The following is a 527,240-nucleotide window of genomic DNA, read 5'->3' on the forward strand; positions in this document are numbered from 1 at the left end:
GAGCTCCTATGTTAGAGGTGCAACAAGCCTGTGACTCGATGTCTAGTCTAGTCGTCTGATTTAGAGGCATAATCCAGCATTTAACAGCTGTGTAAACGTGGACAAGTTGCTCCTTTGACCCTCAGATTCCCTGAGTTGTAAAATTGCAATAATAGTATCACTTACTTCATAGGGCTGTAACATGAAGTAAGTGAAATAATGTAGGTAAGAATTTAGCACTGAGGCTGGCACCTAGAAGCACCCTATGATGTTCACTAGGTAATAGAATATTATACTATTATGAGGTTTAACTAAGAAGTAGGAGGAAAGAGCTACTCGCCACATCAGATGGCCTTTTGGGGGAATAGAAAAATGGGACTGGAGGGATTAGCTGCTGTTTGAAAGAATGGTATGTTATACAAAGTAGTTTATAGTTTATGGCGTGGGTAGTAGTAACCCTTTGAAAGTTTTCAAGCAAGTAAACATGTGAAATGACCAAAATAGTTATATACACAGCAGTGCAATTAGAATGCTGTTGCAATAGTCAAAAGTTTTTCATAGTGGGGTTCTCATATTAAATTCATCGGAGTCTCTCGAATAATTAAGCTCCAGAGTTTCATTTTTAATAAGATTTCTGGGTAGTTCTCTTTTCACACTCTGGGAATCACTGGTGTAAGTAAGAATCACTGGTGTAAGTGAGAAGTGATGAAATTCTTAACAAAACTATCAGAGAGAATAGAGAAAAGCGAGAGTTTTGAAAAGTATTCAGGAAGTCAATTAAAATTTCTATAGGTTATCTATAGGTTATGGGAAAGTAAATTGAAGGAAATAATAAAAGATATCCAAAGATTTTAGCTTGGACAATTGGCCCCCATAAGGATGGGTTGCAGGTTAGGAAGAAACAAAATATATGCTCTTTTGGACCATGTTGAATTTGAGAACATGCAGATGGAGATAGCCAATAGTCCAATAAAAAAATTGTCTGGGTTTTCAGTACAAGATGGGGGCTGAAAATCTAGGAAATATATGTGAATAGTAAGTCCGCCCACAAAGAGCACAAGAAGATAAATAACTGGAGAACTGAGTATAAAATTCTGAGACACTAAAATTTAAGTGAAAGGAAAGATGCTGTGAATAAAATCCAGAAGGAATATTTAAAGTGTTTGGGAGGAGATTCAAGAAATCAAGTGGTAGTTTTTACCCTTCTTTTTTTTTATGTGGTGAGTCACAGTTATTGATTTGCAAATGTTGTACCAACCTTGCACCCCTGGAATAAATCACACTTGACCATGGTGTGTGATCTTTTTGATGTATCATTGTATTTGGTTTGCTAATATATTGTCGAGAATTTTAGCATCTATGTTCATCAGAGGGATTCACCTGTAATTGGTTTTTTTTTGTAGTATCTTTATTTGGTTTTGGAATTAGGATAATGTTGGCCTCATAAAATAGTCTTGGGAGTCTTTCCTTCTCTTTAATTTTGAGAAAAAATAGTTTGAGAAGAAGAGGCATTAGTTCTTCTCAGGATGTTTAGGAAAATTCACCTGTAAAACCATCTGACCTAGGGCTTTGGTTTGTTGGGAAGTTTTTTTTAATTTTAATTGTTGTTCAAGTACAGTTTTCTGTCTTTTACTCCCATCCCAGCCCACCCACCCAGCTCTCCCCACCTCCCTCCTATCTCCACCCCACCTACTTTTTGTCCATGTGTCTTTTATACTTGTTCCTGTAAACCCTTCCCCATTTCCCCTGAAATCCCCTCCCCTCTCCCCTCTGGTCACTGTCAGCCTGTTCTCTATTTCAGTGTCTTTGGTCATATTTTGCTTGTTTGTTTGTTTTGTTGTTTAAGTTCCTGTTAAAGGTGAGATCATATGGTATTTGTCTTTCACCACCCAGCTTATTTCACTCAGCATAATGCTTTCCAGTTCTATCCCTGCTGTTGCAAAGGGTAGGGGCTCCTTCTTTCTTTCTGCTGCATAGAATTCCATTGTGTAAATGTACTATAGTTTTTGGATCCATTCATTTACTGATGGGCACCTAGGTTGCTTTTTGACTACTGCTTCAATTTCACTAAGTGTAACCTGTCTATTCAGATTACACTGTCTGAATGTAATCTCACCCACATTGTCCGATTTGTTGGCATATAATTGCTTGTAATATTTTTCTTATAATCCTTTTTATTTCTTTGGTGTCAGTTGTTATGTCTCCTCTTTCATTTCTGATTTTATTTGTTTGGGCCCCCTCTCTTTTTTTCTTGACGAATCTGGTTAAAGGTTTGTAAATTTTGTTTTTCTTTTCAAAGAACAAGCTCATGGATTCACTGATTTTTTTTTGTATTTTTTTAGATTCTATTTCATTTATTTTGGCTCTAATCTTTAATATTTCCTTTCTTCTATTCACTTGGGGCTTTGTTTGTTGTTCTTTTTCAAGTTCCTTTAAGTGTGACGTTAGATTGTTTATTTGAGCTTTTTCTTGTTTCTTCAGATAGGCCTGTAATGCTGTGAATTTCCCTCTGAGGATTGTTTTCCCAGTGTCCCACAGATTTTGAGTTGTTGTGTTCTTCTTTTCATTTGTTTCGAGGGATCTTTTGATTTCTTCTTTGATCTCATTGTTGCCCCATTGATTGTTTAATAACATACTTTTTAGCTTCCATGTCATTGTGTGTTTTTCAGTTTTCTTCTTGTGATTGATTTCTAGTTTCATAGCATTATTATCAGAGAAGATGCTTGATATGATTTCAATCTTCTTAAAGTTATTGAGATGTGTTGTGTGCTAACACATAGTCTATCCTAGAAAATATTCTATGTGCACCTGAAAAGGTATGTATATTCTGCCACTTTGGAGTGAAAGGTCCTGAAGATATCAATTAAATCCATTTGATCTACTGTGTTATTTAAGGCCACTGACACCTTGTTGATTTTCTGTCTAGAAGATCTACCTACCAAAGTCAATGGGGTGTTAAAATCCCCCATTTTAAACTATGACTGTATTTTTGTCAGTCTCTTCATTTATGCCCATCAAGATTTGCTTTATATATTTAGGTGCTTTTATGTTGGGTGCAGAAATGTTTACTAGGGTTCTATCCTCTTGTTGGATTGTTCCCTTTATCATTGTGTAGTGTCCTTCTTTGTCTCTTTCTGTAGCCTTGGTTTTAAAATCTTAAAGCCTTGGTTTTTCCATTTTTGTCAAATATATGTATTGCTTCCCCAGGTTTTCTTTTCCTTTCCATTTGCATGAAATACCTTTTTACATTCCTTTATTTTTAGTTTGTGTGTGTCTTTCATTCTGAGATGGTTCTCTTGCAAACAGTGTATGTATAGGTATTGTTTTCTTATCCATTCAGCTACCCTATGTCTTGTGATTGGAGCATTTAAGCCATTTACATTTAAAGTGATTATTGATACATATGTACTTGTTTACATTTTATTTTTAACTATTTTCCTCTGTTTTTTTCTTTCTCTTTTTCTTCTTCTCCTCCTCTTCCTACCCCTCCACATTTTTTGCAATACTGGTTTGGTTTTAACAAACTCCTTTAGCTTTTTCTTCTCTGGGAAGCCAATTCCACTTCCTGGAATTTATCTGAAGAAGCTCAAAACACTAATTTAAAAAAATAAAAGCACTGTTATGTTCATTTCAGCATTATTTACAATAACCCAAATTTGAAAGCAGCCCAAGTGTCCATGTGTAGACGACTAGATAAAACAACTATAGTACCTTTATACAATGAATACTCCTTGGCTTTTAAAAAATAAAAAAAATTCTACCCTTTGAAACAGCATGAAGAGAAGTGGAGACACTATGCTAAGTGAAATAAGCCAGTCAAAGAAAGACGGACACCAATGATTTCACCTTTATGTGGAATCTAATGAGCAAACTAAACTAACAAGCAAAGTAGAGACAAATCATAGATAGAGAGCAGGCTGACAGCTTTAGGTAGGGTTTTAGGGAGTGGAGAGACCCAGCAAAAAAGAAAAAGGACTCATAGACGTGGACAACAGTGTGGTGATTGTGTGTGTGTTGGGGGGGGTAGGTGGAGGTAGAAGAAGGTATAGGGGGATAAATGGTAATGGTAGTTAAAATGACTAAATTAAATAAAAAGAAACCAGGTGGTAATAGAAGTCAAGAAAATAGAGTTCAAAGAGGGAGTTGTCAAATGATTCAGTAATTGTAACTAGAATGAGAAGTAAAAAGGACTTGGTCTTTACATTTCTTTTATTCCTTGCGTTTTATTTAATTTTAGTTGCAAAAGTTTTACATGCTTTTTACAAGATCATAAAAATAGTGATAGCAATTAATATTCCACCAGAATTCCTATTGCTTGGCACATGTATGTGTCTAATATATTAGTTATATAATATAGGTATCTATATTACTCCAGTTATTGTAGTATAAGTGATCGATAGAACCCAAAATCTGAGTGGTTTTAACAAGTGAAAAAAGCATGGAAAGAAAGTATTCAAGCAGTTAAATGTTATAGGTGGATTTCCTGGGCAGGACCAGCCTTCAGGATTAAAATGATATCATCAGAAATTTTCCTTCATCTCTTGACTTTGCCTTTCTCTGCTTTTGCCTCTTTCTCAAACTATCACTTAATAGTAGAAAAGTGGTCACTGACCTCATTAAGATTATATTTTATACAGTCTACCAACTTCAGTGGAAAAGAACTTCCCAAAAGTTAGAGCAAAATTTCTGCATTTCTTTCTGATTGGCTAGTCTGAGTCATGTGACTTCTCAAAGTATTTACTAGATCCAAGCAGAAGCTGTGCCTTCATTGGCAAGGCTAGAATTACCATGTCTCTTGATTTCAAGAGAATGTACTGCCAGAGATGACTTAAAAAAAATTAGAGTGATATTACCAGAAGCAGGAAAGGATTCTGGGCAGGACAAAACAACAGATGGCCATGAGAATAGCAATACAGTATTCATGTGCCAGTCTTAATTACATGCTTCATTTTGCATTGACAGGTCTGTGAATTTCCTGATTCCATCAAGCTAGAACAGGAAAATGGTTATCTTGAGAAAGATAGCCAGATAGTTCCGAAGCCAGGTTACAGTAGGGTATATATTGACCAGAAAAAGAGGGAAAAAAGCAAATATAGATCACTATTCTTATAAAGTTGATAGAAAAAGATGAAAAGGAAGCTGGAACTCTAGTTTAAGCAGAAAGCAGTGTAAAATGTTTCTGTTTTATTTCAAGTGCTTTTTTTTCATCGTTGACACTATTACAGATGTCCCTCATTCCACCCCCCCTTTTACCTCCCCCATTCAGCCCTCCCCATCTTCACCACGTTGTGTCCATGTACTGTACATATATGCATATATGTTCTTTGGCTAATCTCTCCCACTTCCCCTCCCCCTTCACCTCTGAGATCTGTCAGTTTGTTCCATGTAGTTTGCTTTTGGTCCTAATTTGTTTGTCAGCTTATTTTGTTCATTAGATTCCACATATGAGTGATATCATGTGATATTTGTCTTTCTCTGACTGGCTTATTTCTCTTAGCATAATAATCTCCAGGTGCATCCATACTATTGCAAAGACTGAGTTCCTTCTCTTTTACAGCCATGTAGTATTGCATCATGTAAATGTACCACAGCTTTTTTTGTCTACTTCTCTACTGATGGGTACTTGCGCTGTTTCCAGATCTTGGCTATTGTAAATAACATTGAGGGTTTTTTAGCTTATTGGCAAAGGATCAATGAAGATTTATTTCTCCATTAAGATTGAAAATATGTAGACATTTTCTTCCATGTAGCTATTTGGTAAAATGCCTTTCATGGTGAAGGCATAGAAATATACATGTCTTGAATTTCTTTCATTTGACTTTGGCCCTTGGAGATATATTACTTCCCTGTAAATGTTCAGTGTGATGTTAACCTTCATAGAGACCATATTCTCTAGGAAAGTGGGTTTAGGAATCCTAGTGCATAATGGCTGATTGGTGATCTGAACATGAGCTCCATGTTTTCTATCAGGCCTCCTCCAAGAGTTGAAAAGTTGTCAATATGGCTATCTAAACAATGCAGATTTTTAAATTGCACACTTTATTGTCCATAGAAGGAAAGTATTCTAAAAGGTAAACAGAACACTGGCTGGTGTGGCCCAGTGGATTGAGTGCCAACCTATGAACCAAAGGGTCACTGGTTCAATTCCCAGTCAGGGCACATGCCTGGGTTGCAGGCCAAGCACCCAGTAGGGGTCATGAGAGAGGCAACCACACGTTGATGTTTCTCTCCCTCTCTATCTCCTTCCCTTCCCCTCTCTCTAAAAATAAATAAATAAAATCTTTTTAAAAAGTGTAAACAGAATGAAGAAGGTGTTTGGCACACTATTTTGAGTTCAGAGATAAACACTGGATGGAGTATATGATTTTGATAGTCCCTGATCATTCTCTGCTTTTAGGAAAACATTAAAATTAAAAGTAGAAGGACTAGATGATTATCACCAGGGTAATGTTCACTGCATAAGATAATAAAAAATGTCAGTGTCCTTGAACTTTAAAACTGAAATCCAAAAAGAAATGCATCTTGTGTGGCTCTGAGAAAAAGAGGATCATGGGAAACCATTACAGTGTTTTCCCCTCTGACATTATAAATCATGAAGACACGTAAGAGGCATTGCCTTAGCTTTTCTCCAGCTATTGGGCTATGTTTCAAGACTCTTTTGGAGTGACTTTAACCCACTGTCACTTTATTCCATAATCACAGGAGAAAAGGGAAAAGACTGTGACCAAGTCTCATATTTCTCAGGACCATTGCATCCAAGTCTATGACATAAACTGAACAGTTATCAGATGCCTGAGCCCAGGGCAACAGATAACAAATGATGCCAGATTCACCTTTGGAGAAGAGTCAGAGCGAAGCTATCCGAACTATCTTATATTAACAATTATATTGACATTAGTTAGGGAATGGCTGAAAGAAAAAATCAATTGTTTCTAGAGATTTATAAAGTAGAGCCTTGGTGGTAACTTGTGCTGTTGCTCATGGGAACAAAGTCATTTGAAATGTTAAAGTTGAATCACATCTCCATTTCCAAAATCATAATTATTATTGTGTTAAATATAGAGACAGTGGAAAATGCCAAGACAGAGAGGAAGAAGGTGTATTTCTACATGTGAGGCAGTGCTAATTTTCTGATTGACAGAGGACTGTTTCTGATCGTGGCTGACTGAGTGTGGTGTGGCCGAGGGGGCTTTTATGAACCATGTTTTTATTTCCTGTATTCTGATGCTTTGGCATCTGGGGCCTGGCCAGCCCTACAGGACTGCCCTCCCCAGGGTTACCCAGTCCCTTGAAATATCAAACAATTCACCAGCTGGTGTGGCTTCCAAGTACCAACCAATGCAGTGCCCACACCCGGTTACCTTCTTTGTCAGGCTGCCACACTGCAGGCCATTACCCATTTGCCCTACTCACCTGGGGCCAAGTACCAATGACTAGGGACAGCCCCTGCCCCCCGGAGCCCGCAGACATGATTTAAGCTCACCAGTCCTAAGCCTGCTTACCCTACCTTGCCTGCTTCTTCCCACAGAAACCACAATGAGCCCCATTCCCCCCTCTTCCTCTGCCTCCTGACCAATCCGGGGTCCAGACTCAGCAGGGTTCAGAGTCCCCGAAGGATGGATGGCACAGGTGATGAATGAAGAGTCAGACACTTGGTTGGAAGCCAGAGAACAGCCAGCCTCTGTGGGTCTGGCTGAACTCGCAGAGTTTGATTTAAGCTTTATTTTTATAGAGATTGTAACATAATAGGTATATGGCATGACCAGTTAAGCAGAAAAGATTAATGCAGAGGTAACTAGAAAAAGTACAGGAAATTCCATAGATCAAGTTATGTTCAACAAAGGTTATTTTGACCAGGAGAGTCATCAATTAGACAATTAGAACTAGCTGTATATACAGAGCTTTAGATGTGTTATTATTTATTAAAGTTCTTATAATTAGGCATGAGGCAATTATTTCTACATGCTTAGTTTGTAATAGTTAATTAGCTTGTCCTGCTTCTTTTATCTGTCTAAATTCTACTTGATATATATTTTTGTCCAAAGTAGAGGAGGGGCTGTTACTCCATCAACTTTTAGACATTCAGGGGCTACTTCATTAGGGGGCACTTTGTTCTCTGGCCAAGAAATTATTTTGTACAACTTCATTGGAATTATGCGGATCATTGGCCCTGAAATTCAGGTGTCTAGAAATCCCACCACCTATTAATCGCAAAAACAAACATGCAGGGAGAGATAGACAGGAAGTCCAGCCACAGTTGCCTCTGCTGTGCAGATGCATCTCAACCATCCCGACTGTGTCAGGGGATGGCTGCTGGTTGGCTCCCGACAGCCCGCGTCCTCTGAGGAACTGTGTGTGACGAAGTGTCTTTCAATGATGATCATCTCATGATCTGTTGGTCCTGCCACACCTAGATAATAAAACCCATTTTTAAACAAGCATGAGGGTAAGAGAGGGCGCAGGAGCAAATTTCTTCCTTGTAGAGCGTCTGAAAAGCTGACAGTGAAGTTCTTTTGGATGGTCCAGTTGTCTTCAAAACAGTTCTGTGACAGCCCCAGGCAGAGATTCTCATTTCAGCTGTGACGGCACCCGCTTCCGGGCTCCGGGGCTCCCGGCCTTGTCCGCTGTGCTTCTGCCTGCCCTGGTTAGTTACGTATTTTTAGTTAGTTGTTTGGTTAGTTTGTTGATAATATGCTCACAGCTTTGGGCATGAAACTGGATGACTTTTTCCCAAAAGAGCAAAGACTCATTCTATTTTTAAATCTTGTATAGGCTAATCTGTATTAACAGAATGGGAGTCGAGTTGTGTTTCCTAAATCTGCCTTACCATCAGAATCACCCATGGAATCAGAAGACAAAGATACACCTTTCCCTGGAACTTACCCCAGTTTTACTACTAATTCTGCCAGGCTTGGACATTTTGGAAGACTATAGCTTAATCCAGTGTTTCTTAAACTTCAGTGTGCATTCGAATCCCCTGGGAATCTGGTTAAGACACAGATTCTGATTCAGTGATGCTGAGCAGGGCCCGAGACTGAATTTCTAGCAAGCTCCCTGGTGCAATACCCATATTTTGAGTATCAAGGCCCAGCGCACAGTTTACCAGGGAGGGGGAGTGGGGGGGAGCTTGTTCAAAAATAAAGACTCCCAGGGATTTACCTGGAGATGATTCTGCTTCAGCAGGGTGGGGTGGACTTGGGAATCCTTTCAGGTAATTTTGAGACAGGAGGGTAAGAAGCAAGGAAAATTCCCTGGCAAGTGGAACAGGGAAACCGAGGCAGACAGCTGAACGCAATGGCTGAGCGATTTACAGCCAGGTGTGGATGGTCGCCAGGGCAGAAGGCCCCCTGAGTGCCTGGCAGGAGGCAAAACTGGGAAAACAAGGACCCTGCCTCCAGGAGATGACTTCTTCCCTGGAGATAATACCTAGGCCTCAGTTGTATTTCAGCTCCAGGCCCAGAGAAGCAGCAAAACCAGGTGGTCAATGCCAGGACCAGCTGCAAGGACTAAAGGCCCCTGACATTGACCAATCAGTGGAGACCATGACCCTGAAGAACTGATGAATATTCTACTGAACCCTCACCTGAGACCTCCCCTAAGATTCCCACCAGCAAGAGAGAGATAAAAGGACTCAGTATCTGTACTTCTGCTCTAGCTTGGGTGCCATTCCCTCCCCACCCCCCACCCCCACACTTCTTTCTTCACAGGCACAGATCTCCTAAACTCTAAGGCAATGGGCAGCTGGCAGCTGGTCCCAGGCTAGTCCCCTGACCCTGTCCCCAAGGCCCCCTTTCCTCTGACCTCCCAGTGAGCTCAGGCAGCCCAGCTCAGGCTCTCCTGTTGCTTCTTCTTCTATGCTAAGCCCTTCCTTGTTTCACTGTCCCCAGCTTTAATAAATGTATCCTCATAGTCACCTGGATTCATGGTGTGAAATCTTTCCTATACAAAGTCAAGAACCCACACCCTACAGATGACCCTAGGCAGACCCGCTCAGGGCCAGGCCCCTGTCCGGTTACAATTTTATCCTAAGATTATTTTATCATCTAGGATATACCAGCCCCAGGAAAAAAATATCTGAATGTCACAGAATAATGACAATGACAAGAATGGAAAGAATTTATTCATTCAAATAGTATGTGCTGGTACCTTCTCCTCCAGCTCTGAGGCTACTGTGTTAAATGAGAGCAGCAGTTTTTGACTTCCATGAGAAAGATGGCAAATGAAAGAATAAATTTCCAATGGATGAAATTAGCCCTAGAGAGGTCAGTGCCTTGGGCACTATAAAGCATGGTAAGGGGACAGCATCCCAGAGAATTGCTGGTGGCTGTGATAACAGCAAGAATCACAGCAGCTGGGACCGTAAGGACAGCGTATGAGGAGCAGATTTCACAAGCCAGGGGCATTGACACATTCTGCACGGATGACTGCCGCCTCCTCACATCGAACGCATGAAAGATCTACCTGCCGCTGTCTTCATTTTAGACACAGAGTAACTGACACAGAGGTTAATGACTGGCCTTAAATATTTTTATCTTTAATTGTGGTAAAATACGCTAACAAAATTTATCACCTTAACCATTTTAAGTGTACAGACTGATAGTGTTTAGTACACTCACATTGTTGTTCAATTAATCTTCAAACTCCTCTAGTAAAATAGACTGACACTCTATATGGATTAAATGTTAAGTTCCCATTCCCCTCCCCAACCCTGGCAACCTCCATGCTATTGTCTGCTTCTATAAATTGAACTACTTTTGGTACCTGAGTGTTTGTAGTTTTGTGACTGGCTTAATGCACTTAGCACAATATCCCCAAGATGTAACATGTGACAGACTGTCTTTCCTTGTTAAGGCTGAATAATAGTTTATTGTACATATACGCCACACATATGTATCTGTTGGCTTCTTCATTCATGTGTTGGTGGACACTTGGCCTGCTTCTGCCTTTGGGAAACTGTAATATGTGGCTGTGGGTGCCCATTTTCAAACATACTGAACTCACCAAGGTCCTCCTTGCCCTGGGCATTATTGCTATTAGGAAGACCTTTCCTTAGATAAGATAGTCTTGTGGTTCAGTCTGATATTTTACTCAAGTTTCTGCTCAAACATTAGCTCCTAGGAGAAGTCTTCCTTGACAGCCCCATCCACCACTGCAGCCCCCAGCCTTGGTTCTCTGAGCCCCTGCCTTGTTTCAGTTCACTGCTCTTCACAGCCCTTGTCAATGCCTGGCATTAAATGATGTACTGTGTTTATTTGTTTATTGCCTGTCTCCCCTTCCTCAAACATTACCTCCAGAAAGATAGACTTTGCTTGTTCCTGTGGTGCTCTATCCTCCATGTCTAAGGAGAGTATCTGGTAATGAGTAGGTGTAAATATTTATGAATGAGTGAATGATGGAAGAAGGAAGGAAGTATTCAAATCTGTCTTTGAATCCAGACAGTTTGTTTCCAAAGCCCCTGCAGGGCTGCTGCCTGGCCTCCCCCTAGGGGTACTTGAGAGTCTTACAGGATGGATAGAGCATGGGAATGGAGTTTGTAGGTGGAGGAAAACTTTTGAGGGGGTGGGGTGCTATCAGTGATGAGTTCCAGAAGTATCCAGATATTGAAGGAAGAAGAAACAGGATCCGGGCATAAAAAATTCTGACTGGAACAAGATCCTGACAGTGAGTTGAATAATGCCTCCAAAGGCATGTCCATGATCTAATCTATAGAACCTGTAAATGTCAGCTTATTTGTAAAAAGGATCTTTGGGGACATAATTAAGGAACTTGAGATGAAACCATCCTGAACTACGTGGGTGGACCCTGGCATAGGCCAGTAAACCAGGACAAGTGGAATAGAGAAAAGGAGACAGATAACTGAACAAACTGGCTGAGCAATTTATAACCAAGTACAGAAGGTCACCTCCCTCGAGATAACACAGGCCTCAGTTGTGTTTCAGCTCCAGGCTCAGAAAAGTAGCAAAACCAGGTGGGCGATGCCAGGTTCAGCTGCAATGACTAAAGACCCCTTGCTCTGGTCAATAGAGACCATGACCCTGAAAGGGCATACCTCAAAAACAGATGAATATTCTGCTGAAACCCTCTACTAAGATTCCCACCTGCAAAAGAGATATAAAAGCCTCCAGACAAAGGATCCAGTGCGTATTCACCCTTTAGGGAGCACACGCATGCCATTCATTCACCTCCCCCTCTTCTCCCCTGCAAATCTTCCTTGTCTCACTGTCCCCGGCTCTAATAAGTGTACCCTGACAGTGATCTGGACTCGTGCTGTGAAATCTTTTATATGTGAAGTCAAGAACCTACACAGGATTGGCTGATGCTAGGCAGCCCCACTCAGGGCCAGATCTCCTGTCCGGTAAGACCCTAAATCCAATGGCAGACATGCTTGTAAGATGAAAGCAGAGTAAGATCTAAGACATGGAGAAGGCCATGTGAAAGTGAGGTGGGAGCCACCGGAAGCAGTGAGTGGCAAGGAAGGATTCTCCCCTAGAGCCTTTGAAGGAACTGCATCCCTGTTAACACCTTAACTTCAGGTGTCTGTCCTTCACAAGGTGTCTGTCCTTCAGATCTGTGAGAGAGTGAGTTTCTGTTACTTTAAGCCATTGAATTGGTGGTAATTTGTACAGCAACCCTGGGAAACTAATATAGCCCTAGAATTAGCAAACCGGAAGAGATCAGGGGAGAGCTATAGTGTGGTGTTCCCACTAGATCTAGGACCCAGCATAGCCACATTGACGACACTCTGGTGTCTTTTGTGGTGTCTCTTGCAATGCCCTCTCTGTGCCTATATGACCAGACTGGCTGTCACACTGGACAGGGCTACATAGGGCAGCATGTTCACTTGGCTGCTGCATGGGGTAGGGTGGGGTGTGGTGTAGAGGTTCAAGGGCTTCCTGCACAATACAGTGGGCTAAGCAGGCTCTCAACTGCTGGGATCCACACTGTGTGTGGTTTTACACGGTTTGACCAGACCACAGAGAGACTGTAAAATGCTTAAGATGCATAGCAAATAAAATATGGTGGATATTGGAAATACCCCTAAAAAGTTAATTTGTATTCAAATGATAACAATGTCCCATTTCTAAGACTTTATCAAACATACCCAGTACTTTCTTAAGTGATAACATAGCCGTTTCTTATATTTTCTCTTTCCAGAGATTTTGAAGAGCCCAGAGAAAGAGTTGATGTATTTAACTAATGTCCTTTCCAAGGCAAGAAGATAAATTTAATAACCTATTACAGGCCCTTACAGCCTTAAACTTAGTCTTAAACTTACGAAGTTTGCTCCATACCCATATCCTAAACCAATACTTCACACAAAAATTGTAGGCCTTTTGGAGTTATAAGCAAAATAAACCATATATCTTACACCATAGTCTTCTTTGATATCTGATATAATATCTTTTAGTTCCCAGCTTTATTTATATTACTTAAATTTTTATTTCCTTTTTTTGTTTACACTAGCTTAATAATAATAGTGTTGGGATTATAAAGCAGTAGTAAAACCTCATTACTATTTTTACCAATAGTCAGCTCTTCAACTTGTGAAGTTCTCACCACTTTTTTTTGCCTAACCAGCTGATAGTCTTGTGTTGTAGCAGTTTGCTAAAGACTGAATGTTCACGTCCCTCCAAAATTCATTTGTTAAAACCTAGTCCCAGTGTGTTGGTATTTGAAGGTGGGGCCTTTGTGAGTTGATTGGGTCCTGAGGATGGAGCCTATATGAACGGGGTTTTTGGCCTTATAAAAGAGACCCCAGTCTCTTCCTTACCCCTCCTCCACGTGAAGGCCCAGTAGGAAGGTGGACATCTATGAGCCAGTAGGCAGGCTCTCACCAGATACCAAATCTATCAGCTTATTGATCTTGGACTTCCCAGGCTCCAGAAGTGGGAGAAATTGATTTCTGTTGTTTATAAGCCACCCAGCCTATCAGCAATTTTAATAAGCTAAGACATAGTTCTATTTGGTCAGCACCAGACATATAACAAGGGTCCCGCCCTTCACCTGAAGAGTTTCCAAATCACCCATGTTCATCGGTTCTCTAGGCAGGGAGCCTATTTTCATCCTCACTGAGGCGGGGCGGAGCCCTGGACGGCACAGGCCACACACACACTGAATTGCTGGGCAGCGGTCTGAACAGACACCAGCTCACGAAACGCTCTGGCCAAGTCAACGTCTGTCGCATTGTGGTTGTATGAATTAAATGAAATGATACAAAATGCCTAAAATGAATAAAATTACACAAAACGCTTTAAATGACACATGGGAGCATTTAATACAGGCTACTTTCCTCTAGCACATCCCTTTTCCTTTTTCCATGATAATTTCATTTTCCTGTCAACTTCTGGGAAAATAACCTTTGTCTTTATTTGTGTGTGTTTTAGGAGTGTTTTTAGGAAATTCAGTTTTTAAGTTTCTTTTTACCTTAACTTTCATCTAATATCAGGCAGTTGCTGGCTTCCTGATTACTAGAAATTTCTAGACTGTAAGCCATCCCCACCTTAGAATCCTAGTTATACATCATCAGCAGACTATCTCCTCTTTTCTCTACTTAGTGTTTTAGCAAAACAGGTAGCAGCCGAAACAGCTTCCACCAATGTCAAAATATTTATGCTGCTCCATGCTGTCCTGGACCGAAAGGCCCATCCATCTCTCGGGACACAGCAGATGGAGCATTGCCGCCGCCTGATGTGAGCAGGAATTCTTCTGAGTCATTTGTGAACTTGGCTGGGCCTTGAAAGATGAGAGTAATTTTTTTTCTGGATGAGTTAATAAGGGAGAGCAGACCGGATTTATGCTAAGATGTTCAGAAAATAGAAAAAGCAAGACTGGTGTGATTGTGTTCTCTGTCGTGAGAGGCCCTGGATCAATGTTTGCTAATGATGGCACATGAGTAACAAAAGGTGCTACCAGGAGAAACCAGGGAAGGAGCAGGCGGAGGGTGGTGATGGGAACGAGAAGGCACTGTGGGGTCACGGAGAAAATATCCTGCAGCGGAAATGCCTCTTCAACCTTTGCCAACCGTGTCTACCATAAAAGCTGTAGTTTAGGATGGAAAATGGCTTCAGTTCTAGATTCTAGTTTAAGGGCTCATAAAAGCTTCTTTCTGGAGATTAATATTACCATGATGCAGTCAGCTTTCACGTGCTTCTTAAAAAGAATTCTAGACTCAGGATGAATATATTCAAGGTGCATGAAAATGAAAACTGCTCTTCAAGTATCATACTCATTGATACAGATGTATCTGACTGTGAATATTTCTGATACACAAATATCCTAATTTATCAAAAAAAATACACTGAGCACATTTTTTTCCAGAAAGCTTTAAAGCATTTTTTTCTGTTGTAAATATTCCTACTGTGATAACTCTAGCATATCCACACATCCTTCAGATTCGTTAGACTTCTCAGCCGATAATGCCAAAGTTGGTCATCTACCTTCAGAAGGTGGCATTGTGCAATACAAAGAACATAGGTAACGTGGCTTCTAGGCTCTGGTCCTCCACTGAGCAGTCAACTTCGGGAAAGCCTGACATGGTTTGGGGTCCTGTTTTCTCATATGCTGAGTTGCAGAGTTGGATCAAGTTAAAATTAAGGTCCTGTCCCATTCTAAAAATGTATAAAAGAAAGTGATCAAATGTTCAGAGGTTCCAAATGGGAAAAGAAGGTAGAGAAATGCTTCCTAGAGAAGGTAGGATTAGAAGTAGACATTGAAGGACACATAATCAAAATCAGGCATGTTGAATTCGCTGCATGTGGGGGTGGGGGTGGGGGTTAACTCACAAGCAAATAGTATGAAAGCTGGCAAATGTGGAGCCTTTAAAAGTAGGACAAGGGGGTTTCGTTTGGCTAGAATAGGGAGAATATGTAGAGAAGAGGTTTAGTAATGCAGACAATGGGGCCGTACAGCAACTATTTATTCCACACGTACTGTGTGTCAGACACTGTCCTAAACATGAGATGCCACGGTGAGCCTGTTAGGCAGGGAATCATTAGGGGAGCTTGGAGTCTATTGGGGAAGAGAGACTGTTTAAACAGCTAAAACAGGAAAAATTCTGGAAGAACACAGGATCTGGAGGTGGATGGTCTTTGAAGATGTTGCATTTAAGCTGAAATCTAAAGGTTGAATCAATGTCAGCGGGCACAGCTTGGAATGCTCAGTTTAGAAGATTATTCCAGGCAGCAGGGGAGTTTCTGCCTTTCCTAGGCCTTTATATCTAAATCCTGTTAACCAAATTATGCATGAGGTATTCACTAGTCAATTGAAACTGACATGTAAAATTGGTGTATTTACCATACCTAGTCTAGGAGATACTAGTCAGATATAGCATGGCATCTCTTCATTTTTAAAGAACAACAAAAAAAGCTTGCGGTTTAAATAGGCCTCATAAACAGTATTTGTGAAAATCAACAAATAGAATGTCAACAACCAATTGTTCATTCAGGCCTAGCCAAATTTTAATGAAATTGGGTAATTTTAAAATATAATATATGGAACTTGTGTCATAAAACAGCTTCTGATTGTGTTCAATGCTTGCTGAGAGTCTGGAAATAAAAGGCTATAAGTTTTAAGTTTTGAGTTTCTTTAGCAAGATTTACCAGTAAGGATATATACTAGGAAAAGGTTAATGGATTTATCTAAGGCTGAAGTTTGAGAGAAAAAATAGAATGCATGGCAGTTGTAAGGAGGGGTCTAGGCTAGAAAGAAAAGACATCAAGCCAGAAAATTGCTGAGAGAATGAGAGATGGGAGCTGACACTTCCAATAAGTCTGAAGAATGTGTTGGGCGAGGGAGGAGAATGAGGAACACGCATAACTGGTGAATGAAGGTGGCTAGGAAATGTCACAGGGATAATGACATTCAATGATAAAAGGAGACAGCTCTGGGGGTTGTGAGGGTTTAGGGTGTGGCTGTGGGAATGAAGCTGAAAGAAATAGAAGAAAGTACCTGTGAGCCTGTGATTTTTAAAAAAATTTTTAAATTTAATTCTTGTTCAAGTACAGTTTTCTGTCTTATATTCCCAGCCCTGCCTGCCCCCCGCCCAGTGCTCCCCACCTCCCTCCCATTTCCGCCCCCCCACCCTTAGTTATTGTCCATGTGGCCTTTATACTTGTTCATGTGAGTCCATCCCCCTTTCCCCTATGATTCTCTCCCCTCTCCCCTCTGGACCCTGTCAGCCTGTTCCGTATTTGAGTGTCATTGGTCATATTTTGCTTGCTTGTTTGTTTTGTTGTTTAGATTCCTGTTAACGGTGATATCATATGGTATTTGTCTTTCACTGCCTGGCTTATTTCGCTCAGCATAATGCTTTCCAGTTCCATCCATGATGTTGCAAAGGGTAGGAGCTCCTTCNGCACAGTTTTGTTTTATATTCCCTGCCCTGCCCCACCCCAGTGCTCCCCACCTCCCTCCCATTTCCGCCCCCCTACCCTTAGTTATTGTCCATGTGTCCTTTATACTTGTTCATGTGAGTCCATCCCCTTTTCCCCTATGATTCTCTCCCCTCTCCCCTCTGGACCCTGTCAGCCTGTTCTGTATTTGAGTGTCATTGGTGATATTTTGCTTGCTTGTTTGTTTTGTTGTTTAGATTCCTGTTAACGGTGATATCATATGGTATTTGTCTTTCACTGCCTGGCTTATTTCGCTCAGCATAATGCTTTCCAGTTCCATCCATGATGTTGCAAAGGGTAGGAGCTCCTTCTTCCTTTCTGCAGCATAGAATTCCACTGTGTAAATGTACCATAGCTTTTTGATCCAGTCATTTACCGATGTGAGCCTGTGATTTTGATTGAAAAGCCACATGGATATTTAAAGTAGCCAAGACTGTAATGGAAATAGGAATGGGGTGGAAATTTTAAGTCCTGTGTTAATTTTTTCAAAGAATGTGGATAATTTTCTTCCAACTAGGAACCAAAAGGAATGTAAATCCTAAGAACAGAGAATATGTAAGGGTCAGATGCCATAATCAACCTCAAAGCCCTGGAGGAGGAGAAACAAGAAATTATTTAAAAGTAATAGCAGTGAGGATGAAGAATTATGAACAACCCCACCTAAAACAAAAACAAACTAAGGAAACAACTAGAACAGGAACAGAACACAGAAATGTAGATCACATGGAGGGTTAGCAACAGGGAAGTGGGAGGAGGAGAAGGGGGAAAAAGTACAGAGACTAAATAGCATAAATGGTGGGTAGAAAATAAACAGGGAATGATATAGGAAGTGTAGAAGCCAAAGAACGTATATGTATAACCCATGGACATGAACTAAAGGAGGGGAATGTGAATGGGAGGGGGTGTGCAGGGCCGAGGGGAATAAATGGGGGAAATGGGACAACTGTAAAAGCATAATCAATAAAATATATTTTTTAAAAAAGAATCTAGCCACCTGCTTCCAGGACAAAGATGTGTAGGGAAGGAGAGGCAAGGTGACGCAGAGCCTTTGAAGAGCTGAACCACATTTTGGGGGAAGGTCCTGCTGTGAGGAGAGAGCCATACACACAGCACCCAGGCCCCTGTCATTTTAGGCAAGAATTCCTGTTCATTGCAGCATTATTTACAATAGCCAAGATACGGAAGCAATCTCAGTGTCCATCAATAGATGAGTGGATAAAGACGCGGTGCACAGACACAATTCAGTATGACTCAGCCACAGAAAAGAATGAAATCTTGCCCCCTGCAACATGGATGGACATAGAGGGTGTTGTGCTGAGTGCAATAATGCAGACAGAGACAGAGAAGGACCAAATGCCAGGTGATTTCACTTGTATGTAGAATTTAATACACAAAATAAATAAACAAGCAGGACAGAAACAGATTCACAGATACAGAGAATGTCTTGACAATTGCCCAATGGGAGGAGGTGGGCAGATGAGTGAGGAAGGTAAAGGGATTAAGAAGTACAAATTGATAGTTTACAAAATAGTCCTGGGGCTGTAAGGTACATCATAGGCGATAGAGCCAATAATATTGTAAACTATGTATGGTGTCAGATAGGTACTAGATGTATCGGGGTGATCATTTCATAAGTTACATAAACACCACTGGGTTGTATACCTGAAACCACTGTAATAATGCATATCAACTATAATTTAAAACTAAAAAATATTTTAAAATATTCTAAAATGTTTCCAAGTTGAGCTCCCTTTGATCGAGTGACTGTGTTGAAGCAGCAGGACAGGAGAGGCATGGACTGATAGGCATGGCTGTAGACACACTGAGAAGTGAGCCCACCTCCATTCAAGTTCTTTAAAGATTACTTATTAGACAGTACAGAAATATCAGTGACAGGTGATTGTACCCAATAAAGTAAAGACTTTACTTCCCTCCTCTGGAAAGTAAAGTCTAAAGAGGATGCGTTTTACCTGTCCTCCTATCTGCTTTCACGGGAACCCGAAGAGTCTGGAGGTGAAGAGCCAAAGATGGGAGCCATGTCCCGAATCAGACAGGAACACGTGCACATTCAGGTTTTGACATACAAATCATCAGGGTCATCGAAACATCCTCAGGATGGGATTCCCACTTGGCGTGGACTCCCTCAGAGAAGAGCAAACCAAATGTCCTAACTTAATTCCAGGAGAGCGAAGAGGGAGGAAGCCAGAGAAACCTGAATCAGAATGGACGTTTTAGACTGAATAAGAGATGAATGTGCTCTATACATGAAACTAAATAGTAAAGCTGCAAATAGCAACCAAATGTTACCCTCTAGATGACATTAAATGACATTATGACATTGTTAAGACAAATATGAGACTGGGAACATAGGCTAGGTTTTCTTTGTGGGAGTGATTTTTTTCTTGGCTTTCAGAATGCAAGAAGATGAGCTGGTAATTATGTTTCTCAATGGTAACTTTTCTTTTTGCCATAGTCACTTTAAGAGATCTATTCAGTTCTCACCTATAAATGGAACCTAATCAACAAAACAAATAAGTAAGCAAAATAGAACTAGAGACATGGAAATAAAGAACAAACTGGCAGTAACCAGAGGGGATGGGGGGAGAGAGATAATGGGGAAAAGAAGGGGAAGGGTCAAGTCAAGAAACATGGATGAAGGACCCAAGGACAAAGACAAAGGGATGGGGGAGGACTGAATGTGGGAGGTGGTGGGTGGGTAGGGCAGCAGAGAATAATGGGGGAAAATGGGAACAACTGTCATTGAACAACAATAAAAACTAACTAAAAAGAGACCTGTTCAGGCCCTGACCGGTGTGGCTAAGTGGGTTGTGCACCACCCCACAGACGCTGAAGAGCTGTGAGTTTGATTTGTGGTCAGGGCACATGTCTGGGTTGTGGGCCAGGTCCCAGGTTGGGAGTGTGGGAGAGGTGGCTGACTGAGGTTTATCTCACTTAAGTGTAAAAAGTAGGTGAAAAAATGTGATTATAAGGCTACACTATTTGATATCAGAATAAAGTTAACATTTTCTTTGGGGGCGGTACATCTGTAGTTTTTTTTCTTTTTTTCACTCAAATTATAGCTGTATGCAGCTCATTTTTTCAAACAAGAATAAAAGTAGATAGAATATTTTATGTTCTCTTCTTTTTAGTGGAAACTGAAAGAGGAAAGACTCAAGGAAAACCACTCAAGGGAGATGTCACCATGTCCCCGTGCCCCTGCATCTTGTAAGCTGACACACCCCCACCCCCACCCCCCTGCACTGCCTCTAAGATGAGCTCTCACAAACCAACAAGATTTGAGTGACATGAAACGAGGATCTGGGTCAAGAAGGGCCTTTAGCCACCAAATAGAATGGATATCTGCTTTCAAACGTTTCATTTTAACCAAAAAAGTCATAGTGGCCAAAATTCTGACCGGTTTTCAAATATTTCCATGGAACCCACCTTATATATATGTATATAAAGTTAAATATACATTATGTCATTGAAAATTTTCCTATACAGTCATGCGTGGCATAATTTACCTTTTGGTAAAAGATGGACCACATATGTACCAGAGGCCCCATAAGATTATTGTGGAGCTAAAAATGCCTATTTCCCAGTGAACTGCTAGCTGTCTTAACATTGTAGCCATCCTAATATACTAACTGGCGTAACGACGTAAGGAAACGTCCTGATGCAACGTCCTAACGTCATATATAACGTCACTTCCTAATGTAACGTCATAGCGTAACATTGTAACCAGCGTAACATTACGTATAAGGTGGTAGCTGGTTTATCTACACACCCAGCCTAGCATAGCCCACCACCTCTCACTCCCTGGGTGACTCAGAGCAACTTGCAGTCCCGCAAGCTCCTTTCCTGGTGAGTGTTCTACAGAGGTGTACCATTTTCTAATCTTTTGTGCTGCACCTTTTCAATATTTAGACAAGTTTATAGATGTAAAATCTTACCAATGTGTTAAATTGCATACAAGATTCGATACTGTAACAGGCTCTACGGGCCTGTAACTAGAAGTAATAAACTATGGAATCTATGTTTGTGTAAGTTCCCTCTATCATGTTGAAATTGCCTAAGAATGCATTTCCCAAAATATGTTTGCATCATTTAGCAATTCAAGACTGTTTTTAATTTGTATATTTCCTTTCCATTATTTGTAATCATTTTAACCTAATTCTTCCAGATGCAAGTAAAGCCCATTTCCTCTACTTTGGTAATTAGTGTAAAACAGAACACCTGCCAGTGTTTCCGTCCTAGGCTATGCATCTTCTAATTTTTAGTTTTTTAATATTGTTAATTAACATTCAAATAAAAATTTAGCACACATGGAGTATTATGTAAATCTTAGTTTATTTATCTCTTATGCATTACTCAGTCTCTGTTCTTGAAATGTCTGTTAACTTAGGAACTTAATATAAAATAAATTCTAATTTTTGTCAACCCTTAATAAGGGTGATGTGTTAAGATCCATTGAAACTAGCATTTTGATTACATAAATTTCAATGTAATTGATCATTATCAACCACTTTGATACCACACATAAAATTTTATATAACCTATTTTTCTTTCCTACTGCCTGTTATAATGCTACTTATCTTGACGACTTACTAGATCTCAGGCATGTGTTTTCCAGGTCTCAAAGCTAAGATATACCTACAGCAGTGTTAATGTGCTTTTGGGGGACAATTCCTTGTAAAGTCTCATTTTTACTCAATGATTATTTTATCCAAGGGCTGTAATCATGAAATACTTTTCTAGTAAAAATCCTTCAGTAACATATATGAAACTTTACAACAGTTTATTACTACAGAAAGAGGTCATTTAAAACCAATAAAGCAACATTCTCATTTAACTTCTTTTATAGAGATGAGTTTAGCTATTATGAAGCACCTTTCCAAGTTTGGCCTTAAAAATAATTATGCCAACAAATAGAGATTTGGCATTGGGTAAGAGTACAGGTTTTGCAGTCAGAGGTTTGAAACTCTGTTCACTTACTAAGCCGCCTAAACTTGGGACAGTTAACTCTTAATTGCATCCTCCTGAGAAATGGAGGGCTATTGAGCTCTTGATAGTACTTGTGAGAAATAAATATATATGCCATAATATACACATATATACAAAAACAGTCTAGCTACACAGCAGACATTCAGCAAGTGGTAACATAACTCAACTGTGTTATGTTAGTTTGTATAACTCCCATTTTAAGCTTTATTTATATAAATTGCCCCATGTAATAAGAACTTTAGGAATAAAAATAGGAAAGGATGCTCTTAAAATTTATCTTAATAATTCAAAAGATGGAATACTTATTAAATTACTGTTATAATTATATTACAATTATATATTATACATATTAGAATAACAAAATTGTGCATTTATTGTGTATTTATATATGTAAATTGCTTTATTGAGCTTATAGCAATGTATTGGTATTTAATTATTTTCAAGTGATTTCTCATAAGTCAAATTACATCAGTTAGTTAAAATTTCCAATTCATAATACATATCTTACAATACTTAAGATTTTTCTGGATGCACAACATTAAAGTAATAATCATCCGTGGCCAAGTTTATACAAATGTCAAATAGACAGTTCAGTATATCAATGAAGTTTTGTAGAACAATTGGAACTGTTTGAATTTACCTAAAGTCGCATTATTTCTGTGATAATCTGTGCCTCCTACAACCATCAAGGGATCAGGAAGCAAACTATAAAGCACTGGTAGCTATAAAGGCAGAAGCCTTGTGTGGCTCCTTTATGGTTTTTTCTGAGCACTAATTGCATGTTGTGTAGGCGCTGGACTACCTTACAGGTGTACGCTAAAGAATTGGGCTTGATTCGTTTACAGTTTTGAGCGGGAGAGCATCAGAAGAGAATTTCAGAAATACTCATCTGGCAGCAAAGTGTAGGCTCAATTTAAGGCCAAGGTTGTATCAATTAAAAGCATTAATTCTAGAAAGAGTCATAGTCTGATTTGGGGAAATAAGCATAGAAAGGGAAAAAAAGAGAAAGTGAGGATATTTATCTTGGAAATAGATTTGGCATGGGTTGGCAGCAGGTTAGATGAGAGAAATCTCTGAGTAATCTATTTTTTTTCATAAAATTCTTAAAGACACATTCAATAATTGTGGAATATACTACAGGAAATCTTACATCTATTACATTTTGCCAAATGCTCTCATTCCTGTTTTGGGCTAGGAGCCAAGACTCTGGATTTTACAATGTTGCCCTATGACCTTCCATTCAGTGTTTTCAACATTCCTATTTACTGTCCATGTTATAAAGGGCTGTGGTTCCCACAGCTCCTGAGATCCACAGCCAAGCATGTTTTTAACTGATCTTAGCAGTGTTCTCCAATACCCGAAGGTACCTACTGCATGAAGACTTTGCCAATTTCTACTGTGAGCAAACAGGGATCTTAGTTTTATTTTCTCATCATTGCCATCTTTCCCCAAACCTCTCTCCATGGTGGAGAACTGTTCCCATTCCCTTTTTGTAGACTTTGCCCCCCGTTTAAATTCTCAAATATTTCTCTGCATGTAAGCTCCATTCCTACTTCTTTCTAACCTCTGCAATCTCTTAGCAGACTCCAATGTTACCATCCCCTCCTTTGTTTATGAGAGTTTGTCAAACGTCATTTGGTTTGGGGCATGGAGTATGGATTGAAATCAACAGAAAACACTTCCTGCTTCATGGAGAAGTGCAACCTGATTTCAGGTTACTGAGGAATAGTAGTCTGGGGAGCTGGCTGTGCCCCAGGAAAGGCAGAGATGCTGGGGACCAGAGGCATCTGCCTGCAGTCCTGTTGGCACTTCCAGGGTAGCTGTGCTGTCGGCAGATGGTGCCGTGATAGATGTGTGTTTACTGTGTTGTGGAAAACATTGTGGGCACTGACCGCAGGCAACTTTTCATTCCTCTTATTTCTGAAGCAACAAGAAAATATTTTCTGTGTCTTGGAACGATGCTGCAGATCCCTTGAGACGAGTTTGACAGTGTGACTTGAGGCATGTTAGATTTCCTCTCCTTCAAAGTCTGATTACAAGGGTTCAGAGTAGCGTTCTATTTATCTACAGGATGGGACAAAAGTAAGTCTAGAGTTCTTTGTGTGGAAAACAATACAATAATTAAGAAATAGTAATACAAGAATAGAATCTGCATTTTGCATGCCCACAACTGTGAACCCACTTTTGCCCCACTCTGGTATCTTTCTATTATCCACCTATCTTTATCCATTTCTATATCTATCTATTATCTATCTTTATATATATATATATATCCATCTGTCTGTCTGTCTGCCTCCCTCCCTATCGCTATCATATATCTGTTGATATATTTTTACTTATTTGGGGGGGAAATAAACTCTTTTTATTAGAGTTTTGAACTGAGAATGAAATAAATAAATTTTATTTCCTGGTTGAATGAAAAGATAAGGATGAATAAATAAATACGCAAATAAAGACTTTATTAGAAGTAATTCGTTTGAACTGAACCGGCATGACTCTTGGCCAGGAGCAAACGACCAACACCAGATTCTGCTCCAGCACAAGCTCCCCGGGGAAGCCTGAACGGGTGTCCCTTAAAAACAGAGCGAGGGTTTGTTTCCTCTGGTCCTTCCCAAAGGAGTATTTTGACGAAGGAAATATTGGGTGACAGAGCCCAGGTCCTTTTCATTTTAAATACTTTGTGGATACGATTTTACATAAAATTTCTGTTTCTCTGAATTTGAAAAATTGTCAGCAGCATAGCTAGGTACTGTTTCCTTTGCCTTCAGAAGCCTCAGAGCGAAGCGAAGAGAGGACCAGCCTGCTGTGGACTGGGCCCAATTGTCTGCGGCTGAGAGGGCTTTATTGTTTGCTTATTTGGGGGAGTGTGGGTTAAGCCATTCCCCATATTTCCCTGGATTCTGTTCCCTCTTATCTTCATACAGAATGCTCTGTTTCTGCACCTACATTCGTCTGTTGCTTAATACACACACCACCTCTAGCATCCATCACATCATATTCCAATGACCTGTTTACACTGAAAAGACTGACTACTGCGTTGTGCAGATGGAATGCATAAATGAGCAAGTTCTTCATCCTTAATTAGAGCGTGGGGAATAATGACAGCAAAGAACATTTTTTCTCATGGTGCAAGATAATAATTGGGGTTTCTCCATTTAATTTGACTATAAAAGGACATATAATTAATTGTCAAGATATATATGACTTCCACGGCATTTCTGTCCATTGTTCAAAACGAAGCACACAGTTTGAAAGTGATGTCTGCCGCATCATACAGAACTGAGATTTATCAAAGAATCTCTATCATAAGTAACAGTAATTTTACTTGAAGGACACTAAAGACAATTAAAAGATCTAAATCCAAATCCTGATTCTTACACATCATAGCTTTCTAAATGTGCGTTGGTTTTTGTCTTCTTTTTCTCACCTTTAGAAGGAAACCAGCAGTAGAAACTAACACATGTGATTAATACAGGAAATGAGAGTTTTTATCAAGTGCTTAGAAAATAAAGTATTATGTAAATATTTGTTGTTAGAATAGTCGAGTAGGCATAGTAATATGCAAATATTATGTGGTTCTTTTATCTTCTGTGATATCAAAAATTTGATCTTTCAGGAGGCTACTTTTCTAAAAAATATTTTCTTCACTCAGAAAGTCATATGAAAAATTCAGAAATATTTAGAAAGGGAACATCAACTTTATTTACAACATTTGTGCTGCTGTCGTTCAATGATTTATGTATTCTACCTGTAGTTCCCTACTAAATTTCACATGCAAGTAGATATTTAGAAAAGTGAAAGGCTTTTTTGGTTTTTATTGTTTGTTTTTGAAATTTTAGAAAGGGTTATTACCTCTTTTATGCTATTACAAATCAGATTAATTGGTTCACAAAATGTTTTTTTAAAAAGATGGTAGTGATTATATTAGCTGTATAATTCAAACACTGAATTTATATTTGAAATGTTTAAAAATACATTTACTGAACTTAAAATCAGAGGGTATCATAACTAAGAATCTTTTTAGGTATGCTTGGCTGTCAAATGGATTTGATTGTTATGTTTTTGCACATATTAATTTGAATTTAAGTATTATTGTTAAACTCATACACTATTTTTTACCCCTGTCAAAAAGAAGTAACAGACCCCAGGTGGAATCACTTGTGGTAAACTCCACCAAAACGTCATACCTAACCTAATTTGACTTTCAGCCTCTCTCAGGAGTGGATTTTTAAATCAAACAGTCAGATTTCATGATCAGCACTAATGAGTTATTCTGCCTGATGAGACCCTCCGCCTTCACCTAAGCAGAAGTGACCTTGTCTGAAATAATTGACTCTTTTAACTACCTTGTTCTACCCTCCCTTTGCCTACAAACCCCCCCCCCCCCTTTTTAATAACTACTGATATCTGCCTTCTATTTGCTAGGTGGAATGCTGCCCGATTCATGAATCATTAAATAAAGTCAATTGGATCTCCAAATTTGCAGTTGAATTTATACTCTTTAACACCCATAAGTTGTAAACCAAAGAAATGCTGTTTGGTTTTCATGTACTGATATGATCCAAGTGGAAATTATTTTGAAATTATGTTTTGTTGTATTCATAGTGTTGGTGTGGAGGGTGTTCCTTTTGCTGGCTCGGCCGGATATTATTCTCCTCTGTCCTGGTCAGTTTGTGGTGCTTTGCTGTCTGTGTGTTCTCAGCAAGGGAGGGGAGAACAGCCACAGATTGCTCTCATTCACTTCGTAAAATATTCAGTGATGCTGTGAGCTAGAATCAAATTACAATGAACATCATGACATGGGGCGGGGGCGGGGACATTTTTTCTATCCTTTTAGGTTCTTTGGCTGGTCTAGTAACCAAATTAACACAAGACAGATCAACTGGAGAAAAGTGAATTTAGTTGTGTCTGGGTGGCTCAGTTGGTTGGAGCATTCACCTGTACACCAAAATGTTGCAGGCTCAGTTTCTGCCATTGTGGGTTCAATCCCCGGTAGGGGTGTGTCTGGGAGGCAGCCTGTCTATGTTTCTCTGTCACATTAGTGTTTCTGTCTCTCTCTCCTTCTCCCCCTCTACCCATTTCTCCTCTCTCTAAAATCAATAAACATACTGTCAGGTAAAAATTAAAAAGACAGAAAGAAAAACAAATGTAATTACATTTGTATGAGAGGTCCAAGAGAGCAAGACACCCAAGGACAATTCAGCTAATTGGAGCTTATATGCCATTTTGAGCTAAGGAATGGGAGAGATATCTGGGACTTCAGTCCCAGGGAAGAAAGATAATTCACAGGAAATAGGAAGAGCAAATGTTTAATGAAAAAATGTTTTCCGTGCCTTGCAGAGACAGTGGGCTGCAAAGAGGACCTGGAATTTCCCCTCTCCCCCCACATACCTTACTCGTGTTCTTTGTAGTATTTCTGATGATAGCTCTTCCTGGAACAGGCCCTCCATCTACATTTTTTAAGCAGTTAAGAGGGATGCTAAAAAAAAAAGTCCCGAGTCTTCTGTTTTCATAAAAATAATCAACCTAAAATAATCCTCATGCCAAAGAGACACATTTTGAGGTGGCAAAATTTGCTTCCCTGTGCTCTTCAGGAAAGGCTGGAACACGGACTATGGCAGCAGCGCCAAAACAGATTAAAGCCCCCCTGCCCCCAGATTGTGAGAGTCCTCATGGCACCATAGCAGCCCTGTTCCCTGTCCCCAGATGACCCCACCTCCCTGATCTCTGTCCTCAGCCTTTCTTAGTCTCTGTTGGTCCTGATTTCAATGAGATAAGACATTGTAGAGCACCCTCTTCTTTGAAATCACTCTTGTCGTGTAGATGGCTCCAACTTTTGCCTAAGAGAAAACTCCCAAATCGAGCTAAGAGGCTCTGGAAAACAACTTCAGGCAGATAACCTTAAACTATAGGTAGCATCAGAAAGGAGTGTGCTTGGTTGAGCACAGAGAAGTGGGCCCAGTGCAAATAAAATAGTGATAGTACTACAGACAGCCACAAATACCAATAGTCACTCAGTACAAAAGGCCACAGACCAGAGGAGGTCTCTACAAATAATGCTTGTATAACCACTCTACAGACTTTGCTGTCAATAGCCACTTATCTTTTTTTTTTACATTTAATCTTTATTGTATTTGTTTCCATTGCCATTTAGCCTCCCTTGTACCCTTCTCCCCGAAGCAATCAACACACTGCTGTCCAAAGAAATGTTCTTACATGCTTTGAAGTGAAGGAGCATTTTCTATTCATTTATAGCAGAAAGTCTAGGATAAGGGCAGTATTTGCTGTTAAGCCCAAGGTTAAACGGTGGTGGTCAGGGCACCTAGTCAGCGTGGCACACGCAGTGTCTGATACAATTTTGTGGAATATTATCCCACATGTTGTTTCACATGAAACATATTTGAAGCTCACAGAAGAAAAATCTTGTTCTCTGATTTTTCACTTGAATTGAAAAATGTAAAGCTTTTAAAAAACATATTTCCTCCAACCAACGTAAAAATCCCTGTGGCTGTGATAATTTAACTAATACATGATATGCAGATAAATTCTAGCAATGTATATGTGCAAGCTATGAGATTTTTAATGTCTTTAACTGAAAGGTTTTAAAATGCAGTTGGAATTGAAATGTCTGAAATATAATTCAATCATCATTTATTGTTTATGAAACAAATGATGGGAAGCTATATGTAACCCAGCTAATGCTTTATCTCTTTGAAAGCATCAATTCCTTTTTTTTTTAAAGATTTTATTTATTTATCTTAGAGTGGAAGGGAAGGAGAGAGAGAGAGAGAGAGAGAGATATCAATGTATGGTTGCCTCTTGTGTGTCCCCTGCTGGGAACTGGCATGCAACCCAGGCATGTGCCCTGACTGGGAATCGAACCGTGATACTGTGGTTCGCAGGCCCGCGCTCAATCCACTGAGCTACACCAGCCAGGGCTCAATTCCTTATTATTAGGCAACTGCAAAGCCCTTTCATGTGTTGAGTGATGTGGTTGTTATAAAACTACACTGAGTAAACTGCTCATTGTTTTATGTTTTCTTGTGAGGTACTTCCCTCATGAACAGTTAAGTTGCGTTGAATAATGATATGATTGGAAATGCTTCTCATCTAAATTGTAAAATGCTTGAACAACCTAGGATTTGGGAGAACTGCATCTAAATTAGAAGTTAGAAGCTTGGGTTTAATTCACCGTGAAAATATTTTCATTATGTCTTTATGTGACTTTGTGTCTAACTTTCTGTTTCCAGTTGTGTTTTTGTATTGGGCCTATTGTGAGAGACTTGAGTTCTGAAAATGTGTGAGCTGCAAGTTCAGACTGGCCTCAGACGTTAAGTGGGAATCTCTTTTCTGGCAAGTGCCCCCTCTCGTGCTCCGAGCTGCCCTCTCAGAACATGGCCGTTTCCTGCCAATCCCTTTCTCTTCCATTCTCACGCCAGCACTGTGGGGTTTTCTCTTCGCCCATTTCTGTCTTTATACTTAAAGTGTATATTTAGAATGTGTAGTTGGCTCTCGGTTATTTTTTCAAATTCAGTATGGTGATTTTTGTCTTTGGAGTGTTTAATCTACCAGTATTTACATTTAAATTAACCACTGATATAGTTGGTTTATCCTAGGTTCTTGCTATTTGTTTTCTGCTAGTCCCATCTGTTCTTTCTTTGGTGCTGTTTATTTCAGCTTTTCTGACTTTTGAATTAATCAAATCATTTTTATTATTGTATTTTCCTCCTCCTTTAACTTTTAGCTCTACTTTTTCTTTGTGTCTGTATTGGTTGAATTCATATGTATTTCCAGATGCATCCTTGACCTACTGCATTGTACCTTAAATAAATACTCATCCCAATTCCTGAATGATAAAAGAACCTTGCAGGAGTTCTCTCCATTTGCTTTCTTCCCCCTAAACTGGGGCCCCTGCGAGAGAGAGAAGTACACGGATAATAATTATGTTGCTGGAGTTGGCATAGAGTGGTTGAGCCAGTGCAGCACGTAGGGAGACCCCATGCTATAGCCCTCCTCTTCCTAGAACAAGTCCTTGAGTTTTGAAGCGCAGGGTAATACTTAGGGAGAAAGGTCTGAGTATCATAGATCATGGGCCCAGTCCTTCTTCATCTGCCACTTTTTAAAGGCGTAATTTTTGGCAAATTAATTAAACCATGCTGCCTTAGTCTTTTGACCTATAAAACAGAGCTAAAAATACAATTGACTGAGACCAAACCTCAGGGATGTGATGAGGATTTAAAACTAAAATGGTGTAGGCCACAAACGCCACTTGGAATACTCGAGGGGGGACCCCCAAAACCAGAATTCAATTATAAAAAATTTTCAACTTCAGTCACCTTCAAAGTACTCCCCATTTGATGCAACACACCTATCAAGACTGTTTTCCACCACTCAAAACAGTTTTTGAAATTGTTGATTTTGATCCCTTTCGGTGCTTTGCCATTTTTTTTGTTTCACTTCTTCTGCATTGGTGGAACATTTCCCTTTGAGGACTTATTCCATCTAGGGAAACAACAAAAAAAGTTACTCAGGGGGAGATAGGGTGAACAGGGAAGCTAGGGCATGGGGACCATGTTGTTTTTTATCTAAAACTGCTGAACACTCAGCATGGTGTGGGCAGGCGTGCTCATAAATCACCCATCATGAAACACATTGATAGAGTCTTCAAAAAAATTCACTGAAGCTTAACACAGCCTCTTCAACATCGCCAGCTGGCACGCTGATCCTGGTGGGTTCCTAGAACACTCACCTGTGTGGGAAAGCCTGTACTACAAGGGGCCTACCCTCTAGAAGATGACTTTGCTTTTTGGGGAGGTCCTCCCTTATAGTAGTTACTTAACAAAAGGTAAAATTATTTCTTTCCATAATTTTTTTCATAAACCCATGCTTGCCTTAGCTCAAGTTTACACTTTGCATTTTGCAAAACCTTGTGATGTTGCAGATTGGAAGGTGCTATCCTGACCCCTTTGTGGGAATGGCCTTCATTCTGTCCCTACAACTGACCTTTCCAATGGAACATGGAGCAGACCCCTCTTCTCCATGCAAATCGTTAAAGAAATTCAACCACTGCTACTCTCCGTTCATTAAAATCATGCTTTGGCATCTTTGTTGAGGCAGCCTGGAGAGCGCTTACTTGTTCTTCATTGCTCATCTCATCTTCATTATTTAGGTTCCTCTGGTCTTTCACCACTGGGTGAGTTTTCCTCTTCTGTGCTCTGATGGAACTTGATATTATGTAGGTGCCTCTGAAAGTACTGTGAAGAGTATTTTGAGAGTTAAACTAATAGATAAGATTACCGTGTCAAAGACCCTCTAGAGGTAGCATTTCACCAGCCAGAATCATGAGAATCTACAGCAATGGTTCTCATCCCCAGAGGGGCCTAAAGCATTTGTGGGATGTTTTCTGTTATGGAAGTGGTCAGACCTACAGTCACTTCTGCAATAATCCATTTGAAACTGTGGACTTGTTCCAAGGCCATTAATGTATCAGTGAACAATCTGAGCATAAGGAAAACTTTGAGTTTGCTTTATGAAAAATGCCATGCATGGGGAACACTAATGTGAATGCAAAAAGCCACACCCAGATGAATCCAGCTGTGTAGGAATACACAAAACACACACACCCCACTTCAAATGTCTACCGTGTGTGTTATCCTCTTATACTTTCTTATTCTTTCACATTTGTGAAGTTCTATGGATAAAACAAAACCAAACACTTACTCAACATCCCAAACTCATTTAAGAATCCTGGTTCAAAACACCAAGTGGTGCTTACGAAAAAGGAAGAACTCAAGAACCTTAATGGAAATAATCAAATTCTTCTAATGCTTTTTTTGAAGCAACTACTGTCAGGTTTACTGGTTTCCAGCATCACTACAATTTCTAAAGTCTTCAGCTGTCTGACAAAACTCCCCATGCAGACAGGAAAGCTGAAAATTTTCTAGCAATGAGGCAGTGGTTAAATGAAGAATACGGTTATACCATGGATCAGAATTTCAGGTTTGGTGAAGTAGGTAGGTATTATAAGCACATGCCTCAAAGGCAGACACACACACCCACGAAAAACAAAAAATGTGCCTCGGGAATTTAGGCTGAGAAAGATCACCAGAAGAAAAAGGAGTTTTACCATCCCTATCTGCCATTGCAGCTCCCCCCGCCGATTTCAGAAGACCCTTCACAATAGAGTGCAAGCCTCAGCCCTTACACAGACAGCTTCTCCGAGCAAACTCCAGGTGCTTTGCAAAGTTAAAGGGCCACATTTACCCCAGAACTTATATACGTATTACCATTGAACATATATAAAATTGTGCTGTTTTATTTTTTTTTGAAAAACATGTTTTAGCAAAAATTTAAAAAAATATTTTATTTATTTATTTTCAGAGGGGAAGGGAAGGAGAAAAGGAGAGAAATATCAATGTATGGTTGCCTCTCATGGGTCCCCTGCCGGGAACTGGCCTTTAACCCAGGCATGTACCCTGACTGGGAATCGAACCGCGATTGTGTGGTTCTCAGGCCTGAGCTCAGTCCACTGAGCTACACCAGCCAGGGCTGTTTTAGCAAAATTTTTGAGTTTCTGCCTTTACCTTCATTTCCCTGATCATGAACCCTGTGATTTTTTATTGCAGCAGGTGTTTTTTCAGAGGGTGTGTGCCGCATCGCGGTGGAACTGACTGTACCAGCAGTTTTAGTGGGCAGGAGCTAGGGATGCTGGACAGCGCTGCCTGAGGGATGAAACACGTCTTGTGTTGGACACGACTTGACAGTCATCACTCTATTTCTTGACTCCCTGTTTTGGTTAGTTAGGTTTGCCTCTGACCTTCATCCATGTGAGTTATGCCTCTGCTCACGGCCTCACAAAATACCAAGTTACAGTTTATGTGTATTTTTGTGGCTACTGCTGCTTGGCTACATTCTGCTGTTAGGTTCTTGAACAAGTCAGTTTGTCAAATTGCCTCCTAGCTCATTTTCCCATTTATAAAAATATGGAGATTTGTTGAAAATATGCCTCTGGAATCTGTTACCAGATAAACTACTAATGGCATAAAAAATGGAAATCCAAAAATGAGTACGATAGTCTGGCAAAGACTCTCATGAGAGTTGGAACCAGAAATTTCTTTAGGTTTATCCGATCAGCAAGTACTGAGAAGAAGTACCACGTGACCTTAGGTTTGACATTTCCCTGTCAACTTTCTATTCTCAATTCAACTTTCTCTTTATGGATTGCTAAGGAGTCTTTCCATTTTCTTTGTCTCTGTGTTGTATAAGCTTCATTCTGGACATTATGTCAGATACAAAGATTGAAACTCCAGGTGCTTTGCAAAGTTAAAGGGCCACATTTACCCCAGAACTTATATACGTATTACCATTGAACATATATAAAATTGTGCTGTTTTAATTGATATTTTTAATTGTCGTAAAAATATCTGAAACATATGTATAGACATAAGATCTTTAAATGGATAGCTATAATTATCCAGACATTTTTAGAGTCAAATCGTGGTCAAACATGTGAATAGAAGTTTGCTAGAGTATAAGCCCCTATAGGAGAAGGGTTATGTTGATTTTTATGCATCATTTATTCCCTGTGTCTTGAATAGCAGCTGAATGAATAGTTGCTGAATGAATAATGGGTAACAGAAGTAAAATGTGAAGTACAATTGATGTGGCATCATTTCCACTGAATAAACAGGTAGAGCTAACCAACCGGAAGGGTGCCGACTGGTAGGCTGTACCTGTGTGCACCCCTGAGTACAAGCCAGGGGCACTGGTGCAGAAGAGGGAGCAGTTGTTGTGTGGCTAGAGGAGGAGCCAGTGGAGCTGGGCTTCAAAAATGTGTATATCTCAAGTGAGGGAGGGGGGAGCAGGGTATTTAAATAGGGAAAATGGTTTGAGTAAAAGCACCAGGGTGAGAATAATAGGAGAATAATAAGCATAACAATCTGGTTTTGTTGGACAAATAAGAAAAGGAGTTTTAAAAGTATCTTGAAGTCCCCATATTGGAGGGTCTGATACTTTATGTTTTTACTGTGTATATAAACTAACAAACAAAATACAAATGGACTCATAGATAAAGAGAACACACTGGTAGCTGTTGGGGGGCAGGTTATGGGGCTGGGTGAAAAAAGTGAATGGATTAAACAAAAATAAAAATTAAAAAAATGAAACCTCATAGATACAAACAACAGTTTGGTGATTACCAGAGGAAAAGGAAGGTGGGGGGAGATTGAAGAGGGAAAGGGGGGTAAATGGGGCCAGAGGAGACTTGACTTTGGATGGTGAGCACATCATATGGTACACAGATGATGTATTACAGAATCGTGCACCGAAAAACTATATAATTTTATTAACTAATGTCACCCCAGTAAATTCAATAAAAAAGTGTAAACAAACAAACAGCTCTCTGTTGCTTCAAAAAATACAATAAAACAAAAACCTCTGAGTATATTCTTCTGTCATCTTTTCATTATTTTTAGGTTAATTAATTTAACTTTTAGTTTTAAAACTCAAATGAACCGTTGACTTTAACAAGTGGCATTTAAAATATAATAATGTAGAAATGATTTCATTAATTATGGCTATACTTACATGTTCTCATAAAATCAATGAAACCTGTCATTGATATTAAAAAACTGAAAGAAATTGCTATATCCTGACCATATTTTCCTTGGAGCCTGTATCTTTGGTTGTATCTTTTCTACAGGAAGGAAATAAAACAACTAGTAAATTTTTCATGTGGTGAACAATCAAGAAAGTGGGAGGGTCACCTTCCATTCTCATAAATAAATCATAGTAAGATCTTTTCGTGTGTCTTACAGCCATCCTTGACCCTGTTCTGACCTAGGAGACATTGAAGGGAACAGCAAGTCAAAGCCATTATTTAGCTATACAGAGGAAAAGGCTAATAAATACTTAAACAATTATTTGGCCTCTCTTTTCTCCTTATATTTGCTTAGCGCTATGCACTGAAACATAGACTGTCTTCTATCAGAATGCGGAAAAGTTAGTTAGGGAGATTTAATCACTGATTAAAGAAATTATATGGCCGAAGGAAATATTATTATTATAGAAACAGACAAAAACAGACATTTTATTATTTGATTTGAACCTTGAATCTCATAATATACTGGCAGAGAATGCCTGTGGTAGGCGAGGCACCACCACAATGCTGTTCTGGCTTAAGCAACACCCAGAAAGAGACTTCAGAGTTGCACTGTTGTGTTTTTTCTCTCACCATATAGCATGGATGCTATTTTCCAGGAACACCTCCATATGACAAAAATGAATATATAGAATTCAGTCTTATATTACAGTAACCTGAATTCTTTTCTTTCTCTTAAATTGGTAAAAATTGGCCCACCAACATGACACAAAGCATGTACCTCAAGACTGGTTTGACACCTTTATTAAAATATTAATCATCATTTCGTAACTGATGTCATGTCTCCCTCTGGAGGGTTATTGCAGTTTATGGAATGAGCGCACAGAAACATTAGCATCCCCCCCCCTCCATTAATTTTAAAAGATGCCAATCTCAATGATCTCCATAGGCCTATTTGTTAAAAGAAAATCAGTTTAATACTTGGCAAGTGGAGCCCCAAGAACCTAAATTAATTCATTCTGCAGCATCATCATTGTGGTGGTTGGCGAATTGCAATCATCTTTCCTCTCAAATTCTTCCCTTTTGTATCTTCCCGAAGCTCTTTAGCATCCTGTGATTTTTCACTCTCGTTTCATTCTTTCTGGAACCTTTTACCTGCTTTGTGATCCTACTTCGCCAAATGCATCCAAAATATCATCACTTTGCAATATATTCCACATAGAAATGAGTAATAGACTTTATAGTTTTTATTTGTACTGTGTTCAAAATCCAGTATATAATTTTACACTTATAACACATCTTGATTTGAGAGTTCAATTTGATGATATATTCTGTATTTAGATTTTATAAAATTTACGGTTGAAAAAGAAGGCTGACATACCCAGGCTTATCCCAAACATACCTTAAAAATTGCCAATCCTGAATCAAATATTAGTTTTTAAATTTAAATTTAAACTGATTACAATTAAGTCACATAACAATTCCTTCCTTTTGAGTGCTGAGCAGCACTAAATGGTATTCTGTCGTATGGATATGCATCCAACCAGCGAAGGAAATGAGAGCTGTTTCCAGTTTTTGGTAATTATAATAGTGCTGCTATAAACTTGCATGTATATTTTTACATGAACATAGTGTTTGATTTCCTAGGGTAGATTTCAAAGAATGGGAGTCCTGGATTGAACAGTAAAGCCATGTTTAATTTTATAAAAAACTATCAAATAGCTATATTATTTGCATTCTCACCAGCAATACACTAGTGTTTCAAATGCTCTGTATTCTCATTGGCCTTGGTATGGCGAGTGATTTTAGCCATTCTAATATGTGTGGTGTGTGCATTTCCCTCTCATTTAGTGATGTTGAATTTGTTTTGTGTGTTAAATTGCCACATACATATCCCCTTTGGTGAAGTCTCTGTACAGGTAGCTACATGTGTTTTAGAATTATTTCTTTGTTTCTCTGCAGAAAATAATTTTGCTTACTAGAATACAGAGGCCTCTTTGCCTTTAGTCTTACAGAGTATTAATTTCCAGTGTTACTTAGGTCATTGCCTTTCGACCCTCTCGGCTGTTTCATATGTTTCATTCCTCCAGTGAGACGTTTCATACAACTATAGAACTGTTAAAGATAACCGAGTCATGGGAAAATTTTCAGAGTTGATTTATTTGAGCAAACATCAACTTGAATCGGGTGGTGCCAAGCCAGAAGTGATTAGACCCTTCATCGCAGTTCAGGGACAGACATTTACAGACAAGAGGTGGAAGCGAAGCAAGGAAAGTATTTAATTGGCTGTAGCTTGAGCTGTTGCCTTGTTTGGGAAAGCCTGGTAGGCTGTTTATAGTTGATTCCCTTAGGTTTTAACTTGCTAATGTTGAAGCATTTCAGGGTTAGGTTTTGGTGCGCTTATGTAGGCTATTAAGGCATTAAGCCACCTCAGTCTAATGGCTTCCTCGTGAAATTAATTTAACAATCAGTTAGATTGTTTTGTCATCATCTGCATTTCCTGAATTGCTTTCTAAAAATCGTCATACATTACTTCATTCTCTGGACTGTAAAGTTCAATGGGTTTTGACAAATACTAGCATGATATGCACCCACCATTACAGTATCATAAGGAATAGTTTCATTGCCTTAAATAAATTGTCTGTGCTTCATGTATTCAGTGTTCCTTGCACCAGTACAAACCCAACTACTGATATGTTTACAATCTTATAGTTTTACCTTTTTCAGAAGATCATCTCCTAATTGGAATCATAAAGTATGTAGCCTTTGTGGACTGGCTTTTTTTTTTTCACTTAGCAATTTGTATTTAAGATTCATCCAAGTCAGTTTGTGGCTTGATACCACACTGCCTTTTATTATCAAATAGTATTCTATTGCATGACTATATTATATTTTGTTTTTCCATTCATCTGTTGAAGGGCATATTGTGCACCTCTAGTTTTGGACAATTATAAAGCAAGATGCTATAAACACTTGGATAAAGATTTTCTGTGGACACACATTTTCAAATCAGTTGAGCCAATACCTAGGAATACAATTGCTGGATCATATTGTTTACTGTTGGTAGAAACTGCCAAATGGGCTTCAGTGTGGCTGAGTCATTTTGCATTCCCAGCAGGAACTGAGAGTTCTTGTTGTTCAGCATCTTCACAGGCAATTGGTATTATCAGTATTTTGGGTTTTAAGGTGGAGATCTAGTTTAATAAGACCGATGTCCTTGTAACAAGGAGGAGGGACATGGGGGATCCATGCACACGGAAGAAAGACCCCACGGAGGCACATTGAGGAGACAGCCTCTGCTAGCCAAGGAGAGAGGCTTCAGGAAGCCCCCAAACGACCAACACTTTGTCGTGGACTTTGGCTTCTAGAATCATGAGAAGATAAATTTTTGTTATTGAAACCATCCAGTCTGTAGTATTTTGCTGTAGCATTCCTAGCAAACTAATATACTGGGTTTCATAGGTTTTCTTCTAGTTTTGCATTTTTGAATTTGATATTTAGATCTGTAATCCATTTCAAGTAAAATTTTGTGGGAGATGTGAGGTGTGGGTCTAGGTTCATCTTTTTTGCATGTGGATGTAGAATTGTTCCAGTAGCAACTGTTGAAATGACTGTCCTTTTCCCACTGAATTGCTTTTACACCTTTGTTGAAGATCAGTTGACTGTTTTTGTGTGGGGTCATTATTATTTTTATATTTAAATAAATGTGTTTGACTGGAAAATTTTAAACTTATGCAGATACAGTAATGATCCGTGTAGCTCAGTATGAACTATAAATCTACAAACTGATGTGTGTATATATATAGTTGATTGAATCATCTATCTGGATCTTAATTTTTTAATAGATGAGATTAGAGTAATCTGTTCCTTAGAGGAGAATACCTCAATTTAAAGAAAACACCAATTATTTATATTGGCTTTTGGGAAGTCAGCTCTACACCAAAATTTTATATGTGATCTTTCCGGTCTAACCTTGACAAATGCAGAGTTCTTACCTGAGAGATCTCACGGGGGCAAGCTGCCCTGCCCACACATGCCTAGCGTGTCATGCCAGTCCTGTGGCCTCTGAAAAGGCTTGCCGTCAAGGACAGCCCCACCCCCAGTCCTGCCTCCCGGTGGCCATGCATTTGCCGTATCTGTATCTGTTCTCCAGTGCAGAACGGGAACATGTTACAGCTGCTTCGATCATATTTTATTCTTTCTTCCTGTTTCCTTGATTCTCCAGACTCCATATGGCTAAGCAAACATTCTTGTGTTTTAAAATTCATTTTCTTCACATTTGGGGTGAAGGAATTTTTAACTGTTCTCAGGAAATTAGTGGCATGTTTGTTTTCAGTAATTAATTTCATTTGCGTGTTATGAAACTTACACTAAATACCTTTAAAGTGCAGATAGACTCCTTGATAACTTCACTTATTTCCAGGATCTCTGACATTGCTGGTTAATGCAATTGTATGGTATTTTTCAGAACATTTGTGTCTTTATAATGTCAGGTTTTTCATAGCTGTGAGGTTTGCAACTATTTGCATTTCCCTAAAAAGTTCTACAGAATTTTCAGCTAAATTTACTTAGAGAATATTTTTTGCCTAATGCTTCAGCAGATTCACACACCAGCTGCTGGGCTCTTCTTCAAATTATATAGTAACATTAAGGTCCAGAAAAAGTGCTGTTCAGGGCTCACTCTATACACCAGACCCAGAGTCTGTCACTATGAAAACATTAGCTTCCACAGATGATCAGTATTGATTCCATCGTCATCATTGAATAAAATCTATAATACTTAAAAAGCTGTTTTATGTATTTATCCAGCTGGCACCTGCACACATGAACACACATTTCCAAGTGGAAACATTTGCAAGTACATTACAGAACAATCATCTCTCTCATATTAAGTTTCACAACAGAAATCATAGTAGCTACAATGGCGACAGAGCCTATGCTACCTGTAGTGCATGCAGTAGAGTATATGGAATGAGACTCTATCATAACTTAAAATGTTAAATACTTGAATATAAAAAATCTTTAGCCAATACTTTCTAAGATGTTGGTAATCACACACACACACTTTTTTTTTTAACTAAATGCTGTGTCATAATAGAAGTCTAAGCTCTCACCTGGGTCAGCCTGACTCTTAACTACACATAGAATATGAAGTGCTGTTGGTAGGAATCTCTTGGGTCATTAGTGGAGACGCTGCCAGTTGGTAAGATGGTTTCATAAAATAAAATGCGCCCCTGCCTTCAATGAATTCAAAAACTGGTAAGGGAGATATATAATCAAATTTATTGGAAGAGAAAAACATTAATTATGTCAATAGAGATAAGTGCACTGTTTCAGCTAAGCACAGAGGGATGAGTTAGAATGACTGGGTCTGGCAAAGTCAGAAGCCCTCACAGAAGAGGAAATCACTGTGCTGGATATTTAAGGAAAGTGGACACTCTGTAGCCAAACAGAGAAACAAAAGAGGACATTATAGGAAGAAAGATAGCCTGTGAAAAGTCATGAAAGAATAAAAGACTAAGATCTGTTTGGCAGAATATAAGTTTGGATAGTTCAGTATGGCCATACAGAATAAATACATGTGTGAAAGAAGCCAATCTTAATGAGGATGAAATGAGGTTCCAATGAAATTAAAGGTGATTGCAATATCATGCTATCACGCAGAATTTACAACAAACTTTTAAGATTTTGAAGAGGTTCCACTTGTTTTGTTTTGATATTTAAACTGAAATATCTAATTCAGTGAATAGGCAAGTGTTCAGTGAGAAAAACATAGGAGGGTAGTACAAGTAAAGCATCCACAACGTATTAGAAGAAGAAATTTCACTAAAGATCTATATTTATATGATTGACAGCCACCTAAACCAATATGTTTTCAGTATGAAAATGATGCTGGGGGTATCTGACACAAGAACTGACCCGCCCCAAAGACCTGTTGGCATGCACGCTGGAGCGTCCACCACCAAAGTACCCCGAGGAGTCTCAGCAAGACGACCCTTGAGAACAGTCTGCCATGGAGAGCCCCCGCTGTGGTCTTCTAATCTGCCTTTCAGTGCATTAGTCTAAAAGGTGGAAGTGCCATCAAGGCTCACCGGATATTTAAGAAAAGCTTTTGACATGAAAGGAAGAGCCCCAAACAAATAAATAGGGGATAACCTTTAGAGGAAACAGGATGTAGAAAGTAGCAGTAAACCACAATAGTAAATTACTGGGGTACCACTTTCAGTGTGGTGCTCAAGTGATTTCCTGCTGGGCTGAACTTCATGTAGATTATTCCCATAAGCCTTGGATAAATTTTTTTAAATTTATTTATTTTCAACTTAAAAATTTTTTTTTATTCTTTTATTTTTTAAAATATGAAAATATTTTCTTTTTATTGATTATGCCATTACAGTTGTCCCACTTCCCCCCTTCACTCCCCTCCACCCTGAACACCCCCTCTCCCACCATTCCCCCCTTTAGTTTATGTCCATGTGTCACAAGTTCTTTCGATTCTATATTTCTCATACTATTCTTGCCATCCTCCCCGCCCCCCATCTATTTTTTACCTACCATCTATGCTACTTATTCTCTGTACCTTCTCCCCCCTTCTCCTCCTCCCACTCCCCTGTTGCTAACCCTCCATGTGATCTCCATTTCTATGGTTCTGCTCCTGATCTAGCTGTCCTCTTAGTTTGCTTTTGCTTTAGGTATGATTGTTAGTAACTGTGAGTTTGCTGTTCTTTCACTGTTCATCTTTTTTTATCTTCTTTTTCTTATATAAGTCCCTTTAACATTTCCTATAATAAGGGCTTAGTGATGATGAACTCCTTGAATTTGATCTTATCTGAGAAGCACTTTATCTGCCCTTTCATTCTAAATGAAAACTTTTCTGGATAGAGCAATCTTGGATATAGGTCTTTGGATTTCATGACTTGGAATATGTCTTTCCAGCCCCTTCTTGCCTGTAAGGTCTCTTGTGAGAAATCAGTTGAAAGTCTGATGGGCACTCCTTTGTAGGTGACTATCCCCTTATCTCTTGCTGCTTCTAGGATTCTCTCCTTCATTTTAATCTTGGGTAATGTAATTATGATGTGCCTTGGTGTGTTCCTCCTTGGGTCCAACTTCTTTGGGACTCTCTGAGCTTCTTGTATTTCCTGGAAGTCTATTTCCTTTGCCAGACTGGGGAAGTTCTCTTTTATTATTTGTTCAAATAAGTTTTACACTTGTGGCTGTTCCTCTTCCCCTTCTGGTACCCCTATAATTTGGATGTTGGAATGTTTAAAGATGTCCTGGAGGTTCCTAAGCCTCTCCTCATTTTTTTTTTGAATTCTTGTTTCTTCATTCTTTTCTGTTTGGTTATTTTTACCTTCCTTCTGGTCTGCTCCCTTGATTTGAGTCCCAGTTTCCTTTCCATCACTATTGGTTTCCTGTGCATTTACCTTCATTTCAATTAGTTTAGCCTTCATTTGTTCCTCTAATTTGTGACTAAAATCAACCAGTTCTGTGAGCATCCTGATTACCAGTATTTTGAACTGCATTTGATAGGTTGGCTATCTCTTGGTCGCTTAAAAGTATTAGCTCTGGGGCTTTGATTTGTTCTTCTTCTTGAGCCATAATGTTTTGGTCTGTTCACGCCTGTTCTGTATGAGGCGCAGAGCCCTAGATGTTCACCAGGGTGGGGAGACCCAGTTGCTGGGTTGTGGGGTCAGAGAGGGGCAGTGGAATTTGTTCAGCTCTCTCTCGATTTCGGTCCCTTCTGCTGCTTCCCACATACAAATCGGGCCCCCTGGTCCGGCTGCTGGGTGTGTGGGCCTGTGCACCCTCCAGGACCCCGTGGGTCTCTCCAACAAACTCTCTGTGAGCCTGGGAGCTTCTCCTGGCACCTCGACCTTGAGAGTTTTTCCAATCAGTGCTTTTAGGCTCTAATTCCCATCACTGGGGCCCTGGGTTGCGCAGTCTGTCTCACTGATCCCTCCTTTGCCTGGTTTATCTACGCACGAATGTGTGACCACAGTAAACTAGCTGCCTTGTGCCATCACTGGGTCTGCCCGTTGCCACCCCACGGCTGGCATCTGCCAACGGCTGCCTGTGTCAGTCTGGTCCAGCCGCTTTTTCCTGCACGACCCTGCTCCACCAGCCGCTGACTCCGCCCCTCTTACCAGTCTGGCTGAATGGTTCGTTGTTGTCTGACTTCAGTACAGTTCAGTTTTTTGTGTTTTGGTTGCATTTTTGTTGCTAAAACTTTGTTGTCTTTAAACTTGGTTGTGTGAAGAGGCACAGTGTTTCCACCTACACCTCCATCTTGGCCAGAGTCCTTAGATAAAGTATTTAAAATGTTATATTGTCCATGCTGGGGACTGAAAGATCATTATTAAAATATTTGTAGGTAATATAAAAGTGAATATTTAGTCATTATTCCATTTTATCACATGATTACACAGCACATGCTGTGTGTCACATATAGTTTTAAGCATTTAAATAATCAGGAGCTCATTGGATCCTTATATCAATCATATTGGGTAGGTTCTATTATTTACATCTTCATCTTAGAGGTGAAAAAACTATGGCCCAGAGAGATGAAGAAACTTGCCCAAAGTCACACAGCTAGTAAGGAACTGAGCTGGGATTCAAAATAGGTAAGCTGAAGAGTCCCTATCATTAATCGTTATGCCATATTTCAGTATGGTGACTAATGAAGTACATGCAATAATGTTAAATAGTTCATCATAGTTGCTAGTTTGATTTCACTCACTCTCTTTATGGTGTCCAACATCTGGAAAATGTTTAAAAATTATTGCTCAGGTGCTAAAAATAATTGTCAGGAACTTAAGGGTCTGGCAGTACAGATGACTTGAAAACCCTTCAGCTACTAACACCAAGAACTAATCAATAAATTATGAATAACAGCCTTACAAATGCATGGCTGAACTGCTAAGAAAGGCAGGAAACTTGCCTTGGGCCAGAAATGAAGAAGATACCGAAACGATGGACAGGAAACTGCAGAGCTGACACTATGTCTGCAGGGTTAACAGTCCAAGGGCTTGAATTGAAGCCAGTGTAGGGTGAGGGAGAGTTGGTACTGAGACCCACACCATTTATGGGCTAACCCTTCAGTATGAGTGATGATTCCAGCAAGGAGAACTCTTAAAAGTTGTGGGAAGGATTACACATTTATACAACCACTGTGGAGAGCAATGTGACAATGTCTCATGAATCTGAATTTTTTCATTCTTATGACCAGACAATTCTTTTGCTAGGTTCATACCCTGAAGAAAGTCTAGACCTTGGGAAAAATCAAACATGGATAAGAATTTTATTGCAGCGTTGTTTGCATTAAGCTAAAACTTGGAAGAGGAGAGTGGGTAAATGAATTGTGTTAAATTCATATAATGGACTATGCAGAGCAGTGAAGGTCCCTGTATTGTAGGCATGCACAATATCATTAGGCATAATTCTCCAAAGCTTCACTTTTGTGACAAAGACAAGTTGCAGAGTATTTGAAGCATTAAACCTAAGTGCTGAAATGTAGAAAATTGGAAATATTTTAAAGTTACAGTTCTTAACCTCAAAGAAGAAAGAAAGCAGAACTTCTAATAATTCTTCTTACAAATGCAAGAAACACAGAATTGCAGGTGCAGTTGGCTTTCTTTTGGCCCAGCACACACCCTGTAGACAGACCCTTGAAACAACTCTCACAGAATAGCAAGAAAAAGGGGGGCTGTTTTATTGAGTATGTCCAAACTAGGAGATAGTCTCCTATTCTCATTTATTTCACCAAAATTCAAATCAACTCAATGTAACTGCAAATCTTTCTAACCTTACTGCACCTTTGCCTCTTACAGGCCTTGCCAAGGGTCTCTTCGTTCCTGAATTCACACCAGTACATGTACTCGCAAACTCGTGTGGAGTCATTTCACTCTCTGTTGCTTTTAATCTTGCATTTTTATCCCACCATACTGCTCACCAAATAAAGAATCATGTTTAGGACCCGTTTATAGCTCTGTGTGTTTTACAGCAATGTTTTTCTTCATCACAAAACAATTAAAAAGAAAACAGGAGTCTAAGAAGACCTTGGAACCAACTAAATTAAATAATTGCTGTTCTTTCTTTCTTTAAAGGTACTTAACTATTTATTTATATTAAATACTTTTTATTTTTATTGTTGTTGAAGTGCTCTTTTCTGCCTCCCTCCCTCCTCACCATCCCAGCCCTCCTCACCTCCCTCCCGTTTCCACCCCTCCTTGTTATTGTCCATATGTCTTTTACAGTTGTTCCTGTGAACGCCTCACCTTTTTACCCCACTATCCCCTCCCCTCTCCCTTCTGGTTACTGTCAATTTGTTCTTAATTTCAATGTCTTTGGTTATATTTTGCTTGCTTGTTTTGTTGATTAGGTTCCAGCTGAAGGTGAGATGATATGGTATTTGTTTTTCACTGCCTGGCTTATTTCACTCAGCATAATACTCTCCAGTTCCATCCATGCTGTTGGACTGAAAGTGAAGGGCTGGAGACAAATATTCCAAGCATATGGGCAGGAAAAAAAAGCCGGGTAGCAATACTCATAACAGACAAAATAGACTTGAAAAAAAGGACCATAAAGAGAGACCCAGAAGATCACTTCATAATACTCAAGGGAAGAATCCACCAAGAAGACATAGACATTATAAATATATATGCACTCAACATAGGAGCACCCAAATACATAAAGAAAATCTTGGAGGACTTCAAGAAAGATACTGACAGTAACACAATTGTAGTAGGGGACTTCAACACCCCACTGTAAAAAATGGACAGATCTTGCAAACCAAATATCAACAAAGATATTGCAGTATTGAACAATGTCCTCGATCAAATGGACTTAACTGATATATATAGAGAGCCTTTCATCCCAAAGAAGCAAAATACACATCTTTTCAAATGCACATGGAACATTTTCAAAGATAGACCACATTATAGGACACAAAACATGCCTCAAAAATTCAAACAAAATGAAATCCTATCAGGCATTTTCTCTGATCACAAGGGATTGAAACTAGAGACCAACCTCAAAAAAAATCCAAAAACACTCAAACTCATGAAGATTGAATAGCATGCTATTAAACAACGAATAGGTCAAGAATGAGATCAAGGAAGGAATAAAAAAGATTATTGTTATTTCTTAAGGTAACATCTTTATTGGCATATAATTCACATACCAAACAATTCACCTATTTAAAATGCACAACTGAATAGCTCTTAGTATATTCACAGAGTTGTGCAACCCTCGGCACAATAAATTTTACATAATTTTTGTCACTTCAAAAGAAACCCATTATCGGTCACTGTTCATCCCCTCACCCTTTTCTGTCCTTACACTTCACCCTTCCTACCGCCCCTCCGCTGCCTCCCGTTCATCACCAGCTCTAAGAGACCACTAATCTACTTTCTGCTCTGTAGATTGGCTTATTGTGGATTTTTCACATCAGCAGAAGCATACAATCTGTGGCGTTTTGTGGTTTCCCTCATTGAGCTGCAGCGTGCGTCGGTACTATCCAGATTCCTTTTATTACCAAGTTAGATTAAGTGGACATGACACATGTAACTTGTTTTTCATCAAGTAATACATATTTGGATCATTTCCACTTTTTAGCTTTTATGAATATTGCTTCTGTGAACATTCATGTATACGTTTTTCTGTGGTCATGTGTTTTCATTTTTCCTGAATATACACCTAGGAGTAGAATTGCTGGGTGTTATGATGACTTGATATTTAACCCTATGAAGAACCACTGGACTCTTTCCCATGGGCCACACCCTTGTACGTACATACCAGCAGTGTATGAGGGCTCCAGTTTTTACAAATCTTTGCCAATATTTATTACCTACTATTTTTATTACAGTATAACCATCCTAATGGATATAAGTAGTGTCTCACTGTGGTTTTTAAAAATTATTTTCAATAATTTGCATTTAATACTAATTTGTGGTAGTTTCAGGTATATAGCATAGTGGTTAGAGAGTCATGTACTTTACAAAGTGTCCCCCCTCGATATTTCCATTATCTATCTGGTGCCAAACATAGTATTACAATGTTATTGACTACATTCCTTATGCTGTGCCTCACATCCCCGTGACTATTTTGTAACTACCCGTTTGTACTTCTTAGTCCCTTCACCTCTTTTATGTCGTCCCCCAACTCCTCTCCCCACTGGCAACCCCAGTCTGCTCTGCGTGTCTGAGTCAGTTTTAATTTTGTTTGTTTGTTTGTTTATTTCATTCTTTGGATCACACTCCATACTGCTTTCCACAGTGGCTGTACCAATCTTCATCCCCACCAACAGTGTACCAGCACTTGTTGCTTATTGATTTATTGATAATAGCCATTCTGATAGCTGAGAGTTGATATCTCATTGTGGTTTTAATTTGCATTTTCCTGATGATTACTGACGTTGGGCATCTTTTCATATGTCTATTGGCCATCTGTGTGTCCTCCTTGGAAAAGTGCCTATCCAGGTCCTCTGCCCATTTTTCAATTGGATTGTTTGTTGTTTGATATTTAGTACTGTGAGTGTAAATTTTGGGTTATAACCCCTCATGGGGTATATGTATCATTGGCGAATATCTTCTCTCATTCAGTAGGTTTTCTTTCCATTGTGTTGATGGTTTCCTTTGCTCTGTCAAAACCAAAGCCCACACTTTTAAACATTCTCCTATGTTGCCTCTTTTATTCTAAAAATAGTGAGAAATAGCAAAAAATTATATTACAGTGTTCTAACACATCTTGTTGAAACATATAAGATTGATCAGTTGCATTGCTAGCACATTAAATGACATTATTGAATATTCTTCTAGATGGAAATAGCTTTAAAAGTAAAAGCATGACAAAAACAATAGAAATAATTGAAGTATCAATGGGGATTCAAAACAGATGCAATTGAAATTTCTCCTGTGTGATAAAATGGAAGAACACATGGTTTGAAGTAAGACACCCTTGGATTTGAATTTTGGCTCCATTACCAGCTGGTATGGTCAATTATTGAACAGCCATTGGCCTTGGTTTCCTCCTCTGTAACATTCAGCAGTAGTAACCTGTGACCATGGTCACGCAGTTTTCAGTAAGTAGCTGACTATAGTGTGGCCTCAGGGTTGACCCCAAAGCCAGTTTCACTACCTCTGAGAAAGTTACACTTTAAGGGAGATAGACATTTCAAAGAATACTTCAACACGACTCTGATATGAACATATACAAAGAGAACAGGTAGAATAGATATTAGAATAATTTAGTTTTGCACATTTCATTTCATAAGGTACCAGTCTGTCACTGTCTATTAATTTTTTATTGTACTGAGACTATTTTGAAATTAAATATTAGTGAACTATAGAAGGTTGAGCATATTTCTGTGTTCACTGCCTAAATTTTTAAATGTTCTTACTGTCATTGCTATATTAAGAGAAGTTTTTGATATATTGCCATTTTATTAATGAAGTAAAAATGAGAAAAGTTTTTTATTTGATGATAGTTTTGACAAAACAGAGTAGTCAGGACTACTGAGAGCAAGGAAGAACTGTCCTAACACATGGAATTTGGGGTTTAGTGATAATTTAATATTAAAATATGTGTAAGGATATGAATGTCAAGAGCAATAATTTACAGACAAAGAGACCTTAAAATATATTTTAGGAAAGAGATATAGCAGAAAACACTTGTCATCAGTTTTCACTAGTCGATTGGTTGCCACTGACCACTGATGGCTGTGTTCTCATGTGCAGGCTCAGGCTGCCAGATGAAATGACCTTTCTTCTTAAAAAAGGGGAAAAGAAAGAAAAATGTGAGAAAGAAAAGTGGCCAATTGAAGAGAATAGACCCAGGAAACACATAAAACCAAATCAATGCTGTTATCTTATGAAACACTGTATTTAAATACTTTGTAAATACTTAGAAGAATGTACTGAACAAAATCTACTAGACTTTGCTATGTGTGTCAATGGGGGATTTAAACATAAGTGGCTGAGAAACTGGTTTATAGGCTTCACAGTTGCCTAATGAATTACCAGCATTTTATTCATTTATTCTTTCTGTAATTCATTTATTCCCCCCATGTACCCACCTATTTGTTCATTTATTCATTCAGTTTTTGGTTTCCTAATCCTCCCAAGCAGAGGTAGCAAGGTTAGCTGTTACTACTCCTGACCTCATCATAGAGCTTCTGTGACAGGTATGTAAGTCAGTGCAGTTCCCCGGCATGTGTGGGAGCTTAGTCTGTGTTTAGACATCACTGAATTCTCTGTGTCTGATCATCAGAACCGTTTCAGGGTTGGAGGATGGGTATTATCTCTTGGGAATGAACCAGCATTGACTTTGTAAGGAGAGATTGTGCTGACTGTTTGGGGCACCAGAGTATCCAGAGTGTTTTTGTGGAGAGTTGTCATCGTTTTTCTCTTTTAAACAAATTTAAATCCCCTTAAGGCAATGGAGGTTCCTCTTACTCTTCCAAAATGTACAGTTAACCTTTCGTGCTGGGGTTGTTGAGAGGTGCTGCATTATGACTGAGCATTAGCTGGCATTTACTGAGATGCCTGTTGGAGAAGTGGTCCCACGTTACTTATTCCTGGAGAGCTGAACTGGAGCGATAGCACAGCCTGTCCTAGGCAGAGTGCCTGGTCCCCTGGTGCACACCACGTAGAATTGATTTTCCTTAGCAAGTCATCTTTTGTTTGCTTAGTCCTTCTTATTTTCTCCTTCCTTTCAAAAAACCCAGTGTCACATTACAGTGTTCTGTGACATTTTACTGTTGAAATCACATTTCCTCTTAACAAAGACTCTCACTTACTGGAATGAAAAATTAATCCAATATTATTTGGGAAATTATAAGCAACACATGTCAGGCTTAATAACTTAATAATATCAAAGGTATCTGCAGTTTCATATTTGTAGATTTCCTTTACGTGATTCATAATGGAGTACAAATAATCATGTTATCAAGTTGTTGACATAAAATCTTTTAGATGATTATTGCTTATAAACATTCCACATATTAAAAATTAAATATTAAAACCTAATATTTAAGTGTGGAAATTAAAGAGACATGTTCCTTGAGAAGGCTGGGATTTCCCAAGCTGGTAGCTTTATTTGGGTCCATCTCAGTCTTAAGGAATTGACAGTGATGGTGGTGATAATTATTATGGTATGATGACAATGTCAACAGTATTAGCATTGCCCTTTATGGAATCTTTATTGTGTTCCTGGCTCTGCATTGAGTGTTTCCTGCATTATCTCATGTAACCCTCATAAACTCGTAAACTAAGTGCTATTTGCCTTCACTTTACAGATGAGGACAAAGAAGGTAGCCTGCTGAAAATTGCACAGCCAGTTGCAAAGCCTAGATTCTGTCCTGGACTAGAACGCCTAGGTCCTTGTTCTCGATGGTTATGCTCGGTAGGCTCCCAAATAACGCATTCCTTCCTTTTAGCTTTTTAATTTGGTTTTTCACTCAGGACTCTTCAGTGTCCCCACTTCTCTACTTTATCTCTTCCCAAACCCCCTTCATTTCTGATTCTGACATAGCCTCTCCACCTTACGGCCCAAAAATCAAAATCCTGATGGTACATTGAGATCTTTGGGAAGACATCGTCCCCGTTTGTTACAAAGTGGCAAGGTGAGAGAGGTCAAGGAAGGGGACAAGTATGCTTCAGGCTAATAGCCTAATTTCAGAACCTGTATAGATTCCAATATTTAATTAATTTCAAGGGATTATGCTGCTAATATTTCCTAATTAGGTCAATTGGCCTTCTCCATTGTTCTGTGGTCTCTCATTGAAAATCATTTGTGTAAGGAAGGAGCTGTGCAAGGTGTTTTACAAGTGAAGTTGGACAAGGGCTTTAGAACATTGTGTAAATCGGATTCTGTGTATTTGTAAATTATGCTGACAGGCAGTCCTGTAACACAATGAAGTCAGAACAGTCTCAGTAAAAATGGCCTTTTCATGCTGTACCTAGGCCATAAAAGGGAATGGATTGTAAAGGTACCATGTTATGTGTGACCATTGTTAAATTCAATCTAAGACAATGGTTTTTTCAGATTATCTTAATGGAACTAGATGAAATAAATTCTTAAAATGTATAATAATGGGATATTAATTAAATTAAAGACATGCTTATGAAGAACCTACTGTGTGAAAATATACTGTTATATACTGTAAAGTTTAAAAGAATTAAGATACGGTTCATAATTTTAGAGAGTTTGCTATTTAAAATAAAGGAAAGACCAAGGTATGCATGTCATTAATTAAATGGAACAAAATATAATATAAATGGCATGTATCAAAGACAAAATGTACCCTGAAAGAACATAGCTTAATTGAATTGAACTACTAAAACGTAATTAATTCATCCAACTGCAATTAATTGAGTGCCTACTATGTGCCAAGTCATGAGATCTCTGCAAACTAAATTCTTGATTGCCATATATAATGCACACATTGTTGCCCAAATTTTTGAGGGAGAAATAAGGATGCACATTATACATGGATAGTGCGAATTCCCTATCTATAGGAATGTTTTTAATTCTTTTATTTATGCTTATGCATTAAAAGTGTAACTCTAGAAGGCAGTAATGATATACACATGCAAAATAATACCCTGGCATATGATAATTGGTTTTGTTTCTAAACATAAATAAATAAATAATTGAGTTAAAATGAAAGATCTTTTCCTGAAAGTTTGGGCCCAAAACGTGGGTGTGCACTGTGCAGGGCAAAATACAGTAATTTTCAAGATACTGGGCAGAGAATTAAAACAGCTTCAGCTTTGGAGTTAGAAAAACCTGAATCAAACTCGGCCTTAGCAATTACTCATTGTGTCACCTGGGCAAATAATTTATAATATCTCAGCTTCATTGCAGAAATCAGAAGCTCCTCTTAGATTCCATCTTTCAACTTCATCCTACATATAATCCACAAATTAGTCTTCAAATATTTCCTGAACACATCGTGTCCTTTCTATCCACGTCCCCAGTCCGAAGGCTGGCGACCCTCATGATTTGTTTATGGAGTCTGTGACCCAAATTAATTTTGCTGTCCTCATATAAATTCTCCTTTAATTTGCCATGAATGTTGTAACTTTTGAAAAGTTACAGCAATCTTTCTAAACCTTTTACCTGACTATGTATAACACTCTGCTCAGAAGTCTTTAGCCACTTCGTGTTGCCCAGAACATGCAAATCTGTACTTCTTAACAAGGCCTTTCGGACTTCTAGTGAACCAAGCTCTGCTTACATTTTTAACTTCCCATGCCTGTCTGCCTCATCTGTACCTTGTGTTTCCCTAACCACCAATCTGTTCTGTGTCTCAGTGCCTTTGCACACAGTCATTTTTTTATGCCAAAACCTGAAATTTATTCCTATCTTCATTCCACCAATTCTGTCTGAAAAACTTGAAAATTTTTTGCTCTTTTTTAACACATTGTGGAGGCGACTTTTCCGCACATCCCCCCATCTGCCATGGATGAAAGTAAACACTACCAAGACATGATCTGCTTGGGGAGGAGAGGTGGCCAGTGTCTCTGAGGAAATAAAGGCCTTGAGCAGTGGCCAGTTTCTCAGGGGAAAAAAGGCCTTGAGCCCCTCCCTTCAAGGGCTTTTATTGGGTTGTTAATACACAGGAATACAGGGCAGCAAGGATCAAACAGTAGATAACATTTAAAAGATATCTGAGGACTTAGTCTGAGTCAGAGTCTGTCAGGGATGGAGTTTTGCAGAAACTTTTAGGGTTTCCTGCTCAGATCCTTAACGTATGAATGAAAGCACTCTTAGCAGAACAGGTTTCACAGGTTTTTTAGGAATTCTTTGTGATGCCAGATTCCCCACCCCCACATCTGCTCTGGCAAGGCAAGGAGCTGCACCCCTCCCCATCAGATATTCAGGCTTAAGTGGATTAGAGCCAGGAAGTGCTTCTCCCAGAGGACATGGGGGCTTGGGCTATGTCAGAATAACCAGGGGGCGAGGGTCCATCACTCCTTCTTTGTCGCAGCCTCCTGAGCCCTTCCATGATGGCCTCCCAAGTGATCATGTCTGGCTTAGCTTGCCCCTCCTCTGAGGACTCGTACCCATCTCGGACCAGCCATGCACTGGGGGCAGGTGAGTAAGCAGAGGCAGCGTTTGCTACCAGAGACAAGCTTTGTCTCCTGTGGCTTGCATTCTGGAGGTCACTCACTCATCCTTAGCCACGGAGGGTAGAGTTACAGTTCCTGAAACCAGGCAGGGTGGTTCACAACAACACATTGCTTAAACACCATCTCCTTTATAGACTTTTCTTGACAATCTTGACACAGGTAATTTTCCATTATCGTACATGCACAGCATATTTTATATATCTCCTATATTAGCACTATGCACTCTTACGCCATTCTTTCTGTCTGTGCCAATTGCCTCAACAAGACTGAACTTGAGAACAAAAACAAGGCCTTTCATCTTTGTGTCCTCAGTCCTAATGTAATGTCTGCCATGGGGAAGCTGTGCAATAAATATGTATGGTAGTGATGAAGATAAGTGGAAAGAACCAAGAACTGCTCTGTGGAGGAACTGGTATTTGAGGTAGGCCTTGGGAAACTTATGAAACATTTCCTGAATTTTAAAAATGTAATTTTGGTATATTTAGTATGTTAATATTTTTAAATCCTCACCTGATGATATACTTATTGATTTTAGAGAGAGAGAAAAGGAGAGAGGAAGAAAGAGAAGAAGAGCAATGTGAGAGAGGAACATTGATTGGCTGTCTCCTGTGTGCGCCCAGACCAGGGATTAAAGCCACAATTTAGGTGGATTTATGCGCCTGACTGGGAATCAAAGCCACAACCCTTCAGCACACAGGATGGTGCTCCAACCAACTGAACAACCCAGCCAGGGCCATTCAGTATATTAACATACACAAATATGTATCTTCATGATTCTCCTTTTCATACAGAAGTATCTTGCCAGTGAAGCTTTGTCTTTTCTATCCATGGCCCGAGGGGCAGTGCCTGGAGCATGGTAAAAACTAAGTAAGTTTGTTAATTACCTGACTTAGAAAGTACCTTGCTAATTTGTCCTAGGGGATGCCAGCCCTTGATTTCTGAGAGGTACCACTGTGTGATATCAGAAATACTGGACTTTTCATCTGGGTCATAGATGGCTCTACTCTATATCTTGTAGCAAAAAATGTGTTTATATTCACTCTGTACATGTAACTTGTCCTGAACATGTTTGAAAAGTATAAAGTACATCTTTGATCCATAGTGGAAAACCTGTAACAGTCTGGGCACCTCACTGCTATTTGATTGAACTCTTCCTGGGCAGATCATTGAGTCTGATTGTCAGAGTAATAACTTGGGCATCTTCCCACTCCAAATCACACCTATATCAGCAATAGTTAAGCTCTTAGGTGTGCTGGCCAATTTCTTATCTGAATTATGTAAATGGAATGAACATTACTTTCTTAGATGTTACATTCTTCTCTGAAGTATTGCATGTTTCCACATGAGTGTAGCATTTAAAACAGGGGTCCCCAAACCTCTCAGTGGCCTGTTAGGATCCAGGCCCCCCAGCAGCAGTGAGCGGTGGGCAGGGAGGGAAGCGTCCTGGCATTGCTGCCTGAGCTGTCCTCCTGTCCTGTACCGCGTCCCTGGCCCACGCTGTCCCTGGTGCCTGGTGCCACAAATGTTGGGGACCACTGATTTAAAATAGAGATGATAGCTCAGTGGATTGAGTGTGAGCCTGCGAACCAGAGGATCGTGGTTCGATTCCCAGTCAGGGCACATGCCTGGGTTGCAGGCCGGTTCCCTGCAGGCCTACTCCCAGCAGGGGATGCACAAAAGGCAACCATACATTGATGTTTCTCTCCCTCTCTCCTTCCCCTCTAAAGATAAATAAATAAATAAAATATTTTAAATAAATAAATAAATAAATAAATAAATAAAATAGAGATGAAAAAACACTGACACTAATAAAAATGATAAATTACAGAAATCCAGAACACAGTGAAGAAAAAGAAATCTGTGCAGTTGCAGTCTGCTTCAAGGACAGTTATTCCCTTTATGCTAAACCTTCATATTTACCAATATAAGGTTTATTTTGGTAGCATGTCATGGGTAGGAGCCAGGGAACTTGTCATTGGAAACCTCAGTGGTTTTTTTCCACAAGAAAGAGAGCTCTGTGAAGAAATTTCTGTATTTGTAGATCTTCAACTTGAAAATCCCTCCACAATAAGAAGGGTATTGGCTGCATTTGAGGAGTTCATGGAATATCTAGAAGGATCATCGTTAAATGGAATAGGGTAGCATCTGAGATGTAGATAAATAATTATAGTTGGACATAATTATATGTGGATTAGGAAGGCAGACTTGGAAGTGGAGGCTGTCTTGCTTTTATCTCCTCTTCAGTCAAAAGCTGGAGTTGCTCCCAACCTTTGGGAGTTTTCTGCTGAATTCTCAGCCTACAGAAGGCTTTCTCCAAGCCAAGACAGATTTTTCAAGGATAGGCAACTTCATTTTCGTGGCAAACCCTCAGACCCATGAACCTTCTTCCAACTCTGTCCTTCTCGGACCCTGAAATAAAACTATGGCAGAGCAGGAGGTGGCAAGGAGAGGTTCCGATGGGGCGGTGGGGAAGACCCCCTTGAGAACTGTATTTGCAGCTGTCGCAGAGTAGCCAACAAGCACCAGATTTATAAGCACTTTGAAAGAAGCCCCTTAACCATTGGCTTTTTGAGCGGAGCTGTCGCTAGGGAGCAGCGGGCAGGGAGAGCACAAGCTGGGGATGAGCCCAGGTGGTTTGTTGTTGTAACCTGGAAGAGGGGCACACACACTCTACACTCGTACACACACTCCAGCGAGTGGAGTTGGAGCCCCGAGGCCCCTATCCTGGGAGGGCGCCCCCAGGTGCTGCTCTGGGCGGAGCAGCAGCTCCCGGCCAGCCTCCCAAGCCCTGATTCCCGTTGCTGCTGCGCCCAGAGGAGCGAGGCACGGAGGCTCCAATTCCCCAGCGCCAGCTCCAGAGCCAGCGCTGCGGGGAGGGAGGGCAGTGGGGGCGGGTGCAGCAGGAGAGCGCGATGAATGAGTTCCCCCCACATCTCCGAGTTGTCTGAGTTGGCGGTGCCGGTGCTGTGCAGGGTTTCCAGCTCTCAGAGCCCCACGCTGGTGGCTCCGGTGGCTGCAGCCCACGCCCACGGCCCAGGCCGAGCCCCTCCAGGCTAGGGGAGCCCAGGCTCACTAGCTCCCGTCCCCGCCCCAGTCCAGGGAGAAGGTGGGTGGGCCCCCAGCAGAGGCGCGTTCTGTCCGCACTCAGCGCCGGCCCTTGCTGTCTCTCCATGGCGTCGTATCAGCAGTCCCGGATCCAGGCTTACCTGGAGAAGAACAAGATCGGTCCCCTGTTTGAGGTAAGGCGCTGTGGAGGAAGGGGTGCCCAGAGGAAAGCAGAACATGCTGGAGGGAAGGAGGGGTAGAGAACAGCAGAGCAGGAGGGGCACCCCTGTGGCTCCAGGTCGCTGCTATCGCTCTTTTCGGGGCCAGGTGTCCTGGAACCCAGCCTGTACAGCACTTCCCTGGTTACCTGGGCGCAGACAGGTGCGCTCGGCAGGGTCCAGTCTCAGCTTGGCCGAGGAAGTTTGAGCCGTCCGACTGTCCAGCAGCACCTGGAAGCCACACGCCCAAGACCCTGACAGACTGAGAGGGATGGGGCACGCACGCGCGCGCGCACACACGCGCACACACACACACACACACACACACACACAGAGAGACACACACGTTGTTACTAGAATTCACACTGGCTTGCATATTGGATTTTTTAAAAAATGTGGGCAGTAGTAGAACCAGAAAAGGTGGAGGAGGTGCTTAGCAGTAGAAAGCAACATGGGTAACAGGGAGAAAGTGGAACTGGTAAGGAGTGGGCTTCGGAAGGAGCGGGCGTGTTGAATGAAATGGTCAGACTGAGACGCAGACATCGGTGTCTGGGTGAGAGGAGAGTCCTTTGCATTGCAGACCCTACCTGGAGGAAAGGGAGAAAGGGGAGGAGAAGGGTTCGGGAAAAGCATACGCGTATTTATGGGAAGGAGACGGAGCTCTGCTGTGTTCTCTTGCCAAAAAGAATTGATGACAAAAATACAGCAGGAAAAAGGAAGATCAGGAGGACTCGAGAAAATGAGAATGGGAAACAGAAACCTGGCGGGGTGTCAAACATCCCACTGGTTGTCCGGATGCTGGGCAGATGCTGAGGCCAGCGGGGATGACACCCCTGGTCCCTTCTCCTCCAGGTCCAGCCACCCAAATGGGCCCCCTAGTGCAGGACGAAGGGGTTTGGGAGGGTCCAGATACCATCCCTAGCCCTCCTCCCCCAAAACAGTTGTGGTCACTCTTGTGGCCTGGCCTCAGAGTAAGGCTGATGCTGGGCAGTGGGGAGAGACTGAGAAGGGAGAAGCTTCTCTAGGATCCAAGAGGGTGAGCACCACAGAGAAAACAGTTAGGAGAACTAATGCCCTGGCACAAACAAGGAGAGGGTGACAAGGGCGGGAGACCAGGTACATCTTTTATCTGGGGAGCATGGGTTTGGAATATCCAAGACTGCTTAATTTCTTAGGTTTTCCCACTCAACTGTAACTTACTGTCTTGAACGACAGGACCATAGTTTCTACAGAAACTCACTGTTGTTAGAGTCCTAACACCCTACAGTACATGTCTTGATTCTTGTTTCTGCTGAACTGTTAGCCAAGGAAGTCCATATCCAAAACCCGTGTAGAATTGCTGTAGCTACTGGAGTTCCTTTCCTTACCTTTGGTGAAATATTTGGAAAATATAGGTAGTGCTATATGTATATTTTTAGAAGTAGAAGCCTAATAACCTTTTGTAGGACAGTGTATTAATTGCATCAAAAGAAACATAAAATAAATATTTATGTTTAGAGTGTTTCTACCCTCTTAGAAAATAAAGTACAATTTACCAGGTAGCATAAGTGAAATGTTTTTAATAGATGCTAGTTTCATTTAACGTTTTAAAATTCTGAAAAGTCTCTTCAAGTGATAATAGAGTTTGGAATGCAGGCAGACCTTCTTCATAAGTAGGAAATAAAACTATGTTTATATAGATATACAAATCTGTATATTTATCAAGTTCTCATTTCAAGAAAATGCTCACCAGCTAGTTCTGCACTGATGAATTTTAAGTGATGTCAAAATTTTTCTATGAAATTGTTAGACCTCCTCACTAAACAACAAACAATGACAAAATTATGTGCTTTGTATTTTATCGATTTCTTTGGTGACATATTACATATATCCCCATGTGCAGTGATGAGTAGTTCATTTTTAAGGTGCGCACTTTAAATAATTGAAGGGAGAAAATAGACGAGTTCGCTTTTAACAAAAGCAGGCCCTAATACAATAATTTTGATCTTTGTGTAGAGCCTTGGTTTGGAGACTAGAATTATACACACTTCACCAAATTGGAAAATCTCACTGGCTTGTGGCTGCCTGTCCCCTCTCATGCTGGAAAACAGCGAACCTAGTGTGAAAAGGATGTCATTGCTCTAACGTTCTCCTCAAAGCCCCCAGCACTTTGGTCACTGGTTCATGTAAGAACTGCTCAGGATACAATAACAAACGAACAAAACAAACAAACAAAAAACCTGCTCAGGAAATCAGAGGAGGAGCCAGGGATCTGAAGAAGAGGCACAAATGATTATTTCATATTTAATTCCTGGGTCACATTATAGAAACAGTGACATAAGCTAAAAATTGCCTTTTGTCAATCACACATTGAAATGGGTAGGTGTCTCCAAGTTTTATTAACTGTTGTGATTTTTTGTGTGCACGTGCTGAGGTACTGGAGGTGGTGACATCGGTTTTCTTTGGTTTTGAAAATCTACAAGACCTGACATTGTCCCCTTTACAGATTTTTAAAAGTAAGAATGTTTAAAAACATATCGGAGTGAGGTACTTTAAAGAGAGCACATGAATGTTACTTGAAAACATAGCAAAGGTAACATACTATTCTTGAGAATACTTGTATCCTGTTTTTTCACATGTATATCTTATTTACTTAGTTGTTATTTAGTTTATTTCTTACTGAGTTTTTCTTTTTTAACAATTATTATTATTTTAACTTTTTAAAAAGATTTTATTTATTTATTTTTAGAGAGAAGGGCAGGGAAGGAGAAAGAGAGGGAGAGGAACATCAATGTGTGGTTGCCTCTTGTGTGCATGTGCCCTGGCATGTGCCCTGACTGAGTATTGAACTGGTGGACCTTGGTTCTCAGGCCGGCACTCAGTCCACTGAGCCCCACCAGCCAGGGCCTTACTTTATTTGTTTTTAAATTTTATCATTCAAGAAGCTTATAAAGTGCTGTACACAGTATGGTGTTTCAAAATTGCCTAAAATGAATCTTGTTTCCCAGTGATTTAATAGTATACATTTATACTACCTTTAAATGTGACTTAAGATGTTTTGAGGCATTGTAAAACCATGCCTAGAGATCACTGCATTGGATTCTTGGGTAATGATATTTTAATCAGGTAATAAGACAATGTAAGGTAAAAATGGTAGTGGTGACTTATTTCCACAAGTCTTTGATATTTTTTATGTATTTTTTATATTTTTGATAAAGATGTAACACTTTCAGTGTTCTGTTGGCCTATTCAGGGCTGGCAAGTAGGCCAACCTGGGTATCAATCTACAAGGTATGCTTGACCCTGCTTCAGTAAATTAGCACTATAAGCCTGTTTCCTACAGATTTCCACACGTGGCTCCTTAACTGTGACAGGGTGTGGCTCCCACCAAAGGAGAGTGTTTTTGCAACATAGATAGACAAGACGTATGGTGTAAACACAAGACATCTCAAACCCTAAGGCCAGCCATGAAACAGTCAAACAATTTGGCAGTCAGAAATTCTGAAGCTGAATAATTAACTGGCATATAGCTTTTTATTAAGATCAAGTGATCGGTGATTTATTTGCCTATATTGTAAGCAGTTCAACGTAGTTCCCAAGAAATTATTTGCTGTGGGACATCACAATAAGTTTATTTTCAATACACAGAAGTATACAATTTTAGCATTTTCCATTTCCATGAAATAAATAAAGTAATTATTTGAACATTATTGGTAGTAAGGGTGTTTAGGGAAGTCATATATCTTGGTTCGGGCCCAAGTGTACTGACAAAAATGTAAAATCCTAAACTATTAAAAAGTTGAGTAATAGGGTCTTCATAAAATCTCCATGGGATTTTTAAATCTATGGGTACTGAATATGTGGCCAGCCAAATTCACTACATTTTTCCACATGTGGTCTGACCCACTTCAAGTAGAATGGAGGCACTTTATCACCTTCTTTGTTTAGCTCAAAGGACCTCCCGCCACGTGGTCCGAATTGGTGCTCACTAATTCGGCATATGTCACGAGGTGGACTTGTGTCAAGGGTATGGTCACTGGTAGCCTGCATCGTTCATGCACTTGGTGCCGCACAGGTTGCTTTTTGCAGGTACCCGGCCCCACACGTTTCAGCCACATCTGTAACCCTGAAATCCACTGGCTTGGAGAGTGTCAGGTAGTCACCTGGCAGAACCAGGAGATTTGTTACACTTGAGTAGAGGAGTGTTGAGAAAATAAGTAAATATACTGAAAAAGATGCAAGCCAACTCCCTCAATGATGGAGATGGGAATCACAAATATAAAGAGGAAAAAAGGTAGAATGAACCTTGAGGTGCTGAATGAAATTGGAGGTATTAATGTGATTTTATGACTTTCAGGAATAGAAATAGATATAGATGTAACAGGAGTGAGTATAGATTTGTGTGTATTAACATACACATAACTGTATACATTTCCCTTACTTTGCCTTCCAGTGAGGGCCTGGGATTAGCAGCACCTCCATAGCAGGCAGCATCTGAGTGACCGTGTTTTGGGTTGTCAATGCCGTTCTCCGTTAAGTGGAACCAGGGACCCTTGGAGACATTGTTGATTTCAGCCTTGCAGCTGGGAAAGTACAAGATGAACCTGGAAAATCTTATTATGCCAGAAAGTAGGAAAGTGGCCAAAGAAAAATAGGTACATGTCAGAAGAACATAGAAACGAGCTTGAAGAAGCTCTTATTAACTAAATCTGGGACAATTTAAGAATAAAAATTAAAAATGATAGTAACAGATTATCTTAACTGTATAATGCAGGAACATTTTACTGCACAGGGATAATAGTGAGATACATGAAACGTGTTCAATTTATATGGAGAAGAAAAAGCTCCATCATAAGTAGAATGCCAATGAATAAAAATAGAAAGGATGATGGGATTAGAAAATCAGTGCTTGGCAACCGTCTTAATAATTCAGGCAAGAAACATTAATTGATGCTAAAACAAATGGGTGAACATTGTATGAGGAATGAGGTGTTACATCATCTCTAGTATCTTTTCACAAAACAGTTGTTCATTACAAAGGAAAAAGAAACTTCTCTGTGCCCCCTGACAGGATGCAGTTAAAACGACAGGGTCTTGCTTCTCTAATATTCCTGTCAATCATCGTGGCTGGCCTGAATTGAAGAATGAGAAAGTATTTGATAAACTCCATGGGGAAATTTTATTTTCCCAGGGTCTTCAAACATGGTAGGGTCATGAAAGTCAAGGGAGGTCTCGGACTGAAAGGACAGGACAACTCAGTGTGGACTAGGGTCCTAGAGCCCAGGCTTCTGCTATGAAGGACGCTATTGGGAAAGTTAGTGACATAGGAATGAGGTCTCTGCGTGAACGCTGTGTGGAATTTTTGTGCTGTTTGTGTACTCCTTCTGTAGGTTTAAAATGATTTCAAAATAAAAAATATTTAAAATAAAAATAAAGAGCATCCAGGAAATGAGTATTTGCAAATGCACCCACCCATTTGGCTTCTTTAAACATGAAATTATGTAAATGTAGTTAAGAATTCTGTTAATGGTTTATACATGGAAACCAAATAAGTAATAAGCTAAGGTTCTGAGTAAAGACAACTTGCAATTCTGGTTAAGTAAGAATATGCATTGTCCTCTTCCTCCTCTCAAAATTTTATTGAAATGTCAGCAAAAATATTTCAAAATAAATGCATAAGAGTGCTAAAACACGAGAAAAACACTGTTCTTTAGGACAGAATACTTCTTTTATGAGTGGTGGCATCTATTTTGCACGTGTCTGTGGTCAAGTGATAGTTAGTGATATGTTGTGGAAAGGTCTGAAGTTTCCTGGAAGTTGCCTTAAAATGTATGGACTCGGCTGGGACTGGCTCCTCCTGTGGTAGGTGCTCCCTCTGCTGTGCAGATGCCCCCTTGTAACTCCCCCTTCCTACCCTTCCTGACTCCCTCCCCATCCTCGGGCAGCGACTGATGCTTTGGTCACCATGGATCAGTTTTCCTTTTCTAGCGTTCCCTATGCACTTACATTTCTTACTATATTTTTTCATTCAACATAATTATTTTGCATTCATTCACATTATATCGTGTACCAATAGTATGTTTCTTTTTATTGCTGAGTGGTACTTTGTATGGATTTATGCTGTCATTTGTCTTGCATATTTACCTGGATAGAATGGCTGGATCATATGGTAGATGTACGTTTGACCTTTTGAGGCCTTAGCAACATTTTTTTTAAAGTGGATGTACAATTTTACATTCCCACTAACAGTACGTGAGAGTTCTGTTTGTTCTACATTCTCACCAGAACATGGTATCACCTGTCTTTTTAATAGCCATCCTTATAGGTACGCGTGGTGCCATGTGGTGGTTTTCTCTTACCTATCGCTGATGCCTGATGCTGCCGATTAGTTTTTCATGTGGTTACTTGCCTTCCATATATTTTTGGGAGAGTGGCCTTTGAGATATTTTGCACATTTTTAATTCAGTTGTTTGTATTCTTGTTTTGAGTTTTAAGAGTTCTTTCTATATCCTAGGCCCTGTGCATTTTCATATGAATTTTATAATCATTTTGTCAATTTTCAGAGAAAAAATACCTGCTGGTATTTTGACTGGAGTTTTGTTGAATTTATTGATGCAATTAGACAAAATTGAGATCTTAGCAATTTTGGGTTAATGGAGAAAATTCAAGGGAATGTATAGAGAAACATACAGGAACTAGTTTATCAAAATATTAGGCATATGTTCAATGGACAAAAATTTATTTTATAGTTCTATTCCATTAAACAACTAGAAGAGTTAAAATGGAAAAGATACTTTTATAATGGCATCAAAATGGGAAATACTTGGGAAATACTGAAAACTATAAAATGCTTCTAAGAGATTTAAGACAGCCCGACTCGATGAAGAGGTATTACCTGGTTTGTGCATGGCACAGCAATAATCTGAAGAGGTTGAATGACATGAACTATTTGACTTCCACAGTCATTAAGTTACAAGTAAAATACAGTGCTATATGCTCTAAAAATAGAAAATAGATATATGGAACAGATTGAATTCAGAAATCTAAACCCATGCATATGTGGTCATTGAAGAGGGAAATGCTAATTATTGCAAAAAACAAGTTATGTAACAATGGGATAGACATAAGCAAGAAAAACCCTTCAATTTTCATAAATCGTATACAAAAATTAACTTGAAATGGATTATAGACCTAAACATAAAACTTTTTTTTACATCTAGAAGAGAACATACATTTTTTTCTCACTTTGAGTTTGGTAAATATCTCTTAAATATGACAAAAATATGAACTGTGAAGGAAAAAATCAAGAAACTAGGCTAATTTAAAATTAAACTTTGCTCTTCAAAAAGCATCTTTAAGAGAATAACAGGGCAAACCACAGACTTGGAGAAACCACTTTGAACATATGTATCTGATAGACGCCTTGCTTCTGACTCAGGCTGACAACATCCCTGCTGGGGTGGTGTCAGAGAAAACCCAGTTAGGAGCCTCGACTTCCATCCCAGCTGGTCTTAACAAGGGCTCCCCGTATGGTGTCAGCGGAGGAGGCCACGTGGAGGCCTGTACTTCTCCCACACCCCGCAGCAGTGAAGCATCTCTCTCCCTGCCCACCAGGACGCATCTGAAGGGGCCTGGAGAAGAGTCAGGACCTTCACTATCACCCAGTGGCAAAAAGGCCACCCCACCATGAAATCCATGCCAAGATACATCAAAGTTAACTCTGAAAACAAAGAGAAGAAATACCTTGAAAGCAACCAAGGAAACACAACTCTGTACCTACAGAGCAATGATTTTCTGTTTTCTCTGTTTTCATCTCATGGCACACATAAACTAATTACTAAAATTTGGCAGCACAGCAAAAACATCCATTTTGCCAATTTGACAAAAAACAGATATAATTTTGATTAATTCACATGAGAAAGCTATTGTGTTGGCTGTTGTTCTTTTTATGTTTGACAATCTAAGGGAAAAGAGGTCAGTGCCCCTGACGAAGTAATCAGGTATTACATGTTTTACAAATTCTTGCCGCATGCCAGTTGAAAATCGCTGCTATAAAGGAAATAAAACAATTTGAATGACAACAGATTTCTCATCAGACCCTGGAAGTCAAAAGGAAGTGACAAAATATTTTTCTAGTGATGAAAAAACCAGAATTCTATATTCAGAGAATTAGAAAGAAAGAACATGGAAAGAGCAACTATATGAGTAAATATAAAGCGTTCTCTTCTCCTCTCAAGTTTTCTAAATTATGTTTTATTGTTGAAGCAAAAATTACAACAATGTCTGTTGTGGTTTGTTTTTTGTAAAACTTTAAAATTATTATTTTATTTTATGCACACAACCACTTGGAAGGTGACTATACTTATATTCATATTCATACATTTGCATGTTACATAGAAGAGTGAACTGAAGCTCAGAGTTATAAAGATGGCTGAGTGAGTAAATGGTAGAATTGGGTCTTGCAATCATATCTGACTTATAAAAAGTAATATTCTCCTGTAAACTTAGTGATTTTTACCACATAAAATAAATTTTTATTATATTTCATAGGTTAACTACTTTTTATTGAGCTTATTGGAGTGACATTGGTTTGTAAAACCATACCTGTTTCAAGTGTATGGTTTTCTATCTATGTTGCAAAAACACTCCTTGTTTGTGCCAGGGCATTAGTTCTCCTAACTGTTTTCTCTGTGGTGCTCACCCTCTTGGATCCTAGAGAAGCTTCTCCCTTCTCAGTCTCTCCCCACTGCCCAGCATCAGCCTTACTCTGAGGCCAGGCCACAAGAGTGGCCACAACTGTTTTGGGGGAGGAGGGCTAGGGATGGTATCTGGACCCTCCCAAACCCCTTCGTCCTGCACTAGGGGGCCCATTTGGGTGGCTGGACCTTCAAGTGTACAGCTCAATAAAACATCATCTACACACGGTGTCATGTGCTCAGCACCCCAAGCCGTCTCTTTCTGCCCCCCTGTTCCTCCACCTTTTTTATGGCCAAGTAGTATTCCGTTGTGTAAATGCACCACAGTTTTTTTTATCCACTCATCTGCTGATGGGCACTTGGCTATTTCTAGATCTTAGCTATTGTAAATAACATGGCCATTAACATAGGGGTGAATATATTCTTTCAAATTAATGTTTCATGTTTCTTTGGCCATATTCTCAGAAATGGAATCACTGGGTCAAAAGGCATTTGCATTTTTAATTTTTCTGAGGAAACTCCACACTGTTTTCCTTAGAGCTGCACTAGTCTGCATTCCCACCAACAGTGCACGAGGGTTCCGTTTTCTCCACATCTTCACCAGCATGTTTGTTGGTTGGGTGACAGCCATTTTGACAGGTACGAGATGATATCTCATGGTGGTTTTAATTTGCTTCTATCTGATGATTAGTAACGTTGACCATCTTTTCATATATCTATTGTCTGTCTGTATGTCCTCTTCGGAGAAGTGTCAATTCAGGTCCTTTGCCTATTTTTTAATTGTGTTGTTTGTCTTCTTGGTGTTGAATTGTATAAGATATTTGTATATTTTGGAAATTAACCACTTATCAGATGTATCATTGGCAAACATGTTCTCACGTTCAGTGGGTTCCCTGTCGATGGTTTCTTTCGCTGTGCAAAACTTTTAATTTTGCTGTAGTCCTATTTGTTTATTTTTCCCTTTATTTCCCTTGCTTGAGGAGATAAATCAGCAAAAATATTGCTATGAGTAGTGTCTGGAACTTTACTGGCTATGTTTTCTTCTAGGATTTGTATAGTTTCATGACTTACATTGAAGTTTTTAATCCATTTTGATTATTCTTGTGTATGGTATAAGTTGGTGGTCCAGACTCATTTATTTTGTGTGTATCTGTCCAATTTTCTCAACGTCATTGTTTGAAGAGACTCTTTACCCCATTATATGTTTTTGCCTCCTTTGTCAAATATAAATTGACCATAAAGGCATGGGTTTATTTCTGTGCTCTCTATTTTGTTCCATGATGCCTATACTATGCTATTTTGATTTCAATGGCCTTATAGTAGAGTTTGATATCAGGTAATGTGATACCTCCAACTTTATTTTTTATTCCCAAGATTGCTGAGGCTATTCAGGGTGCTTTGTGGTTCTGTATAAGTTTTTGGAATATTTGTCCTATATTTGTGTATATCTGTAAAACATATCATTGGTATTTTAATAGAAATTGCATTGAATCTGTAGATTGCTTTTTAATGATGTTAATTTTTTCTAGCCATGAACACAATATATGCTTCCACTTATTTATATCTTCTTTAGTTTCTTCCCTTGGTGTCTTGTAATTTTCCCAGTACAGGTTTTTTTCATCCTTGGTTAAATTTATTCCTACATACCTTATTTTTTTTTGTTTTGCAAATTGGAATGGAGGAAGTGAAACTGTAATTATTCTCAGGTGACATGATATTGTATATAGAAAATCCTAAAGGCTCCACCAAAAAACTACTAGGTTTAATAAATGAATTTGGCAAAGTAGAAGGGTAAAAAATTCATATTCATAAATTGGTGGCATTTTTAAATACCAATAATGAAAGAATTCTGAAGTGTGGTTTTAAATGTATGTAGAAGAACTATTTCAGACAATGGTATTGTAAGCAGGGAAGAGTAAAAATCACAAAAGGCATAAGGTTTCTATATTTGAACTGGTAAAATTATTATACCTGCAGATAAATTGTATATGTATAACAGGATAGCCACACACACACACACACACACACACACACAGATGCTCTCAAAAAGTATAGACAACTCAAAATGGAATGCTAAAAATGTTCAAGTAATTCCCAGGAACAGAAGAAGAAAGAAAAAAACAAAAACAGAACAAAAAGAAATCAAGAAATAACATGGCAGACTTCAGTCCCAATATATCAGTGATTACATTAAATGCAAATGCTCTAAATATACCAATTAAAAGACATAGATAGAATGGATTAAAAACCATGACCCAACTCTGTGCTGTCTCCAATAATTTCACTTGAAATACAAAGAAATAAGTGAGCTAAAAGTAAAAACAATGGAAAAATATTAGGCTGATATCAAAAGAAAGCAGGATTAACTATATTAACATCAGACAAAATAGATGTGAGGGGAGAGAAAATTACCAGAGACAGAAATTGTTGTTATATAATAATAGATGGGTCAATCCACCAAGAAAAATAGCCCCCCTAAGTGAGTGTGCACTGAACAGCAGAGCTGGGAAATCTGTGAAGCAGGAACTGATGGAACTAGAGAGAAATCAACAAATCTACAATAGCTGGAGACTTCAGTACCCTCTTTGACAATTGATGGTACAATGAGACATAAAGTCAGAAACAACGTGAAGAACTCAAAAGAATCTAGTCAACATTTGCAAGACCACTCCATGTAACACCAGCAGAATACACGTTCTTTTTCAGTGGCACAAAACATATATGAAGATGAACCATTCTCTGAACCGCAAAACAAACCTCAGTTGAAATCATGCAGTGTGTTTTCTGCATCACAGTGGAATCAAACTAGAAATCAATAACGAGGGAAACGGGAAATTTTCCAAAACACCGGGAAAACACACTCCTAAGTAATCTACTGGTCAAAGTAGAAATCTTGAGGAAATTTGAAAAATACATTGAGCAACAAAAAGGAAGATGTAGCATATCAAATAAGTGAGACTCAGCTCAAGCAGTGCTGAGAGGGAACCTTTACGGCACCAAGTTGCATGTTTAAAAAGTGGGCTGATGTGACTGGTCTGAATAGACGCCCTGCTTTCTGTGCCTTTTCTCTGTGCCCTCTCTGTAGTGGAGGACAGTCTGAAAGATGTGTTAGTATCAGCAATTTTCTGACATTAAGTATTCGTTCATATATGAGGGGGAAGCCCCCAAACTGCAGTTATCTTTTTCAGGGTGGGCCCCTTGTAGTACAGGCTTCGCCCGCTAGGTGAGTGTTGTAGGAACCCACCAGTATCAGCGTGCCAGCTGGCGTTGTTGTGAGAGGCTGTGTATGGCTTCAGTGCATTTTTTTTGAAAGATGCAATGCTTTTGCCCATTTCTTGATGGGTGATTCATGATCGGGGCACCTGCCTATACTGCGCTGAGTGTTCAGCAGTTTTTAACCAAAAACAGTGTGACCACTATGCCCCACTCTCCCTATTCACCCCAATTGACCTTTTTTTGCTTCCCCGTAAAAACACCCTCAAAGGGGAATTACTTGCCTGTGGGGAAGAGGTGAAACAAAAATCAGCAGAAGCACTAAAAGGCATCAAAATCCATGAGCTCAAAAACTGTTTTGGGCAGTGGGAAGAATTGTCTTGATTAGAGGTATTGCATCTAGGGGAGAGTACTTTGAAGGAGACTAAACTTGAAACATGTAAGAATAAATACACAGTTTTTTATAAATAAGTTCCAGGTGTTTTTGCTTCCTCCTCCTATCATGTCATGTCTTGTATATAAATGGAGATCTGAAGCTCTTGAAGGTTATAAAGCTCTGTGGGTATTTCTTGAATTAAACAAAGCATTGACTTGCGTATAGTTTTCCTTCTATGGAAAAAAAACATTCAACATAGAATCCACTATCCAATAGCATATTAAGATTTACTTCCTTGAAACCTACAGCAAACTATCCCCCAACCCATTAATTATCCTTTATATACAGTGAATAACTTTTAATTATGTACTTAAGTGAATTAGCCTAATTTAATTCACTTTCAGTAATATTTTTCTCATTTTAATACCCTCTCTCTGGAGAGGGCTTGATAAATTAATTCCCACCACTGTGCAAGGCTTAATGCTAAACTAGCTCCCCCAAGTGCATTTGCATTTAATACAGAGGAAGATGCAGGGCACAGTTACACGGGGGTGAGGCAGGTGATCTTCGATGATAACTCATGGCTTAGTGATCACTGACTGTCTGCTTGACCCTGAGAAAGTTACTTGATCTTTGTGAACATCATGTCCTCATTGGTATAATAATGCTTGAGGGGTATTTCAGGAGGAACATGTGAGATGAAACGGTCTAAAGAACCCAGATGAGTGCCTGCCTGTTGGTGATACCCAATCGATCTTGGCTGCTGTCACATCACATGCTACTACTATTTCTCTTCTCTGTTGGTATTAGTAACCCAGTGGCTTTTGAAGTCTGGTGTTTTAGCATCCTGAGACTAGAACGAACATAGCGAGTGCATCTGCGTTTTAGGTCGGAGCTCTTGGATGTCTCACAAAGCATTGCGGAGAAAGCGGAAGGCAGAGCAGCACTGGAGTAAGATGTGAATGAACTGTGTGTGAGTGTGTGCGCGCGCGTGTGTTTGTTGGTGGGGGCAGGGGAGGCCTTGCTTGTGGCCATATTTCAACACTAAGTACTTTGGCAAAATTTGGGAACATTATACAGAAGTAGAAAACAACCCAGAATATCTTTTATTATTTCAGACAGGCAACCTGGATCACCCTTAACTGCAGTAGCACACACAACCCCCACTCCCTCTCATTCTCTGTGATATGATTTTCTTTGTTTATCTTCACATCCCTTATTGTCATTTGGTATTATTTCATTGGACTTTTAAATTTTAAGTTTATATTCTCTATTCCACTACAGTGTAACTCCTTACAGGCAGGTATTTGGTCAGATTTGAACTGCTTATGTCTTCATGACTAGAACATGTCGGGTACATAGTAGATGTTCTACTAAATAGTTGTCAGTACACGTATGAATGAAAAACATCAGGACCAGCCTGTCCCTCCTGAAAAGTGTGGTTTGTGTATGAATGATAATTTGCACTAGGAGTGTGGGAATACACTAAGAGGTTTATGGGAGAGCTTACTTTCTTAAACAGTCATGATTTTATTATCTTTTCAACAGATGTTAAATGTTTTGGTGCATAATGTTTGCAACTTCATTTCCATTCCTTCAGTACCTATTTATTGGATGCTGTATTACCTACTGAGAAATACAAATTTAAGTAAAACATTTCCTGTCCTCAAAGACTCATGTATATTTAGAAAAGACTGATATACTAGGGATACTTTCATCAATTCTATTCTCATAATTTTACAAAATGACCTAGGTTTTCTGTGTGTCTGCCCAGTCTGTTTTCATGTTCATCAGTGCATTCCATCATTGTATATTGGAAGTAAGAAACTCATATCTGAAATTCAGATTTAGAGATTCATTTCCAAGAAATGTAGCATAAAATTAAGTATGTAAACTGAACGAAGTCAAGGTCAGATTTGTTAATTAGTTTCTATTGTTGTAGTGTTTGTTTCTGAAAGTTCTTAGCAAAAATCAGACATCAAAGCATGAACTATTAAAAATACCTAAACGATCTGATTATCAGTAGTGGTCTACATGAAACATTCTGATAGTTTTAATAAGTTGTTCCTTTAACATACAGAAGAAGAGTTTCTCTTTGAAGTATAGCCTGGAACATAGAGGAGCGTATGACTCCTGCCATTTCTTCACCAAACCTACTGATCAAAATTCATAGCAACAAGCTATGAATTGAGGATATGCTTGGTTTCTCAGTGCATTTGTATTATACTTGAAATAACCTATCTATGCATGTGAAGTGAACTTTATGATATAATCTTTATTGTAGCTATGTTTTGACATATTATTTTTAATTTAATGCTCTTTAACTCTGAATTCTCTCTAGAGAATTTAGTATTGTTTCGGTTATTTCATGTTTTCTTTTTTTTAAGATTTTATGTATTTATCTTTTGAGGGGAAGAGGAGAGAGGGAGAGAAATATCAATGTATGGTTGCCTCTCGTGTGTCCCCTCCTGGGAACTGGCCTGCAACCCAGGCATGTGTCCTGACTGGGTATCGAAGAGCGATCCTCTGGTTCACAGCCTCGTGCTCAATCCACTGAGCTATACCAGCCAGTGCTCATGGTTTCTTTTTATATTTTGTTTACAAAATATAATCTTAGCATTATGTAAGTGGTAGTTAAAACAGCTACAGTTATTAACACAGAATATTATTCTGGCCAATAATATTTATTGAGACTTAGTGGCATAGCAAATGTATGAACTGTTAAATTTACACGGGAGACAGCTACTCTACTTGGTGCAAGCTAGTACAAATTTCACACGATAATTTTAACTGTAACCCTCACTTAACATTGGGTTAAGACATCGAAGTCTGTGTATGGTTGGTGACATCCCATTACTACAGTCTACAGATTGGTAGGGAATCCGAGGCAGGAATCAGTGGCACTAGGTTCATTTTGAGCAATAATATTATGGGAAGAATTCATGAGGGTATGCAGTTTTAGTCTCAGTTACTAAAAATGTGTTTTGGATAAAGTTGGTTAAACAGTGTCTTGGATACCCATTCTGCATAAGGTCAGCCCACTGAAGACTTACTTTTGCTGAGTTTTATAGTGGAGTGGTTTAAGAAGCCTCTACTGAGAGTGAGAACCTGACCATGAAAACACAGTTGTGTCTATTCAAGGAAGGTGCAGAGGGGCGCATTCATTACATCAGCATCCTCTTACGGGACTACTGCACAATTTTGTAATGTCAAACATAGTGTAGGAATATTTTAAATTGTGTAACTAATGGCATCCCTGCCGTCCTTCTCTGCCCCCTGGCCTCCCGCTTTGCTCCCTGCTCTGCTCCCTGCTCCTCCCCTCCAGATTTCTGAAAAAACTCATAGCCTCATGATGATACGCAGTGTGTAGGCTATTGTCCTGAGCAGCTGTGCCATCATTCTTTCCCACATATTGTCTTCGCTTGTTTTACTTTATCCTTTTCCCTTTGCTTTTCATTTATGCCATTTGATTCTAGTTTATACTTGTGTGGAAAATGTCTTAAATTCCTTCTGAAGTAAGGATAAATATAAGTATATCATGTACATCATTAAGTCACCCACTCATGGTCCAAAAAGTTTAGGTACAGTATAGAATATATTTGAATGATCTGTTTCTTGTTGACACACCCTGTGGCTGGCTTTCTTTCAAAAAAATATTTGTCTCCTTTTAGACTATTGGGAATATATTTGAAGAATGATGATTTCTCCCTAAGATGAATTTTGTGAGTAGTAGAGAAAAAACTGCCTAACAGCTGTCTGTGTCTCAGGGCCTTTGCATGATCTGTTTTTTCTGCTTGAATGTTTCCCCCCAACATCTCACGTGGCTGGCTCTTCTTGCCATTCAGGTCTCAAGTTCAACATCTCCCAGAGGGGCCCTCACAGACACCTCCATCTCAGCAGTTTCCCAGTGAACCTCTGTCCTGCCACACTGCTTTATTTCTACCACCACACTCATCAAACACTGGCATTTTCTTACTTAATTGTTCAGTATTTGGCTCCTCCCATAAAATAACCTCCATGAGGAAAGGAACGTGGTCAGCCTTGTTCTTTGATACCTCTCTAATGTTGTTCAGTTAGAGGAATTACATTTCCTGCAATTGGCTACTCATTTTTAATCCTCTTGCTTAACATTTTCCAAAAAGGGTTAAATAAACTTTGACCCAGATGGGATATTATGGCGCCATTCAAAATATATAAAAGATCAACTCCACATTATTTATGCAATATTTTTACAACTCTGTAAGATACACTTAAAAAGATGGGAAATAACAATGGTTTATAGCTTTTATATGAGGTGTACCATGTTAATGGGCTGGTTTGCTGCAGAATCCAAGCAATTTTTCAAGCTCTGTATTGCTGCTATATTGCTTTAAGGTGATTTGGCCTTCCTGAGGCCCCTACTGAGTCCCACATAACTAATATATTTGCATATTAATGCTGAATTTCTTGTGAGTTAAAACCTTAATGAGGATTTTTGGCCAAGGCTGGGGGAAACCTTTAACTGAGTAGATGAGAGGACAAGTAGAGTGGAAATGAACCTCGGGGGGGAGTAGAAATGGTGTCCTGGGAGGTAGAAAAGAAATGAGTCAAAACTTTCAAAATACAATCCTACCATCTCTCTATACACCGCCCTTTTAAAACCTTCTTTCAAAGACCTGGAAAGAATGCAAAATTGTACACATTACATATCTCTGACTTCACAGAACTCACCCTCTACCTAGGCTCTTTGTAGGAACGCTCAGGAATCAACTACCTTAAGCCTGAAGAGAGATGAAAGCCGAGGCGGCCACAGGGAGGCTGCTGAAAGCTTTGTAGAGGAAGCGCGGTGCCTCTCAGCTGGACGTGTCGGAGGCCAGACTGGGAGTGCCGTGCCATCAACGCATCAGGAGCTGTCTACGTGGCATCGCCATTCCACAAATGTTTTTGACTGGATACGGTTTGAAAAACTTTCCATGTAGATTATCTTGTAAGAACCTCAACTCAAAATGACTAAACGGAGGCCAGAACAACACAAGATATTCCACTCTTCTTACCTCTTTATTTCAGTTACTGTTTAATAAATCTCCCTAAAGCCCAGGAACCTTTCTTGCCTTTCTTTCCTTCAACGGATATATCTGGTAAATTACCAAATCAACAAATTTTAATTTGTTCTTTGAAATGCCCTTTGCGTCATTTTCTTGCTCTCACCATCATTGCCAACTGAATCCTGGCAACCACACAACTCCCTCAGATTGTCACAGTCTGATCCGCTCTACATGTGGCTGACAAATTAACTGTTCCAAACAGTGACATTTATCATGCTAAAATGATGAATATAGACTGTTTCTCCACTCCATGGGGTCATAGTTTTTAAACAAGAGTATGTATTCATTATAACAAATGCTAACTGTGGACAAAATGCAAGGTTCATGTAAACTTATTTTCCCCACATGAGATAGTTTATTTGTTGAATGGGGCGTAAGGAAGAGAGTGATTAAATTACAGTGCATGGGTCATAGTGGTTTTGCATGAATTACCGACATAATTGCCAGGCTAGCTGTTCACTGCCACCACTTTGCACAGCTCATCATTTTACTGATTTTCTGAATCTACTGGATGAAGGAAAAGTAAACATCCAAATGTCCACATGTCCTGGTTCTTGAGACTTGGAATGTATCAGACTTTCAGATACTTCAACTTGGCTTTTGGTTTCACTTTGTATGATGCACTCAGCAAAGGTTTATCTAAATTTTAAAGCTAATCAGACTTTAGAGAATTTTCATGGTTTGTGTTCCCTCCAGTCCTCCAGGAGGATGAATTCACAGTCCTGGACCACTGAAGATGCAAAGGTTTTGCAACACTGGATTAGTTCCGTGATGAATTCCCGACTAGGGTGGCATTCACGGTCCTCCCAGGACCGTGACAATACTTTTCATTGTCCTCACACACTGCCTTCAGTGAAGCCAGATATGCTTGTCCAGTTTTGCCAATACAGTGAATTTAGGGCTTGGCTTGATATTCTCTCTACATGGAATATTTCCCTTTACTTCAACAATGTCTTGGATTCGGTTCCTTAGGAAACAGACTCGGAGATGGACATTTGCATGCACGTTCATAGGATCAACACCCTGAAGGGGGTGAGGGAGGAGGGTTTGAGTAGACGAAGAAGTTGAGCGATGAGTTGGTTACCAGGGAGCCCCCTGCCAATCACACAGCGGGGGGCCTCCTGGGAGCTCTGGAATGGGGCGGCCCTCCAGAGGAAGCATGCTGATTGGGCCTTTGTACTCCATTCACCGCCCCTCCTCCTGTGGACGGGCACTTGGGAGGAGGCCTCAGGTGAGAGCCTTCAAAAGCCAACGCTCCTGGCAGCTGTCAGAATGAGTGTTTGTTTCTGAAGGACGTGTCTGGGCACCAAGCTCAGTGTCTCCTACATTCCCTCCTCCCACTGTCAGCTGCTTATTAGGGGGTAGTTTGAGTTTTGCCTTTTTTATGAAAAAATTTTTGACTGATCTAGCTTCCCCGGATTTTCTGTTTCTGGGAACCTTCTTCCACTGAGGGGCCAAGCCACTCATTTTTGTGGTTAACCACATTGTTACTTTGCTACTTTCTGAGTTACAGCTTTTCTTTCTCACCACACTGTTGGCTTTTCCCCCAATGTTTCTTCAAGGATCTATCTTGTACTATATGCATCATAAGAATTAAACTGAACACTTGCTGATTGAATAAATGCACATAAAACAGCATAGTCTTCAGAAACACAAAATAATCTTTGCTTTATACCCAAAGCAGGCTAAATCTTTCTATTATTTCTAAGCTTCACAGATCTTCACGAAGACCCGAAGGAAGGTTGAAAGATGAGCCGCAAAAGTAAAAAGAATTCAAGTTTGTAGTCATTTTTATAAGTCAGTGGTTCCCTTCTGTTGTGTGTGCGTAAAGCAGACTGATTTGGATTTTCTGTTATTTGTGACATAAGAATTCTCAGTTATCTGTGTGGTTACAAATGCTGCGATTTGTGTAAAAAAAACAAAACCCATTTTCACCATGCCATTCAGTCATGCAAGCCCAAGGAAGTGCAGCTAAAATATATGGCATTCTACTTTGTCTTCTTTCTCCCATGTATATATACATCAGGATTCTTAAACGGAGATTTGTTTTTTTTTCATGCTAGCTTATAGTGATTAAACAATAAACATTATTCAATAAAATTATACAGTTGATATATATGAATTGTGAGTTCATACATATAATGAATTGTGAATTCATACATATAATTTATAATTCCATGTTTTCTTTATTAACACTGAAGTTTTATTTAATACCTAGCAGAGTTGATGTTTAGTTTTTGTAATGTAAAGCAAATGCGTTACTGAGCTACAGATAGATGAATTGTTCCTTTTTACTTCTACTCTGGACTAGTGAAGGTGCTGTAGGCTCTACACCTATTAGTTGACTTTTTCCTATACTTTTAATATACTTAAATGTGTGACTTTGGAGGNGAAGTACAGCTAAAATATATGGCATTCTACTTTGTCTTCTTTCTCCCATGTATATATACATCAGGATTCTTAAACGGAGATTTGGGTTTTTTTTTCATGCTAGCTTATAGTGATTAAATAATAAACATTATTTAATAAAATTATACAGTTGATATGTATGAATTGTGAGTTCATACATGTAATGAATTGTGAATTCATACATATAATTCATAATTCGGTGTTTTCTTTATTAACACTGAAGTTTTATTTAATACCTAGCAGAGTCGATGTTTAGTTTTTGTAATGTAAAGCAAATGCGTTACTGAGCTACAGATAGATGAATTGTTCCTTTTTACTTCTACTCTGGACTAGTGAAGGTGCTGTAGGCTCTACACCTATTAGTTGACTTTTTCCTATACTTTTAATATACTTAAATGTGTGACTTTGGAGGACCATCTAGCTCAATAAAGTCATAACTCAAAGTGTTTCAGGATGAAAGCAGCACGAGGGGTTTTTCCACAGATCCTTCTCTGGACTGGACTAGAAAGTGGATTTAACTGTGAGGGAAGAAGATTTTTTTGTTTTGATTCTAAATGTGCATCTAGAAATATGCTATATTATTTATTTTGTATTTATTTTAAATTTTATTATTTTTTTAGAGAAAGGGGAAGAGAGAGAGAAAGAGAGGAAGAGCAACCTCGATATATGAGAGAAACATCTATTGGTTGCCTCTCACACACCCCCAACTCGGTTCCTGGCTGGCAACTCAGGGGTGCGCCCTGACTGGGAATCAAACTAGTGACATTCAGTTTGCAGGCTGGTGCTCAACCCACTGAACCGCTCCAGCCAGGGCCATACTATTTATTTTTTACTTAGCCTGAAATTATTTTTTATTTTTTATTTTTTGCAGAGAGCCATATTGTTGGTGAAAATGCAGAGTTGTTTCTGTCTGTCATTTTAGCTTTTATTTCTTTTTTGGGGTGGTCTCCATATGACTATACGATGGCTACTATTAGTGGAAAATAGGAAAAATGACAGTTTCATTTATTTTCACTCTTGATGATTTTTATGTCTTTTTCTGGTCTTACTTTCTTGGCTAATACATGTTGAGTAGAAGTGGTAACACTTTGCATTTTTATGTGTGTGGGTCATAATTTTTAAAGGAATGATTACTGTAATTTTGTCATTTTTTTGATGAATACTTTTTATAGGGTTAGGAAAGTTTACTTCTCTTAACAGTTTGCTAGGATTTTTTAGTTCAATAATATTTAGAGAGCCTTCTTTCTATATTAAAGTTATCATATGATTTTTTTATTCTGTTAGTGGGAAAATACATTACTGAATTTTAAAAATGTTAAAACAATTTTGCATTTCTGGAAGAAATTGATGCTGATCTAAATGTATATATAATCTATGTTTTTATATTGCTGAATTTGGATTGCTAATAAGTTGTTTAAGTTTTTCCTTCCATTTTTGGAAGTTTTTTTATTTAATTTCTTTCTTTTGTGGTTATCTCAGAAATAGTAGGGTGCATGTTCAACTTAAAAATCTGAAGTTGAGCAACATCTTTACCTTCCTCCTAAATAACGCAAGGCCTTTTGAGTGCTTTGCCTCCAGCTACCACTTTTCCCGGCTTATATGCTGTTCTTCATTATTTCTATTTCTTCTTCCTCTTCTCCTCCTCCTCCTCCCTTTCTTTTTCTTCTCCTACCCTTCCTCCTCCTCTGTTTCCTCCCCCTCCTCCTCCTCTTCCTTTTTGTTCACACCCACAAAAACAGACAGAAAATAAATACCTTAATTCTTCATACACATTCTAAGGTGTTCTTTCACACACTTCCCCATAGATATCTTTAAGAGCAATCTTCTAATTCTGTTCTTTTTAAATATCTGAGCCATACCGTTATCCATAGTCCATAAATTGGTGGATCCCTACTTCTTGTAGTACATCTGTTACAAGCTTTAAATATTCTTAAAGCTTGGGCACCTCTCTACCTGTCTTTTTAGCAGACTTGTGAGTAAGCCTGTAGTGCTGTAACAGTTCAAGAGTCCACTTGGATTTTATGCCGCTACATCATGGAGGACCAGGTCTAAACCAGTCTCAAGTATTGGGCTTGTTTTTGTTTTGTTTTGTTTTGTGTTGCTTCTTTAGTGTTAATGGATCATAATGAACTCCCTATGAGGGAAAGGACCCAATGTAGCAGGAATATGTATTGAAGGACTCTAAGGTACCTGTATGTGTAACTTACTTGTGCATTCTGGATTGCTAATATACATACCCAGTCTTATGGTTTGGTGAGTCAGAATACCCACTTCATGATGGGCATCTCAGGTCTCAAAGCTAACAAATATCCCATAGTCAGGTGTTCTTATAGGGTCCGGTAACAAACCAAGAGTTGCATTTCAAAGGGAAACTGGCTGTCTATAGGAGAAACAGACAAAGCCTCACTGAAATTCCCTAGTGGTCTGTGCTGTGATTCTCCTGTGCAGGCTTGCCAGCCACTCAGCAGCATCTCACTCTGTACAGGCACTTCAGCATCGCTGGATCTACTGGAGCATAAGGATTGAGTGAGTGCTAGAGCAGCATATACTGTATCTGGACCTGCTGCAGAGTATAGTCTCACCCTGGGCCAGAGTCAGAAAAGGGTAGCTTAACAGATTGTTCAGTATCTTGTGGTACATGGTGCCTTCAAAATCCAGAGAGGCCTTGTCCCTTTGTAGCATCAGGTGGCGTGGGTGCAGCAACTTTGGAGACATATTCTGCAGGATTAGTGGGCCCTCAGAGGCTTCACCAACATGGTGCAACCCTAAATTTTCATGAAGCAGACTTTCCATTGTGGTAACTCAAATCAGGTTTCAGCTTATCAGATCTAATTCCATTTTTATATTTCCATAGGCTGCCCATCTGCTTCACCTCTAAGGACATCGTGATTATCAGTCAGTATGAAAGATTACTGCTGGTCAAAATATTTTGCTAATTATTCAGTCCCTCTTCCCCATTATGGCAGACATGTGCATCTTGCCTGGGGAAGCTAAGCACTGCCGCCTGGTCTTTGCTAGTCTGCAAGACACACATCCTCCCAGTCGAATGCAGAGTCTGTCCAGTTGGCAACGGCTCTCACTGTCATCTGTGTTGTCTTAACCACAGAGCTCATCGAGGGTGTTCTCTTACTAGTGAGGAGCCTGCTCTGTGGGCCTATCTAGAGCTGGGGCTGAGTGGATGTAGAGTCTGCACATAATAAATTAATTCCACTGTTCTTATCTTTCTAAGCCTTTTGGATGCTTTTCTTTGTATTAGGATATATGATGACATCTCAGCCTCATTGAATGTCAGGCTCTTTTGAGGCCAAGCATCATTGAACCAATCCAGAAAGTTGTTAGAATATGAGAGGTAACACTTTTCAGGAGGAATCTCTAGTGTCTCCCATGTCAGTTGACTCCCATGATTCTGGGAGCTCAAAGTCCTACGGTCTGCTTTCTGGGGGCAGGAAAACCAGGAAAGTCAGTGATGTACTTTATTCTGGGTCCAAGGGTTTGAGAACCAAGGGAGTACCAATGACCAAATCTGGGAGAATATGGATGCCCCCACTTTACAAGAGAGAGTAAATTTGACCTTCTTCCACCTTTCTGTTCTGTTTAGATCCTTAACCCATTGGTTGATACCCATCCACGTTGTTGAAAATAGCTGCCTTTACTCAGTATGTTGGTTCAAAGCCTAATTTTTTCTGGTGAGACACTTGCAGACACAGAAATATTTTATCAGCCATCTGGGCATCTTTTAACCCAGGCAAGTTGATGCATACAATTAACCATCACAGTATTTACTTCTCATCCACTGTTCTCCACTTTAATGCTTTAGCCCAAAATTCTGAGGTAGCCGAAATTATCTCATTCCACACCCTATTACATCCATTGATTTAATGACAGAATCTGTTTTCTTTCCTCCGTCACAGAATATTTTATTTATAGTAGCATGTGGCCCAAAAATTAAAATACATTTTTCTATATTCATTTTGAAAGAAATACAGTTCTTAGAGTTTATTATCCAATTAGTAATTTGGTATATTGCACCAAAAATAAAAATAAACAGCCACAAGGCATTATCCTTATTAGCAAAAAAGCAAAATGATTTATTGTAATTCTTCCTTAGTTAAATGATGGTTATACTTTAGAATTTTTGCTGTGAAGCTTATATTTGAGACATTTGTGTCTCTTCTGGTGTGTTTTAGATAAGCCTGCAGCTAACGCAGGATGGGAGCTCAAAGCCTTGATACCCAGGCTCTTAAGTTTTCTCTCATTTCTGACTATGGCACAGCAGGTGTGAATCTTTTATTATTCATATGATACCGGATTTGTTGTAGTTCAAAACTGTTGTGGATATTGTTCAAGGTCCCAGCTGGCCAGCAAACAGATGAAAGTATTTGAACTTCCTTGTAGTTATTCAGCCCGAGCTTTGAGATTCACAGAGTGAAGCCTGGAGGGTGCCAGCTCCCGAAATATCAGCACATTTTCCCCAGTGACACAGAAAAGTCCATGTGTGAGAAATGCTAATCAACTAAAAGTAGTTATCTTCATCATTTTCTTTTAAAGAAAGAAGTGACTTAGGCTTAAAGAGTTGAAACAATTTGCCCATGGTCAAATATAAGTGCCAAAATTAGGATTCTGCCTTAGGAGAAAAGTGCTTGACTTTGCGATTGTAAACTGTTCAAATACCAATTTCTCCTTGTACTAGAAGTATGACATTAGAAAGTTACTTAAGTTTCTTTGACTAATATGTAATCAAGAAGTAGGGTAAATAGTTCCTATCTTCGTGGGTTGTGAAGATTAAATGAGCATATGTGTTTTGACCTAGTGACTTGTATAACACGAGGTGCCAGTAAATAGTGTTTTTCTCTTTTCATCTAGGAAAGGATGTGATAGAATCAATACCAATAAGATTCTCTGAGACATTTTTATAAGTCTTTAGCAGAGATGGCTCTGTGGTGTCTCATCTACATCCTCTTAATTGGACTTAATTTTATGCCCTATAGCAGAGAGATTTGATTTATATGCAATAAGGTAACAAGGGAAATGTAATTTTTGACATGGGTTTTGCTGACAAATGTTTAACTCAGTGGTTTACAAATGTTTTGATTGTGCAACCTTATTCACAAAATATTTCTTTATGCATCTACTATATTGATGTTCATGTGTAAATTATAGGCATATACAAATGTGTTCATAAATTTTATGCATAATAGAACATGTAAACAAGGACATTTTCAAAAGGTGAAATAAAAATATATCAAGAGTAGCAGTCTAATATTTCCTTCACGTTCCCTAATGAATAGTCACCTGTACCCCACTAGGAAACCAGTGCTTGCTCTAGACATTAAGTGGATGAGCACAGTGTTGTGCTAAAAACTCATAGTTCCATAAGACCCATAGTCCTGTGTTTCTTTCTGCTTCTGTTGGTGTTCTTGTGCCATTCACAGTCCAGTCAAACTCCAGAAAACAAACAGGATGACCCCAGGAAAGGAGTCTTTCAATCCTGAGAGATGATTCATGAAGTATTGGTTAGAGAGTTGGTCCCTGGGAGTATTGTTTTGTTTAGAAAAACTTTTTCAAGCACAAACTATTTAAAATACTGGTATATTCTCATCTCTTATAATCTAGGAGTTATCATCTAAATTTAGCAGGTACTTACATGCCCAGCCCTGAGCTGGGAGTTCATTGGTCAAAGTACGATTATACTTGAAGACGCTTCATATTTTGAATAATACATAGATGCATTTCCCTGGGTTGCCAAGTGACTAAGAGAGTGGGCTTTACACATCTGAGTTGGAATCAAGTCCTTTAACTCCTAACCTCCCCCCATTAATCCAACCATCATATCCCTTTCAAACTTTTGAAGTGGCTACAATAAACCGTTGACTGTGCCAGGGGCCAAGGTGCTGCCACAATGCTGCCTGAGACAGTGTCCAAGGCCCTTTTCCGTTCTGTTTAAATTTGTGTCCCCAGGGCCTAGAGCAATGCTTGTGTTTATTGTGTGAATAAAGAAAGGAAAGAAAGATCATGTAGCCCAGCAGAAAAGGCAGACATTAAATAAAGCAAAATGAGACAAATACTTAATTTTGATTGTATTGAGAAGAGAGAGGACAAGCACAGCTATTGTGAGAGCTTGAAAATGAGGATACTTCCTGAAGCCTCAGTAGTCTAGGGAGGCTTTTTCAAGTAGTGACAACAAAGCCAAATAGGGACTTAAGAGGTTGAAGTTGAAAGAAAGAGTGCAAACAGCATTTGGGCAGAGGGACAACAAACCAGGGTGGGAGAGTGTCCTGAAGTAGTGAGATGCTTATCTTAATCGAGACTGGAATAAGGGTAGGTGCCTTGGGAGGAGATAAGTGGGGAGAAATGCTGCAGGGTGTGGCTGCGGAGTGGCCAGATCACTGAAAACCTGTAGGGTTCATTGACTAACTCCTTTGGGCTTCCCCGCCTTTCCGTGTGTTTGTCTCCTTTTCTCTCAATCATTTCACTTCACTCCATCATTGCCTTTGTATTCAACTGCATTTTAATGTAACAGATAATAACAAAATTAAAAAATGTTTAAAAGATTACAACTTATTGTACATATATTCTGTTTTCCTTATTTATGCTTGAATGGTGATAGTCTTCAGAATAAATTCCTTGTCTGCTTAACTTGCTGATATGCCTTGATTTGTTGGGCAGGTTTAGGCATAAGTTTCTCCTGCAAGTAGGTAAGGAGCTTGTTTCAGATGAAGCTTGCAGTACGGAAAACACAGCAGAGAAGCAGAAATGACCAGATTCTTGCCGTGCCCTTGGTGATGTTAGTGAGCTCTCCAGTCACCCAACCTCAGGTCTGCCCAGGTGAGGACTTCCTAGCTGAGTAAGCCAGTCAATCGCCTCTGTTATTTAAGCTAGTTAGAAGCGGGTTTTCTGTTGCATACAACCTCAGACATCTTCATGCACATATGTGATAGGCCAATTGGGGGATAAAAATAGGTTGGGATGCATGTGTTATGAGGAACACTTTTTAAAAACTTTTTATTGTTTCTTTCCCATTACCATTTAGTCCCCTTATACTTCCCTCCCTCCTGTAATCACTACACTGCCATCCATGTCCATGAGTCCTTTTTCCTTCCTAAAGTATGAAGTGTAGATCAATATTTATTTAAAGGCTATACATAGAAAACTAATACTATAAATTTCAAAAAGTGAAGGATTATCTTTGAAATAAAAAGAGAAAATGAGGCATCAAAAATATACAGATTCTTTGTGTATTATTAAACGACTTTTAAAAATTGTTTCTTACAGTTTTCAAAGGAAGACTTGCTGTATGAACAAAATAATCACCCTTATGTGTACTTATATTAATAACCCACATATATTTATATAAATTTGCCAGTTGATATTGAATATTACAGTACTTTGTAAACGATATCATATAACTGATTATGATTTGAAGAGTAACAAGATGGCAGACGGCTTTAGCCGTTCACGGACAGTTGAGAATCAAACACTTTGCACTTGTCAGATATTCCAGTGTTCTGTTAGTTGCCAGTCCCAGGCTCAGTCTCAGGCCCAGCCCCAGGCCCAGTCCATTACAGGTGGCAAGAATCAGACTCTCATGTGAATGAAACTCCAGGAAGGATCTGTTTTCTTTTTCACAAAGGAACAACATGGAATATGGCTGCTTTATTCCTGCAGGTGGATCTACCAGGCATGAAGTTTATCTTCCTCTTTCTCCACCTGCCCTCCGTAGCCCAGTGGCTCAGATAAAGTACACTGGACTATCATTGTAGCCATGCTGCTCCTCTTGCTTTTCTTCCTTTTGTCCTACTCCTCCTATTATTGCTGCAACTTCATCCATTCCCTTTCCTTCCATTGCTTCCACAACCTCGACCTTTCCTTCCTTTCTCCGCATTATCTGATTCCTTTCACAAGCGACTGATTCTTTTCACGAGCAACTGATTCCTGCCCAAAGAAACACATGTGAAAAATCCAAATAAAACAACACATGACCAGTGCAGGCCACTTTCTAGCAAATAAGAGAAGTCACATCACTGTTCCAGGTACAGATGTGACAGGACACTATCTTGCTCCTCATGGACACATGCATGTTCACCTCCACCCTTTGTCTTGTTGCGTGTTAATCTGAGGCTCTGCTTATGTTTAAAAAATATCTTGACAGCCATTGACATTTATAATATGGCCAAATATACCTTTAAATTCACTTGCTAAAGTTTAAAAAAGGGTAGTCATATTTTCCCCTGACACACAAGTAGTTGAAAGAGACATTGATGTCAGCCTGAAAAAATCAAGTTGTGGAGAAGGAAGGAAGCTTGAAGAGAAATCTACCACTTAATTATGTGTAACTGTCACTGTGGAAATTTCTGTTTACAGTACTGTCATTTCTAAAAAGATATTTTCAGAAGTGACATTTTGATTAGGATAATTTTCTGCTTTCAACATAGTGTGTTTTTTATCATTAGTTGGCTCAGTGGCTGTCAAACCAGCAAATCTGCTGACAGACTTTTTGAGAGCGGATGAGTGCAGGCCCCGGTGTCTCGGGTCTCACTGGGGCTTACTGAACGCGTCACTATTTCATTGACATAAAAACTACTTTGTACCAAACTAACTGAATTTAGTTGTACTGCTTGGTAAATAGATATACATAAGACATTGATGAGCTCAGAACATTTCACATGTACAAACAATTTGGAAAGAAACCAGGGTTGAAACCCAGGGTTGGAAGAAAAAAAATATATGTATATATAATTCAATTCAAGGCAATAAGGTTTACAATGCATGCACTGGCTTCAGAAGATTCTTTTGGGCAAACATCAGCTCCTTTTATGTGTCAAAATATGCCTTGAGGCTAAATTCCAATAAGAGTTCATATTAATTAGATAATAAAATGCAAGCAAAAAGATGAAAGCTATTATGTCAAGTTGTCCCAGGAAAAGGAAGGCTTTGAGGTGACAAAATTACAATTAAAAACTGTAGAAGAAATTATGATGAATAAAGTATGAAGAATTTCAGTTATTTGGTGTAAGAAGAGATTAATGAAAGAATACTTCAATATTTTTTCTGAATGTTTTAAAAGGGCAACAAGAAGCTTGACTATATTGGCTAGTTTAATTGTCACATTATCCGAAGGATGAAGATTAGGCTATAATTCTCTAATAAGAAGGGAAAACAATAAACTCCATGAATCTGTATTCAAAAATCCTGTTGTAACTTTAAATCTTGCAAACGGTTTTCACTGGTTAACTATCCAGCCTCTGATTAATCCACTGAGTACCAACTTTTCACATATACCTGTAGTCAGTATTTTATTTTCTGACTTACAGTTGTTACTTTTTGAATATTCTGCCAGCTTTAGAATATCACCAACATTATTATCGTGTGTTTAAAATACCAAAGCATTTAGAATGGGCACAATAAATGGGTGACAAATTACATAACTCTAACATGGCATCTGTGTGTTCCATTTTTCTCCTCTTAAAATAATCTAAAACAATAAATAAAGTATCTATTTTAAGTAACCATTGATTAAAAACAGAAAGTTAAAATTGACTAAATAGATATAAAAGAGTCCTCCATAATCCCATCATCAGAAATAACTTTTGTTAAAATTTTAATACATGTTTTCCAGTATTTTTGTACATATATACTCATTATTTAACAAAATTGAACCACACTATACAAACTGTCATCTTGACAATTTAAATTGGAATCATGTCTCATGTGAAAATTCCATTGATGAACTGGAATTAACTGCATTTCATTTGAATACATCATAAGGTATTTAACCAGTTTCCTTTTCTTATATCTGTCTAATTTTCCCACTTCCATTTATTGAATAGATTGTCTTTACCTCATTCTATGTCTTGCCGTCTTTGTCAAATATTAAATGACCATGAAGACATGGGTTTGTTTATGGGCTCTTTATTCTTTTTTAAACATTTTTTTAAATTTTATTTTTATTGGTTGTCTTGGAGAGGAGAAGGGAGGGGGAAAGAGTGGGGGAGGAACATCAACCTGGGCCTGCCTTCCACACACGCCCAGACTGGGAATCAAACGGGCAACCTTTCCATCTGTCAGACGACGCTCAACTAAATGAGCCACACTGGCTGAGGCTATTGGCTCTTTATTCTTTTCCAGTACCATGCCGTTTTGATTAGTATGTCCTTGTGGTATAGTTTTATAAGGGTACAGTGTGATACCCCTAACTTCATTCTTTCTCAATATTGGTGAGGCTATCCAGGATTTTTTGTGGTTCCATATAAATTTTTTTTATTATTCTAGTTCTGCAAAATATGCCATTAGTATTTTGACAGGAATTGTACTGACTCTATAGATTGTTTTGGGTAATCTGGACATTTTATTGATGTTAATTCTTCCTATCCATAAATATGGTGTATGCTTCTATTTATTTGTGTCTTTTTTGATTTCTTTCTTCAGTGTCTTATAGTTTTCTGAGTACAGGTCTCATTCCTGGGTATTTTTTGGTGCAGTTGTAAATAGGATTGTTTCCTTAGTTTTCCTTTCTGATGTGTCATTATTGTTATAAAAATACAAACAATTTCTTAATATTAATTTTGTATCTTGCTACTTCTACTGAATTCATTTACCAGGTCTTATAGTTTTCTGGTGGAGTCCTTTTCTGCAAATAATGAGAATTTTACTTCTTCCTTTCCAATTTTGATGCCTTTTATGTCTTCCTCTTGTCTGATAGCTGTAGCTAGGACTTTCAGTACTATGTTGAATAAATGTGGTGAAAGAGGAAATCCCTTTCTTGTTCCTGACCTTAAGGAAAATGTTTTCAGTTTTTCCTCATTGAATGGAATGTTATTCTCATAAATGGCCTTCATTACGAGGTATTCTCACTTTGCTGAGTGTTTTTATCATAAATGTTGCTGGAGTTTATCAAATGCTTTTTCTGCATCTATTGATTTGATTATGTGATTTTTATTCTTAATTTTCTTAATATCATATATCACATTAATTGATTTACAAATATTATACCAAGCTTGGATTCCAGGAATAAATTCTATTTGAACACGATATATGATCTTAATGTATTGCTCAAGCCAGTTTGCTAATATTTTGTTGAGGATTTTCAAATTTACGTTCATCAAGAATATTGACCTAAAATTTTCTTTCTCTGTAGTATCTTTATCTGGTTTTGAAATTAGGATAATGCTGGCCTGTAAAATGAACTTGGGAATCTTTCCCTTTCTTGATTTTTGTTTTTTGAATAATTTGAGGATAACTGTTAGTTCTTCTTTAACATTTGATAAAATTTACCTGTGGAGCTAATCAGTCTGGGACTTTCGTTTGCTGGGAGTTTTTTGATTACTGCTTTTATTTCATTAATTATAGTTGGTCTGTTCAGATTTTCTGATTCTTCCTGATTCCGTTTTGATAGATTGTATGTTTGTAGAAATTTATATGTTTTGTCCAAGTTGTCCAATCTATTGCACATAGTAATAGTGGTTTGTAACAAAGGCGTGTCTATTTCCCATTCTTGCTGGCCTCCCGACATCCTGTGCGGTGGGATGCTGTAGTCTCTGTGCTCCCCATGCCACCACGCTCACCCAGTTTTCCTCTCCTTTCTTTACACTATTTCCTCTCAGTCTTTTGTAACAACTCCTTCACCCCCATCTGCTCTTTAAATGTTGGTTATTCTCAGGACTGAATCCCAGAGGTTACCCCCTTCTATGGATTTCAGTGTTTTCTACTTGCTGACAGTTATGAATTCATATTTTTACTGGATATTATATCTTCTGATATATATAGTTCACATCCTTGCCATTTGAATTCATTGCTAGATTCATCTTTCTGGGAGAGGGAGGACCCTTAAATAAGAATCAGAAAATGAGAGGATAACTCCTGTGACGACAGGAAGTGTTATCTGCCCCTTTGGACTAGACATTGGATTTGTATATCTGTGAAGCTATTCAGTGTCACAGAGGTTAAGGACAGCATCAGGCCAAAATCGGGAAATGCAAAAAAACCCAGATTAGATGTAACTACAATTCTAGGTCCAGTACACACTTCAAAGTAAAATTGCAGTTATTATCGTAACTGTGATCATACTCTTTTTCTTAGTTCCTAGTCTTTAGTAAAATTTCATTGAAAATTCTGAACTTGTTTCAACTGTAGTGCCTAGAGCACATTAAGGAGAGAGGTTTTTGCCTAGATTTGGGCAAGAGTGTCAACCATGAAATCGTGCCCTCCTTTCACTAACCGCCACCTCAGACCCATGTGATGGTGACTGTGATCATTGATGAGCTTCTCCAAAGGTCTGTGTCTTGCTTGTGTGCTTCTGACCTTTCCCCACCACGAAATATTCTTTCCAGTGTTAACATTGCAGTTTATAGTTTTTGTTACCAAAAATGCACATTTCCTTCAGGTTGCCTATTGAGAAGAAATATATTTGGGTCTAGAATCTTCCTTTAAGGTTTCAGGTCCAATATAAACATCTACACCTGCAATGTGAGAATGATGAATATGCTTCTAAGTTACCACGTTCGGTTTTATGCTTCAAGCTGTAGAGTGTGCAACAACGCACCTTTCTGGAAAAAAGTAGGAAGAGAGCTTCCTCCCTGACCTACCCAGATTCTTTGATTTCTGGTAAGAATTGCTCATACCCTCTCTGTACTCACTGGTATCTCCATAAGTATTTTGCAGCAGTATGCCCAGGGGAATATTCTGACAGTACTTGGTGCTGAAAGAATATTTATTGATTGAAGGAATTCAGATTTACCCATTAGGCAGAGTCTAAATGAAACTGTGTATCCTCCCCAGGGGGTGGGAGGAGTGTTTCTGTTCCACTAAAAGCAACAAGCTAGGCTTTCTGGGCAGATGTGGGTGTGTTTCAAGAGCTCTGCCCGTCCAATGCGTTCTGTTCGTAAAGAGATAACCACACTGCCCTTTCCCAGCAGATAGAATAGGAAGGGAAGTTCTACCCATTATTATAACTTGAACTAAAGCTAAATGCTTCAGAGATGGACTGTGGGCTTTTTCATTTCTATTTCCTGAAACTATTATTAAAAATTTCATTTGTGTCTTGAGAAAGTTGTGAGATCTCAACCTTCTTTAAAGTTTCAGTAGGTTCCTGAATTGTAGAGGGAAAATATATCAGTAGCAAAGCCAAAGATGCATTCAATGACTTCTCCAGTTTAGTATTCAAAATACAAATATGTAATACTGTTTGCATCAATTCCAGATTTGGTGCATGACCTACACATCGTGTTTGGAATGAAGGGCAGTCTGTGTAATATATAGAGCTGGCTTCTGCTTCTGGTGGCCTTTGTTGCCAATATATCACTTGTTAAATGAAAGAAGGCAAGGTTACTTGGTATTTATTTATTAATTTACTTATTTATTATTTAAGTATATTTTAGTGATTATGCTATTACAGTTGTCCCATTTTTCCCCTCCCCTTTCTCCCCTTTCACCCTGAACTCTCCCTCCCACTGGCATTCCTCCCCTTAGTTCAAGTCTATGGGTCATACATATAAGTTCTTTGTCTTCTCCATTTCCTATACTCTTCTTAACCTCCCACTGTTTATTTTGTACCTACCATTTATGTTTCTTATTCCCTGTACCTTTTCCTTCATTTGCCTCACTACACCTATCTGCTGATAACCCCCCATGTGATCTCCATTTCTGTGGTTCTGTCCCTGTTCTATTGTTTGCTTACTTTGTTTTTATTTTGTTTTGTGTTTTTGGTTCAGTTGTTGATAGTTGTGAGTTTGTTGTCATTTTACTGTTCATAGTTTTTTATCTTCTTTTTGTGAGAAAAGTCCCTTTAATATTTTATTTAATAAGGGCTTGGTGATGATGAACTTCTTTAACTTGACCTTATCTGGGAAGCAATTTATCTGCCATTCCATTCTAAATGAAAGCTTTGCTGAATAGAATAATCTTGGATCTAGGTCCTTGCCTTTCATGACTTAGAATACTTCTTTCTAACCTCTTCTTGCCTGCAAGGTTTTTTTTTGAGAAATCAGCGGATAGTCTTATGGAAACTCCTTTGTAGGTAGTAACTGTGTCCTTTTCTCCTCCTGCCTTTAAGATTCTCTACTAATCTTTAATCTTGGTAATGTAATTATGATGTACCTTGGTGTGTGCTTCCTTGGGTCCAAATTTTGGGGGAAGCTCTGAGCTTCCTGGACTTCCTGGAAGTCTATTTCCATAGCCAGATTAGGGAAGTTCTCCTTCATTATGTTTTCAAATAAGTTTTAAATTACTTGTTCTTCCTCTTCTCCTTCTGGCACCCTGAAATTTGCATGTTGGAACATTTAAAGTTGTCCCAGAGGTTCTTAAACCTCTCCTCACTTTTTTGAATTCTTGTTTCTTCATTCTGTTCTGGTTAAATGTTTACTTCTTCCTTCTAGTCCAAATCATTGGAGTCCTGGTTTCCTTCATGCTACTGTTGTTTCCCTGTAGATTTTCCTTTATTTCATTATGTATAGCCTTCACTTTTTCCTCTATTTTGTGGCCCTACTCAACCGTTTACTTCTGTGAGCATCCTGAGTACCAGTGTTTTGAACTCTACATCTGGTAGGTTGGTTATCTTCTCATCACTTAGTTCTTTTTCTGGAGTTTTGTTCTGTTCCTTCATTTGGGTCATATTTCTTTGTCTCTGGGCACCTGTGATGTTGTAATGGGCAAAGCTTAGGTATTTTCCATGGTAGGGACAACCACTTTGCTGCATTGTGGTACTGTATGTGGGGTAGGGGTCAGAGAGGGAACAGTGCCACTTGCTTGGCTCTTGCTCCACTTTCCATCACTCCCCTTGCTTCCCACAGTGGGTTATGCTTTTTTAGGTGCTGATTCCTGAGTGGTGGTCTTGTGTACATTCTAGGATCCTGTGGGCCCCTCCAATGGACTCTCTTGTGAGACTGAGAGTTTCTCCCACTGCCACAACCTGCACAGGTTTTTACAGCCAGAGGTCTTGAGGCTTTATTTCCCTGTGCTGAAACCCTGGGTTGTGTGGTCTGTCTTGCTCCCCAGTTGTTCCTCCCAGCTTATCTGCATGCGAATGTGGGATGTCTTATTCCAACAGCTGCTGCCTTGTCCCACATCCTTGTCACCCTGGTTTACCAGTCTGGATGAATGTTACTTTATCTCCTTGGTTGCCAGACTTCCATACAGTTCAATTTTCTAGCAGTTCTAGTTGCTGGTTTTTTAAAATTGGTTGTTGTCCTTCTTTTGATTATGCAGAGAAGCAAAGCATGTCTACCTATGCCTCCATCTTGGCAAGAGAGACTTCTACTTAGTTGTTATTTAAATTCAAAGCTTTATGGTTAAATATGATATAATAAAGAATTGAGTGCTAAGAGCAAAAAAAGATGCTCACTCAGAGCCAGTAAGAGAGGCTTCCAGTCAAGACGGCAGCATAGCCAGGCATGGTTTGCTTTCTTGCACAACCACATCAAAATTACAACTAAAATATAGAAGAACCACCACTCTGAACCATCAGAAATCGAGTTGAATGGAAGTCTGACAACTACGGAATTAAAGACACTACATCTATTGAGACCATAAGGAGGATCACAGACACAGAATGGGCTGGTCTCTCACCCATGTGATGGATAAAAATATCTTGGGAGAGAGGATTCCCAGACCCACATGAGGCACCCTTCCCCCAGCCCAGAGTTCCAATGCCAGGAAGATAAATCCCCACAACTTTTGGCCACAAACCCAGCAGGGATTGAGTCAATGGAAGAAATTGCTGGAGACCCAAACAGTTCCTCTTAAAGAACCCACATATGGACTCATCTACTCAGACTCACTCCCTCTGAGCTCTAGGGCTGAAATGGCAGGTTGAAGAGCACCAGTGACATACTGGGAGAGGCTGAAGTGTCTGACTTTGGTGTGAGTAGAGGCCATTGTCCCTTTTCTGAGCCCTGCCCTCTGCAGAGCCATGGAGCCAACAGGCTGGTGCCATATCTTGGACTCCATCAACCTGGCTAACACTGTTTGACCTACCTTGGAGATCCCCAGAGACTCCACCCCACCCAATTTACTGGCCCACCCAAGCTGCTTTTCCATATGAATGGCTGATCTTGGCTCACAACTTCCTAAATCCTATCAAACAAGCAACATCTGGCCTCAGTGAACTCCAGACCCAACACTAGCAGCAGCCAGGTTAGTTTCATAGCTTGGCTTTGCCTGTGAATCTCCCAGCCCAGAACAAGTAGCATCCATATCAGATTGCTTTATAGCTCACAAAGGGCGGCCCCAGGCAAAACACAGGTGGGGACTGACCTTGGCTTGCACTATCCAGGAAAATCCAGGGCCAGTACACCTAGCGGACAGCTACGTACCACACTGGAGCACCACCACTCTGCCCCTGCACAGCTAATCCTCCTTGGAGGCTGAAGGTTGATGGTAAGTGGTCACAGCCATATCTTACAGCTGCCTGGCCTGGGTAAATTCCTCCCATAGATCTGCCAACAGAGGCCAGGGCTCAACTATAAGAGGAGGGTGTACTCAGCCCACACAAAGGGCACACCTCCAGTACCCATCTTGGGTGGTAGGGGAAGCTGTGCCACTGGACCCTACTGGACACCTACTACATTAGGCCACACTACCAAGAGACAGAGTTAAAGCAGCTCTACCTAATACATAGGAACAAACACAGAGAGGCTGCCAAAATGAGGAGACAAAGAAACATGGCCCAAATGAAAGAACAGCTCACAACTCCAGAAAAAGCTAAACAAAATGGAGATAAGCAATCTATCAGAGGCAGAGTTCAAAGCACTGGTGATAAGGATGCTCAAGGAACTTAGTGAGGACCTCTGCAGCATAAAAAAGATCCAGTTAGAAATGAAGAATTCACTAATTGAAATAAAGGACAATTTACAGGGAAACAACAGTAGAGTGGATTAAGCTAAGAATCAAATCAATGCTTTGGAACATGAGAAAGCAAAATACAACCAATCTGGACAACAAGAAGAAAAAAGACCCCCCCAAATAAGGATAGTTTGAACAGTCTCTGGAACAACTTCGATAGGCCCAACATTTGCCTCATAGGGGTACCAGAAAGAGAAGAGAAAGAGTAAGAAATTGGACATCTACTTGAAAATATAGTGAAAGGAAACTTCTGTAATTTGGTGAAGGAAATAGACATGTAAGTCTAGGAAGCCAGAGAATCCCAATCAAGTTGGATCTGAAGAGGTCCACTCCAAGACATATCAAAATTAAAATGCCAAAGGTTAAAGATAAAGAGAGAATCTTAAAAATAACAATAGAAAAGGAGATAGTTACCTACAAAGGAGTTCCCATAAGACTGTTAGCTGATTTCTCAAAAGAAGCTTTTCAGGCAAGAAGGGGCTGGAAAGAAATATTCAAAGTCATGAAAAACAAGGACCTATAACCAAGATGACTCTATCCAGCAAAGCTATTATTTAGGTGGAAGGGCAGATGAAGTGCTGGCCAAACAGGGTAAAGCCAAAGGAGTTTATCATCACCAAGCCATTATTAAATGAATGTTAAAGGGACTTATTTAAGAAAAAGAGGAAGATAAATCTATGAACATTAAAATGACAACAAACTTACAACTATCAACAACTGAATCTGAAAATAAAAACAAAAGCAAAAACAAACGAAGCAAACAACCAGAACAGGAACAGACTCATAGGTATGGGGAGTATTTGGAGGGTTACTAGCTTGGGTGCAGAAGGGGGAGAAGAGGAGAAATGCTGCAGGAATAAAGAAGCATAACTGTTAGAAACAAAGTAGACAGGGGGAGGTTAAGAGTGGTATAGGAAAGGGAGACGACAGAGAACTTACACCCGCATTCCATGGACATGAACTGAGGGGGGCATTGCTGGAGGGGAGGGTGGTACCAGGAGGAGAGGGGCAAAGGAAAAATAATTGGGACAACTGTAATGTCAAAATGAATAAAATATACTTGAACAATTAAAAAAACCAATATGAGTTTACCACGTAAAGCTACAATTTACTCTCTGCTGTTGCTGCTTATGATCAGATTAATAGGCTAAAATTGGTTATTTAAATACATAAAAATACTTTAATAAGAAATTTTATTTAGTTATTACATATAGACATAACTACAGCCAAAGGTATTGTTCTCTCTGCACATATTTTGAAAAATTAGAAATGCAAGTTCTAATAATAACATGATGAAATGAAACTCATGGTGTGAGCAGATGGTGAGATTTTAATAGATGACATGACAAAAGTGGAATAATTCAACCTTTATTGTGCTGATATATTTTATATCAAAGGGGATAATTTTTAAATACCAAGAACTAGTGCATTTTCAATTAAGAGGGAGATGAAGACCAAGAAATAAGAAATAAATAATGTACTATACTTTTATCCAGTTAAAAGTATCTTGGTCAAGAGCTTTGTATCCTCCTGAATTTAAGCAACTTGGATTGAGGTCATAGGATCACAATGTACCCTCTTTAATTAATAACATGACATCCAACCACAATTGCTGTTTGTCACTCACTATCCTAAGCACTATGATATTGTGTTATTTGATTCTCACAACGCACCTGTGTGGCAATGTTGTTAGATCCACTTTAGTGATAAGGATATTGACACTTAGAGAGGTTGACTTGACTAAGGTCAGATACCCCGGAATGGAGGAACTAGGATTCCAACCCAGGTTCTTTGAAAGCGGTGTTCAAGCTCCTACCTTGCCAAACTGGAACACAGAAGTGCCAAAACACTGGAGGCAGTGAAGGATTGTTAATTTTCAAGATAGTAGACTAGAACCAGAAGAGGACAAGATTAATTGATCTATAGTAAAATTATAGAATTCATGATGAAATGAGAATAATGAAAACAATGTGTGCTTAGAGTTAGAAATAGGCTCCATTTAAGCCAGCATGAACTTATTGAAAACAAATTGTTCCTTAACCTCTTTTCTGATTGAATAGTTAGGCTCATAAATAAGATCCACGTAGGAGATGTAGCTTATGAGATGTTTTCCCAGGCAGTTGGAAGAGTCTTTCTATGCACAGGATGGTTATATAAAAGTTGGAGAACTGCAGATTGAGTGATCGGTGATAGCGCAGCCGTTCGGAGCTTATTGAACCCCCCTACCCGTGAGGATGATTGGTGCTGGGCGTGAGCCTGGAGGAGGACAGTACTTGGTGACTCGCTGGTGGCAGAACATGTCCTGGTCCATGTCTTTGCCAGTGACTTAGATGATGAAAGACAAGCCATGTTTTTTAAATGTATAAACGATACCATCAGAATTTTGAAAAAAAAAACAAAAACAGAGCCTGGAACTTGAAACAAACAATGTGCAACTTCACAGGAACCAATACGAAATTCTGTATTTAATTAGAAATAGTCTAAGTGCAATTGTCATTGCCAGAATGGTTAGGATAATGAAAAACATTTGCAGTATGTAGCAGTATTAAACTTAACAATGAAGACTTAAGGGAACATCATGTATGCCTTCAAACACCTGGAGGATCATTATATGAAATATGTATTTATTCTGTATGGTTCAGCAGAGAAAATTGGGATCGATTAGTAAAAACAACATGATGACTTCCTAAAGACATTAGCTATTTAAAAGGGAATGGATTGTCTTTCCTTCTGTAACTTCCTAAGCGTCTCTGATATAAGAGGCTGATGTTAGGTCACTGCCGGTCCCACTTAGGTCTGTGTTATGACTTAAGAAATGTTAAGGCGTTCCCTTCACTGCCTCCCAAAATGTCTTTTATCACTAAATCTTTAAATTTCCATGTTATTTATGGCTTTAGGGAGAGGTTTCTCAGCCTCAGCATTGTTGATATTTTGGAACATTGTTGATATCTTTGTTGTGGGAAAATGGGTTCTAAGGTATTTAGCATCTCTACTGACTAGTAGCACCTCTCCCAGGTGTGTCCATCAAAAATGTCTCCAGATATCACCAAATGTGCTCCAAGGGGCATCATTGCCACCCATTGATAACCACTGCTTCAGGGAAAGGCATTAAGATTCTTCTTAAGAGGCAAGTCACTGAGTTGTCAGACTGGGCCAGTTTACTGTGTAGCGATGTTAATGGTGGCCAGGAGCAGCTGAATACAAACAGGTGAAGTCCAGGGTGATGGTAAGACAGGCAAAAGCTAGGTAAATGGGGTCCTTTAGGGGAGCATAAGCTCAGGAGGGGTGCTGCATCGAGTATCCTCTCAAGTCAGGGAGCAAAACGCTTAATTCTTTCCCTTAGCATATACTGTATTTGCATCTGCACATAAGAAGTACAAGATGAGGAATATGAGTTTTTCTTTTGATTCTGACAGAATGAACTAAGTCCCTCTTTAATCTTAAAGCTTTCATTTTCAATAGCTCTTTGAAAATTTTTCTCTGCATTACTGATAAGTATGTTTTCCCTTAGCCCCTAATTGAATTACAAGTTTATTGAGGGCAGAAGTTGTTCATATAGCCACATTGCCCTACACTCCATTTTCCACCTTAGCATCTCTCACGGTGTCTTGTCTGTAGACTCATCTTGTCCGTAGACATCTCTCACGGTGTCTTGTCTTGTAGACTCATCAACAAAATAGTGGTTAAACAAACAAATGAATTAATAAATGAATAAGGTGGCATTTGGGCTGATTCGTGAATTATAAGATTTTGACAGGACAGTAAGAGATTTGGGAGATGACCGAGACATTCCAAGTTAAAGGATGGCATGATACAGAGATGGGCATGCTGGAAATGGAATATTTTCTTGGGAGAACAGGTGCCTGTGTAGTTGGATGGTGGAAAGTGGAGATGGGGCAGTAACCTGGCTCGAGACCTGGAGCATCTTCACGTCAGGCAGAAAGTGGTTCTTATTTGGGTAGGCAAGTGGGAATAGCTAATGTTATTTAGGCAGAATAGTGCACATCAAATTGCTGCTTAGGAAGATACATCTTCCAGTAGTGTGTGGGGTGACTGGGATATGGAAGACACTAGTTAGTGCTTATTACTAGGTAAAGATGACAGTGACTTGAACTAGGGGAATGGTTATGTGAAACTAGAAAAGGAGGTAGCAGTTGGGAGCTATTAAATCAGAAGTGTAATTACATAGTTTTGGAGAGTATCTGAGGATTGGTCAATTAATTAAATATGAGTTAATTTGAATTAAAAAAGGTAATGTTAGTATCATTAAACATAGAGAGGGGGTGGTGGAGAGCCATGGTGGTGGAGAGGGTGATGAAAAAGTTCCTGAAGAGAACTGAGTACCTGTGGTAGAAGACGCAGATAGGAAGAGTTTTGCCGCAAATAGAATTTACTTCATAGCACTGTGTGTCTGTACTTGATATGATTTTTTATAAAGAGCAAAATCTTATGGAAAGCCACTTATAATGATGGTGCAGAACTAAAAACAATAAAAAAGTTTACTCTTTGAGATACATACTTTATTGTGTACTAAACTCTAAAATAAACACAAAATAAGCAATGAAGCATGAACGTGTTTCCTTTTCTTTTTTATCTCTCATATGTGAAAAGTTTGATTTTAAAATGTTATGACTGCACATCCAATGTTTGGGCATTAGGCTTGAGTTATTAAAAGACACTTAATTGCCCACAAACTTGAACTTTCTGTGATCATGGGACTTCTTTGCTATTAGAGAGCTACTTTCTGTTTAGCACCGACTCCGTTGCCTGTCAGTGTATCCCAGCGAACACTTGAGTGCTTCCCATTGTTGATGGTTATTTTCCACTGATCATTTCCAATAATGAATTCTGCGAAGATTGCTTCTGGGTTTTTTCCCCACACAGTTTTTTTTTTCAAATAAAACAGACTTTAAATTTACTGTTTTTTTCCTACTATTCACTCATTATTCCACAGAGAAAAAAATCTTTTCAAAGCTCATATAAAGGGTTTGGGGATAAAATATAATTGCTTATATATTGAGTTTAGCAACTTCATGTTTTAAGCTGCCCAAGCCTCATTGCATTTCATCCCAGAGGCCCAGTGGAATCTAAAATAGGTTTAGAGAAGCCATAGGGCCCTGAGTCCGTCAAACCCTATTTTATGGCTGATGAAACTAGCAGTTTTCAGAACTTTAGTAGGCATCAGAATCGTCTGGAAGGCTTGTTAAATCACCGAATGTTAGGTCCCACTCTCAGAGCCTTTGATTCAGTAGATATGAAGTGGAAACTGAGACCATGCACATCTAGTTCCCCAGCCTGTGTGCGTGCTGCTGGCCCAGGAGCCCGCCTGGAGAACCACCGCGGTAGGAGCTGTATAGCAGTGTCCTCCGTTTCACATTAGCCTTTTCCGGGGACTGAACTGCAGTCCTTCTGTCCTGTCAGTCGAGAAAGAATGCATGTGAAGTACCAATTACAGGGTGTGCTACCCTCCGGGTATGCGGTGACTTGAAGCTTTGTCATTGCTAATGAGATCTGGCATCCAGAATTTCATGTTCATTTATTATACAGAGATTTATGAAATCATTCTCTTCTTAGAAAATGGGGGTAGATTAGTGAGCAAAATATTGTCCTTGTGGAACCTGTAATGTATGAAGGAAAAAAAATACTAAGTAGGCAATTATAAAATTCCAAGACATAGCCCTGGGTGGTGTAGCTTAGTTGGATGGGCATTGTCCTGAATATCAGGAGATGGCTGGTTTGGTTCCCAGTCAGGGCACATGCCTGGGTTGCAAGCCAGTTGCCACTTGGGAATGTGAGAGAGGCAAGGCAACCAACCAGGATTTCTCTTTCACTTCAATGTTACTTTCCCCCTCTTTCTCCCTCCCTTTCCCTCTCTCTAGAACCAGTAAAAAGAAAGAAAATTATAAATGCTTTAAAAAGTTCAAACACATCATTTCCACCTCAGTGCCCCAGTATCATCTATGATCTTGTGATACTCCTCATTTTCCACATCTGTGATGACGATGATCTTTGCGTAATTACCATGAATTAAACAAGGTATCATAAATGCCTTTTATGATATCAAGTGCTGAGATGTAAGGTACAAACTATGCGTCTTGTACATGTGGGATAGACCATGATAGCTAGGAAGAAATAGATGACTGCGAGGCACTGTGATGATGTCTTGGAAGTTCATTTTGAGCACGTCGAACACCCACATTGTTGTCCACATTGTTGTCCATGGCACACAAACCTTCCTCTTTAAAGGCATGAATTTACTTTGTAACCATTATGTTGTAAAGGGCATCAGTGACACTGTCTTTTTAAATTGTTGCTTAGAAACTCACAATTTTTATCAGGCACTTGGTGACTTACTCATTCAGGGGATTATATACTAAAAATCTAAAGGTTAGCCCTGGCTGGTGTGGCTCAGTTCATTGAGTGCCAGCCTGTGAACCAAAGGGCTGCCAGTTTGATTCCCAGTCAGGACACATGCCTGGGTTTTGGGCCAGGTCCCCTGTGGGGGGCACACAAGAGGCAACCACACATTAGTGTTTCTCTCCCTCTCTTTCTTCCTCCCTTCCCCTCTTTCTCAAAATAAATGAATAAAATCTTTTAAAAAATAAAGGTGAGACCGAATAAAAGAAAGTGATTTATGATATATAGAAGAGGTGATTTGACAATTTCTTTTTTATTTATTTTCCAAAAGGCTTGGTGAACTTATGTGGAGAGAAATATATTTACTTTTTACATAAGAAGAAAATCTAGTTCAAGGACAGTTTCTTTGGATGAAAATTATTCTTAGGCTTACATAATCCTAATCATGACCACTTTTAACCTCTTTTTTAAGATGCTGATGTACTAAGGCATATGAGTAAGCATTTTGATGAGCTACAGTTTCCCTTGAAGAAATGATCACCACCACACTATTAGTAAAAAGGTGATTTCTCTATTTTTTCAGATTTATCCTATTTCAAATCTGAATGTGTGTGTGACTGTTATTGTTCTTCTTCTTTTTTTTTTTCCCTTTGGAGAGAGAGATGGAAAGGGAAGGGAGGGAGAAAGAAAGGGAGAGGATGATTGATATGAGAGAGAAACATCGATTGGATCCCTCTTATAAGTGCCCTGACCCAACTGGGGACCAAACCCCCAACCCAGACATGTGCCCTGACCAGTACTAAAACCGGTGACCATTTGCTCTGTGGAACAATGCCCAACCAAGTGAGCCACACTCATATCTGAGTGTGATATGCCATTTTCCTCACTGTTGCATCTTTCCTTTTGATGATCGATTTTTTTGCATGGAAAGAAAGAGAAGGAAGCAGAATGTCATGAGCGTGTATCTGCCTGGGGATGAGGGATCCCCAGATTCCTTGTGTGGCTTCTGAGTCTGCTAGTCTGTCCCCTGGACCAGCATCCTAGACTTTCGGTACCTTGAATTCTATGTCCGAGTGTTGAGAACCATGAACCGAGTTTCTTCTCTTTAGAAAGAAAAGTCTGAGGTAGCTAAATTGAACTGATTAAAGCTATGAAAATCTTTGAACTAAAAAGTGGTGGCTACTTGCTTTCCATGTAACTAGGAATGAGATAACATACACAAAGGCAGATACTCTGGTTGTAGAAGTTAATACAAACCAGAAGGGATTATAAATGGAGACTGTACCACATAGAATTCTTCAAAATGAGGACAGACCTGTTCTTTCCACCCCTCTTGGTTTTTTTTCTTTGGTGATAGGACTTCTGCCAAGTTCTGAAAATTCAGTTTCTGTATCTCCCTACGGGCATGGGCTTTGGAACCAGGGGATCTGAGTTTGAGTTAACCTCTACCCCTTATCAGCTCAAGTGTTTATCTGTGAAATGGAGATGAAGGTTACCTGTGAGCGTAGCTGCAGTCTGGATCCGTCAGGGTACTCCAGAGAAACAGAGCCAGTAGAGGGTTATTTTAAGGAATGGGCTCTGGCAATTGTAGAGGCTGGCAAGTCTAAAATCTGTCAGGCAGGCTGGCAGGCTGGGAACTCAGGCTGGAGTTAGTGTTGCAGGCTGGAGATGCAATTTCTGCTTTAGGAAACCTCAGTTTTGTTCTTAAGGTCTTCAACTGATTGGGTGAGGCCCACCCAACATGAGCAAGGGTAACCGCCTTTACTTAAAGTCAGCTGGTTGTATTGATGTTAACCACTTCTGCTCACATTTCAGCTTTGAAAAAAATCCAAAGTCCCCTGGAACTGGGAAAGTCTAATACTACCATTGCCCAGAGGGAAAAAAATTGGAAAATTGATGGACATAACTAATAAATACTGAATAGTTCATATAACTTTTCAGTCATGTAAAACACATTGGATGGTTTTATTGGTGAAAATGGTAACAAATTTGAAGAGAATATAAATTCCGATTTCAAAATTATGATTTTTTCCATTTTCCCATAATTTTTGTCTCTTATCTATAAACCATTTTCCTTCCCTATGGTACCAAAGATTTTCTCTTATATTTTCTTCTAATAGTTTTTTTTCCCATTTAGGTTTTTAATAAATCTGGAGCTTATTTTTTTATATGTGGTTTGAATTAGGAATCTAATTTTAAAGATTTTTAAATACATACGTAGAAAGCAAATTGTCCCAATACCCTTATAATATAGTCAAATTTTCTCTTCTGATATACATATTTTCTCAGAAGAGAAAATAATGTGTGATACTTTTTGGGTTTTGAGTTTTGAGTATAAGAATGCTTGCTGGATTGAATGCTTGTTGGATTGGTCTTTGTAACTTTTTGTCTATTTTCCCAAAATATAAAAATGTAATGTTCTGCCAAAATGTTGTTTTTCTTTTGAACATTTTTGAAGAGATTACAGATAAAATTTCATTAGAAAATAACTTTATTTACCAAATACTTTTTACTCCAATTATGCTTCCCTTTGAAAAATACTCAACACAAGAATGTTCTAATTAAATGTATAAAGATGAATGCCTGCTGAGAATCTACTTTAAAGGAGACCGACCCTAGTTTATCTTCAATCTCTTCTTGGTTTGAAGACTGTGCCTCTGTTAGGGATTTTCAGCCTTATTATCTTTCATAGGTTATTATGATTTTGAAAAGTGATAACATCGTGTTCTTGGCTTCAGGGAGTAAAGACCAAGCTTTGGAAAAAGCCCAAGGATTGAATGTTGACCTTGGAAAGGTTTCCTAAGGGAATATATTAGAGAAAGGAATTACTTTCATAATTTTGTTTAATCCATTAATCCAAATTTTATCTTATTTGTAAAACAATGCTGTCAAACAAAGCATGCTCACCCATGCCATATTAATTATTTGGGGCTGGTTGAAGAAGGATATAACACAGACTAAAATGGATGTTTATCTACATATTTCATGAATTTCCTGCAGCTGAATAGCCTTTTTGTGAGAAACATGAGTTGAATTCAGGTATTAGTGGGTGCTAGCCAAGTCTAACCCTCGTGAAACTGAGGGGTAGTCTCACAAGAATTCTATTGATTACAAGAAATGCTGGTTTTATTAATATGATTGGATCAAGTATAAAATGGAGAGAATTGATGTATTTTTCTTGGCCGAATTATTGATTGTTGCAAAAAATAAACAGAAGCTATCTGAAGCAAGAATAAATGCACCAATAGCTTAGATTTTTGGTAGAACAGAACATGGGGATGTGAGCAGATCAGTAAAAAATGAGGAATTTTGAAGTGAACCTGCTTTGCCATCATACTATGACAGTACGAGGCTGCAGGGATCAATTGGAAGCTATTTCACAGCCGGAAAGTCAGGCTTTAGCATGACTTTTGCTCCCACCTGGCTTCCTGAAACTGGGGTAGGGAAAGAAAATGAGCATCGTGGCAAATAATGGAGAAGGACAACCTTTGGAAGAAGATTTACCAACGCGAACAAGTTATTTCAGTGTAGAGTTTGAGAAGAGAGAATTAGAGAACGAGATGACATTGGAGACTTCAGCTGGAGTCAGTTCATGCAGTTCTGTGTCACCATCTTTAAGAGTTTGAACTTGAATCTGAAGGTAAATAGTAAGCCACTGAAGGGCTTTGAATAAGGGCTTTAAATTACATTTAATTTTAGTAATTAAATAAGAGCATGACAGCAATACCCTTGCTTCAGTTTGGAAAGTGGATTGGAGGGGAACAGGCTGAAGACAGTGATACCTTTTAGGAGAGCATGACAGCGATCGGGGAAGGTGACAATGGCTAACGACAAGGGGGTGACCTCCGATTCGAGACTGCGTTGTGCAGTACCGCAGCCAGAGGCAGTATTTGACCCCCGGTGGGGGTGGAGGAGGATTCAAGAATAACACCATGGAGACAAACATGGAGTGGGTAGGTATGGTGCTTGTAAGGGATGAGACACACCTCCCTTGGCAATTATTGCCTGATTTTAAAGTGCCGAAAAGTGGACGGAGCAAGATTCTTTCTAAATTTATAACATTTTCCACCATTTTAATGATGCATTTCATCTTGTTTCAGATTCATATGCCTTACAGTAAGTTCATAATTTCTTATTTTAAGTGAAGGCAGTGATCGCAATAATTCAGTACTAAAATTAATTTAAGGGCATTTCTGCTGTTGCCATCTAGTGGTCACTGTTAGTTACGGCACCTTTCATTTAATTTTGTGCTCAAGACTTCTTGAATTATATTTCTCTGAGAGAAGGCCATGCTGTAGTAAATACTAACTAGTAGATAATCAGCTTCTTTGAAATGAATTGGTATCCCTGTAATGGAATGAACATACTAGGTAGAATGTTAGTGATATGAAGATACTATTAAATATTTTAGCTTAAATTTTAGTTTTTCTAGAGTAGGACTTGAAACCATGTATTTTGGCAGTTTTAGGGAAAATTGAGCAAAAGAAAATCAGCAATAATTAGAATTTCTTCATGTCATGTCCAGTAAGAGGATTTCCCTGAAAGGCAACTACATGGAAAGGTTCGGAGGGATTTTTATAGCTGCCAATGTGCAAATACCTGGTGGGCGACCTTTGGAGGCCCAGGGATTAACATTGTCACACTCTGAGGGACACAGACAAAGAAGAGAGAGAGCATAGGGTTTTCCCTTGACGTAGCTGTGCTGGAGGAAGGAAGGAAAATACACTGTTCATTTCTACCCCACTCTGAATCTAACTGCATACACACGAGTGCACTCCAATCAGTAATTCAAAACCCTAGACATCTGGGACGGGGCCTCCTGTTCCTAGTAAGAACCACCAGTCAAAGACTTGGTGTGAACTTCTTGATGTCAGTAAACGTATTCTGTTTTGTACTTCTTATGTCTGCCTCATCATGTCAAGCAAACAAACAAACAGAATAAAAATTAACCATCTGACTTAATTAGTACAAATCATCAATGTGTCCTGTGAGAAGTTCAGAAATATGTATGAGCCCAGATCTTTGTGGTCTAGGAGTTACTAAGGGAGAGACATGTGGACAACTACTATGTTAGAACTATATTATTAGAACGCCTGTCTGAGAGCAGGCAAGGTGGGTGGGAGAGGGGACTGGGAGAGCTACGGAGGACACCCGGCAGCTTCAAGTGTCTGTGCTGGCGTTTGGTGTTGCAGGGTAGAAAACAAACATCCATGTTTTGTCCAAGAAAACCTACAGATCCTGAAGGCAGGGAAATAGGAAGTATGCTGGGTACTTTTAATGGTATTTTACATATAATAAAACCATACACTTTCTTCTCCAGCTATTTTTTGAAAGACTGCACTTATAGAGGTTCAGCAGTTCTCACAATAATGGCAACTTTGGGGGCATATTTTTGTCTCACCCCTGCCCTCCCATCCCTGCCAACGAACAGTAGGAAACACATCCTATTCATCTGAATACCTTGTAGACCCTACCGTGGAGTTGTGCACATGGTTAAATAAAAAAGGACCCAGTGTCTGCTTACTGACTATTTCCAAATGTATCGTATTGCCTAAAATGTTAATGATGAGTTCACTAATCATTAATAGTCCATCAATGCAGTAGGTTAATGGTGAATTCTACCTTGCATAGTGTGCAACACAGCTCTCAGTGGCTTTGTAAGCATGGACAGCTCCCACTGTGGTCTTCAGTTCCCTCATCTGTACAGTGAGAAAGTTCTTCCAGGTCATTTTGAAGGTCTTCTCCAGTTTCAGCGATCACAGAATGTCACTCTGACCCTCTCACCTGTTCCCTTCATTGCCTGTACATTGAAGCACTCTCCTTTCTCCTAGCCTCCCAGATTTTTCTCCAGCCTCATTTCAGTTCCCATATTTTTCTAAATGCCATCATAATTAGTTTTCCAACTTCCAGTTTACTGGGTCGTTATCTCAAAAATCATACATAAGTCTGTGTGAGGGGTTTTTTTACTTAGCAGTTTAACTTGGAGAATGATCCATATGAGTATATATAAACTGCTTTAGTCTCTTTAGTAATCCTTAAAATATCCCAAAATTTAGATTATTTACCATCTAATTTAATTTGATTCTATTTTAATTATTTATTCATTTGAGAGAGAGAGATTAATTGATTTGTGGTTCTACTTATTTATGCATTCATTGGTTGCTTCTTGTATGTGCCCTGACCAGAGATTGAACCCACAACCTTGGCTTATTGGGTTACTGCTCTAACCACTTGAGCTACCTGGCCAGGGCCTATCTTTGTTTTAAATAGTGCTCAATAAATATCCTTGTATGTTTGTCATTTTTGAATTTCTACATTGGGATGCATATTTTTACTTTTGAAATACTTTACTAAGTTGTGCTGTAATATTTAAGAAACTTTCCTTTTGTCCTGTGATTTGTCACTAAATGTTTTTTACTGGTTTCTTTTAGACTGTTTTTTTTTTCTTTTACTCATGGCATATGTCTAAAGAAAAGCAAAATATGTATACCACAAATAAAGCAATTCACAACTGTGAAATGTAGATTATAGGAATAGAAAGATACAAAATATAGCCTATGATTTTTCTGTAGCCACTTTGACTTTTAGAAATCTTTAAGGCCTCTTAATTAATTTAGAAGCCAAGTAAGTATCCTTAAACTAAGCTAATTAGAATTTACTTGCAGTTAAACCAGGGATTAATATCTGTGAACACTATTATGTTTATATTAAATATGTACTCACAGGTTGATTCACATAAGCCTAAAAGGAATATGTAATCAAACAATTATCAGGACCAAAATATAGTATACTGGAGTAATGCTTCGAAAATACAGTAGTATTATCACAAAATAGTGTTATTATTTTGGCACAGAAGCATTCACTTATATAATCCCTATCACAGAAATAATTTTATGACACTTTGAAAAAGTTTCAAGTACTCTTGAGATATTCATGCTATATTTGAGTTGTTTTGCTAAATATGCAGTTTTAGCTTTGGGGAAATTTACTGAAAAAGCAGTTTGCAGCCCAGCAGTATCTGACTCAGCAATCTTCACACTCCTCCAGTCAGGGCCTGCCCAGCCCATGGCACGTGGCCTGTGCATCACGCAGGCCCCCACCTCAGAGGCGCCCGCGCTTGATATAATTCTCCATTTTCACTGTCTTGAAATTCCTAAGAATGTTTGAACAGGGGGCCCCGCATTTTCATTTTGCACTGGATCCCACAATTATACAGTCAGCCCTACCTTTGGTTTATTATTATTCAGAATGAAACTATTTATTAGAATGTATCCTTGAGTAAGTACTAATCCTAATTACAGTGCATATTTTAGAACTAAATCTATATCAAAAAGTCTATTTTATTTTAAACTAATGGCCAATGAGTGGTGATTGCAGATGAAATCTTTACCACCACACCAGCCCTTTGTCCCCTCCCCAGTCACCGAGCAGTGTCAGGCATTGGAAATCTCTCCATGAGCTTTCCTGTGGTTATAGGAGTTTCTAATCAATGCAGTTCAGTGCTTCCAAGCGGCAAATTACTTCTTAAACAGCCTGACTGGATCTGTAACAAGCATCAAGGAGGACCTTGGTGATGTCACCTTTGCAGTAGTGGACATGCTTCCTCTTGCATGCTGGACAGTGTGCCCCGGGGGAGGACTGGGGAAGGACTGTGGGAGGCAGTGGTCTCTGCAGCCCTCGGCTCCTGCTCCATCCCTGTCGGCTTGCTCATTCTCACCGGTTGGCTGCTGTCCTCTTAACCTGTGCTTTATTCCCCATCTTGTGGCAGGCCCAGTTACTGCACATGAGTGGGTCAATTTGTCTTTTGATTGGGTACATCCTTAAGGAGCTTTGATGACCATCAGTTAATTAGAGCCTGATGTGAGTGTGAGCTCGGATTTGACCTATTTTGGCATAGACAGTCCTGTGTCGGACCTTCATGGAGAACAATGCAATTCTGGGTCTGTCAGGATTGTTGAATCCCTGGAGCTTGAGACTATTTCAGACCTAAGGATTTGGTTTATTTGGTGATCATGGGGTTTGCTTAGATCCCGAAATGAAATATTTTAATTCTGTTACCTCGCCTGATCTCCCTAAGATCTCATACATTCAAAGATGTGGGTTGTTAGTATAGTTCTCCTAGGCTCATCACGAGACCCTGTACACTGACTGAGAACACATAGGCGATCGGTGTGTCACAGGTTAGGGTTCATATGTCATCTAAGGTTTTGTCCACAGAAGGTCTTTTACCTCTGACAGTATTCCAATCTATAGCCACTTCTGTCAGACACTGAAAACTAACTCATAAGAAAACAAACATTTGCTTTTTGTTTCCAAGCTCACTTCTCATAACCCCATGAGGAAATTAAATAAAGGCAAATTAACTTTCAAAAATAGCAAAGCAAATAAAATAAACTCTACCCTATTTTCCTGTTGTAGAGAAACTGTGAAGAGTTCTTGTTTTTGGATCCTGACTTTTTTAGATTTCCTGAATTTTTCTGATAACTTTGGCCATGAAAAATATCCAAAAGAACACAGAGAAGTTTGCTGTTGGAGGAAGGAATCAAAGGTAGAGGAACATAAAAACCATGTTGCCAAATGAGAGGCACAATAGAATATTTACAGAACGTATTTGAATTTGCAGGGTGGAAGGTTGAGTGTAAAAAGGAGGGAACCCAGTCATGGGGCTAAAAGTCTGTAGAAACAGAGAGGAAACAGATGGGAAGGATATTAGGCATGTTGGAATCTGCTGGGCCACTGGCGACTTTGGCCTTAGTAAAGTTAAAAGTGGTTTCTGTCTTTCTTCCTCCTGTACTATCATAAAATACAACAGAAGGGTCTGGAATCATGAAGAGAAGTTGAAAGTAGATTAGATTTGTGAATATACCCAAGACATGGGCATCATAGTTGGGGGGATAAAGTGGGAGGCTTGTGTTTCTGCTGACGACTCAATTGGGAGAGATGAGAGGTGCGATGGGTCCTCCCAAAAACCTTGTGGGTGAAGAAAGGTCATGTGCTAGCCCTGGATCAGGAGCTTCTTGGGCAACACTCTTCTCCCCATGGGTCCTGTGGCTACCATGTCTTAGAGGACTACTTTCTTCTCTTGGGTGGCCTGGAGTGCAAGGGGCTCTGAGAGCACCTGTTGCCTGGTGCAGTTGTGGTGTGGGTGGCTTGGGGAAAGGAAGGTCAGCCTGGAACAGGAGTCCAGGGGCTGCCCCGGAATAGAATGTTGTGGAAGCTGAAGTGTGGGGCGTGGAGACGCTGCCTCTGTCTTGTGGCTACAAAGCCATGTAGAGAAACTGCTCTCATAAAAATGGAAAAGCAATTCACCTTTATTTACGATATCATCACCTGAAGATCTTACCAAGGGTCTATATTCTATATTGAATTGGTGTTCTCTTTTTAGAATTTCCCCACATTTCTCTGCACCTGGCTGCTTCTGATTTTTATATTCAAATAATACATTTCTATACATTTTTATTCCTTTTTTATCTTTGTAGAGTATCTCTTCTAAATTTTTTATGTACAGTGTGAGAAAGAAAAACTCTGAATTTTATGTCTGAAAGCATCCTGATTTTTTTACCCAAACATTTGATTTATAACCTGACAAATGCATAGAATTTTAAGGTCATTTCCCCCACTTGCCTCATTTGAAAATATTAAAGCATTGCCCATTTGTTTTTTTAATAAAAGCATTGTTTTACTTATGAGAAGTTTAATATCAGTCAAGTTAGTATTTCTTTATAGACAGCCTTTTCCCCCTCTGTAATCTTTTGTTATTTTATTTCTTGTCTTTGAACTCATAAGATTTCAACAAGGTGTTTTTACAATAATTATGGGTCTTTTCATTAAATCTGAGCTCTTTCAGTCTGATGCTTTAGGGTATCTTCAGCCTATGGAGTTTTTATTACATTTTTCTTAATTTTCGTATTTGTATTTTCACTGTAGTCATCTGAAATGCTTCTTAAAAGGATTTTGGGCCTTCCATATCTCAGTTCCATGCCTCTTAATTTGTATTTCCCTCGGTTTTGTATTTTTGTTTCTTTTATCATTAGATTTATTCAACTTTTAATTTTAGATCACTAACATTGCCTCGAATTTCCTATGTCCTTCCATTTATATTTTGATTTTAGCAATCGTATTTTAATTCTCCCAAGTTCTATGTTTGCTTCAGATTTTTCTCATTTTCATGACAGCAAGTTCCTGTTTTATAAATGCAACATTCTTTCCAGTGGTTTTCTGAAGTAGCTCCATTTCTTCTTGGCTCAGTTGTCTTCTGTTCATACGTGTGTACAGTCTTTCCCTAAAATTATTGGTGGTTTCTGGTTGCTTTTTCATATATGGGAATGAAAGATTAGGTTTATCATTATAGATAGCTTGGACCAGGTTCTCTCTATAAGCTGAATAGATGCCCCCATCTGACCTCTTCCTCGGTGAGGGAGGCTGGGAGCCAGCTCAGAGAGGTGGTTAGCCATCAGGCTCCCTGGGACAGCACATCAGTGAGGCATCAAGGTGCCCAGTGAGGAGGGCCTTGCTCTGGGGGTGGAATGCTTTCCTGTGGTTCACTGCCAGGCGTCTGTCCTCACCTTCCGTGACATGCAGAGTCCCTGGTCACCTCCAGTTCTACTCTGCTGCTTCCTGGAGTCCAACACTCTTCCTGGAGACTTGCTCAGACAGATGGCATGGAACAAGAGTTCTCTGACCTCACTGTGAGTAAAAGCCCCAGCTGCCAACCACACCCCTTAGGAGGGGGGGATGGGATTTCAGCCAGCCCAGCTGCTGGGAATGCAGTTCTCTAATGAGTTATAGGGATGGCGTCCCCTTGGCTTCTGGTTTTGTGCTTTGCCCGAATATTCTCTCTGGTTCTTGGAAAGAATAGAACTTATTTCTGTTGTCTTGACTGTAGTGTCTTCCATGCTTTGATGTATCCACAGTCTTACCCACCTGCTTCATTTTTCGTGATTCCAGAGTTTCTCAAATCTCTAGTCAAGTGATGGCACCCTTTCTCATTACACCTTGCTATTTGTTTTCATTCTGTAAATAACTTTTTTGTTATTTTAATAGGATTTGGAGGCATGAGGGAGGGGCTAGTCAAGGTGTAGGTATGTAAGATCATTCAACTAGGTTATATAGAAACCAACATGTATTGAATTTGTACAAATGCTACAGAACCACATTTCTTTCGAATAGTGTCTGTGGTCTGGAGTTAGTGTTAAAAATGTTTTTGGTTAAATAAAAATATATAGGCATACACAGCATATTTCATATGTAAAACAGTCTTGCAAACAGCTGGCAAGATTTTCCATTACTTCAGCAGAAAATGGATTTTACTGAATGATTGTGAATCTTTCTGAATCACCTCGTGGTTTGCCAGCTGCACCGAGCTCGGTCCGGCTCAGTGAGGGTTTGTTGGCACTGATTGCCATTTATTTTAGTCTTAAGCACATGATATCTGTTTTTATCAAAACATGTATAACTATACAAAACCTTACAGAAATCATGTGTAAACAGAGTTCAGCACTTACCTTCTGCGAATGTGGTATTAGGTGTCTGTGAATGAGAAGCGCGTTTCCAGCAGTTACCGAGGACATCAGTGTGCTCTTTTACTTTTCATAAACCGTGGGGCACATGTGATGTCAGCATGCTGCTAAATACAATGTACGTGAGGATTTCTGTCTATGCCTAATGCTGTGACTTTTAGTTTAATGTCAATGTAGCATTAAATGGCTTATCTGTTTTCTGTACATGGACTTGGTGTGATGCATATTGGGTACAACTTTTCTTTGAAAATGACTATATATACTTTAATCATCATGTAATATTCTATATTTTTTATTTTAATGGTAACAGTATAATTTTGCTAGTTGAGAAAATATCTCTAATAAAAAGGAAAGATTAGGACTTAAATGTTTTAAACTGGCTAGATTTGAGAGCTATTTTTAAAATATTTTCTCACCTCTGTGTCTTCAGATCATATTGCCCACTGCCTCTCATTGCCACTTTTAGCTGCCAGCCCCTGGCTAGTTCACCTAGATTCCTCAGTAGTTTTAACTCCTGATTATTGCCACACTCTCTAACGCTGCACCTGTCTTCCTCCTTGACAATTTCCATGTACATGTAGATGGCCTTTTCCTCATCTCCATGTCTTTACTGAACTCCTCTCATCGGATGATGTTTATCTGACTTCCTGCCTTAGCCCCTCCCACTGCTGTTACCAGTGACTGCAGACTGTCCATAGTCTCACTTTCAAGCATCTTTCTCTCTGACCACCCCCTCCTATCCTTGTAGCTTACTGCCTCTGGTTTCCCAACTCCAGCTTTTCTTTGACTCCGTCTGGCCATCCAGTTCATTGATCCCTCATCTCTTTTTTTTTTCACTCTGTAATCACGTTCAAGTTTTTTTTTTATTTTAATATATTTTATTGATTATACCATTACAGTTGTTCTATTCTCCCCTTCATTCCCCTCCACCCTGCACACCCCCTTCTCCACTCCCCCCCTCTAGTTTATGACCACGTGTCTCAAGTTCTTTAGATTCTATATTTCCCCTCCTATTCTTGCCCTCCCCCTATCTATTTTCTACCTACTGTCTATGCTATTTTCTGTACCTTCTCCCCGATTCTCCTCCTCCCACTCCCCTGTTGCTAACCCTCCATGTGTTCTTCATTTCTATGGTTCCGCTCCTGATCTAGCTGTCCTCTTGGTTTGCTTTTGTTTTAGGTGTGGTTGTTAATAACTGTGAGTTTGCTGTCCTTTCACTGTTCATATTTTTAATCTTTTTTTCTTATATAAGTCCCTTTAACATTTCCTATAATAAGGGCTTGGTGGTGATGAACTCCTTGAATTTGATCTTATCTGAGAAGCACTTTATCTGTCCTTCCATTCTAAATGAGAGCTTTGCTGGATAAAGCAATCTTGGATGTAGGTCCTTGCCTTTCATGACTTGGAATACTTCTTTCCAGCCCCTTCTTGCCTGTAAGGTCTCTTTTGAGAAATCTGCTGACAGTCTGATGGGAACTCCTTTGTAGGTGACTGTCCCCTTATCTCTTGCTGCTTCCAGGATTCTCTCCTTTATTTTAATCTTGGGTAATGTAATGATGATGTGCCTTGGTGTGTTCCTCCTTGGGTCCAACTTCTTTGGGACTCTCTGAGCTTCCTGGACTTCCTGGAAGTCTATTTCCTTTGCCAGACTGGGGAAGTTCTCCTTTATTATTTGCTCAAATAAGCTTTCTACTCATGGCTGTTTCTTTTCCCCTTCTGGTACCCCTATAATTTGGATGTTGGAACGCTAAAAGATGTCATCTCTTTGATGTCCTCACTCAGTCTCTTGTCCAATTTACAATCTGGGATCATGTACACAGTTACTCTAATTGCTCCTTTGCATGTACTTACTTGCAAGTGCCTTGCCCGTCTCTCAGATCACCCTACTCCGTTAGCTAAACCTGATCCTGCCTAAATACAAACTATCTCTTTCATTCCTGCATAAAATGGGATATAGGGATAACCAACATTAGTTACTATACTGACGATTAAAAAATCAACAGTGATTACTTGGTTATTATGACTGTATGAGCCATCTTTTAAAGACAATATAGGGACGCTTCAGTTTATTTTCAAAGAAGGAAAATACCCACGGAAACTTTTCATTGAATTTGAAAGGCAAACAAAAAAAAGTGAGCATGAGACCTTCAGAAGTTTCAGGATTGAAACTGTGATTGGTTTAAAGCTGTAGTCTGATCTGATGTTGCTTTATCTGTACTCCCAGGCCTTCTGTGACAGTAGTGAGCTAGGCGGGCCTTGCACTTATTTTTTTTCCTCAATCTTTTCATAGCTTTTGTAGTGTACAATGAATTTAAATAGAACATCACATATCTCTTCTACAGAAGCAAGATCTAAAACGTTCTCAAATTGCATTCCACTGATCTATAATTGGGGTTAAACTGAACCCTGCATTGCTTTAACCACAATAAAGACATGGCCTCTTTAGTTGTAACTAACATAATTGATATTCTAAATAACAAATAAAGAAGACGTGTATCAACTGGTTGTTTGCTTACCTGTTTTTCCGACAATAAAGAAGTATTACCTTTGTTTGCTAAATATTTTACTTCATGGTATATTTAAGGTAGAAATCCTTTGCTCCTTCTAATTCTATGTTCAATCTGCACATTTTTGAGATACCTTGAATTCCTTTATTCATGGCTCTGAGATCACATTGGAATTTTATCATCTACCCAATCCACTTAGCCTCTACCCAGAAAACTGTACGTTCCTAGACTGTTATAAATATCAGTTAATATCCCTGAGATATCAAGACAGCAGTTTCTTGCATAAGAGGTCAGAAGAATATATTTTGCTGGTCTAAGAAATCTATGAATGTATGTGAAGATGCATTATGAATAATGTATGTGAAGCTTATTGAAAGTTGAGTTTATAATTGCATCTCTTAAAATATTATTTATTAGGACAGGCAACCACTTTAATAGCTAATATTTACCTGTGGTCAGTAAGCTCAGCATTTGTTTGTTCCCTCATTCATTCATTCATTCAGTACCACCTGTGAGCTAGGTAGAGCTCCAGGTTCTAGGGAGCGAGCACTGATCCAACCTGGTCATCTTCGTTCTCAGCACACTAGTGAGGAGGAGCAGAGACAGGCACAAACAGATGAGCAAATATTAAATGAGATGATTCTGGACAGTGGTAAATTATGTGAAGAAAATTAAAAAACAAAGTATAAAACTTTTGTGAAGATTGGTATCTAAGGAGATATCATTGGAGATGAATGATGGCAAGCCGGCGATGTCACCGTCTGAGAGAAGGACATTCAAGGCAGAGGAAACAGGCTCCTGACAAAAAATACAAGGGGATGGGAAATTTCCAGTACCCACTCTGTTAGCCCTTGGATATCTGTTTGGTTTACTCACAAGAACCGCTGCCTCGCACAGTTTCTGAACTCAAAATGATAACTGACAGACTAGAATTCTGGGCTAAACCCAGCAAGATGAAATGTGACTGATTTGAATGTAAAATGGTGCGTACAGGTTCACAAACCCCATTACTCAGCACAAAATGATATCCACATGGTTTGGCTACTGTTCATATGAGAACAATCTGGGGACTCTGACTGACTACACAGTGGAGCTTGCTCTTTGCTGTTTCTGACAGGGAAAAACAATGTATAGATATTACCCTTCATCAGATTTCTGCCCAATTTAAGGCATCAATAGAGCTGTCCACAAATGGAGTGGCCTATGTGATAGGTAGAGAAATTTCCATTGCTTACCTGGTGAAAAAATGGAGAAAGAATGAATACCCACCGGGGCTTTTGGAAAATGAAAGTCTGTATTGTTCAGAAGTCAGTTTAAGACACTTTTCAGTTTCTGTGATTTATTACTTGTTTATTTCATTCCAATAAATTTTTCTTCATTTTGGGATATTTATATATGGTTCGGAAGAAAATATTATTGATGTAGAATAATGTATGTGAAGCTTATTGAAAGTTGAGTTTATAATTGCATCTCTTAAAATAGTAATCTGAAGTTTAAAACTCAGACCATAATATTTTTAAGAGTTTAAATTAAATTTCTAGTATGTTTTGACCAAGTAGAATAACAAAAATAAAAGTAAATAAATATACCTTGGCCTTACCATGTGTTAGTTGTGTAACACACACAACCTTCCAGCACTTCCGTTTCCTCAAAGTGACGACAGTGAGCTGCACCTGCCTGGAGATGCCTTAGGGTTAAATGAGTTGTGGAGTAGGAAGCAGTTGGGCAGTGGTTGGCCATAGCAAGTGCTGAGTGAGTGTTTGTCATTGTTGTTCAGTGTAAATGTGTTTTCTCTTCTGCCTTCAGGAATTAATGACCAAATTGATAACTGAGACGCCTGACCAGCCGATCCCATTTCTCATTGACCATCTCCAGTCCAAACAAGGAAACCGTGGGCAGCTTCAGAGAACTTTATCTGGATCCGCAGCTCTCTGGGCAGAAAGTGAGCCAGCAGGTACATGAAAAAATATAGTTTATAGTTAGTTTTGGTACATTGAGTGTAAAAATTTACAGAAGTCTTTCTGATTATAAGATAAATATGGATGGTTACCTAGGGTTTCAGGTATTGATCTGTGACTTCACTCATATGCTAAAATTTGTCATCAGATATTCTTTAGTGTAAATATATTATCATGCATTATGCTTTAAATATGATCATTTGTCCATCAAATTTAATAGAAATAAGATTCAGATTTTCATGAAAAGATTTCATTCTGTATGAATTCAAGCTAATTATTCTAAGCTTGAAAATTTTCTTCTTTTTATGCAGAATCTGAAATAAATGCTTTTAGCTGATCTGTAGACAGGTAAATAGTAGATTTCTACAACGTTACCCTTCTCATTGCCCAAACTGGTGATTAGTCTCTATTTCTCCGAGCCCCAGTTTTATCTGTGTAGTAACTTCAGTCTTAGATCCATTTACTCTGGGCGTTGGGGAACCAGCTTCAACATTGGGTGATAGCCCCACTTCAGCAGTTTAACTAGATCCTTTGTGTAATCTTACAATTCTAAAAATCAAGATATTGGCTGAGTGGCTTCTCACCTGGAGTCTAGAGTAAGAAAAAACCTGCTTCCAAGCTCATTCAGGTTGTTGGCAGAAATAATTTCCTTGTAGTTCTAGGACTGGGATCCCTGTTGCCTTGCTGGCTTTTAGCCCAGGGTTGCTCTCAGCTCCTAGATGCAATCAGCAGTTCTTTGCCACATGCCTCTCTCACATTATGGCAGCTCACGTCTGTAAAACCGGCAAGGGAATTTCTCTCAGGTTCAGTAAGATGGAGTCCTTTATAACAAGATGTGATCACAGCATTCTGATCAGCAAATTAGCATCATCTCTGCCATATTCTATTGGTTTGTAGTAAGTCAAAAATCCTGTCTGCACTCAGAGGGAGGGAACCTTGTAAGTTATAGCAGCTGGGGACGAAGGTCATGGGCATCATCTTAGAATTCTGACTGGCACAAGTACAGCATAACGTATTGCTTAGTAAGGGTGAAGGGGAGGTGGAGATTCTTAGTACTGCCAGTTGACTGACCTGGGTAAAGGCATAAATGCTTGTTTAATAAAGTGAGATGGAAACATAGGAGTAAGTTTATGAATGACAGTAATGAGTCCATTTCCTATAGAAGAATTTGAGTGTCTTGCAGGGCATCTGGGTGGATAATTCCAGCAGGCAGGTATGAGTCTAATACTTTTCGGATGGGTCCAGGCAGGAGTCACAGATGAGGCATTCATATTATATACAAAATCATTAAAACTATGGGCATAAAAGAATGGAAGATGTTTTGGTTCAATTTATAGATTGAGCAGGTGATGAAATGGAAGAAGGCCAGTGTGAGATCATATCCAATACCTATAATGTTGTCTGTTTACTGAGAACTGAGATTGTTTACTGAGGACAAGAGGGTTGGGGATTGTTTAGGGGAGATTGAAGTGAGTGATGAAACTGTGAAAAATCACCAAGGGAAATGAAAAAAAAAGAGTTGGCAAAGGAAAATAAAAAAGGACTGTAGGCAGTTCTGTGGCCTATTGGAAGTTGAAGACATGATGGTTTCCGTCATGGACACCATTAGCAAGATTGATTTTTCAGTGCCCAGAAGTACTGGGTGGGGAGCCGAGGAAAGAGTTGGAGGGACTGACTGAGAATTGTGGTTGTGCCATCGTGAGGGTGGAGGGGGGGAAGAAGAGTTTTGCAAAATAATTGAAGACTTTTTTGAGCCAATCATGCAGGTGATTGAAGCACATGATCTGGTACGAGAGGGCAGTGAGCAAGGAGAAGGTTTAGACATGAAAAGCAGAGCAGAGAGCCAAAGACCTTGAGGAAGCCCTGTGAGTGCAGGTGCCGGTGCAGTGAAAATGTGAGAGAAGCACAGCGGCTTGTGCCTTCTGAGACTTCTGAGGTGGAAAGATTCCAGATGATGAGAAGGTTCTGTGGGCTGCCTCAGTTTGAAAGTGTCTTAAGCATCAGGAAAGTGAAGCTTTTTAAAGTTGAGGAGGACAACGAAGTCTGAGGCTTAATATGTGGTTTGCCTAAGGTTTCAGAGGTCACCAGGGTTTCCAAGTTGTTGAAAGGTCAAGGGAGACTGTGCCAATATCGTGAGTAGGGCTGTGAAATTAATCAGGGGCAGAAAGATGGCAGCAATGACCAGTGGTGAGTAGTGTGGACAGACAGCGTTAATCACAAGGCAGAAGGGACTTTCTGCTTGACATCGGTGGACCTGGAAGACCCATCCTGTAGGGGGCAGCACGGGAAAGGATGAACACTCTCTGGGAGCTGGCAGTGCTCTTGGGGGAGAAATGAGGTGTCTCCTAAGACGTGAAAGGAGGGGAGAGGGTTGAGACTAGAGGAGCCTTTGTTAACCACGAAGTATGTGTTCCAGAAGTGGAGGAAGAAAACTGTTGGAGGAAAGAGTATGACAAAAGGGACAAGGAAATCATACAGTCATTCTTGGATAGGAATATAACAGAAATTTTAATGCAAGTGATAGTAAATAATGCCAGTTTAAACCTTGACAGATATTTGAAATTGTTTCTTTTGGTGTATGTTTTAATTAGCTACGAAATATCTCAGTATTCAAAGTATAGATGCAATGCTTATTGAAAATATCTTAGGATGTCCTCTTATTAACTTTAAATGTATCAAGCAACTTGGGACACATCTTTTCAAAAGTTCGTCACTTAACATTGTCAAGGACAAACCTCAAAGCAGCTGTTTTTTGGTTCCTTCTCAGATATTCTAATTATTCTTTGACAATACTTATGAGATTTGCTTTATTTCTCATATTCAAAAGTTTAATGGGAATACTTCTAAATGTATTCCTGTTTTCTGTAACTTTTCATTATATTTAATGAATCCTTTCAATGAGCAAATCCAGGTCTTAAGCCTGGAGCATTTTCCCTTTTGTTTACTTAGTTGTTGCTTCTATCATATTTGTTTTGATTTCTTCTTAATTAAAATCAAATATGTGTGAATCGAGCCTCCTTTACTGTTCTCTGTTCTCTCATTTCATTTTGTATGGTGTTTGCCTTTATAGACTAACCTCTAGGGAGGTGTATTTGTCACCTGTGTTCTCTGGGTTGCTGACTCTGTTTTCTACAGTATCAGTTTTCTCTTCCTGGCTTAGAACACAAATTTAAATGTTGCTGTTACACATTAGCTCCCTATCATTTCTTTTTGTTTCACAGAATTCATTTCTTCTTTTGTTATTGACAAATTAGCTACACTCTAAAATTTGAATGTTTTCCATAATAAATCTTCTGTAACACTATCAATTTTCTCTGTATCTTGAATGTTGCATTTTTGGTTTGTATATCAAATTTTTTCTCCAAAATCATGTTTTAGTTTATTCAGACTTAAATGAGCAGTGTTCTACTTAGCTTTAGGTTTATCCATAAATGTATAGGTGGATTCTTATTTGTCCTCTCACCATACTGCTTAAAACCTTAAAAATTCTTTAAAAAATGTTAGAGGCAGATGAAATTAATGCCACCACTGACATTTCCACTCTCCAGCAAATTTTGTGGTTCTCTGCTAAACTGACCAGTGACCTTCGATCTCTTATCTCTTTTCAAACACCCAATAAGGACAATATTATTACTAGATTATTTAAATTAAAATGGATTCTTTTTCCTTGCCAGTAGTAGAGAATTTAATAAGCCACAAAATCCAATGTATCTTTTCCTTCTGGTTCCTTTTAGCTTTTCTTTATATCATGAGCTGCTACATTTTATAAACAGGATTCCATATACCCTTACCCATATTGCCGTAGAAGAAATTTTGGTGCTAGGATGGATGTAGAAAGAAAGATACTGAGAGATTATGAAACAATGTAAGGACGTGGCTTGGAGATGGGGGCAAGGCTAGTGGATGTCTTGAAATCCTTTAGTATCTTTCTGATGTGCCTATCTTTTGTCTTAATGCTATTTGTGGAAATATCTCCTGAGTTCTGCCAGATCACAGACCAATATTTTTGTTTCTGGTGTTTTAGAATATTTATGCCTCTTTTAGCACTTAATGGGATGTTAGGAGATGGGAAAATTGGGTGGCAGTTAAATACAACCCTAACATGAACTTTTGAGGGATCCATATAATATATCATGAGGTCTGTTTGACATTTATAAGTGGGTGGCCAAAGAAATATGTATAAGTCATTCATAAAGGTTGGATGGTTTAGAAACTTATAAATTTAAACAAGGAGACAGAAGGAAACTCTAAAGAGTGCCACCTAGACAAAAGAGGAAGTTGAGGAAGCAATGAATGAGGCAGAAAAAGAGTGGTCAGGTTAATAGGACGAGAAGAAAGTGATGCTCTGAGAATAGAAGAAAAAATTCTGCAAAGATAACTGTCTAAGCAGGTGAAATGCTTGGTAAAAAAGTAAGAGGGATGAACTCTGAAAAGACCATTTAACTTGGGACTTGGTATGACATTGACCATCTTCGAAGAGGAACTTTAACTTTCAATAGTTGGTCGAATTAATCTTTCTTGAAGAGAGAAGTGGAAAAAGTGAGCCATGTTCTAGAAGGAATTTAGGTGAATGTCAGTTTTGTGGGTCAGAGTGAATTATGGGTAAGCTAACATCAGTGAGCATAATTTACTTAAATATTTAGTTGTTTTTATTTACAACAGAATACAATGCTTTCTTCCATGGCAACGTTTAAAGAATGTTATTTTAAGTAACGGTAATTCATGCCTTAAAAAGCCTTTCAAACAATTTCACGGTTCAAAATGATCTTAACCATACTACTGTACAAACTGATTCATATCAAATTGATAACTAAAATGTACAGAGGAAATTAAGCAAGCAATGCTTATGGATATTTGCATTATTTTTATATAAGGTAACCTATAAGCTTTGCTGAATATGCCTGACTTCATGAATTTAGTTTTTTATGAATCTTGAAATCACTTATTATTGAGCATATATATATATTTGTTGTTGCTTTAACAGAACATAAAGGAACAAGAAGGGATTTCAGAAGCTATGATAAGCCTTGGCAACTAAATGCAAAGAAGCCAAAAAAGTCGAAAAGTGACCTTGCTGTATCTAATATTTCTCCACCATCACCAGAATCCAAATCATGTAAGGACGTTTATTATTCAAGAATTACTAAATATATGTAAGTCTCTGTTACTAACAAAATGAAGAAAAGGTAAGAATTGAAGCCAGATGTTTTATTTGATATTTCTGGCTATTGATTCTAATGAATTTCATACCTATTTCGGCATTAACATTGAGCTTTGTTTATATCTACTCATTCGTATTCTAAATCATGTGTAATTGGTTATTTTAGACCATTTGGAATACACTCTGTTAAGAATGTATATTGCCTGGAGTGGGTCCCTTGGCTCTCATGTCCAGTGCAGCATTGCCTCACCTGTGACGTGACACCCACCCTGCATTTAGTAAAGTACGTAAGAGCAAACAAAATCTTTTAGAGCAGGGACCAGGAAGATTTGTGCTCCAAACATTTAACGAAATTTAAGAAATCCTTCACCCATTACTTCCCTGACGTCCTACTTATTATTTATTACTGAAGTCCCTATATTTATTTCTATTTTTACTTTATCCCTCTCTGTCTGCCTATCTCTTTCCCTCCCTCCCCTCCTTCTTACCTCTAGAGGCTTGCTAATTTTATTGTATTTATTTTTAATTTTTTTCTTATCTTCATCTAAGAACATATTCATTGATTTAGAGAGAGGGGAAGAAAGGGAGAGGAAAAGAGAGAGAAACATCGATTAGTTGCCTCTCCTGCAGGCCCCGACCGAGGACGGAACCCACAACCAAGGCAGGTGCCCTGACTAGGAATTGAATCCATGACCTCTTAGTTTATCGAATGGTGCTCTGCACTGGCCAAAGCTAGAGGCTTACTGTTTTCAAGGAGTCAGTCAGTCAGTGCTAGAGGCCATCAACTAGAGGGGAGGATGCTGAAGGGCTGGTACCCTGCAGAGCCGGTGTTTCTGCCAAGATGCTGCTGGATCACAGGATGATGCTGATGGTCTGGCATCTGATATGTTTCCGTTTAGGTGACCTACTGCCAAGTAGGTCTGGTTCCACCTGACTGTTAGCTTTTTAAAGCAAAAGTAATAACAAAGAGAGTTTTTATAGTACACATAGAGATTATATATGTGACCATGAGAATGCAACATTCAGAATTATTCATTAAAAATATGTTGTCAAAATATATTAAATTGTTGCTGAAGTAATAGAATATCTTTTGAACTTTTACAGTGATACGTTAAAGATGATTATTGTAATATGTAAGGCAACACCACAAAGCACAAATGGCATAAATAAAAATTTAGTAGATGAATTAAAATGAGATACCCAAAGAAAAGTATGATTCTCCTTCTGAAACAAAGTCAGGAAAAGAAGAACACAGAAATAAAGAACAGACTGACAAGACAGAAACAAATGCCAAAATGGTAGATTTAAGTGCAAACATGTCAATAAGTATAATAAGTGTAAATGTACTAAACAATTAAAAAGCAAGAATTTACAGGCTAGATTTAAAAAGTGTAGATTGTTTACAAGATTCATTTTAAACATAAAGATACAGTTTAGAATACTAACTATAAAGAAACTTTAACGGCTGTGGTAATATCAGACTAAGTAGAGTTCCAGGTGAAGGATATTACTAGGGATCCAGAAGATCCAATGGCAAAGTTCCCAATGGCATGGAGGGGCAAGTTTACAGAACTAGAGTAAGATATAGACAGATACAAGAAAGAGACCAAAAATGGGTGAGTATATGAAAGTTTTGAGCACTATTAACAACTTTGACATATTTAGGACACTCTACTCAGTGAAGTTAGAATATGTGTAATTCTCAATGCCAACTGGGATATTCGTCGATATAGACCACATACTGTACCCTAAAAAATGATTGAAGTCGTATGGCGTATGTTTGCTGCCTAAATTGTACTAAAGTCAAATTAAGGCTAGAAACTTCCCTGCAAATATTTCAAAATTAGCATATTTTCAGATAATCCATGAGCCAAGAACAAAATCACAAAGGCAATTAACAACATTTTGAGGAATAAAATATTAAATTTTCAGGATGAAGCTAAAGCAGAACTTAGGAAAAAATTTATAGCTTTAAAATTCTGCCTTGAAAAAATAGTATAAAATTAATGATCTTGGCTTTGACTTTAAGAATATAGAAAATAATGATTTAAAATAAGCATACTGAGTAAAAGAAATGGGAAAAATAATAATAGAAGTTGAGATAGAAAACAATACAGAAGAATCAATAAATCCAACAGTTGGTTATTTGAAAAGATTCATAAAATAGATTAAAATATAGCAAGATTGATTTAAAAAAGAAGAGAGAAAACCTAACTTACAAATGTCAGGAGTGAAAGAGAAGAAGAAGACTACAGATTCTTAAACTATTAAAAGATAATGAGGAGATACTTTGAATAACATTTTGCCAATAAAACTGACAACTATTCCTTGACAGACAGAAATTACCAAAACTGATTCAAGAAGAAATAGAAATATTTAAATGTCCTATATCAATTTAAAATTTTTTGAGTTTATGATTAAACAGTTTCCCACAAAGAGAGCTCCATGCCAAGATGGCTTTGCAGGGGAATTCCAACATTTGAAGAGGACGTAATACGAGGAGGAGGAGAGTACGTGTTCCAGTTCATTTTATGAGGCTTCCATAACCCTGCTATTAAGACAAGTTTAAAGGACATTACAAGAAAAGAAAACTAGAAGCTAATGTCTCTCATCATCATAGGCATAAAATATTATTAAATATTAGCAGTTTTATTGGTAAAGTCTCTTGACAGAAACAGTACATTTATTTTTAACCCATAGATGGAAACTTTTGGTGGAGGTCACAGTGAGTCAGAATTTGATTAATATAATAAAGAATTGTCCAAAAGTCATCTTGCTCCGTGTACTGTAGGCTGGTGTGTGAGGTAGCAAGCTCCTGTGGACCAGTGAAGGATGCTGTCTGTGGGGTACTCTGGTCTGCCTCCTGTCCTGGGGGTGGGCTTTGCCTCAGTGAATCATAGACTCACCCTCTCTCAGATTCTGTCACTGCATATGGGGCATATGTTGTTGCTACTATTCTGCTGTTTTTGGTTCTCCCCAGAATGTTTTTAAAAAGGTATTTAATCTCTAGCTCTCAATTTTGAGATTAAGTATAACTAAGTAAGCTATTTAATTCAACAAAAAGCTATACAGATATTTCCATTTGGAGGCTGCGTCCTTCCATTATTTATCAAAACATCGTTAGAAATCACCAAATCCATAGCTGATTAGACCATGATCCTACTGTAGCCTTGGCTGCTCAAGATTTGGTTTTCTTCATAAATTGGGTACCATATATACGTATGTATATGTACATATCAAATCATCACAAGCTATAAAATATTTTTTTAAATTTTCTTTAGTTCCACTTGAAAGTTGCTGAGAAGAGTCTTGAGTGTCGTATCAGTTCTCTATTGTCTCATGTATCCTCCCTAAAACTCAATGTCTTAAAAAAACAACAATTTATAATTTCTCATGGATCAGTGGGTTGGCTGGTTTGTTCTCCTGCTGGTCTCACCAGAGCTGCTATGTTGGTGCATTCAGTTGCTAGGTCTGCAAGGCCTAGGGTGATTTGGCAGCTGGTCACATCTGGCCATTATTCGGGAATGTTAATTGGGACTTATTTTTTTTAAATCTATGCTTTTATTTTGTGAATTTTTAGAAAAGAGAACTCTTGAGAGCATATGGTAATTTCCAGGAAATTAGATAATACAATGATGCAGATTAGAAAAACTGTTCAGTGGAGGTTTGCATTTAAGTACCAAACAGTTTTTTAAGGATATGGTACAAATGTAGTTTTATCCGCTTCCTTTTCTGAGTTTCTCTCCCCTAAGCCTGGGCTTGTTCCCAGAGGCCCCTGGGGAATGACCTGTGGGGTAACAGCAGTAGGCCTGGAAGTCTCTTCTGGAGCCATTGAGCAAGGTCACTCCGACCACTCTCACAGCCTGGACACCAGGGTGTGGATGTTAGCTGACATCTCCACCTCAGGTTCCTTAAACAAAAAAACATAGAGGGAGAAGCTGCTTTCTATCTGTAAATTTTAGATTCATTTAAATTACAGAAGTAATATTTACTTATTTTGACAACTAAAAAAATACAGACATGTATTAATAGAGTCTTTTTTCTTTCTGTCCACTCAAATTCTACTCCCTCAGAAATAGTTTGTGTCTTTTCACAGGTTGCATTTTTACATCTTTTCCTTTGTGTAAACTAACATAAAATATATGAGTTGACTTGCTTTATAAAACTGGCTTTAAACTGTAAACATAAGTAATTTTCTTTTATCATTTTGAAATGCATTGTGGACATATCTCCATGCTAATAGACTTAAATCTAAGTTATATTTTTTAATAAGTGCACACTGTATCATAGAGTGAATGTGCCTTAATTTATTTATTGTCCTGTTGAAGGACATTAAATTATTTCTAGACTTTTGCAACAAACAACTGCAGAAATAAAATTAATATTGTACTTCCTGATAAAATAAACAACCTTACAATTTACATATAAGTATACGTATTTTTATTGATTTATTCTAATTTACCAGATATAAAATTGCTGTGTCACAGGGTCAGTATATCTTTTGTTATAATAGTTATTGCCAGATTACTTTTTAAATAGGTGGCAGAAAAAATATTTTAACAGTCTGCCTTTCCTATAGCCTTACCATAAAAATATTTAAAATTTTATTTTATTTACGTTTATCAAAACAAAAGTAACGTAGTTAAGCACTGCAAGACAATAGTGTTTTTCCTTCTTTGTTCTGCTTCTAATGTGGAACCACTTTGAACTCTTTAAGAAGGTGCTTTTGGTACACAAGTCTAGATATCTAAACGTACAAGGTTCTTAACATGGTTGTCCTTTACTTTTCATTTTATTTTTTAAAGATTTTATTTATTTATTTTTAGAGACAGGAGGAGGGAGGGAGAAAGAGAGCAAGAGAAACATCAGTGTGTGGTTGCCTCTCATGCGCCCTCTACTGGGGACCTGGCCTGCAACCCATGCATGTTCCCTGACTGAGAATTGAACCAGTGACCCTTTGGTTCATAGGCTGGCACTCAATCCACTGAGCCTTACCAGCCAGGGCTCCTTTGTTTTTTAAATTTGAGGTGTAACCTCTTGACCTCCTTCTAGGACTGTGTGCTTCACACCCAGACCGCATCTCAGCACCCCACTGCAGTCACACCGATGTTCTAAATGTTGGTTGAATATTTACTCTGCACTGATATAAGTAAAACTACATTAATTCGCCTTTTTTCGCAGTACAGACAAAGGTGTCCAACTATTAATTTGTTACTAGTTGACTATTAATTAGAATTAATAATTGACTGGTTTTTCTGTTTGTTTTCTATGTACCCATCACTAATAGTTCAGCAAATCCTGTGTTCAAGTATTACACACTCTCACTATGATCAAATGCATCAAGTCATCCGCACTCCAGTCTTCTTTTACATTTTATACTTTGTTTTGTTTGAATAACGTTAGATCCCTCTCTGCTGTCGCCCTCTGTCGTCTTGCTCCAGTCTTGGCTCCTTGGTCTCTAGCTGCTTTCTCAGCTGAGCTGTCTCCCAAGACTGTTCTTCACCGTCGCTCTGGAGATCTCTTTTCCTTTTTCTTACGGAGGATCACCGATTCTCTGAGTCCCAAGTCTTTCCACTTATTTGGTGGAGCGCCTCTGCTAGGAGCTTTCTGGGGGGGAAAGTGCTTACAAGATAAATTTTGAGTCTTTACAAGTATCTTGATGGGACCTGTAGTTGGGTATAAATTCTAAGATGGAAGTAACCTCCAGTTGAAATTTTGAAGGAATTTCTCCCATGTCTTCTGTGGAGAAACTTGCTACTGAGAAGTCTGATGACAATTTAATTTGCTGTTTTTGTCCCTGAAAGCTTTTAAGATCTTTACTGCTGCTGTTGTAAAATTTAGTAATAATATGCCTCAAGTTATACTGCACATTCAATGAAATCTTCCCACTTAAAAAAAGAAAAAAACAGTACCTTTTATATCCTTATCACTTTGTCATTTGTCCTCCTTGACCAATACTTTAATGTTTAAATGGTCGGAAACATCCACTTTCTAGGGCATGTCTCCCTTCAGGGACAAGGTTTCAGTGTTGTCCAGCTTGCTAAATTTGAGGACCACTCATCAATCCATTTCATATCTTCCAATAGACTAAGATGTTATTTCTTGCTTAATAATGGCTTCTCCTTGTTGGCTAATTCTTTGACCCAACAAAATCAATAAAAATTTCTTTGCCATAATATGGTTTTAGTGAGAGTTTGGAATTTGGAGGGAAACGAAGGTAAATATGGTTATATTAGAAGACAGCAAGGATGTCTTAGAAATATTTACTAATTGCTGATAAAGTCAGTGATCATCTTTAAGCTGCTAAAACATAAACAAAATCAACTTTACTTGAGTGTTTTTCTTAAATTTTAAAAATTATTAACTTTGAACCAATACCTGAATTTTCTTTTTTCTATAAACATTACACGTTACTTGTTCATTTAAAACATTTCTTAGAGGCAGCTTTATAACTTCCCCACTGTTTGCTCACGAGAAAACCATTTCCAAGACAGTTTTATTCTGTACAGCAATCTTGGTACATACAGGCTTTCACATTATTATGAACAGTAAGTTTTTTATCACTACGTAGCATGCTTCTGAAGTAATCATTTTTTTTAAATGTAGTGCCAAGGTCAGTAGATCATCCTAAGTGGAACTGGCGAACTAAAGCAGAAAGCCGTGATTTTGATGAATTGAACCACATCCTTCAAGAGAGCAAGAAGCTGGGAAAAGCCCTTGAGAAGCTCTCTCGAAGTAAGTTCAGTTGCTTAATTGTAATTGAAGTTCCTAACCAACATTAAAGTAGAAACGTTCGATAAAAATTGCCAGTAACCCATTTTTAACATTCAAAATTTTAACATCCTCATTCAAATTCTGAGAGGTTGAGGAGTTCTAAGTGCATGAGATTGTAACTAAGGATTGATCTTGCATGTTACACAGAATCATGGGAATACTGGGCAAAACTATAGACTCCCTCATCCCCAAGGTTATTTGACTTTCTCCTTCTACAGTGTCTCTGTTACTGAGGTCAAGTGTACACCTAATGGTATCTATTCATTCTTCTCTTCTGAACCCTTTTGTTTTGTGTCATTTTAATGGACAAACATACCTATTGCTTCCATGAGGTTTTAAGGTCTCTACATTTCTGAAGGATTGTAACTGGGGCAGATTCTTCTCAGCATCCTTTCTGAGCCTGACACAGTAGCTTGTAACATACTTTTTGTAAAAGCAGTGATCCTGTAATCCAAGGGCCTAGGTTAGAGGTTTTGCTCTGCTGCCTATGATTTACTTTGGAAGCAAACAAGGATAAAGTGAGCGTTCAGTTTACTGCTATGTTATGTTTATGAAAAGAACCTTATCCTATTAATGTGTCAAAGGCTTATATCAATACATATAAATCTTGATGCCATAGAAACTTTTGTTTATATAAACGAGCCTATGGTAAAAATCGCTTTCATTTTATATCAGTTTGCTTAAAGTTGCAGAATTTACCTGTGTCCTTAGGTGAGGACTAACTATATTTCACATTTAGATTGCATATGCTTTTGAAATAAGTGCCTAAAACATAGCTAAACTCAGGTATCTCCCTGTCATGCTAAATTTCAATGGATCAGAGTAGATCATGCCTCCCAGTTCTTCTGCCTGCTGTGTCTCAGACGGCGGTACCCTCACTTACCAAGTCACCTAACTGGGGCCTTCTGGACTCCTGCGTCCTCCTTTACCATTCAAAATTAATTCCTACCAAATCTTGCTCATTTTCCCTCTAAAATACGTCTTGGGTCTGATTCTGTTCTCTGACCCTGTTAGTACCCCTAGTTTGCATTCACAGTGACACTGACCAGATCACTGGCTTATCCATTTAACATGTTCCCTGTCATTCCTGTCCCACATTAAGAGAAACAGGTGCAGTTCCTGCCTTTACTGAGCTTGCATCTGGCTAGATGGCCGTGACCTTATGTTGGGGGAGTCTCAAGGCCGAAATCCTGTGGCTTCACACAATACAAGTACTTTCTCACTCAGAGAATAGCCTGTGGAGTGAGCCAGGGGTGTGGACTTCTTCCATCTCTCATGCTGCCGTCTTCAGCACAAGACTTCTAGGGGTCCTGCCGAAGCAGGAGGGGAGAGTAGAGGGTCACAGGAGAGGCTTCTGGTGCCTCGAGTTGGAAACAGCCTTACATCTGCCCACATTCCACAGCCAGGAGGAAGGGAGGCTGGGAAATGCAGTCTAGCTTGTGTGCCCGGAGGACTCTTGAAATAGTTTGGGCAACAAATAACTGTCTTGTCCACACTGTTAACTCATTGCCCTCACTGCCATCAGTGTGATGGATCTGCAGTGAAAACCTGACACTCACTTGTTCCAGATATTCCGTGGCTTCCTAAAATCTCCCAGGAGGTGCTCCATAATCTGGCCCTTAATCACATCTCTAGTATTCTCTCTCATGCTTCTCAGGCTAGGTATGCACCAGCAACACAAGAGTTTTTGAGCCTCACTGATGTTCTTCATTTCCTGTGTTTGCTTATGCCGTCCCTGTGCCCTGAAACCTCACCCGACTTCCCTCCACTGCGTCCCTTTTTCCCAAGTGAGATCCTATGGCGTTCTTTAGCCTCAGCTGAAAAATTGTATCCACCAAGCTGATTTCTCTGTTGCTGTCCTTCTCTGGACTGAATTTGGTGCCTGTCCTTTTGTGCTTCTATACCTGTATACTTTTATACTTTTTGTGCTATCTCCCTGAACATACTTTTCTGCTATTACTAAATTTTCACTTATCCCCGCCCTGTACTTTGAGCTTCCTGTAGGTAGGGCCCTCTGAGCCTGGACTCTCCAGTGCAAAGCGCAGGGATTTACGCATAACTCAGTCTGGACTTGCGGGATGAGCAGGACCTCTGGTTTCAATTCTTCTGACCCCTCTTCTCTGAGACTCCGCCCTCACTCTTTCATCACTTCAGACCCCCTTCTGCTTGGAGTGTGGACCTCTGATACGAGATTACATGTGTTTTGGTGTTCATAGATATGCTGTATTTAGCTTTTAGGGTAGTTTATCTATTGGGAAATTATGCTTAAAATAAATAGATAGGTAAGTAAGTAGGTAAGTAAATAAATAAACTGAGAGCTAAAGAGCAGCTGTTCCCTATTATGTGACATTGCTCATGCAACCCTCTGCTCAAGATGGGCTTCGAGCTTCTGGCACTCCCGAAGCCCGATGCCTTTGCTACTTTTGGCAGATTTCTCCAAAGTGAAACAGTGATGGGATGAGAATCTTCAGTCCGTCCAGACAGTGGTCGGTGGATCACAGTTCGTGTGAAAACACTGACTGGGGCTTTACCAGGGAAACACAGCCAGCTGTTGGGGGAATAGTGGACAGATACTTGTGCTCCGTGGCTGACAATAGCAATCTGGACTCAGCCAAGGAGAAAAGGACTTTCTGAGTTTGCCAGTCAAAAACACACCTGAAAAGTCTTGTTTGACAAACAGCCTGAAAAGTCAGAGCAGCAGTTTTCAAGCCTTTTCATCTCATACCGTGCATAAACTAATTACTACATTCTGTGGCGCACTAAAAATATATATATTTTTTGCCCATCTGACAACAAATACATATAATTTTGATTCATTTACACTGTTTATTGTTATGTTGGCTGTTATCATTTTTTTAAATTTAACAATCTAAGGGGAAAGAGGTCAATGCCCCTGACTAAACAGTCAGGCATTGCATGTTTTAACAACTCTTGTGGCGCACCAGCTGAAAATTGCCAAGTGAGACAACAGCAGCCTGCAAGTGAAAATGGAAGCGGTAATGTAGCAATTGTTTGTTCATTCACCCCACGTTCCTTTATCAAGTCTCCGCACATTTCTGTGGGAATACAAAGATGGATACTACATGCACCCAGAACTCAAGTTTGCTTTTAGTAGGGGAGGTGTTTGTGAAGAGCAGAATTTCAGAGACCTGTGGAAAGTGCTTTAGGAAAGCTGAGTTGGGCTTAGAAGAGCCCCCATCGGGACTTAGGGCCAACCCGCTGGAGGATGTACTGAACAGAGTGCGGAGGATACAAAGGCCAAGCGAAGGTCAAAGGAGGGTGAGGTGTGTCGTGGGGAGGGATGTTCCTGGCAAAGAGAGAAGCACGTGTGTAGGAAGGTATTTCAAGGAAAAGAACATTTTTATTGGTGATGCATAAAGAGCATGGCTGGTAATAAAGGCAAGGAAGATGGGAGTCTTGGTAGCAGGGGTCAGGGTGGGGACTTTTATGTTACAGGGATTTGCAGCCCCTTTGACGGCTCTGATACGACAACATTTTCTTTAAGGCCTCAGTTCAGTGTCTAGGAAGACCACCTGCGCCAGCATCAAGGGTCCCACGACCAAATCCCGGGCCCTTCTCCCGTATAGGGTATGGTAACAACCCGCTCACTACATTTTTCCTTGCGTATTTTGTGTTCACAGCTGTTCCTGAGTTCCTATAAACTTTAAAAAAATATTATCTTAAAATACGACGGCTTTTAAAAGCTAATGAGTAGCTGTGAATGTTGTGCTAGGCGCTAGGAGAAGTGTCGTGGCTACTCGTTGTAAATGGTCCCCACTGGAGCTTCAGATTTCTGCAAAGAAGTGTTTCTTTAAAATTCTTCCAACTTCTTTTAGTCAATTTGAGCTTTGATTAAATGTGAAATAACAAAAAATGAAAAGTGCCCTAGGTGATTGGATGTCGAAAACAGGGAACAGAAAGAACTATATATAATAGAATTTAGGTAATTTGTTAGGCAAAATCATCAAAATAGGTAAATGTGAGAAAATATAACAATAGATGTCTGGACAAAATACATCGAGCAAACACTTGGGATGATGAGAGGTGATTCCTTCCCCAAGGCAAGTTTTCCATTGATCTACTCTGAGCTTTATTCTGGAACCCATAATTTTCTAGTATATTAGTATGTTTTCATAACAATCTCTCTCTTCATCCTCATTTTTCACTGGCAACATTTCTTGACTCCGCAGAACAACTTCTGGTATTTGCTACAGTTGAGAGTGATGCACAGTGGGCAAGGCTCCGAGAGGCGGGCTTGCCAGTGATGAGCAGGTTCTGTGTGATGCGGGTTTTGAATATTCAAAGACTTACTTGCTAATTTTTGCCTACAGTCTAGATAGGTAAAATATTATTGCTACCTTTATGAATAATGGATTCATAAACTGAGATATAAAAGAAATGTAAAGATCAACTGATAGCTTTCTAAAAATTTAATGAAAAAACGTTTTTGCAAGGCCAAGCACATTTAATATAAAAAGTTTTTAAAAATCAAGAGCATTTCAGCCAATGAAATCATGGGTTATATAATTCTAGGTATCTGGAATACCTACATATTCTAGAGGTTTATAACTTTGGATGAAAAAGGTAATTTTGTTTTATGTATCTACTATCTCCCTCTTTTAAAATAGATTGTCTTAAATATTTATTTTAAATAATATATTTATTTTAATCATGAATTTGGATCGGGAAAGAATATTTCCATTGTATTAAATGTAAATTTAAGCAGTTAAATATATATTTAGTTTTTAGAAACTGGAATGATTATTAATATAAACTGTGACATAAACCATTTAGTATTCTATAAAATTCCTACATTATCTTAAAATCTGAGTTATTCCAAGTGACCATTTATAACTTCATGTATTTCTAAACCCAAACATTCATAAAAACGTACTTATGTTAGGCCTGCATCAAGGTTTATAATTGCTCAGAAAACCTTGGGGTCTCTTACTAATTTCACACAAACTGTGTTCTGCGAGTCCGTTATGTCTCAGAGCCCCCCACTGCACGCACCCAGTGCGGACACCGGCCAGCTGTAAGCCCCTCCTTCCCAAATCCCTCTCTCCTTTGTTTGAAGGGGGTGCTTAATACAGCAAGTCCTTGAATAATTGCTAAGCTTAGGTTACCTAAAATTCTCGAAGTGGTAACTAGACTCTCTTTTAGTGCAGTAACATGTGAAATTATTTGCTCCCAATAATTTTTACCAAAAAAGAGAATTTCACAGAATAGTACTGTGATGAATGAGTCTGGAATACACCCACGTTTCTAGTTTTATCTGCATGGGGAAGACTGGTGCCATTCACTGATGTAATTGATTTATTAGGTTAGTGGAGTGGGAGGTGGTCTGGGATCCCGTAAAGCACCCTCCCCAGACACTCTGTTCCTGAGCACATGAGCAGACGATTACGCCGGCATTTTTTCTTGAGTGTGTTCAGTTTCTCTTTAATAACCCAGCTCATTCTATCTTGCACTTTGTAGTCTGCTGAACTTTAGCTTCGATCCTATTCTTATTTTCTCTGTGTTCCCTTGGACTCCAGACTTTAGACCTTTTCTTGTCTTTTTGCTCACCCCGCACTGAGGTTTGACACCATATTCCTGTGTCCTATGCCCCACACCCAATGGCAGCTCCACAGTGCTTGTGGCCTGTGTAGGCCGCAGTGCCTGTGTACGGCATCAGGCACAACGTCACTCAAAAAAAAAAAAAAGCGGGGGAGAAGTGATACGAAGGGAAAGTGATGTGTGTAGCCTGACATGGCTGAAATGCCCAGAGGGATTCAGCAACTCGCTCAGGAGGAAAGTCTGTGCTGGAGAAAAATATTTGTTAGTTACCACCATATACAGAAATAAAGATGTCAGTGCTGTGGGTTGGATAACCAAGGAAAGTATAACATCTGAGGAGAAAGACAACTCAGCAAAGAACCCTTGGCATTTCAGGAAAGGACTCCCTCCATAGAAGAGGATTCCTGTAAGGAGACAAAGCAGGAGAATAGAAAAGAGAGGACATCATGTCAAGGAAGAGAGTGAGCTTAACAGTGTCTATTGTCACAGAGACAGAAATTCAAGGACTAAATTTTTATATTACTGACACAACAATTTTGGAGAAATGGTAAAGACAGGAATGAAAATGATGTACAGTGAAGAACGTGAGGATGATAAGCAGAGGAGTTGTGGGGAAGGATTATTTATCCATTGGTCTAAGAAGCTATCAGTCTAGGAGACTGTGGGACAAACCCCTGAAGCTCTCTAGTTAGTGTGCTCATCTGTAAAATAAGGAAATTAAAATAAATGATCTGCAGCCGCCATTCCGCCTTAGTATTTTGTCACTGTAGGAGTCTAAATCAGTTCATAAGCAAGAGTGGAATTGTAATGGGCTAAGTTGTACTTGGTTGTCATTTTGACATAAAGACTACATCCCTACAATTACCCTTGCGCACTAGCTCTACATCTAACAAGAAGCATGCTATCGGTGTGCTTTTGTCGCATCCCTTGGATTGTTTCAGCAGTTCATGCAATCATAGTTGATCTAAATTCCTAACTTGTTTTCATTAGTAGAAAGGATGTACCACATTATTTTGAAGCACTAATAAAAAGAAAAAAATAGAATGGAAAACACAGTAGTTTTACAAATAGAGCTTTTGTCTTTGTTTTTAACCTTAGGTTATTCAATATTGCTTCTAAAACATTTTTATAAATCTCTTTTGAATCCCAGGTATTGCAATTTCAGATGAACTCGATAAGGTAAGTTGAGCTATATACATCTAATGAAAAGAACATATAGAATATAGATTTTAATCCATGGTCTAAATGAAAAAGTTTTTGAAACATAAAATGTTCAAATACAGTTTATTTGGTGCTAATGTTTTAAATCTTTTAAAGTTGTATGCTTAGATCTTTTAAAGTTATTATATGAAATTTAAAATATCACTTATTTTTTTGAATCAAGAGTTTTTGAGTTTGGCTAGAGAAAATGGAATCACTGTAATTATCAAAAGCTGTATTAAAACATAAAATCTAGTAATATTTATTATGACATTTGGATTCTGCTTGTATTTTGATGATGATGATTGATGATCTTACTATTTTCTATAACTACCCTTTGTAAACCTTACTCGGTATGGATTTTTTAAAAATTTTAAGATGCCAAGAAAGTCTTGCGCTGGGGTGATAGTCGTGGTAGTGAGAAGCCATATGATAGGAATATATGTCAGCAGTGGTATCAGTGGAACTTGCTGTGGGTTGGAGCTGGGGAGTGTCGAAGAGAGCAGTCGGTGGAGATTCTTAGTTTTGGGAGACAAGAAACTCAGGGAGCTGTGGGGCCATTTGCCAAAATTAGGGACATGGATGAGAGAGCAGACTTGGCACTTGGAGAGTTGTTCTGTTTTGTGTTATGTTGAGTTGTCTGTCAAATATGTCCATCTGAGTTGTGAATCACAAGAAAGATTTGATTTGGTGTTATACATTTAGGAGTCATTGGGATAGAAGTTCTCTTTCTTTCTTTTTATTCTCAGGGCTCCTTTACAGTCTTAAAAATTATAGAAGATCCCCAAAAGTTTTATGTAGATTATATGTATTAATATTGACCATAGTAGGAATTAAAACTCATAAAATTTTTACATGCATTTATTTTTAAATAGCAATGACAAAACCACTACATTGACAAAAACAATTTTGTGAAACAATATTTTATTTTCCAAAATAAAGAATTTTTTAGAAAGTTACATTATTTACAGTTTTAAAAATCTAGCCAGGTGGTGAAAGACAAATTCCATATGATATCACCGTTAACAGGAATCTAAACAACAAAACAAACAAGCAAGCAAAATATGACCAATGACACTCAAATACAGAACAGGCTGACAGGGTCCAGAGGGGAGAGGGGGGAGAATCATAGGGGAAAAGGGGAAAGACTCACATGAACAAGTATAAAGGACACATGGACAATAACTAAGGTGGGGGGCAGAAATGGGAGGGAGGTGGGGAGCACTGGGCAGGGGGTGGGCAGGGCTGGGAATATAAGACAGAAAACTGTACTTGAACAAGAATTAAATAAAAATTAAAATAAAAAAATCTCTTTAATGTCTTGATTAATTAAAAATTGCTCAATTTTTATATCTGTTTCTTCAATCAGTCTGTTGTGATATGTTGTTTTAGGTGACAAAAAAATTGACATGAGACATATATAGTTGGAAAAGGAAGAAGCACCTAGAAATAGCCATCAGTATTTGGTGAATATTGATATAAATACCTTTCTAAATAGAAAATGTGCTGAATTTGGCCTAGTGGCTAGATAAATAGGTAGAAAGAAAATGGTAGAAAGTATTGTACAAAATTGGAATAATCATGATATTTTAAAATAGTAATCTATAATGTAATCGTTATATTATTTTATAAAATACTTAGCATTTTTATTTTCTGAATAGGAATATACCTTTTGGATTTTCATAAAAATATTTATGTTAGTACAAAAAAATTGTTCCCACTCTCACACCTGATTTTCAAGAGTACCAGACAATACCAAAGAAACGCAGATTTCCAGCCTCCCAGCCAGCATCCTTCACCTTCCCGGACCAGCCCTGGAGGAGAGGGACAGCCTGCCCCATGGCTCCCTCTGGTGACCACAAAGCTCACAATTTTGCATTTTCCTCAGTAAGAAAAAGAGTCTCAGGCAGGTGCTAAAAAAATAGTTAAACAGAAAGATTTGCAGTTTGTAGTGAGCTGACACCTGTGTCTTTAATATAATAATAAAAATAAATGCATATTCTTCCTTTTAATCTTTCATTAACAATTTGGGTGTCCAACTAAAGATATATATTTCTTAACCTTTATAATACACTGACATGTTACTGTCATTTCATTGAAATTATTTCTTCTGTGACCTTTAAAATTAGTTTGTGAATTCCGAAAAAGATAAGAATTGTGAATTCTACTTCAAATGGAAAGATAAAACAAGGCTGATCGTATTTTTAAGCCTTTTAAAAAAACTGTGTGAATTTTATCAATGTCTTACTGTTTAGCCACTGTATTGGCTTTTTATTACTGCTGTAACAAATTCAAACAAGGTGACTTATCATCTTATAGCTTAGAAGTTCAACACGAGGTTTCTGGGGCTAAAGCCCAGGTGTCTTAGGGCTGCATTTCCTCCTGAATTTTAGGGAAACCTGGTTTGGTTTGGTTTGGTTTGATGTTTTTGCCTTTTCCAGCTTCTAAAAGCTGGCTCATTCCTTGGTGCATGGGCCCTTTTCTGCGTCTTCAAAACCAGCAATGTCTCATCTCTGACCTCAGGCTGGGAAGGCTTTCCACTGCTGTGGAACCATGTGATTGATTAGGGTGGGGCCCGTCAGCGAATCCAGATACTCCCCCTCCCTCATTTCAACGTGTTTAGCCTTAATGATGCAAAGTTCCTTTTGCCATGAAATGTATGATATTCACAGGTTAGGGTTTCAGGATGAGGATGTAGCTGGAAAACCATAATTATCCTATCAGCCATTACACAAATTTAGATGGCATTACCTTTCATATCTACATATAATGTTTTAGAGCCCTGCCATTCCAGTTCATTCTTCAAAATGCCCTATGGTAGACATGGCTGGTGCTCACTAGGGCGGAGTGACCCATCCTTCAGCTGTGCATGCTGGTGCTTATGGGCTCATCCATCACCTGAGGTTGGATTTGGCCCAGTGGGAGCTTTTCTGCCCAGGAATGCCTGGGTTGGCCTCAGCCAGGGATTGAAGGAAATAAGACTCTGAGTTTCATTCACATTCCAGCACTTTCTTAGGGGATCAGGCTGAGAGTAGACTTTAGCTGAACCTTATCTTTGCCTAGCTTGTCCCCATTTCTCCTGATTCCTTCATTCTTTCATAGGTTTCACTTAAGAGACACTCACCCCCAGTAAATTAGTTTCTCAGCCTCTGGTTCTAGAGAACCCTACTTAAGACCTTCACTGGAGGAATCTTTCTTAAACCAAATCTTGCTGAAAATTTTTCTGTGACTCGCTGATACTGACCAAATTAAGTTCAAACTTCTTAAGACTAGAATCAACAGTCTCCGCTGAAATGTATGTCTTATGCCTTATTTCACTCTTTTTATTTATCACAGTCTTCGCTGGACTCAACAAGGACTAGTGTGAGGGAGCCAGACTCCAGGCCATATTTTTATTTATTGTCAAATTTTTGTTCATTACCATCTGTCCTCCCCGCTCCGTCCCCGCCCCCACCCCCAGTTGTCTCATCCCTCCAGCTCCAGCCTCCCCTGATCACTCGGGCAGAAAGTGATCTCCCTTCCCACGTGCTCTTAGGGAGCACAGCAGCCACGTCACAAAGGACACTCCTTGTGTCATGGCCAAATTTTTGGTTCACTCCTTCAAGAAATAGCCTGGTTTCTGGAAAAATCCACAGATAGGCCTTGATTCAATCATAGATCCTTCTGTTTACTAATTTTATAACTTCAAACAGTTATTTATAGATGCTGAGCTTTAGTTTCCTTCTCTGTGAAGTGTAATGTTTTTAGTAACTATTACAAGTAACATCGGGTACTCTCCCAATCAAAATAACTTCAGATCGTGAAAAAATACCCAAAATATAAAGCAATTTAAAGAAATACTTGGAAAATTATTTGAAAGGGCAGGGGAAAAATATGAACCCACTACACAAAAATGCAGTTCCGTATCATTGTTTCAACTGAGTGTCGATTGAGCCTTTGTCACTTGGTGTCGTCATCACCCATAGGATCATAGCAAAGCAGTTGTTTACAAGAAAACCAGCTATTTCTGCTCAGTAGCAGAAATTCTAAGGAAAATGTTTCCCATTCGTCCTCATGAAGTAGGTAGTGTGTAATGTGTCAATAATATCCTCAAAAAATATTCTTATATTTCTATGAACAAAATGATGCAATTGGGTGAAAAGGCAAGTTTTGGAATATAAGAAATATTTAATAAGAGGTTAATATTCAGAATACATAAAGAACCCCCAACTCAACAACAACCAAGCCAATATCCTGATTAAAAGTAAGCAAAGGACTTGAATAAACATTTCTCCAAAAATGATATACAAATGACCAAAAAGCATGTGGAAAGATGCTCATATCACTAATCTTTAGAGACCTGTAAATCAAAACCAAGATACCACTCATACCCATATAGGATGGCTACTATGTAAGAACAAACAAACAAAAAACCCCAGAAAATAATAAACCCCAGTGGGGATGTAGAGAAATTGCTTTTTGTACTATTGGTAGGAATGTAAAATGATGAAGCTACTGTGGAAAACAGTATGGCAGCTCTCAAAAACATTAAAACTAAAATTAGCAGATGATCCAACAATCCTATGTTCCCACTTTTGGATATATATCCAAAAGAATTGAAAGCAAAATCTCTAAGATGTATTTGCACACCATGCACATTGCATCATTATTCACAGTAGCCAAAAGGTAGAAGCAACCCCAGGATGCATTTGTGGGTGAATAGATAATCAATGTGATATACACAAACAATGCAGTATTATTTAGTCTTTAAAAGATAAGAAAAAACTAAATGCGTTCATCATCACCAAACCATTATTATACGAAATGTTAAAGGGACTTAAGACAAAGAAGTAGAGCAAAACTATGAACAATAAAATGGCAATAAATACATATCTTTCAACAATTAACTCTAAAAACACAGTAAACAAACAAGAACAGCAACAGAATTATGGACATGGAGAAGGTTTTAGTGGTTGCCAGATGGAAGGGCAGTGTAGGGGAAAAGGTGAAGAGATGAGGTGACTGAGCAGTATGAATAGGTAGTTACAGAATAGCCATGGGATGTAAGGTACAGTTTGGGAAATGGAATAGGCAAAGAACTTACCTGCATGGCCCATGGGCATGAACAAAGGTGTGGGATTGCCTGGGGGAGTGGGGGGTGTCAGGTTGGGGGAGAGCAAAGCGGGAAAATCAGGACAACTGTAATAGCATAATCAATAACATGTAGTTAAAAACAAAAAGAAAAGAAATCCTGCCACATGCTACAATGTGGATGAACCTCGAGAACATGATGCTAAGTAAAATAAGCCAGCCACAGAAAGATATGTACTGTCTGATTCCATTTATATGAGGTGTCCAAAGTAGTCAGATTCATAGAAACAAAATAAAATGCTAGTTGCCAGGAGCTGGGGTGGTGATAGGCATTCATAGGTTTAGGGCTTCAGTTTTGCAAGATGAAGGATATCTGCTGAGCACTGGTTTTGCTCCGAGACTGGTTGCATAGTAGTGTGAAGGCACTTAACATTACTCAACTGCATACTCAAAAATGACTAAGATGGTGAATTTTCAGTTACATTTTCTAACCACAATTAAAAGCATATATTCTTATATAAGTAAGATTGTTGTTTTTGTAGGAGTTCTTTGGATAGTTTGGGCTGACCTAGGCTGATGACATGAAGCAGAAGCAAAGTTCAGATAGAATCGTTCAGAGCAGTGAGTAATAGGACAGGGCTCTGTAATGTTCTGGCTTAAGTAAAAGATACGGCTTACAGTATTTAGACTCATGGACGGTCCACGTGTGTTTTAAAGAACTCAGCAGACTGTGCTGATTTGGGGAGTTTACTAAGCTTACCAGAGGACATACAAAGGGGAGGTGCAAGTGGAAGACGGGGGCAGGCAAATGCACTGCAGAGCCTGTGCTCCTCACCGTGGAACTGTGTAGATGGCCTGGGCCCCATCTTTCTCCAGTGTAACGGGTGCAGAAATAGAGCCCATAGTTTTATAAGTTCCCCTTTCCCACAGTAAATGGCGGAACTGGAACTCACACCCAGGCAGACAGTCGATACTCAGTCGAGGTTACAAACAAGAATCCTTGTTTGTAACCTCCCCAGTGGGTCATGCCAACAGGTTTCCTGGGATAGTCCCTGGTGCAGAGTAATCACTCAATTAATGATTGACATTTTATCAGAAACTCTTGGTTTACAATGCCTACTAAGTCCGCACTAAGCCTTTGTAAGTGTTAAGTGCATAACTGGCTGGAATTAAAATAATTTTATTTCTCTAATTCAGTTCTGCCTTTCATGGTCTTTTACCACTTTTCTCACTGTCAAGATATTTCCTGTGGACTATGCTATTATACCAAGAGCTCTAAGTTGTCCTAATATGATGGTAACCTTGAAAGCAAGTCAGGTAGTGTTCATGCTCAGCCTTTCAGTGTGGAAGTTGAATGTATGTGACACCATGGAAAAGGCCAGCAGAGCAGGCGGTGATAGATGTGTGTGTAGTGGGACAGGTACCGTGCCAAGTGCTTTGAGCACACTTCCTCACTAACATCGCAACAGTCCTGTGAGGAAGGTCTTATAATCTCCACTTTACACACAGGACCATGGAAGCCCACAGGGCGTGGAAAGTTGTGCAGACCTACAGGTGTAGATAATATACTGCAGAACTCGGGTTTGAGTGCAGATTTAACTCCAGAACCCATTTTCTTAACTACCTTGTTATCTTGCCTCACTAAGAACCTAAGAGTCTCAAAGAGAGCCTATTTGATATTATTTCAGACTGGCAAAATATGTAGCATTCAGCTCTGGTGCAGACATGATGTGCCATCTTGCTAAGTATTCCAGTGAAGGGCTGAAATCTTAACTCCTTCAAAGTAAGATTTTTTTCCCCACCGATAACTTTGTTTTGCTATGTACTTTCCATTTGTATTAATTTCTTCCCAAGCAAACTCTCTGGATTTTTTTTGGAGGGTGCTCAGTATTTGGAGAATGGATTTCTTATACCCAGTAGGACATACTGAAGTCATTATGATCCTTTTGTCTTGCTTCTGTGTTGCAGAGCCTCTTGCCTGCCCACATGTGCCTCACATGTGACCTACATGTGTATTACATGATATTTTTGGCAGCAGAGGAAAATCTATAAAACTGCTTTATGTGCTGTGTTGGTTGTATGTTTGATTTATACCAGGTGGCAGTTCTAATATTAAGGAAGACAGCCAGTAAGTAAGACTGTTGTCCATGTTTTGTTTTAATGAACTTTGGAAAATGGCAATCAAGGAAAGATGTTTGTGGTGCACACCACAGACAAAGTTCAGTGACTCTAATGATAGGGCGCTTCTAAAAATAGGGCAGGAAAGACGTACAATCCATTGACATGAGCATGTGAAAGCATTGTTTGCAGAAAACAAAAAGCAAAACGCTTCTTTGAAAAGATGCGCAGCCTTGTTCAAAATAAGAGAAACGCAAATTAAACACCACCGCTCACCTACTACATTCAAAAAATCCTGAAGTTTGTTAAAACACTCTGTTGGTGAATCTGCTGGTCAAAATGCAAAATGGTGCAAAGGCTGTGGAGAGAAAATTTTAATATCTCTAAAATTAAGTGCAATTACTATTTAACCGTATAATCCTACTTCTCTGGGTCAATTCTAAGGACACACTGGCAAAAATAGGAAAAGTTGTATGCATGTTACTACACATTTGAATGGCAAAAGAGTAAATGAATGGTTGTTCATTAAAAGAATACTGAATAACTCATAGCTCACCAACCCAAAGAAGACTCCAGAGGGATCCCCCAAATATATTATTCAATGAAAGAGGCAATAAAAAATTATGTTTACAGTGTACTACTTAACTAAGTACAATGAAATGTAGATACAAATTTGCAAATATTAAAGTTAAAATGACAGTAGCAAGACCTATACTGTAACACACACAAATAATTTTTTTAAGTTATATAAGGGAGAAAGGAAGGTATAGAGAATAGAAGATAGAAATAGAAACTTGACTTCTTGGATTCAATTATTTTACTTTGGAACCATTCAAATATTTTATATATTTTTAAAACAAAGTTAAGTCTTAAAACAGTAACTTCCAATAACTGAAAGCAAAATGAAACAAATGAGCACAACTGTATCTCTGAAGTCAACACGCCGAGAGGATTATTTAACGTCGTTGTAAACACAGTGATTTGATGGTCTTCCAGTGGGACAACCTAAGGACAGAGGGAATAGCAGCCGCTCCTAAACTGTGTTTGCTCATTATGCTGTTGATGGGAGTGCCGATGATATTATTAAAGACCGTGTGTGCGCTTTGTGTGGTACAGCAAAGAGGTCATTATGCTGGTGTCCTTAAGAATCAGAATTTTCCACATAAGGGAAAAGAAATACATGTAAGATAAATAGATGTAAGTAAAAATTAGATGATCCTGTTTTGATAGTATCATTAAAAAGTTGTAACATTTTTCATTTGAAAAAATAAAATAACTGTCTGCAGGCAATGAGCACAATTAGAGCCCAATGTTATTTTCTAACTATCATTCTCTGATGAAAGGAACGAAGGCTTTGGGGGAACAGGCCAGACCCAGGGCTGTAGCCGAGACTGTACAGCTCGAGTCCGATGTGTATTTTTAGCACCAGAAGGTAAAGATGCAACTAAAGGATGATGGAACCTGCTTGCTGGAACTCCTACTGAGAATTGTAAAACCTAAAAATAAATGATAGTAATGTGTTATAGTCCACTGAATAAAACATCGTCCATGAATCCATACTGATACATCCCAACACATGGACCTACACTCATAAATAAAAGGAGGTGAAGAAGGAGCTCTTTCTCACAGTATAGTGCCAACAAATAAGAAAGAATGTTTGGTGAGATTAGAAAATCACAGATTGGCAACCATCATAGTAATTGATGCAGCCAGGGGTCAGCAAAGGATGTTAACGTTTGCAGGTGAAACTTTGATGAAGTACAGGTTATCTGCATAGTCACAAAGTTACTTCCCAGAACACACTTACTAATTAACAAGAGAAACACGGTAACGTTGCAATAGAGAATCCTGGAAGATGCTTCCCTAACCAGGTGATCAAGGTTAATGTCACTCGTGATAGGGCAGGTCAACATCACGTGGCTTTTGATATGAGAAGAATACATCACACCTGTGTTGTTTGCATCAAAGGGCATGATTTGAATACCCCCCCCCGGGGGGAAACAGTTCATAAACACCAGGTGTGGGTCTCCCCCCATAACTGGCCCTTATTTTTAGAAAAACATGAAGGTCATAAATTACAAAGACTGAAAACTATTCCACATTCAAAGGAGATACAAAATTAAAATTGAATGTCAAATTTGATTCAGGATTTTCTTTTGCTGTGAGCAACATTATTCAAATAACTGAGGAAATTTAATCAGGTTGGTATATTAGTCTTTTATCAATGTTAATTTTTTTTTGTTTTGAGACTTGTACTATGGGTGTAAATGATGATGCCCTTCTCTATAGGAAATATACCCTGAAGTGTTTAGGGATAAAACAATGTCACATATGCAACTTACCTTCATATGGTTCTAAGAAGAATTTAATCATATATTAGAGAAGGAGAAAATGGCAAAGCAAAATATCAACCAACAATGTCCACATTATTATATTAACAACTACTGGTCAGTCTAGGTGAAGGGTATACAGGAGTTTGGTTGTTTTTGTTTTTCAGCTTTTCTGGAGGTCTGAATTATGCCAAAGTAAAATATTTTAAAATATTTAAATCTGTTTTTTAGATGTGTCCAGTATTATAAACCCAATAACAATGAGGACCCCTAGTCCAGGTTCTAGTCTTCCAATATATTTCCCACTAAAAGGAATTGGAGTCTGTGAGCCAAACGGCTTCTCCAGTCTGGAGCAGACAGGGCACTCTCTGAGCCTGAGCTAGCTTGTCGTGCAGGAAGGCAAGAACACTATGCAAGACCACTAGGAGGGCAGCCAAGCAGCTCAGGAGCCCAACTTCAATGGTCTCCCACTGGGACGAGTGAGAAAATTTGAACATGAACACGACTAATACCTGTACAGCAGTGAATTATATCTCATATTTTCAAATCTATGTGTTCATCCAAGATAAGTAGATAATCTTTAGACAATGTTATGGGCCCAGAGTTGTTATTTTTAAAACCGTTAAAGAATCAAACATTCAATCTGCCTTTTCTATACAAATTGTACTCCACGGTAATCCAATAGTTGATGACACGAAGCTTACCTTTACAGAAATATTTCAACAAATAAAGGAATGTGGAATTATAAAATTAGACTATCACCACCTGACAATTCCTACTGATTTAATGGATCTGAGGACTGTTTATCAATGCCGCCAGCATTGCTCAAGAAGCCTCAGTGGGGTGTTATGTGCCTCCACGTGAAACTCTATCCATTCTCTCTGAAGCACAATTTGCCAAAAACAAAAGAGCAATGACAGAACTGCTTCCAAATGTAACTACTAGTTTACAGAAATTACAAGGGGCAAAGGGACCTTTCAAACCGCATTGCAGGGATGCAAAGGGAAAAATCCAGACTGTGGGAAACTCACAGGACAAAGTAGTTGAGTTTTTTCAATAACAACAGCGACAATAAAATTATAGGAAAGAAAAACGAGGCGAAGGAGGGAAACCTACAGACGAAAAGAGATATACGAGACTGCTAATCAGTCACAACAAGTGGGGCCTTGCTCAGAGCCCAGCCTGTGTAGGCAAACGGAGATAATCAGGGAAATTAAAAACTCATTAGGGATCTGTGGACATTGAAGAATTATCAGTTTATTATTAGGTATGATAGTTATTGTGTTTGTCGATAGAAATCATGCTTTTCAGAGCTACATGTTGGACAGTTTACGAACGATATGATACGTGAATGGGATCTGCTTCGAAATGACCTGGGTGGGGAAGGGAGAATGTGGAAGGGATGGAGGCTGAGTTAAGGATGGAGTTTACCTCTGCATTGACAATTGACAAAGGGGTTTATTCTATGCCTCCTTCTATTTTTATATTTACATGAAAATTTCCACTATAAGAGTAAAATGTTTCAGATCATGGGTGGAAGGGTGGAGAAGACAGCAGAGGAGACAAGGAGGGATAGTATCGGACGCCCCTTTGAGTTAGGAGGCACGCTGGGCGTTTTCTCATACATTACTGGATTTAGTTCTTGCCCCAGTCCAAGGCAGTGGTTACGCTTTTTCTGTTTTATGAATGAAGACACTAAGGCTAGAGTCATTTAATGATTTTTTTCCAAGGTCTCAAAACTAGGGCTTGATAGACCTGGAATAAATATTCCTGAGCTGATTCTTTATTCCCTCCCTTTCCTTTGGTGTTTTCACACATACACACAAATACTACTCATTCATAAAAACAAGGAAATCCTACCATTTGTAACAACATGGAAGTACCTTGAGGTCACTGTGCGAAGTTGCATGTCAGACAGAGACAGACAGATGCTGTATGATCTCACTTCTACGTGGAATCTAAATAACCTAACTCACAGCAGCAGAGTACAGTGGGGACTGCCAGGGCTAGCGATCTGGGGAAACTGATGCAAGTGGACGAAGGGTACAAATTCCCAGTTAGAAGGGGAGCAAGTTCTGGGCTCTAACGCACAGCACAGTGGCTACACTTAACAATACTGTTGATATATTGTATACTTGAAAGTTGCTAAGAGACTAGACCTTAAAAGTTCTTACCACAAAAAATGAGGTAATTTTTGATAGGTGATGGATATAGGTATCAGCCATCTTGTGATAATCATTTTGTATTATCTGCATATATGAAAACATCATATTGTATAACTTTAAACTTACACAGTGTTATATGTCAATTATATTTCAATAAAGCTGGAAAAAGGGGCCAATTGGAAGAGAACTGTTAACTATTTGTTTGCACTAAGTTTCTTTATTTGCTAACTCAGGTTCAGTGTGTAGATTACTTTAAGGATAATTGTCAGGTTCAAACATTTAGTGGGGTTTTCTGTTAAATCAGACACTTAATGTGTAATTGTGTTCTAAAGTTTTTCTTTTGTGAACTGGCAGAAGTAAAATAATTTACTAAAAATTTGAGAGTTTATAAGAAATACTGTACTATTCCTAATTGATTACCTTCTACAGGCTTTCTTCTGAAATGGCTTAATCAGTTGGCTATGAATCATTGACATGATTTTTAGTTAGACATAAAGATCCTTCATCAATCACCGCATAGGCATTGTTGTTATTCTTTGAATTATTTTTAATTTAATCCATACGAATTTTTGTACTTATTTTATGAAATCCGAGTTTGCGAGTTATTATGGAGGAAACAAAGGAATTTAAGGCGTGATCCAGCCTTGCACAAACATGTTGCTTTATAAAGAAGAGAAAACATTCAAATAACATGGAATATAAACAAATGTTGTGCTGATAACCAGTGGTAAGAGAAGCTGAACTCATTGTAGGTTGGCCCCTGGGTAGGCTACTTGGAGAGAGGAGGCCTGGTCTAAGGTAACTCCTGGGACAGCTGAGTTTCCTGCTGATAGGAAATACAGAGCAAACCTGTTCCCTTTGGGAGAACTTTTGACGGGAAATGCTTTTCTCATTAAATTTGAGTATACTTGCTTAAGAACCTCAATATCTAGGGACCTCTAGTCTTAGGAGGGCAAAGTGAATTTATACATTTGGAAGGAATATTACATTGTTTAGCACTGAAATTCTAAATGATTTGTTTATCTGTACACTTAAAATATTTTCAAAAATGCGTCTTATTTGGTGTGCACTTAAAAACAATTTCTGCTGTGTCCCGATGTCTGTGGTGAGCTGTGGGGAGGGCTGAGAACCGCTGTCTCTGCTGAAACACTTCCATAAAGACTTACTGAAATATATTCACTTAGCTTACTCAAATACAGGCAGTTCATCCAAAGAAAAATGCATTATCTTAATTTATTACAGGTAAATAGACTACATTCTTGAAATTTTAGAGATATAATAATTTTTTAAAGGGCTGATGTTTTTTAAAAAAAGCTTTGTGCATTCCAAAAAATAAAAATAGTAGAGTCACAAAAAAAGAAAAAAAATTGTAGAGTCACATTTTTCTTCCTCTATAAAACGCTCACCTCCTGACTGCCCTGCCCTCGTTTGCACGTCTTCGCAATGCTCCTGCATCAGCCCCTTCTCACTGAATTTCTGCAGGAGTGAAACCGACCGCATATCGAACTGTTTATCTTTCTCTCCTTGCTCTGCGCTCCAGCAGCACTGGCATCTCTCATTTATTTCATTTCAAATAAGCAAACAGGGAGGGTTATTTTTTTTCCAGATTCTCTGCAGTTCTCACCTTTTGAGCATACTCAACTCTAAATCCTATTTTCCTTTCTCATGTGTGGTGTCAGGACCTATTTCTCGTTACCACCATCAGTTTCTTTGGCCCCTCCCTTCAATGTTGAGCTTGTAGTGAGACAAATCTCTCAGCCCAGTTCTGCCCCCTGCCGCAAATGAGAATAACATTGAATTAGTTATCCAACCTTTGAACTATCTATGAAATAAAACTTCAGGGCATGGGACTTGGAGCTGGAGGCAATATCTGGAAGGATCTTTGAGTCATTCCTCCTTGGGAGTTGAGTTGAGAACCCCCCAGGGGAGAGCGCCAAAGTAGATTCACGGTAGAAACTACAGCCCGAGGGCAGCAGCAAAGGGTAGTGAATTCCACTTGGACAGCCCAAGGCTAAGGCATGACTCAATAAAAAGTCACTAACTTTTAACAGTTGATGTGCAGAAATGTACTAGGAATCAAAAATTCAAATTAAAAAACTGAACTGATATAATTTTTATCATAAAGAAACTTTGAATTAAACCTGCTGCCTCATCAATTCTCTGCTCCATGTCTCTGTTCGTATTTACAACTAAGTGTCTGTTCTTACCCAGCTGGCCCATTCCTTAGGTTCAGTTTACCGTGTTTTCCCCCAGGTATATCACACAGAGAGAAGTGGTTTGAATCCGTCCACATCCTTAAATAAGTGGTCTGCTAGCATGGGTACAGAATTCTATAGTTTTAATTGTGCTATCCCAGTATAGTAATTCATCTGACACAATTGGTCTTGTAATTGCCATCATCCCATTTTGTGGTTGGAGAAAATGAAATTCAGAGAAGTAATATTTCAGAGACACAGGCCAAAACTGATTCTAAAGCTGTAAATGAATTATAGATTTTTAAAAATCCTGAAACATGTCTTTGTCTTGATTTGCTTTCGGAACCAAATTTAGGTTTAAAATTTAACAATTTTGTTCATTTTAATTCTCATACTTCAAATAATATTAAATAGTAGCAGATGAATATGCCTTTCTAGATATTATGAAACATTAATTTGATTGTATGACTTCACAGCTGAAAACCATTATAGTGCTTTGATTTTCTGACTCTGGGAACATGAATATGGAAGGAATTTAGATTAGTTGCTAAGTTACACCAACATTATTACTAAAATATTTGTTACATTTTTCATTGTGGGCTGGGAATCAATAGTAAAATATACAACTACTTTCTATTGCTTGTTATCACTTGGGTAAATGTCTATCAAATATGTCCTAGTCATATTTCAAATATTGTATAAGGTGTTTTATTGGTATATTAATTAATATTACATTGTATATGTTGCAATACTATGTTTCTGTTGTATCATTTTATTTGTATATTGTTTCTGAGCATTGTGAAGACTCAGAAACCAAGCCTGAATTTTTAAGGAATTGATCAAGACTCTTGTAATACTAAAAATTACAGCTAAACATAATTTGAGCAAAGCCTGTGCCCCTCAGATCAAGATTTTAGATTAGATATTTTCTTTTTTTTAATATTTTTATTTATTAATTTTTAGAGGGGAAGGGAAGGAGAGAGGGAGAGAGAAATGTCAATGTATGGTTGCTTCTCATGGGTCCCCCGCTGGGAACTGACCTGCAACCCAGGCATGTGCCCTGACTGGGAATCGAACCGCGATTGTCTGGTTCACAGGCCTGTGCTCAATCCACTGAGCTACACCAGCCAGGGCTTAGATTAGATATTTTCTCACTATAAGACTAATGCATATTTATCATAGAATATTGAAAAGACATGGCTGTGCCAAAAAGATAAATTAAAATTAACCTGCATTAATTTTAATTATCTTTAATTAAAAAATTAATTAAATCTTTTAATTGGTTCCTGCATTTAAGTGGTTCCTGCATTTNGTTTGAATCCGTCCACATCCTTAAATAAGTGGTCTGCTAGCATGGGTACAGAATTCTATAGTTTTAATTGTGCTATCCCAGTATAGTAATTCATCTGACACAGTTGGTCTTGTAATTGCCATCATCTCATTTTGTGGTTGGAGAAAGTGAAATTCAGAGAAGTAACATTTCAGAGACACAGGCCAAAACTGATTCTAAAGCTATAAATGAATTATAGATTTTTAAAAATCCTGAAACATGTCTTTGTCTTGATTTGCTTTCGGAACCAAATTTAGGTTTAAAATTTAACAATTTTGTTCATTTTAATTCTCATACTTCAAATAATATTAAATAGTAGCAGATGAATATGCCTTTCTAGATATTATGAAACATTAATTTGATTGTATGACTTCACAGCTGAAAGCCATTATAGTGCTTTGATTTTCTGACTCTGGGAACATGAATATGGAAGGGATTTAGATTAGTTGCTAAGTTACACCAACATTATTACTAAAATATTTGTTACATTTTTCATTGTGGGCTGGGAATCAATAGTAAAATATACAACTACTTTCTATTGCTTGTTATCACTTGGGTAAATGTCTATCAAATATGTCCTAGTCATATTTCAAATATTGTATAAGGCGTCTTATTGGTATATTAATTAAGGTTACATTGTATGTGTTGTAATACTATGTTTCTGTTGTATCATTTTATTTGTATATTGTTTCTGAGCATTGTGAAGACTCAGAGACCAAGCCTGAATTTTTAAGGAATTGATCAAGAGTCTTGTAATACTAAAAATTACAGCTAAACATAATTTGAGCAAAGCCTATGCCCCTCAGATCAAGATTTTAGATTAGATATTTTCTCACTATAAGACTAATGCATATTTATCATAGAATATTGAAAAGACATGGCTGTGCCAAAAAGATAAATTAAAATTAACCTGCATTAATTTTAATTATCTTTAATTAAAAAATTAATTAAATCTTTTAATTGGTTCCTGCATTTAAGTGGTTTCTGCATTCAGATGAAAGTATTAAAATTTAGTCTTATAATTGTTTCTTCCAACAAATCAAGCACTATCTGGCACACAGTAGGTACTAATAAATATAAGACAAGGAATAAATTAATAGATTAATGTAGAAATGATGGATATACATCCATATGAAGTTTTAAACAAAATTAGATAATAAAAATAGGTATTATTTCTTTTAAAAAATTTTGTTTATTTATCTTTAGAGGGGAAGAGAAATGTCAATGTATGGTTGCCTCTCGTGCGTCCCCTGCGACCCAGGGATGTTCCCTGATTGGGAATCGAACCATGATCCTTTGGTTTGTAGTCCTGTGCTCAAATCCACTGAGCTACACCGGCCAGGGCAAATAGCTATTATTTTCTAACCTGCTCTTTTCCACTTACCAAGATAGTCTTAGTAATTACATGTACTCAGTATTCTCATATCATTTTAAATGATTAAATAACAAATATTGAAAATATCACTTAAAGAGCCACATCATATCCAAGAGTATGAAAGGAGATCACTTTGACATTTTTGAATTAGCATAAGATATCTGTCAGTGACATCACCCTGCTTGGAACCTCATCTGGATCCTTTAAGTCCAAAGTACCCCCAGTTGGAGGCAATGCGCCTTCCAGCTCCATCTGCCTCCTCTTTCCCTGGTGTCCTGGCCCCATTCCTCTTTCCTCCCGCAAAATTACTTAAAATTTCCCAGCGACACCAAATTCCTTCGCTGTGTGGGCCTCACAGTACGCTCTTCCTTCAACCACAAACTTTCATCCTGAGAACACACGTGCAGCTTCCAGATCGAAATAGACGATTTTCCTTCTGGGTCTTTTGTGACAGTGACCTTCAGGATCCAGCACAAACAACATAGAGTAAGTGATCCCGTAGTGATGCAGAGAACTGAAATTTTAAGTTAATTCAGAAAGAAAAAAGGAACTTTTTGATGTGAGGAAGCAGTTGGAACTCTAGCCAAATTATTTCCTTGTTGTCCTAGTGATGAGAGTAAATAATCTCTGGCGACACATTCTTTTCTCCTCTTCAGGAAACAGTGGCCTTTAACTCCTCTCTTCTGAGACCCTGTGTGATTGGGGAATGGATCGGTCGAGAAGAGAATGATGCTGATCCATTAGCAGCCGAAATGCTGCAGCCCCCAGTTCCAAGAAGTAAAAACGAACAGTGGGAAAGTGAAGATAGCAGCTGTAGCCCTGCAGGAAGGTAAGATTAAAGGACATCTGAGATTCTGAATATTAATCATTACAAGGTAAAAGCCAAATAAATCCAACTGTATGACTGGCTGAAATAACCCTTAGCAATTTTATGTAGAAAATTGTGTTGAATCCCCACAAGATAAACATCGATTTCTCTGCTTTAAGGTTAGAGTGCTACTTGATTTGCTTTTGGGCTTTGGTTGTGATTTTTTTCTTTGCATCTGAGAAAATTACCATTTCTTTGCTACTAATCCCAAACAGAGAAATAATTTCAAGGCTATAACTGTCAGTCAAGACTTTCTATAATGTTGGGTGGGGCATGGCTGACTGTTAAGAATTGGAGGTATATATATCTTTATAATAAATGTTTTCAAAGTTGGGGGTCACATACTCAGAAGAGAGATTGCTAGGTAGTATCGTAGCTGTGTTCTTAATTCTTGGACAACCCCCCATACTGTTTTCCACAGTGGCTCTACCAGTTTACATTTGCTACCAGTGTATGGGGGTTCCTTTTTCTCCATAGCCTTACCAACATTTGTCAGTTCTTGACTTATTGGTAATAGCCATTCTAACAGGTACAAGGAGGTACTTAATTGTGATTTTGATCTGCATTTCCTGGATGGTTAGTGAAGTTGAGTATGTTTTCATGCATCTATTGGTGGTCTGTGTGTCTTCTTGGGAAAAGTGTCAGTTCATGTAGAGGACATGAACTGGCCCCTTTTTTTAATTGGATTGTTTGTTTTGCTGTTGTTGAGTTGTATGAGTTCTTTTGGATGTTTAGCTTGCAAGTATCTTCTCCCCTTTGGGTAGTTCTCTTTGTTTTGTTGATGGCATTTTTGTGTGTGTGGTGCAGAAGCTTTTTAGTTTGGTGTAGTCTCATTTATTTATTTTTGCTTTTACTTTTCTTGTCTTTGGGGTCAAGTTCAAAAAATACCCTTTCAGAATGAGGAACATAGAACTGAAGGCAGCAAATGAATAGACAACAGTATGGTGGTTAGCAGAGGTAAAAAGGGTGAGGGTAGAATGAAGAGGGTCAGGGGGGTCCAATGTATGGTGATGGAAGTAGACAAGTCTTTGGGTGGTGAGCACACGATACAATGTGCAGGTGGTGTGTTATGTGATTGTACACCTAAAACCTATGTAATTTTATTAATCAATGTCAGCCCAATAAATTTAATTCAAAAATAATGGAAGAGGAAGGACTTCTGAGGTACAAGAGACATATAGTCAACAGGGAAAAGAAAACTATTGAATGTATACTAGACAATACAAGCCAGTGTTAGTGTGGAATATGAAGAGTCAAACCTTGGTTAGAACCATTTAAGCTTAGAGTTGGTAGCTATGATGGCATATAATTACTTATATTTTCTTTTGTTTCATGTTTAAAACTATCACGATTTCTGATATTTGAAAGTCCACATGTCATTTTACTCGGGCCTGTGTTGCTCAAAATGGTGATGGGAGATTTCCTGTTTCCACATGCTGATAGAAGGGGAATGTTCAGATCATAGGTATCAGAAAAAGGTATGTGTAGAATAGCCACTTTTGTACTAGCCGTTGCAATGAGTGACATTTAAAACAGTAATGGAAACTCCTATGGGGAAGTTGGAATGAGAAAGTGTTATGTGAAGGATGGCCTGCAGGATATGGAGGAAATGGATACAAAGACTCACAGCCTGAAATCACCACCTGAAATGTGGCAGGGCTGACGCTTTCTGAGTGTTGCTGGATGAGCATCGGACAAAAGCTCTTCCTCTACACAGTGTAGCCACAGCCACTTTGTATATCCCACCTTAGATTTAGCAGCAACAGTAGCTATTCTTTCTCAAGGAGAAAATTGTATTCCCTGCAATGCAATAGCTCTCAGGTTTTTTTTTTTTTTTTTTTACTTTGACTTACCACTTGTCTGCAGGGAAGGAAATTCAGAATACTCACTAATGTGCTTCAGGATGTAAAAAATGGACTCTATTTCCATGAGAAATAACTTTTAAATTATTTAAACAGTTTGAGTGTCCTAGAGCAGGAGAATAAAACCATTTTTTAAAATCCATTTACCTTCTTTTGTGAAATGCCAGATCAATTTCACCTGTCAATGAGAGTAATTTTATTTTTACTATCAGGCATATGAAACTCACTAGACCTTTATCTTTATTCATTGCTAGAACTTTAGTTCATAAATGTGAAATAGAGAAATGTCAACTTTCATTCAGTCATGATAATAATTGGAGCTATTTACTGCCAGTGTTGGTGTTTCTGTTTTCTCCATAGCTTCAGTGAGCTCTTATTTCCTCTGGAATACCCATTAAAGGGAATCTTTTCTGCAATCCTAATTCCCTTCCTTATTCATACAAATCTCTCAAGTAGTTGTTTAAAATAGTTAAAAATGTTTTCAGTTTTATTTTTCTCTGTCTTTAAATTATAAGTTGAAGTATTACCTATGAAATGAAGAAAGTGGTAAAATCCTGGCCCGATGCCCCTGTAGAGCTGAAAGAATGCATGCTTCTCTGAACAAAATTTAAAGCATAACAATAAAATATGGATTTTGAAACTATATCTCTCTCATCTTCTAATACAAAACAGGATTTCTAAATTTATACCAGGCATTCATACAGCATTAGATTTGTTGTGGTTGAATAAAAACAGGTTGACAATGGTGGGCAGGATTGAGGTGGGGGGTGGGCAGGCCAAGGGTGAGCAATGGGGGAAAATGGGACAACTATAATTGAACAACAATTTAAATATTTCAAAGTAAGTATTGAGAAGAACTTTTTAATGGCTCTATAGTTTGCAACTATAGTATTAGCATTTGTCCTTAAATAGTAATGAACTTGTGCTATAACTTAGCTGTGCTAAACATTCACAAACTACATGATACTCTAGACTCCTGAAAGAAAAGACTTAATTTTCAAAGATGACTTCGTCCATTTCTCACTCCCCCACTGGGACTGGCACTTCGTCCTTGTCAACAGACATCTGTTATGTGAGTGAAGGAGACACAGAGGTGGCTTCCATCAGATGTCTGCTAAATGGAGCTTATTTATAAGGATTGTTTAATGTCCATCCTAACTTTTTGCCCTTTTCCTATCTGTTTCTCCTGTTGTTTGATGCTCAAGTCTCATTTGAATGGCTCTTATTACAACACTCAATTTTGGGTACATAGCCAACTTTTCCTTTCATTCAGAATAATACATATGCAACAGGTTGGTCTTGCACCTTTAGATTAGAGAGGATTAAATAAAAGGCATAGTGAACTTTAAGAGCCTTATGGGGGGTGCAAAGCTACCCACAATTTTTTTCCTGGAAATTCCTTTTTTTTTAGTAGTGTACTTTATCTGAACTTCTCTTTAGGTTCTGCAGTGCAGCATTGTATAAAAAAGGTAAAGAACTTTAGTACACGTTGCTGGATAAGTGCTGGTTCAAAGGCAATTATGAGGGCAATATGGAGAAATTATTTAAAAAGATGAAAGCTATTTACATGGAGTCCGTGACCCCTTTACAGTCTCTGGGCGGACTCCAGAGACTGTGACTCTCTTGAAATTATGGGCAAATTGTTGTGTGTTTGTGCATATCGACATTTTTCTGCCCATCTTTCATAGATGCTCAAAGTGGTTCTAAATTAAGGACAGTTTAGGAAAGAAATTAAAGCAGCCACACTACAAAAAGAAGGGGGATTCACAAAAGAGGCAAATGTCTGGGGAATGATGGAAGGTTTTGGGGAATGATGGGAGGTTTTTGGCGATTGTCACTACTAATTGGTATGCACTGCTACAGCTTCTCTGGCCATTCAGGGGGAAGATGTGTATGTTCGTTGCACATTTAGAGTTATTAAAAACAATCATACTTTTGTAATATAAAGTAAACAAAAATTAAGTTTAATAAAAGTATACAATTCTACTTTAAGCCATCTTAATTAGCCTTTGCAATACCTGGGTAATGGAGTTCCTAGAATTACTTGCTGAATTGTAACGTGAATTGTAAATAGGCTCATCAAGGCTTAAAAGCCTAATGAAATGTCTCTAAGTTGAACCACATTATTAAAACAAGAACAATATCAGTAAGTAATATAGTTGGGTAAACTGGCCTTATTAGTTAAGTGAGCATTGTTATTAGAAGGTAAATAGGCCAAAATAAAAAGAAAATCTTACAACTTGGAAATATATATATTTTTCAAATGAAAACCAAAATCACTTCCCATTAAGAAGTTTTCCTTTTCATTAAAACTCCTAATTTTTTTTTCTATATCTGTAAACAAATGCTGGAAATGTTCCCCTCTTCTTGAGAGTTCCCTTTATCGGCATCAAGAGAAAAACAACACACAAGTGAATATAAAAATATAAACCATAAATCCAAGTAGTATGATAAGAAACAAACCAAAATAAAAAAGAAATGTGAGAACAAAGGACCTTAATAGTGTCAGATTTTGACTATGTGGACATGATAGAACTTTGGCAGAGACTAAATGAAACTTCTTAATTTAGGAATACTCTAACATGTAAATTTTATGTACAAAGAGTGTTGATTAATCAAAATTCAATTTTCCAAAGGCAACAAAGAACAGAAACTTTAAAAATATCCAAAACATGCAAAAATTATACTCTATGACTTACTAATTTCTCTTTAAAGCCCAAAAAGTGTGTAACTAAATCATACACTTATATCACAATGTTGATGATGTCATTTTTGTATGTTCAAAATAAGAACTCATAGGCTCATAGATGGATTCTTATCAAGCAGGCAACGTTTGGGACTTAATCAGAGGTTAGGTCTCAGAGCCCAGCATTATCTTCATGATCAAACCATGTATTTTAATGTGACTAATAAAAACAGGTGGTTCACCCCTCATGAAATACTTTTGGCTATTGTTGGCTGATGAATAAGAGTTACAATCCATAACTTGTCATTCGTTCCTTATCTTTCACATTTTGACGTTTTTCTTTCTTCTGTTTCACTACCAATTTTTCTATTTCCTGGATTTTCATGTCTCTCAAGTTGGAAGACTCATATACATCCACTTAAATTAATTCTTATTTTATTTAGTGTGCTTTAAAAATAAGGTTTAAATTTACTTATTGAACATTCACATAAGCTAATGTGCTAGAAACAGGGTGAGATCAGTGAGAAAATAAATGAAAATCCTAGATTGAAAGTACTCCCTTGAAATGAAGAGAATGAGAAGGAACTGTGCCTTATTTCTGCAGGTCAGTGCCCACAGTGCCTTATAGATAGCATGTAAAAGAGGACAGAGATCTCATGCATAAATCAGAAAGCATAGCAGTTATATGTGAAACTTTATGACTTCAACAACCTGGGCCTTAATGCAAAGAGAACCTTTTAGTTTCTGACCCAAGTCAAGAGAAAGGGTTTAGGTCCTGTGTGCTAGGATATGGTGGTGTGATGTGAACTTCAGCTCGTGGGGCCTGCCACATTGTGGATGAGGCATGAGAAATTCACACAGACTACCAAGTCCTGTGGAGGAAAAGGAACCGCATGGCTTTTCTCTCAAGAGGAGGAAAAACTGCAGCCCTCCCCATGACTGACCGTTATTTCTTTTCTGGGCACATTACATGATGGTCCTCATTTACTATGCACAGGTTCACTTAAGTGGTTACCTTTTACAGAAAACAAAGGAGACAATGCGGCTAATCACATCAGAGAAGAAGGATATTTGCAAATGCAAAGGGAAAAGTGGTTGAACTGATTACACTTGTCCTTTGAAGGTTTAGCATGGATTTTAGGGAGTTACTTTGTAGTAAATGCTACTGCCTCGATTTAGGGTGAGAGAGTTTTAGCAAAAGCAAGTTTCATATCAGTCTAGGTACAATTCAGGCCTGATTCCCCATGGGAGAACCTATCTGTGGGTATGGGTCCTGTCTGGGTTCACACCATACAGAACGGTCTGCTACAGTGGTGAACTAAAGCAAGCTTAGAATACAGGTCAAGAGAGGATTCATCCAGTTTTCCACCAAAGAAAGCATATGGGGTCAGACAAATTGGATGCTTGTGAAACAGGCTAGAACAAGGTCAGTCACCTGGGAAGAGTGGGATTGGGAGGAAGAGGGGAAATGGTCAGAATGCAGGCCCGTCAACAGGGAGGAGCAAATCTGCACCTGGAGGGGTGGCACATTGGAATGGAGGGCATTAAGGCCACTTTTCATTGAATTTTGGTTTAAAAATTACCCTTTTAAATCAAGTCAAATTGGATACCTAGAGTGTATTAACACAACATTAAGATATTAACTAGCTATTCTTTTTCATATGGCCGAAGGACTTTTTTGGTTGGTTTTCATTTTTTTTTAATTTAAATTTAATTTATTTTCAATATTATTTTGTATTAGTTTCAGGTGTACAGCATAGTGGTTAGACAATCATTTACTTTACAAAGTGATTCCCCTGATATTATCAGTACCCACCTGGCACCATACACAGTTATTACAATATTATTGGCTATATTCCCTATGCTATACTTTCCATGTGGGATGTTACTGTTCAAGAAGAGACATGTAAATATTTAGAACACTGCCTGTTGTGTTCTTTAAACATATAATGGTCCTACCACTTTAGAGAATGCTTTATGTGTTTCCTCTATCTTAACCTATTTCACACTCATGAAAACATTATTATTATCCTCATTTTATGAATAAGGAAACCAAGTCCCAGAGTGATAATATTACTGGCCCAAAACTGGGTAGCTATTAAGTAGCAGAGCCAGGCTGTCTTGCTTCAAATTCTGCACCTTTGGATACTTTGCTATATTGCTTTTCTTCATGGAGAGGTTCTAAGAATTCCATAATCACTGAGATTTAGGTTCAATATTTGGATAAGAGAGGACTCAGAACCCTAAGTGCTCTTAGGAACACCCCAAACCTATCTCTCCCCACCTTTTGCTTCCCTGTGGCAGAGTGCTATGTCCTCTCTCATGGTGCAATTTCCACTTCCACAATCCATAGGCATTCCTCATTAAAAGCAATATGTATATCTTTTATCATAATCAAAACTGAATAGAGCTGAAGTTATGAATGAGTATTATTATTTTAAAATAATTTGACTTCAATAAAATATTGTATATGTAAATTCCATTTAGCATGTTTGGTCTATCAGCTAAGAAATCTAAATTAAAAATTTTTTTGTTTGTTTACTTCTCAATAAATAAGGTTGATCAAGGAATACTTTAAAATCATTACATTATTTCTCAGCTTAAAAGACACAGATGAAATTATTCAGAAGACAGATGCCATGGCAAGAAACTGGCATAAACTGACATCCATCAGTTTGTAAATGAATATTTGTATTATCTCTACTATTAAAGCATAAAATAATCTCCCTCAATTGAATTTGAATTATACTGATAGTTACTAAAGACAAATATTTTGAAAGGGATGCCTACTTTCATCACCGCGAGAGTTCCTGTTTAAGTCGGGAACATACGTTAGGATGGAAGTTAAAATTGAAACAGGTTTTGTTGATAAGCATATGACTTCATTATCAGTTTTCTTATTTTTCCCTCAACTTTTCACTTTGAAAAATATCAAACTACAGAAAATTTGAGAGCAGTAATATCAGTATCTACATACCATCCGCACGTATCGCAGATTAACATTCTGCCTTTGCTTTATCTATCTCTGCAGATAGATCAATCTATTTTATTTTGTGCTATTTCTTTTTTTTCTGAACCACCTGAAAATAGCTTATAGGTATTATAATGTGTTAAATCCTTAATTCTTTAATATTCATTTCCTGAGAATAAGGTATATATTATACAAAAATAGTTGTATATATGATACAACTACAATATCATTAGTATACCATAACATTTAACAATGACACCATAAAATCATCTAATATAGAGTTTATATTCAAAGTTCTCTAATTTTCCCAGTGAAGTACTTTATAGATTTTTGTGTTTTATTTTTTTTATTTGCTTATTTGTTTCTTTTTTATGCAGTATCCACTAAAGGATCACATGTGGTGTTAGGCTGTCGAGTCTATTTAGTCTCCTATAATGTACAACAGCCTTGTACCTTTGTTTTCTTTTATAACATTGATATCCTAGTAGACTACAGGCAATTATTTCCAAATCTGGAGATGTCTGATTGTTTCCTAATCATTAAATTCAGATTAAATCTTTTTGGCAGGAATTCCACATAGGGGTATGGTGTGCCTCCTCATTTGACCACATCTAGAGGTTCATAGTGTCCGTTTGTGCCATGATTGTTGGTGCTGAGTGTGGTGACTTGGTTAAGGCCACATCGACTGAATTTCTTCATTGTAAAGTTGTCATTTGCTCTCTGTAATTAACAAGTCATCTCTCAGCGCTACTTTGGAAGAAATGGCACTGACTCTCTCAGCTCCTTCCCCTTAAATACAACTAACTATAAACCTTGGAAATAATACAAAAAAACAACCAAAGTAACTTTCATGCTGTGAAAATATAAAGAGGAAGAGGGCATGGTTAGACAGTGGCAGGCAATTTAGGATACCCTCCCAACAGTCTAGGCCTGGCATTTCCCAACCCCAAACTAGCAAGAGGAGATGGTGGCCCAGATAGGTTCCTTTTCCCCCTAAGCAAACACAGTCCTTCCAAGGTCCCCAGGAGAGCCTGTTTGCACTTACCAGGGAATCCACTGGGAGTCTCACTCACAATAAGCAGTCAGAGGGCAGGCTGTCCTTTCCTGCCAAACTTGAGATGACTCTTGAGACTCAACGGAAGATACCCATCACTTTAGTGCCTTTTACTGACAAACGATACCACCAAAGGGGGTCTTTCCACAACAAAGCTTGCCATGGGACCCCTTTTTGTCCCTGTTGTCACAAATTCCCTTTGACTACCTAAGGCACCAGATGCACAACCTTGAGAAGCTCCTTCTGCCCCTCAGGGAACACCAGCAGGTACAGGGGAAACCGCAGTGACACCAGACGCATCGGGTGGACTGAAGCCACTGTACAGGAGCTCTGAAAGTTAAATTCTCATTGGAACCGAAAGCAACAAAAGCAGACCAGGTGGCTGCCTTCTAAAATAAAAGAAAGAAATAGGCCCAGAGACTCCTAAAATAATAGCAAATTGTGCTAACTACAGTAAAAAAATTACCACCTACATCAAGAACCAGGGAAATCACACCTTACATGAGAAAGGTAGTCAGTCAACTAATGCCAACATTAGGGTGAAGTTATCTGGCAAAGATTTTATTTTTATTTTTATTTATTTATTTATTTATTTAAAAATATATTTTATAATTATGTTATGACAGTTGTCCTATTTTTTTCTTCCTTTTATTCCTCTCCACCCTGTATCCCCTCTCCCACCATCATTCCCCGACCTTAGTTCATGTCTATGGTTCATACATTTAAGTTCTTTGGCTTCTCCACGTCCCATACTATTCTTAACCTCCCCCTGTCCATTTTGTACCTACCATTTATGCTTTTTATTCCCTGTAAATTCCCCCCCAATCTCCTCCCACTCCCCACTGATAACCCTCCATGTGATCTGTATTTCTGTGAAACTATTCCTGTTCTAGTTGTTTACTCAGTTTGTTTTTGTTTTCTTTTTAGGTTCAGTTGTTGATAGTTGTGAGTTTGTAGTCATTTTACTGTTCATAGTTTTTTATCTTCTTTTTGTGAGAAAAGTCCCTTTAATATTTTATATAATAAGGGCTTGGTGATGATGAACTCCTTTAACTTGACCTGATCTTGGAAACACTTTATCTGCCCTTCCATTCTAAATGATAGTTTTGCTGGACAGAGTAATCTTGGAGGTAGGTCCTTACCTTTCATGACTTCAAATACTTCTTTCCAGCCCCTTCTTGCCTGCAAGGTTTCTTTTCATAAATCAGCTGATAGTCAGCTAATGGGAACTCCTTTGTAGGTAACTGTCTCCTCTTCTCTTGCTGCTTTTAAGATTCTCTCCTTATCTTTAATCTTGGGTAATGTAATTATGATGTGCCTTATTGTGTTCTTCCTTGGGTCCACCTTCTTTGGGACTCTCTGAGTTTCCTGGACTTCCTTGAAGTCTATTTCCTTTATGGCAAAGATTTTAAATTAATGTGTTTCCTAAAATAGAGTCAGAAGACAAAGTGACACCATTCTTCCATCAGATGTTAGATTACAATGTGTGGCTGACTTTCTTCAGTGAACATGCATCTCGTAATTTTCTCTGACAGTGTCAGAGGCACCCAAACCCTCAGCCGTCCTACTTTACAGCAGTTTTTCATTTTGGATTTTGCCCCTTAAATCTACTAACTAATTCTGTTTTGTTTTGTTTTTTTTTAAAAAAACAGCAATCAAAAAACTGCTTCGACAAGCAATTCCAAGTTCCCTTGAAACAAAGGAGAACACAAAATATCAACAAATAGGCATGTCAAAAACGAACCAGATGAAAGTTATGTAACTAAAAACCATATAAAAGGAATTAAATTTTGTTGAATGGACCCAGTAATAGCAAGTTATTTTTTGGATATCAACTAACTGATTCTAAAGTTTGTGTGGAGAGGCAAAAGACCCAGAACAGTGAACAGATTACTGAAAGAGAAGTACAAAATTGAGGAACTGATACTACCTGACTTCAAGACTTACTATAAATATGTAGTAATCAAGACAGTGCATATTAGCCAAAGAATGTGCAATGGAACAGAGTAGAGAGCCCAGAAATAGCCCAGGAATACAGTAAACTACTCATGACAAAGGAGCCAAGGCAATCTGATGGAGCAAAGATAGTCTTTTCAACAAGTGGTTCTGGGACAACTGGACATCCGCATGTTTGAAAAAAATGAACCTAGACAAAGATCTTACATTCTCCACAAAATTTAATTCTAAATAGATCACAGGCCTAAGTGTAAAACGCAAAACTGTAAAACTAGAAAATAGTAGGCAAAAACCTACATGACCCTGGGTATGGCAATGACTTTTTAGATACTACACCCAAGGCACAATCTATGACAGAAACAATTGATTAGCTGGACTTGATTAAAATGAAGAACTTTTGGCCCTGGCTGGTGTAGCCCAGTGGATTGAGCATGGGCCTGCGAACCAGAGGATCGAGGTTCGATTCCCAGTCAGGGCACATGCCTGGGTTGCAGGCCAGTTCCCTGCAGGCCAACTCCCAGCAGGGGACGCACGAGAGGCAACCATACATTGATGTTTCTCTCCCTCTCTCCTTCCCCTCTAAAGATAAATAAATAAATAAAATCTAAAAAAAAATGAAAATAAAAATAAAAAATAAATAAAATGAAGAACTTTTGCTTTATACCCCCTTGAGAAATAAGGTACCAAAGGATGTCTGAGAAAGTAGACAGGATCTGTATTTTCATTATCCTCGGGGGCATTTTTACTAATATGCCCCTACATTTGCATAGCAAAATAATTGAATGAAATGTTTGTTGGTTTTCTTTACTTGCCACAGCTAATGCATCATGCCATCATCACCGAAAGTTAACACTTAAATATTTCCTCAGCTTAAAGGTGGAACCCAAGACCAAAGGACTGAAACAACGGCAACAGCAACACAAGAAGCTGCTGGCAGCGATGCTCTCTCAAGATTCTTTCGAGTCTGTTCACAGCCCTCCTCCTTCTGCAACAGAAGAAGACATTGATAATGAAGATGATGCAATGGAATTGCTGGGTAATTTTAAAAATTAATCATTTCTCTTTTCTTCTCTGGCATTGTAAAAATGTGTCGTGACTAAGAGATTTTAAAAGTTTCAAATAGTCTTGTCTTAGGGAAGAGAAAGAGTTTTAACACATATTTTATTTGCATTAGACTTTTATGAAGTTCCACCTAAGAACTAAGTTGAAATGACCTAAGCATGTGAACTGTCAGAGTGTATTTTGTGCTTTGTATATGCAGCCCTTTGCCTTCTGACTATTTAATCAGGCTTATTCTGTGTGCCATTGTGAAAAAGATTCGAGTCTGTTTGCTTTATTCTCTGATGGTAATTGCCTTGGTCACTATCAATCTTTTGTTTATAAAATGTATCCAAGCTACATGTTTCAGTCCTTATCTTAAGATGTTCCCCTGGTATTTCAAGGATGTTTCATAAAAACAGAGTAAAATTTAAAGAGGCAAAGAGTAAATAATGTTTATCTCTTCCATAAAAGTAGGGGCATTTGTAAAGATTTCAACTTTTTTACAGGCCTGTCACTTTCATAGGAAACCTTACTAATGTTGTATATGTAGGCAATCCTTTTATAGCCATTGATGGAACTTTTGTGTCGTCAGAGATCTTTTCATAGTAATGTTTAAAAATTGAACTTCCCTTTGGCAAACCATTTTTCCAAAGCAAGAATGAAATTTTATTTTGGAGAAAGTGATTCACATAAAAAACAATGTTTTTGTTTCAGTGCTATCAATTATTCTATTCTAAATAACTGGAGCAATTTTAAATGCTTTGTAACAATATACTAGTATGAGAGTAAATAGTCATTTGAGAGCTTCAAATAAGTTTAACATAGAATATTGAGTACCAGAAACATACATTATTTAAAATTTTTTTTCTTAAATCATATATTTTGGTTTTAAGTGTTTATGGCAGTAAACTACTATCATTATAATAAATGATGTCAGTCTCAGAGCACAGGCAGTTAGTCAGCAATGGCAGATTCACTGAGGTTTTCTGGCTATGACTGCGTTTACCCCAGCACTGGGGGGCTGCTACATCATGGCATTTTCTCTTTGTGCCATTGGCCTCTCCTCTCTATTTTTCTTTAAGGACAGTTAAGCCTGGGTGCTCCTTAAAAAATACTATCTTCCCCACCTCCAAATCATTAGTGTGGCAGAATGCCAGATGTAATGGTGGTATCAATTTCTGTTTAGCAAATATTTACTGAGAACTTGCAATGTGCTAGGCAGTGGCCTTGGTCCTGGGGACATAAAAATAAAATAATCATAGTCTCTGTTTACAGGAACTTGACCTTCTAGTGTTCAAGATGAAATGTAAATAGATGACTCTAGCAGTGTTTGATATGGGTGCTAATCCGATTAAGCTCACAGTGGCATGTAGGGATAACACCTGATGTGGAAGTAGGAGACAGTGGTCAGGGAATGTTTCCTAACGAAACTGATACCTGAAGGACAAGCAGGTGTGTATTCAGCGGGTGGAGTGTGGTCATTACCCTTGCGGGTTTACTCTCATGGGAATGAACTCTCTTGCAGCTGCGCTCCAGAGCAGAGCCTGTGAATCGTTCCTCTGCTTCAGTCAGTAACAAAGAATTGACACTGGGTTGTGCTGATACCCTCCTTTCTCTCTCTTTCCTATAAATGACTGCTCATGGTTACCATGAAGGCAACTATCCCCTGCCAAAGAATCTTCTGAAGAAATCTGGGCATGCTCAGAATCACTTTGGGATTCCTGGTAGCCTGGGCAGAGCAGAGGAAACCATAGAACATCAGTGATATCTCACGGGATTTTTTAAGGAGACTCAGGTGTCCACTCAGCTGCTCTCTTCTCAAGTTCCTGGTCTCCCAAGAGGATTGGGTTTAGGAGACTACCTAATGTGAGCAACTGATAACTGGTCTTCATTAATTTTTTTATTTAGACATTTTAGCCGTGGTTCGAGTAAATTTAATGTAACTGTGAGAGACAGGCAATGGCTTGGGCTTTCTCCATGTCATTCTGCAGGTCTCAGCACAACTGGCTGGTGGTACACTGCACTGCTCTCTAGGGAATAAGGTTTTCCTGCAATAACATTGGATGATCCAAGTCCCCTGGGCTGTCCCCTAAAATAAAGCCACACACAACCTTCCCTGTTGCCTAGGTGTCTCGTGAACAAAAGTGGCAGAGCAGAAAGTTTTGTCCAGAAGATGACTTCACCCAGATCGTTTGTCTAGGAGAAATGTCATTTGGGTATGATATGTGTTTGACTTTAAGGCCCACATACTCCTATCCATTAATGGCATTTAATTATTCTAAAAATACACACTTAAAACACAAACTTAGAGTTTTCTTCAAAAGTAACTAGTGTATGTAAATATATTACTTAACAATGTTACTTATGTCTTTCACTAAGGTAATGGCTCATATTTTATATACGATCAAAGAGATGTATAGTACAGAATAACTTCAGTGCATACAAGAGTTAAGAGTATTTTCAGTCATGATGTAATAACAGTTTAACATGCCATGCATATAGTAAACAAGTTATTAGCTTTTGAGGCCTGACATCTTGAGTAGCCTTATATATCTCTTAATAGTCCATTGGATTTCAGTGAGTTCATCGGTACAATACTCCTAAATCTATTTAGAAACTATAAAAGTCTACCTTCGTAGCCCTTTAGTTTTTTACCACTTTGTTTATCATTATAAAATTTTAAGACAGTGTTTTTGAAACTCTGCTTCTAAAGAAGGACCTGGTTGTACTTATTTGAAGAAAATACAAATGCTAAGCTCTTGAAAATGTCATGAAATTGCATTACAGTGCATAGAATTAGTGTCAAATGAGACAGAGGCATCTGGTATGTAAAATACCTTCTTGAATCTATCACATTTTATAGATGGGTTAGCTATAGTTTATGTGTTTTAAGACTTTAAATCATCATTGTTATCTATACCATGATTTAACAAGCTGAAAATTTTATTTATTATGCATGTGAAGCTCTCTGTAAGCTTTTTTGAAGTGATAAGTAAGTTTATGTTAATATAACAAAGGATTGTTCCTCAGTAAAACTGGCTGATTGAAGGGGGGAAAACCTTTTAGTGGAAGTAGTAAAAGTCAATAAAAGTATTGATCCTTGTTTTGTTTATTAAGAAATGTAGCATTGTTAATACGTGCTAATATTTCATTCTTCACAATTGTTTAGCTGCATCTGTGTGAATTTCTTTTCTAAATGTATTGGGTATGTGAAAAAATTATAGTACAGCATCTATAATTTTTTACATAAAAATATTTTATGAAAGATTGCTTTAAATACACTTATAAATTCATAGAATAAAAGTAACTTAATATGGAATTAATCTATATCAAAGAATAAAATATCCAAATTGTAGAATGTAAGTATAACAATTTTAAGCACCTATGAAACTAGTGCTGTGATTACAGAAGGTATTGAGTGGAACATCTGCATGTCACCTTAAATTAAGTAACTCTCGACTTCAAATATAAGATATCCCCAGGTATTTTAGTAATTGAGCTAGAAATTAATGACCATTATAAATTAATTCATTTATAATGAATAAAGCATTATAAAGAATCATTATATATTTTAGTTATTAAAATAACTTGGAAAGTCAAGTTACAGTGGTACAAGATACAAAAATATGTACTTCATTTCATTAATTTTTACAGAAAATTTGAGGGACTTCGTTAGTTTCAAAGATTTCACCTTGTAAATGTGAGCCTATTTTCATTATATTACATGCATTTTTTCTCTTTATTGTTGATGAAATGCTGATTGCAATTAATTTTTTATTATTCTTTACTTAAAGTGTAACACAAAGGACACAACTACTTATCTTAGACAGTTTTATGGGATAGTACTTTAAAAAGTTTTTTAATGATTTCATAGAGTTGATGATGAGGCTAGTACTAAAAATCACACTCTAGAGATGCTAAAAAAGAACAAAAAACAGGATTAGTCATGCTTTATACTTTCCAGTCTTATGTCAGAGTGATGTAAAAATTAAAACTAAGGTTATATTACCAAAACACATAAGATGATTACAAATATATATTTGTTTTAACTTTAATAATTAATAACAGGTATTATTATCCTGGTATTCTTTACAGAATACAATAATCAAGTTTCCAAAACCTGAGTATCTTAGCAAATTCCATAAAATATAAACTTAATTTTCTAGAGGGACTTATATTAAGATGATCCTTTGTCAAATTTTCTTTTGCATTTTGAAAGTAAACATTCACTCTCTGTTCTGCTTTTCCTTTTATTAACTGGAGACTTCTTAAAGCAGAAAACACTCATATTTGCAAAATAAGAACACGCATTTCACCTGATGAGAAATGGGTGTCGTCACTCTCGTACGTGAGTATGTATGTGGGAGGGGGCTTAAATGTATCCATGTACCTGTACGTGAATGACTAAAAGTGTGTGATTTCGGTTAAAACATGTGGGAACATGCACACACACTTCATTTCCTTTGAGTACGGACTGTTGGGAATATCAAGACAACAGAAAAGTGGTCACTTTAAAATGAAGATTCTTTGTAGAAAAGATTATATTGAAAAGCATGAGGACTTCCAAAATTAAATTTATGAATGCTTCAGTTGTCTGTAAGATCGCTTTAAATACTATTTAGAAATTCATTCAGCATAGTGCCAGAGTAACTCGATGTGGAATTAGTACATGCCAGAGAGACCACTAAATATGTGGGATGTCAAGATAAAACAATTTTGAGCACCAGTGAGTTAGTGCTTTAAAACTAGAACATACTGAGTAAGTTATCTTCCAAATCATCTCCATCGAAACAGACCTTGTTTTTAAATATAAGACATTCTCAAATGTTTCAGTAGTTTCACTGGTAATTAATGACCACAGTTAAACACTCTAGAAAATTGGCACACATATTTTTGAATGTTCACTAATTGAATTAGTATAATGAAGAATCTAGAACCTCACACAGATGTATGAAAATATATTTTACATGCCAAGTAGTGAATATTTCCTCCTGTTAAGCCATGTGATATACAAGAGTGGGCAGAGGTAGGTTTGGAGTTGTGAGTTGTCAGCATACCTGCCTGGGATGCGCACCTGCCTGTCCCAGGTCAGAGCACATTCGTGAGGCAGCCAAATCGATGTTTTTCTCTCACATCGATGTTTCTCTCTCTCTCTCTCTCTCTCTACCTCCCTTCTCCTCTCTCTAAAAAATTAGGTAGCATGTCCTTAGGTAAAGATAAAAAAAAGTAAAGCAAAATGAAAAGAGCTTCAGTGAACAGTAGGGCAATATAAAATGATAAAATATTTCATTAGAATTCAAGAAAGAGAGGGAAAGGAAAAAAGATTTTAAAATAGTGTTCAGTTTTGTTTTTCAAATTTGATGAAAAATATAAGCCTACAATACAAGTTCAGAAATCGTTAGGCTCACAATATGAAACAATTTTAAGTAAACAGAAGCTGGTACATGTAAGTCACCAGCAAACTTGCACTTTGAGAATAGTTACAACCAGCAACTGGAGAAAACCAGCAACTGCAGAATCAAAGTATCTGATTTCAGTACTTATCATAAGGCTACAATAATCAAGACAATGTGTTATTGACATGTAACTTGACAAACAAATCAATGAAATATTTTAAAGTTGAGAAATAGATTTGGTCAATTAGTTTTCAAAAAGGCATTAGGCAATTCGATACAGAAAAGAAAATGTTTTCGAGCATTGGCATGGGAACAATTAGATAGATGTAAAGAAATCGTACCATAACAAAAATTAATTTTAAATGAATTATAGACACAATCTAAAGGCAGACAAAGATTTCTTAGAGATAAAGTAACTGATGATAAAATAAAAATTTGATAAACTAAACCTCATTAAAATGACAAACTTCTCAGGAAATAAAAAGAAAGTCAAAAGATAAAATTTTAAATGTAGAAGGATGCCACTGGCTGAGAGAAAAATACAGACATCTGACAAAGGGTTTCTATCTAGAATGTGTATAGAGCTCCTACAAATCAATTTTATTTTAATTTTTTACCCTCTTTTTTTCTTACAGCATAAGAACTTCACACACTGAGGTCAGACTCCACAGTTGATTTTTTTAAAGATTTTATTTATTTATTTATTTTTAGAGAGAGGGGAAGGGAGGGAGAAAGAGAAGGAGAGAAACATCAATGTGTGATTATGTGTCATGTGTCCCCCACTGGGGACCTGGCCCACAACCCAGGCATGTGTCCTGACTGGGAATCAAACCAGCGATCCTTTGGTTCACAGGCCCATGCTCAATCCACTGAGCTACACCAGCCAGGGCATCAATCTTTTTTTTTAAAGCACAAGTTATGTAATAAAAGTGGGCAAAAGCTTTCAATAGGCATTTCACAAAAGGAGATAAACAAGTGGTAAATATACATGTGAACAGTGTCCAATATGCAAAATAAAGGGAAATGCAAAATAAAGCAACATCGAAAGACTACTTCAAACCAACTAGAATGGCCAAAATTAAAGACTCTCAACACGAACCATTACCAACAACGTGATGTGGCTCTGTATGTCAAAAGTTGCTCATAAGAATGAAAAGTTTTACAATCTCTCTTTATAAAATTCAATATATACCTTCACTATAGGTATATAAGGTAATTCACTATGGCCTAGGATTTTTTCCCAAGAGAAATAAAGCATGTATCCTCAAACATTTTGTATATGAAAACAGTTTCACCCTAAATAACTCAAACAGAAAATAATTGAAATTATAATCACATGGAGAACGTATAAATAAATTGTGATATATTTACACAATGGAATACTGTTAAACAATAAAAATGATTAAGTACTGATACTTGTGACAATCTGGATGGATCTCATTGCTGTGTACGAAACTGTCCTCCCACCCCCAATTCTTATGTTGATGCCATAGCTCCTAATGTGATAGTATTTGGAGAGAGGACTTTTGGGAGTAATTATTAAAGTTACATAAGGTCATAAGGCTGGGTTCCTAATCCGGTAGGACTGATGGCCTTATAAGAAGGAGAGAGCTACCTCTCCCTCCCCCTCCCCTCCCCCTCTCTCGCCCCTCCCCCTCTCCCTCTCCCCCTTCCCCTCTCCCATGTATACACACACAGGAAAGGCCATGTGAGGATATAATGAGACAGTGGCCATCTGCAACCCAAAGAGAGAACTCTCAGAAGACATTGACCTTGCTGACACCTTGATCTTGGATTTTCCAGTTTCCACAACTGTTAGAAAATAAATTTCTGTTATTTAAGCCATCCAGTCTTAAAGATATTTCGTTATGGTAATCTAAGCCAATCACGATACTTATAAACATTATGTTGAACAAAGGAAACCAGAAACAAATGACTACATACTATACCATTGATAATTTAATCAGGAGAAATTCAAGAACAGCCCAAACTAATCTGTGGTGATAGAAATCAGAACATAGTGGGGGTGGAGAGGGGTTGATATGAGAAAACTTTCTGTGGTGATAGAAATACTTTATATTTTCACTGAAGTGTTCATTACCGGGGTGTACATTTATCAGAACTCATTACAGTATACAATCAATATCTGTGCATTTCTCTGTAGATTTGAATTTTCAGAAAAATAAAATAGAAGTTTTTATTTATTAAAATCATGGCTGCATAATATTACATCATGAGAATATTCAAGGAGTTAAAATTAAATTTGATGTTTGTTATTGTTCCTGAAATGAAATGATTAAATTTCATGGAAAACACACATGAGGTATGAGAGGTAATTTAAGATGCTAACACTCACTACGGAAATGTCACAGCCGTGACCCCTGATAAGTTTTCCAGAGTCTGTCTGTTGTCAGTGTCATGTTTGAATAATCCTGAACTGAATCAGAAATTGTCATTTTAATTTCATAGTAGTGTTTTGGAAAGCAGAGTTTGATCTCTGGTGATAAATTCCCTAGTTTTGAATATACATACTGTTCCAATGTGGTCACACTATCTTTTATTTCATATACTGAAATTTTATCTCTCACTGACTTGCCTGTGATGTAAAGAGTTAAAGATGTGGAAATTTAACCTGAAAAGGTCCTTATTATCAACTGGAAATGTGCAGTACTGTAATATGAATCTTCTTATATTTTTTGTTTAAACATCTTTAAAGAGGTATGCACACACGACATAAAACTCATCCATTAAAAAATGTACGGTTTAATGGCTTTGCTCTGTTCACAGAGTTCTGCAGCCACCCCACAATCTAAGGTTAGAACATTTTCTCATCCCCCCCAAATAAAAACTCAATTAGCAGTCACTCCTTGTCCCCCACCACCACACTCCCTCACCTCTAGACCATCACTAACCTATTTTCCACCTTATGGACTTGTGTGTTCTGAACATTGCGTAAATGGAATCATATACTATGTGTCGTGTTCTGTGAGGAGCTTCTTTTACTTAGCATGATGTTCACAAAATTTATTAATACTGTAGTTATATTAGTCTTTCTTTCCTCTTTAAAAAAAGAATAAACTCAATTTTAGAGCATTTTTAGGCTCATAGTAAAGTTGAGCTGAAGGCACAGAGGTTTCTCACACCCCACCGTCTTCTGCCTGGGCACAGCCTCCCCAGCTAACAACACCCTGCACCAGAGGGATGCATTTATTTTAATGAATGAACCTACAGTGACACAGTATCGTCACACAAAGTCCATACTTCCACACCAGTGTTTGTTTTGGGTTTCAGACATTCTGTTACATTCTTTGGTTATGAAAACTGCATAGTGACATGTAGCCACCACTCTAGTATCGTACAGAGTAGTTTCGCTGCCCTAAAAATCCTCTGTGCTTTATCTATTCATCATCCCTCCTTCCCCCATTAGTCCTGGCAACCACTGATACTTTGACTGTCTCTACAGTATTGTCTTTTTCAGAAAGTCACACAGTAGGAACCATATAGTATGTAGGCTTTCGAGACTGGCTTATTTCACTTAGTAACATGCATTTAAGATTAGTCAGTGTCATTTTACGTCTGGGTAGCTCATTTATTTGTAACACTAATAGTATTTCAATCTGGATGTAATACAGTTTCTCTATTCATCTACTGAAGGACATCTTGGTTGCTTCCACGTATTGGCAGTTATGAATAATGCTGCTAAAAACACCTGTGTGCAGGTTTTTGTGTGCATGTAAGTTTTCAGAACATTTGGGTGTGTACCAAAGAATACGATTGCTGGCTTGTGTAGTGCAAGTCTGTTTAGTTTCATAAGAGAGTGCCAAAGAGTCATCCAAAGTGGCCGCACCCTTTTGCATTCCCCCGCCAAGCAGTGAGAGCTCCACGTGCTTCACAGACTCACAAGTATTTGGTGCTCTGAGGTTTTTTTCCTTTTGTAGAGGGAGTGGGTTAGCCATTGTAATAGATGTTCAGTTATATCTCATTGTTATTTTATTTTCAGTTCCTGAATGACATATAATCTTGAAGGCCTTTTCATAGGCTTATTTGCCATCTGTCATCTTTGGTGAGGTGTCCAGATCACTGGCCCATTTTTTAATGGGGTTTATTTTGTTATTGTCGATTGTCAAGAGCTCTTTGTGTTTTGTATTCCCTTTACCCATGTTGCATATGCTCTTTGAACTGTTTGTATTACAGTCCCATGTTAGATGCATCTTTTGCAGGTATTTTTCCCAGTCTGTGGTTATCCTCTCATTCTGTTGGCATTGTCTTTCAGAGGAGTTTCTAATTTTAATGAAGACCATCTTATGCTTTTTTTCAGGGCTCAAGCCTTTGGTGTTTTATCTACAAAGGCCTCACCTCACTGAAGGTCGTCTAGGTTTTCTTCCAGGTTATAATTTTTTTTAATTTTACATTTAAGTCTGTGGTCCATTTGAGTTAATTTTTATGAAGGGTATGTGTAAGATATGCTCCTAGGTTCATTTTTTATATACGTCTGTCCTGGTGTTTCAGCATCCTCAGTTGAAAAGACTATCTTTTCTCTATTTGTATGGACTTTCCTTCTTTGTCCCAGATCAGTTAACTATAAGTATGTGAGTCTATTTCCAGGCTCTCTATTCTGTCCCATTGAGCTGTATGTCTGTTCTTTCACCAGTGCTACACTGTCTTGATTGCTTTAGATTTGGGGTACTTCTTGAATTTGGTAGTTGGTCCTGCAACTTGGAAAAAATGACATCTTATAATATTGAGTCTTCCTATCCATGAACATGGAATACCTCTCCATTTACTTAGCTCTTTTTTAATTTTCTTCATCAGAGTTTTATAGTTTTCCTCATGTATATCTTATACATATTTATACCTAAGGGATTTATTTTAGAGGTACTAATGTAAATAGTAACTGTATTTTTAATTTCAAATTCCACATGTTCATTTCCAGTATTTAGAAAAGGAATTGCATTGTGTACAAACTTGTAGGCTACAACCTTGCTGTGATTGCTTATTAGTTCCGGAAGTTCTGTCACTTGCTTTGCATAATCTCCACAGACAATCATATCATCATCTCATGTCTTCCTTCCAAATGTATGTACATTTTATTTCCTTTTCTTGTCTTACCACATTAGCTTGAACTTGAAATGCAGTGTTGAAAAGGATGGATGGTGGAGAACATTTTGCCTTCTGTCTGATCTTAGCGGGAAAGCCTCAAGTTTCTCACCACTGAGTATAATTTTAGCTGTAGAGTTTTTTGTAGATATTATTTCTCAGATTGAGGAAGTTCCCCTCTATTTCTAGTTTACAGGGAGTTTTTATGTGGAATGGGTTTTGATTTTGTCAAATGTTTTTGCATCCAGTGATATGATCATGTAATTTTTCTTTTTAAATCTGTTAATATGATGAATTACATTAACGATTTTTGAATGTTGAGACAGTCTTGGATACCCAGGGTAAATCTTACCTTGTCATGGTTTATAATTATTTTTGTGTATTTTTGGATTAGATATGCTAATATTTTGTTGAGAATTTTTGCGTGGATCATGAGAGATATCTGTCTATAGTTTTCTGGTATAGTCTTTGTCTGTTTTTCATGTTAGAGTAATACTGGCCTCAAGGAATGCAATAAGAAGTGTTTCCTTTGCTTCTACCTTCTGTAAAAGATTATAGAGAATTTGGTGTAGCTTCTTCCTTACATGTTTTGTAGAATTCACTGGTGAACTCATTTGGGCCTGGTGCTTTTTTGTTCTTTCTTTTTTCTTTTTTGGAAGCATATAAATTATTGATTTAATTTCTTTAAAAGATTTAGGCCTGTTCAGATTGTCTTTTTTCAATTTTTTCTTATATGATTTTTTGTTATTTCTGACTTTCTAGGAATTGGTCCGTTTCATTTAGGTTATCCAATTTGTATGCATAGATTTATTTATATTATTTCTTTGATATCTTTTTAACATTCAGAGTATCTGTAATAATGTCTCCTCTTTCATTTCCGAATGTGCCAAAATACACTTCTGTACCCATCAGTTTCCAGATTTAAACTCTTACCCTCATGAAGACCCCTGTCCTGTCTCCTTGGGCACCTGTGCTGGATTTTGTTTTGGGTGCACACCTAAGAATGGTGCTTCTAGGTCGTGGGTGTTTGTATATATGCAACTTTTGGCATTCTGTTATGTATCTTGTTTGTTTCTTTGTATCCATGTTGCTTCTCCAGAGTCTGGGTAATGGTTCTCAATCAGAGACAGTGCTGCATCAGCCGTGTGCACTTGCGAATATGCGAAGACGTTTTTACTTACCATGATACCTGTGGGCATGCCTGACATTTAGTGGGCAAGAGCAGGGTGCTGACTCTCCTGTATTGTATAAGATTACCTATTTACTGAAGAAGCATCCTACTCAAATTGCCAATAGGGTCCCTGTAAAGAAAGATGTCTTTAGGGTACATACCTAGGGGTGAAATTGCAATTCATACTTCACGGTGTGAACATCCTCAGATATGGTCCAAATTACCATATAGAGCTTCAGAGTGATTGCGTCTCTTACCCTCCTACCAGCAGTTAATAAGCACTTTTGTTTTTCTGCAACTTTGACTATATGTGGTATTATCATATTTCAAAAAACCTTTTATTATATAAAGTGATGGCTGTGTTAATTACTTCATTGAAGTAATTGATACATATATTAAATCATGATATTGTATATCTTTCAAAATCATGCCATTCAACCTAAAAAAGTCTCTCTCAATTTGATTACAAAACAACTCATTGCTTCAAAATTTTTCATTTTTGTGGTAACTAATGAAGTTGAATTAGCACATTTTCCATTTGCTTCTATAGATGGTGTATTGTGGATGAAATCTTTAGAGATTTTGTCCCATTCTCTCTGTTCAGTTTGTAGTTATGTTGTCTTTTGATAGTTTTAGGGTCAGTTATTACAGTTTTCATATCTAGTAATTTTATTTTTTATTTCAAATCTGTTTGTTCTTGTCTTCCCATATATTTACCATTTTCCTTATCATTCCTGAATGTTTTTTCCTCTTTTTAAAATTTTCAGTAAACTTGTATTTAGTTTTTGAAGTGAACCTATCATCTCCAATTCTTGAAGTGTTAATTCTCTTCTTGTTTTTACTGGCGCATACTTTTCTATAGTAGTTTTTCTAATGCGGTTTATAATGTTTAACTTTGACCCAGGGCTGCAGAAGCACTCATGCCAGGTGCTTTTCATCTGCCTGTAGGAGGGTTTGTCCGTTGAGTTTCACTCTCTCAGCTTAGACTTCCCCCATCGCTTGGACAGTGTAAATCAGGACTTTATACCCCCGTGTAGCATAAGTCTGTGCTTCCATTTCTCATGATCTCTCTTCCAACAAGAGCCTCTAGTGATGACAAGCTTCCTTGCAACTTCTGAGACTGATTGGGGAAATTCTTCTCATCCAACTTGCTGAGCCCAGTTGAATGTAACTTGCAGCCCTTCAGAGTTCCCAGTGTATTCAGAATGCTTCTTTTCAGCGCTCCAATTACATGAGCTGAAGGCCTCATCTCTTTTCTTCAAAAATTCCTGATGCTAGCCCAAAGGCCTGGCAGACCCAAGACCCCTGTGGGCTCCCAGAGTTTTAGTCTAGATTTTCTGCTCTAGATTTCATCTTCTTTATTTCCACTACATGAATACATCATTTCTTTTAGAAGTTATTTGAAGTTATTTTATTTTGTTAATTTTAGCATTTCTGTCTTTGGACTGACAGGAAGCCTTTTGTGACGTTCAGTTAGCCCTATTGGTAGAAATTTAAATTGTTTAATTTCAGTGAAATCAAATAGTAATAAAAATACAAAAGAAGTATATAGGAAAATACATATAAGTAATTAGCTTTTAAAAACAAATAGCAAACATTATGTATGTTATCTAATCTTGGGGAAAAATTATCAAAAATTGTATAAATTTATAGGAGTTATACATGTATAGCTATCTGTCTCTATGTATTAAAACCAAACTGATATCCATAGTTGAATTAGGGGAACAGAATTAATATGAGAATGGTGATTCATTTTTCTACTTTGTATATTTCTTTATTGTTTGTTTTGTATGGAGGCATTTTAAGCAAGAAGAAGATGCTAAAACTAATGATAATTTTAAGAGGAAGTGTTCTGTAACTTCCCTGATGGGTGTTTTGGTCATTTTTAAGAGTGAAAACTCTGTGAGCCTAAAAGGCAGATTATGGACTTGTTTCACAGACTGTGGTGTAACAGGTAAGTCTAGAGGTGTAGCCAGCCTCAGAGTGAACCCCAGGATCTGGGAGCAGGGGCACCAGGTGGCAGTGACCAGGAACAGACCGCATCTCGGATGCCCGCTGGAGACGAGGACACGCCCACCAGAACAAGACCCCAACCACCCAAGACGGAAGTCAGTAACCACCTGTGCCTCCTGGTTATGTCCACCTATGGCATTTCAAGGGCCACCAAGTTCTTTCAGATTTAAAAGTGCTTACAATAATGTGGATTGGAGGTATGAGAGATGCTGTCCGCAAATGCCATTTAAACATCAGTTGAATTTCACCCTCACAGCTAAAATTGACTTCAATCCTGGTAACCATATTCTCCCTTTACATGATTTCCATTCTTAGTCAATCTTCCACAAGCCATATTTGATATGCCATAAAATAAAAAAAAAATAAGAATGCTTATAATGAATTGTCCTGATCCTAAGCTTTCTTATTTTTTACCCTACTTACAGATCATTTTTACCATGCATGCAACCTATGTTATTCACATCAAACAGATAAAATGTGTGTTTCATTGAATTTCAGTAATAGAAGCAGGGGGGAAATCTTGCTCTTTCTGCATACTAATTGAACAGTACTTCAGACTACATTATTTTCCTGTAGGGTAAAATAAAGTTTGTTAGCTTCTGTGTTTTGTAATTAACTCATTACACATTTATATTTAGTATCTTAGCAGTTAGTTCAAGGCAAATAATTTTACACTGAAAAATCCATTAACCTTCTCTGTGGGGGCATCATTTTCTTGTAAATTAAATTGCCTAATTAGCTGATCCTTTGGAAACTGATTTTGAGCTTGATTCCCAGAAGCTTAACCAAAATGCTTCTACTATTAAAATAAACTACTTACAGATTACTTTGTAAAGATACCAGATGCAAGTTACTCTTAGACCAACCGTGAGGCTGCTAATTCGAGGAATTAAGTGACTCACCAAGACAGAACTCGTATTATATTTGGTTGGTATTTATCTGCCCTGTGCCCACCCAGATCTTGCAAGTAAAGAGAAACGCTCCACCTTGCATGCGGGCTAGCAGAGTGGGCTCTGGTTTCTTAATGGACAGCCTTGCCAAGGAACAGCCCGTAACAAAAACTGTGTCTTTACCAAATCAGCTTCTGTCTACACCAGTAAGGAATAAGTGTACTTTGCAAAGGGTGATTGAGAGGCATTGTTACTCAGTGAATATTGTGACTTTCACTACATTCTTTACTTAATATTTAATATGTAAAAGAAGGGATATTGTCCTGTGTGCCATTTTATTCTTATGGGTATGAGTGATGGTGCCCTTGCAGGCCAGGTGCTCAGAACGTGAACGTCAGAATGAGCGTTGTGCTGTTGGCAGAGAGGGGAGGCGATGAATTAACAACAGATGTGTGTTAGTGATGAAATGTTTTAGAGTGTTCTCTGCCTTGATGTTAGGTGACTTGAGTAAAATACCTGTATACCTGGGAAAAGGAAAAGTAGTAATTGTCCACTTACAGCAGAAACAGATGCTAAAAGGCCTGTGGTTCAGTAGGCGCTTCTTTATGAAACTAGTTCTCATTTATTGGTCCTCATTTCCGAGCTCTGAAATTTTTATAGATGGAAGTTGTAGGAGAATAGATGAAGATTATTCCTTAGCACTCAGCATTTTTATTCTCAATAACACAAAACAAAATGAAGTTTTCTATTATTCAAGCAAATATGGATTATGTAGGCACCTAATTTAAAAGTAAAGTTAGAAACTAATTATTCTTCACTTCATTTTTGGCTTTGAGTCTTAATTTTGATGACTAACCTGAAATATAAAAATAAAAAAATTATTTGCCATTTACAAACTTGTGGAAAGGTAGTATGCTACTCATTAAAAAATTAATAAAATATAAGTTTTTAACATACATTACATTGTTCTTACCAAACAGAAAATTTCTAATCATATAGTTTCTTTTTTCCTCCTTACAGAATATAATAACTTATAGAATTTAATTATTGGAAACAATGTCATAACTGTTAGGAACATGGTGGTAGGGGTTTGCAGTCGAGAGACACAGACAGTGAAATGTGAAACAAGCACAGAACAGATTTTCAGTCTTTTACCAAAACACTGTTAAATATAAAAATAGGCTACATCTCATAATATCTGAGGTCAATGACAGTGGAAGTTTATGGCTATATTTACCTTACCATTGACTGTCAAGGTCATCGATTACACCATGGCCTGTACTGGGTACTGAAAATAGACAAATGAGGTGCAGACCCTACCCAGACATAATGGTTGAGAAAAAGACAAACGTAAAAAAAATTAAAAAAAGAAAGGAATCGATCTAAACCCATGTGATTTCTACACCATTGTTAGCATGTGCAGGATAAGCTGTGATTATCCAGGGGAGGGGATGATTGGTTTTGTTAGTGGGAGAATAAGGGAAGGCTGCATGGAAGAAGCGATAGATTAACACAGTTCGGATTGGCGAAGAAGGGTTTCTTGTAAGAAGATTGTGTGGAGGGAGCTACACCAGTAAGAGTGAACACTAAAGGCTGGGTGAAAAGTAGTAGAGTACAAAACAAGAAAAGATCAGATTTGTGTTATTGAAGTGATTCTAATGGTTGTGGGAATGATCTGATGAAAGGGCATTATGAGCTGGAGCCCAGAGGTAACGCATTATGAGAATCTAGATGAGAGACGATCGTTATATTAGGGAGGTGAGAGGGGTGGACGAGGAAGAGTGACTTCCTTTTCAGGCCTAGGTGAATGGTGGCGTCATCAACCTAGAAAAGAAATACAGGAAAACGAATTAAGTTTTAGTTTCCATATGAGAAGTAATTTACTGTTAAAGTAAGTTTTAAAGTGGTTTTGATATAATCTGTAAATTATAAGGTGTGTGGATAAGTCTGTAAACTGATGAAGATTGGGGTCGGAAATTTAGTTTTGCAATTTAAAACTACTTAGAGAGAGCTTCAAAATAAAAATAGAAGGGGTCCTAAGGGAGGCTTAAGAAGTGGCAACATTAGTCATATGAAAAATTATCATTATTCTTTAGTTGTCATAAGTGACCTGTTTTAATACAGCCAAAATCATGGACATGAAAAGATCACCTGGATTTGTTCTTATTTGTACATATCTACAACCATCTCAGCCTAAGTTGAATGCAACAGCGTTTGTGTGTGAAATTTAACACATAGCCAGGAACTTCAGAGTTAAGAACATAGTCTGTTTGGTGAACAGTTAAAACACACTGAGTGACGAGGGCTGTGGTGTGGCAGGAGTGTGATGCTATGGGAACACGGGGAGGGCTCCCCTGAACGGAGGGGCAGAGTGTGAAGAGAGGTTTTGTCGAGCTGATGATGGAACAGAGCTGAAAACCAAATGGGCACGAAGAGGAAAGATACCTTCTAGGTGAGGAGAAGAGAGAAGTGTTCACACTTGGCAGGAGTTCATGGGCGGGAGGCAGATCATTGAAAGTGGTGGAGTGGGCACATCGACTGAGGTCAGATAATGAAGGACTCTGTGTTTCACAGTAAGTGGCTTGGATTTTCTCTTGCAGTCAGTGGAACATGATGGAAGGATATAAGCAAGGGGGTCATAGATTATATATGTATTTTTTCATGAAACATTCCACTAGTGGCAATCTGGACCATGTATTGGGAAGCATTATGAGCAGAGGTATGCAGAAACCCATACAAATGCATGTGTATAGAGAAATATTCCACACATATGGTAGGGAAAAAGAACATTTGATCTTTTTTTCTGTTGACTTAATTTTATATGAAAATAGTATTAAATTTGATAGTCATGCCTTTTCAACATTTTACATCCGAGTTTTTGCTTTCCACTGTCTTGTACCATTCCCGAGTTTGCCCAGAGACCAGGACCTAAATTAAGGACAACAGACTTGACTTTATTTAACTGTCAGGTCGGGTGAAAGCATGACACTCAAATGAACACTGATACTGACAAGCCCTTCTCTTGTGACCTCCCATTTTGTTTTAGTCACTCCTTTAAGTCAATAAAGGGATTTCTTTTCATTCAACATTCAATACATCACTTCCACAGTCTCACTGTGTGGCAGATTATGTAGACACTATTTATCAACTTCTGAGCCTCTGATGATTTTGAAGTTAGAAGGAAAGTGTATACAGGTCCAACACATGGTTATTTGAAACGGTGGTGAGGCCCTGTTCGGGTGGCTCTGTCAGTTAGGGTATCTTCTGGATACACCGAGGTTGTGGGTTTGATCCCCAGTCAGGGCGTGTACAAGAGTCAACCCATTAATAGTAAGTAGAACAATTCATTCTCTCTGTCTCTCTCTCCCCCTTCCTTTCTTTCTAAAATCATTTTTTAAAAAAGTGTGTTGAGAAAATGGGGGAATTGAGAGAGAAATACCACAATTGGTCCTATAACTGCAGGGACCATGTGTGCAGTTTCTTGTAAACGACTGAATTGCATGGAGGTTAGGGAAGGGGAAGGGAAGGCATCTGGGACAAAATACCTCAGTGCATAATTATATTGCATGACTTGTGTGCTCATGTGGATAAGTGCATAACTCTAGTGAGACTGGGAGCTTCTTGATTGTTAAGACTTGCTCTTTGGTATTTTTATACCCAATAATTTAGCATGTTTAGCATATTCTTAACAGCTATCAAATGTTGAGATGTTCATCTTAAAGATTTAAATTTCTTTTAAACTTCTATTCCAACCATGTCCTTGTTATGTAATGTGTAATTGCTTGACTTGTATCCAAAATTTCTATATTTTATGGCACATCCCTGTAATTTTCTTAAATCTCCATTTTCTGCCTTAGTGGCATCATCTGCTTCAGTTTCAGGTTATTGCATGAACAAGTGATACTTTTCAAAGCTGTGTAAAACTGCTTTGAGGGGCAGGGTCGTTAGCCTACGGGGAACGTCCAGCATCTGTGTCTGTTTCTGCTGGGACTGTTTGATCCATTCTAACACCATAAGCACTAATAACATTAGTGCCTCCACCAGTTAGCAAGACTTCAGAGAAATTATTTACTCTGGTTAGCTAGTCAGAAAAATGCTTATAAAACAAAAAATATATATAATTACAATAATGATTTCTTATTCAAAATACAGAAGCATGTAATTATACATGCAGTGAGCCCTAATGTCAAAGCTCCCTATAATTTGAAAAGGCTAATTTTTTCCAGTTTTACAGTTGTGGCATCTCTAGATAGAAAGGAGAAATTGAAATCGAGTCAGGAAAACAAAAGCATTAAAGAAATGCTATGTTTATTAGAGTCTGAATACAAAACAGTCTAAACAGTGACCTTAATAAAAGCTTGTGGAAGTTTAAAATGAAAACGCAACTTTTAAAGCATTTTTAAAAAATGTTTTTAGTTTTTCTCAAATGGGGTGACCTGCAGATCCCAGGGCTGCAAAGGGGGGAGGAGGTCTCGAATGAAGACCAGGGAGGGGACTTCGGAGGGCTCCGTCTAGGTTTGGGATTATCTGCTTGAGAAAGCTAAATTTTTTTTTCAAAAATGACATTCACTCCATCAGCACTCAATGTGTGCCTGATGTTATCCTGCACCACATCGATACCTGAATCAATAAAACATTTTCCATCCTTAAAACTTTTGCAGATGAGTGAGGAAGTGGATAACTAATTAAGTAATTACATTACCTGGTGAGTGATACAATAAAAGCTGGTGCAGGTTTCTAGAGGGAATAGAGGGAGGGATGAAGAACATTATCTAAAATAAAGTCAAACAGATATATGGGAAAAGGGGGGATTACTGCACTCAGTTTAGTTTCAGAAAACCTACTAGGAACTTTCCTAGTAGTGTTAAAAAGGGTGTCTGAAAGAAAAATACCTGTACTTTTTAAATTAAAATTCTAAAATAAAATTGCTATGTAATGTAACTGTAGCATCTGCCTATTCTTAACTAGATAAGTTTGCTGTTAATAGTTTATTAGTAAGGAAACATCCTTATGTTTTATATTTTGTTAGTGTGTTAAAAACACCATGTATATGTATTTTTATCTCTGAAGCTTTTTTTTATTTGACAAACGAACAAAAACCCCTGGGTTCATGAATTTTGTGGAACAGCACTTGCAAACACTGTCTTTCTCTTTAAGAAGGGATTATGTTACTCTAAAAGAATGAAAATTAAATAAAATATACTGGATTGTTATAACTTCTGTCTATTGAAAATATGATGTTTTGATCACATTTTTTTTTACCTTTTCTTTCTGGAATGCTACATATGAAATTAGAAGAGATTCCAAAACTGGGTGTAGAAACTGCTGACTCAGGATTAACCCTGGGAAGTTAACATGTTTATAAAGTAAGAAACCTTCTGTTTTTATGTATTTTGCAGGTTAATGCCAAATGTGGAAATGGGTCTAGACTAGACAGAGAGGATGTGAAGAGGGAAGTCCTAACCTGCTCTTGACTGGGTTCCTTTAACCTTGGGCCGGTCTGCTCACCCACGGGCTGTGGTTCCATTCTCCGCACGGTGAGCGGTGAGCGAGTGAGATCAGAGATCCCCAAGGTCCTTTCCTGATAGAGGAGGGTATTGTTATCTGAGAAAAATTGGTACCAGTAAGAGATCACTTGACATGAATTTATCAAAAGTGGTGTGCACAATCTTGTCGTTAATATTGGAGAAAAGTTGGAGTGGAATGTCCCCTGAAAAATTAAACTAACAATTACTTTTAAAATTATGTTATATTTTGTATATACAATTTAAGTCGCCATTTCACTATATACTCATTCTTAAAATAATGACTGAGTTGTGCGGGCTTCTTTGGCTTGGTCACGGTAGGATAATAAGAGTTGCTGTGGCCTATTAGCACACAGCCTTCATTCTCATTTATTTTCCGGGCACTTTCATAGAAATGGTCATTTTGAAAAATTACCGGAAGGCCTCAATAATTTTCCCAAGCTTCTCTCAATCCCTTGACATCAAATACTCCTCCTCTGAAGCCCCTATGATCTCATCATTCTTATCTCTTTTCTTTTTTAGTTGTTAGCTGGCCCAGCTCAATATAATCTCATTTATTGATGGCTAAACACAGGCTCTGAGTGTTCTGTCATCCACTTTCCATGCTTCACATTATCCTTTATCTTTTTCAAGTTTTCAATTTGTAATTTTTCACTGCATTGCCAAGTTCTAGCAAGACTGTCTACGGTTAAAAAGAATGGGAGAATAAGGGGACTTTTTGAGTGAGGGTTGATTTGTACATATACTCACTTCATTAGCAAGTATTTTTGAGTTACTTTTACAATTTTTTTCTCTCTTCTGTGCTGAAATGCGTGGACTGATATAGTGGAGAGTTGGATAGTACATCTTTCTCTTATAACATCCGTTGGCCCTAGTCCTTGTGTGATGAGGTGCAGGAGTCTTATCCTGGACCAAGCTGCTGCTTTTTGTGAAAATTTTTATTATCAAAACGAGGCACAGGTTCAAGGCAGCTCCTCTCAGTCATCTCACTTACCCTTCCCCCTGAGGCCTACAACTCTCATTGATCCATCCTCCTGGTCTAGGATCTGTAGCCACTAGGACAAAAGGCAGAGAGAATGAGAGAGAGTTAGTGTTTGATGGAGGCAGAGCAGAAGAAAACAGATTTGTTTGTCCATGGAAATTACAAAATACAAGCCAAGTGTTTGGATTTAATGGACTCTGCAGGGTTAATTTGTTCTTGTGGAGTTGGGGGTGCGGAGGGAAGGGGAGGGGAAGGGAGAAGAGGAAGGAGGAAGAGGAGGAGGGTGTGCCAGGGAAGGGGGGGACTTAGAGAGAATGGGGGAGGAGGCGGGAGAGGGATCAGGAGAGGGTAAGACTGCGGGTTCTCGATTTCAGTAGTTACATTGGAAAGCAAGTGTGCCAAGGGCAGAATAGTGCGTCATCTGTGCCCATCGCTAGCGTAGGAAGCTGACTCGACTCTGCACATGGTTCCAGAGCTGGGTCAGGAGTAGGGTGCCTGGCATTTCCAGTCCCAGAACCACGCTTCCCATCAAAACCTCTGAAGGATCATTTTCTTCCATTTGCCCCAAGGGGGGAGGTAGTAACTGCCGTGGAGTTTTCCTGCATTTTCTTTACCTGAATTTGTTTTCTTCGAATTTTCAGATATCTTTTTCTCTGCCTGACCTTATGTCTAACTCCTTTCTATTTTGTCCTTGTCCATCCTTGGCCTCACTGTTTCCATGGTTTTGGGTTATCTCTAGGATGAAAGACGCAGTGTTTTCAGAATTGGATCAGTACTACCTTAAAGAATGGGCTTTTGTACAGTGTAGAGCTCTTATTTTTTATTTTTATAAAGATTTTATTTATTTATTTTTAGAGAGTGGAAGGGAGGAAGAGAGGGAGATAAACATCAATGAGTGGTTGCCTCTCTAACACACCCTACTGGGGGACTCGGCTCACAACCCACCCAGGCATGTGCCCCAGACTGGGGATCAAATAGGTGACCCTTTGGTTCACAGGCCAGCAGCACTCAATGCCCTGAGCCGCACCAGCCAGGACTGTAGGTCTCTTTTAGGTCCAACTTGATTAACTTACACTCCCTACATTTTAGGAATCAAATCGATGCTCCCAAAGATTAAGCTGCTAGCCTAGTGATTGGTGGGCAGGGTGAAGCCACATGAATCAGTGCCCTCATTCCCCAAATAGCCCCTTGAACATAACCTGCAGACAGGGCTTTCTTCAAATTTGCTTCCAAGTCAGAATAGAAAGGGAAAAGCAGAGAGAGATAAGGAAAAGGAAGAAGGGGGAGGGGGGTGTTGATTATTTAAATGAAAAAATAGAAACACAGGATACAATTATAAAGCTGATAGCAGTACGTAGTACTGATAGCAGAATGGGGGCCATCTTTTGTATCCCAGAGCCAGGGGATATGAAGAACAGTGATGGGCTATAGGGATTGTATCATAACATAGCTTAAGTTGGTACTCTGTCTGGCATCGTGGACTGAGATTTACTCAGATTTTATCTTACCTTGAAGCTGAATGTTTGAAATAGGACTTAGAATGTTTTTTAGGAGAGGATTTTTTAAAAATGAAATGCAGTTACATAGGTATTAAGAATTTTTATTTATTTTTTATTTTTTATTTTTATTTTTTTGCTATTAAGAATTTTTAAAATCGGGTCTCAGTGTATCCGGAATGGACAATCATTTAAGAAACAAAAACGTGGAAAAAGGTACAAATTATACGCAAACCACTAAGGAGAAGTCAGCTAATAAAAGTCTAACTCACAATGCTATTGTTAAACACTGTAGCTTTTTAGAGGAAAATATGGATTTTAACTTTATTGTATCTGTTAAGCATTTCAAAGACATTTTTTCACTTCATATGTATGGTTAGCTATTGATGAAGTTGTGTTTTAGTTCTGTAATTGTATCAAACATGACTATCTCTGTTTTGGGGGAGTGTTGGTGCACTGACCTTTGTCAGTAGTCAAGACTACGAAATATTTACCCTAAGTATGGCTAGAAAAGACTTTAAAGTTAAAAGTTAAGTTAAAATTTGGGCTTCATATCAACTCTGTCACCATAGTCTTGTCATCCTAGGAAATTTAATGGACCCTCTAAACTTTTTATTATTAATCTGTAAAATGTACTAACATGGAACATTATATTTAATAGCATTTGGCACAAAATAGATTCATATGCAATAATTTACATTATTAATAGGCCAGTGGATTTTGCAAAGGCCCGAATTTTAAAATTTGTTAATCTTTACATAAGAAATTCTAACAATGTAAAGCTTTTAAAATAAAATCTGACATTTTAATATTAAACCCGGTGAAAGGATTCTCTCTTTAAGGTTAAGAAAGGGGTCAGAAAACTTTTTTGAAAAGGGCTAGATAATAAATATTTCAGATGTCGTAAGCCATGCTGTCTCTCTGCTACCACATAGCTCTGCTGCGGCCAAGCATTGGTCATAAGCAATGAGTGAACAAATGGGCATGGATGTGACAGTGGATCAGATTTCGCCCAGGGGCTCTCATTTTTCCACCCACATTGCAGGCTGTCTGCTTTCTCTCCCCTTCACCCACTGTCCTTCCATAAATAAATAAATAATCACCAGGTTTGTGACCAGGTGCCTATGCTAAGATCTTCAATCTTTCCACACTGCCTCTTACTAAGAAAAGATAATTTGGAATTCACCCTGCGTCTCTCAGAGTTTGCTCAGAAAAAAGAAAGTTGTGAGAGTAATATAGAATAAGATATTTATTGTAGTATTTGACCACACCCAGGAGGAGCTGGATAGAATCTATGTGAGGCTGTTGCCTCTGGATTTGGCGTTGGGCTGAGGCCCAGCTGAACAGCAAGTAATGGAGGAAAGATGGTCAGGAAGTAGGAGACAGCAGAGACAAACCAAGCCCATGAGGACCAACTGGAACCCATGTCAGCCCCTCCGCACCTCTGGGCCTCCAACTCCAGTGATGGAGATGACTCCCACAAGAGGTCAGGGCCTTCTCCCTGGAGTTGCAGTGCTCCTGGTCTGGGGTCCCAGGAGCTGGAGTGGCCTCGGGCCCCCCTGCTGCACCCAAGGTGACCGGCCCCCTTCCTAGCCTCAACCTGGCCACTGCTTCACTTCTTTTTCCATATCTCCTGCAGAGATCTCAGCCCTGAGCTGTACTGAAGCCGTCTGGCTGAATTCGGTTATCTTCCACCAAGGAGTTCAGAGGGCAATGTCAGTCAGTCTTACTGAAGCCCTGAGGACAAGTGTTGCTGGCTTTGTATTTTAGAAGCTGCCTCTGTAGAGCACCCGCACTCCCTCTGTACTTATAGCCCAAATCCTTGAATAGCTGAGTCAGACTTCAAGAAATGCTCAAGTGAGGTCCTCCACTAAGCCGCCAGCACCAAAGCTTCTGTTTGGGATGCTCTCTGACTCCATCCTCCCCACACTGCACCTCTCCTCACTGCTCATTCCCTCCTCTTCCATTCTCTCATTTTTTTCTCCATTATCCTCAGAATAGTTGTCTGGAAGCTCACATTTTTCTATATTGGTGACAAACTTCTCTCTTCAGAGTATCAGGACCATAACCACAAGGCAAACCTGACATAGGATCACCAGCCAGTGGGTATATTTCTAGAGCTAAATCTGGATTTTATATTGAAACAAATTTGGGAGTGATCTTCATGGTTTGCGCTAGTTTCCTTATATTTTCTGCATTTACTCTTTCTTGCTTATCCTTAGGAAGCCTGCCATTGGACATGCACTTCCATGCTGTGCCATCACGAAGCTGTTGTAGTTAATGATGAAACACACTTAACCACGTGAACAATAATGGGGACCCGTGTCCCACCTAGAGAAGCAGGGTGGTGATGTCAGTTTTCGGCAACATGGCCTTAGAGCTCCTCTGTGGTGAGCAGGGCAGGCTTCGTGCTAATACAGACCTACCTCACTGAATGTGAAGCGTCTGGTATTAGTTGCAGTGCTCCTACCTAACTTATACACAGCTCAAAACAGAACTTTGTCAGCTGGCAATGGCCCAAAACTTCCTCCTGCTAAATGTTAAGTCCTGAGAATAAGTCATTAAGCCCTTGCTACCCAAACAGTGCTCCTGAACCAGCAACTTGGGCATCACCTGGGAGCTTGCAAGTAGAGTGAAATCTCAGCGCCAAACCCAGAGCTGTCAAATCACAATGTGTTTTTAACAAGATCCCTTGATGTGTATGTGCACACAAAGGTACAAGAAGTACTAACATAATGCTTAGAGTCTTCTCATCAGGTTGGAAGTCATGATTTAATACTCACATGGTCAACAGGATTAAATGAGATGGTGGGTGATGGGTGTCTGGCACAAAAGCCAGGGGCAAATGCTGTTTTCTCTTCTAGGGAGAATAGAATGTTACTTTTGTTCCCTTTGACTGACCATGAAGGCTGATAGAAGAAGCTTTGACTGTTCAAGGGCATCATTAGGAAATGGCTTTTGCCCTCAGAGAAGAGCAGGGCCCTGTGGGAACCCTTCGCCTTGGGGAATTCAGCACTGAGAGCATGTGCGTACCTCAGTGATCTCACAAAAGCCAGCGCAGTGCGACCCCACCTCCCCACAGAGAAAGAGCCCTGTGCGTCTGGCTAGACCTGGATTCATTTAGTAACAGGGCCATATTTATCCGCTTGTATGTCTGCTTCCTATATAATGAGATATTTTTTAAAAAATTGTATAATTTGTTTTTAAGCAAATCCCCAAAAGGAAATTACTCTTTTGGACATTTGTAGTTGAGTAAGACTATATATAATCAGTCTTCTAGGCCTGAAGTTGAAGACAGCTGTGGCAGTGGATGCAATGTCAAGTTCATCAGGAACTATCCATCATTCCCTTCAACTATAAATAGGTATGGATCACCCCCGATCTGTAAAATGCTTTAGAAGTTACTCTTAGTCCTACTGTGTTTGCTGTGCTGGTGGTAGAGCTTAATGTAGGCAGATTGCTGTGTGCCTATGAATAGTGTAAAAAGCAGATAATAAAAAGTACTTCCTGTGCGTAGGATGATTTATTATGGCTGCTATCTCACAGGGGGAAGAAGCAGAGAGGAACTGCAAACTAATGCCAAGGGTAGCTGCCTGTTCACTTACATTGCTCATGTGGATTGCAGTACGCAGACATGTTGACCTTCTAGCTGCTGTGAAAAGCCAATGTCTGGATTTTTCTAACAATATTGATAAATATAAAGTTGTATACAGAAATTTATATATAGCATTTTAAAATGTTAAATAATACTTTTTAAAGAATCTGATCATTTTTTTCCAAATGAAATCATTTGTCTGCTTTAATGTTCTCTACTTAAAAATATCATTAAACCTGTATACTAGCTGTGTATCTTGCACTACCCATCTGGCATATCACATTCATACTACGGATACGTAAAGATTTTTGAAATAATATTGCAGCGTTGTAATCACTATGTTTGTATGTATGTGTGTGTATATATATATATATATTTGCATATATATATATTTCCAGAATATATATAAATATAATTTCTAGTGTGCGTATGTATAAAATTTCATACACACATGGGTGTGTGTGTTTGTGACACTGATAATTCAGAAGAAAATCCATTTCATTTATTTACATCTTTGGTTGGTATCTGCGGGGATTATCTTATCAGGTTACAGAAATAGTGCACTACTTGAAACTGTATTTCGGGGTACTCTTAAAATTTATTTTACTTCTATTTGTCCAGATTTGATTATTGCACTTTAGTGCTCCATAAACAGCATGCTTGGTTTTATAGCTGCTGTCTGGCTCCTGAAAATGCTAAGCTTAGCAGGAACGTACTGTGAGGATTGTCACTTTGAATCTGAAAGGTTTTATGTGTTTGAAAACAACTTGGATAATGATAATGCATGACCAAATTCCAGACATATATATTTTATTGCAGTCTCCCAAGGCAACCCTGAATAACTCTGGGCTCCCTTTTATAGTCAGTCCTTAGATGAATAGAGCTGTTACCAGTGTGGCAACTCTTCTTTCCTTCTGCTAAGCATCCTCATGTTCTTTAACTACTTCACACTAGCCTGGTTTGGAAGGCTTTTTCCACCCATGGCCTCTCTTCATGATCTGCCCTTGCTGAATGTGTGTTAACACACACACACATATGGTGTGTTATTTAATATGGTATTTGTTTTTTTCTGTGTTCACATTATAAGCATATTCCTGGCTCACATAGACGTGCTATGGTAGATTGCCTTGTCTTTTATTCATTTGGTTAACCTCGTTTAATGTCATCTCTGTATGTAATTCTACATTGATCCCGTGAAATTTCAATGAAGTCATTTGGCCCTTTGCATAGACCGTCAAAAAGGAATCTCATGAAACAGGAGTCTTATGGGATGGTCCTTAAAAACTTCTATGGTCAAATACATCTGTAATATTATTTATGCTATATTCCTGTCTTGCAGATTTTCAATGACTATAGATAATTAAAACTTCTAAGAAGTTCTACAGTTAAAAAACCAATTTAAAATTTCTTTGACTGCTGACATTTTCTGAGTAATACTATAGGGTGTTCTGCTGAATGTAGGTTGTAAGTTGTTAACCGAGTAGTATATGGAAACTGTTGAATTTTGAATTGATTTCCCAAACACTTTAGCTGTTATTTCAGCATGTGTATAAAAATATAAGTATTTGAGAGGGGTAATATTTATCTTCATCAAAGTTAATGAGAAAGATGGTGGGAAGTGTTATGACAATTTACCACAGATTTTATTTTTACCTCAGCTTACTACTCCTCCCGTGGTTATGTGATATCTTCTGAGTATCATTGTTTAATGAGAAGTTATTCACCAACATAACAATACCATTCATCCTACTTCATCTGGTTCACAAAATTAGAGTAAAAGTGTTACCCATGGTCTTAAAATCAGGATATTTCTGTAATTTTTAAAAAATATGCTAGATGTGTATAGCAAAGACCATTTTTTAAAGGTCTTTTGATGAACTTTTTAAAAAACATGGTCTCTGTTGTACTTCATTGTGTTAGACATGTTTGGAACTGCAGAGTAGACAACACTCCTAGTAGGTTACGTAGAATTGATGAGTAGTATCCAACCCACAGTGGAAACCACAGTGACAGAACCCATTAGGTTTTTGTTTTATGTGTAATAACAGTGCATGTATTTGTTGTCCATTCCAAATAAACTCAAAACACATGCCCAAGGAGCTTCTGTTCTTCCCAATGGAAGATCTTATTTAAAATTCTACTAAATTGCATAGTTTTATTTATTAAAAATTTGACAGTAGTGGTGATATCTTCAGAAGTGTAACAAAGTGCAGATTAGTCCGTTTTGGAAGGTTCTCTGTGCTTGCTAGGGCTTCCTCAGTGAAATATTTCTTTTTCTTCTTCTTTCTCCTCCTTCACTTCCTCCTCGTTTCACATGTATAGAAATTTGAATAAATATTAACTCCACAGCTAGAAGCTGTTCTAAGTAAAATATTAAGTTTATGCAAAAACTAAACTTTAAATGACATTTCTATGTTAATTATACTGTGTGCAAAGAAAGAAGAAGAAATACAAACAAATGTTGGAAATGCCATTTGGAGAAAATATCATACGTTTATAATTTTGCACTTGTAAATATGATGTACTTAGCTAATATGATTCACTCATTTTTGTGAATCATATTGAAATGCCAACAAAATGGTACCTTCGTTGGTGTAAAATATCTAGAGCTAAAAGTAGTTCGTAACAGCTACTTCTTAATCACTCTTTTTTGTCAAGCTGTTACTCTTCAGTTTCTATTGCTACTTTTGTCACTATAAACAGTGTAGTGTTCTAATCCTTCACACTGTCACTTCCTCAAGTGACAGTATCATATTACTGCCTACTCATGGTTTCAATCCCATATGGTTAGCAGTCTGCAGTGGCACATTGGACAAGAGTTTGAGATTGGCATTAGAGATGGGTACTTTTTTTTCCATCTTATGAAATAATTTGAGAAGGGAAAATAAAAATGTTTTGTCAGAATAGAGGTGTGTAGTCTCTAGAGCTCACACGCAGTGACGGACTCGAAATCTGACTTGAGGCCAAAGTCCCCTACCTGGGCCCAGGTGAAGGGGGCTGTATGTTTAGAGCAAACAAAAGCTATCTGGTGAGTCTTGCACCTACTGTGTGTCCTACAGGGTTTGTATACATTAAAGAGCTGGTCTTCCTGGTCTTTAGGGACACACTTTTATTGGGAATTAAGTATTATCTTGAGTTCCAAGTGACAAGGTTAAGTTATTTACCTCTCTGAGCTTTGATTTTCTAACCGGAGCAAGTTTGATGATAATACATGCTTACTTTTTGTGTGATGGACTTATGTAGGCTATGAGGTTTTTTTTCTGTTTATTTTGTAAAATAAAATTGTATTTGAACATCAAAACTGACTGTCATTCCCAATGGTGTGTGGGATCTATAAAATAATCTTGCTTTTATTCCTATCCTAAGATTCAAAGTGTTGTTAATTCATTTACTTAGCATCAAATGTTTTTACCTACACTCACACATACACACACACACACCAGGTTTCTATTGTTATGTATCTGCTTTTCTAGAAATACAGATTATTAGAATAATATTATAAGTATATGTAGATATTCAAAAGGAAATAGTGTCCCTTCCCTAAGGATTTAAAAGTTTTAAGCACTACGTGGTAAAAGATAGAACACAGACAGTACAATGTATTCAGCTAACATTCAAGTCTGTTTTTTCCTCTACACAAGGGGCGAAAGTAGCAGTGGAAAGCTGTGAAAACCAGGGTTTTAGGACAGCAACTTGCTGTCAGGGGCGATAGCACCCCTTAGCAGAAGGGAGCCCCGCTGATGAGTTACTTGTTCTTATCCACAGCTCTTTCAACATCAGTGAGTAGGTAATCACTAGTAAGTCTGTTGTAGCTGAAGACTTTGCTTGAATATTGTATTGGCTAGAATGATACAATAGCTGACATTTGCAGAGCTCTTGGTGTGTATCAAGCACTGTGCTAACTGCATTGTTCCTTTTGACACTGGGTGCTAATCAAAGTTCTATGATCAAAATTTTATTCTTCCAATCGATTTTTAATTCAAGCATCTTTCTGTGAAAATCTGCCTGGCCAGAAACATATAAAAGTAAAATACATATTAAAAATAGTCTTTGGGCATAAAAGAAATCTACCAATATAATTTGGGAATTATCTTTGAATTTATTAATACAAGCTAGTATATTAAAGTGCACACAAATCAATTAGCTTATAAAGGTGTTTCTTTTTTTTAACATTCCATGCTCTCCTGAAGGATTGTATTTTTATTATGTAGCTGGTTGTGCAAAGTGTTTCTAAATATTTTTAAATGCTTTATATGAAAAGGTAAATACTTTCTCTACCTATTTACTACTCAAAGTGAGCTGTTTGCACCCGTGACATCAGTATTTTCAGGGAGCTGACTGCAAACACAGAATATTAGACTCCACCCAAATCTCTTGAACCAGAATACGCATTTTACCAAAACCCCAGCTAATTCATGTCCACATTTGACAAGCTTTATCAACTTAAAAAATAGATTTAAGTGCCATAAAAATTCTAGTATCATAAGATCATAGAAAATACCAAAGTGTTAATATGTAACTAAGTATTAAACTGTTCTTTAAATCAGTGATATTTTAAAAGTTTTTGAATTAACTTATGTTTTGAAGTTGCACTTCAAAATGACTAGAATATATTTAGAATTACATGCTACAAAAGAGATTTTAAATTATTTTATGCATGTTGAAACAGAATAAATGAGAAAAAGTAAGGGAAGTTTAAGGTAAGCACTTCTTTGCCGCTTAAAATTTGTTACACCACAAGGGGGTGCTAATGTTTTTGATTTGCAGTATTGAAATTTTAACATCTAGGTTAAAATTAGGTTTTCAAGAACAATGAATATGTGTAATATATAATTAAACCCCACACAGGACAAAATTGTGTAGATTACCAAAATGGAAACCTGAATTGTAAATTAAATTTGTTTTACAAGTTTCCTTTCTGTAAAAAAATAATTGAAAAACTTTTTATTACTGTTTTTTAAATCTGCAAAGTGTAAAAAAACTGTTTAGTATAAAAACATTGAAAAAATATGCTGAAATATGAACAGTGTCTATGTTGTGTGACCAGCATTACAGGAAATCGTTGTCCCCGTCCACGTGCTTTCGTGCATTTTCCGTTTTCTTTTCTGCCATAGTCATGGGATGTCACATTCATAACCAGCAGAACAAAAATGTAAGGAAGGAAGGGAAAGGGGGGGAGGGAGGAAGGAAGAGAAAGAAGGAGAGAGACAGGGAGGGGGAGAGGGGGAGAGAGAAAGAGAGAGAGGTTGATTTAGCACTAATTTCCCAAGCGTTTTGTGGCTAGTACACAAATTTTGCTTGAGATTTACAAATGACTTAAATATATTTGTGACACAAGAAACAAAGCATTGGAAGTCTTTGTGAATAGGATTAAATAATAGTCACAATGTCTAGATCCCTGACTCTGTGCTGTTCATATTGAGGTTGCAATTAAAGTAACATGACATCATGTGGGATTCCTGCTGAAATTACTTAAACGGGTGCAACTGGAGACATGTTTGCAATAGAAACTTCTTATTGAGTGAGACTAAAACTAAACTGGTACAAATGGCGCCCTCTGGCAGGATATACTAATTCCTTTAAATCAGGAGGGTACCATTGGTACGGTTGCCTTACTAAATCTAGAACAAACTTGGTGGCCTACAGAGGTAGGTTTCCCAAGAGGCTTCATTCATGTGCTAATAAATAATGGAGCCCCAGGAGCTACAGCTTAGTATTTAGTGAAAGATATCTATTGTTCATTGTAGTGAAAGTATGATAAGTTAATGTATATCCATTATCTAATAGTGATCTACAGTCTGAAGAATTTAACCAGTCAGCAGGTTTTGCCTTACTTTGCCATCCTTTTTGGCCAGTAGCATATAAAACATGCTTGAGTATCACTGCTATTTTTGAATTTCAGTTTTATTTCTATCAAAAGTTGACCTATTGCTCTTCTAATTGTAGAAGAAGATCTTGCTTAGAGGAAAGAAAATACTATGTTGTTCAAAAGTTAAAATCACACAACTGGTCACAATTCCTGAGCATGCTGCTTTTACTTCTCTTTTTGTAGTAATTTCCGGGATCATTCCCCAGTTATTTGCTATACAAAATAATCAAATCTGTTTCCTTGTTGAGGGGCAGAGCTCATTAGATGCTTTTAAAGCATAAGCCTCCTTAAAAGAACGCAGAATGAATCTTCCAAAACTGTGCAAAAATATTTTGAATGTCCAGATGAGCATTTAGGAGAAACATCTATTCCTGCCAATGGTATTTCAGACTCTGCCTTTCCGAATTCTTGTCCACTTACGGTTCTGAGGCTCTGTGTGTTATCACTGTAATGGGGTCCACTGTCCTCCTGCCCCGCCCCCAGCAAAGCTGTGTTCATCTTGATGTAAGTGAGAGAATTCCCAAACAATTTTAATGAAATTCTTTGGGAACAAAAAATGAAAGTAACTGATGAATACAGATTTTTAAAATTTGCTTTTCTAAAGTATCTTCATTCTGAAAGATGCAAATAGAAAAATTGACTGAGTATATATACTTAGACCTAACTTATCGTAATACAAAGAAAGACATTATTTCCAAAAGTCCTAGTACAGAGAAATTGCTTTTTAAATTGCTGAGCATGAGAGTATAATAGTATAAATGTATAGTAATACAGAAACTAAAACAAAATTTAATGAATGAGTGCAAGAAATGACATATCTATGGTGAGTGAGAGGATTATTCAGGCCCAGAACTGTAAAGAATATCTTGCACAAAATCTCTATAGACCAAGTGCTTACTTTTCCTTAGAGAAACAGAATATCAGAGTGTTAAAAGATATTGGATATCACCCAAGCCCTGTCTTTTAAATTTATAAAAAGAAAAGATGAAAAAGAAGAGGAAGAAGAAGAGAAAGTGGGAAGGAAGAAGATCTTATTTGATTTGTCAAAAGTTATACTCATTTTTGTTGTATTACATTATTGTATAATCATTACACTTGGGATTTTTACTTATTCATTGGAAGGCAATTTCATACTAAATGCTATCAGTACAGTTAAAACACTATACTTATGGCCCCTGTCAGGTTGATTAAAGTTCAAGGTGTGTTCTGGCTTAAACATTAAAATTGCAGAAGAGGACAGAAGTCATGAGAATGAGTGTTAAAAAATACGAGTTACTAGCTTATATCTATAAAATATAATCAATAACTAATAGTGTTAAGCCATAAAAAGATAGGCTTAATTACTGCAGAGAAAATGAGAAATTGAAGAATTTGTATCAAAGTTAGTAGGGCAGGTTTTTGTGAATAATGAAAAGGTACTGATTTTTCTGATGGGTAGCATTGCCTCTTCCCCAGGCTTTTATAATGTTGGGATCAGGAAGAAAATCTATTTCTGCTTTAAATCCCCAGCATCTAGAACGTGTTTAGAACCTAGTGGTGGTTCAGCACAGAAAACCATGATTTAATACAGGGATTATGTGCCAGCAAAATGTTTGGAGGAGCAAAAGTCAGGGGTTTCCATTGCCTGGTTTTTGCTTCTAATGCTGGGATACAAAGTTCCTGAAGCAGCCGCTGCCACCTAGAGGTCAGGAAGCTTCCTAAAACTACCGGCTAGTCAAAATGGCCTGCAGTCCCAAAGCCGGAAACTAGACTGCAATATGGCACTTTGCTGAAGCCTGTTTGTTAGGCTTGACTAGTACCGGAGGAAAAATGTCTGCTTTCACCCTCCCACCCCCCATCTTCTGATTTCTTGCTAGTTTATCTCCTTGGCAGAACCACTTGTGTCCAGAACCCTACTGCAAGACAGTCTCATAAAGTGGTTCTCGGTCTCCCAATTCCTAAGAAACTTGGAAAAGCATATGAAAGAATGGGAAGGGGTGTGGAGCAGAAAGAGAAAACAGCAAAAACACACGGGAGAAGAGGACTAATTTGCAGGAAAGAAATAGTATATATATAAAATGTATTGTATATATGATCTCTTCCATGCATGAGAAACTGTAAAGGGCTTTACTTACATTATTTACTATGTTCAACAACTTTTAAATCATTGTAATTTATACTGATGCTTAGAGAATTTAAGTAAGAATTTAAGTATCAAGTTCACCTAACTGGTAAAGGATAAATATTTAATATTTTAACCCAGCTTTCTCTAAATCAGAAATTTATTCTCTATTCACTATATGGGGCTAACCTCAGTGGATTCGTCAGATAAATAATGACTGAGATATATTAAAATTATTACCTCTTTCTAAGTCCCCACAGAGATACTTTTCAACATATTAATCCAATTCTATTTCTTTAAAAGTTAATGGTTTAAAGTTAAGTGGTAAAAGTTAATGGTTGAGAACCAATAAATGGTTCTCAGCAAAAGTATAAATCTACACTCTTATGCCATCAACAGCTTTAAAGAATTTTGTTTCTTTACAATTTATAAGTGATGAAAGTTAAAGAACCTATGATTATATATGATGCCTTTTTAAACTAGAACAAGTTCAGAGTTTTTCCTGAAACAACAACATCATCTCACTTCTATTGCAGTTTGCATTCTTGAAAGGTAGAGATGAAATGCATATTCGGAGGGTACTGTGTAAGATACTAGTATTTATTTAACCAATTCCACATTCATTGTGACTGGCTTTTACTGACGGTTATGAATCTTAAAGTATGTTAGGATTATGTGAAAAAAATAAATATAAAACTTTTCAAAACATTCTGGCTCTACCTATAGGAATATGTCACCTCTGTGAATGCAGTCTGTCATGTGAAGGTAACATTTTTATCATGGAGGAAAAATGTTTACAAATTACTTATGTAAATTATTGAAGAGAACTGTCTTCTAGCTGTGGATTCATAGGCAATCACTTGGTGCATTAATTCTTTTTGTTATTCAACAAATATTTATTATATGCCTACTGTTTCTAATGCATTGCATTGGTAGAACTAAGAAATCTGCCAACATTTCTTAAACGATACCCTCACCCAATCAGTTCTGCTCCGTTTCGCCCCCTAGACGCACTTGAGATTGTTGCCAAAAGCCCCCAATTCTGATCTAATTGTCTGGGAGAAAAAGAAGTCAGATGGAACCTGATCAAAGAATGAAGGCAAATAAGGAGAGATGAGCAAAACAGAGTATTCATAAGGATACCTATTTTCCCTATTAGGAGAGCTCTTGTGTCCCACCGACTGAGGTGTGTGCCTTTTTTCCATGGGAATTCTACTTACATGCATGTAAATATACATGTCCGTATCTTCAACATCCTACCTCTCAGGTACCACTTACACAGAGCAAATGTAACACAAAGGGAACAGCTGGAGATCATTACTCATAGGCATCACCAGGATCGAGGTGAAAAAGTTCTCAGGTGGAGTGTTCTCTCTGAGAAAGAAGTCCAGAAATCTGCAAAGAGAATGTTTAACACTTAGGTCTTAAAATAAATCATAACTGTAACTTCCTTTAGTCTTGGTTTCCTTTCTTTTTTAAAAAACCTGGTTCTTATTGCTTAAAAATGGAGTACTTGGCGTGATAAAAATAATAAGCATGAATTGAGCTGTGGTGGGACTTACAGGATTCCATGAAGAACAGAGAATTAGATAGGACCCTTTTCCTCTGCCTCTGCAGTTTATTAACATACCAGCATCGTTTTCTATTTCAACGTGGAGATATGGAAATAGGACTGGGTGAAATAGAATTCCTGGAACCTAATGCAGACCTGTCATTATGCGGGCTTGGGACGTGCTTACTCTCTCTACACCTCAAATATTAAGATGTCTGAACTAAGATCCTTTAAAATTACAAAATTCTGTCTTTGAACTTGATGCTCAGCCTAGGGCTGTCGAGCGAAACCTGAAAGCCTAAAATGTGAACTTAGATTGCCCTTACGATGCTTACAATTCAATGTATTGAGCAAAATGGGGGCAAAAGAGTAGCGTGGTGAGTAGGTCTGCAGCTTAGAGAGAGAAAGGAAAGAACACTGTTTAATGTAGCTTCTTAGAAGTGATACGGCAGTGAAGAAAAAATCTGAAAAGGTAGGGAGGAATTTTATGGGGTAATTTGTGGATTTAGTTTAAGGATGGAATAAAAGATATTTTCTGTTGTGGTTAAACAAAAAACTGGATCCTCATATTGGATAAAAATTGTATATTAGGTAAAATATTGAGGGGACCCTTATGCAGTCATTTATATTTTGTTTTGCCATAAGTTGCAACAACACGTTAGTTATTATTGTGACATAACAGATTATTCTAAAACCTAGTTGTTCAGAAAAGCAAGCATTTATTACCTCACAGTTTTGATGGGCCAGGAACTTGGTATTGGATTAGCTGGGTGCTTTTGGCACAGGGTCTCTGAGGAGGTTGTGGTCAGGGTGTCAGCCAGGCCCGCTGGGCTGTCTGCTTCCATGAAGGCTCACCCACGTGGCTGTTGTTAGGGGGCCTTAGTTCCTCGTGGCACAGACTGCGCCACAAAGCGGCCCAGGGGTCCTCACCACATGGTGCTAACTACCCCCAGAGTGAGCAACCCAGGGAGGGAGAGAAAGAAAGGCAGAGAGAGAGAAGCCGGCAGGCAGAGTCGGAAGCCACAGTATCTTTATACCATCACTTCTGTCCTGTTCTGTTAGTCTACTGGTTCAGCCCTGAAATATATGGTAGGGTAAATACCATATTTACCTGGTAAATACCAGGTAAATAAAGAGGGTAAATACCTGGAGTTAGAGTCACTGGGGAGTGCCTTGGAGGCTGGCTATCTAAATACTGAAACAAAACACAGTACTAAGAACTGAAGATGGATGAGATTTTTATTCTAAGTGTATGTATAAAAAGGAGAGGAAAGATTTTACGGAGGAAGACATTTAACATGTCCTTTATTATGCCTTTTATTATTTGCTGAGAAGAATGCAAAATATTATCAAGTTGAGCTAATCCGTAGTTAAAGAATAAATCTTAAACAGATGGGACATCGTGGAAATGGGCTATAAATTCAGATTATGTTACATATTTGACCAGTTTAGGCATAAATCCAAAAATTAAAGGCTTTAAACACTGAAAGATATAAAAATATTTTTGAAATAGTATAGAAGTCTATCTGAGCCAAAAAGCCTTAAAGTTTCTTTCTTTCCACTATATGACATTAATATTTGCTATCATAGAATCCAGATTGTTAGCAATCTGTTACCCTAAAGTACTTGTACCCTTTTATTTTTGTAAGTTTCAGTGATGATTTATAAGGCTTAGATTCAAGGTAGTTCAAGTTTCTATTTGAACAACAAATACAAGAGGCCCCTATCCACCCTGAGGTCTGTGGGCCCCCTGATTTCACATAGTTAAACTGATATTCCCAGTAATGATTTCTTACTATATAAGTAACCCTGTATTGCTTGCGTCATTGCCAGGAGCCTTTATCTGAAGGGTTAGATAGAGCATAGGAATGGTTAGACTAAGGTTGCATTATTGCTTTAATTTTAGCATTCCATATGCATGTTGAAGTGCGTACTCTTGTTCTAAGCACAGTGCCCTGGGTGTGTAACCATGGTCTCAGCCCTGAAATACCCTTAACTTCTAGTAGGACAGTGATCTCCAGCTGTTTTTGATTAGGGGGAAAAAGAGCATGGATGCATGCATATATAATTATTTACAAACTGTCTACATGTCCTTTATTTTCAGTAATATTCTGATGAAAAGCATGCACTTAAGTAAAACATTTGCTCTTATTGTCAGATGTGATTAAGTGGTTATTTTTTATACTGCTAAATGTGGCTGACAAAGCACTTGTACCATATGAAGAAGAGTCAGTTCTTTCATTTTCTTTTTTTCCTCCATTTTCATTATTAGTGTTATTAGTGTTATCTTTAGTCTGTAGCTTCTGTTGAGAAAACTTTTAAGCCATCTGTCTCTTTTGTGAGTCATGCTTAGTTAAAAGTGGATGATAGAATCTATTAATCCAGTTAATCAAGGCAGATAAAATGTAATACCTTTTAACTCACTAAGAGCAGATAAAGAAAGACACAAAGGTTGCTCCTCTCTCTGCTCAGTGAATCCTGCTAAGCCTCCAGAGACCGAAAGTTCTTTCCCTGAAATGTGACCTTAAGACAGAGACAAAGTGAGGGTACCAGTGTTGATCTATAAACAAAGTAAAGATTAATTTCTCTCCTTTTGGAAACACAGCATACTTAATATTTTCTTTTATACTTTATGATTCTATTTCATGGCCAAAGAGCTTCTCCAAACTGATTTTCCTCTGGGGGATGAGTAAAGAGATAGGCATAGGCCATCCAGACCAAAAAGTCAGCAAACTGTGGCCTAAGAATTAAATTTGATTTTTTGCCTGTTTTTAAATAAAATTTTGTTGTAACTCAACCATAGATATTTGTTTACAGTTTTTTAAAGATTTTATTTATTTATCTTTAGAGGGGAAGGGAAGGAGAAAGGGAGGGAAATACCAATGTACGGTTGCCTCTTGTGCATCCCCTGCTGGGAACTGGCCTGCAACCCAGGCATGTACCCTGACCGAGAATTGAACCATGATTGTTTGGTCCACAGGCCCACACTCAATCCACTGAGCTACACCAGCCAGGGCTGTTTACAATTTTTTTGTGGCTACTTTCCTGCTACAATGGCAGAGTTGAGTAGCTGCAAGAGAGACTCTATGGCTTATGATGCTGAAATTATTTACTATAGAAGCTTTAAAAAAAAACTTTACCAACCTCTGTTCTAACTGCTTTAAATGAGTGTCCAGAGTAAATGAGTGTCCAGAGTAAATGAATGCCAGGGAAATTTGAAGTGCAGTCGAGTGATTAAAGATACGGACTTTGATTAATCACATCTTTGTCTAAACCAGCTCTTACTCTCTCTGGTCTTAGGACCTACGACCAGTCACACTTAACTTTTTGGAGTCACACTTTTATAATCTAACATAGGGCTTTTTTGAGGATGAAATGTTATGCACACAAGGTGTCTAATGTAGCACAGTGCATAGGTACTGGACAACAGTAATGTTTTATGACAGCTTATGAAGCAGATGACCTGTAAGAAGTAGAGGTAAATGGAATGAGAAATTCAATGCAAATACCTTTGAGTATAAACATTTAACTGGCTTTTCCATTATATTATGTTATTATTTTATAGAGTCTTTGTGGGTTAATTGATTTGATTCTAGGCTTCAAGTGGAATTCTGAGAAATTGCCTGTATTCCTTTTTGAACATTTTGCCAAAACTTGAATGACAGATGACGTGTTTATCATATTTGTGACCCAAAGATAGGAAAACTAGATAAGCATTGCATTACAAATATGAATTCAACAAGACTTAGAAAAAAGCTAAGAAAATGAAATTTCAGTGATGTAAGTAAAAAATCCAATTTGGTTTTAGTAACAGCTGCAGAAATACAAAATTGGGTTGCTCCACGTAACTGCTGCTCCAATGGCAAAAAAGAACCTAATGAACAGCATGATCGCATGCACGAGGGAGACCTGTCAGAACAGCATGGCTACTTGCAGAGGGAGAGAGAAGCACGAGAAAGGTCACGAGGGAGAGAAGGAGGGAATATGCAACCTCAGGCCCCATCAACAGCATACAACGTACAGATCAAGAGATGCGCTTTAGATGAGTCATATTTTAAGTATTTGCATTTAGTTTTAGATGCCAAGTTTTGAAAGGGACATTGGTCCCCAAAAGGAAAAGTTAAATTGTATATGCATAGATTATTTTTACAGGTGTAGCTATATCTATATATGTTAGGAATTATACTAGGGCCTTAATATATGTTGACTTCCGCATCAAAAAACTGATGTGGTTTTTCATAGAAATCTTGCCAGCTTCTAGCTTGAACTGGTATATATATCACAGGTAGGCATTATTTTTGCTTTACATATAAAGGCACTGAATTCCATGTGGGGAAGTAATAATATAAAAACCATGGTACAATATTGCAGCAAAAAAAAACAGGATAAAAGGCATATTGCATAAATTTGTTATAAAAAAATCCTAACACAAAATTAAAGAGTAAATAGAAATACACTAAAATATGAACAATTTCTGCCATATTTTTCTATATTCATTTAATCATTAAATATTACTGAGCTTCTGCTAGATATTGTTTTAGGCTGCAAAAGTATAATGGCACACAAAATATGCCATGAATATCGGGGAAAACAAATTTCCCTAGAAACGTATTGGAAAATGATGAGAATATGATGCTCTAAAAGGGTCTAGAAATGCTGTTGAGTTGACGCATTCCAAATAAGCTGTAGTTAATCCATTCAACAGAAGTTTCTTGGGCAGTCGTAGGTCTTCATAAATTTGAAGGACTGGCATGTGGAAAAAGGGACAGTCTCATTTCATGTCACGTGGCGCTTTACATTTTACAAGGGCAGTGTTAGGATAGTGACAGCACATTGCCAGTGACCGCTTCCGCTCTGCGCTAAGAACTTCTCAAAGTCAGCGCTCTCTGAAGACGTGGGGCTGGAAGTCAGCAACCTTTTCTATAAAGGACCAGATGATGAGTATTTTAGACTTTCCAGGCCATATGGTATCTCTCCCTACTCTTCAACCATGTTGTGTGGGGCACCACAGACAACATGTGAGTGAATATGCTTGTGTTCCAGAAATACTTTATTTCCAGTCTAGAGAGCAGATAAATTTGAACTGAGCTCACTCACAAGGTTCTGTGCTGAAGGGGCCAAACACCAACCACTAGGTGATCTGGCAATCACATTGACCATGGGTTTTGAGGATGAGGGAGAAAACACTACCTTAGTTTCCATAAAAATCAAGGGCATTGTGATAGTAGGCCCTCTAAAGTCTGGTGGGGAAAGACCTAAACTATAAGCTAATTTAACCTGTTTTTCCCTACACATAAAAACGTATGCCCGTGGATAAGCCAGAGTTGATGAAAATATGTATCTCTTTACATATTATAGGTAATATCTATCGCGTATGCGGATGGGTAATACCCATCTTGTGTGAGGGACACTGTTTCCCAGGCACCCGTGCCAGTCACAACATGAACCGCTATTACATGTATATGTTCATGTCATTCTAACACACTTAGAAAGTACATGTTGTTATTTACATTACACAAAAGAATAAAGTGTGATTTGGGGAGCTTAAGAATTGAAATGAGTGCTGTGATTGGCCACAGGAGTTCTATTCCTGATCTGAGCTTTCTTTCATACGATTGTTCTTAAACTGAAATACATATAAATATGCACAGGGTGAGATTACTGTTTCAAAAAAACAAAGGAAAATAATCTTTGTAAGAAGTAAATAATCCCTTCCTGATTTACCTTTTAAAAAACATTATGCATAGGTATGCAGGAGAGATCCTGTGCCTCAATTCATACCCCATTGTCACTGGATCCCTGCAGTGTCCCTCTCTGTTAAGGTTTATGGAGTCATTTTTTCCTTTCATCCTCTATTCCTATTTTTATTTACACTTTTCACACAGGCATTCACAGCAATATATTTAAAGTTTTTAAAATATGATAGTTAATTTTTTCAGTGTCACAAAAGTTTTTCTTTGGAGTTTAATTTGAAATTGCCTATAATCTATAAATCAATGTAGTATATTCCTCTATTCAGTGCTTTTACAACTTTTAATTTGTTTTTATGTGTTTCTCCATAAAGATCTGAGATTTCTTCATTAGCTTAAGTCCTGGATAAAGTATTGTTTCAATTTTCATTGTGATTTTATCTTGTTTTCCAAAGTCTAATTGGTCGCTGCTGGTAGGGAAGGATGGTTTTGATTTCATAAGTTAATCCTTTGTCCTATAAACCTGAAATATCTGAAATATCTTTATTATAATTGTGTATTTAACTCCATTAGCCCTTCTCTCTATAGTTGGTAGATGCATCATTGCATTTTTATCTGTTTCTTTTTGATTCTTATACCAATGGTTCTTCTTTCATATATTAAACAGTAATGGGCATCACTGTCTTGTCCTTATTCCTAAAGGGAATGCATCTAAATTTATCTCCTAAATGTAATGTTTGCTGTACATTTTTGTCATTTAACCTTTACCAGGTTATAAATGCCTTGCATGGTCCTTTAAATGCTTATAAAACTTCTGGTATCACATTATATTTTGTATTTTGTTCATTCACAATTTTTTTCTCATTTTTTTCTTGTTTCATTTTGCCAAAAATTTATCTGTCTTACTAGTTTTTTAAAGGAGTATCCTTTAGTTGTATTAACTGTCTCTTTTTTGTTGTTGTTTACTTGTTTCGGATTGTATTGATTTCCAACCTGACCTTATTACTTTGTTTCCTCTGGTGTCCTCAGATTATCTTACAGTGCTATGAGTTTCTGTTCTTTCTTGTTTACTGATAAGCATGATCAACTCTCAAATATTTCTTATGTGCTGATTTTGACATATAACACCTTCATGTCAACTGAACTTTAACTATCATTGAATTACTCCAAAATGTTCATTCCATGTGAGGGTTCTGTAATAGAGGTCCACTTTGATTATAGCCATAAGAGGTTTTCTTCTTTTTATTAAATCTTTTTTTTTAGGGAATAGTTTTAATGTTCATTCAGAGGTGTTTATTGAACATCTCGTGACCATGAAAGATTTTTTAGAATGTTCAGATGTGCCCACTTTACACTTTGGAGTGTAAAGTTCTCTATATCTGTATGTTAAGTATAGTAGACATGCTGTCAAATGTTCTGTTTTGGGGTTTTTTTTTTGTCCTCTTAACCCATAAACACCTGCATTTCTCTGCCTCTTCTGAAAGCTCTGCTAGAGGTTGCCTTACAGCTTTAAAGACAAAGGTAGGTCCATACAAGTGAGTTATGATTATGTATTTTTGTCTAGATTTGATTCCCCTTTTCCTGTTAAGATGTTTTTCTACATTAAATTCTCTTTTATTTAAAAAATTTTAAATGCATGTTGAAGAGTTCATTGTTTATGTCTTCATGGTTTGTTATTTTTATATCTTTATGTTCTACCTTGCTGTGCTTTTTTGTATTTATAGGTTTTAGCCATTGTTAGTCTGATTCTCTTAAAAATTCAGTCTGTGAATCTTGGTCATTCACCAGTGAACTAGCCCTGGCACCTTTATCAAAATTACTCTTCCATCCAAAAATATTTCTACTATTTTATTTTAAATATTCTGTGTATCATTATTTTTTCTTCTTTCCTATCTTCAGTAGGACAGATCAGTTTAACTCCTCATCATTTAAAATTTATACACTCTATTTTTACCTCCTAATGTGTCCCCTGCTTTATTAAAATTCATGTATATTTTTATCTTTCTATGCCAATTTTTAAGCTAAGACAAGTATTGTTGCTTCCTTTCACTTCCCTCTGAGAATCCAACTTTACTCATTGGCTGGATTCATGTTCATTTCTTTAGTTCTTGATTTCTTTCAGTTGTACTTTCTTATTTGTTTGCTTCCAAAAATAAACTCCTAACTTACACTCACCTCCAAAACCCGTTTAGCATCTTCTTTATATCATTTCTCCCTTTATAGGGTATTTTTTTCTCACAGTTTTTTTCAAAGATCGTCAGTTGATAAATTGTGAGGGCTTGGTATGTCTGAAAACATCAGGGTATGTCTAAATGCATTTTTGCCCTTGTGTTAAATTGATGATGAATATGAATTCTAGTTTGAAATGCTTTTCTTCAGAACTACGTACATACTGTCGATATTGAGAAGTCTGCTATTTTAATTGTTTCTTATAGACAGTCTACTCTTGTCTCTCAAAGCTCTTAGAATTTCTTTGTCCTTATGGTTTTCACATACCCCTGTAATGTTTTTATAATGTATTCATTAATTTTATAAATCTTTTAATCTGAGGACTTTCATGTTCAAGGGAAATTTTAGGCATCATTTCTTCAAATATTGATTCCTTTTTATATTGTTTTTCTCTTCCACTAAGACTTCCATTTTATAGACATTGATCCTTCTGTTTATATTCTCCGTATGTGTTAATATTTTCTTATTCTTTTCATCTTTTTATCCCCTCCCAAACATTCTAATTTAGACCCTTAAAATTATTTCCAGAATAATAATTGATTCTTTGCTTATATTTGTGCTTATATTTCACAAATTCACTTATTTGTTCCAACACTAAGTGCCTTGTTATTGTATCCAATATCTTCAAATGGTCTTTTTTTCTTACAACTACTTGTTTTGGCTACGGGTTTCCAGTATGTTCCTTTGTTTCTTTGTGGACCTCCATTATATTCCTTACAAATGTTGGTTTGTTTGTTCTTTTAATTGTTTCCCTTGGCATAGATTATCTAATTTATGTGTTTCTTTTTATTATACTTACACGCCTTGAATGCCCTAAGAGTTCCTTCTCCACGAGTATATATTGCCTTTGGCTACATTGACTGATACCTACGCAAAGGGGCAAATGCCCAGACCCCATCTCCAAGTAAATTCAGGGAGTTGGGGAAGCAGGTGATATGAAGAACCCCAGGGTTGCAATATGAGCACAGTTACTACCTTCATTAGATAATCATATTCCTTAGATACTTAATATTCTAGGTTTTTAAAAAAATCTTTGGTTTAAGTACTATGGCTTTACTCTGAACACGTTTACTTTGTGTCATTCATATATTTTTCAAATGCAGGCATCAGTGTCAAACACTATGAAGGGTCCAAAATGTATACCTTCTATTTTAAGCCAATACACTAGTCTGCCACAGTTTCATAGATGCTGGCAGAAGACATGAGATGCCTGTGTTTAGAGACAAACCAGTTTATTACTCAAAGCAATAGCAATAGACAAAAAGTACCAGCATTTTCTTATGCTAGTTCCTTGCAGCCCAGTTCCGACACGTAGGGGCCAGGTGACCCCTTAATGGGTTGTGTGCAGAACCCAGCTAACCCAGCTTCCTATCTTGTCTGATGGGCTGCAAGCGTACCTGCCCCACTTTTGTCCTGGAGGGAGATACCTCTCAACAACCCTGCGTTCTCCATGTTAGTGATACTCTGTCTGTGTCCCAAGCCTTTTTGCTATGCAAACATCCTTGAAAAGATAACCTAGGATGAAAGGTTGTCAACTCATGCAGAAACACATTTGTTTCTGAACATGGGTGGATAAACTGTTTTAAAAATAATTTCAAAGAATCTCCCAAAATATGTATAGTTATGGATCCCCAATAAACCTATAGATGCTATCATCATTGAAGCATTTAAAATATTTTTTTTATTTTAGACCCGAACGCTGAAATTTGAGTTACCTCATTTCAATTAAAATAATAATGTTTTTCAGTCATATTGTTTTTTGGAAATATATACACTTTCTAAGCTATATTTCAGATGGTGGTGGAAAGTTTATGATTTTACTGGGAATTAGAAACTAGACCACCATCATCCTCAAAAACATACCATATGTCTGTAGAGTAAAACTCTGAAAATTTCAGCTATTGTCAAAAAAAGCTAAGGATGGATGGTGTCTGAATCATTTCAAAGAGAATTTTGTTTTTCAAAAAGTTCAAAAAGACAAATGAAACTCAGAGGGAAGCTCTCACATTGGAACCCTGACCTCAGGGCATCGGAGACGGCAGAGGATACTGGCAGGGTTTCAGGTGAACCTGCTCTCATGAGTATGCGCCTGGGGGAAGAAACCCCCTCCCCAACAAGGCTGCCTGTGCCACAACAGAAGCATTGTGTCAGTCAAGCAGCAGGTGACTTGTGTCTCAAATGTGAGGCTGGGTCGCTTGCTCATGCTCATATGGCTTAGAGATTGCCTTTCTGACTGTATTCGAATGGCTGAAATTTTTCGTATGTGTGAAATACAGGATGTTTATTTTTAAATGATTTTATAGGGAATATCTTTACCCTTTAAACAAAGGACCTCATCCGTGTGCTTTGGAAGAGTCATTGAATCATATGGACATGAACTTGACGTTGAAAACTAGTCTTTATTTTTCTAAGTAAAATCCTGGATAAAAGGAGCTTAAATAAATTCATCGTGCAGTTTAGATCATACATGTGCCAAGTCACTGTGTGTGTGCATGTGTGTGCATGTGTGTGCATGCCGATGAAGGAGATCTAGATGGATTCTTTCCCTCCTCATTTTGGCATCCAAGGAGGAACCCCAAAGGGACTCTCTTTGCTAGAAAACTGATACTCTAAGAGCAATTTTTCTCATGTTTCAGATAATACCTTTAAGCCCACTTTAAGCCTTAAAGTAATGCAACTCCGAGGAAAGAGTAACTTTATTCCTGTGTTTTGTCACAGTCTGATGGCCAGTAGCACACATGTCTTAGTTCTAACTTTGTTTATACTAATTTTAAAAAATGAAGGGGGTGAATACTTCATTTTAAAATGAGAAAGTTTTTTGCTTCCCATAACTAGTTAGACTTAAGCCCATTTGAATTATGACCTTCCCTTTTTTCTTTACTCCATTCAAGAACATTAATATTTTGACACAGCTCTCAGAAGGTAATTTACAAATTCAAAATAAGGTTAATCCTTGTTTTTTAAAATTAAATTGTGATATTAAGCCAAGGAGACTGCCTTGAACGTATTGAAGCAACTTCCTCTTTCTCATTTTCTCCCAAACCAATCAAAATAAACAGTGCACTGACAACCACGGGGGAAAGCCACTGATTTCCATAATCCTTGAAGTGTTTTTGCGGGAAATAATACAACACAGATCAAAATAAAGGCTCCACAGATCAGTTTCAGCTCCCCTCCCCAGACAGTAATACGCTGTTCGATTAATATCCCCAAAATGTCTAGAGGGAACACAGGACATATGATATTCTAGTAATATACCGTTTGGGATTAGTTTTGCTACTGGAGATGAAAGCGACGGCTACCCGAGATTCTGGGGGGCCCAAAGTTTGTAGGCACTGTCCCTGGTGTGACAAGGTTAATGACCCCAACAGCAAGAGCACCCATGGGAAGAGCCCCTGGCACAGCCGACCTCGAAGACATGGACAAAGAAATCTGGATTGTGGCCGTGGGGTATGAACAAACAAAAGGAAGCAACTGGAAACCAGATGAAGAGATTCCTCTCCTCTGATTACCTGAGGTTCCACATCTCCCAATTCTAAGACTGTTGACTCATTGAATATATTATGGAAATTTTCTTCTGTGAACCTTCCTTTTCAGATGTGAAATAAGAATTTGAAGAGTAATTAAGTGGATAATGAAGGAATCCAAAGAGAACCTACCAGATTAGAATAGAAAATTTCCAAAACATTATCTTAGAGAGAAGTGAAAGTGTTCTAGATGATAAAATAAATTGGAGAACTAAGCAAAAGAGGAAGATTTTCTGTGGATGAACTAAGGTCATTCTGTAAGAGTTAGGTAAAATTCAGACATTTACTCTGTACTCTCAACATTGAGGAAAATATGGCATTTATGAAATGAGATAAAAGAGCATATGGAGACAAAATGCTGAAATTTAAATGAAACTACAGAGAGAAAACTAAATGGAAGTTAAACAAGATTAGGTCAATGTACAAAGAACAATCTTATTTTTATATACTAGCAACAAAAACCATAAAAAATAAACTCACAATGTACTTAAAACAGCATTGATATTTAGAAATAATTTTAACAAAATTGTAGCAGTCTACAGTAAATGCCAAATGTACATTTCTAAGGGAGATTAAACAGAGACGGAAAGATACATCATGTTCCTGAATTGGACAAACCCAATCTTTAAAATGTTGATATAGTTTCAATGCAATCCCAATAGGCTTGTTTACAGAAATTTGAGAAACTGTTTCTAAAATTGGCTTGGAAACACAAATGTTCTAGAAATGCGCTCCCCACCCCCTGAAAAAGAGCAAACAAAAAACCAATTTTGTAAGAAAAGAACAAAGCGGAGGACTCATACTACCTGAGTTCAGCATTTATAAGCTATAGTAATAAGTCCAGTGTGGTACTGGGATAGAACAGAAAAATAGGTTAATGGGTCAACAGAAAAAATAGAGTATAGAAATGGACATTTGTGGCTCTCAAAGGGAAGTTATAAATGAATTATGCTTAATAAAAATGAAGTTGGACTCTTCCTTCCACAACATACAAAAATGAATTCAACATGCCTTTTAGCCCTAAATGGAAAAAAGCTAAAACTATAAAACTTCTGGATGAAAATATAGGATACTATATTTATGGCCTTGGGAAAAACAAATATTTCCTAGAGAGGACATGGAACACACCAAGTATTAAAAAAGTGATAAATGGAGCATTGTCAAAACTTGAAATTTCAGTTTATTAGAAGCCACCTTGAAAAAGGAAAAAGGAAAATATATACATAAGCCCTATGTCAAAAGACTATCTAAAGAACTTTGATAACTTAATAATAAAACCATGGCCCACAAAAATGGGGAAAACTTAGACATTTTCCAAAAGAGGACACATTGATGGCCGATAAGGGTATGAAAATGATGATCTATATAATTAGGTAGTGGTACAGTTTTTGGTTCAAACATCAGATATGAATTAAATAACTTGTGATAAAGATAGCCTGGTTTTTCACCTATGCCTGTGTTCTTCTTTCATTTCTGAAGCTCCAGTTCTTCTCTGTTATTATTTGCTGTCTGTTTAGAGAACTTCCCTGAGCTGTTCTTTAAGGGTAGATTTATTAGCAACACATCCTCTCAGTTTTCCTTCACCAGAGCGATGCCATTACTTCCTCTTTATTCCTAAAGTATAATTTTGACTGATACAGATTACGGTTGAAAGTTACTTTCACGATTGAAAAATGCTGTGTCACTTCCTTCTGGGATCAGTGGATTCAAATCAGAATCCACCACCATCATGTAAGCTGGCATTCTCTTAAGTAGTGTGGCATTTCTCTCTTGCTGCTTTTCAGAAGTTATGTTGTATCTTGGTATGGATTTCTTTGAGTGTATGCTATTTGGGATTGGCTCATGTTCTTTAATCTGTAGATTAATGGGGTTTTTTTTTTTTTGCCAAATGTGGAATATTGTTAACCATTATTTCTTCAAATACTATTTAGTCCCTCTCTCTCTCTCTCTCTATTTTCCTTTTGGGACTCTGAGGTGGTGTACATGTTAACTTTCTGTTACTGTTCCACAGTCCCCGAGACTCTGTTCACTTTTTTCACCAGTCTATTTTTCTTTCTGTTGTTCAGGTTACATAAATTCTATTTATCTATCCTCGAATTTCTATATCTGGTTTCTATTTTCTATATCTGGTGAATCTATCCAGCACTTTAAAAATCTCATTTATTATATTTTTTACTTTCTCATTTCATATTACTTTTGCTTTATTCTCAATTAACTAGTATTTTTGTTGAAGTTTTTATTTCTCTCATTGATCCAAGAGAATTTAAATTGCTTGCTGAATCATGTTTGTGATGGTGCTTCAAAATCCTTGTTAGGTCATTCTGATATCTAATTCATCTTGGCATCTGTTGGATTGTCTTTTCTCATTCAAGTTCTGATTTTCCTGGTTCTTGGTATGATGAGTTTTTTGGTGTCTTATACATTTTGTATATTGTACTATGAGACTCTGTGTCCAATGTTATCTTCTTACCTAGCAGGCAGTCTCCCTGTAGAGGTGTAGCAGGTAGAACAGGAGGATGTATGTGTTCAGCCTCCCACTGGGCCCTGGCGATGGTACCCTGGCAGACATGGATCACTGGCTCCCACTGCCTGGTGGCAGACCAGTGCCATGGAAGTGCAGCTCCCGGCTTGGTGCAGCTGACAGCCCTCTGAACAGAGTGGGGAGCTGACTCACACCACCTACAAGGAGCTCCCCACTGGGCCCACTGGCTCTGTACATGGGGAAGGAGAGGACTGATTTGTATGATAGGAGACATTTAGCCCAGAACTGTGTGCTGCTAACCAGGGGAGGAAAGTGGGAATGTGGACTGCTGACTGTTCCCCTGCCCACCACCTTCTAACTTATTGATGCAGAGTGGGGTGAAGGTTCAGCTTCCTGCTGGGCCCTGCAGACACCATGGGAGAGTGAGTAAGAGCAACATGAAGCAGATCCCGTCCCACATGGTCACTAAGTCTCACTACTGCTGGGTGCAGTGTAGGCTCAGCTCACCACCAGACCACGACAGCACTCTGGTGCTAGGAAACAGGAGCTCATCTCCCCTGGGTTCACCGAAACCATGGAGCAAAGGGACAGTTTTTGTCTTGGCTTTTTGGTTAGAGTAGAGCACATATTGCCAAAAATATTTTTTTGTTTGTTTAGGCCACCCTTCTCCTGCACTTTTGGGTAGAGGAAGCAGGCTTTACTTGAAGCTTTTTAAGTGTCTGCATGTTGATAGTTTCAGATTCAAGGCTTGTGTAATGCCCTGTCCAGCATACAGAGAAGGTAGTAAGCAAAGGAGGGAAATTACTGCCATGTCATTTCTCAAGTCCTGAGACTTCTAATCTATCCACCCTCTTCTTTCCACCTTTTAGTGTCTTCCTGTGCTTTTCTATTGCATGTTCAAGGTTATTTACTTGTAAGAGGAAGGACCTGGAAGAATGCAGCTACTTTATCTTGGCTAGTAGCAGAAATCTCATCATTAGTGCTGAATATGTAGAGTGGTACAAACAGTTTGGAAAGAGGCTTAGTGGTTTCTGATAAAATTAAACATACACTTACTTTATGATCCTGACAATTAATATACACTTACCATACAATTAGTACACACTTATTGTAATGATTCCTCTCTTAGGTATATGCACAAGAGAAATAAATTGTGTGTTCCTGATTATATGTATAAGGTCCTTATTTATAATAGACCCGAACTGGAAACAACCCAGATGTCCACTGGAAAAATAGACTGTGAGGCCTTGGCCAGCGAACTCAGTCGGTTAGAGCTTCATCCCTGATAGGCCAAGATTGTGAATTTTATCCCAGGTCACGTCACATACAGAAAACAGCCAATGAATACATGAGTGGAACAACAAATCAACGTTTTTCCCTCTCTTTCTCCCTGCATCTCTCTCTCACAAATCAGTTTTTTAAATCTTTGAAAAAAATTGTGGTATAGTCATATAATGAAATATCACTTAGCAAGTTTTCAAAAGAAATGACCCAGTTACTGATACATTCAACAGTATTGGATGAATCTCAGAATATTATGTTCAGTGAAATAAACTAGATGTAAAAGAAACCATAGTGTATGATTCCATTTATAAGACCTTAAAGAAGAGACAATGTTTTGTATAGGGACAGAAAATCTGAATGGGGCGGGGTAGTAGGTGCCGACGAGAGAGGCGAAGGGAACTTTCCTGACTGATAGAAAATTTCTGTACTCGAGTGCAGTGTTGGCTACAGACTAAATTGTCAACTTTTTCAAATTAAATATCTGCATGTCACTGCATGTAAGTTTTACTTCAACAAAAGAAATAACAAGATAATGATATTCATATTCTAAAATTGGTATGTGGGACGGGGAAAGTTAAATAAGGCCAGAAAAGAATTTTAGAAAATTGAAAAGTAGACGTGCAGAATTAAAAGTTGCATTGGTAACAAAGGCAGAAAAACATGAACATTCAAATTATTATGTGGAAGGCCCTACTTTCACAAAATGCTGAAGGAAGCAGAAATATGATGATGGAGCTGATGAAAGAAACAATGTCACATACGAAGTGGGAATGTCGGTTATGTAACAATGAGAAAAGACCAGAAACAAATGGCAGAAAAGTACAGCAGAGAGAGGCGAGGGCAGTACAATAACCCACAGAACCAGTGTGCCCCCGTGCACCGTACAACATTGTTTTATTTTTATTTTTATTTTTTAAATATATTTTATTGATTATGCCATTACAGTTGTCCCATTCCCCCCCTTCACTCCCCTCCACCCTGCACACCCCTCCCCACCATTCCTTTCGTTCATGTCCATGTGTCACAAGTTCTTTAGGTTCTGTATTTCCCATACCATTACTGCCCTCCCCCCTGTCTATTTTCTACCTACTGTCTATGCTATTTTCTGTACCTTCTCCCCCTTCTCCTCCTCCTACTCCCCTGTTGCTAACCCTCCATGTGGTCTCCATTTCTATGGTTCTGCTCCCCATCTAGCTGTCCTCTTAGTTTGCTTTTGTTTTACGTGTGGTTGTTAATAACTGTGAATTTGCTGTCCTTTCACTGTTCATATTTTTATCTTCTTTTTCTTAGATCAAAGGAACATTGGGGTTTTTTTAAAGTAAGCACGTACACAAATTTAATGACACTTTTAAATTTATGGGATAAAAGATTTCATTGGAGAAAGATAGGGAATGTATGCTTGTTGGCAAATGATAGCAAGTAATTTCATTAGAAAATATGAGTAAAAATAGAGTACAAACAAGTTCTAGAACAAGAATATATCGATTATGGTAATACTGTAGTTATGACAATAAAGTAAATATTTTAATGACAATTTTAATGTGTTTAAATGTATCGAATCCCTCATAAGGTCAGCAATAAGACAAAAGTATTATACAGTAACTTTCAACCAATACCATAACTAATAGAGGAACACAAAACCATGATTATTTAGAATTAATTTTGTTATGTATTAAGAAAAATGCAGGAAAAACTGTTATAGTTAATAAATGTTTGATAAAGTAACTTGTATTTGGAAAAGTATTTGGTAAATTGGCTTGTATTAATATTATTAAAGAAAGTAGCTTTAGGCAGAGTGTAGGGATTGTGTCTCATTCTAGTGCACGTTCAGTTTTGGAGTAATGTATCCAACAATATGTGTTGGAGAGAAGATAATCTCTAAAATATCCTGACCAGCTGTTAACAAAATCATAAATGAAATACTTATGGACAAAAAGTGGGCCATAAATTGTAGGGAGAGGTAACAAGATAAAGAATTTTATCACCTACCTACTCACTCTTCAATGATCAGAAGTTGTCTGTATTTTAAGAGCTTTGATGTCATCAATTACCTGAGATCACAAACTTTTGGAGGATGCCTAATTGTATTTGTTGGTATTTAGTTTGGATCTTGTGTAGTTAATGTCATGCAATAAATTCGTGCCTACATCATCACAGGCAACCTGATATCCCGCCTCCTAATCTTGACTATTGGCTGGGAAAATGTTGTGATGGAAAGGCAATTGGTCCTTGGATTTTTCACAGGATGGGGGTGGGAAGGGAGGTGTACAAAAATTGGGTAAAGGAGGGCATAGTTGGGGATCAGGCATAATGTCGATTAAACTAAAAAAAATCTGCTAATTTTTTAATGCCTGATATTAAGATAGATTCTTGGTCAGATTTTACTTGTGTCTTGCCTGTTTTGAAATGAAAATAAACTAGTGGAACTAATTTAAGATCTCTGTGTGTCTACCGTCAGAGCATTTCTTCATATTAGCATCTCTCAGGAAACATTCACCCACACACCACACATCCCCAGATGTTTAACATTTGTGAGCATTTGAGAAAATGAAAGCTACCATCTGGGTTTTGTACCTTCAATCAGAGCATATCACCAAACAGCTGAAGGTATTCCCAAGCTATTCCTAAGGCTTTCTTGATCCAAAAAAAAAAGGCAAAGAAGAAAGATTAATTTTTCCCCTGTTTCATTAGTAGTAAGATTTATGTTTTCCTACAATAAATATCCTTTATTACAATGAAATATTCCAGACTAACGTTGCTGCCTGTGCTATTAGTTCGCCAGGACTGCTCTCACGGAGTGTGGACTGGATGGTTGGAACAACAGTGATGGGGGCTGGAAGTCTAAGGTCAGCATTTTCTTCTGGGTCTCTCACCCTGGCTTTTAGATGGCCATCTTCTCTCTGTTCCCCCACCCTCCACCNAGCTATTCCTAAGGCTTTCTTGATCCAAAAAAAAAAAAGGCAAAGAAGAAAGATTAATTTTTCCCCTGTTTCATTAGTAGTAAGATTTGTGTTTTCCTACAATAAATATCCTTTATTACAATGAAATATTCCAGACTAATGTTGCTGCCTGTGCTATTAGTTCGCCAGGACTGCTCTCACGGAGTGTGGACTGGATGGTTGGAACAACAGTGATGGGGGCTGGAAGTCTAAGGTCAGCATTTTCTTCTGGGTCTCTCACCCTGGCTTTTAGATGGCCATCTTCTCTCTGTTCCCCCACCCTCCACCCCACACATGTCCACATTTCCTCTTCTTGAAAGGGCACCACTGATCTTGAGGCCTACCCTCATTGTCTCGTTTTAACTTGATTGCCTCTTTAATGACCCTACTCCAAAAGCAGCCACAGTTTGAGGAGCTAGGAGTTAGGACATCGACATAGGAATTTGTGGGGAACGCTTTTCAGTCCATACTACCTTGAGGCCTAAAGACCCAGATGTGTTCAAAGTTGGAATTCTTCCTGGAGCAGTGTAAATGAACCTCCAAGTCTGTTGAATACCAAATCTGGAGAATCTCTGGTCTGTTACTTCTCATCAAGGTTTTTTGGCCTCACAGGGAACCAATGTGTAATATCATTCAGAGGGAAGCAGATGTGCCTAGTCTTGATCATGATTTGGCAAAGTTCATGGCTAAGAGCTGTTCAAAAGGATACGCTTGAGTTGTTTACAAGACTCTAATGACTATGAATTGTAGAGCAAGTTGGGAAGTCTGTGTGGTCAGCCAGGCCAGTGAGGTTTGTAACGGGGAAGGCAACAGAACTTTCTGATCAAGAATATGTGCAGGTGGTAGGAAGCAATGTAGTGGCTTTTTATTAATTTACTCATTTTCTCATGAATTCAACAAGCCTATTGATATTCTGCTATGGGCTTGTCAGTGAAGTAGAAACTAAGCACAGAAAAAGCAATAAGGCATGGCACTCTCACGTTTTTCATTGTGTGGGAGAGAAAGACATATCAAGCAAAAATTATATTACTATGTGGTAAAGAAAGGAGTATAATAGGAACCTAGAGAAAATGAGCCAAACCATACTAGAACTATGAGGACAGGGGTGAGGAGCTTTAGGTTATGGGCAGAATTTCTCTGGTAAGGAGGACAGATGAGAGGCTAGAGAAAGGATTACAGAGTTCAAGGAGCAATGGGAACAAATACACAGTGCTGAGCAGGATGCCTGGAGGGAAACTGGAAGCAGTTAATCAATGAAACTAGATCATAGAAGCAGGCAAAGAAGTTAGAAGAAGGCAAGGTACCACACCATGCAAGGCCTCCTGTGAAGCTGAAAGTTGATGTGTGTTCTGTGGGGGTCTAGGTATGACCTGGTGAGATGCATGTATTTCCTAGGTCATACGGCAGCTGTGTAGAAGGTAGATCTGAGGGGACAGAATGAGAAGTAAGGAGGAGAGTTGAAGGCTTTTGTAACAGTCCAAGTGTTTTAATCCAAGGCAAGTAAGAATACTTGGGCAGCCAAACTAGCAGACCTTGCTGGGAGGTTGGAAGTGAAGGAGAGGGGAGTTGAGGGTTCACCAGGAGTGAAGATATCCCATTTCTGTTTATTAATTCAGGTGCCCGTTGACTACTTGGGGTTCAGCAAGCTGGAGATGTACTTAGGAGTTATTGTCATCTCTAATAGTTGGAATGCATGAGGATTAAAGTGACCTTCTAGAGGAGAACAGAGAATAGATAAGAAGAGAAAATGAAGCATGTAACCTTGAAGGATCTGAAAATGAAGGACACAGAAGAAGGATGTAACAGAGAGCTATGCGGAAAAACAGAATTATCATGGTTACAGAAGCAAGTATGTGAAGAGTTTTACACACTTGCTTCTGTAAATTTTGTGATCAATGGTGTCAAACTAAGACTGGGTAGTAGCACTGGGTTTGATATTTGGGAAATCACTGGCCCTTCGGAGAAGAGTGGTGTGGTCATAGCAGCACCCGGATTGCAGTAGATGGAAACATTATTGGTGGGTAAGGAAATGAAGAATACTCTCTTAGATAGTCTGGCTGATCTTCCTAGGAAAAGTGGTTAACTTCCATTCATATCCTTCCTCAGCTTCTGAGACCTATCGACCTTAGGGGGGATACAGACTAGAAAAGCAAAAGTCACTAGTTTCCTGCAAGATGGGGAGTGACAGGATCAAACATAAAACCGGGGAAGTGGGGCCAGATGGAAATAAAGAATGATGATGTAACTAAGGTGGAATAGAAATCAATGCTATCAGCTGATTTATTGGGAATGTATGCCGTTTGCAAGATTCTTCCAAGTAAAAACAGGAAAAGGCCAGGGCCGAGAGGCTAAGCGTGGAGATCAGTGTATTGTAATCTTCACATTCACTCAGGAAAAACTACAAAAGTGTAGAATTGAAAATCAAGCACCAATTTTTAATGTCTGTGTTCAGTATATAAGGTCTGTCCAGAGGTATCCAGCTATGTAATGTGAAAAATAGAGACATTTATTAAAGAAGATACAAGAAACTTTGCTCATAGGACAATGATGCCTCAGTCCCCTTCAAAGCAGGCACCTCGGGACTTCACACAGTTCTCCCAATTGCCATCTTTGTATTTTCCTGAACCTCATCAATGGTCTGAAGTCTCTTTCCTTTCAAAGGTGATTTTAGTTTTAGGGAAGGCCAGAAGTCACAGGGTGAAAATATGGGCTGTAGGGGGGCTGAGTCACCTGGGTGATTCGATGTTTTGCCAAAAAAACTCTGAACAAGGCATGATGCATGAGCAGTTGCATTGTCGTGATGAAGTTGCCAATCACCAGTTGCCCACAGCTATGACATTCTGCATCACCTGGATCCTTTCCACAGAGGAATGTTCAAGCTTCATGCAAAATTTGATGCAGATTCTGTTGCTCTACTCGCTCTGTCATTTTGAATGTGATGACCACATGGTACANTCGATGTTTTGCCAAAAAAACTCTGAACAAGGTGTGATGCATGAGCAGTTGCATTGTCGTGATGAAGTTGCCAATCACCAGTTGCCCACAGCTATGACATTCTGCATCACCTGGATCCTTTCCACAGAGGAATGTTCAAGCTTCATGCAAAATTTGATGCAGATTCTGTTGCTCTACTCGCTCTGTCATTTTGAATGTGATGACCACATGGTACACATGCTCACTCAGTGGCATCTGCTGTCACCACTGACTAGTACAGTGAAGTTGTCATTGTGCACACATGCACATTCCAGTCCAGTTTCCTTGGCTGCCAGGTTACATCAATGTTGTGCAAACCATGCTCATTATATTAACCATGGCTGGACTTTTTCCAGGCAGACCTGTACTTACTTAGTGTACACAGGAGATTTTCACTAACAGAAATAAATCTCTTGAAATAAGTTTTCTGCAAGAATTATTGATATGTAGCTCATATATTTCTAAGAGTTCTGGAACAGTAACTACATAAGAGACAGAGGTGGGCAGGAAGAGATAATCCATGAAACTAATTACATGGGGCAATGCCTTGAAGAACAAACAGTTGGGGCAGTATTTGTACTAAGAGTTGGTGTTGACATCTTAATATAAATGGTCATCGTAGTATTTATGTAGTGATTCTCCCTAATGAGGTACCAATAAGTTTACTCATTTGATCCTGGGTAATATACAAATGAATGTTAATATAGTAAATATATATTAAGACCTCAGAAATGTATGTGATACAATCATATTTGGAGATAGGTCACTACGAATAGGAAAACTATCATATATTCTTGCCATTATTCACATACTTGGCAAGTCCTCTTATGCATTTGCTAAACTTTGGGAGCTAAATAGCTGCTAAGCCAGAGCTATAGGAGGAAATAGAAGATACTATCCTTTCCTCTATTTATTTAGTTGAGGATACATGAAAGTTACTAAAAACAGGTATGAAGTTAAAGGTTACTAATGAGGATGTGATACATTAGTGTGATATATGTTTTATTTATGAATTCTAATGCTAAATAAATAAGGATTGATTAGAAAGAATTTAGACTAATTAAAATCTGTGTGGCTATTGTGAATATGGACTTGCCTTTAAAGATGTGACTAATCCAGAGCTCCATCAGAAGGGGCATGAGCTAAGGCGTGAAGACGGAAACGAACAAGCAAGTTAGGTAGGCTAGGAAATTGATGAGCTTTTTACAAGAAAGACAGGACAAACTATTCGTTCCTGTTCTTAGTTGTCCATTCAGGTCAGCTGCATTCCTTTTGGTAAAAAGAAAATCGAAGAACTCTTAGGAATAAAATAAGATAGCTTGAGATCTCAGAAGGTCCCTTCTGGGATTGTTAGCTGGGACTGCAAGAAGTGGATGCATTTTATAAATAAATACCTTTAAATATCTAGAGCCCATTAAGGTTTTAAACATAAAGTACTTCTATCTTAGGAGTCTATACAACATTATATAGTTCAGATTTAAAGAAAAGCTGCTACTTAAATTTGTTATTCTCTAAAATTAAACTGAATGATTATGCTCTTTTCCCCATAAGTTCTATAACTTGCATTTTGTAGTGAAATGAACTGAAGTCAGTATCAACTAATTCATCAAAATGTTCACTTCAGAGAGCTTGCCATATATTACTTGACCCGCTGTTTATAGGTTTTGAGTCTGCTAACAGTTTTGATTAAAGGGTGAACAGGGAAATGCTTGTTAGTTTAGTCTCTGACTTCAACTGTCCCTGTATTTAAGCTATGCTGGTCATTGTACTTGTTAAATGAATGAGAAGATGGAGGAATGATTTTCTCAGCCGCTTTAGGGAAATAGGACAGGCATCTGGCATTATCCAGAGTGCCTCCACTTCTGACCCAGTTTAATCACTTTCCAAACTGATAACTATGTAACTACCATTCATTGACTGTTGTCTGTGTACCAGACAGTGCTTTGCCTTACTTATGCATCAACTTATTTAACAACATAACAAGCACTAGTTGGCCATTTCTTTTCCTCACTTTACTTATAGGGAAGCTGAGGTTCTGCCTCAGAATTTGAATCATGGTAACTTGGCTCTAGAGATGGCACTCTGAGTCACTAAACTGGTTCACCTCTCCAGGGTTCTGAAAGACTATAGGAATCACGTGGTGCCCTGGCTTGACAAACCTTTCTTGCTTGCCTGATCATTTCATCCTATAACTTAGTTTAGGGCCTTTCATAGTCAAATATCCCTTTACTCATCCAACTGTATTTCCCATCAGGACCTTTCATTTATCTAAGCCACATTGAGATACTGAGCTAGGAGAGTTTGGAATGTGGTCACCTAGTGCTTTAGTACTTCAGCAAAGTGTGTGTGGTGTGTGCCTGGGTGTGCACATGCGTGTTTATGTATTGTGTATGCCTGGGTGTGTGTTCTATAAAAAGCTGCTACAGGCTGACCTCATTTTTTGGGTACAGTGTGTTCATGAAATGAGCCACAGATTGAATTTGAGACTCACAAAGTAGATCATATTTTCCCACCCAAATAATTGTATAATATTAGATTGAATTTAAGAAGCAACATCAGATAAATCATAGCTGTAATCAACACTATAACGCAAAAGGGGAAAGTTAGTTACTATAAGCCTTCACAATAATTTAAATAGCAAAATTATATTAAAATATTATGAATTAAGGATAATAGTATTATGTAAAATGCTTAGAGGTGGGACCCCAATGTGCTGTATGTAAAATACCCTACAGACAACTTAGCTGTATCATAAACTAGGCAAAATGTTAATTTTGGTAACTATTAATTTTACTTGCCATTTTTAAATTAGGAAAACATTTTAAGTAATAATTTGAATAACCAAGTCTCTTAAAATAAGGTGGTCTGGAATTTTAACTGTTTGTCTTTTATATGTTTTGATAAAGCTCAGGTTATTTAATGTAAAACTACCCACTAAAGTAATTCTTTAAGACTTCACTAAGAATTTTATTCTATATAATTTGGAGAAAAATTGCTTGAATGTTTCATGTGTTCTCCACAGCTGTGTAACAAATTACCACACATCTAACATTTAAATCATCTCACAGCTTTTTGGGGTCAAGAGTCCAGGCACAGCTCAGCTGTGTCCTCTCCTTCAGAGTTTTTTACAGGCTGTGATCCAGGTATCAGTCAGACCTCCTGGAGTCTCTTATGAAGTTCAACTGGGAAGCATTTACCTCCAAGCTCACAAGGTTCTTGGCAGAATTCAGTTCCTAAAGGGTTGTTGGACTGAGGGCCTCAGTTCTTGGTTGGCTGTTGGCTAAAAACCACCCTGAGTTCTTGTCACATGGGCTTCCCTCACTTGTTTCTTCAAAGCGTGAGCCAAAAAAGCAATAGAGAATGTGCTAGCAAGATAAAAGGCATAGTGTCTCATAACCTAATCCCAAAGTGACTTCCAATCAACCTGGCTTCCTTCTCTTAGTTAGAAACCAAGTCCCTGTGGTCAGCCGATCCTAGAGGAGGAAGTGAGTACCAGAAAGCAAAAACCATGGAGCCATCTTTGAGTCATCCTGGGACAGATGTGTTCAGCTTATTATCTTTCTCTTGTTTTCTTTCTCACGCACCGTGCTCTTGGAGAGTGAAGAAATCAGTCTTCTCAGAGGGAAAGAAGCCAGAATGTGTATGCTTCTTGTATTGCTTACACAGAAGAGTGGTAGGTTGATGGTATGGTTACAAGCTTGAGGCTTTCATAATACCAAAAGGCATTGTAATAAATGATCATGACAGAAAATGCTTCGTGAGGAAGATAAAACCCAAGGCCGAATCTTTGTTTGATTTATCATGGTGTTGAGTGAGGCTACGAACTGAGAGTGGGTTCAATTGTACTTCAAAAGGACTGCAGATGAGTCTGCAGTCAGGAAATGATAGGTGGGGGAACACGAAAAGAAGATGGAATGCCAAATATGAAGCTGCCACGGGGAGCGAAATGCTGTGAGGGATCCAAGATGTTTGAAGGTGATTTAGGGAAAACCTTGCTGTGCAAAGTTCAATTGAACTGTCTCCTTCAGAGTCTCATGGAATTTTCTGTAAAAATCTCATTTAGTAAGATATCACTGGGAAAAAAAAAAGATATCACTGGGGAGAAAGGTACAATGATGAGCTCCTGAGAAAGGTGCTGAGGTAAGCAGAGCCGTCCTAGCAGACTAAGTCATCTCTGTGTGTGACATCGAGTTCCTCGGTGATGTAGTGTGAGCAGGGTATCAGTTGGAAAAATATCACCCGAGTTCAAATCCAGACTGCACCACACACGAGCTGTGTAACTTGATCAAACTGCGCTGTAACTCAAATGTCAGATCCTGTAAGCTGAGCTTGGCCTCCTGCCTTCTCTTTTCCCAGTTATGAAAATAAAAGATGTTTTCAGACATTGTTTAGTGTCTCTGTGTGGTAGGTGGAGGAAGAGATCACCCATGGTTGAGAACCAGTGCCCTGGAGGGTTGCTGTGTAAGGCAAAATACGAAGTAGTATGTGCGGGCCCCTAAAAGAGTGATGAAAACATAATAGGCACTCAACAAGTGATAGTTGTCCTTTAAAAATTTGCCATTGGAGGGTAGTATCTTACGTATGGAGTTAGCTAGATATAAGTTTATTGAAACAGAAAATACAAATAATGTTAATAAGAGTGATTAGGAAATCAGTAATTTGAGAAATTACTTGTTGTAGGTATTTGTATGTATATGTATGTATATATATATATAAACTGGTCCTTGGACCAATCAAGCTTTAATTGCTGTCTCTCCCAATTAATACTGCATGCCTTGGGGAAGTCAGTCAGACTTTCTAAGGGAACTTCTCCATAATATACCTTATCTGGGGATGGAGGCAGTGATGGCAGGTGTATCGTGTTAGGGTGACCTGTTTACTCTCTATAGCATCATATACTGCATGAGAAGATGTGTTTCAGGGACTATGGAGGGAATGTGAGACAGTCTTTGCTACTCTGAAAATTCCTCAGTGAGGAGTCAAATGAGGAACAAATAAATATATACAATAAAATCATACAATAATACAAGTAATTTAATTCCAGGACATAACAAATGTTATGGAAATACAATAAAAAGCATTAAATACTAATAGCAGTTGCCCTCTTAGATAGAACAGTCAAGGAAATTCCCTCTTGAAAGGCGATATTTGGGCAGACTTAAATGAAGAAAGAGAAGCAGTGTGGTCTTCTGCAGGAGAAGGGCACCCCAGGCAAAGGACACCCCAGGTACAGAGACCTGACAACATTAATGGTCTTGTATCGCTCAGGGCACAAAAAGAAACTAGGGCCCTGGCTGGTGTAGCTCAGTAGATTGAGCACGGGCCTGCGAACCAGACGATTGCGGTTCGATTCCCAGTCAGGGCACATGCTTGGGTTGCAGGCCAGTTTCCTGCAGGGGCCAGTTCCCTGCAGGGGATGCACAAGAAGCAACCATGCATTGATGTTTCTTTCCTCTCTCCTTCCCTTCCCCTCTAAAAAGATAAATAAATTTAAAAAAAAAGAAACTAGGATTGCTGTATACAGAGTACTATAACCAGTTTGTACATGTTTAGATTTTTATATTTTTTTCTTATCACCAAATTCCCATTCTGAGGAAACTCAAAAATTTTATATGATGGAGGAAGTGAGATGAGGTTCTTAGGTGTTGTGGTGCTGTTTGATATGTTACTAAAGAACAGTTCCACAGAGGCAACTCTCCAAGAAAATGGAATAACCTCGAAAAAGGTCTTGTTACATTTCTTTTGGGGTGGCACTGTTTCGTGACTGGAAGTGTGAGAGATGAGAACAGCATGTGAATTCCAAGGAAGCGGCACAGAGTGGAAAATGGATTTACAATGTGTCAGACAGGGTGGCAACATCTTGTGGCATGTGGCTTGCATCTCAGCGATGGGAAAGGTATATCCTGTGCCTGCTTCACCGCAGGGGAGTGAGTCGGCAGCCACAGCCAAAACACGTCAGCAGCAATTTGAGTGTATGGCTAGCCATGGCCGCCTTTTTCAATTTTTCCTAAAGCTTGATTCTTTCCCTTATCTTGAAGCGCTGAGCATAAGACAGAAATAAAGGAAGTTTGCAGGGGTGGGGGGAAGATGACAATGGGTAGCTATGATACTTAATGTCATTTTTAGATTAACCAGACTGGATTTAGAATCCAAACAGATGTGGTGAGCATAATTAAATACTTTTTCCCCTTTTTAGTGTGCATTCAGTTGGTTCATATTTGCCTCATTGAGAATATTGCATAATGGGTTAAAAATATCAATAGCACAAAGTTCAGAGAGGGAAGGTAGTAAAAAAGTTCAAAGGAAATGAAATGTAGGATCAATGAAGCCAAAAAATGTGATCAAGGGTAAGTGAAAGAAGGACATTGCCAAAGCTTAATACTTCAGCAGAAGTAACAACAGAATAGAGAAAAGGGGAGAGGAAAGAGTGTTGTGCTGGAAAACGCAAACCATCCAAGAAAAAAGTGAGCTGAGAGTAAACCTTGAGTTTCATCACCAATACCACATCGATTCAGTTTTATGTATGTGCCATCTCTGTAAAGTAAACCAACTTCAGGCAGAATCAGCCTTACCAAAGGTAAGGTCAGAGCATGGTTACAAAAACTTAATTGCTGGCATTGGGATTATAACCATTAGTGCATGAATTTGTTGTACTCTCAGCAGTGGGACTATTTTGAGATAAGGAAGTATATAATCAATTCTGAAACACTCACCAAAATGCATTCAATTAATACTCAGGGTCTGGATCAAGAATCAAGGCATCATTAAATATGGTTGGTACAGGATACAAGTATTGGGTTTATAGTCAAAGCCCATCAGCACTCAACAAATTAATACAGTGAGCACAGGGACTTTGTAACATTCGACCTTATTTATTTTACCTGGAACGTATGGGAACATAAAGATTATATTAAAGAGGGTGAATAATTAGTTTAGAAGGAAAATAAATGTAAACATAATGAATCACCTATACCGGCTGAAATCCTGCTTTCTATACCATAATGATGCCTAAGAGGGCCAGCAATCATTCCATACCCAAACTACTGGGACAAGAAGTGCTTTCTATTGAGAATGTGAGAGTGTTAGCTAGAGATACATCCCATGGGAACAAATATACTTTTAAACAGTAGTTAAAATGATAAGCTTTTGCAGGCAAGATTTTGCAGCAATTTTCATATGTGAAAAAAAGTACACATTTTCATCTATCACCCTATAAAATTAATAATTTACCTAACTCCAGCCGTTTAAAAAGATTAACCAGCCTTTCTCCAGGACTACCTAGACAGCATCTTTGCCTTTCTCAGGACTACACTGAATATTTTGCCTGGTTTGCCTCACTCTCTGTTTTCCGGTTGCATTCCTGAAGAACTCTGCTTCTAAGCTCTGTGTTGATCTCCTGTCTATGGCCTGCCCTTATCGCCCCTCAGACTTGGTCCCAATACTACTCTGAGAACTGTCTCTAGATTTCTGACCTGGTCCTCACTTTGATTAGGGCTGTAACGGGGCTCTCAGTTGTATCAGGCCCATCTGAATATGGAATCTTACCTGACATCCTTCCACATGCCTGGAATTTCAGTTATTTTAATTGAAATAAAATTATTCACTACTTCTATCTGTCAGACCTTCAGAGGGTAACAAAAGATTTCATGAAAAAAGTCCATTTGTGTGTGTGTATAAAAGAACGTCTTGAGTTTGTGGTGGGTGAAAATTAAGAAAAATAAAGATGCACTCTGATGCAGACACCAGACTTCGGGGAGTGTTTGGATTTGAATTTCCTGGAAGTACCGATATTTTCTTCCAGACTGGAAGGGGAAAACCACTCCCAGATGTCTTAATTTTTCTGACTAACAGAGAAGCCTTCCCAGTTTATATAATGATGGGTTCAATTAGCACCAGCTTTGTGATTCATTTGCAGTCTAAGTGAGCACATTCTAGCCTATACATTTTTGCAAATGTGTGTGGTCATCCCGTGTTTGGCTATTGTTGGTCGAAGAAATTAAAGAGGGCCTGGTAACTTAAGGACATCTCTGCAAGTTTCTTGCTGCTTTCAATTAAGGACAGATGACACTGCGTATGTGTAAACTTCAATTTACACAAACTCTTTCCGTCACTTACTGGTCTAATCACTTTGTTTGTTTGTTGCTGTTGTGTGGTCAAGGAAAGTAAATATTCTGTAACATTCTCTTGCATTATTAAAAAGGAAAAGTTCAGCATAGCATTTAAATTCTGTAAGAACTTTTCAAGTACAATTCTAACTTACATTTTTTAAATTGTGGCTATTTTTTTAAATTACAGCCTAAAATTTCTGGTATCTACCACTTTGTTCTTCACATTTATGAGTTTGGTTAAAGTTGTACTATCCCAATGTTCTAGGAAAGACTGTGGGGCTCCTATCTGATGCTCGGCTGTGGGAAGAGGGACCCAGCAGATAGATGCACATGGCCTTCATCGCCTCCTTCCAGCTTTCAACCTGAGTTTGTCCCAGGGAAGTGAACTGTGTTTCACACGCCCTTCCTTCTTTACCTCTTAAGGAACTATAGCGGCCCCACGTAGCAAAAGAGTTTTTATAAACATTTTATTTAAACTTGTCTAATTTCTTATATGGTTTCTTAACGTTTGTTTTATTTTTCATGATTCACTCAGAATATATAACATCTGCGTGAAATATTTGACCAGATCAGCTCTATTGACGTAAATCAACAAACCAATGGCGGGGCAGGGAAAACCTGCCCTATAACTCTTGTGTAACCATCACTTACTCACTGCGAAGGGACTTGTGTTTGGAAAGCTTTTAATTTTTTGTTATAAAGTTCCTAGAAACAGATGTGAAAATCTACTCACATCCCACATTGTCTAGTTCAAGCAGCTGTGAATTATTTCATGGATTACACTTGAATGAAATGAAAGTCCTGGGTTTATTTCATCAAGGCAGCTGTTATTTCCTTAAATTAAATCAAAACAATTCTTTGCTTGATTAATTCTTGGTTATTTGGATGGTATAAAGATAAAGTGCTGACATGTCTTTAGTCATAACTTAGTTCATTTTTCTCAATGAGTGTCCCTGTGTCTCAAAGGATGCATCACAATTTCATAGGCTACTTTTAAAAATAAATGACTGCTTTGGGCATTCTATGGCGAAAGAATAAGTATGGCACTCTCTTCTTTTAAATATAATATTCATATAGTACTCACGTTTTACTTGTAAAGCAAGTTAGACATAACTGTCACTTCTCGATTTTTAACTGTTGGACTCATCACCGTACCAGCTTTTCTGAGCCATCTGGTCTGTCGCTGCATTTCACGCTCCCTCCCAAGCTCCAGACTTGTCCTTCTAACTGTCTACCAAGCATCCGTCTGGCTAGACTGAAGGTAGCTCCATCTCAGCATGTGCAAAAATGAAGGTATTATTTCTTCCTGTATTTCATCAAAGTGGTAACATGGAGAAACCTGCTAGGATTTCACATTCAATAGTTCACTACACCCTATAGACTCTTCCTCTGAAATGACCTTCCGATATATTTCTTTCTCTTCTTCCTGTTACGCCCTTTCCCCAGACCCCCAGGAGTTTATTCAGGTTGTACAGATACAGGCCTCTTCCTCCCTCATCCCTGTTTCCAGTTCTAACTTTTCCAAGTGGCTTCAGGCAAGTGCAACAAGTATATTTATTCAAAAACCAATTTTTCAAAAGTCAATCTCACATGAAGATTGATTGGTCAGATAATCCACTAACCAAGATTATCAAATTATGCAGAAGGCTTACGGTCAGTAATTATTAATGAATGTATACTGCTGGACACACGTCCAGCTAGTAAATGAGGAAGATGTAATTACAATCTTGAGGTGTCAGAAAAGAAACATTTTTTTAAATTAAACAAATAATGGTTGGTGTATGTGTCGGTATATGTGCATGTATGTATGTTTATGTTTAAGTATGTGTGTATATATATACATATATATATATACACACATATATATCTGTACACTTCACTAATATATATAGTCAGGTAACAAGTGCTATGAAATAAAAAAATAAAGCCAAATAGGAGGATAGCAAGTAATGAAAGCAAATATTCTTTTGAATACAGACAATGAATATGGTTATATTATTCTTATAAATATTATTGGGTATATTGAAATGTGTTCTTATTGGCATCCATTTAAGGAAATCTTTCTTTAAAGCTATACAATATATAATAATATAGTTTATTTAAAATATAATTTTATTAAGATATTCATGAAATACATGTTCTAGAACAGCACTGTCCTGTCGAAATGTAATGTGAGCCACAAATTAAAGATATTAAAGCAACATATGCATTTTAAATGTTCCAGTAGTCACATTAAAAAAAAAGAGAAAAGAAACAGGTAAAATTCATTTTAATAATAAATTTTATTTAACTCAGTATGTCCAAAATATTCTTATTCCAACATGTAGTCAATATAAAAGTTAAAAATGGGATATTTTATATTATTTCATACTAAGTCTTCTAAATGTTGTGTGTATTTTACTATAACAGTGTATTTCAGTTTAGAGCAGACACACTGTGAGAACTCCATAGCAACATGTGACTAGTGAGTCAGGAATTGGATGATACAGTTCTAGAATATATGGGTCATGCTGACTGTGTTAAATAGATTCTTGATCTCAGCTGAATATGCAGTTGTATATTCCTTCACTTTGCAGGACGATGCCCAACTGAGCCACACTGGCCAGGGCCACAATGGCTGCATGTTCTTAAATAAGAATGCATTAATGAGACATGCATTTATAGTTATGAGTAATGTATGTATAACTTCATTGAATAGATTTGTTTCAGTGATTTTCTTAGATTATGTTAGTGGTAATATTGTCTATGTTTAAAAATAATCTTCCTGAAGTTAACTTTTATAAATTTAGAAAATTATTTATTACAATGAATGTACCAACAGTTATCTTTCCAAAACACTGATTTGATAATTAACCCCCCTTATCATCTGACACTAAACTCTTCTCCATCGTTAAATTCTGCTCTCCCCATGCATCCCAGGTCATAGTCACATAAGCTGCATAATATCTCCCAAAATACTGTGAACTTCCAAAATTCTGTGCTTTTTCATGTTCTTCCATTGCTCTGAAATGGCCTTCAACTACCAGGTCTGGCCTGTGTACTTCTGTTCACCTGTTACCCAATTTCCTCATGTCACTAGTAATTCCTTATCATTTAGGTTTCAGTCAGGAAACTGCAACTATTCTACTTAATTAAAATAGAATAGTTCCAAATGCTAATAGACAACAGCTGGCATTTGTTCCCTCCGTCAGTTGCTTTCTCATTAGTTTTCCATAACATTGAAAATGTTTATTTTAGTTTTTTTTTTCTGGGATAGAGCCAATCACATTATATAATAGCTTTCTACTTTGTTAATTATACATTATCATTCACTAGATAGTTTTATTTCAAAGAATCAAAATAAAGCAAGTATTGTATTTTTTTTAAATCCCATCAGGTAATTTTTATATATACTTTTATACCACGTTACTTTAAGAATTGTGAGGGTCTTTGGTAAAAAAAAATTTTTTTTGGTGGCTTCAAAGAATTTTCTAGTTGGCCAGAGTCTCCCCTTATACTAAATTTGTATCTACCACTAAAGCACTGGACTGGGTATTGTGGGGGAATATCATGAAAAATATTTTACTTAGGAAAGAAGCGCCAAGAAATGGAAGGGAGGAAGAAAAGGAGGGAGAGAGGGAAGGAGGGGCCATTAATGTTCTAAGATTCTAAGTTTCTGTATTTAAAGATGTTCCTGGCATTTTCTCCCTTGACTTTCCCAGAATTAAACATTCCTCGGGTAGACTTGTACTCAAATTCTTTAATTTGTTTTTCTCTTCTCTTTTAATTTATGCAAACTTTCCAAAATTGTCTACGTTTAGGCATTTCTGGGTTTTTTTTCTCACTTATTTTATCCTAGACACCTGCTCCCTTTAAGGTTATGAAGTCAGTGGAACTATAAAGACCTAAATCGCATTTTATTTTTGTTCTTTGTCAACTAAGCGTGGATGATCAGTACCCTTCCAGGACTAAACAGGGTGTAAGCGTTTTTATAGTTGCGTCATCCTGAAGAGCTCCGTAAGGAAGCTCACTGATCTTCCTTGAAAGAACGACTGTTGGTAAAGAGAGAAGGAGGAATGGGTCTGGATCTGAGTAAGACCTCTCCTACTACCGCAGGGGCCAGTTTCACTGCCATCATCACAGTGCATCTGACACTTTCACAGCCACAGCAGTTGCTGAGTTTCGGCTTACAGCAACCTGAAGTCTCAGTGAACAAGCAAATGAATTCCAGAAGGCTTCTTGCTCTAGGATTCTCATTCCCCCTACCGCCCCCACCACACACTGTGACACCTATTCTGAGCCGGATAAAAAGAAGTGAGACCCAGATGGGGATGAGGTGGCTGGGAAATGTTCAGAAACGCAGTCATAAAATTCATGTCATTACTCTCTCTACATATGTGAAGCAAGCTACAAATGTTTAGATAATTACCATGATGCTCCATACCCCTATTCTTTATGTTATTAGTAGAAAAACGGTGCAGGAGCAAGTAGACAGTGGGGGTTTCTCCCTGAAAGTAAGGGGTAGCCATCACAGCTGCTCCCTAGTGAAGAATAAACCACATAATTTCTTTATGTCAGTGTGGAATAACTCAGTACTCACCTCATTAATAAGTCAGTGAGGCGTGCTTCACAGCTCAAAAAATAAAACTGAGGAAGCAACGTTTTGGTCTAATTCATAGTAATATGGCCTCCAAGAGATTGTTGTTTCATTTAAACAAACAATCTGCTTTTAAACATTCAATTTCCTCTTTTTATCACAATCAGGTATGTCCTAAATCCATCAGAGAATACTAGCGAGAAAGTATGAGAGAAGCTTCGATTTGGATTCCACTGGAGAGATCATTTAGTACCATGGTTATGCACACTTCTAAGCCGTCCACTATAAATAAGTATCCAGCCTCTGCTTTAAATACTCCATGGATGGGATACCCACATCTCCCTCATAGCACTGTGCAATACACCATTGTACCTACAGGTGGAAGGAAGTTGTTATTCGACTCAGAAATATCCTTCCCTCTTCTTAGACCCATTTCTTCTCTGAAGCCACATCAGGAACTGTGATATCTCTTCCATATCAGAAATCTTTATATATTTGAAAGTTGCAATTAAGGAAATAAATAAAAAGGCCATTTAAATGAGAATAAGCAGAGGTTATTTATTCAGAGCTTCCTATAGCAAGGTAGTCACCCCCCCATCACTCACATTTACCAGAGACACAAGGCAGGTAGGAAAGTGGGGAAGCTTTATAATAAAAAATTAAACAGTAGGGAAGAGGCTGGAGGTGTGTTCTGATTAGAAGTTGACATGGGGAGGTTTGGTTTTCTCTGGTTGGCTCTGATTTGGAAATGAAAGTAAAGGAGGGAAACTGGCCTGTATTCACCTCATACTGACTGTTTTGGGCCAACTGTTGCAGAGACTGTGGTTGGGCCTCCTGGTTCATTTCCGCAGAGGTTGTAGGTCACTGTTCTAATATCACGGGTGATCTATCTATTGGGTATTTGCATATTCAGTTTCTCAGTTCCCTCTTTTGGTTCTTCTCTTTCTTGCAAGAAATTGGCCAACGGTAAGATTAAAGATCCAGATCTTTACTGCTTGATGAGTGTTCCCTTGCCTCCACAGTCAATGGTAGTTATCACAAGAGCTGCTTCACTTTTCAATGCTATATTATCACAGTGAGCACCTGATGAGGCAGTGATGTGCAGAAGCTTTGAAGACCTGTATCAGCACCAAGATTAAGATTAAGATGACAAAATTCAATGGACTGACATCATGACCACTATGGTAAAAGCACACACCATTAAAAGCCCATTTAAGATGCTTCAGAACCAAAAATCTGAAATGTTCAACCAAAGCCAAGAAAACAATCCCACAGGTCATAAGGATTAATCTTAGGAAAAAATAGGTAGCTTTTTTCTTAAGGTGATATATAACTTTTCTACCACACCTGTTTTGTTGAGTTGAATTACATTGAGAAGTATTAGCAATGGCACAGACACTACCATGACTAGTGATCATGAACTCTAGATTGTTCATCACTGCTCTTGCCCAGAAACTGAGTGATCTGTATTTCATCTAGGGGATGGGTAATATTATTTATAACTTCTGTCAGAGTTAAAATGATACACATTTTAGAGTCTGGTGTTTGTATGATTTCTATTATTAGAAATACTTCTTTGATTGTTTGCATAAACAATGAATCGGTAACTCCCCCTGGTAAAGTGCCTAAATAATCGAGGTAGTCTCGTTTGGAGCTTCCATCTGAATTATAATTTCCAGTTTGATGATTTATAAAATTAGGGTGTCTGTATACAGATAATTTCTTAATAGTATTTCAAAAGCGCATGAGCTATTAGTGTGAGGGAAGGAAACCCAGCTATCCTGGCTGCAAAGGCAGTGGTATCTGGTGGGAACGCACAGGTACCCAGGTTAAAAGCAGTGGCTCATGACACTATGTTGGAACCAAGACCTGACATTGGCTGGATAATCTGAGATTGGTGTTAGAGTGATTATGCCCCAATCTAGCAATTTTATAAAAACAGAACAGAAGAGGGAAAAGGGGCTATCCCAGTGGACAACAGCCAGCAGTCTACAGAAAATGAGCGTAATGATTGTAAGTAATCAGTAGGGGTAAGTAATTAGTAGGGGTTTTGATCCAACATCTTGGGCAGGAGCTGTCCACTCTCTGAGGTCATCAGATTGTTCTGAAGAATCCTGTTTGAGGTCCCCTATTACAGTAACCTTTTTGTTTTCTTGATTCTAGATTGCATCTTTAGTTGTGAAATGTGAAGCGCAGGGATTTACTCTAGAAAGTTGTACTTCTGTATTTGTTGCTACTAGTATTTAATAAAATCCCTTTCATGAGGTTCAAGTCTTTCTCAGATGTATCTTCTAATAGACAATATCTCATAGGTGAATATCATGAAGAGGCTGCTAAAGATATTTTAAGTGTGACCCTAACCTTTTGATGGTAGGACTGGGTGGCACATGGGTCTCTCACAATGTTTTGCAGTGTCTGAGTACAGAGGGTAAAGAACCATAGTAAAATCCTGAAGCACACTGGCCCCTGGTTCATAGAGAAGTAAACAGTGTGTCCCCAAGGCAGTGGGACTACCTTTGCCTATAGGAGCTCAAGCATTTCTGAAAGTTTTGCTAAATTCATTTAAGAATGTTATTGTTTCCACCTTTCCAGAAGTTCATAGGTGGTAAGAGCATCGTTTCAGGTTTCTGAGTAAAGAGTTCTTTTTCATATTTCTTGTGAAGTGTGTATCTTGGGTCCTTGATATAAAAGTCTGTATTCCCAAAATTGAAAACCAAGAATTAGTACAATCTATACTAGCTTTTTAGCAAGTATAGATTGTAGGTTTTTGCCAAAGAGATGTTTCAACCCATCCTGAAAATAGACATATAATAACTAAAACATTAAAATCTTACAGAGTGTGGGAGCTGTGTCAAATTCATCTGGTATTCAAAGGGCCCTTGAAGCTTTGGTTCCTGGCCACATCCCACCTTCTAGCTTTTCTAGAATTATGTCAGTGACAAGGGACACATGACTTTAAATTGACCTCCACTGTCTTTGAAAGTTTCCCTAGCCATGTTGATTTCACACAGTAACCAATTCATCTATGCTATGATGAGTAGTTTCATAGTGAAATTTAGCTACTCTCTACTTGAAACCATCTAAATGTTGATATTCATAGTACTTTCTTATCCTTTAAGACTTCACATAGCATGACAACATTGCTTAAGGCTGCTTGTTTAGTAAAATGATCTACTAAAGTATTTTCTGTAGCTTCACTATTATTGTTTCATGAGCTCCAGCTTTTATAATAGCTACATCTTTATGAAGAAGGAGTGTATCTAAACTTGTCTTAAATAGCTCACTCACTTTTGATAGGGTTTTCAGCAGAGTGGAGAACACCTTTGTTTCCAAAGCATCCCAAACTCATATCTTTTTAAAAAAAGCATTCCTGTATATATGATTATTCTGTGGTCTTTGGCTAATTGACAAGCTCAGGTAAGTGCTATAATACAAAAGGTTGTACTCTAAAGACAGGCATTAAGTTAGTGATAGCATATTCCAGTATAGTTTCAAGTTTTGATGTGTGATCTATCAAAAAATAATAGTATGTCAAGTTTTCAATGGGAGCTTTTAAAAAGCTGAGTGAGGTTGACAAGTCCCCTAACTGGTGTAGGAAAATTGTGAGGTTCCCTTCTTCTGGTAGGATCAGGGTGTTGCCCTGGTGAAGAGGGAGAGTTACCACAGTCTCATGAGCAGTTAATTAGCTGAGAAGTGCTGGATGTTCTCAGGCAATAGTAAGGTCTGGATTGCGTGGGTATCCATGAGACCAGGAGTGGAACATATAACTAATTAAGAAGAATTTTGAGATGGCAGCTCTTTCCCTAACACAAGGGAATAAGCCTTTGCAGCCTAGTCAAGGAGTTGAGTTTTTGATGACTCCCAGGAAGTTGCGTTAAATCCCTAAGGCCCTGACCAGATTGCGCATATAGATGAGAAGAGTTTTAGTGGGGGATGCCTGTGGAAGGGTTCTGTTGACCGTCCTTTTGCAGATTACAGAAGGTCAGTTCATGAGTTAGAATTGTCGCAGAAGTTGTCACAGTCTCAGGAAATTTGACACTTGCTGTTTACAGTATCCAGTTAGGAACAGAAATCCCCTCAGTTGTTTTGTGAGAGATCTAAGGTGTTTGCATCCTCTATAGCCTTATTGAGCGATTGTCCTCCTCCTATCAGTTATAAACTCAGAAATGGATTATATTTTGACAAAGTTATAATTTATCTTTTGAAATTTCATGTACCTTTTTTACTAAGTCTAGGAGTAAGTAAATGGAATGCCTTTTATAAGATTCCCTGTTCTCTGGATAAAGCTGGAGATCATGTACTGTTGTACCAAGACTGGATTAGAAGGGACACTTAGATCTTTTAAGTCTTAATTGAGAATCTGGGAGACATAGGAAGGGACTTCAGGGCACAGCTGGGACACAACTGTCCCAGTATACTATTGTCTTCCCCAGGTGAAGACGCGAAGGAAAGGTTTACAATGGGAAAAGAGAAAGCTTCAGATATGTTCCGGTTGGAGATTTTGGATGAGGAAGCAGAGGGCAGGCTAATTAGAAGCAAATGATGTTATGTAATCAGTTTGGGAACATATTTTTCTTTTTCTGGTTGTTTTTGAGTTGGAAGCAAAGACCAAAATAGGGAAGTTGGTAGTCATTGACCAAGTCCCAACCATTTTGGGCCAGTTGCTGCAAAGATTGCGGTCTGGTTTCTTATAAATCTTCTCATATAATTTGTCTCCAACAACATCTAGAAATGATTAAAAAATAATTGATGCATGAAGTAAGATTATCGCAAAGTGGAAATGTGGAATGTTTTATTTTACAAACTATTTGCAGACACCTGCACACATGGACTATTTTCCCTAATACTATTAAAATTAATTTTTCTCTCTGTAATTGCTTGTGTTGTTACAGAGGATCTTGATGATTTAAGAATGGAGGGAGTAACTACTCTGGTACCTTCTGGGAGCAAATTTAACCAAGGTCGAGCTACTCACCCTGCTGAACCTCAGGCCAAGGTCACACTGAACATCTGTTCAAGGTGTGCCAGGTAAAACAATTCATGGGTATAGTATATGTAAATGTGATTTTAATTCCAAAAGCTAAGGTTTTGAAGCAAAGCTTGTACTTGGTGTAAAGAAAACTTTTCCTTCTAGTTATCTCGTGCTCAAATTGGCAGGAGAGCTTGTTTTGCCATTTATTGCTGTTCCCAGTGCCACTCAGACCAACAACCAATCAAAGAGTTTAGATTGCCTTCAGTTTACAGTTTGCGACTATTTCAAGCCTTTCTATTTCTGAACTGCATTTGCAAGCTTCCCTTCCATTCCCTTTCAAAAAGGAAGATTCAAGGGGCTCTAAAAGTTCAAAGCCACTTTCAAAAACACCTGCATAGAGCACCAGTTAGCCCAGGTACAGTCTAAGAGCTAATATTATTGGCCTCTTAGCCTGCTCCTTATCCTGTTCACCTCCTGGAAGGAATTTAATCAGCTTGACGCTTTTCAGTTTTGGCAGCTGGAAGCAATCTTTGCATATACTGTATGTGGCCAAAGAAGTAGCTTAAGTTACTGCCAAGTCAGCTCCCAGTGCTGGTCTAGCAGAAACTCACCCAATAGCTAGAATTCGTTCCTTTGTAGGAACTAAGTCTCATTTGCAAAGAGGCTCTTAAGCCTGTTTAAATGATAAAACAAGCCTTCTAACCCTTATGTAAATGGCCCAGATTAGCAGGAACAATGCGCTGGCGGCCAGTTTTATCTCCTTTCCTTTATGTCTAGCTATTCTATTGTACTGTTTGAGAGGGGATTAGCTCCTTGGAAATGGGGAGGGGGAGAGTGTCGGAAAATCAAATCAGATTTCTGTAGCTTTTCCTCTTTCCCTTTTACCCCTTTGGAACTTTTATTTTAATTGTGCCATAGCACAGTGAGAACACCCATGGAAACATGGCTTCAGACAGGCGGTATTTGGCTGAACTGAGGTTTTGGTTACGGCTGTGAAGAAGACTGGAAACGTTTGTGTGAGGAGAGTTAGGCATCCTGAGTATACAAGGCCATGTCTAAGAGTGGTTTGGCGTTTTGCATGAAACCTTGTACATTTGTACATCTTGTACACATGTGTCCATTTACAGTTCGACTGGAGAGGGGTAGGTGCTTGGTTTTTCATGTCATTTGGAGAAGTTTGGAATGGGAGGTGTTGGTTTTTCAAAAGGGAAATAATATATCTTTAAACTTTTGAGGATTTGAGTTTAGAAAGGACCAAGTACATACACAGCCCTGAATTATTTACCATTTATCTTCCATGTAACAGAGTTAGACCGTAAATTACAAACAGCCTGCTTTTAAGGTGAGCTCTTTACTGAGTTTATTGAAAAAAATGTTAAATTGAGTGATCAGTCACATTGCCTTCTCAATATGTACCAGATGCTATTCTAAGAACATTAAATATAAAAACTCATTTAACTCTCAAATAATGCTGGGAGTTAGTTACTATTATTATTCTCATGTTGTAGATAAGGAAACTGAAGGATGAGTTGATTAAATAACTTGTCTAAGGGAACACAGCCAGTAGGTGGCAGTAGTTCCAAACACAGGCAGTATAGCTTGCTTAGTCATTTTGTTCTATTGCTCAACAGGAAGCTATTTTCTGAAGACAAAGATGGAGGCCAGACAAAGATGGAGACCATTTAGGTGTTTGAAATCATGGAGCTCTTGATTGTTTTGATGGAGCATAAAGTATTGTATTTTCAAAAGCAAGGTAGACATGTAGTGATTTGGGGAAATGTAGTAACCAAGATAGAAGACAATAGGCTTTTGATTTCTGAGTATATGCTATAGCCAGAGTTTAGAGAGGAAGAAAAACTAATATCAACAGTCAAAAACTATGAAGGACCTGAGATTTTATCCTATTTGCAATCTAACATGTTAGTCTGCCATGTATTGTAGGTGCGCACAGAGGACATGAATCTCCTGGCCCAGAGACCAAGGACTTAGTAAGCACAGTGACAATTGTCAGCCTATTAGCATTTTCCTGCAACCCCAGAGATACAAATCTCGCAGACTGACACAAAGGCAGTAGGTTGCAGTATATGAGAGGAACTCTGGGTTTAGGAAACGAATATTTCACAATGGGAAGTTAGCACTGCTCTAGGGAGAGACTCCCCATCTCTCTTCCAAGGCTGTCTGTTGTATAAACATTCCTGAACGGATTGTCTGAAGCAGAAGGTGACGGTGTCTCTGCTCACAGGACATGTAGAAACATGAGAGATTCATGGAGAATTATCTCCTGATACTAGTTGCAGTAGACTACTTCAGTAATGCATTGATGCGGTTGTCAGAATTTCCATAATTAATTCTAAAGCATCAATTTATGTTGCTGACTCACCTCTCCTAGTTGCAAGTAAGGCTTTTCAGTCTGTGAGAGTAATACTTTTTCAGCCAGGACTGAATAATTATCTGAGGCAGAAATCATAAACTGAAGGACTGTGGGTAGTATCCAGGTTTGTGTGTTCACGTAGTATCTAAAAATACCATTGGATTAGTTAGCAATTTTATATAAAAGTTGGGGTTTTTATCTTTTGTTCAAAATGCATACAGGTGATAACACTGGCCCCCCGTTCTCAAAGGGTTATATGCCAGTGGCTTTCCCCTGTAGAGCCAAAGGCCCAGCAGCCCTGCTCTCGCTCACCTCAGGTTGTCTCTCCACCTGTGCTCATTTATACCACTTGTGTGGAGTCTGCTCTTCGGGCCCTTGCCTGTAACCTGTGATTTGTAGAAACATTGGAACCCCAAAGATAAACAGCGTGTTAGGACTGGAGGAACGCAGACTGAGTGGCCTGTCCAGGCCACTCAGAAGATTTGGTGCCAGGAAGAGGCAGATCAGCAGGTCGTCATTTCTCAAGGCACTAGGTTATGGGCAGGGATTTATGGTAGCCCGGCTATCTCTCAGAACTCAGAGAGAGTTGCTCAGAAACCCAGCTCTGCAAACTAAACCAACATGGCGAAAATGACTGCTTCATTTACAGAACAGTGGTCATTCCCATTGCTCTCTCTGTGGGCGCTGCTACCAGCCTGGAAGAGACCTGTGAGAGATAATGCAGGCTTCATGCAGAAAGCCAGACATTGGACTTTGGAACTGGGATCAGGATTTAATTTCAAATCTTACTGGATTGGAAACAGTATGGGGCTAATGGATAAGAAAGTTTAGGAGAATTAGTGTTAAGTTGTGTCATGTACTTACCAAGACCTTTCAAGGCTTTACAACAAAGGCAGAAAGCAGACTGCCTTTTCTCAAGTCTAACACCAGGATCTATCTAATGGCCGTGCTCTAAAGTACCTTGTGTGTCATCTTGGGAAAATCATGCAAATATTCAGAAAACCCGCTTCTTTTGTGAAATGGAGCTCATGCATTTCACAAAATGAAATTATCTCCAGGAGCTCATGCAATCCTGGAGATAATTTCTAAGGAGGCTTCAGAGCACAGGACAGGATGATGTCTGGAAAGGCAGCGAGCAAAGTGTTCACAGTGCAAGCCTCTCAGGGAATGGGGTTTCCTCTTCTTCTCACTCACTGGGATAATTACCATGTCACCACTTAGGCAGTTTTAAATGCTTTGATCTGTTTTTCCTCCCATCTTTTTAAGAGGCCTGCATGAAAATGCTCAAGTATTGAGGAAAAAAAGAAGCTTGTTATCCTGACATTCAGGAACTTTTTCCTGCCTTAGGCTTCTGACTGACTGGGGAGAAAACTGTGTCCCACCATCCAGGATTTCCTGTGTTCAAATAAAACAGTGTAAGGCCCTGGCTGGCGTAGCTCAGTGGATTGAGCTCGAGCCTGTGAACCACACGCTCGCGGTTCAAATCCCAGTCAGGGCACGTGCCTGGGTTGCGGGCCAGTTCTCAGCAGGAGACTCATGAGAGGCAACCATACACTGATACTTCTCTCCTTCTCTCCTTCCCTACCCCTCTAAAGATAAATAAATAAAAATCTTTAAAAAATTTAAAAAATTATTTTAAAAAAACAGTGTAAGGTGGAGACATTTTTGTTCATTTGTTGTTTGTTAGAGTGTTAAGGTGAAGGAATCTGGACGTGTTGTGATCTTGATGTGATACTCTAGCCCGAAGATATGCTCAACAACCTCAGTGTAGAGTCAATGAGATTCAAGTGATGTTCAGAGCTTCTGCAAAGAACCCATCAATGATCAAGTTGGGGTAAAGAGGTACAGTGTACACTTTAGGTGGTCATTTTCCTCCATCTCTTTTTCAAATACTGTGACACTCATGAGCTACTTAGGGGGTCACAATAGCTTGAAGTGAGTGTGCACATGGTATGTCCAGGATGGTTTTTTTTGTGTGTGTAAAGCTGAGGGCATACAGCCAAAGGCCACAGAGCCCTATGTTCAGAACCTGCTTAGAAGACATGATTTGTAATGAGACTCATTCACTCTACTGGGAATAATTGAGGGATGTCAGATACACAGGACCACTGGGGGGACTTCCACTCTACCAGACATCAGTTCAAGGGGAGTTCAGCCACATTAAATTGCTCTGTAAGGTTTTATGAGCAGCAAAGTGATTAAAATAGCACCAGTGTCAAAATGTTTATTAATTAGCATAGTTACAAGAAATAAAATCACAGATTTTAAATACATACTTTATAAGTGGTTAAAACTACAGATGGATGACAATTTGCATTTTCAAGCTGTAAATTCTCCAGGGTAGTGTTACTCTCACAATTCTTGGTGACTTTCGTCTGATGTGGACATTGCTGCAATTTGTGTGATTCAAACAGAAATGACATTTGCTGGCAGGTGCAAAAATGCATGGATAATAGATATAGGACCACCACTATTCATTAATATGTTAACCCAGAATATCTCATTTCTACCCCTCAAATGATAGGGAAAAGAAGTCATTATAAAACTAAAACTTTAATTAAAGAATTTGCTGTATAGGGTATAACAGCATCCTTTTATAATTGACCATCTTATTCAGTACAAGGTAGAATTTTTAATATAGTCACTGAGTGTCTTGGCTTGGCTTTTAATAGGTTCTACCAACATAACTACAGATCCTTGAATGGTACAGGCAAAACAAGGTTCATTTGTTGCCTAGGAATCACACTGTCATAGTAACCAAAGAGCAGAGTGTTGGTCGGGCAGTACTCCAGATTACCCAGAATGGTCAGCAAAACTTTTATGATTTAAAAAAAAAGTAGCTTGCAAAATTGTGAGTTTGAAATTAAATTTCTCTATTAAATATCCTGAATGTTAGTTTTAAGATAACAATTAAAACAAAAATAACAAGACAGATGCTGATACCAAAGCACCAAATAACTTTATAAGTTATTTTTCTGGAAAGACCACCCATTAATTCTGTCTACTCACTGCCATTCTGAGGAGTTAAACCTTGTTTTTGTGGATTTCTTCCAGTTCATTCTGGATGGTGAGATGATGTTTGTTTTTGATGGTGCAAGAGTTTGCATTCATTCATGCTTAATGTCAATAGCACACAAAAAAGAAACTGAAAGCCATTTAAAAAGAAATTGGATTATAGCGAGCATGCAGTGATACTGGCTCAGAAACTATAGCATGAGAACACGAGGAGCTACTTGTTTCCAAATAGCCTGCTGATTTTTAACTGATTTGCTCCATGTCATTGTACCAAAAGTTACTCATTATTTCTCCTAAACATTGTGACATTAAAATACTGAGTTTAATTGTGTGTTGACTAGATAAAGCCAAAGCAGATACTCATCGGTGATGGCATGCTGAAGAAAAGATTAATGTCAAACCTTGTAAATGTGAATTAATTTCAAACTGCCTATCTTAGGATTTACTAGTCGAATTGAGGAACTGGCATAATTAAGCATGCATTATATTCTGTTTCTCTGTCCTATACATTTCTTTCTTTGGTCCCAACTATTCGTGTAAGGTTTAAATTCTGCAAGTTCCCATTGGAAGGAAAGGGGAGCAAAACTGACATGAAGGAAAATGGATAAAGACAAAAAAATGACTGTTCTCCCTTGTTTAAGTTAAAAGTTTTCATAAAATTCACTTTGAACTCCTAGAAGATAGAAAGGTCCCACTTGAGTAATGACTACAGTGCAGCACCTATGGCCATGTTTTAAGTGGTAAAATGTTTAATTTGAACCAAAATACATTTACGGAACATACATTCTATGTCGAGTACTATGATAAGCTCAGAAAATAAAAATGAACACTTCTGACCCCTAGGGACTTACATTCTAGCTGGAAAAAGACTTATAAACCAAAAAATGCAACCTGAAGTGTCAGATGGTGGTAGTGCTGTGGGAAAAATAAAGCGTGGCGGGATGGCCAGGTTATGCCAGCTGTGATGGTTATTTTACAGGGCTGTTGCTATGGGAAAAATCCACAACCTGGGCAATAGTAATATGTACCTTTTATTATTAATTTATGATCTGCATGAAAGAAGAAATGAGAGCAAAAAACACCAGTCTGAAGCTGGGAATCATTTCATTAGTTCTTAATACAGTAATTTCATAGCTTTTCTTTTATTTATAAATCACTGCAAGATCCTCCCCATCCCCACTTCTTTCAGTGACTGTGATTCATAAGGGAGACAGGTGCTTGAGTGCACATGCATGCACGTGAGCACACACGCAACCTAAAAAGCTATTTTCTTGTGTGACAAGGAGCTGGGGCTTTAGAACAAGAGAGGCCAAAGTGGAATTCTCAGTTTGGCCACCGAAGAAAAATCATTTAGCCTCTCTAAACTTCAATTTCCCATTTGTTTCCTGGGGGTGGTTATTTCTGCCCATGGGGTTGTAGTGAGGTGGTGTGGCCAGCTCTGTTTCAAGCAGAGTGTACTCTGGGGGGGGGGGAAGCTCTATTTTAAGATAAAATTATCACATTTCAAAGAAGTTAAATATGCATCTGAAATCAGGGAAGTCACATTATGTGTACAGAAAAATAGAAGTAGAAAATGAAAATTGAAGATCTATGAAAGGTCACAAAGCTTTAAGGAGCAAAATACTAAGGGCAATTTTTGTTGAGTTTTTACCTAAGTACATAAAAGGGTTTTGTTTATAAAGACTTTCCTTACCATTCTGAGCATGTACCAGCTTACATATACATATGTGTACTACAAAGCAAATGCCCAACAACACATTTCTCAGAACATAGCCCTGACTTTGGGTGGCACCTGACAGCAAAGCCTGGACGACAGCACATCTGCAGACAACCTGGTTCATTGACTATATTTTAAGCCCATGGTTGAGAACTGCTGCTCAGGGAGGAAAAAAGATTCCTTTCAAAATATTACTTTTCATTGACAATGACCCTGGTCACCCAAGACAATGAGTTTAATGTTGTTTTCATGCCTGCTAACAATAACATCCTTTTTGCAGCTTGTGGATCAAGGAGTAATTTTGACTTGTAAGTCTTATTTAAGAAATACATTTTATAAGGCTGTAGCTGCCATAAGATAACAGTGCCTTTGATGGATCTGGGCAAAGTTCATTGAAAACCTCTGAAAAGTGTTCACCATTCTTGATGCCATTAAGAATATCCATAATTTATAAGAGGTCAAAGCATCAACACTACCAGCAGTTTGGAAGAAGTAGATGTCCACCCTAATGGATGACTGAGCCTCTCAAGACCTCAGTGGAGGAAGTAACTGCAAATGTGGTGGAAATAGTGAGAGAAGTCTAATTGGAAGTGGAGCCTGAAGGTGTTGCTGAATTGCTGCAATCCCATGGTCAAGCTTTAACAAGTGAGGAGTTGCTTCTTATGAATGAGTGAAAGAAGGGATACCTTGAGATTGAATCTACTCCTGGCAAAGATGCTGTGAAGGTCGTTGGAATGACAACATAGGATTAAAATATAACATAAACTTAGTTAAAAGGAGAAGCATTTTGGCCATTTTACTGAAGAAGGTTAGGACTGAAATGTATTTCATTAAGTAAATGTCTATAAGGCATAGATTCATATTGATATTTACAAACCAATTAGAACAGTATAGCATTCTTATATGAATTCTTGGTTCTATCATTGAAATTGCATTTCTTTTATGCTGAAAAATCTTTATTTCTAACAAAATACACAGTTATTTATTTGCCATACCGACAACTCAAGAAAATAGATCACAGATAAAAATAGAGGGTATCCTAAAATTCTTAGTGTAGTTTTAAATTATTAGAGCTTACAACTGTAGTAAGACCTTTGTGCCCTGCACGAAGTTGTGCAAATAATAAAACTACTGAATTAATTTTAGAAGTTCTGAGTTTCCATTTTCTTTAGGGTTACATTGATTACACCAATGACTTGCAGTGAAGTTACTTGTTTCGGAGCCCACAAGGTCACTCATTGTCTCTTTCCCCGTGTGGTAATGAATGGTGTGTAGTAAGAGGACCTGGGGAAGGGTCGATTCCACTGTTTCAGTGCACCTTTAATCTGACACCGTTGCTAAACATTCTGACATCCTAAAGGGCTTCAGCTTTTAGCTACTAATCTTCTCTTTGTGGAGATTGTCAGCTATTTTAAGAAAGAAGAGTATAGCTTTTAATAGAGTTGTGGAAAAACATTCTAAAGTTATGTAACAGTTTTATTTCATTGTCATCTAGTATATCCACAATGCTTCAATACTTATTTATACATAGAAGATTCACGTGTATGATTTTTGCCTGAATGAAAGAGTTCTATTTAATGTTATTCTTTAATTTCCAGTAATTTGAAATTATAATGCCTTCAGTCATTCAATACTGTTTTTAACTGTACTAAATCTTGATGTGTTCCACAAAACTTATCATTTTACCTTTTTTATCCACAAGTATGTCTTCTTGTGGACATATCAAACATATCAATTTATATATGTTATATAAAAATCCAATGATTCTTTCTGTTTTTTTCCCCAGTGCACATCAAAATCTCCCGTTTTTCCACAGGAATATGTGAAAATACCTTGAGTTATATATGCTTTATATATTCTTATATGGGTGCCAAAGAACAATACAAGTAAATAAACGCACTTGAAGTTTTGCCTAAAATTCTTTTGACCGATGGGTCAAAAGATTGACTTTGGCAATATTTTGATTGTTACAAAATTTACTTCATGAAAAGTTTTCTAAATATTTGGTACTTAGTTTATCTGGATTTTCTAGAAGCATTTATGAAATACAGTGGTGCTTGCATTTATACACATTTTAATTGCAATACCTTTCAATAAAATCTCATACTTTACATCATATTTATATAAAGCTTTAGCTATATATAAAACCTTAATGCAGAAATCTAAGCTTTTACATGGACTCAAATGATATTCCCCAAATTTCCAGTGCTACGTGCAGCAATAACTATGACAGTTACTACAAAGCAAAACACATAATTGCTGTCTTAATATTAAAGTAAGCCAGTAAGTCACCCAGTTTTGTTCCAAAATGATTTTTTTCCCATTGCAAATGAAAAGCCATTTAATACAAATGCCTTGATTTTGACCATATGGAGGGAGCTTTTGGCCAATAAGATTTAAAACCCGATGTTCCTTTGATAAGTAGGAGGAAGATATTCATTCTCCTCCATTTCCTACAGTCTGTCTAGGCTTTGGCAGCTTAGACCCCCCTAAACTTTATACCCAAGCTACTTTTTAATTGTTTTGCCCATGACTCTTTTGAGTTAACCTAAAATTAAATAGTTCTTTCTGACCTTAAAATTGCTAAAGGGAAAACAGAATTATTTGTTAGAAAATTTTAGCTCAGACAGGACTATGTCAAAGGGTCCTGTGACTGGTGCCTCCACCACTTCCTTGGAACCTCAGACACCGCTGCCCGGATGCTGTTCAGGGGTGTCCAACCTTTAGGCATGTCTGGGCCACACTGGAAGAAGAAGAGTTGTCTTGGGCCACATTAAATGCATTGTGACACATAATCACAAAAAAAATCTCATGATGTTTTAAGTAAGTTTACAATTTTGTGTTGAGCTGCATTCATAGCCATCCTGGGCTGCATGTGGTCTGCAGGCCACGGATTGGACTCCCCTGCTTAGGCCCAGGTGGGAAACTGCAGTGCTGCCCCTTTGTTAGCCATGAAAGGGGCTTCTCCGAAATCCACATGCACTTGCTCTGACTGATGGTTTCTATATAAACCTACCAAGACTGTGGCTATTGCTGAGGGCAGCTGAATAGCTGTGAGAGCAGCTTCGGGAGATCCATGTTGGGCGCACTCTATGAAGGAGCCCTTTCTCTGGAAATAACACCCAAGATAAGTGCCTTAAAGCAAAGCACTCTTCCTACTTCTTCTGGACCCACTTCTTCCCACTGTCCTTATCTTGATGGCTGAAGTGTATGGAATTTGACAGCAGTATAGGAGCTGAGGAGGAGAAGATGGAAAAGACTCTTGTGACTTAAAAATCTCATAGCATCCTCTCCAAAGTGTCCGGAAAAAAATAAATTTGTTTAAGACTCTTAGACTGTTAGCCTTTCATCAAGAGCAATTTCTCAAAATGTTGAGGATATTGGGAGCAACACTGATAGGCAATCCATGTCAAATGATTTCACCTGGATTTGTCAGACTCTTGATGCATTTACAGATGTCAGTGTTGCTGTTCAGTTGTTTATCCATGGGGTCAATGCCAAGCTTGAAGTAACTGAACAGTTAGCCTCTATGAATGGTCTGCTTGGAACAGCATTGTGGAAAATATTTGAGCATGTTATTGAACATGTTATTGAACAAGGGGTGTCAGTGGTGAATTTCACTTGCTCCTGTGGACTTCATCATCAGTTCCATGACTTTGGGTTAGGAATAGAAGGTGAATGTTCTGACTTGAACTACCACACAGCAGTTTGATGGCTTCTCAGTGGTAAAGTTTTCTTGCAATTTTTGGAGCTAAGGTCTGAGATTGAAAGTTTTCTGAATTAGAAGACTTGTCCTCAGCTACTATTATTGAACACTGAATGGTGGTGGAAATTAGCTTTTGCTTCAGGCTTGGTAATAGTTCCTAATGAATTATAAGGCAAAACATCACTTATATGAATACCTGATTATATTTCCTAATGAACCTAAAATTACAAGGCAAAACATCACTTGTATGGAAACCTGATTATATTGGGTAAAGTTATTTTGTTGACAGCTAATGTGGTTTGAATGACATGATGTCAAGCTGCTTTATATGCTTGTGAGTGAATATTATCATCTGATAGTATCTATCTGTGTGAGATTACATTTTCAAAGATAAATACATAAGATCTCATTACAGAATCCACATTAACAGATGAAAATTTGCTATCAATTGCAATGAAAGGGAACCCCAATTTTGAGAAATGTTGTCCTCTCCTGCCCTAAATTCATTCTTATTATTTAATTTGTATTACAAAAGATTCTAATTAATTATCTGTTCAATATAACCACTAAATACTTGTGGAAAAATTAATTCACATCATTTGTATTTATAAATACAGATATTTACCCTGCATGTGACCAAAAAAATTAAGATACTGTATTCAAACACATTATAAATTCACACTTATCAGATTTCATGGTTATTACTGTATTTATTCTTTCTTTGAGGGCATCTTTCCTTACAGATAATCCTTGAATCCCTGAGAGTTCTACAGTTGTTTTAAATAAAATATTAATGATAAGTTGTTTTAATAACATAATTAATTTGCAATGTAGGCATCAGTTCCTCTAAAGTATGAGGGTGCTGTTTTACTCTTAGGTGTATTTTAGAATTTCCTGAGGTGAATTCTCAAGATTTTGTGTTGCTTCCCTCTTGAAGTCCTTAATGAGCCTGTGACCTCTCCTGGGTATTGGTGAGGGAGGCAATTAGACTTTGGATTTTCTTTGTAAAGCCTTCTCTTCCTACACTTATTATGACTTTACCAGTCTGAAATGGGAATTGGATGTTTCAGGACATTTCAATTCTAGCTGATAGGTTTTTTTAAAATGTATGCTGATATGACAGCTGTCACGATACTGTCTAACAAAATAGTTTCAGATGAAGCTAAAGAAAACTAAGCACTACTAGAGCCATTGTATGGAAAACGCAAAACAAACTTTTTGGCCAACCTAATACTTCCACACACACTGACAATCATGAAAACAGACTAATGGGGTCATCATCGTGCTGAGAATTAAAACTAAGGTTTTCTGGGAGGAAACAGTTGCAAATAGAGAAGAGAAATAACTCAGGATATCTTTAATATGACCACATTTGTAATTATATTCCAATTACATTTTCAGAAAAAACTAGCTACACCAGTCATTTACCTTCATGTTGTAAAAATCAGAAATTTCGGTGAATTTACTAAACTAAAGGGGGTTTAAGATAAGGATGGTGTTTGAGAAGAAATAGCAGAATAGTTTGGTCTCACTGACACCTGGAATGTTGCTCACGACTATTGGGAGTACAGCAGCTTCTCTGGTAGCCCCACAACGCCCCAACAACGCGCCAGGATCCCCTGCTGGCTCCTGCTAATCTGCCTCTTCTCAAGGTACCCTGTCAATGAATAATTGCTTTCAACTTTTGGCAGTCTGCTTACTCCAGTATTTTAATGCCTCATGACTCTGTTTATGGTGTTCTCCTTGTGCTTCGTTATTTCTACTCTTGTAGATGGAATATTTCTGTCCCCCAAATTCATACATTGAAGCCTGAAACCTCTGATGTGACATTTGGAGGTGGGGCCTGTGGGAGGTAATTGGGTCTAGATGAGCTCAAGAAGACAGTGCCCTCATGATGGAATGAGTGCCCTTGTAAGAAGAGAACAAGACAAGAGGTGTCCCTCTCCACACATATATAACAAAGAGGTCATGTGACCACACAGTGGAGTGGTGGCTATATGTAAGTTAGGAAGGGGATGCTCACTAGGAACTGAGTATGCTGGCAGATTTGATCTTGGACTTCTTACCCTTTAGAACTGTGAGAAATAAATGTTTGTGGCTTAAGCTACCTGGTCTGTGGTGTTTTGATACAGCAACCTAAGTTAAGACATTGACCTTTACAATGAGGTCTTTCACTAAATCTTATTTACGAATTCCCAGAGAGGGAATCTGAATGAGTCCGCCAGTTAGCATTCAGCGTTATGCCTGAACTTGAGGAGCAGAGTTCTTATTCTATACCGTCTTGATATCAGTGACTCAACATTGAGTAATTCCTGGTATGATATTCTACAGCATCAGGCCCACTTATGTGTATTTATTTTTTAAGTATTTTTGCTTTTATTTGGAGGTATGGTTTTCTTTTTTGTTTTACTTTTATTTATTGATTTGAGAGAAAGAGGCATCAATTTATGGTTCCACTTAAGTATGCATTCACTGCTTGCGTCTTGTATGTGCTCTGACCAGCGATGGCACCTGCAACTGTGGCATATTGAGATGGCACCCCAGCCAACTGAGCTACCCAGCCCACTTTGTAAAAAATGGGAATACTTCAGGTTTTAGTAGCCTTACCAGCACATTGTCCTGAACAAGTACTCAGAGTTTTAAATTTAGTTCTCGAAAGTTTTTAGAATTTTTTCTCCAACAGAAGTCAAAGTTTTGCATTATGATTTGTCAGTAATCAGCTACTCACTTACAACAATGTTAACCAGATGCCCTTTTCTCCCTCCTTAAGCTTGAGTCCACCCTCGTTCATCCTCAGACAAAAAGGAATCCCAGCACGGCATGTCGTGCTGGTGGCGGAGGAGCTGCTAAGTTAGGAGACTTGTATTTCAGTAGAATTAACCCTGCCCACTAGCTATCAAAGTATTATAGGATGGGGTACAATTCACATTTTATTTTATTCATTTTGGTTTTTCCTCATCCAAAGATATCTTTATTGATTTTAGAAAAGAAGGGGGTTGGGGGAAGAGAGGGAGAGAGAGAAACATCAATTGATTGCATCCTATATGCATCCCAACTGGGGATTGAACCCCAAACCTAGGCATATGCCATGGCAGGGGATCAGGCCAGCATCAGTGTATGGGACAATATTCCAACCCATGTAGCCACCCACCAGGGCACAATTCACATTTTACATCATGCAAAGTTAGAATTGGAAACTCTTTTGTATAGCTAGAGTATCTCCTATGTTTTTATGATGGCGAGAATACCTAGAACTTAGATTTATGAAAACATCATCCAATAAAATGATACTCAAGGAACAGGCTGAGTTGTAAACGTTAATTCTCCACTGCCATAGATTCAGCTTGGACAATGTGGGTTCAATTTAGAGATGTCATAAGGTTAAGAGAGAAATCTACTGCCAAGATGAAATTCACATTGGTCTAATGAATAGTCTACTCCTTCAAGTGAGTTAATATAGAAATATTTATGGCCTGTCTTAGATCAATTTTGATTTAAATTACAGATGGAAGTAAGGAAGGCAACCTTAAATTGTACCTATACCAGTAATGTGCAGCAGTAAGTGTGCCCAGTTATCTGGCTATTTTAGGAAAGTACCTATTATTGGGTGAAGATTGTCCTTTAGATCTAATCATCCCATTTTATGACCTTCCTTAAAAGGAATTCATGAGATAATTACTTGACTCTCTAGTTTTCACAGAAGAAGGCAAAAAAGCACATAGCATTTATTGTTGCATAAAGGCAGCTGGGTGATACGCGTTACAGCCAAGGCCTCCTTCCCTTTCTGCTAAGAACACTGAACCTGCTTAAATGCCCATAACGTGCCAGTGCTTCATGCCTTCTTTTCTTACATCATTTGAGTCATTCTTCCTTGGATTCTCACCAGCAATAACCCTGGCCTTCTGGCTCCTCGGATAGGTCAGGTGTGTTCTGTACTGCTTATCTTTGGCACTTGCTGTCTCCCCTGGTAGATGTGGGCTCCACTCAGACCTCTGCAGGACCTGTTCCTTTGTTTCCCATGTCATCTCATCTGACAGGACATTCCTGATCCCAGCCCAGTCTCTCTCTCTCCTTACCCAACTTTTTGTCAAAGGTTCACCACTTATTGTTGATTTTACTTTGTGCTCCCTCTGTCATTCCCTTGTACAGTATCAGCTGCATGAGGTCAGAGACCTTGTCTGTTTTGTTCACTGCTGTAATTCTAGCACTAATACAGTGCTTTATAAAACATATGATTACCGAATGATTAAATTAATGGCACATGCATGAGGCACAGACCTCATACAATTTGGAATAATAGCTAATTTTTATTGAGTGTGTTCTATGTCAGGTATTTTTCTAAGCACTTTATATACATTAATTCATTAAATCCTGGCAACACCAGAGAGGCTGGATAAATTACCAAGTGTTACACAGCTCAAAGCAGCAGTGCAGGGAGTTTAACCAGGCCTTGTTCCAGAAGAGACACTCTTTTCTTTCTGCTGCCAACAATAACAGTGGGGGAAATGTAAGTGTGAGAGGAGGGAAAGGTGTGGCTGTATGGCGTGTGGCTATCATAATTAGTTAAATTTTCCACAATAAGTTATCACCTGACTTCAACAAAGTAAGCAACCAATTGGAATGAATTTGCTGATGTTGCTTTGCCTACCTTGGTCCTAGCCCTCTTGGGGTATACGATCTAAATGCATATTGCTTTTAAGGTAGGATAAAAGGGCTATTTAGAATCATCAAAAAGTCAGAAATGCTTTAGCCCAAGTAACTTCATTGTAATTGCTTAATATAATGCATCACATCAACAGACTTAGAAAATTCACAAGATCACATCAATGGATGCAGAGAAGCATTTGACAAAACTCAGCAGCTACTCAATAAAAACTCTCAGTAAACTAGAAAGAGAAAAAAACTTCCTCAACTTGAGAAAGAATATCTATAAAAACCCTACAGCTAATCTTCATACTTAATGGTAAGAAATGTGAGCATTCCCAATATTATAAGGTATAAGGCAAAGATATTCTTTGTTATAAGTCCTTTTAACACTGTACTTTAAAAGTTCTAGATTATTGTCTTACAATAAGACAAGAGAATAAACTATATTTAGATTGGGAATGAGGAAATGAAATTGTCTTTGTTTGCAGACGACATGATCATCTATGTAGAATATGGAAAACAATTGACCAAGAGAACCCCCCAAAACTCCTGGAACTAATAAACAATTATAACAAGGTTGCAGGATACAGGTTAGTATGCAAATATCAATTGCCTTCCTAAATACCAACAATTAACACATGGAATTTGAAATAAAAAATACAATAACATTAGCATTCCCCAAAATGAAATGCTTGTGTATAAATCTAACAAAATATATACAATATGTATATAAAGAAAACTTCAAAATTCTGATGAATGAAAACAAAGAAGAGCTAAATAAGTGGAAAGATACCATGGTCATGGGCAGGAAGACTCAGTATTATAAGATACCAGTTTTTCCCAACTTGACCTATAGATTCAATGCAGTACCAATCAAAGTCCAAGCAAATTGTTTTGTGGATATTGACAAACTGATTCTGAGGTATGTGGAGAGGCAAAAGACCGAGATGGCCAACACGGTGTTAAAGGAGAAGAACAAAGCTAGAGAACTGACACTAAAGGACTTCAATACTTACTATAAAACTACGGTATTCAAGACAGTAAGGTACTGGTGAAAGAATAGGCAAATGGAGTACTAGAGCTCCAAAAATGACCAGATTAAATATTGTAAACTGATCATTGACAAAGGAGCAAAGGCAATATCTGGAGAAAAGATCAATTTTTGCAGCAAACGGTTCTTGAACAACTGCACATCCAAATGCAGAAAAATGAATCTAGACACAGACCTTCATAAAAATTAACTAAAAACAGATCACAGACCTAGTGTAAAATACAAAACTGTGAAACTCCTAAAGATAACAGAAGAAAATCTAGATCACCAATATGCCTATGCCCTTTTAGATAAAACACTAAAGACATGACTCATCAAAGAAATAATTGATAAACTGGATTTCATTCAAATAAAAAAATAAACTTCTGCCCTGTAAAAGACAGTGTCAAGAGAATGAGAAGATAAGCCACATGCTGAGACAAAATATTTATTGGATGTAAATGCACATCCAGTAAAAGACTGTTACCCAAATTGCACACAGAACTCTTAAATCTCAACAGTAAGAACAAAACCAACTTGATCAATAAATGGGCCAAAGACCTTAACCTCATCAAAGAAGATATACAGATAGTAAATAAGCATGTGAAAAAATGCTTTGCATCGTGTGTCATTAGGGAAGACTGTGTCATTAGCAGATTGACACATCAATCAGCCATCACTACACCCCTTTTAGAATTGCCAAACCCAGAACAGTGACTACAGCAAATGCCGGCAAGGATACGGAATAAGAGGAACTCTTACTCATTGCTGGGAGGAGAGTACAATTGTAAAGCCACTTTGAAAGACATCCAATGCCTTCTTAAAAAGCTAAGCAGACGCCAACCATAAGACCCGGCAATCATGTTCCTTGGTATTTACCTAAATGAGTTTAAAACTATGTTCAGCCATAAACCTGCACATATATGTATGTATTTATTTATTTTTAAATATTTTTATTTATTTTCAGAGAGAGGGGAAGGGAAGGAGAGAGGGAGAGAAATATCAATGTGTGGTTGCCTCTCATGTGTCCCCCACTGGGAACTGGCCTGCAACCCAGGCATGTGCCCTGACTAGGAATCGAACCGCGATTGTGTGGTTCGCAGGCCCGCACTCAATCCATTGAGCTATACCAGCCAGGGCCATATATTTATTCATAGTAGCTTTATTCATATTTGCCAAAATTCAGAAGTGACCAAGATGTCCTTTAGTATGTGAATGGATAATTAAATTGTGATAAACACCTAGACAATGGAATGTTACTCAGTGTTGAAGAGAAGTGAGCTACCAGGCTATACGAAGACATGGGGGAACCATAAATGCACATTACTAACAGAGAGGAGCCATTCTGAAAAGGCTACATGCTGTGTGATTCCAACTATATGACATTCTTGAAAAGACAAAACTATGGCCACAATGAAAAGAATTGTAGCTGCCAGAGGTGGAGTGGGCTTGAAGTTGTGACTTGGCAAAGCACAGAGGGTGTCAATGCCAAACAAATGCTCTACACAATATTATAATGGTGGATATATGTCATTAGATATTTGTCCAAACCCATGCAATGCACCACACCAAGAGTGAACCTAATGCACACTATGGCCTTTAGATGACTATAATTTTCCAGTGGTGGTACATAATGTGCAACAAATGCACCACTCTGGTGAGGAATGTTGATAAGAGGGGAGGTTACACATTTGTGGGGAGAGGGAGGGGTTTTATGTGAGAAATCTCTGGACCTTCTCCTAAATTTTTCTGTGAACATTAAACTGTTCTAAATAGATAAAGTTTTAATAAAATTTAAAAAAAAGAAAATAAGCCAAACTTCATCTGTTATTTATGGAATGAGCTACTACTGCATATAATTTATGTTAATGTATTAATTATTTACTTAAAGATTTATTTTTTATGTAGAAAGACTAATTCGAACTGCAAAAGAATAGAGCTTATAAAACTCATAGTTATCACAGCATATAAAAAGTCCTTCAAAATAAAAATATATTTTCTTTGCAAATACATAAAAGGATATTTTCCTATTTTTAAAGCCTTCTTGGCGTATTTAAGTGTATGTATAATAGAATAACAAACCCAAGAGCTTATATGGTCTTTTGACCAATCAAAATATTCTGTAATGTTTTCTAAATGATTTTGTCCCTTAATAGTGAAAATAGCCCTGACTGGTATGGCTAAGAAGACTGGGTGTTGTCCTGCAAATGAAAAAGTCTCCGGTTTGGTTCCTGGTCAGGGTGCATGCCTGGGTTGCAGACCAGGTTCCCAGTTGGAGGGGGGAAGTAGGCAGCCGATGAGTGTTTCTCTCGCACAGCAATATTTCTCTCCCTCTTCCTCCCTCCCCCTCTCTCTAAAATAAATATATAAAAATCTTTTTTAAAAAAGTGAAAACAACTTCATGCAGATGTTTTTTACTTTCTCTTTTTAAAATGAACCAAACCAAACAAGAACCAAAGCTACTTAAATTAGGTGTCTTCTTTCCTGATTTCCAAACCCTTAATTTCAGTTATTGGAAATAACTTGTTAAACAGAAGACTAATGTCAACATTTCAGTTATTATCTCAGTGGTTATAGGGGTTTTTTTTGTCTTCTGTACCAGATTTTTCTACAAAGTTAGGTTCAGCTGCTGCAATTACAGCACCTTGGTTTAATTTAATCAATATTTTTTTTTGAGTGCCCTCCTCTGCAAGGAACCATGGTACTGACTCAAGAAAAAAATAAGACCTCATCTAGGCTGTGGTCTCAAAGGTTGGGTGACAAAAATGCCTTAATAACTGTGATTCAAAACTGGCCTAATATTCAGTGTTCTAGATCCATTTTTATGGCTTATATTGGCTTATATTTAAGCCAACTTTTAGTCGCTAAATAATTAATAGGTAGCTAAAAGAAAAACTGTTCAGAGTAAATGTTTTTGCTTAGGATGAAGGAAACCAAATTCTCTATCACAACTGATCACACTTCTAAAGGGACTTTGTAAAGATATGAAATTTAATCACTTTCTGATGGCTTTAATCCTGCAAAATAAATCCAGAAAGGAAAATGAAATGGCCTTCTGAAAATTTAGCAATGCAAAGAAAAAATTTTAGGTGGAAGTTATCTAGAAATTCAGAAAGAATTGAGGGCTAAGAAATTCTAGAAAATAATAACATGGATATTAAAGGGATAACCAAGGAAAACCCCTTTTGTATTTTAATTTAAATTTTAAATGTATATGAAAGAAATTCATTTTTTGTACATGTCAATATATAGCTATAATATTTAGCCTTAATAGGTGCACTTTGAAAAAATTTTGGACCTCCATTAAAAATTGCCCTTGGGTCTAAATAACAAGTTTTCTAACACAGGAGAAATATAAAATTTTCCTCAGCTCAATGGCTCAAGAAAATGGGATTTCAGGAGTTTATATTGGAAGAGAATAAATAGAGCTGTGCGCATTTAAAAGGTAATTCCATGGAAGAAAAAATATACTTATTTTTGTTGCTCCAAAAAGCAGTACTGGCCTGGCATGGAGCTAAAGAACTCACAGACTTTACTTCAACTTAGTGCAGAACAGTGGGACACCTGGGGAAGCAGGAAGAAAATGGGAAGGTCCAACTCCCAGAGAGTCTGAGTGCTCTGTTCCTTGAAATATCCAAGCAGATGTTAAATAGCTCTCTGGTGCAGGGTCTGTGTGGAGTAAGAGATTGGACAAGATGACCTGGCAGCCAGACCCTCCAGTACTATCTGTTGGATTTTGTTACCACAGCCTGAATAGCTAAGACAATATTCTCTCTGTCTTCCTGAGCCTTAAATATAGCTCTGAGCTGAACCTGAATTCTTTTATCTCTCAACCCATGGAGCCACTATTTCCAGCCCAGCCAGTTGAGCTCAGTTAGTGTGTCAGTGAGGTCTTTTAGAGTTCTGTACTTCAAGTTCCGTTAGCATCTCAGGGCACTGACACTTCAGGATCCCCTTTTTTAGTTATGGGATGGGTTTCTGCTTTCCCAAGGAATTGAGCAACATGCTTTTCATTGTTGAGGACAACTGATGTGAGTTCCATAACCCGCCTCCTGTGTTCACTGAGCAATCATGACTTCCAGATAGAGGGTGGGAGCTGGCTGATTTGGCACCACCCATGGTGATGGAGCCTCTGTAGGGACAGCAAGCTGCTGTCCTCCCTGTCAGCAGCTGTCTCTTGAGTATTGTCTTCACAGTTCCCTGACTAGGTTAGGTCATCTGGTCATATTGGGTGACTTGGCACTAAGACTTCTTATAGGGCTTTGAGAAAAGGTGACAAATCAATTATGCAATGTAGCTATCTGGTTTTCCTCCTCTTTTTAGAGACTGGACTCCATGTAAAAATTAGATGGAGTCTCAAGTGCTCTCTTTAATTCTCTGTATCGAGCATAACGTAATGCACATGCCAAGTGCTCAGTAATATTTCAGGTACCTAAATAGATAATTGTACCGAAACTTTCCAAAGGTAATTCACCGTGTCTAGGGTCAGGGCTAACGCCACCTCTAAAATCATGAGTGGTATTTAGTTAAGGGGGAAACCTGACAGCCATTGAAATTTTGTGGATTAATCCAGGGTCTTCCAAACTAAATTTCATTTTTTGGATCTACACATTTTTTTGAAGAATGGATACATTCTGTATTTTCATCTTAAAAACGAATGAAAAACTGTGAATGTATTCTAGATCATATATATATATATATATATGTTGACCATCTGATCACTGAGAACTATCACTTAATTGTGTGCTGGTGCCACTTAGTTTCAAGTTATAGAGAAAAGAAACAGCTGTACCTAATATCTCAATCACGTGTTAGAGCTAAGTACAGGCCAGCAGAAGTCTTGGTTCCCTTTAAGATGTAAGTTTCTCAGTAAGTGGGGAGTAGCAGCAGGGGGCCAGTGGAAGGCGCACATAATGGCCAGGGCTTGCTGAGTCCAAAAGAGCTCATATTATCATGTCAGCACTATGCTTACATGAACTGTTCAGTTTTAGCCAAACTCACATTCATAGTTCTGTTAAATTATTGCTGAAATTTTATATTTTTATTGTTTTATAATTTAAAATTTTTATAATCAAGTGCAGTTTGTCTAAGAAGTTTAATAGTTAGAATAGTGCCTTCAGGACACGATTCACTCTGCCAGAGGCATTTTAAGTTATCAACAAGCAGTTGCTGAATTAAATGAATTTGCACCAAAGTATTGATTTGAAAATTAAAAAAAATAAGTTTCAAAGCATAATATTTACAGTATATCCTGGCTAAGTAAATTTTGTAATAACTTCGTAAAATATTTTTAAATCATATTTTTCCCCATTAAGAAGCAAACCATTATACTTCTATTGAGTTTTAGGAGGCAAAAATATTTTTTGCATCTGTACTTGGAAAGACACTCTGAGAGATCCCACACATTATAGACTTATTGTAGCCAAGTGCCAGTAGGAAGACTGAATGCCAGGCATGGTGATGGAGATTTAACACTGATTTTGGATCCAAGGAAGCTTTTGCATATAGTCATATTGAACAGAAAGAAATGAGATGATTTACAGTTAAGTTAGACAATAACGAGAATTCACCCTCAGGCCCTTGGACTACAGGTCCACTTAGTTGACTGTTGTTAAATAATTTTACCTAAGTCATATGGGATATGGTTTAGGGAACTCAGATTTGCTTAAAAGGGTATTTAGAAGATTTAGACAAAATTGTGGCTTAGAATTGATTTGTGAGCATCAGTCTTGCTCACTCTTAAAGTTTTAGAAATAGAACCTGGTCAGGCTCTATTAGATGGTAAGAAGCTTAAAATTGATTCCTGTGAAGAGGAACAAAGACCCCATCAAAACTGAACATGGAGTATTGATCAGTTTCTCTATTAAATGCCTGTTTCTCAAGTACCTGGAGAAAGGGTGCACTGCAGAGGTTATAGCTATTTTGCTTTGCCCTTCTTCATACCAAACAGAAAGAGAAACAAACAAGCAAAGAACTGTGATACATACAAATTTAAAACATGGGTAGAAATAAAAATGAAAAGCGTAATCAAGCTAGAAAAGGGTCTCCCTTTCAGAGAGAATATATATCCCATTAGCTTTTAAATAACTTATTAGAGTGAAAAATCAGAATCTAATTATATATAATTACAGGAAAAAAAGTGATAGACAACAATAAAACTGTTACAATTATTAGTTTTTGATTCCTGGCTAGGGAATTTTTTCACATTCAAATTATGAAAATAATCATAAGAGTCAGAAGCGAGCAAATGCACTTGTAAAAGCTGTCTCCACCAGACTGTATCCTCACCACGTACGCTCCGAGATGGTATACGGGAGACAAGAAGCTGCAGTGATCTTACCTTCAGCATTGTTTTAAAGATTTGCTAGTGTTTTTAAATTGACTTCTAAAAGGAAGAACTTACAAAAACATCATATGTAATATCCAAAGGAGAGTCAGTTTGCTTATTGCCCTTGCTGTTTCTTTCATCTCCTTTATTTCATTTGCTCCACTTCCCTTTTCTTTCACCATCTGAATCAAGTGTCATGTGACCAACCGAACCTTGTTTATTTTAAAGTGTTCAATGAGAGCATAAAAATAGAATGTGATGGGCTTTCTTTCGACACTCCATGTGTGACACCCTTGGCCTGAGACATGTCTGCCTTCACAGCAAAAATAAAATACGAGATCATCAGTCCAGAAAAGAAAGAAAAGTAGAGGGCCTAAATACCTTTTGTATACTATAGCTTCACATCACAGAAAGAAAATAAACCTGTAATAGGCATAATGGACTAGGATTTAGGAGCACATCTGGGTAGATACTGGGATTGCAAAAATAAAAACAACATTGAGTTTTAAGAAATATTCATAAATTCCATAAAGGAATGTATTGCTCTGAGTAAGAGACAAGCCATTTAGATAGCTATCCATTCTCCTTCTCCAAAGTCATGAATTATTGTTACAACTTTCTTTCTAAACTTGTCTGTGTTTAGACTAGAACACGTTTAATTCTGACTGATTGCATAAATTAGTCTTTGACATTATGTGTGATTTCTAAGGATGATTTAAAAATTAGCATGTAATTTAACCTTCAGTGTCCTATAACCAACAGTAATCAGAATCCTGCTAGTAAAAATGTAAATCACGTTTTCTTTAAATGCTCATCTAATATTGCATAATTTTCTAGAAGAATTTTAGGAAAAAAAGACACATAACTCATTTTTTAAATGAAAATTTTGAATGATGAAAGGAAAAACAGTATTAATGCTGCATTTAGTAAAATAACTGATGAGTTAGAGTAATTATTATGTCATATTTATTACATTAATTATATTCTATTAATATACAATAACTAAGATAAGAATATAATTATTTTCATGAATCATTATGCAACTTTCAGATATTCTAATGCAGTAAATTTGGAAAATCAGAAATTTGTACCAGTTGTTTTATCCTTATAACACTTTGAAAGTAAGGTACTATATAAGCAACATAGCAAACACTTCAGGAAGAGAATGATCTTTGATAATGGAAGTGGTGAGAGAATCCATAAATGAATACAGTACATGTTGATTGTGGGAACCTATTGTTATCCCCAACTTTTTCTTTATTTTTTTGATAACTAGAGCTCTTCTTTATTCACGTTATTGGCATATCATAAAGAGTTCAGGTTAAATTCAATAGCCTGTTAAATTCTCAAAGTAAAATGGTCAGAAAAAAAACAGAGGGAGGGGAAATAAAGAAGGTGGCAATTCAGAGTCAGAATTGACATTTAATGAACAGCCAAGACTCAAAACTCTTATATCTGCAAAGTGCTGAACTGCTAATAAGTTCAGTTAAAATTCCCAGTGAATGAATTCATCCCAATTAATCAATTCAGTGGCTTCATATGAAATATTGAAACAAATATGTACATTGAGGCATGAGGTTGGATATTGCTTTAAAAAACACATTGACAGTATCTCTTGCTTCACAGCATTTTGAAGCTAAGCTTGTTCGGAAGAACCAGCCATGTGTACCAAACACCACATTAGGTATTTAGAAACATTATTTCTCATTCTCACAACTTTTCCAAGTGTATGCTTTTAGCTTTATTTTACAAATGAGAAATGTAGTTCAAGAGACCAGGTAAACTGACCAGAGGATGAAAGGCCGCTCAGTGGGATGGGTAGCATTTGAACCTGCCCCATCCGACCTGAGAGGCCGATGCTGGCTGCTGTGCAGTCCTGCCTCATTTTCAGCAGTCAGATTGTTGGTCCTGTTATGGGATTGGACACTTCTTCAGATTTATTGTACTGCCTCAACTATTTGGGGGATAAAAGGCTAATAGGGTCAAGTCAGGCATGTTGTTTATAAGAAATAAAAACATCTATTTTTTTGAGCTACAAAAGTTCCAATAAAGAGATCGTTTTTTTGGCCTACACTTTTGAGATAAAAGAATTATCCTGTTTTTATAGGCTATGAGTTTGGTAATTTATACTACACTAGAGATTTGGATTCAATGTAGTAATAAATAACTTCAACCTGAAAGGTTGATTTTTTATCCTTTCCCTAGCTACATTTTAAGATAAATTATCTAATTGCCGTTGTGAATAAAACACTACAAGTATTATGTACTTTATAGGTATCTTGATTCTGGGCCCATTACTTCGTGGGGAGGATGCCCTTACTTTCGGATTGAGTTGCTACGACTGAATAATTGATCTAGTAAAATGATGTTTTTATCTAACCACTTTGGCCCCTGAACACAAGCACAGCATGAGAGTTAAGGTCTTGAACTTTAGTGTCTAACAGTGTCCCAGTTTCTTCTAGCAGAACATCCTTGCACAAGTCATTTAATTCCCCAGTGACTGGCACATAATAAGCGCTGCACGTGTTGTATCTCCTGTGCTGTCGTAGACAACTTCTAATTCATTTGAGAAGGTGGCAGGAATCTTGAAGGGGCTCCACAAGGACTAGAGGAATGCCACAATGTACAAGCTGCTATGTTTTTGTTCAAATACATAATCTCCCTTAATACAAGCAGTATTTCCAACCGTCTACTGATTTGCTACTTAGATGCCCCTGAAATTCCAATTTTTAGAAGGCTTTTCCTTTACATCTCTAATTAAACATTTTTAATGGAGTATTTTCTTGGGGCTACGGTGTTTGAGATAGGAGGATAATGGTTCCACAAGCAAATTAAGTCACTGGGAAAACTGGCTGCCTTCATAAATCTCAGAGACACAAGAACAATGGGCCTTAAGTGCACTGGACATATTCTTCCCTTTGGGGATATTAAAACAAGCTGTTAGGCAGAATGACACACAGTAAAAACATGTTATTTTAGTGATTTGGGAAATGATGACAATCTGGTTCAGAAAGGGTTTACACTTTATATGGCATTTCTGTGAATAAAATAATCATGGAAAGTGCCGTGACTGAAAATTATGAGTTCTTCAGTTTTGTGTATATGTCTATTATCATCCATATGATATGAAAAATGACAATTACTAGGGGTAAGGGATATAAGGGGACTAAATGGTAATGGGTAAGATACAATAAAGATTTTCTTAGGGTATCTTAGTATGTGTTCTTGTTTAAATACCATTTCTAATAATATGGTAATGGCACTATTGGACTTTATTTTGTGGTCATAAAATAAGAAGGTTATTTTTAATTTAAGTATACTTGGTACACAATATTATATTAGCTTTGGGTATATGATAAAGTGATTGGACATTTCGGTACCTTACAGTGTGGTCACCGCACTAATTCTCATGATGATCTGTCGCCCATGCAAACCTACTATAGCAGTATTGACTATATTCCCCTTTCCCCATCCCTTTAACCCTTCAATTCTGGTAACCATTCCTTTGGTCTTCTGTTTCTGTGAGTCTGTTTTTGTCCTGTTTTGTTTGTTTATTTGATTTCTTTTTTTAGATCCCACATATAAATGAAACCATAGTGTATTTGTCTTTCTCTCCCTGACTTACTTCACTTAGCATAATACCCTCTAGATCCATCCACATTGTCACAGATGGCAAGAATTCATTCCTTCTTATTGCTGTGTAATATTCCATTTTATGTCTCTCTCTCTCTCTCTCTCTATATATATATATATAAACGTGTGCGTATGTGTATTGTAAACACACACACACATATGGACCCAATCCCCACATCTTCTTTATCTGTCCATCATATTTGTCTATCTGTCTATCTGTGAGCAACCTAGGTTGCTTTCATACCTTGTCTATTATAAAATAATGGTGCAGTTAACACAGGGGTGCATATATCTTTTTAAGTTAGTGTTTTTATTTTCTTTGGATAAATACCTAGAAGTAGAATTGCTGGGTCATATGGTATATCTAGTTTTAGTTTTGTGAAAAACTCCAAACTGTTTTTCATAGGGACTGCACCGTTTGCAGTGCACAAGGGTTCCCTTTTCTCCACATCCCTGCTAACACATGTTATTTGTTGACTTTTTGATAATAGCCATCCTGAATGGTGTGAGGTGGTATCTCATTATGGCTTTGATTTTCATTTTCCTGAGTATTAGTGATGCTGAACATCTGTTGGACATCTGTGTGTCTTCTTTAGAGGAAAGTCTTTTCATATCCCTCCTTTGCCTATTTTTTCAATTGGATTATTTACTTTTTTTGTTATTGAGTTGTATAATTTTCTTCCATGTTTTGGATAAAACACCTTATCGGATATGTCGTTTGTGAATATATCCTCCCCTCTGTGGGTTGTCTTTCTGTTTTGTTGATGGTTTCCTTTACTGTGCATGAGATTTTTAGTTTGATGAAGACCCATTTGTTTATTTTTGCTTTTGTTTCCCTTGTTTGAGGGGACATATTCAGAAAGTTATTCTTCTGACTAGTGTCAAATAGTTTAATAAGAAATATTAATTTAAATGACTTCATATTTCTTCCAATTTTATTTCTCCACTGGCATAATATGAGGCATCTTGTATAAGAAACAGAAACAGGTAGTAAAAAATTATATTTTACTTTTTTACCCTTATCTGGAAACTTCTTATTTATTCAGTTGCTTGACATTCTGGACCTCCTGGTAAATACAGTAGTAAAGTGAAATTGCAATTACTTTCAATTGTTTGTTATAGTAATTGCCCTTATAATTGGATAATAATTTCTGAATGGCTGTATAAGTCACATCAAATGTATAATTATATTTAATTTATTTCTATGAATGTCTTCTAGTGTTTATCTTTATAACCACTGACCAGTTAGCTAGTCTCAATGATGTAAAATACATATTTTGGGATCACAGCAGGCTGGACAGATCATTACTATTAAAACAAAGAATACTAAGTATCATTAAGTTTGGAATTTTCTTATAGCATTTCAGAATAAGAACCGAAATTCACAGAGTATGTATTTATTTACAATTACAATGTTAGTGCTTAAAATGTAGTATGAAATACCCAAAAGGAAAAAGCAAATAAAACAAATACATTATGTTTCTATAAATCAGTAATTTTAGGAAAGGCCATTTGAATTTTTATTATAGTTCTCTTCAGAATTTTAAATGTAATAATCTATTTTTCACTTAAAACCAGCAACTCTGTAACATCTAAATTATGCCATATAAAAATCAGAAAAATAAATGAAAGCTGTGAAAAAAATAACATGACTTGAAATGTGATATAACTATAAACAATGAATTAAATTAAGAAATAGCTGAATCTTGAGAAAAGTTTCATTTACATGCCAGGTGTAGTTCCCAGTGCAAACCATTTTTAGTTTTTCAAAGCAGAAGGAGTGAGAAAATAGTTCAACTATGAACAAATTCTATGATCATTTCAAGAGATCAATTGATTTGCCCATCAGAAAAATACATTTTAGAGTAAGGTAGTTAAAATTCCACAAAGTGGCATTTGTATTCCCTGGTAAGTCCCTGCATATATTTCTTCTTCTATGCCAAAAGGCATCTTAACATCTTTATGACTTACATTGGCTTTTCCAATTATGCAAACATTTGTATTCAGTATTGTCCTTCTTAAATATGTTAAAAGCATTGTTAGAACAATAAAAGAAGATCTTTATCTCTTCTATTATAATTTCTTCAAGAACATCATGTACATTTTTCCTAAACCAGCCTTGTTTTCCAGATCATCAGTTTGCTTATCAGCAAATTTTAGTATGCTGTCCAAATACCAAACACAAGGCAATTTAATAGCTAATTGTTCAAAAACCATTGATCTCCTTTTGTATTTACTACACAGGATTCTGTTAAAAAACAAATAAGCCAAGCTTCCTGACCCAGCAAATTTAAACCAAGAAAATATGTCATTCTTGGGGGTAGCACTGAAGTAAGACATTCAAATTCCAACTGTTTGTTGCCTGCTATGGGTATAACGGTGCTACATTAACTCACTCAAGGAAAGCATTAAAGAGAGGAAAAGCATTAAAGGAAAGAAGAGACTAAATTATGTGTGTGTGCCCAAATGTCTGACATCTGATTATGTTCTCCTGGAATATGGAGTGTTACCTTTATGAAGAAGTCAAGTCATAAATTCCCCACTTGGGAATTCCCTGCATCTGTTTGATGTAGAAGGATGCTAGCTAGCTTATCTCCTCAGGCTGCAGCCTCAGAATACAGTGGTTTCAGATTTTTAAGGAAATCTCATCTTTTTCCACCCTCTACCCCCCATTTCTTCTAATTAGATGAGATTGGGTGGGGTTTTTTTACTCCTCACAAAAATGTACAACTTTATGATAATGGATTGCTCTGTGTCTGTCCATGGTTCATTCCTTCATGCTTGTTTCATACCTAGTAACAGTTTCTCAGAATTCGTGGTCATTGTATCACTGGCAGCATTCTTTCCATTGCCATCTGCAGGCAGAGAGAACCCTGCTAAGTCTTACCTCTTTCTGCTACCAAATAATATTACCTGTAATTTGGGAATTTCAGTATGCCTCACTAATTCCATTAGTGATCACAACTTAATTTCAATGATTCCCAAATGGTATGCAATAAAAAAGCAAAGAAATGAACATGAAATATCTACAGCAACTCGACTTACTGTGACACCCAGTCCTATAGCATAGGACAGCCTGACAGCGCTGAGTGTGTTTTTACCACCAAAGAGAGGGAGGGAGACTGGCTGCGTACAAAGGAAGTCAGCCATCTGACAGATGAGTCCAGGGGACAGACCGAAGAGGGGGTGGTCTCCCATCAGGTACATATGTGAAGCAGTCTTTGGTTTCAGTACCATGAGTGAGGGGTCTCTGATTAAACAAAAGAATGGCTAAGGAAGGAACAAAGTTTTGGCAGTGTTTCAAAGGCTGTTTTGGCTCCTACACAATCCCATATTTCAATGTGTTAGAAATCAGAGCTTTGAAAAGACTCTTCACAGCTGCTGCTGAGCTAGATGCCTGCTGACCAAGCTATTCTCTGAGTTAGGCCAAACGTTCAGCATCGTGATTCAAGTAGAGTCTGACTCTGAGGTTTTTCACCTCAGTAAGACAGAATTATACCTGTTTGGAAATAAAATGTAGTGTTCAGCTAAAAGTCAATACCAAGCCAGTTAGAGAAAGAAATATGTCAACATCCTCTGGTACAATCTTCTCTATTTTTGGCATTTGAGGCAAAGGGTGATACTGCTCCTGCAGAGAGGAGGGCTGGGAGGTCCATGTCCTGGCAAGGCTGTCCAGAGGGGGCACCACGGGGGGCTGTCCCCCTGCAGCTGGCAAGGCTGTCCAGAGGGGGTACCACGGGGGGCTGTCCCCCTGGCTGTCTCCAGGCGGTATCAGCACCACCTGGGGACCAAGTAGAAACACAAATCCTGGGGCTATACTCCAGACCATTTAAATCAGAAACTCTGTTCGCGGAGCCAGCAATCCCTGTTTTCAGAAACCCCCTAGGGGATTCTGGCTCACCCTAAAAATTAAAGACTGCTTCCCTACAGTGTCCAGTAGAAACCTACCTGCCTACTTCTTTCCAGATAGATTTAAAAAGCGTTCTCTCAGGGATGAGGACAGGCCAAAAAGCACACCCATGTTTCGCTGGACCATTTTATGAACACGCAGTCCAGTTATAAACGTTACGTGAACAGTGGTGCCAAAGGAACTTGAGGATTCTGGTGCCCAGGGCTGCCTCCAGCTCAGACATCACGTGTTTGGATGCTTTCTCTTGGAGCTCCCTTAGCTCCAGAGCAGTCTGGCAATTTGAATTGAATCCTTTCTCATGGCTGTCTCAGATTTCAGGATGGTTGTGATGTCCTAGGCTGGTCCTTTGTGTGCTTAATAGTCTGGCCAAGGTGTGTGAGCCCGTGGCTCACATTCCAGTCATATCTGCCTGAAAAATCGGTGGTCCCCCAGAACCCGTCCTGCCCACTGCCTGAGCTGCTCCACCTTATTGTGGATTGACGTTCTACATTCGAGTTGAGATAAAGCAGAAAAGATGGAAAGCAAAACATATCTCTTCTCCAAGCATGCTCTCCTTAGACTTGGTTTTAAAATCCTTAAGCCTCTGCCAGGAGGGTAATTAGCAGCAGTGATAAGAGGCCACCTCTGTCAGCCGCCTGTCTGCGGTCAGATAGGCAGGAGGAGCTACAAATTTGGTCAGAGAGCTACAGATCGCTCGCTGGCCTACAGCTCACTTTCAGGAGATAGGAAGTTAAAAGGGAAACTTAAAAGGAAGGAGCAGGGTTTTTATCTGTATGTCACCATCAATCATGATTATTTTTTAGGGGTGAATGTGCAGAGGTGCTTGTGACCGAGGGAGAGAATTTAAAAGGCAGAATATAAAGAAAGCCCTCTGGTGAACGAGAATGCGATTCTAATCCATTCCGCTCTCAGAAAAAAAGGTGCTTCAGCTTGCTGTATTGTGACTTACCCTCCTGTGATAGAAACAGCAGGAGTCCAGAAACAGCAAGAGTGCCTGCAGATGACTGCTGGAAGGAAGATTTTAAAATCAATATAGAACTAAAATACGAAGGGATATACAGGTACTGTGAGATGTTCCTTGGGCACAGAGAATGCTCTGAGGGGAGCAGAGAGACAGTGTTTAAAGGTCAAAGTCAGAGTAAGTAGACCACCCACCCAAGGGTCAGACTGGAACTGCCCGGGGTAGGGAAGCGTGCCTAGGAGGAATCAAGGCTTTAGAAAGAGAGTGACAGGAAGAAAGCCCAGGTGATTCATTCCCTGAAGAACTGGGGCAAAGGCCAGGGGCAGCAGAGTTCCACAGTGCTGTAGTGACATTTTCTTGGGTAGAGAAAGAACTATGACAAGGGCATCGTGACTTCAGATAGATGCCGTTTAAACTAGAGTTATTCTGGGGGGCATAGATGTAAATTAATGCCCCAGTACCTGATGGTGTGGAGGCTGCCAGGCCAGTTCTCTGACTTCAGGCAGTTGTGAAGTTAATTGGAGAGATCGTGTGAATACACACGGACCTCACGCTAGACTTAAGGCTCACTGCTCAAAGGAGAGCTTTGCTTCCAAGGCCCCCAGTGAATTTTTGATGTTGATGACAATTTTGGCCTTTTTTAAGACTTCAAAATTGAGTCAATGACAATTAGTTGTTATAATTCCCCTTAAAAAATAACTCTGGAGATACATCCTGGAGTCTTACAATGGAAAGTGAACATTTAGAAAGAGACTCAGCAATAACTCAGTGACTTGTGTTGAACAAGATGCTTTGTGAATTAATAGCAGACTTTGGGGGGAAAGATAAGTTAATTTTGTAACACTGAAGAAAATGGCTCAACATGTCTTAAAACCAAAGCTGTTCATTGTGGTTCCCTGAACTTGTCAGCATTATGATATACAATTTATTTTCTAATGAAGTAGAATATAATATTCTCTGGAATAGCTGAATTGAAGAGTAGAGTATCACATTCTGAAGTTCTTTTTACAGATTTTGGAACCCGGAAAGGGTGCCTCATGCCACAACCCAATCTGTTCGGCACCTCCACTTGGATATCCCACTGCGCTTGACACCTCCACCACCATGTCTAAAATGCCTTTGCAACTCACCATGTCCCCGATTCAGTTATACTTAATTCACACCAGATTTTCTTTTCTCTCAGTTTTCTTACCCCCACAGTTGCTCAGGACAGAAAAATGGCGATATCGTTTGCTCCTCCTGTTCTCTCACCACCTCAAACCCAGTTTATCGGGTATGCTGCTGGCTCTAGCTACAGAATTGATCCAGAATCAGTCCACTTCTTACTGCTTTTGCTACTGCCTCCCCTGGGCAAGCCACGCCCATCTCTCAGTGAGATTGCTGGAATAACCTTCTAAAGAATCCCCTTGCTTTCATGCTTGTTCTCCAGCAACCTATTCTCAACCCTGTGGGCAGAGCGATCCTTCTTCAATCAGAAATCTGATCATATTCTTCTGTGTTCAAGATCCTCCACTCGCTTCCCCTTTTCATTAGAGAAGAAGACTAGATATTTCAGCATCAGATTTCAAATGTCCTACTTGATCTAGCCCAAGCCAGCCAGCAAAATTTGAACAACTGCTCTCGCCACCCGTATCCTGAATGAGCTTTGATCTCTTTTCCCCTGACTGGTTCATCTTCCCAAATGCTGTTTTTGAGACCCAGGGACTTTTCAGCAACATTCACGTAACAAGTGTGTGTCAATCACATGCGCATGCCTGGTACCATGGTTGGCCCTAGGATAGGCAGTATAATAGTCTCTGGGGATACTATCTATTATTGGCTTATTCACTATCAAGACTGGACCAATGGAATGTGATTGTTGACTCACAAACTTGGAGACAGAATTTAATAATATTTATAACAGCATTTCCTCTAGCTAGGTCTCACTGGTTGGTATAAAATTAAATCTGGTGCGTCTAATTTAGACACAGGCACATTTACTCTATTTATCAGTCCCACCTGTACCCCAGTTGAAATCCCTTACCTCTTACTGGCTACTTGTTTTGCACATGCTTCTGGCAACCAGCGTGGTGCAGGTGCAACCTTGAGCAGATCACTTATGCTGGTGTCTTTTACATCTCATTTCCTGTCCTGAGATGACCAATGATAATCACTTAGTACTAATGTATGTGCAATTCAAAAGTTGAAGGGTATCATATTCAAGGACCACCCTGGACCAGGAGCCTTTGGATAAATGCTTTACCCTTTCATCCTTCAAGTGGACACATTTCAAAAAGATCCTCCGAATTCTTGTGAGATTGAGCAACAGCCACCTGTTCAGAGGTTGACTCAGTGACACACCCTTGCATTGGATTTCTCTCCTTTTGTGTTTTCCTCCCGGGTCCCTTACACCTGTCTCCCAAATCATACAGTCACTCACACATAAGCTTCTGTGTCACATTCTGCATTAGGGTGAACCAGGCTAAGGACTGCTTAACCCTAAATAGATGCAGGGTGATTTTTATCCCTGCTCAAGTCATTTATTATAATGATACTATAGTGTTCTGTAAAAAATTCCTCATACATCAGCTGAGTCCTATTTTCCCCTCTTATCTCCAGCATCAGCTAATCATTTTTTTTAAAAGCTTAAGAAATTTTTTTAGGACTTACAATATACCAACCTTAATATAAGCTAGGCTTTAGGGACATAAAACTGTAAAAAAAATAATATGCTTGGAGTGTGGTAATGAACAGACATCTAAGCAAATAATTAGAATATTATAAAATAAGAGTTCTATTTTAAAAAAATGTATAGCTACTAAGACTTCTGGAAGAAAGAGAGGAATCTAGATTGAAAAACTATGTTTAAGCCAAAAAGTAAAAGAGGTAAAAGTAAATTCTGCTGCACATGATTATATAATGACACAGAAGCTTAATAACAAAGTATCTTCCAGGAGGGGAAAGCAGTTTGGAGTATAAAATCCATAGCACAATATCCAAGAAAATAAATTCGCAGAGACAGGTAGGGGTTGTGCAATGGAGAGACTCAAATGACTTGATGAGGGAATTATAACTCATCTTAAGAAGCCAATAAAAATGCTAGTTCTTAAATTCTTCTATCCAGGATTATTTGGAGAATCTGGTTGAAGTTACTGTCTCCCTGTTCAAACAAGAGCACAGCAACCAGAAACTTCTAATTTTGTTTATTGTGAATTATTGTGAGTCCCCTAAAACCTGTCCATGGGCTTGCTAAGAATGCATACTAATGTTAATATCTCTTGCACTAAAATATTCAAAGCATGAGAATAATATGGTTGGATTTGTTTTGAACATTCTGGTAACCACATGAAAAATGGATTTTTGGAGGACAAGTTTCCTAAGGATGAATGTCAGTCAGGAAACTATGTAATAATTCAGGCAAATCAAAATGAGCAGCAAAATTATAATAGTAGCATAAAGAAAAAGTGATGCATTCAGCAAATCACTTTAGGAAGAATGATTAGCAAGACTGAGAGCGATTAGCCACATGTAATGCAAGGAAGGGTGGTGATAAAGATGAGTTTGCTTTTGGACATGTTCCCTTTTGAGATGCTTATGGTCCATTCAAATAAATTGTCCTGCAGGAATTTGGGCATACTAATCTTGAAATGTGAACTCAAGATAAAGATTTGAAAAACTTCAGCCTATTTGTGATTAAAAAAAACCTGTAAGAGTAGCTGAGCCAATTCAGGGAGATGATGTAGAGTGGTAAAAGAGTGTTCATACAAAATGCAGCTGAAAATTAAATAAAAACAAGGTCTAAAGAGTTTACATTGTATATTGTATAAGCAGTCACCTCAGAATGGTAGGAGCACCAACCAGATTAAAATAGGTTGAAGAGTAAATGAAAACTGTGGAAGCAAAGGCATTGAATAAAGAACATTTAGTGAGTTTGGCTTACAGAAGAATGAGCAAGAGGAAGCAATAGCTGGATGTTTTGGATAATTATGGGTGGGATTTTGTTGTATGTTTGTTTTTAAGGCTGAAGAAGAAGTGAGTTTGGTTTCATGCTGTGGAAAATGAGCAGTGGAGATGAACAGAATGACTAGTTGTGGATATTATAAAATAAAATCCAAGGGGGGGGGATATGAAATGATAGGATTCAAATCACCAGCTGAATGAATGGTCTACCAGGGGTGTCTAAATGTGGCCCATGGACCGCCTGCAGCCCAGGATGGCTATGAATGCGGCCCAACACAAAATTGTAAATTTACTTAAAACATTATGAGATTATCTTTAGTGACTGTGTGTTGCAACATATTTAATGTGTGGCCCAAAAAAATTATTCTTCCAGTGTGGCCCAGAGACGCCAGATGGTTGGACACCCCTGGTCTAAACCTTACATAGGAAAGAAGGCCTCTCGCACCCAGTGAAAGGTAAATATAAGCCCAGTTGAAGATAGTTTTGTAGGTGCTGTGTGAGGGGGGAGTAGAAAGTCTTTATTCCAGATTACATATTTTTTCTGGATGATATTAAAGGGAGGTGATACTGTTGAAAAGACTTTGAAAGGAATGGAAGACAACCAAGAAACCCAAGTTCAAAGTGAGAGACCATCGTTTTATACTCACCACTCCTAGAATGTCACGATTTTCTCCAGTGTTGTTCACCTGCACATGTGCAGGAAAGTGATGGCCAAGTACAGGGTTAGGGTCTGGCTGGGCAGTAATGACAGAAGGACATGGGTGTGTGGGCACTGAGCACACACCAAGTCCAGCTGAGTAGAGCAGGAAGGGACTCACGAGGGGCCAGAGACCTGGGAGAAAATGGAAATCTATATTTAATCAAAGAGAAAGTGTTGAGGACAGTAAGTTTGTGAAAAAACCTAAAGGGTGTGCATTTGTTGTTGAGAACTGAATGTCAGATTCAATAATTTCTGACACAGGACAATTCTGGGTTCTCTGTCCTTGGGTTAGGGAAGGTGAAGTGGAGGGGAAGATTTGCAGGTCTGAGATGGAGGGACTTTGAAATTAGTGGGTAAATACACATGACCATGAAAATCCTTCAAGATAATAGTAACATTGGAGTTGAAGAAGAAAAAATTAAGCCCGTGAAAAGCTTTCATGGCAGAAGGGTGACGGGTTAATATTTATAATTCCTTGTTATCTGAGGTGGAAGGGTAGGCAACCTCCCTCCGAGAGGAGGTACTGTAACCTCAGAGGAAAAAAGGAATGCCATATTCGTAGAGGAGAAAAGGGTTTCAGTTGAGACAAGGAGGAGCAGGACACATTTCCCGGAGGGGCTGAGAATAGAGAAGAGTGTTTAATACAGAAGAGGAGTTTTAGAAAGCAGAGAGAAAAAGTTTAGGAGTCTGAGTAAAACTCTTGTAGGGAAGAAAATTATTTAACTTTTATTGAGGCTGTATTTCCCGGACTTGGCCACACCACCCTGTTTGTACAGCACCCGTTAACCTGTTACAGAAGCAGTGCTGTGTGGACTGCAGCTTGGGGACCATTGGCGGAGCACGGGAGGGGAGCAGGCTGTGAAGCTTCTGCAGCGGGGCTGGTGCCAAGTCACGGTGAACTTGACTCTCAAGGAAGGCACTGCTTGGGCGGGGATGAGCCAGATTCCGGGCCACCCAATTTGCTGGGTTGTTTTCATGGCCATTTGTCTTTTCAACTCAGCTAAATTGTGACTTCTGTGAAATCGGGGACAGTTGTAATTGCTTGACATCTCTACAACATTTGGCTGATTACTGAGCATATTCATAAATGCTAAACAAATATTTCTTTTTACGGAAGCTTGCAGTGAGCAAAATAAATGACAACTTATTTGTTATTTTTTTGCTTCTTTCTGCCTTCACTGGAGATTTATTTTCCATTTAGATTTTTAACCTAATGTTAAATACACAAACAGGTATTTAATTTAATAATTTTGAATTAACACCTTTTCTAAGCCTCATCAGAGGATATGTTTAGAGAGAGAAAAAGGGAGAAAGGGAGAGAGAGAGAAACATTATTTGGTTGCCTCCCACATGCCCCCCAACTAGGGATTGAGCCCACAACCTAGGTGTGTGCCCTAACCAGGGACTGAACCCACAAACTTTTTGGTGTCTGGGATAATGCTCCAACCAACTGAGCCACCTCTCCAGGCTTGACTTACACCTTTTAATATCTCATGTACCTACATACATTCTATCTCTGATAATTTTGATGAAGTAGGCCTAGGGAATAAAAACAAAAAGAATATTTGATATTGCTGATTAGTGAAATACTTATTTTAATTATTAGAAGTAAAAAAGATAAAGAAGTTGATGGACAGATTTAGGATGTAGCTAAATTACTCATTTAAATTTATGGGGTCTTTTTTCAAGTGAAATTTAAAAGTTAGTTAAAAGCATAAAATCCATTTGAATTTTGTGAGAAACCTCCACACTATTTTCTGTAGTGGCTGCACCAGTTTGCCTTCCCACCAACAGTGCATTAGGGTTCCTTTTTCTCCACATTCTTGCCAGCACATATGGTTGGTTGATTTATTGATGACAGCCATTCTGATGGGTATGAGTTGGCATCTCATTGTGGTTTTCATTTGCATTGAATTCCTCTGATGATTCGTGGGGTTGAGTATCTTTTCATATGTCTGTGAATATATCCAAGTTAACCCGAAACACTATTCTGAAAGAATACGTACGCCCCTATGTTCATTGCAGTATTACTTACAATAGGCAAGATTTGGAAGCAACACAACTTCCCATCAGATGAGTAGATTAAAAAACTGTGGTACATACACAATGAAATACTGCTTGGCTGTAAAAAAAAAAAAAAGGAAGAGAAAAGGTGGGAGGGAGGGAGAAAATCTTACCTTTTTTGACATCGTGGAGGGACCTACAGATTATTATAAGTGAAATAAGCCAGTCAGAGAAAGACAAGTACCGCATGATTTCACTCATATGTGAACTCTTGTGAACAAAATAAAAGAACAAACAATAGAAACAGACTCAAAGACACAGAGAACAGACTGACAGCTGTCAGAAAAGAGGAGGGTAGGGGACCTGGTGAAAAAAGAGAAGAGATTAAGTAGTACAAACTGATGGTTACAGAATAGCCACAGAGAGGTAGATTACAGCATGGGGACTAGAGTCAGTAATATTGAGATAAGTAGGTATGGGACCAGGTGGCTACCACTCTGGAAAGTATATTATTTTCTAACTACTTCACTATACATATAAACCTAATACAGAATCATATTGAATGTAAACTATAATTGAAATTTTTTAAAGTATAAAAATATATATATTTGACCAAAAAATGTTATAACTGTCAGAAAGTTACCCTTGAGAATTCTTTAATTATCTTATATAATAAATACAGTTTTGTATATAGAAGATAATATATAAGTATAAATGTATAATATATACAGAAACATATAGAATTTAATATTATAGGACTACACATGAAAGTATAATTTACAATGTTTATAAGTTGCACATAAGTTTAAGAAAGATATGTGCATATTTTTAATATGCAGAAGTCAAATTATGATGTGATTCCACTGGAGAATATAAAAGCAAAGACAAAGTAGTTGAAAATTTTAACATTTGAGCATTGTACAGTTATGAATTATATTTGAGTTTTTAAAATGTTAATGCTATATTTTATGCATTTGTTAATATTCTTTAATGAGGGTACTTGCTGTGAGCTAAATGCAAGAAAAGGGTAAAGGAACAGAAAAAAACTCTAATCTCTGGATGGTTTGATGCAATGTCCTCCAACATTAGCAGAGCTTATTCTTCTGTTTTTAAGACAGAGTTCCAAACATTTATTGATGAGCTCTACCACTTTTGATAGAGTAGTTTCACGGTGTAATATACACCCACACTGTTTGAATTGGATTTTGCTAGTCTATTTTTTTCACTATAGAGATGTGGATACAGAGGCTCGGAAATATAGTCATAAAAGTACCTTTCTCTCCTAAAGAAGATCTGGTGTTCCAAGAACCCCAGGCAGTCACACATAATAGGAATTTTTACCTTCACTATTAAGTGAAGGTAATACCTTCACTATTATCTTGATCTACAGGCCTTAAAGCTCAGGTTTGGTCCATTTGGAGAACTGTGTTTGGTAACCCTCTATGTAGAATGGAAATCTTCTCATGCCCTGGACCCAGGAAGCAGGCGAACATGCTCTGTGAGACTCTTTTTATTCCATGCATTTCCTTGTTGCAGTTGTCTCGAGACATTTGCTTGTATACCTTCCTCTCCAGTCCGGCCAAGAAGAAAGCAGTTTTACCTACACTAACCTTCCCTTGCATACAAGAGAAATAAGTTGACTTTTCAAGGTTAGAAAAGCAAAAACACCATATTACAAAGGCATTGGTACACTTTTACTTCTACTTTGAAAAAGCATGTCTGACTCGAGAGGCTAGAAATTAATAATCACATCTCCTACAGTGTGTAGTTCACATTTCTAATTATTTCTAATTGTATTTTAATTATTTAGGCTTCAAGGAGACAACCTGGCAGAAAGAGCAGATGAGACGTCACAAATGCTTCATTCTCCAGATGAAATAATCCCGGATTCTTCGAGTAAGTTTTAAACCGAACAATATCCACAGAGCTGCCTGTCATGTGTCTGCCACTCCCATGGGCCATGTATCAGGAGGTTTAGGGGAAATGAATGTGGAGTCAGAGGAGCTGCCTCTTAATGCCTGCACATGTTTAAGGTACAGCAAGGTCAGCTATATGTTGGCTACTCCCAAACTTTTGTCACTAATTTCAGCTTCCTTTGGGGACTTTATATTGCCTACTCCCATTTTTATATCATACAGGATCCAGCACAAATAGTGCCCCTTTTTATTATAAAATCTTTTATTACAAAATTATAAAGCATGTAATTCTATAACGTAACAATATCACACTCAAGCACACCATATGACATTTGAATTCAAATGTCAAATGAAAACTCTAGTTCAAAATAAAACTACAAATGATCTTACCCATGTTATTATTACCCACCCAACCATACTCAAGCAGGCATTACTTCTGACGGGCCCTGAAGAGCTCTCACTCTTCCTGGGCAGAAGGGTCCTTACGATACTTGATTTTGCTCCCTCTCTCATCCTTATATTAAATTGTTCTCAAATTATGTCAGTGTCCCTTCAGAACTTCCTGTCTAAGTCAGCCTCCTCCTCATGTTCCCCGATGCTGCCTGGTCCGTGTGATTGTTCCCTTTCCCCGTCCAGTGTAACAGCCCTGAAGATAGTCACTTCATACTACCTCACCCCTCTTTAGTCCATTATCTTTCTAAAAGCAAAGCTGCTTATTTCATCCCCGACTTTTTATAGGAAAAAAATTCAAACTCCTTCATTTAGCCTACTAAGTTCATGGTGGGACACTTCAAAGTGTTTGCTGAATAAATGATTAAGCGCATGTAATGTCACTACAGTGGCATCAAAGGTCTGTTATCACCGCTTTTTCATTCAGCAATCTGGCAGGAATCAGTCAGACATCTGGCTTCATGATTAAAAGAGAAATTCGAAAAATACATTTTTTTTTTTTTACATCTGAGTAAAGGAGGACATCTTAAACAGGTGGAAAAATTCTTAACTATGAGAAAGATTAAAGTCCCTACAGAAAGTTAAGAGCTACTGTTCATCAAAGGATGCCACAAAAAGTGAATAGATAAACCACAAAATAAGCCAATGTATTTGTCACTGATCAAATATTAATATTCAGAACACATAAAGAACATCTACAATTTAATAGAGAAAAGCTCAACAAACCAATAGGAAAATAAGTAACAGGTATGAGTTAGCATTACACAGAAGAAACACAGTGGCCAATGAGCATTTGAAAGAGGCTTAACTCTTCTGATAATTAATTGAGAAAAAGGAAATTAAGATCAAGAGAGATGCTGTTTTACAACCTTTTGTTTGCCAATAAGAAATTTGGCAAAGCCAAGTGTTGGTGGAGACATGGATAGAAGTAAAGTCATGCACTGCGTGTGGGAAATAAACACATTTGGAATTTTTTCGATTATCTTAAACTCTTGAGCATTTATGTGACTTAAACCAAGGCGCCCCTCTTCTGGGAAGATGTCTTAGAGAAACAAGTCATGTGTCATGACACCCGAACACCCTTCTTAGCTCCAGGACAGGAAAATGAGTGCATTGTAGAATCGTTACATTGTAGGAAACCATGTGGATTTCAACTACATGTAAGATGGATAAAAACCAATGGAATGCTAATAAATATTAACAACTGTTTATTTGAAAAGAGAAAAGTCCTGATTTGTAAAGACATGTGTTTTCCTTCTGCGGGTGTTCAACCTTTTGGCGTCTCTGGGCCACACTGAAAGAAGAGTTGTCTTGGGCCATGCATTAAATACACAAACACTGATGAAAACTGATGAGGAAAGAAAGGGTTTTAAGTAAATTTACGATTTTGTGTTGGGCCACATTCATAGCCATCCTAGGCCACAGGCTGGACAACCCCGGCCCACGCTCCCACTAAAGTTGAATTCAGGTAACCAATCCAAGTAGCAGTTTGGTCTCCCAATTCATGTAACCGGTTGCAGCTCCCAGCTGAATAAATCCTAAAACCTTACTATTGATTGAACAAAGCAAGTCATAGAATGATATTTTTTAGCTCAAAACTAGAAAATCTGTGTAACATATTCTTAAGAAGATATATATGAGGGATGAAACTATATTTAGAGAAGGAAATGAAAAACTGAAAATGGTAGTTATTGTTAGTGAGTGGGGAAAGCAAAGAGGTGGGGCAAGGAAGTTGCTCCCGGGTATGTGAAGATTATCGGAAAACTCTAATTCTTAAATTAGGTGAGGGGTTGAGGTGTTTATTTTATCATGTTTTGTAATATAAATACGCTATATATTATACACAAATATAATGTGTATATACTTTTTATATGTCAAATATTAGCTAAAGAATATTTTAAAATAAAGTGTGGTGGAAACATAAACCTAACCCAGTATAGCACAATATAAAAAATAATAATTGTGTACATATACTGAAATCTCTCATAGTACCAGTGGCATGAAACAAGAACTTCAACACTGAAAGCAGAAGTTGGGTAATGTGTCAGCAGAAAAATGAGACCCCAGGCTGGCCATTTGTTGACACAAGACAGATACTACTTAACTACTAGTCCATTCTTTCAAAAAATTTTCTCAAAACCATCACAATCTACCAATCTACAAATCTGCATCTTTTCAGTCATCATATTTGTACTAACTGAGAATTATATGGATTTAATTTTTTTGGAAAATTAGACAATGCATTAGTAATATCTTGATTACACTTACTTGCATCCACTAGGAAAAGATATATTCAGCAAGTTTAAGGTCCCTTCTTAAACTGCTTATATTCTGCATTCTTCACATTCAAATATTAGTAGGCTTAATTCACAAATTTGAAATATAGGAGTTTCTGATTCAGTGCATTCTTTTCCATTTAAGTTAGTAAAAGAAATAGGTCCCATAATTTATTAATATTGCTATTACTCTGAAGTACTGATGTGTTATGTCATCTGTGTATCCACANTTTTTGGAAAATTAGACAATGCATTAGTAATATCTTGATTACACTTACTTGCACTTACACTTACTTACACTTGCACTTACTTGCACTTACTTGCACTTACTTACACTTACACTTATCTTCACTAGGAAAAGATATATTCAGTAAGTTTAAGGTCCCTTCTTAAACTGCTTATATTCTGCATTCTTCACGTTCAAATATTAGTAGGCTTAATTCACAAATTTGAAATATAGGAGTTTCTGATTCAGTGCATTCTTTTCCATTTAAGTTAGTAAAAGAAATAGGTCCCATAATTTATTAATATTGCTATTACTCTGAAGTACTGATGTGTTATGTCAGCTGTGTATCCACATTGAATTAGACTCAATAAATATTTCTATGAATATGTATAATTTTGTGCATAAAAAGCCTATTGTGACACAAATAGCAGCAGAAGTCAAAATAATGGCAAGAGAAAGGTGAATAAACTGAACATTGTGATAAACTCTACAGATTTCTAGGTTTCTGTCCAGTTACAACAGAGGCAGTTTCCTAGTTCAAATGCTGCCAGAGACTTAGATTTTGACAAAATTGTCTTTCTTCTCTAAAATGAAGGGACGAGATAAACTCTAATATTTGACCAATTTATAGACTGACATTCCCCTCGGTGTGATTTTAAAAAGCTCAAACAATTCATTGCCTATATTTTTAAAGTAATGGAGATTTATAAAAGAGTAAGTAAACAGAGCAAAATAGTTTATACATACATACCCACTAGTTATTGTTAATCAGCAATTTACTAAAATACTTTTAAAAATGAAGCTCTGAGCATGAACCTACGATTTTATTTTTATGATATCTTGTGTCTCTACCAGCATGTTATGTTGATATTCTATAGATTTGAACTATTTAGCAGAGTTCTTTCAAGTAACAACTTTTAATATGGTTAGATATGTAAATTCAAAAATGTCCTGGCAGGACCTCGCAGCTGTCCTAAACTACCCTGAATGGAGTTCATCATATTTTTGATCCTTCTAGATATTGTACCAATAAGCAGAAGAATTAAAACAAAGCAAGAGAAGGACAGGGAGTCAAAAAATTATTTTGTTCAACTTGTTATAAAAGCACTTAGTAGAGTGTCTGACATACATGTTTGTTGAAAATTGAATATACAAATGCACAGATAAATGGATGAATCAACTGATTAATCCATATATGCATTTTAAAAAATTAAAAGAACTTTTAAAAGTTCTTTAAAACTCCTTACTGAGAACTTAGAAACTAAGTTATATTATAGTATTTCTAACTTTAAAATATCAGCAAATCCACCAGATGGTGGTTTTCTTCTCCTATATATGAAATAATAGAAGATATTCTATTAATAGGAATATTATTCTATTCTAATAATAAGAAATAATCTATTCTGCTTTGTAATGCAGAATAGAACATTTTAACATTATTTATTGTCAATACTCTACCCAAATAAGAATGTCAATAAAAATCAAAGAGGAAAAATACTGAGTCAATACTAAAATTATACTGGTATTTACTCATAGCTCAGTAGGCTATAATTTGGTCTTAGAGGACTTAAATCATTCTAATTTATGCATCCTACTTTAAAAAGCCTATTGTTACCCTGAACAATTGGTAAATAAGGGTTCAAGTATTCTTTGTAAGTGTATTAATATTTTGAACTTGGTTTAATTCTCATCATCTGTATCGATTTTTGTCAATAAAAATTGGTTTTGTAATGTCTGTTTGGTAGGGTGGTAGGTAAATTTTTGAAATTTATTTACAGCTTGAGAATGTAGTGATGCTCCCGAAGTTAGTTTTATAGTGGAAAGAATTCCATGTTCTAGGATGAGACCTACATTTACATCTTGATAAACTAAGTGCCCTGGGATTCTTGGATTTAAAAATCTGAATTATCAAAGATAGAAGAAGCACCTTGACTCAAAAGCTGTGATAAAGGATTTGTGCTGAGTTTTCCATTGCTTCCTGGGCCCTGGGGCCCATTAGGGCTTCAGGACTCAATGCTCTCAGTTTCTTCCCAGAGTGTACATTTTATCCAACAGAAAAGCCCATCTCCATATTTGCGTGTATCTGAAGGAGAATTTTTAGGAATTTACCTGGCTCTTTCAAATATTAATAATTATGAGAAATCAATTTTAGAAGTCTCCAGTGGTGTTAAATGTTTTTTACTTGCATCGAAGGTATTAAAACACAGATGATTTCTAAGTGCTCTATGTCACGGTCCTTATTGCAGAATTTTTTGTAACTCATATCATTCCTTATTGTTATAATTAATTTAACACAGAAGACAGGGAAAGGCTTGCCATCCCTTTATTCACATATTTGAAAGTCACTACCCTTGTACCCCTCAGTCTGCTCAAGGTAAGCAATCACGACTTCATACTTCATACATTAAAATGGAAAAGATCCTGTCATTTAATAATACACACTCTTCTCCAAAATTGTCATAATTTTACATCCTATTTAAAAGAAAGAATATAAATCTTGGCTGTTGTAAATGATGCTGCTGTGAACATTGGGGTATATATATTCTTTTGAATTGATGTTTTTGGGATTCTTAGGATATAGCATAAACAATAACATAGCTAAAAGAAAAACATAAAAGAAAGAACACAAAATGGTATTTAACTTGTGTGGCCAGAAAAGGAAGACAGTTGATGGGAAAACAAAGAAATACAAAGTTATAAACTGGAAAAAGGACATGAAATATAAGTTCCAACAATTAGCTGAATAATATGCTGAAATAAACTTTGCCCTATTCAAGATAACAGTAGTTCTAACCCTGGCTGGTGTAGCTCAGTGGATTGAGTGCGGGCCTGCGAACCACACAATCGCGGTTCGGTTCCCAGTCAGGGCACATGCCTGGGTTGCAGGCTAGTTCCCAGCAGGGGACGCACGGGAGGCAATCATACATTGATATTTCTGCCCCTCTCTCCTTCCCTTCCCCTCTAAAGATAAATAAATTAAAAATCTTTTTTAAAAAAGATAACAGTAGTTCTTGAACATTCCTGACTTCATCGTGTCCTCCTAGATTAGAAATCCTTAACATTTTTCATAGGTGTTCATTAAGCTGAATAACATTTTACATTCTTATTTTAACTCACAAACACTGTGATTTTTCAACAATAATGAAGGGATGGAACTGGTTGTTCCATCCCTTCATTATCCTTCTCATAATAGGCTTATATATCAGAGTCAAGCAATATATGATTGTAAGTCATTCATTCTTTTGGTAAAAATAGACTCTTTACCTGGGACTGAAGAAGCCCTAATGGAGGAGGGTGAAGAATTTGAGAAAGTGTCTAAATTAATGGGACATGTAAGTATATTCATTTACTTATTTTTTCATCTCTAAAACTAGTTTATTTCACTAATAGGAAACTGTAATAGAAATAGAAAGAATAGGAAACAGTATTCTTTAAGTTAAAGAACATTTTAAATGTGTACTCCATGTTTCCTTCATGTACAGAGTGCATATAGGGGCAGGTGGATGGCCAGCGGATGACGGGAGCGCAGCCAGGCTGTGCTGAGCCCTGTCAGTAATTAGGACAGAAGATTCGAACGAGGCAGGAGAAACTAAAGCCTGGTAACAGTACCTGTTTGCTTGTGTACATGAACATTCTGTAAGATTATGAGTTGCCATCTTAAACTTCAATAGGTTTCTCTATACCTATCTTGATAAAAAAACAAATGTTTTGCATATCCTGAAAGTTTACATACAACATAAGCTAGTTATTATTAGTTGTGAAGTCCTTGTGATATGTATATATTTAACAATATCTTTTCAATAGAGTATTTGCAGGAAAACCAAGAGGTTTAAGATTTTCAGTGCAAAAGCCCTGGTCACTTAGCTCATTTGGTTAGAGTATTGTTCTGATAGACCAAGGTTACAGGTTCGATCCCCCATCAGGGAACGTATGGGAAACAATCAATGAATGAATAAGTGGAAAAAAATGATGTTTCTCTCTCTCTCTATCTCTATCTTTCTCTCTCTTCCTTCAAATCTCCCCCTCCCAAGTCAACAAATAATTATTTAAAAAAATTTTAATGCAGTATGTCAAAAGAATACATGTAGAAATTCTAAATATCAAGTTTATAAAGATTCTGAGTTGTTATAAAAATGACTATGCAATCTTGCATTATCCTAAACTTAATATTGAAACTAGGTCTGTGTACTGCAATGTTCTCTGCGTCAGTGTGCTGGCACTGACATATCAAACCACCACAGACCGGGTGGCTTACACAACAGAAATTTACTGTCTCACAGTCCTGGAGGCGCAAGTCTGAGTTCCAAGTGTTAGCAGAGGTGGTTTCCCCTGAAGCCTCTAGGCTCGCGGATGGTTGTCTTCTCCCTGAATTTTCACTTCGTCAAGCCTCTGTCCAAGTCCGTGTGCTAATCTCTTCTTTTAAGAACACTAGTCATATTGGATTAAGACCCATCCTAATGATCTTAACGTAATTACCTCTTTGAAAACCTTGTCTCCAAATACAGTTACATTATTAAGAAGTGGAAGTTAGGATGTCAACATATGAATTTTGGAGGGACATATTTCAGCCCATAATGTTCTTTGATGAGATTACAGTATTGGGAGCATTACTTGGATCACAGGGTTTGGTTTCTGATGGATTGCATAATACAATTAATTTCAAAATTGCTGATGAAATTAATGTATCTTGGTTTATATGTCACTTTCTCCTTGAAGCTTTCCTGACCCTATATAAAACTTTAAATTTGTTTCCTTTATTTTTTTATGTAGTACTTATTACCTTCCAGTATACTATGGAATATACTTGTTTTGCTTATGGTTCATCCCCTCCCACACAATATAAGATCTGTGAAGCCAACAATTATTGTGCATTTTTTCACTTTCGTATCCCTAGAAAAGTGCTGCACATAGCAGACACACAGTACATATATACTGAATAAATGAGAGTTTGATCAATAATTTCTCATCTAGGATGAAACATATTTTTTTCTTTTATTATAAAATAGTAGAGCCTTAGAAATAGAAAGAACCTTGGCAGCCGTCTAGTTCAGCCTTTCCTCTCCCTTACCTCTGTATTTCGAGGGCTTACCCACTTTCGTCCAAGGTAAGGACAGCCACTGTATGGATAAGGAAACAAAGTCAGAGAAGCTTAGTAATAGGACCAAGGTCCCAAAACTAAAAGAGAGATGAGGTCAGGATTGAGCACTAGTCAATTTCCCTTCTACTGCACATCCCTGATATTCGTAGTGTTTTTCTGTTTCTTTTAGGAGTTTATTTCCATTTACTTTCTATTAGACATTTTCTTGTATTCCTTACAACCCCTTGTAACCATTGGTCTCAGTTCTATTTCTCAGGTAATAGCCTGAGTCCTATCCTTCTTTCTTTTAACTGATCCCCACATGTTAGAAGCAGTCAGCATACGTTGTTTGAGACTTTCTTTTCAGTCGGAACACAATCAGGTCTTGTAACCAATTCTTATGTTGTGTAGTTTGAAAAACTTCGGCACCTCTGATTCTTTCCCTGGACGTAATCTTGTTTGCCAAGTCCCCTGTAGCGTGGGGATTATGCGATAACCAAACCAGGATTCCAAACAATGTTTCCACATCAGAGCCTATAATGGGGTATGTACTTGATGTAAATACTATCTTTGGAGTATGAGCTGAGTTTGTATTAATGTTTTTTAAAGGAACTTTCTGGCATTTATAAACTTCAGTATGTCTTCATAAAATCATAATGATAAAAACATATCATCATTTAGGCTGTGATAATCTTTCATTCACCACATTTTGCAAAGATTTGTTTTATCATCTGTGAATTCCACCAAAGCCCACCTAGATCCCTCATATTTATAAGGATACAGGTTGAGTCTTTTTCTAATCACTTTCTAAAATTCAGATATATTTTGTTCATAGTACTTGGTTTACTTAAATATGCCTAACAACATGAAGTGCCTAAGTGGGGTAAAAAAGAAAGGAGTTTTTTGGTCCAGCTTTTCTTGAGTAGTTATAAATTGATCCATAACATTTTTGCTTTCTTTTTATAGTGTTCACACAGTGCTCTCATATGCAGAAATTTGTTCTAAGTCAATTTTACCTGTTTTCCTTCACCAATGATTAGATTTTGAATTCTTGAAAATTGTACAGTTTTATTTAATTTCAACATTACCTTTTAATTCTTTTTGGAAAAATGTGGAATATAAACAATACACTTATAAATTAATATCAGGATCCTGAACATAATTTCTATGTGGTAGCTGCTTTTATTATAAAGAAAACATGAATTCTTAAAAATTTATGTCAGATTGATGATATTTTAGATGCAAAACATACTTCTGTTGTGTTTCTTAGGATTGTAGTTTTGGTAACTCAAGAAAAAAATTGTTTCTTTATCTAGATAAGAATGGAGATTTAGAACAAAATAGAACTTTTCTTTATTACCATAAGAAATCCAAAAAACTTCAAAACAAATTTTCGGTTGTACACTGCAACACTATAAGCATGCCACAAATGCTGAAAACCATTTAGAGTAATGTCAACCCTTGCTGTCTCTATTTGCTGAGTTCCCATGTTGGATATTTGATACTAATAAGTGGGTAGCAGAATCTTGGAGACTTTTCTCCAGTGGTTCACCTGTGTTTAATATACTTTGTGAATATTTGACTGAGCTAAAGCAGCATTTAGGTTTAGATATTCATGGCCCCCGCCCCATTAGCAAGTCATTCTTTTGGAATTTCCCTCTTCTCCTCCCCTGTGTTCTGGAATGTCTCTTAACATGCCCACAGCTGTGAACATTAAAGCTAGATTCATCAGATAAGTCTGGTTTTAAAAGTGAACCAACAATAGCAAAATCTTAGGGAGGAAATACCAAGCAGCAGATATTGATTGTAACCTTTTTAGTTCATAAATGTAGTAAATATTTTTTCTAGACCAGTGATCCATAAAGAGTTATATCAATGACATTTTAATTTCACAATTCCTATGGCATTCTTAATCTTAAAAATTCTATAGTTCAGAAACTCCTTAAAAATTCTTAATCTTAAAAATTCTAAGTTCTTAATCTTACTCTTAAAAATTAACATTAACATTAATCTTAAGATTAACATTCTTAATCTTAAAAATTCTAAGTTCAGAAACTCCTTTCTGTTAGATAAACATATGAGCATAATGGGAAAATGAGAAGATGAATAAGAAAGATATTTGACATTCAAGATTTGACATTTTTCTTTTTTCCTTTGTAAATGACAAATACCATATGATCTCACCTATAAGTGGAACCTAATCATCAAAGCAAACAAGCACGCAACATAGAACCAGAGACACGGAAATAAGGAACAAACTAACAGTAACCAGATGGGAGGAGGGAAGGAAGTGGAAGAGTCATTGAGGAACATGGATAATGGACCCATGGACAAAGACAACTCAGGAGGAGGATTGAATGTGGGAAGTGGGGGTGGGTAGGGCAGGGGGAGAGCAATGGAGAAAAACGGGGACTACAGTAAGTGAACAATAAAAAAATAAACGTAAAAGTAAATGAGCTATTTATTTTATTTATTGGGCACTGACTGGCCTTTAATAAGCTGACTCTTTTAAGACTTTATGTAATTGGTCATCATTAGTTAAAGTAGAAAAGAAATGAAAAGAAGGACTCTTTTAGGGAACGGTTTTCTAAAATGCCTGAAGTTACTAAAGAGTTATTTTACATTTGTTTTCTAAGGAGGTTTATTTATTTGGAGAGATATATACAACTAACCAAAATGATAGTAGTGATAATGATATCATATGCCACTTTTTAATTGTTAGCATTTTCATATAGTTCATACCAATTGTCTCTGCATTTTGTAATCCCCGTGATTTATAGCTTAGGCTTGACAACCTTTCTGCAAAGTAAGTAGTTCCCTAAGTTGGAGGTGACTGTACTGAGCTGCCGGGTCCCAGAAATGGGGGAGAACCAAAACTCACACTTCCCAGGGCCCTGCTTCTCTTTCATAGAACTTGTCAGGGTCCACACCATTATTAAGGCACGGAGGTCACTGTTCAGTTGGACATGGGGTATAGAAAGGGTAAAAAGGACGACATTATCAGTAGCCTATATTAAAGGTGGAATGATTTATTAGGCTAATTAGTGAAAAAGTAGAAGTTTGAGGGACTGGATCAAAGGAGATAGATTTTTATGAGAAGAAACTATAAGTAAGTTTGAAGCATGAAATACTCATCTTGCTTGTTTGGAGAAGTCCAAGACACCAGGCCAGCGTGGCAAGAAGAGGATCTTAAAACGAAAAGAGTGCGCAGAAGAAAAGTGAAAAAGGATATGTAAGTCTCAGAATATTTTCCTGTGGCAGACCAGATCCAAAAGTTAGACTTGGGCGATTCCACAATCATCTTAATGATTCCGGAATCATCTTAATGTCTACTTAGCTGAATTAGTGGTAAACTTTAATGACTTTTAAGCTTGACTAATATTGTACTTTGCTGATTAGTACCTAAACAATACACTTTATTTATTGATGTTCTAGGGTCACATGGGTGGCTTTCTTTCTTTTTTTTCTTCACTTTTTGCTAATTCTTTCTACTTCCACTGCTAAGTACTAAAGTTTCACACCTAATTGTCTAAATTTGGAATTTCCCATACATACCACATTTGCCCAATAGCCTATGAATATAAACTTTAAACAGTAAAAAATTGGGTTAGATGTAAAGATAATACTCATTTGATTACAACTATAATTTGAAGCCATGTGGATAAAGAAACATTGACCTGCATGTCCACTAATGCATGCAACTGATGCACAAATGCAGAAAAGCATTTTGATAGGAAGGATATTGTTCCTAAATTAATGTCTTGTGACTGAGAAGAGTTAGGTGAATTGCCTTCTGTTAATTTTTAAAATTTTCATTCAGCCAATAAAGTATAGAGGTCAGCAAAGTTCTACCAGTATTTCTTTTTCCCTATTGTATTATTAGTTTACAGTACAGTGGAATCCTTATGAAAAAAATCCTGGGTGCTCTTGGGTATGATGTTCAAAGAGGAATTTCCCTACACATGGCCTCTGATTTCTGGGACTTAAGGAAAATTTCACAATCTGCTGAAATCATGTGGCATTTCATAATGTACAGGTTGCACAATGCCTTTTATTGCTCTCTTCTAGAAATCTGCATACCACTTTTAAACCAAATAGTGTATCCCTTTGGAAATTTATTTTTTATTCCATTGCTTCTTTCCCAGCTTTTTAGCTCTTTTGTCATGCTGAAAAGACTTCAACATTTAAAAGATATGAAATTACAAAATTTTCACTGAAATTTGACAACAAGCATAGAAAGAATTGATTTCTTTCTATAGAAACCCATAGATTTCCCATATATAATAGGGTTTGAACCTTAGTGGACCTTTAGACTATTTAACTATGAATTTTGATAACCCTATTTTTGACTTTGTATCTTACTAATATTGTTTCTCCCTATACATAACTCTCCCCTTAATAAAATTTTGACTGTTTTATCATCCTTACATTTTAACTATTTCCAATAAAACACTTTTGATATTATCTTTCATATCCAAATATAATTTTATGGTAAGTAAATTTTTGCAAATATTTTAGAGGGTTTGTAATTCTACGTAAGTTGATTTAAATAGCTGGTCAGTGGAAGCAATGTTGAATGAATATGTTAATGAATCAGTTGCAAGTCTCTTGCATTATATACCCACTGTGAAAAAAAAACATAGCTAGCATTATGGAATTAAGACAAAACATATTTTAAGTAGTTCTTGTGAAGTGAAAAAAATTAATGTTCATTATCATCTCATCAAACACAAGTTATTATGGTGAATTTTGTCTCTTAAAATACAGTGTCGACAAATTACTGGCAGCTAATGGCAGCAATGAATTGTCTGCTAAAGAACAGCAATTAGCACACATTTTGCTCACCCCGAAAGATTTTTACCATTTCTTTTTCCTTCTAGTATGTGGGATTTTGCTTGGCTTTTAGCACTCACAGATTTCTAATGCCAATAAAACTACTTAAAACCAAGTGCTATGGTAGGCAAGTTATCTAACCAAATTTTGGGATCTAGTGGGATTTTCCCTTTTGACATTTTAGGTCTGTTGATTCCTAACACATTGAGGGTGGAAATACTTGCCCAAACCTATGCAAATATTATTTTTTAAACTTCTGTGAATTTTTAAAATGTAACTTCTAAATGTCACATTTACATGGAAAAAAATGACTTGCAGTGACTAAGTATGACATAATAAAGGTTAAATCATTTATTGTAGCTTTTGTAATTCATTAGTCTCTTTACATAAGTTCACTGTTTCTCCATTAGCTAAATTATGACAATACTGCTTGAGATCAGTTAAATTCTGCATTTTATTTTTAAGAGAATTGGAAGCAAAAGTGGCTTGATATGCAGAACAAGAAGAGTGAGTTGCTAAGCAAGTAACACCCAGGAAGATGCAGGACACTGTCTCGACTCATGAAGTCCATTAGTTCTCACAAATATGGTGGGCAAAACAAGAAATGCATCTTGATATTTTTAGAATTTTGAATTTATTGCTAATTCTTTATTAAAGTGATTGCCAGCTACCACAGATTTTATTGGTGTTATAAATAGACTGAAGCGAAGGAAAAACAATGTGGATTCTGTGTGTATAGTGAAGTAGAAACCTTACAATGCTCAGATTATGATCTGTGCTGGGTGCATGCTAAGGTGGCCTATCATCTGTGTATGAAACACGTTAATAATATCCAATCTCTCCATGGGGGTGGGAAAACATTAAGATCCCCACAAAAAGGTTTTCTTTTACTGTTCATCTTCTTCAGCTAAGAAAACCTCGTAAACTACTTTAAAATAATTGAATACAAAGTGCTTTCCTACCGAGGCTTAATCATTCATGGGCTTCCTTTCCCTCTCAACCACATTAATCTAATCAAGATCATATTTATACATATTATACAAAGTGGTCACATATATATGGTCTGATTATGAGGAATGTACTGACTCAAACTGACAGAATACATTATATCTTCCTGCTATTATGTTGACTTAAATAATGTATATTTTAAAAATATACATTAGGGAAAAATTATTTTAGGAGCTCTATTTGAAAGGATGTTGACTATTGGATCATAGTGAATGACCATCTCTTTTTAAGATAGCGAGCTGTCTTTTTCCTTTTCCAAGCATCATTAGATTTTTAGAGACTTGTAAATGTTAGTAAAATATAAACATCAATATCAACATTAGATTTGCAAAATATTTAAACTAGAATTTGATATAACTTTCTGTTATCTGTATCTTTATTTTTTCCAGTTTTATTCTTCCAGTATTCTTATGCAACTATGTCTGTAAATATGCCATATTGTAATTTGAATGTAGGATTAAAGTTCATAAGCAGCTTTACATTCTGATTTTTTTACTTTAAATCACATGATAATTATTTCACATAAAATTCTTTGTAAACCTAATTTTATTTTTTAAGTTTTTTTGAATTTTAATTTTTATTTAATTCTTGTTCAAGTACAGTTTTCTGTCTTATATATATAGCTTTATTTGTTTTAGTATCTATTAGACCAAATGTGCTCTTACATTTTTAAAGTTTAAGACTTCTATTTTAGTGGTAAACCATAATACAAAGTTGTCACATTCAAATTCATGTTAAACTTTTAGGTTGGATATTCCCAGCCAGTTTAGCCCAGGCTACTGATTGCCATGAGTTGGTGACAGGTGTTTTGGGATCCAGGCATTTCATCACTCAGGGTAACTGGTTTGGTTCTCACTCTGCTGCAAATAGTTCATCTGAAGCTCCACTGTGTGTTGTCCAAATATTACCATTTTCTATGTTAGTTTTTATGTGAAAAGGGCTGGGAAACACTGCTTTTGGTTGCTTCTGAGATTTAGGGCTTACAGGTAATGCTTTGGAGACAACTGTGCACAAAATCATTAGTGTCTCGGTGTTTTCCAAGGCTACATCCCTAGTCAAAAGAGTTTGAACTATTTTAAGGTTTTAATACATACCAGAAAAAGTTTATTTTCCACTTAACCAGGAATCTCCTAAAATCTTAACACAATTAAGCATTCTTAAAATGTATATATGAATAAACAAAAAATCAGGTCTCAATTATTATGCAATATATAGATGGGGAGACCAAGATTTAAGGAGATGTGATAACTTGCCTTGCACCCTCAATTTTTAAGCCAAGGAGCCAGAATTGCACTCAAGCCAGAGGGCCCCGCTCCAGGGTCCACTCACTTAACCACTTGTCCATCCAGGCTGTGGAGCGTTAGCCTCCCCTGGCTTGTATGACATTTGGGTTTTGGTATTGTAGCTTTACACATTTTAATGCAAATATGTCGAGCCTTTCCCTTTCACTCTTTTGCAAAATCAAAATTTAATCATCATACCATAGTCAGGCCTTCTTTATCACAGCTCTGAAACATAACCTCTTGTGTGATTTCTTTTTACAAATGATTTAGGGTTTGATCTTTTGAGAGAAAACTGGTATATTATTTGCCAGAATCCATAAACCTGCACTCTGCACTCTGCTTAGTTTGCTTGTTATGATTTGTCCAGTTTCCAAAACAAAGCTTATAAATTACATGAATCTTATAAATTAGAGACAGAATTAATATGTTCATTTCCAGTTATTTTGTTTTGTATATTGAGGTATTTTGATTTAGAACTAACACAAGCTTTTTGGGAAAAAGAGAAACTGAGTAATTTGTAAGTAAATATATCTCTATAATGTCACAACTATAAAAAATATTTGTATTTCTTAAGAATCATGAATCAGTTTGTTGTATTTCATTTGAATCTGAATTTCTGAAACTTATCATTTCCCTAAGTTTCAGTGATGCTTTTTAATGTTTATTAAGAAAGTATTTGCATTCCAATAGTAAGGAAGCAGGCAAGTTTTAAAAGAGAATTTCTGGAATGATTCTTTAGTCAAAGAAGAAATATGAAAGGTATGTCATCAAAATGAAATAAATTTCAAATGAGGTCAAGAAAAAGTAATCAAGAATTAACAAATATCTTTACTTGAAGACCATAAAAGCTGAGAAATATCTATGTAGAGTCTACCATTCTAGAAGGAAGGGAGAGAAATATGCCAGCCTGGAGGACCCTCAGACCAAGGACAGTAACGTGAGAGAGAATGGTACTCAGACCTTTGACGTGCAAGTCATTTACTCTACCAGAGATGCTGTTTCCTTACCCTTGTCTCCTCCTGCAGTTTTACTACTTAAGACCATGTAAGCGACCAATAATGCTTTCGTGTATTTGTTTCACTAGATTACATTCCTGGTGGGTCACAGGGTGAATGGACACTCCTTGGCTCTAATTCTGCTTGCAGTCTTTTCCACCCAAAATCTTCTCTTTCCAGCTTGCTCTTCGGGCCAATCGCCCCAACCGACAGCAGAAACTTCACCTATAGAATACCGTCACTATTTCTCTCAGACAACTAATCTAGGAATCTGGGAATCATCCTAGACACCTCTGTCTGCTTCATCCCTGGATCAGGAATGTCATACTCACAACCTTAACATCTCTGTACTGCTGTTTGAACTTATTTGTCTGTGTTTCCATCCAACACAAGGATTCTCATCTGGCAGATTATGCAGTAGAAACCCCTCTGGGGCCTGCTTGAGGTTCCCTGCTATAGATGTTGATAGATGATAAAAAGGGGGAACTGGTTGGGAATGGCTAGCAGTTCTTCTAGACTCTACTGCCCTGGAGAGCAGATACCCTGGCTGTAACCATTGAAATGCTTTAGCTTTACCTACATTAACTTGTTTAAAATTGTATAACTACTTTGTGAGATGTTTGTTTATCTCCATTTTTAGATGAAGAAACTAAGTCTTAGAGCAGGTCAGTAAGTACAATTAAAGGTAGAATTAATTGGAAGCTGCTCTACACTGAATGAGTGTAGAAATTCATGTGTTGAAACCAATTCCTCCAGTCCCTGATGTGATGGTGTTTGGAGGTGGGACCTTTGGGAGATTAGGTCATTAAATGAGGCTCTCATGAATGGGAATAGTGTCCTAACCAAAGAGATGGCTGAGGGTTTCACTCATTGCCTTTTCTGCAGTGTGAGGATGCCACGGGAAGATGGTTTTCCCTGAATCAGGAAGTGGGCCCTCACCAGACAGCACACAGAGTCTACAGGTGCCTTGGTGTTGGATTTACCAACCTCCAATACTGTGTGAAATAAAGTTCTGCTTTTTATAAGTCACCCATTCTATGGTATTTTGTTAAAGCATTCTGAACAGATTAAGACATAACCAAGGTCTGTCATGCTTCAAGGCCACAGTAGTCCACTTAGTGGCGCTGCTGGGATTCAAGTTATCACTTTTTAACCTGATTTTAAAGGCAAAGAAGCAGACACTTGTGCTTCAAGGAGCACCATTCCAGCCCTGCTCCCTCAACCAAGGCAGCCCCAGTGTTATCCATCTTACACATAAAGCTTGGATGTAAGAGTTGGTTGGAAAATGAGAACTGTCCTGCTATAAACAAATAAGAACTGTCCTGCTATAAACAAAGTTCAAAAATTATTGTTCGGATTACTCAGGAACTTTGAGTAGTCTATTTTCTTGTAGATCACGCACACTGAGACATAGCTCTTTGCTCCTTTTGTGTCATATGAAGGTTTTGTCTTTTATTAAACAGTCTTAGGGTTAAGGATTCGGAGGACTATAAAAGTTTTTTTTTTACAAAGAAACTTATATCAGAGATTTTGATTGCCTCTAAGGCCCTGGAAAATTGTGTTTGGTTTGGTCTAGTAACAATTAAACACATTCAATTTTATTAAGCAAAAGAATATTAAACATTTTTAAGATTAATACAAATGCATATAGGAGGTCACAGCAAAAGTTCTTAGTCATTAAATTAATTACATGTATGTCTGTTAAATTCAGTCCTTATTGTTTTTTAAATATTTTTATTTTATTTTTCATCATTTACCCCCCTTACTCCTTCTCCCCACCCCACAATCACCACACTGTTGTCCATATCCATGAGTCCCTTTTCCTGTTTTTTTATCCCTGTACCCCTTACTGCCCACACCATTGCTGTCCTACTGCTCCCTGTGAGTCTGTTTCTATTTTGCTTGTTAGTTCAGTTTGTTCTTTAGATCCCACATATGAGTGAAATCATATGGTATTTGTCTTTCTGGCTGGCTAAGGAGAAAGAAAGGGAGAGAAAAAACATTGACTTGAGAGAGAAACATCAATCAGTTTCAATCAGTTGCCTTCCATAAATGCCTCAACCAGGGAACAAACCCACAACCCAGGCACGTGCCTTGACCTGGAATCAAACTGGCGACTTTTCACTTTGCGGGAAGACATCCAGCCAACCGAGTCACACTGGTCAGGGCAAGTCCTAATAGATTTAAATAAATATTTGACTGTATATTTGCATGACTCCTCACCTTGAAAGAAGGAAAAGAAATAAAACCTCATAAACACAGAAAGTCATGAATATATGAAAAATTGTCAGAATTTCATGAAGAAATGTTTTATATTCAGGGACGGATCCTAGCCATTCTCATTACTTTCACTTTTATGGATGTTACATTTTTAACTATATTCTTCTAATCCCAATTTGTAACACACCAAATTTTTACTTTCTCTTTTTTTTTTTTTGTAAGACTTCTTAATTCTTTAAATTTTATCCTGGGAGGCTAATTCTACAGGATGAAGTTACTTCATAACCCTTAACTCAGCAACACCTCTGTAACACGTGGGAACACCTTATTCTCTGTTGACTTTTTTTCCTGCTTGAAATGTTTTCTATTTCTTAGACTAGTGGCTTTTTCATAAAGCTGTTGACATAAAAGGAAAGCAAGGAAACTTAGTAAGTCATCTTTTGTATATTGGAAATTCAATGTAACATACTCATTTTATCCGTGGTTTTTCAGTCTTTGCTCAGCCATGATGTGCAAATGTCAAATAAATAGTTGACTTTTGATGTGTTTTCATGCAGTCAGTAAAGAGACTGCAACGGGCAAACTTTGTCTTTACATATCTCTGTGGCTGCTTTTCAAAATCAATGACTAACGCTGATGTGTGTATTTTATTTTATAAAATGCTTTTATATCATTCCAACAATCCTCTAAGCATTGTGGTTACTCTCATTTTAAAGATGTGAAAAGAAACCCAGAGAGAATAAGTTGCCCAAGTCACATAAAATTAGAATTTCTTTGGGTCCATTCTGAATATCCTTTAAAATTTTACAAATACATGGCAGTATAGCTGGCAAAATCATCAGGCCACTTATTGTACCTATGTTTGAGGTAAGACCACAGATTTCCATGATCTGGATAGTTTTATCAATAATGTAATAAAGTAGGAAATAGAATTACTATCTTAATGAGTCATATTCACCTCATGATGTCTGTCTGGAAAAAGCCCAGCCACCATTAATGTAACGAGAATGGTCTGCATGGGATCGATGTAATCTGGCAGCCAAGGAGAGTGGACTGAAATGTGCATGTGTGAACGATGACAACTTCCCTGTACTAGTCAGTGGGGGCAGTAAACGTCATTGAGTGAGCATGTGTACTGTGCGGCCATCACATTCAAAATGACTTGAGTGAGCAGAACAATGAATCTGCATCAGACTTTTCATTAAGCTCAAATGTTCCTCTGTGAGATCTATTAGGATAATTCAGAAGGCTTTTGTGGGTGATGCAATGAGTACAGCACAAATAAAAGTGTGGCATAAATGCTTCAAAGATGGTCAAGAATCTGTTGAAAGTGATCCACATTCTGGAAGGCCTGCAACAAGCAGAGCATCTGAAAATGTTGAACATGTACAGGCTGTAATCAACAAAGATCAGAGAACTGTGTGAGGTCCCAAGGTGGCTACTTTGAAGGGACTGAGGAATCATTGTCCTGTGTACAATGTGTCTTGTATCTTGTATCTTTTCTATAACTATCTCTATTTTTCATATTACATGGCTGGATACTTTATGGGCAGACCTCATATGTAGCACCTAGCACAGTGTCAAGATGAGCCAATGCTGAATTAATGCTTTTTGTGTTGAATCGAAGCTGGAAAAATCACTTTGAGACTATTTGGTTGTTCTTTTATTCATTAGCCACGTTTTCACAAGGGCTGTTGTCCTAAACATAACATTGAAATGCTTTTGACTGTACCTGAAGCCATAGCTTACCGGTCCTGGGTACCTCCCAATTCTCTGGGGCCTCTTGCTTAGGCTGGAGGTTATAGGATGATGTGGGTCTGAATGATTTCCATTCTGTGGCCTATAATCTCTTTTAAAATTTCTCCTTTTATCTAGTAAATAACTTTACTTCCTAAACAGATGTTTGAGCATGATGTGATATTATTACCATTGGGGCTATTGTAGCAGCATAAGTATAAATAAAGGATTTGTGCTCAGGTTGGCATTGGAAACCAGGAGGTCCCGGTACCTCTAAGNTACCCGTCCTGGGTACCTCCCAATTCTCTGGGGTCTCTTGCTTAGGCTGGAGGTTATAGGATGATGTGGGTCTGAATGATTTCCATTCTGTGGCCTATAATCTCTTTTAAAATTTCTCCTTTTATCTATTAAATAACTTTACTTCCTAAACAGATGTTTGAGCATGATGTGATATTATTACCATTGGGGCTATTGTAGCAGCATAAGTATAAATAAAGGATTTGTGCTCAGGTTGGCATTGGAAACCAGGAGGTCCCGGTACCTCTAAGACCTGTCGTTTCTTCACAAACAGGCTTATAGAAACTAAGCCTTATAGAAAGTAAAATGCTTAAAGACAATAAAATGTTCTGTGTCTTCAACCTTTTTACTGATTGCTGTCTCCTTTTCCTCTCCTCAGTGGAAACCTCATACTTCCCCAGACATTTCTGTGTCACCTGTGCTTTTATGCAAATACTGGTTATTTTCTTATATCAGTTATAAGAAGCAATATTGTGTTTATCCTAGCTTTCCTCTACAACTTTCTGACCATTTGCTTTCAACTCTAAATATGAATTCTTCTCCTTCTGAGGAGGATTCTTCTCCTCCTCAGAAGGAGAAGAATTCATATTCTGTATCATATTATCTGATACAAGGTCAATTTCCTACTCACATCCCTCAGTTATCAAGGACTTCAACACTTGCTACACGCTATCTTCAAAATGTCTTTTATGCTGTTCTTCAAAACTTCTGTCTAATATCTGACCTCTGTGGATGTGCCCTGGACCTATCAGACTGAGTTCTGTTCTGTCTCAAGACTCAAACGCCAGTGTGTCAATCTTTACTCATAATACCCTCCTTTTTGTTTTCTCACCCTCTTAGTTCCACTGCTCCCCATATTTAACTTTCCTATGAACCCGGGCCCTAGCACTGCCTCCTTATGGCTGCTCTATCTGGCTGAGACCTCAATGGTCCACCACATCAATGCCTTACTGATTTAGCCTTCCTAGTTTTCAACACATATGCAGAGAAAAAAAAATCACAGAATCATGGAGTCTGTCGCAATGCAATAGTAATGCCCTCTATTTTTTTTCTCAGTTCACCTGTGCTGTCTATTGATCTGCCCTAAATCAGCTTCTTATTTCATTTTCTATGTCAGCTATCCCCAAACTATTTCTGGTTCCCTACTTCTCAAGATGATAAAACCAAACGAATAAAACATGTGTCCATCAAATGTGATGTAATGTACCATAACCCTATACCCATGTGCATCATCAGCGTCTCTCCTTTATTTTTCATCTAGTCTCAGAGGAAGAAGAGATTTAAATTACCCTTTTTCAAGATTGCTCTTGAGACTATCCTTCCTTCCTTCCTTCCTTCCTTCCTTCCTTCCTTCCTCCCTCCCTCCCTCCCTCCCTCCCTCCCTCCTTCCTTCCTCCCTTTTTTCTGTCACATCTCTTTTTCCTGCTGTATGTTCAACCCATCCTTTTTAAATATCCTATAGAGTATGGCTTCTGTCAAACATCTCTCAATAGAAAACAAATACATGGCTTATTTCATAGTGAAACATCCTCTGTTTCTCTCATGTCCTTTACATCAAAATCCTAGAGAGATTCAGCTTCCTTCCCACTGATTAATTTTCTCATCTGCAGCAACAGTGAATATTTCTTTATATCCAAATCTAATGAACTACCATTGGCCTTCAATTTATTTAATCTTTTTGTGAGAACTAGTACAGCAGACTACCTCTTCTTTATTCTTGAAGTTCCTGCTGCTTCTGTTTTCTGAGACACCATTCTTTTCTGATTATGTAGCTTTTTGACTACCTATCTATGTCCTCTTTGGTAGGTCTTTGTTTCTGTCTCCCTCTAAAATTTTGGTGCTTAGCTATACTACTTCTGCTCTCTCTTCTCATCTTGCAAACAAATTCTCCCTCAGTAGTGTCTTCACACCCAGGATTTGTACTGGGTTTAAGTCTTCCTTCTGGATCCCTCCCTGAGGGTCAGAATTATACACACCAAACCAAACCAAAGCAAAACACCGTCACTACCACAGAGAAAAAAAACAAGAACATGGAACGGATTCATTGGATGCCTATTGGCATTTCAGTATTAAAATGTCAAAGGTGATGTTCTTATACTTACCTTGCTCTTGCCTTAATTTAAAATTCTAACCATCACTCACAAAGACAATTTCAAAAATTATCTTTATGCCTTCAGTCTTATGCGCCATCAATCCATCTACACAAAATTAAGATTTTTCAAAAAACAACTCTCATGTTGCTGTTTCTAATAAGATGACACTCAAATTAGTTGCTGGTGTGACATATTGAATACATGATTCTCAATTATCTAGCCCAGTCATGTCTCTACTCTGTATCTTGTCCCTCCAGCCAGTGTAAATGGCTTGCCATCTGAGGAATCATAGGTGTTCCCTTCAAGATATTAGTTTCATACTTAGATATTCTATGTTCCTGCCCAGTGGAAAACTCTCTCGGCCTCCTTGTCACTTCTTGCATCCCCTGGAAGCCCCTATCTTGCTAGTGGTAAGCCTTCCAGCTCCTTTCCTGACTCCCCGTGCAGCTTCATTTTGTGTCCCAGTTGCAGCTACATCCTGTGCCTGTCTCACGCACTGCAATTCTTTAAGGAATTTCGTTACTAACCCATCTATCTCAGTCCGTTAGATTCCTAACCCATGATGTTAAAAACTGATTTTATTTATTTTTACCCCATGGCATAATTCTACTGAAAAAGGAATGAGTGCATGAATGAATACCTGATACAACTGTGGACCTCTGAAATTGTGTTATTCTTCTGTTTGCTGCTGCTGTGACACGTTGCCTTACTTCACATTGCAGTTGCTCTCTGACTGTTTGTGTCTAAAAACAGACAAGGTCAACAGGATAGACATTCAGGCACAACTGGGAAGAAACCAACAATTCCATAGTACCCAGCATAGATGCAGAAATTATGTCCTTCAGATTTTTTTAAAAAATTAATTTATCCATCAATCAAGAATTCAGTCAATAGTTCTCTGATCATTGTGCCTGATGCTATAGGGAGGAACACAAAGAAATATTGTGTATAATTTCTATTCTCAAAATGTATCACCTAGTCATAGGAACTAAGGAACTTACTAGAAATCAGTTGGGTTAAAATTCAGTGTAGAAAAATAAGTTGTAATAAGGACAGCGCTTACTGATTTCTTTCAATGTTCCAGTTGTAGTGCTAAGTGTTCTCATGCGTGATAGGTAATTTTAGAAACAAAAACAGTGACACATTATCTGTTTTATTGATGAATCAATTAACTAAAGGTTAATTAGACTTGCTCAAAGACAGAACTTATAAATGGTGCAGTAATATTCAAACCCAGGTATTCAGTTGTCTAGCTCTCAGTAGCCCAAGGCCATCATGTTTAAGGGTGAAAATAAGAGTAAGATAAATATTATTCTAGAACACTGAAGTAGGCTTAAAAATGTGATGAAGGACTCTTGAAGGAAGTGAAACCTGAGGGAAATCTTAGATGTTGGGAAGATTTTCTGGGTATTGTGAGAGGGGTAAGACACATTACATAATAAAGAGACACGAGGAAGTTGAGAAAAAGTGATTTTATTGCAAAGGCCATAGAAAACTGCAGTGTTGTAGCAGATAATTTATTATTAGTTGTAGAAATAATGATAGATTGTGGATCCTGAATGCTAGTTTGAGGGCCCTAGAGGTCTCTGGATGCCTCTGAATGTGTTCTGTTAATTTTGGAATGTTTGAAAGAATAACCTGGTGGCTGCTGGATATGGTTAAAATTGAATGGAAAACAGTTATAGAGATGACAAGGACACCAGTTAGGAGTTCTTGTAACCCTTGAGTATTATGACGAACTTCTGAACTCAGACTAGCAGCAGATAACAAGGAGGAATAGCATGGCTTTTTCCATAGCATTTTCCCTTATGTAACTGTTTTCACTTGGCTGAGGTATAATTATTGTATTTCATGTATCATAAAATCCCCCCATTTCAAGTATATAATTCAATAGGTTTTTTTAAAAAATAGAAGTTTTGCAACCTTCTTCATAATCCAGTTTTCGGACATTTTCATAACCCCAGTAAGATTCATGATGCCCCATTTACAGTTAATCTCCATTTCCACTCCCTGCCCTGAGCAGTCACTGATCTATTTTCTGTCTCTATAGATTTGCCTGTTCTGGACATTTCGTATAAATTGAATCATATAGCATGTGGTCTTTTCTGGCCTCTTTCACTTGACATAATGGTTTTGAGGTTCATCCATATTGTAATATGATTTCTAGCTCATTCTTCTCTATTAATAAATGATAGTATCCCACACCACATGGATACACCACATTTTGTTCATTAGTTCATGAGTTGATGGACATTTGGGTTGTTTCCAACATTGGACCATTATGAATAATGCTGCTATAAAGATTCACATTCAGATCTTTCTGTGGATATATATATATATATATATATATATATATATATATATGTTTTCATTTCCTGTGGGACATTCCTAGTCATAAAATTGTTGGGTTGTATAGTAAGTTTATATTTAACTTTTCAAATTTCTCCCTTATAATTTTTAAGGGTACAAAATTAAAGATGTGAAACATAGAGTTACCATATGGCCCAACAATTCTACTTGTAGGTATATACCCAAAATAATTTCAAACAGGTGCTAGGAGAATAACCAAAATATGGAAGCAACCCAATGTCCATCAACCAATGAATGCAAAAACAAAATGTAGTACATCTACACAATGGAATATTATTCATCTATTTAAAAAGTGAGGTTCTGCTACATGCTACAATATAGAAGAACATCAAAAATATGCAAACTGAAAGAAGCCAGATGCCCAAGGGTCACAAATTGTGTGATTCAATTTATATTAAATTTCCAGAACAGGCAAGTTCGTAGAGACAGAANTTTTAAGGGTACAAAATTAAAGATGTGAAACATAGAGTTACCACATGGCCCAACAATTCTACTTGTAGGTATATACCCAAAATAATTTCAAACAGGTGCTAGGAGAATAACCAAAATATGGAAGCAACCCAATGTCCATCAACTAATGAATGCAAAAACAAAATGTAGTACATCTACACAATGGAATATTATTCATCTATTTAAAAAGTGAGGTTCTGCTACATGCTACAATATAGAAGAACATCAAAAATATGCAAACTGAAAGAAGCCAGATGCCCAAGGGTCACAAATTGTGTGATTCAATTTATATTAAATTTCCAGAACAGGCAAGTTCGTAGAGACAGAAAGCAGAATAGGGGTTGCCAGTGGCTGAGAAAAGGGGAGAATGGGGAGTCATTGCTTAAAGGGTTTGGGGTTTTCTTTTAGAAAGATGAAAAAAATTCTGTAATGACATAGGGAGGATAGTTGCACAACATTATGAAAATACTTAATGTCACTGACTTGTAGACTTTAAAATGGTGAAAATAGTAAACATCATATGTATTTTACCACAATAAAAAATTAAAGCTCTGTGTGATCCACAAGCTGAAAATTCTAAAACCCACATGAATGAAGTGGATTGGTTTGCAATGGTACAGTGCTCTGGTGGAGTCAGAATGGTCAGGAAAATGATCTTTTCGTACAATCCATTAATCATTCTCATTACTGTCATAGCTCACTGGTTCAGTCTCTACTATGTCCATACATTGGTCTAAGGGCTTTACAGACACTATCACTAATTTGTATTATTGTTCAACGAAGCCAATACTACTTCTAATTTTCAAGATTACATGGAACCTCTAAGAAGTTAATAAGGCCGTAGAAACAGTTAGTAAGTGTTGGAACTAGGAGTCAAGAGACATTCTCTTTCACTCTAAAGTCTATGGACTTGATACTCTATTTTGTTCATAGAAATTTGTTGCTCTTGTATTAGCCGGAAGGCACTGTACACAAAAGAACAGTAATACAAAGCATTGTTATTGGAGAAGGCAGAAGAATGTGGAAAGGGACTGTATAATTGGAAATCTCCGCATTTTAGGAAATTCACATTGTCTTTAATGCTAGGGGGCCCCAGAGTAAACTGGAACAATGACCATAATTTATCCCATGTCGCAACATGACAGACAGTTCCTAGCTCAGTATTTGCTTACCATAAGCTGATTTCAAATATTCTGGCTTACTTCCAGGAAGAACACAGAGCTTGTAATTTCAATTACATGGTGTTTCAAGTAGAATCATGTCCTAATATTGGATGGAGGGATTAGAGTTGACTGCCAGGACAGCAATACGTTTCAGAAAAGGATTATTATTTTTAGATCACTGTAAGCACCAAGTGGGCCAGCTTACCCCTGTGCTTGAAAACATTGCAAAGGTCAAAGGACTTAATACTTGCTGAGCCTTAATGGAAAAATGTAGGTTATGTGAAGTGGTTGTAGTCAGGAGCTCAACAGAAAGGCACAGTGCTGGCGCTCCACGTCGTATTGAGTGGGTAGGGGCTGGAATTACAATCAGCCTCCTACACTGTGGGTTAAGTTTCATTTGACACAAAGATTTACCAAGAGTTCTTAGAAAAATATGTGCTATTACTTTGTAAAATACTCGACTACACTCAAAGAAACAAATAAAAACATTTCCAAGTTGAATAAGTGACATATATGGGTTAGAAAAGACATGAATTATTTTATTATGACGTACTTTCTGAATTTATTAGTAAATCTTCCGTTGGATTGAAATTTTAAAAACATAAGAGTTTCGTGTCAGTGAATTTTCTTAAATTAATTATATTATAAATAATTTCTGAAAATCTCTTGTAGAAATTTAGATATATACCCACAATGTCACATCACAAGATAAAAGGGTTACATTTCTTCATGTTGAAGTTTAATTACAGTCCCAGCTTCATAGCCTCAAAGTATGTGGAGAATTCTAACAGCAGTTCCATTCTCAATCATCTAAGTTGGGGTCTTCCCACCTTTCCTCAACTTCCTCAGGTTGAAGGACACTAAGAGCTCAAGATGAAGCGCATACCAGTGTTAAACTGGTTAGAGAGCACTTTCTTATTTAAAGTGATCAAAGTTTGGTACCTTTTACCTTCCACAGATTGTTTGTGTTGGTATTTCATGAAATTCAATTTCAATCCCTTTGAATTCTGTGAACAAACCCCTTGAAATCTTTGTAACTGTTTCTCTGGCACTTATTACAACTGTAAGTTTATTCCTTGTTGTCTAGGATATTGTCTTTGACCAGATTGTTAGAAGTAGCATTTTGAGGGGTGTGCTAGACCTGGCTCACCATCGCTCCGTGGTGCTGGTAGGGCCATCTTTTCCCAAATATGTGCTCAATGACATCACATCAGTACCCTGGAATTAGCCTTGTGAAAATATTTGCACCACAGAAATCAGCAAATACTGCCCAGTAAGAGCTTTAATTTTTCCCATTGGAGAACTGGTTGTTAAACTTTTACCAGCGCGTTGCTAAGATCAAGAAGTCAGGTGAGAAATATGGGGAATGGAGCTATAAAACCTGACAGGTCACTTTTGGGGGGTTATCACCGACAAAGTTTATTTTGAATTCACAGCTGTATCTCCAGGGCTGCCTCCCAGCAACGTGTGTCCTCACAGGGACCCCCACAGAACTGTGTATATTATGTGTGATTAGGATTTCTATAGTTTAATTAAAGTAGAAAAGGTTTCTCCTATTTTCACATAAATATCAGTGAGATGTCATGCTGTATGGATCAGAAACAGATTTGTTGAGTTGGAAAGTCTTCCCTAAGTTTAGCATTATGTGGTATGTTTAGATCAACATTTCTCTTTAGGTAGCTCTTGAATTGTGGTTTGTTTGGTTGGGGGGATATGGGGAAACTCCTTATAAATTTGTAGGTAGTTGTTTTTCAAAATAGTATGGATCCAATTTTCTACCAATCCACCAGTGAATGTTGAATTTTTAAGATGATAGTATCATGTGAAGCTCTGCACTACTGCACATAATTTTGTTCTTGAAGGAATGCTTAAAAGAAAATGACAAATAGCATATGTTATGATCATAGCTCTGGATTATTGAAAACACATTCTCTTAGATCGAGTAAATGATCACTACTTTGGAAAAAAACCGAGCACCCTTGGGTCACATACATGTGCTTGTGAACCTTGACCATGAAATATAATGCACTACTAGAGCATGCACCCTGCTTTGTTATCAACTGAGATTTATTTATTAAGTTATTAATATGACCCCTCCTACCACAATCATTGCATAAAATCTCATAGAAGAAAACTGGAAAGTGAAATGTCTTTAGCCTTGAAGACATTTTTTGTTCTCTTAGGAAGATTATCCAAATACACCAAGGTGAAAACTGTTAAGTAAACTGAATGATAACAGACTGTGTATATAATGTCACGTTAGAGTTAGGGAAGGTTTCCATAGGTTGGATGAGTTAGATAAGATTGCAAGGGAGAGTTGAACTTCATCTTCATGCCAAGAAGTCATTTTTCACCCCCCCCTTTTTTTCACTACTTGACATAGTATGTCTTTCTACTCTGCAAAGTAATCATAAAGAATGTAGAAAACTAAGAGTCTCAGGTACAGTTTAGATGACCCTCATTTGAAATTCAAGGATGTGTTTACATGGGACTCCAAAGAGCCCTGTTTTACAAATTATAATTTCAAAAACTCTTTTTTTAAGGCATGTGGTTTTCCACATGGGAAAGAGGATTCCGATGTGTGAATAACATGCTCCATACTGTTGAAATTGACTAGTATCTTTGATCTGTCACGCACGGCCCCTGCTGACATTTCTTGGTGTGTGTTCCTTTTCCTCATTCTCTGCAGGTTCCCATTTCGGTGGTTGATGGTTTGTGCTTGGTTTACCATGTTCTTTCAAGCAATTCTGTGCATGTATTAACCAAAAAAATTTTTTTTTACAAAAATGCCAGCAGTAATTTGGTTAAACAGACTGATTACAAAATATAGCTACATGGATCATATAATGCTATGGAAAAAACAAACTAATAACTCATAATGTAAACTAATAACACATACTGTTGACCTTAGAAATGGAAAACTATATCTTGAAAGTGTTACTTTTACATTTCTTTTTCTAAAGCTGTTTTAAATTGTTACCTTACTTCAAAGTGGGGAAGGGAAGCCAAAACTTGCTACCAGGAGTGAAGTTGACAAGGATGTTCTTTCATGATTACTTTGTATTAAGGAGTAAAATTCCTTTTCTGTATAAACAGGGCTTTTAAGAATCTGGAAAGGAATGTTAAACAACAGGTGAAGGTTGAAACCTTGAGGCCAAAAAAGACATTAAGTAAACTTAACCCACCCAAATTACCTTGGGATTTGAATAAACCTAGAATTTGGAAGAGAATATGTACTGCTCTCCTGGTCACAGTGAATTAATGTCTGAGTTAATTAAGGCTGACTGTTTGCTTGAAGAACTTCAGAGGTTTTTAAGGAGACAGAAAAGCAAGACAACTCTAAGAGTCTCTACCTTTGAAATTCTACTTTTCAAACTTTTAAGTGCATGTAAATGTCATACTCTACTAATGTTTATAAATAAATTTCTACTGTTACAAAAGCCAAGGTAGACCAGATTTGTTGGGGCAACTGATATACATACAAACATATACGCACACACACACAAAACATATATTACATACATAACATGTGCACATACATGTAGGTGTGTATACATGATGCATATATGTATGCATATGTAAATATTATATACGTATATGTATATGTATACATGCCTATGCATATATATATATATATATAAGATCCAGCACAAATAATGCCCCTTTTTCATTACAAAATCATAAGCATGTAATTCTGTAATGTAACACTATCACATTCAAGCACACCATATTTTATGTGAAATGTTCAAATTAAAACTATAAATTATTACACCCATATTATTACCCTACCAACCACATTCAAGCAGGCCTTACTTCTGCTGGACCCTGTATATGTATATATACATACATATAGAATATCAAAACACACATTCTCTTAGAGTAATTGATCACTATTTTGGAAAAAATGAGTACCTTTGGGTCCCTGTTTATAGGGACACATACACATACATGGCTGTGTACAGTCTGGAGATGTAATATGAAAAATAGACATTTATTGAAGAAAATACTAGATACAAGAAACATTGTACATAGGACAATGATACCTCAGCAGGCACCACTGGAACCTCACACATTTCTCCCAGTTGCCATAAGATGCCCCATCCTATTTTCCTGAATCTCATCAATAGTCTGAGATCTCTTCCCTTTCAAAGGTGATTTTAGTTTTGGCAAAAGTCAGACGTTTCAGGGCGCCAAATTTGGGGTGTAGAGGAGCTGAGTCACCGGGATGATTTGATGTTTTGCCAAATAACTCTGCATGAGACGCAATGCATGTGTGGGCTCGTTGTGATAGGGCAGCTGCCAATCACCAGTTGCCCATCGCTGTGGCCTCCTGAATTATCTGAATAGTTTCCCTGGAGGAATGTTCAAGCTTAGTGAAAAATTTGGTATTTTATTATTTTGTAATTATTTTTTATTATTTTTGTTTTTTAATGCAAAATTTGTTGCAGATTCATTGCTCTATTCACTCAGTTATTTTGAATGCGACAGCCACATGGTACACATGCTCACTCATGGTATCTATAGCCTCCAATGACTAGTACAGTGAAGTCATCATTGTTCACACATGTGCATTCCAGTCCATTCTCCTTGGCTGCCAGGTCACATTAATGTCATAAACAATTCCCATTATATTAGCAATAGCTGGGCTTTTTGCAGACAGACTTTGTATTTAACCTCATATGAAATTTCTAAATCTATAAAACTGAACATTTTATAGCACAACCGAAATGCATATTTTGGTTGCTCATTCTTATGAAATAATGCATGCTCTGTCATTACAAACATTCACATCATTTTAAATGTCTTTCTTTGAACTTACAGTAAGTATTTCTCACCAGGCATATAGACAGGCTATTTCTAGAAGGTAACAGGATTACTCAGAGTAACTGGCCTCAAAATAGAGCCCAAGTTCAACCCTGGGAAAACTGTCATGATTTCACTGTCAAGGGAAAGTTATACCCCTGATTTGCGAGGTCTCCTGTTGAAAGTCTTCCTGACACTGAAAATTTTAAGTCCTCTGTAAGTCCCTACGGACTCTGACAGAAGAGTCTGTAGGGACTCTTCTATGGCATAAAGGCAGTGTGAGTAATCACAGTAGTAGAATAATAAGTGATCATTATAATGACAGTTACCTTTACATACTGAAAATGGATTATTTACTAGTGACTGTGCTGTGTTTTGTACAGATATTACCTTGTTCGGTCTCTATGTGCAGTAGGCATTGTTCTGCCAGTTTCACAGCTGTAGAGATTGTTGTGGGGGGGCTCAGTAATCTCTCAAGATAACGCCACTCGGGAGTGGCAGAGCCAGCATTGACACAGTTCCTCCTGGCTCCATAGCTCGTACTCTTCATTCTAGAAAACGGCTGCTTCTCTTTAGTTATCCAATCAGCCACAATTGCCCAAGCCACCCAAGGGAAAATGTATCCTTGGCATTGTATAAAGCCTGTGCATGCACAAGTGCATTTGTGGCTAAAAACTAAGAGTGATTGTCCTCAGTAGACAGTGCATGTGAAAGCTGCCAGCAGCCCTGCACTTCCCATCAGACCACTGATGTCCCCTGCACCCAGGGCAGAGCCCTGACACAGGACGTGTGCTTGATTGAAGATGTGAGGCATGCCGAGTGTTCTATTTCCCCCAAATGTGTGGCCTGAAAAAGATTAAATACCCTGATGCTGTAGCCACTTACACAGAATTAATTCAATTAGGAACTTATTTATTCTATTTTGAAAAGCATAATTCTACTAAATTTATGGCCTATAATTCTTGATAAATGTAGGAAATACACTGTTAGTTTTCTTCCTAAAAATTATAATGAACACTATCTCATTCAGTATCATATCTATATCCCCAAATATTTGCTAAGCACCTACACTAGGCACTCTACCAAATGTAAGTGTGTGGTGCTGAGGTGGAGGTGTGAGTGAGGGGACAATTTTGAGTTAAATTGAGTCTTTAAGTATAAAAAGACATTATCTATGCTTAGTGAAAAAGAATTGTGTAAACTACAAACATTTAAATAACATCTCAGGTAAGTGCCTGCATTTTGGGGGAGGGGTTGTTTGTTTTTTATGCTCATCAATGTGTTCATTGGAAGGTTACTGAGGAATGTTAATCTAAACAGGACTAATATGGGAGTAAACCTGCATCCTACACCACTGCAGAAATTCTCTCTGTAAATAAATAGTTTGATCTAAATCTTGAATAATTTAAATGGTGTTGATTGCTAGGATTTTGAACAGGACTAGCTAGTGTCTTTGTGAAAATCTGGAGTCTTCACATGCGGATATTTGTTCCTCTAGATGAAAGAGAACCCTTGTTTAGTTAAACACAGTTGACAGAAGGCTTCATATATGATTTACACATAGGGCGATCAGATGCGTACCAAGTTCATGAGTTGAAACAATTCCTCTTCCGTGACAGTAAAAAAGGACATCTTAGCAGTGCATTTGCATTTCACAGTCAAAATGATTGTTAGAGTGGAAATAAACTTGCTTTAATTTTAAAGTCTGCTGTGCAGACTAATAAAAGACAAAACTTTTTCATTATTGATGTATGATATATGTTTGCATTTTTCTTACAACCAAGATCCTTCAAGCCAACTTTTAAAATGAAGATTAAATCCTGTAATGGCAGTGGGGAGGTTCAGTAACTTCTGGTTCCTGCACAGTATCTGTTGTTAGGCTATGGAGGGAGTGGGGTAGAGATGTTTGTTAACCAGCTCACTTGAACAAATTTGCAAGGTTAAAAATAAAAATGTTGCCTGTAATAAGTATTATATTGGTCTATGTACAATTTTTTCCCTCAAATTTTAAATTTAAGCCAAGTCGAATCTCATATCTGTTTTGACAACTCAAGGCAATGTACAGTGGATAGAAAGTGGACACTGGAGTCAAGGTCAAATCCAGCTTTATTCGTTTTTAGCTCTAAGACATTGGGCAGTTAACATGTTCTCTTTGAACTCAGTATTTTTATGCATAAGACCATCTTTTACAGTTGTAAGAAAGATGAAATGAGGTTGTGTATATGTTAAGTGCAAAAAATGGTAGCTGTCGAGCATGTTCACCCCTGTACCAGGTTGTCCTGGGTTCTTGGAGTGAACTAGTTCACCAGAGACCCACTCAGTCAGTCAGCAGGTATTTGCAGTATGCCTGCTGGGTGCCAAGCACTAGCACTCTGTGCCTTGGAAACAAAATCACAAGAGGCTCAGCCTTCATCCTTCAGGGGTTTCCAGTGTGTGGAGGTCGTGAAATGACACCCACTGTGGCTGGCCTAGGGTGCGCACTGTGATGTCAGTAGGGAGTCTCAAAGGCAAGGTTGCTCATTTCTTATTTTTAAATTCTCTTACTCAAACAATAAAAATAACTAGATTTTCTCCCCACATGCACTTCATTGTTTCCCTTTTTCTTTTGGCCTAGTGGTCTTTGCTAACCCCATTCTTTGCATTTCCAAACTCCCAACTAAACTAGAGTCAGAAGAGTAACACAGGACGGCTCTTTTATAAAGTTGAATTCAAGCCATTTGCCTTAGTCAGCAGCTGGTTGAATTGCTTAGGACTATCAGGGGGGAATAGTCTCTCTGGAAACAAGTGACATATGAACATATTTATGTTAGTTCTGAGAAATCAGGGGGTATAGTGTTGTTATTAAGAACTATGTATCTACCTTTAATTGAGACTTTTCAAGGCTTGCTAACTTAATTCCAAGTTCAGACAAGAAGAGTCCAAAGGGATTGTGGCAGCTTGCTGTCTGCATGGGAACCTGAGGGCCCATCAGAACTGGACTGTCGTCAGCCCCAGCAGCAGGAATGTAGAACATGCACATTATCCTTAGACTCACTCTCCTGTTCTGTTCTGATAGGCTCACCTATTTATATAGTGGATTCTATCTAATAGGTAGGCTTCCTTAACAAATGGTAATGACTTTCCTCAAAGGTTGGAAGTTGTTCTAAACTCAACAGTAAGGCTATCTGGCTTATATTTATTTTGCTGTGACTATTTTTAATAACATTGGCACAGCTGTGACCTGGGTGCCATTTTGTACAATAGTGACAAAAGTAAAACTAATTATTTTATCTTTAACTATTTATATTTCTAAACAGAGCGCCAGAGCTTTTGAAGAAAGCAGTATTTAAAAATTTCTGTATAGACACTCATACACACATGTACGTATGTACATATCTGAACAGTCTATATTTCTGTAAACCATTCTAACAAATATTTGCATATGTATAACCCAATTCACACTTTTTACCCATTATGTTCTCATGTACTTCTATTTTCCTTATGGGAGGAAAAATATTAAATTAGCAGTCTCATTCAAAGTTAACGTTTATTAACCGTATAAGAGGATGCTTCTCATTCAGATGAAAACAGCCATGGAGGATCTGGACTCTTTTTCTGAAAGGAGTGAAAATTAGAAAAAATATGAACTCGAATATTCTTTTTTCTTCAAACTTCCCTATGACCCTCATCGTTGGACTTTGATAATGTGTCTGCCAAAAGTGAGAGCACCCTTAACGTTAGACTCTTAAAAGATTCTCTGGCTGTAAAAATACGCATATGGAACTTGGGTGAGCACCTGGTTCACATGTATTGGGCCTATTGAATATACAATACATATGGAAATCAATAAGTAGTATCTTCATTTGACTTTTAGTGAAAAACATAAAGAAACTTGCTCTTGTTTTTCTGAATGCCTTTTGGGTCGCCTGTTGTCTCAATGTTTGTCATCACCAAACTTTGTGTGTTGAAATCTTAATATTGTACTTGGTGCAATGGTATTAGGAGATGAAGCCTTTGGTGGGTGATTAGGTGGTGCGGGTGGAGCCCTTATGAATAGGATTAGTGTTCTTATAAAGGAAACCCAAGAGAGCTCCCTAGACCTTACACGAGGTAAGGATACAAATAGAAGTCTGCAACACAAAAGAGGGCCCTCCCCTGACCGTACTGGCACTCAGATCTCAGAACTCCAGCCTCCAGAACTGTGAGATGTAGATATTTGTTTTTTTGTTGTTGTTGGGTTTTTTTCAAAATTTATTTATTTACCTTTAGAGGGGAATGGGAGAAGGAGAGAAGCGTCAATGTATGGTTGCCTTTTGTGTGTCACCTGCTGGGAGTTGGCCTGCAGGGAACCAGCCTGCAACCCAGGCATGTGCCCTGACAGGAAATTGAACCGCGATCCTCTGGTTCGCAGGCCTGTGCTCAATCCACTGAGCTACACCAGCCAGGGTGATATTTGTTTTTTTTTAATAAGCTACACAGTCTATGGTATTTTGTTAAAGCAGCCTGAATGGACTAGAGTACTTGGAAGTACACGTTTGTTTTAAATCGATTGAATTCTTAAATGAGATTTTGAAAGGATCGACAGATCCAACTATTCTTAGAAAATGATTTAGTACAGCATTGAAACAATATGCTATCCTGTTCTCTAGGTTTAGTACATTCATTTATTCAACGGACATTTATTGAGCAACTTCTATTGTAAACCACTCTGTGAAATACTCAGGATCTGGAAATGAAAGATTTATTTCTCGCCANAGACTTTACAAGAGGTAAGGATACAAATAGAAGTCTGCAACACAAAAGAGGGCCCTCCCCTGACCGTACTGGCACTCAGATCTCAGAACTCCGGCCTCCAGAACTGTGAGATGTAGATATTTGTTTTTTTGTTGTTGTTGTTTTTTTTTCAAAATTTATTTATTTACCTTTAGAGGGGAATGGGAGAAGGAGAGAAACATCAATGTATGGTTGCCTTTTGTGTGTCACCTGCTGGGAGTTGGCCTGCAGGGAACCAGCCTGCAACCCAGGCATGTGCCCTGACAGGAAATTGAACCGAGATCCTCTGGTTCGCAGGCCTGTGCTCAATCCACTGAGCTACACCAGCCAGGGTGATATTTGTTTTTTTTTAATAAGCTACACAGTCTATGGTATTTTGTTATAGCAGCCTGAATGGACTAGAGTACTTGGAAGTACACGTTTGTTTTAAATCGATTGAATTCTTAAATGAGATTTTGAAAGGATCGACAGATAAAACTATTCTTAGAAAATGATTTAGTACAGCATTGAAACAATATGCTATCCTGTTCTCTAGGTTTAGTACATTCATTTATTCAACGGACATTTATTGAGCAACTTCTATTGTAAACCACTCTGTGAAATACTCAGGATCTGGAAATGAAAGATTTATTTCTCGCCATTAAAGAGCTTACAGTGTGATGGGAAGGGCAGTTGAATGAACAGATGTGGGCGAGAGCACAGAAATGCTCTGACAGATATATATGTAGCATGCACATGGGAGAAGGAGGCATCTAATGTAGGCTGCAGGGTGAAGAGTGATCAAAGATAGCTTCCAGGGGAAGGTGGCCTCTGAGCTGATGGCTTAGTGAGTTACTGGGAAGGTTCACAAACACAGAGGGAGAGAAAAATCTGCCTGGGAGCCCACATGTAGTTCAACACAGCTGGAGAATTAGATGGAGAAAGGGAGTGGGTCAAGTGAAGGCTATGATGTTGGAGTTCTGGGTCATAATCAAAGAATGAACAATTTATTGAGTGCCTAGCACTGTAATTTATAGATGTCACCCCTATTCTTTTTATTGAAAGCATTCTTATTCTTTTTTATTGTTTCCACAACTGAAGAAAGAAAGACTTGGGGAGTCTAAGTGACTTGACCCAGGGGCCACATGGCTAATGAGGAACACACAAAAAGAGATCCAGACCCAATCCAGTCTCCGAAATCAATGCTCTTTCTACTGATCTGGGGTCTTGGCTTCCCAGGAGTGTTGAATGACGTGTTTATATTCTGCAAGCCTTGAAAAGACACTGAAGATTCCAACATGGCCCTTACTTCTTCTTCCTGGCAGAAATAAACTAATTTATCTGGGCATGGAGTTTTCACAATATTATTTTTTTTAAATATTTTATTTATTTATCTTTAGAGGGGAAGGGAAGGGGAGAGGAAGAGAAACATCAATGTATGGTTGCTTCTGGTGCATCCCCTGCTGGGAACTGGCCCCTGCTGGGAACTGGCCTGCAACCCAGGCATGTGCCCTGACTGGGAATCGAACCGCGATCATCTGGTTCGCAGGCCCACGCTCAATCCACTGAGCTACACCAGCCAGGGCTCACAATATTATTAATTAAATTATTGCAAGGATGTAACACAAGCTTTGATGATTAAGAGTAATTTTTCTCTCTTTAAGTTACTTTCCACGTAACTGAATGGGTTCATTGTCCACAATATTAATTTGCATTCAGGTTTAATATAAATAATTTGTTGCACCGGCCTTAGATAAGCAAAATTAAGAAGTAGAAAATAGCAATATAATGAAATGAACAGAGAACTGGATTAGGAGTCCATGCAGGGACTTAAATCAACCTCTGTCACAATTTAATTTAAGCATTCAATTTTACTAACACAATGGTTGATTTCCTTCTCTGTCTCGTAGAAAGGTCGTAGGCTTCAAGATTCAGCTCTACTTTGGAATTTTCTTAGTCTCCATATTTTAGTTTTTAAAATAGAAATAATTGCTTAATAGGAATAGTGTAAAGACTGAGTGCAGTGGACCTGTGTTTGGTCTATAGCAGCTACTAGATAGAGACCATTTTCCTTTCTTTTATTCAGACAATACAATTAAAAACTAGATGACTGATAAAAGACTTTTCTTCCTCATGGACTTGAATTAAATGGAAATGGGTAAGCCTTGACCGGTGTGGCATGGCTCAGTTTGATGGGTGTCATCCTGCGAACTGAAAGGTCACCAGTTCGATTTCCCTTAAGGGAACATGCCTCGGTTGCAGGTTGGGTCCCCGGTTCTACAAGAGACAACCGATGGATGTTTCTCTCTCAAATCTATGTTTCTTTCATCCTCTTACTCCCTCCCTGCTCCTCTCTCTAAAAATAAATAAAATATCTTTTAAAATGCAAAATGAGTCGTAATTGTGGGAAGTAAGGGTTTCTCTAATTCTGTCCCCTTAGTTCTATCCAATCTGCCTCAGGTTAGGTGCCCAACTTTGGAACTTTAGGAAGAGATCACACTTTCTAAAAATAGAAAATTTAACAGAAGAATTTTAGTATGAAAAGAATACAAGACCAACTTCTTTTTTGATGAGGAACTCTTTAGACAGCCCACTGCCTGCTCTTGCACCCAGACTTTAGGCGACAGCTCTTTCCTAAAACGTTCTGCTTCCATCCATATTTTACTGTTGCAGAACAATGCCTCCTCATTTAGAAAGAAAACCTTTCCTCATGAGATTTCTGGTTGTATGCCTTAATTTTTCTGTATGAAACAAGAAAGAATTCTAACTTCCCTTCCATCTTTTAAATCTTCTGTTAAATAACACTATTATGTTCTCTGTCCTTCTGATGAAAAATGAGCAGCTTCTTCAATTGCCCCTTTGTGGCCTTCTTTCTAGACCTCTCACCACTTCAGTCACCCCTTCTCCCAACCCACTACACTGAAGCACAATACTCAAACCTGATCAGCAATGTACAATTCAAATATTAACAACCTAGAAGAGTTTGTTGTGTGTTTATTAATGATGCCCACTATTGAAATAGCTTTTTCAGCAATGCCTGCTATATTGCTGGTGTACACTAAAGTTGTAGTTACCTAAACTTTTCCTCTTTTTTAAAAAAAAACTATGAACTTCTATGTAGTTATGTTTGTTTAATTCTATATTTATCTGATTTTTTGAGTCATAGAAGAGTATTTTGCAATTAATTTCATTTGGTTATTTTGTGGTTTTTGAAAAATTTGAAAATCTATCGCTGTGCATTGTTTTATCTCACATGCTGTTGAAGCTCTTTCTCATCTACAAAAGTGGCCATTGCCGGCCTCCATTCATGTCCTTGGCTGGGGCACACTGTGCGTGATTTTATGTGGTGGGCAGCCATGAGCCTGGTGCGCAGCCAAGTGAGTGATTATAGAGTCTCCCAATATTCAAAGGCAAAACTCTGTGTGGCAGGTGCCTTGATTAGCTTGATTTGTGTTGTCTCTGGGCTTCAAAGGACGTTCTAGAAGAGAAAAGAGAACTGTTTCCCAGGAGACTTGTGATCTTTAAAAATATTGAGGCTGCCTTTTCATGAATCAGCTTTATTAAATTGATATGTGCAACTAACTGGCAGTGATCCTTATATGAGTTACATTAAACTTCTAACCTGCAGTGTTGCTATGGGTTTGAGACAAGGCTAAATAGTTTGGCTCTGAAGTTCATTGTCAAAATGTGTCCAGGACTTCAAGCGTTTATCACAATTAACATTGAGAGTGTGTAAAATTAGGTTACACATGTTATAAGAATTATTTTTTGTCTTGAAATTTTTGGCTTTTAGATTCCCCGACCTGGCAGGAAATCTTTTTGGCTCTTCTGCTTCTGATCCTAGCTGTTTTCACAAAATGCAAACACATGCAAAAACATTGTAATAAACCTCAATGTTCAGTCATGTTCAGTAAGACTTCAAAAGATGTTTGCTTTGAACTTGGTTCTAAAGATGGGCATACCTTCGTGAGAATGGAAGATATCTTCTTACTCTTTATGATGTGGTTTGGCCCTTTCAAGGGCCCCAAATAAGCTTTGTTCTGTAAGGCACATTAAATTCATTTTTGGACTTAAAATTAACATAGAAATTTCCTCCTATAGAACATCTTGGGGCTCTAGTCTCCAAAGGGGTGAGGGCTTTAGACCACAAAGGAAAAACTGTACTGCATTGAAGAGACTTGGAACATCATCACGAGCTCTGTGCCCTGTCTTAGATTTAATGAAGCATTTGGATTGCGGTTCATGAGGTTGTTGGATGTTGGGTGATCTGTATAAACTCTGATAACACTGTGTAGTTAACAAAAACCATGAGCCTGGGCTGAAGGGGTATAATGTACCCTGCAGTTAGTGCCATATGATTCCCTTCTATAAACAGGTTCTTCCACATCCTTCCCTATTTTGTTATGCTTCTAAGTTTTATCCAGCTTCTCTGAAAACCACGCTGTGAAACACTTTCTCTGCCGTAGAGGGAAACTTTGTCTTTGATTCTCCTCAGACCAAGTTAGCTGATGGGGCCGAAAGTCTCTCTTTGGTGGACAATTTCATTGGCTCTCACTCCTTTATTGTTATTCTTATAATCTCTTGGTAGTTTATTTTCGTTCATCTGTGTTTGGGGTCATTAGCTAACTCAGGACAAACACGGTCAATTTCTTAAATGTCTTTCTCCTGATCATATTTTGACAGTAGTTTCTGAGGATTCTACCTAGATCTAAAATATGATTTTGCTACTCCAATCTCTAGGAGTCCATCATTTCTACAATATTCAGAAGTTTTACACAAAGTCTTTGTCTTTCTATGTTTCTAACCATATTTTCTACTGTCCTTTGATTATTCAGCACCTGAAATTAGAAATGTGCGGCTTTTGTAATAATCTTCACTCTTTCAATAAATATTTGGGAGTGACTCTTATATGCCAAGCCCTGTGCTAAGTACTAGAGATGGTAAAGATACACATTATTATCAGATACACTATTATCAGAGTGCTTCAATGGTAACCTTAGACCAGCCCAAGACTGTGCCCCTCTGCATGGAATAAGGAGTCCGTTGGGTCAAGGAGACATGTCTACCTGGAGATTGACCCTGTGCTAGATACCAGGATCCTGGAATCTCCTGCCCAAATGATCTCTAGCCTGCTTCCCAGAACTACCTGGGCCTTTTTCCCTAGTCCATAATTTTTTAGGCCTCATCAGCTGTTTTGGGAGGGTATAAATGAGCTTCAATTTTTAGGCCTGATCAGTGGGCAAGAGGCAGCTGTTTCAGGAGGGTGTTAACAAGCTTAGAGACACAGCAGTGATAGTTACTCACGTGCTCACAAGCCCTTTGTGGTTCAGTGCAGGCTGGGGGAAAAGAAGGGCAAGGATGTGGGTTTAGGGTCAGCACTGCCTTCCTGCTCTCTCTTTTCTGCCAAGTTATAGTGTAGAACTAGAAGGAATACAAAATTCTGAATTTCAAACAGGACTGCCAAGTCTGATTAAAAGTCAGAAGACTTCCTAGCAAAGTTTGTTGGCAACGTGGACCTCTGTTGACTTCTTTCCTCAGGCCCTACAAATGCTAAGGGTAAGTCTCTGGAGCTGACATTGTAGTAGAGAACTTCAGGCCAAGGCAGTCAGAGTGGCAAAATCTATAATTTTTGAAAGCAATGGGAACGTGTGGTGGGGCGAGGTGGGGGCAATGAAAGCCTGAGGGAACATGGAAAATCTCTCTGGAGCCAGCGACACTGAACTTAGATTGTCAACAGTACAGTCTACTAGGTTATATCAGCAAGATGGCATGCAGTGCACAAACTGAAGGGTTGAGGAGGGAAGCAGGGACAGAGGGAAGGATGAAGGACACAGAGAGGTAGAGCTGTTGACAACAGGGGGGACTGGAGCTCATTCAGCATGGCTGAAATATTGGGGAGGGCCTTGACTTGAAGGGAAGATGGTCAGAAACAATGTCTTGTTAAAGATGTAGTCTTACTTCATTTTCTCGACAATTACTTTCTCTTGACTTGTGTCATTTGCTTCTTTGCAGTTCTGATGTCCCAGGCTTTTTTAAGTCCCCTTTATCTCACCCCCAGGCAACCTTGCATTTATCCATGAATTTACTGCTGAAAACGTATTTGTATGTGAAGCCATTCAATAATTACCTGCCTTTGAAAGTGCAAGATTTCTTTCTAATAATGGGGTGACACAAATAAGAATAGATACATTAAAAATGTAATCTGATTTCCCCACATTCAGATCCCCTTCTAAGTTGTATTCTTAAAGAATTAAGCATAACTCTAATTTTCCTACCTTATATAGTGTAAGGTTGGGTTTTTCTGTCTTTCATTCATTAAAATTCTGCTAATATGAGTAGTAATGCTTTCTATCCTGATTACTAATGATGACAGCCAGGGCTTTCATTCTCATCTGCTATGCTCTATAGACATTGTTTTATTTAATCATCACAATAACCCATGAGGCACATGGTGTTATAACCATTTACAGATGAGGGGATTGAGGCCCAGGGGAGTAATATAAGTACCCAGTGCACATGAGCGTAAGTGGTGTGATTACATACTTGCTTGACTCCAAAGCCTGTCCTCTTGCTTCTCCAGGACAAGACCATCTTTTGGTACTTTCTGACAGTAAACAGAATTAAAGCCAAGTCTGAGTCCTCTGACCAGCCCATGTTAAGCAGCAGAAATAGTGTACATAAACACACGTGGTGAGTTTGAACACACTAGTGGAAACTGAATTTTCAAATTCTCCTAGAGACAGAGAAAGCTTTAGAATTAGTAACTGTGATACTTTTATTTAAGACCCCCTCTATCTTTCCCTCTAAGTCATTTTACTTACTTATTTGGAAGTCATCTCTTGTTTGGGGGAAATTGATTATACTTTACATACTTTTACACAGTTCCTCCCAAACAAGTCACAACTCTCCTGGTGACACTGTTTATGGCATCAGCTGCCAAGTTTGTGACAGGCTAGATCACTTTAATTTATGCATTTTGTTTATTTATTTATGTACTGAAGGAATCAATTAAAAAATAAAAACTTGCCCCCTTGAGATAAATGTGTTAAAGATTAAAAATATATTTTTGAATTTAAATGCATTTCAGCATTATACTGCCTGCATTTATTTATATTTTCAAGTTAATGTAAAAGAGTTTTCTTACAAAGTTTAAATTCTTTGATACCTCATTAATGTGTATTAAATAATGCAAAGGTGTCTGAAATGTGAAACTGGTCTTTTTAATTGTTGAAATATAAACTTAGAGACATATGTTAAAGAAACAAACATAAAATCATTTGTGTCTGTGCATCTGTTAGACAAATATGTTTCTCTCAATATAGAGAAATGCCTACTTTTATTACTTACCTAAAAAAGCAATCAGTTTTTTTAAATTAAGGAAGCATGGGCTGTGAACAGGAGAGATATAAAAGTCTTGGTACTTCTCGAGCATCGGGTCCGTCCTCCAGGGTCCTGTGTGCTCCTGTCTGAGTCACAGTTCAGGAAGTTGGTCACCTTAGCCATTTAGCCATTTAGCAAAGATGCAGGTTAATTTAATTTTAAAAGAATACATTTTATGTTTGGTTTAAATTATGAGGCTGACATTCATATTTCTGTGACCTTGGAGGATTTATACAGGTAATTTACAAATTCCAAAGTGACATCTATTGATTCTTTTTAAAAGCCTAATGGAAGAGAATTTAAAAGGCTTAATTATTTTAAATGGTAAAAATGAAAATCGCCAAATGATTTTTATGAGGTCAGTGTTATAATTAAATTAGCTTAAGATTCTATCAGAATGGTAAGAGTGTCCTGTAACTACTTTTCTAGATGTGTAACTAGTAATTACCTCTTTATATAGACCAAAAGCTTTGGATCAGTGAGGTGTTAAGTGTGTGACCACGGGGATGTAGCCAACAATAGAACAGTCTAAAACTTCACTCTGATTTTGTAAGAGTTACATTCGTATTTCACATCTGTGCTTGTAACAATATAGTTAATGCTAGAGACAGCTGTTTATTTTAAAATATCTTTTTATTACAAATAAAACACAAATATAGAAACATCACTGATATCCAATGTTTGGCTTACTTACTCATTATAATGGGGACATTACCCAGGTGAAGAAATTGACCTGTGTCTGATAGCAGAGAACTTGGTCCCTGTCACAACCTCTGCCCCTCCCCACAAATAAATAGTTTAACTTTCATAATAATCAACTCCTTGCACTTTAAAAGTAGTTTGTCACCCAAATATGTGTTTCTTTACACTATTGTTAACCTCACCAACTTTTTAAAATTAGGTATGTCCTTCGGTCTCTTTTCACCTATAGGTTCCTCCTCCATTTCTTGCATTTTCTTATCATTTATCCATTAAACAACCCTGACCCTTGACTTGTAGAGTTTTCCACAACCTAAATTTTACTAACTTGAGTTTGTGTTGCAATTGAACATGTTCTTCAGTTTTTAATATTTTCCTGAAAATTACCCAGAAACTGGGCAAAGCTCCTACTCTTTGGCATGATGAAAGGAGACACATAATATCTGGTTGTTTCTCATTTTATCATCTTAGGAGCCATTGATGCTTAATTCCAATACCTGTGTATTTACTGGTAGTTGCCAAGTAGTGACATTTACATTCTATGATTTGGTTTGTATTTATTTTTTGGAATACTTTTGTTAAGAAACACTTTCCTTCATGTACTGATTGCTTAGCGAGGAATTCAGTTCTCGTAAGAAAGGCAGTATAAATACCAGACCAGGACTTGGGAAGGAAGAACTAATAAAAACAATTTTTGCCCTCCAACAACTAAGAATGAAATGGGAAAGAGAGATTGCAACCAGTGACTCTCATAAAATCTGCTATGTATTTTGAGAAAGATGTGCACAGGGTCCAAGGAACACACAAAGACATGAGTGACAGGGCCAGAGTAGGAGACAGGACACCACCAGTGGGTGGATCTGTGGAGATGGAACACACATTTATTTACAGTAGTACTACCATACTGTACTAGCTGTGTAACTCTCTGGAGTTTTTAGCACTCTCCTACATGTACCATCTCCTATGAGACTCAGCCTGCTGTCTGTACTGTACTTTCTATATGAGGAAACTCAGCTTCAGGAGAAAGTTGTGACGCTTCAAGATTGTATGGCTGTTAATTTGCTGCATTGGCAAATTATATCATTTGAAAAAGGTCTAATGAATACTTGTTATACATAATAATAGTGAAATGGTATTAACAATTGGGATGATAAATTAATCAACATGTATCAGAGAAGACACACATGACTAGTATGATGAATAGTTCGAGGTCAACTGGATCTTTCTAAGTCAGTTGATGCAATTAATACGTTCTCAATCTAATTTTAAGTCAACACAATTCAAAATCATTACCTCTAGCCATCCATTCTTACAGCCTTACCCTCTCATCCAGCAGTTCTCTTGTGCAACATCCACTGATGAAATTTTCCACTCTCCCAGACAGAGAGCCTCTCGTTATTGGCTCTGCCCTCCTGTTTTTTTATGAGATTTTTTATGGGATTAAAAGAAAGAAAATCATTTTTTAGCAACCAAATAATATTTGCTTATAAGATTGTGGGAAAGTTTGCAGGGAAAAAAAGTTTAACTTAACATGAAAAGATATTGGGAGCAATAGTATCTGTACATATACAACATCTGTCCAGAAGGTATCCTGCCATGTAATATGAAAAAGAGACATTTATTGGAGAAGATACAAAATACAAGAAACATTGTATACAGGACAGTGGTGCCTCAGTCCACTTCGAAGCAAGCACCTTAGGCCCTTACACAGTTCTCCCAATCGCCATCAGCTGCCCTGTTGCGTTTTCCTGAATCTCATCAACGATCTGAAATCTCTTCTTTTTCAAAGGTGATTTTAATTTTAAGAAAAGCTAGAAGATGCAGGGCCCCAGATATGGGCTGTAGAGGGGCTGAGTCTCCTGGGTGATTTGATGTTTTGCCAAGAAACTCTGCACAGGACATGAGGCATGGGTGGGCGTGTTGTTGTGATGAAGCTGCCAATCACCACAGCTACGGCCTTCTGAATCACCTGAATAGTTTCCATGGAAGAATGTTCAAGTGCAAAATTTGATACAGATTCATTGCTCTACTTGCTCCACCATTTTGAATGCAATGGCTACACAGTACACACGCTCACTCAGTGATGTCTACCGCCCCCACTGACTAGTACAGTGAAGTTGTCATTGTCCACACATGCACATTCCAGTCCACTCTCTTTGGCTACCAGGTTATGTTCATGTCACATAAACAGTTCTCATTATATTAACAATGGCTGGACTTTTTTCAAACAGACCTCATATATAAGTCTGAAAACAAAAGTGACGATTTATTGACTATATTTGAATTTACCAAAAACTTCCGAGTTTCTAACTATGGCACTCAATTTTTTACTAATTGAAAATAGACTACTGTCTGTTCTCTTGGCCATCAGTAGTTACCAGAGTTATAAACTCTGGAAAAACTGGGCTTCAGCGCACTATCATCTGCCACAACTTCAGTAGCTCTGTGCAATAATGCAATTATAAAACACAACACATAACCATCCTATGAGCAGCAAAATTAGAGGGAATTATACTATAAAATTAGGAAGTGATACATGATAATATCTCTATATCCAAAAATACAGCACACATTTTAGTGCATAGTATAACTGTTGTTCTTCATTTTAATTCTTGTGGTTTCATGTATTTGTGTCCGGGACCTTGCATGAAATTTTCCTTCTGCATAACATGCGTCCTCCTTCTATTCAGCTTCTTGGTCTGACTTGGTCTGTCTAGAGGACAAAGCTTACAAAAATAATTTCTTCAACTTTTAAATCCCTCACTTTGTTCTCCATCACATATATCCAGTGGCTACAACAGCACTCAGCACATGTGAGCTATCGACACATGTTTGTTAAGAGAATGAAAGCTGAGGTACCTTTTCCTCTTGTTTTTCCCCATAGCACCTTGGGCTTACCTGTGCCAAGTACCTTTTGCTTTATATTCTAATAACTTGTGTGTTTGTTGTCTCAAGATGAACCTTTTAAGGTAGGGCTTAGTTCTTGTTCACCAGTTTGTCTCCACACGAGCACAACATGTGGCTTATCATAGGTGCCTAATAATTATGGTGAAATAAATAATGAGTGAAGTTTTATGAGTCCCTCGGGTTCAGAAATGTCCTTGCCTTTCACATTGAGCTCCCAGTTTTTGGCAGGTTCTAAATACCTCAGGGACTTGTTAAGGAGGTACTCTCCATATTAGGATTATTGTTCGGTTTCATTTGAAAAAAAGGTGGGGAGAAAGATCATGCTGATAGAAGGAGCTCATGGAAAATTCTTTGAAGGAAATTAATACCAGAAATCTTAGACATGAAATGTTTGTGAATAAATGTACTCTCCATGCAAATGAGAGTGAATGCATTTCTCTAAGGATTAATAGGAGATGAATAAAAAATACCTCCTATTGAGAGGAGAGAGGCATGGTATCATGAAAAAGGACAATAGGTTCAAGAGGTCGTGAGTCTGGTTCTACTTCTGTGTCTAGGGTGTCCCATCTCACTGTGAATGTATCCTTAGCTGCAACGGAACTAGGGGAATGACAGAGCCTTTGTCCCCTAGGGCCACGACCCCATGTCAGATGTTAAGCAGTAATCCTATCAGCCTTTTTTTTTCTTTCCCCGAGTTTGTAGTATATTTTGTAATTCACATTTAAAACGTTTTAATCTCAACCGTGGTTATATTTAGATTCATGATAAGTGAAACCACATTTCAGGAAATACCTTTTCTCCTCCCCCCTTTGAAGGCAGAGTTTCCATGTACGCTGCCCTTTGCCTCCTTCGCGTGCCCCGTCTGCCTCCCTCGTAGCCGCTTTCTTCCCTTTGTTTTTCAAGGGAAATTGCACTTGGCTATTTTTGATTCATTTCCAGGTGATTACCAAAGTATTATGCTGTTAGAATGACTTGTTATTTAAAATGTCAATTCTTTAGAACTATGAAAAGGGTGACTGAAGTTGATAGCTTTGTGTTTGGGAAGGATTTTATTTCATTAGCACCCCCAGCTGGGGAAGGAGGAAAGGTCAGTCTTTCTGCAGCCGGGTGTTGGAAACGGGGAACCCGAGGTAGGCATGTGGAATCACACCTCTTGACTGGGGCCATCCCTTCTGACCCTAATACTCAGAGATCCTGAGACCTTATTCTTGGCTTTGTCCACTTGGCCCTGTGCCAAGTGTGTAATCCTCTCTGCAAAGTGTTTGTTTCCTCTGTATTTTTCTCCTACGGTCCTTTACTCCACACTCCTCATTCATCAGGGCTACCCCATGTCAGTGATTTATGAATGGCAGTTACAGCCGAACATCAGCCTGTGTGGCCATTGAAACGAACGATGTGTGAGTTGCTCATGTTCTGTAGGGCAGATTTGAAAAGGACCTGTGTGGCACTGTGGCAAGAGGCGAGCCTGAGAGGAAACCCTATAAAACACATCGTGCTTTCGTTATATTTGATCATCCAGGAAAAGTCCTAGTCATCCCCTGGTCTTACAATGAAACTGCAAGTGTCCAGACGATTGGGGAAATCCATTGCACTCCAGCTCTGAGGAAACAAATTACCCTCTTGGGGGAGCATATGGCCTGCTCTCAGCATCGCACAGCTAGCCCTTGGGTGTTCGAAGCCAGCCACCCAGGCCGCAGAAGTTGACCCCTCCAGAGAACAGATCTGTAACAACAGGCAGCTTGTCACTTCGTCCTCTTAGACACTCAGGCAAAGGGGAGGAATCATTAAGACGAAGGACTAGTCTGTCACATGGGAGGGCCAAACTGGAAGAACCTACAGCATTCTTTCTAGACTAGTTTTCCAAATGAGTGGAGGTAGTATAGCAAATTCAATCATAAAAACCAGTTTTTCTGAAGTAAGTTTCCAACCTTACCTAATGCTTTGAGTTAAATTCCTTAGTTAGGGAGATTTTTATGGATTTGATTTTTCTAGTAGTTTATTTTTTAGTTTAAGTAAATACGACTGTCTTACTTCTCTTGTTATTTTATCCATTGACCATCCTATAAGCTTGGAGCTTGTGGAAACATCTAAAATGCAGCATATTAATGTTTTTTGCTATTGGAAACCATTATTTGGAAGAAAATATATTACCCTATCTAAGTTTTTAGGAATACCAGTACTTTATTCTTTGCTTAATTTTTGTTTTGAAATGAGCATGCTTTTTTTAACCCTCTCAAAGTAGTTTACAGTGTACATCGCTTTTTTAACTAAAGTCAATTTAGGTTTTTTGTTTAAAATTTTTTATTTCCATAAGGTAAAAGAGGGATAGAGTGAAGTTCAGTCCCAGAAACACTCTGCTTGGCTCCCTGACTTTACCCTCCACTCAGCACATCTCAGCATCCTTCAATGTGCATGTTAAATTGGCCTGAGGATGGCTTACCTCAAGTTGTACTGAAAAACCAGACCAATATATGTACAAGTTCTTGAAAATAAAAAAAGAGGAAACTTGAAGCATTAGAAACAAATGTAAGCTTATTCGCATTTATTTAGTTATCTTTTAAACACATATGGTGTTCTAGAATTTATCATTTTACAGTATTTTAGAATTTATTTCCAAATGTCTCTGGCATATAGGATAAAAAGATAATTTACCCAAACTAACAAGTTGTTTGACAATTTTGACTTCCAGTGTTTGGATGAGTTTGTGATATATGTTTAATCTGTTTTAAATTTCAGTGATTTAAACCTCAGTGAGGACTAGCATTCAGTGAAGTGCCAGTATAAGGCACAAATAATGGAGAATTAACTAATAACATATAAGTAAGGTGAGAAAGACTTTATATAAATATTTGGTAAAAGGCAGGTTCATGACCTATGCTCTTTTCCTAAAATAGTCTTAAAACGATGTATTAGATCCTCACACACAATTATTGACTATAGAATCAGTGACTTTTTTCTTATTCTTATTATAAGAGCACATTTACAAATTAATAACAAAATTTTGTACTACACATTTACCGTTCCGTCCTAAAATTTAGTTAACTACTCTAGGCAGTTGTATGTTTATGTCACCTAAAATTGCTTAAAAGTTATACTCTTGCCTTGAAAAAATGTTATCTCCTTCACAGTGAAAGTGACCAGTCTGATAATCTTACAAGCTTCAGCTGAGATGCCGGGGAAATAGTAAAGTTTTGGTGTTGCTCCTGGGTTTCGCTCTTCTCCTTGACTCCCTTCTTTGATTCTTTCTTCTCCTTCTCCTGACTTTGTCAACCTCTCTTCCTCTCTGCCTCTAGGGAGAAGCCCCCAGTGGAGGACAGTCATTGAGAAACTACATGGAAGAAGTGAGTTTTGAGGTGGCCTGGGGACATAGTCTGAAAACAGTCTACCTATCATATAGGATGAAGCCCTCACACGGGCTTTCTCCGTCTGCCTGTAGGGTTCCCAGCCTCTGCCCACGCAAGGGGCGTGCCCACACAAACAAGACCAGTAATGTTATCAAAACTGCTTTTGTTCCTCATTGCTGGGGAGATGCTGCATATCAGTGCCTCTTGAAAATGAAGGTAAAACTGCACAAACCTAGTGCCATCATATACTTTCAGGCACAAGAATTTGCTAATATCCTGGTAAATGAGAAACACATGCTGTATATTGGCTATCCCCTTCAAAATAAGACGTGATCAGTTCTTCCATGATGAAAACAATCTATACCAAATAGTCATTTATTTGTGTGGCAAAGGCTTGTCCAGAATGTTATTTGGGCAATCCGTTAAGCAAAGTGCTGGCTTAACAATTAAGACATATAGGTGGTTTTTGTTGAAAAATCATTTAGACTTCTTGATTTGTTTGGGAGAAGCCCAAGGGGCTCTGTGTCACGTGATGTGTCTTTGGGCAGGCTGCGAGTGGTGTTTGGGAACTTTCAAGGAAACCAGTGCATAGAATCTGTGAAACTTGGTCTGACACCAATCCATAGTGGTCACTGCATTAGCCATCTGGATTCCTACAGGTGAAGGGACCTGGGAGACAGTTGGGTGGTGAGGTCACAGACGTACCAAATATTAGATTTGACTTTTGCTTCTTAGCAAGACAGTCTGCTTCTCGAAATATTCTATTCTTGCATGCACAAATTCTTTCAAAGACAATTTTGAATGCCCTACTGAGTGTACCACAAGGGAGGAACCCCCCCCCCAAAACAGAATTATCTTCTGGTGAGTGGGCCCCTTGCAATATAGGCTTCCCCCTCTAGGTGAGTGTTCTAGGAACCCATGTGTATCAGTGTATGAGCTGGTGGTATTGTGAGAGGCTGCAATCGGTTTCAGTGAATTTTTTTTGAAGACTCCTTCAATGTGTCTGCCCATTTCATGATGGGTGATTTATGAGTGCACCCCCCCCACTACACACACTGTGCAGAGTGTTAAGCAGTTTTTGACCCAAAACAGCATGACCCATGTGCCCCACCCTCCCTGCTCACCAGATCTTACACTGGACAACTTTTTCTTTGTTTCTCCAATGAAAAAAGTCCTCAAAGGGAAATGTTTTGCCGATGTGGAAAAGGTGAAATAAAACAAGGCAGAAGCACTAAATGGCATCAAAATTGCCAAGTTCAAAAACTGTTTAGAGCAGTGAGAAAACTGTCTTGATAAGTGTATTACATCAAATGGAGAGTACTTTGAAGGTGACTGAAGTTTAAACATGTAAGAATAAATATACAAATTTTTATAAATAAATTCCAGTTTTTTGTGGTTCCCCCTTGTATGTAGTTCATTCATTTATTCAGACCACCGAACCCATACATAAACTCCTTTTTACTTCCAGATCCCTGGAGAGGAAAACCAGAGTACATAACACCCTTTACGTCTCTAACATTCTGGTTTTCATGCTTGTTTGGAGGTGGTTGGAGTTTTTTGAAAGGTACATGGAGAAGGGCAACAAAGAAAAGAAAGGACATAACCAGGTAGATGGTCTGAGCTCAGGTTAGAAAAATCAAAATATATGGTGCACAAAAATGGAGGGTTGGAGCACCGAGTTTAAATTTCAACTTAAGAATTGGATACAAAAATTGAGTAGACGACATTGAGCAATAAATGTTGCCAGCACGAGGCAGACACTCTTTTTGACGTGTACACTCATAGGATTTCCCTTTAAGATTCTGTGGTTGCCCAAGCGCTTGACTCAGCATTCCCCACGTGCTAGTAGGGTCTTGAGGGGTAGACCACCGCCGCAGGAAGGGCGCTTGATACCCTTTGTAATGTGTGGTTAGAGGCCGAGGGCTGTGGAGTAAGGGGGACATCGTGGTGCTGTTATAGGAAATGGGCTGCATACAGGAGAGAGAACTTTCAAAGTGTCTTGTTCTCATCCTACAAAGATCCTTTTGTCTCCATCATCACGAATGTGCATATGAACATGCATGTCGTATGTAATTGTAAGTGCTGAAAGTGAGGAAAAGGCCGAGAACATGTACCTGCTCAGTGTGGTCCTCTGACTAGTAACATCATCATCGCCTGGAGGCTTGTAAAAAATTGCAAAATCTGCATTCTAACAAGATCCCCACATGATTCATAAACACCCTAAAGTTTGTGGGCACAGCCCTAAAGTGTTTTTTCCAATGTTATTTCTAGAGAGTAACTTCATACATCATGGAAAATCACCAATTTTATGTAATATAGGTAGAGGAAAATTTTATTAATAAATGTAAGAGTTTTGTTTATTCATCTACTCTGAGGAATAATAATTTTGGTTGAGTAGAGGTATAAAATGTCTGTAGCTTACGAGATTCATTACGGACTTTCAGTTTGAATTTACAAGTATGTGCAAACTGCCCAAGGTAAGCCTTGCCTTTTCTAGGGTTTCAGTTCCACATAGTAATTTTATCTAATGTTGGTTGGTAGTTAGCTTTTAGCTCTTATAAAATCAATGTGATTATCCTTTATAGTAAAATTGTAAGTTTGATCTTAATTATAGCACTGTTCACTTATTGATAGTTTTCCTGGTTTGGTTTTTTTTTTTTTTTTGCAAACAGTCATTGGGTCTTTGATAAATGTACTGAAACTCTTCTTTATTGTGAACAAGTTAAAAATGTGAGCCAAAAGTGATAGTTTTGTTTTTTCGCAAGTACACTCATTTCACTTTTGCCCTCTTTGTTCATATTCCTAGAATCGGCAAACAATAAAAACCAGTATTTATATATGTTAGAAACATTGAAGTTAAAGCTCAGCTAGCAAACATTTGCTTTTATTTAGTATACACTAAAACTCATATAAACCATAGTGTTTACACTTTTAATATATTTAACATTTCTTGCTAAAGTTTGAACAACTCTTTGCAAATCAAAGTCTCTGGGTTTTTTTATTTATTTACTCATAATTAGACAGAATTATTACCACGTGAAGTCAGATAGCTCTGTTTAGACCTAACTCAAAATTAAAGATACAATATTGTCTCAAAAAGTAACACTAAAATGGAATTTCTAGTCCATATTTTATATTGTTTAATGTTTAATAATGTTTTATTGTTTAATAAGAATAGAATTTATATTTTTGACCAAATTTGAAAAACAAGAAGATATTTTGTAATAGTCTACTTTTCCTAATCTTCAAAATGGTTCTGAAAGTTAGAAAAATACATATTCTTTACTTGTAAGGCACTTAATAACTCATGGGAGAAATAATAATTTCACACGACAAAAAATTTAGTTTTTGGAATCATAATATCAACATTCATTATATGTGTGCGTATGTAAAATTTAAAATAAATTGTCAAAATCAAATACTTCCAAAGCTAGCTAGGCCTTTTGTAGAGAAGCTAGTCTATTTAAAAATATCATATTCCCTAGATTAATAAAAGGGAAGCAGCATAGTCTACTAGTTAAAAATCCCCTAATTATTGGAGAAATGTGTTGAACATTTATAAACCAGGTAAGTGTTGTAAAGTTAAATGTTTGAGAAGCTCTGAAGAACTGAAGACTGAGGCTTATGATTTTTTAAAACTTTTTAAAGAACAACTTTGAGCAGTTCTTCACAAACTCAGGAAGTTATTGGTGGAGGCAACGTTCAGAGGGGTGTGAACTAGCTCAAGGTGTCAGGAGGCAGCTTCGCCATCTCTGAGGGTGTCAGACGGGAAAGGAAGCCTGTTCAACAGCAGACCTTTTTCAAATCTGTCGAGGCTGGTTTTGCCAGCTGCACCATCTGAACTGGAAAGGGGATCCGTTCTATGCGACAAAATGTATTAGAACCACCTATCCTGCCAATTTTGTCTGTTTTTTTTCCCTGTGTTGTATTCTGTGATTGTTAATGCAATGAAGTTCCAACTATACTTCTGAAGGAATGTGCATGACATTATTCTCCTAAGTTAATAAGAGATAATAGACTTTTCATCAAGCACAGGGGTTTACTTTTAAAAAATTGAACTAACCATTATTCACTATCATAGTTTTATTCCACTTAGGAAACTAGGAAACAGGGATTTTTTTAAAAGTAACTCTAATTTGTTATTGATATTCATTAATAATTGATACATGTTAAAAGATAACAATTTTTAAAAAATTTGTAATCATGTCTCTCAGAGAGAGATAAAATGAACACATCCAAGATTTATTCAACTCATTATTTAATGCGAGAACCAGTAAGATGTTACAACCAGTCCAAAGATTTCAAACCTTCACAAATATAGTTAAATAAGAAATGTTGAAGTACAGTTATAAATAAGTTCAAACACTGGCAAAACTGATTAATATCAATAGGATAATGACTGCATTTAAATAGACACCATTTGCATTTATGTAGACAAGAATTTTTGTACTACTATACATTTCTATAAAGTACATATTTGTAAAATAGCTCAAAGTCACTGAATGACTCAGAACCTCCATCAAATCAGATAAACGGAAGGGCATGCTGGAAAATTTGTTACTGGTTCTGAATCCATGTGACTGATGCTCTCAAAGAGCAAAACTCAAAACGTCAAGAGTTTGGAGTAGGGGAAGGTTTCCAGATTGAGAAGTTGCCAATCAGGAAGTTTAGAATGCTAGCAGTTTCTGAAATTTGTCTTAACAAAGTTCAGAATTCTGATTTCTTTTATGTCAAAGAAGGAAAAACGAGAGGGGTTGTTTGTGCAGAAACTAAAGCTCCGAGCAGAATTTCTCTGATGATTGGATGTCTAAAGCAGTAGCTACTAGCCTGAAGACCACTGGGACAGAGGAGGCCTAAACAAGATGGAGTCAGAGACACTGAGCATTTCCCTGTTTTACAAAATGACTTAGTTTTCAGTGACTCCAATACAGCCAGTAGTGTTCCATTCATTTCAAAGCCTTTCATCACTTTATCCCACGATATCTTGGGTGAGAAAATTCCACCAAATGGGGTGAGTTAGGAAATAAGATGGAATGCAAGCTCAGTGCATAGTATAGTGTGGCAAATTTGTCAAATAAATGTATTTTAGAATCTCATTTATTTTGTAATGTTTTTCGCATTCTACCATACTTTTTCTACCTTTATTATTGCTCCCTTTCTTTTCTTTTCCGAAAACCTATTAGTTCAAACTTACAGCTTCTCAGATTTGTTACCTCCCTTATTAGGTTTTAATTGCCCTTTTGGAATCCCCATAAGGAATGAGCTACAGAAGTATGGTTAGCATAGGTAGCTAGATATTAATAAAGAAAGGGAACAAAAGGAATCAGGCATTAAGAAGCCTAGTGTACTAAGGAGCTGCAGCTTCACACACTCCCTAGGGGACTGCAGCATTCCTTGCCCAGGGGATTAAGACTCCTCCCTCCCCTCTGCAGAGATAGGACTAGATTTCCGAATTCCCCTGGAGAACTGCCAATGATACCAAATTATCAGGGGGAAAAGGAGTGGAAATTCCTCTGCTGGCTGCACACCTCATAGAAGCCAAGGTAGAGCAGGGAGAACTGCTTCTACTAGGGGGCATGCACAATAAGAATTAAGATGGCAAACTTAGAGGCTAGTCGGTCTTGCTTGGGAAAGGGTCAGATTTCATAAGGGACATAAGATCCTTATTAGCCCCCAGAAGATCTAGGAAATAGATTAGTTAGGGGGAAGACTCAATGCCAGCCCTTGAAAGATTGGAAAGTTGATTGGTTAGTTTGAAAGAGCACCTGGTCCTTTTGAAGACTGAGATATTATAATCAGCCTAATAAAGTCTCTCTCTCTCTCTCTCATCCTCTAACCTGCACTCACCCCATTCATTCACATTTTCTTTCTCTATAGCAACCATGTGGGCCTAGAGGCCACATGGACTCTAGGCAAGGGCCTGGACACAGCACCAGCTGGAGTGCAGCTGGGAGCACAGACTAAGCTCACTTGATGGAGACAAAGACTGGACTAGACTAACCTATAATATACACTTAACCAATGGCACAGAATTTCTGGAACTTGGCCTTTGCTCTGGGCCTGATGAAGAGAAGGCTGGAATTTTTTCACAGCGGGACAAAGCTGAACAAAGCTGAACCCAGTACAGTCCTTTGATCTTGCTTCTACAATAAACCTTACTATTGAAACATCTTCCCCTATGGGGGTCCCTGGTATGCTTTTCTTGTTACTCCAGGAAAGGACCTCATTTTCACTGATGAGAGTATAATTCACTAGAAAATTATGGATATCAGCCTGATAATACAGGACATTTCATTAACAAAGTTATTTCCAAACTTTATTCATTGAAGTATATGAATTATATGGAGAAATTCATTCTCATGGAAGTAGAGTCTTGATTCTTTGTCAGCAGAAGTAGCATTCAGCGTTCAGTGTATCTGGAGTAGAGTGTAATTTTGTTTTGCTTTTATACGTAACATGCTTCAGGGCTCCTTATTTTATCAGGAAGGATCCTATGGTGATAAAAGTAAAATGGAAGTGATTAACCCTTTTTGGAAGATGGAAACTAATATTGTGTGCATTAATTTTATTCTTAACCAAAGGGAAAGTAATACTTATTGCCTGAATTAAAGTTTCCATTGGTGAAAATTTGAGCAAAGGAACATTTTTTTTCTCTAAATCTGATGAAGTTGCAGGGCCACACATGACATAAATCACTGATTGATGGCATTTAGAGAATCTAAAAATAAGCTATTCATGTGGAATAACAATATCGCTGAAGTTTATAAAGTACTTACTCTCTTAGCAGATAGAATGATATGTTGATACAAGGCTAGCGACTGTTTTCCATATGACACATGTCACTATTTCTCACCACTCCTAGTCCCTGGACATTTGCATACTTATGGTGAAAGTGTTTTGGAAAAAGGATGAATGGCATTTCTTCTGAAAGCAATCCAAAGTTCTTGCTCTTGGGAATATGAAAGAGTTTGTGCTATGGTCAGACTCAGGTTAATATTCCTGTAGAAAAAACAATTTTTAATAAGATGGCAAAAAGGAACATGTCAGCTGTTATTTTTAAAAATATTCAAGATTTTAGCTCCTTGACCCCATCAAAAAGAATTATAAGTAGTCTGATGGGCTGAACTTCGGACACACATGGTGCTGTTGACATTGATAAAGAAAACAGGTGCTTTACCAGCTGTATTCAAGGGAAAACCAAAGCAAAACATTTAAGCAATTTATTAATAGTAATATTTGTACTGCCTCTACAGTTCCCACAATTCAACATTTCAAAGCTCTTCCCAAACTGTATATTTTACTGAGCTGATGTTCCATCTGTACTTTATGTAATTTGCAACAAAGGATAGTTGGGTGCTTCCTATATTGCTTGAGAGTAAAGTCATTAAAACCGGTAACCAACTGGTAGTTTGGTTGAATATTCTGAACTATTGTGGGCCAAAGTAGTTCAGCTAACTTATTCATCATCTATTATGAGGACAAATTCTAGTATTTGGACCTAAAAGGTAATTAACCAGAATAACTTTTAAAGTAAAAACACTTTTTCATGATCACTTTAAAACTTTCTCTTTTAAATAAAAAGATTAGCCATTTGATTTTTAGCCTACAAAACCAAAAAGCACATCTTTCATAATTCTTTAAGTTTTACATGTTGTATTTTTTTAAAAACTGAAGAATGTGATTTTCCTCTGTTACATGAAAATTTTTGAAAATTTACTTTTGCTGTCTTCTATACTGTTATGGAATTTGCAACCTACGATCTTTCACATTTATGCTGCTTCTTTAGTGACAGACCCCAAGATCAAATCCAATAATTGATAAACTTGAAAAAAAATAAAATCTTAGAAATAAACCCTGATCTATATCTAAATTATATACTCCAAGATTAAATATTTTTAATTCTTTGCTGACTTTCCCTTTAACAGTTCATTTAGTGCTTCTCACATACTACTAACTATAAAGGAATCTAGACCTAAACATTTACTGCTTGTGAAGTACTAGAGATGAGCTAATCCAGTGGCTTCATCCTCTTCATTCTATCCCAGGAGGGTAAGTGACATGCCTTAGATCAACCCTGACAAGAAGTTGTGACACATGACCCCTGGGGCAAAGACTTTTCACTGCAAAGCCATCTCTCAAGTAACAGGAATTTATGTTTTAATCTGATTAAGAAACTATTCTCGAGAGTTGCTCATGCTAAAAAACTTGTGATTTTATTTTTAAAGCGAAAATTGCTTTTCATTTTTTTGTTTTTATTTGAATTTTTAATTATTTCTTTAAATTTTAGAACTGTTTTAGGCTTACAAAATCTATTGCATAGATAATACAGAGTCCCTATACACCTCTTCCCCAGTTTCTACTATTATTATCATCTTATATTAGTATGATACACATCCTAATTAATAAACACATATTGATATTTTATTAGTAACTAAACCCTTACTCTATTCAAGTTTTCTCCCTTTTTCCTTCTTGTCCTTTTTCTGTCCTCAGATCCCATCTAAGATATCATGTTACACTTTGTTGTCATGTCTCCTTAGACTCTTCTTGTTTGTGCTCATTTCTCAGACTTTCTGTGTATAATGACCACAGAAGTTTTGAGAACTATTTAGTTCATCATCCCTTAATTGAGATTTGTGTGATATTTTTCTTATGGTTCAACTGAGATAGTGTGTTTTTAGGAGGAAAACCATAGGGGTAAAATTTTATTTTCATCCCATTCTGTCAAAGGAACCTCTTATCAACAGGAATTATTGCTATTGATGTTGACTTTGATCACCTGGCTTTAGGTAGTATTTGCCAGGTTTTTCCATTGTAAAGTTAGTTATTCTTTTTTGCTTTGCCTTTCCATATTGAACTCTTTGGAAGAAGGTCATTACACATAGGCCACTCTTAAGAAGAGGAAAGTTATTAACCACTTCCTTAAGGAAGAGTGCCTACATAAATATTTGCACTCCTTCTGCATGGCATATTGGTTTACATATTGAATATTTATTTATTCAATTATTTTTTATCAGAAGGAACTCATAAATATTTATTTTATACTTTGGGTAATAACCCAATGCTACTTTACTTGTTTTTCTTGCTCAAATTTTTCTAGACTTGGCCACCGAGAGATTTTTGGGGGGTTTGGCTCCTTTATCCCTTTTATATATCATCAGTAGTGTGAGTGTGTGTGTGTGTGTGTGTGTGTGTGTGTGTTTTTCTTTCTGGCACATCCAGATGCTCCAGACATCTTGTATATTTCTTGCCTCAGTCCAAGAATCAGTCAAGAGTATAGTTCTTTTATTGAAAAGTGGTAGTGCAAATTAAGACCTGGGTGGTAGTTGTGTTCATTGCTGTTGGAGTGTCATTGTGTTTAAGTCCTCTCAACTGCCAGAGCAGGCAGATATATGTGTGATTACTAACCCATGTACATATAAATATCTATTAGTATTTCTATATGTAGCCATTTGTATATATAGTAAGCAAATCATGAATTTATACTGATGTCTTCACTCTGATACATTATACNTAGTGCAAATTAAGACCTGGGTGGTAGTTGTGTTCATTGCTGTTGGAGTGTCATTGTGTTTAAGTCCTCTCAACTGCCAGAGCAGGCAGATATATATGTGATTACTAACCCATGTACATATAAATATCTATTAGTATTTCTATATGTAGCCATTTGTATATATAGTAAGCAAATCATGAATTTATACTGATGTCTTCACTCTGATACATTATACTTAGATTATTCTACCTTTGCTTATCTATAAACTCCCACTTCAACTATCTGTATATCTAGATATCTGTATTGATATCTATCTGTTTATCTAGCTATATCGTTTTTAGAATTGTTAACCCGTATGCCCATTGGAAACACGTTTATCAGCTATAGCACAGTTGAAGTTCTATGGATTTTGACAAATGCTTAATGCCTTGTATTCATCATCATAATACCATACAGAATAGTTTCACCTCCCTAAAATAGCCCCCATGCTTTAGCCCCCCTGTCAACTCCCTAAACCCTCCCAAACTGGAAAATTATGCCATTTTGAAACGCTGCATTGGGACTAAACATCTACAGCAGTAACCATCCACAATCAAGGGATAGCAGAGAGGATGTCTCTCTCACAAAGGAATTGATTGATTTATTTTAGAGAAAAGAGGGAAGGAAAGAGGAAAGCAGAGAGAGAAACATTGATTTCTTGTTCCACTTATTGATGCATTCATTGGTTCATTCTTGTGCGTGCCCTGACTGGATATTGAATCAGCAACCTTGGTGCATCAGGACAACACTCCAACCAACTGAGTACCTGGCCAGGGCCATACAGAAAATTTTTTAAAGTGAACATACACTGTTTGCTGATTTCATGTTTCTTAGAGATCAGGGGTTGTGAACCTTTATTTTTTTACTTCATTTTCCGGTTATGGTTGGTATACAGCATTATATTAGTTTCAGGTACACAGAGTACTATTAGACATTTATATAACTTGCAATGTGATCACCCCAATGCCTCTAATACCCATTTGACTGTGAGCATTTATTTTTTGTCTTACTGGTATTTGTCTAAGGAAAATACAGCAAACTACCTCAAATTCAAGGAAAAGATCATTAAAAAGCTTGGAAGATAGTGGATGAATTTCAGAGAACAAAAAGAGTGAAATGGCAGATCACATTGACTTTGTGCTTTTTTTTTTAGTTTTTTAAAATATTTTATTTATTTATCTTTAGAGGGGAAGGGAAAGAGAGAGGGAGAGGAATATCAATGTATGGTTGCCTCTACCAAGGACACACAATGTGTCGTGTGTCCCCTGCCGGGAACCGGCCTGCAACCCAGGCATGTGCCCTGATTGGGAATCGAACTGCAATCGTGTGGTTCGCAGGCCTGTGCTCAATCCACTGAGCCACACCAGCCAGGGCGACTTTGTGCTTTTAATTTTCAAAATATGTTGGAAAATATTTTTGAATCATGTCTCAATAAATTTGAAATAGTTTTCTTCTAGAGAGAATCCATGCTCCCTTTCTCCTTCATCCTCTTCCTTTATTTCCTTCTACTTTCTCCTACACAAATATTTCCTGAGTGAATACCTGTTTTCCGGCCCAGTACTATATAATAGACACTGGAAATGCACAGGTGAAAAAAGGTATCCATGTCCTCCAGGACCTCCCACATTATTTTGAGGCAGGAAGATATGAAAGGACAATTATTATATAGTAATTGCTCTCTTGGTACCACAGGCACACACAGGAACAGGGGATAACTCTGTCTTGCAGGATCAGGGAAGGCAGTAGAGATGACGACACCTGGGCCTGAGGGTGTGTTCATGTTTGAGACACATAAATACATTTAGTGCATTCTAGGCAAGAAGTATAACACATGAACACATCTTGGCAGATTAGACAGAAAGACAAAATTAAGGAGCTACCAGTTAATTATAGCTGGAGAGGAAGGTGGGGATGGAACTGCTGGTCCATCAAGCTGGACAAGTGCAGACCATGAAAGGGCTTTGAGATGAGATGTCTTCCTGGGAATAATGAAGAGGCTACTCAGGGATAATGAACAAGGGGATGGTATTTTAGGAAACTCATTTTAGAACAAGGGGAATTGATGGGAAGAAACAGGGAGCATATGAAACTCAATCCTAGAAAACTTCACAGATGGCTGTGATGGGACTTACAGTCGGGATGGGAGAGGATAAGGGTCTGTTTTAGTTCAGTGACATAAGTCATGGAGCAGCAAAGAAGTATTTGAGAAATATAATAATAAAAATAAGGAAGTGAGAGGGAGGGAGGTAGTGAAATAGTACTGAAGGATGAAGTTAAGAATGTTCTCTAAATCTTACTAAATTTTATTCTTATTAAATGGAATTTGAAGTCTTGATGACAAGAGACACTGTTTGCGCAATTTTATAATGAACATTTTATTACTACATTGCCAAAAACAAGTTCTAAGATTTCCTCAAAAATGTTAATTCAGGAAGGAACATAGCCAAGGTATTTTTTCTTATTAAGACATTAAATCTTATTAAAAGGAAAAAAAGAGTTTAGAGTTAGTGGCATGTCTATGACAGGAAAGTGAAATTAAAATTAGAACTCTTCTCTATTGTCAGGAAATTTTCATTATGGTTTGTTGAACATGAACTTCATGGAAGCTGAAGAGTTCATCCATATTGGTCCACATTACTATTCACAAGTTTATCCTAGAGTTTAATCTGAAATGAATTTTCTATTTGGCAGGATGAATCTTTAAAGCAATTGCAGGTGGTTCACCAACCGTGGATCTTGCCAAGTGACACAGAAAGTGAAGGAGTAGAGGCAGAGCAAGAGAAACGTGAGTAGACCTTACTATTTATTGACACATTGCTTTTAGCCAAAGGACAGCTTCGATGGTGATATACCTCTTTCATAATATCAAGTGTTGTCTGCAAAGAAATTCAGACTTATTTAGGAAAAACATGCTAAGCTACACTTCAGGTATATGGATCTTGATTTAATGATGTTGTAACTGTTTGGCAAAGGATCATAAACTAACTTTCTGAAAAAAGTACAATATCTTAAAAGAAGAAATTAATCATCCTGAAAACTAATATAAAATTTTCATTTGGAATGTGAATCTTCTATACATACATAGAGTTAGATCAGTGATAACTAACTTGTGATTACTTACATAATTCAAAGTGTGTTAGGATCAGTTCATTATTACATATGGAATTACGATTGTTAGTTAAATGAGTAAATATATATAGAGTTCACACTTGAACAATGCAGCGGTTGTGTATAATTTTTGACTCCTCCAAAACTTAACTGCTAATAGCCTAGGGTTGACCACAGTTCTTACAGATAGCATGAACAGTGGATCAACACATATTTTGTATGTTGTATGTACTGGAGATTGTATTTTTACAATAAAGTAAGCTAGAGAAGAGAAGATGTTATTAAGAACATCATAAGGAAGAGAAAGTATTTTTACAGTATTTATTGGAAAAAATGGTCTAAGTGGACCAGTGCAGTTTAACCCATGTTGTTCAAGGGCTGACTATGTATAGACACTGTTCTAAGTTCACAGAACAAATTAGTATTACAGTACTTGAGATAGAATATACAGCTCTTGACTTAAATGGCTGTATTATAATCATAACAAAGAACAGATGACTATAATTTAGCATGACTCAGTGCACACGCTCTGCAGGACTTAGTTGGTTTTGTTAGACATATGGGGTCAGCATTCTAAGTGGAAGGTTAATGTCTGAATCATATAGAGAAAACAACAATTCTTAAAATAGTAACGATCAAATTTACTTTTTTAATCAATCGTAGCTAGCACTGAAAAATAAGATTTTAAGTGATTATAAGTGATAATGTAGCCTTTGTGATCACTGGTGTGAAGTGATTAATTAATAATTCTCTTCATAACTAATGGGTTACACAGGTAGCATTATGATTCTACACCCAGGGTTTCCAGGAAATTCCTTTTCCAGGTTAAAGGCATTCACAGAGCTCATGTGTTCAGAGAGGGCACAGCCAGGAAGGGACCTAGGAGTCCGAGAGCTCAGGTAAAAGGACAGAGCATAGAACCCAGGTGTCCATCCCGTGGCATATTCAGAAACATAGTGAGTAATGCAGTGACATTTGACAGATTTCACGGGAGAGAATCAACACCCTCTATAGAAAATAACTATGAAGACTCAGAAAGCAAATTGTGCTTTAAGGTGCTTTAAGCAAGTACAAAAATACAAGTTTTTTTGAAAACCTTTAATGCAAAAAAAAAATCCTAAGTAAAATGGCTAAGGAAATGAGTATCCCCTAAATTTGATAGGATAAATAATAGCCCATACCTTTTTTAAAAGCAAATGATAGCACACTTACAGCCCCACTCCCCCCATTCTCCACACATTTAAGTATACATGACTCTGATTCTAGAGTTGGACTTAATAATTTTTACCAAATTTCTTTGAGGTCTTCATAAATGTTATATTTAGAAAAACCCTTCCAACTAATTGTGTGTGTGTATTATGTAAAGACAGTAGATGGGCTAGTTTTACTCTTGGCTGTTAGATTTAACACGCAGGTGCCCAAAGTGGGCAACACTTACAGGTAAACATCCTTACAAGATGCACCGTGTGTTAATTCTGTCAACGTGCTATAACTTATGATGCACCAAAACTTAAAAGTACACAAAGAATTAACCAGACCAAAAGTACACAAAGAATTAACCAAACTTGTACTTAATCCAAGTTCAAATGTGAACTTACTTCCTTTTCCTTCAAATCCATATGTCTCCAATCAGCATTAAGTCTGGAAGACAGCTTAATAATGCAAAGGAAATAAAAGTCCCCACAACTGGCTTTAACCCTTATTATCATCTACTCACACTGCTTTTCTGGATATATTTTCATGAGATTTTAATAATAATTTGTAATCATGTCTTGTTCCGCTAGGATGCAAATTCTTTGAGAGAAGAAGTCTGTTTTCTTTATCTTATTGAGGTACAAAATAAGATCTCAATAAATATAAAAAGAATGAATGAATGAATAAGTGAATGAGTACTGATACTCATGTTTCTTTGGTACTCTCTAATTTGTTTATTAACAGCTGAGAGTTTAAAACAAAATAAATAATAATTATGACAAAGTAATTGTAAAATTAATTTTAGTTCAATTAAAATTTTAATATTGTGTTTTTAGGTTAGCCTAGGATTTCGCCATGCGGTCTGTATCACTCAAAGAAGGCCATTCTTGAACTCTCCTAAACATAGACCTTGAACCAAAGCTGGCTGATTTCAGCAATTATCACTTCACAGTGGGAAATCATTTGAAGTAATATTAGGGTTTAAACATAATTAAGTAGTAATAGGAGCCAAATGGAAATGGAACGCTAGCTATCATTGTACCTAAGCTCCTAGCACTGACACTCAAATACCTTTCAAGAGTGGCATCCAATATTCAGGGGCTGGGGCAGTGTAAGATGGCGCTATGAAACTAATGGTCTCTGCGCTGAGACTTGCATTCAATGCATGTGGTTTGTGGAACAACTGGAAAGGTACATCTAGGTCCCCTACTTTATTTTCTCAGTGACAAGGAATAAATGACATAAATCTCTGTGAACCCAGCATCTAATTTAGAGTCTAGAAGCTCATTTATTAGAAATTCGTGGTGAGGAAAAGGACAAGATTCATCATTCCACCATTAACATTTGTTTCTTAACTCAGCTTTCTATAAATTATACCTAGATAATCTTGTAGAATTTTCTAATTTCTTGAGACCAAATTATCATGGTGAAAAATTTCCAGATAATTTCAGGATCTTTGTAGTGGTGCATATTTCTTATTGCACCATTTTAAAATAAGTCATAGGTCAAATAAGTTTTATTTAAAAGCACATTTTAGAAGTTGTCTTAAATAATTAAATGGGAAGCTTTAAAATTTTAAATTATAAACAATACAAGCAAAACCTTTAATAAGAATATTTTTCTTTTAATAATAAAGTATAAATCACAAGTTTAAAACATTATGTCAGGGTGTGCTTGTTTTTAGTCTCTCAGATTAGGGTCCAAAGTCATTATGAAACTCAAATCACAGATATTTGGATCTACTGGGGTAGTTGTATGATGTTCATAATTTTGGGCTCCACTTTGAACCTATTGAATCAGAATCTTTGTGCATGGGACTTTGAATTCTGCATTTCTAATAAACTCTTCATGTGATCATGACTTGAATGCAAGTCACTAATTCTAGCTTGCATTCAACAAATATGTTATTCTGATGCTCTGACCTCTATAGTTTCTCAAAAGAAGTCAGCATCTAATATTATTGAGGAATCTTTGTAGATGTTGTGTTTTTTTTGTTTTGTTTTGTTTGCCTGCTTTCAGGATTTTTTCTTGATCTTTGCCTTTTGGTAAAGGGATATGCAGTTGTGGATATCTTTGAGTGCAATGTTATTGAAGTTTCTTAGGTATAGTAGATTAATAATTTTCATCAAGTGTGTGAAATTTTCAATCATTACTTCTTTAAATATTCTTTCTGCCCATTTTAATCTTACCTCTCCTTTTGGCACTCTGTTATTTTATGTTTTGGTACATTTAATGGTGTCCCAAAAGGTCTCTGAGAAAGGTTTGTTCATTTTTTTTAAAGAATTCCTCTATAAAAAAACTCCTGTATAAAAAAAATTTTTTTCTTATACCAGCTCAAATATGATTTTGAGACCTTCTCGTAAATTTTGCATTATAATTACAGAATTTTTATTTTCCCCTTAATATTTTATATGTTTTATTGATACTCTCATTTGGTAGGAGTTCATTCTTATGCTTTTTTAAAGATTTTATTTATTTATCTTAGAGGGAAAGGGACGGGGAGAGAGAGAGAGAGAGAGAGAGAGAAATATCAATGTATGGTTGCCTCTGGTGCATCCCCTGCCAGGAACCAGGAACTGGCCTGCAACCCAGGCATGTGCCCTGACTGGGAATCGAACCACGATCGTGTGGTTCGCAGGCCCACGCTCAATCCACTGAGCTACACCAGCCAGGGCTTCATTCTTATGCTTTTAAAAAATATTTTTGACATGATTTCTTTTAGTCCTTTGACTATATTTATAGTAGTTGATTAAAGTCTTTGTATCAAAGCAGTCTTTGATTTAAAGTCTATCATCTGAGCTTCCTCAAGGAGAATATCAATTGACTGCTATGGTTCCTGTTTATGGGCCATACTGTTATGTTCTGTTTAGCATGTATAATATTATGACTTATAAAGCATGTCACTTTTTTGTTTATTTAAATCTCAACATTTAATATAATATATTTTGAGAGCTCTGGAAATTGGACCATCTCACCTTCTCTGGCCCAGTGTATTCTTACTGCTGCTTGTTCTTATTATTGTTGCTACTTTTTTATTTAGTGACTTTTCTGAACTAATCTGTAAAGTCTATATTTTTTATTGTATGCCACCACTGAAGTCTTTGCTCAGTTAGCTAATGACTGGGCAAAGTATGGAGGATGCCGTGAGCACTCCAGTGGTGTACAACTATGGCGCACGGAGCCCATAGGTCCAGAGCCCATAGGTCCAGATTCTGACTTCTCAGGTCTTTTCTGATCAGATGCATAACACTGCATCTCTTGGCCTTCTAGATACCCAGAAATACATCAGAGCTTTTGAAAGCCTTCTACGAACATCTCATTTACCAGAATTTATTTTAAAATTTTTCAGTAAATCTCTTCTTTGCTTCAGCTGGTATCACTACCTCAGGAAGCTGCTATATAAAACTATTGTCCCTGGTTGCTTTTGACAAATTCATAGAGACACAGTTTCTCACCATGTGAACTTTAATTCAGGTCAAATGAAAAAAAAAACCATTCAAGTGAGGATTTTCCAGGCAGCTTCCGTTTGGCCAATTCTCTGGAAATGAGATAGTTGGGGGAACTTGGCACTGTTCTGCCGTCATGGGAGCTAGGCTGCTTCTTCATGGCTACAGTCATTGTGGAGCTGCTTCCTTTCAAAGCTACTGCACAGCTACTGATATCGAGTAACTAAAACTGCATACAACTTAATGTTCATATTCTTTAATAAGCTGCTTTTCTTTACTAAATGTTCTATAAATTATTGTAAGTTTTTGGTTAATTTCCAACATCCTGAAAAAGTTGGTTTTGTGGATTTTTGCTAGTGTTTTCATTGCTTTTATAGAGGAACAGAAGTTTGGAGATCCCTACACACCATTTCCAGATATGCTTCTCTTCTCCTGTTTTTCTTAAATTCTTCACCCTAGTTTTCTCTTTCTTTGAGGAGGGGGTATATGACATCTTTGTAGTGAGCTACAGAACCAGACAGTGTCTTCTTCCTTCAGTCCTAGTTTTATGAAAGTGACCAAAAACAATTTTACAGTAAAATAAGTTTTGGGAAATTCTACATATTATATAGGAAAGACTCTCAATTGCAAAAATACCACTGATATACAACGTTTCAAAAGGGGCGAGGCAACTCTACAATTTTAAATGAACAGATGAGGTATAATCAGTAGCTTGGCTTTAAATGAGGAAAAATGTTCTCCACTGTTGACATGAAGAAATGCTATATAGTATTTTCTGAAATACTTACATACTAACGTCACTGAATATTCCTACAGCAACAAGATCTGTTTGACTGTGTTTAAGCCCAGGATTTGTCTTTATTTACATTTATTTATTTATTTATTTATTTATTTATTTATAAAGAATGCTCATTATTTCCTGCTTTCGAAATGCCTAATTTATGGAATGCCTATTAACTGCTGGAAGAACAAGTGTTCTGGGATTTTAAGGAGGGCTAATCTAGTCTAATCCTCTAAATATTAGTTCTTTCCATTTAGTGAAAAGGAAATTGAGGCACCAATCAATTGTAGGCTTGTTCATGCCACCTAACTAGTAGCCAGGGGAGGACTAGAATCAAGGGCCCCTGCTTGTGCCGTGGGATGTTTATCACCAATGCTTCATTCTTCACTCGTGACCTCCTTTCATCCCCCTTTGCTACCAGGGTGACCAAGTCTGTGATGCGACTCTCGAGAGCCAAAGTGCTTCAGGCAGCAGTGGGGCTCTGAGTTTCTACTACCCGCCCGGGGTATGGGTAGGCTTTTCACCTTGAAGAAAAATCTTTGTTCTCTGCAACCGAACATCAGGTTATTTCTTTTCAGGTGGTCTCCCAAGATTTGTATTTGAGCCATGCTCGAGGCAGTGGTGTTATACCACAGCCGATTGTCTTAATGGGCAACAGGCGCTAGCATTCTATCACATGAAGGGGTGGAGGGTGTGTGGGAGAGTAGCGAACTGTAGAAAGAGTAAAGTTTGCTGTAACGCAATAGCTAATGAAGTCAGAGAGGGGTCAGGGCTCCATGAGACTTGTAACAGGATGTTAATGGTATTAGGTGTGGCATCAGAAATAGGGTCTATAGACTTCAGGAGATAAGTGAGACAGAACTTAGATAGTGTTATTTAAAAATCAACTGGTTTATCCCACATGACACATGTATTTGTAGAAAAAAAATATTCCACACTGGAAACAAGAAAGAAAAAAACAATAATAGTAAGACAAAACAAATACCAGAAGGATAACTAGAAAGGTGAGATATTTAAAGAAAAAAGACGAAAGCTTCTGGCAAATTATAGTTACTTCTGAAGGCAAAGAAATACTGGTAGTTTTTATTCTTACCTTGCACATTCAATCTTCTGTGACTACTTAGAAAATTCTAAGTCTTTGCCTAAGAAATTCAGGGCATCTGAACTGACACCAGGCAATAAATTATCAAAATTACATATATCAACATTTACATGTTTGGTTACTGTTATCATTATAAATATTTAAGCATTTATATTTAGTCAGTAAATATAAAAGTGAGTTAATAACTACTGTTAATTATCTGTTAGAAGCAAAAGATTCTAATATCACATTGCAATTTTTCTCTATAATATTGATTTTAGAGAATATTTTGGTTACAAATATATTTTTGCAATTTCTAGAGACCAAATACCTCTGAATTATTCATGTGGCATTCTTACTTTGAAATGTTTCCCATGTCTATGGTAAAATTTTGATATTATGAATGGTTCAATTGATTTCTAAGCTCCTAGAAAAAATTTAAATGGTAGCATTGAGTGACATTTAAGACATAATCTCACAAACCAAACTATTATTAAGTGTTATGGGAAAATGTGCCAGGTTGCTCAGTAATATATAAGGTTGCATGTTTCAAGACTACCTGCTTTTTTTATTAAAACTTCCTTGTCACATGCAGTAGTAGTCAGAAAATTTCATAACAGGTATAAGAGAAGGCTTTGTTTAAAAAACAAGACAGCCAAACTGTTCTTTTGGAGTGCAAAATTCTTTACATTATTGTAAGGAATTCTTTAAAATTAAGAATAGGAGATACATGGTCCACTTGTTGTTATTTAAGAAAAACCAAATGTGTGAATGAGCAGCACACATTTTTATTACTTTTGCCAAATATTTGTTGGTCTTGGAATAGTCTATTTACTATAGGTATGGTAACATGACAAAATAAAATAATGAACACAGAATAAAGGGAAATCTAGCTTATTCTTTAACTTGGATGGCTTTAGCTTGCAGAGCAGCCTTATATCATATGAGATATATTTTTCACAAACGAGAACAACGGATTGGGCTGGCCACAAGCGAAGCGTGTTTGTTCTCTATGGATGTTGTTCTGTAGGTTTCAGTTACTGCGAGAACTTGAGCATGTTCACACCGGCCAAATCATTCCGTGGTCTCCTGGGCTTGTTTTGCAACATTGACCTTTGCAAATTAACTGGACCTGGACCTTTTTGTCTGAAATCAGGAATTTAAGATTCTCCCATAAATTTCATATGCCCCATAGGTCAGATGGTTTCCTAAGAATAATCGTGTTTATGGATCTACAAAACTCAACCTGCTTACAAGGAGAAACTGCAATGCGCTAAGCTCCAGGGCATGAAAGATGAAAAAAATTAGTATATGATCTCTTTTCTTTAGTAACTTACAGAGAAATGCATAAGCACATGTACCCTGGGGCAGATTGTGTCTCCAGAGGAAAATAGAATGTTATGGATGCCAAAGGAGGAAACACCACGTTGTGTCAGCAGTAGGAACCTGGGCCTGGAAAGACCTTCATGAGGAAGAGTTAGTCATTGTGTTGTTCAAAGCTCCCCTATCCTTCCTATATTATTATCATGTTCACCATCTAATGCTTTGTGTGCCCATTCCTATTCTCTTAATTTTTGATCACAAAGTCTTGTCACCACGTATGCCTGCTTCTTTTTAATGAAGTATTGAAGCGGTATATGACAAATTGCAAAGATAATTTGAAGCCTGAGATGATATTAACTTTTTCCAGAGAAGATTTTAATTCTGCCTCTGAAAGACGTAATGGGATAATAGCCGTCCTAGGTTATTTGAAATTCAGCAAGAAGTTGAGAAGACTATTAAGTTGGACTTGATTCTCGTCGAGAGGGCTGGCGTATGTCTGTGTCCTTACTCCTCTCCTGCAGTGTGGCCTTCAGAGTGGCAACCCTTACCGACCAGGGGAGTTTACCTGGGCCACCTCCCTCAGTGACCCTGGAGGTCCGGTGTCTGTCCTGCCAGGGGAGGAGCTTTTGCGATCACTGATTTGGTTGCCAGCCTCTCAGAATTTTCTTCTGTAATTGGCAGGTACCTTTTGAGGAAGTATGTCCCCACACTCCATGCTTATTTCTGTTCATCTTTTTATTTGCCTGTATATTTGGCCATTTAATACTTTATTGCTTTGAAAGGTCTCTGATGCTTCAGACATGCTTTTAAGAATATTTTACAAGTTTTAGTGGGATGCTTTATCTGGATATTTTACCCAGCCATTCCTGGATTATCAGCTTCTCACTTCAAAATGGTTCAATAAATTTGGGCAGAATTAGCACATCTTCAGATTATTCCTTTTTGTTTTTATAGAGTAATATAAGATTTACTTTTTATTGCTTTAACTTGTGCCAAACATAGTGCCAGGTACTTAGCGTGTGCTTGGTAAATATTAGTTAAGTCTAAGCTCTTACTTTTTGGCTTAACATATAACATGTAAAATGGTTTTTATTTATGCAAAAAAAAGCTAATGACAATATTTACTTTATCTTCTATCCTGTAAGGACTTCCATCCCTCACGTCTTATTAGGCTTCTACTTACCTTTACTCATATTACTATGAATGACATTGTGTTCTTACCTCTGCATGGAATTTGTTCCCAGTAACTTGTTAGGTTCCCAGTGTACTTTATTAGTGGTCTCAGTTTTTTTCCAAGAGCATACACATGTCATTTAATTATGTCGTTGTGAGGCGAATTTCCTTTTTCTAGAAGCTAGGATGGAGCGGGGAAAACTGGGAGTCAGGAGACTCATCAAAGCTCCTGCTTCTTCCCTGTGGTCCTCAGATGAGTGAATTGCAGAGAAATGGCTCACATTCACGTTCGTTGTGTTTGCTCAATTCCCAGACTAATTATCGGAGGCACAGTCACTACATGGGACTGAAGGGGAATGCTGTCCTCCAACATTCCTGCCAGATACTTTCTGCCTTTTACTTACTGACTAGGCATGATTTTATCTTTTCCCTTGTGAAGCCACAGCTCATTTTTCTTAATTCTTTTACAGCTTCTGCATTCAACTTGTGGCCTCTAATATACCTTGGCACTTCAGAGGAGAGAAGGAATATAGTCCTAATCTGGGCCAGTCTCCCTTGGGTGGCCTCGTGGGTGGCACTGACATCTCATGCGATGCTCTCACATATTCTTCCAGGCTGTATGCATTCAGCTCGTGCCTAGTAATCGGGGGACCTCTCACCACACCATCACTGATCCCAACCTACCTTATTATTTATTCCTTTCTCCTTCTTCCTCCTACTTCAGACTTGTCTTACTTTTCTCAAATTAAAGGGGAAAAAATCAGTGTTCTCAGCACAGAACTTCAAAAATGTGGCATCATAAATCTTTCTCACTGAGAGAATTAGCATCAATTCTAAAGGTATTAATTTAATAATAAATTTGAAAAAATTGTTCCATAGCCTGATATAAAATAGAACTACAAAGTCAATTTGAGGAATATATTTAGAGTTACAGCATTCCATTTCTCCTTAAAGCCTGTTGTAAGTAATTGACATTTTAAGGTTATAGAAAAACATGTACGTCTCTAAAAGAGGAGGAAATGAAAGAGGACTGACATTTATTCAATTTCTGTAGCACCTCCTTTTATCCCCATGACAACTTAATGTGTGGGTGGTAGTGCTCTGATTTTACAATCTCAGATTTATTAAATATCCTTTCCCAAGAATACACAATTAATAAGTGCCATTTACATTTTAACTTAATTTAAGGTCGTATGTTCTCCTCTGAAATGTCATTCTGCAGAAGCTGAAAGGAGAGGGAAGGTGGAAAGAAAGTATGTATAAATAGTATCAAGAGAAGAATTCTTTCACTGAGAACTGAGAGAGTTTGTATCGTAAAGAAAATACTATGAAACATGAAAATAAGGAAAAGTGACATGTAAAGAAACAAGCAGTAATACATTTGAGTAGGAAATCTGCTTTTAATATCACTTCAACTTGATTTACTTGTGTTTACACTGTGCCCCAAATTATTATCTACAGGCAAAGTCATCCAGAAAATTAAGGGAGGCATATGTGATAAACATAAAAATTAAAATTTAGACAGAATAAAATAAATAACATTTAGTAATTACATTAAGCATGTTTTCAATCTTGTAGTAAGCTATTTAAAATAGAACAACTGTTCAAAGCATGCTGCCAGATTTCTTCAAAATGACTTGTTTTGAAATGTTGACTAAATATCCAAAAAGTCTGTATCAACTTTAGTATAATTAAACATTCTTCAGACCAAAAACATAGTTTTTTTTTTTATAGTCTCAAACATAAATTCGACGTGGCTTTCTCTTTCATATTAGGACAAAGAGGATTATCCATTTGTTAACACTCAAAATAATTTTCAGAAAGTTTCCACTAGTTATATAGACTTTGTAATTTATAAATTGCTTTCACATATGTAATTTCAGAGACTAACCTATTAGGGAAAATTTAGTCTTAATATTCACATTTTACATTATACGTGTTTAACATACATTTATGTAATATTTATGTATATATTCACTGTTTATTTACTTAATAATGTTTACTCAGTGAATTGAATGAATGATTCAAGCCCAAGTCTCTATCTTCTGGTTGTTGAGGAAGGCCCTGATGAGAAACATGGACAGATCTGTGTAATACATGATTTATTGGCACAGACAAGCAAACGTGGAATGTTCAGTGACCTTCCAAATGCCCACTCTGTTGTTCCTCGGTGGCGATGAAAGTTCAGTGTTCTGTGAACACGCTCTTCAGTGCAGCATTGGCATCAGTTCCTACATGTGTTGTAATGCGTTGCTTCAGGTGATTTCTGTGGCTGTTCTTCACTGAATAAGCCTGTACCTGCAGCTTTTGAGAAGAAGAGTGTTCTAATGTGTAAACAAATTATCTTTATTTCTAGAATTTAGGCTCCTCTCTCACTTTTTTCTCCACCTCCTCACCCCCAAACTGCTTCATTTCTTACATTCCCACAAGCATGGGGAATAGTGGGCCATCCCCTTACCTTGAATCCTACTTCACAGAGGGAAGCCATGTAAGGCAGGACACCTAGGTCTGTTGCCATACAAGAACAGCATCATGCCAAAGTCCAGTTCAGAAACTTGAGATTAGTTACTTCTGACTCTTATTCCTGTTACCCATGGTCACTCTGCTTTGCCCTACTGCCCCTTTCAAAATAAAATCATCTCAATTTTGTATTCTTAACCACCATGGATATATTGCCTAGAACTTTCTACTGTATCCTGTGCAACTGGAATTTGATTTGTAAACCAGTTGTCTTTTAATGATATCCAAAGAACACAGTCCATACCTTTCTCTCCCCCGTCCCTTATTTGAGGTGGGTTCTTCTAGAAGACACTGCCTGTTGCTTCCTTCAGTTACCATGTGTCTTGAGGTGGTACTTACACCATTAGAAAGCCTTAACATTCTGCTTGAAATTTTCCTTTTTTTTTTTTTAGGCTTATGCCATTTGCCCTGCTATCTGGTTTCTTTCCTCATCACTATTATCCTATCAGTCTCTTCTGTTCTTTCATATGGGATGCATACATTTGGTTCATTGTTTTCTCCTCTACCACAACTCTTATTATTGAATAGGAAATTTTAAGTGTCAGCTGGGTGCCTTATCCAATGTCTTACCATGATCATTTCTTGGCCCTCTCAAATTCAGTGGTCTTCTATGGCAATGTGTTTTTCTTTTTTTCTTGTCAAATGTGAAATAGCATCCAACTCTAAAATTTTAGGTTGCCTTAATCTACTCTCTGTCCCAAACTCCCTACCCTTAAGATTCTCTATTTCCTATTAAATCTACATCTCAATTTTGTTTGGTACCCAGACACTTCAGTACTATTTTTTCTCCAATTTTGTCAGGCCACAGGTGGCTTCACCCTTCACCCTAAAGTCCATGCTACATAGAACATTGATACTCAAAATGTAGTCCATAAATCAGCAACATCAACATCAGCATCTCTTGGGAACTTGTAAGAAATGCAGTTTTCATGGGCTCCACCCTACATTTACTTAAGTCAGAAACTCTGATAGCGAAGCCCAGAGCAATGTTTTAGAAAGCTCTCCAGGTGATTCTGGTACCCTTAAAATGTGAGAATCGCTAATATAGAGCATTGAGTCAACTGGTCCCTTACCAGGCCCTTTAACATCTTTGGCTGGTGAAGAAGACCCAAAGGTGAATGCATCATTATTTTGTTCCCAAACCCTTCCATGTGTAAGATTTCAAAAATGTACCAAGTTCTCCAGCTTTATGAAATAAAGCACTCACATTCCATAACAATCACTACCTTCAATCCAAATGTTCTCTGTAGCTCCTATTTATCTAATTTTGAATGTTGCGAACCTGTCTGATGGCCATTGCTTAATGATACTTCCCAAGATGTTTCCCTGACAGTCATCCTTGGTGGAGGATGGTGAGCAATGCTAGCTGCCTCAGAGTCACCTGTACAAGAAAAGGTGGAGACAGAATTTGAATTGAGGTGTATCTGAATGCAAAGCCCATGCTTTTGCTCTTCCACTACTGAACTATATAAAGCAGCAGTTGCATTGATATGCCTTTAGTTGAAGAAGTACCTACCACTGGTCTCTATACATTTTTTAACAGTGAGTTACATAAAAATCTATTATCAAATCACTTTGATAAATATCAGGTTAAATGGTTTTCATTATCGTAGAACTTTTAAGAGCCTTGAATATCTTCGGTGTGTATTGATTCTTTTATTTCATCTGCTTTTGTGCTGTTTTATTTCCTCACGGTTTTAAACTTGTCCCACTAGGCACTGCTCTCTTGCCTCAGGGATGTGTTCAGAATTCTATTTAGTATGCAATGTTATCAATATGGTGTGTAGGTATGTATATGCACTACTTCATGTAAATCTCATGATGACTTTATGATGATGGCATGAAATTACAGATATTATAGCATCATAGTACTGTGGCATATATCCATCCAGTCCTGAATAAGCTGTGTACAGGTAACATTCTGTAGCACTTACTTTCCTGTCTAATGCATGCTGAACATATGAAAGATGGCTTTGATTTAGGTAATAGCTTCCTGCAACCCACATATGTATTCATGACACTATCCAGAGGGGCATTTTGTCTTGGATTTTATTTAAAAATCAATAAAAGTCTACATTGAAAATGACTAAATTATGAGAGTATACTCACTATTAAACAGTTATATGTAATTACAGCTTGCTATATACTATAAATGTAGTTTTAATATTAATTTCAATTAATCTGCACTCAAAGTTGATTAAACCACTAGGGAGTTATGTTGAATACACCTATTTCCTGGTCCAGCATGTTATCTCTTTTTCTTTTGTTGTGCAGGTTCTACTGATCTTCTTCTTTGTGTTCCGTGTTCTTCTTGTCCTACTCTGGTCTACTCTGGTATGTTTGCTCAGGGCACTCTGTATCAATGTCAGGTAATTATGGGAACTCTACTACAACTGCTCAAAATTCAGGTGTTTAGAATAGATAGTCTTCAGGGCCTATAATGAGAAAGAAAATTTTCCTCCGAATACTGTGCATAATGTTTCCTTTTTTGTGTGTGATGTTCTGTGAACCTCAGGCTCCTCACTGAGTCTGTATTCACAGAGAAGGTGGGATGGGGACTTTAGCCCCTTTTTCTTGGCAGGAAAATCACTTTAAAATATATGTGGGGTGAAAACATATTCCCCCACTGTGCAGACCATGCAGTCCATGGCGCCATTAAATATCTCTGGGAGATACAGCATCTCAGAGCAATTTCAGATCCATGGACACGAGGCCAGTCTGTGAACTGGATATATAAAGATGAGCACTTCACAGCATCTTCTCTCAAGTATGTCGCAGAGGGAAGCAAAGGTTGAGTTTATCCTTAGCACAGAGGGTCACAGCATATCAAAATTAGAAAGAAGTTTGGAACGATCTACTTCTTTTCCAGTATAATGCTGATCATTTCTCTGAAAAACTTCTACCCGATGGTCATCCATCCTCTACGTGAGATGAGCCGCACACTAACTGCTTTAGCAGCTCTTTCAATTTTATTTTGCTCTAATAGCTCACTGACCCAATAATTCTATATTAGTAAATCATCTAACAGTAATTTGTGCGATGCACCACTGTGTAGTTATCAGAATATTATATTCACTGCACATATTTTATAATGAAACATGGGAACTGTTTTATAATAAAGTACAGAAAACATATTAAAATGAAAAAAATACCTAATGATCCACAAGAGGATTCCAAATTTATAACAATCTATAAAATAGAATATGATGCATCTGTTATCAAGGATGATATATATAAACTTGACTATATACACATACTTATACTATGTTAACTAGATATATCTAGCTATCTATACCTATATATACATATATATTCTGATGTGGAAATTTTTTTCAATATTTTTACATGAAAAGTGAGTCAGTAAATCAAACGTAATTTATTTTTGTTATATGTAACACATACACGATCCTGTCTAAACGGTTACAAACAAAAATGTCTCAAAAAGCCTGTGCATCCCCAAGTTCATTGTAGCATTATTTATAATAGCCAAGGGATGGAAACAACCTAATTGTTCATTAGTACATGGACGGAGAAAGTTCATATATATTCTTAATGTGCTACACCATATGCATTTCATTAAGCACATTTTGTTTTGTTCTGTTTCTCTCCTACAGGTCTGTGAAACAGGCAGAGGTTGCAAGTGGTCCTTAAGGAAACTGCAATTGTTCAAATCCTTATGTATAGTTCTAATTTCATTTACTATGTGTACTCATTTGAAGAATGGTTATTTTTATAATATTAATAATGAACAAGTTCTCTTGTAACCAGGGGCTGTCTGTGTGTGTGTCAGAGAACACTGACCCTGGTGAGGACTTCTAGGGCGGTCAGGACGCCTGCTGCCTCGTCACCTGGTTCGTGTTCTGGATTTGGATTACTTTCTATCTAGCTACTATCAGATTACTATTTGATACAGTAAATATTGCCTGATCCAAATAACTTTGCGTGAACTTTTTCGGTATTTTAACTTGTCTGGGGTTTTCTATTTCTTCTATTTTTATAATACTTTCTCATTTTTAGATCAATAAACATTATCGTACCCACATGTGCCAAGACAGGCCACTTAGGTATCTCTGGGAGTTAGCCCTTGGGTGTCCTGACCTGCCCCGCGTGTTCTGTGCGGCAGCAGGGCGCATTCTCCACCGCTGCTCCTTTCTGCAATATGGTCCCTGCTCTTAGCAAAACGGATAATTGATATGTTAACTCAATAAAGCAGATCAATAGGAATGGAATGCATGCCCCGAAGCATATGCAGTAAAAATTGTTTGCCCCTTTACCCAATTATTGAACACAATTAAGACCATCCATTTTAAATTTAATATATGCTTGCTTTTGGAATGTGTTATGCATTGATGCTAAGTGAATGGATCTAAGTAAATTTATTGAGTAGCTCAACTGTCTGTTTTATTTAATTGTCTTAACCGAAGTTTTCTTTCTGGACCTTTAAAACGTAACTCAATTATACAACTGACTGTATAACTGTCAAAGAAACAAATGTTAAAGGAACAGAACCTGGCTAAAGAATAAACAAAGAAATTCTGGTTGTATGAATGAAGTCATATTCTAAATCAAAGAATACATTTTCTTACATTAACATTTTAGTCTGCACAGAAACTCACGAGACCAATTTTCATGAAAGTTATTTTATTTTATAGGTAGAAACACATTAAAGGCTTAGAAAATAGTATATTTTTTAGCAAAACAGAGAGCACACAAGACAGTAAGTTTAGAGAACCAAAATGGTCCTCCATTTAAATATCGTTACCATGAAGAACATTTCTTCAAAACTCTCTAAGAGGAGCCAAATGTTTGCCATAGCCATAAGTTTTTCTCTAACGCATGCGACCCCCAATGCCTGCATCTGAGCCCTACTCTCCTCCTGCCACCACAGGGTCAGTGTTTGTCCTTTTCTTGTCCACTGACCTGTCCTGGGGACAGTCAGGCTACTAAGTGGAACATCAAACTCAGGAATCAGATCCGTCAGGATATCAAGTACATATTTCAAAAAATGCTACCAAAGACGAACAAAACCAAACACTAATTAAAGTGGTAAGAATAGATGTTAATCAGTGATAGACCATTACAATAGGGAAGAGGGTCCAGCATGAACTGAACTCAACTTCTATTTGTGCAGAGGTGACTGGGTTCTGAAGAGTGAATGAGAGAGTAGGGATGGAGAATTGCCTGGGCTTGAACAGCATCAAAGAAATGGAAGTTTTTTAAAAGAAGGGCATTGGTCCATGGGAAACTCACCTGGGTTTGCCCACTGGCAAACTGCTTATCAAAGTTTGACTTCTGTCCTCCCATGGGGGTCTGTCCTCAGGTGTTGGCCAGAACAATCAGTAAATCCTTTTGGCAGCCTTAAGCTTTCCCAAATAGGAACTTAAGGGGGCTGAAGTAGGGATGCTGCCTTGAACTGCTAAAAACTATGTTTGTTCAAGTATTTTAATGTGAGTGTTTTAGGATGGATGAAATCATTTGCACTAAGAGTCGGCAATTTTTATAGGCCAAGTTCAAGGTCTGGTCAAGAAGAGGACTGAGAGGAGTCAGGCTAGAGTTTGACCAAGCAAAGACTTTTTATCAATGTCAGTGAAGCAGACATACACACAAATACACACTCCACAATCCTGGTTTCTCTTATTTGTCAACTCCAAGGACAGAGGACAAAGCCAGAAAACAACTAGAGCCCAAATCAGGAAATTTCTCTAGATTGCTTTCCTATCGCCTGTTTCAAGTGTTATACATGAAATTTGAATCTGTTATCACTCATCTGGGCTCTATTACCCATTTTGCCTATTTTTCATGTTTTAGCAAAGATCCAGAATTAGTAATTACAATGGTAGGGACTGAAAATTTCGTGGGAGAAGGGGTTCTAGAAATACTCCTCAGAGTTCCTACTCTAATATCACTTCTGTAGACAGATGGCTTTGGGCCCTAAGTCATGCCATGGCCTCTGGGTGTCTCTGACTGGTAGTGTCTGACCTTCTGGACATGAAGGCTGGACTCTTACTCTCCAGGGCACTGTAGTCTTGTGGGGAAAACATACCTATGAATAGATGGTTTTTAAAAAGTGTGATAATGTGCAATGATGAGCACATTTATAATCCAGGCTACTATGGGAGCTCAAAAGAGCATTTGTGAACCCCTCTAAAATCTGGACTTGGAAGAGTATGATTTGTGGGAGGCTGGGAAGTCAAGGAAGGGACCATGGAAAAGATAATGCCTCAGCTGGTTTCCTGAACACAAGATAGAGTCAAGCAAACACAGAGACAAACACAAGGGTTTTAGGGAGAGACAAAGAATGAATCAAGTATGGACATCTGAGTGAGCAGAGCATACATGAGGATGAGAACAAAAAACATGTGGCATTTATTACCGGAGCATATAGAGTATGATGTGACGTGGCGGTGGATGGGACAGGAAAGTGGGCATGAACGAGGCTAGGAAACATTACGTACGACATCCTGTGGTCTTCGGTGTGAGGCTTTCATCAGAATCACAGATGCTTAAACCCCACTCTCTGGGATTAAGATGCAGTTGGTTTGAGGTGGACCCCAGTCATCAGTGTTTATTTGAAAGCTTTTTACTTAGTGCTAATGAAGAGCCAGGGATGAGAGTCATTGCCAAAGAGAGCAGCTAATTGTTTCCCACGGTAGAAAGGGAGCGTGACACTGGTGGGTGGGTAGTTAGGATGGCTTGCCTGGCAGTGGGAGGCAAACGACAGAAGAAGGAAACGGGAAGAATGAGCAAACATGGAAAATGAGAAACAAGTTAGGGAGCTGTTTCACAAGTTAAAAATAATGAAAACTTATTTAGACTTATTAAGGCAAACATGTGAAGAATCTAACTGTGGTTGGAATGTTCTGGAAGGCCAGAAAAATGCACCTTGGGTAGAGACTCCAGGGAAGAGACAGCAAGGACTGTGACTAGACTGTGACTATCTTCATGTGAGGTCACCTCATGGTACACTAAGAGACACAGAAATCTCACTTGAGCTGATTATGGCTTNTAAAAATAATGAAAACTTATTTAGACTTATTAAGGCAAACATGTGAAGAATCTGTGGTTGGAATGTTCTGGAAGGCCAGAAAAATGCACCTTGGGTAGAGACTCCAGGGAAGAGACAGCAAGGACTGTGACTAGACTGTGACTATCTTCATGTGAGGTCACCTCATGGTACACTAAGAGACACAGAAATCTCACTTGAGCTGATTATGGCTTCACTTCCTTTCTTTAGAAACAAGGAGATAATCCCTCCCCAGGCCTTTGAGAACGTTAAGTTCCCCACCCCGCTTTATCCAATGCTTACTCAGCAAGTGTCTGTCACAGTGGCCCTGTGTATCTACTGCCATTCTGGACAAGGAGACTCAGAAGTAGTGGAGCAGATGCGGTTGTTGCATTCATGGAGCTACTGGCTGGTGTGGGCATAACACTGACAAATAAACAATCACTTACAAAGGAACTTAAGAGTGAAAGGTGGATGTTAATGGACCACACCAGAGGTACATTTAATTTACATTTCAGGAAAGGAATTGTGGAGTTTGGTGAATCTGCAGTCAAAATGTGGAGGGTGATTCAGGTAAAACTGCAGGGAGTTAAGGGAAGTTAGGGTTAATAGTGGAGTGAGTAGCTGAAGAGTATTTTGAGAGAACAGCAAGCATGTGTAGAGATACAGAGAAAAGGATAGCATGCATGTCAGGTGAACTGAACAACTGGAATATGGCGGATGCACAGCATTGTCAAGTGATGCAGGCGAGAAACTAGTAGCAGCAAAACTATTGTGGATATCATAAGGTATATTTTATTCAGGGGCACGTGAAACACATGGAAGAGCTTTGTGTAGGTGAATAGTGAGATTTCCATTTTAGAGAGACAACATTTTGCTTCCGTGTGGAAAATGGATCACAAAGAGACAAGACTGGAGACTAGAGGAACAGTTAGAACACTCCCAGTTAAATCAGTATCTGAGATAGAGAAGTACTTGGATAGGAGAGGTATTTAGATGGCTGATGATTAAAGATGGGTGGGGGAATTGCAGGTGGTCAGATTTCTGGCCAAGATACCTGGTAATGAAATACATTTGGAATGAGAGAAAGATGTGGATGGAGTTGACTCTCTTTTGTTTAAAGAGACTGGGGACATATCCAAGACTTTGAGCATCACCCACCTAGAAATGGCCACATGGAGCATCCTGGAAATCTAGGCAGTAGATGTCTTCACTCAATGAGAACATGTGCAGTGAAAAGAAGACAGAAGACTCGGGAACACACCAGTACTTAAGGGACAGGAAAAAAAAAATGACTTCAAGAGTAAAGATTCTATGTACACTGGACAGAGTGGGTGGCCCACACACTGTTTCTGGGAAGCAGAAGGTCAAAATCAGTGCACTTCGAGGTCCCCAGTTCCTGTAAGCACAGCTGGATTTCAGAGGAGAGACAAGCATGGGCTCATTTGCTAAACAACCTCTAGTTGTCTAGTGTAATGAGGCTGTAGAAACCCCCTGTGGGTGGATGGAGAAAAAAGCAGCTATATGGGAGTGAGAGGGAGGATTAAGGAACGCAGAGTTTTCCTAATTTATGAAGGAAAACCAAAGTGTGACCAATTTGGGATCTTTCCATTCAGTGTGTAGAGACATATACCTTGAGAATTCTTTTTTCTCTGCTTAACAGTGATGCAGAGATAACTAAAATCTTCAGGAAAAGCCTTAAGAATTAGTCCTGCTGCAGCATTTTATCTTCCATTTTCCCCCTCGAACTAATCAAACGTATGTTTTTGGTGGCTGTGAGGAAAATAAGCATTGCCAGCTGCTGAAGCAAGGTGGATGAGGCCTTCCCTGGAGGGTGAGGAGGAAGCATCAGTCATCTTGGGTCGCAGGGACAGAGCTGTCCTCCTACTACAAACTGTGGCCTGCCTGCAGGATAAATGTTTGTTGGCTTTTCGACTTGCATTTGGCTCTCTTACCACTATTCTTTCGGTGTGTTTGTTTTTTTAAGTGTCTACGGTGGTTTCTTGTCTCTTTCAGTCTTTGATGTTTATAGAACCCATCTCTGCAAAGCCAACATAAGTGGATTTGGATATGAGCAGGAGCTGTGATTTGGCAGCTCTTCCCATGATTATTATAATCATTTAAAATGTGCCTGAAGATTCCCTAAGGGCTACGTGCAAGACGACAGTGGTAATATGACCCAGTGTCTGAAAAATACAGCAATTTTCTCTCTGAAACTGCCTAGTTAATGGCAAGGGGAGGGAATGGCTTTGAGGTTGTTAGTGTACATGACTCTTGGGGGAAATGGTCAACCTATGGTTTGAAAACAGAGTCTCTGAAAGAGCTTGCACCCAACCTGAGAGACTTGGCAGCCGCCAGTGTAGTACATTACAGCTGTGTCTGAAGGGCCCTTTATAAACCACAGGCATTTGATTGAATGACTGGGCCAAGGTTTACCACCTGGATTCTGGCTGAAAGGGGGACTCTTATGTTTGTGGAAATTTTTATTGCTATATTTTTATTACTGTATTTTGAAAAGCTTTTTAGGTAAAGATAATGAGCATGTACAGGAAAATTTCCTTAGAGTATAATCAGAATCACATTATCAGTGGCTTAAATTGAGCTACAAAAATGTGTATTTCATTGCAGAAAGCAAATATGCGTGTATCTTAAGGACATTGCAAACTGAGGTTTTTAAGATGTTTACTGTACTTATTGCTTGAATTTACTGTGAAATATCTCTCTTTGGGTCTGTGAGAGAGATTATTGGTGCTGACCCAGCTGATTCTCTTTTTGTTGGACCATTGGAAAGATCCTCAGGGCCCTGCAGGTAGGCAGAGTCACGTGACTAACTCCGACCAATGGGCCATCAGTGGGAGTGACTTGTAGCATTTGTGAGCTCTCCGCATTCATCTGCTGCAGTGAGCCTGGGTGTAATGAACTGAGATAGTAGTGTCCAAAGACGTTTGGTTAAAGCCATGTGGAGTAGAGTTCCTGCTGACGTATATTAGACAGGAAATATGAGAGAATAATAAATCTTTATTCTACCATGGAGGTTAGATGTTTATTTGTTACTGCATCATGTTATGGCTGAGTGTGTTGACTCATACTAGATCATATTCGCTCCTTGCTGAAGATGATGGCTCTGAAATATACAGTTCTAGGTCATGTTAACTTGGGTTTGTAAACATTCCTGGGTTTAAAGCAAATATAATTGATCACAGTTCTTTTCAAGAGAGTACCAGTTATACTTTGAGGAAAGTACATTGCAACTAGATGCATTTATAAAATAATGTCCATCTGAAATAACTCTTAACGTATTCTATTTTTTTGTTTACTGTGTCAAAGAATTTAGAACTTATATATATCAACATATATGTAAGATGGTCATGTTACTGCATTTAGGATTACAGCTCATTCATCTGTGATTTGGGATTTACATGACTCCAGAACCTTAAGTTAGAATGGAAAATAAGGGAGTTGACTTCTCAAGGCTATGACGTTTATCAAATAGAGCAAAAGAGATATTACATTTCCATAGGTAGACCCAAGCTTAGAACACCAGGTTTTATGGAACTGATTGTATAATGTCAAAAGGATTTTTCATATGTTTTAAATACCTTTCTTTTTAGCTTTGGTTTATTGCATTCCAAAGACAGAATTGTGTACTTTGGAAAGCTCTTTCGATATTGACAGTTACAAAAGTCATTGCAAAATTAAGTTCACGGAGGGGATCTTTGCCAGTGAAAGCCAGGTTTAAGCACAGTCATCATATTACGAGAAATAGTCTTGGGCTAAAACAGCTACCTGATGAAGGGAAAGGCAAGGAGAGTGTATTGTGGGGATAAGACCACGTGGTTTGTTCTTGAGAAATGCGTGTTCCCGTACCTGTTTTGTTCCTTAGAAGCTTTGTAGATTCAGGTAATATCATTAACCTCTCTGTGTCAGTACAATGATTATGTTGTTGCTGCTATGATTCCAATGCTTAGCATGGACTTCTGCTGTGGTTTGTATGTATTGTCGCATGGAATGCTCACCCCAGTTCAGTGAGGCTTAGAAGAGTGAGTGGCGGCACCCCTACTTCTGTCATCAGTTTAGAACAGAGGCTCTGGCCTAGTGTGTCACATCTGGTGCTGCTAGTCACTTTCCCAGAGAGCTTACTGATCTGTAAATAGTAATGGCCACAGTCAGATGAAGCTGAAAAGTTAAGGTCAGAATTCGAGCACAGTCCTCTAAGGAATCTTTTCCTGGCTTACAGATAACCACCTTTTTACTCTGTCCTGCGGAGGAGAGAAACATCTCTGGTCTCTCTTCCTTTTCTTATAAGGACATTAAGCTCATTATGAGGGCCCTACCCTCGTGGTATCATCAAAACCTAATCACCCCCCAAAAGCCCCACCTCCAAATGTGAAAATGCTATCATATTCGTGGGTAAAGCTTCAACCTAGAAGCTTGGTGGGGGGAGGGGGGAACAAGCCTTCAGTCTGTAATAGATAAAGTAAGTGCTACGTAAATGGTAGTATTACCATTTCTGATAGTAGCAGTGTTATCATTATTCATATTCTTAAGAAATGACTGTAGAAATGCAGACATCAGCTATAGAAGCCTGGGTCTTTGGTGCTCTCTGAGGGTCTGGTGGTTGGACCTTTGAACATATATTAGAGTATTGGACTTCAGTTCCAATGCCATGCTTTTCTAAGTAACCAACTTGCCTGTGACTGTCCATCTTCATCCAGAGCAGCTGCACGGCAGACACAAGTTTATATTGTGCATGACCAGTTGTGCATGATAAGTTGACCAGTGCATGCTGGTCCACCTTATCTTGAAAAGGACCACCTTTGACTTGCCATTCTTCTAACTCAAGTCATTCTTAAAACTAACTGTACCAACTTGAAGGGATTTTTTTAAACACTCAGGTCTGAGATCCAATCACAGAGCAATTAATTGGAATATCTAGTGTTTGTGAATCTCATGGTGACTCTTACATGCAGCCAAGGTTGAGAAACATCATAACCTGAGCTTCTGTTACCAATGATATGGCTTATGAAAAAGATTTGAAGATTCTGTTTGCTCAAGCCTGAGCTAAGCATAACTTTAATTTGCTTTGTGGAGCAGATTTATAATTACACATTTAAAAATGACCTTTTAAAAAATTTCTATGTTTTCTCATACTGTGTATTGAGGTCTTGTCACATATTAGCTACTTCCCCGGGCACTCTGTGCACATTATCTCATCTCGTCTTCTCAGCAGCCCTGAGCCATGGTGCTATGATTACCCCGTTTTACAGATGAGACAACTGAGACAAATGGGATCTGAGTTAGCTCATGTGGGACAACACGGTGGTTTCAGGGAAGGTGCATGAACCTCAGGAACCCAGAGACCCAGCCTTCTCACTGTGCCCCACCAGGATGGGGGTGTAAGCCATCCAATACTGTATTTTAACTTCACAAAGTTTAGTCATGGGAAGATCGGTGACTTAACAATTCCAAAAAATACAGTAGTCCATCCTTATCTGCAACTTCACTTTCTGTGGTTTCTTTCAGTTACCTGTGGTCCACCATGGCCTAAAGGTATTGAATGGATATTCCAGAAATAAACAATTCATGAGTTTAAAATTGCACGCTGTTCTGAGGACTGTGATGAACTTTCAGGTGGTCTCGCTCCATCCCACTCAGGATGTGACCCCTCCCTTTGTCCAGTGTCCTGGCACCTCAGTGCTGGTGTTCAGGTCACCCATATTTTACTTCATATTGGCCCCAAGACGCAAGAGTAGTGATGCTGGCAATTCGGATATGCCAAAGAGAGGCCAGAGAGTGCTTCCTTCAAGTGAGAAAAGTAGTATAATACAATAAAATGTTTTGAGGGAGACTCCATTTCCAGAACTTTTATTATAGTGTATTCTTGTAAGTGTTCTATTTTATAGTTACTTACTGTGTATGTCCTACTGTGCCTAATTTATAAATTAAACTTTATCATAGTGTGTATGTATAGGAAAATACATATAGTATATCTAGGATTCAGTACTCTCTGTGGTTTCAGGCATTTAATGGGGATCTTGGAATGGATGCCCCAAGGATAAGGGAGTGCTACTGTGACCTCCGAGAATGCATCATGCTGTCATCGATGCAGGTTATGTTCCTACCACATTGCCCCTCCCCTTGAGTTGCATACAGGGATACACAGTCTCCACCATTTCGCTTTGAAAAATTTCTCTAGTGGTCATGTTTGTCTCATCTCTGTATCCCCAGGAGTAGTCCTATGTTTGCGCACAGTAGGCTTTCAACAAAAATAGTTAAAATAACCAGTTGCCATGGGGATTTTCTTAAACTTGGCTCTTTCTTGGAGAAACAACAAGAGTTTCTTCTGCCTGGAAGTGAGGTTACCTCATCTGCCCACCTGGAAAATCCAGCAGCAGGCTCCAAGCTGTCCCCTCACTGCTTGTATGGGAAGGACTCATGACAAGAAGAAACAAAAGAATAGCAGTAATACTAATACTCTGGATATTCATTAAAAACAAACCACATTAAACCAAAGAGCCAGAGCTGCAAGGGCTGCTGCTGTTTGTAGATGGGACGAGGCAGCTCACGGGCACCTGGGCACCAAGGAAAGCTGGTTGGGATTTGAAGAAAGTTGCGCCATGAGCGTATGAGTCCAGCCAGGTGCCCTGAAACCCGGGGCCTCTGATGATTAAAGACAGTGTAACCTGGAGGCGTTGCTTTCATCACATAGGTGGAGACAGATTTAATTTGCTATGTTCAGTGACGATGATAGCTACCCGTATTCAGTGCTCACTGTGAGACAAACCTTGTGCTGAGTGTTGTACCTGCACCAACTCCCTTGTTTCCACACAGCAAATCAATTCGTTATTACCTTCCTCCCTTGATGAGAGAGAAGATGAAAGCGAAACTCTAAGTAATTGTTCAAGTCAAAAAGTGGTGGAACCAGGATTTGAACTCCATTTGTCTGATGTATAAAGCCAAGGATGAGGGGACCATTATATCCGGCCCACTCTTCATTAGTGCATGTTAAGTATGTAGGCTTGGCTACAAAGAGTAAGTGATCAGGTAAAACCAGGATGGGAGCCCAGTTTTCCCACCCCCTCCTAGAAGAGCCTCCAACGCCACTTTTTCCTTTGATGTGGCTGAGTAGTAGTACGGGATTCAAAGTAAATATTTACAATCAGTCTCTGGTCTTCAGAGAGAGAATTCCTGGTCCCCTCCATTTCTTGAATTCAGATTTTTTTTGTCCAGTTCTGAAGACATGTATAATTCATGACAGGGCAAAGTTGTACAGGTTTTCAAAGGCAGGCCATGGATGAAAGGCAGGTAGGTACCTCCTCAGAGGCCAGCAAGCCAAACTCTTTGCTGTGCCGTGAAGGCAGAGGATTCCCACGTGAAGCCACAGGCAGGCAGCTTTGAACTTTGATCAGTGTAAAGAAAGAGATTATGGCTAATCCTGGCATATCTCCCAACTTGGCACCTCATTCCCCGACATTCCTGGCTGCCTCTAGCCCATCACACCTCATTTTTTTCTTGAAAATTGTGGTAAAATACTTAGGAGGTTTTGTTTCCATGTAGAAGTTAATGCTGCATTAGGAATGGCCTTTAATTGGGAAGGAGAGGGAATGACTTCCCAAGTCAGCCCCTGCTGTTCTGCTCTGTTGTATGTACCCAGCCTGCGATGGACACCTTTGGCAAAGGCACAGCGACCTCACAGGGTTCCTTCTTGATGGATTTTAAGTTGCATTTCAACAGAACAGATCATCTTTACAGAGTAAAAAACCAACACAACACAAAACATGAAAATCCAAATGCTTTGTGTGGCCTGATCACAAATGCATCAAAAACCCACCAAATTTGCTTTCACTGCAAGTTGACCGGTTCCCAAAGCACGTTCGCTGCTGCCTGCCAACGCTCCTCGTACAAGTTGACGGAGCCAAAGCTGCGTGGATGGCCCGGGCTCCGCATCTCTGCAGTGACATCTTGCCGAGTGGGATGTGAGGGGATGACAAGGAACAGAGGGCGCTCGAGTTGGTCCAACTACATGAGGACACTTGCCATGAAAATCAAACCAGATCCTCGCTGAGGGTTGAAGTCATTCATCAAATTCCCTTCCTGTTTTCTTTTTCATGCTCTTTGTTGTGTTTGCCTGATCCTTTGACTTCATGGTTCTTGTGGAATCGGAAGTAAAGAAATACCACAGAAGAAAGTGAAGTGAGCCTGTGGTGTTCCTGACGGAGCCAAACCCAAGAAACACTGGAAATATCCACCGCCAGCCCGAGGTTGTGAGATTTCCAGCCCGATAGCCAGACCGGAGAGGTTTGGAGTGATGTGTGGGCCCCCTCTGTACAAACCTTTGCCAAATTTCTGTTTATGATTTCCCTCATCTGTCAGTGACATTGACTTTTGGGGTTAGCCTTTCTCTTTTTCAGAGCCATTAAATAAATACTCTTCTAATAATCCAAAAGACACCGCTTTCCAGGGTGTCAAATATGATACTAATTTTTCCTCCTCTAACACATATCTAAGTTCAAACATAACCAGTCTGCATTGGAGATTCTGCATTTCTTACAAACCTGGAGGCTGGTGTAAAGGCAAGAAATAAGGGTGTATTAAGGTCAGACTCCATGCTGTGTCTAGCAACCTGATATTCCCTAATTAATAGCCCCAATGTATAGTGTGTGCTCACCCGATAGTGTACCATCGCATGGCTGGTTCCAAGCTACCCATGTGTCATCACTCACCATGCAGTAGGCAAGAAATGCGTATAATGAGCTCTTGCCAGGTGCTATGAGCTGGCTCCAGTATCCCACTCACGCATCTCACCTGGCTGTGTCTCTATAGCTGATGCATGGAGATGCTCGCTGCATCCCGTCCCTCTTGCCAGCCAAATTGGGAGAAGTGGAGATGGGATTGGGGCATGGTGACTCTACCACCTACATATTGTCTGTGAGATCATACACTGTGATTTCTGGGTTAACACACAGCTATGGAAAAGTCAAAATGTATGTGTCTATTTCTCTCTTTGTACAACTGTTAAAGAGCTAAGGAAAGGTTTCCAATTTGGAGCAGTGAACACTGACCACTTGCAGCTGAACTGGGACTGATTTCTAATGTATTCCCTAGTCTTGAGAGCGAGCATAGAGCTCTTAGATGTCATTTTCTCCTTAGCACCCGAGACTGCTCAAAGAGGAGAAAGAACTTCACGACTCATCTCTCAGTAATGGTTCTACAATACATTGCTGGTCTCCTGTGCCGGGCAATATTCCAGTTCTTTATTGTCCATTATCTATTACCTCTAATCCTCTTTCAACCATGTAAGGCAAGGATTACCTACATTTATAAATGAAACTGAACCCGGAGAATTTAAGTGGTGACGTTTACGTTGATAGCGAGACAAGGGCTGGGATTCAGAGCCAGCTCTCTCTGAATGCAAAGCCTTTCCACTCTCCTTCTAGGAAGGTATTGTCTCTTGTGTGTACTTATTTGTATAAAGCACTCCTTTAAGCCTGATTCTGGGCCAGGAACAAGGATGCCAGTCCTCACATGGGATCTGACAGCCTTTTACAAATGATTAGGTCCCAAGGAGAAGAATTCAAAAAAGTCCAGAGTCAACAGAGGCTGTTGCTTGAGGAGTTCTGACTCACTGCTGCTGTGAGCACTCAGGCTGTAGCCTGGGAGGGCTCAGGGAGCAGTGCCTACTGAGATTCTCCACAGCCTGTGGCCCATTGTCATAGTCAGTGATGGCAGAAGACACTGCGCCATCAACCTGGGGTCAGGTTCTGTGTCTGAAAAGCACAGTAATGCGGGCATCAGAGATGATGACTGATCATGTATGCCGAGGGGAGAGGAGACCTTGCATCCTCAGCACTGGGGAACCACTCAGGCTCTTGGAGTGACTCTGAATCTACGTGAGCACTCCACACACTAACACTGCATTCAGTGGTGAATCGGCGGTGTGACATAAAGGCAAGTGAATGTGACTTCCGCCACACCATACATGTAACTACCTCTGAGTAGAAATCTCTCTGCTCGGGGTGGGAGGACGGCCTTGTTTTATGGTCATGTTATTTGAGGAACAGCTTTAGCTGTTCTACTCTTGTTCTACTGAACATCATTTAGTAAATATGGTCAGAGAGAGATCTGATCAAGGAGTCCACCTCGGAGCTCAGACTAGATGCTTTGGCTCACTTGCGTTATTTCAGACAAGTTGTATGGCTTCTCTAAGTTTAGATTTCATTTTGAACATAGGATTATTATTACCTATAGAGGTAATCTAGTGAGACACAAATTAGTTGTTTTACATGCAAGTGCTTTAAAAATTACTGATAATTTTGAAACAAATGAAAATTAACATTTGAGGGGGATCCAAAAAAAACCCAGAATTATCTTCTGCAGGGCAAGACCCTGTAATACAGGCTTCCCCTGCTACGTGAGTGTTCTAGGAAGCTGCCTGTGTCTGTGTACCAGATGACGTTGTACCAGCCGAAGCTGCATTCTGCTTCAGTGACATTTTTTGAAGACTCTTTCAACACATTTGCCCATTTCATGATGGGTGATTTACTAGTACACCTGCCCACACTACACAGAAAGTTCAGCAGTTTTTGATCCAAAACAGCATGACCCCCACACCCCACCCTCCATATTCACCCAATCTCACTCCAAGTGACTTTTTTTCTGTCTCCCCACATGAAAAAAGTCATCAAAGGGAAATGTTTTGCCAATATGGAAGAGGTGAAACAAAGAAAATTAAAAGCACTAAATGGCATCAAAATCGATATGTTCAGAAACTGTTCTGAGCAGTGGGAAAAAACTCTCCATATGTGTATTGCATCAAACAGAGAGGACTTTGAAGGTGGCTCAAATTTAAACATGTAAGAATAAATACACAATTTTTTATGAATAAATTCTGTTTTTTGGTTCCCCCTCATATATGTATTGAGTACATGCCAGGTACTTACAGTATATGAAGAAATATATAATAGTCTCTGACATCAACAGCCTTATGGTTTTGTTGCAAAGAAAGGGTACAAATAATTAAAAGGTTAAACAATGTAAGTGGCAAATATTAACCAAACACTAGAAATGTCAGGCAGTAGTTTATGATTAATTTTCAAATGAATGCCTTTAATAGTTGTCATAGGAATTCAGAGAAAGACAAAGAAATTGATGAGTGCTATTTTAAACTGGTTTGGGGAGAGAAGTGATTTGACAGATGAAACAGAAATAGAGAGGGAGAATGAGAAAGGGATGTCAAGGCCAACCCAGCATGGATACACAGATGTAATAGAAATGAGGTATTTCCTCTCAAATTCACATTGTGAAGCCCTGACCTCCCATGTAACTGAATTGGACATAGGGCCTTTAAGGAGATGACTAAGGTGAAATGAGATGCTCAGGGTGAGATCCTGGCCCAAGAGTTCTGGTGTCCTTAAGAAAGAGGAGATACTAGAGATTTCTCTCTCATGGGAGGGAACAGCGAAAAGGCAGCAGAGCTCTCACAAGAAACTGAACCCTTCCCGAACCCTAATACCAGACTTTCCTGACTCGAGAACTGTGAGAAAATAAATGTCTGTCCTGTAAGTCACTCAGTCTGTGTTTCGTTATGGTAGCCTGGGCTGTCTAAGACGACAGGAACCATATAAATAACAGAGAGGAGGAAGAGATGTGCAGGACTCTTTAAAAGTTTTTTTTTTTCATTAATATTTTGGCCAGTGAGTCAATATCCTTGGAGTTTAATGTTTAGAAAACTAGAGAATGAAAAGAACAGAGAAGAAATCAGGGTCAGGTTGAGAATGACTTTAAGGCCATTAAGAAGTAAACACTTTATCCTGCAGCAAATGTGAATGCATCTTAAGTTTCTGAACAGGAGAATACATTAAGTAGCAAAGCAGCACTTTAGCAAGAATCATCCTAGAGAGGTGAGAAAGATGAATTTTAAAGGGCAGAGAGATAAAATAGAAGGTTGTTGCAGTAATGCTTTCAAAGCATAATGCTAGATAAAAGATCACTTTCAATCTGTATCAAAGGTGAGCTTTGTAACTTATCACATTCCTGCATATTTGCCAAGAAACTCAGTAAATGCAGCAATCAGGTCTACGTTCTCATTACTCTTACTCCATTACATGGCTTATCTCTTTTTTAATAGGTCTATTTATGAATTCGACAGATATGTGTTGAAACCTACTAAATATCAACCTCTGTTCTGGGTCAATAAAACAGCAATAGAAAGCTCAGGTTCCCTGCTCCTGTGAACTTACATTTATTCTAACAAAGAGAGACAGCCAATAAACTTAATAAAAATGAAAATTATATCATAACAAAGGTTAGACAGTATAGAGTATGTATTGTATTTGCCATATAATTTTATTATATACCTCTAATTTATATTAGAGAGCTTTTCTATAAGTTTAATAAAAATAATTAGAGCAAGATGAGGGAAATTGGGTAGTGTTGGGGGAGAGGGGGTGGCAATTTCAAATGTGATGGTCAGGGCAATGCTACTGAAATGGTGACATCTGAGCAAAGACTCGGACTTGTGTCTCATATTACAAAATGTGAACAATTTTTTAAATAAAAGAATGAGGATTTAAAATAACACAAAAAGGCCCTGGCTAGTGTAGCTCAGTGGATTGAGCACGAGCCTGTGAACCAGACGATTGCGGTTCGATTCCCAGTCAGGGCACATTCCTGGGTTGCAGGCCAGTTCCCAGCAGGGGCCAGTTCCCAGCAGGGGATGCACAAGAAGCAACCATACATTGATGTTTCTCTTCCTCTCTCTTTCCCTTCCCCTCTAAAGATAAATAAATAAAATATTAAAAATAAATAAATAAAATAAAATATCACAAAAAGAATAATTTGAGTAGTCAGGTATGCAATAATACAGGCCCAGACCGGTGTTTTGGTGGTGATGAAAAGAAATCATTATAAGAGAAATTGTTAGAAATAATTGACAGCTAAATAACTAACTCATCCTTCATGCTTTCCTTCTCCATGTTCAGGAGGGAGGGTAGCTGAAGTTTCAGATTTTGATGAATAGGAAACTTAGAGATTCATTAATAGAGGTAGGGCTCTCAGTGAATTATGGTAATGTACTTGTGAAATCTATGGCCCTTGCTGAAACCAATGCAGAGAAAAAGAGAGAGAGAGAGAGAGATTGTATTTGCAGTGAAGATGAGAAGCAGCTACTTCCCTAAACCATATTCTAGGAAGAATATCTGCCAGACATTCTGAAATTCAGGTGAATTGAAGGTTGCTGAAAGCCAAAATAAATGAATATGTTCACATCGTCAATGAAGCACAGAATTCTCTAAAAATAAGTGAGAATCCTAAGGGAGTATGGTGGGCTGAAGTAATAAGCATCCCTGAGGGATGTAGGTTTCTTTAAAATCTGTATGTCTAAATAAGAGAAATCTTCTGGAGGTGAAGTAAAGTTAAGAAGAAACAGAAAATACTTTCTCCTGATCAAAGTCAGTGGAGCATGGGTTAAGTGAATTGAGTAATCTAGAAGAAGATCAATAGGTGCTTGATTTTGAGGAATGTAATCTATCTGGGTGATCTATTCATGTCAGGAAAAATTTGCCCCCATGGCAGAAGATAACAAAAGATATGTTTGGGAAAATACAACTCATTCAAAATTTCTGGGAGCCCCAGATTACTTCCTTTGCTACTCTATAGTCTTGAACAAATAGGAGAAATAGAACTATATTCATTGTACAGTCAGTCATAGGACTTCCACTTCTGGTCAGTGGGATTAGAAGGACCAGATTTACCCTCTCATCTAAAAAAATGAAATGGTAGACAAAATATATGATGTAATGGGGTTCAGGCTGTTAGCCATCAGGCAGTGAAAGACAATGATTACTTACAGTTTGGATACAAACAAAGGAATCCCAACAACTATCCCAGTTTACTGCCTGGAGAACACTTCCAGATTCAACACCGGCACAGGGATGAAGAACCCAGGCAGGGTTTGCTCAATTTCTCTGAACTGAGAAGATGGAGCTGGGAGTCAAGGGAGGTCAAGGAAGCTTGCCTTCAGGGACAGAGAAACTGGAAGAGAGGAAGCTCTACTAGAAAATTTCAATCAAATTATCAACTGAGTACCGACAGCACACACATGTAAAGAAACTACCCAAAACTGAGAAAAGAACTGCCCCAAGGGTTGGGGTATACTATACATGGAGCTTTTGTGTGGCCTAGAACATTCCCTGCTACTCCAGTCCGAGTGCCAGACTTCACAGTTCGTTGCATTAGGTCAAGTACTCAGAAGGAATTTGCCTTTGTAAAGAGGCAAAATTAATGTAAAACTGACAGCTGCTATGGCCCTGTTTAGTAAAGCTTAAAAACAAGATCTGAAAGTATCAAATTATTTCTTGGTAACTTAATTATGTCCCAGAACAAAATTTAGGAGTATTTTAGGGGTACAGAGATATTCAGCACTCAATAAGGTAAAATTTATATTCTATCATTCTATTTAAAAATTATCAAATTGCAGGACAGGAAAATGTGACCCACAATGAAGAAGCATAATTGGTAGAAGCAAAATAGGGTGATGTTAATAATAATATAGGAAAGGAAAAAGCCAAAGAACTTATGCACACAACCCGTGGACATGAACTAAGGTGGGGGCACTGCTGGAGGGATGTGGGGTGGAGGGGGGCAAAGGGGAAAAACTGGGACAACTGTAATGCACAATCAATAAAATATATTCAAAATTAGAAAAAAGTAAAATCAATCAGAACTGAATAAGAAACACTGCAATGATAAAATTAGTAGACAAAGACATTGAAACAGTTGTTATCATTTTATTTCCTATATCCTAGGAGTTAAAGGGAATATTGAAAATGTTAAATAGAAATTTGAAAAATGATTAATATCAAACTTTCCTTCATATGAGAAAATGACAATGAATGATGAGAAATACACTGGATAGTTTTAATAGCAGTTTGCACATTGCCAACAAAAAATGATTAGTAAATTTGAAGACACGGCAACTAAAGCAATTTAGAATAAAACACAAAGTGTAAAAAATATATTAACGAAGGAAAAGAGGAAGAAGTAGAAGGGGAAGAACAAGAGGAGGAGGAAGAAGAGGAAGAAAGAGAATGAATCCATGAGTTGTGGGAAAATGGAAACAGTTCCATAGCATACAGTGGAGTTCTTAAAGGAGGAGAGGAAAAACTGGACAGAAAAATACTTTGATAAAAAGGGCATGGAATTTCCAAAGTTTGATATAAATCATAAACCCACAGATCCAAGAAGTTCAATGAACCCCAACAACAAGAAACATGAAGGAAACTACACAGAAGCACCTTGTACTCAAATTGCTGAAAACCAGTGACAAAGGACAAAAATCTTCGAAGAAGCCACAAGGGCAAAAAGACACATTACATAAAGGGGAATGGAAAGGAGTACTGCAAACGTCTAGTCAGAAATAATGCAAGATAGAAGACTGTGCAACAGTGTGATTTCCTGAAGAAAAAGAACAAAACCTGTCTACCTATAATTCTATGACCAATAAAAACATCTTTAAAAATTAAATACAGTAAAGCTACCTCAGGTCCACAAATGATGGAAAACGCTTTGCCAGCAAATTGGTACTAAAACAAATATTACTGGAAGTCCTATAGGCAGAAATAAAAAATTCCAAAGACAAATCTGGATTTACATGAATAAAAAATGCACCAGAAATGGTAACCACTTAAGTAAATGTACTTTTTGTTATATCTCTGTGTATATCTTTTTATGGTTAGTAATGATTATTAAAGACTATTAATGGTTCTTGAAGGTTATTAATAATTATTAAAAGATGATCAGTTGTTAAAGCCACATTAAAAGCAATGTATTTTGGAATTTATAATGATATAGAAGTAAATGTATGTAAACAATGAAACAGATTTCAAATTAAAACAATAGTGAGAGGCCACTGCATACCTACTAGAATAGAATAGCTAAGATACACAATAAATGAAAATAAGAAATGCTAGTGAGGATGCAGAACCAGGGGAACTGCTCATTGCTGGAGGAAATGAGATGTGGTACAATGCCTTTGGAAGACAGTTTGGTAGTATTTTCAAAATCTAAACATGGCCTTACCATACAATCTAGCTACTGTGTTCCTAGAATCAGTTCTTCATTGATTTGAGAACCTGTGTTCACATAAGAATAGTGTTGCACACACACGCTCATAGCAACTTCAGCTTATGAATAATTACCACTACTTGGAAGCATTCAAGATGTTCTTCAGTTGGTGACTGGATAAACTAACTGTGGAACTTCATACAATGGAATATTACTTAGTAATAAAAAGAAGTGAGCTATCAATCTCTGGAAATATATAAAGGAAACTCAAATTCATATTGCTAAGTGAAGGAAGCCAGCATGAAAAAACGACATATTGTCTGAGTCCAATGATAAGATATTCTACAAAACATAAACTGTAGAGAAAATAAAATGATTATCTGATGCAGACACTGGCCTGCAGTGTCCACTGCATTATGGATGAGATACGAGACAAATTCACAGAGACTACAGAGTCTTGGGGAGGAAAAGGGACGGCACGGCTACTCCCTCAAGCTGGGAGCACCTTGGAGTGGCCTGACAACACTCTCAAGAGGAGAGCACCCCAACCCTTGCCCAGACAGGCTTTTATTTGCCTGGACAGGGTTCAATTTGCACAGGAATACAGGTAAAGCTCATTGATCATTGTCAGGCAGTAAGGATCAAGCAATAGATAGCATACTAAGAACTACGAGGGCCTATTCTGAGCCAGGGTCTGTTAGCTAAAGGGCTACAAAACTTTGGGAAACAAACTCATTTTCTGCGAAACCCTTATCATTTAGTTGAGACCATTCTTAGCAAAGTAGGTTTCACGGTATTTTATGTATTCTTTCTCAGGCCTGATCACCTGGGGAACCTGCCCTTTCCAGCACAGGGCTACACTGCCTTCTGTCATTGTTTCAGGCTTAAGTCAGGCAAGGGAAGTAAGGTAGCCAAGAGATTAGGAGACTTCTCGCAGACAGAATGAAGACTCAGGCTTTATCAAAGCTGAGAGGCAAGGGTCCATCACCCCCTTTCTCCACAGCCCCCCAAGTCCTTCCCTGGGGCCTCCACATGATCATGCCTGTCTTAGGTAGTTCCCTCCTTGGGGAATCTTACCCGTCATTGGCTAACTGATCAAGCATTGGAGGCCAGTTATAGAAAAAGGAGCAGAGGCGGCCCCCTGTCAGAAAGATAAGCTTTGTCTCCTTAGTGGCTTGTGGTCTGAAGGTCACTCACTCAGCCTTAGCCATGGCGGGTGTTACAGCTTCTGAAGCCAGTCAGGGCGGTTCCCAACAATCATAGTCTGCTAGGAGTTTGGAGAGAAGATGGAAGAAGGAATAGGTGGAGCTCAGAAGATTTTTAGGGCAGTAAAATTATTTTATATGACACCATAATGGTGGATACAAGCCAATATGTATTTTTCTTGACCCATAGAACTGCCGCAGACTTTGCCAATGACATGCATTTTACTAATGTATGAAACCACCTACAGAAGTGGATGAGAACAGGTACTGACCTAAGGATCTCTGAAAAGGAGTAGAGTCTATAAGACTAAAAACAAAAGTAAATGCACATACTCTAGTTGCTAAAGTTGTTTCCCACGGGATTAGGGGTTATCAATACTGATACCGTTACACATGTATAGTGAGATGGGGCCATAAAGTACGAGGATGACAGACGGTGGGAGCCGGGTCTCCCACTCTGTCACACTAGAGTGGGAAGTTATCAATAAGCAAAGAAAAAGAATCAATGATCTGTGTGGCAATGGGTTAGAGTTGGAGCCAAGAGAATAAACTCATGTTGAGCTTACTATAGATACATATGATTACATACAGAAAATATTTATAGATATACATGTCCAATAGGTTCCTATAAACACATATTTTTGCTGTCAACTGCGAGGGACTGAAAGAAATGACACCCCAAGAGCAACAAGAATATCTAATACCCAGATCCTGGTTTCTGACACCATCCTCTAATCAAAGGAACCAGTTTTTCATGGGAGATGACTGATTTTAGGAGTGGGCAAACAATGTGATAAACCTAGAGCATCTTGTAGTACCAAAGAGTAAGGAAAGGCAAAACACAAACAAAAAACAAACCATAAAACCACACCTTGGTGGGTATGTCAGAGGAGCCCAGGCAACAACTGAAAGCGTTCCCAATGCCCGATTTGGGAGGGATGATGTGGGCAACAAAATAATTGAAGTAGTGGGAAGTTTTCAGTCAGTGCTTTTTGACTAATTTTCAGCCCTGTCCACTTTCCCCTCTCCTTCTGCGGCTCTGGTGATATGAATGTTAGATCTTTTGTTAAGTGCCATAGGTCCTGGAGGCACTGTTCATTATTTTCCTTTCTGTTTTCTCTCTTCGTTCAGATTGAGTTAATTTCTGTTCCATTTTCTAGTTCCTTGATTCTTTCCTTTGCTCTTTCCACTCTGCTTTTGAGCCCATTCACTGAACTTCTTATTTTGGTTATTGTATTTTCCAGTTCTAAACTTTCTATTTGCTTGACCCTAAACATATAAAAAGGTTACACAGATTCTCATTGCACACTCACATGTATTGTGTGTGAGTGTGCAATGTGAGTGTGCAGTGTGAGTGTGCAAACAGTTCTGACCTGGTGGTTCTTGAAGTGTGATCCCAGACTGAGACAGTCACGGGAGGCTGTTAGGTGCTCACACTCAGGCTCCACCCCAGACCTGTCCGGTCAGGGACTCTGAGGGGAAAGCTCAGAGGTCTGGTATTTTAACGAGACCTCCAGTGATTCTTAGCTAAGCTAAAGTTTGAGTCTATTCTGGGAAATTGGTTTCTATTATCTTCTGCCAGACCTACTTCCACTCCCGCCCATGCACACAAGTGTGGATGCACACACACACTCACACAGAGTTATGGCTTTTGCTGAACCTTGAGTAATGTCTACTTGACTGCCAGTGAGGAGAGGCCCTGATCAAACTCGGACCCAGGATAGCTAGATGGAGCTTCTTACTGGGTCCAAAAGCAGGTCCAGCTCCCATGTAATGAGTACTGACAAATACGAGCTTTTACTCTTACTCCTCACCCGTGTCCTCTGTTAGCAGTGCTACACACACTGTCAACCATATTGGGACTTTGAAGGGGCTCAATAGAAATTACCCCTCTCCCTCCTGCTCCAGCTCCTGGGAGCTGCTTCCTGCTCCCAGGTTCTGTGTTATTTGAGAACTATGACAAGAGCATGAGCAGATGAAGCATCAAAGTCTACTTTGTAAGAGACCTGGCTTAGTGAGAGCAAAACACATGTTTGCTCACACCTTACCCTCCTGTACAGATTTTGGAACTGCCCCCCAAAGTGAAAGTTCCAGTGCACAGAACAGGCCCACTCACCCAGCTCTGCCTGATGAGGAAGGAGAAAACAGACCCTGCCCTGGCTAGGGGGTTGTTGCTAGGTTAGCCCCACTCATGTGAAAAGTGCACGCAGTGGCTACTGCTCACTTTCTGGGTAACAGCAACTCTCACCATGGACAGGAGTAAAGAGTGGGGTAAAGATCTGAGTGTTCAGGGATATCTGCTCAATGGAAACCAAAGTAACCCGGAAAGCAGTACCAACAATTGCTGGCATTTATTGATAGCTTAGTACAGGTATGCTACTCCTCTTTATCATATATCTATTTATGAAAAGAAAATTATTGGGTGAATGTATTGTGAAGCCCATTTTGCAAATAGGAAAACTGATACGGGAAAGTTGGGAGTGGTTCCTGCATAGGGTTGGTAGTGGACCTATTGAGAACACAGTAGTCTCTGCTTTAGCAGAGAACCAAATGTTGTAAATTGGCTCACCCAAGTCATGGAAATCAAACACCGCAAGGAGAGTTTCTTACTAAGGGAAAGCAGCAGTCTGAGAAGTCTGGTGAGGATTGGAGGAGAAAATACCACAGTGTGAATCAGTAACATAAGCTTTTATTTTGCTGGGATTAGCTTATTGATTTTACGTACTCTTTGGCTTTTTTTCCTCCCTGAAAAGAGTTAACATATTAGTGATAGGCATAAACATTCCCTAATTTTGTTTTTGTTATCATACCCAGGAGGAGTTTGTGAACAGAGGAAGAGTCCTCAGAAATGGTCTGTGTGCTCCCGGTTGTATTCGCAGTGTGTGGGGAACACAACTTAATAGTGTGTTTCAAGTGTCAATTAATAGTTTTCAGGAAAATTAAGAGCTGCTTATGGAGCTCATCTTCCTAAGTAGCCCCTGAAATCATTGTTTTCTCCGAGGACCCTAATCCAGCCACTATACACTTAAGATTTCAGCTGGAGTCTGTGCAAAGCCCCGTCTGTTAGAATTCACTGAACACAATGTCTGAGGCCCCAGACTTGCCCAACCTTGAGTTCCCTTTATTGCCCTGGCTTTATTGCGTCTAGAACAACTATCTCTGTGTGTTCCCCCACTGGGAGTGCTCTCACATAATTTAGCTCTCCCTCCTCAGAACCGCGAGTGCTGAAAACTGGAAATGATCTTGTCTGGGGCATGTGGATATACGTGCTCCTGAGAAATCAACCGAGCTGGGAATGTCCACTTGGGCCATAACTTTAAATCCATGGCGTGCGAAGAAAAACAGGCTCCGTGGTAGGGTTAGGGCTGCATGTGCTGACAGAGCCATTGTTTCCCCGAATTTCTGACTCCCATCCAAGCAAACCCAGTCTATTCTAATATATTATGTTGTCAGAAGAAATGTGTAGCATTGCATTATGGTTCATCTTTCAGTGTCTTGAGGGTATTCTTTGGTGCTCTGTCAATTTCTTGGCTTTTTTTTTTTTTTTTAGAAGTCAGATGGATATACACATTCAAAGCAGAGCTCTTTGGGAAATCTCTCCATGACCAGACTTGTGGGAAAGTTTAGGACCAGGTGGTTTTAAAGAAATTATCATAATTCTCCTCAGATGCCCTTTAAACAAGGCCAGCCATCTGGAATACGAGAGGAATGGGATTTGTGTCCTAGACTTCTTAAAGCCTGTAACTCTAGTTCTGGAAACACAGGGTAGTGGGGAGTGTGTGTGTGTTTCCAGTACTCCATTAAGCAAAATTACTTCAGCATAAAACCTGCCCTCTTATGTTCCACCTTCTGTCATCCAGTGAAACTTGGCACGTATACAATTTTGTTTGTTACTGTGTGGCTTATCCCTGAGAGGTCCTATGTTCTATTTCTGAAAGTTTAGTTATGTGAGCATTTAGGGGAAATTTTTATATGAGATCCACTCGCTAAAGTGCCAGATTAGAGACATCTTTTCAGGCAGATAAATTTAAACACTGCTTGGTTTTGCACCCTCATATCCACCCTATGACAGCATTGATGTTATAACAAACATAACAAATAGGACAATGGTGATACTGTTTTCTTACACGAACTTAATCATGAAAGACATTTACAGAAGCACTCGGGTCAGAATATGCCTTCTGAGTGTCTTAAAATGGTCACCTGATGCCTATTCCAGTACGAAGCTTGGGGAGTCAGAGAAAGAAAAGACAGATTCAAAAGCTAGGCTGCTCTTTTGCAAATCTGTCTATAACAGGTCAAAAGAGAAGATCTATGGGTAATCCCAGGAACCTGGGATTTGGAAATTCTCAGGTGACTACAATGGTGACCACAACTTCCATCCACTCTTGTGTCTTAGCAGCCCACTCTGATTCCACCGGTGAAAGTCCATATATAAATAACCCTTGCCTTGTATTCCCTGTGGCTCATTGGTCAGAAAATCCTAATGAACTCCTTAATACAGATTTTCCCTCTCCATCCAATTGCCATCGCCTTAGTCCATGCCACCCCATATCTCTCTGGGCTGTGTCCACATGCTCATTCCTATCAGCACTGGTCCAAGTTGTCTTTCCTGGAGGTGCCAGTAACTTTCCTTAAACATGTAAAAACTCGTTGTGCTGCTTCTCAGACTAAGAAAACGTCATAGAACCTGTGGTCAATGCCTGTTGTGCATCTCAGCTTGAGGAGCTTGTGTATCTCGAGACAAAGGGGCTGTGCCCAGAGAGCGTAACTCAGAGCCTGGGACACCTTCCTGGAACGTCAGTTCAGCCAAAATTCAGAACTGGCATAATTCCCGGGTCTCATACACCAGGCATAGTAAGCTTTACACCGTAAGTTATAATTTCACATGATCAAATTAAAAACCATCACGAAGCATTTTAAGGTAAAACACAATGACAGATTGATTTGACTTTTTCATGCAGAGCTCTCAGACTCCCTCAGACATTGAGAGGCACTTCCTCACCTATAGAAACACTTTGGAAAACTATGAAAATGCAAATTCCATCCGCGGGACCTCAAAGTTCTTCGACGTAAGACTGTAAATTACATTTCCACAGCCACCAAACAGCTTCGCACTGTTTTACATATGCCCAGACTCTCACACTGCTAAGCCCCTGTAGAGATTGTGAAATCTGTTTCTTATGTCCTTTATCTTTTCCCCACATTCTTTCTTCAACTTCCACTTCATCTATTATCTCCATTAGGATTTATTCTAATTCCTTCACTCAAATTAGTTGCTTGCTTTTTGTATTGTACAAAAGCTTTATTGCAACCTTCCTGTATATTCATGTCAGGAAAAACTGAGATAATCTCAGATGGGGAGCGAGATCAGTGGCCATCCTCCACAGAGTACGGTTCTAGGTTATCTGTATTTTTTCACTCTCTGTGAGCTATTCAAGGCTCATAATAATGCAGATTATTCTTTTCGTGCAGTACAAATCGGGGCCTGTGGAATGCAATTGATGATTGCCCTTTGGATAGGTGAGTTTTGTATGGATTTCATGAATTTGTTTAGCACTTCTTATTGCCTGTAGTTGTATAGTTTTTTTTTTTAAATCAGCTCTGACCTGGTTGCAACATCTTACTGATACCCTCATTAAGTCATGAATGTAATAAAACTTTTCACAAGAGCCCATTTGATATTTTTTGAGAGCCGCACTTCTATCCTTTAGAAACTGTTATCCCGCAACACGCATACCACCTGGTGTATAATTAACATCTCTTCCATTGATTGTCATTTCCCGAGGGGAGGAATAACGTGATAAGCACTCAATAAATACTCAATAAGAGCAAAGAATAAATGTGCTATTTTTACACTTTGAGATATTTATGATCTGAAATAAGGAGAGTAAGTAAGGCAATTGTTTGTTCCCCTTTTTTGTTTTTTTTTTAATTTATTAAATCATTTTTATTGTCATTCTATTACAGTTTGTTTCGCTTTTAGAGGTACAAATTTCTTCTAAGAATCTGTTGCAAGTATGGGACTTCTTACCAGAAATGTCCGCATAAGTCAGTAGACAAACACAATAAAGCACGTGGAATGTTGGTGATTTAAGGGCATATCCAGGTCCGTACAGGCCCCGCACCATTCTCCTGTGAAACTTACTTAAATGCTGCGATTTCCTTCGCTTTGTGAAATGAACTCCATTTTGAACCCCTCGTCCTCAGTTTTATTTCTTCAGCTAAGGAAAACAGTTCGATAAAAACAAAACAGCAGCTTCTATCTCCCTTTAAAACCACTGTGTTAAAAACTAATAACCACAAACATTCTTTAGTTTATAACAGAAAAAATGTAAATATTCTTATTCTCAGACAGTTCCTCCAGAATAATTTAAGAGCAAACAACCAATATAATTAGAGGACATGGATAAACATGATACACAGCAGAATGTAGATGTCCCAAAGAGATACAATGAGCTATACAGGTTTTGGAAAGGAAAGAAATGTCCTAGTTAGAAAGGACTGAGGACATTTGCCCTCTGAAGATGTCTCGTTTTTTTGTAACTAGCATGTAAGGCTTCTGTGTACGCTGTTGTGGGAAATTACATCATCTGGTAAAAGAGAAAATTACAACCTAGTCTCCCAGCTAACTTAGAATATCGGCTCTGTCCCGTCTTATTACCTCAATGTGATATTCTTATTTATAACAAAGAATATGTAACGTCCCGGGGATATTCTTAACCAGCGTAACTAAGTAGTAACCACAAGTCTTAATCACATTCTTTTTTAAAAAGAGCAAGCTAGGCTTATTTTGTTACGCTGGGGTAGACAAGATTCATTTTGTTTTTCTGGGAAATTCTATTAACTTTATCCATTAGGTGTATGGTGCTACTTTTTAGTTCCTCTGGTTAAAATAAAATGAGTAAGCGTGTTGAATGTGGCACTATGGTGTCGTTTTCTGTTCTTGGATTAAGCTTGGTTGTCTCTATGGAGCTGACTAGAGACAGTGTGAGGGTAGGGTGAATACGAAGTTATGCCCAGGAAACAAACACGGTTTCAAAGCAGCTTAGTATCCTTTGAAACTGGTTTAATGCACTCACTGCTATGACCCAACTGCCATTCTCTTTAGCAAAATCAATAGCTTCAGAGCTTATTAAATCTATAGCTTCAGATTCTGATGCATTTTTCTTGAGTTTGACTCTATCAAATCACTATCAAGTTCTGATTTAAATTGCTATACTCATTTCGGTGACTGCCTTCAATGACAGGATAGGGAATTAGCAACTACTCATTCATTCTTGGTGCCTTCTAATACCTAAGGAGCTAGTGAAATGATCCTTCCTTTCTCGGTAGTTTGGTAAGCTTTTATAACCAAAATACATAGAAGTTAGTAGTACTTTTATTCATACTCATAATTGATCAGCCTATGAAGAATTTCATTTCTGTTTTTATTCCTCTCCAAAGTGCTAATGATTTCAAGCAAAATCAGCCAGTTGCATTTTTCTTACGTGCCTAAAATACCTGAGTTATTCAGATACACAATCAGCTGATCCTCATGCATGGCTGACAGGTAAGGTGTTAATCAAAGACCTTATGAAACAGACCTTCTCATTCTTCGTTCCTCTTCTGCCCACATCCATTATTCCTTTCCTTCGTCTTCATCCACCGTGTGGGCAGTTGCCTTCCTGGTTACCCTCTTTCCTCAACTCTTAACAATTGTTGCAGTAGCCACAAGGATCTTTCTTATAAGTTGAGTAACTGGCCAACTATTTGTGTTGTCTTACTAGCTTGATATTTTATCATTTTTGCCCCTTTGATCTTCAAGTATTCTCCAATTTCCAATTGCTAGTTTGTGTAATTTTGCTCTGTGGAGTTCCCAAATATTTTATTATTAACTCTTATCCATATTTCCTTTTATACTTATTCCCTCAGCAATTTTCCTTAACCTGATGTTTTAAAGTGATACCTTATATTTAGATGATTCTCAAAACTACAGTGTCATGGACTAAATCATATCCTGCCTGTCCCTAATTCATATGTTAAAGTTCCAACTCCCAGAACCCGAGAATACTAATGTATGTAGACATAAGGTCTTAAAGAGATGATTAATTTAAAGTGAGGCTCTGAGCCCTGGCTGGTGTAGCTTCAGTGGATTGAGCGCAGGCCTGCGAAACACACAATCATGGTTCAATTCCCAGTCAGGGCACATGCCTGGGTTGCAGGCCAGTTCCCAGCAGGGGACACACGAGAGGTAACCACACATTGATATTTCTCTCCCTCTCTCCTTCCCTTCCCCTCTAAAGACATATAAAATGTTTAAAAAATATATAAAGTGAGGCTCTGAGAGTGGCACTCTCATCCAAAGGACCGGTTCTTAGAAGGAGAAGAAATACCAGGGCGGGTGTGGACAGAAAAGGGGCCAAGTGGGGACACAGACTAAAGGCAGCCATCTGCACACAAAGGAAAGAGGCCTCCGAAGAAACCAAACTTGCCGCTATGGTGTTAAAATCCTAATTTCCAAGAAAATGAGACTGAAGGGTGGGAGCTTTGGGAGAAAATTAGGCAATGGAAGCGAAGTCCTCAGGAATGGGAGTGGGGCCCAAGTGAAAGAGGCCCTGGAGAGCTTGTTTGCTGCCTGCCTCCCCCCCCCCGCCCCCCATCCCACCACAGGACAGACTGAGCTAGAAGTCGGCGGCCTGCAACCTGGAAGAGGGCTTTCACCAGAACCCACCCATGCTGGCTCCCTGACCTTGGACTTCCAGGGTCCAGAGCTGTGAGAAATAAATTTCTGTTGTTTATAAGTCACCCAGGCTGTGGTGGTCTGTTATAGCAGTTGAAATAGACTAAGACATCTGCAGACCCCTTGGTCTGTGGCAAAATTAATTTATGTTGTTTAAGCCGCCTAGTCTGTAATATTTTGTTATGGCAACTCTTCAAAACAAATACACATGGCTTTCCATTTCTAGAAATCTTCTGAATATGTTTAAAGCCTCCAGGTGCAATTCCAGATGATTTCTTTATTTTTCATATTGTCTCTATCTTTACCTGCTTCCCAACTGTACTTGAAACTTCCGAGCAACTACCATGACACCAACCGGTCTGCGATACAAGCAGACCTCAGAGATACTATGTGTTTGCTTCCAGACCCCCGCAGTAAAGCAAATATGCCAATAAAGTCAGTCACACAATTTTTTTGGTTGCCCGTTGCTTATAAAAGTTCTGTTTACACTATATTGTAGTCTATTAAATGTGCAGTAACACTGTGTCTAAAAAATGTACATACCTCAGCTTAAAAATAATTTATTTCTAAAAAATGCCAGTCATCATGTGAGCCTGTTGGGAAAATGGCACCAATAAACTTGATTATTCCATACAGGGCCACACAAACCTTCAATTTATATAAAAATACAGCATCTACGAAGCATATAAAGTAAAGCACAATAAAACAAGGTATGCCTGTATAATTTGGACATGGCCCACCAGGACTCCACAGATCACAAGGCATGCTCCCCAGCAAGACTGCCTTTTACTTCGAACACCGGCTATACTTTAGGGCTCCACAAGCCACCCACACTTCTGTCAATTACAGTTTTTATTACAAATGATACAAATCAGGACCAGCCAAATGGAAGGTCTGGAAGGGGCTCCCTGTGTCAGCACTCTGGACTCTCTTGCAGTACGCGTACCAGCCACTAGGGAGCTCCACCAGGCTCCAGCATCCAGGGTTTTTCATGGGTTTTATACCATAGGCAGGATTGATGGAATCACTGGCCATGCTTCAGTGCCAACTGTCTAATCATGTGCTTGGTTTTTCTGATGATCAGCCCAAACCCCGAGTCACCTCATCTCTTAGCATGAATTCAGGTGTGATCCCAGAGGCTGATAGATAACGAAATTATTTCTATTACTTGGAAAATTCTAAGGATTTGAATCTCCCTTCTAGAAATCAGGAATAAATACCAGTCAAAAATTTTACTATACAACAACCCCCCTTTAATTTTGTGAAACAAGACTCAATTGATTTCCATATCCAACAGTTTCTTAGATTATCCAGTAGTTCTGAGACAATGTTTCTTATTTCCAAGCTAGTTCAGACTGTTACACCTTGTTTAAACGACTGTATAGATTCCAAAATGATCATTTCTCTTTCATTTTATCACTGTCCCTATTCTAAATACTATAGTCAAAATAATGTTCATGGCAAATTTTTAACTATTTTACTATACTTTCAAGGTCTCTGCCTTTTAAAAATAAAGTCTATGTGTTAATCAAAGCTCTCTTTTATCTGACCCTATCACATAGCAGTCCGAACTTGAAAATGAACTGCTGTTTTCTACAGACCACCGTACTTTCTTATAGACACCATAGCATAGTGTTTACTAGACTGACTTTGGAACTGCACAGATCTTGAGTCAACAAGAAATGCTGAATTTATTTACTGTTCACCTTACTCAAATAACTTTACCTCTCTAAGCCTTGATTTCTCTATTTTGTTAAATAAATATAATTCTTCCCTCTCAGGAACACTTTAGGGATTAAATGATATAAAGTATTTATTAGAGTGGCTGACACACAGTAAAATGTCAACAAATGGAAGCTGTGTTTGTCTTTATTTTATTCTGTCTTTATTTTATTCTCTTTATTTTATTTTATTTTTTCTCTCTCATTGCAGGGAGGTTTCCTACCCATCTTGTCAGATCCAACTCAAAAATTTCCTTTCTCCTTTTGGAAGCTCTTCCTAATTTTCTCCATCCTGATGTGAATTTTTTCTTTCTAATTGCATAGCATTTGTAGTTCCTCTCAGGCAGTTTTCGTGATGTCTTTATTTGTGAATGTCTTATGTTGTCCTCTCACAAAGTCAGATCATACTGGCCATCAAGGTCAAAGCCCTTCCCAGGCATCTTGAATTTCTCAGGCACTCAGCGCCATCCTCACACTTGGTGGTCACTGTTGGATTATGTCATCTGGATTTCCAAGTTTGTGAAAGATGTTTCATCCAAAATATATTAACTTAAATGCTAGAACTAAATTTCCAGGAATAGGTTCCTCTTTTAGCATAATATCTTATTTTCCTTTCCTTCTTTCTCTAATGGTATAGATAATAAGTTACAAAATTTTCTGTGAATGTTTTCTTTAAAAACATACATACCCATAAACAACAGAGCTATTTGGTTTTTTTTTAATCTACTAGACACATAGCTTTATTTCTAATTTTCAAAACTATTACTTCATTTGGGGTAGAATATGCACACTTACATGTGCAAAAATAAGATGCTGAAATGTTAACTAAACTTCAGGTTGCTCAGTAAGTGAGCAGCAGAGCCAGATCTCAAATACAGGTCCATCTAAGCCTAAAACCCGTCCCATTTCCAGCATTCATTATATTGCCTCTTGGCTAAATTCCTACATACTTCTGTACAACACATGTAAAGGAAACAGCCTGTAGGCTAAAGGCTCAGTTAAACCTCTAAAAACAAACCAGTCAGGGGAGTGAGTGACAAAATAAAAACAGAAACGTGGTAATGCTTCCCAGGGCTCCCAGTGATATTGTGCGGACATGAAGTGATTAAATACCAGCATCCTGTAAGAAAGGCTGAATTCAGTCAGGGAACACAGGACTAATGTCTTGGGCACAGCCTTGGCAGAGGGCCACGTTGCAGGAACTCTGAAACAATGGGTATATTGATTGAGAACCATCTCTGAGCTGGAAGCCCTGAGTTGAGTTAGGGCATGTAGGAAGGAGACTGGCTTTCTTAGGATGGTGGTTTGGTAAATATTATTAGTATAGCAAGGTAGCTAAAGCTTGTGAATTGCAGGGCAAGTTACTGCAACTGTGTCTATATCTGGTTAGAAGCATGTTGGTCTATCTAAGAAAACATCGAATATAATTTATGAGCAGTATTCAAAAGCCAGTGAGATATGACATGTCTCATTCACAATAAAGTCAGTTGGAAATCTTATTTATGGTTATATACATATGAATGAATAATAGAGCAGTGAAGTATAAATACATGGTGATTGGCACACTCACACAGTGGAAGATACCCTTCTTACCTTACAGACTCCAGGGGGCACCATAGCGGGGTTCAACTGATTAAGTGCATATAGGAGCCCACCCTAATATTGCCCGCGTCTGACTTCCTAAGCAACGGAGACTGAACTCCTTCTGAGACAGCAACAGGCCCCCAGTAGACATTTAGGCTTTCCCTGACACACCAAATAAAACTTCATCCAACTCTGGGGGTTCTAATTCCAATCCAAGGGAACCCAAAGGCATTTTCTCCTGGGGTTACATGAGATGTGCAGAGGTTCTCATGCAAAAGACAAACCCATTAGCAAATGCCTCTTCTACTTAACTCAGAGTGAAAAGTTTGCACAGTCAGACAAGTAGTGCAGACTGTACCTCTTGACGGCATGTCAAGCTGTCCGGAGAATGTGTGTCCAACTAATTCTTTCTAGTGTGCAAACAGAAATGTGTTTATATAAGGCCCTGTGCAGGTGAAGCTAAACCAAACCATTCCTAGTTCACTTCACAAATATTATCTTTGTCTTGCAATATTTTCTTGCAACATTATTATATACACACTGCTTTAATGACACAAATCTGCGCACTGAAAACATTCTGTAAGCCTTGAGCTACCTTACACTACTCTTATATCATTCAACTTACTCTTTTCTGTACTGTTATGGACTTTTATGCTGTCTAAATTCCTACTTAAATTCTTTGGTTAACTCTTATTGACTGTGGGAAAGTCTCCTTCACTTTTAAAATGTATTTATTTTTAGAGAGACAAAAAATTCTTGTTGGATTTCCAATTTTAATAATGCGACATGTAGACAGTCATACTGTTTGAATAAATCTTGAAGACTGCTCCTAAAACCAAAACAATGAGAAACAAACATACATGCAACATACATGAAATGCGTTTGTAGAGAGCTGGGGCAAATGTATAAATAAAACTGATTCCTCACTCTCTGTTCACAGTTAATCCAGCTATTTAAAATCTGATAAATCAAGCAATTAAAGTGTATCTTTTTAATGTCGTAACGCTAAGCACTATAAGGACCAAGAAAATAATATAACCAACTATTCTATTGGCAGTGAGGAGAAGAAAGGGAAGGAAAGGGAAACTGAAAGGGCAGAGGGTATGTTAATTTCTTAAGCCTCATCGTGGAGAATCAGTACATACTCTCCAAATAAGTAGAACATTAAATATATTACATTAAATTATTGTTACAGAAGTAACTGCTGAAAGTTCTAAAACAGAAAGCAAACCTCCCAAATTGTAACAAGGTCATCATACAAGTTCACAAGGCATAAATAAGCAACACACCTAAAACAAAGTGCCTAAGAGGGGTGGGGAATAAAAAAAAGATGGAAAAGCATTTTGGGAAATAAAGTAGCCGTGGTTTTAATACCGGAGAAGCAGATTCAGAATGAAAACACTGAATGACACACATTTATAATAATGATGACACGATCCATGCAGGTTATCTAAATTTCAGCAACATCTAAGTACCGATTATCTAGAACCTAAATTCATGAAGCAAACACTGAGACAGAGGGGAAGAGAGAGAGAGAAAGAGCATGTTGAGATTTAAGAGCAGGAGACTTCTACTTCTTGCTTTATGACAAGTCACATGAGGAAGAAATAAAGATAGAGAAGACTTAAATAACAAATAAATGTTATATTTAAAAATTAAAATTTACATGCATGGTATAACTCTATAAATTAAAAATGGAAAATGTACCTTCTTTTCAGGTTTTGAAGGAACATGAACACACACTGATCAAATATTAAGCCATCAAGGAAATCTCAGTGAATTCCAAGACATATGACACAGACAGCATTCTCTAATTATACTCCATTATACTGGCTAATATAAGAAGAGGAGAAAAAAACTATTATTAAACACATATCAAAATTGAAGGTGAAATTATATAGAAAATAACTATAATGAAAGCAGATCAGAGCTGTGTGCTCTGTCAGCATCGCTTGAAGGAAAGCATTAAATGATTGCCTTAATAAGTAAGAGAGATTAAAGATGAATGGATCAAGTATTTAATTAAAGTGGTTTGAAACATGATTAAAAAATAAAAACAAAAGACATTAAGAAGACATTTAAAAAGTCAAAACAGACCTTTTTCTTTTCTCTATTAGGTTAATTTAGTTTTATTGCCCTAACCCCACAGATTTAGAAATTATCGATTCTCTTTCTGTCCTCGTAGTGATTCTCTTACAATCTCCATCAACTTAGAGCCATCTCATTTAATATACAAATACTGGAGAACACACGACAGTAACAATGATCAGTGCTTCCCCTTCTTCCTTTTGGTCTGTTCTACTTTTAAACATCGTTATGGTATAAATCAAAATGCTCTTGCTGCCAGTTTTAGGGTGCCGATTCTCCCTCGTTGCATACCCCGACTTGCAACCTCAGGTTTTCTCGTGTAGCCGTGAGTGGGGGTTGAGAACTAATGTTCTGCAGGGGTTGCCTGTGTGCCCGGGGCTCTGACCATCTTCTCAGAAGGGGGTCTCACTGACAGCACCTCTGGGGTTCACTTGTCTCAGATTTTATGTTAATATTTGGTCTTAGGGTTCTAGCTGGTTATAGGCTGGGTATGTTTGAACCACAGTGTCACTTTATGGAACTAGCTGAGTTTCGGTTTCATGCTGGTGCCTTTTTCCTTCGTCACTCGTGGTTCCAGGTAGACAGCAAGATTCCTTTGCTGCCATCCTTGGCTGATGTATGGGTATTTTTCTAGTTCCTTTAGAAATAAAACCAAGGAAAGCTTCTGAGGCCCTAACTATATACAAAGTTCTCTGCACCAACCCTCTTTCCAAGGCTGGTCTGTCAACCAAGATAGAACTCCAACTGCAGGCCAGAAAGTGTATCTACTTCCGATACTGCTGGAGGCTACATCAGAATCAGAATTTCCTTCTCTCTCTCTCTCTCTCTCTCACACACACACACACACGCACACACACACACACACTTAAAAACTGTAGCTAGTTGTCTTTTGTCTTCGGTTTTTAAAAGCCTCAATGGGCTGACATTTTCTTAAAAGTTCTTTGTTAAACAGCTCTACCAACTGCTCCAGTATGTTTTCCAACACCGAGATTCAAATTTTCTGTTTGTTGCATGTGTGTGTCTCCCTGATCATGGTACATTTGCTTCAATGGCTAACAGCTCTGTGAAAATGTGAGCATGTCTGTGATTGAATTACTTAGGGTGGAACTCCCACACACCCTGAGTGGTTGAAGCATTTCCACATACTTTCTGCATTCTTCCTGGTCCCTAAGATACACTTAATTTACTTTGTCCATCTGAGTCTCCAGACCATGAGATAGTATCCATGTAGACCTCACTCCAGCATAAGTTACCAACTGGGGTTTTGAACTTCCCTCTCTCAGCAGCCCTTGAGAATACAAATTCATTGGATAGTAGGCAGAATTTTCTAGTCCCAGTTTCGCGGAAGGGGCATTCTCTCAAGCCCAGCAGCTTTCTTCCAGCCACTGGGTTTGTGATTTATCCTCTCCCCTTTCACGCAGCCCCGGGAGCTTCTCTCCTGCTTCTGCTTGTGTCCAAAAGCTCCATTCCTCAAAGGTCTTCATCCGATTCCAGGGCCCCCACAGCTGTGGCCTCAGATTGGCGTTCACTCCTCATCTCTGCATTAAAGAGATTTTTCTGTCCAAAATGAAATCCAAGATCCCCTTTTTTTAACTTGACTACACATTTAAAATTACTTTTTCATTATGTTTGATCCAACATTTCTGTGAGTTGGGCATGGGTGCCTACTGTATGGTTTCTACCTTCCATAATGCCTGGAAATTAAAAAACGAAGATTTTTCAAGATCTGGAGTGATAACACCCAAACTTTCTTAAGATGGAAGTTTTGGTATGTTTTCCTGAAATCTAATTTTTCATCACAAAAAGAAAAAAATTAATAGGAAGGAACAAAGGAAAAACTATCTTATAAACTGGGACAGCCAATGACTTCTTGCCTAGATCACGATACAAGGTAGAATATGAAATCATTTGTGAATGTAGGCTAGGAAATTTATTTAGCACCTCCTATGCACCAGGGCCTGTATTAATCCCAGTGGGCTCAGAATATTTAAATAACTTGATAAATATCTTACACCCAATAAGTATTTGTGTTCATATTTAATACCAGGCATCATTAAGCTGTACTTTTTCCATTTGAATGTTTCTTCTCAAGCCTGGGAGTCCACAGACGTATTCTGAGAGTGCAACAACATACAAATACCAGCTACAATTGTAATTCACAACTGAATGCCATTTCGTGGGGTGCATCTATTCTCGAATCAGTGTTTCTGTAACTTGGGTCCGAACAGCCCTAGTAGATGGGCAACATGTCCCAAGACACTCTCAGGTGTGGGAGAGAACTGCATTTCCTTAAAAGGAGCCTGTACTTTATTTAAGTTTCAGGAACACTCCACTGCCTCTCTTCCTTGTTCCAGATGAAGTCAGTGTGGCAAGGTGTTACGGGCTTTTCATTTTGTTTTCCCTGAGATGTCTTTCTTTTCTTTTTTTTTTTAAAAATCCCAGTCTTATTAGTGCTGCAGTAAGTTGAAAATGGATTTTCTCACATCTCTTTTCTGGTGGGTGGACACATCAGTCCCCGCTATGACTGGTTGGCTTATTTCTCAAGAGTCTCAGGAAGGTCCTGCACTGAGAGACACCATCCGACTCAGGGCTGGTGGGAACCCGGGAGGAGCAGCCAGATCCTTCCAGCCTCAGCTGCCTGCTCACAGCTCACGTTCTCATCCTGCAGAAAGCTCCACCCTGTGCTGCCCTCCCTTTGCCACTAAGATCCAGCACATAAATTTCTCAAGGCCCATAGACAAGGCCAAGTTATCAGTTCTTACGTATTTAATCTAATCTTATATCTAAACTAAATTTTACTTGAGGAACCTTTTTTCTGTGTCTGGTTTCCTTTTCATGATGTTGCCATCATTGCATAGCTTGCCCCCTGCACTTCTTTTATTTTTAAACCATGAAGGTATTAATAAGATTGGGGAAGATGTTTAAAAGGAAATAACAAAAAGTCCACTGAGTCCGTAGGCTTCTTTACACGGGAAAACTGAGGCTGGAAGAAATCCTGTCGTTTGAGTGCTCTTCAATACCCTCTACTGTCAGGGGGGATTTAAGACATTTTTTAAAAAGGGCATCTATTGTCATACTTGTTGTTTTTGAGGATTTATAGATTTTTTGACCCAGCTCAAATTTCTATGATTTTCAGGATGCCTCTAACTTACAGTTGCAGTCCTCATGCTTGTAGTCTGGGCCTACTTTTCCCCTAATTAACAGTGACAGGCATAATAAACCTACCAGGAAAGGTAAGTAATTTTCCAAATACTTATGATCTTTCTTTATGTTTGAGACATGAGAGATAAAGAACCAACATATAATAAAGGGGAGGCTAAGAGAAAAAGGAGAGAATAGCATCTTCGCCGTGGCCAGGTAGCTCAATCTGTTGGAGCATTGTCCTGATAGGCCAAGGTTACAGGGTTGGTCAACCTTCGGTCAGGAAACATACAAGATGCAACCAGTGAATGCATGTGTGGGTGGAATAGCACACTGATGTTTGTTTCTCTCTCTCCAGCAAATTAACAAGTTTTTAAAAATATATTATTATCTCAAAGAGGAAGTCTTTTGAAGCTTCTCCAGAACATAGGTCAATAAGTTCACTGCGCTCACCATTAGCGGAGGAGAGTGTTGGGCGCTGGGAGTCTGAAGATGATTTAGACAGAGATCATGAGCTGAAAGAAGTCTTGTTTGCATTTTTATTACAGGAGAAAATATCGATTTGCCTCTCAAGGACTCCACCCATACCCAGCACCACAAGAATTGAGCATTTTGAACAGGTTCAGCCTTTAAACCTCCGTGCATATGTTGGGGATGCGAGCATCGCATTATTCTTGTACCAGTTTTTGCTTCATCATTTTACTGCCCTTTTTCCGTCTAACATGTCTGGCTTCTTGGAAAGCATGTCTGATTTAAAACCTAGTTCTATGTGAGTGGTATTTAGACAGGAATAGCCAATTTCGAAATAACAGCTTTAGTACAAATAGAGCAATAGGGGCAGGTAATATTTTATCACCGCTTCTAGTTCACACTCAGTTCATAAAACTACTTGCTGTGAGAGCCAGCTTCTTGAGTCATTCAGGCTCAATAGAGCTACTCACCGCGATCTTGAAAGAGGTGGGTTGAATTAATTAGGCAATGGAAAACCTAGCTGGGAAGAATGGGGTTCCTATGTGCATTTGGACCATTTTGATAGGCAGCCCTTACCAGAGAACAGGAGTTCCAATGTAAGCTAAGAGGGTCTGGGAGCCCTGGCTGTACAAACCAAGCACGATCGTTGCTTTTCTAGCCTGGGCCTTTGTAACTTTCAGTCAGTGGTTTAATGAGTTCTGAATATGTTTTTAGTCTTGAGTTAGAAGCTGATACAGATGACAAAAGACATATAAGCATTTTAAACCATACAGATAAGGGCCTTCCTGGGTGCCCAGTGAGTGTTGGAATCTGTTCACGTATCCTAGGAACTGAGTAAAAATGGAAATCATTTAGGTTTTCTTTCAAGGCTAGGAATACAATTGAGCTGACTCTGCTAGAAGTTTGGGGGCCACCAGGAGGTACTTATATTACTCTCCTCTAGACAAAAATGGTCTCCCCAGACTTATAGTATGTTTATCTCCAAGTCATAAATGCTCTCTGGTTCTTTATTTAAAAAATGCTGTCAAAACTGAATGTTCCTCCACCTAAACAGGGCAAAATACAGAACACTCAGCATAGACTTAAAGTGAAGCTGATCTCTTGGGGCAGAATATACTTAATGGCTAGTTTGTGGGTTTGCTAGAAATGTCCGTATGTCATTTTTAGGTAGTATCAACTCATGATACACATGGAATTTTCAGAACTTCGATGCTAATATTTTAAAAATACTGTTGCCGTTATGTGTTGGTTGTAGCTCAGAAAAATCTAGACTTTGGAAATGTGAGTAGCATTTATTCTTCAGAAGCCCCAGCATCACCTGTAGCCCTTTGATGCGAGGCGTCTCTGAGAGGCAGACTGCGGTGTGAGGAGCTTGTCCTGTTTCTCCCTCTTCCCTGCCTTCCCTGAGCCCAGGTGGCCACACTTGTTAAAGGGGAAACCTCCTCAACTGGCCTTTCCAGGGCCGCCAAAGCCGCCCACAGTGCTTCCCCAGGCCCCTTTCATCCTCATCCCCATGTGCAATGAATTTTTGTATCAGAATATATTTCCTTAAACAATAAAACTTTTATTACCCTATCGTTTTTTTTAAAGCCCTACCCTTTGAAGCCCATGTAATTGGACTATATATGCGCTCTCTCCCTGTTTCTCATTTCTAAGCATATTTGTCAATGTCTTATTCTTCAAGTCAAATACTCTGGTCACCCTGTGAGACTCATCCCCATGTGGATGACCCATCCAGGACCTTCAGTCTTTGTCCACTCCAGCCCATCACTTTGGCCAACATTCCCATAGTCACACGTGGGCCTGTAACAGCTCCACAGCAAAACCTTACTTACAGCCCCTTTATTTGCTGCCGTGACTGACTTTCTACAAGGATAGGTAGACCTCTATCTAAAAATCCCTCATTTCTTTCTCACCCTGTAGCCCTCCCATTTCTCCATTTCTTTCCTTTACCAGGAAAGAACCCACTGTCCATCATTTCAGCAAACATTTTTTAATACTCCAATGTCCTTGGTCTTCAGATTTTTGCTCACTCGTTTTGATTTCAAGTTGGATTTCTGTGAGTACGACTTTATCACTTCAGTCTTCAGGAGGAAGGCTTGGACATAAATGTGTTGAAACTCTTCTAGTTATTAATGTAAGAACAAGTATTATCATGTTTCAAATACTATCTTAGTGGACTACAGGTTGCTGAACCGAATAGATGACCACACAAAGAAAGCATGGAGTTTAAGAATGCGATGTATGCCCATTCATCTGTTTGCTCACCAGATATTTATTTAGAGTCTGCTATGTCATAGGTAGGTTGTTAAATGGTGGGAAATAAATGATGAATAAAACCAGACACTGTTTCTGACCGACTGTCTCATATGAGCTTGCAGTCTGATAGAGAAGAAAGGTCAACATTTCTAGGAAGGTCTAAAACGTGGGGGCAGTCTTACCAAAGAGGATTCCATGAGGAAATGACATCTGAGCTTGAATCTGAAGGATAACGGGCCTGCAGAAGGCAGGAGTTGTTGAGGAAAATCACCAGTTGTCTGTGCTTCCAATATTACACTGATGAAATCATGCAATATTTCAACTTTCGGTTTAATAGAATTGTGGAAATATTATTTATGTCTGAGGAGTGTTACATGTAAAAATATAGGTGCACTGATAATGAAATATAAAATATGTTACTATCTAATTAAATGCAAAGAAAATGAAATATTACCCCATTTCAGTAAGCCACCTAAATTGATGAGAGCTTGCTGGAAGCTACCATTATCCCATTGTCACGACAACACAGACTGCCAGAACTTTAATTCTGGGGCAAGTGCCTGGAGGCTGGGGCCAAGAGCTAGTTGTATCTCATTACTCAGCTCAAGTGTCAACACAAACAGACAGCATTCCAGGGTAAAAACTTAAAATGATGGCCAGAAAGAGGAACATGTATCCAGAACATGCCTGTGAAGAAGTTGTCACAAGTTACGTCCTGAAGTAAGCCTAGTGCTCTGCAGGGCGCTGCCTGGCCAGGTCGGCGGGGCTCACCCGGGGAAGGCTGCCTCCCCGCGGTCGTCCCCGAGCAGCGGCCTCGCGCCTCCGCCCTGTGCCTGGAGAAAACGACAAACCTCTTCTCCGAGTAAGTTGCTAAATGCCCCGAGAAAATACTCAGGACTACCATAGAAAGCAAATTACACTGAAATATAGTTATCAAAACCTTAAAAAGCACATTTGTGACATGGTCATCTACAGGCTTTTGGCTAACATTAGGTAACAAGAGGTGATTCCTGAGTATATTTCAAAAGACCCACAGCACTCTAGTAATAATAATGGTAATGATAGTGATAAAAATAAACCATTGCTAGTGGAATGATGGTTTAGGTATGAAATTTCGTGAAACTTTTAATCTTCTTTATGGAATTCTGGTTTTCCATGTTACAAATGCCTTAGGCCCCGGTTAAGGGCCAGGAGCTAAGCCCTAACCATGGCTAAGTTTGATCCTTCAAATCTGTGTGAGATCGCAGTGACAAAAGGTTAAAAATTAAGGGAGAAGTTGCACAGGTCTGCAGAATCCACTAATTCAGAGTCACGTGGTACCCATTCGACTAGATCAATGTTGAGAACTTAATCTGTATTTTTTCCAAACGGAAAACATATGGTGAGTGAGAGGTAAAAGGCCAGTACATGCGGCTGCCATGTTCTGTAAGAATTTCAGAAATCAGAACACAGGACACCGAATACGGTTAGTAGTGCAGATACGCCTCTTCTCAGAAAACACGCACTTGGAATTAATGTGATTTGGACAATGAGCAAAAATACCTGGAACTTAATAACAGCTTGACAAAGGTTAAATGTCAGGAACCTAATAATGGAACTTACTAATAAGATAAGTGAAGGAGAAAACTAGTAAACATATAGCCTCATGAGAAAAAAAAAACCCATCTGATTTCATTTAGTTCAATCTGGCCATCTCATTATTCAAGAACTTGAAAGTGAATAGAAGGAGGAATAGATAGCTGCTACCCTACAAAACCTCTGCCATCGTAATCACAGGGATTTTTTAAGTAGTTCTTTAATGACAGTTGTATTTCCAAGACCCAAGAAACAAGGTGAAAAGTATATAATTCCATGTAGAATTTTTATAAATGGACTATTTTAAAGTTGTATTAAAACTGGTTATAATATTTCAAATACCTAAAGACTATCCAGAGAATCTTTTAGCAATTGTTTAGCTCATAAAAGGATTTTTGAAGTAAACCCATGGTAAGAAATTAGCCCTGGCTGGTGTAGCTCAGTGGATTGAGCACCGGCCCTGCGAACCACACAATCACGGTTCGATTCCCAGTCAGGGCACATGCCTGGGTTGCAGGCCAGTTCCCAGCAGGAGACTCACGAGAGGCAACCATACATTGGTATTTCTCTCCTTCTCCCCTTCCCTTCTAAAGATAAATAAATAAAATCTTAAAAAAAAGAAATTACTCAGCTGATTGGCAAATAGGTAGAATACGCTTGTATTTACTTCTATCTCAAGGAAGAAAAGGAATTATTTCAAAATCTGAATATTTATTTTCATTGAAATATGAAGGTTACATAGGTTTCATTATAAAATGTTCTGCTATATAAAAATGCTTCTGATATTTTATCTTCTGAAAGGAGACACTCATATGATGCTGAAGTCATTTGTAATCACTTCAAAGATAAAAAGCATTAACACATTTAATTACTACATTACAGATACTACTTTAATGGCAATAAAATGGGATGACTTATTAACAGCTAGTTCCCTTTTGGTGACAGGATACCAAACACCATTTCCCAGTCTTCAAATCCAATATCTAGTGTGGAATACTTCCCTTTGGTCAAAGAAAAAAAGTTGCCACTCCCTTACCATATCATAACTGCATCTAATGCCCTTATCAAAGATTTTTTTCTTACCATATCTAATAGAAAAGTACCCACAGTTACAGCCATTTTGCTTGCCTATTTTCCCCAATTACTCAAGACAATTAAACAAACATTACCTTTGTTAACATAAACTTTATTGAGAACATGGCATTAAATAAGGGATAAAAACAGAGTAATATTTTGTTTATAAAACTTGTTCTACATTGGCCAGTGGAAAAATGACAGGTTCAAAGTGGAAAAAATGAACAATTTTGTCATTTAAAGTTTTTGTTATTCTTTTACCAAAAGAATGACAGTATCAAAAAAGTTTTATATTTTAAGAGTTCTATGCCTTAATAATACCTTTCTGTGAAAAAAGGCATCATCTAAACTTATGAATATCCTGGTGGGAACTCACAACTTAGGAAATCAAACTGCTTATTTAATGATTAACTGTCATGAAGGTTAATGTGTTTTCTCTGAAGAGCCTCTTAGTTAGAAAGCACTGAGACCCGCACACAACACATGCGTGTCTTCATTTCTCTGTGCTGCGGTCCCAGAGGCATTTGCTGTGGGTCACTCGGGATGATTCCAGTGCCACATCACACACTGCTCCTCCCTTCTATCTGTAGAACTTTATGTTCTGCAATAGGATTTGGAACATTAAAACAAATTTGGCGATACGGAATGGTTTGTATTTCTTTCTGAAAGTGCAAGAAGCATTACAATGAAAAGCTATATACAGACGCTAAGTACAACGGGAAATCTCTGCGTAGTGTGCTTTCAATTACTGTAATTATAAAGGGTATTTAAGATGTTTTCTTTTATGGAATACAAAGAAGGAAAGCACCGTAGACTTTCAGTTCGTAGTCTGTCTACAAATACTATAAATCTTAACTGCTAGTGGCAGAAATGTCTGTCGCTTTTAAAGTATTTATTTTTCTCTGAAAACACAGCATGTGCCAAAGTATCTGGATGGGCTTTTGCAGAGTGGAAAAACATAAACAGAACAAGAAAAATTGCTTGTGGTAGTGAATATTGCACCATGTAAATTAAAGTCCTAATGACATAATTTGGTGAATTTCTTCTTCTTTTTCACTAAGTCAGCTTGTATGGAGTAAGCTTCATTTTGGTGTAAACTTGGCCCATGCAGCAGTTTGCTGGTTTTATTTTACCTTCTGATATCTGAGTTGGTAAACATGAGCAATTAGACTTGGGTTTCTCTTATGTGAATGTCCAGTCACAGGTATGGTTAGCCGATGGCGGCGGCTGTTGCAGACAAGAAGCCTAGTTGCAGACAAGAATGTGTTTTGTTTTGTTTTTTCAATAGGAAGATATCTACATTTGGAGTTTCTGATGACAATAGTTCATCATTTTTTTCTCATTTTATTTTATGTATAATTGTGCCTCTTATGGGGTGTTTGTTGGTTGGTTTGGTTTTTGCACAAAGACATTCAGCTCTTCTGATTTTCTTTTTCTGGGTCATGTTCCGAATAACAGCTTCTTGCACATCGATGGCACATGGAAAAATGCAGGCTGCAGGTTACTACTGATTTATTTAATAGGTAGTCATGTTTCCAGGTCTAAAATAAATACATATCATCAAAAGGTAAAATGACCTACTGAATGATTTTACTCATAAATCTTCTTTGCCCTGAACTCTTAAGGACTGGAAAATGTAAAGTTTCAACTGCTCTGTAACTGAAAAGGAAATATCAAAACTCTTTTAGTTCTTTGACATCCAGGTCGAGGCATTTTATAAGAACTTTGTAAGTGTCTGTGAACTCCATCATCCATGCCAGTTTCGTTTTATTTGGAGGAAAGTAAGTATCCAAAACTTAGACTGTCTAACAGGAAATACGACTACTCTCCTAATTGTCTGGCAAACACTCATAGAGCCCCATTCCACTGATTCGTTGAGATCAGTCAGTTGGGACACTAAATACCAAATTCTGTGTTCAAAGTTTGATCACTCATGGACCTTTATGACTCCTTTATTCTGTCCTGTGGTTTCAGACTGTCCCTAACTCAGGCAAGTTATTTGGCAGATACATCAGGAGAGTGGGCAAACATTTTCGATGTTCCAGCTGGGTAGTATCACGGCCACCAGGAGAAATTCATGTAGTGTATGAACACTGACCGGTTGGTGAATAACTTTTATTCGTTTGAAAGGCTGATACATTGTGCATGTATTTATTAATATACATACACATTTTGCCATTCAAAAATTATTTTAATCAGTTTTACACTAAACTTACAGATATAATAAACTCTAATATATAAACAGAACAACATATTTTTCTTCCACTAAAAATTATGCTAAGAAAACTATTGCAGTTATGTGCAAAACTTAATTATAAATTTTCTGTGAGCTAAGATCAAACATGAAACTCACATTGCTGCATGGATTTTTATTGTACAGGAAAAGTAAGAACGTCTTTAATTAATGTTTCTTTAAATGAGAGCATGAACTCAGTAGTTTGAAGAAATTCTAGGCAGAGAAGCTTTATATGTATGAAAATATACCCATAAATGAGCTAACATTTCTTAACTATACACCTTACAAATGATTTAAAAACCTTGTCTGTAAAGCCAATGCTAAGGACATTGCACATGTTTCTTAGAAAGATTATCAACTTTTAGACACTGCATGTATTTCTTATACAGGGGTCTGGCACAAGTAATGCCCCTTTTATTACAAAATATTTATTACAGAAATCATAAGCAAGTAATTCTGTAACATTACAATATCACACTCAAGCATACCATATGACATTTTAGGTAAAGTGTTCAAGTTAAAACTGTAAATTATTATACCCTTATTTTTATCTTACCAGCCATAGTCAAGCAGGCATTACTTCTGCCAGACCCTGTATGTTCTCCATTTATCTGCTTTTAAAATGATCTTGCAATCTAGTACTGAAAACATTTAACAAAAGCTGTCGTGATTTCAGAGGTCATAGATAGTTTAGTTGACAGGCCATGTTGAAAAAAATGTGCTTTGAAGAGTTTTTTTATGGTGTCACTTGAATGTTTCACTTGTTTCTAATGTTGTTTCAAAAATAGCATAGATTTCTATAGTGATTATCTGTGCTTGTTTATTGTATATATAAAGTGTGTAATGTATAGAGATATGTGTATATATATATATATGTTTCATAATACTATCTGATATTTTGTCTTTTGATGTATATGGGGTGTTTTATATGGGATATTGGAATAGCTTTATTGTCTTTTAAAATATTGGAAACTTCAAAAGATAATGCAGTGCTATTATAAACTTGGAACAATTAATTTCTATTCACATATTAATTTCTATTCTATTTTATATTACTGATTTAGTCTAACTCAGTACGTGAGGTAATATATTAGGAAAAAAGTTTCAATATTTAACAGAATTTTATTAATAGTTATTAATACTTGTTTCTCGTAAGCTATTGCATACTATAATAAAATGATTATGCAGCCATTGTTTTTAGTCTTGGAATTTCTACTTATTTTTCCATTATCTCTAGAAATAATGTCCAAATTTCCTTTTATCAGCTATGGATTCTAGGCAGGATCCCAGTTACCCTTAACAGTCCTTGCTATAAAAAATATGTAAAAAGTTAAGTTGACAGCTAACTTGAAGAGGATTATCTGCAGTCCCAAATAGATTTGGAATATAAAAATCCTGTTAAGTGTTTCTGTTTCTACTTAGTCTATATTATATATCAGTGTAGTTTAATAGATCAGACACTCTTTTCTTGTGGAAAACAGACTTTGTTCTCTGTGAGTATTAGGACTGAAGTGTTGGAAACATAAACCAGCATTCTCACTGGGCTGCTTTTGCTCAATTGTGACATTATTCTAAGATTTGCCAAAAAAAAAAAAAGGAGGGAGGGCTAGTAATCATAGGAAAATTGAGAATGGTTGTCTGGTTCCCAGCTATCTAGAGCAAATCTCAGGATGTCTGTGAGACTGATATTTATCAAAACATTTTTCTGCCTGGACAGTCCTTAACTTCCAGCCGGACTGTGTTGCTAATAGGAAAGAGAGACCCAATTACTCTCTGTGTCCATGTGGCTATATTTAAGATTGTTTTCTGCCTGAAAGGCAGCTGCCCAACCTATTAGATTGTTTTGAGGAACCCCAAGTTCACTGTGCCAATTGGGATATCATTTGAATGGTAACATAACTCATACCTCTGCCTACGTCAGTAATCTTTTAATGGCGAGAAGTCCATTTTTACGTCGTTATCACCAACACAGTGATAAGGTTTTCCGTTCTTATTCACTCAGTAACCCATGTATTGTGTAAATGTGGAAGATTGTTTTGAATGGACAAGGAATTCAATCAGTCTGCTCCATCTTTCGTTCAAAAACATTTCTGGCATGCTTGTTATGGGACAGGCTCTATGCCAGGCACAGAGCACACAGTGGTGGAAAAGATGAATGTAACAATATCCCTCATGTTACTTAACAGTGTCCGACACTTAATGGCTTTTCCAAAAAGGCCCTGAAGAGTCCTGTTTCAAATCAGGAATCACCCTTTGATTTTTAAGGCAAGCCAGAAACAGTCATCTTTACTCTCAATGTGTCTGTGGGTTCCGCTCTGCCCATTGCTCAGACTGAAATAGAATCCAAATGTGGTTTGGAGTTGTGAACTTTGAAGGGGAAAGCAATAATAGCCAAGATTCCAGGGATGTTAGTGCTGCCCAATGCAATGCTCTGAAGATGCTCTTTAGACGCTGCATCATCAGCTCCAGCACCAAGTGCAGGCCATGACCAGTGTAGCATGCTTTCAAGCAAAGATTCACAAAGCCAGTTTTTCAGACACTGTAGCTCTGGCCAGTGCTTCTTGGTGCTTCTTGTTGGCTCTGACCTATTGACTTCAGAATATCCTGAAATCGAGCTTCATGTGTCTTTATTCTCCGGGAAATTATTTATGACCCCCAAATCAATTGTTCCATCTGGTTGTGGACTAAAAATAAAAAAGGCCATCAGGAATTCATTAAATTGTCTTATTTTTTTTTGTAAGTGGAGATGCTATAAATGCCGTTGGCATTTTATCAGTTAGAAAAGCATCATAATTTGGTTAGGCTGATGCAGTTTTACCCTGATTCCCTCTCTCCAGACTTCCTTTGCTTTCTCTAACTTCTACTTAGGAGAATGCACAGTTTGGCCAGACGTTGCCAATTTCCTGACACCATTTTAATATGAGTGAACATTTTGCTGGTTCAATGTTCAGCTTAGATGACATAAAGAATACACAATCAAAGGAGTAAATAAATTCCAGTGGCACATTTTTAAATCCTTCAAAATGATTATGTATATATAAAAACACAAGTGATAACAATATGGGCTAATTATGTATTTTCATGGAACATTTTAAAATTTCCAGAATAAAAGTTAAAATAAACTAGGATTAAATAAAGATTTATAGGTGCCAAGATTCTTTGTACATGTAAACAACAACAATAAGAACAATAAATGCAAGAGGGAGCAGCATTGATAAAATCAACTAACATCTCAATAAAGATATTCAATTTTTTTTAAAAGTATGTGTCCGGCAAGTCTCTACTAACAGAGCTATTTTTACACTCTTAAAATAAGCAGACCATAAGTCTATAATGTTTGTAGAAAAGGGTCTAAAGTTGTCATTGTTTCCTAACAGAAATCAAGTGAACCTCGGTGGGCTATTTTCACATGAGCTAAATCCAAGTAACATTTTCCTTACCCTGGTCTCTCCGTAAATTCTCACAGTAAATTCAACAACTGCTAAGATAAATGACTTGATTTTTTTCTTCTTAGAATCACATGCCGAGGATTATTGGTATCGGTCAAAAACTGTTTTTGTAGTGTTATGTGCAATTACCTGCACATCAATTGCTGAAGAATCTTCAGACTGGAAAGGAGTAAGCATCTTAAGTCCCTGTTTTAGAAATGAAAGAAAATCTTAATAAAGATTAGGCAGAGTGAGAAAAACTGTCTTTTTTTTTCCTTCTCAGAGTCACATTCTCTCTCTGACTCAATCCACACAGAGAAGCTATCAAAACAGATGTGAAGAGGAGCAGGAGAAATGGGGGAGAATATTTTGGACAATGTTCAACAAGAAGGAATGCAACTTATTTTAAGATCTTTCATTACTGATTTCTTGACATGTTGCTTTATTTAGTTGTCTTAATTCAGTAAAACTAGATCCATTTTCAAATATTAGGCAATTGTTTTGTCATACCCATCATCAAATGATCCTTTCACCGTCTTTTATTTGGTTTTAGCTGGCCATGGTCTATTGAAATTCAGTTCAACTCAGTGTGAGTGGAGATTAAAAGACAGTGTTGGAGCAGAGAAGACAACGATGTTCCTCTGTGTTTAATGTATGTTCTGCTCTGGTTAAGAAAAAAGTGCGCTAAGCACCAGGAAAGGTTTCAGCAGCATAGAATCATTAAAAAAGGAATGAAATAGCTTTCTTATGAAAATGTTTCAGTTTTGAGATAAAACCTGGTGGAAATTATGGGGGGGGGGAGGGGTGGAATGGAAGAAAAGGAGCATCGGGTCCAAAGTCTATGGCTAAAGGTACACAGTAGAGAGAATGTCCACATTTGAAAGAGGGGGTCTGGATTGGTAGTGATATTTAGAGGCTGTGAGAAATACGGACCTTACACAGGTTCAGTTCCTTGGAAGAAACTAGGTGTTGCCTCAGGGAGAATGTCTACAAGCTGAAGGAGGTTGCTCAGATGTACCACCCTGGGGGGTTCTGTCGTTACCAGTTTTAGTATTTCCGTAATCATGTTGCAAAGTGATGTGAGATTCCATTTGTAAAGTTACTTTTTAAAAAATATTTTATTTATTTATTTTAGAGAGAGGGGAAGGGAAGGAGAAACAGAGGGAGAGAAACACCAATGTGTGGTTGCCTCTCATGTATCCCCTACTGGGGACCTGGCCTGCAACCCAGGCATGTGCCCTGACTGGGAATCAAACCAGTGAACCTTTGCTTCACAGGCCCGTGATCAATCCACTGAGCTACACCAGCCAGGGCTGTAAAGTTACTTTTTATTTCTCTACAGACAATTGGGGATGTGATGAATGCCTTTATCTAAGTCATTTTACTATTGTTATCATTTTCAGTGCAAATTTATGATGGAATATGAACTATTGCTGACATTGCCATCACACCTATATGATTGTCCTGTAGTTAGGATTGTATTTCTCAGATAAACATTAAATAATTCAATCTATTAATGGTTAATAATAAGTTGTCCATTTCAACTCCATATTTCTTCAGGGCATTTTTAGATTCCTAGAATAGGTTCCCTGTGTCATAATTTCTTGTGTAGTTAAAAATGACAGAGTGTAAACCTAAGAGATTCTGAGTTCTCAAAGACTTATCTGTGCCTCCCCTCTCCATGTTTTACTAAATCAAACTAATTGACTTTTACTCTCTTAACATATGAGGAATTACATGAACCGTAAAAGTGGAGAAAAGCTTTGCCCAAAATGTATAATTCAATTATAATTAATGATTAACTTGTAATTTAAATTAGTTAAATTAAAAGTTAATAAATCATTCAATTTATTAAGTCAAATTATTATATATTATGATTTATAATAATGCATATTATTGTAAGTAATTATCAAAATTAGTTATATTGTATTTTATATAATACTTTATAAATCTTAATAATTTGTGACTTATAATAATACCATTATAATGATATATTACTTGTAATTATAATAATTTATGGCTTATAACTTATAATTTATAAGTTATAGATTATTTAATTAATTTAAATTATAAGTTAATCAGTTTTGGAATGTTCCCTATTGTATTACTCTATGGTTCTCATAAGTCAGCCTACAAAAAAACTATACCTATTTATTTGTACATTAAAAAATTCAAAATTATAAGTATGATAGTCATGTTGTATAGTTTAAATATCGTTTAAAAAATTTCATTTCTGCCAAATCTCTTTCTAAACATTCATTATTAGATTGAAATGTGCCTTCCAGTTTTAGAAATTGGAAGTGGTCAGCAATCAGGGTTCATGATTGCTTGAACCTCTGACAAGAAGAAGGGAAGGAAAAATTCTAGAAAGCATAAACACATAAATGTCAATTTCTGGACATTTATTTCTAGGAAAATACCCTTCCTCTTATTTTCAAAAACATCTATTGTTCATTATAGGAAATTTTTTACTTATTAGGTGAAGATGCAATAATTAGAATCAAAGAATATACAAGGTCCTGCACAAATAACACCCCCTTTTTATTACAAATTTTTTATTACAAAAATCCTAAGCATGTAATTCTGTAACATTACAATATCACACTCAAGCACACCATGTGACATTTTAGGTGAAATGTTCAAGTTAAAACGATAAATATTACACCTATATTATTACCCTACCAACCACACTCAAACAGGCATTACTTCTGCTGGATGCTGTATTCTATATTGGAATCACTTGCATTTTAAAGCAGGTTTATGAACAGTAAGTATTTCTCACATAAAACAGAAATGATTCTGAAAAGTTCAAACTGGAGTTTGACTTCAAAGCAGCGGGGGAATCATTTGGGAAAGGGCAATGGTGAGATAATATAGTCTATCGTGCAGGTTTTCAAACTCCATCTAAACGTTCTCTTTGGTTTCTAAGACATTAACCGATACAATGCCCACTTTGGCTATACTGCGTGTTCTTCAATGCTCGATTACTTTCTCTAAGCTGACAGCAAAATGCTTTGGCTGTTTGTTCAATATTCGACTCTAATGGTCTTAAGTCTAAGGGAAGCTTGTAATTGCTTTGCAAATATTGGAGGTAGAAATGACATTTTGAAAATCCAGGTTTTATTCTTTCTGGTATGTTATATATTTTGCCCAGAGGTAGAGTATTTAAGAATTATGAGAGTCATATTCTGTAATTTTCTAGGAATGTATTAGTGAACATAAACTGAAGGAGATGGGATGACAGAACTATGTTTGTATTTTAGGAGAAAATAAAATACACATATGTGGTGTCTGTTTTCTTCAGGGTATAATGCTTCATACAGTGAACAGTTTTTAAATATCTTTTGCAATCTATCATCCTCATTCTCCTAGAAAACGAAATTAGAGTTGGCTATATCTCAGTGATATTTGCAACTCACATCTACAAAGGACACTGTCGTTTTAACTGTGACTTAGGCAGATACTGTTAATGAAAAGGAATTAGAAATAGAAAGGAAGGGTGGGAAATATTGGTGTTAGACTTGAAAGGAAGGTATTTTATTTAGGTATTTCATCAGTCAGGATGAAATAGGTTATACTTTCATAATTTAAAAATGACACCCCGACTTTTAACTCAGCAGAAGTTTGTTTCTCAAGCCCATTATCCACCTAATGTGAGCCAACAGGGTGTTCCAAACATCTTGGCTATTCAAGGCTTCTTCCTGCCACAACTCCACTGTGCCAGTGGGGAGAGAGGCGTGACGCATTTCAACTTGACTCTTAAAATGTCTGCTTAGATTTCATTGGCCCAAGCAAGTTACTTGGCCAAGTCTAACTTCAAAGAAGATAGGGAAGCACAATTATACCCCATACCCCTGAAGAGGCAGCCAGAAAGATGTGATAAGTAGCACTAATGATTTAAACAGTTTTATAAATGATATTCAAGAAATGATGTGTTGGAGACCTCACTGATTACCTGTTAGAGAGAGAATCAGTTTTACTCCCAATGACTTGCTTCAGTTTCTTCAATTAGTCTGCGTATTAGAAAAAGAAACACTGTTATGAGTCAAAAAGTCTTCCGTGGTGTACGCCATTTGCATTTAGTCTTGTCATCAGGAGTTATTTTGATTTCCAATGGAAGAGAAGAAAATGATTCACAAAAAAGATTGGTCTTGCTGTAAGGAAGCCCTCTGGAACAGGCCCCAGTAACATACATATTTCAGGAGGCATGAACATTTTGTTTTGCACCAATGACTCTTATGGAATATGAATTCTTCTCATTATGCTAGGAGTGGCAACTGTGGCAGGTCTTGATCCTTAAAACTCAACTAAATTACAATGAAAATTAATATTATACTCTATTGGTTGTTTCTGTTTATGAAACATCATATCATATCCCTACACTGGGCCATTACACACTGTCTAGAAACAGTTATTGCCCACCCCCCACAGCCACACCCACCCCCCCTGAGCTCCAAAGTGTGTTCTCAACAGGCTAGGGTATTTGACCACATGGATATTTTAACACTGACTGAACTTACCACATTTTTCACCCCAGTCATTAGAATACTTGGTATAAAAGATGACTTTCATGCCACTTCTATGTATAAGAAGTAGTCTACAAAATGTAATTTGGATGCTAAGGGTGCAGTGGGTGCTCAATAGAGATTTGAAAATGAATGTAAGAAGAGTTGATTTTTCTGAAACATTGTCTGAGGCGACACAGTACTGGAAAGTATGTGATTATTTCTGAAAGTACATGACCAAGACATGTTGTAACATCAACTAGTCACCATTGCTAGCAAAGTAAACTGGAGAGAACACATTTCCTTGACAGTGGGTCAGTATGGCAAGGGAAACCCGAGGTCAGATATTCCGTCCCTCTCACGCTAGTGCCAGAACATCGAGGGGGAAGAACACTCAATTTGTCACCATCACTTTAATGTAGGAAGTAGTTCTTAAAAACAGTAGAAAATTGGGAAGATAGAAACTGCACTCAGATAAGTTTTGTGTTTGTGTTTTTTTTAATCAGAAGTCCAGTCAAGAATGAATAGAATATTATTTAGTGGTGTAGGATGGCAGGGTAATTTATTGTTTTTATAATAGTTTTTCTAAATCACAAGTCCCCATATATTGAACAAGAAAGTGAACAGGAAACACATTTTCTTTTGATTTGGAGGGTCAAAAGAGGCCTGAGGCTGAGATTCTAAACTCCCCAGTAGATTTTGGGTTTTACAGTGGTTGGCAAAGTTATTTGCATGCACCATCTGAATTAATAGTGGGATATTTTACTTGAAAAATAGAGAAAAATGAACATAATAGAAAGTATAGATCACTGATATCCTTTTAAAATTTTAAGCTTTGAGTAAAAGTCCCTTTGTCTTCTTCCATCCTAATATTTTGTTCTCTTTGCTTCAGCAAATACACACACACAAAAATGTATCAGTAAAGAAGGGGAAGAATACTCAATGTGCGTCAATTTTAAGTTTCCTTTTAAACGTAATACATTGTGTGCCCCTTTTAGGTCTACAAATCTCAAGTAATCTTACTGAGATAACTACTTACTGCATCTCTGTACTGATGTTCCCTAACTTATCTAGTAGTTCCCATACTGATGGACAGTTTTGTCAGTTCTGATTTGATAGCATGACAAATAGAGCTGGAGTATCTTTTTAAACATTGTAACTACTTTAAAAATGTCTTAATTATAAGGAGATGTATAAATTACAAGAATTATGGAGTGAACAGGGAGAGAACAGAGAGAGACAAGTGAACAAGAACACACATTTGTGGAACCGTCAGCTGGCAGGCTCAGTACAAGTTGCTTCTCTGTGGAGTCATTTTCAGAATCTTCTGTACAGACACTATTGAAGCATAGGTTATATATTCTAGCATAACGCAATGCCACTTGCCTTTGGGGTCCTAAATATGTGTCCTCATCCAAGTTTTGGTGAGTACTTCCAAGTATCACACGGTTTAGGAATGGTTGTAACAGCAGTGACAGATATTAATCAGGTGAATGACCCTGACAGCTGATAGTTAAGGGGACTAGTTCCCAATATAAGATTTTCATTGGGTTTCTAATGCAATGAGGAAAAATGTCTTTTGTACAGGTGCTACTTGAGAAAATATAAACCTTAAATTTTAGTGTTCAACATGTAAACACAGGAGACATGCACCTTACTATCCATTGGCCAAGGTTCACCTTGGAAAGACTCGGTTAATTTGCACACCATGATTATTTTTCATATTTTCCATGAGGTATTTTTCCTTCCAGTGATTTGCAAAACTAAACCACCAAAACTCAAAATGAAACTTTACCACAGAAAGGAGATAACTCTTAATAAATTTATATGTACTTCATGATTAAATCTGGAAAAAATTCAGTTATTTTAAAAAATTGCATGTGATTGAGTCCCACCTTTGCTACCAAAAAAAATTGTGTGTGAAATCAGGCTTTGCCAAGATCTACATTTCTTTTAAACAAATTCTGGGCCATTTTAAATCTGTCTTAGATCTTGAGAGAACACGTAATCTGGTCATATTGGATTAGCTAATCAAAAAATCCTTCCTTGGGAAAATTTGAATTTCTCTGAACCAATTTGATGGTAAAGCAATCACTTTCCATATCTATTAAAGACCTGAATTATTCTCTTTCAATGTATGGATAAAATTCTACCTTAGTATTTACTGTAAAATTTTAACTATAAGAGCATAAAAACCATTCTTTTAGCTTAATACTCAGAACAGATTGATTTTGAGACAGTCATCTCTCTCCAGATAGAAGGAATAAGCAAATGAAAACAGATACAGTGAAGAGGGAACAGAAATTCTGGGTGCGTTCGTTTCTCTGAGGTTACATCATCAAAGGAGTTTCATTCAGACGGCTTATCAAGGGCTGCCTGTGCCAGGAACTCTAGGCACAGCAGTTCTCAGAGACCCAGTGAGAATTTACTCCAATCAAAATTGGTATTTGGGTACTGCCCCTTTAGAAATCACATGGAATTTCCCCGGTGAATGCATGAAGTTTCCCACTTGTACATCTTTCCTTCTCCAGGTTGACCCATCTATTTTCCTGCTGGCTTTCCCTTGCACTTTTATATTTCATAAATATACCAGTCTCTCCACGTCCCTCACATTTTGTTGATAATATCTATTTGTTGGCAGTCATCTAAGATTAGACCTCCACTTAGGTAATTTTGCCAAGTGTTTTTCAAAGGCAGCTCTATGTTAAAAGTGGTAGACAAGGAAAATTATTGTTGGCTCTTCGCCATGAGAAAAATATACAGAGTTGTCCACAAATACCCACTCAGACCTCATAATGTTTCTGTCAAATGAGGTGTGAAGCCGTCACAGATGCACACCAACTAACAGACAGTGACTTTGGGTGCTTTGTTTTACCAGGAACATAAGAATACCTATGGTTTAAATCATGAAACACCGACTGTTTGCGTCCACGTATTAACGATGTCCTTTTTACAAATTGCAGGAGAGGTTTTAAGGTTCATAGTAGATCTGGGTTACTAATTAAATATGAAAAACAGTAATTCTTTTACAATTGGAACATAATGCTTATAAGTTTAGTGCTTTCAAAGGTAGGAATTGAAACTTGTCCCAATCATCTTATTTGAGTACAATAAGCTATTTTTGTGTCTATATTCTAAATCATGTTTTGTAAAAACTACACGTGGCAATGTTTTTCTCTCCCTCCAATGTTATTGAAGTGTAATTGACAAGGAAAATTGTATGTATTGAAAGTGTCCATTGCGATGTCTCGCTGTATGTGTATACTGAAATTACCACGTTCGGGAGAATGCTCCAGCTCTGCTCTCCGTCGGTTTAATGCACACGATTCAGCATCGTGGACTGTAGTCTCTGGGCTGTACATGCTTCAGGACTCATCCATCTTATAACTGAAAGCTCCTACCTTTGAGCAACACCACCTCGCCCCTCCCCTCAGCCCCTGGTGACCACCATTCTACTCTATTTCTATTTCAAATTTTAAAAAAATTTCATTTGAGATTATACATATAAGTAAGATCATAGTGAATTTGTATTTCCCTGTCTGGCTTACTTTAGTTACCATAATAATGCCCTCCAGGTTTAGCAGTATGTTTTTGCAAATGGCAGGATTTCCTTCTTTCTCCTGGCTGGAGGACACTAAGGTTTTTTTTTTCCATAATGAGCTATTATGAAATAGGCTCTTTTGAATTTTAAAACATTGAATAACTTCAAAAGTGTGTCACTGAATTTTTTAGAGACTGCTGAAGTTCTCCTGTTTTCTCTCTCTAATATTTGTGCACTTGTCTGTATCCTTATCTTATTATTATTATTAATGGGTATTTGTGTTTAAGTGTTTGCCTTTTTTAAAAATTGGAGATTTTTCAATAGAGCAATTTTAACTTTTCCTGGCATTGTGCCATAAATATAACTTATGTGTAATCACTATATCAACATCTGCCATTTACAAAATATGGGCTTGGTGTATAATATCTTAAAATTTCTTATTCTTATCATCTGATGACACTAATTTTTAATTATACTCTGGAATGTTCACCTTGGGTGCCCTTGATTTTCCTCTTGTGTTAAAGAAAGAATTGAGCATAAGGATTTTTAGATGACTCTCAAAGACTGGGCCAGCTCTGGAAGTGGGTTATTCTGGGTCACCAGAGGTTCTTTAAAAGCTTCTGTGTAAGTCCAGGTAGGTAGGAGGAAGCTCACAGTCTCTGAGGAGCCAATGTCGTCTTCTGGGTTCCTGCAGGAGCCCTATGGGTAAGCCAGGGGAGTGCAGAGATTCCGGACCCTCCCTCTAGGTTTGCCCAGAAGGGTCACAGTGACCACTGAAGAGTTGAAATCTCAGACTCAGTAGCTGGCTCTAAACTTCGCATAGAATTATAGATCCTTGTTTTGAATCTCTCAATTCTCTCTCTTCCCCTCAGAATTCTGCTTTTAGACCATTTGTTAATGCATTTCAAACATCATTTTCTCAAGACACATGAAGAAAAATTGTTTACCAACGTTGTCAAGGTTTTGTTAATCTATACTTCAACTTCCCAAAGTTTCAAAATATCATTTTGTGTAGTTTTCAAATAATATTATATCAAGTTAGAGATATCTATTAAAATATTTAAATAAGTGCAATGAATATTAATTTCCTTTCTGGGTTCTGATTCTACTTGATCTATTTCCAATATCTGTCACATATATTTCAATATCTGTTGAAAATATATATCTGTATCAATATATGTATCTGTCACATATATTTCAATATCTGTATCACATATATTTCAATATTTCCAATATCTGTTGGCCCTGGTTATATTTCATGAGTGAGTGAAATGTTGATTACTTACCTGAATAACTCAATGAACAAGTTGTTTAAATTTGATGGAAGACAAAATTCTGAACTTCGTTTTAAAATGCAATTAATTTTATGCGATATAAGGCTTTTGAAATTTTAAGGCATATATTTAGGATTCATTATTTCTGACAAGTCACTGAATTAGTTGCATGAATGGTAGGTAAGGCCTACTTTATGCAGTAGTGAAAATGAGAGACATTTAAAAATACTCTGTTTTTATCTATGTTGCTTTCTTTTCCAAAATGGTACCACTACATCTAATATACACCATACTTTCTTTTTTCAATTCAAATGCCCAATAATAATAATTTTAAGCTTTTAATGTTTACTATTTAATAAACAATAGCAACGTTTATCTGATCAAATAAAACCTGAATGCTATGGAGCAACACCAGGCGAGTGTGACTACAGACATCAATTAGACGTCCCTGGACATTGACTGAATAATAATGAGCAGCTTCAGATTTTGTAAGTGTCACAAATTAACAGCTACTTTAGGGTCAATATTCAACTAAACTATTATACTTGTATTTCTCCTATGTTCTGAAAGGAGAAAGGAATGGAATACAAATACCCAAATACTGAACCTACAGGGCATTTGATACTGAGCCAAGGGACTGCTCAAGTTAAGAGTTCAGTATACTGGCATTTGGATAAAGACACACCAAAATCTAGCAGTGAGACTTACAATCTTTTCAGATCTGAACCAAGTGACCCTAAAAACTGACACATGAACTAATTTAGGTAAAGGTTCATTTGTGTGTGTGTGTGTGTTTAGAGGCAGGAATCTGAGGAGAGAGGTAGTTTTGGGTCAAATGGTAAGAGCGCTCGGGAGTTTGAAAACTCCAGGATATTGACAAATAGTGCTTCTCTGAGGGGTCTTGCTGGGGTTCAGGAAATACACATGAGAGTTGATGTGCTGATAACAAATACCCAAATGTACAAAGCAACCTGTTTAATTTTTTTTCACTCCAGGTGGTTGGTTAGGAAGAAACACAATCTAGTAGTTAAAATCTAAACTTGGGCCCATTGGGTATCATTATAGAATTACTTTTAAAAGTGTTTGAAGAATTACCATTTTTTATAGGGTGAATTACATTTTTGTGATGACTTTCAGTTTTGAGAGAGGCTACTAGCATTACCAAGTATAAAAATGCATGAAGTTCACCGCAAATGAAGATAAACACAATGCACAATGGTGTGTCTGTGTACTGATGAAGATGAGGATATACTTCGACAGATGGTTTTCAGGTGAAAAAAATGCCTTTGGCCTGAGGCACTAAAGTTTTGAGAATTCCTGCAAGTGACAAATCTGAGTTGTCCACCTCTTGGAGGCTCACAATGTAATTAACTCTATAGAAGTGTGAGACAAGGTGGGCCTAGTGTACTGACTGCTTACACTTGACCCACTTCAGTGTCTTACGAAAATCTCAAATGCAGACTCTACTGCTGGGACTTTGAACAGAAGGAAAAGAACCATTTTTACTTGTGCAAATGAAAGCCTTGGCTTTCTCCCTTTTCCCCTAACCAACTTATTTAAAGCTAAAATATTTTTTTCTTAAATGTATATTTTGCCATGGGGGACAAAGGATGGTATAGCTAAAAATTCAGAAGAGAAAGGGATTAAGAGAAAATATAGGAAAGTTGCTGATGATTACTGAACGTGGGGTAAATGGTTTTATTTTAGCTTTAAAAGCTGGAATGGTGCCCCAGAACTTAAAACATAAGCCATAGAAAGGCAATGTAAAACAATAATTAGAAAATAGTGGATTTTGTATGTTTATTAATGTTTTTAGTATATAATGTATTTACTGGTAAGTTTTATATATATATAAAGCTATACCTAATTAATGAGTGCAATTTGATACATTTGGAGATAAGTATGGTTTCCAGGAAACCATCACTACAACCTGTGTCATGAACTTATTATCACCTCAAAAATTTCCTCCATCCTATGGGTTTTTTTTTTAAATCCTCACCTGAGGACATTTTTTCATTGCTTCTTTTAGAGAGAAAAGAAGGGAGAGAGGGAGAGAAAGAAACATGGGTGCAAGAGAGAAGCATCTATCAGTTGCCTCCCATATGCACCAGGACCAGGAATAGTACCTGCCCTGACCAGGGACCGAACCTACAACCCAGGCACGTGTCCTACTCTGGAATCGAACCTGCAACCTTTCAGTTACACTCCAACAAACGAGACCCACTAACCGGGGCATAAGGCTTTTTTTTCACTCTATTTCATTATTATTATTCTGTGATAAAACACTTAAGAGCTATTCTTCAATTTTTGTAATGTAATTTTTGCAATGGTTGTGTTTAAGCTAGCCAAATTCCTAAAAATTGAACAGTCAGCTCTGGGACACCAGTGAGCGAGAGCTCCAGCCCATCCCCAGGGTTACCTCCACCTGGTGCAGATAAGGAAGGAGTGGAGTTTTGCAAGTGGACCTCCAAGATCCTGTGGAAAGAACCAAGACGCTGTCTGGAGAAAAAGCAAATCTACGAAGTAGGACATCAAGCCATGTGAGCCTCCGTTTTGGAGGGCAACAAATCACCTTCACTGCTTCTGATTATTTTGACTCCTAGAACATAAACAAGAAGCCATTCATGAACCACACTGGACATTTTACAGAGTTGTGTAAATTGTTGAAATAATACATGATGGGAAAAAGTAGGTTTACAGTTGCAAGTATGCAAAACACAGAGATTATTCTTGTATTATTATTGATTGATTATTGTATTATTTTCCATAAGAAGAACTGTAAACCTACTTTTGCCCCACCCTGTACATATGGTGCTCCAAGTTGATTCGAATTCACTTGAACCGATTTTTGAAATGAATAAAAACTACATTTATTTGCGGGAGAAGTCATGTTTTGAAGTGACAGGGCCCTGGCGGCTTTTAGGTGCTGCTCCCCAGTCTGAGAATGAACTCCTGTAAATAACTGAAATCTGAGAGAACAGAATCAACTCCAGTGTGTTTGTGCGTCTGTCATACGTATCCTCGCGTGTTTCCCTTTCAGTGTCTAGACGTATTTCTTTCAGTAAATTAAAATCGAAGTTGACTTCTATTTGTGAAACATACGAGATGATGGGACTTGAACAAAAAATGTGGTATCAATTAAAATTTCATTCATGAAATTCAATACACATTCATGACATAAATAACGCTTGTTTTAATTTTCTCAAGCTAACCTAAGTTAAAATTAATCCCATTAAAGCTGAAGCTGTAAAATACTTTATTATGTATTTGAAGCCAATAGTGAGTGCATTAAAGTGTGAATGGGAGAGCAGAGCGGGTTCTGGCTCTAAATATTTCTCAGGCAGCAGCTGTCACCTATAAGGATGCAGCATCAATGCTGTGCACATTATAAATGAAGAGGAAATTCTTTGGTGCTCTCGTTGTAGATTTGTGTCATCCCAGTTATCCTTTCCTGCCTTTGTTTAATTCTAGTAAACAGAGTTCTCGTTTCCCCTCCCTTTACTTGCTCAATTCCCCATAACATCCAAGATACACTCAGAAATGTTTTAATATCACCAAATAAAAGTCATTTTTTCTGATATCATATATGATCTGTTTTCCACAATTGATTTCAATTAATGGATACTTACTCGTTGACAAAAAATTAGTTAATAATAGGCGGGTTTGGGGGGGGNTTGAAGTGACAGGTCCCTGGCGGCTTTTAGGTGCTGCTCCCCAGTCTGAGAATGAACTCCTGTAAATAACTGAAATCTGAGAGAACAGAATCAACTCCAGTGTGTTTGTGCATCTGTCATACGTATCCTCGCGTGTTTCCCTTTCAGTGTCTAGACGTATTTCTTTCAGTAAATTAAAATCGAAGTTGACTTCTATTTGTGAAACATAGGAGATGATGGGACTTGAACAAAAAAATGTGGTATCAATTAAAATTTCATTCATGAAATTCAATACACATTCATGACATAAATAACGCTTGTTTTCATTTTCTCAAGCTAACCTAAGTTAAAATTAATCCCATTAAAGCTGAAGCTGTAAAATACTTTATTATGTATTTGAAGCCAATAGTGAGTGCATTAAAGTGTGAATGGGAGAGCAGAGCGGGTTCTGGCTCTAAATATTTCTCAGGCAGCAGCTGTCACCTATAAGGATGCAGCATCAATGCTGTGCACATTATAAATGAAGAGGAAATTCTTTGGTGCTCTCGTTGTAGATTTGTGTCATCCCAGTTATCCTTTCCTGCCTTTGTTTAATTCTAGTAAACAGAGTTCTCGTTTCCCCTCCCTTTACTTGCTCAATTCCCCATAACATCCAAGATACACTCAGAAATGTTTTAATATCACCAAATAAAAGTCATTTTTTCTGATATCATATGTGATCTGTTTTCCACAATTGATTTCAATTAATGGATACTTACTCGTTGACAAAAAATTAGTTAATAATAGGCGGGTTTGGGGGGGGCACAAATCCGTGGAGATACAAAAGCTCTGTTTGCATGCAGAAGGTGGTAGTTTTGTGAGGCAGATTATGTTTGTATTCGAATTAAAATCCCACTTAAAGCTGTGGTTTTTCAGAGGGCATTTACATCTGAAGGTAGAAACTGCTTCTAATTATGAATACATCATGAAGGTCCAAAAGAATCATCTGTAATGGTGGAATGAGTGATGGGCAGTGGGGCTTCTATTTTGGGAATGGGGCCCTAGTGACAGCCACTCAAAGGAAGCCACATTACCAGTCACCTACTCCTCTGCCATCTTGTCTGGGTCCGATCCTGGCCTACAGACATTCTTCCCGGAAATCAACTCTGCTGAAATCCCAGCTAGCAAAGCTTTAAACTCAGTCCTTTCTCCCTAGTCTCTCCCTACAAATGCATCATTATCCCTAGCACATGGTTTGCTGGAGGACCTAGGAAGACAAGAACCTTATCGGATTTGCTCACTCCTCTAGCTAGTGACCTGCTGGTAAACGGTTGACAGCTGACTCTGTAAAAACAAGCCCCGATTGTAGTGTGGCCAGTTGTTTCTGGGTTAATACTCCCGCCATAGTCAGTTTCCAGTCAGCAACATGATAGCACCAAACACAGAGTTGGGAAGAGCTGCCTGCAATTGGATCTCACAGGTCTGTGGGATCTGGCTTCAGAACGCCACAGCTCGATTCCTAGTTTGTACCCAGATCCACTGCAAACAGTAGGTGCTCAAAAGGTAAATATTTAAGAAGTGAATACAAACAGGTGAGTGTGAACCTTTCACCATCACTGGAAAAAGCAAGCCAGTGGGCACGTGCCATGGGTGAGAAAACACAGCATCAATAGATGTGGGCAGCACATTTTACATTCTTACCCAGCGTTGAAAAAATAAACAGTTGACATCAAATTGCCTGAACATTTGTCACATAATCAAAAAAAGCTCTGTTCTTGTAAATAGGCATAACTCAGCTATTGGAACTCATCCCAAAATAATTCGGTACATGTAAATTAATACGAGCATGTAATTTCAAAGCAGAAATGGTCTTTCACATGTTTGAGTGTTTGAAGTTGTCACTGAATGAGATAACAAATTGTTGAAACTGGCATTTATAGACATGATATTTTTTTCTTTTTTAGCTCATATCAAGGATTTGTAATGTGACATTAAAGTCACATTATCCAGTGCATATTTAAAATTTTAATATTATCTGTTGATAAGGATTTACCCCTGAACTATTTATTAAGGCAAAGAATAGTAGTCTGTCAAAAGTTTTCAGGCTCAATGCATATTCTCTGGTTCAATTTTATAACTCTATTTGGAAAGAAAAATTATGTGTTTTTTCTTCCAGGAGTAGAACTGATTTTTGTGACATCAAAACATGTATTTTGACTACAAAGCTTTTGTTAAGGTCTCCACAATCAGATACGAGAAATCACTGCTATGCCTTATGTCCCTGCTCCGTTCTTCACTTTTAAATGCTCCCCGTGGGTGTTCATGTTCACTGGTATTTTCTTTCAACAATTCCTGTAAGTTATTCTTTCTTTGTGGATAAGTAAGAGTTTGCAAAACTCTACACCCTTATTCTTCAATTAAACAGTGACATGCGCAGCAGCGCGGAGCATGCTAATCAGCAGGACCTCCCTGTGGGAATCTGAGCGAGAAGACTGCTTCACATTGAAGGCAGACCGAGCTGTTGACACTGCCTGTCACAAAGGCCTCCCGTCTTTGAAAGGAAATCTTAATCTTCTTTATTCATGTGTGAACAGGTCCAGGCCCCCAGCCCGGCACTCAGATGCATTGGCTGTTTAAACCCCGGGTTGCTAGGTTTTGGGGTGGACTCTGTTTGCTGTGTCTCGTTCCTCCGAATGGATGAGGACTGAAAATTAAAATCCGTCTGACGCAGACCCTGGCTTTTCTGTCTCTGTTTGAAGAGACATGGCAACCTAGGGCGAAATGAAAAGGAATTTTATTGAGCGCAAAAGCACTCCATGTTTAAATGTCGGATGGGGGAACCAAACGGTGATTTGGGGCAACCGGGATTGTTTATAGACAGTGGGATTGCTGTCCGTCAAGGCACAAAGGCAAAATTTGTGTCAGAAAAAAAAAAGTGCTTTTCTAGTGATTGAAATCCCCGTTTCCTGTTGAATTGCTCAACTCAAGGAATAAAAAGCTGTTTTTTCCTTGAAGTTTCCAAGCACAAAAATTTCTGAAAAACAGAGATGCAATTACTGTTAAACATTATTTGAGTAGGATAGACCATCCTTAACAGTTTAAAAATAAGTTTTACCCCAAAGATCTAGATAGTTTTTCTGTTGCATTTGAATTTCTTTTTCTTGGATTTATCTCTTTCTTCTACATTTTTTTTACAAATAGAAAACAAATTGGATCACATCAAATATATTTGGAAACAATATGTACTGTAACATTTTAAAGAAGCCAATACAGAGAAATCTTAAGCATACATTTGATTTTATTTCAGAATGCATTTCTTCCTAGGAATCTGAAATTTTCTTGAATACTCTTTGAGATTATTGATGAAACATTTTCATTATTGTCAGTTCAAATAACATTGCTGGTATATTTGAAAAAATATATACATATATAAGAAAAATTACCCATTAATGATGCAAACTAGACTTTCAAAATAAGTATTGATCTATGTTCCCAGAAAAATCTCAGGGCATGGAAGTAATATAGTTAACCTAACATGTTAAACATCAGCCTATTAACCTAATGTGTTTGTCTAATGAGTTTCTTCATTTATTTATTTTTAATCAAGATTTGAGATCTTATTAGGTAATGGTGGACTGCAATAGGGCCTCTGATTTCCTGAGTTTTCTCAGGCTTCGGTGTGGCTTGAGTATGCTTTCCCTGCCTATGTGAAGAGAGTAGTGCTGAGTTACAGTAGGAAGAATCAGATCATTTCTCTTGTTCTAAGAGGAGAGTAAATTCAATTCAGTCCCTTGTAGATTCTTGCTGTATATGTATATATTTATTTTTTTCTTTAGAAGGAGTGGGAGAGAAACATCAATGTGTGGTTGCCTCTCATGTGTCCCCTACTGGGGACCTGGCCTGCAACCCAGGCTTGTGCCCCGACTGGGAATCGAACCGCCTTTGCTTCACAGGCCCATGCTCAATCCACTGAGCTACACCAGCCAGGGCTCTTGCTGTATATTTATTGTAAAGTAACTCTTCAGGGATATGGCTTTGGTCCTTAACAAGGACAAGGAGCTGACCCAAAGGAAGGCCAGCATAAACATTCCAGTGTCATTTTTGTTTTAGGAGAGTGCTAATTAATCATGTTCTTTACTCTCTACCAGCTCTGAAAAGTGTGAGAAATACTGAAAGAACTATTTGTGGGATAAAATGTATCAAAGCCGAATTGGAGAGGACGTTTTTTTCCCAAACCCGATTCAAGCCTGTCACTGCTTCCCTTGACCAACGTTCTTTCAACAGCTCCTTCCTGAGTAGATGAAAATGGTTGTGGCTTTCTGTGTTTTCAGACCTAACTAGGCACACCAGATGAGCAAAATACAAGTTCTCTAATAACAAGATATCTCAAAAGACAAGGCCAGGCACAAGAGAGGGGTGGGGAGAAAGGGGACAGAGCACCTTCCAGGAATATTTTCGTTGTCTCAAGCAGCTATCAGAATCGCTGGAAAATTGAGTGGATATTCATCCAACCTGGTCATCGTCACCCATTATAAAAATACTAATGAGAAAGTTGGAACCCTGTGCCCACAGAGTTGCGGTCCCACCGTGGAGAGGACTAATGTAACAGCCAGGTTCCCTGAGTCCTGTCTGTCACCCTCCCCACTAGTCCGAGCATCCCTGTCAGCATTATAGCAGGCAGACGTGACAACACTGCCCTCTCACCATGAAGCTGGGACTCTGGGTTACACTAAGCTGCCAGCTCACTGAGACTCGGGAAGTGGAGATGGGTTTCTGTACATAGTGTCAATGTCCGTCCGGGACGACAGTATTGCTAGAACCCAAACCATAAAGGATCGAAAGACCCTGGCCATTTCCACAGTCCTCTAAACTTCCATAAGAAAGAAAATTAAAATGGCCTACGCCTACATACTTCCTCAGGAACTAGGAACAGCAGAGTAACCAGGGCTTCCTGTTGGCATTTAGATTATTGGTTTGGCTAATTTAAAGTTACTAAATCACCTTGAGCTTCAAGGAGGGCAAAAAAAAAAAGTGACGAAATGTAAATAATGTTAATACAGTAATAATAATGTGGACGCCCTGGGGAGGAGGAGGGAATATTTGGAATTCCACAAAACAAAAAGGGCTTTGAAATGTATGGCATATTTCTCTTTAGGATCAGGGGGCATGGAAGTGGGGGTTGTTTAGCCCAAATGTCTTCTGTCCTCAATTGCCTTGTCCCAACCCCATCACCACATCTTTTGGGTATGTTTTAGTTGCTACCGCTTATTGTTCGCCTGAAATTATAATGCACAGTGTCATTACAAAGGACCAGGAGAAGCTGGCAGTCTTGGAAGGAAAAACATTCTTCTCTTTTCTGGAACTATTTTATCTGCCACTTCTGGACTCATGTCATCTACTTCCACCCTCAAAGAAATGGAAAATTTTTGAGTGATGTGATGACCCTAATTTCTTGGGCTTCTCCAGATTGCAGCCTTTGGTGATAAATCAACCTTAAAAAAATTAACCCAGCCTTTGAAATTGTCTATGACATTACTATTGATTTCATCTCATTTTGCAAAGGTTACTTGCCCACCCCCCCCACCCCCCACCCTTCTCGACATTCCAAAGACCTTCTGAGTAGCCACATCAGGGACAGAAATGAAAAATCAAAATAAACTGCCCTCAATTGCAAATGCTAAGGGAAACAATTATATTAAGTTTTCCATGTTTCACATCAAAATCAAGTTATTTGTCTTAAAAACAAAACCTGGAAATGAACTGTATATTTCAAAATTGTAGAATGTAATAGTCACTTTTGAAAAAACAAAATAATATCACTGAGCTAAACACACGCATCTGTGGGCAAATACCCCTGACCGCCTCCCCCCTTTCATCTCAGCCAGAATCCCCTCAAAAAAAGGGAGAACAGAGCATGGGGTTTTGTCTTTGACCAACCATCACATTTATTTATGTAGTTGGTTATTTTATTTATTTATTTTTTTGATCCTTGGTATCTGTTTCTTATCGTGGCTTCCACCAGTACTTTCCCTGGTGCCATAAGGCTTCTTTGAGCTTCCAGTGTGTCTATTTTCACCAGGAAATTTTCTTAAAGTTGTATTCAGTGGTACTCTGATTTTGATGCAGCCAAACACCAGGGGCTAGTACGGTCGGGTTTTGCTTGCTTTGGTGAGACAATAGCACCATTTCCCGGATTCTGCGGGTGTCTAGTTGGTGCTTAGAGAAGTCCCTTGGATCCTGAAGTGAGGACAGACATCTTTCCTATGTGTTCAATGGAAAAGGAAATGAGTTAATAACTCTGATCTAATGTCTAATGTCCTAGTCAGCACGCTCTCTCACAGATGACATTTCAGAAAGCTCCTTGGCTATCCCGGTTCCTTTCAGTCACCTGAACAATCTCCTTTTCCTAAGTCTCATCTTAATACGATCATTTCAATTTTTATCGAATGGAAGACCCCTCCCTTCCCCCAGCTCAGGGTCACATTGGGCTGGAAAGCCTGAGGTGAGTGAGGAATGAGGTGATTCCGAGATGACATCCTGCCTCTTCCTGGTTTTGCTGTCTCTTTCACCTGCAGCTGCTCATGGTTTGGAGTTGATGGGAATTAATTTAAGGGGCTGGCTCTTACCTCATGGGCCACTCTCATGGGTGCATGTGCATTTCAAGCAAGAAGTCTTTCTACATTTCTCCTGACTCAGCAGAGCTTCCTCAGGCTGGCCATTTCCCCTAACCTATTAGCATCTAGATTTCTAGATTCTCACACTCACTCAGACTCAAGGGTTCCCAGGCACCAGAGATGGGACCTGGGCTGTGAGGTGTTTTATAAACCCTGGGTGATTCTAAGCTGCAGTCGTATTTGTGATCTATGGATATAAACCCATAAACTCAGGAAACACTCTCATCCCCAGCCTCCACGCTCTACTGCTACGCCACAGAAAGCCTGGTCTCACCACTCTGAATGGTTCCCTCTCAAATACATACAATACTTTTCATTTCCGAAGAGGACAATAAGCTCCTTATTGTACAACATCTGTATTCTCCCCTCCATAATAAAAGTGCTTTTAAAATTTTTTTCTTTGAATATGTAATGTGCTGGTTGGGGTAACCTTCTCAAAACAAATGAACAGTCACTTTCAGGGGAAGCAAATCACTTGTGAATTGCATCCCCTTTTGCAACTTTCACCATTCCAACCCCTGCTGATAAACTTTTTAAAAATTATGAGCCCTGCCCTCGGGGAGGACATGCAAAACTCAACAACTCATGGCCAGTTGCTGTTCGAACAGCACGGCTCTCCCATCAACTAAGGAGAGATAAAACTGTATCACTTTGGCTTCCGCAAAGCAAATGAGGCAAGAGAGAAATCGGCAGTTGAGTCATAAGTCACAGAAACTATGTATTTGATCAAGAAGCAATAAAACTGAGCATCTGATGAGCTATGACTCATTTAAATCCAATGTCCTTCAGGGTGACCTCCTTAACTGGTGAAGATAATTAAGATTAATTGACTGGCAATGCCAAAGAAATCTCACATGGCCATAATAACCTTTCTGAAAATGCCAAATGAGCATTTATTTTAGTATCCTTTAAAAGATATTTTTAATGTGAGAGAGTAAGTACCCTGTCAAAGGCAGCATCAATAGTGTTTATTTTCCCAAATGTGGGTTTGCAGTGAGCATTTACAGTACCTTAAACAAAGGCAAAAGACAAAATATTTCCATATACACACATAGCTCTTTCCATATGGTCCCAGGATAAACATGATTTGAAAGCATATGAATTGCTGGCAGGCTTTAGCGGGGACTGAGCTTAACTTTGTCGACAGCTGGACCGAGCTGTTCAAATGCTCCCTCTTTGGTCAAAATGTCAAATGGGAATTCTTGATTTGTCAAATTGGGATAATCCTGGAAAAGAAAATACAATAAGAGATCCAATGAGTTCAAAAACAAAATGGAAACACTGGTTCCTGGCAGGGACAACTCAGACCGGCTACATTTTATAGAGCAAATCAAGGTCTGTCTCCCAGTTAAGATGACATCCAATGAAAAGAATGAGGAGAGATCAGGGGATGTGCCGGCAGATGTCAAGGAAGAAGGCCATGATCTCCTGGCAGCTCAGTGAGATGCCATCGCCCTCCCAAATGTTCCAGTCCTTGTCTGTCTTCTCACAACACCCCCTTCTTTGCCCATGAACAGTTGCTTTTGTACAAGAATAAAACTTGGATTGTCTTTTTTAAAGGGTTAGGTGGAAGCTGAAAGTCATGCAAAGCCTGATCCAGGATGCATTTTTCTCAGAGGAAAAAGATGCTTTTCCTGAGCAGAGCAGACTACTCCCAAATGCACAAAGAAGCCAGTCCTCAAGTATCCCATAATATTTTTAAATACTGTATGTTACTGGGTGCTTTTAGAGCAACAGGGTCCTAAACAATGAACTAATTCCTGTGAAACCATGAACCTGAGGAGTCAGCTTAATCCAGGGTGGCAACCTGTACCTCTCAGACAAAGGCCGATCGCTCCTCCTGTGTGATCTTTGTACACCTTGCTGCTTGCTGTGGCCAGTGCCTTAGAGACACTTGAATTGCTTATTTCTGAAAATAAGGAGCTTTGAATTATTTCCGGTGCCCTGCCCCAATTTCAAGAGTGGGGATGAATTCTTCTGTAAGGGGCTGAAGGTTAATGTCTTTCTGACTCCCTTTTCTGGCTCTTGTATCGTTGAGAGTAATTTTTTGTGAATTTTCACATATAGTGTTCAGTTCTTCCAGCAACACACGGAGCACTGAGAAGTAATAAATACCCTCCCTACTATATAATCAGAGGAAAGACTACTACAAAAAATGGGAAATTGTTTTAACTGAGAAAACGGTGATATTAAATAGAGAATAACTCCATGTATTAACACTCACTTTGCACCAATAACAGGAAAGTCTTTTAAGTGTTTTATATATATTATTTATTTTAGTGAATAAAATACGGAACAGATGGGTAAACTTTCCATATTTAGAGATTAGAAAGATGAGATATATGAGAGTTAACTTGTCCAAGGTCCTATGTTAGGGAAGGGACAGAGGTGTGGTTTGATTCTAGAGTCAAAGCCCTTAAAGTGATGCTCAGATCTGGTTGTTAATTATGGAATAACTAATGCAGAGCGTTCTACAAGCACAAACTTTAGCTTATTCATAAAATTGAGGCAAGGAATGTATATCTGTCACCTAGGTTGGTTGTGAGGACAAAATACGATAATGCACAATTCCTGACTTAGTGAAGAATAGCTACTGCCATGTTGAAAGAAATAAGGGAATGATTCCCATGAAGGGTAAAAGTGACGCTGTCATCAAGATTACTGTTATTGGAGAGCTTCCTTTCTTCATGTACTTAGGGATCATGGCTCCACAGTGTTGGCTCTGTAAAGAAGAATGGAATGGACATACTGTAAGAAGGGGCACAAAGAAGGGAACACTAGCAAAGGCATGCATTCATTTGCAAGTTACAAAGTGCTAGGGAAGACAAGGATCGTCTGCAGTGAACATTCTAGAGTGTCTGTGAGAATAGCACACCTCCTGCCCCAGATCCCAGGACAACCCCTGCAGGTCCAGCTGGTGGAACCCAGCACCACTTACCTGTGTGGGTTCCCACGCATGTGCTTGCTGCATAAGAGAGTGTTCACAACAAGTGACAAATCACGTTATCATATTTTCCCTGTTCCTTCATGTGGTTGGGAACTCTGTCATGCTGACCTCTCTGTACTAACTTGAATCAACCCGTGAACCCTGCTTCACTATGCCCTTTTCTCAGTCCTGCAGTTTAGGGGTTTTTTCTCCTTCTAATTGTCATTGACAGCTCAGAGATCTTAATCTCAGTCAGAAGAAGTCAGAAGTTTGCATTTTGGTTGTCTATTAAAACTTAAATGCTTTGAATTCATTTACTCCACCAGTGATTTGCATAGGGTTTCTTCAAAGTCTGCTGACAAATCTTGTCTGAATAGAAAATTAACCATGTGTAGTAACATACACACTGATCTTCTAGGTACTTTTATCATCAAACTTAGAAATGAAATATCATAATGGATGATTCAAAGATTCTAATAAATTTTGCAAATGTGTGTTAAGTACTGAATCAGACTTCATACTGAAAGAAAAAGAAATAGTGCCTTCTAAAAATTACTTACTTGGTTTTAGTTTCAAATGCACCTCACTAAGTTAGAATAAGTTCATTTGATGCTGTAGTAATAAGTTTTAAACTAGCCAGTATTGGCATCCAGTAGAAGAATTTATTTTATTATGAATCAGAATGTTCTGCTCCCTAAGGTACAGATTCGATGCCAAATCAAGATCAGTGGTTGTTACAGAAATTCTATGCTAGTTGAAAGGAGTTGCTGAGGAAGTACAAATGGTTGGCAGGAGGTCTTGGGACTTTCCTTGAAGCTGTGTTAATGTATATGTGTCAGGGTAGATGGGATAACGGACTTTCTGATGACTGAACTCACTGTCCGGTCCAAATCCCTCCAACACACCACAGCTCTCCAAGGTCCAATGTGTGGCAGGAACCGTAGATGAGAAGTTGCATAGGATGCGATTGCACTGATATTCTACAGTAGTATCTGCTTTAGGGTGGAGTTGCGCCAAGGTTAGGTGAAGAAAAACGCTGCCAACTCTAGGGAGCTGGTGAAGACAGAACAAGAAAATCGAGACAGGGTGGATGTCTTGCCAGAGCACTGAAGCTGGTTCTCCCTGACTTTGCCAGCCCCTGCTGATCCTCGTGTGCTGTTGTTCAGCAATAGATCTTTATTTCCTATTCTGCTTTCTGTATTTATGATACAGAAAAGCAAAATGCACTTTGTTAAGTACATGCATGATAATATCAGTGTTTGAGATGAAAATGATGCTGCTGAGAACAGGACCAGCAGAGCCTCATCACACAAAATTTTATGATTGTCACGGCCTGTGGCCGAATCTGTGATTTAGCAGAACCTTTTATGTTGTTTCCCACCAGGCTGTCCCCTTGGACATTCTGATGCTCAAGGGCAAGTTATGTCATCATGCCAAACTCAGTTTACTCATCAGTTAAATGGGGTTAATAATATCCAGTGATGTGATGGTGCCGACTCACACTGACTTTCAAGGGTGAGAATTTTGTAAATTGGTTGATGTCACTAATGGGCCGTGGTGGGGAACAGTTATGCCATACAATTTGGCAGTGTGCAAATCAGGGCTTCCCTTTTTCCCCTCAAGAGTCATTTGTTAAAATTTACCTGCACACCATTGACCATACCAGTCCCATGGGACTACTGTGACAATCAAATGATGTGATGTGTGTAAAGTAGTTATGTTGGAAGTTCTCCAACAATGGCCATATTATCAGTGTTAACATCATTCAATATAAGCTGCATCACAGACTGGCTTTTTTCCATAGTTCCTCTTGTTTTCCTGGTTATCCATTCCTACTTTGCTAGATTTCTAGGGCTATGTAACAAAGTACAATAAATAAGGTGGTTTAAAACAATAGAAATGTATTATCACACAGTCAGGAAGGCTAGAAGTCCAGAATCAAGGGTGTCGGCAAGGTCATAGTCCCTCTAAAATATATAGGGGAATATTTTCCTCTTTCTAGCTTTTGGTAGTTTTGCTGGAAATTTTTGACATTCCTTTGCTTTCAGCAATAAATCTCCCATTTCTGCCATTGTTGACACAAGGCATTCTCTGTGTGTGTCTTCATCTTTACTTGGCTGTCTTCTGATAGGGACACCACTCATATTGGGTTAGGGGCCCACCCTTCTCCGTAATGACCTCGGTTTCACTAACTACATGTGTAATGACCCTATCTCCAAATAAGTTCACATTCTGAGGCAATGAGGAGTTAAGACTTCAACATGTATTCTCTGAAGGAACACAATTCAACCCATAAGACCTATCTAGCATCAGTCTTTCAGTTTGCCTTTTAATAAAGGCAAACAGACTTTATAGCAAATTGCCATAAAGCCTGTTTCCATTTGCTATGTTTAACTGTAACCTGATAAAATTAAGTTGTTATAAGACATTTTTAGAAGATTTTATTTATTTATCTTTAGAGAGGAAGGGAAGGAGAGAAGGAGAGAAATATCAATGTATGGTTGCCTCTCGTGAGTCCCTTGCTGGGAACTGGCCTGTAACCCAGGTATGTGCCCTGACTGGGAATCGAACCGTGATCGTGTGGTTCGCAGGCCTGCACTCAATCCACTGAACTACACCAGCCAGGGCTGTTATAAGACATTTTAATGTTGAAAACATTGTTACTTTAGGTTATTAGTGGTGTGGCTTACATGAAAAAAACTACATTTTAAAGCATTAAACATTAGGCATTTATATGTACAGATTATGGAGATGGGCAAAAGATGTATTAACCTTCAAAGAGTGAGTAAAGGAGATAGTTATGAAGACAAACACTTCCTCACTATCTGCTGTGGTGAACACAGTCCTGTACATAGAACCCGAGAAGCATAGAACATATAGGGTCCACGGATCCATGGAGTAACCAAGAGGGAAGGGCAGAAAAGCCTCACACAAATGATCTCAATCAATTGGGAAGAGGGAGGAGGAAAGGTTGGGTATTCAAGCTTCTTAGCTTCCAGTAGATAAACCTTATATGAACCTTTGGAAGTCATGCTGTCCAGGTAGTAGACATAGATGTCAGCTTTTATTTTCTAAACCAGTGAAAATCATAGGTGATCAAGCTTCTTAAGGCAGGTTGACTGAGTCATACATTCATTGCACTGTGCTCTAAAGATGCTGTTTAGGGCCTTCCAATGTACTTATCAGATGTATAACCTGAAATTATTGGCTCCTTCATACCACCTCAAGATATTTAATTATGTTCTTAGTGTATCAAGTTAAACTGTCAAGAATGTCAGAAGTGTTAACTATTAGCATGTAGAAAACTTGTACCCATATCTATGAATGGGAAAAATAAGCGCTTACTTCCAGGCAATCATGAAAGAATCGGTAATAATATAAGGAAACAAGGAAAGGCTTTGGAGTCTGAAAGTTCAGAAGTGGAATTCTGGCTCTGTGCTTTATGAGCTATGTGACCTTTTAATAATGTTATCTCATATGGTTGCTATAAAAATAAAATTAAATGACATAGAAAGACAGAATGGGCACTAGAATCGGAATAAAGCTCAGATTTCATTTGCTAAGTTCAGTTTCTGTATCAGCAAAATGATGATAAAGTGATATACATTACAGAGAAATAGGTATGAATTGACATAATCCATTCTCAGATGACAACCTGGACTTGATCAGAGGGTTTCTCACACAACTATACAACTACACTTTTGAAGCAAGAAAGTAGCTATAAGCCCTGGCTGGTGTAGCTCAGTGGATTGAGCATGGGCCTGTGAACCACACAATCCCGGTTCAATTCCCAATCAGGGCACATGCCTGGGTTGCAGGCCAGTTGCTGGCAGGGGCCAGTTCCCAGCAGGGGATGCACCAGAAGCAACCATACATTGATATTTCTCTCCTCTCCTTCCTTTCCCTTATAAAGATAAATAAAAAATTTAAAAAAAAAATAAAGCAGCTGTAGGCAATATGTAAATAGAACCTATCTGTGTAAACATATGTGTTATAAAAACAGAAAAATTTATAAGCACTAAAATTTGTATTTCATATAATCATGTGTCATGAAATTTTCTTTTATTGACCACTTAAAAATGTAAAAAAAATTATTTTATTTTATTTTTACTGAATGTATTGGGGGTGACATTGCTTAAAATTATATAGGTTTCAGTTGAACACTTCTATAATATGTCATCTATATATTCTATTTTGTGTTCACCACCCCAAGTCAAGTCTCCTTCCACCACCATTTACTCCCCATATACTCTCCTCTACCTCTCCCCAACCCTGTTCCCTCTGGCAATCAGTGTATTGTAGTCTGTGTCTCTGGGGTTTCTTTTTCTTTTTTTACTTAATCCCTTCATATTTTTCATTCAACCCTGCAACCTCCATTCCTTTTGACAAGTGTCAGCCTATTCTCTGTATCTGTGAGTTTGTTTCTATTTCATATATTAATTTTGTATATTAGATTCCACATATGAGTGAAATTGTATGGTACTTTTCTTTCTCTGGCTGGTTTATTTCACTTAGCATAACGCTCTCCAGGACAATCTATATGTAAAAGCCTTTCTTACCCATAGTCTGCAAGCTGTGACATGTACCATTATGGGATATCCCCAGTATCTATGGACACCATGTTTTGCTGATGTCGATGTAGCTTCCTGCTTTTGGATTTTTTCTTTGTTTATTTGTTTGTAATATTCCTTGGGTCTCAGCTGTGTTTCAGATCCTGGAGTAATACCTACATTATCTTATTTAACTTTTCCACTAGGGAGTATTTTTTTCTTCCTCTCAGATGATGAATAAAGTAAGGTTATAAGGGCTAAGTAAATATTTATCCTTGTTCGCTATATTCCAGGAAATTCTTCGTAGGGTTGAAGAGTAGGTTGTATTGGGCCTGCCAAAAAGTCCATATGGACTCTTCCATACAATAAAAGACACATTTTCATGTTCACCAATAAATTCATTGATTTGAGTATTTTGAGTATGTCAGCTCTTCCCTGCATGATACAACATTAATTGTTCTCAATTAGCGTCTCTAGTGGATCACTACCAACTTCAACCGGTCTACGCAGGCTTCGACCTTGGGGCACAATCCAGCACAAGACTCCACAAACCATTCTCGACATGTTTTATCAACTGCAGCACCTTTTCTATACACCGTTTAAGTGTTTCTGTGTGTGTGTGTTTCAGTTCCATTTTTACCTTTCTTGAAATAATAAAGCATAATATCCCGAAAATGTTGCATATTTTCTTCCACCTTCAAACGTTAAAATGGCTTCACAAAAACTCACCAATTTCAATCGTTTTTTTAAACGCATGCTGACATGACAGCTCTCACAATGCAATCTAACAAAATTATCTTAATGAAGTTAAAGACAACTAAGTGCTCCTAGAGCCATCATATGGGAAATCACAAAGGAACTTTCGGGCCAACCCAATATAAACACGTTTACTGCCCTCGGAGAACGTATATTCTAAGGAGGGAATATGTAATACACAAAAGAAAATAATCAAAACATAAAATCCTCACAGATTATTAAAAATATATGAAATAAATAGAAAGTTAGATATTAGAGAAAAAAATTATCCAAATAAATACTGTGGATAGAGTGTTCAAGGAAGGTCTCTGCCGTGGAGACACTGGAGCGAAGATCCAGTGACGAAGCCCGAAGCTGCCGTGGCGAGAGTCAGGGCAAGCCCCCGGGGATGGCCTGGGCTTGAAAAAACATTTGGGGTGACAGAGTGAGGCACAGAGAGTGGGCCTAGGTGAAGCTGGAGAGGTACGTGGGGCAATTTAGGTAAAGTTAATGAGTCATACCAATAGGTTTGCGTTTTATTATAAATACAGTAGAAAGTCATTAAAGTATATAGTTTTGAAAGGAGAGTGGCTGTTGTGTGGTCAAGGGCTTATAGAGATTGCAACTCAGGGATCAGGAGTCCAGTGAGAAAGCTATTGTAGCAGTCGTCGAGGGAGGTGGTGGTGGCCTGAACAGAGAGGCGATGGTGGAAGCAGAGAGGGAATAGTGGAGGAAAGGGAATTAAAAACAGAGTTTAGACATTTAACTGATAGGATCTGCTGACAGAGGGAAATGAGAAAAAAAGAAGGAATCGAGGATGAGATTTAGACTTCCGGTTTACATACCTGGGTGAATTGTGGTATGGTTTATTGATGTATCAATGGACCAAATTTGGGTAAAAAGTCATGACTTTAATTTTGACAGTGGCATTAAAGATGTCAATTCTATATTTATGTGCATATTCCAAGGCAATAGTTGATTATATGATTCTTGAATTAAAAGAGAGGTTAGAAACTAGAGAGATAAATTTGAAAGTCATCAGCTAATGGGAGATAATTGAATCATCTAGGAAAATACAGATGGAAGCCCAGGGAAAAGACTCTGGCATGTCAAGCATTTGAGAAGTGAGGTTTGACTAATGTGGTAAAACCATGCAGTGTCTGAGAATCTACGTGCAGGAAGTATTTTGAAGAGGAAGAGTTAGCTAGTTATTTAGGTTAATTAGTTCATTCTGGAGCGGAACATCCCCAGAGGAGCTAGGGCTTAGAATTACATTTTCTTACTCAACATTCTAAGTGCTTTTTACAGTGTCCTGATTCTGAACTAAGTTTTCTCAATTCACTCATGGATTCAAGTTCTGTAACTCAAATTCCAGTACTCCTCTTAATGCTCACAGTTGCCTCTCAGTTAAGTTGATAATGTTATAATTTAATTAGAGATTCTAAGATTTGTGGGATATTATTGATTTTAGGTCATTTTTCTGCTTCTGAATTTGGGGCTGATTTATTTGTGCTTAAATATTAAAGGATTATCTAAAAATTTGCACTCAGCTATTTCTGTAGATTTTTAATTAACTTCAAAATGGAATAAAAATATTTTTAGATGCCCTAACTTCATAAATGTTTTCTACTTGGATACTGAAGTAGAATAGAGAAATATATAATTGTTTCTTATCCTTTGTTAAAAAGGAGTAAAATGAGAAGTAATTATAATTATTCTAGGAATACAAGAAAGAAAGAATTTTGGCATTGTCCTTTAAGAATAAAGGATATATTTTATAATACCCATAATTAAGAATTGCATATCCTGGTTTCATTATTAAACTGGTACTGTAAAATATTTCTTATAATTATGAAAGTTAAGTGAGTTAAATACTGAAATTCAATACAAAGGCTATATACTCATGAAATAGATTCACACTTGGAAAGTAAGGCTAATTGATGTAAGACAAGTGGGAAGAAGAAAATGATCAGTCTGTGATAACACTGCAGGGACCGCCATAAATCGAGGAGGGTACTGATGTGACGTGGCGCCTTGAGCTTAAAATGCCGGGAAGAGATTCTGGTGACCCCACTCAGGAGCAAAATAGACTTTAACCACCAAAGAGTTACTCTTTAGTTTAAAGGGATCTAAAAGATATATTAAAAAATTAACAGTTAAGAATGTATAAAATTCTCAGTAAACGCATAACTGAGTTAAAATCTTAATATATTTTAAGGATATATAAAAATATCACATATACACATTTACATACATAGCCACACACACCTTCCAAAAGTGTCCTAATACAAATTTATTCTTTGTTTAAATGACTAATATTAATCAATAGGAAAACAATTCAGAACTCACACTGTCCCATTTCTATGTATGTGTTGCATTTCTTTGCCTGTAGCTTAAGAAAAAAAATTTACTTTATTATAATTTAAATAGTCCTTTATAAAAAAGAGCNAATATATTTTTAAGGATATATAAAAATATCACATATACACATTTTACATACATAGCCACACACACCTTCCAAAAGTGTCCTAATACAAATTTATTCTTTGTTTAAATGACTAATATTAATCAATAGGAAAACAATTCAGAACTCACACTGTCCCATTTCTATGTATGTGTTGCATTTCTTTGCCTGTAGCTTAAGAAAAAAAATTTACTTTATTATAATTTAAATAGTCCTTTATAAAAAAGAGCTCTCTAGTTAATTATTCATAACTCTGTTTCCATAACTACATCGTTTGTACCTCTACAGTCTATTATTCTGTTTGAGTTTCCACGTAACATTTACCTTTAAATTATTCAGCCAGCTTAGCTTTTTTAAGGTTTCATGTTAAAAAAATTTTGCCAACATTCAAGAAAAATCTTTCTTGAATCCTTTCAAAGTAATCTCAGACACTGGTAAAGCTTTATAGGGCTAAATTCCAGTAGTAAATAGGGAATACATCATTTAATTCCTGCACATAAATGTATTTGTGAGAGAGTTTAACTTAAGCCAGCTAAAATTCATTTAAGGTCAATTAACATTTATTGCCTCTCAGCCGTGGATGTAGATGTCTCATCGTTGGCATCAAATGTACACAATTCCTGCCTACCACTTCGATCCATAAAACAAACTAAGGACACATCTACAGAACAAGAAATTTAAAATAGAAGCTAATACCATGGCTGAGAGTCTCTGTCCACACATGCTGAGGAGCTCAAGCACGTGGGTGATGAGACACAGCTGATGGGGGTATCCAGGATGCTTTGGAACTTTCCACCCCATATTCCTCTATAGATGAAATTACTAATAAGTAACACTGGGAATTTTCTCTTTTTCATGCATGTTTAATGTTACAATAATATGCCTTGGCTGCTAGTGGCAAACTGACTATGAAATTTGCCACTTCTTAATATTTATTCATTAAAGAAAATAGTGCTGTAAAATTTTTTGAGCCAGAAGTTTTTGAAAATGTGTGTGTTTTGTACATATTGCAAGGAGTTTTTATTTTAAAGAAACTAAGATAATTTGGGGGGATTAGTAAGCCATATTTGTGAATGTATTAATATACATAAGGAATATCTGAGGAGTAAAATGCAGTGAATGATTATTTCCTAGAGAAAGAACTTAAATAAGTATTATCTGAAGACATTACAGCCCTGTTGAGTGTGGCTCAATGGGTTGGCCATCATTCTGCAAACTGAAATGTCACCAGTTCAATTCCGGTAAGGGCACATCCCTGGGTTGCAGGCGAGGTCACAGGTTGGGGGCATGTGAGAAGCAACCAATTGATGGTTTTCTCCCTTTCTTCCTCCCTTCTCCTCTCTCTAGAAATAACTAAAATCTGTCTTTTAAAGATTTTATTTATTTATCTTTAGAGAGGAGGGGAAGGAGAGAGGAGAGAAATATCAATGTATGGTTGCCTCTAATGAGTCCCCTGCTGGGAACTGACCTGCAACCCAGGCATGTGCCCTGACTGGGAATCGAACTGTGATCAGGTGGTTCTCAGGCCCGCGCTCAATCCACTGAGCTACACCAGCCAGGGCTAAAATCTGTTTTAACAACTTTTTAAAAAGACATTACAGAATTACAGACCTCAAGAAGAATCTTAGAGATTATAAAATGTGAATCTGTTTTCTTAAGTTAAAAAAGAAATGGAGGCACTCAGAAATAAATTGTGTTTCAGAACTGGTTTAACACTGAGACCCTGACTCCAGTTCTGTGTTGTTGTGGGTTGTTTTTGTTAGTTGGTTGGTTTTCTTGCCATATCATGTGATCTCTAATAAACCTCTGTTAAAAATTATTAAACAAAATAATTAATATTTATATAGTTTTTGTTCTCTACAGTTAGCCAATGAGAGACACTTCTCATTACATATCTTATTAAGTTCACAAAGTTCACTTCTATTCCAAAAATACACAATAATGTTCCTTTCAACTCTATAAATGTAGGACAGAATTTTGTGAATTTTAATATTTAAAGTTCTGCATTAAAAACCTGTGAATGGATACAGACCTGTATAGCCAAAAAGAAGGATGGGACATGGTCCCTGAGTTCACAATAGTTCCTGATAAATTTCATTCATGTAACATAAGCAAATCTGCCTTTAGAATACTGTTAGTGTTGGGCAGCTTTCTTTTAATCAACATGCCCACAATGTAAGTTTAATTAGTGCTGAACTATTCCACCAGATGGTTTTCTATGATGGCTCTAGGAAAACCCATATTAAAAAATAGTGGCAGGTATGTTTTACGAAAAACCTCATCAGATAGGATAAAGAAAGGCACTGTCACAAACTTTGGAGTCATTATTTTTTCAAAATACTTTACCACCTTTGTAAAAAAATATTTTCAGAGTTCTGATATACTTTGATGTCATATTTTTGTATCTGTGGTCTTCCTGAGCTTGCCAGAGAGAGTTAAAGAGGCACATGTCCAAAAGCAATTTTCCAACACCAACACATAACTGTATTTTACTGAAATTCTAGTCAACTTTTACCTTTTAATGTTGGTGGATGCAATATTTCTGCAGCGGAAGGTGCATTCTCCTTTAAAAAAATGATAAATACCCTGGAGTGAATTCATCCATGTATGCCCATAATGAACAATTGATAATTGTTCCTTATCATTCTATTTAAGAGTCGCTGAGGAATTTTACAGTGATATGCCTCCACGTAGGAAGAAGCAAAGAACAAAAACACATTAAAGGGACTTTAAATAGAAATATGACTTACATCTGATATGTTTGGAGGGTCTCCAAAACCACAATAAGGTCTCTTCCTCTGATCAACTTCTAGTGCTGATCTTCCCATGATTTAGTTATTCAAAGATTTTAATTCTCTTGACAAAGGCACTTTGACCTTTCTCAGAGCCGCTCCTCATGACTCATGTCCATTATTTTCAATATTTTTTCATAGTATGGTGCAAGATCCTTTGTGTGAGCAGTTTGTGATGAATATTTCTACCTCGTGGTTAAAAAAATAGACGTCTATAAAAGATAAAAAGTTACTGTAGGTATAAGACTGCATTTCTAAATATTTCAAAATTTAAGAAGCATTTGCTAATATAAATGTTGTGTATTCTATGCAAGTAGAGTGCCAGCCCACAGGGTCAGTAGTACACAATGGGGCACTGGCTCAGACAATGGCAATGGGGAGGTACAGCACTTGAAGCTTAGACTCTGGGCCAAATGGCTGGTGGCTGCATCACCTCAAGTATGTATCTTACACTCTTTAAGCCTCAATTTATTTAGCTGTAAAATGGAAAAAAATATGACCAACTTTTATTATGGATCTAAATGAGAAAGCATTGTAAAATTGATTAGCTCAATAAAAATTAGTTGCTTTAATATTAACTAGTAGATACCAACCAGGTGTTTCCATATTCAGGAATGCATATGGCAAATTAAACAGGAGAAAAAGTCTAATTAAAGGGAAAAATGTAATCTAAAAAAAGGTGGTGCAGCAATGGTTCTGTTATTTAGCATCAGGTAACCTCATTTATTGCTATACATTCTAGAATCGTATAGTATTCAGAAAGTTAAGGCAGGTTGATTATTTTTGGAATACTGTAGTACAGGCAAGAGCACTTAGAAGTGTTTTGAATACAAGAGGCTTTCGAGTACAGAGTGGAATTGACTAGAATATATTAGTAATCAGAAAGTATGCCTTTGACGATAAATTCTCCACAGCCGTAGAGGCCATAATGCATTCTTCCAGATTATAAGGAAAATTTAGTTGGTGCTGCTTTATCCCCGTGCTAACTGGACAGACAGACACACATGCACACCTTAATTAATGTGTCACTGTTCCTCCCAGATTGGTGGAAAGGAACAATCCACTCTAAACCCATATTTCTTGAATGGTTTCCAGATTCACAAAGTAAGGGAAAGGCATTTTCTCTGTGGGACACATTTACTGCCTGATGTTTGTGCACCATTTAGTGTGGGAGTTTTGGCGATGTCTCTCCCATCACCACCTACCCCTTCCGAGTCTCTAACCCAGGATAAGAGAATTCTTCTCTGGGTAGAGGTGAAAAGAGACAGATGCAACACAGGTGAGCAGTGTCAGCAAGGGAAAGATTTGTTGTGCTGCAGTCTGAGGAGGGGACGGGAAGGTCAGCATTGCTACATTCCTGTCTCCTAGGATCTGACGCCCCTAACCTCCCTCTCCATCTTCCACTGTCCTAATTTGTACTCTGCCACGATTCCCTTGGGTTAGAAACGGACTGAAACGGATTCACTGACAGCCTGCGCAGGAGTCTGACCAAAAAAAGGAAAGGCAGACAGGACTAACAGGGGAAGGTAAAATGGTAGAAAGAGGAGGGACATGAGGGGAGAAGGAAAAAAGATGGCAGCACACTAGCGGGAAAGAGCTTTCTGCTTCCAACCTGAGCTAGACACAGGATGGCCTGCCTGAAGCGGTGAATTATGGGTGAAAATGAGGAAATGTTATGTCATTAGGATTCCTTGCATGAAATGAGTTTTCTTGGTGCACATGGGTGACACTTTCTTGCCTTTCCAGTTATTATGAACAAACCTAAGGGCTTTTGCTTGTATCATTGTGTTATTCAGCTTTGGTCGCTGTAACAAATTATCACAGACCGAGTGCCTTACAGAATAAACCTTTATTTTCACGGTTTTGGCGGCTGAAAAGTTCAACGCCAAGGTGCCTGCAGATTCCATTCTTGGTAAGGGCTCTCTTACTGGCCTGTAGACAGCCAGTCTTTGCATTGTGTCCTCAGAGAGAGAGAGAGAGAGAGAAGCCCTGGTCCTGTCACCCCCTAATAAGGGCACCAATCCCATGACCTCAGCCAAACTCATGCCAAGTCAGAATGCTGCCACATTGAGGATTAGGCCACCAGTGCATGAATGCAGGGCACAAACACTCAGTCTGGAGCAATCACGCTGTGACTGGCCCAGGAAAAATGAGAGCTAAAGGGAGGAGGTGTGATTTGCCACAAGGGTGCAGCATATTGATGTCAGGAGGGTTGACCTTTCCACTCCCCACCTTTAGTTTCCAGTTCTCCTGCTGATTTATGTAGTGATGCCATTTAGGGTATTAAAACAGTGTGTTTCAATAGTTAAACATTAGATATTGCTTCTGTAATAGAGAAATAGCTAAGAAGGCTATTTTATTCTCTAATTTTTCTTTCCTGTTTTCCTTATTGAATGGAAGTAATGCTTGTGTTTCACATTTTCAAAAATCTTTAGTGTACTTTTCTGTTCCCTCCCATTTCAGAAAATGTGACCCTAGAAGCACTATGTAGGCTGGGTGACATTTGGGTGACAGTGTGCCCAAGATGGGCAGGCCCAGACTTAAACCTCAGCTCTGTCTCTGCAGTTGGGTTAAATGAACTCCCTCTAAATCTTTCACTCATCTGTAAAACTTGTAAAATTACCGAGTTGGGAAAATGTAAGAGAATTTAAATGTAGCTCAGTGCTCGGCACATCATATGCATGAATTCTATGGCAAACAATGAAATACTACTGACAGGTTGTTAGTGTTTTCTGTTTTCCTATATCTGGAAAGAGCTGGTAAATTAAGATTTTGCCATTATACTAACATAACCAAAATTACAGATTTGCTCTACTGAGGTTAAGGTAATTTGAGTAAATGTACGGACCCCTCTGGAAAACATTCATATCAACATGTAAGAGTACAGCAACCATGTGAATGTTATTCATGCATAATCAAGATGCTTTTGATCCATTTTTTAGAATTCCATTTCTGAATTCTTTCTAATTTGTTGAACATTTTGATATTTTCTAGGAGTTATTTTCTCTTTTTCTCCTTCTCACACCCCCTCACAACCACTCAAATCCTTTTAAATCTATCATCTGATTACCTTAGATGGTTTTAATTTGTGTTTCCTAAATGACTAATGATGTTGATCTTGTGGTCATTTTTATATCCTTGAAAAATTGTAATTTATTGCTATAACAAATCTCACCAGCCCATTTATATTTGTAAACTTTAATGTACAACACTCCAGTGTTGTACACTAAATGAATGGCCAGTGCACATTCTGGAGAGATTCGACATAACCAAATGGAATAGGAAAGGAGCTTGGGAATTTTCAAGTGGAGTACCTTTAATTTATAGTTAAAAGAATTAACAACAGAAGAGGTTAAGTGATTCCCGATTGAGAAGAGGCAGCCTAGAAATCAAAATATATTATTACTTTCCAATCACTAGGGGCTATTTGCAAAGCAGGGGGTACCTGTCCAATCTTACAAACTCTTTTTTACAGTTGAGTGTTTTGGCAGCAATAGAATTGAGTATAATAGATAGAGATATTCTGCTTATTTTTAGCTACTGAAAGGAACTGGTAGTAGTTCGAATCTGCATGACTTATCTCAGCTGACCCAGCCATTTGTCCTCTGCCACGGCAAAGCACGGTATCGACAGGTTTAAAGCATGTCGCTCAAGGAAAGCTCTCTAGCTCGTCCCTTGCTGGATTGGGACCAGGATATTAAATTCCTAAACCCCCAACTCACTAGCTTGGTAATCTTTAAACTAATCTCTACAGTGCACCCTCTTCATTCGGCTCTTTCCAGAAAGCAGAGATTTTTATTGTCCCTGATGCAGTAACTCTAGGAGGTGTTCATGTCTAATAAAATCACACACAGAAAATGTTAAAGTGATAAAAAATAGGAAGGCTGTGTATAGTGTGCTCTATGAATAGGCAACATTGCATACCGTATACACACTATTAAGCTCCAACCCATTGGAGTCTTTTCTCTGACTTCTACTTTCTCATGTGAGAGTGTTCATGAATTTCTCACCCGAGACGTGTCTGAGATATGCAGCAGCTGTGCAGCTGGTAGGCAGTGTTGTGCTTATCACAGCTATTTCACATCCGAGGCATTAATGTTACTAGCTAAAATGAAAATTTCATGCAAACCTGTCCTCATGCTGTATACTGTGCTGTGTTCTGGAGGAGCAATAATTTGTAAAGTGTTGTCCTTTGTTTAAGTGTTTGCAGTCTTGTTCTGGGTCAGGTGAATAAACAGATGTTTACGACACAATTTGACCAGTGTCACAATAGTGGGAAGTCCAGAGTAGTTAGAGGACACACAGGAGTGAGACTACTGAGGTTTGGAGAAAGACTTTTAAGTGTGGTTCTGAGGTTCTGAAGGTGAACATGGATACCCAGGTGGAGAGAGAACAGATGGAGCACAGGAAGAGCAAGTAAGAAGGACAGGCCTGGTGTTCTTGTATAACCATGTGGATGAAGATGAACTCCCAATACCTTGAGGAAACGTAAAATCACTGTTTTTTGTTGTTGTTGTTGATGTTGTTATCTAAAAATTAGCACAATAAATACTCCGAAATGAAACTCATGGAGTCATTTCCATCTTCCATTTTATTTATTTGTACATTGTCTGAATTTTCACAGGTAGTACGTATTTCTCTTACATTCATGAAATAGTTTATCTTTATCTTCTTCCCCCTAATTTGTCAAACCATGTTAACCTCTAAGAAAGTATGACCTCCCACTAGCAGTCCTTACTAAATGAATGAATGCATCTTTGAGAACTGCAGAAAACTCGGGGTTCTGGACTAAGGAAGAGGGAACACATACTGATAAAAATATTTTTTGTCTGATATATGCTTAATGAGGTAAAGCTGCAAAATTAGGAACTCTACAAAAGGGTATGTGTGACCAAACATCCAATTTTATTTACTAAGTGCAAGTAAACGATTATGATCATGAAACTATAAAGGAGAGATTTCTTCCGACTGTGAAAATGGAGCTTGTATTATAAACAACAAAAGGACCTGGACAATGAGAGTTATATAGTTGTTTTCAGGAATTGGGACAATAGGCAGAGTTGTAATTTCGGAGAGAATGGTGTTTACGGAGGCAGGTCGGACATTGCCAAGCTTTCTGCATGGACAGTTTTTGGACTGTGATCCAGAGAGAGAATCCAAAACAGAGCCAGGTGGTCTAGGTTGATGAAAGTGGAAAAAATTTGGAAAGGCTAAGGCTGATGGAATGCCTGCCCTCATATTGCTGGCAAAATGCAAAATGGTACAGTCATTTTAGATAACAGTTTGGCATAACATTTACAATTAAACGTACTTGCCTTATGATCTAGCAATTCTCCTGCTGAGTAATTACCCAAGGTGAATTAAAGCATATGCCCACACAAAGACTGTGCATGAAAGTTCATAGCAGCTTTATTTACCGCTACAGAAGCGATTAGCATCCAACATGTCCATCAACGGGTGAATGAATAAACAAATGATAGTTTATCCGTATGACAGTATCCAGTTCAGCTGAAAGGAACAGATTACTGCTACACGCAACCACATAGATGAATCTCAAAATCATGATACTAAACAAAAAAGGAAAAAGCAAAAGACACAAAAACCAAAAGACACAACATCCATCTGACTTCCTTTATATGAAATTCTCATTTCTATGTAAACCTACAGTGATGTAACAAGTGAGGCGTTGCCTGGGGCAGCGACTGGGGAGATTGACAGCAAAAGAGGCACAAGGAAACATTTTGGATTGAGGAAGATATTTCATGTCTTGACTGATGAGGTGGTTTCATAAGTATATATACATATAAGTCTACACTCATTAAGCTGTGCACTTCTTAAATTTGTGACATTTATTACATATATAATAATCCTCAGTAAAGGTGATTCAAAATAAGATTTAAAAAATCCATGAGAGAAAATAACTGTGGTTGAGATTTGTTATGATATAGTGAATTTTAATTAAATGAGCAGATGCTTTGTTTTAAATAATTAATAGCCCAATATCTCTGAGCAAGTGTGATGTTTATAACTCATGGTTATACGCTTGGTCTGATGATGATGCTAAACTCCGCATCATTCCTCGGCCAAAATCCGATCTCACTTTCCCATCTTAGACTGCCCACTCCATGAATGGCGGTCAGTAATGAGATCAGACATAAGGATGGTTCCAGAATTCTTGTGTGGATATAAGGAAGGTGACAATACTATGAATTATTCAGAGTATTATTATAAAGGCATAACTTTGCATACTGATTTAAGCATATTTCCTTCACAGGATTCTCATTCATAATTATTTCGACATGTTTTAAGTACTCCGGTTTTAAGGCTTTGTTATAAATAATTTATCATTGATATCTCATTCAATTATAAAATTACCACAATTCCAGCAGAATCACAGGACAGCTGGAAAAGGGCAATAGAATATATTCTACGTGATCCAGGTGGAGATACAGAAATGAAAGCTTTTAAAGGTTAATGCTACCCATTTGGTAACTCCAAACACTCACCCCACCCCAATTTTAACCCAGCACATTTAACATCGTGCACTGTAGTGCCTTTCATATATGAAAAGAAATGCGAATAATGAAATACTATGCTAATGATAAGTAGGAAATGCACACCTTCATTCTTCATTGTGGTTCTACAGTCACCATTCTTATTATTCACAGAAATTATTCGATCACATGAGAAGTTTTCAGTAATGAGCATGGTAATGAAGCATTGAGCAGTTATTAGGAGAAGAAGTATAATAAAATTGTTTTAAAATTATTTGATATTATACATATATTTTATATTGAGAAAAATATGAGTTAATGCAGAAGTGAATATATATGTATTTTCAGAAAAGAGGACAAGAAAACCAATACTATACAGAGAAATATTCACAACTTGTTTAATCTGTCAACTTAGTTCACACGTACTTTAATGAAGCACAGTTACAGAACTTGGAGCCCTGGCTGGTGTAGCTCAGTGGATTGAGCATGGGCCTTCGAACCATAGTATCATGGTTCGATTCCCAGTCAGGGCACATACCTGGGTTGCAGGCCAGTTCCTAGCAGGGGACACATGAGAGGCAACCATACATTGGCATTTCTCTCCCTCTCTCCTTCCCTTCCCCTCTAAAGATAAATAAATAAAACCTTAAAAAAAACTTGCAGTAATTATGATAGAATAGAATAAAGCCATTAGCCCCATTTTGAGGTATTCAATGATTTCTCATTAGAAGATGCTGAACAAAGCCCTGGCTGGTGTAGCTCAGTGGATTGATCAGAGGACTGCAGTTCGATTCCCAGTCAGGGCATATGTCTGGGTTGCAGGCCAGTTCCCTGCAGGCCAGTTCCCAGCAGGAGATGCATGAAAGGCAACCATACATTGATGTTTCTCTCCCTCTCTTCTTCCCTCCTAAAGATAAATAAATAAATAAAATCTTTTAAAAAAAGAGTACATATAAGGTATAGAATTTTTTAAAAAGATGCTGAACAAAGTGTACATACATTAAAACCATGTATAAGGACATGCTTTTGATACTTTACTAAACTTCTGGGCTTTTATACCTCATAAATGAGTTAGGAGGGTTCAAGTGTTTTAGATTCAATGAGTTCCTTCTTAGCACTGAACTCCAATGAGAACCCTTCTAAGAGTCTTTAGGCTGCAGATTAGAATATGTGACCTTGGGTAGCACTGACATTTTTTTCTTTAAATATAAACCTTTTATACATCATAACAAACATCAATTCATGTTATTAATATGCCACACAATACTGGAGCAAATTTACAACCTTAGGATACCTAAAGGCCATCCATGGACGTCTTTATTAAGAAATCACACTTCATAAAAAGAGTCTAAACTCTGTAGTGTGGAAAAAACACTCTTCAGAATGAACAATAAGAGCAATGTGCAAGGCGACAAGAAGGAAGAATACTTTAAAAAAATTTTATTTACTTTTTCCGTCACCAATTATCTCCTCTACACAGTCTTCCCCTTCCACCCACCTCCCTCACCCCTCAGTTACCACACTGTTGTCCATGTCTGTGAGTTCTTTTTTTATTTTCCTTTTCTGCCCAATCCCTCCACCCCACAACCCTTTCAAAAGCTGTCAGCCTGCTCTCTGTCTGTAAGTCTGTCTTTATTTTGCTTGTTAGTTCAGTTTGTTCATTCTATTCTGCATATGAATGAAATCATACAGTACTTGTGTTTTTCTGACTGGCTTATTTCACTTAGCATGGCGTTCTCCAGGTCAGTGTCTGTCAGTAGACGACGTTAGTAAAACAGCTATAGTACATTTACACAGGGGAATACTACTTGGCTGTAAAATAAAATAATAAAATAAAGTAGTAAATTAAAGTAAAATAAAAAATAGAAATTTTATGCTTTGAAACAGGAGTAGCACTTTAGACTTTTAAGTTACCCAAACATTCTTTGTTTCATGAATTCGAAATAGACATTTATTAAGTAACTTTACCATCTATTAAACAATGAACTGCTGACAATCATAATTGGTACATCTATCAGGAAGACATTTTAAATCCATTTTACAGGACACCCAAATTACAGGAACTCATTAACATAAAGTTTATTTTTCTCATGCAACAGCGTGCCTAGCGGTAGGCTGCTCAGAACTGATATAGGCGAATCCATAATACCGTCCGTGGTGCAGCGCATTTCAACTTCTGTTTGGTGACTCGGATGCTGCATTCATGCGTGGCTGTGGCCTCGTATCCACATGTTGGATTCTCCACATCCAGCCTTTAGGCAGGAAGAAGTGAAGGAAGAAAGTTGTATACAAGTGGAGTTGCAGCTTTCGTTCAAAAACTTTTAGAACTCCCACCCGGAAACTTCCACTTCCATTTCATTGGCCAGAAATATCACTTGTAGCTGCGGAGGAAACTAAAAAATGTTATTTTGCACTTGGCTCCATATTGCCTCAATCAAAATCCTGTTGTGTCAGCACTGGTGGAGAACAGATACATAGTAGGCAGTGCAATGAGAGGTGTCTCTCACAGCAAACAGGAGTGAACAATGTGATGTTACATCTGTTCAACAAGGTGGGATTTTTTTTCACTTTTCCTAAAAACCAAAGCTTTTTTATATTTAAATTTTAATCTAAATTATTTGCTGCTAGGGCAAATGCTAGGCTTCATTTTTCAGTTTTAATAGTTAAATGAGTGTATTTGGAAACAGTTTGTATGCTGGATTTGAAATAAAAATATAAATGATAGGTTTTGGCAGTAGATGTACCTGGACCAAATCTATTTGTAATGTAGATGAGCCCTTTTGCCAAATTATCTCATAATATTTGATGTACTTAGTGAATATTTTCTCAAAAACCCATTTTGTATACAATATTCCAAATGGTTTGTATTCATTAAAAAATCTATTAAATGGCTCTGGTGTACTACTGTGATGAGGTATTTCCTAAAGCCCTCGTAACTAAAATATAGCACTTATAATTAATCCCTTTAAAATGAATCAAACATGTGTGTGTGTATTTGCATTAAACATAATTAGCTAACCACAGCCCACAGCTTATGTCTGTACTATGTATGTAATCTGTTTATAGAACAGAGCAGATGACATCATGTAGATTTTGGCAAGTAATCACACTCTCCTTCCACAAACAACATCTGAAACGATAAAAACAACATACAGATGAATAGCTCCCAATAGGTAAAATCATTATAACCCACATTAGCCAACATAATTTTAATCCCGTTCTGTTGATCAAATATTTTGAAAGGAAGGTATAGGATTCTTGCCTATGGCTGAATAGTTCACTTGAACAGGAGAGGAACTCTCAGCATCGAGAACGTGGCACGGGGAAATACTCTAGTTAGAAAGCTGAGCTAGCAGCTGGGTCTCGGGCTCTGGGTAATGCCTGATGCAAAGGCCAACTCCACGATCCTCCACACAGACTTAACCTGACTGTGCCCACTTTCTTATTCTATGGAACAGAGTTCCAACTGTAGGGACGCCCCCCCTTGCCAAAAAAAAGTGATCTAAGGATATAGAGTTCTCCCTTCGGCTCTGCTCGGCTCCCCACTGCAGGACTGTGTGGCAACCCCTTATGACGAGGCTGGCATGGAAGGGCAGATCCTTCCTTAGTTTATCCAACGTGAGGAGTACACTGTAACTGATCACTGATTTGTCAAAATTTCCTTCTAGGGTCCTGACTACTCTTAGCTGGATTCCCAGTTACTCTCTCATAAATAAAGTTTCCCATTCCCTGAAGAGTTTCTTGAAATATACACATTTTCCTGGTATTAAAATACTTTCTATTCACTGTAAGTTATTTCAAACATTTAGAAAGGTAATGAGAAAGAAATGTAAAATTATCTGAAACTAAGAATAATTGTTTGCATTTTTATATGTATATCCTTCAATGTACAAATACGTATGCGTATACACACAGACATATATAATATATATACATATGTGTGTGAATGCATATATATGTAATTCAGGCCCTATCCTCTATGCACAACTGAAAATTGAGAAAATATATTTTCCAATGACATTAAGTAATCTTCAAAATATTGATAGTATTTTAGGGTTCATGTCATATCACCCTCATAGTAACCATATTGGTAGTGTTTTAATTGTTGAGATTATCATTAAAACCCCAATTTTACAAAAATTATATCTGTGTTTCTAATTCTTTTTAAGCTTCATGTATTCGTTGGGATGTGTTTAGTACACAGTAAAAGAAGACCAAACCCTATATAGATTTTTAAAAGGGATTTACTATCTCACTTAACAAAAATCTTAATTTTATAGGGTAGCATGTAAAAAATTTATTTAAAGACTGACTTCAAGCAAATTTTTTTGTAGGAAGAATATGCAATGAGATATACTCTTAAGTCCGGCAAATAGAATTCCATTTCTCTTCCATAGGTCCACTAGAGCGCTCGGAAAACTGCTGTACCGCTAGGGGGCACACTTCCCGCCGTGCCAGCATGTTTTCCGTGCTCTAGCTTCTGTCACCAAAGGGAAACTGAGATCCCACCTTGAACCATCACGGGTGAAATATACATTCTATTTCTTGTACTAATCATTTCAAAGTCCTTGGCGACCCATCATCCCTTGAATGTAAAGTAACGATTTTACACGTATCTCAGGCTTTCCAAGATTCTTAACTTCAAAATATTTAAACTGATTTGAGTTTTCTTTATATATCAGGTAAGGATCTAGCTGAGACTCTCAACAACTCTATAAAGTATTTAGACATAATCCCCCTTTGAAATAAAAGGCAAACCCATACACCCAAGTAGGCTGCATGAGCAAATTGCCTACACACCACACATTCCCTTCCACCTTCATGGTTCCCCTGTGGGTACATTTGGTGCTTTTATGTTCATGAGACTTTGATGAGTTTCGATGGGGGTCTCGGAAACAGGCACTTTGCCAACCTCTCAAATAATTTCTACCTGTGGACCATCCTTTGAGGAATACTTTTAAGTGTGCTGGTTCCTTTACTTCTGGCTGTTTTTATTTCCTTGTGCTGGAAAAATAGATACAGATGGAGCAAAAGTATTTTTTAAGCATGTTAATGTCTTCACTTCCACAAATGGTCTATTCAGTGTACCTAATTAATTCCAGAGCTACTGAAATAAGTTTTTCTTTATTTGGTTGGGTCCAGATCAGGTCTGTCCCTTACCATACGTGAGACAGTATGTGAGAAGTAAGCTATTATCAATATGGAAGAAAGATGATAAACATAAATTGGCGTGTCTGTCCAAATGGAAAATAAATTTAAAGGCTTTTCTTTGTGTAAAGTTGTATCTGGCGAGAACAACCGAATCTTATATTTATCACCAAATTATTGCTCAAGAATGTTCAGGCTCTAACACTGATTTTTTTAAAACAAGCTACTCCTCTGGGACATTTAAAGAAATATTTCTTTTTCTGTAAGTAATACCTTAGAACAAGGCAGAGTGATTTCCTCAACATACCATTTGTTTAACTGGCCTTTGCTTGATTTTCTGGAGGTAGTTTTCAAATATTACCACTTTAGGAACCAGGGTCATCTAATGAGCAAGCAATACTTGTTTTCCAATTAATATTGAAAGATTGTAACACTGTCCCCTCTTCTATAATCAGTTAGACAGAAGTGAAAACTTTGGGTTAAATTTCCAGTTTCACTTTATGTCAGGTGTTAATAAATGAAAGTAGAGCACACTTCAAAAGAACCCAGTTCTTTAAGAAAAACTTTCCAAAGTTTAAATTCAGAACTGTTAAACAAAAACACAGGCCCAAAAGGGTATAGCTTGTGCTAAAACCCGTAATACCAAACCTAGACTTAATACCTGACTTAACACCAGACACGTAAAATTTATCGGCCTGCCTGGAGTTTCCCGGTCGATGCTGATGAGGTCATTTATCTCACGGGCCTGCTCTGTCCCACCCCTAAAGGAAGAGGAGCAATCTTGCAAGTCCCTTGCCAGTCCCTTTTCCCTGAAAGAAGATGTCCTGGTCTAGAAATAATTATTTCCTTTCTTTTGTTAATCACTCCCCTGCCGTACCCTTATCCCAATAAAATCTTCCCTTCTGTTTAACACAAAGAGCACCCTTCTCATTGCTGGGTGGGATGCTGCCCAATTCTTTACTCTTTTAACAATGTCAACTGGACCTTCAGATTTACTTGATGAAGTTTTGTCTTCAACCAAACGAATAAAATAATACACTCTACAACAGTAGCCAACTTATATCTGCTTTCTCCAGATCCTAAAAATCTTACTGTAAGATTAGTCATTATAAACTAAACTACTACACTAAAAAGCATCTTTCAGTCAGTTCTCTTGTTATTATTCCTGACTAATTCTGGGGTTGTAGTGTATATCCCTAAAGAAATATCTATTCTGTGCTAGCTCCCGATGTGTTCCTTTGGATTACATGGTAGAAAATGACAGTACACAAATGTTCCCATACAGTGGAACATTTCACCATTTTAAAACGTGTTATTTCTAACACATGCCCTTTGTTTTTTTTAATGATGCCAGGTATAAAAACTCCCAATGCCACTTTCTTCCAGGTTATGTTGTAAAAATTACGAAACAAAAATATCTCTCTGTTTTTGAAATGAGGCCTGGGATCTGATGCAGGGCAAGACGAAGACCCCCCCAAATCTTATGCCCACATTTACTCTGAGATAATCCACTGCAATTACTTTATATCACTTCATTTTCAGGATGGGGAGAGTGGAGATGCAACTAGAATAGGAACCTCATGTAAAGCTGTAATGGGGGCAGTTAGAGCATATTAAGAACCAGATGACAATGAGCTATGTCCCCCTCCTTAGCCTCCCTCGTCATGATTTCAGAGAACTGCAATACGTGTGTTGCTCAGTATAATGCCAAATGTTGTCTCCCACTCCCAGAACATCTAGAGCTGAGCACCAGGGCTGCACTGCGGGGTTCCGTGTGTTTGCCCACGGAGGACATGCCAGTGCTGCTCAGACAGTGCGGTGAGTAGGTATCTGGAGTCACACGGACTTGGAGTCAAACTTCCCAAGCCCAAACTTCCTTGCTATGCGACCTTGGACAGGACAGTTAACTTTTCTAAACCTCAAGCTTGCTCACATGTAAAGCGGAGCAAGTATTTGTGGAAATAACAGTCATATAATTGTCTAGACCCAGAGATCTGGCACAGAATGAACTTTGATAAAGGTCACTTTGCTATTTTCCATCATGAAGTCTAGGTAGGGATATTATCATTTTTAGTTCACAGAACAGGAACCTGAGGGACATCAGTTAAGGCACCAACCAACTTCCCATAATCATGGAGCTAAAAAGTAGTAAATCTGGCCAAAACCAGATAAAGATACTACAAAAAAAGTATAGGCCAATATCCTTAATGAATGCAGATGCTAAAATGCTCAACAAAATATTAGCAGACTGCATCCAGCAACACATTAGAACCACCATACACCATGATCAGTCCTGGGATTTATTTCAGAGATGCGATGTTGGTATGATATCTGTACATCAATAAACATGGTATACCACATAAACAAAATGAATAAAGATCACATAATCATCTCAATCGACTAGCAAAAAGCATTTGATAAAATTCGTTTGAGATAAAATGCTCGGCAAAGTGTGACTAGAGGAACATAACACAATAAAGGCCACATGTGACAACCCACAGCTAGCATCACACTCAATGGGCAAAAACTATACATTTCCCTTAAGATTGGGAAAAAGACATGGATGTCTGCTTCCCCCACTCTTATTCCACACAGTGCTGCAAGTCCAAGCAACAGAAATCAGGCAAAAAGAAAAAAACAAAAGACATCCAAATCGGAAAAGAAATAAAACTGTCATTATTTGCAGATGACATGATACTGTATATAGAGAACCCTAAAGATTCCACCAAAAAGCTACTAGAACTGAAAAATGGATTCAGTAAAGTAGCAGGATACAAGATAAATATCCAGGAAGAAGTTACATTTTTATACACCAATAATGGACTATCAGAAATGGAAACTAAGAAAACAAATTGCATCAAAAATATACATAGGAATAAATGAATACAAGGATGTAAAAGCCTTGTACTTGGGAAATTATAAGATGCTGAATAAAGAAACTGAGAAATATACAAATATATGTAAGCATATACCATGATCATGGATAGAAAGAATTAGGATCTTTAAAATGTCTATACTACCCCAAGCAATTTATAGATGCAATGCAATTCCTACCAATATACCAATGGTATATTTCACAGATCTAGAAGAAATATTCCAAAATTTATATGAAACAGAAAAATACCCCGAATAGCCACAGCAATCTTGACAAAGAACAAAGCTAAAGGAATTATGCTACCTGATATCAAACGAAACTGCAAAGCCATGATAATCAAAACTGCATGGTACTGGCATAAAAACAGACATATAGATTAACAAAAAAGTATAGACAGCCCAGAAATAAGCCCATGCCTTTATAGTCAATTACTATTTAACAAAGGAGACAAAAACACATAATGGGGTAAGATAGTTTATTCAGTAAATAGTATTGGGAATATTAGACAGATATGTGCAAAAAATGAAGCTAGACCACCTTCTTACACCATACACAAAAATAAACAAAATGGATTAAAGACTTAAATGTTAGACTTGGAATCATAAAAATCTTACAAGAAAACATAAGCAGTAAAATCTCAAACATTTCTCATAGCAATATTTTTCCAATATATCTCCTTAGGTGAGGGAAACAAAAGAAAAAATAGAAATAAACTGGGACTACATCAAACTAAAAAGCTTTTGGTAGCAAAGGATACCATAAACAGAATGAAAAGGCAAGACACTGAATGGGAAAATACACTCACCAATGATATATCTGATGCATCTGTGTTGTGTAAAGAATGTATATAACTCAACACCCCAAAAAACAAACAATAGAATTAAAAAATGGGTAAAGGGCTGAATAGACACTTCTCTAACAGAAGGCATACAGAGGGCCCATGGACATATGGAAAGGTGCTCCATGTCACTAAACTTCAGAGAGATGTAAATTAGAACCACAATGAGGTGTCATCTCAAACCTGTCAGAATGGCCGTTATCAATAAATCAACAAACAAGTGTTGGCAAGGATGTGTAGAAATGGGAACACTTGTACACTGTTGGTGGGAATGCAGACTTGTGTGGCCACTGTGGAAAACAATATGGAGTTTCCTCAGAAAATTGAAATTTGAACTGCCTTAGGACATACCGACTTTACTTCTGGGAATATATCTGAAGAAACCCAAAATACCAATTCAAAATAACACATGCACCCCTGTGTTCATTTGCAATAGCCAGGATTTGGAAGTAGTCCAAGTGCTCACGAGTAGATGAGTGGATAAAAAAGCTGTTGCACATTTACACAAAGAAATACTACTCGGCTGCAATAAAGATGGAAATCTTATCTTTCGTGACAGCATGGATGGGCCTGGGGATTCTGCTAAATGAAGTAATCCAGTCAGAGAAAGACAAACACCAGGTGATTTTACTTACATGTGCAATCTAGTGAACAACATAAACAAACAAACAAACAAGATATAGACTCATAGATTCAGAGAACAGACTTACAGCTGTCAGAGTGCAGGGGTCTTGGGGGGCTGGGTGAAATAAATGAAAGGGTGAAGCAAGGAAAACAAACAAATACAAAACTCATAGGCACAAACAACAGTATGGTGATCACCAGAGGGAAAGGGGGTTGGGGGCAGGTAAAAGAATAGAGGGGAATAAAAGGTGATGGAAGGGGACTTGACTTGGGGCGGTGAGCACATCATACAATATACAGATGATGTATTGTAGCATAATAATTTTACTAACCAATAAATGCAATCCAAATTTAAAAATAAGGAAGGAAGGAAAGAGGAAAGGAAGAAAGACTTCCAAAAAACAAAGTGGTAGGTCTGGAATGAAAGCCTATACTGTAGTATGTGACTCCACCTAAACAGGATGCTGAGTACTTAACCACTGTGCTAAACTGTCACTAGGCAGCTGCATTCAGATTCATCTTTTTCCAGCCCTTTGGGATGGCACGAACATAAACACGTCAGTGGCCATCTCCGGCTAAATGGGGGGTTGGTGGGAAAGGTTCCTGCCATTTCTCAGTGTGGCACTGGCCTTTGGTTATTGCTGAGCCAGTGCAGGGTCAACTCCATGGGCTTCTGTCTGGTTTTTTGAGGTTCTGGAAATGAGATTTATGTTAGACATAATAATCCCCATCTATCCTGTCTGCTGAGCTCTTCCTCTATTTATTTTCACTTCAAACACAATCCAGGGAAGATGATACTTCCGGGAATACTGCAATCACCCTCAGCCCTCTTCGTTCTTCTTCCTGCCTTGAACACTTTTTGGGGATACAGTCGCTCAACTGGTTTGGAAAGAAAAGCTTAGAAAGTAAACAACAGCACTCTGGCCACCTCCAAAAGCAGTGTCTGTGTGAAGTGAAATAACAGGGCACTGAGCTTGGAACTGTGCCTTGTAGGAAAGATGGGGGAAGAAGTTTTCTGACTTTCCTTCAGTTGAGTAAGACACATTCCATGAGACAGAAAACGTGGACAGCCACACGTTATCGCCTTCAGATGTGGTCCATGGCTATTCCCAGGCCCTTGGACAATGCTGGGAGGTAGGCTGAGAGAGCTCCTGGGCACTGAAACACAGGTGTTTATCTTGTTTCTAAGGAAAGCAGGCAACTGAATGAACACTGATAGTCTACTGTGACGATTACAGTAAGGGAGATAATAGCACGTGGCAATAGGGAGACACAGAAGAGAAGTAGGTAACTCCACTGCTTAGACAGTATTTTCTAAGAGAAAAAAATCAAGTCACTGGATGGTGGCTAGCTGGTCTATTACAGGCATTTATGCAAGATCTAACCTAGGTTCATAGACATGAATGTGATCCTGAGAAGGAAAGTGAAAGAAGAAGGACCTTGGTCAATTCATCTAGAAGGAAGACGGAAGAGTAAAATTGAACCCACAGCACATAGAAAGGTGAGCAGCAATAAATTTGGGTTCTCATCCTGGTTGTCTGACTACTCAATCTATATAGCAAGTTAAATCCTATCTCAGGACCTCATTCCTCAGCCATAGAGCAAAATGGGTAGACAAGATGGACTTCGAAGACCGTTCTCCGGTGCTCTCTGGGTTTGTGTTGTAATGGTACCAAGCAATAACTAAAGGTAGCTCCAGTGAAATAGTTACAATCAGAAGTAAGGAAGTGGTTACAAATGATGACAGGTCCCTAAAGGAAGCACATTATAAAACTAGAGTTTAGAAATAATAGATGTTGAGTATAAATATGAACATGACGCCTCAGCCCCATGTCACACCAAAAATAAATAAAATTAATTTTCCCTAAGTTAAAAATGCCTAATTGCAGAAGGAAAACAATAAATCTGCAAATAAAATGAAATGAAAAAGAATAAAATAAGCAGGTAGTTCTCAGCAACCACATGTTTTCAAGCCAGCTGTTTATAAAAGCTTAGACTTTCAATCGATTATTTCATTGAGCTAGCTAGTCTTTTGAAAAGCTACATCAAATAGTCTGAAAGTGAATCCAGGTGCTGTGGCTTCATTGACATTATTGGCAATGGATGAACAAATGGAAGACAGAACATTTCATTAAAGATAACTAGAACCTGGCTTAAGTTTGAAGTGTCTGAAACAATTTTAGTGTTAAATGCATGATAGATAAATTATAAGGGCAATTAGCCTGCTTGTAATAGTGAAGGGATACATTGGCATTTCAACTAATCGTTGAGGATTGGGTATTTTTATGTGATAACTCACTTTCGCAGGGTTAATTGACTACTTCTTTCTCCTAAAATAGAGTGGAAATGTGTAAAATTGTCATGAGTGGGACCTCTCATAAGTGTGTTTCAATAGGTCTTTGTTTACAGAGACAGGAAGATTATGAGACAGCACAGTAATTAGAGAGAGCATTTATTTAACTACAGATATTTTCACTATAATTTTAGAGGAAATACCACACAATTACATAAACACTGAATATAATATTTTTCATTTGCATAATATGTGGTTAGCTCTATAAAATAAACCAAAGCCATAATTATCTATACTTTTGAAGTTAATACCTTATCTTTTCAACAAATACAACCGTCTATTATTTTATTTGTAAATATATAAAGCATATCAACACTTTTGAGCCACTAATACATGGGGATTTCTTGAGAATAATTATTTATATTTCCTTATGCTTTTGAAGATATCTATATAATTTTGCCTGGTAAATATTTTAGAAGAACATAATTGACAACATTCTTTTAATTTCATGTTTTAAAATTGTATCTAAACTTCTATGTGGAATCTATAAGGCTTATTTCAAGAATTTTCCTTTCTACTTTGAAGACTAATTGATGCATTTATGCTATCTCAAAACTTTATGCACAGTGAAGAGGTTTTCAGTTCAGTGTCCATTGCCAGTCTAATTTTACACTATTTTTCTATAATATAATTTTCATATCTGCCAGATCAAAGAATTGATTTACTTACGTGACTCTTCTACAACATACAGGGGATCTTTGGAAGAAGGAAGAATATTTTTTAGCCTAAATAAAAGAGTGTCTTGGGATTACAGTGCATTTAATTTAAATAAACTAAATTCTCTTAATAAATTTTCGTTGATCCTCTCCTCTGACCAAGGCAGAGAGATTTACACAAGAGCTGGAAGGAACCCTGCCCTTCAGAGACTTTACACATTCTGCAGAGAGCTAAGACACATGCACCAACAAATAGAATGGAAAACAAGATAGAAACTGAAAACTTTTATAACTGAGAAATGAACAAATTCTGAAAAGTTGAAACTGTACAAAATGTTGAGAGATAGACAACAAACAAAGGGGGTTGGGCCTCTCCCAACTTCTCATTAATTGTCACACTTAGCAAAGAGCTGCTCAGCTTACTTTTCACAGAGGAAATCGAAGCAATCGAAGAACTTCGGTTAAATACCCCTTCCCAACGCCCTGCAGCTCTCCTCAACTCCACTGATCACAGGTGACCCTGAGTGACCTGGTTTGCAATCCAAGGTCAGTGCCTCCATTTGCTCTCTGCATCCCACATCCTCTCTCCATACAAGGATGTTTGGCCAGCAGTTATCCCCTCTGCCTCCTGCATCAAGGCTTCCCTTTCTCTGAAACATACTCATCAGCACTCAAACATCTGTAATTTATTTTATATGCACTTGACCTCATTTCCCTCTCCAGGTAAAGACGTATATTCCTTTTGTCACTTTATACTCCTCCTTGAAATAATGATCTTTATTTGCTACCTCCAAAAGAATTTTGAACGTACTCTTCTTAGTCATATTTTTCCTTCACAACCCAGCAATTTTTTGTCACTAAGAATATCATTAAGGATATCTTTTTTGATGCACATCTCTTTGGTCCTGCATTATCTGTCACTCATTAACTGCGATAGACACAGCTGCTCCCTCCTGCTTGAAGTCCTTGCTTTCTTTTGGCGTCCAGGAGACCCCAGTCCATTGGTCTCCCTCCTAACTTTCTCTCTTCTCCTTAGCGTCCCACCTCCTGACTTCCCTTGTGGCAATTGCCGTTGCTGTCCACGTTCACTTCTCTGACTGTCTCATCCAATCACATAACTTTAAAGTTGGTCTTCAGGGTGATCACGCCAGCCTCCGACCTCTCCTTCATGGTTAGGACTGCAAGGTTTATCAAACAAAAATAGAGGAAAACCAGTAAAATAAGTATTTCAGGCAAAAATAGTTTATAGAATAAGTACATAGCATGAAATATTTGTTTTGTACTTATCTAAACATAGATTTTGCATCTTTCTGAAGTGTTAATATAACTGGGTGTCCTGTATTTGACCTGATACCTTACCACCCAGTATCTCTGTATCTCCACTTCGGTGCTGAGAGGCATCTCAGATATAAAATATCCAAAATCAAGCTCCTGACATTCCCTCCCACCCAGCTCATCGTGAAGTAGTTCTCGCCTCTGGGAATGGCAGCTCCGCTCTTCTCACTGTTCCAGGCAAAGTCACCGCAGCCATCTTGACATCTTTTACATACAGCTAATGTATCGTTGTACACTGTTGGGGTCTAACCGCACATCCTGCACATGCAGAATCGAACCTTTTCTCATGACCCCAGCGTCTCCACTCTCTCTGGTCTCCCACTAGGTCTCCCTGCTTCTGCCCACCCCCCCTTCAGTCTGTTTTCAAAACAGCCACCGGAACACACAAACGGATGGATAGGAGTGGTGTCTATACAAAGCAGGCAATTGTTTTAAAAGAGAACAAAAACGTTGGGTGAAAAACCTTTAGAAGTAAAGAAATAAACACTTGACTCACCTATTAGTAGAACCTAATTAACAAAACACACAAGTGAGAAAAGTAGAATCTGAGACATGGAAACAAAGAACAAACTGACGATGACCAGAGGGGACGAGGAAGGGGGATAACAGGACAAGGTCGAGTCAAGGAACTTGTACAAAGAGCTCATGGACAAAGACAACTGGGCAGGGGAAGATTGAACATGGAAAGTGGAGGGGTTGGTAGGGCAGGGAAGAGTAAAGGGGTAAAATGGGGACAACTGTGATTGAACAACAATAAAAAATTAATACAAAAATAAAACTACCTTTAAAAAAAGAAATACAGACTCGACTCTTGTCCAGGTTGTTTTAAATAGCTTTTTTTTTTTAAAACAAGGAAAACTGTGCTGCCCACTAAAGGTTTTCCTTCCAAGGTTGATAGGAAGCTAAGCCCCTTTAATGTGGCCCACATTTGGGTCCCTGAAGCTACGTTATACTGAAGGGAAAATGACAAAATATCTTGTTAGCAGAGCCAAAGGTTGAACTATTAAAGAAGGTTTAAGAAATTTAAAAGATCAATAATTCAAATGGCTATGATGTGGCTGTTTTTCTTCCTGTTTTCTAAACATAGATGACATTTATTGACAATGTACTGTGTACTAGGCCCTGTCTATGGCTTTTACATGAGCCTGGATGACTCTATCCCATTTACTCATGAAGAACAGAAAGATTAAGTGGCTTGCCTGGGTCCAGCAGTACAGCTTTGGAGTCCAGCACACCACATGTAACTCAAGCATAGCCCAGGCTACTTCACCTTACTTACACAGAATCTTCTGGAAGCTAGAGATACAGTGAACATGTCCACGTTTTAGTTATTGGGAGTTTATTTTTTTAAGCCATTCTCAGTGTGGCTTCTTCTTTACATCCTTGGTTATAGGAGTTCTGTTCTGCTAGTCTTCACGTGGTTCTCCAGGGTGGTTGTTTTGTAATTTCGTTGTAATTTTGCTGCGGTCATGAAGGAGGCAAGCCCAGTGTTTACCTACTTCTCTGTGATGACCTTGACCAGAAATCTGGAGTTGTCACTTCCGTTAAAAATTCCCTCTGAAGTAGTTTACTTCTGACCTGATGTCATCATAAAAAAATGCCATTAACCCGGAAAATATAAACTGGGTATTAAAATTCACATACCAACACACACATACATTCTCAGAATTTAAAAAGTGCTGTTATGTTGGTATCTACTGTCCCAACCTGCAGAGATATGCTTGGAAGATTAGAACTTAGTAATTAGCTTTCCTGTAACTCCTTGAAATTATGTTGCTTAAACAATGCAACTGTGTTCTGAAACCCAACAGTTATTACTGATGAGTTAAACATCATGGCTTAGTATTATGAGGGAGTCTCTCGTGCAGTGCTTAGGAGAATTCTGCAGCTGTCCTGTATCTCCTTTGGAATTCCACAGAACCAAGAAGAAGGTTGGCAGGAACCCACGGGGAATCCATCCAGAGAAGCACTGCACTCCTCACATCGTGTAGTGGCCACGCAGGGGGGATTTTTCCAACCTAAACAGAGACATTGGGTAAAAGTTTTCATCAGCAGTGATGAGTCATCACCTCTGAAGATTAATCCTCTCGGTACTCATCATTTGGCCATAGGAAATTTCATCTTTACCTAGGGCCCCTGGATTTCTCAGTGAGAGCAGCTCATGGAGTTATTTGTGGATCGTGTCACGTGTGACAACAGAATACAGTGGTGGTGGCCGCGTGGGCTTTTGGCCTCACTCTCAGAAGGGCTTTGTTTATTTTTAATGAAAGAAACTGGACTGAGTAAAGCTGGTTCCTTTGGATTTAATTTCACCCAAGAGGGCTGGGAGAGAAAGTACTGTATATTCGATGTCAAGACATCATGTCAATTCACTTAAAAGGCATAAATGGCCAAATTAGTCTTTTTTTGCACTTTATAATAGCAAAACAAGTAATTGGTTGACTGGTTTTTGTTCACTTCCATTGACTGAGCAGTTTATTTCTGTGGGGAAAGCAGAGGACCACTATTACATTGACTAGACTTAATCAACTGTAGTGGACTTTTTGACTAAACTGAAGACATACTCTAATATTTCACCTTAAAAATACCAGTAGTTGATCAATGTAACCATCGAAAATCAGGGATTGATTCTCCCTATAGTTTGTCTCTGTAAAAAGTGTTGGCAGTATCAATGAGGAGATTATCAACTTCAAAGCATACGAAAAAAGTCAGCGTATTTACAAAGCATCCTTACCGCGTCACAGTGCTGCCATCCAGCCCGTGGCACTGGCCACTCACTCGCCGTTCAGCCCCGCTGGTGTGCAGAGGGAAGCATTTGCTGCCCTGGCCACACCTACTAAAGAACCTACAAGGCCAAGTGCTTGCCAAAATTACCTGCAGCATTTATTGGATGTTTCCTATAGCACAATGAACCCTACTCTAGCCAACATTTCATTCAGTCCAGAGTTTATACTGGTGGACATTGTGTAAAAGCTTATATTGAGTGGTAGCAAAATGTTTTATGTGTAATGAAACGAGTACATTCTAACATGAGAATTTCTTTTTACAAGCGTGATTGTATTAAGATATGCCCACACATGCGTTAACACTTCTCCCTTCAAGCAGAGGGACTCCTACCCTGTTCTCTTAAGACTCGGCTCTAGATATTGGCTTGCTTGTAATGAATAGAATATAGCAGAAGTGATAGTGTGGAACTTTCAGGAATAGGATGCGACAGGCACTATTGGCTCCCTCTCTGGGATTACCCACTCCGTAGGAAATTGAGCCTCGCCTGAGGCACACCAGCTGAAACCAAGACATTAAGGTATGTCATGGTATTGTAAAGGTTGATTTTTTTTTATTAATGTCATTCTGTGATGCCAGAGGAACAAAACCTAATTTGACAGGTCATTGGATCAGACTAAGTCCATCATCTTTATCCATATATCTCTCCTTTCATTCACTCTCTCTAACCTTTGTTATTTCCAAATAACTTCCCCCCAAAATATCTATTCTGCATCTTCTTGAAGTAGAGCAGTGTGAAATTTATTTTTCTAGAAAAACCCTGGACTTTAGGGTCAAGTAGATCTGGGTTCAAAATCTAATTCAAATTTTCACATGAAAGCTGCTATGGCATCTTACAAAAAATTCAGGGGTGTCCAACGTGTGGCCTGCAGGTCCCATGCAGCCCAGGATGGCTATGAATGCAGCCCAAGATTGTAAATTTACTTAAAACATGATGAGATTTTTTTTGTGATTACATGTTGCACTGTATTTAATGTGTGGCCCAGAGACGCCAGAAGGTTGGACACCCCTGCATCCCTTTCAGCCTCACTTTTCTTTCATACAATAGGGATTCATAATATTTATCTCCTGTGGTTCTTGTGAAGAAATAATAATATATATTTCATTAAGAAATAATAATGGAATAATATACATGAAACTTTACTCAGAACTTAGTTACAATTGGCAACTTGTATATTGAAAGGAATGGTTGTTCCTGTTATTGTGATTATAACTTAATACTTGCTCTTGTCAATTTGCCCCTATTAAATATAAGAGATAACAGTGTGAGTTACTACCTTTCTATATTATATCTGAAGAAAGATAATGAGAATTGTCCAGGGAATTATTCTGGCATCTCGGGTTGCCTGCCAGTGAGCCCTTTGAGATCGGGGCACTGACTCTCTTAGGCCAGAGGAAGGGGTTTACTATCTTGGTGGAAGAGGCTTCTCGGAACTCAAGCACTGAACTCACCTTTCCCTCTCCTCCTTCATGGTTTAGCCCAAAGTGTCTTCCTGTGAGATTATCCAGCACTAACACCTTGTGTTATCAGACAAGTGCCTCTGCTCAGGTGTTTCAGTGGCAGAGTCCGGACAGGTGACTAATAGACACACACAGGGCTGCTTGTCACTATGAACCATGTGACAAAGGACCAGGCTTCCGACTGTGGAGCACAGCCCTCGAGTGTGCTCCATGAGGTAATGAAAGAGAGGGAACTGTGTTCTTCCTACAATGATTCTGGGCTTTTGCATTTCCCAGTAAAGTCTGACTTTTACATCCATTCTGTGTGATGCTCTAATATTTGCCATCACACATCTTGCCTGTTCTGAACAAAAGAGATAAAAAATCCTTGCCTTGGGAGGAAAAGCCAGAAAATGAAAAAAAATAAATAAGTAACAGCATCTTATACATATATGGAAAATGGGTGTGTACACATACATTAAAGATATGTGTGTATGTGAAAAGTATGCATTAGATGAAGATAAGTGAAAAAAATTGAACAGACAGTAGGCATGCTGGAGATACATACATGTCTTATAAATTGGTAATTTACTAAAAGGTACATATACCTATAGTCAACAACTCAACATGGGCTCTAGAAGACATGCATAGTGATGCTTGTTACAATAATATTTAAAGTAGAAAAAGAAAGGAAAGGTCTCAACGTCCCTCTGCTCACCTGGTAGTGATCTCAGAATGGGAAGATCACTGTTGCCAGTTACGGGTGCTGGATGGAAAAGAAGTGAGTCTGTCACCAAGGAGAGTTGGTGGAAGGTCATTGAGATAGTTTAGACAAAAATAATAATGACAGGTAATATTTCGGTGTGCTTACAATATGTTGGGTGATGTTTCCAGAATTTAACATAACTCATTTAATCCACCAAATCAATGTCATAGGTGTCAGTCACTATTGTCTGTTTTACACATGAGAAAAGGGAGCAGAGCAGAGGTTCAGGAACTTCCTGAGATCACACTGTAATAGCAAAGGTGGGCCTCCAACCAGACAGCCCGAGTTCAGAATCTCTGTTCTGGCTGTGAGTCACTCGACTGCACGCCACATGTTCTCAGCAACCACAAGAACAGGAAAGGCATGAAGAATTTCCTCAGGAGAAATTTTCTGGCAGAAAAAAAATGTGGTTTCCTTATACTTAGTTGCCATCATTTACAACCTCTGATTCCTGAGAAAAGCTGTTGCATGAAGGATAATTTATGTAAAAGGAATTTTAGTAACGTTGGAGAAGGTAGTGTTTTCCTGCCCCACATTCACCTGACAAAACGGAGTTCCATCTCCATCAATACCTGCTTAGAGCAATTTGTTTGCTCTCTTAATCAGGTTTAGGAACACTTGGAGGAACGTATGAGTTTTCTAAGTATCATAAAAAGGTAATTGTCTCCCATCTGCTCTAATGAGAGAAATTTCACTAAGTGCTAAATTCTGAAGGATAAAATTGTAACAGTGAAATTTTTCCTTTTGTATTTTTTTCTTGTATAAGTTTTCATGGTAGTACTTCTAGCCTTTGGTTTACTGCCAGGTTACTTTTATTTATCCCATTATCATTTTTAGTGTGCATCATAAATCTAACATTTTAATGAGAGGCCAATGGCTTTTCATCAGGCCCTAAGTGTTTCAAATTATAATGGGCCCAGATTTTTTTAATTGCAACTGTCTTTTTCCTTTCAATTGTAAGATCAAGTGTGTGCTATCTAGTAAGGTTATTAGCTCTAAGACTAATAAAACTGCTATCTTATACCCAAAATATCAGAAACCATTTGTACATGTCTATAACAAAGCCATTGTTAATTTGGAACACAGCAAGCCTTCTCTTAGTTTTTCCTGTAGTACATTTATCTTCAGATAGAGCTTATTTCATTGCTTAGCTGTAAAAATAAAATAAAAGAATGTTTTAGATAGATTATTGGATTTATTGGTCTAAGCAAATCCACTTTGGAATAATAAAAACCTTATTGAGTCATTAAAGACTGAAATATGGTATATTATATTTGTTTTTACAATTTTACTTCATGTGCTTTATGTTGCACTGAAATTTTTAAAACTTCATAAACTTTCTTACCTTAAAATAACTATACTATTTAGCTATAAAAAAGTTTTACTTCTTTCTAGAAGTAAAGTCTCAAACATTAAAATCCTGTGACATTTCTCTGTGGATAAGCAGGGAATAACCATAACTCAGGTTCATTCTCAATCGAGCCTCGTCATTGGGGAAATTGATAAGCTCTTCTATGAAAAATAAATGCCAGAATTCCCAGGAATCGTGGACAATCACTAGGACTAATTTCTATTTCTTCCATGTAATCAGTTGGAAGAAACGGCAGAACTTAATGACAGAATGACCTAGGTTCGAGTCTCACCTCTGCCCCTTATTCTGTGAATTTAGAAAAAGTTTGTTTTTCCTTTTCAATTTTTGTTAGGCTGAATTTTCTTGCCTATATCTGTTAGTATGGGATAAAGGTAGCACCTACTTTGGAGAGTAATGAGAAGTAAATAAAATAAAGGGTTTAGTCGGGTCTAGAATGTACTAAGTGATCCTTAAATGTCAGGTATGCCTATCATTCTACTCTTTTTTTTTTTTTTACTTCATCCTTCATGATATCCTGGGGTTTACTTTGCGTGTATGCATGGGGAGATGGAGAGGAATACTGTCTCTTGAAGTGCAAACACTTCACTTGAATGTCCCAGGAAGCCAGTTTCTAAGCAAACAATGTGTAAGTTCCTGATTCCTAGGCACTGTCACTTTAAGACAACATGACCAACACATCCATGTAACACATTACTTAGCATGCAGACATTGCACAGAATGGATTTCAGTGTGTGTCGTATCACAAACCAATCCTGCTTCCACAAATGAAAAAGAGCATAAGAACACTATGAGTGAGTGTATGCCAACCGACGAGACCATCTAGATGAAATGGAGAAATGTCTAGAAACATGAATTATCAAATTAGCCCAAGGAGAAATAGAAAATGTAAATACATCTATGTATAATTAGTAGTGAGGTTGACTTAGTAATGTGACCTTTTGTGTCTGGTTTCCTTCATGTACTGTATTGTTTCATTTATATGAAATGTCCAGAATAGGCAAATTCAAAGAGCGGCAGACTCGTGGCTGCCCCCGGGGTGGGGGGGAATCGAGAATGACTGTTTAATGGGTGGGTATGGCATTTTCTTTGGGGTGATAAAAATGGTTTGGAACTACACAGAGGTAGTGATTGTACAGCACTGCAAATGTGCTAAAACCCACTGAATTGTGCACTTTAATTAATTTTACATTAGGGAAATTTTGCCTCATTTTTTCAGAGTAAAAAATAAAATAAAAAACTACGCTACCCCTAGGAATCCACAGCATTGGATGGCATTTTACATAATCAAAAACCCTCTGCATACCCAAAGAAAAGTCTACTCACTACAACCAGGTATAAGGTCATTTCTGTACTCTTCCCCCAGGTTTCTGGGCTCTGAGTCAGCCAGAACAGCCCTGACCTCCCTTGAGTTAGGCAACTCTCCCAGAGGGCCCATTTTTTTCTCTTGCATGTATCATCCTAATTCCCATCAGCACCACAAAAGAGTTCAGATATCTAACTGTTTCACTCTGGCCTCTGAGTGTAAGCCTCTAGCATTGAATCAGAAGCTTGATGACAGAAAGCCACTCTGGGTGACCATCGATCACATGGTCCCCACAGCCCAGTCTAGCCAGATAAGCTTAAACACTCTTACTTCTGAAGCCAAACTTACTCAACTAGATTACATGGTTTGATAGCTCTGCTTCCAAACACTAATTCTTTCTGAGACTAAATATATTCAATAGTATTATTTAAAGCCTGCTTGGCTTAAGTTAATTTCTGATTCTCTTCTATGAGTTTCTTGGCCTCAGGCTTTAATTAATCTACACTAAGAATGTTAAACCCCGTCTTTTCCATCCTTCCTTATTTTAATAAGCTTAAAAATGCTAACACGGCTACTCCAGTTTGCAGCATTATGTCTGTGTCCAAATATTCCATGTGTAAGAAGCTAAGGGAACGGGCTGCGAAAAGGCAGGGCACGGTTTTGAGCTTCAGGAAGGAAATCACTACAATGTAATGCTGGAAAGATGTGTAAAGTTTTGGGTTCAGAAACGTTGGGCCACTATTTTACAGAGTGAGTTGGCAGACAGATCTGGGCACCTTTCAGTCACCAGGTAGGAAATATGGCCACCCTCACAGAGGACCCTGGTTTGGAGAGAGTCCCGCCAGACTAGGAAAATAGACAAAGTCACACCATATAATAAGGTGCCTTTTACCTCTTCAATTTCACTTTTTCAGGACTTCGACCCTAACGATGCCCACTTAAATATGCAGCTCTCGGGACTCCTAGACTGCCAAATGACAGTTGCTTCTGTGATAACATCTAGCATTTACATGATTTCACATGCACTGTCTCATTTGATAGAGCAGAAAATATGTAATCACCCTCATTTTAGAGATGAGCAGCCTTTAAATCAAAGCATTTAAATAATAATCTGATCAGTCGCAGATCTGAAAGCCAAACTTGGGTGGTCTGATCCTTGGGCTCTCAACTTGTTATGCTCTTTCTCAGAGGACATGTTATACCTGATTGTCTCAAGTATCTCTGTGGTTCATTTCTACAAACAGAATTTTTCTGGAAGAACTTTAGGTACATACAAAATGGACATTCCATAGATGATACTATATTTTGCTGTGTGTAATGAGCACATTTTACCCAGATTTTTGAGGAAAAAATAAGAATGCACATTATAAATGGGTTGTACTATTTCCATATCTATATAAATGCTAATTCTTTTATTTATGCTTATGTGTTAAAAGTGTAACTCTAGAAAACAATAACAATATCTGTATGCAAAGTAATATCCTTTGTAAAACAAAAAAATACAAGTATCTAAATATAATAAATGATTGAATTAAAAAGTTAAAACAAAATATTTTTCTCCAGTAAGTTTGGGCCAAGAATGCGGGTGCACATTATATGCAGCAGAATACAGTAATTTTGAATTCAATCACACAATCTTTTTATTAACTAACTGATGTATATAGAAAACATTGCATAAGATATGTTGAAAGATTAAAACCAAAATAAATGAATTCAACACTGAAAGGAATCTAGCAAGTGATAAGATTTACACAAATGGCTAAAATACACATTAACAGTGTTTTCCAAATGTTCCCCACAAGATAACTCATGTTGGGTACTTAGTAAACTTATGGAATCCCACCGGCCTCCCCTGAAGATTCTGACCCAGTATTGTTTTGTTATTAAGCATTTCAGAAGGGTTCAAGGTAATTCTTATTATGGGAAACACAATTACAGAATGGTAATAACAAGGATAACACAGTCCTTCGGTACCCCAAAGAATGCAGTTTACCTCCCCTTGTGGAAGTCTGCAAAGACCACATGGGGAAAGTGGTATTTGGGTCTCTGTAGCCAGACAAGATCTCCATAGCAGAGGAAACTCAAAGGCAGAGACAAAAAGTCATGAATACATATGGAATGAAAATTATTTCAGCATAACAGAGGCCCGCAACGCAAGTGAGAAAGGATAAGGTCCTATTAGGAAGGATCTTTTGAGTAGTTAAGCTAAAGAATTTTGAGTTAGTTCAGTGTGTCATGAGAAAAACAAATTTGTTTTTTTAGAAGATGAACCAATTTATTGTCTAAAGTTCTCCATGTTATATTTTACTATCTTCAAAGTGAGCTGAAAGTGACTACTTATGTTCATCGCTGAAAGCCAAAAGTAATGATTTTCTTGAAAAAAGGAAGAAAATAGTTTATGTACTTCACTGTGTAGGTGGACAAATGATTTGTATAAAGGCAAGGTTATGTGTGTAAATATAATAGCTAATTATCATACTTTATATATATTCATAGATATTTATAAATCTTCCCTGGTGGATTGAAGTTAAATTTATCACACTCATTTTTTAAAGATTTTATTTACTTATTTTTAGAGAGAGGGAAAGGGAGGGAGAAAGAGAGGGAGAGAAACATCCATGTGTGGTTGTCTCTAGTGGGTCCCCCACTGGGGGCCTGGCCCACAACCCAGACATGTGGCCTAACTAGCAACTGAACCAATGACTCTTTGGTTTGCAGGCCACTGAGCCACATCAGCCAAGGCTATCACACTCATCTTTGTACACGACTTTAGTTATTATACAGCAGGTTTTCAAGTAACCCCATTTTGTTCAATGCCATTTTGTTCAACATCATTTCTTTATTTTTTATTTTTTTAAGGATTTTGTTTATTTATCTTTAGAGAGGAAGGGAAAGAGAGAATAAGAGAAATATCAATGTATGGTTGCCTCTCGTGAGTCCCCTGCTGGGAACTGGCCTGCAACCCAGACATGTGCCCTGACTGGGAATCGAACTGCGATCGTGTGGTTCGCAGGCCCGCGCTCAATCCACTGAGCTACACCAGCCAGGGCTCAACATCATTTCTTTATAACACTAATGATATGCCATAGGAACCTAATTCTTTTTTATATCAATTAGCTTATGGTAAAATTGTTATTTATATGTAATTTTGCTTAAAGTCACAGAAGCTGTCAATAGCATTAGTTAAGGGCTTACTCTACATCTATTTATTTCCTTTTTACATCATAGTACAATTGTTTCTTTAGCATCCAGCTGAAAAGACTTATCCAAGTACTTTATTAAGTAAGTTGTTTTGGAATTCAGGTTTATTTTCCCCATGTGATTGGGTCTAAGAAAACCACATAATGCAAAAACAAATTCTAACATGCAAAAGAGTTATCCAAATATTTATTGATTGTCCATTCTACACTAAGTACCAAAGTTAACAAGGCACTGCCCTCGCAGTTAGGATCTGGCATTGACACAGAGGGGGACCCAGGTAGCAGTAAATGACTTGCCACAGGGCCGTGACAAACGGAAGGGGTGGTGAGGATGTACAGAAGGGTGCGTCCGGTTTTACATGATGGGGAGTTTGGAATGAAAACAAATGAGTGAAAAGGACAGATGAGAGATTTCTTTGAAAAAAGCTTCATAGAGCAGAGTCTTTAAAGATTGTGTGTTCACAGGTAGGAAAAAATAAATCGGACAATTCGGCATAAGAAAAAGAATAAGATATCGCTGTTTGATGACAACAGTACTTTAGTTTGCTCACAATTTCAAGATGATTCAATCAAGGTCTACTGAGTTTATCTAGCTTTCTTGACACACACAGTTATTTTAGTTGTAGAACGCAGTTGATGGTATTCACTGCTCTCAGCCTCAATCTACAGTGACTCTAACAACTTGACTTTGGCCACTAACAATGGAGAAAGAGAATATGGTATAGATTTAAGCAATAGGCACTGACCTCATCCACCAAAAAGTGTGTGGAGTGCCTACCATGTGTCAGTTACTGCCTGGTGCTGAGGGTAGAGATGCCCTCGGAGGGTAGAGGAGTGAACGAGGTACCCAAAGTCCCCGCCCTCTTGCAGTTTATATTCTGGCAGAAATACAGAAGATGAAATTCATAGACCAGTTCACGAGGGCCGTGATGAAGAATGGTATTGGTCTAAAATGTATGGGTCCGACACACTAGGAAAACACTCACTCATTTCCCAAACACGATGCAGTCCCTACTACGGCATGCATAGTGGCCTGCACAGGGCTGGCTATTGAAGATACAAAGGAACAGAGAATAGAGTCCCCCCCTGTTAGAAGCTCATACTAGTGGTTTGGGGCCACAGAGCTTAGGAGAATCATTAAGCATTAGTGAACACATAACCCTTGCTTCTGCTTACCCAGAGGCATTCGAAACAGATTTGCCTTATTACAGAAATCATGACTGGCAGCTACTCAGGAAAAAGTCTGATATTTTTAACAGACACTGGTTCCCCAAAGTAAATTATGCATTCAAAAGCATTTAAATACATTTCTACTTTTAAGTCAGATCATTATGAAATAATCTTTAAATGCAGTGAGATATATCAAGTCATTTTTGCTCACTGAGTTTATAGACAAAACAGACACTTTATAATGGCAAAAGTAGGAAAAAACCATTTTAAAAATTAATGTTTCAGATCCCAATTAAACAGTAAAGAAAGACTGGAACATTAACATTTGTGATATACAGGCACCAACAATAATAATAGGCTATAAAATCCCACAAAGTGCTCCTTGTTTTAAGCACAAATGTTGCCTAGGGAGCTACTGGGAAATTCTAGGTGAGTCTCAAGCACTGTGTCAGGCTATCTGGTAGCCCTGATGATAGGACAGCAGGGGAAAGGAAGGCTGCAAGACCTCATAGAGATGAAGGCGAAAGCTTCCGTACTGATACTGATGCGAAGAGTCAGGAAAGAAGGTTCTGCAATGACTCTGGGGTCTGAGGTCTGAGCAACCCATTTAAATTAGCCAAGGAAAGAGCTGACTTTAAGAAACAATAGGTTCTATTTTGACTTCAAAATATAACAGCAAGTGGTTGTGGGTAATGTTTTGGTTCACTGAGCTACACGGATAACTATCACTTACACAATAACCTAACTAAAAATGTCAACAGCACCTTGTGTTGGGAACAGGAGAATGTTCTGCAGCATTCAATCAGCATATCTAGTGACCCGAGAGTTCTACCCCCAGACAGCCGCCCATGCCGCGAGATCCCCGTGAGAGGTGGGTAGACAGGGCACCAGAGCGGGAAGAGGAACATCAGCTGGGACAGTGACTCCAGAGTAAAACCGTAAACCCGTGCAGAGCTACACTGGGTTGTGAAAAACCATAAAGATTGCTTTTGCCTCAGTGGTCTGCTTTCTCCTAGACTTCTCTCTGGTGGTGGCTTCTTGGCTTAGAGCCAGGGAATGAACAGCAGCAGTAAAGGGGGTGTGACCCTCACAGAGGTATACTCAGCTTTTAATGGAACTCTCCACTGTCAAGAAAATGATTTCGTACAATGTTTTCAAGTTGAAGAAGCCACATTAGCACTCTAGCACCTGGAGGGATGAACCTGTGTAGAATATTGATGGGAAAAGGGAGGGCACCTGAGAATCTCTTTTAGCCAATATATGAGTATATGTAAAACTATTCTTTTCAAATAGGCAAGGGCTGTGTCTCTGACTCAAGAAATCTCTTACTCTAGTCTCATGGAAAGACGGCAGCTGTTTAAATGCCTCTCAGGTGCTAATAAAAGCATAAACTCAGTGAGAAAAGGATAATAATCCTAGTTTTATGAGGACTGATGCTATTTGTCAAGTTTAACTTCATAAAAATTCTTGTGCCTTTACAGGATTTACTTTATATGGTTAAAATAATGAACACCTGTGTATCTGAAAATTTCGTATCAAAGAGCAGGCTTAAGAGAGAGGATAGTTTGAAACAGAACATGTCCTATCTCTTCCTTGGTTTATGAGTTTGGTTTCTCTGCATTGCCAGTTGCAGGTTTAAAACATGGGTAATAAACCCTGGCTGCTGTGGCTCAGTGGATAGAATGCCTGGCTATGAACCAAAAGGTTGCCAGCTCGACTCCCAGTCAGGGCTGAGGGCCAGCTCCCCCGTTTGCGGTGCTTTGGTCAACCAAGCACTCACCAATCATGTTTCTTACACATGATGTTTCTCTTCCTAATTTCCTCCCTCTCTTCTCCTAAAAGTAAATAAAAGTAAAATAAATAAAAGTAAATAAAAATATTTAAAAATAAATAAAGCATGGGTAATGATATATACATATCTAGTTTTCACCTACTCTTTATACAGCTTTACTAGAATGAGAGAATAAAAGAAATGCCAACAGAATAAATGAGGATTTGAGTGAAGTAACCCCAACATAGCTGCCCATGTACTGAAGTGGCTTCCGTGTGATAGGTCTACTGTACATGGACTTTTTGGTTTCGTGGTGTGAATTCCATGATGCTGGGGAGAGAATGTGGCTTTTCACGGCTTCCTTTACTGTCCCAACTTTACTGCTGTGGCTACAAGGATTGGAATCTCCTTATTTTTTTCTCATGATGATTTAGTTCCCATAATTTTAAGAATAAGGAGATAACACACTTCAACTTTCTCCATAAAATCAGATATCCAGAAAAAAATAAACTAAATAAAGAAGTGAGCAATATTTAATTATTAATACGCCACATTTTTAGAAAAGTCAGCCATATAAGTTTAACTCATTTATCTGTGTCACTGGCTGTTATATCATATCATAGACAAGATCCCACGTACACATGCTGAGTATTTGGAATGGTATTAATACTTTGATACCTCTGTGGAATATCTGAGTTACTGAAATTCTGTTTCCTCATGTAAGCAAGGGTTTTAAATATTTCTGAGCCGTTCTACAGATACTATTGGGTCAATGAGAAACACTGAGATCAAATACTGTTTGCCAAAGGATGTGAGGGACAAAAGATAATCAATGGCCCTTTTAAATAATATTTCCCCATTACTTTCCATTCTCTTTCCCCACTCTCACTGGTCCACCCTTGTCATCAAACCATTGACTGAACACAATTTCCTGCATAGTAAACAGGGAAGAGGTTGTGAGGTAGGCTGCACATCTCTCCAAGATCTTGAATATTTTCTACTGGAGGTGCCATAAGATGCTAGACAGGCCAGAAAGAGCTACCAGTACGTAGGGAAATACAATTAAGTTTATTGCAATCTCCATGATCTGGCTACCCAGGTTTTTAGGCCCTTGGAAGAATGTACTACCTACAATAAATTTAAAGCAATAGATTATCTGAGTCACATTTTCCAATAGAACAGATTGAAAACCAGGAAATAATCAACAAAGTTGTTGTAAAAAGCAGAGGCCAAACTCTTGCACACCTCACAAAACACACTCTGCTTACTTTGCCCGTTAGTGTTTATTTTCAGTCTATAGTTTGATTGAATTAAACTTCCTTTATTTAGACTTCAGCAAGAACAACTAACATAAAGAAAAGGGAAGGACTAGAAACCTAATTTGAAGTTTTGAGCAACTATCAGAAGAAAGCAGAGTTGCAAGATGCAGACTTTTTCTACATTTATCATGATCTTATGCTTTGGGGGAAGTTATTCTTCCTTATTTGCGCCATGTGTAAATATGAATTATGTTTCATTCACAGGAAGGTTGGAATAGTAAAAGGCTTAGAATGAAAGGCACTCAATGTAGAAGTCCTTTTAGTCACTACCTGTGCTGCCTCAATCAACAATGCAAAGAATGTCCAGAATGTTTTTCTGTGCGGCCTAGTCACTCTGGCTCTGTTGTGATGTTTCTGTAGAAAACAAAGACTTACCCAAGGACAGAAACCCTGACAAAAACTAAAGACTGCAAGTCAAGCAAGGTATTACCCTCCCAAAGAGTTTATTCTCAGATGGATTATGACATCTGAACTTAGCACAAACAAGTGGGTGCCAAGACGTTGGAAGAGATCTGATAGATTTTTTTCTGGTTGCTTTATAACTGCCACTCATGGGCAAAGAGGTTTATTTCTTCTGAGCAGTAGTTTTGTATTTTAAATATCAAAATTATAAACCCTTTTAGAGTCACACTGAGCTGATTCTTACTCTGTTCAAAATAATGGAGGAAACCATCAGATTATTTTGTGAGAAATCAGACAAAAAATAAAAACATTGAAGTAGTTAAAATTAAAGATTATTTAAAAAGGAACCCCAACTAATATAACTTAACCAAAAAAACCCCAAATAATCTGATTTTTTAAATGGACATCAGAACTAAATAGACATTTTTCCAAAGAGGACATGAAAATGTCCAACAGGCACGTGAAAAGATGCTCAACGTCACTAATCATCCGAGAGGTGCAAATCAACCACAAGGCGATATCACCTCGCCTGTTAGAGTGACTGTCATCAAGAAAACGAGACAACAGGTGCTGGCAAAGATGTGATGAAACAGGAAGTCTTTATATATGTTTGTGAGAATGTAAATTAGCCCAACTGCAATAGAAAACAATATGGAAGTACCTCGAAAGTAAAAATATATCTATCATAGCCATGACTGGTGTGGCTCAATTGGTTGGGTGTTACCCTCCATAGGGAAAAGTTACTGGTTGAATTTCTGGTCTGGGCACGCGCCCGGGCTGCATGTTCTGGTCCTGGATCAGGGTGTGTACAAGAGGCAATCCACTGATGTTTTTCTCTCTCTTTCTCCCTTTCTTCCTCTCTCTGTAAAAATAAATAAATAAAATCTTTAAATACGCACACACAGAGGTCTGTCCAGAAATTATCCTGCCATGTAATATGAAGAATAGAGACATTTGTTGAAGAAGATGCATGATACAAGAAACACACACATTGTACACAGGACAGTGACACCTTGGTCCATTTCAAAGTAAGCGCCTTGAGACATTACACACATCTTCAGTGTCTCTTCCACAGTTCAAAACACTCTGTGATATACTTTGTTGGAATCGCCATCAGCTGCCCTATCATATTTTCCTGAATCTCATCGATAGTCTGAAATCTCTTTCCTTTCGAAGCTGATTTTAGTTTTGAGAATAGCAAGAAGTCACAGGGCACCAAATTTGGGCTGTAAGGGGGCTGAGTCACCTGGGTGATTTGAGGTTTTGCCCAAACATCATGCAGTAGACGTGATGCATGAGCAGGAGTGTTGCTGTGATGAAGGTGCCTATCACCAGCTGCCCATAGCTGTGGGCATTTTTGTCATATTGTATCTCTCAGCCAGTGAAGAACACTGAGGTGGTACTCCTTAATAATTGTTTGCCCTGGAGGGGCATACTTGTGATGGACAACACCTTCCCTAATTAAAAAAATACAGTTGAGGTGGTCTTGATCTTGCTGCGACTTTGCTGTGCTGCCTTCTTCAGTCATGAGGAACCAGGCAACTTCCACTGGGGTGACTGAGCCTTTGTTTCTGGATCATAGCTGTAGACCCGTGATTCACCTCCAGTTATGACCTTGAAGAGATTTGGTTCGTTGGTAACAGTTTGTATCAAGTCATTAGCCACTGTAGCACCACGTTCCCTCTGCTCTGGTAGCAGAAGCCACAGGACGACTTTGCCACGCCATGTTTCAAGCTAAGATCCTGTGTCAAAATCTCCTACACAGTGGTATTTGGAATCCTCAGATCAGCTTCTAGTTTTCACATCGTCAGCTGCCAATCTTTGTTGATTGCAGCACATACACGTTCAGCATTCTTGGGTGTTCTGCTTGTGGCAGGCCTTCCAGAATGTGGATCGCTTTCAACAGATTCTCAACCATCTTTAAAGCATTTGTGCCACACTTTTATTTACATCGCACTCACTGCATCATTGCTGAAAGACTGCCGAATCATCCAAATGGTGTTCATGGGAAGAAATGTTAAATGTAAAATTTGATGCCAATTCATTGCTCCAATCATGGAGTCACTTTGAATGTGATGGCCACACAGTACACATGCTCACTCAGTGAGGTCTACTGCCCCCACTGACTATACAGTGAAGTTGTCATTGTTCACCCGAACACATTCCCATCCACTCTCCTTGGCTGCCAGGTTACATCAATGTTATGCAAACTGTTCTCATTATATCAACAATCCATCAATTCCATTTCTGAGTGTATACCCAGGGAAATAAAAACAGGATTTTGACAAGATATATGCACACCCATGTTTATCGTAGCATTGCTCACCATAGCCAAGATAGGGAAACAGCCCAAATGCCTATCAGTGGATGAATGGATAAAAGATATAGCGTATTTACACTATGAAATGTTATTCAGCCATAAGAAAGGATGATATCTTGCCATCTGAGACAAAATAGATGGACTTTGAGCATGTTATGCTAAGTAAGATAAATCAGAAAGAGATGTACTTGTATATCTAATGCAAGTATAATTAATGTAAATAATACTTCACTATAATGAAATAATGTGATAAATATTGCTCAAAGGCAATCATATTACAATATATAAATGTATCAAAGTAACATGTTGTACATCTTAAATTTACACATTATAATGTCAAATGTATCAAATAAAAATAAAATATAAAAAGGAACTCCCACACTTAGGCTAAATAACAATAAAATGTACCTCTCCTTCACACCAATGTACATTTCTTCTGTAGAAACATTATAAAGACTAATAATTGAATGCTTATTTAAAATGAAGTGATAGAATTTTCAACAAAGAATATTCTGAACCATGGAGGGAAATGGGAAAAATTTATTTTGTAGGGAGTGTGAGACACTTACAGAGAGTCTAATCCCATGATTTTTCTCAGAATAGCAGCATCTTGCTCAGCTGCACTGCATTTATATGGGTATAAAAATAGTTGTCATCTTATCCCAAATTTCCAAACAGTGGACTGAATTACACTTTGAAATGTTCCTTCTCTCACCAAACATACTGCAGTAATCTTAATAGACTCCCAATGAAGAAGTCAAAAAAAAAGGCTTTTGTGGTGAGGGAGCAACGTAGTTATTTTAAGGAGTTACAAAATAGGTACATACAGTTCTCAGGAATTTTTGGATGGAAAATTATTTTCCGTCCATTCTGTCACATAAATATATCTATAACACATTATTATAATATACTAAAGAGAAGAAAATCATGCATATCTTTTTAGAATATATTCACGTGTTCTCATGGTATAATTTTCTACATATTTGAAATAAAATAAGGGAAATTAGATTACTGGATTTTTTTTAATGTTGACCAAATAGTGAACTTGATAAACACTAGGATTATAAACATGGTCTTTCTCCATCTTTCTGAGTAGGATCTGACACATTAAATGGAATTTTCCCTGATAATCTCTTTTTTTCTTAAACACTTCAGGGAAGTTGTGTCTTATTTTTGCATTTTTTTCATTAACACATAAGCAAATGTTGACTACCATTTGGTTTGGGGGGAGTCCATATTCTAAAGTGGTGTTCACAGGGCTCTGTCGCCCTGATAACAGTTGTTATCATGCATCTTCTTTTCGTTTGTCTAGAAATGGGGTATTTAAAAATTGAACTAAAAACAAAGGCCATCATGGAGACATAATAGAAGTTGGAGCTTTGTAAACTGAAAGAAAAGAAGGAAGAAACTAGTGCATAAAAAGAATTTAAACTATTTTTTTGAGCTTTTTGGTTGTATTTTGTTATAGAAGGGAGATAAATTTGGAATGTCATTGTCACTAGTACAAAGGAATTTTTTCTGTTTCACTGAAGTTTTAAAAAAATAGAGAATGAGTCATTTCTCCAAGTGGGAACACTCTGTGTTAAAGAATAGGATTTTAATGGAAGAGCCCTTATTTTTTGTATGACAAAAATACAGAGGAAAATGTGAGGTGTCAAATAGGCATTAAAATTAAGTAAACACATTTGTGAAAGATGATAAAAGTCTGTAGGCATTTTAGGATAATCTAGTAAAACAAACGTTTTAGAACTTCAGCTACATGTGTAATAGGATATACATCTAGACACAAGTTTTCTGAAAGGTCAGGGCTTTTTTTTTTTTAGTTAAATAAGGAAGGCTGACCGCAAAATTGTGTTAGTGTAATATAAGCTCTCTCTTACTTTAAGCACAACTGTGCTGTTTCTGTCTCTAAAACCCTACTGTCAACGGTCACTTCTCAGCATCACTAATTCAACGGAACCTGCTCTTTCTGTAGTTGATGAAAAGAATTCAGACCTGACTCCAGAAGTATGTACGTGACTGTTCTAAAATGAAATTGTATGAACCAGGAAGATTCCAAAAAATCCATAGCGTTTGCAAAATGATCCCATTTTAACTAATAGTCAACCATCACTCACCTGAAAATAAAATTTTTATTTTTTTCTTTGGAAAAGACAAGGAATAAAGATGCATGGCTAATACACTATTATGGTTTGTCAACTCAGTACCTTTTTATGTTCCCAACTGTGTGTTAGAAGCTGTGGGACAATGGTTTTCTTTCCTTCCCTCCTCCCTCCCTCCCTCCATCCCTTCCTCACTTCCGTCAGTACCATTTATTTATTTATTTATACCAATAGACTGTTTGTAAAAATTGACCTCCAATATGGAAAATAAAGCAATAAAGCAGTTTATGCTGTAGTTCGAGTAAAGGCCCAAAGCCCTGGCTACCGTTGCTCCTTCCTAACACCCCACTGTCCAAACACACCTCACTGTGTTTACGCGTGTTGCCCTGTCCTTTGTGGTAAATTTGTGTTACCTTCCATAAAAATGGGAAACACATCTTTAAAAATTTAAGGGGGGCAAATTGCTAGTAGACACTTTTCAATATTGGACAACCGAGATGAGGTAGCAACTGGGTCAAAGAGGCAAACCATGAATTTCATTGGGAAAAAAATCAGTAATTGACAAAATATTCTAACCAAAGAGAAGCTTCTGTTTTAATAGTATTTTTTAGCTGCATAGTAGGTCTGAATAATCTATCCTAAATTTTATTCAGAAATGAAATCTTAAACCAGAATAGTAGCAAATTATTTCAACACTAAAATAGTAACACAACATATGTAATAAACTACATTGCAAGATACAAGATTCATTGACTATTTGAAAATCTAATGATATATTTAAGCCATTAATAAGCTACTATAGAAAACTATTGAATTGCTTGCATGGATAAGAATATAAAATTTAATAAAACTCCATAACAATTTCTGTTAAAATAAAATATTAAACCCCTCTAAGTAAACTAGGAATGGAAGAATGATTTCCTAGTAAGATAAAAAATATGTTTCTAAAACCTATAGAAAAATGACAACTTAATGGAAGAATACTAATGTCATCTCTCTTAATTTTCAAAAGCCAAAAATTACCATTATTATAAAATATATTTCTAGCAGTTTTAATTGATTGAACATATTTTAAGCAATTGACACATCAAAATGGAATTTCCCCTAACAATTCTTTCTTTCATTATAAGGCTTTGGGGAATTTGCTTTTTATTTTGATTAATATATAAGCAAATATCAATTAAAATTTGGTTCTATGGACCCATATTCTAACAGTTGTTATCATGCATCTTGTCTACATTCGTGTATTTAAAAACAAAAGTACAAAACAAAGGCCATCATTGAGACAGACTTTATAAACCGAAAACAGAGGAAGAAATCAGTACAGGACAGAATTTTCTTTCAATTGCTTTAATAGTTGTTAATTATTTAAAAGATGAAAAAATTATTATTTTTACAATAATTTTTTATTTAATTATTGTTCAAGTACAGTTTTCTGTCTTTTACTCCCATCTCAGCACCCCCCAGTGCTCCCCATCTCCCTCCCATTTCCATCCCCTTAGTTTTTGTCCATGTGTCATTTATACTTGTTACTGTGAATCCTTCCCCCTTTTCTTTTGAAAACCCCCAAATCAACTTTAAAACATTAAATCTTATAAAATAGAAACTACCTACTTATAATACATGTACAAGTATTAGTTTTACTATACTCAGCAGAATTTGGTTAAAAATGCATTAGAAAGAAAAATGCCAATAAGAATAATAAAATATATATATAAGAATAAATGTAACAAGAACTGTATGGAACCTATATAATGAAAACATCAAACTTTTACTAAAGGATTTGGACTAAATTGGAAGATATAGTTCCAAATGGGAAGTCGAAATGGTAAAATAATTTTACTCCCCAAACACCATATATATTTAATTTAATCCCAAGTAAAATCCGATCATGGTTAATTTAACAGTCACAATATTATTAAATTTTTATCTAAAAAAGTAAAAAATAGCCATAATACTGTTAAGAAAACAAGATGCCCGAGGGTGTCAGGAGGAGCTGGGAGTCACTGCCTTGCTGCCCTCAGTGTCGCGATGTGCTGCTGCGACAGTGCGGCGGTCCCAGACTGTGACCGTGGTGCCCACATTGAAACAGGTCAACGGATACGTGTCGCCCAGCTTGTAAGATAATTGCATGAAATGAGCAGTTGCATTTACAAAACAATTGTTAAAAAGTAAGCGATTCAGATCAGTACAAGAAGATGAATTATTTCATTAACAATGTTGGCAAAACTAACTTTCAGGAAAGAATTTTCTTATATCATGTAGCAAAATAAACTATAAATGTGTGAGTATTTAACTCGATCTTCAGTTTAAATGCCCAAGATCAAATTACAAAAATATTAGAAAAGGAATATTGATGTCATTCTGAAACTTAAAAAAAAATTTCTAAACAAAATGCAAAGGTAAACCCTTGGAAAAGAAAGTGATAGATTTGATTACTTTAAAAAAATCTTTAAGAACTTTTCAAAACAATATTTAAAAGCCATGAATAAAATAGGAGAAAGAGATTTCAATACAGAAATCGATAATTTTTTTAGTTACTGCATGGATCTCTTCAGGCTGCCATAACAAAATATTAGAGACTAGGTCACTTAAATAACAAATTTATTTTCTCACAGTGCTGGGGGCTGGTGTATCCAAGATCCAGTTGCCGGCAAGTTTGGTTTCTCCTGAGGCCTTTCTGGTCTTGCAGATGGCCGTCTTCTCCCTGTGTCCGCACACACACTGTTCTCTGTGCAGGTGCACCCTGGGAGTCTCTTCTTGTGAGAGTGCCAGTCCTGCTGAATGACAGCCCCAGCCTAATGAGCTTATTTAACCTTGATTATTTCTTTTTTAAATCTTTTTAAAATTAACATTCAAATACAGTTGTCTCCATTTTCCCACCACCACTTTCCTCCGCACCAGCCACCACCCACCTCCCACCCTCAATCCTACCCGACTGTGGCTTTGTCCATGGGTCTTTTATGTGTTCCTTGACAGCCCTTCCCCCTTCTTTTCCCCGTTATCCCCCTCCCCTCTGATTGCTGTCGATTTGTTCTTAATTTCACGTTTATCCTTAATTATTTCTTTTAAAACCCTTTCTCTAAATACAGTCACATTGGGGTTTAAAACTTCAATATATAAATTTGGGGAAACAATTCAGTCCATAACATTTTCCATCTGTATAAGTGATAAGTTTGTCAAATCAATAAGGAAAATTCGAACCCCATGACAAACAAGTAGACAAAGGGAAAATTAGGAAATCTACTGGAAAAAGTACAGGCGTCCAGTTAAATGAGGAATATGATTCAACTCACTTGTAATCAAACATGACTTATTAAACTGCCAGAGATGGAAGATGTTTTTTGCCTATCAAATTAATGAAGATTTATCTTAAAATATTCTTAATAATCAACTAGTTAAGTTACAAGGAAAATGACTTCTTAAGTTTCGTGACTGAACTTAACAATCTTTAACTCACAGTTAAAACTATTACTGTAGTTTGGAACAAATATCCAAATCATTGAAGAATTTTTAAATTTTTTATTTTTATATTTTTATCTGAGAATAAACACCTTTATTACACGAGGATGTGTGTTGTTGTTGTTGTTTTAACATGAGCTTTTAAGATAGGAGGGAGAGCATTTATTTGCCTTTCCGGGCCTTGGCTTGCCTCAGGTGGAACTCCAGCTCCTTGCCCTGGAGCACAAACCACCTGCTTGTCCACACTGGCCTGGCCTTGAAGTGGTGCGCGCAAGAAGCTTCTCCTTCCGGAACTGCTCCTCTAGAAGACTTTTCCTTTCATCATATTTCTTGTGAACTTTCTTGGGTCATTTTGGTTTAAAATCTCATCCTCTTCTTGTGGCCCAGGAGCAGTGCCTAATGGGACTGATACCACTGTCAGTACGGTGTGCCGTCAGTGAGCACCGTGCAGTTCTTTGCTAGGGTCTGGTACAAACCCATTCATTGTTGGATGTATTGTGGACAGCATCAATAATCCTTGTCTTGCACACACAACACTCCAAGGCCCAGGAGAAGTTGCTCAAGTCCAGCCTCAAGGCTTGGTAATTCCTGTTGCCTCCCCACATAAGGACCGGGTGTGTGACAAGGCCAGTCTTAGTGTTGGCAGCAGGGTGTCCCAGCTCATATTTTCGCTTCTTGTGGTAGAGCTTTCTCTTGTCCTTGGCATTTTGGTGCTTGTGCCAATTGTCCTGAGAGGTACCCATGGCTTGGTGCCAGGTGGAGAAAACACGAAGAGCCATGGTCTGCTTTGTAAAAGACAGTCCTGCCCTGCACCATTTTTTTAACTTTATAGCTCAATATTTATTCAATGTTAATCATTGAATAAATGGTGGATTAGATAGATTATAAAGAAATTTAGATTTCAAAATGTCAAGCTTGGTTTTATTAGCTTTTTTAAAAAGAAAATTTCTATATGAATTAAATATAAAAATTCTGACAAAAAAATAAGATGTCTGCTTAGAAGGCTTGATCTCTTCAGCACTGACAAGGCCAATGTGTGTAGTTGAAGTGCAATCCACAGAAATTTAGGAAAAATTTAACCTACATCTTAGCATTGCAGGAATTTCATTGGGCCTTTCTCTATACTTTTCTGTAGGGAAAAAATATACAAGATATTTTTTTAATTTTGATAGTGGTAAGAAATTTAAAACATTAAGATATTTTAAGATGTATAAGCACTCAAAGTATGTAACTGACAGGCTCTGTGTGAGAAAAGTACCCAAGGATGTACAATAGTCAACAGAAAAATGAATCAGTGTAGACAAATGGAGAAGGTGGAGAGCATGATGTATAGCAAATAGTGATGGTCATTTAAACCTAAAAACAAGTAGTAATGTTTAAAATCCACAACAAAGAAACCTGCCATACTGCTAATTTAAGGAACGAAAGAAACCCATGAAATATTGTGCTGAATTAAAAGCTATAGGTTAGTGGACTGCAAAGATTCTGCTTCCACAGGAGCCATTATCGTCCGTAAGGAAGAAGAGTCCCTCGGGGCCAACGTTATTCTGTGAGTTTAGTGGACAGTATTCCCTTGGGAAGCTGCTGACATAATCCCAAAGACCCTTGGACTCTGATTGCAAATTACTAGGGAACCATGCAATAGTTTTCTATTGTAAATATTCATATAGAAAACATTGTAAAGTATCATTCTAGTTCTTACTATACTTTGAGACTAGTTTATTGGCCTCTTTGATTGTGAGTGACATTCATATTTATGTCATAAAAAACAAAGAACCTAAAAATTAAGATAAATTATTGCTTGAGAAAGTAAACTTTGAGATGGCTTATTTGATTAATAATTTATTCATCATTTTAAGTGTCCTAAAAATTATAAACTGAGTGATTCAGGTTAATCTTTTAGAAATGTTCACTCAAAGAGAAGCAGCATATATTCAGCTATTGGCAGACACATTCTTATTTTGTAACCAATTGAAAATAATCAAGATAATTTAAAATACCAGCAGATTGGACATATGGAAGGTTCTTGGAATTCTCAAATACTACACCTAAATTATTAAGGCTTTTCTTGGAATAAGTCTTTTTATATCAAGGTTTATTACAAGGTTAATTATCCAGAGGCATCTATGATATTTAATATTAGCTTATCCCATATTCAAATATTTAAACTGTAAACATGAATACTTTCCATTTGTCAGCTATAACCCATGTTTTAACTTTAAGCAGCAGACTCCTTAGTTTATAATAGTCATGATGTAGGAGATAATGTTCCAGAATTTCATAGGTATGTACAGAATTCAGATATTTTCATTTTCCTGCAAAAAACTGCTTCAGTTAATATTTTTAGGGAAACAAAGTTCTGAAGCTGGGAGAACTACCTTTAATTCCAGATAATAAGTGATTAACTTCACAATGGGGTGACAAATAGAACTCTAATTTATGAATTTGATAACATATGGCCATTTGCCACTAAGGCCTGAGTAGCTCCATTTATCTAATAGCTGAATAACAGCTAGCAGTCAAGGCCAGAAGACAGACACTAACCCATATTCACTGGGAAGCCATTTATAGTTTGTTTTTTAGTAGAGGAAATGTAGTGGTTTGCGCCAACTCTTTTGTCTTAATTCAAACTGCATTATATAAATCAAAATTCCTCCAACTTTTTTACACATTTTGATGTAGTGATCCCAAAGTTACCAATACTACCTAATACTGATTTGTATGCATGCCAGTAGTTTAGAATCTAGACAGCATTTCCCAGAGAACACTGCTTTAAATCATAGGATCCTTAGTCCAGCCCTTAAATTCTTCTTAAACAATGTAGACTCATGATATTGCTACATAAAAAACCACTCCAAAATTTAGTGAGTAAGAACAACTTTCTATTATTTCTTACATTTCTTTGAGTTGCCTGGTTTTTCTGCTTCATGTGATGTTATATTGGCCAGCAGTTATCTGGGAGCAGGATAAGTTGGGGGGGGGTGTCCAAAATGGGGCACTCACATGGTTGGCAGTTGATGCTGGCTGTTGGCTGGGAGCTCAGCTGGCTAACAACCAAAACATTTACAGATGGCCTCTCATTAGACTTGGACTTCTTATAGCATGGCTGTTGGTTCCAAGAGGGAGCATTTCAAGAGCAAGAGTGCCAAGAGACAGAAAGGAGGAGCTAGGAATCCGTTAAGGGTTAAACCCAGAACGGGCAAAGTGTCACTTCAGCCATATTCTGTCAGGCAAAGCAGTCACAGAGCTCACTGAGATTCAAGGAGTAGAGATATAAATTCTGTTGAGAGAATGCTAAAGTCATATTTTATTTTTAATTTTTCTATTGAATTTATTGGGATGACATTAGTTAACAAAATTATATAGGTTTCAGATGTACAGGTCTGTAATACAGCATCTGTATATTGTATTATGTGTTCACCACCCCAAAAGTCAAGTTTCCTTTCTTCTTCACCATTTATCCCTCCTTTATCTTGTGATACCTTCTCTACTCTTTCCTTCTGGTAATTACCATACCATCATCTGTGTCCATCAGTCTTGGATGTTTTTGCGTAATCCCTTCATCTTTTTCACCCAGCTCAACACCCCACCCCCTGCCCTGATAGCTGTCGGTTTGTTGCCTATATCTATGAGTCTGTTTCTATTTTGGTTGTTGGTTTATTTTGTTCATTAGAGTAAAAGGGGGTATGCACTGAAGCCATTTGTGTGGCCATCCTTGGAAAATGTAACCTGCCACCCCTGCTATCTACTAATGCAACCTAGGTGAACTCACCTTCGTATTGTATAAGGACATAGCTGGGCTGCATTGCACTGAGATCCAGAACCTTAAGGCTTCACACCCAGCTTTACTTAATCTCTCTAAATTTTAGTAACTTCTTCTAAAACATGGGCTATTATAATAATATAAAACTACTTATTCAACAACTACTATGTGCCCAGATTTTTTTTTGAAGTGATTTTTGGTCATTATTTAATTTCAATGGCAGCTCTATGAGATAAAGTTCTTTTATTTTAAGGGTAGGAAACTGAAATTAAAAGAGATTAATGAACTTTTTCAAATTTACATACCCAGCAAGTAAAAGACCTGAAATATGTCAATGTTCTTATAAGATTAAAACAGGTAATATGTATAACTATAAAATGAAAAGTCATATCATCATTACACACATATAAGTATCTAATTCATAATGTTTTAAAACTAAACACATTTTCATTGTGAGATATTTGAGGACATGCAGAAGAGTTTAAGAAGCAATGTAAACCTACGTAAAGAACTACTATATATATTGTTTAGTCATTGATGTGTTAGGGACTCAATAAGCTATAGTTGTCATCATTACTATTATTATGAACAATCTCTATTTATATAAAAATTATAGTCTTATATACAACACAAACTTTGAATTAATCACTTTGAAATTACATAGAAAAATCCCCTCACAATCTTAGCACCTTTCTCCACCACATTCCCATAATTATGCAGATGACCTCTTTGTAGGAGAAATCACAAAGAACTCGGGTTTGCAGTACCCTAGAATTTCAGACTTTATCAGTGTTTGTCAAAGTGTAGATTTAGCCCTTCTGTTTCAGAATCCCTTTTTGTGCTTGTTAAAAATACAGATGAAATTTTTAAATGTATACTTATTGTTATAATAAAGATTCAGGTTCATAGAACTGGGTTGATTATAATACTTGCTCATGACATCTGTCACTTCCAAGATCCCTCTTGTTTTCCATTGATTTCTTCTTTTCTATGATTTTATTTATTTATTTTTAGAGAGAGGGGGAGGAAAGGAGAGAGAGAATGAAACATCAGTGTGTGTAGTTGCCTCTCACACCGCTCCACTGGAGTCCTGGCCCACAACCCAGCATATGCCCTGCCTGGGAATTGAACCAGTGATCCTTGGGTTCCTAGGCCCAGGCTCAATCCACTGAACTACAGCAGCCAGGGCTTTCTATTGATTTCTTCTCCTCTTCGTGCACATTCCCATTCCCAATCCCAATCCCTGCATGCACAGTGACTCTAATACATTTATTCCTGTCCTGCTAATCTACTTTCTGTGTGGTCATTAAGTATATGCATATCCTTGGCAAATACATAACATTGTATTTTGTGTGAGTTTTATTCAATGTTTCACGTATAACATTGTGCTATAAATTTCAGTTCAGTTCTTACTGGTCACTCTTACTCAGTGAGTGCTGCAGTGTTCTGTCCTATTCAGGATCGTAAAGTGTTCATCATAGACATCTCTGGGGATGGAAATCTGCTTTGCTTCCAATGTCTTGTAATCACATTCTTTGTTCTCTTTGGAGCCGTGTGGAAGGGCTACTTCTCCAGGAATTAAATTGTTGTGGTATAGAGTAGACAATACTTAATTTCATCAAGTGCTATGAGATTGTCACCAGAAATCTTGCTCTAGTTTGGCCTCCCAGCAGAAGTACTTGAAGCTTTTGTTTTTCTATATATTTTCCTATGGTAGATATTTTTAAAATCCTTTCTTTTACCATTCAAGTAGGATTAAAAAGGTATCTTTGAGCGCGGGCCTGCGAACCAGACGATCGCGGTTCAATTCCCAGTCAGGGCACATGCCTGGGTTGCAGGCCAGTTCCTTGCAGGCTAACTACCAGCAGAGGATGCACAAAAGGCAACCATACATTGATGTTTCTCTCCCTCTCTCCTTTCCCTCTAAAGATAAATAAATAAATAAAATCTTTAAAGAAAAGGTATCTTTTTAGATGGCAGACATTATTCTGACTACTAGTAAAGATAAACATTTCCTGATGTACTTTGCCCAGTATTCTTTGCATATTTTGTCTTTTTTCTTATTATTTTATAGGAAGTCATTGTATATTTCAGCTTTTAAATCATGGCCAGTCTTAGAGACCACAAGGGTCGTATTGAGATCTGCAATTCATTTGGAGTGAGATGTGGTGTGATAGGGATCTAACTTCATCTTTGCACTGCGTTGTGACCTAATTATTCCATTGCTTTACTGAATCATTTCTCATTTCTAAAACTTACATAATACCATCTCTATCACGTCGCCATACGTAAAAAGAGCCCGATTCTGAGCTCCCTGTTCTGCGCAGTTTGCCCAGCTGGCCACTGCAGTGCCAGGAGCAGTGTTTTAAGGACAATAGTTTGGTAGCATGTTGTCGCCTTTCTTGCCCTTTCCCCCCCAAAATAGCCATGGACTTTATTCATGTATATTTTAGAATTAGTTTGTAGGTTTTCATAAACAAGCAGACAAATCCTGCTGAGATTTGACTTTATTGAACATATACAGTGATTTGAGGAAAATTGACTTAGTTGTATATATTTTTAGAGCTTTTAAAATATTTTAATAGCAGTATTGCAATTTTTTAGGTTTATTTCTAGACATATTTGGTTTTTGCTTTTAAGATTTTATTTATTTATCTTTAGGGAGAAGGAAAGGGAGGGAGAAAAAAGAGAAACATCCATTGGTTGCCTCTCATACCAGCCTCCACAGGGGACTGGACCCAGGCAAATTCCCTGACCCAGAATCTAGCAGGCAACCTTTCACTTTGCAGGACGACACCCAACCAACTGAACCACAGCCAACAGGGCTAGTTGGTTTTTGTTTTTTTTTTTAAGTTTTAGCTTCTTACTCCGTGACTTTCATCTTGTTTCTTATTGCACTTTATACTGATTTTTTCTGATTTAGATCAGCGATTTTCAACTGGTACTCCACGGCACATTGCTGTGCCACCAGAATCTTGAAAATATCCAACACCTGACTATTCAGTAGGGGCACTGACCTCTTTTCCCTTGTCAAATAAAAAATTACAACAGCAAACACAATAGCTGGTCTGTGCAAAGGAACCAAAATTAACTTACTTTTTTGTCAGATCAGAAAAATTATATTTTTTGCTGTGCCACAGAATTTTAATAAGTTGTTCATGTGTGTCATGAGATAAAAAAGGTTAAAAATCACTCGTATAAATAAATGCTAATGATTTTTCTTTGGTGATTTAGTAAAATGGCTGAACTCTCTTATATTCTCATTATAAGAATTCATGTGTTTAGAAGAGCAATTGAAGACAATTCCAGAAAATATACACCTAAGGAGAGAAAATGTACTAAGCTAATTGTATAATGACCTAGACAAGAGATGCCTGTAATAAGAAAAAGAAAAGCATTACAGATTTCAAAGTATATTGCCAAAACTTGCTACACAAATATTATTTTAATATTATTATTTTAGATACCATTAAAAATAAAGGTAACATGTTTTTATAACACAAGGTTCTATAACACATTTTGTATCTATTTTATACCATTAGTTTTTTTAATATGTAATATCATATATACTTCTGCTTTTTCACTTATAATATGAACCTTTTTACTTCATTGGTTTTTTTAAAAGTATATTTTTAAGTGTTTAAACCATTTTCTTTTTTACTCTTACACTTTATTGCCTATTATTTGGATGTATATGTATACACATCTATGCGCGCACACACAAATGAGTGAACAAATCATTATTCTACAGTTCAATAAATGTTCATGGAATAAAAACATTGGTGTAACCAGTGGCCAAATGAAGAAACACACACAACAGAAGTGTAATTTTGACATTTAGGTTGTTTCCAATTTCTCAGCACATAATACTTAATTTACAATTCTGGATTTCTTTCCTTTGGAAAATTTCCTAGAGAAAATGAGTTACTAGGTAAATAGTATAAGACTTTTTGAAGTTCTCTATACATATTGGTAAATGACTTGTGGGTAAGATTGAATCATTTCCTAGATCCCATACAAGAGCCCGTGGAAGAACAACTGTGCCGGTCCCGTGTACTGTTGCTTTGTTAATATTTTCCCCTTTGATGGGTAAAAGAAATCTCATTAAGGTTTCTGTTCATTGTTACTAAAAAAGACTCTACTCCTTGCCATCTTCTCCCCTGCAAATTATCTCTCATCTGGTCCTATTTCTCCCTACTGGAGTGCTACTGATTTTTAAAACTGAATTTAAATATAGTTTATATAAGGATATTAGTCTTCAGTAATATTTGTTACAAATAATTTTCTACTTCTGACTATTGCTTTTCAATGTCTAGGTGTCTTAAATTTAGTTTTAATTTTTTGAAAGATATACATACAAATACTTTAGGGTTAAGCAGTTCTAGAGAGTTGAATCATTCCACCTATTTATCCATCCATCTCTTATCCATGTCTGTTTATCTCAGCTTCCCACCAGAAATGTCTCCTTTTGGGGAGCTTTTAACATTTTCTTTAGCTCTTTTTTTGGTGTTTATATTCATATCTCTAAATGTCATGTTTGTACTTCTTTTTCTTGATTTTTTAAAAATTATAGTCATTACCTTTCGGCTCCCTATTATGAAAGATAAAGATTGATCCGTCTTTCGCTGCCCTCCTAGCACCCACTGTCTAGAAACACACTGCCCGTCTGCCCAGAGCCAGTGCCGCTGCAGTCTTCCCTAGGTCATGCATCAGCACGGCTGTGCAATGGCATTCACAGCTCGACCATGCACAGCTTCTGTGGTTACTTACTCTCTTCATTACAACTCTTTTTGTCACCCCTGGAGTTCAGCATTTCTTCCTTTTTTGTTTTCTACATTTTTATGTCTAGTTATTCCCCAAACTCCCTGTGTAAATTGCTTCCTAATATATTTTTTAAATGGCAGGTGTTTTATCATTTTAATCTACCAGGAGATGTTTATCCCAGAGCCTCTGAGCAGCCGAATTCTGTACATGCTTTTCCCTCTGCTGGACAGATGTCATCCTCACAGGCCTCTATTGTACCTTTCTAATGTGTTTTGAACCCTGGTTTTCCTGAATTCTGTGCTTTATTTTTTCTTTGTTTAACCCCCTGCTTTGATGGGAAAGGGCTTTAATGGGTGCATATCTGAGTTTATCTTCATCCTTCCCTCATACCTTATCCATAATCTGGCTATATAAAGAATTTCAACACTCACCCACTTATTTCCAGACTCAAGTCACAGAATTCTAACTCTCAGGTTATATCCCCAGGCAGGAAAGTTGAAAATTTTTATCTGTGGAATCTTGACCAGCCCAAGAGGAAAGCTAAAGCTATTCATATGGTGAGTTCCCTAATGTAATAGAAGACACTCCTCAGACAATAATTCTGCAGTTGACAAATGCTAGTTAGAATTTTTCTTAGAAGCTTGAAAGCATTGCTCCACTTTTCTCCAGCTACAAGGTTTACTGCTATGAGCTTGTTTTCATTCCAACTTTTTATCCTTTGAATTCAATATGATTTTTTTTTCCTTCTGGAAGCTTTTAGGGTTTTTCTCTTCAAGTCCAGTGTTCCCGGAATTTCATAATATTGTACCTTGGTGTGTTTCCATACTTATCCATTTGTAATGAACACTCAATGTACCCTTGCAATATGGAAACTCTTGCTCGTTGGTTATGGAAAATTTTTTTGAAATATCTGTGCTTGCTTTGGTCCTCTGTATCTTTTTTTCTCTATTTCTCTCTTTAATTCAGACATTATTCAGATATACCTACTATTCAGATATCAAGCTTTATGATCCTCAATTTTCCTGTATTTCCCTTTTTGTTTTATTTTTTTCTTCTCTACATTCTAGAAGATGTCTTCATCTTTAATTTTCTTCTTTTTAAAATAAATTTTTGCTGTTTATGTTTTTTTGTTTTTAGTGTGGTCCCCTTTTAAAAGTATAATTTAAAGATACCCGATTAAAAAATGGGCAGAGGACTTGAACAGACATTTCTCCAAGGAGGACATACAGAGGATCCAGAGACACATGAAAAGATGCTTGATATTGCTAGCTATCAGAGAGATGCAAATTAAAACCATAATGAGATACCACTTAACACCAGTCAGAATGGCTATCATAAACAAAGAGTCGAACAACAAGTGCTGGAGAGGTTGTGGGGAAAAGGGGACCCTAGTTCACTGTTGGTGGGATTGCAGACTGGTACAACCACTATGGAAAACAGTATGGAATTTTCTAAGAAAACTAAAAATGGACGTGCCTTTTGACCCAGCAATTCCACTCTTAGGATTATATCCTAAGAATCCTGAAACACCAATCCAAAAGAACCTATGCACCCCAATATTCATAGCAGCACAATTCATGATAGCCAAGAGTTGGAAGCAACCTAGATGCCCATCGGTCAATGACTGGATCACAAAACTATGGTACATTTACACAATGGAATTCTATGCTGCAGAAAGGAAGAAGGAACTACTACCCTTTGCAACATCATGGATGGAACTGGAAAGCATTATGCTGAGCGAAATAAGCCAGGCGATGAAAGACAAATATCATATGATCTCACCGTTAACAGGAATCTAAACAAACCAAACAAGCAAGCAAAATACGACCGATGACACTCAAATATGGAACAGGCTGACAGGGTCCAGAGGGGAGAAGGGAGAGAATCATAGGGGAAAAGGGAATGGACTCACATGAACAAGTATAAAGGACACATGGACAATAACTAAGGGTGGGGGGTGGAAAGGGGAGGGAGGCGGGGAGCATGGGGCGGGGGGTGGGCAGGGTTGGGAATATAAGACAGAAACCTGTACTTGAACAAGAATTAAATAAAAATTATATTTAAAAAAAGATACAGTTCCATTGATGCTTTTGGATGCCACATGTCTTTTATACTTCTGAGAAAAATTCTGAAGCTTCTATGTCCTTATGTCTCTCTTGTTTCTGAGTAGCTTTTTTCCTTTTATATATTTTTTAAACTTCATTTATTTATTTATCTTTAAAGGGGAAGGAGAGAGGGAGAGAAACATCAATGTATGGTTGCCTTTTTGTGCGTCCCCTGCTGGTAGTTAGCCTGCAAGGAACTGGCCTGCAACCAGGCATGTGCCCTGACTGGGAATCGAACCGCGATCATCTGGTTCGCAGGCCCGCGCTCAATCCACTGAGCTATGCCAGCCAGGGCCCTTTCATATTTTATATTAGAGTTTTCTCTGTATGTCTAGTTTTCCTTGCTTGTCTGTTACTGTGAGAGAGAGAAAGAGGAAAGCACTAATGACAGTCTTTCTGGGCACCGGGCTGTCTCACTACAGGGTAGTTCACTGGGCAGTTTCTGTTGCTGCGGACATTTCTTTGGGGAGCCTATAATGTAATTTTAGGTTTCTTGGGCTGGTTCGATTGCTACAGAAAAGAATCCTCTACTCTCCTGCCTGGAAAGTGTAAAACTGGCTGTCAAAATTCTGTGAGATAAGTCCAAACGAGGGGCAAGAGAGAGATTTCTTGGTACTCAATATACAATATATACTGTCCTCAATCTGTCCCTTTCTACCATCGTCATCCTGCCCTCGGTGCACCTGCTGTCCTCCAATCTAGGAAACATCCGTTTTGCTCTCTTCAGAGAATATGTCTCCAGCTTTCTGCCAGGTGGAAAGGGAATTCTTTGGCTCTCTTCACTGTGGCCATGATCACACATGGGGGTGGTTGCTCTTTAAACAGACCTTTCTTTTGAGCTCCAAGCTCACCGCCTCTCCCCAGTTAGTGCCAATTTCTGAACTTTTGGTGGTCTGCAATATGGCTCAAGTTGATTCCTAGCTTTCTCTGCGACTAACTTCGAATTTTTTCTTTCTCAGTTTCCAAATAAGTTCTTAATAATCATTTTGCTTAAGTCTTTGATATCATGATGCTGTCATCTTTGTTCTGCTCTTTGTCATTGTGAGTTTACTGTTATTTTTCTTTGGCAACTGATGTCATTGTAATAGACATTGGAAAGAAAAAGAGGCAAATGTTCCAGTTTACTTTCTCATTCTTAACAACCTAATTTTGGCTTTGGACATAGAGATATTTCATTTTTATAAAGTGGCATTTATTCATCTCTTTCTTGACAATGTTCTTATTTGTTTTATGTTTAGGAGTCTTTCTGTACTCCAAAAATAATATATTCATTTATGTTTTCTTACACATTTCATGATTTTGTTTGTATCCAGTTTTTAAATTCACCTGGATTTATTTGTACATATATTTCTTTAAATACATCAGCCATTTTCCCTTGCCATTTGTTGAATAATTCATTACTGTGCCACTGTTTGATCATGCTTTATTATCATTCAATTCCTGTAATATAACATCTAGGAATACTCTCTGTATCATAGGGGTACGTTGGTTTTCCATCAAGGCTATAAACCATAGTACCATACCATTGAGAGATCTGAGAGTTTTCTTTTAAAGGAAACAAAAACAAAACTTTGTGATTGTTTTTCCCAGAAAATGAGTAAGGTAATCAGGTGACAAGTATGTTTAAATTCTGTTTTTAGAATACAAAAGTAACCTTCATAATCCAGCTAATGTGGAGCCGCTAAACTTTTAAATGCAATTTTTTAATTTAAATTCAGTGACACATGTGCAGATATTTCATTGAGTGGAAGAACAGTGAATTCAAAATAATTCAAAGAAACCTGCTGCACCATTCTCTTACATTTTATTTAACTGGCATTGTTACATTTAGTAACCATGGTACATTGTTACATTGTTCATTTAGTTAATTCAGACTCACTGGTTGTAATTCCACCTGCGGTTTTCATTTAATTTCTTTCTCTACAGACCGTGAGTCCAATAATTCTCTTCTCTGTGGCAGGAGATACCTGTGGTGATGGCGGTGACGTGGAGAGCTCTCGTGGGGGGTGCCAGGAAGAACGAGCAGGACGGTGTTACGGACTTAATTGTGTTCCGGCCAAATGTATACACTGAAGTCCCAGCTCCTCATCTGGCAGTACTTGTACACGGTGCCTTCAAAGAGGTGTTTGAGTGGTGCTAGTGCAACAGGACTGGTGTCCTGGCGGAAAAAAAGAGCCACCGAGGGTGAGTGCACACAGAGAAAGGGCCATGTGGGGACTCAGTGGGAAGGCGGTTGTCAGCGAGCTGAAGAGAGAGGTTTCAGGAGAAACCAGCCCTACCAGGACCTGCGTCCTGAACTCTAGCCTCCAGAACTGTGCCAAAGTACGTTTTTGTGGTGTGAGCCCCCAACTGTGTGTGGCAGTGTGCCGGGGCCGCCTCAGCTAATACAGATAGATAGAAGCAGGTCTTTATGGTCTGCCTCTTCAAGTTCAGTGGAAAGCTAGGGAAGCTTCTACGAAAGCTAATACCATTACCTTTTAAAAGGTTCCTGATTCCAGTCTACTAAACCAGTGATTTTCACTGGCTTTTCATGGAACACTGGTGCGCCTCAAGAATGATCAAAACATCTAACACCTGGCTGTATAGTCAGGGGCACCGACCTCTTTTTCCTTAGATTGTCAAATAAAAAAAATGACAACAGCCAACATAACAATAGCCATCTACTGTAAATGAATCAAAATTATACTTATTTATTTTGTCAGATCAGCAAAAAATATATCAATTGATGTGCCGTGGAGTTTTAGTAATTAGTTTATTTGTGCCATGAGATGAAAAAAGATTGAAAATCACTGTAGTAAATTGATGTCATGAATCTCTAACGCAGAGGTGTCAGACGCGTTTTCATCGGGGGCCACATCAGCCTCATGGTTGTCTTTGAAAGGCCGAATATAATTTCAACTCCTTAACAGTTAAGGAGTAGTGACATGTATACAATCCTAAAATCATTTGAGCCCTTTGAAGGCAACTGCGAGGCTGATGCGGCCCCTGGTGAAAACGAGTTTGACGATGGATCACAGAAGAAAGTTTCTGAAGCACATATTTGTTCTGCTGCATTAACACCAGGTCACAGGACAGACAGAGAAGATGACATACCATTTTGTCACCATGAGGCATGCTTCTCAAGTGGGCAGAGTTTTCAGCGGGGTTACCCATGTGGACAGAAGAAGCTGCTTAGGCAGACTCCTTGCTGCGTAAGGCAAAAAAAGTTGTGTGTATTCACACCCTCAAGTGAAGTGAGTCACTCAGTTGTTCTCCGTCTTAGTTTATCGACAGGCAAAATGGAAACATACCCCAGCTTAATATCAGACAGTGTTTGGTCAAAGCAAGTTACATGTGAATGACATCTGAAAAATACAATTTAAAAATGGGCCAAATTATGATATTTAATAGTTTGTATATAATTACAATATGTAATAGTTTGTACTTTATCTTCCTTTAGTATGTGTTCTTGTCAAAATGCATATAAGGAAGAGATAATAAGATTAAAAACAAATGGTTGTAAAATAGAACAAACATATGAGTTGGTTAGTCTGAGAAATTGTTACCTATAATAAAACCAAATTCTATTCTATTCCTTGGTCTTAACTTTTTCATCAAAGAAATATCAACTGAATGCATCAAATAATTTTTAAAAACTGAACATTATTTGGTTATAGTCCATTAAATCAATTTCATCACATTAATCATTGCATTTCTCTTTCAATATGGTTTACTATTTTGCTTTTTATTATAAAATAATACAAATAGTATAAAATTCAGACTGTAGTAAATTAACTTTTAAAATTTACAAAATCACTAAAATTCCACCTCTCAGAGGTAAAGATGGCTATCATTAGTTTTTGTCCTGAGAGAAAACAGGAGGAAAGTTGGAAGAAAGGAAAAGATGGGAACAGAGCCAGAGAGATGGTCATCCCCATCATTCTGAGCCTTGGCTCCTACTGTACGAACATTTGCATCATTAGTAAAGCTCTTGAACTGATGTTCTCTGTGCATGGATCTCTATGGGCACTAGTTAATGGTTGTGCTTCTCCCAGGAACTGGGCTAGGAGGCCATGGATATGTGTGTTTGGGGTTGGGTGGAAGAATGGGTTGTGGGACCAGAACACTAGTCATGGCGCAGGTGGTGTCTGGGCTACAAGGCTACGTCTCCTTCATATTTTCTTTTGACTCAGTAATCTCTAAGTATTTTTTAAATGTAAGTCAGTTGACTTGTCATTCAGCCTTGATAAGACTCCATTTACCACTCGTGCCTTTTCCTCTGGAGCCCAATGGTCAGTTCCAGCCAAGTCACTTCTCTACTTGGTCCTGTACTTTCTCAACCATCACATTATGAGTTTAGAAAAGAAAGTCTCCAAAACTTCCATCTCTAGAAACTTCTGCTTTCTGAGTGTAATAGCTCTAAATATGTGTTTCATTTCTGGAGAGCGGATTTTTTATTTCATTTCTTCACACTCTCCATAATACCTAATACTTCAGTTCCTTAGACATTTATTACAGTATTAAGTGCCTGCCATAGTCCCAGCACAGTATGTTAGCTGAATAATTTCCACTAAATGATTAAAGAGTCAAATTCTTCTAATAGAGTAATTAACTTTTAGAGTCTACAAGTTGTAGCTGGTTCCACCAGGTTTCTGTTTATTTCTTTGTTCATTTTTTGTTTGCATAATAGAAATGTTACAAATGAAAATGCTCCCAGGGACAGAATAGATGATCCCATAAATAATTCTAATGAATTATTATTTTATTAGAATATAAGTGATTTGGTTATTATAACACTTAAGAAATCTCAGCCAAAAAACCCCTATAGAAAACCATTTCTATACTATTTAATCTATTTCTCAGCAAAAGTAGTATCATTGCTTAAAATAACATAATGTCATAACACAATGACCAATGCAAGCTGAATACACCTGTGCTTGGGGCCTGTAAAAAGAGCAAACTGAACTAAAATTTAAGCATGTGTTAAACCTTGACTATATTTTTTCAGAATTCACAGAAATGCAGACTTCTTATGGAGCCAAATATTGGTGTGACTCTGCCAAGAAAAATACATCTTTGAATGGTAAAAGCAGGTGGGGAACAAATGTCTTTCTAAAACTCATTCAGTCATAACCTATTTAATGAAAGTGCTAGTGAAATTCAATTGCTTGAATACAGCATATCCTGTTACCCAGGTATATCCTTTTATACCAAAGATATGGCCTATTCTAACAGATGAGGTTTTATTTTTGATATCTCTATAAGAATCCAACTCACCTTGTTCACTTGTGTTTTGATCATCTAACAAGCGCTCATGCTTTGTTGCAAGTGCTAAGTCAATGGTGGCTTCAGAGAAGACTCAAGTTGAGTTTCACTTGAGTCTTGAGGGCTATACAACAGATCACTAGTCAAGACGTGAAGACGAGCTCATTCGAGCCAGAGAATGGGGTCCCTGCTGAGGGGCTCTTTGCTTGGTAACAATGCCTTTTGTAGTGTGACTTTCCCCCTTGCCTATCTTGTGTCATTTCTTCCTCTTGTCTATTTATATCACAATACTCTATTATACACAACTATTAGCTCTTTGTCTCCATGATTTGTGCATACTCTGCTCCTGGTTTGAAAATCACACTCAGATTTAAAAAATAAATTCAAGTGTTATGTTTTCATTGATTTTTTTCTTGTTTCTGTCCCCAAAGCCATGTGTAAGACCTGACCTTCTTTTGTGTCCCCAAATACCTTATGGCATCTGTCCATCTTCCTGCCTAGTACCTCTAGCAGGGAGCCTCACTCCTTAACAGTCATGAATTCCTGAAGAATAAAACCATACCTGGCAAAATGGAAAGTCTATAAATATATATTTAATATGTACAGTTATTTGCTTGTGGAAAAACTATACCAGGTGCTTGAAGGAGCCTATTCTTTCCTGCAATTTGAGAAGTTTTAAAAATATTAGAAAGAAAACTTATTATTAAAACACTTCTCTTAAGCTAGACTAGGAGAAGGGATTTCAGTGATTAGTAATTGGGGTCCATGTCCTCCTCTATGCATAACTCCCGAAGAAACATGTTTAAGTGTATCATCTCCACTTCTAAGAGGAATGGTATGCTGCATTCAACAGAGAGTGGAGAGCTATTTCTTATTCTATTCTTAATCTAATACTAAAGACAGCCAGTGTTTATTAAAGGAGATGGAAATTAGGTGATTTTTACTGCCTTTGAATTTGGAAATGACTCAAAAGACTTTAAGCAGTAAGTTATAGAATATCAGATATCTATTTCTGTATCATATTACATCATGTCATATTTTGTGGCCAAGGGTAATTTGACTTTATATCCAGATCCGTATTTATGTTACACAATTCCACTCTGAATAAACTTTAAAGAATAATTTTTCCTAAGCAAGTTTTTTAATTAAAAATTGTTTTCTGTAAAATAAAATTTAATTATCTAGTAGTATAAGGAAGAAAGTCAAAATTTTATGAACTATCCCCTCACATATATCAGAAATAACCACTGTTAATGTGTTGATGAGCATCTTCCCTAATCAATCTATTGTCAGTGTGTTCTCTCATCTACTCATACAGACACACACACCACACAGTCAACTGAAGTTATAACGACAAAGAAAGTGATATGTAAAATAGTATCCACAAAGGTATATCTTTTGAGTTAGTTACTATTTTAAATACCATCTTTCTTCTGACTGCACTGTTTAACTTCTCCAATGTACTGTGGGGTTTTTTGTTTTATCCTTGTTGTTAGTGGAAGTGGGTCCAATATTTCCAAATTATGTAAAAGCTAACTAGGAATGGAGGCCTATGTATCACAGACTTGAGGAAGGAATATCCTTGAAAGCTTCCTCAGTACCTAGGGAGTTGACCTGTGGTTTCCACCATGCAACTATTAATATGGTGGATGTGAGCAATTGATTTCTTAACATTGAGCCACACTTGTAATCTTGAAGTAGGCACCACCCTCTTTTTAAGGTGCTGTTGAATTTTATTATTTTTATGTTAGAATTTTTGCATTGCTTTTGTAAGATTAATCTGTCATTGTTTATTTTGTGCACTTTTAATTCCATTTTATTGCCAATAAATAAGAAGTTACTAGTTTAAATGAAAAAATGCCTTACATGTAAAAATTAATAAGAGAATGGCCAAAATTAATAATATTCAGTAATGGCATAGATTGACAGAGTGAAATTGAGAATATTTCTCTGAGATTTTTTCTAAAATAGATATCAACCTATCAAAGATCATATGTAAACACATTTTCATGCAAAGATTTGACCATCACTGAGAATTCGTTCCATGGATTTTTTAAAATCTTCTATAAAATGACACTTTGTGTATATGATATTTTATCTTTTTAATGTATATTAAGTTGTATCCTTGGTTATTTAAGGTAAGAAAGTGCTAAATCTAGTAAAGATGTAAGTGCACTCACAGGCTACAGAATTAGTACAACAACCAAAGCCTTTAAACATTTTATGATCCTCCCTGTGACTCCTGAAGCTCAACATGAAAGCCGAGTTCTCATTTCACTCGGCTCTCATATGAACATTGTCATTGTATTGAATTCCATTGTTTGTTGCAAAGTTGAATCTCAAGATGGAGGATTACATGGACATAAGTTAGAATTATTTGACATGTGCCGATAGAATAGCATTGCCAAGGACTGAAGCACGTTGGCTTTGCCTCAAGTCTGAAGTCAGGACTTTTCAGAATGACAGGGTCCTGTTTCTTGCCTGCCTATTGCTGTGGCCCGGAGGCTGTAGTAACCAGATGTCTGGCACTTTGCATTTAAAGGTCTCACAGTTTTAGCAGATGAAGACCCAATATTTCCTTCTTCAACCTACGGTTATAGTATTTCCTTTAAAATATACACTCTTCCGTCATTATGCTAAGCAAAATAAGCCAGGCTGAGAAAGACAAATGCCATATGATCTCACCTTTAACAGGAACCTAAAAAGCAAAACAAACAAACAAGCAAAATATAACCAAAGACACTGAAATGGAGAACAGGCTGATAGTGACCAGAGGGGAGAGGGGAGGAAATTTCAGGGGAAATAGGGGAGGGTTTACAGGAACAAGTATAAAGGACACATGGACAACAACTAGGGGGGAGTGGAAATGGGAGGGAGGTGGGGAGGGCTGGGGGGGTGGGCTGGGATGGGAGTAAAAGACAGAAACTGTACATGAACAGCAATTAAATTTAAATTAAATTAAAATAAAACATACACTCTTTTATATAATCTGATTTTTTACTTTGACATAATCTATCAGTGACCATCAAAAGTAAGAAAATTATAACATTATACATTTGACTACATAGTCAAAAGAATAAATAACTTTCCTTTATGCTACTTAGATTGTGATATGTAAATCTTAGATACTGTTAAAACGTAATCTCTCTGTATGGTATCAGTGATTGGATAATAGGCTCCTTATCTTCATCTCTGAATATCCAGATCCCTACACACTTAAGGAGTGTGCAATAAATATGAAGGAAGAAATAAATGTATGAATCTGGAACTAACATCATTTGAAACCAAGACTTCCTTAAACCTGTCTCCATATTGTGATTTTTTTAGAATATTGGCCTGCACTAGTTTGTTGAAAGACTGTTGGCTGAATTTGGGTGGGGAAATTTACTGTTGGATCTATTGTCATAGCTAAAGACGTGAATCTCATAGGCAGTCAGCTATACCTTGAGTAGTATATACAGGCAGATGAGGATCCGAAATATACCCTTAGGGACCACAGCAACTTCATCATTAAGTTCCCTTTATTAAATTTTAAAATTAAATTTTGTTGTGGTTATGATGGCGAACCATCTGGGTTTTATCTGAGCAGTTCGAAGGCTATCAGGGCTCTGTTGCATCTACAATAATCTCTTTTTCAGGAAAAACGTGTTCTTTATAAAATATAGAAAGAGGTTGAAATCAGTATCTAATGAGCAGTTGAATCCCAGAACAATCCCATAAAAATGCATTCAAAAGGCAGAGGCCATAAGAGGACCAGCACTCCTTAGAGACCTGATTGATTTCAGGTCAGGAACGACAGATACGCAGATGAACCCAGGGTATTATGTTGCGCCAGAAATGAAGAAATTTATTAGAGATCACTCAAGGGTGTATCAAAAGGACTCAGAAATCAAGTTTATTAGGCTCCTACTGACCAAAGATGGGATAATTTTAGGTTCCATAACAAGAAGTGCAGTGTATTGAAACACTGCACTTATGTTTAAATCCATAATTCATCCAACACATGCACACACACATCCATCACTGCCTTCATAGATCACTTCCAGAGGATGTGGAATAAGCCATCTCAGTATCTTGAAAACTGGTTATAAAAGAAGATAAGGAAGAATTTACCTGACTTTTCTGTGTGGACTCTACCCCAAAGTAACCCAGAAGTATGTGAAAAGAAGGTTCTCCATACAGGAACTTCCTGGCTACTAAATGAAGAAGGAACAATAGAATTAGACTACTCTACTTTGCCATCACTTATGAAGTAATAAATCTAGGAAATAATTACTAACTAGCAGGTAGTGCCGGAAGTGATATGATCCGAATTTCATGCCTGCCGGTGGAAGTATACACAACACCAGGAAGTTGGCTCCCCCAAAATTAATTCTGAATTTGATCAAGGTATCAGGTGGCCTACACGAACTATGAGGTCAAGGGACATGTTAAATGACATCCTGGGGGTGCAGTGAACAGCACCCAAACAGTGGTATGCTCTAAAACAGCGCTTCTCTAAGTGCGGTCCCCAGAGCAAAACCTTTGGGAACAGTTTGTTATCAGTCCATGACGCGATAAGGAGCTTGACTCAGAATGTAAGGCAGTCCCAGCACTAGGTGTTGTGTCCCGTCAGTGGCAGGAAGCTGTGTAATTGTCATTCTGGGCAGTCTCTCTGTCTCACAGGGACCAGTGCGGTGAGTAGCAAGCACAGCACTACTACACTAATGAGCTGACTACCCTAATGAGCTGACGCTCCTACGGCTTATAGCAAAGAGAGGAAATCAAACTCACATATTAAAAAAGATTTAATACAAATATCAACTAATTACAATGTATTTAGTATATTTTCATGCTGATTTAAAGAAATCATAATGAAATGTGTAAGAAAATCAAAATTTGAATACTATTTTAATAATATTAATTAATTGTTAGATGTGTAAGAGATGTAAAAGCATTGTGGCTATATTTAATATTCAGAGACACATTTTGGAATATTAGGGATGAAATCATTTGATGTCTAAGATTTGTTTCAAAAAATTTGGAGAGATGTAGAAAGTGGGTGAGAGGTGTCAAGTAACAGGATTAGACATGTGTTGAAGTTAATTGGATGATAAATATATGTACTTTCATTACCTTATTTTTCTCTACCTTTGTATATGTTAAAAATTCCAAATTAAAGATTAAAAAACTTAAAAAAGAAAAAGAAACAATAAACATTTCACCTCTATAAAAATAAATTATAAATATAGAATTTATGGAAAGTGAGAAGTAGGATTAGAACCAACATAGCACAGAATGGTTTTAAGTAGGCAGAAATAGTTTGTAAGCACATAACATACCCACTGCATACAAACTTACACTTCTCTCTACCAAAAGGTTCATTTTTCTAACATTGAAATTTAGCTGTTACATAAAGACACATGCAGAAGGCTTCTAAAACCTGCTATTACAATTTGAATTGTGTCCCTCCAAAACATATTCTAAGGCCCCAGCCTGGTACCTGTGGATGTGGTCTCATTTGGAAATGGAGTCTTTGAAGACTTACGAGGTCATAAGGGTGGGCCCAGATCCAGCGTGGCTGGTGTCCCTTTAAGAAGAGGGAAATTTGAATACAAGGAAACACAGAGAGAACACTATGTGATGATGGATTAGCAGAGGTGGGAGTGATGCACCTCCAAGTTCAAGAACAGCAACGGATGCTGGTTATTCACATCACTAGCTAGGAAAGAGATGCGGGACAGGTTCTCCCTCAGAGCTCTGAGAAGGGGCCACCTCCGTCGACACCTCGATTTCAGGCTTCCATCCCCCAGAACTGTGAGAATAAATTCTGTTGTTTTAAGCCACCCAATTTATAGGAATCTGCTATGACAGCCCCAATAAACTTCATGCACCCACTGAGTTTACGATTGGTGCCTATTTGTCTGTGTGTTGGGTGGAGCCAGGCAGGGAGAGATGGGTGCATCGTGTTTTTGCGTAGTCCCTTTTATCAAATACGGTGTCATCATTTCACACTTGACTGAGTTGTTGACTTTTTTAATTTCGGAATTGTAACTCTGTGTTGCATCTTTTGTCACAAAACTTACAAATTGATAGCAGCAACACCTATCATGAAGCAAGAAGAAAAACTTTGACCAAGCAATGCGCATTTTTTTCTGCAAAGTAAACCATAACTATCCAAGAAAAATCAAAACAACTGGACATTTGGGATAAAAACCTGATTAGTTGGTGGACTTTTAAAAAGTGTGGTCAGCTAATATGATAATCATCTGAGCCAATGTTTTCTACTAGTCTTATGTTCTAGGAGGTACTTCTCAATGGCTAGCTTTTGAAAAACTTCAACGAACTTTGATTTATTTGTTCATACAGATTCATAAAACAGGAGGCTTTTAAAAAGCTATATTTTTACTACAATTGTGAGGACAAAGGAAGAAAAAGGAAAGAAAGTGGGAAAGGGGATCCAAAATTTTTCTTAAAAAGGAAAAAGTTTAAGAAGAAAAGCTTAGAATGGGTGGCAAATAGACATCATTTTTCTGCTGGACCTTATATGCAATTAATACTGGTTTGTCCTTTGCTGAATAGATTGACGTCTCACGTCTGCATTACATTCTCTGGAGTAACTAGGGAGTTACTTCTGTGATCCAGCTAGAGTCCAAGGAAAACAGATCTTTCTCCTTTGCAAGACAACAGCACAAGAAAAAAGAAAATGAAGCCATTAGTCCTGAGAAAATGAGGACTCAAATTTTCCTAGAACAGGATCCCAGGGAATTAAACTCAACCCAAAATAAGCTTATCTGCTGTTCACAGTCCTAAGTCTAGTTGGCAGTTCTTAAATCTTGGCACCATTCAAGGTTCCGTCAGTGGTGAGACAAGTCATTGTTATCCTCTCAACACCTTCGCTGAGTGAGACGCTTGGTACTTTCTGCTGCCTTGTAACAGCTGCTCTTGGTGCTCTGCGGGAAGACTTGCCGTTTCTTCACAGCTGCACTGGGAAATAAACCTAGGAGTGGAAAAACACTGTCACCATCACCCCCCGTGTGCCCCTGAGCTCTTTAATGTCAGAGGCCTGACATTCAATCCAACAGCATTCTGAAATAGCCTAAGCATGAATATCCACATCCCTCGTTCAGGGGAAGGGTGGAGCAGGGAGAAGAGGGCAGAGGGAGAGATGTGTGTATTTAGAAAAATGCATGAAAAAGCATTTTTTGTTTAGATTATGTTATTTCTTTGCTAATGTATTTTATGATTATGCTGTTACAAACATCCCATTTTCTCTTCTTTATTCCTCTCCACCCTGTACCCCTGCTCCCACCCACATTCCCCCCCTTAGTTCATGTCCATAGGTCATACATATAAGTTCTTTGGCTTCCCCATTTCCTATACTATTCTTAACCTCCCCCTGTCTGTTTTGTACCTACTATTTATTCTTCTTATCCCCTGTACCTATTCCCCCATTCTCTCCCCTCTGCCTCCCCACTGATAACCCTCCATGTGATCTCTATTTCTGTAATTCTGTTCCTGTTCTAGTTGTTTGCTTACTTTGATTTGTGTTTGTCTGTTTAGGTTCACTTGTTGATAGTTCTGAATTTGTTGGCATTTTATTTTTCATAGTTTTCCACCTTCTTCAATTTCTTAGATAAGTCCCTTTAATATTTCATATAATAAAGGTTTGGTGATGATAAACTCCTTCAACTTGACCTAATCTTGGAAGCACTTTATCTGCCCTTCCATTCCAAATGATAGCTTTGCTAGATAGAGTAATCTTGGATGTAGGTCCTTGTCTTTCACAACTTTAAATATTTCTTTCCAGCCCCTTCTTGCCTGCAAGTTTTCTTTTAAGAAATCAGCTGATAGTCTTATAGGCACTCCTTTGTAAGTAACTCTCTCCTCTCCTCTTGCTCCTTTTAAGATTCTCTCCTTATCTTTAATCTTGGGTAATGTACTCATATGCCTTGGTGTGTGCTTCCTTGAGTCTAACTTCTTTGGGACTCTCTGGGCTTCCTGAACTTCCCGGAAGTCTATTTCCTTTGCCATATTAGAGAAGTTCTTATTATGTTTTCAAATGTGTTTTCAATTTCTTGCTCTTCCTCTTCTTTTTCTGGCACCCCTATGATTCAAATGTTGGAACTTTTGAAGTTGCCCTGGAGGTTCCTAAGCCTCTCCTCAATTTTTTGAATTTTTGTTTCTTTATTCTTTTCTGATTGAATGTTTCTTTCTTCTTTCTGCTCCAAATGGTTGATTTGAGTCCTGGTTTACTTCCTGTCACTGTTAGTTCCCTGTACATTTTCCTTTATTTCACTTTTCATGGACTTCACTTTTTCCTCTATTTTTCGACCATACTCAACCAGTTCTGTGAGCATCCTGATTACCTGTGTTTTGAACTGTACATATGATAGGTTGGCTATCTATTCATCAGTTAGCTGCATTTTTTCTGGAGCTTCAATCTGTTCTTTCCTTTGGGCCATTTTTTTTTTTTTTTGCCTGGGTGCCTGTTACATAGTAAGGGGCAGAGCCTTAGGTATTCACCAGAGTGGGGCAAACTACGTAGCTGCACTGTAGCTCTGTCTGTGGGGGAGGGGTCAGAGAGGAACAATGCCACTTGCTTGGCTCTCAGCTGGCTTTCAGTCCCTTCCTCCACTACCCACAAGCAAATTGGGCCCTTCTGGTGCTGATTCCCAAGTGGGTCATTTTGTGTACCTTCTAGGATCCTGTGGGTATCTTCAGCAAACTCTCCTGTGAGGCTGGGAGTTTCTCCCACTCCTTCAACCCTCACAGGTGTTTTCAGTCAGAGGCTTTGAGGCTTTATTTCCCTGCACTGGAACCCTGGGTTACTTGGTCTGTCTCACTCCTCAGTTGTTCCTCCTGCTTTATCCACACACAAATGTGGAATCACCCGCTGCACCAGCTGCTGCCTGTCCCAGTCCTCCAGCTGCTACCTTGCTGTGAGTCCTCCCTGTCCCCACTACCCATTTCTACCCCTCCTATGAACCTGGATGAACCTTTCTTTTTCAACTCCTTGATTGTCAGGCATCTATACAGTTCAATTTTGTGGAAGTTCTGGTTGGTTTTTTTTTGTTTTTTGTTGTTGTTGTTGTTGTTGTTGTTGTCCTTCTTTGCTTGTATGACGAGGCACAATATATTTACCTACCCTCCATCTTGGCTGAAAGTTAGAGGATGCTGTTTCTTTTTTAAGTATATTTTATTGATTTTTCTATTACAGTTTTCCCAATTTTTCCCCCTTTATCCCCATTCTGTCCTGCACCTCCAACCCTCCAGCATTCCCCACTTAGTTCATGTCCATGAGTTGTACATGTAAGTTCTTTGACTTCCCTGTTTCCTATACCATTCTTAACTTCTCTCCATATGCTTTATGCCTACCAATTATGCTTCTTCTTCCCTGTACCTTTCCCCTCATTCTTCCCCTCCCCCTCCCCACTGAAAACCCTCCATGTGATCTTTATTTCTTTGATTCTGTTTCTGTTCTAGTTGTTTGCTTAGTTTGTGTGGGTTTTTTTTAGGTTCAGTTGTTGATAGTTGTGAGTTTGTTGTCATTTTACTGTTTATAGTTTTTGATCTTCTTTTCCTTAGGTAAGTCCCTTTAACATCTCATATAATAAGGGCTTGGTAATGATGAACTCCTTTAACTTGACCTTATCTGGGAAGCACTTTATCTGCCCTTCCATTCTAAATGATATCTTAGTTGGATAGAGTGATCTTGGACCTAGGTCCTTACCTTTCATGACTTCAAATACTTCTTTCCAGATCTTTCTTGCCTGCAAGTTTTCTTTTGAGAAATCACCTGATAGTCTTATGGGCAGTTGTTTTTAGGCAATTCTCTCCTTTTCTCTTGCTGCTTTTAAGATTCTCTCCTTATCTTTAATCTTGGATAACTTAATGATGATGTATTTTGGTGTAATCCTCTTTGGGTCCAACTTCTTTGGGACCCTCTGAGCTTCATGAACTTCCTAGAAGTCTATTTCTTTTGCCAGATTGGGGAAGTTTTCCTTCATTATTTGTTCAAACAAGTTTTCAACTTCTCACTCTTGTTCTTCTTTTGGCTCCCCTATGATTCTGATGTTAGAGTGTTTAAAGTTGTCCCAGAGTTTCCTAAGCCTCTCTTCATTTTTTTAAAATTCCTGTTTCTGCATTCTGTTCTGGTTGGATGTTTATTTCTTCCTTTTGTTCCAAATAATTGACCTGAGTCTCAGTTTCCTTCCCGTCACTGTTGGTTCCCTGTATATTTTGCTTTATTTCACTTTGGGTAGCCTTCATTTTTTCCTTCATGTTGCAACTGAGCTTGATCAGTTCTGTGAGTATCCTGATCACCAGTGTTTTAAACTTTGCATCAGATAGGTTGGCTATCTCCTCATTGCTTAGCTCTTTTTTATGGAGTTTTGATCTGTTCTTTCATTTAGGCTCTATTTCTTTGTTTCTGTGCATGTGTTATGTGGTAAGGGGGTGGGGTCTTAGGTATTCACCCAGGCAAGGCAACCCTCTTTGCTGCACTGTGGTACTGTATGTGGAGGAGGGGTCAGAGAGGGAACAATGCTCCCTCTGGGCTCTAGTTCCACTTTCCAACAAATTCTCTCATGTGAAACTGGGAGTTTCTCTCACTGTGGCAACACCCGCAGTAGTTTACAGCTGGCTTTGAGTCTTTAGTTGCCCATTCAGCCAGCCCCACTCCACTTCACCTGGGCAGTCTGCTGCCTTGCCTACATAGTCTGAGGCCTTACGGTGAATCTTCTCCATCCTCTCTGCTCAGCTGCCTGTCTCTGTCCCTCCCACCAGACTGGGTGAATATTTCCTTAACTCCTCAGTTGTCAGAGTTCCATGCCATTTGATTTTCTGGCATTTCTGGTTGTTTATTGTTTTGAGATTGGTTGTTATTCTTCTTTTGGTTGTGTGAGGAAGTGAAGCATTTCTACCTACATCTCCATCTCGGCCAGAACTTCCAGATGATGTTGTTTCTTAAGGAAATATAAAATATTTCAGCTCAAGCAATTACCAGAATAAGATCAGGGAAAATGAAATTTGACTCAGAAATATGATACATGTCTATGACTTTGGTTTCATGTTCCTTTAAGGTAATGTTGGTAAAGAGGTTATATAGTATGAGAATGAAAGGAAAGGAATTGAGTGACCAAGAAAGATAAAGTAGAATGGAGAGAGAGAAATCAAAAAGGATACAGAAAAAAATAGAAATGCAGAACAAAGGGGAAAAGTATCAGCCGAGGACATTTTGAGGTGTCAGTTGATTTACTTGGACTACGTAAAGTTGTCTGATCTTTGGCAATGTTAATTAGCTGATTAGTCATTGCCTACAACTTTTACTTCTTAAACTTACACCTAAGGTTCTCAGTTCTAAGTACACATTGCAACCACATGGAAGTTAAAAAATGCCAATCTCTGGGCCCCAGAAATTCTTTTTTTTATTTGATCTGAGTACAGCCTGCAATTGTGGTTTTAAAAAGCTCACCAGATGCATCTACTGTGTAGCCAAGCTTGAAGTTACTGCCCTGAAGCTCCCATGATTGAAAAAAAATGGGAGCACCCTCTTCCAAAATAAGGAATGAACAGCACTCCCAGAACTGTGGGGGCCACCCACGTGTCAGACCAGTGGTTCTCAAAGCAAGGTGCACATCAGTAGCCCAGTGGAACTGTTTATGAATATCAATTTCTGACCTTCATACCAGTGATTCTGATTCAGTAGGTTTTGAGGCTTTGCCTAATCATTTTTGTTTCAAAAAATTTTACAAATAGCTCTGGTATAAAATCACTGACTTACATGTTTAAACTTCAATTCATCCAGATGTTGAAAGTCAGGAAAATATTAATAAAAGAGACGATCTTTATTAGACATTTAAGTTTGCTTAAGGCTCCTGTAACAGAATACCACAACTTAATGGAGATTTATTGGTTTGCCGTTTTGGAGACTAGAAGTCCAAAACAAGATAACCTGATTGGTTCCCACAGGGGTGTCCCACTCGTGGCCCCATGGGTTGCATGTGGCCCAGGAGGACTATGAATGCAGCTCAACACAAAATCATAAATTTACTTTAAAGATTTCTTTTTGTTCATCGGTTTTCATTCGCATNTCATCCAGTTGTTGAAAGTCAGGAAAATATTAATAAAAGAGACGATCTTTATTAGACATTTAAGTTTGCTTAAGGCTCCTGTAACAAAATACCACAACTTAATGGAGATTTATTGGTTTGCCGTTTTGGAGACTAGAAGTCCAAAACAAGATAACCTGATTGGTTCCCACAGGGGTGTCCCACTCGTGGCCCCATGGGTTGCATGTGGCCCAGGAGGACTGTGAATGCAGCTCAACACAAAATCATAAATTTACTTTAAAGATTTCTTTTTGTTCATCGGTTTTCATTCGCATTTGTGTATTTAATATGTGGCCCAAGACAACTCTTCTTCCAGCCTGCCCCAGAAACTCCAAAAGGGTTGGTCACCCCAGCTAGAGGGTGGGGAGGGACAATCTGTTCCGTGATTCTTCCCTAGCTAATGTGGTTTGCTAACAATCTGACATTCCTTGGATTGTAGGTCTTCTGCTTTTATCTCTGTGTCCATATCTGTGTCCAAATTTTATCCTTTTATGAGCACAGAAATTAGATTAGATTAGATCACATCTCAGTGGGACCTAATTAATTACCTTCAGAAAGATCCTATCTTCAAATAGTATCACACTTCTGAGGTACTGGGGATTATGACTTCAACATGAATTTTTAAAGATCACAATTCAATTGGTAAGATCGGATATCTTTATTTTTCTCCAAAAATGCATTGTCAGTGATAATATCTGCACTATCCATTTTTTACAGTATTAGAATTTAGCAAAGTAGTAATGCAAAGTTCCCTGAACTTAACATAATTCTTATTTGTAATCATAAAGACTTCAGAAATTGAATGCTGTAATTCATTTTTGACCATTCTAATCAGATAAAATGGTATTCAAGACATTACCCAATTGCTTCTCTATTTGCAAAACATCAATGAAGAATTTATAATGTGCTAAATTTTAAGAATGTTCTGGCTTCTAGACATTTTTAAACTATAATGATAGTGATGTGACAGTGTTATCCTATGCTAAATATATTAAGCTTTTCCTTAACAAAAATGCCTTCTATTGCCCATGAATTCTTTTAGCCTTGAGATGAATTTTGTAGAGAAATTATGAAGCTCACTTGGCTCATATTCTCTGTATTCCCTCCACCTTTTGACAGCTAAATAATCAGGCCTATGGCCATAATATGCTTATGTAAGATAGTGAAATTTGACCTCAATAGTCAGCAAACCACCTAGCTGATTAAATTGATCCTCTTAAAATAAAATACATAGAACCTTCTTTTTTCTACACTATAATTTTAAACCATATTTCAGCATACCAATGTTTCATGATTTGGGTACAGGGGTGGTGGGTAGAAAATGTCATCTTATCACAGAGGAGGATCTAGTTCTAGCGTGTTCCAACATAGACAAAAATCAATTAAATTTGAGAACTCAGCAAATGAAGAAACACTGGAAGTGCTTCTATTCTATTTTTGGGTCTGGGAGAGACACAGAGCCAAAGGAGAAATAACGGATGGAATTAAGATAAGAGCTGGATGGCACGGTCACCAAGCACTGTCATACATTTGCTCATGTGGAAAAGGGAGTTGGAGACAGAAACCTTTCAGAAGAAATAAACAGACTTGAGCCAAAACACAAAAAGCTGGATCTTGGTTTGTCCTAGTTTTTCACCATTTCTTTTTTGGGACTTCACTTTAAGGTGGAGTTCTGTCTTAGGCATTCTGCCTCCCTGAAGTGATTCCATATTTCCTAAGACAGGGAACAAGGTGTGTGTGTGTGTGCGTGTATGAGAAAGAGAGAGAGAGAGAGCTGGATTGTGTGAATGTTGTCTTTCCGCTGATATACAATAGCAACATAGTTTATATGCACATTTTTTCCACCCAGAGAGAAGTGAAACCAGAATTGAAGGAACGTTTTGGCTGAGAGCTGCAGTGGGGATGTGGAAAGCAAACAGAAGAAGGTTAGTTGAAGGTTAAGCTGTGTTGTATTGATGTAGTGATGTTGTCTTTAGAACAGATTAGCTCACGGGGACTTGGTGACACCACAGCGTATTAAAGCCTTCTTTACAAAAGGAACATGTGCAGGTTGTTGCTAGCTTGAAAAATGCCAGCAAAAAAAAATTGCACGAAGATCAAGCTTGAAAAATGTTTACTTTGCAGAAAATCATTTGAAAGTGGAATCTCAATTCTGTTGGCAGGTCAGTGTTTTAAAGGGGCTATTTATCCTGGACTCCTCCGCATCTGGTTTGCTGCAGTTTATGTGGTGCATTGGAACTGCATGAACTTGAGCACCTCGGGGGTTGTTTGTTTTTTATTTTTTCTAAGGTAGTTGGACTGAAATTCAGTATGAATCATATAAGAGAGACTTAGAAGCACATGGAGATGAATGTTCCCCTTGTGATACCAAACAGTACATCTGGAAGGTGATGGATCCTACAGAAAAAAAATACCTGAAAAGACCACAGCTCTAACAGATACCAGCGAAGAACAAGAATGCATTTTCCCTTAATTTGAAAGGGCACATAGTTTTAATGTTAAAGGGAGAGGGAGTAAGTATCCTCTCATGCAAATTTCTTGAAGCTGCATTAGGGTAGAAATAATTCTACGCTCTATCTTTCACTCATCATTCCACTTGTGCTCAGCAGACATTACTGTCTAGTTGATACAGCTTCTCTGCTGGACTGTATGGATATAAACATGAGTGAGAGAAACTTCTTGCCCTAAAATATTTCTTATGTTACTTATCAATAAGTCTTTTTAGGCATGTGACTTTCATGCATGTCAGCTGATGGCCCCCAATCCATCTAGTCATGCTTGGCACAGTGACTTGAACAAAATAAATAATGCTATTTATTATTATACATACGAATTGCTTATTATCCTTCAACTTCATGGCTGCTATTACTAAGATACAGAAAGGAGAGAAAATGGAGCGTTTGGATGTAGTAGTTATACTGCATGAGCTTTTGTGCCTGTGCGTTAAGTAGTATCTTTATTTACTCTTAACCTCACCTTTTGGGAGTAGTCATATCAGCCACGATAGGCTGGGTGCAGTATCTAGCCCACCCCGTATCCTAGTGGTTCAATGTAATGTGTGTTTCCTTCTTATTTACATTACCATCCAACACAGATCAGCCAGGATGCTCTGTTCCACTCAGCCTAACCTTTGCTAGGGTTTCACAGTCCCTCCATGGATTCTGTTTCTAGGGAGCAGGCAGGGAAGAGAGGGCCAAAATTCTGCATCCCAGACATTTCACATTGAGCATTTGTTTACTGAATTATTTGTTCAACAAATCCATTATTGATTCACATAATAATACATTAGCTGAATGGATTAAATATTAAATTTATTAATCTAAGCAGCCACTGCTTACCTAGAGATATTGCCCAGAAAAATACAAATCTAAAACACATTCTCTATTGGCAACTCCCTTCAAACTAGTTTTATTCTAGTATAAATTTAACATCATACTGTACTTTAATTACTCTAGATTTATTTACTATTTAAAATGAGAATTAGCCCTGGCCTGTGTGGCTCAGTGGATTAAGCACTGGCCTTCGAACCAAAAAGGTCAGAAGTTCGATTGCTGGTCAGGGCACATGCCTGGGTTGTGGGTCAGGTCCCAGTTGGGGATGGGGAAGAGATAACCAATAGATGTTTCTCTCACACGTCAATTTTTCTCTGCCTCTCTTTCTCCCTTCCTTCTCCTCTAGCTAAAAATAAATTTAAAAAATCTTTAAATAAACACATAGATAGATAAATTTAAAAATTACAATTATTTTATTTCCAATGAAAGTAAAAAATAACAAAATATGGGTTATTCTCTATTTTGTGCTTTTCTAATGAATCAAAAAAAGAGAAAGCTGATCCTCTAAATTTACACTTCAACTTTAAAACCAATTGTTTTGATAAATTTGTCTTTTGCCACTTGCCAAAAATTTAAATGGCAGGATTTCTGATTCCTACTGGTAACTATGAAATCTGGGAAAGTTTGTTTTGAAAAAGTGTATGCAGATAGACTAGGATATTAGACAGAATTTCAGGAGAGAGATTGGACTGAAGATGAAAATTTAATATTACAAATTCATGAATTATTTGTAAAACCAAGAAATCAGGCTCTCTCGGACTACAAATAGGTTTAGAAGAATAATCAGAAGCTCAGAGAATATTAAATTTTATCATATTAATAAATGTCTTCTGAATCAATCCTACTTTCAATGAATAGCAACATTTTACGAATAATTAGTTTCTGGGTCTTTCATTTATTGGGACTAATGTCCTAAAATTTCTTTTCAAAATTGACTTAGACTCTGATTTTGCTGCATTTTTCAATTATTAAGGCTGAGTTGTGAGGTCTCAAAAATTTAATTCACTCATTTATAAAAATTGCCTGAAAACCACAGGTAGTTTGATTTTTACATTACTAAGAGCCTACTTTAAAACTGTCAACATTTGGTTGCTTTTCGAACTGTTCTAAATTGGAAATCTACACAGTGTGGGTAGCTGAGTACCCACCTAGGACAGAACTGAATACAGGAGTGAATGACCTTTCTGTGGACACTTAGGGCCAGCTCTGCTTTTGAAAATGCATTCCCACACAGAATGTGTTTCACTGAATCCAATGAACAAAGCTGAGAACTATACAAACTTGAAAAGAGTTTCATGACTGAATTTTAAAAATGCTAAAATCACTGAGCTGAAGTAGAGAACAATTAAAAAGTAATAATATCCATACATTTGACCACTTAGTTTTTAATTAGTCATATATATTTTGAATTGTGTACATAGTCCAAATTTAATGATATCTTTTGCAAAACACAAGGCACATCCACAAAGGACTTGGCAGAGTATTGGTCAGAGAAGAAGGGCAGAAATTGTTGTTGTCTGTTCTTTGCAGGCATTGTCTCGGTTGATACCCTCCAGCTCCAGCAGATGCTACCATTGCTGCTATTTTAGAGGAAGGAAATGAAAGATAAAGTAAGCTAAACAATTTCTCTTTATCCATATGCTCTTATTGGTGCTGGGAGTTCAAGGCTTATGACTTCAGGTGTCTATTTTATAACTTACCTTTACCCATCAGAATTTCTTTTCATGGCCCATTGGCAAAATTTACTCCTGGGCAAATGATACAACTTAAAAAAGAGGCATGGGCAATGGTATTTTATGGGCAATGGTGTGTATCTGTTTCATAAATAATTATGTCTTCATAGGAAATTAGAAAATGTGCAAGTAATGTGAAATAATTAAAATACAGGGGTTTTATCAGCATCCAATAAAAGAAGACTCGATATGCAATTAGACATTGCTTGGACTCTAATAAATTCTTCTTGAGAAATAATATATCCCAGGTTTTAATGATCTTTCGGATTAAAGTTAGAGCTTCCTATAATCTAATTTCAACTAATGACATATGAAATCACTTCCTGTTTTAGCTGCCATTTCCATAAATGCCAATATTTATGTTCCCAGTATTTAAAAATACAGCCACATCCCCCTTAGACCCAGTGTACTCAAATTTAGCACCAGGTTGCCAGACGAAACTCTGAAATAGCACCTGGCCACCTACCTTAATTCATAGACCAATAAACTGGAGAGCCTTAAAAATGCCATCACCTTGTTTGACTGCACTAAACTGTGAAACCTGGAAGAATGTAGAAACCAGAGCAGGCTGCTAAAATGAAGTCATCTTGCTAAAGGGACAATTTGTAATGGGCATTGTGCTGACAGGTCTGCAAATCTATAGTCTCCCGTCGCTGTGTAAGTTTGAGCTCAAAATAGACCCTGTGTGTGACAAAAACAGCATTATTCTCAGCAGCTGAAGGAACTTGATGGATGTTGCTTCTCTAAACTTTGGAAAATTAAAAATTGAGGCCCCATGGAAAGGTCTATTCATACAGCATGTTCTGTTTTCTTAAAGAAATGATGGTGTATATAGAAAGAATGATCTACACATGCTTGCTGAACAGGAAGAGTGATCTCTGTCTTTATAATCCAAATTTAAAAAATAAAAGTATATATAGTCTAACAGAGATTTTTTTTGCCTGCTGGTTATTAAAAAGGTTTATATCGATTTAAACTCTAAACCACATTTTATAGTGCATTGGGTTTTTGGTGAAAAGATTACAATTAAATTCAATAGTGTTACTCCCCAAATCTGGGGGGGAATCACTTACCCGGAACCTGATAACTTTGTTGACGGAAATAGCATAGTGTATTGGGTAGCTGCAGAGACATACAGGCATCTTCATTGGTAACGCATATTTTATGCTCTTGTGTTTATACGGTCAATGTAAGTTTGATTTTCACTCTTTTTTTAAGTTGCGAAGCAGAAAGATGCAGCGCAAAAAATATTTTTCACTTTCAAAGGATTATCTATTCTAGCTTTTCAGATGCTTCAAAATCAGACATACTTTATGTTGCCTGATAGACCTGACAGTTTTTCCTTTTAGTAACAGAATTCATTTTCCTCAGTGGGAGAGTTTGCCCCAAGGGCCTTTCGCAGCCATCTTGGGTGGATGAGGATCAGGAAACGAGAATTATATTCCCAGCTGTATGAAGTTGGTTCATCCTTCTGAATCGGCTTCCCTGTCAGGACGATGAAAGGCTCAAAGTCAAAAGTAATAGTTCATACTTACTGAGAGCTTATTATGTGTCAGGGGCAGCAGCTCTACAAGGTCCTGCTAATATTAACCCAGTAGTATGGATGAGGAAAAGTGAGACAAATAGAAAGACCTGAAGCCTGAATTTGAACCAATGCACACTCTCCACAGCCCACACAAAACTATAATGCATTCTGCTTTCCCAAAGTGCTTTCTAGCCTTAAACAGAATAAATGATTCTATATCTTGTCTTCCTACAGTTTCTTGTTTAAATATTTGTGCTTGGATATGTCTTCCCATACTTTCCTATAGTTAATGGTCTATGAAAACGTGGGCACGTGAGGTCCAGTCAAGAGAGTGGTAGAGGTAAGCATGGTACCTGAATCCTCCCACAGCCATATCAGAATTACAACTGAACTACGGAACAATCATCATTTAGAACCACCTAAAATCTGGCTGAACATAAGTCCCATAACTAAGACTCTAAAGAAGAAGCCACATCAAGCCTGGTACGAGGGGCAGAGATGTGGAATGAGCTGGTCTCATATACATGTGTGGCAGCTAAAAATCAGGCAGCATAACTCTGGGCTGTGAAAACCAGCAGGGATTGTGGCTGAGGGAGACAGAGGGCTTCTGGAGTCCCAGGAAGTTTCTCTAAAAGGGCCCGTACACAGAAACTCACTTGCTCTGAGCTCTAGTGCTGGGCATCAGCTCAAAAAGACACCCCAGACATATGGAGACAAACTGAACGGTCTGGTATCAGAGTGAGGGCTAGAGGAGAAGCTTTCCAGAATGAAGTGCTAACAGAGGCCATTGTTCTTGTTCTGAGCCTTCCAAACCTCAGAGCTGGCAGGTAAGCACCATATCTGAGACTGTATCAGCTTGGCTCACACTGTTTGCCCCATTCCAGTGATTCCCTGAGGCCCACCCCACCCAACTTTCAGGCCTACCCAACCTGTTTCCAGTGGCTTTTCCATGTGAAGAGCTTATCTTGGTTCATACTTCAGACTTTTCTAAAATCTCTCAAACAAGAGCATTTAGCCTTAGCATGCCCCATACTTCTTGCAAAGTAGACCCAGGCCCAGCACTTACGGCAACTGGCGTTGGTAAAGCTTGTCCTCTCCTGGGTACCACCAAGCCCAGCTCAAGCAGCAGCCATCAGCAGATCACTCTGTAGCTCATGCAAGGTGAATCCAGACATGATCCAGGTAATGGCTGACACGGTCTGTACCTCCAGGAGGCCCCAGAGCCACCTTCACAAACCACACACTCAAGGGGAAGACTCAGTGAGCACCATGCCCCACTGAATTAAGTCTTGCTCCATTGGGTAGGCCCCTGCACAGCTGCTCCTCCATGGTGGTTGTAGCCAATTGGCTTGGAGGTAAATCCCTCCCATTGATACACCAACAGCAATCAAATCTCAGCTGCACAGAATGGTACGTATAGCCCATACTGGGGGTGTATCTGGGGCGCCCAGCTTGGAACCAACACATGGAGGCTGTCAAAATGAGGAGACACAGAAACGTGTCCCAGTTGAAAGAACATAACAAAACTCAAGAATAAGAATGAAACAAAATGGAGACAAGCAATCTACCAGATAAAGAGGACAAAACACTGGTTATAAGAATGCTCAAAGAACTTAGGGGATGAGTTAAGGAACTTAGTGAGAACTTCAACAAAAAGATAGAAAACATAAAAACTGAACTAGGAAACAAAAAATAGAGCCAGTCATAAATGAAGAATATATTAATTCAAAATGAAGAATACATTACAGATAATCAACAGTGCAGTAGAGGAAGCTGAGGATCAAATCAGAGATTTTCAATATAAGGAAGCAAAAAACATATGATCAGAACAGCAAAAATAATCCAAAAAATGAAGATAGTATAAGAGGCCTCTGGAAGACAGAAACCTGTACTTGAACAAGAATTAAATAAAAATTATATTTAAAAAAAAAGAGGCCTCTGGGACAACGTTGGTATCATGTATACCAACATTTGCATCAGCAGCATGCCCGAAGGTGGGGAGAGAGCAAGGAATTGAAAGCCTATGTTAAAAAAAAAAAATGACAGAAAACTTTCCTAACTTGGTGAAGGATGTAGACATACAAGTCCAGGAAGTGCAGAGAGTTCCAAACAAGATGAACCCCAATAGGCCCACACCAAGATACATCAAAGTTACTATGCCAAAAGTTAAAGACAGAGAGAATCTTAAAAAAAGAAAGAGAAAATCAGTTAGTTATCTACAAGGGAGCTCCTGTAAGCTGATTTTTCAACAGACACGTAGAAGGCCTGAAGGGACTGGCAAAAAATAGTCAAAGTGATGAAAAGCAAACACCTACTACCAAGATTACTCTAAGCAGCAAGTTTATCATTTAGAATCAAAGGATGGATAAAGTGCTTCCCAGGCAAGAAAAAGTTAAAGGAGTTAATCACCACCAAACCAGTATATAAGAAATGTTTAAGGGTCTTCTTAAAAACGACAGGGAGTTAGGGAGACAGGTGAAAAANGAGGATCAAATCAGAGATTTTCAAAGTAAGGAAGCAAAAAACATATGATCAGAACAGCAAAAATAATCCAAAAAATGAAGATAGTATAAGAGGCCTCTGGGACAACGTCATGTATACCAACATTTGCATCAGCAGCATGCCCAAAGGTGGGGAGAGAGCAAGGAATTGAAAGCCTATGTTAAAAAAAAAAATGACAGAAAATTTTCCTAACTTGGTGAAGGATGTAGACATACAAGTCCAGGAAGTGCAGAGAGTTCCAAACAAGATGAACCCCAATAGGCCCATACCAAGATACATCAAAGTTACTATGCCAAAAGTTAAAGACAGAGAGAATCTTAAAAAAAGAAAGAGAAAATCAGTTAGTTATCTACAAGGGAGCTCCTGTAAGCTGATTTTTCAACAGACACGTAGAAGGCCTGAAGGGACTGGCAAAAAATAGTCAAAGTGATGAAAAGCAAACACCTACCACCAAGATTACTCTAAGCAGCAAGTTTATCATTTAGAATCAAAGGATGGATAAAGTGCTTCCCAAGCAAGAAAAAGTTAAAGGAGTTAATCACCACCAAACCAGTATATAAGAAATGTTTAAGGGTCTTCTTAAAAATGACAGGGAGTTAGGGAGACAGGTGAAAAAGGTGAAGGGATTAAGAAGTACAAGTTGGTAGTTACTGAATGAATAGTCACGGGGACGTAAAGTGTAGCATGGGGAATATATTCAATAATATTGTAATAACTATGTATGGAGTCAGATGGGTACTAGACTTATTGGGGTGATAACTTGGTAAGTTGTAAATTATCTCACTGGGTTGTACACCTGGAACTAGTATAAATTATATATCAACTGTAACTGAAAAGTAAATATATTTAATATCAAAAGAGTAGTCATGTAAGTAGGATCATATTAACTACTTTTGGTATTATATTAAATATAGCTTTCTTTTCTTTCCTTTAGTTCTTTTAAAAAGCAAGAGCTGACCAACTTCTTATACTCACAACTAAGCAAAAAGAAAGGACCTAAAGATTTTAAGAAATACCTGGCTGGTATAGTTCAGTGGATTGAGGGCAGGCCTGTAAACCAAACAACCGCGGTTTGATTCCCAGTCAGGGCACATGCCTGGGTTGCAGGCCAGTTCCCAGCAGGGGACTCACGAGAGGCAACCATACACTGATATTTCTCTTCCTCTCTCCCTCCCTTCCTCTCTAAAGATAAATAAATAAAATCGTAAAAAAATATAAAATCTTAGTTAAAAAAAAGATTTAAAAAAAAAATGATTTCTGGAAAATCATGGACGAAAAGATGGCTTATTTCCCCAATCCAAATAGCAGTCTTATTGGATAATAAGAATCCCTTATTAAATCCCTCTCTTTCAAATTGCCTATTTCAACATTGAGAGATATAAAGGCAAATGTTCTGATCACTTACAAAGTTGTACATAACAAAAGCAAATTCTACCTGAATATAGAGCTAGATGTAATTAATTTAATGAAATAAAGTCATGTGAAATCGGTAAATAGTAATTCAGATGACTCCAGGAATTTTGAAGTACCGCAAATCATACATTCAATTAAAAACACTAGATGAAATGGAAACATTGGCTGGACCTAACTTCACCCTAATAAAAGCAAGTGATTATTCTGAACTCTAGTCCTGAAAAACAAAATGATCACCTATTATTTGGTTAAAAGCAAACTTTCAAATTTGACCAAATCAATGTATATATTAGATTTCCCTGCTTTTGCCAGCTCCAAATAGAGAACCCAGCCCATTTCATTAAGATGTTTACTGTGTGCTCACAAAAATTACTAGCAGGTATCCATGACATCCATCTAGCTTTCCCATTCTCCTACTTTGCTCCCTGTGGTCATATACTACTTAACAAACATTCCTGTCATATTCTCTTGTCACTGCTCCCTCAGCCAGGAAGTCACCTTTGCTGTACAGGGTATGAGCACATGACCTTTAGTGCTAGGGAGAAGGACATGCCTCCCTCCCATATTTTATTATAGCATGGCTACTCCAATTCTTGTCATTTGGAGGTAAAAATCTCCTTCCCTCAGTGTCAGGTATAAGCCCAGGGAAGGCTGGACCAGGATGCCCTGAGCAGCAGAGCCCAGTGTCTTTTTCAAAACATCCTTCTCTTCTGATTATAAGTTTCAATTTCCTTGACTGCCTTTTTCTCAGCCTCTTGACTCTTTTCCAAGAATATTTCTCAGTTCTCTAGTCAAGCAGATGTCTTATGGGCACCTCAGTATACCAGACACACACAGAGAGAGGTAAATCACAGCAGTGGATACAACTGATGATGCCTTATGTATGTCTGGAAAAGTTAAATTGAATCAGAAGATGAAGCGCAGACTTAGTCTGTTAATTGTGACTTTAAGTTGCAACCTTTCTGATTGTGGAGAGTAGCGCAGGATTTAGGGATGAGGGATGTGAAGTGTAGTGGGGCAGTCCCGAGAACTGCACACCAGCCCTCCTGTGTACAAGTTATGCAACTGTAAATGCTGTACCTCTCTGTGCCCCTGTTTCCTTCTGCACAAAATAGGATTTAAAATCATACATAGTCCATAGATATGCTATAAAAGACTGAAAAAATATTTGCAATCGATCTGGCATACATTAATTACTCAATAAGTGAGACAGTTTTTCTCCTCATCATTATGTTGTGGAGACTTTACTTTTTCATAAAAGACATGAAAGTAAGACCTGATCATTATTAACTCTGTGGAGCTCACAGCTGATCTGAGAGATACAAACTCTTTTCTTAAATATTTTTACATATACTGAGTGCATAAGGTCAAGGTCATGACTAGTTAGTTGCGCATTTGTACATGACTAATGTTAAGCCATAACATTTAAGCCATCAGTTTGGTTATAGCCCGTGTTTTGTAAGGAGGTGTGATATTTGATAGTAAATTGTATCTGAGAGATACTGCAAACTCTGAAGTCAGTACTGGTGTAGTTTTTTTTCTTTTTATGAACTTTGAAGTCAGTGTTGTGGGGTTTTTTTTTTCATTTACTGTTGAAAATGGCTGGAAAAATATATCAATTTGATAATCCAAGAGATGTTGAAGAACTTTTAGTGAATGCTACTGAGTCTAATGATAAGAATGATAGAGTCAAATGTGAAAATGAAGTGAGTTAGAAGATGAAGATTATGTGGACATTCGTTCAGAAGATTCAGATAATGAACAAAATATTTCTAGTGAAGATGAATTAGACATGAATGCAGAGTATTTTTTTGGAAAGAATGAAGAATCAAAATGGAGAAAAAAATCCATTAAGAAGACATATTAGTCAACAGTCACAGAATATTTTGTGTCAACCTCTATTAGTTCATCCAAAAGCAAAAAAAAAAGTCAAGATAGAACTTGAAACTTGGAACTGCTTTATCACGAATCATATTTTAGATCTAATCTTATGACATGCAAATAAGTTCATCAATTCTATCTTGAGCCAGTTTTCATGAGAAAGAGATACTAAACAAATAGACAAAACTGAACTGAAGAGATGTTTAGGCCTCTATCCCAATATTACTGATAAAGGAAACAGCTTTCAAAGATGCACATTTGCTCTCATTTGGACAGCTGACTTCCACATGGCAGGAGCCCAGTGGCTTCAAGTACAGATCTGTTTTATTCCACAGTCAATTATCCCTCAGTGAGATAACTGAATGCTTATAGTCATTGTATTTATACCATCTTTAGTTAAAAGCCAAGTAAAATGTAATCAGTTTCCAGAATTCATATCCCGATGAATTACAACAGACCTTTCTTAACCCCCTTCACTACTCGAGTCCCCGCCATGCTGTCTTCAGCACCCTCTAGCAGGAGCAAGGGACACTGTTTTACTTACAGGATAAAGAGCAATGGCATTCTTTTAATGAAAGAAAAATAAATGTAGTCTGTCTTTTTCATCCTGGGCAGTCAGCTACCCCACGGAAAAGGCAAAAGAGGTGGGCATTAGAAATAAATGAACCGTGGAGGTGGGGTCTTCTTTGTTGACAAAGCAGGTCTCAGAGAGAAGAGATTAAGGCCTCTGGTTAAATGGAGTAGTGGCCTTATCAGAAATTTCAAAGCTAAAAAGGCTGACAAAAAACAGCCTCACTTCATGGAAACCAAAGCACAGGGATCTAATGCTAGGCTCTAATGAAAGAAAAGATTATTTAATAAAGATAATAGCATAGTTTGTTAGCTATTGGCATAAAAGAAACTAGTAAGTTATAGCTTTATCTCTGTTATACACATGAATTCCACATGGATTAAAGAATTAAATGTCAAAGTTAAACCAAAGCCAACAAATCAAGAAAGAAAAAAAACTAGAAAAATATTCATGAAAATTTATAGAAAAAATTTATTGAACTGCAGATGGTCATAAAATACATTAGTTCAAAACAATAAAAAATTCATAAAGGATAACTACTACAGACATTTTCCCATGGAGAGTTTCACATTTTATGTGGCTGGAAAAAACCCACCATAAATAAAATTGATAGTCAAATTTAACATTTTCAGAAAATATTTGTTCATACAGAAGAGCTAATAATCTTAACATCTAACATTTTTTCTCAAGGCAAATTTAACTAAAAGTCATCTCAGAAGAAAAAAATATTCCAAGTCATTATATACTGAAAATAAAGTCGTACAAAGCCTGAGATGAGGATGACTTCTGCTTCCAGAAAGATAAAGTGGAAACACTTTTTTCTATTCTACCACCCAAGTCAACTAAAAATCCTGGGCTATATGATATTTTAAAATAAAGAAGAAAATTGAAATGTAGAGCAAAGACAGACCAGCTAGGGACCATGGTCTCAAAGAACAACACACGATGAGTTTCCTGGGGTTTCTTTTTTCTCTTAGAGCCCAGGCTTGTAACGAAAAAGACAGCAACCCAGAAACAGCATTGGCTGCAGGCAAAGCCCCAACAAAAGATCACCCTCTCTAGCAAAGGACCAGGAAAGGGGCACCTTCTCAAGACAAAACTTTTAGACAGTAACCACTCTACTCCAGCCAAAAGCCAGAGAAAAAACTGTGACCCCTTTTGCACCCATGCCAGCCATGACAAGTGGAGAGCCTACTCTCCCTCACAGAACTATAAAGAGGTGACTCAACAGCCCCCCCCCCAGAGGTGGTGTCTCAGGGTGCCAAGCAGGGACCTGGGACAGTCACCCCTTTAGCTGGTAACAAGACCCCTTTGTAATGTAAATGAGAACATATGGGAAGCCTGGACTTCCCTGCCTTCCCTTTCCCCAGTGGGATAGTGTCAGAGGAGGCTTAGTGAAGAGAGAGGACCTTCAACACCACTTAATAATGAGGCCACCCGCATCAGTGGCTTTACCTGTGAATTCTCTGTCTCCTTGATTTGCTGCAATTAAATAGAACTACCTGTCAACAACCATACCTTATTCTTGAATAGAACACCTTAAATGGTGAACCCCTTGAGTTTGGTAACATTTGCACCCACACTTCAAGTATTCTTTTTTAAATCGTGACTAGTCTATTGCCTCCATACAAGTACACTTTCCCATACTCTACCTCTCTTTCTTTAATACATTTTGAGACTAAACTTAAATGGAAAAATAAGACTTGAGGTAGTGACCATGTTAAATTGAGGTAATCATTTTAAATGATTAGACTGAAAAAAATAGATTAGGATAAATTATCCAGTCTAAAAAAAGGATACAAGAAAAAAGCACAAAAGAGACAAACAGGGTGTATATAACGGGTCTAAAAGTTGCATCCTAGAAGAACAGCAAGAATGGAGTACAAAAAATACTTAGTGATGAGGATGAGAATTTCCACTACCAACGGAGAAATCAAGTTGGATTTTCAACCTAAAGCAATAAGGATTTTTTTAAGGAGAAAGAGCACAACAAACTACAATGGAGTAAACAAAAGTGAAAATGGAGAAAAATCCTGAAAGCAGCCTGAGAAAAATAACACGTACCTTCAAAGGAGGGACACCAATACAAACAGCTGAAATTAGAACAAAATAGAAACCGCAGAACAAGACAGCGGTATCTTCACTGAAAGAAAATAGTTTGCAACTGAGAATCTTGTAGCCAGTGAAACTGTATTTCACAAATGAAGGTGATAGAAAAATATTTTTAGAACAATATTTTTAGACAAACCAAACCAGAAAATTCATTACTGCAAACCCACTTAAAGGAAATATGGAAGGGGATTCATTATTCAAAAGATAAGTGATTCTGTCTGGATTTATCTGTAATGCAGGCGACGCTAGAGTTACACCATAAACCACCATACAGCGCTTTTATGAATGTCTTCTTACTTCTGACAGTTTTTGCTTTACAAATTTTAATGCCGTATCATTCAGACCCATAAAGACACGTGGCTGCTATTTCTTCTTGATAAATTTTGCATTTTAACACTGTGAATTATCACGCTTAGTCCAATCAAATGCTTTTTTATTCAGATCATATTTAATCAATTATTACTATCACCACTCCTGGTATGAATATGGTTTATGTTTGTCTATTCTTTCCTGGGTAGTTTGTCTGTGATGTGCCTCTAGTAATAAAAAAAATATGTATCTGGTTTTTAAATCCTACTTTAAAAATTTTACTGTTTTATATGAGGATTTAGCTCATTTAATTTATTATGTTTACTAATAATGTTTGACTCTTGCCTGCCATTTTTCTGCCTATTTTCTATTTATTATATAGAGGTTTCATTTTTCTAGTGATACTCTGATTGGTTAATTTGTTTTGTTTTTTGTCATCTCATGGATTAGAAATTATATAGCTACTATCTTTTTCCAGGTGCTACCTATAATTTTTTATAAGTGCATTTTAATTTGTCTTTCAACATTGGAGATTAAACTATAACTATACTGTTTTTTTTATTGAAACAAGACATTCATCATCTTATTACCTACTCTCCTTACCATATCTTACTGAAATTATGTTGAAATTTAGTTCTAGATTAGTTTTGTTTGTTTGCATTTAGAAAATCTCTTCTTACACTGTATTAAATTTCAGAGTTATACTGGCAAAAAATTGTTTAGATGTTCCTACAAATCTTTTTTATCTTTGCTCATCATTTTTTCTTACCTTGCATGTCCTTTCTTTTTTATTTTTTTCTGTCACCAGATTCTATTATTGATTAACTTTGATCACAGTGAATATGTATTTTCTAAGTATCAGTATGTCTGAAATTATTTTTTATGAATATGCATTGCTTCCTCTTGGCACTTTGAAGACATATTTATCTTCCTGCGCTGTGATTTTCATATAAGAAGTCTGACAAGATTTTCATTTCATGGTAGGGAGCTTGCTGTTCTATCATCCCTTTTATTCTCATAGCTTAGACATTTTGGGAGGTCTGCTCAACATGCTGTGTGAAGATATGGGTCTTTCTTAATCTCAGTGCAATTCTTTACATCTTGCCTTTGATTATCTTTCCCTCAATCTCTTTTTACTTTGTTTTTAAAATGCCTACTAGGTTGATCCTAGGCATGCCTTTCCCATGTAAGTATTCAGTGATCTTACCTTTTCTATGTTATTTCATCTGGTGATTTTTATTTTTGCTCCACTTTCTGAAAGATAACCATTTCTATCAATTTCGAAGTCAGTCTTTGTGTTAGCTCAACTTGTTATAACGAAATATTATGAACTGGGTGGCTTATAAACAATAGGAATGTATTTGTCACCAGTCTGGAGACTGGACATCTGAGATCCGAATGCCAGCCCGTTCTGGGAAGTGCCGTCCCATGTTGCAGACTGTGGATTTGCTGTGTCCTCACAGGACAGTGCAGTGAGAAGGAAAGTAACTCTTTAGTGACTCTTCTTATAAAGGCACTTGATTGCACTCATGAGGACTCTACCCTCATGACATCTAATTCTGGTCTCAAAAAGGCCCCGTCTTCCAATAACCATCCCACTATGAGTTACGGTTTTAACTTATAAAGTCAGGGGTTAGGGACACAGGCATTAAGTCTATAATAATCTTCAACCATAATCAGTGATTATAAAGCCCTTCCATTAAAATTTTAATTTTGCCATCATATTGTAGTTTTTAAGAAGTGTTTTGCAGTTGCCAATTACTCTTTTTTCTATCAGTCTTTTCATATTTTATGTATGTACAATCCTTTGGCTTTCCCTGAAAATATAAATTTTCTTTTCTTTCTTTCTTTCTTTATTTTATTTTATTCTTGTTCAAGTACAGCTTTCTGTCTTATATTCCCAGCCCTGCCTGCCCCCCGCCCCGTGCTCCCCACCTCCCTCCCATTTCTGCCCCCCACCCTTAGTTATTATCCATGTGTCCTTTATACTTGTTCATGTGACTCCTTCCCCTTTTCCCCTATGATTCTCTCCCCCTCCCCTCTGGACCCTGTCAGCCTGTTCCATATTTGAGTGTCATTGGTCATATTTTGCTTGCTTGTTTGTTTTGTTGTTTAGATTCCTGTTAACGGGAATATCATATGGTATTTATCTTTCACCGCCTGGCTTATTTCGCTAAGCATAATGCTTTCCAGTTCCATCCATGATGTGGCAAAGGGAAGGAGCTCCTTCTTCCTTTCTGCAGCATAGAATTCCATTGTGTAAATGTACCATAGCTTCTTGATCTAGTCATTTACCAATGGGCATCTAGGTTGCTTCCAACTCTTGGCTATCGTAAATTGTGCTGCTATGAACATCGGGGTGCATAGGTTCTTTTGGATTGGTGTTTCAGGGTTCTTAGAATATGCTCCTAATAGTGGAATTGCTGGGTCAAAAGGCGCGTTCATTTTTAGTTTTCTTAGAAAATTCCATACTGTTTTCCATAGTGGTTGTACCAGTCTGCAATCCCACCAACAGTGAACTAGGGTCCCCTTTTCCCCACAACCTCTCCAGCACTTGTTGTTTGTTTCTTTGTTTATGATAGCCATTCTGACTGGTGTTAAGTGGTATCTCATTGTGGTTTTAATTTGCATCTCTCTGATAGCTAG

General features: G+C 37.9%; 1 protein-coding gene across 1 annotated transcript; it reads left to right on the forward strand.

The window, feature by feature from the left end:
• The first annotated feature begins 56,015 nt into the window (after positions 1 to 56,015).
• On the forward strand, positions 56,016 to 356,244 carry CUNH8orf34 (chromosome unknown C8orf34 homolog). Its single transcript, XM_037058678.1, is given in 15 exon segments — positions 56,016 to 56,144; positions 56,147 to 56,338; positions 115,142 to 115,289; positions 120,278 to 120,409; positions 127,061 to 127,189; positions 133,938 to 133,966; positions 151,227 to 151,399; positions 162,837 to 163,003; positions 237,396 to 237,531; positions 277,247 to 277,332; positions 283,560 to 283,636; positions 327,644 to 327,691; positions 339,918 to 340,011; positions 354,127 to 354,221; positions 355,467 to 356,244. Coding segments are annotated over 15 exon segments (1,785 nt in total). The 3' UTR covers positions 355,617 to 356,244.
• The last annotated feature ends 170,996 nt before the right edge of the window (positions 356,245 to 527,240 follow it).

The sequence above is a fragment of the Sturnira hondurensis genome, unplaced genomic scaffold (genome assembly GCF_014824575.4).
Source record: "Sturnira hondurensis isolate 20B ecotype Veracruz unplaced genomic scaffold, ASM1482457v3 Scaffold0010128, whole genome shotgun sequence".
NCBI classification, from domain to species: domain Eukaryota; kingdom Metazoa; phylum Chordata; class Mammalia; order Chiroptera; family Phyllostomidae; genus Sturnira; species Sturnira hondurensis.